Source organism: Equus caballus, chromosome 30, assembly GCF_041296265.1.
Source record: "Equus caballus isolate H_3958 breed thoroughbred chromosome 30, TB-T2T, whole genome shotgun sequence".
In the NCBI taxonomy this organism is placed as follows: Eukaryota; Metazoa; Chordata; class Mammalia; order Perissodactyla; family Equidae; genus Equus; species Equus caballus.
The window spans coordinates 17,136,970-17,629,596 of NC_091713.1; the positions used below are offsets into that span (position 1 = coordinate 17,136,970).

Here is a 492,627-nt window from a genome sequence, read left to right on the forward strand (position 1 = left end):
TATTCCTCACTCTTCCACAACTTGGCCAAACCGGACCACTCTCTGCCTGGCATTTCCACTGCTGAGCTGAGACTCACGCCTCCTCTCACCTGGCATGGCCCCATCCACCCCAAACACGTCTATCAACCCCTCCCTTACAAACACTCCCTATCCTTTGAGACTCACCTCGAGTCCCACCTCCATAAAGCCTGCCGTGGTCACTCAGGACTCTGTCCACGGCCAGAAATGTTCTCTCTGTCCTGGGAATTCTTACAGCACTTTGTGTGTGCCTGGGGAACGTAAGTACATAATATAGTGGGAATGGGGGTGTCTAGGAGCACAGACTCAAGTGTCCCAGAGCAATTTCTTTAAAGTTAATGTTTTTAAAATGCATGCAAGTTTTGAATTCTCCACAATCTATTATAGAGACCATCAATCCCTCAGAAAGATGTGCCATGTTTATTCTGAAGCTTCTGTTACCCCAGGCACGTGCCGTGTACCCCGAGGAATACATCAGTTGAAGTCACATGGTGGAGTAACAGAGAAAAAGGATTCAAAGCTGTTTGAAATAATGAACTTCTAACCTCCAACCTCACAGACCTGACCATTTCCATATTCAGAAAGACAAAGTCCTCTGGTTAGCAGGACTCCCCATTCTTAGAAGGCATTTGGAACCCCTTCTGATTCCTGAGCATGTCATTTGGGGTCCCCAACCCTGACCTCATCAGGCTCCTCAAAATATTCCTTCCAAACACATACTCCCTCTCTCCAAGAGGAATCTGGGTGAATCAAGTTTCTTCCGTCTCATTACCTCCATCTGTAAGAAGGAAATTCTGCAGTGGTTCAGCCAGGCATGCCATCCACAGGAGATTTCAAGATCCATCACCACTATTTTAGATCAGTAGCTACAGGAGGGAGAAAAAATTAAATGTTTTGTTCTTTTCTGTTTTTACGTGACATACTTGTCACTGCCAAACCCTACAAAAAAAAAAAGCCAGCCACATCTGTCCATACCATAATAAGAAAACATTTGCCTCTAAAACTTTAGGTTAACACACTAACACACTTTAAGGCCTGGCCATCTATGGCTATCTGTCAACTATAAATAGCAGTTAAAAGAAATAAAGAAACACAGGAACAGCTGGAGGAGGCACAGAGAGGGTAAAGGAAACCCCAGGCCTGTAGCTTATCAAAGCCAAATAGTATGCTAACTTTATGAATGCAAATGCAAAGATCATCGGGAGCCCCCAGTCCTCTCACATCCTCTGGGCCAATTTTTGTCATCGGTCTTCATTCCTTTTTTGTGCCCATCTGCCCCATCATCTGTATGGATGAATGTTTAACGTCACAATCTCTCCTACCCAGTTGATTCCAGAGATGTGAAAAGGCATACAGGACACACAGCTCCAGCGACCTCCTCTCCAGGCTTCCCAGAGTCCTCCTTATCCCATTGTCATTTGGATATGAACAGTCTGTCTCTCAAATTCCAGGCTTAGAGTGACTCAAATGTTATCCTAAAGATCCTTAGCAAAGCAGATGAGCTAACTATGACCTTAACAAATCATCTTCCAAGAAAAGAAAAATGATGCCCGTCATCTTTAAAAAGCCACTCAATCAACAACAAAATAATGGGCTCATAAGAATGACAATTCTTTTTTTCCCCATGACGCAAACCACATGCAGTAGCACTGCTTTCAAAGGAGTAGTACAATTTACCTCTCCTACTTTCTCGTATTGGGGAGTAATCAACATGCTTTGGCCTCTTCATATTATAGTCTCAAGAGCAATGAGTAATTTGTCATGTGTCTGATTATTATTTGTACCAATTAGTCAAAATACATAGTCAAATTAACTAGCAGATAGTAGAGACCTGTGAAACTGGGACACAAAAGTGAAAGGTTTTTAAACGAGGGGTAGAAAGGAACAAAAGAACTGGAGCAATGATTTCCAATCTCTTCCCTACCAGGATGCCTTTTCTACTTCAAGAAATTTTGGGGCTCTGGTTAAAAATGGCAGACTAAACACACTCATTAGCCTCCGCTCCCTCTGAAAATCCCACAAGAACAGTAAAGAGACTTGTGATAAGGCAAAACCCCCAGGACAAAGAGAACAGGACAAAGACAAGAGCAACACAACAACGGAAACTGCAAAGGAGATGGATGAGCAGTGACTGACTTAGAAAACCCAAGAAAGCTGAATCCTAATGCAGCTCCAGACGCCTTTGGAGTAGAGATGAAGCAGGGCTAAACTGAGGGGTCTGAAGGTCTCTTTAGAATACAGTTAGAACCCCACACCCTCATTCCGTCAGCACCACCTTGGCTGAAGACCAAAGGCTTTCTCTCTGCAAGGGGTAATAAACCAGGACACTTGGCACAGCTGAGGGTTGGGATACCTTATTAAAAACATGAAGGGGGATGAGTTGAAGGAGTACAGACTGAATTTTGAGACACCACTACCTCCCCCACTTCAGGCCAACTTCCACTCAGTTCCTAGACACTGTTGCTCAGACTTTTACCCCTTAGACAGGAGACTAGAAGAGCTTTCCCTATAGAATCTGATCCCAATAAAAAATTGGCCTAGGAGATACCAACATTAAGAGATTCCCCAGGGAAATGTTCCAGCCAGATCGCCATAAAGAAGCCCAGATGTGACAAGCCCCACCCAACATGCACACGATTCCCAATGGGCTTTGTGGAGGTCCCACTCATGAATATAAACAAGGGCCTAGGCTCACTGGGCATTTGAGGGAAATGTGTAAGACGAAAGAGAGGCCAAAACAAGCAAGCAGAAAAAAGCAACTAGGAGGAAACAGAGCTTATAAAGAGAAAAAAGAAGAAATTCCAAAAAATACTATATTCTTAGAAATTAAAAATGTGACAGAAATGAAAATCCCAATAGAAGGGTAAGAAGTTAAAAATGAAGAATCTTTCAGAAATAGAGCCAAAGGCAAAGAGATGGAAAATAAGAGAAGAAAAAAATAATAAGTATATGAAAAGAGGACCCGTTAAGGGGTCCAACATCTCAAAAAAAGGATTTCGAATAGTTGTTCTTTACTTTCTACATGGAAAAGAAGAAAGTAGCAAAGAAATAATTGAGATTTCCCAGGATGGAAGGACATGAGTTTCCAGACTGAAAGGGCCAGCTGAGTGCCCAGCACAACAGATGAAAATAGAAACATCCACTGTGAAATTTTAGACCACTGAAGATAAGAGAAAATTCTACAAGCTTTCAGAGAAAGGAAAAAGGGCAGGGGGAGGGGGTTTCAACAAAACTGTAGAGAATCAAAAAGATGTTGGGTTTCTCAACAGCAATACTGGAAATGAGAAGATAAGGAAGCAGGGGAAATGTTTCCCAATCCAAAATTGTATACAATCTAACTACAATTAAGTGTGTGGATAGAATAAAGATAGTTTTAGACATGCAAGATCTACAAACACTTGCTTCCCATGCATCCTTTTTCGGGGAGGTAGTAGATGACACGTTCCACCAAAATGGGGAAATAAACTAAGAAAGAGGAAGATATTGGATCCAAGAAACAGAATGAAACACAAAAGAAAGGCAAAGGAAATTTCTGGGATGATGGTGAAGAAAGCCCTGAATATGGCAGCTGTGCAGTAGGCACAGAGCACAACTCGCCCAGCCTGGAGCAGGAAAGGAGGCTCTGGAATCATCAAGAAGATGAAATTGAGAGAAATACCTAATGTAGTTAAGTACTGAGAGCAGATTTATACACTGGGAGCAAGTTGGGAGAACGAATTAGTGGTATGTACAAAGAAAGCTAACCAACCAAACAGATGCAAACATTAACTTCAGGAAAAACAAAAAGTTTTGAAGGAAGGAAAAAGTAACTACAGTACACAACATGGCTCGGTTGCGAACCGCATTTACTCAAGTCACAAGAATGCAAACATTGACTATTGATCTAATCACATGTGCAATAGAACGGGAGGGTCGTATGTGAAGAAAACTAAATTCCTTTCTTCCTTAATGGGAAATAAGCAGATTATTCCTAACAACAAAAATCAAGAAAGAGCAAGAAAAATGCGTTATTTAGAGATATGGAGGTAAATACCAAAGGATTGTATTGTACAGTCATGTGCCGCATAACAACATTTTGGTCAACAACGAGCCACACATATGACTGTGGTTCCATAAGATTAGGACCATATAGTCTAGGTGTGGAGGAGACAATACCTCTAGGTTTGTGTACGTGCACTCTAAGATGCTCACACAACCACAAAATCTCCCAAGGACGTTCTCAGAACAGATCCCCGTCGTTAAGCTAGGCATGACTATACTTACTTCTGAAGAGCAGAAAACAGGAGGAGGAATTGGAGTGGAAGGATACTGATCCAGCTTCTCCCTTTTACTGTTTGACTCTTTAAACTATGTACACATATAATTTTTCTTAAAACTATTTTTTAAAATGAAAAGAAATTTTATAGATGTCCCCATGCACATTTAATGCCAATCGATGGAGAAAGAACACAATAAAAGCTACTACCAATAAAACAACATTTTAAAATACATTTGAACTTCCTTAATCAGTGTAGCATTTACATACATTGGAAAAATAGTAGCTTTATGTAAGTACAAATGATGGAATTGGTTCATCCCTAGGCAGGGCTCAGTACCCCATGGATCTGCTCCCCACTGGCTTCAGCAGTTGAGAAACAACCTCGGTTTCCTACAAATGGTGTTAAGAACGGGCCTGGTTGTTCACTTGTCCCTTGGATTCTGTGAGATGCATACATTTTTAATAAGGTCCCTTTTATAGGCACTAGTTTGGTAAATGATAGAGCCAAGATTTGAAACTAGTCCAAAGGCCGTTCTACTTTCCTCCAAACTTTTAGATCTTCATAATTTTGCCTCAGTAACTCTTTAAGTGACTTAAAATAGTTCTGTTTTGAAGGAATACCTTGTCTAATCAAGAAAAAGATGGTATTACTCTGACAGTGAGGCCACTTAATATTTGCAAAGCCATCGGGTGAGAGGTTGCTTGTTTTCTTGTAGGTACTTGACCTGAAGCAGTGGTTCCTCTTGTGGCCACAGGGACCCCCCAGCCTGGCTTTTCCCAACCATGGATACCTAGAGAGACTAAATTAGCATATGGTCTAGTCTGTATGCTTTTTACATACAAATATACTATTAAAATGTCTAAAATGAATTATGTATTTTCTACTTAGAACATATTAAAAAGACAAATACCATTTACAAAAAAAAATTTAAGGAAATGCAAGCATATACATAAAATGAATTACCTTCCTGTTAACAAGACCTTACTTGTAGCCACCTCTTCTTTACCTTTTTCATCACCCATTTCCTACCCCTGGTGGGAGAATGCTTCCTTCCGATAGGAAACATGGAAAAAGATAAACATCTGCCTGGAATCCGGGAGCCTGAGCTCTGATCCGGAGTGTTGTATTTTCACATAAAATGCTCTGCTGAACCTCTGATCCTGGGTTAATTTGCTAAACTATCACCTATTTCCATTTAATTTCATTCTAGTTTTCCTAATTTTGCCTTAGGGGAGGACTTTCCGCGTGCTCTCTCTCATTGATAAGGTGTCCAGAGCTTCGGGCCCTTTGAGGAACTCCCAGTAACACGCCACCTCCCTTCCAGCTTAGATCTTACAGCCCAGGCAGGGGCTGCACTGTCTCTCCTCTGCCCCCAACCAAGTGAATGTCCGGCCATTCTCCAACGCTGTACCTTATGGCTTGTGCTTTAAGCTCCCAATTCTGCCCACTCTATTCCTTGCAGCAAGCAGCAAATAGAAAAGGAAGACAGAGTGGAGATAAATAAAACAGAGATAGAAAAACAATAGAGAAAGTCAATAACCAAAAGTTGGTTCTTCAAAAAGATCAACAAAATTAATAAGCCTTTAGCTAGACTGACTGAGAAAAAAAGAGAGAAGACTCAAATTACTAAATCTGAAAGGAAAGGAGAGACATTACTACTGATTTTACAGAAGCAAAAAGAATTATAAAAGAGTACTGTGAACAATTGTACGCCAACACATTGGATAACCTAGATGAAATGAACAAATTCCTAGAAACACACAATTTATCAAAACTGACTAATGAGGAAATAGAAAGTCTAAATAGACTTTTAACTAGTAAGGAGATTGAATCAGTAATCAAAAAACTCCCAACAAAGAAAAGCCCAGGACCACATGGCTTCACTGGTGAATTCTACCAAACATTTAAAGAAGAATTAATACCAATCCTTCTCAAACTCTGCCAAAAACTTGAAGAGGAAGGAACACTTCCTAACTTGTTCTCTGAGGCCAGCATCACCCTGACACCAAAGTCAAAGACACTACAAGTAAAGAAAACGACAGACCAATATCCTTTATGAATATTGATACAAAATTCCTTAGCAAACTACCGGCAAACATGTTAAAAGGATTATACACCATGACCAAGTGAGATTTATTCCCCGAATGAAAGAATGTTTCAACATGAAAATCTGTCAATGTAATACAATACATCATATTAACAGAATGAAGGGGAAAAAAACACGTGATCACCTGAATTGATGCAGAAAAAGCATTTTAGAAAATTCAACACCTTTTCATGCTAAAAATACTCAAAAAAATAGGAGTAGAAGGGAACTTCCTCAATATGATAGAGGTCATATATGAAAAATCCACAGCTAACATCACACTAAAGGGTGAAAGGCTGAAAGATTTTCCCCCAACATCAGGAGCCACAGTTCTACTTTCTCTCTGAATTTGCCTATTTTAGACACTTGGGTTGTTTCCACCTTTTGGCAATTTGTAATAATGCTGCCATGAACATAGGTGTACAAGTATGTGAGTCCCTGTTCTCAGTTCTTTGGGGTATACACTCAGAAGTGGAATTGCTGGATCGTGTGGTAATTCTATGTTTAGGTTTTTGAGGAACTGTCAAACTGTTTTCCACAGCAGCTACACCATTACCACCAGCAATGCATGAGGGTTCCAATTTTTCCACATTTTGCCAATGTTTGTTATTTTCTGTTTTACTGATAGTAGCCACTCTAATGAGTGTAAAGTGGTATCTCGTGGCTTCGATTTGCATTTCCCTAATGACTAGTGATGTTGAGCATTTTTCATGTGCTTAGTGGCCATTTGTATGTTTTCTTTAGAGAAATGCCTATTCAAGTCCTTTGCCCATTTTTGAAGCCACAGCCTCATGGTGAAAGAAAGAAAAATAGAGGCACAGAGGACACGTGCAAGCCAGCACACTCTGTCTCATCCTGATGCTCTGCATCATTACATGATATATAACACACAGAAAAGGAGCAAAGATAATGGCTTGCTCAATGCCTGCCCTTGGATTACCTTCTGGCCCAAAGTTTACAAATCCCTAAATCAATTTGAAGTCATCTGTCACACACAAGAGCCCCAAATCAAAGAGAGTTGCAGCTAATATTGACATTTCAGCAATAACGGCTCTAATGTTGGTCTTCTCCCTACAATTTTGCTTTTCTCCTTTCATAACCATGAAGCAGCTTGAAAAAAACCCCAAACACATACAAGGTTTCATTATTTCATCCAAACAGACTTCAGAGAAGTGGCAGGTATGCTATAGAGACAAACAGTAGAATTTCTGAGGTAATTAAAACCAGGAGCAGAAAAAAAACAGGCCAGACGAGGACTGCATTTTCCCTGGTGGACTGAAAGACAGAGTAAGCAAACAAGGAAGACGAGAAAAGGATGATGAGCTGGCCAGACCTCCGCAGTGGGAGGGAAGAAAATGACAACTGAGACAGTTCATTCATTCACGTGTGGGAAGAGCGGAATTTGCCACCCCAAAATGTGTCTCTTTGGCTTGCTTATTTTTAAGAACAAAAGACTGAGGAAGAAACTTTGACCTTCCCCCTAACGGCCTAAAAGAATATACAATAGGCCTGTCCCAGGAAGGCACCATCACCATGGATAACTATAGTATAACATGAACCAAGTGTGGTAGACAGGGAGGAACCCAGCAAGGCCCATTTGATCAAAGTCCTCCCCATGTCCCATTGTCTTTGCAAGGCATGGCAAACATTTGTTTACCAAACATTTGCTTTTCTGTCTCCATGTGAATTGCCTTCCTCCCCTTTGAAGACCCAAACCACTACCCCCAACATCCTCCTTTGTCTTTAACTGAAGATGGTATTTACGGTGGCAACTTTGGCCATTCTGGTGAGTTACTCAGCTTCCCTGGGTTTCTCCCATGTATACATGTTATTAAACTCTGCTTGATTTTCTCCCATTATTGCTTCTCATGTCAATTTAATTCTTAGACAGCCAGAAGGACCTAGAAGGGTAGAGGAAAATTTTTTTCTCCCCTACACATTCAATCACTGAGCACCTGCTGTGTATGCCAGGCTCTGTGCTGGGAAAAACAAACACAGTCCCTGCTTTGTGGAAAATACAGCTTAGTAGGGGAAAGAGAGAAGCAGATGGGTGATAAATGGCATGACAGGAGAGGCAGGGGCTGCCACAGGAGCACGCGGCACCAGGCCTGGGGGCTCAGAAAGCCTTCCCAGGGGAAGCAACACTAACCTTAGACTCAAAGAGGAGTAGGAGTTAGCCTGACATAATGGGATGGGGGCAGGGGTAGGAAGCAAGGGGCAGAAAGCCCCAAGCTGGAGAACGGCAGGTGTGGAGGCTCAGCAAGTGGGCACAGTGCACAGGAGAAGGATAACTAGACCAGGAGACCTGGAGCAAAGAATGCAGGAAGGGCAGTGCTGGGTTCATGCTCTCCACGGTTTCAGGCCCACTGGACAAGCCTGGAAAATGTACAGCCTTATCCCTTAAGAGCAGAACTTCATGATTCGCACACTTCACTGTACTTTCTACTGTGTCTTGTATTCTTGCAACAATAACACACTGGGCTGTGGGTATGATGTAGTCTGGGAGGTACAGCTGTGACATGACAGTGACTCAGGGTAGGCAGTTGGACAATACAAACTTAGACCACAATTACAAGCCTTGTTTAAAATTTTTGCAAGAAAAACCATTTGCAGTGAGTCCCCCACCACACACATACACACACTCAGGTCTACTACCCCCAGAACTCCCCCATGCCTCTCTCCCATCCCTGTTATATATTAAGAGGAGACTCCAAGCATTGCAATATCTATTTTGGGGAATGATTACCTGTTTTATAGCCAACCCATTGTTACTGAGAAAACCTCTGATGAATTGACTCACCTAGACTTTTCATTTTCAGATCTGCTCAAACATAGCCTTAGGGCATTAGTAATGTGAGACCAAAGAGGACTAGAATGTGTGAGCAAAGTCTGCTTGTTTAGTCCTGAGCTATCCCACCCTCCCTGTCCAGCACCACAGCTGCTGCAGGCTCTCCTAGCCAGAGACCTGTCGGGAGGAACCAACAGGGCTATATCCATCCAGGTATTGTCAGACATTTGTTTCAACTATAATTATTCCTTCATGTTGACAGAGGCATCCTGGTGTAAGACAGAGCAGGGCAATCTCACCCAGGTGCGTGGACCAGGCAGCAGGCAGAGTGCAGTGAGGTGGCTCTGCCATTTGGGGCTTAGAAGGAAGGGCCTGAGATTCACACATCCACCCCAAGCCCATAAACTCCAGACTTCCCAAAACAAACCAAGTGGTAACACCTCCATTCAATCCTATTCAGCCCCTCTGGTCACATGGGTCCATTTTGTGACTTATCATCCTCTTCCAATTAGCCCTTGACATTCATTTTGACCTGATCTCACCAGGATAAAAATGATGGGTTGTCAGAAACAGAGGTCGAGAGTGGGAAGGAGAGAAAGTTAATAGCGTGATTTGTCCTGAGGTCTCAACAAGCCCTGCTGACAGTCTTACCTGTTCTGTCCAGACACGGTCCTGATGGAAAGCATAATGGATTATTTTCCTAAAAATAATTAATGTTATGGTTAAAGCTAAATCATTCTGTATTTTTGTCATCCCAGAAAACCAGAGATATGTTCCAAACTGGTAGTGACTGTTTCTTCTACCAATTTATGCCACCAGTGCCTTGCACATAGCAGGTATTTATAAACATCTATTGATGCTAGATGATGCATAAATCAGCTCCAGAGTCTGCTTATTTAGAAAAGGAAGTTTCAAGAAACCAAGACAGAAGCACAGGCGTGGGCTACCCTGTGTGGGCTGTTGGGGAGGAAAAATTTCCTTCTACCCTTCGAGGTTCTTCTGACTAGTCTAATAATCAAATTGACATAAGACAGATTAAGAGGAGAAAAACAAATTAATGTTTAATAACATGTACACCTCCTGTATACATGGGAGAGACCCAGGGAAACTGAGTAACTTGCCAAAATGGCTGACACTGTCATCTTAAATACCACCTTCAGGAAAAACAAAAGAAGACGTTGGGTGTGGGGAGTCAGTTATGAGAAGTTACCAAGAGAAGCACAGTAAACAAGGATGAGGTTGTCATGCAGATTCAAGTCCATGCCTTCTTCACTGATGATAGTTTCCAGAGGTCCAAATATCCTCCTCTTCCAGTACAGCGAGGGAGACACCCTTATAAACGGAGATTTCCCTTCTACATGTAAATGTCTTTTATAAAGGGTAACTTCCACTTGGTTTTCAGAGCTCCTCCCTGAATGTCTGCTATTTCTTAAAAAATAAACAGCCTAAATTAATCCCTATGACAAAGAGACATGTTTCGGGGTGGCAAATTCTGTTCCCCATACAGGGCACACCTCAACATGCGACTGCTCAAGGGAGCTCACTCTATTGAATCACCTATAAATAGGACTTGTATCGCATGGAACCTCTCAATGTGAGGACCTATCCCTCTTCGAGATGCCACCTGGGGATCCCCTATTAGAAAAATACATATTCACCCTATAGATTTTGTTGAGATTCTGTCCTCTCTGTGGGAAGACATTTGGAGACGCCGCTCAGCAGCAGGCACTTGGAGGGACCAGATGGCTGGTAAACGAGAGGCTATTCTCAATTCAGGGCCAACAGGAAAGCTGGAAGCCAGAGCCCAAATTTAGACTGAAACCTGGTACCCAACAGTATAAAGTTAGAAACTCCCTTGAACCATCTGGCTCTTTTAAATAAATACCTGTCTGTCCAATCCTAGAATAGAAAAAAAAAAAACCCTGGAACTCTAGCTCCCTCCTCAAACACAACATCTGTACCATCAACAGTGCCCCACAGCCACCGGAGATGTTCAATATGGACTAGCTGACTGCGCCTACATTAACGGCTACCAATCTTGAGGATCTTAACGTTCTTTGGAATCTTCCTGACTCCAGCATATCTTTCTCTCTTCTCTTCCCTCCACCAAATTTTTTTTTACACCCTACCTGAGGCTGGAACACACACACACATGTACACGCACACACACACACTGTATGTACCCCTATCTAAAATGTTTCAACGTATTATTGTCCTCCGCCAACCCATCCCTAATGGACTTTCCTTCTCACGGACCTACACCTCTCCACTTTCTATTGTCTCTCTTTCCCTTTCTCTGGCAGTGATACAATTTATCTGTGACCCCTAAAACTCAACATTTCATCCCACTGTGTGAAATGACCACCCCTCAGTATTATGAAACATGGTGTCAGCCAGCCAAATCAATGTATATCACAGAACCTCCTCCCCAAATCCCCATTTCCAACCATCGCATAGTTGGATCTCTCTCAGCACACATAGGTTTGCCACGTGCTGACACTACCTTGACCTTCTACCTTGCCTAGAATTGACCTAACCTGATCAATTTCTTCAGCTGAATCTTCTGCCCTTGGAAACAAAAGTGAGGAAAGACAGCCTGGGATGGGAGGGTTGGCGGTAAAGACCACGGGAAATAAGAGACAAATAGGACCTCCCTTAATTGGTTCCCTTTTCTCCCCTATTCAACAGCCCTTTTAAAGAGTAAATGAGATAATGTGCAAATGCACTCAGCAAACTGTTCAAGCCCAATACAAATGTAACTTAACATTGCTATTAATTTTTTTTCACAAAAATCCCTTAATTGGTTCCCTCAAATGAGCTCCAGCTCCGTGACATAGTGATTCAGTCTCAGTCTTGAAGTCATCTTCAACTCCATCCCCTTCCTTGCCCTCCACATTGTCAGGCACACATTTCCATTCACTCTTCTTTCAGAGAGCCCTTCAGTCCGTTCTCCTTATACATTCTCTTTTGCCCTGAACTCAGCCCAGCCCTCTGTGACTTTGACACTGAAGTATGACTCTCTTACTCTAGGATCTACCTACTCTATGTCAGTTTGGGTCCTCCAAGAAGCAGATGCCAAGATGGGATTAGGCATGCAAGATATTGACTGGGGAGATGCATGTGAAGGGTAAAAAGGGAGGGAGTGGGGGAGGCAGGGAGAGCCTCAGACCACAGTGCAGGTCTGACGCCTGTGAGAGGAGGCAGGAAGACTGGGCGGGAAGAGCCTCAGACCACAGTGCAGTTCTGAGAAAGTCTCAGTTGACTGATGGGTACTCTCCAAGCAGAGGTCCCCGCTATAGGAGGCCCACATGGGGCAGAAATGGTCTGGCTTCAGTACCCTCGCTGTCTTCAGTCATTAACAGGGCACAGCATGGCCTCAGCATAAACATCATAGTAATGGGGAGAAGATAATCTTCTCAATAAAGGTACTGGGTCAATTGAATATACATAAGGAAAAAAACCTGAAACTTGATTTCCTCTCACAACATTCACAAAAATCAGTTCCAGGTGGATTTTAGAACTAAACATGAAAGAAAAAATATGAAAGAACAAAAAAAGACAAATTAAAAACACAAAAAGCTTTTAGAAAATAATACAGGAGAATGTGTTTATGATCAAGAACGGAAACCTACAAGCCATTAAGGAAAAGAGGGATTAATTGGAATACATTAAAATTAAGATTTTTTATTTATCAAAATTAAGATCTTCTGTTTTGATAAGTAGGAGAGAGTGAGAAGACAAACCGGAGTGGGAGGACACAGTTTGAACACATATACCTGATAAGGGGCGCATAACCAGACTGTATAAAAACATCACTAAAAGTCAATTAAAAATAAAACAACAGAGAACCCAGTAGAAGAAAGGGCAAGAGACTTGAACAGGTGTTCCACAAAAAAGGAGATCCAAATGGCCAATAGACTTACAAAAAGATGCTCAACATCATTAAATCAGGAGGCATGTGAACATTAAAACCACTAAACACTCACCCGAATGGTTGAAATCAGAAGGACTGATAACACCAAGTGCTGGAAGGAACGTGGAGCAACAGAGCTTCCCACGCGTCACTGAAGGGTGTACAAATGGTTCAATCGCGTTGGGAAAATGTTTGCAGTATCGGCTACTCAGCTCACCCTGTAGCCAGAAATTCCACTCCTAGGTATGCAAGCACCTAGAAGTAGCACTAAATAATACTTAATATGTACTCCAAAAGACACATACAAGAATGTTCACAGCAGCATTATTAGCATGAGGCAAATGTCCACCGAGAATAAAATGGATAAACAAGTGATGGCAGATTCATTCCGAGGCGTACCATAGTGAAAGTTAATACATCAAAGCTACACCCGATGATATGCGTGCATTTCACAGATATAACGCTGAGTGAAACAGACTCTATGATTATACGAAGTTCAGAAACAGGCGAAACTAAACCATGGTGTTTAGTGGTAAAACTATTGAAAAAAACAAAGCAAAGACATGACAACCATGAAATTCAGGATAGTAGTTCCCTTCAGCAAGAGGGAACGGGTGTAATTAGGGAGAGAGACGAAGGGGCTCTGGGATGCTGGCAACAGTCTAATTTTGACTTCCACATTTGCTTTATAATAATTTGAAAACCTTACTACCATCTTTTATGCATTTTTCTTAATTGTGTTATATTTCACAACTTAAAAAAAATATTCCTTTAAAATAAAAAAAAAGAAAAAAGAGGAGCAATGCAGATAGGTCCAGCTCCCGTTCCTGAGACCTCACCCCTAATCGTCCGACCAGGACCATGTGGAACCCAGGCAAAATGTAGGAAATCGAAGACCAATCACAAATAAGTTAATTTCATGACATGACAAAGCATTGTCATCTCTTTTTTTAACAAAAGAGGCAGAAATCACAAGGTATTATTAATAGAAACATCTTTTGAATCAAAACTGTCTGCATAGAACCCCGCTGTCTGCCTAGCACCCCAACTGTATGGAGAGAGTGGAGACTACTCTGCCGCGGCCCCACTCAGGTGCGGGCTCCCTTCCTGCACGTTGGGTTGAATGACAAGTGTGAATTGCAAGGAAAGACGACACCGTGACTCATAGTGGCAAAAGATGACGGATGGCTAATCTTACCAAGGTACTTCTGGGGCCACCTCGCAAAGAGCGCGCTCAGTACTCTGATAATTAATGGGTAAGTTGGCAGGCATTTTTTCATTTAAAGATATTTATTTCTTAATTAAATTGACGTGCAAATGTTAACATTTATTAATTAGTTTACTAGCTCACAGCAGTATAATTAACCGACTTTAAAAGCTGAAAATGATACTGCCATGCTTCAGAAGTTGCCACATTGGGTCTAAATGAAAACAGGAAGCAGGAAAAGTTGCTCTCGGGCCCTTCCCAGCTCAGTGCACAGTACCTCTCCCCACACCTCACCCGGGGACTGCTTACAGGTGGGCCGTAATAATTCTCCCAAGCTTGTGCACATGCCCCTCTGAACTGTGACGCTGTCACTACTCCCACCAAGAGGGGGGTCTCTTTCCCCACCAGGAGCTTACTGAGGGGAAGAGCCGTGGGAGCAATTTGCGCCAGGAAGAGCAGGATTTTAGCACATTGTTTAGAATCACCACCACACGGTGATAATAAAAGCAGACCAACGTTTAGTTTTATTGTTCTTCACTTCTCTGCTAAAGATGCACCCTCTTACTGCCTGCACCCAGGCGTTGTGCTCCCAATGCCACCTTTGGTATGCAAGTCCCCACCCCTGAATCTGGGTGGGCTTTGTGACTTGCTTTGACCAATACGGCAAGAAAGATATTTTGGGACTCCTAAGCCTAGAACTCCCAAGCCCTGGAGGCTTTGCAGATGGTGGAGACACTAAGATGCGATAAGGACCAGACACCAAAGTGAGTATAAGCATCTCCTGCCAGAAGAATCCTAAAAATGGACAGTCAAGAAGTGGTGGAGGACTCTTGGCCCCCTCAATTCCACCTCAAGGGAGCAGAGAGAGTGCAAAGATTCTGCGAGGAGGTTTTCTTTGGGAAAGCCGTGTTGTGAGAGTTCTTTAGGAGGGGAGAGCTGGAGGGTGCTGCCCTCTCATCAAGCCCGTTGGAGGGCAGTGCCTTCAACGAGGCTGCTGGGAGAGGCTTGTGTGCTCCTTGTAGTCCAGGCACACTCAGACCTGAGACGGCTAAAGCAGCAGAGTGGACGGCTGTCTCTGGGGCCTGAGGTCTGTCCCCTCTGAGAGGAGCAGGAAGGATGCAAGGGCCAATGAGAGAGGGACCACTGCCTGGAGCCGTTTTAATGCCTGCCCAGGAGGGTCACCTGAAAGGTGAAGGGACTCCCTGGGGAACAGCTGTGTGGAGCAGATGCTGGAAAGCCAGGGACTGAGAGGGCAGTGGCAGCTGGTGGTCCAGAGAGGGGGTCCTAGGCTGCCTGGGGGGCCCAGCAGAGGCATCTGAGGGAGCTCCTGAGAAAAAGTCAGGTTTCAACAGCTGCCAGGTGCAGCGCAAAACCAGCCAGTTCAGAGCACCACCTACGAGGTAGGCGCTATGATTATCACTATCATTTTACAAAGTAGAAACAGACGCCTAGAGAGGTTATGTGGTTTGCCCGAGGTCATACCGTAAATGCCAGAGCTGGGATGAGAACCTCAGGATGTCTGACTCCTGAGGCCGGTTCTTAACCGCTGTGCTGTTCCAGATTACCTGGTAGAATACATGGTAAAGCAGACAGGTGCCCTCACAAAGCCAAGAGCAAGTGATGAAAAAGACAGGAAAACCAATCTATAGGTATGGCCGGTTCTCCCTTCACGATCCCAGGAAACAAAGTGGACGTCCCATGGCTGCAGGCAATGAATGGAAAGAACAGAATGAGGGAGCACATGGCCATAAGAGCAGCATTCCATGCCTACCCTAACGTCCACCCACTCTTCCTCTTCAGTCTCGCCTGAGACCCCGTGAAACACCACCAGCAGCCAGTGGGTACAGCAGCCTGGGGCAGGAGGGGCCTTACCGCCATCCGCCTGATGGGAGGTCAGCTCTTCTGCCTGCTTACGGTCAGCTGTGGGAACAGGCAGACTTGCAGCTGGCCGGGAACATGGCCATTTTGTTCATTAGGCCCCGGAGCCACAGGGCTGGGCCTACAAGTCCATTCGAGGGCAAAGGAAAGGTTTGAGACGGAAAAAAAAAATGTATTGACTCCAAACTACGAAAAGAACATTGCAGAACCATAATCAATGTTTAATTAAATGTCTACAAAATGTAATATTATGTCAACCTCATTTGTTAAATTAATTCATAAGACTCTCATTACATTTGAAATCAGTCTGTAGGCCAGGCTTTCCTACCTCACAAGGATCCCAAGTGGGAAGGAGAAATCACAGCCAATTGTGAATTAAATACATTGCTCGTAGCCAGATGACTCCAAAGGCAAAATTATTTTTAAAAACTCTTCCCACAAAAAAGTCTTCCAAAATATTTATAGCAAAACAATTACATTTAATGTAGCATTTTATTTTTTTTAATGATACCCAGTGAGGCCTCCAAAAGGAAGAGTTCCCAGGATCTCTAGCTCTGGCCACTGTTGCCCTGAATCCACAAAGAAGGGCCATTAAAACATTCAATGAACCTAACTTCTTTGACTGAAACATTGTTGGTCTTCACTAAATCTCAGTTGTATCTGGAGGCAACATTTCCTGTGATTATGAGTGCAAGATCTGGAGCCAGACTGCCCCGGTTCAAATTTTTGCTTCATACTTCACTGTGTGTCTCGAGGCAAGTGGCTCAACCTCTCTGAGCTTCATTTTCAAGCATAATAGAACCCACTTCCAAAGGTTGAGAGAATTAACTGACCTAACACATGTAAAGTATTTATAACCGTGCCCAGCACATAGGAAGTATTGAATAAAGGCTAGTGATTCATGGAAATTTGGACCAGCTGAGGGAACCCCATCCCACAGCCTTACTATTTAATCACTTTTACATCTTCCCAAGGTGAGTGTGCAAAGGAGGAGATGCTTCTTCAACCAGGCTTCTCCCTGACAAGGTCAGGGTGTATTGCCCAGGAAGAAGCCTAGTGGGTGTTCCGGGCCAGGGGACAGATAGGAGTTGAGCAGAGAGCCAGAAATCCTGGCAGAAACATGACCTTCAGAATGGAGCCCCTTACTCTGGGTCGGCTCTGAAATAGTTTTCAGCCCCTCCTGTGGTGGATTATTTATGCCTATGGAGAGAAAAAGGAGAATTTTTGCAAAACTACGTGATTAATTAATCCTCAACAAACCGAGTAGTTGACCTGCAGCAAATGATGCTTTCTGCAGAAGTATCAATTATTTGAACACAAATTCAGTGTTTTATAGTCCCTCAGGAGATCAAGATAACTCTTTATAAACATCCACTTTGCCAGGGAAAGGAAGGGAGGGCGGAAGAAAGGAAGGAAGGAAATCTAGAACCAAGGAATTTATAGTATGAACTCATTAAAAAAATGAAATCGAAACTCCATTTTTGTATATGTTACACGTGTAAATGCATAGAGAAAAGACTGAAGGAGCGCACACCAAACTGTCTGCAGTTCAACCTCTGACAGGGAGCAGATTCTCTGTAGGGGGCTGTGGTGGGAGGGCAATGGGGAGCGGAGGGTATTAATAGCCTGGAGAGTGCCCCTAAACTAAAGAGAGCAAAATTTGGTGAATTAGCTGGGACCCCCAAACCTTGAGCTAAATTCACAGTGCAGCCACACCCCACTGGAGGGGGGTCCCAACCAGATTTGGCTGGGGGAATGAACAGCAAGGAACTCTTGCCAGCGGAGAAGAAATCAATCTGCATCTTATAGGCTAAGTAGCATCACCAGGCAAAGACGGCAGGAAACAAGCCAGCTGGCTAGAGGCCCACCTGGCCAGAAGGGCCAAATCAGCTCAGGAGATTCCCCACAAAGCAAGCACATCCCCACATCTCTCTCCACCTGAGTATGCAAGATGTTAAAAATCTCAGGGCAGTCTGCAGTCAAGTTACCTGTGCCCAGCGCTCCAGATGTGTGATATTTGTGAACCAGAGGAAGTGTCAGCATCCTTGTCATCAAGGATGTGTCTGTCCTGTACAGCCAGGTGAGCTACTGTCTCAACATCACCTGCTCCTCCCCTGACCCTAATGGTCTTCCTACAGATGTGCCTTGAACACTCATGCAACCTCGCTGTGTACTAAGCTCTGGATTCAAAGATGAGTAAGACACAATGGAGTAAACAGATGAAATGGTTCAGTGGGCTTAGCGCTACGATACCAGGGAGAGCAGGGCAGTGTGGGAATGCACAGCAAACCATCTGACCCAGCCTGGAATGGAAGAGGTGAGTCAGGAGGTCATTACCCTGGGTAGAGTCTTGAAAAGGGGTGAACAAGGGGATGGGCCAGAGCTGATACGGACCAACAGGGATGAACGTGCACACACCCACTGCCAACACTCCTGAGGCCAGACCTCAGCAGCAGTCAATTAGTCTACACTCTCTTTGCCATACACACACTTGGCCTTGCCCCACTGCTCTTTGGCACCAGAATACTTCTAGTCTCATCTGTACATATATAGGACCGTGGGCAGAAATGATTAGTCCCTAATAGAACTCTGTCACGCCGCTCCACCAGGAAACTGCTGCTGAAATAATCAAGTTCTGTGGTGAGGGAAGCTTCATTTAGGATGGGCAGTGACCAAGTCACACGGCTCAGATATACCCTAAGCAGTCATCACATTTGGTCTACTCATGAACTTTGTAACTTTTATGCTAAATGTACTTGTCTTGGCATTTTAATATGTATTTTCCTTCTTGAACAGCTCCCTTCCCTCCTACTCACTCCTGTCTACCTTCCCCTGTGGCTTGGGTCACCTGCCTTGTAATATTAAGTGGATTCAAACAGGTTTCCAAATCCCCCCCTTTTTTAAGAACACATGGGACACGCGTCTAGATCTTGGCGTTCAGGTGACAAAGAGCAGCAGGAAATCAGGGATTCTATCTTTTTATTCCAATTGACAAATATCTGCCGAACACCTTCTCTCTATAAGATGTTGTGCTAAATACTAAGTAGAATGCAAATACATATAGGACATCTCTCAAGATACTGACAGTAGGGAACAAGAAGATCATTATCACAAGAGGAAAAGAGCAGCACAAGACAGAAACAAGTAACAAATGACAGGTAGGCATTCAGAGAAAGAAGAGCACATTGTCAGAGAGGCAACTGCAAATTTCCCCCAAAACTGAGAGAGTAAAACTAAAACTCAACTCTAAACAGATGAAATTTCGACATGTACGAAAAAATATCTTAAACATAAAACATTTCTAGGACCAAACACTGGATAAACAAGCAAATTCTTGCTGTGTTGTTACAGATCCAAAGTTGAAGCAGACAAGATGGCATAAATATAAAGGGATCAAGTGAGCAACGAAACAGACTAAACAGAAGTCAGAAGCAACTGCAGGCACCCACCCAAGATAACCAGGAAAGGAGACGCCGTGGCCCATAGATCCTGGGAGCACACAGTGGGGACATCTCCACAGTGGAGACAGATACTCTGAACTAGGTGTCTTTAAATATTTTTAAAATGCAAGTCACTCCCCACAACTACATTTCTGTGATTACACAAGAACCTAGAAGCTTTGGATTAAAATTTGACTTGCTGTGTAAATTTCCCTATTGGGACACAATACACTGACCAGAGAAGGTAAGTATCTTTGTGTTGAAAGGAGCTAAATTTTTCACTATAAATGAACAAAATAGTGTCCTAAATTCCTTATAAATCTCTTGTGAAACTGGGCAGTATGAATCCATTCTGGAGAGACTGATCCATTGTGGGTGTGCTGAGCCTAGAAAGCTAATAATATAAGCCGATGAAAATTCACCAGGGAAAATGGCGCAAGCACTCTGCCTTCAACAGTGGACTTTGCAACCAAAAGAAGAATCAAAATAATGAATTCACGCATGGAGAAGCCAAGATTAAAAAAACAAAACAAAACAACAAAAAACGAGTGATGATCTGAATTCAGCTAAACATAGAAATAAATCTTAACTGGTAACTAGTTACAAAACATGATGAAATCATTATAAATCTTGGAAGAGGAGCTACACATTTTTTAAATAATAATAATTTGAGGATATATTGGAAAGAAATTTCAGAATGTGCCAAAAACAGGATGTCAAACAGGAGGTGCTATTGGAGAGCAAGTTCTGTACATTTCATAGGGGGAGTCGAGACACTGATTTCACGTATGGAGTTGACAGACTAGGACATGTAAGTTTAAATATACTACATTTAATATATAAAGATGTAACTTAAAGATAAAAATAAAGATAGAAAGGTAGCTATCGACTATTTGGCTTCCACTTCCAGCCAAGACAGAGTAACACAGATTAGATTTATATGCTGCTTGAAACAACCCCAAAAAACAGACAAAACATATAAAACAATGATTTTCAATAACTGGACATCAGACAACTAAGGACAGTGATCCCTGAGAGACAGAAAACAAACAGACATGAGTCCTACACTGGCCCACCTTACTGCCTCAAGAGAGTCTCCAGGCTGTGGCTCAGAAAGGAGGAAGGAGAGCCAGGCGGAACCCCACGGTCCCTCTGAGCCAAGGACACAGATGTGAGAGAACAGGAAGGCGGAGGTGGCCAGTGCTCACAGGACAAAGTACCAAAGATGAGAGAGCTTCACAGACAGAGAGCCCGAGAGATCTAGCAAGGGTCTCCCTCCAGTCTTCAGCTGAGTCCCAACCAGCTCATATGTGAGAGAAAACTAAGGCTGAGAAAAGAATCACAAGAAAGGCTTAGAAAGAACAATCCCCAGACAATGACAGGAATAGTTCCTGCTCTTACCAGCCAGAGTGGAAAGCCTCGTAATTCACAGTACCTCAGCGTATGCAGAAGGGTCCTGTGTCAGTATTGGAGGAAAATTATCCCTAAATGCTGCTCTGGTCTCACCCAACAAATGATAAAAGCAAGACTGGAAAGAATCAAACTGGTAACTTAACCACATCTCCAAACAAAGTTTAATAGTATTCAAAGGAAATACACAAGTACCCAGGAACCACCAAGGCAAAAGTCAGAGTCTGGTGTCCAATCAAAGATTACCAGGCATGTTGGGGCCAGCCCGGTGGCATAGTGGATAAGTTTATAGGCTCCACTTCAGCGGCCTGGGGTTCACGGGTTTGGATCCGGGCACAGACCTAGGCACCACTCATCAAACCATGCTGTGGTGGCATTCCACATACAAAATAGAGGAAGATGGGCACAGATGTTAGCTCAGGGAAATCTTCCTCAAGCAAAAAGAGGGAGATTGACAACAGATATTAACCCAGGGCCAATCTTCCTCACACACCAAAAAAATTACCAGGCATGCAAAGAAGCAGGAAAACACAATCCATAACAAGGAGAAAAAAATCAATCAACTGAAACTGATCCCAAAATGACAAAAATGATAGAATTAGTGGACGTGGATACCAAAATACTTGTTATAACTGTATTTCATATGATCAAAAAGCTAGAGGAAATATTTAGCATGTTAACTATAGACATGGGAGATATAAAGAAGATTCTAACTGAATGTCTATAAGTGAAAACTACAATGTCTAAAATTAAAAATACTCTGGAAATAAGCAATCTAACAGTGCCCCTAAAGGAACTGAAAAAAGAAGAAAAACAAAGCCCAAATTTTGTAGAAGGAAGGAAATAATAAAAATCAGAGCAGAAATAAATAAAATAGAGACTAAAGAAATAATAGAAAATATCAATGATACCAAGAGCTGGTTCTTTGAGAAGATAAACAAAATTGACAAACCTATAGCTAGACTCACCAAGAAAGAGAGAGAGAAGCCTCAGATAAATAAAATCTGAAATGAAAGAGAAGAAATTACAATGGACACCTCAAAAATACAAAAGATTATGAGAATACTATGAAAAGCTATACGACAACAAATTGGACAATCTAGAAGAAATGGATAAATTCTTAGAATCATACAACCTTCCAAAAGTGAATCAAGAAGAAATAGAGAATTTGAATAGATCAATAAAGAGAGGGAAACAGTAATCAAAAACTTCCCAAAAAATAAAAGTCCAGGAGCAAATGGCTTACCTGGTAAATTTTACCAAACATTCAAAGAGACTTAATACCTATCCTTCTAAAACTGTTTCAAAAATTGAAGATGAGGGGAAGCTTCTTAACTCATTCTACAAGGCCAACATTACCCTGATACCAAACCAGACAAGGACAACACAAAAAAAGAAAATTACAGGCCAATATCACTGATGAAGTTCAATGCAAAAAATCCTCAACAAAATACTAGCAAATCAAATACAACAATACATTAAAAAGATCATACATCATGATCAAGTGGGATTTAATCCAGGGATGCAGGGATGGTTCAACATCCACCAATCAATCAATGTGATACACCACATTAACAAAATGAAGAATAAAAATCACATGATCATCTTAACAGATGCAGAGAAAGCATTGGACAAGATGCAGCATCCATTTATGATAAAAACTCTGAATAAAATGGGTATAGAAGGAAAGCACCTCAACGTAATAAAGGCCATATATGACAAACCCACAGCTAATATCATTCTCAATGGAGAAAAACTGAAAACTATCCCTCTAAGAACAGGAACCAGACAAGAATGTGCACTTTCACAACTCTTATTTAACACAGTATTGGAAGTCCTAGCCAGAGCAATCAGGCAAGAAAAAGAAATAAAGGGGATCCAAATTGGAAAGGGCGAAGCAAAACTGTCACTATTTACAGATGACATGATTTCATATATAGAAAACCCTAAATAATCCACAAAAAAACTTTTAGAAATAATAAATGGATATGGTAAAGATGCAGGATACAAAATCAACATGCAAAAATCAGTTGTAGGGGCTGGCCCAGTGGCATAGTTGTTAAGTTCACGTACTCTGCTTTGGTGGCTCAGGGTTCGCAGCTTTGGATCTCAGGTGCGGACCCAGCACTGCTTGTCAAGCCATGCTGTGGCAGCATCCCACATAAAAAAGAGGAAGATTGGCACAGATGTTAGCTCAAGGCCAATCTTCCTCACCAAAAATAAAAAATCAGTTGAGTTTCTGTACACTAACAATGAAGTAGCAGAAAGAGAAATTAAGAATATAACCCCATTTACAATTGCAACAAAAAGAATAAAATATCTAGGAATAAATTTAACCAAAGAGCTGAAAGACCTGTACACTGAAAACTATAAAACATTGTTGAAAGAAATTGAAGAAGACACAAAGAAATGGAAAGATAGTCCATGCTCTTGGATTGAAAGAATTAACATAGCTAAAATGCCCATACTTCCTAAAGCAATCTACAGATTCAATGAAATCCCTATCAAATTTCCAATGACATTTTTCATTGGAAATAGAACAAAGAGTCCTAAAACTTATATGGAACAACAAAAGACCCCAAATAGCAAAAGCAATCCTGGGAAAAAGAACAAAGATGGAGGCATCACAATCCCTGATTTCAAAATATACTACAAAGCTATAGTAACTAAAACAGTGTGGCACTGGCACAAAAACAGACACAGATCAATGGAACAGAATCAAGAGCCCAGAAATAAACCCACACATCTATGGATAGCTAATCTTCAACAAGGGAACCAAGAACATACAATGGAGAAAGGAAAGTCTCTTCAATAAACGGTGTTGGGAAGACTGGACAGCCACATGCAAAAGAATGAAAGTAGACCATTATCTTATACCATGCACAAAAATTAACTCAAAATGGATTAATGATTTGAATGCAAGACCTGAAACCATAAAACTTCTACAAGAAAACACAGGCAGTACACTCTTCAATGTCAGTCTTAGCAGCATATTTTTAAGTACCATGTCTGACTGGGCAAGGGAAACGATAGAAAAAATAAACAAATGGGACTACATCAAACTAAAAAGCTTCTGCACAGCAAAGGACACCATCAACAAAACAAGAAGACAATCTAACAATTGGGAGAAGATATTTGTAAACCATATATCTGATAAGGGGTTAATATCCAAAATATATAAAGAACTCATACATCTCAACAACAAAGAAACTAACATCCCAATTAAAAAATGGGCAAAAGATCTGAAGAGACATTTTTCCAGAGAAGATATATAAATGGCCAACAGGCACATGAAAAGATGTTCAACATCACTAATTATTAGTGAAATGCAAATCCAAACTGCAAGGAGATATCACCTCACACTTATCAGAATGGTTATAACTAACAAGACAAGAAATAATAAGTGTTGAGAAGGGAACTCTCATACACTGTGGTGGGTGTGCAAACTGGTGCAGCCACTATGGAAAACAGTATGGAGATTCCTCAAAAAATTAAGAATAGAACTACCACCCAATCCAGCTATTCCACTGCTGGGTATTTATCCAAAGAAAAAGAAAATACAAATGTGTAAAGATCTATGCACCCCTATGTTCATTGCAGCATTATTCACAAGAGCCAAGATTTAGAAGCAACTTAGGTGCCCATCAAGGGATGAATGGATAAATATGTGGCATATATACACAATATAATTGGAATGCTACTCAGCCATAAAAAAAGATGAAATCTTGCCATTTGTGACAACATAGATGGAACTGGAGGGTATTATGCTAAGTGAAATAAGTCAGAGGGAGAAAGTCAAATACTGTATGATCTCACTCATAAGTAGAGATACAAACAACAACAAACAAACACATAGCAACAGAGACTGGATTGGTGGTTACCATAGGGGAAGGCGGGGGAGGGCAAAAGCAGTGACTAGGCTCACATGTGAGGGGATGGACTATAATTAGTTTTTGGGTGGTGAACATGATGTAATCTACACAGAATCAAAATATGATGTACACCTGAAATTTATATACTGTTATAAACCAATGTTACCTCAATAAAAAAACATACAATGAATGGGATTTACAGGAAATTAGAAATTGCAACATGAAGATGTAGCTAAAATACCTCTAGTACAACTTCAAGCAGCCAAATAACTGGAATCCAAAAAGAGAGGAGAGAGATGGAGGGATAGAAAAAGTATTTAAAGAAATTTTTCCAAATTTGTTGAAAACTTTATAAAACCCGCAGATCCAAGAAACTCAATGAACACCAAGCACAAGAAACATGAAGAAAACTACATAAAAATAAATTATAATCAAATTGCTCAAAACCAATGATAAAGAGAAAAATCCTAAAAACATCCAGAGGAAGAAAACATGCTACACACATTAGAATGAAGAGAAGCATGAAGCAGACTTCTCATTGGAAACAACAGAAGCTAGGAGACAGCAGAGCAAATTTTTTGAGGTGCTGGAAAAATCAACTCTGACTTCTATACCCAGCCAAAATATATTCCAAAAAATGAGCATGACATAAAGATTTTTGCAGACATACAAAAATTGAATGAATTCATTCCCCTAGAGGATGAATTCCTCTAGGTCAACCGTTAAAAACTGGTTGGATCCTTCAATTCTATCTCAGGGATATAAAGAAATTCATCACCAGCAAACCTGCACTACAAGAAATGTCAAAGGAAGTCCTTCAGGCAGAAGGATCATTATAATGGGCAAAGACCTCGATCTACACAACAGAATGAAAAGCACCAGAATGGTAACTATGCAGGTAAACGTATTATTTTCCTATTGCTACATAATAAATTACCACAAATTTAGTGGCTTAAAACAACACCCATTTATTCTCTCACAGTTTCTGTAGGTCAGGAGTCTGCGTGCGGGTTAGCTGGGTCCTCTGCTCATGTTCTCATCAAACTGCAATCAAGGTTGTCAGACTGAAGTCCTTTTCTTTCTGGCTGTTGGCTGGGGACCACTCTTAGCTCCTAGAGGCTGCCCTCAGGTCCTGGCCACATTCCCTCCCATAGATAGTTCCCAACATGGTTGTTTGCCTCTTCAAGGTCAGCAGGAGGATCTCTCTCACTTCCTGTCTCTGACCTGTAGACCATCTTTTAAAGGGCTTGCCTTATTAGGTTAGGCCTACCCAGGATAATTTCCATTTTGATTAATTCAAGGCCAACTGATGGGTAATAGCATAATCACAGAGTGAGCTTATGAAACTCACATTCATAAATCCCACCCACACTCAAGGGGAGGGGATTATCATGAAGCATAATGTACATGAGAGGGCAGTACTCCTGGGGGCCCTGTGTGAATTCTGCTTACCACAGTAAATATAAAATGTTTTACTTATTATTCAAATCTCTCTATGAGACTTATCTATGTTATTTTGTTAAAGCAAAAATAACAATGTATTCTGATGTTTTTAGCATATGTAGACATAAAATGTACGATAACAAGATCACAAAGGATGCAGGGGAAGACTGGAAGGATATTGCTGTAAGCTGCTTATAGTATTCGAGTGGTGTAATGTAACTTGAAAGTAGATGGGGTCAAGTTAGAGATGGATGCTATAAACCTCAAAGCAAACACTAAAATAGAAGAATGAAGAGTTATAGCTAATAAGCCAACAGAGGAAATAGAATGGGATCATAAAAAAATACTCAATTGATCCCCAAAAAAGAGGAAAGGGGGAACAAAAAACAGGACAAATAGAAAGCAACCAGATGGTAGATTTAAACCCAACCATATCAATAATCACATTATTGCAGCTGGTTGTGCTTTTTTAAAATTTTTTTACTTTTCCTTTTTCTCCTCAAAGCCCCCCACTGCATTCTTGTGTATTTTTAGTTGTGGATCCTTCCAGCTGTGGCATGTGGGATGCCACCCAGGATGGCCTGACGAGCGGCACCACTTTCACACCCAGGATCTGAACCGGTGAAACCCTGGGCCGCTGAAGGGAAGCACACAAACCCAACCACTCAGCAATAGGGCCAGCCCCGCAAATGGTTTTAAATGGAGCCATTCCTTCTTCCACTCCTTGTTTCCAGACCCATTTGGTATACCTATTGGAGACATGGCATCATATAATGGTTATTCATTTAGGAGATATTCTCTGCTGGAGGAGGGTGCTCCATCCTCACAGGGTATCATCTCTAAGTTGGTGCCTCAGTTGTGCCTTCTGTAGGGGAGGAAGACATTTCCTCTACCCACTGTGGGTTCTTCTGGCTGGAGAATGAATTAAATTCACATGAGACAGAATAACAGGAGAAAATTAAACAGAGCTTTATAATATGTACACATGGGAGAGGCTCAGGCAACCTGAGCAACTCGCCAAAATGTCTGAAGTCCCCACCTTAAATATCATCTCCAGCTAAAGACAAAGGAGGATGTTGGGGGTTGGAGGAGTTAGTTACAGGAGGTTACCAGACAAGCACAGTAAACAGGAATAAGATTATTACGCAGAATTTAAGTCCTTGTCTTATGCATTGATAAGAGTTTCTAGAGTTTCACCCCCCCTTCTTTGTGGTGCAGAGAGGGAGATACCTTTACAGGTGGAGATTTCCCTTACAAATGTAAATGTCTCTTAACAAAGGGTAAGTAAATTCTACTTTTCAGTTGCTTTCCTGTCTGCAGTTTATTAAAAGTAACCAACCCCAAATAATCCTCATGCCAAAGAGACATATCCTGGGGTGGCTAATTCCAGTCCCCCACACTTCAAAAGATGATTCATTGCTCTCTCAGCCTGGCAGCTTCTAAGTAATGTATATGTGATGGGACCAGTGGATCCCATAGTCACCTACCCGCTGCTGCATCTCTTTTGCTGTCCCATGGGTTACTTGATCCATTGTGATATTATATGGGATCCCATGTTGGTGGATCAAACACTAGGCTCCTCAGATAGTGGTGCTGGCTAAGACCCTAAAGGGTGGAAAGACAAACCCATACATGGAACAGGTGTCTATTGTAGCCAAGATGAATAGCTCCACCTTCCAGGGTAGCAGGGGTCTAGTGTAATCAACTTGCCACCAAGTGGCTAGTTAGTCTTCCCAAGAGATAATGACTTAGCACAGGAGCTTAGCATTGATCTCTGTTGCTGGAAGACTGGGCATTCAGCAGTCTCAGTACCAATATCAGCCTTGGTGAGTGAGAGTCCATGCTGTTGTATCCACATACCTCCATCCTGCCAGCAAGTATGGGTACTGCATTCCTGTACCCATTGTGCCAGCACTGGGGTGACCAATGAAAGAGACTAGCTGACATCAACTGGCTCAGTCATTCTGCCTAATTGGCTCTTCAATGCCTCTTCTGCAGTAGATGCTGTGAGCTAGACCCAGGCCAGGACTACACTCATTTGCTGGCTTCTCTTTGCTCCCCAATCTTCCAGAGAGCCCTGATAACACTTTGCGTTCCAAAGAATCAATTTCAACTCCAAGCCTGTATAGAGCATTCATTGCAATGTCAGAACATCCCCCTTTCCCCAGCAAACAGTCACCCAAGTAAATGACAATAGGTCACTTCAGGGAAGGATTGAGAGAATTATTACCATACACTTTTGACATGGTGTTGCAAGGTCCTTCTATGGCAGAGACTGTGGAAATCTGACCTCTTCTTCAGTCAGTTTTGGGTCTGAAAACTGGCTTATGTCTGGAAACTGGGCAAAAGATTATGGTTTTTTAAATTGCAAAGTTGCCCTCAGCCTCCTGGTCATCCATCCTTGATTGTTTTGATTGAATATACTGAGCAACATCCTTGGGACCCATGAGTTTTGTCCCTAGGGATACCATGTCCTTTTAACCACCTCCATAGCTCCCTGAGGGCCTGGTCCCCATGGCTATCACTCTGACCTCGCCTCTCATTACAGTAATAATATGCTCCATCTTGCTTCTGACAAATAAGTGTCACCACCTGGCCTCTATCATTTTGGGATTCTAGCATCTCCATTTCTATAAGAGATCTCAGTTCCATAACAGCATCTCCTAATGTCAGCCCTGGCCTAGAGAGGAAAGCTCCACTCAGCTTCTCAGTGATGATGCTGCTCCTCTCTTCAGCATGCTCCTTATTACTCTGGTAAACAGTGTTCTCCAGACCTACCCGCCAAATACAGTCATCACTGAGCTTTCCAGCTTTGGATGGTGTTTCCACTCTAGCACGCCCACTTCTCTGAGCTTTCTGATCCCTTCTTTCACTGTCTGCCACGGCATTTCTGACATTTCTACGTCAGTTAACATGAACCATTGCTTTTTCCAAGCTTCCAAGAACCATCCTAGCAGGATATTAGCACCATCTCCCAGGGGGTTTGCCAAAGCAGTAAATTCTGTATCATGAGAGGGTAGTCCCTTATTGAAAAACTTCCATCATCCAAGTTTATGTCCTTGAAGTTGGGTACCTGAGGGTTACTGTAGATATTCAATAAGAACATGATTGCCTTTTGACCTTGTTCCCAACACAGACAGAGATGAAAGAAGTTAATCTTGTTAATTTGCTGTTTTCTTGTTTAACCTGAAAGCTGCCTCTGGTCTGGAGGATTTGTGAGCTTGTTTTGCAGGAGAAAGAGAATGCCTTCGGGGAGGTTGCCATGACCAGATGACCAGGCCCCCAGCTTCCATTGCAGATTGCCCAGGACCTTATCAGGAGTGACCCCTCTGTTTCTCCAAAGCTCCTCCTGCCAATCCCCTTAGCTCTATAAAACCCCCCTGCTTGCTGCACTTGTAAAGGCAGATTTGAGCACACCCCATGCTCCCACCTTCTCCTCTCAGCCAACTCAAATCGGGTCCTTCTCCAACACCAAGCACCGATGTCTCAGTGTTTGGCTTGCTGCACATTGCACACACAAACTTGAGATTAAGAGGTTCGGTATCCTCTTCTCTTGATCTAGAACTCAGAATCCTTCCCCATATATACTCTCCAGCTCCTGCCAGGATGTGGTGTTGAGGTCTTGTAGCTCCTTTAGAGTATAGTCCTTTCCCTCCCTCAGCAGACCCAGTGCTTCTCCAGCCAGGTTATGTCATGACTCAACCCTATTTATTGGCCTAAGGCATCACCTTGAAGTAAGAGGGAATGCTAGCCTTTAACAGGGAGAAGTGGGTTACTTGTGTGGGTCCAGAAGGTTCAGAGTGATCTTGAGATTCAAGATTTTATCTACCTAAATGTCCCCATCGCATGTCTCAGGATTCCACTCTGCTCTACTCACGCCCTGACCTTGAAGTAGCAGACTTGACAAAACGGAGAATTCAACCTCCTCAGGGACACTGCTACTCCTATAATTAAGTTCTGGGCCTGATCCTCAGATTTTTTCTGCCATCTGGCTGCAGTTTTCACACTTAGCCTTTAATTGGTGATTAATCACCTTTAATCATTGTCTTTCTTCAATGCATTGATTGCCCCTGTCTACAGCCATCCAATTCTACCTTCCTTTTTTAAATTACAACTTCCCCCTTAATTGGCAAATGCCTGACCTATTACCCTGGCCAATGCATTCACTTCCATTGGTATCTCATTCCAGTTCACCCAGTGAAAGTTTTGATGACTGCATGCCGTGGCAATCCATGTCCTCTGCCATCAGCGATGGGCATCTCATTGCCAGTCTGGTGGAGGGTGATCAGTATAGGTTTGGTGAATGGATGGGTCACAGGACATGTGGTTGTTTGGATGGATGGATGGATGGATGGGCAGATGGACAGATGGAGTTCTACTGAACTCCACTAGGTTAGCCTGAAAACCACTGGCATTTCCCAACCAAAGATTTTCCTTTAGTAAGAGCACCACAATCAATGGAGATAGAAAAAGCAATTCTTTGGCAGCTTCTGAACTCTCGGTAATTAATAATAAATCAGTAACTTCACAACTGAAATGGACAATCATCAAGCAAACATAATATGACCATGAAACACTAATCTAAAATATATAAACTCAGCCAGAATCCGTGTTCAGTCAGAGCAGCTGGAGAAGACCCTCTTTCCCCAGCTCTGAGGTCTCCTGCCCCTCCAGGTCCTGGAAGCAGTGGACTGGAGGGGTCTATGTCACTCTCAGCACTGCGTACTTTAGGACGTTTTCAGGGCTGGGTTACTAGTACCTTTACTAGGCGAAACCCAGGTGAAAGGAGGGGAAAGGGAGCATTTCTTCACACCAGAAACCTCTGGCATTGTTTCCAGATCAATTCAGGGTGACAGGGCCCTCTCCGTTCTTCCCCAGTCATTTATCAAATTGCCAGAGGAGCTGGAATATCTCTAATCGTTAGATAATCTCACCGTTCTGAAGATCAATCTCCTTTTGCTCATTCAGCCTCCAGCATGGAGGCAACCTTGCAGGAGGCCCAGTAGGTACCCACCCATCTTACAGCTACAACTACCACTTCAGAAGTCCAACTAAGTGGCTGAATGTCTTATTTCTGGCCTGTGATTGTCACAGGGCTTGGTTGCTAAATATATGTGCTCCACCCAGAGCCCTGCTGTGTTCCACGTCAAATGTGCCCCGTCACCACCTCTTCAGGAAAGGTGCTCCATGAGGATCGCCAGAGGACAACTAGACAGTGTTACAGATTCAGACAGATTTATTTGTCAGAGCTGAAGTTTCTGCTGACTTTCGGGTTTCATGAGAATGGGAGGATACATTTTGACAGCCTTGCAGAGGGCATGGAGAATGGGTGTTTCTCAATGCAGTAGGCTGAATGGGGGACATATTGCGTAATTCTTCTCTGAGATCCATAATCATAAATCTGCTGAACCATGCAACACACTGGGTCACAATGGACCTCCTCCCTGTATTCCCCACTGTTCGCCAACGTGCATAGATGCCAGCTCCGGACACCTCTGTAGCGTTGCTCTTCCCCATGCCTCTGACACTGCTCCTCACTCCCCTCCCAGTAGGCTGCAACAGGCTCTGGTCTCTCACTCGGTCTCTCTCCCCTCAAGTCCACGCTCACTGATGCCATCAACAAGCAGCTGAGAGGTGTGCTGGAGGGAGGGGGTCCAGCATTTTACCTTGTTCTCGTGTCCATTTCTGTTTATACACAGTTCCCTCTGGGAACTGGTAGCATGGGGGTCATGGGTTAATGCATTGGGGTTTCAGTTGGAGGAAAACTTCCATAAAAGAGGCACCCAAATATAGAACAAGGAAACAAAGACTGGTGATGTGGTGTTATGGCCTGAATTGTGTCCCCCTGAAACTCGCGTGCTGAAGCCGTAACCCCTGCTCCCTCAGAACGTGACTGCATCTGGAGACAGGGTCTTCAAAGAGGTAAGGAAGTTAAAATGAGGTCATAGAGGGGGGCCCTAATCCAATATGACGGGTGTCCTCACAGAAGAGGAAACGGGCATAGACATGCGCACACACAGAGCGAGGACCCCGTGGGGACACAGTGAGGAGGTGACTGTCCACACCAAGGAGGGAGGCCTCAGGAGAAACCCACCTGCTGACACCTTGACTCGGACCTCGGCCTCCAGAACTGTAAGAAAATAAATGTCTCTTATTTAAGCCACCAGTCTGTGGCACTCTGTTAACGGCAGCCCTAGCAGACTAATACATGTGGTGATTTTCAAAGTGGCAGAAGCCAACATTAGCCCCACTGAGGCCTCATGTTCAAGCTGATTCGGGGAAAATTCCCCCCTGCCTCACCCTTTTGTTTCCCTCCCTCCCCTGCCTGGCGCTTTCTGATGTCTGTTCTTACATCTATCGCCATTATGCCTTCCTGATAATATTTATTTTCCCAACCTGGCCCCTAACCTTAACGCAAGCCGAGCTCTTCGAAGCCTCATCCTGGACTAAGAGGAAGGACACGCAGATGAAAGTTCACCCTGAGTGGCAGGGAGTCTGGAAGGACTGGAAGGCTCTGGAATTTGGGTAACCTAGCTGATACTATTGTGAAATGTGTACGCTAAAATAAAGGTGATGCAAACACTTCCAAAAAGTAAACTTGCCTACGATGAGTCTCAGTTCATTGTGGGGTTTCGGTATTATGACAGACGGGACTGAGTAAGATGGGAGGAGAGACAATGAGGAAGTATGAGCAGTAAGGCACAGATGTTTGGCATTGTTCCTTTAGTCCACAAATGTTTACTGAGTGTCTACTATGTGTTTGCTTCAGATACACTGGAGAGCAAAACCTACACAGGCCCTGCCTTTGAGAAGCTTCTAGCGAGGAAAACAGAGACTGATATAAATATATATAATATACGTATACAACAACAACTGTAGGAAGTTCCGTGAGGGTTAAGTCCAGGAAACCTTGGGAGTGAGCACAGCTGGACTGCTCTGGTCTGAGCGGACAGGAAGGCTGGCCTGAGGCGTGACCCTTGAGTCTGTGCCATAGAGAACCTTGGTCTCTCAGCTAACACTCACCCTGCTCCATCTCTTCTCCACCACCAGGACCAGAAACCTGAAGAATACATTTCCCAGACTCCCTTGCCAGCTGGTTCTGCCAATAGGAGGCGCTGCCAGGGGACTATAAAGTAAGAGGAAGGGGGAAGCCGTGTTTCTTCCTGATTCTGATGGTGGCAGCAGCAGCAGCAATAGAGGCAGTGACAGCAGTGACAACAGCAGCAGTGGCAGGAGCAAGTGAGGGCTCCTGGGTTCCTGGCAGCCAGTTCCAGAGTCTCAGCAGCACAGGACGTGGGCTCTGGGTAATGCCCCGTTCTCTACTGTGCTTCCAGCCCCAGAGGTGGAGTGGCTTCCTAAAATCACCAAGCTTTACATAGACAACGACATCGTACTATAATCATCAGACTTGCTAAGAGACTAGAACTTAATTATTCCAACCACCAAAAAGAAAGGATAAGTATGTAATGTGATAGAGGTGCTAATTATCGCTACAATGGCAATCACGTTACAATATACAAATGTTTCAAATTAACATGTTGTACATCTTAAATTTACACAATGTTAAATGTCAAATATAGTCAATAAATTTTTTTAAAAATTACCATCTTGAGTTATTCAGCCTTTCCTTTTTTGCTCTTCCACTGTTCCAAGAACTTTGTTACCAATTTCCTGTGTTAAATTCCCTCTGTTTAAAAAACCTAGAGTAATTTTTGCTTCCCCAACTAAACTAATGCTCAGCTCCTAAAATAGCCCCAGAAAATTGACTCAAAGATGGGAATCTGGATCAGTTATCTGAGCTGATATGTCTTGAATGCAGTGATGACCTCAGTGCCAGTGGGAAAGGGGATACTGGCCCTCCACGGTATCCAGTAGCAAATGGTTACTTAAATTATCACCGCTGGCTACTTGGGATGAAGGGCTTATGGAAGGCAAGATTTGAGAGGACCAGCAGTGGCTATAAGTGACCATTTTGGCGGGAATGATGAATATAAAGCCTCTGGGTGGGCTGGCTACTTCTTCTTGCTCTGGTGAATTCACAGAAAAAAAACCCGACAAGCTCGGGGCTTTAATATCTCCGCTAAAGTCAAGGTCAGAGAACCAGAAAACTTCTACAACAGCGAAAGAAAACCTCTTGTCTCTGATAGCCACAGAGCCAATCTAGCCAACAAGTCAGACCTCAAATTTGATCTTGTAGGTTGCAGAATTATGATTAACAGACTCACCAGGTCTCTTATGCAACCTATGAGTCTCTAATTGATCACCCAATCAAGTTATTGTTCTAGGTACTAGAACTTGTTCTAGATTCTGGGTTATTGTTCTCTGTTTGGGTATAGAAGTGAACAAGACTGACAGCACTTCTGCCCTCTGAGAAGAGCATGCAAAGATCTGGAGGAAAGGCATTCCAAGCAGAGGGAACAGCAACGCCCTGTAACGGAGCCAGCGTGGTGCATATGAGGGACATTTACAACACTCCAGTGTGGCTGGAATGTAGTGAATGTGGAAACGTGGAGGAGAGTAGAGGCAGATGGGGCCAGAGAGGCAGGCAGCGGTCAGGCCTGGCAAGGCCACGGTGAAGACTTACCTTATTCCGGCTTAATAAAAGCCATTTGAAAGTGCTAAGCAGATAATGTACTGTCATACCATTCTGACGCTAACCACCCAGAGTCAGCACAGACCCCACGGGTTAAAGGACACAACCCCCAAAGAAAACAGTCATCACTTCAGATGCCAGCTGCAAATTTGGAAATCCCAAGGCCACGCTCACTTCTGACCAACTGGCTAAAAATTCAGAGGTTTCCATGACCCCCTCAGGTTTGATAATTCACTTGAACAACTCATAGAACTCAGGAAAGTGTTATACTTACAATTACAGTTTTATTATAAAGGATACAAATCAGGACCAGCCAAACGAAGAGACCCACAGGGGAGGTCTGGGCTGGTCCCTAATGCAGAGCCTTTGTGCCCTCTGTCCAAGGAATCAGTATGTGTTACCTTCCCAGCACACGGATGCGTTCACCAACCAGGAAGCCATGCGAGCCTTGGTGTCCAGAGTTTCTACTGGGATTCAATATGCAAGCGAGACTGAATGAATCATTGGCCACGTGACCGAACTCAACCTCCAGCCCCCTCCTCTCCTCTTCCCAGAGGTTGGGAGATCAGGCTGGTATCTCAGGGCTAAAAGCCCTCTCATTACAAAGGGCTGATCTTTCCCGCATGGCCTACCCCCATCCTGAGTCTTCTTATTAGCATAGACTATTAAGACTCACCATGCATAACAAAGGCACTGCTATCACTTGGGAAATTCTAAGGGTCTTAGAAGCTCCCTGCCCTAAACCTGAGACAAAGACCACAGAAATTCTTTATGATACAACAGCAGGGAAGTAGCATAACCTGAGTTAAATTTTAGAAAGATTATTGCAGCTGCTACAGGGAGGGGAGGCTGGAAGAGGCAAGAGTGGCATTCTAACCAGACACCTCTTCTGGACACCTCGTCTCCCTTGGTCTCTGTCCATTTTCCAAAACTGGTTCTCTAGCCCTCCCATTGATTCTAGGAGCTACCTAATATCCTTGTAATAAATACTTTCTGCTGAAGTCAACCAGAATTGGTTTCTGTTATTTTCTACCAAGAACCCTAAGTGTTGCATACTCCCTTCTTCCTTTCCACCGTCAGGCTTCCGTAGTTTCTCTTCCACAAAAACAGAATGTGGCTGACGCTCAGTTCCTAAGTTTACATGTTCCAGTTCCAGACACTCACACTGGTTTCCAGTTCCACTTCCAAATCCTGGGAAAGAGAATTTGATCATTCCATTTTGAGTCATATGTACTCTCTTAGTCCAATCAAAGGTGGCTAGGAAAGCAGGGTCAGTAGTGCAAACATCACTGCTAGAATCTCATTGATAAAGGCTCAACACAAGGTTGACATAAGGGAAGACATATTGTAGAAAAGAAACCATACGGTAACTTTATTTCTTTTTTTTTTTTTTTGAGGAAGATTAGCCCTGAGCTAACATCAGCTGCCAATCCTCCTCTTTTCGCTGAGGAAGACTGGCCCTGAGCTAACATCTGTGTCCATCTTCCTCTACTTTATATGTGGGATGCCTATCACAGAATGGCTTGCCAGGCGGTGCCATGTCCGCACCCGGGATCGGAACCGGCGAACCCCGGGCCGCCGAAGCAGAACATGCGCACTTAACTGGGCCGGCCCCCATATGGTAACTTTAGATGACCTCTGACTAACTAGCCCAGACAGGCTCTGTAGATTTTGTGGCCCCTCCCAGCTGCGTTAAGATGATAACTTTTGTTCTTTTGAATTCCTCAGGAATGTGGTGACCCCCAGGCAGAGAGCCTATGCCGATAGCCATCATCAATGACAACTGAAAGATCAGGGCATAGGGCAGCTGCTCCATTCTCTGGCACATATCCAGTAAAACAAAGGACTATCAGGAACTGGGACCAGATGTCTGCCCCACCCAGAGACCAGCCACCTCTTCCACCTGGAGACCAGCCCGTATATAACTGGCCCCTAGTGTTTGTTCTGTGAGATGGTTCTTTCAGACATGAGTCGGCCGTCTTCCCACTTGCTAGCAAGCTGTAATAAAGCCCTTTCTCTCCCACCACCTTGCTTCCTGCCTATTGGCACGTCTTGCAGCAGGAAGACAAGCCCACTTGGGTGGCAACATCATGTGCCTAAAATGATTACAAGTAGAATAGACACCCCAAATATTGTTTCCTACAAATAGGTAGAATTTAGATAGCCAAGGGAAGAAAAGTGTGAATTTCAAGAAGGGAAACATGAGCTGATGATGCATAGAAGCTGGAATGGTTGTGGCATTTTCAAAGAAGAGGAAAGATTCTGAGCAAATCATAGCAGAGGGATTTGACAGGAAATGGAGGGGGCGTGGGCTTGGCTAGGAAGGGTGAGGCCATATTGTGGATGCCCTGAAGACTCGGCAGAAAAGTGTCAACTTGCAAAGGAAATGGGAAGCCACCGAATTTTTCTTGGCTGGAGAAAGATCTGATGAAAGTATTATCTAAACAGTGGCAGCAAGTTGGATTGGAGGTGATGGTGATAGAGAGGGAGAGATAGATACAAATGTTTCTTTTAACTAGGATATAGTAGTTCACTCCACATGGAAAACGAAAGAGAAATAAATCATAATTATACTTACAATATTCAAAGCCACTAATGAGAGAGTGCAGTAAATCTCAAAGTTACAAACAACAAATTTATGAATGTCCCATAAAAAAGAATAGCCAGGCTCACACTGTGTCTGTTCCATGCTTGTTCCTGTGGCAGCGCCTGCCTTTCAGGAGCGACAGCATGGCCTGTTACTGGCAGGCAACTCTCACATCTAATGGATGGTTTTTTCCTCTTGAAGGGGACTCCCGCATTTTGCTGACTCAGCTCACTTTTACCAATACGGGACATTTCTTTTTCGTATGCACACGCACCCTGTTTAAGAGCCTCTTCTCCCTCTTTCCTCTCATGTAATTTTTGCTCAATTACCTCAGGAAAATGTCCCTCCCTTTTGTCTCCCTTTTCTTCCATTTGTGAGCCAAAGAAAAAGGACCCTAATTACGAATGATAAGTTTAAAATGCTGCCAGTGATATATCCATACGGGGAGAAAGGAAGGCCCCACATTTGGAAGCGAGACTTAATGTCGTAAAGAACCAACAGCATCAATTTGAAAGCCTGGGAAAGGGCCCAAATTTCCCTTCAGAATCTCCACTATAGTACCCATCTATATTTTCATGCTCCTTTAATTAAACCTATTTTTCCACAGGCATCATCATTTAGTAAAAATGAAAACCTCTCTTAATCAATTTCAGGGATGAGAGATTAAATTACTTACATAAAGCTAATACTGCAATGGAAATGTTTTTTTTTTTACTAATTTTTCTTGCAAATACACAAATGGCATGAATATTATAAGTTTAAATGACTTTGGTGGGCCAGCCTGGGTAGCTAGCTGCATTCATAATGGCATTTTTATGAGAAAATACATTACATCTTCAAACCAACAGCCTTTCAAGCTGATTTCTGGAAATCTCATTTTTGAAAGTTGAACACTGCTTAACTCTTAATAAAAAGAGCCTAATGGGAAATATGAAGTTATATAACTATTTAAGAATAGTGATGGAGAATTCCAACATGCATGTTTAATGCATGTGACTTCCTTCCCTCATCGTTTAATGGGTTTGGGGAAGCAGCCAGTTCTTTATTTGTTGTTCTTAAGCTGTCATTATGAAGTCTGCTAGCTCGTAGAGTGAAAAAAACACAAGCAGGAGGTATGAGTTCTGCTGCATGGGTTTTCTATATATATTATTAATGCTCCTTAAATTATCCTCAAAGCTGGGTGTCTCTCTCAATTTAGAGCATCTTCTCACTTGGTTTAGCACCACGATCTCACTTTTATTGTCCGGATAGCCAGATGCAGCTGCATTTATTTACATTTTTTAAATGAATGAAACTCTTAACTTGTGGACATATTGGAGAGTCTAAAAATGTCCCACTTAAAGTCATCGTCACAACTATATCCACATGGGTGGCAGTTGAATTAGCCCCACTTTGTAGCAGAGTTGATTTTCAAGCGAAACGTTTGAGTGAAAATGAAGGGTTTAGAAAGCCTTATTATTGGGTGACACAGAAGAAACTATTTTGGTTGCATTTCAAATTTCCAACTGAAATTTCAAGTCAAGGCCATGAGACAAAAACCAGAGGAGCAAAATGGAATGAGAAGGCAGCTGCATTTCCGTTTCAGACTTCCCATCAGCTACTTCCCCAGGAACTTGATTATCTTCTTTTGAACTTTTGGCTAAGGTGAAGAAAGATCAGAAATTCTGAAGCTTTGCTACACACTTCAAGGCCGGCCTCCCAATTGCCCACATTGTATGATCTGAAGAATATTCATTCATTGGCTAACATTTATCAAGAACCCTCTATGCGTAAAGCCCTGTGTGTCGGAGCCACAGGGATACAGGAGAGAATAAAATTCAGTGACTGCCCTTGAGGAGCTCACAATCTGAAGGGACAGCAACTAGCTAAAATACAGCATAGTGAAAAGAGGTACTATATTGGAGGGGTAAGCAAAATACTGTGGAAAGGCAAAGTAGGGAATGATTAATTCCAACCAGACGACTCAGAGGAAGCTACACGGAGAGAGCGGAAGTCAGGAAGATTCCAAAGATGGCATAAACCAAAACACAGAGTCATGAGTGGCAAGTTCAGGGAAGGGCCAGTAGTGCAGTGTGACAATTGTGGGGGCAGAGACAGGCACAGAGGGTGGGGAAGCTGGAAAGGTAGGTTGGCACTAAATCGTGGAGGGTCTTGAGGCCACAAGTAGGAATTGAACCAGATACTTTGGGCAAGAGGGAGCCACTGAAGATTATGAGGGGGTAAAACGATCTGAGCCGTGTTTTCAGAAGATAACTCATATGACAATGAAGAACATGGGCTGGAAATTTGATATATCAAGAAGCTATTGAAATAATCCAGAGGAGAATTAATAAGTACTTAAATTAGAACAGAACCAAGGTATTGGATTGGGAAAGGAGCTCAAAGGAAGAAAGGACAGGACTTGGCAACTGATTATTTGGATGTCAACAGAGACTGGAGTCTAGAGAGAATGAAGAACAAGCTATGGAAGATGACTGAGGGTTCCCACCCAAGTGACAACAAGGGGAGAAGTCCCAATAGCCATGACAAGTAAATGCGGCAAGAGGAGCATTCTGGTGGAAAGTGGGGTGTTAGATTAAATGTGGTCAATTTAGTTACTGATGAGAAATGCATGTGAAGGTATCCAGCAGACCATTGGAAATCTGTGTTCTCCACAAGAAGTTCAGCAGCAGATATAGGGGAGATCCCTCAGAAAGGGACCCTGAGCAAGAAGAGGACATATGGGAACATAAAACTTTGAGGAAAGCTACATTTAAAGAAAAGGAACCAGGAAGAATCATAGAGAAGGCATCATGGGAGATGCAGAGCCAGAGGAACATTCTTAGGGGCTAAAAAGGGGGAACGGGGAGGCATGGATTTCAAAACCCCCTCAAATGAAAGCTCTTTGAGGTTGCCACCTGTCCCTGCTATGGCCACACCAAAAACTACACAGGGTCTCTCCTTAGGAATGGAATTAGGGCCCCTAGCTCTCCTCCATACATCTAGTCATAATACGCTCATCTCCTCTCGGCCAGTCAGTTATGGGGCGGAAAACTACCACATCCATGAAACTCTCATGGGATGAATTAAGCAGGGAACCAATCCAGCAGTCTGGCAAAGCTGAAGTTGCAAACCTTCCCCTCTCAGTTAAAGTGTCTGATTTCTATTCTTAGATCCTCTATCTTTAGTCGAGGAAATTAAGCCCTTTTTGTTTATTATGGGTGATAGCGACAATCAATAAGGTTAGCTGAAATTGTGCAGGCATCTCTCTGTGCCCCAGATGGCTGTTACTGTTACTGTAATTGTTGTCATTATACATCATCTATGGATAAAGTGCTTTATAGCTAATGAGCACTCCTCCGTGCAGTGACTCACGTGCCTCTCACCACAACCCTGTAAGGAAGATACTGTTTTGCTCTCCCTGATTCTCGCACTCAGAAATCCTTGCACTAATCTCCCTCTCTCTCTCAGGACTGAGTCCAGGTCACCTTTCCAAGTCTTTCTCTAGTTTGTTCTCTCTATTAACTGGAATCTACCTCACCTCCTTTCCCTTAGCACACGATTCTTCCTTTCTAACCTCATCCTTAGTCAAGATTTTCCTACTGGCAATCCTCACCTGCGAGCTAACAAGAACACCATTGTCTGGCCCACTTTTCATTAGGTTTCTCTCCCTCCATCTCTGCCCCATCACCCTTGGGTATTAAAAGAATCTACACTAGGACTTAGCATTAAGAGACAGCTATTTCCCACAATAAAAAAAGGTGCCACCAAAATGCAAATAGGCTTGAAAAGGGGACTTTTCATACTAGAGATATCCTTGGACAGGCAACTCAAAGCCGGGGAGGGGCAGGCTGCTGACAGCTGGCTCCCTGCCCCAACTGGCATTGTCGGTACACATTCTGCACCCCCATCCCCTTCCTGGAACCCCACTTGCCACCCTTCTTCCCCCTTCTTTGTCCCTCAGGGAGGCGACCCTTATAGGCATCCAAAGGCTCTCTTGCCCTTCAGCTTCCGGTTGGGTGAGGTTACCAGAAATCAGGGGGTGGGAGAAGAGTACAATCACGTATTATCCCCCTGGTCCCCTCCCCCTGTGCTGAAGGGGACAGCGGTCACCTGCTTCTCCAGAAGGCCAGGGAGCCTGTTACTACACCACAGCTGCCGCTCTCTCTGGCTCCGGTAACTGCCCTTGCCCTGCCTCCTTCAGGCCAACAGATGGTAATGGCACCTCTGTTACTAGCCCCAGCCGGTAGTGGTCACCCCTCACCATCCCTGCTAGTTCCCTTACCCCCGTCCATATCTTCGTGCGTCCCTTCATTAACCAACTCAGTTAGCACATTTGAGGGTGATCTGCCAGACAAGGTCCCTTACAGAACATGCAGTGCTCGGCAGCTGCCCACACCCAAAATACCATCAACCACTACAAATACCTTCATAATAATTCGTTTGCTAAGATAACCCAATGGAGTGCAGGGCCATAAGGAAAAGAAACTTAAGACAGTGAACTTTGGTGACAGGAACAGTATATTCGTTTCCTAGGGCTGCCATAACGCAGTCCCACAAACTGGGCAGCTTAAAGCAATAGCAATGGATTCCCTCACAGTTCTGGTGGCTGGAAGTCCCACATCAAGGTGTCAGCAGGGCCATGTCTCCTCCGAAACCTGTAGGGAAGATCTTTCCTTGCCTCTTCGAGCTTCTGGTGTTTGCTGGCAATGCCTGGCTTCCCTAGGCTTGAGCTGCAGTGCTTCAGTCTCCGCCTGTCATCACACGGCCTTCTCACTCGGTGTCTCTGCCTTCACACGGCGTTTTCCTCTTTGCGTCTATGTCCAAATTTCCCCTTGTTATAAGGACACCAGTCATATCGGATATAGCCCACCCTAATGGCTTCATCCTTACTTGATTACATCTGCAAAGACTCTATTTCCAGAAAAGGTCCCATTCTGCAGTCCTGGGGGTTAGGATTTCAACGTTATCTTTTCGGAGGACACAGTTCAACCTAACAGATGGGTTCAGAAGCACAGGTTGCTAGATGTCTGTGAATGCCTCATGTTTCTAAAGAGGCTGAATCTGTGAAGCACGCTGCCTACAGCTCATGAGTACCTGCCAGCACAGCACCTGTGCCTGCCACTGACGGATCGGCATGGGCAACTCAAGAGGAAACCAGCCTCCTGGACTTGTTCATTGCAGAGCCAGCCCTACTCGTGGGCCAAAATATCAGCCCCTCCAATGAAGCTGTGAAAAGGTGATAAATATAATGGGTCCTATTTGTGAAAGACTTGAGGAAGCTCAGGTGGAAGACTCTGTCTATGGCAATGATATATAATCATGGCAACTATATTTAGACTCTTTCATTATAGAAAATGACACATGTTCATGCTGGTCTTACCACTCACTGGCTTTTTCCATGTTTGCTTCCCTGAGTCCAATCCTGCTACTTTCAAAGATTTTTAACTCAAGGAAAATAATCTCTGTTCTGAGACCACAGACTTGCTACTTGGGTATTCCAAGCTGGCAACCGGTATTTTTAACAGTGACTTTTTTATAGAATCAAGGGACAAAAATCTGGTGACATCTTCAGACAGATTGAGGATCTAAAATTCATAAATCTCAAACTATAAACTATAACTCTCCACCTGGCCCCATAAAATCAACTCAGCATTTCAACTAACAAGCTTTACCACCCTTGGCGAAGCATTGTCCAAACTCGTCCACCTGGCATTTGAGATCCTCAGCAGTCTCACTTAACCACACACACACCTTATATCCAATCACGTATCATTCATTCCATTTATTCATTCAACACATAATAACTAATCACCTACTATGTGCCTAGCAGGTGTCATGGGTTGAACCATGTCCCCCAAAGGTATGCTGAAGCTCTAACTGTACCAGTACCTGTAAAGTAACTGTACCTGGTACCTGTGAATGTGACCTTATTAGGAATGAGCATCTTTGGAGGTGGCATGGAGTTAAGAGGAGGTCATAGTGAATTAGGGCAGGCCCTAATCCAATATGACTGCATCCTTATAAGAAGAGGAGAAGAGACACTGAGACAGAGACAACAGGGAGAACACACATGACAACCACAAGGCAGAGATGGGAGCGACGCGCGCCTATGGGGCAAGGAATGCCAAGGATTGTGGACAACAGCTAAAGCTAAGAGAAAAGCAGGGAACAGATTCTCCCTTGGAGCAAGCATGGCCCTACCAACACCTTGATTTTGGACTTCTAGCCTCCAGAAATGAGAGAGAATAAACTTTTGTAGTTTTAAGCTACTCAGTTTGCAGCAATTGGTTACAGCAGCCACGGAAAACTAATACAGCAGGTAAAACCCTGAGTCTAGCCAGACTGGTCCCCCATTCCCTCCCTAATGCAAGAACATTTCCCTCCATGTGGAATGTCCTCTTCTGTACTCTCTACCTCTGCAGATCGATGACGTCTAACCTTTTCTCAAAGACTAATTCAGGTTTCTCTGCTCCTTGAAGCTCCACGAATGATTCCAGCTCACATAAATCTCTTCTGAACAGACTAGTATAATATTTACCATATAAATGATACGATTTAGTCCTTAATTACACCCTGTGTTATATTGTCTTTACCACCATTTATTATCCACTTCATCTTCCTGAGTCTCAATTTGTTGTTGTTGTCAGTGCCAGTGAGTCGATTCTGACTCCCAGCGCCCCTGTGCACAGCAGAGCAGAACCCTGCCCGGTCCTTTGGGGCCATGCTCTCCCCTGCCAGCGCTGTATCAGACAACGCCTCACTGATATTCATGGGGGTCTTCTGGCCAAGTTTTCAGAAGTGTGTGGCCAGGTCCTCCTTCCTAGTCTGTCTTAGTCTGGAAGCTCTGCTGAAACCTGTCCACCATGGGTGATTCTGCTGATATTTGAAATCCCGGTGGCATAACTTTTAGCATCACAGCAACACGCAGCTGCCACAGTATGGCAATCGACAGAGGGGTCGTGTGGTTCCCTGACGAGGAAACTAACTGGGACCACAGCAGTGACAGTGCCAAACCTTAACCACAAGACAACCAGGGCTGAGCCTCAATTTCCTCATCTGTAAAATGGGAATAATAACACTCCACTATTACGGTAAAGACAATAATAATGCTCATCTCACAAGGTGGCTGTGATGATTAAATCAGACACCAGGTTGAACCATATAAAACTGCAAAACAGCAAACCTAATATATAAAAAGTCTTTTAAAAGAGCATCCAGGATATAATAGGTACAATTTGGTGTTGTTATCGCTGCTCTTCTTCTTATTGGCTCAAGTATTTTAATCTCCCAAACTAGATCATTCAAAAGGTTTTGAAAACAAAAATATTCCTATTCTTTGCCATGGCGACTCTGTTAGGTGGATTCTATTCCATTTAATTTAGCAAACCGTCACTCAGTAAATTCCTGTTGGTTGACCTCTGGGTTCCAGGCCAGATCTCAGGCCCAGGACCCAACCACTTGTCCCGACCTCTGCTGCCACCACCGCCTCTCACCTGGACGACTGCAAGAGCCCCCACTGGTCTCTGCGCTTCCACCGTGTCCTTGACGGGCCATTCCAAATACAGCACCCAGAGTGATCCTTTTGACTTGACATGTCATGTCACCCTTCCTCTTCAAATCTTCCACAGGTTCCCATTTCAGAGGGAAATCCTGAGCCCTTACAAGACCCACAAGGCCCTCTGTGCTGAGATCTCCAACTATCTGTCTGACCTCATCTCCTGGCTCCGGCCACAGGGTTCCTGTGCTGTTCCTCAAACACGCCAGGCACACTCTTGCCCGGGGCCTTTGCACTGGCCTTCTCTGCAAGAAATGCTCTTCTTCATGGCTCACCCCCTCGCCCTCTCGACAAGGCTACCCTGAGCACCCTATTTAAAACTGCAACCCCCTCCACCAAGTCCTCAATCCCTTACCCTCCTCTACTTTGTCTCTCTGCAACACACCTTCTAAGTCCATGTTTTAATGATATACCTATTATTTCTTGTCGGACTTCCCTCTCTCCCCTCTACATTCCGTCCTAGAATATAGGCCCCACGAGCAGGGATCTTTGTCTTTTTCATTCTGCAGCTCAAGTACCTAAAACACCCCTAAGCACATCATTGGCAATAAATGTTTGCAGAATGAATGAGGACCTTCTCTTCTTTCTCTACCTTGTCCCCAGGTTGACTTCAACAGCTCTCTTGGTTTCACTTAGGCCAAACTCTCTCTTCTCCTGAGCTCCGGCTGCCCACCTGCCCTTCAGTCATTTGGACGCCTCACAGCCACCTCAAACTCACCAGGTCCAAAACTCACATGCATATTCTTCACACACAATGCAGCTGAAATAGTACTTGGAAAGTTCAAATCTGACTATGTCACACTCCTGCTAAAAATCCTTCAATTGTTTCCCATTATTCTTAGGATAAAGACCAAAGTTCTTACATTCCCTGCATAACCTGGTCCCAACTCACTTTCATTGGTGTACACTCTTCTCTTTACTCATTCCAGCTGTTCTTCAAACATACCACACTCCACATGACCTAGAGCTAATTCCGCTCTCGGCTTTGACACAACTCTCTCTAGGAAGCCTTAACAGATACCTCAAAATTGGGTCTTCCTGGTTAGACCTCATGTTTTCTAAAGGTGCACGGTGCACCTTTTCATAACATTCTGCAGAGCGAATAAGGACTTATCTAACACTTGTCTTCCCGTGAGGCCCTAGGCTGCATGAGGGCAGAATCCACACCTGCCTTATTCCCCACTGTGCCCCCATTATCTGGAACAGTGCTTGGCATAGAGCAGATATTTAGTAAATGCTTATTAAACTAAGGGAGAGACTGGTGTGCCTACAACTGGAGTACACCATGCTCTCACCCTCCACGCCCACAGTCCTGAAACTTTCTCCTCAATATCTGAAAATCAACATGACAGAAAGAGGGAAATGGAAGATGGAGAGATGCCCTAAACTCTGAGCCACCTATTCCATGCCTAGAAGGTCCACCCTATGCAGCTAGCCAGGGGTGAGTTAATTTTATTTCAAGAGGTAAAGGAGGAGGAGAATGGGATGATGGAAAGAATGTTGGGTTTACGGTAAGAAACTTAGGGCTGGAATTCCAGTTCTGCCTCTGGGCAGCGGTGTGGTTTGGGATGTGTCTCACTCCCCGAGCCTCACTCTCTCATCTGTAAAGCATGGATAATAATCTCAACTGCACAGGCTTGCTGTATCCAATGAGACACCACATGTGAAAATGTTTCAGAAGCTCTAAAACCTGTAACATACAAATGCTAGTTAACATCGATAACAGCAACTTGTGAGTAATTACATTTGAACAGCCAAATGCAATTTGGGACTGGATTTATGAGACTTGATTTACTCCATATACGTTAAATGAACAATCGCTCCAGGAGAGAGGTACACAGAAACTTCGCAAACAAAATACAACATAAAATAATAACTAGATTTCACAGCACATTCTTTAGCCCCCTCCAGCCTTCCTCCTGGAAACGACCTTACTCTAGGCTTTGGAAAACTGCACAGGATGCATTTGGCAGGAGCCCTGCCCAACTTCCAGAACTCTCCACTGTCCCACAAGAGACACTGCTTTCCGTGCCACCACAGCATGATCTGAGGACAGCACACAGCAGGGGCTCAGCAAGGCCAAGGTGGCTCCCCCGCCCGGGATCTTCAGGTAAACTTTGGCTGAAACAGTCTTGGTTCCCATGCCTACATCAGCGTGTAGAAATTTAGGAGTATATCTCTAAGCCCTCGTTATGCCCGTCACACCTGTTGGGCATCAAGGTAGAGTCCATTATTACAAAGAAAGTCTAACTTTTAGCAGGTCAGACATAAATATAGAGTCAAAAGCATTCTTTATTTCACCATGGACTCCCTTATCAGGCCACACTGAGAACTCCTTGGATGACAGTGGGAAATAATGTTTCCTCTCTGCCTCCCTACCTCTTCCAGCCCATAGTTCCCTGTCCTCTCCCACCAACTGCACCCTGAGTAGTGGCCGAGCTTCACCTTGGAGGGGCGGAATAAGTTCAGTGAGGTTCTGTGTGAATCTGTGGAGGCTCTAGGTCCTTCTGATCATTTGGAATGGCACATCTCCAAGGCAACCCTTTCCTCTTGCTCATATGGACCACTTGGCCAGCGCTCTTGCCTCACACCAAAATCCCCACCCTGATAAGATGCAATTGTATAATTATGCATCCCTCTACTGACTACACCTCAATTTGTTTCTTCTGCCACACTTCCTTTTCCTGCAAATATACTGATAAGCAAACACACCAGCAGGTTGACACAGATTGATGTATCAAAGTGGAAACACTCAGTTTCTCTGTGCCAGTGAACGACTGGATCTCAGCGTAACAGAAAGCAAGAACAAAGCTGAAAAGTTGCTCTGAATGAAAACAAGCTGGCCACCAATACTCATGAGGCCATGTCAGTCTCACGCTGCTTTCCTTTTTCAGTTGGGAGCAGTGGGAGCTGCCCGGGGGGAGGTTTCCCTGGAAGACACCCCTGCAGTTCCCACCTCCTGTCCCTCTACACGGCACGCAGACCAGGAAATGAGTGACATCGGCAGTCTGTCTTCCCTAGGCACGTGGGTAAGGCTCTTGCGAAGACAGCAAAGAACTTCAAAATTCTCCACACTCAGTTCTCAGCTCCATCATTCGCTCCCTGGATAACCATGAACAAGTTAGGTAGTTTCTAAAATGTGGGGTATTTGTGATATGATCCACGTGGGACGTTATCAAATGCATTATTACTGTTCATAAGTTTCAATTAATTCTTTTTTAAAAACAACTTTTGTCTTTATATTCTGATCATAAAATAAATAATCACATAGAAAAATAATATATAATCATTATGGAAAATTTGGCAATGCAAAAGAAGAAACCCAAATCACTATAATTCTATGATCTAAAGGTAACCACTATTAACTCTGGGAATTTTCCTTTTAGTCGTGTGAGAGTGTGTGTGTGTGTGTGAGTGTGGTGCATTAAGTATGTAGATATAGATATAGAAAAAGGTATAGGGGCCGGCCCAGTGGCACAGTGGTTAAGCTCGCACATTCCGCTTCTCGGCAGCCTGGGGTTCGCTGGTCCAGATCCCAGGTGTGGACATGGCACCGCTTGACAAGCCATGCTGTGGTAAGTGTCCCACGTATAAAGTAGAGGAAGGTGGGCATGGATGTTAGCTCAGGGCCAGTCTTCCTCAGCAAAAAGAGGAAGATTGGCAGTAGTTAGCTCAGGGCTAATCTTCCTCAAAAAAAAAGAGAAAGAAAGAAAAAAAGGTATAGATGTATGTATATACATATGCATATATATATATAATTTTTTTGAAAATTCTATGTATTGTAACCTGTTTTTATTGCCTAACATTATATCCAGGTCAATTTCCCATGACTTTAAAACTGTTTGTAGAAACCATTTTACATGAAATTTGCATAACATTCCACCATAGGCTTTTAGTAAAACCACGTAGTGCTATAAATACAGAGTGGAGTTTCTGGTAGAAAGCGTTCGTCAAACAGAACCTCATTTCGGCACCTGTTTTGTCAGAACCAGCCCCTATTTTAGGGTTTGCTGCCTTAGTGACAACCATCAGGCAAAGTCCACAGTTTTATCCAACAGCCATTTCACTGGCACTTTTGTGAAATAAAGAAGGCCATCTCCTGCAGTAAGAAATAGTACTTTCTCTCTTTCTTTTAGGACTAAAAAATTATCTTAGGGGCTCACAGGATTCCTTGAACAGATGGGCGGTAAATAAAGGCCGCCATTTACAATGTCAGTCAGCTGCAGGATTGACCCCGGGCTAGAGCCCCCTCTCACCTCCCCTCGTCAGCACAGGCCCCCAGGGGGCAGATCTGAGCCGGATTCATTTTCCTCCAGGCACCTATCGCCCACACATAGTGAGCCCTGAAGCTCATCAAGCTTTTTTGAGCGCCTGCCTTTGGTCTACCCTGTGCCAGATGCTGAGGAAAAGATGTGACTTCAAATTTGGTGGGAAGATCAGATATAAACATTCATAATAGAAGCAAACAGAAGAGGTAACTGGGATTAAGGGAACCGGCTGTGCCCCCATCCGCCTCTGACCTAGAGCACCGTGTGACGTCAGGGACGCAGGCCCATCAGCTGAAGCAGAGGACTCAAGGGAAACCTGCAGTGCTTTCCAGGTGTCTGGTGGTACCTTAGCAGCAGCACCGAGCTCAGGCAGACCCTTCAGAACAGCCCTGAGCAGCACAAACTCCATCCCCCGGGATATGGCAGGCCTGCCTGCTGTCTCCTTGAAGCATCCCTGTCTCCTTTCTCTTCTGTCTTCCCAGTTCCCAACTCTGGTTCTGTCCTTTCTGGCTCCTTTTCTAATACGTCTTCTGCTCAGCCTTTGGCTCCTTCCACTTGTACTCCCAGGAGATGGCCTTCCTTAATCTCACTGTTTTACCCCCTTGTTCCTCAGCCTGCATCAGAGGCTTACAGATCCCTGACCCCTGAACACCACTGGTCTTGTATATCCCATGCCACCCTAGGTCTAGTGGTGATGGCCAACAAAGCTACTGCCTTCACTCCTCTTCCATGGGTGGAACGTGCTGCTGCCACACATGTGTGTGCACAGCAGAACATACCACCATCACTGTGACATGCATGCCATCAATGCACTGGCTCAGCAGGAGATTCACAGTGACACACCCTGACTGTGGAAGGCTGGATGCCCTTCACTTGGGGTAAGGGGAGGCGGGGGGCATACATAGGATGTGCGGTGGGACAAGTGCTCTCAGGCCTTGGATGCCAAACCAAAGAAACAAAAGAACATATTCAACCAGGTCTTCCCTTTACTGTATTAGTCCCTAAAAGTTAGGCATTTCAGTAAAAGCCACTGTCCTCTCATTTAGTTAAGAAAAGCTACAGAGCACGAAATACACCCAAAGCATAAGGAAGTGTTTGCATTTCCCATTGCTGATCATGACTCAGTTGCAAGTTTCAGAAACCCAATTCACATGGTCTCAAGCAAAATACATTTTTGGCACATGCAACTAAAATGTACAGAGTATAATTGTCATAAGAGCTCAGATGAGGACCTCAAACTTAGTCTTTCTCCATCTCCTGCCCTGTTTTCATCTTTATTGGCTTCATTTAGGCAGACCCTTCCCATGCAATGGCATGATAGTGCCCCCAACACCTCCAGGCTTATATCCCAGCACCCTAACAACACCGGTGGAGAGGAGCTTCTCTCTCCCCAGACATTCTCACAAGTTCAGAAACTAAATGATAGATGTAAACACTCCCAACATATACAACAGTGTTGTTGTATGCGAGAGTGAAGAGGAAATAGGATACTATGATAGAATCTCCGTTTGGAAATGAGAAGGGGAACTAGCATGCGATGGTCAGCAGTGCTTTCCCTGTATCATGTTGCTTTAGACAAGAACAACAAGGACTCGCGCACTGGCAGGGTGTGAGGTCCTTAACCAGCCTATCTGACGACCCTGGGTCTGCTCTCTAAGAAGATCCCCCTCTGCCGGTTGTCCCCCATTTCCACATCTGAGGAGGGACTCTGGGGAGGATCCCTTACTGACCCACTTCCAGATGGTGCAGGTTTGGGAACGGGGCTTGCCTTAGGGCTGAGCAATCACAGGCCCTTGTTAGCCATGCTGAGATTTCCCTGGCAAGATAATTGCCTCAGAAGCTTAGTACTTAGCACTCGTTCAGTCAATTTACATTTGGTCATTTCATGGGATATTAACCAAAGCAAGAGATGTTGTCCTTAATCTAGACTCTGCCTGGGAGTTCTGTTTCTTAGCAGCAGCCTGAGGGCTCTACCCTCCTCAGCTTAATGGCCTCCACTTTATCCTCAGCATCAGTGACATTCAAAACTGTAGCCTGGAACAGGAAGGCTCAGCTAACCTGCCTCTCACCCTGCAGCCCAGGGAATAATCATGATTTTAATGAATTGCTGATTTGTACTCTCCCAACCATCTCTCTTCTTCCAAAGTCGATGATTAGAAGACTTTTTAAAAATGTTATTGACATATAGAGAAGGGCAGAAATCATATATCTTATAATCCAACAAATTATCACAAAGTGAGCACACCCATGTAACCATTGCCAGGCCAAGATACAGAACAGCACCAGGACTCTCAGAAGGCCCCTTGTGCCCACTTCCAATACTATCCCCAATACTTTCCCCAACGCCTCCATGCACCTGATTTCTAACACCATATATTAGTTTTGCCTGTTTTTGAAACTTACATAAATGGAACCCAACAGTATGTATTCTTTTATGTCAAGCTTCTTGCACTCAAACATATCTGTGAGATGGATTCACGTTGTTGAATGTAGCAACAGTCTGTTCGTGTTCATGGGTGTATAGCGTTCCACGCAACTACACCAAAATGGATTTACTCATTCTGCTGTTGATGGGTATCAACTGGGAATGACTACAATCTGCTAAGAACATTCTTGTAAGCATCTTTGGTACACACATGCACACATATTTCTAGGAATGGAATTGAAGCTGGGTACATGAGGGTTACTGTAAATAGCCAATTAGAACATGATTACCTTTCAACTTTGTTCCCAATACACACATAGATGAAAAGAGGTTAATCTTGTTAACTTGCTGTTTTCTTGTTTAACCTGAGGAGTGACTCAAGGGTCACAAGGATTTATGAGCTTGTTTTGCAGAAGAAAGAGAATGCCTTCAAGGAAGCTACAATCACCAGATAACCAGCCCCCAGATGCCATTGATGCTCAGAAGTCAGATTGCGCAGGGGTTTATCTGGAGTGACAGAAACATGGATTATCCCCTTGTTTCTCCAAAACTCCTCCTGCCTTAGCTCTTAGCTCTTTAGAGAGCCCCTTAGCTCTCTAAAACCCCCAGCTTTCTTCTCTTGTGAAGGCGGATTTGAGAAAAGTATCCTCCCACCTCCCACCTTCTCATTTTGGCCAATTTGAATAAGCCTGTCTCCATCTCCAAGCACCAGTGTCTCAGTGACTGGCTTACTGCACATCGGGCACATGAACTTGAGATTAAGAGGCCGCATATCAGAATTGCTTGGTAGTAGAAAGGGTACACATTCACCTTTAATAGGTCATACCACATTGTTTTCCAAAGCACCTATTTACACTATCGGAAGAGTATGAGGGTCTCAGCAGATCCACATCTTTATTAACGCTGGTATGGTCAGCCTTTTTTTATCTGAGCTATTCTGGCAGAATGTATTGTGGGATCTCCTAGTTGTTTTCATTGCATTTCTCTGATGACAAAGGAGGTTGAGCATTTTCCCATATTTATTTTGACATCCTCTTTTGTGAAATGGCTGTAGATCAACCCTGCCCACTTTTCTATTGGATTGACTGTCTTTTTCTTACTTATCTATAGGAGTTCCAGATAGGAGCATGTTGTCAGTGATATGAGCTGCAATATCTTCTCACATCCTGTGGCTTGGGTTTTCCCTCTGCAATGACGTCTTTTGATGACCACAAGGATGAGTGGCAACAGGCTCCACTCCTTTGTGGTTTTATTCTTATCTTCTGTTCTGTTTCTAGTCTTCCTGCTTTTGTTGGAACAAACTTCATCATAGGACAGAGAACTCACCTCTTCTAGTCCTGCAAGGTATGGTGTTACCTGGCTGTCAGCTACCAAAGGCAGAAAACATGTCTTCTCTTTTCTTTTTTGAGGAAGATCAGCCCTGAGCTAACATCTGCTGCCAATCCTCCTCTTTTTGCTGAGGAAGATTGGCCCTGAGCTAACACCTGTGCCCATATTCTTCTGTTTTATATATGGGACATCTGCCACAGCATAGCTTGATAAGTGGTGCATAGGTCTGCACCCAGGATCGAGACTGGGGAATCCCAGGCCACTGAAGTGGAGCGTGCGAACTTAACCGCTATGCCACCAGGCTGGTCCCCAGAAAACACCTCTTTTATCAGACATATTTTTCTTTTTTTTTCTACTTCCAGATGGACTAACTTTGAGAGAAACTTGCCTCTTTCTCATAGAAACTCACTGCAACTTCAAGAAGCAGTCAATGCATTCCACAGCCTGAAGAGTTCTCCCAAGTGCTTCAATGATCCAGTCTCAACGGCACATGCTCCGAGTCCCACGGGACAGTGGCAACAACTTAGCCAGCCACTTTCTTAGAGCATAAGGAAGACTGCTAACTTCTCAGCTGGGGATAGAAAGACCCTGCCTGCCCTCCATTGTACCTTGGATGGTACATTTAAGAGTCTATCACTTGTAACGTCCCACTGCTGGGTACTGATTCCCAGCAAGAATCTTTCACAACTCAAACTAGCTTATGTAAATTTTTTTAAAACAAGGGAAAAAAAAGTGGAGAGGGCAGACTTACTAGATCACGTAACTGAACAGTCCGGGTACGAATCTGACACGGGGCTCAAGCAATTTCATTTGGTCCAAGTTTCTCACCATCTCTCAATTCTACTTTCCTCTGTGTTAGCTTCATCCATCCATTCATTCAGGCAGGCAGGCAAAATCAACACCAACAGCTGCAGCTAGCATGCTGCCTTCTCAGACTCCCCAGGGTAAGGAGAACACGTCTTCTCCCAATAGTTCAAACAGAGGTCCTGAAATTGTGCCTCACTGGCCTGGCTCAGATCATGTTCCCTCCCTCAGAATGATGGAGAGGAGCCCCCCACTCCTACCTCCCTCCATACCCAAGGGAAACCAGTGTGCGCCACTGAAGGAGGCACAACGGATGGTGAGCAGGTGAAAACAAAAGACATCTTGACAGTCATTCACCAAGTGGAAGCACTGTAACAACTTATGACAAACACTATGACTTATCTACCCAGTGTCCATTTCCCCTATCCCTTCCTCCTGGCTGATGGAATCTCAATTTTGTTTGCATGGCAATATGCCATTTCAAGGCATGCATTATAATTGGTCTAAACCAAAATTACTGAGCACATTCTCCTTTTCCAGATTACTAATGGGTGGTTTCATGACAAGCTCTGGTCAATAAGATACAGGGAAAATCTGCTGGGGAGGTGTGGCTCTCAGAAAGATTTTCCTCCCTGAAAGAGAGAGAGATCCGTGCAGAGAGCTCTCTTGCTGTCCTGGCCCACTCCTAGTTCCTGCCTCTCGTCACAGTTGTATGGGGACGTGATGTCTGGGGCTGCTGCAGCTATCTTATGGACCATGAGGGAAGGCCAAGAGAATAGCAGAGATGCTAACTCAGGGCCCTGATGTCACAGAACTACTGTCCCAGCTCTAGAACTAACACCCTAGCTGCTTGTTAGGAAAACAGTATGTATAAAGCCACTGGTGTTCAGATTTTCTGTTTCTTACAGCTATACACATCCTAATTCTGCCACGACTATTCTCCACAAACACACACAAACCTCTCTTCATGTAGCAACGGCAGGCAACAAACAAGCAGGCATTTGGTCAACCAGCTTTTGTTGAGTTAAAACTATCTCGATTATCACCAACCCATACATACAAACACAGGACTGAAAGAGGAACACAAGCCACAGATGCTCTTCCTGCCCCAAAATCTCTATTGCTTTTCTCCCTTTGCCTTGTATTAGGTTGAACCTTATGAAATTGAAGATAACTCTTTCCAACCTACAGGAAAGGCAACGTCATATGGTTCAAACTAATATAATCTTTCAACCAGTAGGGACGTCCTTTTACACCCTTTTACAATGGTGTCTTTATGTTAACAAGTGTAGAAGCAGAAAAATTGTTTCCTTCATCTCCTGGCCATGGCAAATCCTTGAGCAACCTTTGGAAAAAATAACAATAGTAAATGGCCCTGGAGGAGATGGGGAACGGTGCGGCTGTTGTTGAGTTGCCCTGGGAAGAAAGCTTCTGCTCAGCAACTGGGTACACAGCCTTGGTCTCTGGGCAGTCTAGATCAGCACCATCCCTTAGAACTCCCTAGAATGATGGGACTATTCCATTCTCTACTGTCCAACAGGGTAGTCACTGGTCATATGTGACTACCTGGGCCATGTGAGCACTTGAAACATGGCTGGTGGGACTGAGAAACTGAATTTAATTGTATTTAATTTTAGTTAATTTCAATTTCAATAGCTGCATGCCGGCTAGTGGCAACCATGCTGGACAGTCTAGACTTTTAATGACTGTCTCCATGGCCTCATTTCAATGGAAGAAAACGACCTTGGTCCTGCCCCATCATTTCTAGTAAAAGCTAAATCTTATGGGAAATATGACTCAAATAGTAGAGGGCAGAGAAAGCTATAACCAGTCTGGATCCTAAGCTAAGTCCAGATGCAGAAGGCCAAGGCAAGCTGTATGACGTTGCTGCCCAGGTCACTCACTAGGAATGACACCTGCTGCTGAGTGAAGGCTGGAAAACCTGCAAGTATTTTGGCTCACGTCTCCTCAAAAACCGACTTTGGGGAAACTTCAGGTACAAATATCATCTCTTCAGTTCGGGCATTAATTTAAGGGTGATGAGGAATGGTGGTAACAGTTCATTCAAAGTTTGTCCACAAGTTTCTCAAGCTCAGCAGGGGTAAAACCAGATCCATCCATAAATGATAGTCTCTGTGAATGTCTGTGGTCCTCTCCCCTAGCACAGAGCTCTGCTTATCAAAGCAGTGGTCTGAGACGGAGCTAAGAGAACTTCATACTCATCCATCCATCTATTTATTTAATGTACTGAGTGTCTTCTATGGGCCAAGCTCTGATGCGTGCCACAGAGACACAGAGATGAGCAAAACAGAGTCCCTGCATACATGCAACTTACTTTCCAGTGGCTCATTGTAAGAAGGCCCTTTGAAAATAACCCCTGGAACAATCCTGCAAACTCAACACAGATTCTTGATCAAGGCACCCTGCTAGCTTCCTATTGAAAGCTGGGTTCCTTAGGAGAAGAGCTTAGTATTCTAAGCAGTTTGGCATACACTCTGTTCTTTCAACGCCAGAATCTGTCCTGAGCTATCAGAGCATGCTTCTAGTCCGGGGTTTCAGGGAAATCCTGAGATGTGTTGTATGTATCACGGCTAAGAAAGACGACAACTGCCTTAATACATGTCCCCAGGCAGGACCTAGGAAGTGCTTGATTGCTCAGAACATTCAGGGAGGTGAATGAACATCTCAAAGGCTCTGCGAGGCAAGCAGCTCAGGATGCCAGCGTTCTCTTCTGATCTCTCGAGAGTCTTGAACGAGCTCATGCTTCTAAACTCTGATCAGAAGACTCCAGGACTAGATATCTTTACGACATACTTAAGACTGTAGGCTCATCCTGAGAAAAGAATCTTAAGAAAAGATATGATCAGTATAGATCAAAGGGTCCAATTAGGGGATGTGGCTTGCAAATTGACTGCAGTGATTTCTTGGTCCATCTGTGCATAGTTTCATACATTTACCCACCTAACAAACATTTACTCAGTACATACTGGCCCAGAAATGTACTAAGTGCAGGGGGTACAAAGATTAAAAAATACATGGCACCTGATCTTGGGAAGCTTTTAAAGAAGATAGATTAATAAATAAATTAGAATAGATGGGGGATAACCACTCAGAACAAGACACACAGAGACTGGGTAACTCTGGGAGCATAGAGAAAAGGCTCTGAGCCTAGTGGGGAGAGGGCGTCAGAGCAAGCTGCTCAGGAGACACCAGCTCGAGCTGAGTGTTGTAGAATGGCCTGAAAATGGTGCGGTCTGCAGTGGTTCTTAATACTCACTGTGCATAGAAACACCTGGGAATGGGCCAACACCTGAGCCCATTCCAGTCCAATTAAATAAGAACCTTTGACGGTAAGACCCAGGCACAGGTGTTTTCTAAAAGCTCCCCACATGATTCTACTGTGCAGCCAGGCTTGAGATCCACTATTCTTCTTGCTAGAGTCATAAGCAAGTGATGCGTCCCCGACTATGACATTCTCAGGTTGGCATGGCACCAACACAGAATGAAAGCTAAACAAACCAACCAAAAAAACCTGTAGTTCATGTTCACTGCAACGAACAACCACAGCAGGAGCAAACGACTCCTCCACATCCCCAAATAGGCACTTGCATTCGCAAAACCAAGACACAGCACAACTCAGCAATGGATGGTTTATGTGTGTGTTGGGGGAGGTGGGGAGGAGAGGAGGAAACACGGCAGAAATTAAATGGTTCCAGAAAAACTTGAACCCCTTCATTTGGAGAAGATGCATCACAGATTAAATGTACTTCAAACTTAACCCTGACTTAAGCCTTCAATCAAGACAGCACAAAACCAGGGAAAGAAACAGAAGCCCTGACCCATCCGGACACAGCCCAGGTCCCCCATCCTCTACCCCAACGAGAGAAACTACGCTCAAACACAACCAAACATAACACTTAGCCTTTGAAAGAAAGAAAAGGAAGGAAGGAAGGACGAGAAAAACATTAAGTATAAAAACAAGTAAAAGAAAGAATTTGCATGTAACCCAGCATACTCTTCTTTCCGTTTTATATCATGCACTCCTTTACAAAATAGAATTTGCCAGCAGGGGTCAGCCCATGGGGTATGCTGTTTGAAATCACTGTGCCTGCAGCAAGGGCCCATGGCTGGAGTGCCAAAAGAAAAGCGAGATAATCATCCTGGGGTGAATTGTGCAGGCTGCACCAAGGAGAGCCAGCCCCTCCCTGCCTCTTGCTGAGGCCTCCCTCCCAGGCGGACGTCAGTTACCTGTGGGGCCAGCCCCCAAAGAAAGATGCTAACTGCCTCTGAATGTTCCTTGACTCCCTTTAAAGGGCACCTCTAGTATTTTTCAACCTCATCTTCTCTCGGTACCTGCCTCAAACTGAATACACACAGTGAAGAATACATGCCATCGCAGTGTTAACTGGATAACTTTTCTTCTTCTCGAGACTCCTTGGTAATTAAGTGCCTGTTTTCCCATCTTAAATGCCTGCACTAGGTTTCCTCAATTTTTTGTTATTGTAAATCTTATCTTCCTGGGTTTGTCGTCTGTCTCACAGTGTCCTTTTTGGCAGGGCAGGGGTAAAGAGAGGCCCATTTCCTATCAGAGAATAAGGAGGCCCCATCGATGACAAACATTCCCAATCAAAGACCCTGAATAAAAACATCGGATGAACCTCAGCTGGTCCTTATGATTTGCAATAAATGCGTCAGCAGTATCCTCCTGCCCTGAGAGGCACAGCTGATCCCCAGGCAAAGCTGAATAATAATAACAATAATTAGTAGTAGCAGAACAGTGGTCATCATTCTCATAATCAGTAATAATATTCACACTAATACTAACAACAAGGCTTTTTGCTTTCCTCACATAAACCACAGGCAACAAAGTGAGGAATCAGTTTTAGAAAATGGGTACATCCTATACGTTTTGAAGGGTTTCACTAAAGTCTCTGTTGAACACTGGAATGCTGTTTAATGGTAAATAAATTACATGCATTATAGATATAAAGTGTCCCAGGCTTGTCCCTGGTATCTCCAAATTCAGAGTCAGCCAAGTCTTATAATAATCATCATAGTAATAACTGCCGCTTGTTAAGGGTTCACTATATTCAAACGCTGAGCTAAAGTGTCACAAACTTCATCTCGTTTCATTTTCAAAACAACCCAAGGGGGTAGGTATGATTAGTATTACCTCCTTTTATAAAAGATGAAACTGAGGCTTAAAGGGATGAAGTAACTTAGCACAGTCCCACGTGTCATACTTGATGGCACTGGATTCAACCCAGATCTGCCACGCCCGGATCTCGAGAGCCCCCATTCCTGACCACTGTTCCTCTATAGGAAGCACAAAGAGAACAGAGTCTGGAATCCAAAGGCTGGCTTCCAGCCCTCCTTCTTCCACTTGTTGGGCCCTGCACAGGTTGTTTCACGTCTCTCAACCTCAGTTTCCTCGTGGTAAAATGAGGTTAGTCCTCCCACCCTGCCTGTGTCACAAAGTGATAGCAGCAACCGGAGGAAAAGCACTGGCTCTGAGGGCAGGTACCAAGTCTGTCTTGCATCCCCAGCGTTCTGCACGCAATAAACGTTTGTTGGAGTAGTAAGGCACCCCACAGCACTTAGAAAGCTGTAAAGCATCGTAAAGTTCAAATGTATGAGAGTCATGAAGAGCCGCGGTCTGTGAGCCGTGAGTAGGGGCCAGCTCTGCACTGGTGGCCTCCCCACGCAGCTGGTGGATCCATTTCTAAGGTGCTTAAGCCTCAGGCCTCCAAACACTACAAAGGAGCATGCCTCCAATCTACAAATGACAGTAGGGGACCGTCATTGCGCTGACTAGCCAGTTCCCAGAGGGTGGTGCCAGTTCATCAAGGTTAGGACGAAAGGTGAAGTCCAATTATTCCCCAGCCCCTCTCAGACCCACCCATCATCACGGCCCAGGAGTCACGTCTTCACTGGGTTGTGAGTAATGAAATCCCAGTATTTCTCCTCAGATTTCCTCAGAAATAGGAAAACAAGAAAACATTTCTCCTCAGAGAGCAATGCCCTAGAAGCTGAGATACCAAATGCCAATCTATGGGTAATTAAATCCTTGTGGGGCCGAGGTCAAGCCTGCCCCAGCCTGACAAAAGCGCTGGGCATGGGCTGAGTTTATGCATCCTGGGTTCCGGGACAGCCCGGCTAAATACACTCCCAGCCTGTCACTCCTGCACGCCTCACGGGATGATGCCCTGGGAACAAGGCTCCATCTGAGGTCTGCTCGGCATCACCCCTACTCTCCACAGCAATGCAGGTCTGCGGGGTCAGGGGGTCACCCTCCCCCAGCTAACCTCTATCAGGTCAGGAATGCTGAGGGCACTGGGGGAAAACACAACAGACTGAGATAAATACAGAAAGACAAACAGCTCCCAGAGCCGGAATGCTCGTATCTGCCCGTTGGAAGATGCAAGATGCCCCATCTCCAGGATCCAGGTGAAATTCTACTCCACCCCCCACCCCCCAAGTCCCTAAAAATAGCTCCTCACTTCCCTGTCCCCGAAACAGAAGCCGGGTGGGGAGGTGGGTGGAGCCATCTGGCTTTGTAGCTATGTCTCCGAAAACACCCACCGGGGGCCCACAGAGGCCTCACAAGGAGAGAGCATGTCACTGCGCTGCTGCCTGGGGACAGATCGCCTGGCGGGGATGATGAAATGATGGCAGAAGGTAGGAAAATGTGCTGCAAAGTTTGCAGTCTGCCCCATCTGTTTAGTGCTGTTTGTCCATGGCATCAGCTTCTGCCACACAGGCCCAGGCCACCTGGAGCAGTCTGTGGAGACAGGGAGGGCCAGGCGCCGCAGTCTGGGGCATGCAGAGCCCAACCGAGAAGGCAGAAAGCCACCACTCCTCCCGCAGCACTTCTGCTTTGAGATGGAAGAATCAGCCATGTCTGGCATTGAGCTGGGCTCTGAAAACACAAGAAGGAAAGGATGCCACGGTGCCCTCCAAGTTCTTGGTCTCATGGAAAAACCACAGATGTGGCCAAGTGGTAGGGTTTGCAGCTGAATATGAAGGTAGAAAGATAAACTGAGGCTGAACCGTGAAGGGCTTTGTGTGCCAAGCCAAAGAGCTCAGATCGTATCTCCACATTGGTGATCTCTAGATTTTGTGGGCTGCAGAAGACGATCCAGAGAGTATAGGAAGAAAATATTAAATTTCCCATATATTTAGTTTATAGAATTAAATGAAAAATAAATTAAGCAATGATTTTCACTCCCTCACTTGATCCACTCATCAGTGATCACAAGTCATGGAGGGTCCTGAGGGATCCTGGGGAAGAGTGGACACTTGGTTGACAGAAGCAACTTCATGTCCCGGTCCGTGCAGCACAATGTGACCTACTATAGACAAGCCTAGTTACAGAGCAGATCTGGTTTTTACCTAAACTATCCCAAAAATGGGTAAAAGGCTTCAATTTTTTTCCAAAAAGAAACTGTGGGGTCGGCCTGCTGGTGTAGAGGTTAAGTTTGCATGTTCTGCTTCAGCGGCCCAGGGTTCCCAGGTTCAGATCCCAGGTGCAGACCTACAGACTGCTCATCAAGCCATTCTGTGGCAGCGTCTCACATACGAAATAGAGGAAGACTGGAACAAATATTAGCTCAGGGCCAATCTTCCTCAAGCAAAAAGAGGAGGATTGGCAATGGATGTTAGCTCAGGGCCAATCTTCCTCATCAAAAGAAAAAGAAAGAAAGAAAGAAACCATGCATTGAAGTAATAATGCAAGATAAAGTAAACAACAAGAAAAAGGTGGACCTGACAAGTTCTTAGTCAGCCGCAACACAGGGGAAAACAATGACAGCATAATCACATCTCACCAGTCAGCCAAAAAGTTTTTAAATTACCAAGACTACTTGAAATGTAGCTTGACATATTCTGTTGATAATGAGGAACCTAATCCTGAGTGTAAATGGTGCCTGAGATATTAGCTAATGACAGTAATGAAACCATTACAATTAACAAGACATTTAAAACTACTGGTTACATTATCTTTACCACGTCTTTTCTGAATTTTTACACATACATTATAATGAGCATAATATTTAGTACTGTAATGTGTGTATAAAATTACAAATAAATGAGTATTCATCTGCTGGGAGTACAGACTCAACACTTTTCACTGCTAACGGTGGGCCATCAAAGCGTCTTGGAAGCCACTGCTCTAAATGATGGAACCCAGAGGTAGCCTAGACAGCATCCGGAGCCCAGTACCTCCCAAGAACTCTCGCTTCCAGGCTCAGCAATGGGAGGGAAAAACCTTACAAGGGGAGGCTGGAGGGCCAGCCTGGTGGCACAGTGGTTGAGTTCGTATGTTACACTTCGGCGGCCTGGGGTTCACTGGTTCAGATCCCGGGTGCAGACCTATGTACTACTTGTCAAGCCATGCTGTGGTAGGCATCCCACATATAAAATAGAGGAAGATGAGCATGGATGTGAGCTCAGGGCCAGTCTGCCTCAAAAAATAAAAATAAAAAAATAAAAAGGGGAGGCTGGGCTCTGCCACCTACATGACTTTGTCAAAGACCATCGCAAAGTGCAAGATCTACAGGTTTAACCAGACTGTTTCTTCCTGGCCATGGTCATGTGCCCAAGAGGAAACACCCAGCTAAATTCAGCTCTGCAACTCACAGAGTTTTCGAGCAATTCACGTCAAATTCACACATGCAAAGTAAAGGAAGTGTGCCAGGTGCTTTTATTGCAGTGTTAATTCTTTATCTTAACATGTATTTGAGGAACACTGACTTTCCACTCATGGTAGTGGTTTTCTTTTAAAATCAATTTACATAAGTTTTATAAGGGTGGATGTTAAAATATCAAGCAAATGGTTTCGCTGGCGTGCAGATTTATGTGTCGAAAATTGGAGAAGTGGGATATAAAAGACTGAAGACTAGGAAACACTGGGCCCTATGACCTTTATCTTGTGTCCAGGTCTGAAACTCTATGATTATCCTTATCTCATACAGACACAAATTAAAATATTGTAAAGCCCATATAGCAAATAACAGGACTTAAACAAGCAGGTTTCGGTTCAGGTTTTGCCCCATGTCTTCCCCGTTCGGGCTGCTACTTCAAAAACACCATAGACTGAGGCCTTAAACAACAAACATCTACTTCTCACAGTTCTGGAGGCTGGGGAGTGCAAGATCAAGGCACGGGCAGATTTGGTGTCTGGTGAGAGCTTCCTGGCCCTTCTCCTTGTCCTCACATGGCGGAAGAGGCGAGAGGGCTCTTTGGGGTGCCTTTTATAAGGGCACTAATCCCACTCCTGAGGGCTGCACCCTCATGGCCTCATCGCCTCCCTAAGGCCCCACCTTCTAACATCATCACACCGGGGTTAGGTTCCTACACATGATGGAGGGGGACACAAACATTCAGTCCACAGCACCCCACTTGGTCTCCGGCTCCTGACTTCAGATGAACAAATGCAAATCAAAGGAGGATAAACAGGGTGGCTCTCTGTGGCGATGGCTTCTGCTGCGGCTGGAGGTAGGGCCCCTAACCTCTGAGGCCCAAGACCCTCCCAGGCCCCTCCTGGGAATCCCTACCATCTCCTGGCAGCTTTCTGTTTCTTTTTTCAGAAGAGTCGGGGGTGGGCGGGAGCACCGGTTTGTCTGGTGTTTTAGCAAGCAGCATTCTCTGCTGTGCTGCTGTGGAATCCAACTATTAAAGAAAGAAACGACCAAACCCCGGGAAAGACAGTGCTGAGCAAACAGACCAATGCGACCGTGAGCTTGAGGCCCTGCCGCTCGGCCAGGCTCGGTCTCCCGGCAGAACTGCGCAGGTTTGCTGCCCCCTGCTGTCCCTTTCCTGCCTGTGTCTGTGTCCCTGTGTTCCTATGTCCTGTGTCCTGCATCCCTGTGTTCCCCATGTTCTGCCGGAGAGGGACATCCCGGCCACGGCAGCAGGGGGATTGCTGTAAACTGGGCATGTAACAGTGGGGTGAGACACTGTCTTGCAAAAATGGACCCGAAACATCAAGAATGTAAAAGCCACGATTGTTAAGAAAACCAGTGCAGTGAGCGGCTCTGCCTTGGCCCTCCCTTACCACTACACTGAACTACCGTGCACCCTGCAGAGACAGCAGCAGGCCCCCATAAGTGTCCTCAGCCAGACCGCCCAGAGCCATCAGGGTGTACTGAGAACACAGTGATGGTGGTGCCAGTCCTGGCGTGGATCTGAACTGAGGATGGGAGCGGGGCTGGGGCAGTTCAATCATTTCTTCAAGAAACAGTAAGCTACACAACCAGAAAGACCCACAACCAGCATATACAACTATGTACTGGGGAGCTTTGGGGAGAAGAAGAAGAAGAAAAAAGAAACAAGCTTCCACACTCAGCCAGGAGGCACTGTAAATAATACAAAGGGCATTTAATATACAGGTCAGGAGCAGCATCCTGCTCTCAAAGGGCTATCTGTCTAGGAAAAAAGAGATGAAAATATAAATGGCTAAATAATATTAGTTAGCATTTATTGAGCCAGCCACTTTACCGTTATCTCCCATGTTAACAACAATGCTCTAAGCTGATGATTGCTAGGTTACAGATGGGGAAACTGAGGCTCAAGGCGGTCAAAGGACACAAGCCAGAAGCTGTCTGTCAAACCCTGTTTGGCCTGACTCCAAACTCCATACTCTGGTCACTCACATCCTTCTGTGGCTTGGCTCTGTTGTACACAGGGGGGAAAACTGCAGTCACCCACACAGCGACACACAGGCCCACATCACGGAAAGGGAAGGCGCACATCCAGACAGCGTCACCTCTGGGTTCACTAGAAAGTAAGTGGGGGGTTGAAGCATATACAGATGTTTTACTTCTTTTATTTTAGAAACAAACAAGCTTTAAAACCCACATATAACTCATGGTGTGCTATTAGATAAAAATATTTTTAAATGCTAAAAAAAATTATTCATTGTTAAGAAAATGTCAATATTTGTTCATTCCGGTCCGTAGGTGAACCACTAGTCATTATATTATTCTCCGTAGAGCTCCATATTTTAAAAAATTTTTCCTAAATAATATTTTTAAAGAAGAAGGAAAGAAACTGGATGGAGATAAGTGTCCTCCAGGGATCTGAGTATGAAATCGTGAAAACCAGTCCACCCACGTCGCAATCACATATGAGCTTGACTGTGAAATCCCAGGTTCAATCCGCGTGGAGAACACTCAGCTGTTTACACAGCGGCTTTCATCTGGGGAGCTCTGAGCACTGCGCAAACACGAATTAATTGCACCTCCTGTCACCTCCTAAAAGATGGAGGAGCACGTTACAGATTGTTAAAGAGGGTCTGGGGAAAATGAAGTGTCTTGTCGAACATCACACCACGAGTTACAGGCTGAATGGGGACAGAGATTTAGAAACCTGACGAGCAGCCCTCCAGCCCAAGCACAACCGTACTGGTATCACTGATCCAGGTGACACCCGTGGCATCGGCCGTTCCCACTGTTTTCCAGATACACTGTCATGTACGGTGCCTTTAAGGTCACCTCCCTTTCCACACATGAAGCCTCATCTGAAAATATCCTTCCACACAGAAATAGAGATCTTTTTCAGGGACGACCCAAACCACATCCTCTGGCTTTTATTTTACATATCCAGCCGGGCTTTTTTAAGCGCTGGGCCTATGGTAGAAGGAAACCACTCACCTTCTCCCTCCCACTTCTCCCCTCCTCTGAGCAGATAGGGCCTGGGAGGAGCAGGGAACCTGTGAGCATCACAAACCGCCAGGGGAGGCCTGGACCCAGCAGAGGCAGGACAGAGACCACCGGCCCCCGAATCCCCTTCGGAAAGCAGTGAACTTCTGGTTGTCGATCCCGGAACCCATCCCCTCTGACGGTTCCTCTTACCTGCCAACCTGATTCCCACAGCAGCACTGGCCAGGACGCTAACAAGGTTGTGGTCCTCATCATCTCTCGTCTCCATTCTTAGCCTCCTAACTGGCCTCCACGGCTCCCAACTCCGGACGACGATTGTTCTAAAACACAAATCTGACCGTGTCGGGCCCCCTCCGAAAACTCTAGGCCTCCCCACCGGCTGAGGAGGAAGTCCACACTCCTCTGCATGGGGCAGGTGGCATCGCCTCCCTCTGCTCCCCCTTCGAGCCGAGAGAATTCCAAACTGCAGGGAGCCTGTGGAAAGCAGACTCAGAAAAGCAGAGCCTGACGCCCAGAAGCTAACAGCTGGACTGGTTTTCTCTGTGCTTCCTGTGGCCAAGGCAGAAAAGCATTCAGGAGGGGACCCTGCCACCCTCTCAGGTCTCCTTTCCCAGGTGGGGTGGCCGGGAATTCCTGGGTTTGCTGCTGGAAGACACTGGCTCAGTCCATGGAAGCTCTGAGGAGGCCATGAGGCCTCAGGACGCCACTCAGGCTGGGAAGCTGCCCCAGCAGGCCAGACTGAAGGCCTGCAATGAGTCCAGCATTGAGACCCCTGGGGAGGGAAGCCCAGAAGCACCCGGAGGCTGAGCATGGCCGGACGCCTCAAACCATGGCTTTGGATGCACCCTGTGGCCAAGAGGGAGCCATGGACGATCTCCCTGGGGAGTAACACAATCAGATGGCAGTTTGTAGGAAGACCACTCTGGCAGCTGTTTGGGGGCTGGGAGACGACTTGGGAGATGATGATAAGAGTAAGAGGGGGAGACGGCAAGGGCCTGAACTTCTGCAGGGAGTGCGAGTCTGGGAGGAGGGCCGTCCCCAATCCATGCTGGATCTCCCATGAGGGGTGATGAGGCCGGAGGTGGAGGGAAGCACGGAGCCAGAGCAGACGGGGAAGCCCAGAGGAACACTCCCCACAGATAGACCAGCAGTGATCGGGGTTTCATTTTCTGTGAGGTCTGCCCAGGAGCACACAGCATGGGCTACACTCCTCTTTCAGCATCTGACATATTTTACCTCCAGTTCAAATGCCTGGTTCTACGATTAAACTGTAAGTTACTTTACAATAAAAATCTTATTTTATTTATCTTTGAACCCCCAGGATCTAACACTCTATCTCACATACAGCAAGTGTTTAATAAATAAGGTCAAGAAGGTCTCACTGGCTGGAATACAAGAGTGTGAGTGTGTGTCTATATATATGGATAATTAGTGGGAGAAGCAGGAAGGTAGAGTTAAGCCGTATTTTAAAGGATGTGGAATTAAGGGTCTATTTGTATATTTGACCCTGTAAGTAATGGGGAGTCACTGAAGTTTTATGAGAAGAGTAAGTTGATCAAAGCCATGCTTAGGAAAATTAAATTGGCCAAGATGTGTTTCCTGGATTAGAGCACAAGGAGCTGGGAGTGAGATCAGTCAGAAAGCTGTGGCAAAACTTTTATCACAGAGTGCCTGCAGAGAGCGTCACACACGGCCCACAGCCCCCTGCCACGGAGCGCAAGCAGAGTCACTGACCGTCCAACTGAAAATCACATCTCAGGGATTCCAGTTAAGACAGACACAAACACAGTATAAACTCCAGCTGTGCAGGCTCGAATATTCTGTCTTTGCTGGGAGAGCCTGCTCCTTCAAAGGCCAAAAGCATTGACGGCTCCCGGAGTCTGAGCCTGTGCCGTCGTGCGCGTCTGAAGAGGCCCACATCTGGCTTTAATGACCATTGTCTAAAAAGAAAGCTCTCTGGAGAACTGGAAAGGAGGGTTGTGTTTAGGGGCAAAGCGAGGGAGGCTAGGTTTTACCCCAAACCTTCTAGCTTCTATTTCATAAAACTCTCCGTCGCCAAACACATTTCAGGCCTGGATTCTCACAATGCTTACATATAATAGAAAATAGGTGCTGAAAATGGAAATGCCTCTCATTTGTCACTCTGGTGTGGCAGATGGCCCTCTGCTGACACTCAGGGACATGGACTTTGCTTTCCGAGAGAAAAGCCTATAAAGCAATGAAGAGTTGTCCATGATACGCAGAAATGCTTAAGCCCCGCCCCAGGCATCGGACATGTACGTGGAATATAAACGGCATCCCTGAGCAGGGACCAGGCCTTGTTCATCTTCCCATCACCGCAGTGCGCTGCGCATAGCAAATATCTCTAAATGAGGACCTCTGTCTAACCAGTTTAATGAGAAGTCTTGACTCCTGACTATAAATTGGTCTCTCGCACTGGTCAGACTGGGGGGTTTGCAGTTCAGCAGGAATCCAATGCGAAACGAGAGGCCAGGAAGCCCCTTCTTGCAGAGCCCCTTGATAACAGAGCAGGGATGGGGGCAAGTTTGGGGGTTAGACTGTGTTATACTTAAAGCCTTTTGGTTTACCGACGGGCCCTAGTTGACATCCTAGGCTGCAGGATCTACCATCCGGGGGATATGTACATTTATCAGAGAAAGAGCAAATACATGTGTGTATCTGACAAACACTTATGCAGAATTTATTACACGGCAGGCACTATTCTCATCACTTTTAAAATATTAATTCATTTAATTTAATGCTCATAACACACCCACAGGAGAGGTACTATTTATTATTCTCATTTACAGATGAGAAAACTGAGGCACAGAGAGGATACATAAGCTGCCCAGGGTCAGAATGCCGTTAAGCGACAGAGTCAAGATTTGAACCCTATCTGTCCGGACCCAAATTCTGTATCTTAATGGTAACACCTGGCCTCATACACACCTCTTTTCTGGGTTGCTACAATTTTCTACTTGATTTATTCTGTCTGGAGTGAGAAACATTTGACATGTCTTGAGAATTGGTGCATCCTTTATTTTATGAATAAGAGTACTTCTCACGTAGATAGTGAGCTTGTTGGGAATTAAAATGCGATCATTTTCTCCCTAGTGCAATGCTGGGCAAAGTCTGATTGCTTAACACATGTAAAGTTCCAGTATAGCCAAGGGTCTAGTGTAAAAACAACTAAGTTCACTTCCCATGGGTGACTGCTAGACATGGCGGCTTGCTGGCTCCCCTTCTGACCTCACATTCTTCCCCTAAAAGGGCTCAATCAGGTTGAACTTCAGGGAAGGCCTTGGAAACAGGGATGAGGCAAACTCCATTCTCCTTCACCCTCCCTCGTTGCAAATGCCCCAGAGAGGAACACCCGGACTAAAACTCAGCCCACTGAGTGGCAGTCCATGACTGCCAGCAGAAGCTTTGCTACTGGGGCCAGGAGGAGGGTATTATGGAGCAGAGCGCTGATGCCTGGCAGAGCAGAGGCCAAGCAGGAGCCGAGACAGTAAAGGGAGAATGTGCTAGCCTCAGAACCTGGCCCGAAGAGCTTCACATTCCACTCTTCTTGGACAAGGAGGAGCGGCCGTGCGTGGAGTGAGCACCTATGTGTGCAACAAACGGGAATGTGGCCCTGTGCTGGTGACTCCCAGCAACGCCACTTCACTGCCGAGTCTTCGGCTGTGTTTAACACCCAGCTGCCTTTGTCACAAAGGGATCGTCGTATTCCTAAGAGATTCGCTAGTCCCCAAAGACTCGTTCCCAAAAGATCATTAGAGGTCAAAATTCCATGAGCCGAGGTACCTTAAAATAAGGAAACTGCCCATGGACCTTGAGCACCAAAATCTTTGGTACTGGGGGCGGGAGAGAGGGTGCACTTTCAAAGATTACGCCTTTAAGCCAATCGTTTCGAGAGAAATGACCCAGCTTTTAGTGCCATGGATCACAAGGATCAAAGTTCTCCTTTCGGTTACAGCTTCGGCCTGCTCAGAGTACTTTGCACCTCCAGACTTTTTGTAATCAATTGACAATTTACCCATTTTGTTGGACACCAGGAGTTCATACGGTGTCAGAAACAGTAAATTAATAATTAAAGTTTGGAATCTGTTCTGCAAAGACAGTGTGACTGAAAGGCACAAACAATATAAATAAAATGAAACTTCAGAGTCAAACAGACCGGAGTTTGAATCCCAATCCTGGCAGCCCTGTAATCTTGGTCAAGTTACTCTATCTCTTTGAACCCTAGTTTTCTTGTTGGTAAAATGGGGATAAATATACCTGCCCCAGGGATTTGATTCTCTTGTGAAAGTTAAATGAGATAACACGTGCAAGTGCCCAGCACCGGGCCCCCTACACACTAAGTGTTCCTCTTCCCTGGAAAAATACAGACCAACAATCTGCCGTCGCTGCGAAGGAGCAGCATTCTGCAAATTCACAGGTGAGTTCACCAAAACAGAGGGAAAACGTTTTCAAGGCATTTATTGAGTACTCAACGCACGTCCACCACAATTCACGAGAAGGTGAGAAAACAGAAGACACAGCCTCTTACAATCCAATAAGAGGCAAAATGCTCATATCAGACACCCAGCAGCACAAAGGTCCTAACCAACCTCTACTGGGCGCTCACAGTGCGCCGAACACGATGCTGCCCACTTCAGGGACAGGTGTCATCTGAGCCTCTTAACAACCCAAGAAAGTAGGCACTGCTAGTCCCCATTTTCCAGTTGAGGAAACTGAGGCTGAGCAAGGTTCCCTTGCTTCCTCAAGGCTCAGAGCTCGTGTGTGGGCTTTGAACTTAAGCTGAATCCAGAAACACTGGCATGCAGGGACTGGTTACAGCTAAGTCTTGGGAGAACTCGGAGAAAGATGAAGGTGGGGTTGGACCAATGACACAAGACTCTTGGAAGAACAGAGTTGCGCCCTAAAGGAAAAATGAGATTTGGACGTGCAGAGGGGAGGAGAGAGGAAGTGCAGTGAGTAAGTCACAGGAGGAGGCTCCAAAGGATGGGGGTGGGGGGAGGCAGGGGGCACTTTCTAGAGAGGGAAGAGAACGAGAAGGGGATCCCTTTACAAAAGCTGCTGGGGGCCCAGCACTTCCACCGCCTGCATGAGAACCACACTCCACATTTTTAAAGAACGCAACACAGTTTACAAAACACTCACACAAAATTGTCCCACTTGATGAGGACGAGAGGTAACATTTATTGAGCAACTTGTAATAAGCCAGGCCCTGTGCTGAGCTCATTCCAGCCTCCACATCACCCTGTGTGCGTTCTATTATTGCCGCCCTAGATGAGAAGACAGAGGTCAAGGTCAGCCACCATGGGGCAATGGTAGGGTCTGCACCCAGATCTAACTCTGGAAGGCGTCACCCAACCACAGAGTCCTCAAAACAACCTACTTAGTAAGCAGGGCAATTCTTATTTCCATTTTCCAGATGAAGAAACTGAGTCTCCAGGACAGCAAGTAACTTGAGTAAGTTCACTCCACCAACAACCAGCCCAGGGTTTGTGACACTGATTCCTCACCCCCTCCTCCCAAACTAGGACAGGCCACCCCAGTACCCCTCCTCCTTCCTGTGATGGGGTGCAAAAGGGGACTCCTCTTAAAGCACAGGGCGCCCGTTTGCCTGCCTGGGACTGAGGGGTGGGGGCGTGGGGGTGCGCTCCCTGAGCTGGTGGCGGTGCCGGCCGCCAGGGCGCGTGCTTGCGCCTGCTGGGCGGGGCCTATCCTTTCGCAGTAGTTGGCACTCCCGCCGCGGCCTCTGCCAGAGGGCTGGGTCGGCTTTCCTGTCTATCTCCTCTGCAACAGCTGTGTTTTCAATAGGGAGAGTCTCCTGCTCGCTCTCCTCGTGGGAGGACCCCGCTCCAGCTCCCCGTATTAAATGCCAGGCTCCCGTGTGCCCGCGCAGGGTTGTGCGAGGATAAGATTAGGAGGAGGAGGGACCCGCCCCTGCGCGGTGGGGGCCCCAGGCGCCCCGTGGCGTGTGCTCCTTTGCTGCCCGCGAGGCCTGGGCGGTAAAGCGCAGCACGAGGACGCCCCCGGGGAGGACAGCACAGCCTTCCCACTGCGGGCACCGCGGGCTTTGTCAGGGTGGGAGCCTCGGGCTCTAGGAGGAAGGAAATGAAAAGGAGAGCGGCAGAGACAAAGGGATTGAAGAAAGAAACAAGTGGGGGAAAGACAGGGATTAAGGGCCAGAAGGCCGAGACGGGAGGAAGAAGCTAACTGTGTTGCCCTCCAGGTTTTCAAACAAGTGTGAGGTTCACAATTCCGTCCCGGCTTAAATATTAATTTTAATTATACGAAATTAAATTGGATACAAAACTAGTACATTGCGAACTACAAAGTATATTGGCTTTTAATACAGAATAAAGATCACCCTCTTGAAATGATCCTCCTCCCAAAATGGTGGTATCCTTGCGGAAGTCTCCCCGGTTTCCTGTGCCCAGAATCTCCCCCCGGGGCACTGTGTGCCTTCCAAAGAATGCCTGTGCCTCCTGCCCGTCCGAGGCTGGTACCCAGCCGGCCCTTCCCTCCTCTCCCCTCACCCTCCACAGCTCCTTTCCCTTCCCCTTCGCCCGGATCGCCCCGTCAACTCACTCATTTTCATCATCCATCTCGCCCTTCCCTCCACCTTCTCTGTCTCCCTGGCTCTGTTCCTCGCCATTCATATGGTTTTTAAATGCACCGCTTCCTTTCAGTGGTTAGAGAAGGGATAAAAGCTTTCCTTTCTTTGTGTTTGCCAGTGTTTAAATTGCTTCTGAAAACACTCAGTGCTAAAGACTAGGAAAAGGGGACAGTCTTTTTCAAGGGCTTGTTTGTGCAGAGCTTAGCGGGGAATACAGGCAGGGGGTGCTCACTAATTACTGGACTCCATTCTCCTGGTCCCGGCCCGCCCCCCTCCTCTGACTATCCTTGGTGGCATAGCCATCCGCCTCCCCATGGCTGGCCAGGCCCGGCTGCCGCAGGGTTACCTGACCCGGGAGAACGGCTCTCCCTCCACTCTCCCAGGCTGGGAGTCTCCGGAAGCAGGCAGAGTGGGGTTCAGCTGAGGGAACGGGCGAGCCCGCAGAGGAGAGGCGTTCAACTCCTGCTGCGCCGCCCAGCCTTTCAGGAGGCCCGGCTTTCTGATCCAGCGGACGCCCCTCTCCTCTTTCCTCCGTGTTGTCCCCCTGGAGTGTCTTCGCCGAGAGGCTGTGCGCTCACCATCCCCATTCTCCTAGGTACCGTCTGGCCACAGCCTCACACCCTCAGTTTATCTCAGCAGACGTTTGCTTGGGGCTCTAATTTCCATTTCATCCAGCCAGTAAAATGGCTTGATTCCCTCAGTTTCTGAGGACCCTCGGGTGACAAGGGCCTCAGTCTCCGGCCACGCTCAGCAGCACCCCTGGATCCTGCCCCCAGGTGGTATCCTGAAGGAAGGCCCTTCTACCCTAGACAAGGCTCCCGGGTTCCTGCGCGTGCCTGCCCTCCCCCATCCGTAGACACCGTCCCTCCAGGTTCTCGAGGGAACGAGCTGGAGGCTGAGATCCATCCGAGGCACCTCTCTCTGGGTCTTCCACGAAAGCGTCTCTTTGCAGACACATTTCTGTATAAAACATGACACTGCTTGAGAACGTGAACTTTGGAGTAGAAAAACACCTTGGTTCAAGGCCCTGTCCTGCTGGCTGCGGACTGCGACCTTGGGCGGTTCAGTAGGCACTCTAGCCCCCAGGTCCCCCGCTGTGAACTGGGGATGATAACAGCATCTACCTCTGGTGCTGTTACCAAAGCTAAACGAGATGAAATTACGAGAGGAGAGTTCTTAACAAAGTGCCTTCCACACAGTAAGCTCTCGATAATGTTGTTGTCATTACTCGTGACCATTTAGTCAACACTCTGAAGCCCCTACAATGAACAAAGTATGAATCCCCCTACCTTACGGGTCTTTCTGTTCAGTGGAGGAATCTGACAAACAATTGGATATAATGCTGTAAAATAATAGACATATATATAAACATATATATGTATTGCTCTCTAGCCTGGTTCCTACTGTCTGGTCTTTGACCCGGGTTCCTGACACAGAGCTCTTAAAACCCTGTAATTTCCTGAGTGAGAGGAGCGTCTGACACGCATCTCCTAAATCACTTGGAATTTCCTGGGTGGTAGGAGTGCCTCTGTTCTAACGAGGTGACTGTGGGTGGGCTCCTGGATGTGAGCTGGTCACCAGAAAGACTAAGCCACCATTAGAAGCTTGGAACTTTCACCCCATCCCCATTCTCTGGGGAGGGGAGAGGGCTTGAAATCGAGTTAATTGATCATACCTGCATGATGAAGCCTCCAGAAAAATCCCCAAAGAATGGGTTCTCAGAGCTTCCAGGTTGGTGAACACACCCATGTGCCAGGAGGGTGGTGCACCCAACTCCACCAGGATAGAAGCTTCCGCACTCAGGACCCTCCCGGACTTTGCCCTATGTGCCTCTCCATCCAACATTAGCATGTGTTTCCATGAATTCTGTGAGCCATTCTAGCAGTTTATTGAACCCAAGGAGGAGGTCGTGGGAACCTAAATTTATAGCCAGTTGGCCAGAAGTACAAGTGACAACCTGGGACTTGCAATTGGCATCTGAAGTGGGACAGTCTTGTGGGGCTGAGCCCTTAAGTTGTAGAATCTGATGCTAACTCCAGACAGATAGTGTCAGAACTGAACTGAATTGTAGGACACCCGGCTGGTGTCAGAGAATTGGTCAGTGTGGGGGAAAAAAAGCACGCATCTGGTGTCAGAAGTATTGTGAGTATGACAGTAGAGGAAAACACAGCATGTTTTTCCTAGACAAATGCAAAGCGGGACTAAGAAATGCAGTTACACGTGAGAAAGCAGCACAGCGTGCTCTGGGGAGTAGGGGGACAGAAGCAGGATTAATTTTACCAGGAGAGAGACACAGACGTCAAAGTGGCACTTGAGTAAAGCTTTGAAGTGTGAGCAGGACTGTGATCAGTGGAAGCAGCAGGAGGGAAGGCATAGAAATGAGAAGGTGCAGGATGTGTGGACTGAACAAACACTGGATACTTCCTTAGGTTCCAGCCCTCCTTTCTGCTTCCCAACAGCCCCAAAGTCCATTTAGGTATCCACTCAGTTCTGGGGAAACTCTTGGTGTAAGGAGGAACCTTGCAGCAGGCAACCAGTCAGCACATCCCACTGGCCACAGGGATTGGTGGAGGGGTAGATACACGACCTAAGTCTAATCAGATTGAAGATAGGTTAGGAATGCTGGGGCAAAGACATCCTGTCTTTCTTTAGAGACATGAACAAAGAAACACAAAGTCCAAGAGTTGCTGGCAACCATCTTGGGACCACGATATTCAAATAGAAAGAAATTAGGTCCTTGGGGAAATTGTTGAGCTGCTGGATCAAGCCTTGCCTGAAGCTCACACTGATAATGAACTTTTTTTGACCCAGAGGCAAATAAATCCCTGTATTATATAAGCCAGTTTGAGCTACGCTTTTCAGTCCTGATGTTTAAGAAATGACCTGAAATCATGTATAGCAGGAATTGTGAATACATAAAGGGTTGTAAAAGATGTTGAAAACAGAAAGGTTTTAGAGGCTTACATCATGAGAGGCTTTCTTTGCCCCATGCTAAGGTGTTGAACTTTATGTAGGTGGTGGGGAGACCCACCAAAAATTGTTTGAGGAGGGGAGGTGGCATGATCAAATCTGTTTTAGGAAATTAACTCCCATGGCAGGAAGAATGATAGACTGCAGAGAAGAGAGATTGAAGCAAGAAAATGTGATTAGCGATGAGTCTGGGAAAAGGACATTTTATCAAATGTCCCCAGATGTTGACAGGGCCGGGAGTGGGGAGGGGCAAGCAAGCAAAGATACTCCAGTGGCGGCCTCTCCTCTTATCAGCACCAGGGGCCTTGCCTCCGCCCTTGAGAGCGTCCGGGAGAAGCCACGTCCTATTACTGCAGTACTGCAGGAGGCTAGCCAGCTGCCTTAGAAGTTTCAAAAAACAGGAAGTTTTTTTATTTTTAAAATCTGAAACAAAATTAATTTTAATTTACTTCTATGTTTTAAACTAACAATACTCTTAAAGGGTGGGGAAAAGAATACACCCCCAAACAACAAGCTACAGCAGCGTGTCTCCACATCTGAAAGTTTGTGAATCGCTGATCTGAATCCTGATGCTCCCCAAACCCTGGTGCTCCCCTGAAGCACCCATCACGGCTTGGGTCCCCAGGTCCCTCAGCAGCTGCCAGTGTGCTAGAGCCTTCTAGAGCCTGTGGGCAGGGAGGGGCCTCCGGGGCTCACGTGGCTCCATCCCTTATATCCACGAGAAAATGTGAGTCTGTCCTGGAGCACTGTGAGCATCTTCATCTTCTCCCACTGAATCAGCAGAGAGCCCCCTTCCCCAGGGCCCTCGCCGCCCACTGTTCCGGCCCAGCCTTAGGTGGACCCGGCCAGGGCAGCGAGGGCTCCGCACCCCCACCCCGCTCCCTGCCTTGTCGTCGCCTCCCCTGTGCTCTTCCCATTCTGACTCGTTCCCCACTCCCACAGGCAGACTGCCACCTGCATTCCAAACCGACTGTTTAATTTACATAATTCCGATAGCTTTCATGGCCAGCTTCCTGTTTTTGTAAACTCCTGGACGATTTTTTCATTTCTTTGTTTCATAAGAAACAGGAGCCCCGGCTCCCCATCAGCCTCTACCAACCCAGTCCCTCTGCATCAGGGAGGCAGGGCAGCTTCCAGCCCATGGTTTCCCTTCTTGTTTTAGAAATAGAAGCTTAAAAAACACCCAGAGGTTTCCAATCCAGGGTTTCATACAAGCTTTGCCTTCACTGGCTACTGGCTTCCTGTTCACAGACAGAAGTTTCAAGCTGAGTCAGACAAGAGAGCCAGGCCCAGCCGTGATTCATGAGTGTTGCTAATGACACCCCTGCCACCACCACCAACGACCATCAGTGCTGCCTCTGCCCGGGCTGCCTGGCCTCTGTGTTCGCCTAACCCTAGGAGAGCAGGAAACTGAAGCTGTTTTCCTAATTTTGTCTTCCAGATGGTGCAGCAGAAGCAGCAGTGCGCGCAGGCCAGGCAAGGCTGGCCTTGAGATAAGGGGCCCAGCTGGGCCCTGAATCAGGTGATTTCAGAGATGCCCAGGAGGCATCGCTGCTTCAAAATAACTTCCCACTCTCCCCACCCTCCCTTTCCACAGGGCCTGACGAGTCGTCCCTCTGAGCTTTTTTGACCTTCCTTTAAGATACAAATAGAGCTTGAACGGGCCACTCACACCCTCATATGATTAATACAATGATCTCACTTTGGAAAACACTGATCACTCGAGAGAAGCAGATGGAAGAGATGCGGAAACGATAACCCAAAAGCCTACCGGGCCAGCAGACAGAGGCAGGAAAGAGACACAAATGGCAACTACTTCTCAGTTTTGTCCAGGACCAGGCTTGGCTACAGGGCCAGCAGCAGGGAAATCCCTCGCCCCTTTGCAAACCTGAGGATTTCTCCTGATTCCAAGATCCTCTTGCAGGACCTGAACAAACAGCAACCCGCACAGAAGCTGCTTTATAGATGCAGGGGGTTCCAAACTGTGCCAGAACCACCACAACAAAGCGCTCACAGGTCTCACGGCTGAGTCTAGCCCACGCGCTGTTTGTTTAATCTTCACAGCAAGCTCAGAAATACAGCTTCTCCTGATTCGAGAGCTGGAGGGTGAAGACGCCACAAGTCAATTTGTCCCAGGTTTTCTGACTCCAAGTATCATAATACATCACGGTATAATTGATTACTTCCTAGATTTATTAAAAATCACCATGTAATTCACAGAACCTAAAATTCACTGTTTTAAAGTATACAATTCAGTGGGTTTTAGTAGATTTCACTATGTTGTGCAACCGCCAGCACTATCTGATTCCATGCGCGAGCAGCACATGAACTGGGCAGACAGGAAAGTCCTTCCCAGAGGCCCCCCCATGGCTAGACGGGCCAGTCAGGGTCTCCTCCTTAGGTAGATGGTAGTAGGCAGACACCAGGAAACACCAGAGAGGAGGGAAGAGCAGAAGCCTTGAGGAAGCAGTTCTGAGGTACGGAGAAGAAGAGGGTAGTCGCTTGGTAACCAGGAGATCAGAGCTCAACAAACTCCAGCAGCTGGGAGGACAAGGGGCTGGGTCCCTGGAATTACGTAAGATCTCAAATGATTTCTCACTTCCCAGATTATGTTCCACTCACGTGAAAAAAGCATATGCTACTGCTTAGTAGGTGTCTCTTTCCCCACGGACATCTCATAAACGTTTTACACTTGACTAAATGCAAACTGAACTTCTCCATTTTTCTCCTCGGAGTCTGCTCCCTGCCCCCTCGCCCGCCCCCTCCATCTTTGTCCTCCAGACTCACCGGCCTTCCTTCCTTGACTTTATCTGCTCTGCTCCTCTGGCACCAGAGGATTTGCTCCTGCTGCACCCTCCGCTGGGAACACGGCTCACTGGACGGTTTCCCTGAGCCCCTCTTCGGCCCAGAATTCAAATGCTCTTCACCGAGAATGCCCCCCACCTCGGGATCTCAGGTGGGCATCGCAGCCTCCTGGAGGACCCCACGGAGCAGCAACACCTCTCTGTGTGCTCTCACGGCTGCATCAGGCACAGCTTCTCTGTAGCCCTGACCACTGCTGTCTTAGTACATGAAGTGTGATTGTTCCACTAATGTCTATATCCAGCTGGACGGAAACTCCACTAAGGCAGAGGCTCTGTCTCTTTTGGCTCGCCTGTGACTCCCAGCTCCTAGCACAAAGCCTGACACGGAGCACAGCAATAAATACTGGATGAAGAAATGAATTCAGTTCTCATTGGGACAGAATCCCTAAGAGCTCTCTAGGATAAAGTGGCTGCAAAAAGAACCTCAAAAGAACCACAAGAGTTAAACTACAGAAACCAGGAGTTCGCACCATCAAGCTGGTTACCACATTGCTTCAGCCGCAAGCAAGGGTTGGGCAGGAATGTGGATTCAAGAACAGGGACTGTCAGGCTGCGGGCTTGATAAACCAGTTACTACTTTTGGTCCACTGTATCATCCTCCCCTTTCTGCTTTCAACAAGTAGGCTGAAGGAGGATCCAAGTATGTGACATGGGCTACTGACAGACACATATTCTCTCCACCTAGTGGTCTGACAGCACTGGAAGGACACAGGCATAGACTGGAGGGCTTGGCATGCCGAGGAGATGTGGGCGGAACTAGTTCCTTCTAATCACGTGGACTAGATACATTTCAAGGAGCTGGGTGACTTCTGAAATTCTGTGTAACAATGATATGAGATCTAATTCTGCAAGTCCTTTTAGTCGATTTTATCAATAAGGGATGTGAAATACCAACATTGCTGATAAAATATTCAGAAATGATCTTACCATAACTTTTGACCCAACATCTGTGCTAAGACAGATTTAAAACTCGACCCTGGTGGCTTCTCAGACTGAAAGACATTCTTACCGATTGTGCAGTTCATTTGAAGAACCACATCTGATTTTACATTGTCCTTTCTCATCAGATCAATATGTTCAAGTTTAAGGTCTGTTAAAATGCTGCACTCCTGCAGCTAATTGACATAGCATTTTGGTTCTGTGGCCATGATAAGCGCAAAGCCATGCTAAGGAAGGAACTCCGGCCTGTCCCTTGCAGGCGGAGAGGAAGTTATGGAGCCCCTTCCAGGGGTGCGAGAGGAGGAAGGAACTGCCTTCTCTCCTTCCCCACTCTCCCTCCTCTCCTCCAACCTCCACATCCAGCTTTGGTCCTACCTTAGTTACCGGGCTCCCCAAAGCACTCGGGACTGCCAGCAAATGAGAGTGAACCCGAATTATCTCCAATACATGATAAAGCAAAGCATCCCCAAATCACAATATTTTTACTATAACGGAAACAAATCACTTGTGATAACACCTTGCAACTCATCTGGACACCTGGCTGAGAGACTAAACAAGGAGTTGATTGCTTTCCTGGAAAAAAAGATACACTGGTTTTCCAGCCCATGGTTACACATTACCCCTGCAGACAAAGGGGATAATCTGGCTTCGTTTCAGCCTCTTTGTTGTTCTATCTCACTTAACACAATAGTCATGTTCCTGAAAACCTGTGTGCATTTTGTCTTTGATAAACAGTACCACAATTGGAAGGCACCGAGGGAGCTTCCTATTTACAGGAATTCCACATGAAGCAAATATCAAAACTATGGCTACAAAGACTTTGTGGCAACATGAAAAATGCTTATGACTCAGTGTGAAGAGGAAAAAAGTCATAATCAAAATTGTGTGTATACTACGATTAAAATTTTTAAATGACATAGATGTACATATGATAAAATTTGGGGATGGAATTTACCAAAAGTTAAAATTTATCTAATAATAGTTATCTTAGGGTGTTGAAATATGGGTTATTTATTCCTCATTCTACTTTTCAAACGTTCTGGAATGATGTTTTTAAAACTAAAAAGTAAAGGAATCATTTAAAAAGTTGAACAGTTATTTAATTGTGCTATCAAAGTGAACCTTTTCACAATGAACTTCATTTAAGTTGGGGCAAATCTGTATTTTAAAGGTTTTCAAACCATTAATATGTCCCATTAAAATAAAATTTAAATGCAACAATTAGAACAACCCTAAAGTCAATCAAAATTAAAGTGTGAAGAGGAAACATATGAGCAAACTAGAAAAGGACTCCATTCCTCTGCATGCAACTCCCAAAGCAGTTTTGTGCACAGGACAGGCTGCAACAGGAATCTCTCTCACCTTTGTGCTTTGTTCTACACTGGAAACCATCCTGTCCCCTCTCCCCAGATGTTTACTTTTCATTATTTTTGCTAGAAGCGAGCATATCCCTTCATTAAACCCCTGGGGCAGACTGAAACTACATTCAGAGAAGCATCCCAGTCCTCCCCATCCACCCACAAAATATGTACAGAAACACACACACACATACACACACTCATGTCAAACCCTTCAGAGCCTCAGGTAGCTGTCCCTGACCTTTTGGTTTGCTAAGGACAACTTTAAAAGCTAAGAATTGGCTTCTAAACTTCCTTTATGCTCTGCAAATATAAAATTTCTTTATGTCTACTACACAAATGAGTCACCTACCCAAAAACCTCTTTACTACCTACCATATCAAGTTTTATATACAAAGACTAACCAAATAACTTTCAACAAATTGATTCCTTTAAAAAAGATAAAAAGAAGAAAGACTTTTATTTCTAGGCTCAAAGTACCCTTGTCAACTGGTGACAAATGAAACACATTTTATGGGATGAATTAAAGGCCACAGGGTCAATGCCCTCACTATCCAGGCAAATCATTGACTAAATCCTTATAAATTGATTAGACAGCTCACTCTCCTCCATTCTGATGTTGTTGGATACTATAATAAAATAGCCAAAGTCATCCGGTCTTCCCATCAATGGACGGTGTCTGCTTTTCCCTTATACTTGCCTAAAGGCCTTTGCCATAAACTCAGAAATAAAATTGAAACTCTTGGAAGCAACCTCAGAAAGAGATGCAATAAAAACTGTAGCAGGTACTGCTAACTGTTGATGTGACAGTGAACACTCATGAGCACGGGCCTCCCAGCTGGAGCTGACATCATTTCCACAGACACCTGTCCAGCCTGCATCAGGGGCTTTGTCAAGACTTGTAGGACTTCTTGCACAGAAACAGATGACTTCGTGAAAGTAGACTGCTTAGCCTAAGAACAGCAAAATAAAAATTAATTTCCTGGGATGAAGTGAACAATCAGCTCACTGATTGTGGTTAATGTTCTATTTTGAGTAGGTATATGAAGAAAAGTCCTTTTCTTTCTCCTTTATCTCTAACAATCAGTTTCATGGGACATAGTATTTATAAACCAGAATGAAACATTCTTTAAGTGGTATACCAACATCCTTCCCTAGAATCAGGAAAAAAATTCTTATGAAAATTCTTAGTATATATTTTACACTAGGAAATTGAAAGAAAAACTTAAATATAAAAAATAGTGATTCTGTAGAATATATATATATATTTTTTTTTTTTTTAATTTATTTTTTAAAGATTGGCACCTGGGCTAACAACTGTTGCCAATCTTCCTTTTTTTTTAAGGATTGACACCTGGGCTAACAACTGTTGCCAATCTTTTTTTTTTTTTTTTCTGCTTTATCTCCCCAAACCCCCCACCCTGTACACAGCTGTATATCTTAGTTGCATGTCCTTCTAGTTGTGGGATGTGGGAGGCCGTCTCAACGTAGCCTGATGAGCGGTGCCATGTCCATGCCCAGGATCCAAACCCTGGGCCACTGCAGCGGAGCGCGTGAACTTAACCACTCGGCCACAAAGCCAGCCCCTGTAGAATATGTTAATAGACTATCTACAAACTACTCAAAACAATGGTAACAATGATTAATACTATTCAAAATGCTTTTCTGGGCCCAGCCTGGTAGCGCAGCGGTTAAGTGCACATGTTCCACTTCAGCAGCCCAGGTTCACCAGTTCGGATCCCAGGTGTGGACATGGCACTGCTTGGCAAGCCATGCTGCGGTAGGCATCCCACGTATAAAGTAGAGGAAGACGGGCACAGATGTTAGCTCAGGGCCAGTCTTCCTCAGCAAAAAGAGAAGGATTGGCAGTAGATGCCAGCTCAGGACTGATCTTCCTCAAAAAAAAAAAACGTTTTTACTAAGTTCCTTTACTTTTCATGATCATGTGGTTAATTACTTAGGTTCAATAAAAATCCATCCTCTCTCCTATAAAATTGAGCTGGATAAATCAAATTCGCAACAATAATCAAGACACAAACCTCTTTTAATTAGATATGACAGGCTACTAAGCCACTGCTAGGCCAAGAACTACTCTTTGTAGGTTGAAGGGAAATACCTACAAACAGTAATGTGTTGATAAGTGTTTAACAGCCAGCTCTCCAAAGGAAAACAAAGCACTGCTTGGCAGCAGCTGCCAATTTCTGTGGTGTAAAGACTCCTATCATGGCCAACTGCAACACGACATTACTGAACATACTGAACATGGGAAGAGACATACAATAGTACACCATTATACAGTATTTCCACCACAAGGATACAAAAGATGTAAATAAACTCAAGAGCATACGTTAAAATAAAATACACAATAATCAGGAGGTGACAGGTTTTGAGTATTTATTACCACTGATTTAAATACAATTTATGTAATTGTAAGTTACACATAAAGTTTAATTTCTAAGAATGGCCATGTTTAACAAGCAAAAATTCCGGCAAATTTAACAGTCAGCTCTTGTGAACTAGTATGAGCCAGTTCCAGTATACTCCAGTATACCCAGAAAACTCCTGGAACCTCTTCTATGGCTTTACGGAATAGCAGCTTCACAAGTAACAAAGAATTTCCTAGCAGGTCAGGAATTTGACAGACTTGAGGGTCTCAGACAGGATACTCAGAGAGGCTCCTGCAGGCAAACCTCATAGAAGCAAATTGGATAGTCCTTGCTCCTTAGCTCAGTAGATGAGCTGATAAAGGCAATAAAATAATTCTGATACATAGAAGTAAATTACAACCCTAGAGGATTTACAAGTTAACTCTTAAACCAGAACTGCTCTGGTTTTATTAATATGTAACAAGGACGTCTGTGTACATTAACATCTCTTATACACTATGTAAATAAAACTGGTTAAAGAAAACAAAACATCACAGGAGTTACACTGCATCAGAAAAATCTAAAAACAATTTATGAGGTCAAATCTGCACGTTAGAGTGGGACTTGATCACAAGGAGAGACTGTGAAAACACAACTAACACTCTGCTGAACCACCATTATGGGGGGCACATCCCATCCCACAATTGGGGGAGAAAGCCACTTTGCGCTCAGAGACAAAAAAAAAACCCCACAAAAACCAGGATCACTCTGTGTAATCCTAGTCCCCCAAAAATGAAACCCCGAATCTTTCCTGCAGGTTACTGACTTCCTAACAAAAACATCTCTATCCCTAACTTTTGCAATATTGATATCTGAAGATAAGTCTCAACCTTTGTAAATATTAAAATCACGCAAGAAAACTACGCTTTCTCTACCATAAGCAGGCTGACAGTAAAGTCTGTGATTCGGTCATTTTTTTCCTTTAAATATACACTGCATTTTTTATTTGATGAGCCTGCCTTTCTAAAGCCGGGACTCCCTTGCAAAGCTCTTAGTAAGTAAAGTTCTTTTCTTTTCTAAATGCTTTTGGTCTCTGACTCTTTCTTTGACAGCAACTTGCATATTTGTCCCTATTTTTTTGGCCCTATATACCTATCTAGGTTCTGCTGCTAGTCATGGCCATGCGGCTCCTGTTGGACCAACCTTCTTGCAGATAGCAATTATAATCTCGGAGCAAAATATAAAAACAACTACCTGACGACATTGGAGAGCAATCAAAATCAGGTAGATATTGGAAGGGAGTCAACATTTGCACGAAAGCAAAAGAACTGGGTGAGTGTCCCATTTTTTACGGCTTTTATCTTGAGAGAAGGCCTCAAATTGCATGATGCAAGGCAACTAAAAGTCAGGGGGGTAAAAACGATGTCTTACTGGCTTGAAGAACCAGAGGACAGAGTTCGAGGGAAACGCAGCCGCTGTAAAGCAAAAGAGGAAATCCTGAAAAGGCAAGAGAGAGAGGGAAAGGAGGAGCCCCAAGTGCTGTGTATAAATTCTGTCCAGATCTCTGGCTGATGCCAGAACCACACACTTGTGAGGCCGACAAAATATTTGAGGAAATAATAGCCAAACACTTCTCAAAATTGCTGTGTCCCCACCTAGATTGCAAGCTCAATGAAAGCAAGGAATTCTAAGTTAGACTTCTTGAGTAGTCCACACAGCACGTAACAAAGTTAGGCCACATAGCAGGTTCTCAACTAATACTTAGTTATACATTCAACATCAAAAATAATTATTTGTTGAGTGCCTACTGTGTGTACAGCATGATGAAAGATACTAGAGACACAAGATGCTTTAGGTACAGCCACTGTGCTTAAGGAAGGAATAAGATTTTGAAAAAGATAAGCGGGAAAAGCCCCATTGTTTCTTTTTGAGGAAGGAAAGGACTTCCAATGGCCTCTGCTCGTCATTCCTTCCTAGACAGTTCATCACGATTTGATTTATCTTGCTCCCAGTGATCCCTGCTGAAAGGAGAATGCAGCACCGTGAATCCAGAGTGAGAAGGGGTCTCTCATCAGCAGCCACGATTACAGGTGCATCTTTCCAGAGCCTCTTCAAACAGTCCTTTTCTCCCCTAATTTTTTTCATTTAGGATAAATGGGGTAGCCTCTTCTATACGATTTTCACTATTTTTGCTTGAAGTTGACTTTAGCTTTTAGGCAGAATTTATGTCCTTTAGACACCTACAGATGACTAACCATGACTTTTTTTTTTTTTGAGGAAGATTAGCCCTGAGCTAACTGCTACCAATCCTCCTCTTTTTGCTGAGGAAGACTGGCCCTAAGCTAACATCCATGCCCATCTTCCTCTACTTTATATGTGGGACGCCTACCACAGCATGGCTTGCCAAGCAGTGCCATGTCCGCACCCGGGATCCGAACTGGCGACCCCCGGGCCGCCGAAGCAGAACGCGCACACTTAACTGCTGCGCCACCGGGCCAGCCCTAACCATGACATATTTTGATACTTCAGTAAAATATGGAGGAAAACAGCTGGGAAAGACCATTTCTCCACTTTTGGAAAAATAGAGGTGTGCATACCTCTCCGGGGAATAGAGAGTATAAAATCAAAAGGATTACGTGTGTGTGTGTGTGTTCGGGACAGAGAGACAGCAAGAGAGAGAGTCAGAGAGACAGAAACACAATGACAGAGACAAACAGAGAAAGTGGGACTCTTAACATTCCTTTCTCTGTGTGAAACCTTGAAGCATTTCCCTCAGTCTGTTTACAAACTATCCAATAACAGTCTGTGATTTTCAGCCTGTCCACAAATAAACTCAACAAAACACCCCAGCAGAGACGTACTGCTCTGATATGCTCATTTTAAGTATTACTGTGGATATAAGGACATGATTTTGGGTAAAAAAGTCCAAAACTAGATGCCTGTAATCGTAAATTTAGTAAATCCCCTTGTAATGAGCTGCTGGAAACACCCGGCTTCTGTTATAAATAGAATTCACCCATAAAGATATAGGCAGAAATTAGATTTCGGTGTGTTCACAGGAGCCTCTGAGTCCAGGAAGCGGCATTTATGAGTTTGGTTAAGAGCCTGTCACTGACTCTCAGAGTGACTTGAGTCAGTATGTTAGTGTCTCCGGTGCCTATTCGGTCATCAGTTGGGGTAACACTCTGCCATCCATTTCACAGCAGTGCTGCATCTGTCATGATCGCAACAGCTGTCATTTATTGAGTTACTACTACGCATCAGGCACTGTGGTAAGCACACTGCTTGCATTATTTCTAGTCCTTACAATCATCCTGAAGGTGGGTGTTATTCAACTTACAGTTGAAGATACTGAATCTCAGAGAAGTTCAGCAAGTTTGGGGAAATCACACCAACTACTAAGTAGTATTGCCAGGACTCTGTCAGCTGCTTCTCACTAAATTACACTAGTTTGCTCTTCTTCGTTGAGCAAAGTTGATATATAAAGAACATTCTTGGTATATAGATATGTACTCAGAAAGCTTAGGAACTGCATTCAAGGAGTATACACATAGATGAAAGATGAGATATGGCCTAAATCAACCAGAGAATATAAACAAAGCACAGAGTTAAGGCCACAGGCGGCATGTAAGAACGATGCATAACGGGAGAGTATTTGAGACGCTTGGGGTATTCCCTGGAAATCACTGGAGGCTTTCGGTTTTCATGTTGTATGCATCCTAACCTGGATAACAAACCAAGAGTCCCCCACACATACCCACAAGACAAAAGCGTTGTGCATCCCCTACCACGTGATTTCTGTTATAAGTTAAAAATAAGTCTCAAACATTTGCAATCAGAAGCATTAGAAAAATGCAGTTTCACAAGTTGGTGATTGTTGATGGGTACTTGGGAGCTCATTGTACCACTCCCTCTATGTTTTTGCAGGCTTAAAACTTTCCATAATTAAGATTTTAAAAGAAAGACAGTGGAAAAAAGAAAGGAAAAGAAAAACGGCAGTCTGCCTGGGTTGGAAGAAGAGTGATACCTGAAAACAAAGAAGAAATTCTGATAAAATAAATGACTTATGAAGGAGCTTCTTTCCTCCTGTTGCCAATAGTTGTAGGATTTTTTTTTTTATATACTTTTTTCTTCTAATGGCTAAGGAAGAGGATCTGTTTGATCCTCTTTAGCTCTTTTTATTTATTTATTTATTTATTTATTTATTTATTTATTTATTTATTTTGAGGAAGATTAGCCCTGAACTAACTACTGCCAATCCTCCTCTTTTTGCTAAGGAAGACTGGCCCTGAGCTAACATCCATGCCCATCTTCCTCTGCTTTATATGTGGGATGCCTACCACAGCACGGCTTTTGCCAAGCAGTGCCATGTCCGCACCCGGGATCTGAACCGGCGAACCCTGGGCCACAGAGAAGCGGAAGGTGCAAACTTAACCACTGCACCACCGGGCTGACCCCAGTTGTAGGATTTTAAGAGGGAAAAAACTCAGGGAATAAAGAGAAAGATCCTCCTGTTAAAACCTGAGAGTATTCTTACAAGGAGCGAGGGACTCTGAATGACCAAGAAAAGCCAGCATCTTGGAAGACAACACCAGTGTGGCCCAGTATGGAGGAGCTGAGAGGGGCTACATAAGGAGCTCAGGAACAAAGGGCAGGGTTGTAACAGAGAACCGTTCTCAATGAACTTAACTGCATCCTAGAACAAAGTTCAAAAATATTAATAACATATTGGGGCTGGCCCCGTGACTGAGTGGTTGAGTTCGCACGCTCCACTGCAGGCGGCCCAGTGTTTCGTTGGTTTCAATCCTGGGCGCGAACATGGCACTGCTCATCAACCCACGCTGAGGCAGCGTCCCACATGCCACAACTAGAAGGACCCACAATGAAGAATATACAACTATGTACTGGGGGGCTTTGGGGAGAAAAAGGAAAAAATAAAATCTTTAAAAAAATATATTAATAACATATATATTAAAGCTATATCTATACTGATATCTCAGTGAATCAGTCTGTTGGAGCACTTAGGGCTTCTACACAGTCATGTGTTTTGCCCTAGTTGATCTTCTTTGCTGCCGTTGGCATGAAATGGCCAATGGTGGCTGTTACAGTTGTTCTTTCATACAATTATAGCTTGTAAACCAGTGATTCCCAATCTTTTTCAAGTTAAGACATCTTACCATCGCTTATTTGATTTTATGAAACTTGTTCCTTTTTTTCTCCCTAAAGGAAAAAAAAAACATTATGACATTTATTTTTTAATAAAACTAACCAAAATAAAAGTTCTGGCAATTCTTTAAAATAATTTTTTTAATATTAATAGGAATACAAAAATATCCAGCATTCAATATGGTGAAATTAACAATGTCTAGCATCTAATCAAATATTATCAGACATACAAAGAAACAGGAGAAACTTACTCTTGATGAGAATGATTGGTCAAGAAAAATTGACCCAGAACCATCCCAGATGTTAGAACAAACAGACAAGGACATAAAAATAGTCATGATAGTTGTGTTACATATGTTCAAAATTTAAATAGACACATGAAAGATATTTTTAAAAAATTCTTATCAAACTTCTAGACATACATAGAACAATGGAACAAAACAGAGAGCCCAGAAATAAACATATGTATACATGGTTAACTAATTTATGACAAAGGAGCAAGAATATACAATGGAGGAAAAATAGTCTTTTTAATAAATGGTGCTGGGAAAATTGGATAGTCACACACACAAAAATGAAACTGGACCCCTACCTTACACCATACACAAAAAGCAACTTAAAATGGATTGAAGCCTTAAATTTAAGACCTGAAACCATGAAACTCCTAGAAAAAAACATAGGTAGTAAGCTCTTTGACAATGGTTCTTGGCAATGATTTTTTGGATTTCACACCAAAAGCAAAAGCAACAAAAGCAAAAATAAGTGGGATTACATCAAACTAAAAAAGTTCCTGCACAGCAAAGGAAACCATCAATGAAACAAAAAGACAACTCACCAAATGGGAGAAAATATTTGCAAATCATATATCTGATAAGGAATTAATATCCAAAATATATAAATAACTTATACAACTTAACAACAAAAAAATGAACAACCCAATCAGTAAATGGGCAGAGGATATGAGCAGACATTTTTCCAAAGAAAATGTACACATGGCAAACAGGCACGTGAAAAGATGTTTGATATTACTAATTATTAGGGAAATGCAAACCAAAATTACAATGAGATATCACCTCAGACCTGTCAGAATGGCTATTATTGAAAAGATAAGAAATAACAAATGTTGGCGAGAATATGGAGAAAAAGGGATCCTCGTACACTACTGGTGGGAATGCAAACTGGTGCAGTCACTGTGGAAAACAGTATGGAGATTTCTCAAAAGATTAAAAATAGAAATACCATATGACCCAGCTATTCCATTTCTGGGTATCTATCCAAAGAATATGAAAACACTAATTCAAAAAGATGTATGCACCCCTATATCCATTGCACCATTATTCACAATAGCCAAGACTTGGAAGCAACCTAAGTGCCCATCAACAGATGAATGAATAAAGAAGATGTGGTATATATAGACAATGGAATACTACTCAGCCATAAAAAAGATGAAATCTTGCTATCTGCAAGACCATGGATAGAACTTGAGAGTATTCTGCTAAGCGAAATAAGACAGACAGAGGAAGACAATTAGTGTCTGCTCTCACTCATATGTGGCAGATAAACAAACACATAGATAAGAAGAACAGATTGGTGGTTACTAGAGGGGAAAGGGGGAGGGGGAAGGCAAAAGGGGTAATGGGGCACATTTGTACGGTGGCAGATGGCAACTAGACTTTTGGTGGCGAACACAATGCAGTCTATACAGAAACTGAAAATATAATGATGCACACTTGAAATTTACATAATGTCGTAAACCAATATGACCTCAATAAAATTTAAAAATTTTAAAAATCAAGCTCACGGAAACTGAGAGTAGAAAAGTGGTTGCCAGGGACTGGGTAGTAGGAGAAACAGAGAGAAGTTGGTAAAATGGTACAAATGTTCAACTATAAGATGAATAAGGTCTGGGGATCTAATGTATAACATCATGACTACAATTGATAACACTGTATTGTACAACTGAAATGTGCTAAGAGAGTAGGACTTAAATGTTCTCGCACACACAAAAAAGATAAATTTGTGAGGTGAAGGATGTGCTCATTAACTAGATGGAAGGAATCTTTTCACAATGTGTATCACATCATCACAATGTACACTTTAAATATCTTACAATTTTATTTGTCAATACCTTAATAAAGCTGAAAAAAAAAAAGTAAAACAAAATAAAATACCAAGCAACATTTAAACAATTCCCGAGAAAAAGAAAAAAAACTTCTGGAGATGAAAACTACATTACCTGAGATTAAAAAAAATTTAGATTGCATGGAATGAATGGCAAAGTAGATGTTGCAGAAGAAAAGATTAGTGGATTCAAAGACAGCGATAAAAACTATTCAAAATGAAACAGAGAGAGAGAAAAAAGAATTTAAAGAAATGAAATCAGGCCGGCCCCGTGGCTGAGTGGTTAAGTTCACATGCTCTGCTTCGGTGGCCCAGGGTTTCGCTGGTTCCAATCCTGGGTGTGGACGTGGCACCACTCATCAGCCCACGCTGAGGCAGCGTCCCACGTGCCACAACTAGAAGGGCCCACAACTAAAATACACAACTATGTACTGGGGGGATTTGGGGAGAAAAAACAGAAAGAAAAATAAATAAATAAATAAATAAATAATGAAATCAGCAGTGAGCTGTGGGGCAACATCAAGCAGCCTAATATACATGTAATTGGAGTCCCCGAAGGGTAGGGGACCTGGGGACATAAAAAAATATTTGAAGAAATAATGGCTGAAATTTTTCCAAATTTGATGAAAACTATGAAGTCACAGATACAAGAAGCTCCATGAATTCCAGCACATAAACATGAAGAAAGCCACACCAAGGCACATCATATGCATAGTGCTCAAAACTGGTGAGGAAGAGAAAACCAAATGGACATCCATAGGCCAGAACCAAATGAACCTCAACCTAAGCTTCACACCTTTTACAAAAATTAACTAAAACCAGATCATTTGGGAGAACAGATTAGTGGTTACCAGAGTGGAAGGGGGCAGGGGGAGGGCGAAAGGGGTAAAGGGGCACGTGTGTATGGTGACAGATAAAAACTGGACTACTGGGGGTGAGCACAATTCTGTCTATAAAGAAACTGATGTACAATAATGTACACCTGAAATTACACAATGTTATAAACCAATATGACCTCAATAATCAAATTTTTATTTTTTTAATTTTTTTTTAAAGATTGGCACCTGAGCTAATGACTGTTGCCAATCTTTTTTTGTTTTTTGCTTTATCTCCCCAAATCCTCCCAGCATATAGTTGTATATCTTAGTTATGGGTCCTTCTAGCTGTGGAATGTGGGACGCCTCCTCAACGTGGCCTGACGAGCGGTGCCATGTCCATGCCCTGGATCGGAACCAGTGAAACCCCGGGCCACCGCAGCAGAGCATGTGAACTTAACCACTCAGCCACGGGGCCCGCCCCCTCAAATTTTTAAAAATGGATCATTGATTTAAACGTAAAATGTAAAACTATAAAAATTTTGCAAAAAACATAGTAGAAAATCTTCAAGACCTAAGACTAGGTAAAGAGTGCTTAGACTTGATGTCAAAAGTATGATCCATACAAGGAAAACTTGATAAATTGAACCTCTTAAAAATGAAAGGCTTTTACTCCGTGAAAGACCCTGTCAAGAAAATGAAAAGACAAATTACAGACTGGGAGAAAATATTTGCAAACCACACATCCAACAAAAGACTTGGTATCTAGAATATATAAAGAACTCTCAGAACTCAAGAGCGAAAAAGCAACAAAACAATCAGAAAGTGGGCTAAGGACGTTTCATTGAAGAGGATATATAGGTGGCAGATAAGCAAATGAAAAGATAAGCATCAGCAACTAGGGAAATGTACGTTAAAACCACAATGAGATACGAATACACACCTATCTGAGCAGCTAAAATGAAAAATAGTAATAATGCCAAATGCTGGCAAGAATGTGGAAAAAGTGAATCATTCATATATTGCTGGTAGGAAGTTAAAATAGTACAGTCACTCTGGAAAATAGTTAGGCATTTTCTTCTAAAACTAAAAATGCACTTACCATGCAACCCAGCAATAGCATTCTTGGGCATTTATGCCAGGTAAATGAAAACCTACAGGCACTCAAACACTATTCATGAATGTTCATGGCAACTTTATTTGTTATAGCCAAAAACTAGACACAACACAAATGTCCTTCAATGTGTAAATGATTAAACAAACTGTGGTACATCCATACCATGGAATACTACACAGCAATAAAAAAGGAGCAAACTATTGCTATAAGGAGACCTTGGATTGGCCTCAAGGGAAAGCCAATCTCAAAAGGCTATATACTATATCACAAAATGTAAATGATTCCATTTATATAACATTCTTGAAATAACTATATCATAAAAAGGGAGAACAGATGAGTGGTTGCTGGAGTTACAGATTGGGAAAAAAGGGGTAGATTTGCTATAAAGGCACAAGGGAGCCTTGTGGAGATGAAAGGTTCCATATCTTGATTGTGGTGGCAATTACACAAAGCCACACATATAATAAAATTGCATAGATACACATATACATACATATACACACAAACAAGTACATGTATAACTGATGAAATCTGAATAAACTCTATGGATTGTACCAACGCCAGTTTCCTGTTTTGATATGCTATTATACTTATGGAAGATGTCAACAAGGAAGGAGGCGGGGTGAAGGGTACACAGGACCTTCCTATACGTTTCTATGCAACTTCCAATGAATCTATAATTATTTCAAACTAGAAAGTTTAAAAGAAAAAGAAAACTTACTGTTCACAGAAATAATAATACACAATGGGATTTATAACAAATACGTAAGTAAAACATATGACAGAAATAGTATAAAAACCAGGAGGAGAGATAAGAAGGTATACTCCACAGAGCTCTTATGCTATACGTGAAGTGGTAAAATATAACTTTTGAAGGTAGACTGTGATGAGTTAAAGATGATACTGAAAGAAACCACTAAAATAGCAAGTGAAAAGAAGTGGCTAACGATCCAACATAGGAGATGAAATGGAAGCATAAAAAATATTCAACCCAAAGGAAGGCAGCAAAAGAGGAAACAGCAAACAAAGAACAGATCAGACAAACAGAAAACAAATATAAATGATAAATTCAAATCTAATCATATCAATAACCACTGTATCCAACAAAAAGAAAATACATATTCTTTTCAAGTGCACACGGAACATTCACCAAGATAGACCATATTCTGGGCGATAAAACATATCTCAAAAAATTTTTAAAAATTTAACTCAGGGCCAGCCCCAGTGGCCTAGTGGTTAAGTTCAGTGTGCTCCACTTCAGCAGCCTGGGTTTGGTTCCTGGACATGGACCTACACTGCTCTGTTAGTGGCCCTGCTGTGCTGGCAGCCCACAAAGTAAAAAAAATAGAGGAAGATTGTCACACGTTAGCTCAGTGCAAATCTTCCTCAGTAAAAAAAAAAAAAAAAAAAAACAGTTAACTCATACAAAGTATGTTCTATGGTTACATGGAATTAAATTAGAAATCAATAACAGAAAAATGTCTGGGAAAATCTCCAAATATTTGGAAATTAAGCAACACATTTCTAAATAACCTATGAGTCAAAGAAAAAACAAAAGGGGAAATAGAAAGTACTTTTAACTAAATAAAAATGAAACACAACACAGAGTTTGCGAGATTCTGCTAAAGCAGTACTTACAGGGAAATTTATAGCACTAATTGCCTGTATTAGAATAAACAGAAAGGTCTCAACTCAATGACCTCAGCTTCCACCTTATGAACTAGAAAAAGAAGAGCAAATGAAACCAAAGTAAGGGGGACCCAGAAAATAAGAAAGATCAAAGAGGAAATCAATGAAATAGAAAAAAGGAAAACAATAAACAAAAATCAATGAAGCCAAAAGGTGATTCTTTGAAAATATCAATAAAATTAATAAACCTCTAGCCAGACTAATTGGGATAAGAGAGAAAAGATACAAATTACCAATATCAGGAATGAGAAATGTGACATCACTACAGACTCTACAGATATTGATAGGATAATAGGAGAATATTACGAACAACTTTATGCCTATAAATTTGACAACTTAGATAAAATGGACAACTCTTTGAAAGACGCAAACTTCTAAAGTTCACTCAAGAAGAAATAAATAAAGCCACTAAATCTGTGGTTAAATCCTTCCCACAAAGAAAACTCCCAGCCCAGATAGCTTTAATTTGACCAAATATTTAAGGGAAAAAAAAACACCAATTCTACACAAAGTCTTTCAGAAAATTCAAGAGGAGCGAATACTTCCCAACTCTTTCTATGAGCTAGCACTTCTCTCATACCAAAGCAAAGAACATTATAAGAAAAGAAACTACAGACCAATATCCATCATAAACATAGATAGAAAAATTCTACACCAAATATGAGTAAATTGAATTCAACGATTATTAAAAGTATATTATGACCAATATGGTTTATCCCAGGAATGCAGCATTAGCTTAACATTCTAAAATCAATGTAAGTCACTACGTTTACAAACTAATAAACATCATATGATCATCTCAATAAATGCAGAAAAAGCATTTGATAATATCCAACACCTTTTAAAGATAAAAACTCAACAAACTAGGACTAGCAGGGAACTTCCTCAACCTGATAAAGAGCATCTATGAAAAACCTATAGCTAACATCACACTTAATGGTAAAAGACCCTATGACCAGGATCACACAATGATGTCCGTTCTCATTACCTTTGTTCAACATTGTACTGGAGGTTCCAGCCAGTGTAATCAAGCAAGAAAAAAATGAAAAGCATCAAGCTTGGAAAGGAAAGCATGACATTGTCTTTATTAATTAACTATATGATCATCTAAGTAGAAAATGTGACAGAATCTACAAAAAAGCTATAGAACTAATAAGTGAGTTTACTAAGTCTGCAGAATACAAGATCAATATAACAAGTCAATTGTGTTTCTCTGTACCAGTAACACAAAATCAGAAATTGAAATCTTAAAAAACAATACCATTTACAATAGCACCAAAAAATATGAAATGGTAGGGATAAATCTGACAAAAGATATGCAAAACAGGTACACTGAAAGTTACAAAATATTGATAAAAGAAATGTTTAAAAACTAAAAAAATGAAGAAATATACATTGTTCTCAGGTAAGGAAAAACTCAATACTGCTAAGACATCAATTCTCCCCAAATAGTTCTATAGATTCAATATAATCACAATGAAAATCCCAGTGGGATTTTTAAATTTGTATGAAAATGTGAAGAACTTAAAATAGCCAAAACAACTTTGAAAAAGAACAAAGTTGGAGAACTCATACTACCTGACTTCAAGATTTATTTAAAGGCTACAGGAATCAAAAAGTGTGTAAATAAGGCAAATAGATGAATGGAACAGAATAGTGAACCCAGATATAGATCCATTCATACATGGACAATTAGTTTTTGACAAAGGTGCCAAGGCAATCCAATGGAGAAAGGATAGTGCTGGAATAATTGGCTATCCATATGCAAAAAAATGAATTTCGATCCATACCTCACACCATATGTAAAAACTACCTCAAAATGGAGCATAAACCTACGTGTACAACCTAAAACTACAGAACTTCTAGAGGAAAAAATGGAAAAAAGTTTGTGACATTGGGGCAGGCTAAGATTACTTAGATATGACACCAAAAGTATGAACCATAAGAAAGAAAAATTGATAAAGTGGACTTCATCAAAATTTAAAACTTGAGCTCCTAAGAGAATGAAGACAACCTACAAGTCAAGAGAAAATCTTTGCAATGCACACATCTGATAAGGGACCTGCGTTCATATTATATGTAGAACTCTTAGAAATTAATAACAAGAAAATAAACATTACATTTTTTAAATGGGTAAAGGATTTGAACAGATCCTTCACCAAAGAAAATATACAAATGGCAAATAGGGAAACAAAAAGACTCCTTAGGGAAATTCAAATAAAACCAAAATGAGATCCCACTCCACACCAAACAGAATGGCAAAAAAATTAAAAGATTGACCATCCCAAGTGTTAACAAGGATGTGGAGGAACTGGAACTCTCATACATTGTTGGTGGGAATGTAAAATGGTGCAACCACTTTGTGAAACAGTTTGGCAGCTTTTTGAAAAGTTAAGCATAGCACAGACGATGTTTAGGGCAGTAAAACTATTCTGAATGATATCATGGTGGATACATGTCATTATACATCTGTCAAAACCCACAGAATGTACAACACCAAGAGTGAAGTCTAATATAAACTGTGTATGGGTGATAATGACGTACCAACGCAGGTTCATAGATAGGAACAAATATGCCACTCTGGTGTGGGAGGCTGATAACAGGGGAGGTTGTGCATGTGTGTAGGCAGGGAGTGTACGGAAACTTGCTGTACTTTCCACTCAAGTTTGCTGTGGATCTAGAACTGCTCTAAAAAATAAAGTCTATTTTTTTTTAAAGGAATGAAGTACTCACACATGATCCAATATGGATGAACCTTGAAAACATCATGCTAAGTGAAAGAAGCCAAACACAAAGGACCACATACTGTACGATTCCACTTCCATGGAACGTCCAGGATGGGCAGATAGAGAGAGACATTACTCGTGGCCAAGAGCCACTGGGGGAGATCAGGAGAAAGAAATGAGGACTGACTGTTAGTGGATACAAGGTTTCTTTTGGGTTGAATGTTCTAAACTTAGATTGTGGCGATGGTTACATAACTCTGTGACTAGACTGAAAACCACTGAATTGGATACCTTAAATGGGTGAATTCTGTGGTATGTTCATTAAAATCTTGATAAATATGTTTTAAAAATTAAAAACTTACTATGATAACTGAGAGAAGAAATGGCATATATGATCATTTTGGAAGGCACATAACATGTAAGGAAGAAGTATATATTCAGAAACAAACATATATGTCCATAAATTCATTAAATTCCTTTCAGCTGTGATCTCAAGTCAGAGGCAGGAAAGGAAATGAGGTGTACCTTGCATGCGGATGTTTTTCCACAGAATATTGGTATGACTATATGACTATCTCCACTGGGAAGAAAGGGGAGTAAAAGTCATAAGGCTATGAAAAAATCTTCTCTCTCAAATGTGTACTGAATCAGATATGTCTATATTAAATATCTTTTGTTTAAAATATACAATGGATCAAGGGTAAGTGTGTCAGTGTAATAAGAAAATCAGATTAGGGAAAAAAAGTTTAATTACTCCTACCATACGATCCAGCCATTCTGCTCGTCCTTACAGAGCCAAGAGTAACACGGAGGCTGGCATACAAACATTCATAGCAGCTTGAACAGCCAAAACCCAGAAATGATAGAAACATCCATCAACAGGTGAATGGACACACAAACTGTGGTACATCCATACAATGGAATATTATTCAGCAATAAAAAGGAAGGTACTGATACATGCAAGGAGATGGACGCATCTTTTAAAAAATCATGCCAAGAAAAGACAGTCAAAAAAATAGTACACCATATGATTCCATTTATACAAAACTCCAGAAAATGCAAACTAATCCATAGTGACAGAAAGCAGTTCAGTGGTTGCCAGGGGAGGGGTGATGGATTACAAAGGGGCCTGAGGAAATTTGGGGGGTAAAGGATATTTTCACTCTACAGATTGTGGTGACAGTTTCACAGATGTAAACATAGGGCAAAACTTATCAAATTATCTACTTTACACATGTGCAGTTTAACGTATGTCAATTACACCTTGACAAAGCTGTTTTAAATCAAAATGACTCCCAGATCAAGAAAGACATGGATCATAAGACTCTAACAACCCTCCCCCCGCCCCCACCCTGTCGGGTGCAGAGAATCGGAACCAAGGGCCTCACCCCTGCTTTTTCTGAGCCCAGGACCAGGATGTTTCAGGAGCTCGAAATGCGCATCTTACAAAGGCAGTCAGAGCAGACTGTCTCTCCCCTCTGCATCCTTATTGCCCCCCGCACCCCACCCCCATCTTTAAAGAGAAACTAAGAGAAACTAACGTGGGTTTATGAAACTCCAGCTCCATCCCACCCCATTTCTGCTCTCTATTAAGAGCTGTTGGCCCCTATACCACATACAGCAGAAGAGGGAAACAGCTGGGTCTCGATGAGTCACAGTATCTGTCACAGTTAGGTTTGGCTGTGTATGGGTTACATAGGTGCGTTTATTCTCTCACTTTGTTGAAGATGAGAAGGAAGCAGTCAAGCACTGTTTGGGCAGCTCCATGATGTCATCAGGGTCTCAGCCTTCTTCTGTCTCCCCAAGGATGTGGCTTCCATCCTCAAGGTTACAGGATGTCTGCTGGAGATCTTGGATCTGAGCACTAGGAGGGAGGAAGAGAGAGAGGCAAAGGGAGGTACCCTGACTGTTCTGGAAGGGACAATCAGAAGACGGAGAGGCGGTGCCCCAGCAGGCCAGGTGCCTGGCTGTTTGGAGTCAAAAAGATGGTGGACACTGGAGCTGACCCTGCCATAGCACTCGTGCCGTCTTCACCCTCAAGCGTGCTCAGGAAAAGAGATGATCGCTGGAGCTGAAACGTCCCCTGGGTCCAGGACCAATAGTTGAGGGTGGTGCTAAGATTTTCTTTCCCTGAAGAGCCACTGTGGAAGAGCTGCTCCTGTGTTCTGGACCCACCCTTGAGGGACGGCATTACAAGTGCAGGCAGGACCTCTCCTCCCTGGAGACCACCCCCCGCGCTGGGAGACTCCCCTGAGGCTCTGCCCCTGGATGCCTGGCCTCTTCCTCTGAGGCCACCCAGCAGCCCAGTGTTTCTGGGTACCGGTGGCGAGCTGGTGAATGGGCACAGTCAAGCAAGAGGAGTGTTTGCCGTCCCTGAGCACATACTTGAAAAGTGGTTACGCTCAACCAATTCATAAGAGTATGTTGTCATTAAGGGGAGTCGTGGGAAAGCAGTGGGAGGTCTGTTCAACGGAGGAAGGAAATGTTGGAAACAGACAGTAAGAGGCATAGAGAAGGTAGTCAAAGGTGGTTGCTTTCATCAGACCTAGCTCCCCTGCCAGCCAGCCGCAGGCCGCATTGGCCCCCAGCCCTGCTCTCTGATCTTAGAACACGGGGAGCATCCGCCTCACCCTGAGTGGCCTCACCCTGCCTTGTGGAACTCAGCTCCTGGCGACCTCACACCTGCCAGGCATCAGAAACCTGAACACGGGTTTGGCTCTCCACCTGAGCCCTCCACTGAGCATGACCGTGGGAGGCGGGCAGCCCACATCTGATGGAGGGAATACTGCTTCCTTCACTCAGGGGAGCTGGGAACTTCTCCTGGCTTCACACTCTGGCTAGATGACTCCTCAGGACCAGCTGCTTCTGAGCAGCCGGGCTCCTCCACCGCTGTCAGAAAACAAGATCAGAGTAGGAGCAGCTGTACTCAACTCCCTCAAAACACACGAAAGAGCCAAAGGGCCCTGGACACCAAGCCAGGGGAGGAGAGGGCGGGTAGGAGCCTGGAGAACATCCTGCACTTCTGGGCCTTCTGCCCAGGTGGGGCGCATCAGCTACAAGCATTAAAGTCATACATCCTCTCTGTTTAAAACAGATCTCATACAAAACTGAAGGGTCCTCTAAGGACCACAACATCCAGTCTCTGGTCTGTCTTTACAGAAATGTTCTACCCCAATGTATTCTGTGGAATGCATCTGCAAGAGTTTTACTTAAAAATAATTCAATTAACGATCATAACTAATTTATAAAGTACATTTTATTTACACTGAAACTGGAAAAACTAAAGCAATTAATGATAAAAAGTGGATGTTCAAGCCTCCCAGAGTGCAGTTTTTGAAATGACCACCAGGTGTCAGAGTTAGCAATAGTATTCCTCAAATTACGACTGGAAAGTTGTTACGTGCTGTCCAGTCGGTTGGGACTCCTGGCGACCCCAGGAATAAGTGATGTCCACAGTGTCCTGTGCTCATAGCCCTGTTCAGCTCCTGCGGGCCCATGACTATGGCTTCCTTTATGGAGTCAATCCATCTCATATTTGCTCTTCCTCTTTTCCTGCTGCCTTCTACTTTTCCCAGCATTATTGTCTTTTCCAAAAAATCCTGCCTTCTCATGATGAGCCCAAAGTAGGACAGCCTCAGTTTTATCATTTTTGCCTCCAGCCATAGTTCAGGCTTAACTTGCTCTGGGACCCACTTCTTCTTCTTTCTGGCAATCCAGGGTATCCACAGGGCTCTCCTCCAAGACCACACTTCAAATCAATCAATATTTTTCCTGTCAGCCTTCTTCACTGTCCAGCTTTGGCACGCTACTTAGTAACTGGGAACACGAGGGTGTGGATACCCTTGGCCTTGGTCTCTAACGACGCTTCCTTACACTTGATGATCTTTCCTAATTCTTTCATTGCTGCCCTTCCGAGTCAGTCTTCTCTTGATTTCTTCACTGCAGTCTCAGCTAAATTGATAACAGAACCAAGGTAAACAGAATCTTGAACAATTTCAATATCTTCACTGTCTACGTTAAAGTCATACAGTTCTTCTGTAGTCATGATCTTTGTCTTCCTGATGTTCAAATGCAGTCCTGCTCCTGCGCTTTCTTCTTTCACTTTTATCAGAAGTCGTTTCAAGTCATTGCTGTTTCTGTCAGTAAAACAGAATCATCTGCATATCTTAGATTGTTGATATTTCTTCCACCAGTTTTCATTCTTCCTTCATCTGAGTCTAGCCCAGCCTTTCGTATGATATGTTCTGCGTACAGACGAAACAGATGAGGAGATTAAATGCACCCTTGTCTGACATCTTTGCCTAAAGGAAACCATCCCGTCTCTCCATACTCTGTCCTGACCGCGGCTTCTTGTCCACAGTACAGGTTACGCATCAGGACAGTCAAGTGCTGAGGCACGTCCATTTCTTTCAGAGCAGCCCAGAGCTTTCCACAATCCACGCAGGCACAGGCTTTACTGTTCTCTATAAAACTGGAAAGTTACAAGAAGGGAAAAGTGCCTGGTTGGAAATGAGATGGCGAGATCACTAAATAGGACTGTTTGGCCCTTTGGCCCAATATCTCTTCTCTTTAGGGTTGGCGGGGGAGGGATAAGGGGAGCTGCAGGGAAAAATATTAAATTCCCAGAATATAGATTCCCTTTCAGTTGGGTACCCTCTGACCTCTGGAGAAGCTCTTGTAAAGCGCAGTTAAATTTCACACAGGAACCATAAAAATGGCTGGGCGGAGTCCGTCCTCCCAGCCGTGAGGCTACTTTGGGCAGCCAGGGCTGCCTCTCCTCCTCACTGGGGAGACCAGAGGAGGGGCGAAGGCAAGAGGAGGACACACACCAGAAAAGGGCTCAGTTAGGGCGATCCTTGCTTTAGAAGAGAAAATCCAATACTGTATGAGTAGCTCTTCCTACTTAACCTTTAGCATCATAGTCTCTTCCTCACTTCCAGCTGGACCCCTCACACACACGTCCTTCACCAGGCCAGACCTGGCTGTCGTCTAGAGCTGCGGACCCAGAGAACATTCACCCTCCATGCTTGAGAGCAGGGAGTGGGCTGTCTGCCACCACAGCCTTCAGGCTGCCGCCCAGGGGTAATTACACTGCTCCTCCTCCAGGGACCAGGCGCAGGCGGCCTTGCTGGCACCACACATCTGGCTCTAGTGGAGCCGATATCCCGTGGAGGACTCCAGGTGCCGCCCATGGCAAGCCTCATCCTGTATCTTCTTGGATCACCAACATGCATCCCTGTGGAAGGGGGATGTTGAAGCAGTTACAACACAGCCTTGTGCAAGGAGAGGACAATGACCGTGGCTCCAGAATGAGCAAGCCTCTTCCCTGGGAGGGCACAGCTGAAGACTGTCAAAAAGAAAGGAGAATCTTTGCCACATGTCCCAGTTGGCACTTGTCGAGGCTGTTCCCTGCACCACATCCATTTCTGGCCCTGGGTCCAAGGAAGGGTTCAGGCCCACTACAAATTGGTGCTTTTCATGGATGGAACTTTCCTACGTGTATCGAAGCCAGGCCTGTGGAAGGGGGTCAGGAGTGGTGTGAGGAGAGGGGAGGAGGTAAGAAAAGAGTTCAACATTTCACGGGCAACGTTATTGATATTTAAATACTACTTAAGGGGGCCAGCTCCGTGGCTGAGTGGTTAAGTTCCCACGCTCCGCTTTGGCGGCCCAGGGTTTCACTGGTTCAGATCCGGGGCACGGACATGGCACCACTCATTAGGCCATGCTGAGACGGCATCCCACATGCCACAACTAGAAGGACCCACAACTAAAAAATGCACAACTATGTACTGGAGGGCTTTGGGGAGAAAAAGGCAAAATTAAAAATCTTTAAAAATAAATAAAGTAAATAAATAAATACTACTCAGGATTTGTGATTTCTATAAATTCTGACAGGCAGATTAAGGCAAGCTTTGCATGTGATTTGAATGATCTCACTGCTAAACTGGTACATCCTATATAGGCCACATGAAGCAACAGTAATTATTTAAGTCACTATACATCTTAAATGCTGTATACACAATTTAAAATGATACACCTGTGGTGCAATACACATAGTAAAAATGCCAGTTATTATGAAACATAGGTAGTATTCATATTCCAATATGACCATGCATTATGTTTCATGTTTCAAACATAATATACAAGTCAAATGCTTCATTTAAAAATAAAAAGGGATAAAACGATGTTTATATAGGGATTTGCATTAAGCTGACCATGACTGGTATAGTAACTGTTGCTTTGATGTGGCCAACACTGGAATGGCAATGGAGATTTTTCTCCCCATTATCCTATTATACGTGATATAAGAGGTATGGAACAGAAAGAATCTCTCATAACGCTAACCACACTCTACCCCGCATCGTTTCAAAGGGAACGCCCTCCCTGAGGAGGGTCAGACTGAGCCAGGGGGAGGGCCATCAAGTACCACCCCAACCTGCTCTGAGTTTGTCCACCTCAAGGAGGCCAGGTCAATGACAGGCCTGCCCTCCCGTCACTGTTCAGTGACTCCTGGACAATCCTGGACCCACTAGATCCCTGGAAAGTCAAAGAGGCCCCCCAAACCCCTGCAAAGTCTCGCCACCCACCACAAGTTCTACTTCATTAGGCCATACAAAAGACAAGGGTTTCGCAAGTACAAGACAGACTTCACTGGTCAAGGTGCATCTTGAGATTCCCAGATTTCTAGGTCTTCGGGGAAAAGGAGCAGCTGATGGGGTCTTGCGGGGTGGGAACAGAAAGGATTCTGGCCCCACCTCACTGAATCGAACACCTGCCCGCCACGGCCCCCTCCAGCTTAATCATGCTTTGGGTGAGCGAGTCAGAGGGAGGTGGGCGGTTCTGTTTGGTTTGGCCATTCGTTTGGTATCCTAATGACAGCGACTCCTCCCTCTACTTAATCCCTCTTCCACGGAGGCTCCACCTCCAAGCCATGCGCTTGGCCAGGCAAAAGGCTTGATTCAGAATCTTGTCACCTCACCAGTCCCCGAGGCTGTTTCCCTTCTATAAAGCAAGTAAGGAAATCATTGATGTGCGCACACAAAAATAGAAGACTTCCTGAATCAGACAGGGGTTTGGGTGCAGAGTAAGGCCAAGCTAAAAGCTCAGAGGTCACTGACCATAATTATCCCTCCCATGAGGGAGCCCTCCTTACCTGTGTGGCCAAGCAGCTTCCGAGGCAGTGACGAATGGCTGTGCTTGTCGAAACTCCAGCGGAAACACTCCTCCGCAGGCCTCCCGGCCCAAGCTTCAGCCACGGGTACCAGAAAAGCAAACAGACTGAACCAACAGAAACAAGAGAGAACTAGTTCTTCTGCTCCCCAGAAGGTTCATGACATTTCAATTATCTTCAACACAAGATGCCTCAATTGTTTTTAACCTTTATGGAGCCTCCTGGCTTCGCAAAAGAAAAACTAGTTGGTAGAGCTGAAGGATAGCTAGAAGCAGAGACCAGAAAAAATTTGACAGGTAGAAATGAGCGTGTAAATGGTACTATTCCCAATATTGGGGAGGTAAAGCACGGCAGCTGTTATTCAAGGAACCGCAAGTGTGGTACATTTTGGGCGTTGCCTATTTACAATTTATTTCTCAGAGCAATATAGTGCATTTCCTTTAAGCAATTTCACTGCTATTTCAGCAAAGGGCAGAGGAACTCTCAGTTCCGACTTCCCCACTTGCTCTGCTGCCATATGATCAGATCACAGCAGAACGGTTCGAGAGAATCCTGCCGAAAGTCAACATGAAGAGTTCTTAACGCACCATCTTCTGGACAACTCGACTCAGTGTCTAAACAAACCGACCTCATGTTTAACAGGTCTCCCATGGGGCATGGGGAGAGAAGGGTCCATTTTCTCTCTTTATTCCACTTTTCTCCACTTCATGCTATGAAAATCTCCTTTCAAAATTTATCAAACATATACCACAATCTCATGGCAAAAAGACGTATCCAGTGTTCTTTTGATTATGGCATTAAGAGTCTAACACCACAGTTGTAACTTCCAGTGCCTAGAAGTACCAAATAGATTTGTTTCATAATACTATCTTGAGTTGTATTCCTTTGGCCCTGAAATACTTTGCTTTTTAAAATATCCGTTCTTCTTGAAATAGAGCCCTCCTTTTATAGAGACATGAGTATGAGAAATAGCTCACTTTCCTCTTAATTCTACTATCAAAAATATAACAGCACACGTTTGACCATAAATGGCAGCTGACAGTCAATCTCAACATTTGGGAGGCAATATGGAGCAGTGGAGACTGTGACGAACTGGAGAGCACAGAAGCTGTACAAAGGTGGAAGCCCCCATTAATGCCAAAAGTTAGTCTTGCAGAAGTCTGGGCCAAAGTCTTTTTGTAGAAACCAGAAATCCAGATTCCTATGGACAATTTCCCAATTTTTAAATACGGACTATTAGCATAAAAAAACCCAAAACAGTCATTAGGTTGCCACTTTGCTACCTTCCTTTAATGACTGAAGGCAGTGTGACTGGGAATAGAACTACCGTGGAAGTCAGGAACCCAAGACTCTCAGACCCAGCTCTGACGCCAACCCCCTCTGTGCCTGGGCAAGACACCTAACCATCCTGGGCCTCAGTTACCTTGTCTGAAAAGTTTACAGGTCCAAATTCCTTTCAATCCTAAATCATTACACTATAAGGTTAAATCAGTTTTCTAGATGGCCAATTCCCACAAGAATAACCAGGAACAGAATTAAAAGGGGGGAAACCCACAAAAAATAGATCATTGTGCCATAGCAGCGTCTATTACGCTGTCTAGACATGGCCTCGGTGTGGCCAAGCCACTTGGTTAACATAACCACAAGAATGTGAACACTGTTATCAGGCCAGATCAGATCTGCTCTGTGATAGCTACCCACCCACTGGGGAAAATAAAAATTGTATATCTCCAGTATATCACGACTGTGGCAGGGAGCACTCTTCTATGAAACAGAACTCTCTTGGGTCTTTCGAACCCAAACCCAGGGTTTCAAGGGAACAGTGAGTCAGAAAACAAAGCTGACCAACAGGCAGCCCTGAGCCACGACTCTTCCTTTTCAAGTTCATGCTCAGCCTACCTGCGATGAGCTCTGTAGCTGCCACATCGTGGCCTTCTGCATGAGCCAACTATCCTCGGCGCGGCTCTTGTTACACAACCCTCGGCTGTGACCCACGTGTGGACATGAGCACACGGCTCGCCCTGCACAAAAGCACACAGGATTTCAGACACGGTACCTTTTTTTTAAGGGAGCACAGGAAGGGAATGAAAAATATTAAGCTGGAAAATAATGAGGGATGGGTCAATTAAGGGCCCTTCCCTACTGTACAGGTTAAAAACAGCCACATTTCGGAGCAAATGAAAGTGTTCACCTTCTGGTGGTTATATTAACTGCGTGGCTTGGGCAAACTGAAGGCCCAAAGAAGAAAAGAAAGCCGAGTGGATTGTAACCGGGCAGCTTCTCCACACAGGCCTTCCTGACAGAGAGCCTGCCCGCAGGTGAAGTGGGGAGGGGTATTTGGCACCTTCACTCTTAAGTGCTTTCGCGCATCAGTTGTGAACAACAAGCCCTTTTAATTTTGCTATTAGCAGCTACCAGTAAGTATCTAGTATGTTTTAAAGGATGAATTACCTTCGACTCCTAAACCAGCTATGCTCTATCTCTTCAGCTCTGTCTCTTATGGCATTTTCTTCATGGTGCCGTTACTGCCCTGGCTTTAGGTACCAGTATTTATTCCAAGCCAGCTCATTCTTACCCTAAGGCCTTGGTATCATCTGTGCCCTCTGCCTGGAATGCTCTTTCCCCTGACCTTCACAAGGGTTGCTCATTCAGCTCTCAGCCTCCAGGGTGTCCCTCGGAGAGGCCCTCTCTGCCCATCCGATATAAACTATTCACCCACGCGCTCCATGTCACATGACCCTACTTTAATTCTCGGCCTGGCGCTTCGCACCACCTGATTTACTTCCTGTTTATCTCTTTCCGTATTGCCTGTCTCCCCTCACTAGTATATAAGCCCCATGGAAATAAAGATTTTGTGTCTTGTTCACGTCCTGTTTCCAGCAGCTAGAACAGTGCCCCGCATACAGCAAGTGCTGGATAAATACTAGTCGAGAGAATGAATGGATGGTTGGATGAATGAAGAATCCATCCAGCAAATAGCTGTGAAGTGCCTCTGGTGCACAGCGGGAACACAATGAGGAGTGAAATCCTCTTTCGAGGACTCCACAGACTACCGGGGAAGACACATTTAGACAGTGCAGTAGGGGGAGAGAAATGCTATAGAAGTGTACCAGCCTTCTACCCCAGAGGAGTATGAGGGCCATCTCTAAGGAAACTTAAGAGTTGGCCGAGAGGACAAAGGTGAGAAGAGGGGTGGCAGGGAAGGCCCCCTGCTGAGAAACATCACCACAAAGGCACCAAGTCTGAAGGGAGAGCATGGCTTCCAAAAGTCCCAGCAGGTCTGGAACCGTTGGTCCACAGGTGAAGGAATGAGGGAGCTGGGGCCTGAAATAGAGGCATGAGCCAGTTCTCAAGGAGCCTGGTACACCAGTCTCTGGCCACTGGTTAAATCTTCTAAGCAGTAGGAGCCCTGGAGATATTTTTAAGTAGGAAAGTGACCTGATGGTGTTATGCCTTATAAAGATAACTTTAGGGGCAGTGAAGGCAACTAATTAGAGAAAAGAACAAAGTATTCAGGAGCTTATTGTCCAGTCCAGGTGCAAAAATGTCAAGGATCCCAACCAGTAGTGGTAATGGAGAGGGAAGAGAGGAGACAGACTTGAAAAAGTATAGATCAGTGGAGCTTAGTGACAGCCGAAATGCGGGAGGTGAGAGAAAGGACAGGGTTAAAGAAAATCCCAGGTTGTGGTTTTTGTCATCAAAATGAATGGTTTTCATGCTTTAGGCCTGTGAAGCCCTAAATTCCTTCTGTTTGTGACATGGTAGAATCCAAGTCGGCTTGCTTACATGAGCTCATGGACACTTGCCCAAGTGGCTATGTATGGTCCTAGCACAGATGTTAGTTTATCTGCTTAATAAGTAAATTTGTATGGAAGTCCCTCTAATGTGTGTGCATCAAATCTACAATGTTGATGGTTTCTCTGTTCCTAAAGATCCACGTGTTATTATTTCAATGCACAGCCATTTTTGGAGGCACACACTGATCCATCACCACAGAAGCATGACTATTGGTCTAAATATAGATGTGCCTGTCACCTTAGAGAATGAACAGACCAGAAGTCATGATTCCACTTACTCCAAGGAAATTTTAAGGTGATAAAAGTTGAAAAACAAACCAATGTAATGTTTCTTAAGTCTGTAAAATCTGATCTAAAGATCAAATTATGATGCCCTCACCTAGGTTTCACTTCTCTTGACCTTAATTGCTAATTTAGCCCCGAGACCCCACTGAAGCAGCCCCTACTCCCATCCCAAGAGACTTCTCAGAGGCCTCAAGGGATGGCTCACAGGTGCTGGAAAGCAAGCACAGTCGGCTCTCTGGCCAGACAGCCTGCAGGGACCCCAGTTTATTCCTTTCTCCTCCTCTGGCCCCCATCTGCTGCTGCTGCCACCTGAGAGGCTATATAACATTAAGAGCATGGGCTCTGGTGCCTACCAGCTTGGACTTGAATCCCAGCTTTGCCATTTGTGAGCTGGGTGACCAGGGGCAAGTTATCTTGCCTCTCTGTTCCTCAGTTTCTGCCCTTGTAGAATAAGAGTAATATTATCTAACCCACCTCAGGGGTGGTTGTGATGATTAAATGACTTAACACTTATAAAAGGCTTAGACTAGTCCCTAGCACACAGCAAGCACTAAACATGTAAGCTATTATTCCTACTACCACTGCTCCTACTGGCACTGGGGAAGCCTCTGGTAGGTCCTGCCACAGAGTGCCAAAGCTACAGGAGTTCTGACATAAGATGAGAGACAATGCCGTCCTTTTGTAATATGATATCAAAGGGATCACAAAGCAGTACAGCTTATGCCCCGTGTTTTCTGAAATTACCAGTAAAAGAGTTCTTTGCATTTTTTTACTTGCAGTCCTCTCTTCTCACACCATCCTCCAAAGGACTGAGACATGAGTCCCTGGGCACCCAGGCTAGAAGACAAATGAGTAAGACACTACACGGTCTCCCTCCTTCAAGGTGGGAGACCGTTACAAGGTCAAGTGGGTCCGGCCTGGCTCCCACTCCCTTAGGATGTGTTCTTCCCAGGAGAATCCTTCGTTTCTCACCTAAACAGACTTCTGGAGCCACCCTCTTCCCGATTCTTCCAAAGGGAGGGTTTAAATATGATCCTGTAAAAGAATGAAAGACCAGATGTATTGCGAAATTATTTGTAAGTGGAAAACAAGTAAAATCTGTAAAAACATGCTAAATTCAAGACTAAAGAATAATTCTGATATGGACTTTTTAAATCTATCTTTGATAATGAAGTATCTGTCAGTAGTCTTAACATTAGGACAGCAAGAGGAAAATGAAATTTTAAACACGATACCATTTACATTAGCATCAAAAAACATCCAATATATAGGAATAAATCTAATAAAAGACATGTAAGACCTAGCCAGAAGATCAAGATACAATACTAAGAAAAGTTTTAAAAGACCTATATAAATGGAGAAATATTCCATATTCCCAGACACAAAGATTGAATATTATATAAAGATACTTGTTCTCCCCAAATCGATCTATAAATTTTATTCAGTTCCAGTCAAAATCTGAGCAACTTTTTGTGGAAACTGACAAGATGATTCTATTTTTTCTACAGAATGCAAAGGGCCAAGAATGGCCAAGAGAATCTTGAAGGAAAAAACAGAGCTGAAAGATGTACACTACCAGATGGCAAAACTTATTATAAAATTACAGCAATTAAGTCAGCATGGCAGTAGCACAAACTTTGTCAATTAAAGTAAAAAGATATACAAATAGACTGATAGAAGAAAGAGAGTTTAGAAAAAGACCTACATATGTACAAGCCTCTAATTTATGCTAATGGTATCAACACAGGACAGAGTGGGAAAGACAGTCGTTTCAAAATGGCACTTGGTCATCTGGATATCCACATGGAAAAACAAATGAACCTTGACCCCTATCTCACACCAGTCACAACACTAAATTCGGGAAGAAGTGTAGACATAAATTGGAAAGGCAAAACAGTGAAACTTCCAGAGCATAACTTAGGAGAATATCTTCATGCCCTTGAGGACAGGAAATGACTTCTAAAGTAGGACATGAAAAGCACAAAGCATAAAGGGAATAATGATGTATTGGATTTCATTAAGAACTTCTGCTCATCAAGACACCATTAAGAGAGTGAAAGCAAAGCACCCATTGGGAGAAGAAATTTGCAGAACATATATCCAACAAAGGACTCATATCCAGAATATATAAAGAATTCCACAAATCAATAAGACAAAGGAAATACAATTTCAAAAGGTGGGAAGAGCAAAAGACTTTAAAAGGCACTTCATAAAAGAGAATATCCAAATGGCCCCCAAAAATATTTAAAAAGGGCTCAACATCATTAGTCATCAGAGAAATGCAAATTAAAGCTACACTAAGATCCTAGTGGGGTCTTGGTAATGTTCTATTTCATGGCATGGGTGGTGGTTTCACAGGAAAAAAATTCACTGAGTTGTACACTTAAGGATTTGTGCACTCCTCTCTCTATATTATACTTTAATAAAAGTGTTTCCTAAAAAAGAGAGAATTTAGAAATATATCAACCAAATGCAACGTGTGGACCCTATTTGGATCTTGCTTCATATGAGCCAACTGTTAAAAAAGAATTTGTGAGACAGTTGGGGAAATTTGAACACTTACTGCATATGTGATGATAATTAAGGCATTATTAGTTTTTTAGGTGTAATCATGGTATTGTGGCAACGTTTTCAAAAAGAGCTCTTATCTTTTAGAGCTATATTCTGAAGCATAAATACATAGGCTATAAATAAAATAATATCTCGGATTGGCTTCAAAATACTCAGAGGAGGGAGGGTGGATAAAGAGCAGAGGAGTTGATGACTGTTGCTGCTGGATGGTGGGCACGTGGGAATTGCTGTACTATGCTCTACCTTTGCGTATGTTTAAAATCTTGCACAATAAAACATTTTTTAAAGTGATAGCATAGCCAAGGTTTTATGCTTTGGGACTATTTATGACTCCTCTCTTCTACCCCTCCCCAACCTAATCAAATAATATTATGTAGTGACAGTGGAAACCATGAACATTGAACCCTTAGGCTACAAGGACCTCAAGAAGTCATCTTGGCCGTTCACTCATTACCCACGCAGTCTCTGACACAGAGGAGAACCCATGCCACGTCTGCACACTGACCAGCATAGGAGACAGTGTGCCTACTCCTGGAGAAGCAGTTAAAAAAGAAACATTTACTAGGGGCCCGATATGGCAGAGCAATCATTTCCACATATTCTTTGGGGTATATGCCAGTGTGAAGTCTTTAGCAGCCTGGCTACCCTTCCTCAAAGAGCAGACCCTTCACAGAAGCTCCTGCAGCCCCCCAGAGCTCACCCTTCCTGTCTTATCCCTCGATATTAAGCTGATGCTATCCAGCCTCATCTCAGTTAGATACCTGTGGCTGCCTTTGCCAGCTGACCTGGCTGGAGCTGCTAATGGAATCAAGTAATCAAGCAGGAATTCCTGTAGAAATCAAGTCTGGCTCTTTCTTATTCCAGGATCCTAGACTAGCCTACGCTTACACAGTTAGACTTTCATTAGATGGATACAAGTGGGCGCACAAATAAGCTGGCAAGGGCCTCTTGACTTACGGTGTCTCCCTGGAGGCCCTCTGGGTTTGGAGCTTTCTCAGTTCACAGGGAAAGAAAACTCACCCCTTCCTTCTGGCCCTCACTCACCATTTCAAGGTGAAATCTGCTAAATTGATAAACAAATCTCCAGGCTACACCCAGCTTAGTGTGCTACCCCTTCCAGGCAAAATGCTGCATTTCAGCAAGGACTTCTTGGAAAAACGTATCTTTGATAACAAGCTTTCAGGCCCTCTCTGTGGTAACTTCTGGAGGAAGGAAAATCTTTTACTGTCCCTCATGGGCTCACTTATCTACTACTAATTAGGCTGATGAAAGATGAGCGCTTCCAAGGTGAGGGACCAAGGTTTCCTATACACAAAAAGGGCACAGTTCAGAAATTAATTTATAGGACTGACTCCATTTCTTCTTTTGACCCCTAGGAATTTAAACAACAGGGACTTTTCGGACTGATACCGGCTGTCTCTGAAGAGTAGTATGGTGCAGGGGCTGAGCACCCAGCTTTCCCACACACCAGCTATGTGACCCCTAGTTTTCTGTGCTTCGGTTTACCATCTGTAAAATGGGGGTAATAACAGAACATAACTCATGAGGTTGATGAGAAGATTAAAATTGTACAATATATCTACAGAACTTAAAACAATGCCTGCTAAGTGTTAGCTCTTAATAGTATTTTCTTATTACAGAAGCTCTGCTGTGGACATGTGGCATCACAGGAAAGAAAGAATGGAAGGGGGGAACACTAGGAAACAAAATGAAAAGCACAGCATTGTTGAAACTCTGTGGCTAAGTCTTATGAACACATCTATTTATATCTATTTCCATAATATTTGTCAATAATTGGGGGATAGAGAAAAAGATGTTCTGAGGCAGCAGGAAAGTGGACATCCTTCTGTTTCAGAAACGTACATGGGAAGACTGCTCCTGTGTGTGAAGACACAAACCCCATTAGTACTAAAGGAACCAGCAAGTCCCAAAGATTGTCAGTCCTGATTTAGCCAAGCACTCCTCCACAAGCCACAGAAAGAAGCTAAGAGCTACTGTTTTGCTCTTTTGTTGTTAATGACTGGCATTCATGCGCTCAGTCAGCCAACTACTTTTTTTTTTTAATTAGGGTACAGCTTTTAATGTTTCACATTCGCCTATAAATTTAGTATTATTCAGGAAACATTACAATTTTAAAATTAAAAAAAATTAACCAAGTCCAGGGACCTTTTCAACAGCTTTTTAAACTTTATGAATAATTACCTACTAGTCTTTAAAATTTTTAATTTTTAAAAGTCTAGCCGTTAGACCATTACTTCTATATGAGCTGTGTATACATATTCAGAAAACATCTTTTCTCACAATAATTAGATTTTTTTTGTGGTTAACAATCATAATTGGGTTTTACTATTGATTATTATTTATGATTATCATAATGCCAGAGGGATGAACAGCATATATGAAACTGAGAATGAGGAAGACTGCCCACAGGGCTTATTGTCTACCCTGCAGGGACTCCAGGGGCTATTAATTATTTATCTACTTTTCAAAGTTAATAAATACGAATGTCTTTTTGCCCTTTATTCCCCAGATGAATTTAACCAAACAAGAGATGGGGGTGAGTATGTGCAGAGTTAGCGGTCTGAGAACAGGATGTGCAGGTAAAGGAAAGGAGATTTTAAACAAACAAATATATTTAATGTCAATTAAATATGCACAACACTGCTTTATCTGGCATGTTTTTATTATGGTTAAATTCTCATGAATATTTTGATGGTTTTTGAGCATACTTTAAAAAACATGAGTGCTTTAAAAACATCACATATATTAATACAAAAAAAAAGCAAAATTCAAATAACCCCAGTTGACACTTAAAAAAATACCTATATATAGTTAGAAAATGCAAACACCGAAGAAAAGTATCGAATGGAAAAAAATAAGAACCACCCTCCCAGTCCTTCCACCCAAAGGTAAATCACTGTTTATGCTTTTCTATCCTACCAGAAAAAATAATGTATGCATATATAGTCATTTATTTACCAAAACGATTATTATGCACAGTTTTGTTACATGCATATTTTTACTTAATAACATATCTTGAGAATATCTCCACATCAGCGCGATTACCACATTTTTTGTGCTCATACACAATGCTTCAGTGAACATCTTTGCACACAGCTTAGCATTACATGCATGTTTTTAATGTGACCCACTGCCAAAGTGAGTGCAGCTAGTACAAGCTACTCCAAGCAGTCAACCCCAGCTGTGTGGTGGAAAAAGAACAATCTGGTTTCCTTGGTTTATTTCAGTTTCTTCAGAAAGTTTCCTGGGACACTGTTATTTACACCAAATGGGTCTCAGGAACAGCTTGAGAGGGCTCCTGAGCAGCCTCTTCAGCTGAGAGGAAGGTGACTACGTCTACCTGTGCGTTTCTACCTGTGGAGGCTCCTGTGACAACGCAGGAGTCCTGTCTTTGCACTGAGATCCACCTGGCGCACCCCCCCTACCCCACTTACAGGAGGGTCCCGAATGCTCATGGCATGAATGGGATGTTTGTAGAAAGGGGAAAGAAGCAAGCGCTGGAAAGACATGCATGAACAGCAGGTAGAACGGGCAGACTGCTGTGCCCTTCACTCTGTTACCCAGGTACTGGAAACTCCCCACTCACAGAAGACCAGTATGAAGTACGACATTTGGAGCTGTCTGCCTGGAGGTGCACAGCTGAGGGGCAGAGCTGGGTAAAAAAGTAACTACAGAGTCCACAGCCCAGAAATATTAATAAGGATACAGCCGTCTTACATCTTTGCACTCAGGTGCCTTAAATCCTTCTGGAAATGATGCTGAATTTAAACTATATTTTAAAACCTTTCAACATAGTACTTTTCCAAATGTTTGTTACATTTGTCATCTCCTTTGACTCATACATCCACCCCACGAGGCAGGTAGGCCTGTGTCATTATCCCCACTTAAAAGCTGAAGTGACTGCCAGGCAGCAGGTACAATGACTTGCCCCAGGTCAACCAGCTGACTAAATGTTCTGACTCGAGAAGTGTGCTCTTTCCTCAATGCTCTCGAGCCTGCTCAAGTCCAACAAGTCCAGCTTGCTAATTTTAGAACCCATAAGCAAGAAAAGCCAGGAATGAAGCCAGAGGGGTAAATATGGATATATCCCTCCTCAGGGAGACCCAAGATCCTAAATATTACCTCTTCCTAATAGAACTTTAATAAATTGAATAATACTGATGTTGCTAAGTACCAGGTTGAGATACCAAACTTAAACTTTCACAGAAAAACAAGTCTCTACTAGTTTTATGATGCCTTTTGTGAAAACTTAGTTTTACGTTTCATTATAAACACCCATGCTATCTCAGCTTATTTTAATCTCATAGCTCTTGATTTTTACAATTAAGATACTGCCTTGTCCAGCACAAGTGTCTGTCCTTTAGGTATCGAATACCTATTTCTTTTTTTTTTTTAAAGATTGGCACGTGAGCTAACAATTCTTGCCAACCTTTTTTTCCTTTTTCTCCCCAAATCCCCCCAGTACATAGTTGCATATTTTAGCTGTGGGCCCTTCTAGCTGTAGCATGTGGGATGCCGCCTCAGTGTGACCTAACGAGCGGTGCCATGTCCGCGCCCAGGATTCGAACCGGCGAAACCCTGGCCCGCCGAAGTGGAGCTCTCAAACCTAACTACTCGGCCACAGGGCCAGCCAGCCCCGTAACAGCTATTTCTTTTGAAGATTTTACTTTTTTCCTTTTTATCCCCAAACTCCCCCGGTACATAGTTGCGTATTTTTAGTTGTGGGTCCTTCCAGTTGTAACACCTATTTCTTGAGTTGCCTTTTTGTCAGTCAGGACTGTCCTAGATGAGTGTTTTTCAAACTTTTTTGAGAATGGCCTACAGAAGAAATATATTCTACTTTGTAAAACATAGATAGTAGCTGTCATTTAAAGAAAATCTTCACAAAATTATAATTACCCTTCCTATGGGTGACTTACTTGGATATTTTCTATGCTTTCATATTTTTCCGTTTCATTTTTAAAAATTTAAACATTGATTTCATGACTCACAAATGGGGGGTCATGGCCCACAACCTGGAAAAGCCTGGCTTAGATGAACAATACTCAGATCCTGCCTCAAAGCATTTATACACTAGTTGGGAGTCTCATATTTATGCAGTTCACAGACATCTTATAGTTGGAAAGTCCTTAGAGGTCAATTAGTTCAACTGTCTACTCTGTAACCGATTTTACAACATCCCTGACAGAGGGTGACATACCTGACAGCCTTTGCTCAAATATCTCTAGGACCAGAAGTTACCTCTGATTTGGAACCTAGCACAGGGCTGTTCATAGAAAGACCTGCTGAAACGGTAGAAGAACAAAGTTAAAATGAATCAAATACCTAAATATAAATTCAATTTCTTTTTCCTGAAAGACAACTTGGACCTTTATTCCTAAATCCACCTCAGTCTTTTCCAGGAGGAAGGTGAACAGGGGAGGGTAAAAGAGGTCTAGAAAGTCACCTCTCTGACTTGAAGAAGGGGCTTAGCAAGTTAAAAACATTACAAGCAGCCTTCAGAATTGGAGGCCTACATAAATGATACTCACAAGGGCTAGGAGGCTGGGAGTCAGGAAAGGCTCCCCTCAGCAGGTCCCAAATGAGCCCGGTCTCAAAAGATGGACTGGAATCAGAAGGGTGGAGAGAAGGTGGGAGGGTGTGATCACCCTCAGAGAGAAATGAGCCCAGCACATTTGGGGGACAGTAATGAAGGGTTCATTAAGGGAGCTGTAAGAGATAAAGCCAAAAAAAAGGACTGAGGTCCACGTGCAGAAAGCAAGATAGACTTCAGCCTGTAGGTAATACAGTGTTACTGAAGGTTTCTGAGTGTGTACAGACTGGTATTTCAGAATTATTCGTCCGCAATGGACTTGAAACCTGGCTCTAAAAGCACTTAAGGGGCCAGCCCCATGGCTGAGTGGTTAAGTTTGCGCGCTCCACTTTGGCGGCCCAGGGTTTCGCCGGTTCAGATCCTGGGTGCAGACATGGCACCACCCATCTAGCCATGCTGAGGCAGCGTCCCACACAACACAGGCAGAAGGACCTGCAACTAGAATATACAACTATGTACTGGGGGGCTTTGGGGAAAAGACAAAAAAAAAAAAAAAAGATTGGCAACAGATGTTAGCTAAGGTGCCAATCTTTAAAAAAATTAATTAAATTAAAAAATAAAAACACTCAAGAGTTCAGTTAACAGGTTCTCCAGCTGTACTTTAGTATGAAGAAAAATGTGCGCACACATGGACTTCATAAATTCAGAATTCTAATAACAGCAGGCTTGGTCACATAAAAAATAGAAAAGCTGGGATACACATATTGAGTTTAGACAGCAATTGAGTCCAGTTTCTCTTTCCTTTCATCGTTTGACTTTTCTCAATGAAGTGTAAGCCTTGTCTGTAGCTCCCACTAAGTCATTGCTTCATTTATGAAAGCTATAGACTTTATTCAGAAGCTTGTCCTCAATACTGTTATGGGCCTGATAAATTATTATAACCTATTTGGCAAAATTAAATTTTGAATAAACAATAAACACTTTGACTAAGGTTGCCTAAAGTTAATATACGAACAGGGATTTCTGAAGGTGTTAACTATCTAGCAATTCAGGCTCTGCTGGATACAGTGACAGTGCCCTATGAACCTTAGCTGGAACTCAGACCTGTCTCAGGTGAATACAAACACCGAATGTGAGTCACCTTGCAATTACACCGCCACCTGGAAGCATATTTAAGAGATGAGAACTACAAAGCCAAACCTCTGTAAGACCCTGCCTCGGTCTTCCTCTCCCTTCTTCCAGTCTGAGGATCATTACAGCTCAGGATTCTTCACTAATTTCTCACAAGCATCATTTTTTATTGTTTTTCTACATTTAAAAAGGACTGTCTCCAAAGGCCTCAGAGTTACTTTATTGATCTTGTAAATTCCAGTGATATCAGATGCATTATTTGAGTCTATATTTTTTCCATAGGGAAATTACTGCAGAGAAAGATTTTTTTTTAATTTCTGAGAAAATGTTTGTACCAATCAGGTGCACATGCTACCCACTACAGAGAGATAAACAATTTTAGGGGGTAATGTAGACCGTTCACCAATGATCAGGATGCCGCCCAGTTCTTTGTTGCTGCATTTCTACATGCACATAAATGGGTAAGTCACAGTGACAAGGACGCCTCACATTTCACCTAGAAATCTCAAGCCTGGCTCTCAAGTGGAGCCTGAATTCTCCTTAGGATGCACGTTTCGGATCCCGCTTGATCTACGTTACTGCTACCGAAGCTGGGCAGTGACTCGAGAGGCAGCTGGAAAGGAGAAGGAGGAACTGGGCAAGTGTTAAAAAAAAGAGTGAAACCCCCTCAGCAAAGTCCCGCCCCTCCTCTCCACACCCACAGTCGTTTTGTGACTCCTCGTCCCCATCAGATATTGCTCATCTAGATTATTTCACCGTCCCAGGGTGGAGCACAGATTCTCATGTGCTCATCACCTCAAACCTCCTAGGATGGCCCGAGCCCCACAGCTGTGTAGGGCACCTGGCTATGGAAATTCGAGTTTTTCCGCACTAAGACGAGGAGGCTGCTTGAATCCTGGCTTGAGTCCCGGTCGCCGCCAAGTGAGCTGACAGGGCCTACCACCACCCTGTGCCTTGAAGTCTGGGGACAAAACCTTGCCACCTGCTCCAGCCCCCTCCTCAGCCCGGGCTGGGGAATCTGCGATCCCTGCGCACGCCGTACATTTCTAGGTCACACCGGGGTACACACGCACACGCTCGCGCGCACACTCGCGGCCATCCTGTGCACGCCCGGCCTCGGAGGGCGGTGACAAACTTACTCCTCGCCGAGGCGGACCCGCCAGGGCGCAGGCAGAGAGGCCGGGCTGCCGGGCCCCGGGCTGCGGGGCGGCTCGGCTCGGGGTCGGGGTCGGGGTCGGTCCCTGCGGGCCCACCGGCCTCCCTCCCCTCCCGGCCCGGCCGGCCCCCGGCGCACGTGCCGGGTGACAGGCCCCCTATAGGTTCCATACCTGCCACCGGAAGTGAGTGAGGAGGGCAGTATAGGCATTTCCTGTGACGCGAGCGCCTGGACTCCATTAGGCAGCAGCTGGGGGAAGAATCAACACACCAGGGAGCGGAGCGGCGCGCACCGAGGACAGAGGCGGCCGCTGCCTCCGCCGCCGCCCGCCGCCGCCGCCGCCGCCCCGGCGCAGCCCCGCGGCCGGCCCCGCGCCCCCGCGCCCCGGGCCGCGCAGCGAGCTGCCTCCGGGAGGGGGGGGGGAAAGGGCCCGGATCCTCCTTCTCCCCCTCCTCCTCTCCCCTCCTCCCTCCTCTCCCCGACCCCGGCCCCCCGCCCCGGCCCCCGCGCCCCGACCCTCGCCCCGGCCCCCGCCTCCCTCCCCCGCCTCGCCCCACCGGCTTCCCACCACGGCCTCTCTCGGCGAGGAAACTCTGGCCTCCGCTTCCTCCTCCTCCGACTCGGACACCGGCGGAGCCTCCCCGCCCCCGCGGAAGAAACCCCGAGCCTCGGCGGCGGAGGGAGCAGGAGAGCCCGGGGCTTCGGCCGGCCGAGCAGGCCTCTCCCCTCCGTCCTCGTCGTCCTCGTCTTCGTCGTCCTCCTCCTCCTCCTCCTCCGTGGTGGTAGTGGTGGGCCTCCCCCCGGCTGCTGCCCCCTCCGCCGCCGCTGCCGCCCCCCACCGAAGTAGCGGCCACAGCCTGGTCAGCGGCAGCATCATGCAGGCCAACGGGGCAGGAGGAGGAGGAGGAGGCGGCGGCGGCGGCGGCGGCGGAGGAGGGGGCGGCGGGGGCCAGGGACAGACCCAGGAACTCGCCTGCCTGGCGGCCCAGAACGGGGAGTCGTCCCCCTCGTCGTCGTCGTCCGCGGGGGACCTGGCCCACGCCAATGGGCTCCTGCCTTCCGCCCCCTCCGCCGCCAGCAACAATAGCAACAGCCTGAATGTCAATAACGGGGTCCCCGGCGGGGCCGCCGCCGCCGCCGCCACCGTCGCAGCTGCCTCCGCCACCACGGCCGCCTCCTCTTCCCTGGCCACCCCAGACCTGGGCAGCAGCCTCAAGAAGAAGAAGCGGCTCTCCCAGTCTGATGAGGATGTCATTAGGCTAATAGGACAGCACTTGAATGGCTTAGGGCTCAAGTAAGTATTTCTCCCAGGCAGCTGGTGGGGACAGACTGAGGGACGGAGGCGGCAGCGGGAGGGGGGGCTGGCAAGAGCTCGGTCGAAGGGAGAATCACTGGTGGGCATGCAGGACCCCGGGCCCTGGAGGACGCGGCTCAGACAGGCCGCCCAGGGAGGAGGAGCCGACCTGGAGGGAGAGAAGGCAAAATCAGTCAGGCTGACAAATTGTGAGCGAGACGGGCGGTGGGGGGGGGGGGGGGGGGGGGAGGAGGAGTAGAAACCCCAAGATTTACCCTTCCCCGCACACCTTCGGTGCTTAATTGTCTGTCAATAAAGACAGATGCGGGAGTGGGTCTCTGTATGTGTTGGGGGAGGGGTGGATTCGAGCTGGTGGAAATAATGAACCTTGGAGGATTTGTTTTTCAAGTATATCTCAGAGGCATCTTTGTGGGACACCTCCCCACCCCCAACCATGACAGACAACTCGGGCAAACTACCAATCAGGAAAGACAATCACCTACAAGTGTTTATGGAAACTGAGGGGCTGGGATAATTTGGAAGGAGGTGGTTGAATAAATCTGATGGAAATAATGAAGTGAGATACCATGTTGATGTCATTTGGAGGCCCTTGATTGTGTACAAGAGGCCTACCACTAGCTGGTCTGAAATCCCTGTTTAATACCAAGAAGATGATTGCCTCTGAAAGAGGGACATCTGAGCTGGTGAATCATTTGTTTTCAAATACAATTTACGTGGCCTTGTGTACCTAAAACAGGGTGGAAGTAGACAACGACCTTGGCTAAAAACCACCGTTTTGTATACACACAAAGAAAAACTAAGAGGGTAGAAGGTAGTATTGGTGGGAGTGCCGTGGAGCCCATTGGAGGAGGTGGATGAAGCAGAACAAGAATAAGACTAAGGGGAAGAACATGGAGCAGTCGGTTTCTTAGCTTCAAAGCGTAGATTAAAATAAACTCTTTGGCTCGCCAATGTGTAGTTTTGGATTCACGGATTTGTTCTGGGGAGGGGAGGAAGGAGCACTTTTGAAAAATCACACAAGTATTTTGATTCTCAGATTATTGTGCTGTTTAGCTGAAAAATAAATGGAGCTGAATAAGAAAGCACTGAAACAAGAGTGTAAGACTGAGAGAGGAAGATTCTTAGATCTCAAAATATCTGATGGGAGAAACCACATTTGATGAATGTTTGAAGCTCTCAAAGAGAAATATAGGAAGATTTCACTTTGTTCCCTGAGGAAAAGGATTAGTATGAAAACAGATTTTGTAAATGCTAACAGAACATATTACTGAGACAAGAAGCAAGCTGACAGCAGCAGGAGGAGATAACTCGTGACTGTTTGGAACCTACAGCATAGTAAATTTGCTATTTTTAGTCTAGAGAGAAAGGGAGTGATTTTTGATGCTGGATTTGTTTTAATTTTAAAGATTGACCTAGTAGAATTTCTATGCAAACGTAATATCTGGATGTGAGGCTCTTACCTAACAGGTCATCTCTATCACCTTGTGTGGAGCTAACAATTTTTATCTTTTGAAATGTGATTACGTGGTTAGTATGTAGATCCTGGTTTTTTCATTTCTTTAACCAGTTGGTTACAACACGTTTTTAGAAATTCTGTGCTTCATTCAACTTCTGAGGCATTAAATGGCAAAAGTAGGAAGAACTTATTTTGATTCTGGTTTCAAGAAGGTTTTTAAACTTGACCTGATAGAAATGTCAGTGGCAGTTGAAAAATCAAGCTTGTTTAGCCAAGCACATTAAAGCTCTTTATTTCTTTTTTCTTCATCAGGAGGTTAGCTTAAAAACTTTGGCAACTGTTTTCCTAGACATTAGTTGATTTGGAAGAGTGAGCCCTAAAGCTGGTCAGGTCTTTCACACTGTATCTCTCCTGCAGCCAGACTGTTGACCTCCTCATGCAAGAGTCAGGATGTCGCTTAGAACATCCTTCTGCTACCAAATTCCGAAATCATGTCCTGGAAGGAGACTGGGATAAGGTAAAGTAGGGCATATAGAGCTGTGTGACTGCTGCTAAAATTAGATATTTGATGTGCATTTTGTGACATCTCTGTTTTTTTTTTTATACCAATTTTTGCAGGCAGAAAATGACCTGAATGAACTAAAGCCTTTAGTGCATTCTCCTCATGCTATTGTGGTAAGAGGCGCACTTGAAATCTCTCAAACGTTGTTGGGAATAATTGTGGTAAATACACTTTTGTTCTTAGTTTCACATTTATGCTTATTTTAGTAGGTTATTGATAACTCTTGGTTTCTGCCTCTTGTAGAAGATAAAGGCCTAAAAGTTAAATTTTATGTAATTAAATTTGTAAACTAGGATGAGTGTTATGATGTTTTAAAGTTTGAGTTTTATATTTTTAAAGTCACATTTAGTCAATGTGTCATTTGAACCTTTGTAAATTAATAAATTATGAATTAATTTTATAAAATTAACTATAAATTTATAAACTAATCTACAAAATTATATTGAAAGATCTTCATGCTTTCAGTGCTGTTAATAGGAATTTGTCATTTACAGAGTCAAGGGTAAATTAAACTTTTATATTATTTAAAATATTGAATGTGCTGGTAAAGAATGTGTTTGGGTGTGTGGATATCCAGATAGCCTTAAGTAACGGCTACATTCGTTATCCTTTTATTAATCTTTGGGAATTATAGTTAATTTGGACCAAGTCCGTTGGTGTGCTCACCATTTTCCATTCTTGCATTCCGGTTGTGTGAATTGACAGTGTCAAAGTTTGTCTCATAGGCCTCACTCTGGTGAAGGGTTTGTGTGCAGATTTGGCCATTGGGCTCTGCTTACTTACCTTATTTCCCCAACAAGATCAATTTCGTTTACCCGGTTAGCCTCCTGCATAAATCTTAATGAATCTTTTATACTGATAGGCTTGAATTCTTCAGTAGGTGTTGGTGAGGGAGAGGAGGGGATAAGTTTTTTTCCAAGTGATTGGAAACCGTGAAGAATCAGCTGCTGGCCCCTGGCTTGTTAACTTCGAGCTGATTCATTTGTTGTCAAAGGCAGTTTCCTGTCTGCGGGGGGAGGGAGAGAAGGCAAATAGGAAGTGAAGTAGGGAAACCGGCTGTTTGTTAAATATTAGTAAATGTCTGTTCCATTTCGATTTTTGTAAATTGGGTCAAACATTAATCTTTTTGCCTTTGTCTGTAAACCGAATAGAGCCTCCTTTTTTTTTTGTTTTTTGAGTTTTTTTGAAACCTTAATTACAAAAGTTTTCAAATTCTTAATGTAATTTTATGCAATAATATAATCCTAGAAAATGGACTTCAGGTGAATTAAAGGTGCAAACAAGTATAAACAAATATGAGTTCATTTAAATTGATGATGTGTTATATTTTTTCAGTAGATAGGTAAAATACTAAAATTTTTAACTTACTGTTGACTCAGATGATTGATAATAAATTAACTCATAATAATCAGTGCCATGGTAAGTTTTGCTGATGAAAGCACAGACGTTAAAATAAATAAACATCTGTATTCAAAAGGATTCCAAATTTTCCAGTAACTAAATTTTCCCCAATCAGTATGTTTGGGGTTTAAAAAAAAAATCTTAAGTTTGTTTTAACTGGGCAGTTTTTCATAAATTGCTAGCCATGACAGAATGGAAGGTGACCCTAAAATAAAGACAATTAAATGGCCAAAATAAGAATTGGGATTCTTTTCCCGTTGGACAAGCTGGCGCTGCTTGTATGGTGACCATAGAGAACTTGTCCATGGACTGTTTTAAAATAAGTCTGTGATTTCTTGAGGATTGTTTTCCTTTTTTAAGCTTCACCCAAATTATATCTGTAATTTAGTAGTAAAAATTTTAATAGGTTCACTTTCTATTTGTTTATTTGTTTATAGTAATTTGAGACTTCTGAATTGGATTTAGATTATTACTATCTCATTAGAAACCTTGGTTAGAAGCAACATGTAAACTGAAGAAAGGTAATTGTAGATAAAAAGGAATCCTTTCTTTTTACTGCTGTTCAGTCTAGAACATTCTAGGATCTAATAAAAAATGGAGATTAAGTCTCTGGCTGAGCCTCACTCCATCCAACTGTTTAGGTATTGATACAAAGAAAGAGATTCTAACTTCATCGCGCTTTAAGCATTGATGAATCTATTGCTTTTAAAGATTCGTTTCAACATTTTTTCTCCTTTCTAATTGTGTTTAGATTTATTCCTCTCCCTCACTCCATCTTTAGAAGATAATCCAATGTAAGCGTAAATTTGTAATAATACCTTAGAAACTATTTGGGGGTTTTTTATGTAATTATTTTAATTGTATGCCCAGACACATTTGATGACTTAGTCTAGAATCAAACTGTATTTTACTTTTTAAATCTGAATGTTGTTATTGACCCAATCCATTCTCTTCACTCCCTTCCCATATTTTTTAATTGTTTCCAGTCAAATGATACTAGGAATAGCAGAATTTGCTCTGGATTTTCTGGAAGCTGAGCTCATGAATCAACATTTTTTAGTTTGGGTTCAAATATGCTTAGCCATGTCTGGGGAATTTAGGTGGGTATTTGAGATCAATAACAGAAAACTTTTTTTTGTCTACAAATGTTTGATTCTTTATTTTTTAATATAATAGAAATGTGCTTAACAAAAGTGTTCAAATATTAACTTGATGTACAAAAATTAACTAGTATGTTTTAAAGTCAAAGAGGGAGGACTTTTGAGAGCCATGGTATAAATATAATTCGTTTCCGTTTCCTCTGAGTCATGATTTAATTGATATAACTTGGTTATAACCTTGTTCCAGAGTTAGTCAGACCCATCTCTAAGTTAGCTAGGAGGCTGCCCTCGATAACCAGACTTCTTGTGTTCACAACCTGTGACTTTTTCTTCCATATTGAATTCTATATAATTATATGGGAGGAAAGGATGAAATAATCCAAATATTGGGTAGGATGGGGGCAACAGCAGTATTTACCATGTGAAACTGTCTTTCAAGCTGTCCTAGTCACTTATCAATTTCAAGTTTTTATTAGATAGTGAAAGAGAAAAAGAAACAGTGCTCACAAAGATGCTGCAAAATTATCAGAGACCAGAAATAACCTTGCAGAGGTCTAATTAGGAGTTGGAGAAAGATAAAAAGAAGAGTTTATTTTCTCTTCTTTTTTTCTTTCTACGTCATTTAAGAAGCTCATGATCTTTTAAAAAACCGTTAGTATAGCCTGTCCCCACCTCAGCAAATTTCAGTTTTGTCTGATTTTTTAATCTTTTTCAGTAAATAATTAACATCATTTGTGAAAGATGTTTATTTTCTTGAAAGTGTATTTACATTTTTGTGCTTTAAATTTTGGGAAGTAAAATACGGTTTTATCTCCATCCTTATCATATGTGTCAGATACTTGAACTGATTTTTAGGAGAATAAACATTCTCTCACCCAGATCTCTAGCTGTGCCTGGCCAGGAGCATGTCCTTACCATGTACATGACCAGGATTTGGTGTCTGAGAATATTCTTTGTCTTAATCTGGATAAAATGACTCATAGAAAAATGTTCTTGCACTGCTTTTACAGCAGTCCCTGTATATACAGAAGCATGTATTTATATTGGCTTCTCTCAAAGTGTTACTCTGCCTTCCTCTTCTCTCCTGCCCTGCCTCTGCCCCATAGAAAAAGAGTAACAAGAGTCTAGCAGGATCTTGGTGGGAAAATAAGGGGGAAATAGCACTTGGGACACTGTCCCTACACACATTGGAATGGCGGAGGGAGTGTGCATAGGACCTAATGATTGATTACCCCCCCCAATAAATAAATAAATGAAAAACTTGCCCTGAATTTTAAAAAAAAAAAATTTCCCCAAATTCCCAAGTGCTAAAAAAATTGAGTGAAGAAATTAAATACACATACTGGCTCATTCTGTGTGGCATTTAAGTGAAAAACTCTTCAACTAAATGTGATTAAGTTTGAATCAAAAACACTATCCGAAATAAAACTTCTAACAGTATATTGATAAATGGAAATCTGTGGACTCTTCATTTCATAAAGAATTGAAGTTTTTTCCTGCAAGATAAAATGGTGAGAATATCCAGAATGACTTATATCAAATCCTTTGGTTTTTAGATTGTTTTGTTTTATTTAGCCTTGTTTCGGTTTTTGTCACCTGATGGATGTCAAAGCATTTTTTTAATTTGACATATAAAGGTTAACTTGAGGTTACATGTACAGCAACGTACTTTTCAGAGCATCTTGCTAACTAATCTATTTCTGAAACATTCCTTAGTCAGTCTAACTTTATGTGTAAAATTTGCTAAGTGTAATTTTTCTGGAGTTATAGGAACTTATCCCCTAGTTAGAAATTTTTTCTGGTGTTCTTTAGCTATAGATTTAAGATTATTACCAAGCATAAGCACTGTATCTTATAAAAGATATATTTAAATGTATGCCTAACTTATATGAGAGGGTTTGTTTTTGTTTTCTTCCGCTAGAAACCATTTTCGCAAGCTTCTCTGTTATGCCTTTCTTCTAAATATTCCCTAATAGAAAATGTTGTGGAGCAGTTCCTTATACTCTTTGAATTCTGTGAATAAATGATCATTTCTCTACACTATTTTTTTTTCTCCTCAAATCCCCCAAGTACCAGTTGTATATTTTAGTTGTGGGTCCTTCTAGTTGTGGCATGTGGGACGCCGTGTCAACATGGCCTAATGAGTGGTCCATGTCCCCGCCTGGGATCCGAACCGGCAAAAGCTGGGGCCACTGAAGCGGAGTGCGCAGACTTAACCACTCGGCCACGGCCCCACTCTCTAAACTGCTTTTTGACTGCAGTATATTTTTAATGTTTTTATAAAGTAAGCATCTTACTGAAGAAGAAGGCCGTCATTTGGGTTTTTCATTTAAGTGGATTTGAGATTTTTACCACTATATTCCTTGGCGTTTCTAAATATAACTAACATTTCTTATATACTAACTTTTCTACCTACATCAGTTGGCTTGCTCAAGCATCACGAGTAGCAGATATGATGAAAGAGTCCCTCCAAGCAGTGGTCCTTAATTAGGTTTAAGGTTTAAAAGAAATTCCAAATTTGATAGTCATAAATCTCTCTTTCCTCTAGCAAAAAGCTGCTCAGATTGTGATGATCACTTTCAAGTTAAAAGTAAAATAGCGTAAAGGAACATCAAAAAAGTGTTAAAGCCAAAGACATTTCAGAAAAAAACTAAATGTGAAAGTGCTTCACAATAAGCTGGAAATGGCTTGTCCCTTTGGGGGGAAGACCTGGTAATAATTGTCTCTGCCTCATTAGTCAAGTGCGTCAGTGATCAGATTGTTACCAATACGCAAATACAAATACTGAATCTTTTTAAAGACCTTTGAGTTCAACCTTCTCTTAGAGGCATCCCTTATTGCCTCCCAGAGTGCGTGAGTCCATCAAGATTATGCTTGTCCACTTCAGTCATAGGAAACTCAGTGCTTTGCACACTAACCTCCACAGCCATGTGTCGCTTAACGATGGGGATATGGTCTGAGAAATGCATCGTTACGCGATTTTTTTTGTTGTGCCAGCATCCTAGAGTGTGCTTGCACAAACCTAGGTGGTATAGCCTGCCACACACCTAGGCTGTATGCTGCTAATGTAATGGGACCACCGTCGGATGTGTGGTTCATCATTGACCGAAATGTTGTTATGTAGCGCATGACTGTAGTCCTTTTGCTGGATAGCTCTTCTTACTTTTGATAAGCCAAAATCTGACACTTTGCAGCTTCTACCTTGTGACTCTAGCTCTGCTTTCTGGTCTACTTAGTCCTTTCACGTTGTGGCTTTTAAATAATTCCTTCATTAACTGGTTTTTCTACAATTTTTTGAAAACTTGTTGCATCAACCCCCCCCAATGCCTTCTTATAAAAGCCAGACTTTTTAAAAAGCAAATTTAGAATACTTGGAATTGTTCTAAATTTTCATACAAGAAGTAAAATTCTAGGTGAATGTTTTGAGGGCAGAATTCATTTTTTCCTATGTTGATGTCTTAGTTGCTATTGATCTTATCTAATTTGAGACTGTTCATTCAAAGCAGAGTTTTATTAAGCTGTCGAACTGAGCAAAGTCACATTTAATCTACTGTGGCTCTGTTAAACCAAAATATTTTGAGTCATCTTAAAGCTTTATAAAAAAGTTATTTTCAAAGGGCATAGTAGAATGGTTTCTACTGTTCTGTTTAGGCACAAACATTTTCTGAAACTTCCGTCAACTTTTTTCCCTTGACTGCTGCTTTCTGTCATGTCAGAGGATGAAGTTTTTGCTGCTGCAGCAGAAGTACCTGGAATACCTGGAGGACGGCAAGGTCCTGGAGGCACTTCAAGTTCTACGCTGTGAATTGACGCCACTGAAATACAATACAGAGCGCATTCATGTGCTTAGTGGGTAAGAAAGCTTAGTTCTTAGTCTCCAGCTTGACGGAGGGGGTATTACTTTTATTCAGGTGACTGTTCCAAAGTTACGTTTCTGTAACATTTTCCCAAGATCTGAATATTGCTAAATTCTTAGATAATATTTGTCTGGATAAACTCACTTATATGTGTCCAAACTATTTGTCATCCTAGGGAGCTTTCCATATTAGAACAGAGAGATATTTAAGTGGATGAAAGGGAGAAGAAATATGTATTGCTTCTATAAAAACAATAGGCCATGTAGTTTCCAGTATTGATGCATGCAAACATTTTTGCCAGGTCTTTGCTAAGTATTTCGTATATAGAATCTCACTTTAATCATTTTAGTTTAATTTCCTGTCAATCCTGTAAAAGTTAGAGTGCCCGAAGGCTTGGTTCAGGACTTCCCTTCTCGTCTCTGTCTGTGTGCTCTTCCTCAGTAATCTCATTCTGTACCGTGCCTTCACACACTGTCCTTATGCCAGTGGCTCGTATATTTGCCCTCTCAGCTGAACTCCTGATATATATATGTAAGAGCCTACTTGACAGTCTCCATTGGGATGTCTAAAATGCTTGATTCCATTTGTCACTCTACCTACTCTACCCCCAGAGACCTGTGCCTCTACTTTTCCTCATCTCAGTAAATGGTAAGACCCTTTACCCACTTGTTCAAACAAAGAACTTAAGCCTCATCCTTGCTTTTCTTTAAATCTTTTAACTTCGACATGTATTGACCTAATGCCAAAACAGCCCAAATTTCTGCATTTCTCTCCATCTCCTCTCCATCTTTCTCTCCTGGTTAGACCACGCATGTCTCTCCTAGGATATTATAGTGTCTTCCCTTAACAATGTGTATTTCACACAGCAGCCAGATAAATACAGTAATAAATCCCTACAGCAAGTCATCTCTCTCCCTTTCTTAAAACTTTCCACTGGCTTTCCAACACACTTAAAGTCCAAAATTTCCGCTCTGCGAAGTCCCTGATGCTTTCCTGCCATCTTTTCCCTTATTCATTACTCTCTAGCAACACTAATGTTCTTTTTGTTCCTTAACTTGCCAAGCCTTAAGGCGTTTGCACTGCCTATTCCCTTATCTTGAATGCTCTTCCCCTGATCTGGTTGCTCAGCCCAGCCCAAATGTCCTTTCCTGAGACCACCTGCCAGGTGTTCTCTGTCATATCACTCTGTTTTTAAATTTTTTTCTTTATAGCATTTTTCACTGTATGATATGTCCAGCATCTAGAACAACACCTGGCACATAATGAGTTTTCAGATACAAGGTGACGGACAAAAGGATGGGCCCAAAGAGGTATAGGCTGCATTGTACGGTTTTTGCAGATAAGGAAACTGAGCCTCAGAGAAGTGAAGTAACCAGCCCAAGATAAGCTAATAAATCAGAGAGCCAAGAGTTAAAGGCTCATTTGCCAGATTCCAAAGTGATTGGTCCCTACCTACCACTACAGCTTGAAATAGTAAATTCTGCTGGATAAGTTAATATTGTAGCTGACAAGTTACCTTGTTCTGGTTACCTCTTCCATAAGGTATCTCGTTTCTGTATCACCTAAATACCATTCACATGATGAATTTTTTCTTGCTCTAGTAACAACGTATAATTTACTCACATTAGTTTTTATTCCAAAATGAACTTCATCAAGTTTATCCTTTGAATTTTGCACATAAGGGAATAGCCCAGAGATGACAAGATGTGGAATTGGAGTCAGAACCCAGGCTTTTTTCCTCTCAGTCCACTGTCCTTTCACTTAGACTATTTGAGTTCCCATAGACAGGTATCCTTTGAAACCTTAAGGTATAATGTGTATTTTCACAAGGGCACAGAAGCAATCATAGATCACTTTGGCAAAATTTAAAAAGTAAACAGTTTTTCCATAAAATTATTGATAATGAATTTTACTCCCAAAAAGTTACTTTAGAAACTAAGTTTTTGCAATATTCAGCTTCTTATGGTGTGTTCTGATCTTATAGGGTGTTTTAATCTAATTACTCATACTGTTAAAAACCAGTAAGTTGTTCTCATCAGCTAAGACATTGTTTATATAATAAATAGCAAGAGAGCAAGTAGTTCTGCCGTTGGGTAAAAGGCTGTTAAATTATTTCGATGCTAAATGCGATATGCTTTATGCAATTAAGAAAAGGAGGAGGTGATAACTCATGTTAACTGGGAGGTTTCTGGTACTTAACACTATCCTTTATTAAAGCTCTACCTGTACACGAGGTAGTGGACCAAGTACTTTATATACTCTTACCTTATTTAATCCTCACTACCCTATTTAATACCGTTTTTACAAGTGAAAAGAATAGATTTGTTTTAAAACAGAATACCAGATAAAATAGCACAAGAGTTACTTGCCAGGTCTAATCTCCATGTTTGAATAATGCCTTCACTTCTTTTACTTTTAAAGCCCGTTCTTCTGAGAAGAGCCAGAAGCAGGTCAGGGTCACACTTCCAGCAGGGGGCCCTCATGTATTCTCCAGAATCCATGAACTTTAGCGTTTATGCCTCCTTCGGCACATATAGTGAGTAATAAAACAGTTCCCAAATTTTCTGCTTTGGGATCTCAGTACCTTTCACAGGATGACACAAGGATGATTATCCAGTTATACCATTTCTTGAGTGACATTTATGATAAACTCTTGAAACTATGTTGTTTTTCTTTAATTTAGTGTAATATCTTTGAAGGTTTTTTCAGTTTTCTTTTGTTTTGCTATTGAGAAGCAGTGAAGTTCGCGTGGTGTTTAAGAGCAACTTCTGCAGCTAGACTGCCTGGGTTCATATTACTACTTTGCCTCTTAACCTAACCCTGAGCCAGTGTCTTAAGCTTTCTGTGCCTTGCTTTCCTCATTTATAAAAATAGAATAATAGTGCTTACTTCATACAGGAGTGTTATGAACATTATGTGAAGTAATATATGTGTTGAGTGCCTAGATCAGAGCCTGGCACATGAGAAGAGCTACATATATACATGATGATAAATAACGATAAATACAAGAATATATTCTATTTATAGATAATTAGCTGTTACTGTTATATTACATTTTAGCAATCATATCCGAGTGCCAGGTTCTGTTACTGAAGTGGGTCTACTGTAGAAATTTCTTCTTGATGTGTGTTTCTTAGTAAGACCTAGGTATTCAAAGTATAATCAGTATTTTTCAATTATGTTTAATCCAAAAGAAAGGGTTTGAGATTGGGTGCTCTCTCTGTTGCATTTTAGGTATCTGATGTGCAGCCATGCAGAAGACCTCCGTGCGAAAGCGGAGTGGGAAGGCAAGGGGGCCGCCTCCCGGTCCAAGCTGTTGGACAAACTGCAGAGTAAGAGGCTTAATTTTTGGTGTTTCTGTGTTTTTCTTAGACTAGAAATAGATGTTATGGATCAATTAGGGAGACCTGTGTCTAGACATGCTCTTACGGAGTGGTTACATAGGGGAAGCGAGCGGAGGGATCCATTCAGAGGCCCTTTAAGCCCAAGGTGTTCCAACTCTGCTATGGAATCTAAGAAGCTGACCCCAGGAGTCAGTGCGAGGATGCTGGTCCCAGAGCAATTCTCCTTTCACTTGTTTTTGTATTGATGTTCCCCTTAAGATTTTGTTTGGGGGAGAAGTGTGGTTAGAGAAAAAACATGTAAACCACAGCTTTGAGCCACAAGCGTTTTAAATATTTTGTTGATTTCAGTAGTAAGGCCCAAATTTCTTTAGGTAAATTGTTTTACTCTCCCCCCAAATATGTTACATAACTTCCCGATTAGAGTAAGGGTTTTATTTTTGCCTTGTCTTTATATAAAAGGTATTTTCCCTTTCTGGTTAAATCATAGTATTTTCTGTTTCATGTTGAGGTGGGAGTGGAGATCCTAAGAATCAGAAAACCATGTGCTGGGGGAGGTAGGAGGCATTGAAGGATTGAAATAGATCAGTATCCCTGTCAGAACACCAGTGGGTCCCTGCATTTTCACCGTGTGCTTGGCGTTAGAAGCGGTTCCATGGGACCTGGAACTTGGCTTGCTCCAGCATTTGGCTGCTCTTTGTGACGTGTAGATTTTCTTATACTTCTAGTGATGCTTACTCTCCCTCTGGCACACAGTCCTCTTTAGATTTTCTTCTCATTATCACCACCTTTTTACTTTTTGTCAGGGTTTTTTGTTTGCTTTTGTTTTTGTCTTTAGAAAATCGGCATACAAATTAAAGCGCCCCATCCAAGTATATTTCATTCTAGGGGCAACCTAGCCGTAGCTGTGGACACGTACTCATAAAGCTCACATGTGTATCGCATCGCCCAGGACTGCTGCTTAAGGGACACAATGTTATTAGGCTAGGCAAGTGCAGCAGACGACTAGCACATGTCTTCAATAAAAGTTTATACTGCTTTGTGTTTTTTTTTAATTTTAATTTTTATTTCTCTTTTTAAAAATATCTTCCATTAAAGCTTATTTACCACCGTCAGTGATGCTGCCCCCACGGCGTTTACAGACTCTCCTGCGGCAGGCGGTGGAGCTCCAAAGGGATCGGTGCCTATATCACAATACCAAACTTGATAATAACCTAGATTCCGTGTCTCTGCTTATAGATCACGTGTGTAGTAGGTAAGAGGAAAACATCTTACATTCTGAAGGAGGCTGACACTTTACAGACTCCATTATGACCTGTATTAAAGTGTTTCCTTTTTTAGAGTTTTATCCTGTAGCTATAAAACTATTCATGTCTGATTTATCACATGTTCACAAGCAGAGCTAGAACAGTTGAAGTTGAAAATGAGAGGGACTTGTGTATGTAAATCACCCCTTGAGATCTGGAGCTGGACGGCCTCCTTTTCCTTTCCTTGTCTATGGGTTTGGTTGGTCATTTTCTGTATCTGGCCGTTTTTTTAAGGACTTGTAACTGATGTTGTGTGGGAATGCCAGTGATGCAAGTGTTTGCTGTCCTGGATGCCAGATATCACTGACTCTTTTTCTGGACCTTGTGTCTATTTCAACTATGGCCCAAATTATTTTCTGCCCATAAAGATCATGGAAATAGTTTTTTCATAATGAAACTTCTGGCTTTTAGTAGAAGATGGCCTCTAAACTAAAAATGGTTGGAGTAACAGGTATGAACTTTCTGACTTGGGTTTTATTATACCTACCCATGTACGTAATTTAAGTTGTAGGAATTCAGGTTTCACTTTTGACGTTAAGAGTATTTTGAGTAAAAGTGTCCCTACTGTTTTAATAATCTCCAAAGTTACAGCAGAGCATTAATTTTTAAGATACTAAAAAACAAATTGTGAAATCTCTCAAACTCTGGGAAGGAACTGATTGGGTCTGGTGAACAGACACGAGCAGCTGCAGGGCGTGTGCTCAGTGTCTTTTGCCAGAGATCATCAAGAACCAAAAGGAGCATGAGAGGAAGGACAAAAGTACACAAGCGCGAGGGCTTCGGGCAAACGAGGGGCTTCTGAATAATCATAGAAATTGTAATATGTACTTTGATTTAAGGTACCTTTTTGGGTGTGCATAAACTACTTTATATCTAGTTGAGTTCTTACCTCACCTTCCCCATTTGCAATAAAAAATATTAATTGTTTGAGCTATTGGCCTCAAATTAGTAAAACGTTATTTATCTTAAAGATTTGGATGGTTACTTGGTGCGTGTCTTAAAAGTTCTAGAAGAAAGTGATTGGAGATCCTTTTCCTTTATCCCTTTTTACTCTTTAAAATGGTTCTTTGACTTGCTTTTGAGAATTTTGAAGCCTTTTCATTTAAATTGAATAGAAGTAGGAGAAGATAATAGAGTAAAAGGCTGTATGGTTTCACTTTTCATAGCTCCTTTAGGGAGTTTGAAACCAATGTTAAAATTAAGACATTTGTGAACGCAAATCATTTTTTGGTTCATGAGTTTATTGTTGGTGGAACACATTGCAAGGTGTTTATGGTAGACGTGATGGTTCAGGAGGTGTTAGTAGGTCAAGAGCTTGCCTTCCTGTTTGTAAACTGAAATCTGTGAGAACTGACCTATGTTTTTCCTAAGCTCTTTAACTTCTTTACTATACCTATGACAGTAAATGATGGAAAATATTTAATCTAACTTTTTCCACCTCTCAGATCAGGAACAGCTCCTGTAAACCTGCATAGAAAGCTGTCTGAAGTTTTACGTAGGAATGAAAGAGTTCTTGTTCTTCAGGAGTGACCATTGATTGAAAGGTCTTCTCTATAATCTTTTAGAGACAAAGCAAAACTTGGACTCTAAGCTCCTGCTCGTTACCACTCTCCCGCCCCCCGCCCCCCCGCCTCCACTTTAGAGCCAACTTCTTAAAATAGTTGCCTACTATATATTCGCAGAAACTGCATCCTTACTTTTCCTTCAGTCTTCAGATTTCCGTAGAATTAGGGCTTGTGCAGGCAATGCAACACCAGAACTGTTGCTGATGTTGGTGAGGAACAATGTCTTTGTTGAATCCAGTCGCTACTTTCCAGCTTGTGTCTTGACTTTTCTATAGCATTTGATGACTTTGCCTTGAAACTTGTCCTTTGACTTCAAAAACGGTCTAAGCTCTGGCTTTTATTCCTGGCTTTCCTCCGTCTGCTCCTCTTTACCTGTCCCTTTAATAAGCATGTGTTCCGGAATTGTTTCTTTTCTCACCCTACTCTCATCCTTTAGGTTAGACCTCCCTGGTTCTAATGCCTGCCAGGTCTGGGCGAGAGCTACAGAATTTGTCCGCAAAGCCTCAGACCTTAACGCTACGACGTGGGTGCTGCTCAAGTACTCCTAATGCAGCACGCCACAACGAGATCTTCCTCTCCTCTCCCCTCTCCTGCCGAGTCTGCTTTTCCTCCTGAATCCCCCGTGTCCGTGACAGGCTGCCATCTACCCAGCTTCTCCAGGCCAGAAAACCAGGGGTCAGCCTGGGCTTGTCACTCTAGAGATAGGTTTTAAAGACACTAAGGAGGGAGATGTCAGGTGTTAAGCCAGTGTCTACAGTCTTGAGTGAGTTGTGTCCTTTACTCCTGAACCGGGAAAATAGAACCTTCTTGATTTAATTCCTAATATTCCTCACTCATCTAAAGGTCTTCAAAAGAAAAGTTGATATTTTTTATCTGCTTTATTCCCTTTTAGAAACTAGATTTTAGCATTGAAGCTAGAAAACTACATCTTCAGACGTATTGAAATCTAAATACCTTTTCTCTCTTCTCTCTGGAGAACAGAAAATTCATTATGAATTGGTGAACTATAACTCTTTTAAAAAGTCCTGATCAGTGCTGAAGAGTGTTCCTTAGGTTGTGTATTATTTATATTTTTTCACAGTTAGTGTGTACATATTTTTGGTTAATTTTGAGCAGAAAAGAACAGGAATTTTTTTCTTTTTTTTTTATGATTTTGTGCAGTTTTTTCACCAGCAACCACTAGAAAGCTGTTTTCACAGGTAGCTTTATAAGTATCAATTTTTTTAGGAAAGGACTCTTGTAAGTTATTTATAGAAACTTAAAATGTTGATTCAGTTTGATTAAAATGCTACATTTTATTCAGTTTTGTTTGCAAAGGTACTGATATTTTTAACAGCATCTTAAATTTAAAATTTCTTTGAAAACTAAGACGTGGAAACTATCACTTGTATACGTCTAAAATTAGGCTTTTAATAAACTGGGGACTGTAATTAGTCATCTTAAAAGATTACTTAAGTAATGATAAAGTAATGACAATTTAGAGGCCACATTAGGGACATTCAGGTATGAATGCGTGTCGGTAGACTGGATGATTTGTGCCCTGCAGCTCTGATAATGAATTATTCCCTCCTGAAGGACGTTTGCTACGCTGGTTTCAGATGTATCATTTCATTCATGATAAAAGTTAGCCATTTGAATTACTGTGTACTTTATGCCTAGATGTGAAGTCTTTCTCACTGAGTGAATGACATCACTATTGATTACTACCCATAGGAGGGGAAAAAGAGCCATTTTTTATTTTGAAAGTACTTATTTGGCTGGAGTTTTATCCAGCAGTGTCTCGAAACATATGATTTAAAAAATGATATTTGGAAAGAAAATTGGCCTTGGAGTCAGCCACAGTGTAAATCCTAGTCTGGTTCTTTATCAGTTTATGATATCTGATGAGTTATTTGCCCTCTTTGAGCCTCATGAAAGTGGGATATTACTTGCCTTGAGAATTAGCAATACTGTGTATACAGCAGGCAGCACATTGCTTGGCCTCCCAGAAGTACTTGAGAGATGTCAACTGGTATTGATTCTGGTTCAGTTCAGGTATAGAATAAAAGTTTAATATTTAAAGGTAATTTATAACTAGACAGCCTGAAAGTTGAAAGCAACCTCCAAATAACCAGCTGCTGAGGTAGAGTGCCGGGTGTGCCAGCTAAAATAATGAATGTGAATTGATTTCTAAATATCTGTTACCTGTCAGGCTGGTGAACTGACAAAATACATTATTTTGGGATAAAACTAGAAGACGACCATTTTTTCAAGACAGACTTAAAAGTTTATCCATTAAGGTTTAAATAACTTTTTTGTAATAATATAGAGAATGTATAATATGTTTACTGTCCAAACAGTAGCCACTAATTACACGTGACCATTTAAGTTTAAATGTGAAGTACTTCAAGTTAAAATTAAATTAAGAGATCAAGTTCCTCAGGTGTACTAGCCGCATTTCAGATGCTCAGTAGCCACGTGTGGCTGGGACTGCCAGACTGGACAGTACAGGTAGGTGACATTTCTGTTAGCACAGAAAGCTCTATTGGATGGCGCTGAAGTAGAAACTGGGAAAGGATAGAATGGTTTTTAAAAGTGAGTGTTTAATGAGAATAGTCATTCTTGTGATAACTTTTTCCTCTTTTAATTTGGTAAAGTTAATCATACAATTCTTTGCCCTTAATGTATAATAATAACTGCCACTTACGAAGTTCTAGCTAAATGTCAGCCTCAATCTAAATCCCTTACATTCGTTATCCCATCCTTTTATTTCATCCTTGTATAAGGAATTCTGTGAGGCAAGTACTATTGTCCTTATTTTATAGTTGGAAAATTGGGATTTAGAGAGATTAATTAAGTTTCCCAGAATCACAGCTAGTAAGTGGCTGGGCCAGGATTTGAACCCAAGTCTGGGGCTGGCCCCTGGCTGAGTGGTTAAAGCTCTGTGTGTTCTGCTTCGCCTGCCCGGGTTCGTGGATATGGATCCCAGGTGCAGACCTACTCCACTCGTCAGCCGTGCTATGGAGGCGTCCCACGTACACAGTAGAGGAAGATGTTAGCTCAGGGCTAATCTTCCTCAAGAATGAATATATATATATGAACCTAAGTCTCTCAGACTCTACTGCCTCACTCTTAAGGCTTTAATCTCAATCACTACAGCCCCTGCCATATGTTGCACCTCTCATGTGCTCCCCCAGAATAATACCAGTGATCAGTTTTGAATATCTGTTGTGTTCCAGGAATTTTAGATGTACTTCTCATCCCTACAGGAACCCTAAGAACCCTGAGAGGTATATATTAATCTCATCGTGCAGATGAGGGAGCTGAGGCTCAGAGGAGTTAAATGACTTGCCAAAGCTCGTCACCCAGACTTGTCTGACCGCAATGCCTATTCGCTTTTTGTTCTGCCGAGTTGCTTTTATATAAATGAAAATGTACATTATTCCTGCTAGAACAACCTGATGCCAGCCAGCTTGTACAAACATGAAGCCCTGATTGTTAATTTTTATATATGTGAATTCACTTAATCAGACCAAAAAATTCTGTGATGGATACATACTTTATCTCTTTTTAATCTTGAGAAGAATAAATTGTAAACTGAAGCAAGTTTAGATTAGTGATTTCCCCAAAGATTGCCTTCACTAATGTTATAATATTTTCTTTTTCAACATACCAATATAAACTTGATTCTTAAGATTACAAAGGCATTCATATCTTATTTTTAAAATTTTTGGTCTCCAAAGAAGTTTTATCAGTTGTTTAACCTTTTTCATTATTATTACTCTAATCTGTTTTGAAAGAATGATTATTTGTGGACTTCTTTGTTATAGGAGGCAGTTCCCGTGTTACACTCAGCAGATACTTACGGAGCATTGTAATGAAGTGTGGTTCTGTAAATTCTCTAATGATGGCACTAAACTAGCAACAGGATCAAAAGATACGACAGTTATCATATGGCAAGTTGATCCGGTATGTACCCCTATGAGTGTTCAGATTGCAAAAAGAGATCATTTTTAATTTAATTGGTTGCATACTTTTAAAGCATGAGTATATAAATAGAATCCTTCTCAAGAGCGGTTTTTTGCTACCTTTGTCATGTCTGTCTTCTTTCTCTGTTGTCTAGATAATATATATAGATAATAGTGTTATCAAAATTGTTGAATGCTTTGTGCTGACTGTATGTATGTGTTATCTAATGTACTCCTCTGAGTAACTCTGTGAGAGACTAACATCTCCTGTCTTCTGATGAGGAAACTGAGATGGAAGTTACATGCCCAGGCTCTCAGCTAGTAAATAGCAGAGTTAGGACTCAAATTCAGGAAGATTTTTACTCCAGACCTACTGCTCTTATGTCTCTGCCAGTTTGTATGTTTATTAATACTTGATTTACGGATTAGTATGATGTCTACTCTGTCACAAGTTAGAAAAGACTCCTTGCCATTTTCCTTCTGAAACCCTTCATTGTCTTGTGTAATTTGTGGAACTTCTGTTAAACACCCCCTCCCCCTTTTTTCCCCCCACTGATACATATGAAAAGTATTATATTCTAGATTTAAAATTCTACGTTCTCTCTAAAATAAGATTTGTCTTCGTTTTTAACTAGGTGACCTACAGATTTGTAGAAATAAGTATTTCCATTTCTTTTAGCCAGTTGAACATTTATCGAGCAATCAGAGAAGTACATGACTCCAAACAGGTTAGGAGATAGTTTGGTTTAGGAGTCATTCACCTAAAATCATGAACTAAATAACCTATTTTAAAATTTAGGATTAGAATATGATATTAGCCCAGGATAAAGTTTTGGACTCTTACATTGAAAAAAATAGAGAAAAGAACCCATGGAAGGAGGTAATTTTAAAAAGAAGAGAATCAAATTTGAGAGCATACATCAATTCTTGTGTACCTGCAATATGCTGTGAATGAAGAAAGGTAAATAAGGCTGTTCTTGCTTTAAAGCAGGTGCTCGTTACTTTTTTTGTACCATGTACTCCTCTGGCAGTCCTGTGACCTATGGACCCCTCCTCAGAATCATGTGGGTTTTTTTTTTCTTTTTTCTCCCCAAATCCTCCCAGTCCATAGTTGTATATTTTAGTTGTGGGTCCTTCTAGTTGTGGCATATTGGCATGCCACCTCAGTATGGCCTGATGAGCGGTCCCATGTCCGCACGCAGGATCAGAACCAGCGAAACCCTGGGACACCGAAGCGGAGCGTGCAAACTTAACCACTCAGCCACAGGGCTGGCCCCAGAATCATGTTTTTAAATGCATAAACCAAACACAAAGGAAACCCAAGTATATGTTATACATTAATTACTAAGGAAACCCGATTATATTGACAGAAAGTTATCAAAATAGTACAAAAACAGATATAGTATAATTATCTGTTGCTAACACATTAAATAACAAATTCTAGCAGATCTACTAATGACCAGAATTTGAAGTAGTGATGAGCATAAATAATATTTCAAGATATCTGCCACAACTGTAATATGATGTGAAAATATTTGAGATTTCTATTATTAAAAGTCACCTAATACTACCTAATATAGCATACTAATATACCTAAAATATCACCTAATGGTAGCTAATATAATACCTAATACTTCCTTGTTAATTGCCTACAAGATTGAAGGAAATACTGAATTTCAGCCTGTGGTTAGTGAAAATAAAGATGTGTGGTTTTCCTCCCGCTCAGTTCAAGGACTCCTCCTTCTGTGCCTGCTTGACTCCTTGTAGATCTCAGGTCAAGAGCCCCTGTGAAAGGGATGTGCAGTTTAGAAGGGGAGGTGAAACACACTGGAATAGATATCACACGATCTGGATAAAGTATTCTGGAAGCACTGTGGAGCCTCCCAGGTTGGAGGGCCTCATTCCAGCCTCACTGTGCGGGCAGGAACGGGGCATTCTGCGGAGAGAGGGGCCTTTCCACGCCCTCCCTCCACCCCAAATAGGAGAATGGGATGAGTGAGGCAGAGAGTGGGAAAAGAGACTAGAAAAATAGTTTGGGATCCAGTCATGGCCTTTGAATACCATTCTGAGGAGTTGTATTTTCATTCAGCGGTTATTGACAAGATGTCTGAAAAGAAAGCAACAATATCAAAACTATGCTTTATTACATTTTTTTCTAGCAGGAGTGTGTAAGAGTCCTTTTGGTTTGGCAAGTGCTTCTTGAGTACCTGCTGTGTGCCAGGCCTTTCGCTAGAGAGAGACTGAGCTCATGACAACACAATTGTTCTGTAGCAGGGGCTCCAGGAGCTCAAGGAAGAGATCCTAGTGGAACTGGAAAGCAAGGGAAAGTAAGACGAGTGAGTCTTAGGTGAAACAGGATTTTTAAGAATTATTTAGGGCAGACCTGGTGGCGCAGCGGCTAAGTGTGCACGTTCTGCTTTGGCGGCCCGGGGTTTGCCGGTTTGGATCCCGGGTGTGGACATGGCACTGCTTGGCAAGTCATGCTGTGGTAGGTGTCCCACATATAAAGTAGAGGAAGATGCCAGTCTTCCCCAGCAAAAAGAGGAGGATTGGCAGCAGTTACCTCAGGGCTAATCTTCCTCAAAAAAAAATCCTGGGGCTGGCCCCGTGGCCGAGTGGTTAAGTTCTCACACTCCGCTGCAGGCGGCCCAGAGTTTCGTTGGTTTGAATCCTGGGCGCGGACATGGCACTGCTCATCAACCCACGCTGAGGCAGTGTCCCACATACCACAACTAGAAGGACCCACAATGAAGAATATACAGCTATGTACCGGGGGGCTTTGGGGAGAAAAAGGAAAAAAAATAAAATCTTTAAAGAAACAAAACAAAAAAAGAATTATTTAGGCAGAGCTAGTTAGGACTGGCCCTTGGGTGACAGGAAGCATGGCTGGGCGTTGGGCAGTTTGGGGACGAGATCTTGTAGAACAGGAGGTGAGGTTAATGAAGTGAGCAGGAGCCAGATCGAGGACGCTCTGGTACACTTTGCGAAGGAGTTTGGACTTTGCTGCCGCTGTTTCCAGGGTGTTTTTGTCAGAATACTGGTTATGCAGAATGTCAACAGGTGTTAGTGTAAAGAGCGTTCGTGGCCGGATTAGCTTGGGAAATGCAGAGTTAATGCTTACATTCCAATCTGAGAGAGCTGGCTTTAGAGTTTGGTATGGTGGTATCTTGTTATGTCAAGTACTATTTGAAAACCTTGTAAAAAAAAATTGGTGATCCTTTTGAATATGTATTTTTTAATGGATAGGAAAGAGAATACATAGCCAGCCCTAAGATTTGAGTTGATGTGATTCCAATGCCTAGTTTCCTTTAACAGGTTTTCTTACCTTTGTCCCCAGAAAAAGAATTTTACCCATTCCCTCCACCCCCACAAATCCAAGCAAAGTTAACTGGATTCCATGAGCTTCATATTTCCACTTATTAATGTGTACGAAACAATTAGTTTTTCAGTTAAATACTCCTAAAGTAGTTTGTCATCAGTTTAGAAGCAACTCTTTGTGGAGATCAGAAGCACCACTGTGGGTGAGAGTTTGTTCCCGGGACATCTGCAGCCACTCCAAAAGACTTGGCTTGCTTATTGAATTGTGCACACCGCTTTGACCTAACGATACTGTGACCTAATGCAGATACCTCGTGCCTGTTCTCCTCCCAAAGAAGAATCAGAAGTAGTTGCATTGTTAACTATTTAATTCTGTCAAAACAGTGGCAGTTTGAACTAAATAACTGAATGAATGATAAACCTAGGGTCCAGTGAAGAAATAAATAACAGTAAACACACCCATTTCTCAGTGATTTTTCTGAGAAATGAATTTCTGGAAAAACGTCTGCAACCTAGTTTTATCAGACTGGTTCCAGACCCGGTTCTAAATGCTTGGAGGTCGTTGTCATTGGATTTTACTCCAGGCTCAAATCTGGTCTCAGTAACTCTTTAGACCAAAGTCTGAAACTTAACTTATTGCTCTTCCCACCACTAGCCAAGTTCCTACTTCCTCTAGTCCCTGCCCGCATCCATCCGTATCCCGTAAAACAGAAATTTGAAGGTTGTCTTGGAACATTTCTTGTCTCGTTCTCTTGTGTTGATTATGTCCCAAGTATATTTTGATCTGAGCTCTTTAAGTCCTGACGTGTTGGTTTAGGACCTCATTGTCGTAACTGTGGCTGTTGCGTTGGCTCATTATGGCTGTCCTTATCCTGTGTCTCTTCTTTCCACAGTGTTGTACAGTGAGTTCTCTTTCTAAAGCCAAATATCATGTTATGTATTCCCCAGCTTAAAAAAATATATATATATATATATTTTTTTTTGGTGGGGAGGACTGGCCCTGAGCTAACGTCTGTGCTTCCTTTATTTTGTTTGTGGGTCACCACCACAGCATGGCTTGATAAGTGGTGTGTAGGTCTGCACCCGGGATCCAAACCCGTGGACCTCTTCATGCACCAGAGTGGAGTACACCAACGTAACCACTATGCCACTGGGCTGGCAAAAAGAAAAATCTTAAGTAGCTCTTCACTCACAGGATAAATTTAACCCCTTAGCCTAAAATAAAGATGTCAACTTGTCCAGCCTCATCACTTGCCCCTTCCCTGTTTGCACTCTCAGCTCATCCTGCACCGCTCAGAGTATCTGCTCTAGAGGTAGGCAGCCCAGGCTCACATCCCCACTGTACTAGAAACAGGCAAGTTTCCAGCCTTTCTAAACCTCCATCTCCTTCCTTGTGATAGCAGGGAGGAGAATAATACTTTCCTTTCAGATTTTTGAGGATTAAAGGAGGTAGTGTTTGTGAAGAGTGCGAATACTGATTAGCACCAGATAAGTGGTAGCTCTGCTGGAGTGAGTGGAAAGTGGTCCAGACACTTGGAAAGCGGTTTGGCACTTCCTCAGAATGTTAAAGGTGGATCTGCTATATGACCCCGAGATGCCACTCCTCTGTGTATACCCAAGAGAAAGAAAGCACAGGTCTGCAGAGAAACTCGTGCCTAGTCATAGCATTATTCATAGTAGCCAAAAAGTGGAAATACTCCCAATGTCCATCAGCTGATGAGTGGATAAACAAAATATGGCATATCTATAAAGAGGAATATTATTCAACAATCAAAAGGAGTAAAATACTGATACATTCTACAGCGTGGGTGAACCTTGAAAACATTGTGCCAAGTGAAAGAAGGCAATTACAGAAGACCATGTATTAGATGATCCCATTTACATGCAATGTTCGGAATAGGTGACTCCATTGAGAAAGGAGTGGTTGCCGGGGCTGTAGGGAGAGGGAGTGGGGAATAATTGCTGGTGAGGGTGGGGTTTCTTTTTGGGGTGATGAAAATGTCCTAAAATTAGACAGTGGTGATGGTTGCACAACTCTGTGAATACACTAAAAGCCACTGAATTGTATACTTTAAAAGGATGAATTTTACAGTATGTAAGTTATATCTCAATAAAGCTGTTGAAAAAAATAAATAAGAGGTTGCTTTCATTGTACCTGTGTTCAGTTTCTGTGAAAGCCTCACAAGGACCGAGTCTCTGTCCTTGTTTGTTTCCATCTGGCACATGGTGCCTCGTATATAGCGCATGCTGCATAGACGTTGTGGTGTGAATGGTCTTCATGAAGTAAGCTGCTAGAGCTTCCTTTGGGGGACACTTGGTGAGAAGTGGGAAAAGCTGCTCAGATTGAATTGTCCAAGTCCATCTTCGCAGCTGTGTAAGTTCTTGTGCCAAAAAACTCACTGGGGATGGGAGTTAACAGAGTTGTCTCTTTTCCCTCCTAGGATACACACCTCCTAAAACTGCTTAAAACATTAGAAGGACATGCATATGGCGTTTCTTATATTGCGTGGAGTCCAGACGACAACTATCTTGTTGCCTGTGGCCCAGATGACTGCTCTGAGCTTTGGCTTTGGAATGTACAAGTGAGCACTTTCCATCCTTGGTTTAGCTTTTAAAGCGTGGTCATACCGCACATACTCAGTCTAACTTTACCCTGGATCTGTAGAACAGAGCCATTCAACCAAAGTTAGCGTAATGCATCTGCTGTGGAAGATAATCCTTCAGATGGCAGCCAAGTGGCCAGGTTTATAAACTTAAATATTAGGCTGAGTGTAATAGAATTTTTGGAAGAAGGATCAATTAAGTATTTTAAGAAATGTTGTATTTTATACTCTGGGATTGGTACTATTTACTGTGGTACTTGGTACCTCAGAAATGATTTTACAGTTTCATAATTTCATAGTTGTACAGTACACAGTTTCATGTGTGAAAACATTGGCATAAAACCAAATTTTCCATCTGATGACAATCACCAGCTTGTTACCTATATTTAATACTCTGATTTAGTTAAGTAAATTTAAATGATGTTTTCAGTACTTACTATTAAGAGCTTAATTACTGTTTCTCAGTGAAAACTTGAACTTTCTCCAGGGTTGCATTTTACAAAAACTCAGCATTAAGTTCACTCCATTATTGACAGACTGTTTTGGAAACCTCGTAGTTAGGATTTAAATTTTTTTTTCGCTTCTTCTCTCAGCTGACGGGTTAGGTGATGTATCTTGTTCTTTTCGCCCCTAGGCAAGGGAATGGGCCAGGCTGTGGTTTGGGTGTAAAAGTACAAGTGATGGGATAAGGTTTGAGTCTGGGGGCCTGTAAGTAAGTTGATTTTACTGAGAGAGTGAAGGTAAAGCTCCACAGAAAAGACTCGAGTCATAAAGATGGCCTAGAGGACAGAGCGGACACTCGGCTTTGCTGGAGCGCGATAAGCCATAAGTCTAATTCTGCTGTTAGAACAGTAAGATTGTCTTAGTGTGCAGTTGTTTATTTTTAGTTCAACCCCAGTTTTTTTATTCAGAAAATTTTCAAATATTAACAAAAGTTGAAAGAAGAGTACAGTGATGACCTGTATACCCACCACCTTAGATTCAACAGTTGTTAAAACATTTTGTTATATTTGTGTGTACGTACATACATGCATACAAATATGTATACATATTTACATATATATCCATATCCAAAACATTTGAGGGTAAATTACAGATATGGTATTATACTCCTAAATACTTAGGCACATATCTCCTAAAAAATTACATTCTCCTATATTACCAAATATCATTATCTTATCTAAGAACTTTAACCATAATTCTCTAGTATCTAATATTCATTTCATAACCAAAATCTCCACTTGTTCCCACAATGTCTTTATGCCATTTTTATCAAACCAGTTGTTTAATCAGTGTGTTTGTGGTTGGGTTCAGGGGCATGGCACAGCATGAAATAGAAGAGATGGCTTTCTCTTGAGGAAACAGACTTGAAGGGAATCTGACCTAAAAGACACTTTTTTTTTCATTAAAGCTTCTTTCCCCTCGTAGGTAGGAGGTATGTGCTCCTAATGCTTTGATGGAGACTTAGTTTATAGCATCTGTGTAGTCTTCCTTTGAGTCAATTTTGAGTTTCTAGACAGTTAAACTGTATTCTAGCCTGTTTTACTATGCATTATTTTATGTAGACTTGTTCTAAAAAGATGGTCTTTTTTGGTCAGTTTTCAAACTGTTCCGTTAGGTTTGTAACTAAGTTCCTGATAATAGTCTCACGTACTCACTATCCTGAGCGTAACAGAAGAAAAGACCATTTCTGCTTTCAGAACTGGTGTGTTAACATAGCTGTGAATAGAAAATGCCAAGCATTTAGCTGTTGCATGTGTATTTGTGCTTCCAGTGTTCATATCAAGCAACCCAAAAAGTTGAACTGGTGCGGGCGGTAAGGGTGGGGAAAGGACTTGAGATTGCTGAGGATTTTTTCAGTGTGAGGGAGACATCTGGTTTTCTATTTTTTGTGCCCTCTGTGCTTTTATTACTTGGCCCCATTTCCTGATCATACACTTTGTTTTCACTTTTTTTTTTTGCTTTTGATTACCCATTTCTCACAGGAAAATTATGCCCATGTACTTTTAATTATACCAAGGGCAGCTCTTATCTCTCAGATCCTGTTTGTAATCCATGAACAAAATGGAATCAAGACTAGATTAAATGGTATGTGTCTACCTTCTAAGTTGAATAACTTAGAAAAATAACAGGAGGACGTCTGAGGGTTGTAACCACTGAACAGTCTTGCCTAGCTGGGGGTGCTTGAGAACGGCTGTGCTGAATAGTACCAGGGTTCCTCTTTCTTTTCTGTTACTTTTGATTGAGATAAAGTTACGTACCAGAAAAATGATTTTCATTTCTCTCTTCCCATCTTCCCTCCTACATTTGGAGCATCTTGAATATGAAATTTAACATAGTTTAGACTGCCCACACCATTGGCCTAATTTAAGGGCATAGTTTTTTTCTGCTGATTAATCATGCATTCTTAAGGAAGTGTTAATTGCATTAACTGCAATTTTAAAATAAAATTTATAAAGAACTGTGGACTGAGGAGAAGTGGAAACTCAGAAGGAATAGGTCTGTCGTGTTGGGCTTTTCATCGTCTTACTTGGGAAGGATTCTGTGTTTTAATTTATGAATGTAATTGATTTTAAGATGAGTTTTATCGGAGTTTATGTTCTCCATATCTAGTCTTTGGATCAGCTATGCTAGGTATTGTTTTTAACTCCTAGATTTTTCTTCAAGTCTTTCATTTCTCTTCTGAGTGCTGCGGTTTTGTCTTAAGGCCGGTTAAGACAGCTGCTTTCTCTAATTAAGAATACCGCACTAGCCAGATGTCCCAGTTACTAGCCTTTTTGTTCTTTATGCATTCCCTTCACAGGGGTATCTTGAAGGTCTTATATACAGTTTTATTTGTTTGTAGACAGGAGAGCTAAGGACAAAAATGAGCCAGTCTCACGAAGACAGTTTAACGAGCGTGGCCTGGAACCCCGACGGGAAACGCTTTGTCACTGGAGGGCAGCGCGGGCAGTTCTATCAGTGTGTGAGTATCCAGCGCTCCGTCCGAGGGCTGCTAACTGCAAAGCAAATGCAGTTTTGTCTAAAGAAAGAATTCACTCGACTTGCTATCTTTTATAAAACACACTATATAAAGACCTGCATTGTCATCTTTCTAGATAAGCACTGTCCTATAGAACTTGTGTAGTTGTTTTTGGGTTTTTTTTTATCATTTCAAGCATTTGTACAAAGCATAGATGTTGAGTTTTGTAAAACATTTAAAAATTGTTTTACTAAACATTTTGGTCTTATAAACATGTTGCTAATGTATAGGAATGAAAAGTTTTGGTATTTAATTTCTTTTGAGGTTTTTAGCCCTTTGAATTTTCTGTATAAAAAAAAGATGGTGAATTTCATAAGCAGAGTGTCTTAAATTTTTGAGGAATGAAAGTGGTGCTAGTGCTCCGAGGGAGCTTTTTGGTCTTCATTTGGGGTATCTTCTCATCAGCACCTGCCCTGTTAATCTTGGATTGTTGGGATGATAAAAATAAGTAAAAGGTAAAAAGTCTTGTGACAGGGTAGACCATGACACAAACACAGTGTCGTTAGTGTCCATCCAGATCCCATGTCTCATGGCACTGCCTAGCGTGGGTACAGTAGATATGTCCAGGTTTATTTTTAAGACTAAAATTAAACAAGATAATAAATCCCTTTGAATCGTTCAAAGTAGCTAAGATCACTTATCATAAAGACTTTTATGTAGCCATTACAGATTATCGATTTTTTTCATTGATGGCCATGAAACTCATGGAATATCTAGTGTCGTATTCTCTCAGCATGATTATAAACTGTTAGTTCTTAAATCCTGGGTGCAAGATGGTCATGTCCGTTTCTGCGGACTTTGCCATCCGATACAGTGTTTCAGCCTTCAGGATCCGGGACTTGATAGTTCCCTAGTCTGTAAAATGCGAGTGGGAATGCCTCTCAGAGCTTTCAATATTCAGTAAGAATGATCCTAAGAGCTTTGATCTGTAGAGTACATTACAAATTTGATGACTGAAAATGTCACAACAGATTCCTAAATTCTGTAAATCTATAATTAATGTTTTAGTAATCTTTTTCTATATCACAACTTCTGAATATTATAGGACAAATCCCAGTAGAGTGAATTGTGAAGGAATGTTGAAATTTTCTGATAGTAGTAAGACCTTTCCTTGGAACTTAGGGATTCTTTCTTTGCATTTATCTGTGCATGGCAGGTTATTGAAGGAAGGTAGATTTTCAGAGGTTCTCTCCCCCTACCCCTGAGGAATTGTTTTAATGAAATTTGACCTGTATTCAAATTTTCATTATTAAAACCACTTAGGGAAGAGTTAGGTTGAGATCAGTGTCAGGAGAAGACAAACTTAGTACAAGGGGAGATTGCTAAGTGATTCTTTGGTTGGTTGTTTGCTTTCTGAGCACCGTTCAGTAATGCAGTTAACAGGAATTCTCTCCCGCAGGATTTAGACGGCAACCTCCTGGACTCCTGGGAAGGGGTGAGGGTGCAGTGCCTCTGGTGCTTGAGCGACGGCAAGACTGTTCTGGCGTCAGACACACACCAGCGAATCCGGGGCTACAACTTCGAGGACCTTACAGACAGGAACATGTAATGAGCTTTACATCCATTAAGCCACAGCTGTCTGCTTCATATTAAAGTGTGGAGTGGAACTTGCTTTTTCAGAAAAACACTTTTTATTCTGCTTTTTGTTTTGGTGTGTTTGAAAATTTGGATTGATGGTCAGGTGGGCTTAGTAATCGTTAATTCAGATTTGTTTTCTTGATTAAATATAGTGTATAATAGTGATTACAGACAAAATTGTGGTGTTTAAGCTAGAATATTTTATATTTTGGTAATTTGAATGTCTTGATTCTCAGTATATTGCTTTTGACAAATTATTTTCTGGTTACAGAGTACAAGAAGATCATCCTATTATGTCTTTTACAATTTCAAAGAATGGCCGATTAGCTTTGTTAAATGTAGCAACTCAGGTACGTTTATTAATGATTCTCAGGAAAATTTAGGTTAGTTCAAGTGTTAATTGTGATTTTTTAGTCTGTGTATATATATAAACAGAATATTTCTACTAATTCTTAAATTTTATTGCATATGTTTGATCCTTAAGTATGTAGAATCAGCTGTAAATTTATCAGAACATTAGCATTTTGCATAAACAGAAAATGAAAGTGTTCCATCAGGCAAAGGGATATTCACAGATTACTTTTTAAAATTCTTTCAAGTTGTGGTAGAATAACTACTTCTGTTCTCTTTTGCCTACAGGGAGTTCATTTATGGGACTTGCAAGACAGAGTTTTAGTAAGAAAGTATCAAGGTGTTACACAAGGGTTTTATACAATTCATTCATGTTTTGGAGGCCATAACGAAGACTTCATCGCTAGTGGCAGTGAAGGTAAATTGTTTGTGTCACTATCAGTTTGCTTATATTGTGGGTTTAAAGTTCTGTAATTCTCTCAATTTGTGAAGGTAGTCATGTCTCCAGGCAAACTCAAGGTGTTAAATTGCATGAGTTATTTATTCAGACACTGTTAATTAACTTCCACTTTTTTAGAATGATTTGGGTCCTTATTGTCACAAAGCAGTAGTGCCTATTCCAGCCATCGGGTGGCGGTGGGAGGGGAGTTTTGGGTACATGGATCAAGTCCAGATTTGGTTAAATCATTACTCCTTCATGTGTTGACTTGTGTTTCCTCAGACTGATGGTTTTCAGAGGTTATTAGTATCTAAAAAGTCAAGGTTAATTGTGTTGTTTTACCTGACCTTGGACAGAACTGACTATAGTTAGATCTTCAGTGTTTCTTTAATGGCCGAAGAGAATAATTTAGTTTGATAATTCTTATGGTCTCAGAAAAGTTAAAATTACAGATTTGTCTCCACTACCTCTATTTTTCAGTCTAACAACATCAGTATTTCCGGCAGGCATGTGCCTAAAGTAGCCACTCTAATTAAAATCTAAATTGTTATAAAATATGCAAGCACAGATAAATAAGGCAGTATTAAAAGTTAGTGTGCTTTTTAAGGTGATAGAAACATCAATAATGGCAAATTATGGCAAGTTTTCATTCAACACGTTTTTCTTGAGTACCCACGATATTCCTCTATAGTAGCAAATTATTTAAGTTACTTTTTAAAGTACTGAATCTAGGCATGGCCTCGTGGTTTAAGTTTGGCGTGCTCTGCTTTGGGTGGCCCAGTTACATGGGTTTGGATCCCAGGCGTGAACCTAACCACTCATCAGCCATGCTGTGGTGGTGACCCACATATAAAGTGGAGGAAGTCTGGCACAAATGTTAGTTCAGGACGAATCTTAGCAAAAAAAATACTGAATCTAGTTTTACGAGATAGACCAAGGAACTGGATTGTGTTGGCCAACACTTTTGGTACTGTTCCATTTATTGTATAAGATGTTTACTATCCCATCTCAGTAGATAAGAAGATCACAGTGTGACAGTGAGTTCTTCCTTTGTGTATAAAGCACACGTAAGAATGAGGACAGAGAGAGGCATGGAGGGATTTCGATTTTAACATGAAGCATTTGAATTTACTTATTCTTTCTTTCCCAAAAGAATGTGTGTCAAATAAGATTGAGACGACAGAAGAGTGGCTTGTTAGATGACAGTTGTGAGTTCACTGCTTTCCAGTCCAACACTCTTTTTCTACCTGTTAGTGTGATCGCGTTATGTTCTAATTCTCCATTGGTTTCTAATTTGATTTGGTGTAAATATATTAAACCTTCAACTTGCTTTTTAGCTCCTCCTACTCTAAGATGTCTGTCCCGTGCTCTGTCAGTCCTGCTTCTGGTGGGGTTTTTTCCTCTTACTTAGAATCCCTCAAAGCTCTTTCTAACAATAATATGTACCCTACAAGTACTGAAAAATGTGTATGGCTACCATTAGCCCTAGAGATGCCAGTCTTTTTTTTAAAGCCAAAACTAACTTAGAACTAAGCCTGATGAATAATGTAATTAAACCACATTATATTCTGTTTAGGGCTAAAATGAAACGTAACTGAAGTAAAGAGAGTAGTGTTCTCATAACCCACGTGATTTAAAATGGTTCTAAAAATGTTTTGAACTCCAGGTAGATATAGTGACTATTATCTCGCAGGATGAGCACAGTGGTCCATTTGTCATTTATTTGTAAGGTTTATAGTCCAAGGACCTTCCAAATCCCCAAGTATATGAAGGCCAGTATCAAACAGAGCAGCGAGGAAGCCTTTCCCTCCAAAAATGGTGCCATTACTCGAGTTTTTTCACTGTGTTGGCAATATATATAGAAAAAAGCCTTAAAAATGAAGCCTAAGCACTGGTTTCCTAGACTGAGACGGCAAGCAGAGCTTAATCAAAACCTGTCACTCGGACCTGGACTTCTGCACGTCTGCACTTTTGCTGCCTCTTCAGCTGATCTCCTCTTTGGATTCACGTTCACAAAAGCATTTACCTCCACGTTTCAGTTGCATTCACACTTTTCGAGCCTATAATCTTTCTCTTTTGTGTATTTCTTCAGTTCAGTGGGAAACACAGCTAATCCTTTCTTGTTTTCTTCTTCTTCTTTTTCTTTCTTTTTTTTTTTTTTGCTAATTTCATTTTATGCAAGGGAAAATTGTTTTCAAAAGTTATGGAACAAGAAATACCTTCTAAGAAAGATAAATTCAGTTTTTCAATTAGGGTGTTTTAGCTTTTACTTCACACACACACACAACACACACACACACACACACACAATGTTCAGATAGAGTCCCAGCTTTTTATCTTTGTTAGAAGTTTTGAAACCAGGACCTATTCATTTACCACAAGTTAATTACTTTCTCACCACTCTAAAGAGTCCTCCGCTGGCAGCACACCCACTGAAGGTTCTCACATGGACCACATAGCTGACGGACATTTTAGTTTGACCACTTTTCTAATTTACCTTGGGCTTCTGCCTTCTATTTAAGAACCATCACTTATATTTGGTTAACTTTTTACAGTAATACGTGGTTGTTTACCATGTGCTAGACTTTGTTGAAAACTCTTCCATATACAAACTTATTTTATCCTCATACCATGATAAGGTAAGTACGAGTTGCCATTTACAGACGAAGAGTTGCAAAGAGCGGGTGACATGCCCAAAGTCACACAGCTAGTCAGTATGGAGGGTGTGAGCTGGGGAGGCAGACTCCGGAGCCCGAGCCACTACTGTTTTGGTTGTGTTTTTGAAGATTAGTTTATCACGAAGTGACAGAGTTGTCAGGGCTTTGGTTTTACGGTCCCTTCGGGAGGTTATAAATAGTGTGCTACAGAGCCGTATTGTGACGTGCATGGCAGACAGTCGTGTAGGCTCACTGGAAAGCTCTAGAGCGGGCGCCCCTGGATTTCAGTCCCAACTGCACCCTTACTAGCTGTTGACCACGAGCAGCTCACTTAACCTCACAGGCTCTACCGCCGCCCGTCCAGAGGGTGAGCACAGGGCCCACCTCGTGGCGGTGGTGAAGACGCGGTGATATGCGTGAAGTATTTAGCACCTGCTGTGCTGTCAGCGCTCGCTAAAGGTCTAGCTGTCGTCTTCATTCTTGCTGTTTTTGAATTTAGATACATTGCTTTTCGGTCACCTCATATTTCCATGGGATTTGTCATCTCTGTCCTAGATTTCTTTACATTCAAAGACCTTGCTGTATTACAGAATATTGCAGGTGGAACTGGTGGTGGCTTGACGGCTAACCACCCTTAACGGGGGGAACAAATGCATATTTTATTAAAGTGGCTTTTCATAAGGTAATTTGTTAAAAACTATTCATGTTATTTTTCTTTTTAAATTCTAATAATCAAGACATATGTTCTGTTTGTAATGAATGATAAACTTAAAATCAGTTGGTCTTGTTAACCTATAACAACGCCATAACTTTGTCTGAATTACTTTGTTCAGATCACAAGGTTTACATCTGGCACAAACGTAGTGAGCTGCCCATTGCGGAGCTGACAGGGCACACGCGTACAGTCAACTGTGTGAGCTGGAACCCACAGATTCCATCCATGATGGCCAGCGCCTCAGATGATGGCACTGTTAGGATATGGGGACCAGCACCTTTTATAGACCACCAGAATATTGAAGGTAACACTGCTGTCCAGCATCCTGTGTTTTCTCCATGAGACATCGCTCTGCTCATTAGGAACTTGCAGCACTTTAGTTAAAGAGTGGGATATAATTTATTTTTCCATCTTTTAGAGATTGTACACTATCTCACGCCACAGAAGGAGTTTGCTAAGTAATCTAAGATACGATGGTCCTTGTTTTATTGGTGACAGTGGGAAGAATAAGCCAAAATGTGCCACCTCATTTATGTCCACTTATCGCTTTACAAATATTATTGAAAATCTTGCTTCGTCATGCCAGGAGCATTTTATACCTTTATAAACATGAGAACTAGCCTAGTATACAAAATTTGAACAACTTTAGAATGATCTCGATTATGAATGTTACTCTTAAACATCTGTTAACACCATGTAGCATACTGACGTGAGCCTGATGGATAGAGAAAGAGAAGGGGACTGAGGTTTATCGTGTGCTGACGCACCGGGCAGCGCGGTAGGCCTTTCTCTACGCCGCCGTGCGTGAAATCATCAGAGCCCTGTAAGAGAAGGCTTCCGTCCTCCTTTCTGTGGGTGAGAAAACTGAAGCCTGGCGAGACTAATCAGCTTGTTGAGTGCTGCCATGTCTTCAAATCTAGGTCTGAGAGGTTTTTTCCCCATTACTTTCAAATACTTGGAGGTGAGAAGCCCTAAAGCCAGCAGGCTAGCAGTTAAGGACGTAGCTTAATTGAGCAAGACACAAGTACTAGAAACAAGAGATAATGAGAAGTTTTATGTAAATCACACATCACCTTTTTTCCAAACAGAGCAAGTAAAATATTTAGTTTGCTTAGAGGGAAGTAATTTGCCTAGAAACAGGTAAACAGATTTTTTGTGCACACTGTGTTCTACCTGAATATTTCAGTGAGAAAGATGACCTGTGGCTCTCAGTTAAGTTATTCTCAGTGGAGGAGGATTATAGAGGCAGCATGTATGGTTTGAAAAAGCATATTCTCTATACTTTTTCTTTGTCTTTGTGGTACAAACCGTAAAAGACTTGACCAGATCCTCCAGGCAGGTGAGGACATACGGCCAGAGGTGAGAGTGAAAAGCACGAAGAGTACATGATTCACTGAGTAGGGGGCTGCTATTCAGCTGTTCAGAGCCTTGAAGGGCCTTGTTACATCTGTAGATCCCTGTGTGGCATTCTGCCTTTCCTCTGGGAGATCAGCTAGAAGCAAACACCTCGACCTTCTTGTGTTGTCTTATGAGGTTTCCAGGCCCACTCTCTACGAGAGATGTTTTATGGATCTGTCACTGTGATTAAGTGTACTTTTATAATTGTGTTAGTCATTTGGAAGTTACTTCTTTAAATAAGCATGTTCAATTTGAAGAAATAGGCAAATATGAAGGATGTAGTAGCAGATTGACCTTGTGAGTGGATGCAGTTTGGACATGCCTTTGTGGTGTGGTCATGCTCCGCTGCAGTGGGGTGAGACTCACTCTGCTTCTGGTAAATCTAGGTGACACGGGTGCTCACTGTGGGCTGGGCCACATTGTGGCTCAGTTGTAAGATCTGGGTCCAATTCAGCAACTTTCCTTTGTTCTTTGGCAACATAGGCACAGCCCTAAAAAGATTTTCATTTACACCTAAAACGGGGAAACAACCAGAAATTTGGTTACGTGCCTTTTACACAGCTATCTTCTGGGTTCTTTTTCCCATGCTTGAAAACATTGGTTTTTCTAATTAAAGAAAAACCTGTTTGGAAAAGAAATTTTTAAAGATACAGATGAAGCTAAAGAAAATGACATTTAAAAATCATAACCTAAGATACTACGTCATTTAAATAAAAATATTTCACTTAACTCCATTTCAATAAAGAGAATTTGCTGCCCTTTTGTTATAACAGTAGAGTTCCATACTGTACTTTTTCTTTTGAGGAATGTATAAAATGGAATGGGATCAAGTACCAATACACGCTACAACACGGGTGAACCTGGAAAACAACATGTGAGGTCCAAAGAAGCCAGACACAAACGAGCACATGTTGTGACTCCGTTTATATGGAATGGGCCTTAATAGGCAAATCCATGGAGACAGAAATAGACTAGTGGTTGCTTAGGGTTGGGGTTGGGGCTTTTGTGTGTGACTGCTAATGGGTGATGAAAATGTTCTAAAATTGATCGTGGCGATGGTTGTGCAATCCTGTGAATATGCTGATAATAACTGTTGAGTTGTACACTGTAGATGGGTCCATTGTGAATTACATGTGAATTATATCAATAAAGCTGTTGACACATACTCCCCGCCCCCCCCACCCCCCCCCCCAAAAAAAGAGTAGGGGGATATTGCAGAATTCACACTGAGCCACTGAAAGGAGAACTAAGTACGATAGTTGGGGGCTGGCCCGTTACGCAGCGGTTAAGTGTGCACGTTCCGTTTCGCCGGTTCGGATCCTGGGTGCGGACATGGCACCGCTTGGCACACCATGCTGTGGTAGGCATCCCACATATAAAATAGAGGAAGATGGGCACGGCTTTTTGCTGAGGGCCAGGCTTCCTCAGCAAAAAGAGGAGGACTGGCAGTAGTTAACTCAGGGCTAATCTTCCTCAAAAAAAAAAAAAAAAAGTACAATAGTTATCATGCACAGTTTACCCTGGACTGCCAGATCTTTCCTCATTTCTGTTGTCAACTGTCAAAAAGATTTTTCTATTCTGGGTAACTATTTCAAGGTTCATTTTAAAAGTGTGAGATTCCAATATGATTATTCACTTGGGTTCTCCAATATTTAATTATGAGTTAAGACTAATATATAGCCTAAGACATGATGTAGACACATTGTTTTAATGATTATAATGAAAGTATCAAGAATTTGCCTTGATGTGATTGTTTTTTAATGTTACTATATTTTGTAATGTCATGATGCTAATTTAAAACTTTCTAACTGGTAACTTTTTTCTCCCCCCCACCCCCTTTTTCTTCCTCTTCCCCCCCGATACACATTCGTCTTGTCTCCATTCAGAGGAATGCAGTAGCATGGATAGTTGATGGCGAATTTGGAGCAGACGACTTCTGTTTAACTTAAAATTAGTCGTATTTTAATGGCTTGGGATTTGGTGCAAACAAACATGATTGATAGCTGGACAGACATGCTCGTCATGAAAAAAGAACCATTTCTGAAGCCCGATTGGGGCCAAACATTTACACCTTGCTTCATAGTAACCAGTTGAGATGAAGCACGTCGTTAGAACGTTGTTGGACACCATGTTGAACACCCCCATCGGTCGTGAAGAACTGTGCTACATTCAGGCTTACCCATTGAACTCAGTATATATATTTTTCTCCCTCCTGCCTTTTGTCTGGCAGGATACCATTCTTGTTGCTCTTCTGTGTAATGAAGTTTAAATGCTTGTTTGGAAAACTTTATTTAACAGTTTAGAAGGCTTGATAGAAAGAGTGCATTAGTCTGAAGAGTATACATTGGATAGGAAAGAATTCCTTCTTTTGTTTCTCCAAATCTTTCCGCCTTATTTAGCTTGAGATCTTTGCAGCTTGGTTCATGGATTCTAGCCTTGCCCGTTGCGCAGTATATACTGATCCAGATGATAAACCAGTGAACTATGTCAAAAGCACTCTCAATATTACATTTGACAAAAAGTTTTGTACTTTTCACATAGCTTGTTGCCCCGTAAAAGGGTTAACAGCACAATTTTTTAAAAATAAATTAAGAAGTATTTATAGGATTAAAGTGACGTCATTTGTATACATTTGGAATCTAAACCAGCTTAAAAACAGTTTCCTCTCTGACTTAGATACGCAGTATAACTGATGCTCTTCTGGAATACACGAGAGACATGGTCAGGAACAGTGCTCGAAAGGACATTACACAGGAAATTCAGAGTCATACTTGGAAGGTTTTCCCCCTTTTGTTTTATTCCTGAAGGAACATCAGTACCTGATCTTGAAGAAATTCAAGATTCAAAAAGAGAATTTTAAATATATACCAACATGAGAGATCAATAGTCCGTTTAGGTTTTCGACAAAGCTTGTTCCAAGTTGTTCTCAACTTGGCGAATCATTTTGGTGTGATATCTAGCAAGAGAGTAGAACTTAGCAGATATAACCACTTTGGGAGTTTATAGTATAACTGAGCTTGTTAGAATTCAGCAGGTTACAACAAACTGAGTTTAAAACCTCATAGTCCTTTCTCTTAATTGCCCTGAATATTTTGACATATAGGGATACATAAATTTAAAGAATCTTCCTCCTCAGTTTTTCAGATGTTGCCATACTGAACCTCATTCTCAACTGGTGCTGTGGATAGTCTTTCCCTCTCCCCTCCCCTTTTAGTTTAAGGAAAGGTTTCCTTCATGGAAAAGCACTTTTAATTTTGAGAACTTCACATTTAAAATAAGCCAAAAGCCTGATGTTCACATTGTGCTTTGAAACCCCGTAACAGCTGAATCCAGCATACTTAGTCGTCTTTAAAATTCGCTCCCTTTTCTAGTAGAGGATAAATATGGTGACCACAGCTGTTATGTTGGGAAAAGAGTGGGAGTACCCCCAAAATAAGATTCTGGTGAAGGAAAAGTCTTGTACTAAGTTCGCTTTAGGCCCAGCCAAGTCTAAAATACCTTATTACCGTGAGTAGACTCCTTCAGGATCCACAAAGAAGAGAAAGCCTTGGATGTCAGGAATTCTTTCATTGGCCGGTGGGGGTAGGGGTGGCAGCAGGGAGAAACGGGAAAGTCAGGGAAGGGGAGAAGAAAGAAAAACACAATTGGCCTTAAAATAGCATGGATTCTCTCAAAAGCTCACAGTAAGAGAAAATGACAGATCGTGGTCAGCAGATTATTTTATCAAATTGGTATGTAAAAGATTTCCTTAAGCTCCATTTTGCAGAGACCACCACTTAGAGAATCAAGAATTCTTGTTTTGATACTTCTAAGTTAAAATAACTATATGTTACAGTTTATCTGGTACTTCATTTTTCTTAACTAAAATTACTTTTTACTTTAAGCTTGAATAAAAATCTTCATTGGTAACTGTATACAATTAAGTGGCACCTTCTCTTTATCTCAATGCAGTTAAATCCATTCATATTTTAAGTGATTCATATATACCTTGAAGCCGTTAATACACCCCTGTCTCGACAGTAACATCACTAACAGCCCGGGCATAGAAACTGCACAGCTGTTTACAGATTTGGTTACAGTGTGCTCTGGCGCATTTGTAACATTCGCTGATGTTTGTGCCCATTCAGGGGCAGTTTGGCACTCAGATTCCACTGTCCTTCCCCCAGCCACCCCTAGAGCTGAGTTTTCAGAGTGCTTCTAAAGTACAGTTAACAACACTTTCAAAAAGTGGAGTAAAAGTGAGGCACATTTTACAAGAACATAACTCCATTAAAACGGAGTGACAACTATGCAAAGGTTTCTATAGCAGCTAGGTGAGTGTGTTTTCCAGTCTGTCTGAACTGGCAGCTCCCTATCTATACTGGTACTTTGCTGTGCCAATTTGCTGTAAACGTCTATTTCATGCATTTGCCACGCAGTGACTGTGCTAGAAAGGTGAAATAAATGGTGAAGAAACCTAGGATTTTATGGTACAAAGAACCTGATAGCAGGATGGTCTGACCCATAGCTGTTGTCTAAAAACTTCTGATACTGCTATAGTCTCTACATAGGCTTAAGAGTGAGAATATATGAGTGAGAGTACTATCAAGCCAGCGCAAGATACTAACAAATGTATAAATTGAAAAGTACCAATACTTTTTGCACATAGATCAAAATAGAGTGGAGAATTTTGGCTCCAAAAATCAGGTTAGTAGGCTCATTTCCATGTGCTTAAAAATGTTTTCGTTGTTGTTATTCATTGATTAAGGGCTAGAGCAAGAATGAAATTAAATGTCTTTTTCCTCCAAATAATTGGTTATTAATAGTACAATGTTGGATTTGGGGATTACTAAAATTGGTGTGTGGGTGGTGATAAAGAATTAGAGTGGGGAATTGGTTGGGAGGGATGACAGAGCATCAGTTTTGGTTTTTTGTATTTTATTAGTGTTCATGCCAGCTACATTTCTGTTACTCTTATTGGCCAAGTAAATGTGTTATATTAAACCAGGTAAGTAGTTTAAACAGAGGAAATTTTACTTGCAAATGTCCCTACAAATTGGCCCATTTTAGTGGGTGGGAGAACAAAAAGGGATTACCTAACTTTAAATACAAACTAAGTAATTGAAATAACCTGCTAGTTGAGAGGGAAAAAAGTCCAATTTCTCAATATTTTCTTAATCTGAAATCACACTAGTAGTAATATGGTGATTTTTATTATTAGGAGTGTTCTCCCTCTAGAGTGGCATTCCATGGCATTAATAGAAAACCCTTCTTTCCCACCCCTCCCCATCTTCAAATTTTCTTTTTTAGGATGTTGGTTCCTGCACACAAGAACTGACCCTATCACCTCTGCTCACAGTGGTAAATATATCGTACATCTCTTGAAAGGGAAATATCTGACATGGATATTTCCTTCACAGCAGAAGAATGGCTGCTTTTGAATGGGGAGGAAAGAAGACATTTTTCTTAATATCCTTTTTGTCCCATCTCTAAAATGTATAAATATCTTGATTTAGTTTTACGTTAATTTCTCATTGAGACTTGCAACTCTTTTGGGGTTGCTCTCTAAAATATTACTTCCATTTCAAAAACCATCTGATTTAATATAAACTGCTAACTTTGAAAGAAGAGGTGAATTTGCATTTACACTTTAGACACTTTCTAAAAACAGGGTGAACTTAATGGAAATTTTTCAGTGTTGTTAAGCTCTTGTTATAGTAGCTGCCCTATAGTTGCAAAAACAAAAACTATAAAACCCCGTCCCTTGTCCCCTTAATCCAGGTAGCCTGGATTTAATGAAACGAATATGTGTGCGTGCGTGTTGTGTGTCTGTGTGGAAGAGAGAGTACTCGATTCCTAAAAAGCCCTGGAAACAGCTGTGCTGGGTTCTTGTCAATTTTAGTAAAAGTCTCGTACACGTGTGAAATACCCTCTCTGAATTCAAGGTTTGGTTAATACTGGTATATTTTTATAAGATTGAAATTGTGTCCCCCATCTTTAACTTAAACATTTTCATTATCAGGGTCAATGTGCTAAAACCGAATCGTAACATTTTTAGGCACAAATGGAAAAAATGTTATTGGCTCCTTGAGAATGTGTGTGTGTGGCGAGGGGAACAGATCCACAGAAGCATGTGTGTACTTACAAACCAAGCTGTAGAGATCAAGAGAAGAACTACAGTGTTGATCTCAACGTTTCTAAATTGTCAAGATTTACATGGCATTGTGGTGAACTAGTTAACGCTTAGAGCTTTTGGTATGTAATAACTATTTGCTATGGACTGACTAAATGTTTCAAAGGATTGTGTTCTTAAATTTTGGGGGGTTTTGTTTTTGTTTTTTTTTTAACTGCCTCTCAGATTATATTTAGTAGTTTAAATTTCTTTGCTTTATTATTTCATTAAAGCATAAAAAACTTCAGGTCTCTGATATTTATTTTCACTTGTTCTACTAATTATTTACAAAACACTCTTTGTTAACTTTTATTTTATAAATGTGTAGTATATTAAACGTCTTTAAAATTTTGTTCAACTGAAACCACATTAACTTTGATTTGCTTTCCTGGGATTTTTTTTTAATACAACACCTTTTCCATGTCAGTGCGTAGCACTTACCCAATCGTTTGTACTCCCTTTCAACCCAATAAACAGAATGAATAACTAATTGCTGCTCTTGTCTCCTCATCCATTAACCAGAGTGTTTAAAGAGTACGCTTTTTCTCTAAAACAACTCATGTGCTGATGGGACTGCCATCTGTTCACCTGGCATTTTTAAGTGGTGTCGGAGGCAGCACTGCTTCCTCTGTCAGGATAGCTTTTTAAGGAGCTGTTGTATACAAGCGTGGAGGAATTTAGAGAAGCCGAAGGAACACTGGCCCTTGTAAAGGGGTCACAGGCCCCAGTTCTGGAGTGTGACTGCTTCTGGAGTTAGGCGTTTAGGCACTGTGCACTTGAGTAGTAGAGAGAATATATTTCCAGTTTGAAATTAAAGTTCATTTCACGATGAATAGTTACATAGGTCCTTAAAGATCTCCTTGGAGAAAGCATTAATGTGTGCAAACCTACAGTACATCTGAGTTACGAAGAGAGGAAAGAACCAGTTGCCCCATCGGGGTGAATTATCACAGAAGTGGACGGGAAGCATCTCTCCTACTGAGAGTGGAGTCGAGTGCGGTAGAAGGGAGTTCAGGTGAGCAGCGCTGTCGTTTGGCAGCTGGCGAATGGGGAGTCGGCTTAGACCGGCAGACCCCCACGAGGCCAGACAGGCGACGCCGCCCCTCGCTCCTGCTCGCCGCGTAGCGTCATGGCTCACAGCTTCCCCTGAGCCGGCACGGGAAAGAAGTTTTACTATTTGTTTTCTTTAAATACGGCTATATTTTGCAGATTTAGCTGTCAGAGTTTCATGCCGGAACCCAGCATCAGATGTAAAAGATTTCCCGACCTTAAATCTTAGCTGTGTTCGAAAAGAATTCATTCCCTTCCACTTAAGCAAAAGAAAAATTGATGGTCTTTAGTTACGTCATTTAATAACTTCTACCTGAATTTTTTCTCGAAAAACTTAAAACTGTTCAGGAAGATTCAGGAAACAAAATGATCCCATCATCCTGTCACTACTTCCAAGAACTGTAAGTGTCTGCCGTCGGTTTGTGGCAGCAGGCTCTTGTCCCTCAGACTTGACGAGCGGAGGACGAGAGCTCGCCGTATCTGAGCCGGTATCTGACCGTGTAGTTGAAATACCGAACCAGCATGGAACCGTAATGCAGGAAGCAGGCAAGCACAGACTTCAGTCAAGTTTTAATTTCCTTTTCTGAGGTGAGGATTAGTGTCTTCTTTGGCCACTATATTAAATTGATGCAACTGGAGTCCCCCGTATGCAATTTAAGACATAGCCTCAGAAAAAAGTCTTAAGACATAATTAGCCACCGTGATCGACTATATCTAGAATTGAAATTAATGAATATGGTAAATGTTCTGAGTCTAAGTCCTGTGTGGCTTCTTGTTCCTCCTTGTTTTCAAGTTAAGAATGGAGCTAGGGGCCGGCCCCATGGCCGAGCAGTTGAGTTCGCACACTCCACTTCGGTGGCCCAGGGTTTGGCAGGTTCGGATCCTGGGCGCAGACATGGCACCGCTCATCAGGCCATGCTGAGGTGGCATCCCACATGCCACAACTAGAAGGATCCACAACTATGTACCGGGGGCCTTTGGGAGAAAAAGGAAAAATTTTTTAAAATCTTAGAAAAAAGAAATGGAGCTAATTGGCAGTTGTACACCAAATAGTTTCCAAATATTGAAGAACTTTCCCTCATCCACCATACTGAAAAATAATTTGTGACCTGAGAATTCAGAAAAGCGATCTTGATTTTATTATCAATGAAAAAAATGTTCTAAAATTTCTTTTAAGCGAACAGATACACTTTTTTTTTTAATATTTTATTTTTCCTTTTTCTCCCCAAAGCCCCCCAGTACATTGTTGTATAATTTTAGTTGTGGGTCCTCCTACTTGCGGCATGTGGGACGCCCGCCGCCTCAGCATGGCCTGATGAGCGGTGCCGTGTCCGCGCCCAGGATCCCAACCAGCAAACCCTGGGCCGCCGAAGCGGAGCACGCGAACCTAACCACTTGGCCACGGGGCCGGTCCCAAAAATAAACTTTAAATGAACATGCCTGATCCTTTCCCAGGAAGATACGTTTGAATGGGCTCTTTTTCCCCATTAATGGGTTTGCATGAAAAGACCTTTTTCTTTTTCTGTTTGCTTGTCCGCAAAGACCTGCAACTAATTGGTTTTAATATTCTTTTTCTCTACACTTCCTCCTCCTAGTAAACGTATATTGGAGCACTTATTAGGTACGAGGCACTTGATAAACGTTATTTAAACTTCTATCTCTGTACGCAAGTATTATTGCTCACTTTTTTGGTGACAAACTCGAGCTTAAAGAAACTGTAAGAGCTGATAGATGGTGGCACCGGGACTCAGACCCATTTGATTCCAAAACCTGCGCCGTCCGCTCCTAAAGCCAAGTGCCTGTGAGACACCATGGGAGGCTCCTGTAACTTTCAGGTTCCTGAGCCACCTTCCAGGTCTTGAGTCAGATCTGTTAACCCCTCGGGTAATTTTGGGTTGCCAGCTGGCACTGATGCGCGTCCGGGTGGTTTTTGAGAATCCCAAGACTGTGCTCTATTACTTCACCAACGAGACCGAGAATTAACAGCAGGAGCAGGAAGGGCATGGAGGGGCACCAAGCACAACACTGCACACCTGTCTGCTCACTGAGTAGCAGTAACACGTAACAGCTATCTTCAGTGGGCTAATACGTCGGGAGTGACCGTAGCCCAGTCACTGTGGATGAGCCACTTCATGTGCATTCTCACTGAATTCTCAAGGTAGCTTGAGGAGGCAGATACGCTAATGCCCATTTTACCAATGAGGGAAATAGGCTTAAATAAATTAACTGGTGTGAAGGAGCTGGCACTCAAAGCTAGGTGCCTCTGAGCTCATGTTCTTAACCACTACGCCATACAAACCTCTCCCTTGGTCTGTAGATGGCCACTTAGCTTGGTATAAAAAGTGACTGTTAAAACTTGTCAGAAGGGCCCACCCTGTGGCCCAGTGGTTAAGTTCTTGCACTCCACTTCAGCGGCCCAGGGTTCACCGGTTTGGATCCTGGGCACAGACCTAGCACTGCTCATCAAGCCATGCTGAGGCGGCGTCCCACATAGAACTAGAATAACCTACAACTAGGATATACAACTATGTACTGGGGCTGTGGGGAGAAAAACAAAAAAGAGGAACAGATGTTAGCAACATTGGCAACAGATGTTAGCTCAGGGCCAATCTTCCTCACCAAAAGTATATTCAAAACAAAACTTGTCAAAGATAGGTAAGAAGTTTAAGGGCCCACTTTACTGATTCTAGTTAACTGTGTAGTTCACAGAAGAAAATGACACTTTTTAAATTATATCAGGAGACTTTTCTCCATACAATCAAAGCAATCAGGAAAACTCCACAATAAATTTGACTATCTTTAAATTGTTTTGTAAATTTGTAGAGTAGTGGTAAGAATCAGGGGTTTTGGAGTCATCAGACCTGAATGTAAATCCTATCACTTGATGTCTCTTCAGCCAAGCTGCTTAACCTGTCCGACTGCCCAAGCCTAGTTCCTCACCTCTAACAGCCAACAGTATGGCAAACTGCACGGCAGTGCACACAGTACAACCAGAGACTAGGTTTTAAGAGGGATTTAAAAGTTATCAGAGGATACAGTCAGCAAAATCCAGAATATTTGGAGGTTCTACACAACAAATGACTTGAATACTATGTCAGATGACCCAGTTTATTCCACAAATTGCAAGGAGAAAAAGAGAGGGAACCAAGCAGATTAAGAGACAGTAACCAAATGAAATGTACAGAGCTTGTTTGGATCCCAGTGTGAAAAAACCAACTGTAAAACTTTTGCGCCAACAGGGGAAATTTGAGCACCAACTGGATATTTAGTACTAAGGAATTACCAGTTTACGTATAGCATTGGTATTATGGTTAAGGGTTTGTGTTTTAAGAACTCTTACAGAGACAGGTAAAAAAATACTACAGATGTAATGACATCTGGTATTTGCTTCAAAACAGGGAGTGGGAAGGAAGGTAGTAGGTTATGGTTAAAGCAAGAATGCCCATGAGTTTGATTATTATAGCCAGTGTAATAGAACATTACCAAGTAACATGGATTAGTCCTGTTCTTCTCTCCCAAAAGTTAGTGCCCTTACATAGAGCCACACCAGAGGACCAGCCTTGCCCTGCAGGTCTCTTTGTGATAGAGTAGATACAGTGGCAGCCAAACTTGTTGCTTTTAACTGAGCCATCATGTTCAACTCTCACCCAGTTTGCATGCAATCTGTGAAGCAGGCTGCTGATCAAATCAAGTGATAAGATCAGGCTCTAGAAGAAAACTCATTCCTTCTCTAACTTGATTCCATGTCCTTCAGAGATTGTCAATTTGAGTGAATTGAGCTGTAAAAACAGATGAAGGATTCAAGCTCCTTCCCTGGCCCAGAGTATATGGTCCCTAGGATAGCAGGTGTCAGAGATCAAGTCCCCCGGAACAACAAGAAGGTGGAGGTTCTATAAAGCGCAGGGCCCTCAGAAGGGGACAGGAATGAGGGACGGCTGCAGAGTGACAGTGCAGTACCGTCTGACTCAGTCTTACCACGCCCCTCAATCTCTGACACACAAGGTGCTCTATCGGAGAACAGGAATTGAAGTGTCTGCTAAACTGACTCACATTTTGACTAGTTCTAATGTTGAATGGGAACTGATACAAATGAAACCAAGATTGCTCCACGACGGATGCAGCAAACCATACACAGAGGAAGCCACAGGCAAACCTCAGCACTCAGCTAGCTGATTCTGCTCACCCCCTCACTCTTCCCCACCCAGCTTCAGAGGGAAGCAGCTGAAAACCAACAGCTTTAATCAAGGAGTTGATTCCAAAGAGCAAGTTGAGCTCGGCAAGTTCGCTCCGTGAACACCCCTCCGACATCTATAGTCCTGACAGTGATTCCGCAGTTCACAAGGCTGACCTAAGGCCTTGACCTTCTGTTAGATTGTATTCCTGTTACTAAGCAAAACAATTTGGCTACTAGCTTTTAGAATTTTCACAAAAAGTATGGCTTAAAACCAAAGGGCTTCGGGGCCGGCCCTGTGGCCGAGTTGTTGAGTTCGCACACTCCACTTCAGCAGCCCAGGGTTTCGCCGGTTCGAATCCTGGGCACGGACATGGCACTGCTCATCAAGCCATGCTGAGGCAGCGTCCCACATGCCACAACTAGAAGGACCCACAACTAAAAATACACAACTATGTACCCAGGGGGCTTGGGGAGAAAAAGGAAAAATCAAATCTTTAGAAAACCAAAGGGTTTCATGACAAACCCTCAGAAAGCCAGAACAGCCCTTTCTTTGAACAGCCTTGTTAACTGAAGTTTCACTACACTATTTCACTCTTTGTTACACTACATAGCAAAATAGTATATTGGGTTTAAAGTGCATAAACTCATGGCAGAAATCTAGATGATAAGCACAGACTTTCAAGCTTACCTTCTGTATCTTGCTGCCTGTTTCTATGTATTAGAACAAGTTTATTTACATTTTGGGGACAGTTAGTTACACCTGGTACATAATACTTTTCACCACAACTACTTTTAACAAAATATTACTTGTGGGTAAGGCTGACTTCCCAAGTCTCAAGTGCACCAAATACAGCAGTTTCCTTTCCCAGCCTAGCCTGTCGTAGAGCATCCGTAGCGTGAGGGCCTTGAAACAAAGATGGCGGACTTGGATTCTGTTGCTCCATTCCTTCTCACTTCTCTCACGTACAGGGCAGCAGTCAGACTTCATGCTGAAGAGCAACAGCACAGCACAATCAGATTTACATGTTCAGTCAACAATCATTTATTGTTTCTGTGTGCAAGGCACTGTGTTGGGTGCCAGGAGCAGCAGGAGGAAGAAACAAATAGGAACATGAGTGTGCTCTGCCCTCCAGGAGCGTACAATCTAGTAGAAGAGATTACTTGCACACAAGCAACTCTAAGACCAGACAGAAAGTGGTAAGCGCCACAGGAGACAGAGTTCCACAGGAAGCTTTCTTAGCTCTCAACTTCAAAGTAAGACTAGGTGAGAGGAAGCACATTTGGACTCATCGCATTGTCATCTGTGTGGCATGAAAAGGTGGCTGAGGGGACTGCCAGGCTTTGACAAACTGAGCTGCATCTTACGTCTTGCTTCCTCAGCTCTGTCCTCTGAGATTCCAGTGATTAGCAAGGGCATCTGCTACCACTGAAAGGATGGCAGGAAAAGGACCAGGGAAAATGACACAACACGAATACAGAAATATTTTGCACACAGGAGCACCCCATGGTAGTCTGCCCTGGCTGGGGCCTTGATGCTGCCTTCTAGACGGACAGGGAAGAGGAGTGACAAGGGAGAGAACTCTGGACCAACCATCAGGATTCCAGATGCGATCTCTAGGCCTCAGTTCTCTATCTTTAGGATGAAGGAGTTAGACCAAATGACCTCTAACGTGGTTCTCTGCAACTGTCCAATCAATGAAAAGCACAGATTAATCCTTATCACCTTATAACCACAGCTTTTAAAGTCAGTGCTGTTTCCCCTTTTCATCATTTGTAGAAGAGCCCCTAAAAAATAAAAACAAAAAACTAGAGTTACCCCCTTTCCTGGCTTTGGTACAGACAAGCAATATAAGAAAGGTGGTTTTACTTGTTTTTAACCAGTCTCAGAAGTAAAGAGCCCCTGTTCTTTGTTATAAACAAGGCACCTTTCTGATTTGCTCAGCCTCAGCAACTTCTGCCTGACAACATTCAACTGACAGCCAGAGGTTCCCTCAACTACATGGATTTCTATTTCGGTTGTTAAGAATAACTGAATGCAAAGATAAAACACGTGGTCGGCCCTCTTCCAGCACCTTTGAGCTTCTTAAAGTAGCTAGTCCGTCTCTTAGGTCCAAGGATTTCACTTCTCCAATGGCTTCACTGCTTTAAAAGCTTGAGCAAAACATTAAGAGGCACTGGAAGTTAGGGAGAAAGGCAGAGTGAAGGGACTGGTTTTTTAAACAGAGGAATGTGCCTCGGAAGGAAAATGAGAGAGAGATGCAAGCAAAGTTAACTCCCATGTTACAGCTTCTGGTCTCCTGGCCCGGCAGAAATTCAAGATAAGTACAAGGAGCAATTTCCGAGTCCCCAGAGAGGCCAGCAGAACCAAGGTTACTTTGCCGACCATTTCACTGCTCCTTTCCCCAGTGGCCAGGGCACTACATCCATCCTCGAAACGTGGCTCTGTCTGTACAGGGAGTTTTGCTTAGTGGCTCCCTGGCTTCTGCTAAGGCTAAAACGACAGGCAACACTTGATCTTTTGGTGACCACACACCTTGTTTAGCCGCCCAACTCTGCCTCAACAGAGTGAATAATCTCTTTGGACTCTGCCAGCCATAAAACACAGCCATGTTTTGCCTAAGTGCCAACACTTAAGATAGTAACATTAAAGCACAAACCAGGACTGAGACTAAAGCGCCAGGTTCACTTTACCCGGCCAACAGAACTGAAGAGGCTAACTGCTCTCCCCAGCTGCCAGAGTCACAAACAGCTCCAAGGAAGGGAGTTTGGGTGGCTATTGCTATGTCTGTGAAATGGCTTGTACTGGGTCTCCCAATTCACAAAACGGTCCGTGCAGCGGGACAGCAGCGTCACAGTTAACCTGGCACCAGGCAGAGCACTGACAAGCTCCATGTCACTGACACTGAAATGACCGGCTCTTCCTGCGTCTAATGTGATGAGCATCTTCCACCCAATCACCTCTCCAAACCCATTAAAACAGAAGTCCAAGAGCTCAAATACAACGGGCTCAAGTGGGACACAGAACCAAGACCAGCAACAGCCAGCGCAACACATGGGTTTGAGGGGGAGCGGAGACACGGTGGCTCTTAAATGAACGCTTCTTCATCAAGTTTTGCTCTTCTGATTTATTTTCCTTTCTCTAAGCAGGAATTACATGGTACCTGGGCAAACGGCCTATATGGTTTCACAAACTCTGCAAAGAAATATGTATTTCTTGAAATGTCATTTTCTGTTAACACTCTTGTGAAAAGTTTCTTAGCTGACAGTCCCACAAATCTTTAAACCACATTAAACATATAAAGCTGCCACGATGTAGACTAAAGGGTAATTTACTTTCACTCTTCCTTTGCCCAGATCAGCAGTGTTGTTTCGTACTCTGACTTTTCAGTGGACTTGAAGAGCAGCTGTGCCATCCTGACATTTTCCCCTTAAAGCCGGCCCTTTCTTTCTTTGGCATGCAAGGCTGGAATGGCAGTCCTGTTCCTACATACAAACGACTATCTTCAACATACAGATGATGAAAAACACCTTCACATGTTGGGGTTCAGGCTAACGTTGAGAACCAGAAATCTACAAAAACTCAATTCATGTTTTTTAAATACTTTATATGATAAAAATACAGCAAAAATATTTTTTTGTTCAAAGAGGAAAAAATATACTGCTCTGGTCACGGCTCTAACGATGATTTAAGTAGTCTCTGGCTCCTCAACTGTGCACTGTAGTGTAGGCTGACTTCAACCACGGCTGCTCCAGCTCAGTCGTTTATCAAAGCTAAAATCATACTGTGGAGAGAAGAAATCAGTGTTACTCATGTTTCCTTAGGAATGTTCCTACACAGTCTGGTCTGTCCAGACTCGTATTCCTAAGGCTCAGCAAGGAACACTCATTTGAGTACAAGAAAATCACCTACACCTAAAGGAAAGAATATCCATATTAGAGCTTCTCAATGGCCCAATTTTTTTCACTAAAATGTAACTCGAGTGGGGATGGGGGCAGAGAGTATAACCTAAAACCAATGTTGGGCTATAGTTTAGAAAAAACTATGTCCATTAAAAAAACTTTAATTCTCTAGCCAGATCTTTGCATGTGCTGTCCCTCTGCGTGGGACCCCTGCTCCTCAGCCCACCCCCAAGGCACCGCCTTTGGGCAGCGGGGGCCTCAGCCAGGGCAGCTGCATGGCTTCCTTCCATAGCCATCCCCTTCCCGCACACTCCGGCTCACGTTCCTACCGCTGCACCGTGAGCTCTTCCAGCACGAGAGGAGAGGCGGGCATCACCACCTTCATATTCCAGGCAGCACCCAAGCTCCCAGCTTCCACACAGGGATTTTGTGCTGCTCCTTTGTGTCATTTGCAGTGCCTTACACAGTGTCCAACATGCAGCAGTCACTCTATAAATACTCTATTGAAACCACCACAGTTAACAGAAACAAAACTATCATTTCCTTTCACTGGAATCAGCCTCGCTCTGCTATCAAATGACTAAAGTACAGTGAAATACCCTTACATTAATTGTCCAAACATAACCATACTAAGTGTACTCAGTGCGCAGCAGAGATTAATGATAGTAGCTAATATTTCTGAAAGATTTCCGCAAGTTTACTATAGGTCAGTGCAAACCTAAATGCTTACGTGCATTATCTCATTTAGTCTACATCACAATCCCATGAGGTAGGTACTGTTACTAGCCAATTTTCAGATGAAGAAATCGACGCTCAGAGAGGTTAAGAAACTTGCCCTGGTCACATAGTAAGTGGCAGAGCCCAGATTCTACTAGGCTGGCACCTAACCAAAAAACCAAAGGTACAGATTTCACCAACCTCTAAAGAACATAGGCATTTTTCCTTTAATTCTATTTAATAAACCCTGAATGTCTGCTATGTGCAAGGCACCACGCAAGCTGTGGCAGGCGATAGAGGGGAGCAGCATAAAACCCCTGCATTAGAAATCTGACGATTTGGAAATAAAACTGCTTTGAAACAACAGCAACCAAAACCTAAGAGGAAAGTGCTACAAGGACATCTTCTGAGACTCCTCTTTCATCCTGATCCCTTGAGTCTGGGTGGTGCCAAGGGGTAAGCTGATAGCAGTATGGCTAAAAATGACAAGCTGAGGAGGGAAGGGGAGAGAAGGGGAAGAGAAGGAAAAAGAAAGGACACAGCCAGTGAGGAATGCAGCTACTCAAACCAATTACACAGGCTGTATATCTTTTATTTAGTTGTAAAGAAGCACACCTTAAACGTGCCCCAAAATGCTTCCTGATTCCTCCAATCCTGTCTTCAGTCCATCTTCCCATTGCTTTAAATTCACGACTGAGAGCTAAGAAACTCATGCATTTTTAAATGCTGGAGGGGTGGGAGGCTCAAGAAAGGACCCCTGAGCAAGGCTGATTCCAGCTCGTTTTTTGTCTCTTCAGAAACAGACAAATATAAAGGAACAATATATGATGATAAAGAGACCATCATATTGTTTGACTTAAAAAAAGTAATAAAAATGATAATAGGTGTGTCTTAATACTGAGTATTTTGGCTCTTCAGTCTTTATCTTTAATACCAGGATTAACAATTACGCACACTGGCAGTGAACTACAGTGTGAGAACCAGAAACTGATGCCAGTGTGCTTTTTCTGTCCTAGTTTTTAAAATACAGAAAAGCAAGTAAGATAAACTGTGAAAAGGAAACCCTCTAAACTCTAATTTCGATCTCATCTATGGTAATGGGTGGAATGAGCACAGGAAAAGGATTTTAGGAAGCTTGCTTTTTCAGGCAGAGGCTAAAATGGCTCTGACTCCTAAACCATTTCAGACAAAATAGCAATTTTTTATACAGTTTCTAATTATTAACAATCTTCTCAATGACAGAAGTGTATTCAGTACCAGTTTTTCCTAATAGCCCTTATGCCTATGTGAAAAATTAAAATTTACCTGGGGAAAAATAGGAATGATCTAATGAAGCTTGGACACAAACGTTAAGCCTGACATCTAGATTCTTAAAGGTTTAATCAAATTGTCATATATATGACAATTTTTCCCTCTTCTTTGCTCTATTCTATGGGTCTATGATAGGTGAAGGAAAAGGCGGCATGTTTCTCTCTTCAAACATAAGGTGATAACTTTAAGTCTAAAACAGGACTGCAGAAAGCTTCCAGTGTCTGACAGCCAATCCTTCATGTGAATTCTTCCTTCCTATCTGTTACAACCGGAAGACTGATAAAAGTTTGCCAGAACAGACCACTTCGCATCACACCTAATTCCTTACTGCCAAGAAAGACCAGCCCAACATGGAGACAAGCTGTTGAGGGCTGCTGCCAGTGGTCTGGTCCCCAGGAGACCCACGAGTGCAGCAGTCTCTTGGGGTACATGCATTAATGCTTCTAACAGGCAGGGAGGCCTCACAGCTGGATACGAAGGCAGGAAAAGAATGGCAAAGACAGTTTTAAGCATGTTGAGAGCCTCAACAGCTCAGGAATAACTGAGACCACAGAGTAACTCTGTCGTGGGTCAGATCCACACTATGCTGCTTCAATGACACACATTAAAAGTCTACACAGCCACAAGAAATTCGCATGATCCCCAAAAGCTCTGTAATGTCAATGCAAAATCCTATCGTACAGTAACATGTCACCTGTCAGAAGCAGGCGCGGCACCCAGGAAAACGCCAGGAGTGCTGTAAACTCACCTATAAAGATACATGAAGAAACAGAGCAAGTGGAACCCAAGCTTGATCATGGCTTCCTTCATGTGTGACTTCAGCTGCCCTCGATTGTGTATTTCTGTGGGATCAAATACTCCCATGTTACCACTTGGCACCATAATGAACCTGAGAAATTAAAGGATGCACACCCATTAGAAGGAAAATCAAATCATCAGCATAAATATTCAAAAATAAGTAACCATTAATAAACAACCTTTAAAAGTGAACCAATCATAGCAGCCTTAAATTCAGACCAAATATGGCCAGAGTATTATGACAATGTTACCAGCCACCACTTAGTTTTCCTTTGAAAGATATGATACTATTAACTTGGGGTGTAATTTTCTGCCCTCTGAAAAAAGAGTAACACTCTAGAGAACAATGATTTCTGCACTGAGACCCTTTTACCCATCTTCTGTAGAAAACTCCTGAACCAGTCAAACCCACAGCCGTCTTCCACTAGAAGAAGTGAAGGGGGCCCAAAACCAAACCGATTTTATCAAGTTCTTAGAAATGTCTTTATCTAAAAAGTTCTAAATTAATTAATGCAATTCCCTTCATCCTCACATCTTCATAAGGAAGAGCAGTGTCAAACAGAATTATTCCCATTTCACAGATGACAGTAAAAGAGAGAGTCCACGTCCACAACAGAACCCTCCTCTTTGGTGCTCCTGCTGATCAACAGAGAATACGTTTCAACCTGCATGGTTTATAAATGGTACCTACCTTAAGAGAGCAATTTAAAGAGGACAGAACAGAAACCATTTAGAATAAATGCTGCTGTGGTAAAATACAATTCCTCTTCACTTAAGATAGTAAATGGATAGTTCAAACTCAAAATGCAATGTGTAACTTTACATAACTCTTAAAAAATACAGATTAATACTAATACTATTAATACTAATAATATTCTGACAAATAAGAAATGTACCTTTTATAGTGGTGGAGGAATGACCACAGTAAGCGGATAGGATTAGGGCTGCAGATCAATACAGAAGGTAAAGGGCACCAGAAGATGCCCCTGGTTCCAAACTAAACAGTTCAACTCAGTGTTCCCGCAGATGGAGAAGATTCGAACTTTAAAAAAAAATCTTAAAGATACTATGTCTAACATACTATGGAGTCATTCAGGCTCTTCAGGTAACGTATAACATTTCATATTTATTTCATATCACGTGTATATAACAGTTACAAACGATAGTCTTCTTCTTCCCCAAATGATTCCTTTTGCATGTAAGGAAATGGGCTTACATTGAGGGGACCAATGAGTTTAAGTGTCTGGACTCCAACATCCAGACTGCATCATCTGTGCAACACACATGTCCTAACCCAGCCCTGTTCATGACCTCTTGCTACTCCCATGTCCAAGCTTCTTCTAGTGCAACCTTGGGTTCCTCATTCTTGCCATACACTCAGTTTCTCAATTATCACTTCTGCGAAATGCAAATGCCTCTCTGAGTTCCACAAGTCTTAAATTCTCCCCCAAATCTTAGTAGCCTATCTATAGCTGAAAGAGTGTATTTACGTTTGAATAACTGAATAATGTCTCAACTCAGAGTCTTATCCTTCTCTGACTTCTAGGTTATCTAATAGGAAGGAGTGTTAACCATTTTCTTGGTGGTCCTTAAAAGCATTTTCTTACTCAGTTGACTTCTCTCTTCCTCATCTTTCATAGGCGGTATGTCAAACTCTTGTCCATTCTTCCTTCCTATCACCACTTATATAGCTCTATCTTTTCCATTCCCATTATCACAACCCTGTTCCAGCACTATATTATCTTACTCCAGTGTCTAAAATGGTTTTCCTACCTCCCGGCTCTTCTCCATCTAATCAATACTACATAATGCTTCCAAAAAAATCTTCCCAAACCAGCATTTATTTTGAGTCAACTTAGCTACTCAAAAACATACAGAGCAAAGAGGATATAGGAATGCCTATAAACACAGTAAGATACTCGATATCATTAGTCATTAGGGAAATGTAAATTGAAACCACAATGAGATATCACTTCACACCCAATAGGATGGCTAAAATTTAAAAAAACAACACACAACAAGTGTTAGCAAGGATGTAGAGAAATTGGAAGCCTCATACACAGCTGGTGGAAATGTAACATAGTGCAGCTGCTTTTGAACACTCAGGCAGTTCCTCAAAGGGTTAAACACAGAGTTACTATATGACCCAGCAGTTCAACTCCTAGGAGAAATGAACACATACATTCACACAAAAACACGCACGTGAATGTTCATAGGAGAATTATTCATAATAGCCAAAAAAAGTGGAAACGACTCAAATGCCCACCAATTGCACATGGATAAACAAAATGTAGTACATCCATACAATGGAGTATTACTCAATAATAAAAAGGAATGAAGTACTGATACATGCCACAACACAGATGAACTTTGAATATTATGCTATGTGAAAGAAGCTAGTCGTAAAAGGCCACATGTTGCTCTCTTTGGTGTGTCTGTCCAGAAGAGAAAGTAGACTGGTGGTTGCCTAGGGCAGGGAAGGGAGTAGAAGCTGCTAATGGATACAGGGCGTCCTTTGGGGGTGATGAATACGCTCTAAAATAGATTGTGGTGATGGCTGCCTAAATCTATAAATACACTAAAAATATATTGAATACTATACTTTAAATGGCTGAACTTTATGCTACCAGTGCTCATATTTACACATAAACTACTTGGACCAACGTTCAAGGTTCTCTGTGACCCAATCGACATTTCTAGCTTTGTCTATTACTACTGCCTCATCTACATGATTTCAACCTAATTAGTCCTTAAATATGCCTTGTGTGTTTGCTCAAGCTTTCCCTTCCACTCCTCCCCTTCTCCTTCGCTCCCTGGAGAATTCTTTCCCCACTCCTCTCTGTCAAACCTCATCCATCCTGTAGGGCTCTGCTCAGACCTCCTTGAAACTCCCAGTCCACAGTAACCCAACTCTCCTCCCAACCTGAGCATCCTCATCACTCATCTGGTAACTTCTCTTACACTGCCTCAGCCCACTTCTTATTTTAACTAGCTTACTTTGTTATTTCATGTTTTGCCTCTGTGTCCTATGATAAGTAGAGTCCACTTCCTATATGTCTGTATCCCCACTAGCATAAAGTACAGATGTCTGAAAGGAGAAAATGATCCATCTGTTGATATTTTTTAACCTTTTTAAATAGAAAGTAAATTTGTGACCAGCAGACAATCTATCATTGCCATTATCAGGGCAATAAACACACACGACGTCTGTCTTTATAATTACAGGAAACAGAATCTATGGACTTTATTGCCCCAAGTAAGACCGTAGAGCCTTCCGTCAGTCTGTGCTCTAGACGAAGGAGCCATGCCAGAGCTTGCTCTTCCTCTAGCAAATTTTCATTTCTAGTAGAGCTGACTGATGGTGTGGTCGGGGACATCACTAAGATCCACAGTCTCAGAGGTTCCCACTCTCACTCCCAAATTTGTGTTCCACTTAGTGGGACCACAGGGATACTGAGCTGTGCTGAAAGTCTGTGTGGGGTCGCGCCTCACCCAAAGCGTAAGGAGTCTGTGTTCTCAGTGCTGAGCTCAGGTTAACGTGTTGTGCTATGGGATGGTCAGGCGAGAGCAATAAGAAACTTAAAAGAAACACAGCTCCACCCCTCTGGAGCCAGCCTCTGGGAAAGAGGCTCAGGGATTTAAAGGCTTGTCCCTAGCTCAGGCTCCAGTGTGTGACCTCTACAAGATCATCCCCCATCTACCCACTCCCTCCTCTCTACTGCCTTCCATTACCTTCCGCACGCTTCCCCATCCTCCTCCAGCCCTCCTTTACTCCTTACTCTCATCTACGTGCTTCTTATACTACCTGCACTTCAAAAAGGTCACACTTAAAAATCAGTCGATAAATGATTTTACCCAAAAAAAACCTGGATATAAATAAAATTAAAATGAAACCTAAAAATTTAGCAGAGCAGCAACCTACTAACATAAAAATAACCCATGGTTTGTCAAGATTATTCCACAGTTCTTCACAAGAAAATATGCAATGTACAATAACCCATCTACAAAATTACAACCAATTAGTATTTCCACTGAGCAATGTTTGAACAAACTTCCTAAATTTATGAAGTCACAATTTTGATGTTATCTAATTTGCAGGCTTTAAAATGAAATTTTCTTTGGAGCATTCCAAGTATACTCTAATTAAAACTGCAGATATAAAAAGCAAGGATCTTATATTCTCAGGCTTTCGATCATTCTTACAGGAAAAAGAGGGGCCGGCCCCGTGGCCGAGTGGTTAAGTTCGCGCGCTCTGCTGCGGTGGCCCAGGGTTTCGCTGGTTCAGATGCTGGGTGCGGACATGGCACCACTCGTCAGGCCACGCTGAGGCAGCCACAACTAGAAGGACCTGCAACTAAGATATACAACTATGTACTGGGGGGGATTTGGGAAGATAACGCAGAAAAAAAAAAAGATGGGCAACCGTCGTTACCTCAGGCGCCAATCTTAGGGGGAAAAAAAGAAAAAAGGAAAAAGATACTCAAGACAACGGAAAAACTTTTCACAAGTCTTTAGACATCACAAGTAAACGTCACATATTTCTAAAATGTACACATGCAAATTTGTGTTTATACTGTAAGACTGAGCCACGCAAATTGCCACTTGCTAAGAATACCAAAGTGTATAAAAATTTATCCTGATTTAATAAAACATTCTGCTATCATTTATTTTATGACTGGCATATATTTTATTAGAGAAGAGAAGCTGTTAAAATTTTTTTTAAAAAAACATTTTCTTTAAACTGCCCTGACACAAAACAGTAAATAAACTATACTCACCGATAAATATTCCAAGTGGCAACAGGCAGGTTGAGAAGGAAGATGAACCAGTGCAATGAAATGAGCATCAATACAGTGACAATAGCATGGCCAATCAACTCCGGAATGACCCACTGCAAGGAAAGAACAGAGGATTACACCTCACTGCTGTGTTCCTCCTGAAGGTACACGTTGTTTGAAGCTAAATCAATGAATGTACACAAAACTTCCAAACTAGTGTTTCAAGACTATTTTTAGACTCAGATGTCCCAGATTTGCAGACTGCTGCAACTGCTTATTCCAGGACAATACATCAGGGCAGAGCTTTAAAATAATGCACTTGAATTTCAACTACGTTTTATCCTAAGCAAAGTTTCATCCATTCACTAAAGCGGGTTTGAATAACAATTAGGGGAAAAGAGAGTAGTATTTACTTTCTATTCCAATATCTGCGCTAAAGCCTCTTACTCTAATTTGGACTGATTCATACCCACGTACATGCTGCCTTTCAAGTCAGAATATCAATCTTAAAAATTTTTTAATCTCCAGAATCCTGAGGGAAATCATTTCACATTCACCAAAAAAAAAGGTACTTTAACAGCATACAATAACAGCTCAGAGTTGAACAAATATGAAAATGAACTAGGATACCAGAATCCCAGCCTACTGGCTTTCTAGTGCCCAATGTCCTTATCTACGCTCTCTGATTATTGAGCAATATTCCAGTGCTCATGCATCAACAGCGATTGTGGCAGGTTCTTAATTCACCAACAATCTTCCTCTCCTGTGAGTAGAGATTTTTCTTTTAATGGAAGCTAACAGATAATATTTATGGAGCCAGAAACTGGCACTCCCCACTTACAGAAATGAGGAAAATAAACCTCAGAGTGGTTAAGTAACTTGCCCAAGGTCACACATCTACTCAGTGGGAGAGCAATGTAGTATAGACCCAGATACACTGGCCCTAGGTCTCTTGCATTTATATATCAGATACTTACTTTGTAAACAAACAAGAAGGGATTCTCTGGGCGTTATACCCAATTTGCAATCAACTGGAACTGTTTATTTGTTTATTTATTTATTTTTGCTGAGGAAGATTCACCTTGAGCTGACATCTGTTGCCAATCTTCCCCTCTTTGTATGTGACCCAACACCACAGCATGGCCACTGACTGAGTGGCGCAGGTCTGGGCCCAAGAACTGAACCCAGGCCGCCAATGCAGAGCACACCAAACTTAAACACCAGGCTACTGGGGTTGGCCCTAACTGGAACTTTTTAATAGGCAACATGCATTTTAAGAAGTGTAACCAATTTAACATAATGCTTACAAGTGTGAGCTGCAAAGTCCACACACCTGGAGTGGAACCCCCACTTTAGCCCATGAATTAGCTGTGCAATCTTAGGAAAAGTCACCCATCCTCCCTAGGCCACCATGTTCTCATCTGTAAAATGAGATAATACCCACACCTCATGAAGTTGCTGTAGAGAATGAGATGAAATAACACACGTAACCACATGCAAAGGAAGTACTCAATAAATGTCAGCCCATGTTACCATTACCACTCTCCACGCTCACAGACTCACACAGCAGTAGCTGCCGAGCTTTGGATTTCTTACTGTGGGCTGCAAAGAGTTGTTTTACACAGACACAAACCTAAAACAAAAGTTTCAGGAAGCGATACTCAACCTTCTTCTGCTTAGTTTACTGACTTTCCACCAAGTCCTCTGTCTGTTTTCTCTTCTCTCCTCAACGATGTGTTCTCCCCCTAACTTGTTCTCAGACACTAGCACCAGGCGATATCCCCCAGGCAGGAGCTTGGAGGAGTCTCCTCTGGAGCAGCTTAATGGCACAAGAGAAGAGACCTATAAAAAACTGCCGATTTCAAATATCCCCCACAAAAGGCCAGGCAGACACCCACTACCCTACAGTGACGCCTATCTACCCACCAGTCAACAGCCTGGACCACCCAACGAGCTCCAAGGAGTATTTTAGTGCTTTACCCTCAAGGATGAATAGATAGCCATGTATCAGAAATTGAGGAAAGCCTCCAATATAAAAGAAGGGGAAAAACAAATGGAAAGGATCTTGGAGGAAACAGATATAATGTACGAAGCAGAAGGAAATTTCAAAATGACTATAATCAATATTGTCAGAAGGCTAAGAAGTCAAACTTGAACTAAGAGAACAAAAATCTCTTAGAAATTAAAAACAACATAAATGACATATATACTAGAAAATCCAGAAGATAAAGCAGAGGAAATCCTAAAACAAAAAGATAGGAAAAAACCAAAGGAGGGTCCAGCCCTGTGGCCAAGTGGTTAAGTTCACGTGCTCTGCTTCAATGGCCCAGGTTTAGATCCTGGGCGCGGACATGGCACCGCTTGTCAAGCCATGCTGAGGCGGCGTCCCACATAGCACAACTAGAAGGACCTACAACTAGAATACACAACTATGTACCAGAGGGCTTTGGGGAGAAGAAGAAGAAGAAGAAGAAAGAACAGTAACAGATGCTAGCACAGGTGCCAATCTTTAAAAAAAAAAAAAAAGAAAGAAAAATAAAAAAGAACTGGCAGATCAATCCAGCAGATGAATTATCTTATGAACGGAAGCTGTTAAAAAAGAAGAGAGCAAAAAGAAGGGGAAGACATTGTCAAAGAAAGAATAGGAGAAAATCTCCCAGATTCCAAGAGCCTATCAGACGTCCAAAACAATGAATGAGAAAAGCCTAAACAAAGGTACACAAAAGTATACCACTGCAAAATTCCAAAACTCCAAGGATAAAGAGAAGGTTCTAAAACTTATGGAGAGGATAGGAAAAAAAACAAATGAGAGATCACATAAAAAGGGTAAGAAATCAAAATGGCACCAGACTTCCCAACTTGAACAACAGTGGAAGTTAGAAGACTGTCGCGCAATGTCTTCAAAACTCTGAAAGAAAAATCTTTTCTAACCTGGACCTCTGTACTCAGAGAAACTATCAAGCCAGGGTAAGGATAAGACATTTTCAAACACGCAAGGTCTCGACATTTAATTCCCATGTGCCATATCTCAAGAAGCTACTCCAGCAAAATGAGGTCGTAAGCCAAGAGAAAGGAAGTCTTGTCTTCCAAGCAGCAGGGGATCGAGACCAGGGTTCCCAGGAGAGAAGCTGTGAAACAGGCCTAGAAAGCAACCAGTCCTGAGCACAGCAAGAGGATGGAGGTCACGTGGGAAAAAACTTAACTGACAGATTACTTTAACATGCTTGAACCATGGAGAAAACAGACCTGAAGGGCTTTAAAGATGTATCTGAAAAGACCTAGCAACACGCAAATAGAAAACTAAGGAAATAAAGACATGTAGCAATTATTGACTCTGGAAAAGACAGGCTATCCAGAAAAAAATAAAAGAAAGAAAAATATGATCACTGTCTCCTATGAGGCTGGGCAATAAAAAATATTTGCATTATTATAATACAACAGTACATCATAATGATGTAAACACTGAATATCAATTTAACCCAAAAAGGAAAACAGAAAAACAGAAGAGGAATGTTTAGGGAAGGGAGGAGCTAAGAACTAAATCTATCATATTGACTCAGAAGTCAAGAGATAAAATTTTAAATTGATAAATCAAAAAGTAGTAGTACAACCATATAAAAGAGAAATATGGACATAAATACCAGAAAAAAATTAACAGCTCAAGTGTTGAAATCAGTTGCCCCTAAAAAAGCAAGACAGAATTTAAAGGGGTCAGGAACAGGCTGCTGTCTTTCACTCTAAGCTCTGTAGTACCTTTGACTTTAGCTGTGTGCAAGTATAATTTCACAAAAATAAAAATCAACATTAAAAAACCACTTAACTTCAAATTGAAGGAGTAATTTTCTCAGTAGAAGAATCCAGGTAATCTTTTCTTTGCGTTTAGATTTTTATTTTATAAAAGAAAGCCCACAAAATACCTACCTAAAATACTGAGTAAGCAAGAAATATAAAAGAAAATACATTCTATCAAATAAAAGATATATATCATTCTTCTAAAGATAAGGAGGACTGAAACTAGTATAATGTTATATGTCAATTATATCTCAAGGAAAAAAAAAACTCCTAAGGCATAGCACATAAACACAAAATCTGTTATTAAATCTATCACTGTATTAAACCACATTTTGGAAATTTTTAAATAAATAAAGTTGAGGAGGAGTATAGTTTACTATAAATTTTAACTTCCAAGTGTAACTTTATTTCCCTCCTGGGCAGAGAAACTTAAGCAGAGTGACGAGGTGAAAAGACACAGGGGAAGCATTTTCAAGTCAAGCCAAAAGCAGCTCTGGGCATTGTAATTTTATACGAACTTTTACCCAGAAAGCTTTTCTGCCTGCTAATCTCACAAAACGAATCAGGACCAACTCGTTTCCCTGTATCTAGGCAAGCTCTGCAATTCAGAATATTCTTGCCAATATCAAGTTCGGACTCTACGCTAAACGTAAAATGGCCTTAAAATAAGTCAGCTAATTAATTCCATTTCTCAGCAAGCCACGAAAAGAAGGTCGCCTTTCATTCAACAAAAGAAGACTGAGCTTTTTTTTCCATGAGCAGGAAGGAGGGGGTTTGGACACAGAAGACAAAAATAATTACCCTCATAATGAACCTTTATCTAGTCTGAGTAAAGATGCTGTCCACGGACAAGGAAGAAGCAGAGTAAAGAAACAAAATTTCAAGTTAGGTCTTCTATCATAGTTTCGTGATCTTAAATATTGCAAAACACAGTAATTCCACCAACATTTCATAACTAAGAGACAATATGCATTCAAATATACACATGCTGATTATCTGTAATAATCTCTAACACAGAAAATGGAGAACTGCCTTCAATGCCAGAAAATGAGCAAAAAAAAGTCTTACCTTGTTTAATTTCGAGCAGCATGATCTAGCATTAATGTAATCACATTCCAAATCAGACAATGTAATTATCTGATGATCAAGATAAGGAATTATTATACTTTTATAACAATTACTTGTTTTTAAGTTTCACAAAGCAATTCCAGTTGCAAGGCAGAATTACCTTTGAATTCAAAGGAATTTAGCTATTTCCTTAAAGTTTGCTCAATAGACAACTCAATTTTCTCATTTATGTTCCTTCAACAAATGATTTTCACAAAATAATGCTCTTATTATGCTCAATTCTAACGTTACACACACCAGAACATTGGATCTGAGTTCCTCAAACGTCAAACAGTGGCTGTAAGAAATGGAAAGTAAGACCTATAAAAAGCAGCTTAGGGGCTGGCCCCGTGGCCGAGTGGTTAAGGTCGCGCTCTGCTTCGGCGGCCCAGGGTTTCACCAGTTCAAATCCTGGGTTCGGACATGGCACTGCTCATCAGGTCATGCTCAGGTGGCATCCCACATGCCACAACTAGAAGGACCCACAACTAAAAATACACAACTATGTACCGGGGGGCTTTGGGAGAAAAAGGAAAAATTTTTAAAATCTTAAAAAAAAAAAAAAAAAAAGCAGCTTAAATGTTAAAAACCTGAATTCCCAATAGTAGAAAAAGTGTTTACTTATGATAAATAAAAAGTGTTTGAAGACTTAAGATATGAAAAAATAAAACAGGATACAAAACTACAAATACACCATGGTCATATGTTAGCAGTGGTTATGCCTCCAAAGTTGGATTACAGATGATTTGTTTTCCAAATACTTTTCTCTATTTCCCTAACTTCCCACAGTAAACCTGTAGTATCCTGGAATTAAGCAAAAAGTGATTTTTAGTACAAAATATAAACTCACAAATAAAAATTTGAGGGACAGGGTGCAGCCCCGTGGCTGAGTGGTTAAGTTTGCACACTCAGCTTGAGTGGCCAGGGGTTTCGCTGGTTCGGATCCTGGGCATGGACCTAGCGCCGCTCATCAAGCCATGCTGAGGCAGTGTCCTACACAGCAGACCTAGAAGGACCTACAACTAGAATAGACAACTACGTACTGGGGGGTTTGGGGGAGAAGAAGGAGGGAAAAAAAAAGATTGGCAACAGATGTGAGGTGCCCAAAAAAAACACATTGAGGGACAGATAGACATAAAAGGAAAGGGAAAAGTCCTCAAATGAATGACACAGTGCCTCAGATTTACTTTAAAACACTCTACCACCCTCCCCCTAATAGGTGGGAAAGAGATGAAAAAGAATGGCAAAATGTTGAAAATCATTGAAGGTGGGTGATAGAAACTTGGGGTTTATTACACTACCTCTCAACTTTTGTTTGAAAACGTCCAATAAAACAAGTAAAAAGAAATGTTATCAACTAAATCCTAAACAGTCTCATATGGATATTCCCCGTCACCTCAACACAGCTGAAGCCAAACCTTCACTTTCTCCACAAACTGTTCCACCTCCCATTTGTTTTATTTCTGTCAATGACACAAGCATCATTTGCCCAGGCTCAAAATACGGAAAGTTATTTCTGCCTTCTGTTTCATCTCTCATAATCGTTCATTACCAGGTCCTATCAATCGTGTCTCCCTAACACCAGTCACATTAATCCCTCCCTTCACCTGCCCACAACTAGCACTTTATTTCAAATCCAGATGCACCTACTCCCTGATGGTTTCTCACCGTGCAGTCTTTCCTGTTTCCAACCCACTGTGCAGATTCAGCCACTTAGCACATCACTCTATGTCAAAAATTTTCCATGGCTCCCTATTGCCTAGAGGATAAAAGTGAAAGCCCTCCCCTCCTGAATATTCAAACCCTCCAAAACCTATCTAATCCAGCATTTCTAACCTGACCTAATACTGCCAAAATCAGCCAAGTGCTCCAGAGGGTCTACTCCTCAACCCCATCACTGAGAAACGCAGTGAAAGTACCTGACTCTGCACCTTCGCTCTTGCCTGTGTCTGATTTTGAATATCCACCCTCTTCCTTCTCTGCAGGTTTTCCTCACAGTTCAAAGTCCAGGAAAACCCCTATCCCTACAGATCGTCTACCCCGACCATTTTCCACCTCTTGATTCTAATACTAAGCTAGTGCAACTATCCAAAAATACAGTAACACAATATGCTGAACTTCATCAAAACACACCCTGAATGTACCTTAATAGACGTCTATCTACATCAAATACTCCACGTAACATTTTTCTATGCACATAAGCTGGTTTATATAAGCCAGAGTTATTTTAAATTCTCCAGCCTAGTTTTCCAAACTGCAAAAAGAGAAATCCAAGTTTCACTTCTGTAAGTGTAAACTCCAGTTCCTTATGTCACAAGAGGGACACAGGTCATCAAAACTTAGGCAATCGATGCTGCCCTTTCAGTCAGTTCGCCAGACCTAATAAAACTCAGGGTTCTCCTTATTAGAAATTGTCAGTTAAGTAAAAACTGCAGCTCAATTGGGGGGAAAGGGGTAGAGCAATATTTACTGCCATGGGCTGGCACTGTACTACACGCTTAACACACGTTCTCACTGTACACACACAGACCTGGGAAGTACACAGTTCCCCCCATTTTTAAAATAAGAAAACTGAAGCTTAGAGAGGCGAAGTCATGTGCACAGCAAACAGGTAAGCAAGGAATGCTGATTCCACATTCTGTCCCTTTCCACTACAACAGGCTGCCTGTCCATAACAAAGGATGAACCCACAGTGAAAACACACTCTGTACAACCATCCTATAGCCAGGATGCTCTGGCAAACAAAAACTTGAATTCGGTCAGAAAGGGACACATGCGATTTCGGAGGAATCGGGTTTTTTCTTAGCTTGCATTTAATTACTTAAATTACTTAATTACGTAAAACTAGATTGTGCATTACAACATTGGGCAACAACTAAAACTAGATGCTCCCTCAAGAGTTGTGAGAAGTTCCCGGGTCAACACTGACCGGCCTGGAAAATACAGTTTGAATACAGTAACATGCACAGCTATATAAAATACTGACGTTTCAAACACGGACCGACCCAGAAAAGTGGGAAAGTTTTGAAATGACTGGGAACTAAATCACGTGGAGAGTTACTGAATGGACGGATCTGCAACCGCCAGAAGCAACCAAAATAATCACTTGCAGATGGTTTTTAGAAGAAATTCCTCCCAACGCTCCCTCCAAAGCGGCATCGCGCAGGCAGCACTTCACCCGTCTCTGCAATGAGTCAACTCCTGGACGGGAGAGGTCCCCGCGAGTTTCCACACCCGCGCGAACAAAGGGGCGGGCGGCGGCGCGGCTGCCCGGAGTGACAAGAGGCTGCAAGTCGCCCCCGAGCGCCCCCGCGCCCGCCGGCCTGCCCCCCAAGCGTGGGCAGCGCCCCCCGGGACCCGGGTCTCCGACCAAGGGCCGGGCCCAGGGGATCGCCTAGAAAAACCGCCACCCTGATCTCTCGAGGCCCCAAGTAGGGAAAACCGCGGACCGCTCTCCCGAAAGGGCCACGAGGGAGGCCAAGAGCCTGCCCCGGCTCGGAGAAAGGCCGCTCGGCCCCGGCGAGGGGCGGCCAGCAGCCCGGGCAGGCGGGCGGGGCAGCGGGGCTCTCCTCCCGCCCCGCGCCCCGCGCCGCCGCCCCGACCCGGCCGCGTCGCTCGCTCCCCGCACCTGCCCCGGTCCCGCCGGGGCCCCCCTCGGCCCCGTCCCTCGGGCGGCGGGCCCAGGCCGGCCTCAGCAAGGATACGAAGTACACCGAGAGGAAGATGAGCGCGCAGCAGTCGAGGAGAGAGAAGACAAACACCACCACCTCCATCCTCCTCCTCCTCCTTCGCCGCCGCCGCTTCTTCCGTAAAACCGGCTGGCGCACCCCGACCCGCCCTGATAGGCCCTGGTCCCAGCTTACTGGGGCGCGTCGTCCACGCCGCCGAGGCGCGGCATGTCGGGAGTTGTGGTCCACTTTAAAAAGTCTAAAGCCATAATTCTGATGCATGCTGGGAAATGTAGTTCATTAGTACGAATACCCATCAAAGAGGTGGACCGGGCCTCTACCCTAAATTTGATTATTTCCGGAAGTTGTGACAAGCAGTTAGTCAATGCGTATTTACTGAACGCTTGTAATTTGTAGGAAAAAAGGTAGAATTTCTTTGTCATGTACGAAATTTTCTTTTGATTCTGCAGTGGACACACTGGATCCTCTGACTTGGGGTAAGAGATTTTCATCTCAAGGCACAAATCTAATCTCGAGACTCCTGGCTTGACAGCTGAGACTTCTTCCTGATCTCAGTTACTCCGGAGATTTCACAATCCCTTGTTTCTTCTCTGTTACAGGAATGTTTCTCTCCACTCTAGATTTTAAGATCTTTGACAATTGAATATGTTGTCTTACTCACGCATTAATTTAACAAATATTTTCTGACTCCACCCCTACTATGTGCCAAGAACTGCTCTAGACTCCAGAGATACAGAAATGAACAAGGCAGACAAGGTGCTGTTCTCATCTGGTGAGGAGGAACCAGCAATAAAGTAGCAACTAAATACGGAAAAAGATTTCAAAGGGTTATAAACTCTATGAGCGAAGTATAGCAAAATCATACATTCATTCAACCAATATTTTCTGAACAGCTAGTATATGCCAGGTACGGGACCTTAAGGATACATGAGGAATAAGAGAGAAAAAGTCCCTACATTCCCGCAGTGTGTGAACTTAAATACTACGCCACCGGCTGGCCCAAAAATATTTACATTTTAAAAGAGAATGAAACTGGACCACTATTTTACACCATAAACAAAAATTAAGTCAAAATGGATTAAAAACTTGAACGTAAGACCTGAAACCATAAAACTTCTAGAAGAAAACATAGGCAGTAAGCTCCTTTACGTAAGTCTTGGTGATGGTTTTTCAAATGACACCAAAAGCAAAAGCAACAACAGCAAAAATAAACAAGTGGGACTACATTAAACCAAAAGGCTTCTGCACAGCAAAGGAAACCACCACCAAAACAAAAAGACAACCAATTTGCAAAATAGGCAAATAATTGCAAATCATATATCTGATAAGGGGCTAATATCCAAAGTATATAAAGAACCCATAGTATTTAACAGCAAAAAACCAAACAATCCAATTAAAAAATGGGAAGAAGACCTGAATAGACATTTTTCCAAAGAAGACATACAGATGGCGAACAGGTACATGAAAAGATGCTCAACGTCACTAATCATCAGAGAAATGCAAACCAAAACCACAATGAGATACCACCTCACACCCGTTACAATGGCTATCATCAAAAAGACAAGTGTTGGAAAGGATATGGAGAAAAGGAAACCCTTGTGCACTATTGGTGGGAATGTAAATTGGTGCAGCCACTGTGGAAAACAGTTTGGGGATTCCTCAAAAAATTAAAAATAGGGGCTGGGCCAGTGGCCTAGTGGTTAAGTTTGCACACTCTGCTTTGGCAGCCTGGGGGTTTGCAGATTCGGATTCCGTGTGTGGACCTAGCATCGTTTGTCAAGCTGTGCTTTGGCGGCATCCCACATAAAAAAATTTGAGGGAGACTGGCCAGATGTTAGCTCAGCAACAATTGTCCTCAAGCAAAAAGAGGAAGTTTGGCAACAGATGTTAGCTCAGGGCTGATCATCCTCACACACACACACACACACACACACACACAAATTAAAAAGAAAACTACCATATGATCAAGCAAGCCCACTTCTGGGTATTTATCTGAAGAAAATGAAAACACTAACTCAAAAAGATATATGCACACCCCATGTTCATTGCAGCATTATTTTCAATAGCCAACGTAAAGAAACAACCTAAGTGGCCATCGATGTATGAATGGATAAAGAAATTGTGGTATATACGGTCGGCCCTCCATATCTGTGGGCTCTGCATCCACTGAGCCAACCAACCATGGATCGAAAGGCCTGCAATGGTTGGTCCATACTGAATATGTACAGACATTTTTTTGTCATTATTCCCTAAACAATACAGTAAAACAACTATTTACATAGCATTTACATTTTATTAGGCAATCTAGAGATAATTTAAAGCACAGGGGAGGATGTTTGTAAATTATATGTAAATACTATATCATTTTATATAGTGGACTTGAGCATTCACAGATTTTGGTATCCACAGGGGGCCCTGGAACCAGTCCCCCGTGGATACCAAGGGTTGACTGTACATGCATCGCTTAACGAGGATAAGTTCTGAGAAATGCATCTTAGGGGATTTCATCATTGTTCAAACATCATAGAGTGTACTTATATAAACTTAGATGATATAGCCTACTACATACCTAGGCTATATGGTACTGATCTTATGGGACCAGTGTCGTACATGTGGTCCATCATTGACTGAAATGTTATTATGCATGCATGACTGTATATACAATAGAATAATATTCAGCCATAAAAAAGAATGAAATCTTGCCATTTCCAACAACATGGTTGGATCCCAAGGGCATTATGCTAAGTGAAACGTCAGACAGAGAAAGATAAATATCATATGATCTCTGTTATATGTGGAATCTAAAAAAAAAACCAAACAAGCTTACAGATTCAGAAAACAGATTGGTGGGTGTAAGAAGGGGGTGGGTGGGAGAAATGGGTGAACTGTTTCTGTTTCTTTTTGTTTGTTTGTTTAAATAAATTGAATAAAAGAATAAATAAGTAAATCCAGAAAAGAAAGGAAAATGAAAATATCCTTCTGTTTGGTACACTAAATGTATGAAAGGGGGATGAGTTTGTCTGCAAGGAGACCGCTTAGGAGAGAAGAGGATGAACAGGGGAATTAGTATGAAGGCAAAACCAACTGGGTTTGCCTGACATTGCACATAGGCTTATAGGATCATAAAGGGTTCATAGGTTAAAGCTGGAGAATTAATAGATTATTTATAAACCAGCCATCATTACACTCCCTCTGCACCTTGTACACACCTCTATCAGAGCACTCATAACATTAACTGTCCTTCCTTACGTGCCTAGCCAGTCATGCCCTAGATTATAACAAAAGTAACAGATTTTATTAGTTTTGTACCCCCAGTACCTTTTTTTTTTCCACTCAAAGTTGTTCTTTTTTTTTTCACTTAAAGACTGGTGCCTGAGCTAACATCTGTTGCCAATCTTCTCCTTTTTCTTTTCTTCTTCTTCTCCCCAAAGCCCCCCAGCACATAGCTGTATATTCTAGTTGTAGATCCTTCTGGTTGTGCATACCCTCAGTATCTTCTATCCTGTAAATCACTGGTGTTTAATGTTTACCAAATGAATGACCCATACTGACTACAAGGGGAGATTTTATTAAAATGAGTCCAGATTTTATTAAAAACATAAACCTCATCTCACACACATTCCCCTCAAGTTGGAACAGAAAACACAGGTTATCCCATATTCTTTATCTGCTGCTTTATCCTGAGTAAAGAAAAAAGCTGGTACCACAATCAAGGGTGAGAATTACCGGTTCTAGTTAAGATAATATTTGTCTCATTCTACTTGAAAATTCAAAACTTGGTTGTGTCGGGGAGGAAGACATTTCCTCTTCCCAAATGGGGGTTCATCTGGCTGGAGAACGAATTAAATTCACATGAGACAGAATAGCAAGAGAAAATTAAACAAAGCTTTATGAGGAACCACGGCCCGGGGCCTTTCTTCCAGAAGGAAGAAAGGGCACCAAAGAAGTGGGGTGCACATAGTGGTTATATACCCCCAAACAGGGTGTTTCACATGTGATTGAAATGTCCCTCCCACAATAGTCACAAGATTGCCCTGTCGGCACAGCTCTTGATGGACACAGCAGGTAATGGTCTGCTATCTCGGTGGGTGTAGCAGGAGGCAAGTCTATTGTCTGGAGCTGGGCGGTCACAAGTGAGCACAGCAATCAGTTCCTTCCCTAAGGAAAGATGCTTAATCCTTAAAGAAATGCCAACGTTGGGAGGGGGAGGGAAGTCAGTTACAGGAGGTTACCAGACTAGCACAATAAAATGCAGATTTAAGTCCTTGCCTTTGGTATTGATTAAGAGTTTCTAGAGAGAAGGTCATCTCCTTTCTTCTTCCTGGTACAGAGAGGGAGGCACATTTTACAGATAGAGATTTACCTTACAAATGTAAATGCGTCCTAAGGAAGGGCAAGTTCCATTCCTCAGAGCCTCCTTCCCTGTCCCAGTTTATCAAAAGCAATCAGCCTCAAATAATCCTGATGCCAAAGAGACATATCTTGTGGTGGCCAACCTCAGGTCCCCACAGTTGCAATGTCAAAACTATGGGGAATGCAAAATTTGAGAGAGGGAAATGATCAGCATTACACAACAATAAGTACACTGTGTGTCTATGTGTATGTGTGAGAAAGAGTCATCAAGACTTTTGATTTAAAATATATGTTATATTTTAAAAGTACAGATTGAACTGTTTCAGTTTCCTGTCTGGCATGTAAGGAGCTTAGCAGTTACCAGTGGATCCTAACAAGAAATAAAAAGCCAAACTGAAAAATCAACAGCTCTTCTTAGATCTGTCGAAAATAATCCATAAATGAAAATTTGGGTGAGTTTATTCTGAGCCAAAACGTGAGGACCATGGCCTTGGGCCTTTCTTCCCGAAGGAAGAAAGGGCACCAAAGAAGTGGGTGTACAGAGTAGTTATATACCCTCAAAGACGATGCTCCACATATGATTCAAATGTCCCTCTTAGAATAGTCACGAGACTGCTCTGTCAGCATGGTGATTGATGGACACAGCAGGTAGTGGGTCTACTGTCTCGTGGACACGGCAGGGTGGCAGGTCTGTTGTCTCAAGCTGGGTGGTCACAGGTGAGCACAGCAATCAGTTCCTAGCCCAGGGAAAGATGCTTATCCTTAAGGAAATGCCAATGTGGGGGAAGTTGCACCTTTATCTCAAGGCCTTTGTTCTTGCCTTAGGAAATGTTTAAAGCAGAGATACAATGCGTACTCAATGGCCTGTCAGGCCTTTTTGGAAAAACAAAGTCAGGCCGAATTAGGTTTACACCAAATGGCTTCCTCATATACTCCAATATAGTCTGTTGCTTGCCACTTTTATTTGTCAGATCTGTCAGAGAAGTGAGGTCACAGGGCAAACCACTGCCCCTGAAATCACAACGACAGGCTGATACAGAGAATCACAACTTACCAGAGCAGACACACACAGGCAGAAACCTCTGCGGAACCAGTATTGGGATAGGAAAACCTGAACTGTAAGTGACAAAAAGCTAGAGGCTCAGTGCGGATGAGCCTAAATAGGAAAACTCCAGAGAGGGCTCTGCACTTTTGTGAATTTTCCCTCCTGTTGGTCTACTGGGTTTTCTTGGTGAAGATCAAAGAAAACTTTTCTTGTGCTTCCTGCAGGGCGAGGTGAAAAATGCCCATTTTGGAAAAGACCAGAGCATTCTGTTCTTCATAAAAAGACCTGCCCTCAGAAGAAATGATTTTATCAGAGCCTGTCTTTTTGAGGTTTCATCAGAGTCCAAATGACCTGGGGGAAAGGAAATACTCAACTCCAGGCCCCTCAGTCATCTGTCCCATAGGGGTTGGTTAGAGGTACTTGTGAAGCTCACAGCCCAGGGGCACAGGCTCGCTAAAAAAAAGACTTAATCATAGGACTATAGAGCTATCCTTCTCCCAACCTCTCACCACCACATTGCTAAAAGCCTATTCCTTGGAGTTCCTTTCACCCAGGACATCATGTTCAGCTTTCAACAAAAAAATTACAAGGCATAATAAAAGGCAAAAAAAACCCACACCACAGTCTGAAGAGACAGAGCAAGCACCAGATCCAGACTCAGATATGGCAGAGATGTTAGAACTATCAGATCATGAATTTAAAACAATTATGATTAATATGCTAAGGGCTCTACTGGAAAAAGTGTAGACAACCTGCAAGAACAGATGGATAATGTAGGCAAAGAAATGGAAATTCTAAGGAAGAATCAAAAAGAAATGCTGGAGATCAAAAACACTGCAACAGAAATGAAGAACGCCTTTCACAGGCTCATCAGTACAGTTGACATGGCTGAGAAAAGAATCTCTCAGCTTGAGACTATGTCAATAGAAACTTCCAAAACTAAAACGCAAAGAGAAAAAAGACTGAAAAAAAACAATGGAACAGAATATTCAAGCATTGTGGGACAACTACGAAAGGTGTAACATATGCATAATGGGAACACCAGAAGGAGAAGAAAGAGAGAAACAAACAAGAAATACTTAAAGCAATAGTGACTCAGAATTTCCCCCAAATTAATATCAGACATCAAACCACAAATCCAGGAAGCTCAGATAACACTAGGCAGGATAAATGCCAAAACCGACACATAGGTATAACATATGAAAACTTCAGAAAATCAAACATTAGAAAAAATATACTGGAAGAAGCCAGAGGAAAACAATACCTTACCTACAAAGGAAAAATGATAAGAATTACATCTGACTTCTCAGAAACCAGGCAAGCAAGAAGAGAGTGGAATGAAACAGTTAAAGGGTGAGAGCAAAAAAAAGACACCAACCTAGAATTCTGTGTCCTGAAAAATTATCCTTCAGAAGTGAAGGAGAAATAAAGACTTTCCCAGACAAACAAAAATAGAGAATTTGTTGCCAGTAGAACCGCCTTGCAAGAAATGTTAAAAGAAGTTCTTCAGAGAGAAGGAAATTGATAGAAGTCAGAAACTTGAATCTATATAAAAAAGAAAGAGCTTTAGAGAAGGAATAAGTGAAGATAAATAAAAACTTTTATTTTTCTTATTCTTAGTTGATCTAACAGATCAACTTATATATATGGATATACACACACACGCACATACATACATGCATATGTATAAGTGAAATGAGTGACAGCAATGACACAAAGGATAGGAAGGAGGAATTAGGAATATTTTGTTACTATAAGGTACTTGCCTTAGCCACAAAGTGGCATAGTGTTATTTGAAAGTGGATTTGTATTAATTGTAAATGTATATTGCAAACTCTAGGGCAACTGCTAAAAAAAAGTAAAAAAAGAAATATAATTGATATGCTAAGAAAGAAGAGAAAATGGAATCATATAAAATGTTCAGTTAAAACCCCAAATGGCAGAAAAAGAGTGAAAGACAAAACTGGAAACAAAAAATAAGGCAACAAATAGAAAACAGTACAAATATGGTAGATGTTAGTCCAACTATATCAATAATTGCTTTGTGTCAATGATCTAAATACACAAATTAAAAGACAGAGATTATCACAGCGGATTAAAAATCAAGACCCAACTGTATGTTGTCTACAAGAAACCCACTTTAAATATAAAGACATATATAGATTACAAGTAAAGGGATGGTTCCTATGAGAGTAGAGCTTTAATATTCTCACTATAACAACAACAAAATAGTAATTATGTCAAGTAAAGGACGTGTTAATTAACCTTATTGCAGTAAACAGTTTGCATCAAATCATCACATTGTACACTTTAAATTTACACAATGTTATATGTCAATTATATCTCAATAAAGCTGCAGAAAAAAAAAGTAAAGAGAGGTGAATAAAAATATACCATGCTAACACTAATCAAAAAAAAAGCAGGAGAAGCTATATTAATTTTAGACAGAGCAGACTTCAGAGCAAGAAAAATTATCAAGGATAAGGAGAAGCATTGCATAATGATAAAAGTTCATTTCTCCAAGAAGACACAACAATCCTTAATGTGTATGTGCCTAACAACAGAGCAATCAAAATGAGACAAAAATTGACAGAACAGCAAGGAGAAATAAATGAATCCATTATTATAGTTGGAGACCTCAACAATTCTCACACAGAAAAGGACAGATACAACAGGCAGACAATCAATAAGGACACAGCTGAACTGAACATCATCATCAATCAACTGGATATGATTCACATCTATAGACTACTTCACCCAACAGCAGAATACACACTCTTCTCAAATTGAACTGTTTCCTCACTTGTCAGGTGACTTCCTTCAGTAGATTCCAGAGAAAAGATACATGGATGTAACTTTTTGAGACTGAGAGTGTCTGAGATTAGCTTTGTTCTACCCCTACCTTGACTGATAGTTTGAATTGCTATAGAATTATAGGTTGAAAATTATTTTCCAGAATAATTTTGACAGCATTGCACCACTGTCTTCTTGCTTGCATTAGTGCATGAGTTGAAAATGTTGTGCCATTCTAAAATTCTTGATCCTACGGATGTATCCTATTTGTTTTCTCTGGAAGATTTAGGATCTTCCCTTATCCTTGACATTCTGACATTTCATGACAACACGTCTTCATTGTGCTAGGCACTCAGTGGTCTCATTCAATATGGAAACTCATGCCTTACAGTTCTGGTAAGTTTTCAAGGGTTGCTTCTTTATTTTTTTTACTTCTGTTTTCTCCCTTCTCACTTCATAAAACTTCTTTTAGTTATACATTAGTACCTCCTAGATTGAGAATATTTCCTGTCTTGTTTTGATCCTTATGTATTTATTTTTTACCTTCTATGAGAATTTCTCAGCTTTACCTTACAAACCTTCTAATGAGGCTTATTTACTATCATCTTTTTAATTTATAAGAGATCCTTTTTGTTCTCTGATTGTTCTTTTTTATAGCTTCCTCTTATTATTTCAGTGATACAGTATCTTCTCATTTCTATGATGATACAAATTTTGGTATACTTGAAATATCCTTCTGCTCTGTGCATTGTCTCTCTTTCCTCTAATTTACTTTTTTCCATTTCTTTGCTTTGGTCTGTATTTCATGTTGGAGATTACCTGCAAATAAACTTGGATCCTTGACAGTCTGTTCATATGTTAAATGAAAACATATTAAAAGGGTGATTGGGAGTTCCATACGGATGGGAAGGGCTGATTGATTAGTGGGTTTCATTGTGTGTTGGTCAGTAGTGACCTAGTAGATCAGTGGCTGACCTTTGCCTCCTCAAAGGTGGCACTTTTCCCTAGGACCCTTCAGTTACTCCAGAAAAGAATCCAGCTCTTATCTGAAACAGTCTAAGCCAGGCTGCCAGTGTTCTGAGAGACAAATAGGAAAATGGAGCTGGGGTTTCATTTGAAGACTATCACTTGATAGTCCTGTTTTCGGTGTTATGCCTCCTTTCTGTTCTTTGCTATATCTAGTAAGTAAAATAAGAGGAAAAAATTGCACATGGGCATCATGGCAGAGTGAGCTCTTCCCTCAGACTCTCCCTTCTAAAATACAAATAGAGGGACATTCAAACACCAACAGAGGACACACACACAACACAGGAGACATCTGGGAGACCCACACAGCCATATGCCTGTAGGTGCTGGTGAGGCTGGATCCTCCGGAGGAAGGTGAGGCTGCTCAGCAGGAACTCTGTGGAGAGAGAAGATTTATGGCTAGAGGAAGGGCACAGTTCCCACCTGGAGTTCCAGCCTCATGCTCCAGCCCCATGTTCACCAGGAGAGCAGCATGGTAAGAGAGGGGCTGGCTAGATGAGCAGCTCAGCTGGGGAGAGGCGCTGTGTTCCTGCCTGGCACTCCAGCCCCACATTCACGGGGAGAGCAGCATGGTGAGAGAGGGGTTGGCTAGAGGAGCAGCTCAGCTGGGGAGAGGGTTCTGGTCCTGCCCAATGCTCTGGCCCTGTGCTCCAGCCACATGACCACAAGGAGCACTGCACACAGAGAGAAGCAGTGGCAGGTGGAGCCCTGTGAGCATGCAGAGAGAGGCATCATTTTGGGGAGGCAGGCAGGTATAAGAAAGTGCTCCTTACCCTGCCTGGCACTCCAGTCCTGCCATCACCCAGAGCTCTGCACAGAGTGAGAAGCGGAGGCTGAGGGAAGCACAGGAAAACGAGAGCACCCCTCCTCCTGCACACAGTGCTCCAGATCTGCCATTGGCCAGAGCATCACACAGTGAGAAAAGCAGCCAGTGGCTAGAGCTGGGGATCCCCAGATCATGCTGGACCCAGAATACACAGCGCATGATCCTCACCCAGTGGAAGCACATGGCAGCAGCATCCAGATAATAACACCATGCAGAGGCAAAAACCCACACCATCAAGCAATATGAGAAAGTATATTAAATCTCCAGACCAGAAGGAATATGACAAGTACCCAGAAGACAACCCTGAAGACACAGAAATTCATAACCTAAATGACAAAGAATTCAAAATAGCTATCATGAGAAAACTCAACAAATTACAAGAAAATACAGAAAGACAAATTAATGAATTCAGGAGCTTGTTCACAAAAGAGATTGAAACTTTAAAGAAGAACCAATCAGCGTTGTTGGACATGAAAAACACAACGGATGAGATAAAGAAAAATCTGGGCTCCCTAAACAACAAAACTAACAATATGGAAGACTGAATTAACAATTTAGAAGACAATACTATAGAAATGCTTCAGAGGGAGGATAAGAGAGAACTAAGACTAAAAAGAAATGAAGAGGCTCTCAGAGAAATATCTGACTCAATTAGGAAATGCAACATTTCCTAATTACATATAAACTATATATTTATATATATATATAAACAATTATAGGTATTCCAGAGGGGAAAGAAAAGGTGAATGGAGCAGAAAGCTTGTTGAAAGAAATAATAGCGGAGAATTTCCCAAACCTGGGAAAGGAGATGGAAATCCACGTAAAAGAGGCTACCACAACTCCCAACTACATTAATGTAAAAAGACCTCCTGCAAGGCATATAGTAGTAAAGCTGGCAAAATTCAATGACAGAAAAAATATTAAGGGCAGCAAGGCAGAAGAAAACAACTTACAGAGGAACCCCTATCAAGCTTTCAGTGGATTTCTCAGCAGAAACCTTACAGGCTAGGAGAGAGTGGAATGATACAGTCAAAATCCTGAAAGACAAAATCTTCCAGCCAAGAATTCTCTATCCAGTAAAAATCTCCTTCAGATATGACAGAGAAATAAAAACTTTCCCAGATAAACAAAAGCTAAGGGAGTTCATAACCACAAGACCTCCACTACAAGAAACCCTCAAGAAGGCTCTCATGAAAGAAAGAAAGGAAAAAGAAGAAAACAGGAAAAGGGCTACAAAGCCCTGAGCAAGGAGATGAATAGGTATGCCACAGTCAGAAATTGGCAGCTCTCTTTCAGATCAGGTTGGTAAACGCTTAATTCTTACATCAAGGATAAAGAAAAGGAAAACATCAAAATAAAAATTATATCATCACCTTAACCACAAACTAACAACACAAGATGGAATAAGATATGACAAGAATAAATTAGAAGGGGAAGAGGAAAGGGACAGAATCAGTACAGTCTAAGGAAATAAGAGGCAATCAGAGAATGGACTATCTCATCTTCAAGACTTTTTATATGAACCTAATGGTAACCACTAAACAAATAATTAGAACAGAGACACATATGACAAACAAGGAGAAAATGAAGAAAACCAACATAGAAAACTGTCTAATCAAATTGGTAGCCTGATATACTTGGGACAAGAAACAAAGGATATGCCGAAGAACTAGAAAATGTGCAATAAGATGACAGTATTAAGCCCTCATACATCACTCTAAATGTAAATGGACTGAATTCTCCAAGCAAAAGACACAGACTGGCTGGATGGATTAAAGAATAAGACCCAACAATATGCTGCCTTCAGGAAAAACATCTCAGCTCTAAAGACAAACATCGGCTCAGAGTGAAGGGATGGAAGACAATACTCCAAGCTAAGGGCAAACAAAAGAAAGCAGGTGTTGCCATACTTATATCAGACAAAGTAGACTTCAAGATAAAACAGGTAAAGAGAGACAAAGAGGGGCAATATTTAGTGATAAATGGGACTCTCCAGCAAGAAGACATAACACTTATAAATATATATGTGCCCAACACAGGAGCACCAAAGTACATAAAGCAACTATTAACAAGCCTAAAAGGAGATATTACCAATGATACAATAATAGTAGGGGACCTCAACACCCCACTTACTTCAATGGATAGATCAACCAGACAAAAAGTCAACAAGGAGATAATGGAATTAAATGAAAAACTAGACCAGATGAACTTAAAAGATATAGAGTACTCCATCCAAAAACAGCAGAGTATACATTCTTCTCAAGTGTGCATGGAACATTCTCAAGGATAGACCACATATTGGGAAACAAGGCAAACCTGAATAAATTTAAGAAGACTGAAATCATATCTATTATCTTCTCTGACCATAATGTCATGAAAATAGAAATCAATTACAATAAAAAAGCAGGGAAAGGAACAAAAATGTGGAGACTACACAACGTGCTACTGAACAACCAATGGGTTGTTGAAGAAATAAAAGGAGAAATCAAAAAATATTTGGAGACAAATGAGAATGAAAACACACTGTACCAACTCATAGGGGATGTAGCAAAAGCAGTCCTAAGAGGGCAATTTATAGCAATACAGGCCCATGTTAACAAACAATAAAAAGTTCAAATAAACAATCTTAAACTACACCTAACAGAATTAGAAAAAGAAGAACAAAGCCCAGACTCAGTAGAAGGAGGGAAATAATAAAAATTAGAGCAGAAATAAATGAAATTTAAACAAAAAAGACTGTAAAAAGGATCAATGAAACAAGGAGCTGATTCTTTGAGAAGATAAACTAAATTGACAAACCCTTGGCCAGACTCACTAAGAAAAAAAGAGAGAAGGCTCAAATAAATAAAATTAGAAATGAAATAGGAGAAATTACAATGGATATCACTGAAATACAAAAGATTATAAGAGAATATTATGAAAAACTATATGCCAACAAACTGGACAATCTAGAAGAAATGGATAGACTCTTAGACTCTTACAACCTCCCAAGACTTAATGAAGAAGAAATAGAGAATCTAAATAGACCAGTCACAAGTAAAGATATTGAAACAGTTATCAAAAACCTCCCCAAAAATAAAAGTCCAGGACCAGATGGCTTCTCAGGAGAATTCTACTAAACAGTCAAAGAAGATTTATTACCCATTCTTTTCAAACTATTCCAAAAAATTGACGAAGATGGAAAAAGTCCTAACACATTCTACGAGGCCAACATCACCCTGATACCAAATCCAGATAAGGACAACACAAAGAAGGAAAACTACAGGCCAATATCACTGATGAACATAGACGCAAAAATACTGAACAAAATATTGGCAACCTGAATACAGCAATACATTAAAAAGATCATACACCAATACCAAGCAAGATTCATACCAGGGACACAATGATGGTTCAACGTCCACAAATCCATCAAAGTTATTCACCACAATAACAAAATTAGGACAAAAACCCATGTGATAATCTCCATAGATGCAGAGAAGGCATTTGACAAGATCCAACATCCATTCATGATAAAAACTCTCAATAAAATGGGTATAGAAGGAAAGTATCTCAACATGATAAAGGCCATATATGACAAACCCATAGCCAACATCATACTCAGTGGGGAAAAACTGAAAGCCATCCCTCTGAGAACAGGAATAAGATAAGGGTGCCAACTCTCACCACTCTTATTCAACATAGTACTAGAGGTTTTGGCCAGAGCAATTAGGCAAGAAAAAGAAATAGGGGCAAGCTCCAGGGCCAAGTGGTTAATTTGCACACTCCGCTTCAGCGGCCCAGGGTTTCACCGGCTTGGATACTGGGTGTGGACATGGCACTCCTCATTAGGCCATGCTGAGGCAGTGTCCTACATGCCACAACTAGAAGGACCCACAACTAAAATATACAACTATGTACTGGGGGGATTTGGCGAGAAAAAGCAGAAAAAAAGAAAAAACAATAAAAGGAATCCAATAAGCACTGAAGAAGTGAGACTCTCGCTGTTTGCAGATGACATGATTTTATACATAGTAAACCCTAAAGAATCCATTGGAAAACTATTAGAAATAATCAACAACTACAGCAAAGTTGCAGGGTACAAAGTCAACTTACAAAAATCAGTAGCATTTCTATACTCAAATAACTAACAGAACAAGAACTCAAGAATACAATTCCAGGGGCTGGCCCCGTGGCCGAGTGGTTAAGTTCGCGTGCTCCGCTGCAGGTGGCCCAGTGTTTCGTTGGTTTGAATCCTGCGCGCGGACATGGCGCTGCTCATCGAGCCATGCTGAGGCAGCGTCCCACATACCACAACTAGAAGGACCCACAAAGAAGAATATACAGCTATGTACTGGGGGGCTTTGGGGAGAAAAAGGAAAAAAAATCTTTAAAAAAAAAAAGAATACAATTCCATTTACAATCACAACAAAAAGAATAAAATACCTAGGAATAAATTTAACCAAGGAGGTGAAAGACCTGTACATAGAAAACTATAAGACATTAATGAAAGAAATCAATGATGACATAAAGAAATGAAAAGATATTCCATGCACATGGATTGGAAGAATCAACATAGTTAAATGTCCATACTACCTAAAGCAATCTACAGATTCAATGCAATCCCAGTCAGAATCCCAATGACATTCTTCATAGAAATAGAACAAAGAATCCTAAAATTCATCTGAGGCAAAAAAGACCCTGAATAGGCAAAGAAAGACTGAAAAACAAGAACAAAGCTGGTGGCATTGCAGTCCCTGACTTCAAAATATATTACAAAGCTATAGTAATCAAAACAGCATGGCGCTGGTACAAGAACAGACGCACAGATCAATGGAACAGGATTGAAAGACCAGAAATAAAACCACAGATCTATGGACAGCTAAGCTTTAACAAAGGAGTCAAGAACATATATTGGAGTAAGGAAAGCCTCTTTAATAAATGATACTGGGAAAATGGGACAGCCACATGCAAAAGAATGAAAGTAGACCATTATCTTTCCCCATGCACAGAAATAGACTCAAAATGGACCAAAGACTTGAAGGTAAGACCTGAAACCATAAAACTTCTGGAAGAGAATATAGGCAGTACACTCTTTTATATCACCCTTAAAAGGATCTTTTCAAATACCCTATCTACTCAGACAAGGGAAACAAAAGAAAAAATAAACAAGTGGGACGTCATCAGACTAAAGAGCTTCTGCAAGGCAAAGGAAACCAAGGTCAAAATGAAAAAACAACCCACCAACTGGGAGAAAATATTTGTAGATCATATATCTGATAAGGGGTTAATCTCCATAATATATAAAGAGCTCACAGAAATGAACTACAAAAAAACAAACAACTCAATCAAAAAGTGGGAAGAAGACATGGATAGAAATTTTTCCAAAGAAGACATACAGATGGCCAATAGGCATATGAAAAGATGCTCAACATCACTAATCATCAGGGAAATGCAAATCAAACTACACTTAGATACCACCTTACACCCATTAGAATGGCTATAATCACCAAGACAAATAACAACCAATGTTGGAGAGGTTGTGGAGAAACGGGAACCCTCATCCACTGCTGGTGGGAATGCAAACTGGTGCAGCCACAATGGAAAACAGTATGGAGATTCTCAAAAAATTAAAAATGGAAATATCATATGACCCAGCTATCCCACTACTGGGTATTTATCCAAAGAACTTGAAATCAGCAATTCAAAGAGAGTTATGCACCCCTATGTTCATTGAGGCATTATTCACAATATCCAAGACATGGAAACTAACTGAGTGCCCATCGATGGATGATTGGATAAAGAAGATGTGGTATATATACACAATGGAATCTAATCAATCATAAAAAAAGACAAAATTGTCCCATTTGCAACCACATGGATGAAGCTTGAGGGCATAATATTAAGCGAAATAAGCCAAACAGAGAAAGACTAACACCATATGATTTCACTTATATGTGGAATATAAACAAACTTATGGACAAAGAGAATAAATTAGTGGTTACCAGGAGATGGAGGGGTGGAGGGTGGGCATAAGGGGCAAAGGGACATACTTATATGGTGTATGACAAACAATAATGTACAACTGAAATCTCACAATGTTATAAGCCAATATGACCACAGTAAAAAACAATAATAATAAAAATAAATAAATTTTAAAAATTGCACGTGAACTGGAAAGGAGAAAATCAATTTTGTCTGTGTAGACTGTCTTATTAATAAGGTTGGAGGACACAAAGTCAATACACAAAAATCAATTGTATTTTTATACACTACCAATAAACAGTTAAAAATCAAAGTTTTAAAATAACAGTACCACTTACAATATCACCAAAAAGCATAAAATACTTAGGGATAAACCTAATAAAATATCTCCAGGATCTGTATGTGATAACTACAAAACACTGACAGAACAATCAAAGAAGACCTAAATAAATAGAGAGATATACCATGTTCATGGATTAGGAGACTCCATATTGTTAAAATGTCAATTCTTCCAAAACTGTTCTATAGGTTGAAGGCAATCCCAATCAAAATCATAGCAGGATTTCTTGTATAGAAATATCAAGCTTATTCTAAAATTTATATGAAAAGGCAAAGGAATTATAACAGCCAAGACAATCTTAAAAAAGAAAAACAAAGTTGAAGGACTCATACTACCTGATTTGAAGATATACTAAAACCACAGCAATCAAGACACTGTGATATTAATGAAAGTAGAGACACATAGATAAATGGAACAAAGTAACAAGTTCAGAAATAGACCCACACATATATAGTCAATTTATTTATTTTTTGATAAAGGTGCAAAGACAATTCACTGATCTTTTCCAGAACCAATTGTTCTACAAGTATTGGACATCCATATGTAAAAAGTGAATGTTGACCCATAATCCTCACCTTATTCACAAATTAACTCAAAATGGAATCAGACTTAAATGTAAAATTCTAAAAATATAAAGGGAAAAGACTGTGATCAAACTTTTCATTGGTAACTATATGCAGTAAAGCAGGAAAGTAATATTCCCAATATTCGAAGGGAGAAATTCAATCAATACTGACTGAATATTGTGTCAATGAACCACACTGACCTGTCTCCTACCTGGTGCCGAACACAAAGAAATTCCACATAAAATGCAGCATTAAAAAAATAAACACTGAGTTCATTAATTAAAAGGTGGGGTTTCCCCAGTTTCATAAACCCAGATCAGAGTAGAACAGTGAAATGGAGCTGAAAAGCTCATGAGGGAATTGTAACTACATATGGATCACAACCATTGCAAGCTGGGACCTTAATGTCCAAGTAGGGAAGTAGAGACACATAGATAAATGGAACAAAGTAACAAGTTCAGAAATAGACCCAAGACCAAGAAATAGAATCCAAGACCAAAACCTCCTATGCAGGAGAGGTATGGCATAAATTACAGGAATCCTATAGAGCAGCCCCATTTATAAGCAGAGTTTAAGATTAATAGAGAGCTATAATAAGCACACAGAAGTATCAAGGAAGCTTCACTTTGTGTAGAAAAACAGTCCCCCCAAAAAAATCAGAATCTAAAGTCCGGGCCGTGCTTATACACAGGATCTCACTCACGTTCACATTTACACTGCACAGGTGGAATGGGTTTCTAAGATCTGCAATTAATGTCAACAAAACATGTTCTTGAACAAGGGAAACACTGACAGAAGCAAACTACCAATTGAACAAAATAAAGCATAAAGAAAAGAGACTCAGATATCTAAGGTAACACGAAAAAAGATGCACTTAAAAATAGTGGAGAGAGCCAAAAACTGGAAATCACCTAACAATTCTGAATAGGCAAATGGGTAAAAAAATTATGGTGTAACCATGCAATCGAATACTACACAGCAATAAAAACAATGAACTACTGGTATATGCAAACCATGGATAAATTACAAAGACATTATGTTGAACAAAAGTCAGAAACAAAAGAGTATATACTATTTGATTCTATTATATAAAATCTGACTAATTAAAATCTAATATATAGTACCAGAAAGCATATCAGTGGTGGCCTATTTCTAGGGGGTGGTGGATTGGCTGGGAAGTGGCATAAGATAATATTTCAGGGTTGATGGAAATTATCTCTAGCTTTCCATTGCCTGCATGGGTCCATGTGTTGTTAAAAACAATTAAATTGGAGTGACATCAGTGAAGCTGGTGGACTAAGGAACTCCAAAAGTCTCTCCCTCCACAAAAGCAGCAAGTAAATTGGCAAAAACGGTCAGAATCAACTTTATCAGAACTTTGGAAAATAATTGAAAGTTTACAGCACTCACACCTAGGATTAATCAAGGAAAAAGAGCTGAATCTCAACATTTAAGGAAATCTTTGTTGAGTCACAAGCTGATCACTAAGCTAAAGGAACAGAGTCTTCAGTGGCCACACACAACAAAGAATATACTTTTGAGAATTAGTTTAGATAAGTAACAAAACAAGCAAATGACAAATGCAACAAGCAGCAACAATAAAACCTGGGAAGGGAGTTGTCATATTACAACATTCAAAACATCCAGTTTCAACAAGAACAACAGCAAAAATGAGGCATGCACAGAAACAAGAAAGCATGGCCCACACAAAGGATGCAAAGAACTTAATAGAAACTGTCTCTGAGGAAGCCCAGATGCTGGGTTTACTAAATAAAGACTTTAAATCACCTCTTTAAAATATGCTCAAAAGCTAAAGAAAACTATGCATAAAGAACTAAAAGACACTGTGAGAATAATGTCTCACAAAACAGAGAAATTAATAAAGAGATAGAAATTATCAAAAGGAACCAAATAGAAATGAAGTTATTGAAAAGGAAAATGACTGAAATTAAAAAATTCCATAGAGGGTATCAACAGCAGATTTGATCAGGCAGGGAAAGAATCAGCAAACTTGAATATAGGTCAATTGAAATTACCTAGTCTGAAAAGCAGAAAGAAAAAAGAATGAAGAAAAATGGTCAGACTACATGAAACCTGTGAGACACTACCAAAGATAGCAAAATATGTATAATGGGAGTTCCAGAAGAGGAGAGAGAGAAAGGAACAGGAAGAATATTTGAAAACATAATGATCAATAACTTCCCAAATTTGATGAAGACATGAATTGTCACATCCAACAAGCCTGACAAGTCCCAAGTAGCATAAACTCAAAGAGATCCACACCAAGACACATTATAATCAAACCATTTAAAGCCAAAGATGGAATCCTGAAAGCAGCAAGAGAGAAATAATTAGTCATATACAGGAACTCTCAATAAGATTAATAGCTGATTTCTTATTAGAAACTGTGGAGACCAGAAGACTTTGGAATAACATAATCAAAATGCTAAAAAAAGAAAAAAAAGAAAACTCTAAACTAAGAATTCTATATCCAGCAAAACTATCCTTTAAAAGTAAAGGAAATGTAAGACCTACAACTAAAACTTCTGAAGCAAACATAGGAAAGCTTCATGACATTGGATTTGGCAGTGATTTCTTGTACACGACACCAAAAGCTCAGATAACAAAAGCAGAAATAGACAAATGGCACTACATCAAACTTAAAAACTTTTGTGCATCAAAGGAAACAATCAACAGAGTGAAAAGGCAACCTATGGAATTGGAGAAAATATTTGAAATCATATATCTGATAAGGGATTAACATTGAGAATATATAAAGAACTCCTACAACTCAACAACAACAAAAAACCCCAATTACAAAATGGGCAAGGACTCGAATAGACATTTCTTCAAAGAAGATGTACAAATAGCCAACAAGCATCTGAAAGGATGCTCAACATCATTAATCATCAGAGAAGGGCAAATCAAACCATAATGAGATAACACCTCACACCCATCAGGTTGGCCACTATCAAAAGAACAGAAAATAACAAGTGTTAGTGAAGATGTGGAGAAATTGAAACTCTCGCACACTGTTGGTGGGAATGTAAAATGGTGCCGCCACTATGGAAAACAATATAGAGCTTCCTCAAAAAATTAAAAATAGAATTATCATATGATCCCGCAATCCTACTTCTGGGTATATATTCAAAAGAATTGAAAGCCAGATTTCAGAGAGATTTGCACACCCATGTTCACTGCAGTATTATTCACATTAACAAAGAGGTGGAAGCAACCCAATGTCCACTGATGGATAAATGGACAAAGAAAATGTGGTCTATAAATACAATGGAATATTATTCAGCCTTTGAAAACACTGTTTTGTCACATGCTACGACATAGATGAATCTTGAGGAAATTATGCTAAATTGAAAGAAGCCAGCCACAAAAAGACAAATACTGTATGATTCCACTTATATGAGGTATCTAGAGTAGCCAAATTCACAGAAACAGAAAGCAGAATGGTGGTTTCCAGGGGCTGGAGCGAGGAGGAAATGGGGACTTTTGGTTCAATGGGCACAGAGTTTCAGTTTTGCAGGATGAAAAAGTTCTACAGGGCAAAAATCAGTTGCCCAACAACGTTAATATAGTTAACTACTGAACTGTGCACTTAGACGTGGTTAAGATGGTAAACTCTGTTACGGGTGTTTTACCACAATCAAATTTTTTTAAATGAAGGAAAAATTACAACATTCCCAGATAAACAAAAACTGAGAGATTTCTTTGCCAGTATATCTGCCCTACAATAAAAGGTAAAGCATGCCCATCCTTTAGGCAGAAAGGAAGGACATTAACTTGAAACCAAAAGAGGAAATAAAGAATTCTGGTAAAAGTAACTACATAAGGAAATGTAAAAGTTAGCATTAATGTAATTTTGGTTTCTAATTCTTCTTTCTTTGCTATATGATTTAAAGCAGAACTACATAAAACTATAATTATAAATCCGGTGATGTGCACACAATGTATAAAAATGTAGTATGTGTAGGGGCCAGCCCCGTGACCAAGTGGTTAAGTTCGTGAGCTCCACTTTGGTGGCCCAGGGTTTCACTGGTTCGGATCCTGGGCGGGGACATGGCACTGCTTGTCACACCACGTTGAGGTGGTGTCCCACATGCCACTACTAGAAAGACCCATAACTAAAATATACAGCTACTTACTGGGGGGATTTGGGGAGAAAAAGAAGATTGGCAACAGTTGTTAGCTCAGGTGTTAATCTTTAAAAAAAATGTATGTGACAATAACAATATAATGAGGGGGGCAAAGCTATATATAGTAGCAAAGTTTGTATACTACTGAAACTAAGTAGATATTAATTCAAACTCAACTATTATAAATTAACATGTTAATTGTACTTCCCAGGGAAACCATTAAGAAATTAACTTTAGGGGCCGGCCCAGTGGCGCAGCGGTTAAGTGCACACGTTCCACTTGGGTGGCTCGGGGTTCACCGGTTCGGATCCCATGTGTGGGCATGGCACTGCTTGGCAAGCTATGCTGTGGTAGGTGTCCCATGCATAAAGTGGAGGAAGACGGGCATGGATGTTAGCGCAGGGCCAGTCTCCCTCAGCGAAAAAAAAGAGGAGGGTTGGCAGCAGATGTTAGCTCAGGACTAATCTTCCTCAAAAAAAAGAAAGAAATTAACTTTAGGGAAATGGGAATCAAAATCATGAGATACCGTTTCACACTCCCTAGGATGGCTGTAATTAAAAAACAAAAAGACAGAAAATAAGTCTTGGGGAGGATATGGAGAAATTGGAAACTTCATACATTGCTGGTGGGAATGTAAAACAGTCCAACTGCTGTGGAAAACAGTTGGGTTGTTCTTCAAAAAGTAAACATTGAATTACCACATGACCTGGCAAGCTCTCTCTTAGGTATATACCCAAGAGAACTGAAATAAGGTATTCAGAGAAAAATTTGTACATGGATGGTCATAGCAGCATTATTCTTTAGAGCTAAAAAGGGGAAATAATCCTAAAATCAATCAACTGATAAACTGATAAAATGTGATATATCCATACAACGGGATATTATTCAACCACAAAAAGGATTGAAGTATCAATACTTGCTACAATCTGGATAAACTTTGGAAACACTATGCTAAGTGAAAGAAGCCAGACACAAAAGGTCACATATTGGATGATTCCATTTATGTGAAATGTCCATAACAGGCAAATCCAAAGAGACAGAAAGTAGCTTAGCGGTTTCCAGAGGCTAGGGAGAGGGAGGAATTGGTAGTGACTGCTTAACGGGCAGGGGGTGTCTTTTGGGGCTGATGAAAACGTTCTCGAACTATACAGTGGTGATACTCGCAGAACAGTATAAATTTACTAAACGCCACTGAATTTTATACTGCAAAATCATTAAGCTGGTGAATTTTATGTTATGTGAATTTTGCCTCAATTTAAAAAAATAACTAAATAGTATGCTTAAAATGGATGCATTTTATTACAGATAAAAATGATACCTCAGGGGCCGGCCCCATGGCCAAGTGGCTAAGCTTGCACACTTCACTTTAGTGGCCAGGGGTTTGCTGGTTCAGATACTGGGTGTGGACCTACACATCGCTCATCAAGCCGTGCTGTGGCAGCATCCCACATGGAACTAGAATGACTTACAGCTAGGATATACAAGTAGGGCTTTGGGGAGGAAAAAAAAAGAGGGAGATTGGCAACAGGTGTTAGCTCAGGGTCAATCTTCCTCAAGAAAATAAAAAAGATACTGCAAGAGTTTTTTAAAAAACAAATAATGATACTGAGTTCTTATTCAGGAATCTTTTGGCTCTCCTTGATCATTTGCTCTTTCACATTAATCTTAGACTCAACTTTTGAAATTCCTCCAAATAACCTATATTCACTCAAATTAATGTTGGTTGTGAATGACAAAAACCTCAAATAACGGTGATTTAGACAACAAAGAAGTTTATTTTTCTCTCTTTCTGTTCCTAGAACAGGTCACCTTTTTTTCTGCCTTAGGGCCTTTGCATACTCTCTCTACCTGAAACTCTTCCAACACAACCAGTTCCTGCACCCTTCAGGACGTTAAAAAGTCTTCCCCTGACCGCTCAGATTAAGGTAGGCTCCCTTTGTCATGCTCCATCATAGGACCCACATTATTTACTTCACAATCTCCATTCATTTACCAACAATTATTCACTGAAAACCTTCTATATGAAAGGTATTGTCCCAAGGACTATGAAATCCTCATGATTTCTCATTTCTGTAATTATATGTTTATTTTTTTGCCAGGCCATTGCCTGTCCCCCTCACTAGAACGTAAGTTTCAAGACCGTATCTGTTTGATCATCGCTGTATCCTCTGACTTCAGCATAGTACCGGCAGACAGTACAACTAACACTTGTAAACTGAACGCATAAAATGCCAGCTCAAAATGCTATTGTCATTCTATTCAAGATTAGGGACATGAATGAAGTGGTCTTTCCAAAGGAGGATAAACTTGGTTAGAAAACAATTATTAGCCTTTACGAAATAAAATAAATCAAGTCAAAAGCATTTTTGTCTTAACCTCAGGAACTCAAATGCAGATACAGTCTGCAGCTCCCAGCAAGCAGGCAACCCTTTTGAACCTCAAGAAGGAAACTCTGCCATGCGCACACTCTCACCTTTTTCTCCAGGTTCCTATTACACATAGAGTGACTGTATAATGTATTGTGCAAACTAACACCCTTTTGAGAGAAAAAGGTGAGAAAGCAACTATATGAACGAACAATGGCCAGACCATATATAAAAACAGAACTCTGACTTACAGTCTGCAGCAACCCGCCCAGAAAGCCAACCTGCTATCTGCAGCAACTAACCCAGGCAGCCAGCCTGAGAGCTACAAGTCAGACTCACAGGAAGTCCGACCACTATCTCTAGCGAACAATCCAAGAAGCCAAACAATAAATCCTGGAACAATTGGCCCCAAGCGGCCAGGACTCCATTAATAACTGACAGCTTCCCTAATTTTTGTCCCTGCTTCCAACTTAGGACCAACCAGAGAAAGACAAACATGCTCCCTTAACCAGCCACAAAGGATGCTCTGCTTCTAGTTAGCCCACCCACAACTTCCAGATGCTAGGAGTCTTCAGTCAAGGCATCCTGGAAGCCTTCCCCTTTTCAGCTATAAACTTCCCCAATTCTCTGCCTGCCTTTGAGTCTCTGCCCAAATGCAAGCGATGGTGGCTGACTCCCTTTCTACTGCAAGCTGTGAATAGTCTTTGCCTGTTCTCATTCGGGTGATTTTCATCTATTTTCACAAAGGGAATACTATGAATAATTATGCTGGATCAACAGGCAAAAATCAGGACTGTCCTGAGTAAATCCAGACATGGGTTACCCTAATTACAAAGCACAATTAGACAAGGGGCTGTTTGCTAGTGAGACACAAAGTTTCGGAGGGCAAAGGTGGGAACACCAGAAGGTGAAATGTGCCACTACCACTAGGGGGGGTTGCACCATTAAAGAATGGAGGACTGTTCAATCACTGCAGGAAGTTCTTGAGATGTATACGCACTCAAGTTACTAGCATTCAGCAATCTTTTTGGTTTAGATGTATGCCACGGTAAAATAGTCTTCAGGGTGATAATTGCTGGAAATAATCCCAACAGAAAACGTTCAAGCATACTATTATTGGTAACATATTAATTTACTTTCATTTATTGCCTACTGCATCTGATGTAAAGAGGCGAAAACCGCACTGCTTGCCTTTAAGAAGCTAGCATTCTAGAGAACTTCAGGTCCGTGTGGGTCACATAATTTGCAGGGCCCAGTTCAAAATTAAAATAAGGCGCCACTTGTTCAAAAAGTATGAAGAATTTCAAGATGGCAACAGCAAGAGCATTAAACCAAGTGTGGGGCCCATCTGAGCACAAAGTCCTTTGTGTCTGCACAGGTCACACATCCATGAAGCCACCCCTAAATGTAGACTAGTATTCTCTAACAAATTATAGACCAATAAACTATGCTGCTTGGTATATGTTGTGATGCTGCTGGGCCCTTCAGCCTGTTTTTACTCTCTGTGGTACATTTGGCACGCACAGAATTAAATTATGTAAAGAAGTTACTGGGCATTGACTATATTTGTGCTATTTGCTGTAGAGAATCTTTGCTAAAGTTTAATATAATCAAGAACTTATATGTTTATCCTACTTTAAAAAGATGTTATAAAAAGTTACAATTACAATTCTTTTGCTTTTCCCCACAAGATTCAAGGACAGGGCAGGGACCGAAACTAGAGGGCAGTCAATAAATACTTGCTGAATGAATGAGAATAAGGTTCAATGGGTGGAGCTTTTGGGAACTATCTGGAAAGTCTGAAAGGGAGATGGTTAGCTGGGATTCTGAAAGTCATAGGCTGGCCAGGAAGAGGGCATTGGATGCAGGAGAAAACGTCAATGAAAGCAAAGTGCTGGAGGCCTGTCCAGTGGCGCAGCAGTGAATTTCCCATGCTCTGCGTTGGCAGCCCAGTGTCCCCTGGTTCGGATCCTGTGTGAGAACATACACGCTGCTCATCCAGCCATGCTGTGGCGGCAACCCACATAGAAGAACCGGAAGGACTGACGACTAGGATACACAACTATGTACTGGGGCTTTGGAGAGAAAAAAAACCAAAGAGGGACATTGGCAACAGAAGTTAGCTCAGGGCCAATCTTCCTCACAAAAAAGCAAGCAAGCAAGCAAAGTGTTGCGTACAATTTATTTATTTGTTTATTAACATTATCTTCCAATAGAACTGTTAAGCCTCCTAGAAGCAGGAATCTCTTTCCTCACAGCTGTACTCAGTGCCTGTGACCTAGCATGCCTTCAACAAACATTCATTGACTGAATAAACGCAGGGAATGCTACTTAGCTAAAAGCAGAGTACACATATAGTAAAAAAGTGAAACGAAGTTGGAACCAAGTTGACCAATGTTTTGAATATCAGAGTGAGAATCTATACTTTAGTCAGTGTACAGAAAAGAACCATTGAAAAGAGCAGTGATACCATCTGAACTCTGAACGGACAGTAAGCCAGGGGTATCCTGAGCAAGAAAATACAGCTGTCAACAGCTCACCATCTTAATTCCACTCCTCTCCTCCCCTCTCTACACCTTAATACACAACTAAGGCTGCACTTAATATTGTCATAAGCCAAATAAGACCTCAAATAAGAATACTGAGAACACGAGTAAAACACGCAAGCAAAAAACTAAAGCCGGTAACTTTTCTCCTTTTTCCGATTAATAATAATTGTCCCTTTATTTGTTTCCTTAACTGCATGATAAACTTTTTGGGGCAAATACATATGTTAAATAAAATCCTGGGCAGTTTCTAGATCGAGCTGAAGTCTTGCACTGAATGTGCTCAACATATTATCTATGGAAAATAGCACAAGATCAAACGATTCCCAACTCTAACACACGGCTTAGTTACCCGGGTAAACCAGTCCTTTTCTTTTGACACCCAACCCCGTTCTCGGACCTCGAGAATGTGGGTATTTAGGTGGAAAGGCAAGCAGCAGGGTGGCAATGTGTTTTTATCCTGACTTACTCGTCTCAAATATCCACAGCTTTTAGTTTTAAGATTCCGGGTCAAGACTAACTTTGCATCCAAACAGGGTGTGTCCGGAATAAGACAAACAAAACCAAGTCTGCCCACAGACGCCGGCAACAGATCGCCGGCAGGAACCTCCCGGCAGCCACCGCGCGCACGTGTCCGCACAGCCGGGAACAATAAAGTTAAGCGCGTTCAAAGGGGTCCTCGCCATCCAGGACCTGTTAGACAAGCCTGCAAAATAAGACTCCTAGAAACTCCCTGATGTTTTCAGCTCTTCTCCTCGTTCTCGGGAGTTTTTTTCCTGACTCGCGGGACAAAAGTCCTGACGGCAGTGGCGTGGGCTAGGCCGGGCGGGGCGCATTTCGGGTGCAGCGGGCCCGGCGATCGCCGCGGGCAGCCCCGCGAAGGTCCCCGGCTCACGTGGAGCCGGCCGCCGGGGTTGTGGCCCGGGAGACAGACGCGATGAAGCCCAGACCCGCGAGGTTCGTTGATAACAAGCTGAAGCAGCGAGTCATCCAGGTGTGTATTCTGCACGGCCGGGCCTCACAGTGCTCCCTGTTCGCTGCCCACGGGCACTGGTGGCCCTTTCTCGGGAGGCTTCACTCGGCGGCTTGCCCCTGTCTGGGTCGGGCGTGGGTCTGTTGACAATTCCACTCCTCCGCGAGTGCTGCGGAGCCTGCCCGTCCCATCGTGGGGCGGGCTTTCAAGGAGGAGCCCGGGACCCTGGGAGGGTGCCCAGCCTGGTGGGCTTGCCCGGATCTGGTCGACCTCAGCCCAGATCCGTAAGGAGAGTGGAGATGGTCTTTGAGTTAAAAGCTTCCTGTCTTATGAAGTTAGGACAGAAACGTTCTTCAAACGCCCACATTGTACGAGGCGCTTTGAGGGCCATAAAGAATACGTTAAATTTCTGTTTTCAAGAAACTCGGGGTCAGATTGGGACACATGTAGGTGACAGGGATCTGACGTTATGATAGGTTCTTTACCTGTGGTCTTTTCATTTTCATAATCATCAGTAGAAAGCAGTGTGTGGTAAATGTCTTGGAATGGTACGGTCAGCAAGCATTCTTAGAAGGAGGAAGAGATTTTTCTGCACATTGGACTTTGGGAGCTGTACTCTCCTGGTTTTTCTTTTACTTTCCCCACCGCTATGCAATCTCCTTTTTGCATCTGTCTCTTTCTACGAGTCTCTAAAAGTTGGACGTCCCCTGAGCCCCTGTGCTCTCACCTCCTCTTTCTTTATCCTTGTAGTCCTCTCTTACCTATCCGTACTTCCTAGGTGATCTCATCCAGTCTAGTACCTTTAAATACTACCTATATATTCATGACTCCTAAATTTATATCCCCAGTGCAGATTTTATCTTGAATGCCAGATCGATATATCCAAATTCCTTCTCAACATCTCCTCTTGAATGTCCGATAGGTATCTTCAACTTAACTTATCCAAACTGAACTTGTGATAGTCTCCTCCAAACCTGTCCTTTCTTGGTGTTCTCTATTTCAGTAAATGACACCACCAGCCATCCAGTTGTTAAGGCTAATTTTTTTTTTTGCTGAGGAAAATTTGTCCTGAGCTAACATCTGTGGCCACTCTTCCTCTTTTTTTTTTTGGTATGTGAGCTACTACCACAGCATGGTCACTGACAGAGGAGTGGTGTAGGTTGGTGCCCATGAACCAAACCTGGGGCTCCAAAGCAGAGCTCCCCAAACTTAACCACTAGGCCACTGGGACTGGCCCTCCAAAATCTTAAGAATCATTCTGACTCCTTTCTTTTGCTTTAATCAACAGTCTGTTTGGTTTGCCTTCAAAATATACTCCAAACCCCACCACTTTTTACCATCTCCTCTCCCACCCATCCTAGCTCAAACTGCTGTCTCTGTATTAGACTATTGCAATCGCCTGCTAACTAATCTCTCTGGTTCTGGTTTTCCCTAAAGTCTGTCCCCACAGAGCAGCCAGGGACATCCTTCTAAAGGGAAAGTTGGAGTTTGCCAGGGCCCTGCTCAGAATCCTTCAGCGGACTCTCAGGCATCTGGAGTAAAACCCACCCGAAAAAGCCCTGCATCTTCTGGCCCCTGTCTGCTTTTTCTCCTTGTTTCCTCTTGCTCTCTCCCTTGCTTACACTGACCTAACCACACGGACCTTCTCAAACATGCTGAGCATGGGACCTCTGCTCTTGGCGTTTCGTTCACTGAAGTGCTCTTCCTCTGGATTTTCCTGCAACTTGCTTCTTCACTCAATTCAGCTATCTGAGCAGTGACTCCTAGTGGCCGGAACCAGTGGCCTCTTCTCAGTCCTGGCCACACTTGACTGCTCTTCAGCATTTGACATTATCACTTTCCCTCTGTTGCTTTTACTTTGACTCATTATAAAAGCAGTAGTTGTCTTGGTTTAAAATAAAAGAGACAGAAGGGCATACAATGAAAAGAAAGATTTCCTTTCTTCTTTACTGTGCTTCTCCAGAGGTAAGCATGGAGTTTCTCTTGTATCTTTTTTAAGATTTTATATGCATATGCACTTATATATATTTGTTTTTTTAAAAAAAGTCACACACTTGGGCTCCTCTTCATCTCTTCTGCTGCTTGCTTTTTTCACTTGGCTATATATTTTATACATCTTCCAAATAGTTCACTTGCCTCCTTTTAACTAGCATGTTAGTTATCTATTGCTGCCAAACAAATTACCCCAAAACTTAGCAGATTTAAGTGGCTTTATTTCCGTTGCTATCAAGGAGCTTTTTGACTTGTAGTGGATATGAAATGTACACAACTATGTATAATTCCAAATAAATTATAGTGAATGATGGCATCCTCTAGGAGTCCAGAGAAGGGGAAAATTAACTAGAACTGCCCAGCTTTGGATACCTAGTCTCTCGTCATTGGAGGCAGTTATGCAGAGACTGTTATCATGTGTTAGGGAGTCTTGAGAAGAAATTGCTGGATGAGTGGGAGACCTGGACTGGAGAACTAGCAAGGATGGAAACATGGAAGTTGATAGTTAGTCCAGGTTTGAAATCTGGCCCTGTAACTTACGTGCTGCCCAGCAAGTAGTCAGGCGCTGCATAATGACGGTTTGGTCAGTGACAGACTGCGTATATGATGGTGGTCCCATTAGATTAGGACCGTGCAGCCTAGGCATGCAGTAGGCTACACCATCTAGGTTTGTGTCAGTACACTCTGTGATGTTCACACGAGAATGAAATTGCCTAACGATGCATTTCTCTGAATGTGTCTCTGTCGTTAAGCAATGCATGACTGTAATTAACCTTGTAAAAGCCTCATTTAAACTTCCTCATCTGTAAAATGGGGAGACTAACATCTACCTCGTAGGATTGTGCATACTAAGGGGATGATGTATGTAAGGCCCCTACAGCAGGTTTACAGGGCCTTTTGTCTCTCAGAAGTTTTTTCGTCGTGACCCTAGGCCAAAAGTAAAATTTAATGGGTCTGTTTATTAAGTAGTTAGGTTCAAGCAACTTAATAACGATTTAGGCCAAATAACTTAGTAGCTTTTTGAAAGAATAATATACAAAAATGGAAGGAAAATTAATATATTTGTAGCTCATTCTTAAATAACCACAGTCACTTACTAGCAGGATTTGTGTGTCTGTTGGGCACTGTGCAACTTCTCATACCTTGTAATCAGATTGACACTGCCACTCTTATTTCCTTTTCCACATTGATTTTTGCATAGTGTTTGTTTTTTATTACAGCAGCTGCTGAAAACCCAGCTTTACAAAGTTATACATGATCAAAAACCGATGTAATGTTGAAACCGTGAAGTGTCTCAGGCTAGTAGTTCCTGCAGTGCTGGGTAGATGTCAGATATTACTGTGCTCCCTCAAATTTAAATTACCTCTTCGTGCCCTTGAGTTTAGTGCTTTGTTCTGGGCTATTTAGGAACCTAGGATATAGGAAGCCCTCACGTATTACTTTCTTGCTCTTCTAGTCATTGTGTTGTCATAGTGATTAATAATGTTAATTCTCTGATTCCAGACTTGACACTTGATTTTTAATTTTTATTTGTTTCTTGTGTGCTTTAATAATGAAGAGTTTACATTAAAGTATAACATTTGAATAGCTCAGTCTCTTATTTGTCGATTAAAATCACTGCGTTTGAAATAGTTTTACATATTTATCGTATTTTTTGTTCTAGTACCTCACCAGTAACAGATGTGGCAAATATGTGGACACTGGAGTCTTAGCATCTGATTTACAAAGAATGTATAGGTAAAGAAATGTCTTCAGATTCATGCTTTTCTTTCCCACCATTTTTTAAAGTTTCCATCCTGCCTAAATTTCCAATTGATGTTGGTAATTACTGGCATTGGTTCACTAGCCCATAAACTTGGAATTCAGTTCAGTTGTACAAACATTTATCCCGCACCTGTGGTATGAAGGAGCTATGCCTGTCACCAAGGGGAATGGCTGTTGCTTATCTTTCGGTCCCAAGTCTGGTCAGGAGATAGAGAAGTTATTATATTACTTCCTTTCCTGCTTCGTTAGAAAATTAAAACCATCAAGCGTGATCTCCCTCAGCTTCCTGACTGTTTATCTAGAAATGTGTCCCTCATTTAGTCTTTGCACTAAAGGTTAAATCCTTTCTTCCCTTCTCTGTCCCCTTCACTATAAGCTGGCAGTATTCCTAATGCTATACCGCCATCTCTAATCCAGAAAAATTACGGTAGTAAAAATGTAAACTCGGAAGTTGTTTGAAAATAAGTTTATGGTCAGTGTGAATACAGTGACATAATAATATATTCATGCAAATTTATGTGACCAATTTAGATTGACCTTAATGGAATAATGTGAGTGGAGACCACTGCACTAAACTCCTTCTTTTGTTTTTTAGTATAGACTATGGTCGAAGGAAAAGAAATGCTTTCAGGATTCAGGTAGAAAAAGGTGAGTCTTTTGTGATAGAGCTGAATTAGTAATAAAGTTATAGAAAGAAGTGTTTTAGCTCATGGTATTTTTCTTTTTGTTTCAGTATTTAGCATACTTAGTAGTGAGAAAGAACTTAAGGATATAAGAGAATTGGAAGATGAACATCTGGCAAAAAGAGCAAGACAAGGTGAAGATGAGAATGAGTAAGGATTACACAGCCCTGGGGTTTTTTCTAAAACGTGAACCTGAACTAATATTTCTGGGGTCGAAGAGATGGTTTAAGATTAGAGATGGTTAAAGGTTTAAGATTTCTGGTACATTTGAAGTTGCCCTCCAAAAAAGAGTTGCCTCAGTTTAAACTCCCAACAGCTTTGTGTAAAGAGTGCATTTCTCTGCACCCTTGCAATCCTAGTTATACTATTATTTAATCTTTGCCAGTTTTATGAGCAAAAAGTGATCATATTGGTTTTATTTTTAATTTTTTGATGACTAATGAGGTTAAATTTTTTATTTGACTGTTTCATGTTTCCTTTGTGGTTTAGTTTGCTCATGGGTTTTATCTTTCATTTGAGAAGTATTTGAATTTTCCTTATTAGTTGTCAGAGCTCTTTGTATTATAAAATAGCACTTCTTTTTATGTTTTGCAAATGCTTGCCCTATTTTGCCATTTTCCTTTTATTTTTGTTATTTTGTTATTATAGTGTGAGAAGTTCTGCATCTTTACCTAGTCATATCTATCATCTCTCAGTCTTTTCCTTTATGGTTTATGCCGATATGCTTAGGAAGACCTCTATCACAAGAGTATGTAGAATAATGACCTGTACTTTTTGCTAGTTCCTTTATAGTATTACATTTAACTCTTTCATCCATTTGTGATTAATTTTGTTTGTAGGTCGTGAATTGTAGGGCAAAACAATTTTTTTCCAGATAGTTAATTAAGCCAACTTCTTTACATTGATTAGAAATGCCTCACTATAATTAACAAGGCAAGAAATAACAAGTGTTGGAGAAGATGTGGAGAAAAGGGAACCCTCATACACTGCTGGTAGGACTACAAACTGGTGCAGCCACTATGGAAAACAGTATGGAGACTCCTCAAAAGCATTAAGAATAGAACTACCATATGACCCAGCTATTCCTTTTCTGGGTATTTATCCAGAGAACATGAAAACATGACTGTGAAAAGATATATGCACCCCTAAGTTCATTGCAGCGTTATTCATAATAGTCAAGATGTGGAAATAACCTAAGTGCCCATCAATTATGTATATACATACACACAGCGGAATACTGCTCAGCCGTAAAAAGAGGTGAAATCTTGCCATTTGTGACAATATGGATGGACCTTGCGGTTATTATACTAAGTGAAGTAAGTCAGACAGAAAAAGTCAAATACAATATGATTTCATTCATAAGTGGAAGATAAAAACAACAAAACAGCAACAACAAACAGACACATAGATACAGAGGTTAGATTGGTTGTTACCAGAGGAGAATGCTGGAAAGAGGGAGGAGGGCAAATGGGGTGATAGGACACGTGTACGGTGGTGGATGCTAATTGGTAATTAATCTTTAGGTGGTGAATGTGATGTGGTCTACACAGAAATCAAAATACAATGATGTACACCTGAAATTTGTATAATATTATAAACCAGTGTTACCTCAATATAAAAAAATATTTTTTTAAAGAAATGCCCCAAATTCTATTAATTGAATGTAATGAATAACAAAAGTATTCATGTCTTACTTATGAAGATGAGTCATAGCATTCATTTAAACCTTTTTACTTAGGAAAAGTCTGTTTCTTAATTATTTTCTAAAGAAACTACATTAAATAGTAGCAAAGTCCTGTAGTTACTTGAAGCTATTAGGTATCAACTCTCAGTTACAATGAACTGAGACTACGTTCTCAGTTTGTCCTTATTGGGATTTATACTTGTTTTTTGCCATAGCATATGAAAAACCCTTTTTACCTTCATTCCTCATGAACAGACTTGGGAGAGTTATGTTTGGTGCATCACTCGGTCATGCTGAGTTTGTGAATTCCTTGCTCAGAGTGCTTAATTACGGTTTGCTGGAGTATTTCTTCTACTGGCGTCTGATGTTCCTAAGTGAGACCCTTGGATCAGATGGAAATTTTGTTACTGTTTATTTATTGTCACTTTTGTTTATTGCTGGGATAAAGATAACCAGAATTTATTAGGCATTTGCTATGTGCTAAGGACTTTGCAGGCTTTCATTTAATCCTCTAGTAACCCAGTGAGATAGACATTATTTTTTATTTCCGTTTTGTAGATAAGGTAGCTGAGGCTCAGAGAGGTTAAGTAGAAGTTAGTAACTGGTAAAGCCAGATTTTAAATCTAGATTTCTCTGATTCAAAGCCTGGTCTCTTAATTAACCACCATAATATTTTGCCTCAGTATATTTTTTTTGTTTTGGGTATAATATTTCTAGGTTATGGGAGAAAAGCCTTTAAAACGTTCCTTTTCCTCTTTTTACTGAGGTATACTGAAAGCTATTCTGATGATGATTCAAATGTGGAAGATTACCCAGATGCACAGGTAAGCCAGATATTTAATGGACCCACTTTGAATTTTTTTTTCCAATCGTTATAAACCCTCCTTAGAAAAAATCAATAGAGTAAGAGATTTTGATCATCTTGATCAATAAATAATTGAATACTTCCTGTGTACAGTGTTAATCAACTCTTGGATTAGCCGTCCTTCCAGTATTTGTGTTTATTGCCTGATGTACAGGGAAAAGGAAGGGAAGAGAACATCCAGAAATAAGGACGGACAGGAATAGAAAGGAGAATTAATAGTAAAAATGTAGAAAAGGATACATTTTCTTCCAAAGAGCTGGCATTGCCAATAAATAGGCTTGGATTAAAGAAGTGTGGGAATAATGTGTCAAATTATTTGTAACTTGCTCTCTATTTTTTTCCCCATTGGTAATTCAGTTTTTGAATTTAGTAACAAAGTCATGATGATGCTCAGTTATACTTGATCCGGTTTTGAATTGGTGGGATGGTAGTGACACTCACTGACTACCAGCTCATTTTCATACTTGCTTCTGTTAGATTTTTTTAAAGCCACCATAACTCATTTGGTTTTATTTAGCAGCCAATTATGAATTGGTCCATTAAGTTGGAGTAGTGTTTTTGAATAGTAATGTTTGTAAGTCCTCTTGGAGCGAATACCTATATTTTCTGACTGTAAATGTTGTGAGAGAAGTAGTTGAAAGTGGAATGTAGAAAACTTAACTACCATAGGTGTTCAACCTTCCCTGAGAACCTATTGAGTAATTTATGCTAAAATCGTGTTTCTGCCAGTCCGCAAATCATATGAACAGTTCCCTGCTCTCCTTATATCGGAAAGGAAATCCTGATTCTGTTTCAAGTACTCCTGAGATGGAGCAAAGAGAAACCACTGTCTCAACACCACGGATAACTTCCAAAGCAGTCTCCATTCCTTCGAAGACCCCTGCCAGAGGTTCTGACCGAGGATGGTTTATTGACAAAATGCCAGGTGGAAAGAAAGACAGTTTTTTCCTGGACCTATCAGATGAAAAAAGTAATCGTAAGAAGCTAATATCTGAGATAGAGGTATTTTTATAGTGAAATTTTAATCCCACATCGTTGGAATACATTACAGTCTTCTCATTAAATATAATCTAGAGTAGATTTTGTGTTTTATAGAAGACATAGGAACTTTGAAATACATGCAGCATTTGATCACTTCCCAGTGCTGCCATCATTTCCATCCTAGTCCAAGGCTCTACTCTGTTTGTCTTGACTGTTGAAATAACCTTCTAGCAGGAGTCTACTTCATTCTTGTTCCCCTTGTTTATTCTTCACACAGAGATATCTTTTCCACAAGTTAAGTCAGATCATTGTCATTCTTGTATTGAAAACCCTCCAATGGCTTCATTCAGGCTAAAGTCAAAGATCTTGCAGTTGCCAGTAAAGCCCTGATGGATGTGGCTGCCTGCTGCCTCCTCAGTCTCATCACCGCTACCCTCCTCCACCATGTCCCAGCTTTGCTTCAGCCAGAGCCAGGCTTCTCGCTGTTTCTAGAGCACGCCAAGCCCTCTCTCACTGGAGGCCTCTGCACCTGTACTTTCTCTCTGGGACACTCTTTCCCCACACTCCTGTGACTCACTCCTTCATTTCTTCACGTCTCTTTTCACGTGTCATCTTCACTGCGTGGTCTTTCCTGACATGTAAAGTAGTGCATCATTGAATGCTTTGCTTTATTTCTTTTACGTAATTAAAATCACCTGACTTACCGTGTAATTGTTTAGTGGGTTTTTCCCCTTTGTCTCCCCCCGCTAGAATGTCAGCTCCAGGAGAGCAGGCACTTTGTCTTCTTTAATAATGTGTCCCTGGCTACAGTAGATCTAGCACATGGTGGGCAGTCAGTTTGTTGAGTTAGTGCTTAAAGAACTTCCAGAGATGCATTTGCTAGTGAGAGGTAAAGAGCAACTGCTTTGGGTGTGCGTTACAGAGAGGCGGGAGTTGTGGGAAGAGGGGAGGCAAGCTGCTAGAAGAGCAGTGTGGTTTATTTTCAGTTGAGGATAATACCTTGAGGGAACCTATGTAAGTGGATGCGCTACAAGGATGGATAGACTCTGTAGATACCCTTTTTCTTTAGCTTTTTAAAATGAAGCGTACCATACATAAAGAGAAGTAAAGCTTGATGTGTTATCGCGAAGTGAGCACATGGGGTGTTGTTTTTAGCTGATTCTTTCAATGCCTGGCAGAGGGGGGTTTAAAGTAATCTATCCCATGATGGAGCAGCTGATTGCGCTCCAGGGCTCACTGTCCAGTGTGGTAAGTGGTAGTCGTGTGTGGCTGATCAGCACGTGAAATGTGGCTAGTGCAAACGAGGAACTGAATTTTTAATTTGAATTTAAAAACTAGTAGTCAATTCAGTTATTAGAAAACTTCTAAGTATGTTTGGAACAAGTTGAATATATGAATCTCCTTGTTCAGCTGTAAATTTTATGAAATCTGAATACAAATCAAAGATCTCCCATGAAAATTTAGCATTCAAATTGAGATGTGCTGTAAGCATAAAGTGCACATGGGACTTTGAAGACTAACTACCAAAAACCTCTATAAAACATCTCATTAACAATTCTTTATACTGAGTATATGTTGAAATGATATTGTGAGTATATCTGGTTAAATAAAATAGATTGTTAATTCCACTTGTTTCTTTTTTCCTTTTTTAAACGTGGCTACTAGAATGAGTAAAATAAATGGCTCACATTCTGTTTCCCTTGGACAGGGCTGCTCTAAGTGGTTTCCAAGAACTAAGCCTTTTGGTTTGGCAACTCTTTCCCCCTTTTGAATTGTTAGTAAGTCTTTTCCAAATCTCTTTACTTTAATCATTTGTTGTTAGAGAACATTATTGTGGTTGGCAAGGAAGGAAAGAACTTGACTCTTATGTTGAAGGATACTTTCTTATGGCTGTCAAAGAAGCTTGCTAGTCATACTTAATTTAGTGATTCATCAAACATCAAGTGAACACCAACTATGTAAGATGGTCAGTGAGAAATAAAAGATGAACGTTAGGGTCCCGACTCCAGAAGCTCACAATTCAGTGAGATAGACACAGACAGATAAATCATCCAACTACAAGGCAGATTATGGGAGGCTGTAATGCAGTTGCAAATTCAGTATTCTGGGAATGTGAGGAAGAGATAATTCTAACTAGAGGAATCTGAAAAGGAAGTTTTCAAATGTTAGGCCATCCACTGAGCCTTAAGGTTATGGAAAAGAAGGACATCCCCAGCAGAGACCATCCTTGAGCAGAGAAGTTGGGAATAGCTAACAGGGCTGAAAGTGCTCGGGCAGGAATGGGTCTTTGTAATAATGCCTATCTTTAGAAAAACATGAATGGCGTTATAATTTCAAGCATGGCATATTTAAATTGTCTTTCCAGGATTCGAAAGATTCTTCTCTTCTGGAGAGTAATGAACAAAGGAAAGGTAGGCTAAAGAGCAAAGGAAGCAAAAGGAAGAAAGAAGATCTCCAGGAAGCAGATGGAGAAATAGCAGCTGTCCTGGAAAAGAGAGGTGAGACGTGAGTCTTGTGGGTGGCATGGGCCGTGTTTGCATTGAGCGAGGCTTCACTGTTCCAAGCTGTGATGCTTGATGGACCTTCTTTGTGCAGAGACGTTCATTAGAAAATATTTCAGTATCTAGTGGACCTGTGTTTATGTAAAGATAATTAAGTATAATTCTGAGTTACTACTGAATCACGAGTCTCTTCATCTCCTTCTTTGTTTACCAGCTAAAGCCAGGGGGCTAGAGCTGCAGATCTCCAGCGTGACGTTCGAAGATGTTGGAGGCAATGATACGACATTAAAAGTTAGTTCAAATCAGAATTTTACCTTAAATGAGAATATTGCTAATCACTTATGCTGATGAAGCTGACCCCTCTGTTTCTACTGGGAACTGGATGTAGAAAAGGAGACTGGGGAGGTGAGAAGGGCAGACCTGATTTGTACCTTTCATGGTATTGAGGGCTAAAAGAACCACCCTCTCTTTAGCTTTTTCACCATTTTAATTATAGTGTACGTGTATAAGATATATGCTTTATACATAATAGTGTTTTAACACTAGCAGTAGTAATAGTTTCTATTTATTTTTTAGTGTCTGCTCTGTTCCAGTTACCAAGCTAGTTACTTTTCATTGTATCTGCAGGGTATATGTTATTACAGCTTAGGAAATGGCAGCTCAGAGAGGTTATTCTGAAGTCACACAATAGGTACCAGAGCTGGGATTCAGACTCCGGTGTGAGTCTAAAGCCTGTACTCTCTCTACTGTGTTTTGCTGCTCCAAAGAATAGGGTCTTTCATTCCACATCGACTCTCTCTTAGGCTGTGAAAGACATCTTTCCTGTTTATTCCTGCTAGGAAGTCTGCAAGATGCTCATACACATGCGTCACCCGGAGGTGTACCACCACCTGGGCGTCATTCCCCCTCGTGGAGTCCTCCTTCATGGACCGCCAGGCTGTGGGAAGACATTGCTGGCACATGCAATTGCTGGGGTGAGGTTTGCTGACACTTGTTTGCTTTTGTTATTTGTTTTTTTTTTTCTCTTTGGTCAACTGGAACCAGACTTGGCATAAGGAAGACTGATCCCGTCTTCGTTTTTTACCTCTTTCATGCTGCTCTTTGTGAGATGCTATTTTATTTTTTAGTGTTTCCACTTATTTACATGGCAAGGATTGGGTGGGAAGCAAAATAATAGAGCTGTAAGCAACCCTTTTTTAAATATGTGGTTTACATTTTAGTTACTTCTCTTTCCCTTTAAGTCACTGGTTCTCGAGAGCAGTAAAATAAGAAAACTAAGGATGGTATTGTTTTTCAGAGAGCTAAAATTTATTCAGAATTTCCATTTAATCGTGTCCTTATACTTTTTAGTGTTAGAATGTCCTTTCTAAATGAGGATGTAATGTACAGCATGGTGACCATAGTTAACACTGTATTGCGTATTTGAAAGTTGCTGAGAGAGTAAATCTTAAAAGTTCTCATCACAAGTAAAAAAAAATTCTGTACCTATGCATGGCGATGCTGGTTAACTAGACACTCTGGTGATCATTTTGCAATATATACAAATACCAAGTCATTATGTAGCATACCTAAAACTGATGTCGTATGTTGATTGTACCTCAATGAAGAAATAAAACACAAAACATATCTTCTCTAAGATGGTGATAAAAGATACTTGGCAAAATAAAAAGTCATCAGTCTTATTTTAGTTCCATGAGTCTTTTTAGAAACTGTACAGTATTGGGTGGTAAATTGCGCAGTGTCAGAGTAACTTCCCTTTGAAGAATAGCCTACTATACCAATCACTAATAGATTAGTGCTCTGTGAAGGAAAATCATTCTTATTGGAGAACTTGATTGATTTGCCTCATCTCTTAATTTGTTGAATAAATCTATTGTGTGATTGCTACATGCCAGACATTGAAATATAGTAAGTACAACAAACCCAGTGTTTATCTTTAAGGAGTTTTCCAATCTAGTGTGAGAGACAGACAGGAAACAGTCATTCATACAAGTAAATGTTGTACAGTTACAACTGTAATAAGTGGGAGACAGAAGAAGTGCAGAATGCTATGTCGTGTGTTGTCGGGATACCCACGTTAAGAGTTGGGGTCGAGGAATATATGACTGAGGAAGTGAGATTTCAAGGCAGCCAGAAGAATGAGTAGGACTCAGGCAGGCTTGCTGCCGTTCGCATTGGTGGGACATTAGTTTGTCTTCCTTGACTTGAAGAGCCTGCTTCCTGTGACTTCTGGCCTCTTCTCTGGGTGCAGGGGTGGGGAAATGCTAGTAGACTGTGTGGGAGACAGCTATGTCGCAGCCCCTACTATTTCCTTTCCAGCAGATAATTAACAGGTAAAATTGTTTTGGCTCAGCTCTAAGTGGGGGGAAACATCTCTTAAGATTCAAGACTCTTTATTCGGAAGAATAACAGAGTCTTATGGTGGTGTCAGTAAAGTAAAAACAAGTAAAAGGTATCCGGTCAATGTCTTTGAATAAAACACAGATTTTTAAAGATTTTTAAAGAATGTAGATTTTTAAAGAATGTTTTTCATTGGACCAACACAAAAAGATGAAGTTCCTCAGAAAATTGGTCATTTAAAAGAGTAATTTCGAAGGACTGAGTAAGGAAAAAGTTGGGATATAAAATGTGAAAATTTGGTCATTCTTTTATATATTTGTGCGTAGGAACTTGACCTTCCGATTCTGAAAGTAGCTGCTACAGAAGTTGTGTCTGGAGTATCTGGAGAATCTGAACAGAAGCTGAGGGAACTGTTCGAACAAGCTGTGGTGAGTGGGCTAATGCCCAACGTCGGGTGGTCAGACTGTGTAAGGCTCTACTGAAGATCCTGTTTCCTCTAAGGCTGGTATTTGTTAACCCATTCACTGGGCATTCTATTGCAAACATGGTCATTTTCTGCCCTTGACGGCTAAATATTTAAAGCAGATTTACCGATGCAGACTGTTGGATAAAATAACCTGTTTAATCTGAAATCAAACATAAATCTAATTGGTGACAAGTTCTGGACTGTCGTACCCAGTAGTCATGTTGACAATAGATTATCTTTGTGATATTTTTTTTGACTTTTTGTTTCCTCAACTTAGGTTTGACTTACTAACTTGTAAGCAGTGTGGAAATTTTCATCGTTTAGGATTATCACATTATAAAAGCCACCACAGGAACGCCAGGATAAACTCTCCCCTATTTGCATAATTGGAGCTGTGAAAAGAAAGTTCTGTCACCAGAGAAAGTACAGACTGGCTTTTATCCTAATTGTAGTTCATGTTATTAAGATGTGGATGTTTAAGGACTGAGGAAGATGACGTTTGTGTCCAATTAAAGTGTTCTCTTCAGTTGAGTGTAGTGGTTAAACGCCTGTAGTTTCAAGTCAGAAGCACAGGTTGACATTCCTGTGTCACCATGTACTAATTGTTACTAATCCTGTAGTCCTGGACAAGAGATTAACCACTCTAACCCTTAGTTTCCTTACTGGTAAGCTGGCTTAATACGGCCACTCAAATCTCATGGGGTTGTTGGAGTATTAAATAGAGATTTCTTGTAAAACCTTTAATGTGGTGCCCAGTACACAGCAGGAGCCCTGTAAATATTAGCTGTGACATCACGTATGACCAGTTACTAGTCATCACTGTGGTTAAAAACTAAAAAATGGTGAAAAGTTTAATTTTATGTTATTTGCACCCAGAATATATTGGTGCTGGTGAACATAGCCGATGGCAACTGCTAGAAGCCAATGTGAAGTTAGAAGAGAAATAATATTTTAGCGGTAATTGAGAAAATATTTTTTAAAATAGCAAGAATGTGGAAGCCATCTACTTGATTTAATGTGTAAACTGACATTTGGAAAGGTGTGGACAATACAAGGAAGATTCAGAGAAAGAGTGAGGAGGGTACTATGCACAGCAAAGCTGAAATCTTTCAGTTGTTACCTGTTTTCCAAAGTGAACTCGATATTAAATTGGCATGCATAGACAGAGGACAAGTCATACATTTTCTGTTTATGGTAAACACAATGATGAATGAGGGTGAAAGGGACAAATGGCGTTTTTAGGTTGTTAGTTCTGTGTTTTCATCTCTCTCTGAACCGGTACTGAGCTGGTACGATGCCTGACAGTAGATGCTCAGGAAATAGATGGTCTAGCACCCATCTTTCCCAGACCCCATGTTCCCTAATGAAAGTGAGTACATGAAGTATGTGGATCAGAGAACAAAAAGGTCAAATCAAATCAAATGTTCTCTGTTGAAAACTGTATGCTTTCTTTAGGCTGAATTCTGATGAACACCACTTATCTTTCTTCCTCTGTTTCTTATTCAGTTTTCCAGGTCATTGACAAATACTGTTGTGCTTGCTTTCTGAGACCTTTGCATTCTGTAGCTTTACTCTTTTGTAACTGGGTGATGTATCCAGCAGTCGTAGGTGCTCCTTTGTGAATGGTCATGAGGAGGACTGAGAAGAGAGCCAGCTAGCGATCGGCCAGTTTCCTTTTCCTTTACGTTGCAGTGGTCCCCGTGGTTTTGAGATGTCTTAGCCAGACTCAGAGTCTCCTGGCATAATCAGTGTCACTTCCAACCACTGAATAATTAAGAGTGAGCTCTGCTTTAGATTGTATATCTAGATGTTTTCATTTAAATTTTCATTTTAACTGATCCTTATCTATTTTTGTTTGTTTTTATTGTGGTAAAATATGTTAAATTTAAATTTACCATTTTAAACATTTTTAAGTGTACAGTTCGGTGGCATTAAGTACACTCATGTTGTTCTGTAACCAATACCCCCATCCATCTCCAGAACTTTTCATCTTCCCAAACTGAAGCTCCATACCCATTAACCACTACCTCCCACTTTCCCCTCCCTCCAGCCCCTGGCAACCACTATTCTGTTTTCTGCTTCTATGAATTTGACTACTCCAGGTCATTATGCTTATATTATATCTTAATTTATTCTATCTTAACTCTGTCTGGTTTGAGTTTAAAAAAAGACTGAAGATGATCGTTATCCACACAGATGTATTCAAACTTTACCATCCCTCCTCATTCAATGTAGCCTTTAAAACACGCCTCTGGTTGTTTCAGTATGGGGCCGTGAAAAAGTTCTGGAGGTGGGTAGTGGGGATGGTTGCACAGCACTGTGAACATGTTTAATGCCGCTGAACTGTGCACCTAAAATGGTTAAAATGGTAAATTTTATGTATATTTTACCACAATAAAAAAATAAAAAACAAAGCCTCTGGTGCTTCTTAAATTCCTCTTACAGCAGATTCTAGGGAAAAGCTTGGATATTTTTATGTCGGTAGGAAAACTAATATAACATTTGTAAGCTGAGGCTTTCTAGTTTAAAGTTTATAAACATTATTTCATAGCATGGCAAATATGCCTAATTTGCAAAAGAATTTCAGTAGATTTATCATTACAAAACATGGATTGATGAGAAGACTGTAAATGTGTTATCCTACACGCAGTCTCTTACTGTGCTCTTTTAAGCATCTTGCTTCTCTTAAGTCAGATAAAAATCAGAAGTAATACACTGAACTCCTTTCTGTAGGGTTATTCTTTTGGTGAATGATCCTTGAGCTTTAAGATTTTTTCAAATGTGTATACTTAACTATGATGCAGTATAGGGAATGTATTTATGATTGCCTTTTTGTGATATTCTTGTTTCTAGTCAAATGCACCCTGTATCCTTTTTATTGATGAAATTGATGCTATTACCCCCAAAAGAGAAGTTGCTTCCAAAGATATGGAACGAAGGATTGTGGCCCAGCTCCTAACCTGCATGGATGGTCAGTTCAAAATAATGAATTCACTTTAAGATAATAAATTTTTTTTTTAATAGTATAAGTAATATGTGAAGATGTGAAACGTTCAAATAGAATAAAACAGAGTAAAAAACAGAAATCTTTTTCTTTGCATAGAGGATCACATCATTAATTTTTTTAGCATATCTTACACTTATCTTTAATGCCTGTGTACACATAAATACATTAACTTTTTTTTTTTCACAATGCTAGGATTGCACTATACACATTGTTCTATAACTTGCTGTTTCTATCATAACAATATGTCTTGGAAATGTTGCCGTTTTAATGCATTTATAGTTACCTCTTTATAACTGCTCCATAGTATTCTTTAGGATAGATTTATCATATTGTACTTAAACATTCCCATTTTGATGGATTTTTTTTTTTTTTAAGATTTTATTTTTCCTTTTTCTCCCCAAAGCCCCCCAGTACATAGTTGTATATTCTTCGTTGTGGGTCCTTCTAGTTGTGACATGTGGGATGCTGCCTCAGTGTGGTTTGATGAGAAGTGCCATGTCCGCGCCCAGGATTCGAACCAACGAAACACTGGGCCGCCTGCAGCGGAGCGCGCGAACTTAACCACTCGGCCACGGGGCCAGCCCCCCCATTTTGATGGATATTTAAGTTTTGTTTTTTGCTTTACAACAAGCTGTAGAGAATATCCTTAAATGGGTCTTTTTGGTGTGCATGTATTTTTCTATGATAAATAGTAAAAAGTGAAGCAATGTTTGTTAAAGATTATACGTTTTAAATTTTCATGGGAAATGGCAAATCGCTTTCCAGAAAGACTTTGCAGTTTACCTTTCCACCAATACTGTATGAGAGTCACCCTTTTGGCAGATCCTTCACAACACTGAATGTTATCAATTGTTTTAATTTTTGCCAATCTGGTGGGTGAAAATTGACATCTGTTTGTTTTAATTTCTATTTCCCTAATTACCATTGAGATTCATCATCTTTCCATATTTTTTTGGCTATTTGTATCATTTCCAAAATCCCTTTTCTCATCATTTGCCCATGTTCTATTGAATTATTTTTTAAAAATTGATTTGAAGGTATGATGTATTTTAATATATTTTGCAAACAAACCCTTTTTTAAATATATTGCAATTATTTCTATCCTATCTGTAACTTGTTTTTCAGTTTTGTTTAATGGTCTTTAGATACAAATTTGGAGGGAAGGACCAGGACAGGCAGAACTTTTGGAATTGATCTTGCCTACTATGAAATAACATGTTTTGTACATAAGAGAATGTGAAGTAGTGCGTATTTTGTGTTCCTTCTGGTGCTGGGTTGTAGAGTGTTTATTTTGCTGTTTTATTTTTATGTAAAATTTTCTTGGCATGTTTTGAGGCCTGTGTTCTGATTTGCCATATTTTATTGAAGCTGAATTGTTGTCAATTATAAGATACACCATGATTTTATATACGTCCAAGAAGGAAAAAGACACTACCAAACTATGACACGCTTTCTTACCACACTGATAGTAGAAACATTCTGACTTCAGAGATAGTAAAATATGGAGAAAATGAACAGTCCAGGGATTAAGCAGATTACCTATTAGTACACATTACTGAAAGCTCTATTAGTTGGGGTTTTCAGTGTGTATCTCTGTGTGTGTGTTGAGGTCCCCCTTTATAAACCGGGCTAGGGAGAACAGTAAACGGTCCCACTTACACAGTTATCCTGCCAAATAGTGTGTGCCATGTGGTTATTATTCCCCACAGTTTGAGGATTTTGTAAAACCTTATAAATTCAGAGTTTACAAATTTGAAATTTTAATAATTTAAAACTTTTAAGTAAACAAATCTGAAGAAGATAATGAGATCACTCAACAGAACTGATTGTACCTAATTTCAAAAACTTAAACTCAGATATAATTCTGATTATTAAGAGCTGGAAAGATCTTAAAATATCATCATCTTGTGTGTGAGGAAACTGATGCACAGAGAGCTAAGGGCCAAGTTCCTGCAGTGAGTCATTGGCAAAGCATGGGCTAGAATCCAGATGTTTATTTACACATACACAATTAATGAGCTACCCACAAATGCTTGCTTTATTTATGAGAGAAACACATTAACTGGTTCCTTTTATTCTGTGTAGAAGGAAATAAAACTTCATTCCTTTTATGATATTCTGAAATTCAAACTGTTGGCTAGCATAACTTCAATTTAACATGATCAAATCATACTCTAGAAGAGGGAGAGAAAGAGTGGGATTTATCTTGAAGTTACTGGCAGTAGTGGCTGGCCAATCCAAGCTGAGGTCTGATTTTTATCTTTCAAATGACTTCGTTTAGAACAAAGGAGAAAAACAGCATTTGAAATGGTGCTTATGTTGCTAAGTTGATTTCCTATGGAAGAATTTGTTCGTTACTGAAGATTTAACAGATTTCCATGATGGTCCGTGTTGAATTCAATTCTCAACCCTTGATATGCTCAGAGCTCATCCCAAGACTAGTGCGTGAGCAACATGAACCAGAGAAAAGATGTAAATCCTCCCCCTTGCTGGTTCTTTTAGCTTCGGAAATTGAGACGTGTGAAGCAGCAGTTGAACAGCTTTGGCTCTATAGCAGCCTTCATGCAAGGAGGGTTCAGGGTAAACATCTTCACGTGGATGCGAGTTTGTAGCTCGTGATGTCCCTGAATAGGAGACAGTTCCTCGTTTCCTGTGAGGTTTCTTTTGCTTGATCAGTGATCCATCTCATCGCATGACCCTCTTCCTTTAGCCAGTTTCTTCTATTCAGTTTTCAAAAAGTATTGAAGAGCTTTCCTGTTTCACTCAAACCCACCACCTTATGAACTCTCTTCTTTTCCTTCCAAAATTTATCAAAAGAATAGTCGCTGTCAACTAAATGTATGTTCCTCTTTCCATTCTGTTCTACACCCCACCCCATGATTGTATATCTGCCTCTGCGTTTTACTGAAACTGGTCACAGAAGAGTCGTTGGTGTCATCTGTTTGCCACCTGTGTTGGCTTGCTTTTGGCTCCCATCCCTCTGAACCTCTGTTCTTCAGTATCTCATCTAACACCTCCGTCTGAGGGCTGCTGTGAGGGTGGGCTGAGGGAGAGGCTCTAACCTGGAGGAAGCAGAGCCTGGCGTGCAGCGAGCCCTCAGGACTGATTGTCGTCGAGGGCGTTTGGTCCTGCTGATCCCCTTGCCCTTGTGATTGTTAGTACGCTTGGCTTGAGTGACACCGCCCTCCTTCTGTCCTCCTCCGGGTTCTCTGACAGCTCCTCACCACTGTCCTTTCCTTGCTTACCTCCTTTTACCCATCCCTTAAAGATAGTCTGAAGGCTTTATGCTGGGTCGTCTGTTCTTGCCTCTTACCCGTTTCCAAACTATTCCTGTTCAGCTTTTCATTGGAAAACTCTCCAGTTACGTCTCTAACCTGGTTCTCAGAAGCTTCAAACCCCTATTCCCAACTGCCTGTCAGACACTTGCCTGTGACCATCGCACAGACACCTCACTCAGTGTGTCCGAAGCTAAGCTCACTCTTCCATTTAGCCCCCTCCGCCTCTCTCGAACCTCCCTCTGTTCCACATTTGAGTTAAGAGCATCACCTCCAACCTTGTCAGCCAAACTAAGTCGTCTTTGTGTCTTCCTTCTCCCTCACCCCTCACATGGAATCATTAGTGCTTTTGATTCCGTCTACGACCCTGTACTTAAATTGGGGGTTTCCTTTTTATTTACTATGTTCCTACCTTATTTCACCCATCTCTTACCCACTTATTGTAATCAAATACCACAAACTCTTTTCCCCTTTATTCCTCTTTACTCTCTTCAAAATTATTGTTAGAATTATCTTTCCAAAACACAAGTCTTCTCAGAAAAACCTTCCATGGCTTTCTGTTGGCTAATGAACATACTGTAAATTCCTCATGACTTGGCTGTCAGAGTACTTAATTAGCATCTTGCTGCCTTCTTATTACACACTCCAGAGGGTATAACTCAGACTCTGCTGTTCGACCCTGCTTCAGTTGAGAGAAATAATACTTACGAAAGATACACTTTAGGCCCTGCCTTCCGTCCATTGCTAAAAATCTGTCTGTAGATTTAGCAGAGCAACTGAAGACTGTTGCATCCCCATCTCAAATTAATGCTGTGAGTCTCTGGAGACAGACATCCTCTGTCTTGCCCAGACCCCCTGCTGGACTGCTCACCTTGTCTAAACATGTCACACCTGTTTGTCCATCTCTGCCTTCACTCGTACCATTTCTTCCATGTAGAATATCCCTAACCTGCATCTCTGCTTATTAATATCCTGTTCACCCTTCAGGGCTTTCCCAGAGTGGTGGCTCCTCCCGAACTCTCCCTTCTTCCTCGATCGGAATTCATAGTGTCTTCCATTGCATTGCTGTGGGGCTTTGTTCACACCAGCTGTTGGGCTTCACAACATTTGTCTTCCGTGTTTCCCAATAGAGTGCAAGCTGCCTGAGGACAAAGTTTGTATTTATCTTCCTCACATCTTTCACGTATTAGACCTTTAGTCATTGTTAATTTTATATGTATATTGCTATCAAAATGTGTAATGCTTTCCCTCCAGCCGCTGAAACGACTTGCGTAAGCTTTATTGTCCTCATTGTCAGGTGTCTTGATCACCTCTCATCCTGTGTCTGGTGTTACTAGATCTGAATAACGTGGCGGCTACAGCTCGGGTCCTAGTCATTGGAGCTACTAACCGGCCAGATTCCTTAGACCCTGCTTTGAGACGTGCTGGAAGGTTCGACCGAGAAATATGCCTGGGCATCCCAGATGAAGCATCCAGGGAAAGGTACATTCTTATAGAAAGCAGTTTGTATACACCGTGTCATCTGAACTGAATGCTTTGAAAATGAGGGGCGAGAAGCACGTGTAGCTTTCTTTTTCTCTCGTTCGTTCTTCTTCAGCTGTTATATTCATAGTCTTTCATGTGTGTGCAAATTGCATTTCCGCATAGATAATCTTTAAGTAGTTAGTCATTCAGGGTTGTTGACTAACGTGTTTATGCCTGCAGCAAAATAATAATATTTAATACTTAAGTTGTTCGTATTTATTCAGCAAACATGTATTGAGCATATAGCGCCTGCATATACCACTGTAGTAGGTAATATGGGAAACACAGAGAATTATAAGTCCTTGCTTTCGAGATGCTTGCAATACAGGTAAAGAGAAATAAGGGCTGTGTCCATTATCAAGCCTGGTTGTGATTAAGCACCAGACCTGATGGTAGAGACGTGGACACACTGGGGCCCGTCATCCCTACAAGATGAAATCCTGTGTCTGTCTATCCAGTATTCCATCGTCAGCAAAGTCTTTAAATGGCTTTAGTAAAAGGCCATATTTTGAAAAATTTCAAGCCTACAGAAGAATTGAAAGAATAGTACAATAAATATCTGTATTTAGCCCTTCAGCTGAATTTACCACTTGTTAGCATTTTGCCATGTTTGCTTTCACTCTCTCCCTACGTTCAGATGCGTGTGTGTGTATAGACTTTATTTTGCCAAGCCATTTGAGGGACGGGTGACGACGACATGACACTTCAGCCCTAAATCCTCCTGTGTAACTGTCATACCATTTTAACACTCAAGAAACTTAACGCCTGACATAACGTTACCTTAATATGTAATCCAGTCTCATTTTCCCGGTTGCCCCCAAAACGTCCATTATAGTTGTTCTCATCTTTCATTTTGTTTAGCTTTTTTGTTTGCTTTTTTGTTTTACCAGAATCCACTCAGGGATCAAATCTGCTATTAAGTTGACATGTCCTTTTAACCTCCTCTAATCTGCCTTTTTGGGGGAGGGAGTACTTTCATGACCTTGACATTTTTGAAGTGTCCAGGTAAGTCTTTTGTGGAATACCCCACAATTTAAATTTATCTGACTGCTTCCTCATGATTGGATTCAGGTTAAACGTCTTGGGCAAGAATCCTACGCAGGTGGTGAGGTGTCCTTCTCAGAACCTCTTCTCCAGAGGTTCCTAGTGTCAGTTTGTATCATTATTGGTGATGTTAAGTTTGGTCACTTGGTTAAGAAATTTGTCAGAGATCTCTCCTTTCAAGGTACCTTTCTCCTTTGGACTTAATACGTAGAATCCAGGTATTTCTGGTGTCTGCAGTTATCTATGACTGCCTTGTGTCAGTGTGTTCAAATGCCGTTTTAGATTCAGAGAGTAAGTGCTATAGGCATTTATGTTGGTGTTTTATGTGGGCTTAGTGGTCTAGCTAAGCCATAGGTGGCCAGGGCAAGAATTCTGTCTGAGACTGAACAGGGGGTATTATAAGTGTGTTTAAGGCTGGTGGGAAGAGCAGGGTCAAAGGCTGAGAAAAGATAGCTCTTGAATATAATTATGAGTGGGAATTTTTTTTTTTAAGATTGACACCTGAGCTAACAGCTGTTGCCAATCTTTTTTTTTTCCTCCTGCTTTTTCTCCCCAAATCCCCCTAGTACATAGTTGTATACTTTAGTTGTGGGTCCTTCTAGTTGTGGCATGTGGGACGCCGCCTCACCGTGGCCTGATGAGCAGTGCCATGTCCGCGCCCAGGATCCGAACTGGTGAAACCCTGGGCCACTGAAGCGGAGCTCAAACTTAACCACTCAGCCACGGGGCCGGCCCCTGTGAGTGGAAATTGTTTTTTATTTTTTTATTAAGATTATGATAGTTTACAATCTTGTGAAATTTCAGTGGTTCATTATTGTTAGTCATGTTGTAGGTGGACCACTTCATCCTTTGTGCCCTCCCTCCATCTCCCTTTCCCCTGGTAACCACCAATCAGTTCTCTTTGTCTGTATGTTAACTTCCACCTATGAGTGGAGTCATACAGAGTTCGTCTTTCTCTATCTGGCTTATTTCACTTAACATAATACTGAGTGGAACTTTTTAAGGAAGAGTATTGTTGTTTTTAATTTTTTTATTGTGGTAAAAAAACGTAAAATTTGCCAGTTTCCATTTTTAAAAGTGCAGTTCAGTAGTGTTAAGTATATTTACATTGCAACAAATCTCTCGAACTTTTTCACCTTGCAGAAGTGAAACTCTGTGCCCATTAATCACTAATTCCCCCTCCTGAGGAAGAGTATTTGTAATTGAGTCTTTGACAAAGGCAAATGCGGTTTTCTTGTTTTTGTGCTTTTGTCTGGCTCTGAGTGCAGAAGCAAAGAAGTGATATTGTATGCAGATGTCAAGGAGTTAAATTCTAAGTTGGGGAAATTATTTATTAGAATTGAGATACGTTGATGTTTGTTTTATGTCATTAATTCCCAGTCATTCATTAACTGCGGAGACATTTATTTAAGCACCTGTGGCACACCAAGGAGACACAGTGGTTGGCACTTAAGCCGCTCTTTTGAGTAATCAGAAATGAGATGAATACAGAAAGACAAAGTCGGGGTCTTAGGGAGGATGTATCAGGTCTGGGGGTTCTTAAAAGCTTCTCTGAGAAAGCTGAGACTTGAAGAATAAATAGCAATTAACTGATCCCATGATGATGAAAGTATTCCTGGTAGGAATAGTGTGTGTAAAGGCCCTGAGGTGAGTGAGAGCTCAGTGTGTCCAGGGAACTGGAAGAACAATATGGCTGTGGAAGAAGAGAGAGGATGTGGAAAGGCCAGAGAGGTGTACAGAGGGCAGTTCACATACTTGGTGAGGATTTTGGACTTACTCTGTGAGTGGCAGGAAGGAATAAAGCAGTTACGCAGGACCCTGAGGGAAACAGCTTTTTGTTCTGAAAAGATCCCTGTAGCTGCAGTGTGAGGCGTGAGTGACAGGAGAGCAGGAATCGGTTTGGAGGCTGTCTCAAGATGCAGAGGTGGTGGCGGGTGAGTTAAGGAGGTGGGAGTGTAGATAGAACTGAAGTAACTGGAGACACTTAGGAAGTAGACTCAGTAAGGTATGTTTGTTGACAGATCATGTGTGGAGAGGTGGGAGTTGTGAACAAGACGGAAGTACTCCCTGATTTGTGACTTAAGCCTCTGTGCAGGTGGTTTTCTATGGAGGGGATGGGAAATACTGGAGGATAAGAGGATTTGGGGATGGATGTTGAAGGTAAGGGCAGTTGAGTTAGAGGTCCTTGCAGGATCTCCAATGGAGGTGTCGCGTTGGCAGCCAGCAAATGAGTCTGAAGCTCGGAGGAAGTGAAACTTTGGGAGTCATCAATATACTGATGGCACTTGAAGCTGTGAAAGTAGATGAGATTGTCCAGAGAGAGAGTGAAGAGCAGACGTAGAGGTCCTGGGACAGGCCCAGAGAGCCTGACAGGCTAAGGACGTGGAAGGAGCAGCCAGAAGTATTGGGAAAATGAAAAGAATGTTGTGTGGTGGAAGCCGAGGGAAGCGGATGTTTCCAGAAGAAGGAATGAGAGGTCATGCCAATGAGAAGTCAAGCAAGGGAGGGCTGAAAAGTTGTTTTTGAATTTAGCAACCTGGAGGTCACTAGTGAACTTAAGAAAAAATTGTTTGAGTGGAACGATAGGGGTAAAATCCAGGTTGGAACTTCCGAGGAGCAAATGGAAAGTGATAGAGCAAGAGCGACAGACTTGCCTGGTTCACTGAAGGGAAGTCTGGCTGTGGAGAAGGAGGAGGGGGGAGCTGCAGGAGGTAGGTAATGGAGTGTCACAGAGGGCTTGTTAGCATAAGAGAAACCTGAGTGTCTTTAAGTGCTAATGGGAAGGAACAAATGGGAGGAGTCAGGGATCAGGGCTCCTGTGTAGGTGCTGGCCTGAGAACAGGGCTGCTTCTGTTGAAAGATAGTAAAGGGGAAGGAAGGGTGTGAAAGGAAGTAGGTTTATCTGTGGCGTGCTGGCAAATTGAGGGCGTTTCCTCTGTGAGTTGAAAGTGAGGCACTCCTGGATAGGTTAGAGGTTTGAGAATGATGGTCTGAAATTGCTTCCGTGGATAATCTGAGATGAGCTGGCTCGGATCACAGTAGGATTTTCAGGCAATGATTAGGACTGGGGTATAGAACCATACCAGTAGGCCTGGTTTTATGTTTTTTTGGCTAGCTTAAAGGCTTCCTAAGGATTGAATTTATGTACCTAGCACAATGTCTGACACATAGAAAGGAGAACATTTTTTTTTTTAAAAGATTTTATTTTTTCCTTTTTCTCCCCAAAGCCCCCGGGTACATAGTTGTATACTCTTCGTTGTGGGTCCTTCTAGTTGTGGCATGTGGGACGCCGCCTCAGTGTGGCTTGATGAGCAGTGCCATGTCCGCGCCCAGGATTGGAACCAGCGAAACACTGGGCCGCCTGCAGCGGAGCGCGCGAACCTAACCACTCGGCCACGGGGCCAGCCCCCGAAAACATTTTTTTTGAGGTAGCTCTTGATATTTTTCTGATCCTTAAAAGCAATTTATTATGGAAAATTCCAATGTACAGAAAAGGAGTCTAATATAATTGTTCTAGTTTCTATTGCTGCAAAGCAAACCACCCTAAAATTTCGTGGCTTACAACAACAGTTGTCATATTGTCTCTCACAGTTTCTGTGTGTGAAGAATCCAGAAAGGCCTCAGCTAGTTGGTGCTGTCTCAGGGGCTCGTGTGTCTGCGGAGATGGTGGCTGGAGCCAGAACCTTGCGGGGACCTGGAGCAGCAGGGCTGTCTTACCTGTCTCCCTGCCTGTCCATCTCGTCTAGCTTGTCTGTCTCTGTATATCTGTCATCTGATCTGGTCTGTCCCCTTCCTCCTTTCTCTTCCCAGCTAAAGGCCTCTGCATGTGGCACCCTTTACGGACAGTTTGGGCTTCGTCAGAGCCGGGCAGCCTGGAGGTGGTCGGATTCTTACGTGGCTGCCTGGGGCTGCTGCCTGAAGATTGCAGAGAACAGGCTGAAGTGGCCTCACTTTAGACCTATCCTTGGAAGCCACGTAGCATCAATTCCACTATACTGTGTTTGATCGGTCACAGCCCAGATTTAAGGAGAGAAGCCGTAGACCCCACCTCTCACTAGGAAGAGGGTCAGGAACTTACAGACGTGCTTTAGAACTGTCACAATAATGAGCCCCATGTCTTAGCACCCAGGTTCAACGATTATCAACATTTTCACAGTCGTCTTTTATTTACCCTTCCCTTTTTTTTTCCTGGAGCATTGTAAAGCAGATCTCAGGCATTGTATCATTTCAACTATGTACTTCAGTATCTAATGGAGAAAGACTTTATTTAACATATATACAATGCCATTACATAGCCAACAATCTTTAATATATCTAATATCCAAACAATATTCATATGTTTATAGTATATAGTTGTATTATGAATTTTGATATATCCATATTTAGCATTCTCATTTCTCCTCTATATAAATATTATTCACTGCTTTCCCAGGTCAGTGGGAAATGTTATGTTTGTGTTTCCTCTCTTCACTTTTTTAACTTTTCTGGAATTCGCGGTTGCCATATTTTTTCATTTGCTAACCCTCTCACAATTTTTTCCACATCCCTGTTTCCTCCAAGTTTCCTTTTTGCTGTGTGTGTATGTGTTTATTTTGGCCTGTGCTAGTGCCTTCTGTCACGGTGAGAGGCAGCAAGAAGTAATGTGCACAGTCAGGACAGCAGTCCCTGGTCTGGAGTAAGTCTCGGTAATTGAGAGCTGTTATTACTGTTCTTTCGTGCTGGCAGCTCTCCTCACATGGCAGTCCTTGGCTGTCCATTGCTGTTTTAAGAGTGAGGCTGCGGGGTGTGGCTTCATGGCTGAGTAGGTAAGTTTGCGCGCTCCACTTTGCCGGCCCAGGGTTTGCTGCTTTGGATCCTGGGCACAGGCCTGTACACCGCTCATCAAGTCACACTGTGGCGGTATCCCACATAGAAGAACTAGAATGACCTACAACTAGGATATACAGCTATGTACTGGGGCTTTGGGGAGGGAAAAAAAGAAGATTGGCAACAGATGTTAGTGCGGGGCCAGTCTTCCTCACAAAAAAGAAAAAAAGAGTCTGATTAGACAGCTGCAGTACAGGCTCCTTTGTGAGTGCCATGATGAAGCAGTCAGATGACCAGCTAACTTTTTAGCTAAAAAGCTCCAAATGTCAATTTCTGTAGATTCTTTTCATTGAGTCAGTTCAGATTTTTCAGAAAAAGATCTTCAGACACCATGGGGCTCTATGGCTAACTGCTGGTCTTCTGACCTAGGCTGGGGGAATGAGCTGAGGAATTGCATGCACTGTACAGAGTTTCACCCATTTTCCTGGTGGAGTTGATCTTAGATTGTCCGCAAACCTGGAGCTTCCCTCCGCTGGGTCGGTTTCACCGGAGAGCACGCTCCTGGTATCCTGCTGGTCCAGGGGGTGGAGAATATGTGGAGTCTTAATACTTCTTAGGCAGATTTTCAGATAATTTCTGTTTTCGGCTCCCTGCTGTGGCCCTGGTTTCTGTCCTGGGACACTTTGATGCCTCCAGTTCCTGGTCTGTGGCATGCCACCAGACAAATGCACTTCCTTCTCATCAGTGCCCCTTCTCCCAAGGTTAATTTTGACTTCTTCCCCTCTGCTAGGTCCTTTACCATTCTCCATCCACTTTCTTTCTTCATAAATTGTGGTTCAGAATTACAGAGAGTCAAATACCTATTAGTCAATACTGATGTAAATAAATGATTGAATAAATAAATAAATGGGTGAGAATAGGTGCAGAAGAATTCCAAATAATTTATGTAGATGCACTGCCCTTGAGGAGGTGGCCTGTAACTCTCTACCCTTAAATGAGAGCTGGGCGTAGCGACTGACTTCCAGAAGAGTGCAGTGGAAGGAGGGGAATAGTAACTTCAGGTGGAAACCCTTTCCACCACTGTCTCCGACCTGGCGATCATCCACAGTGATGCGTTGTGTTGATAGTAGGCATCCCTGATGTGATGTGGTGAGAAGGACACTTGACCTCTGTGGTCCTCTTCTGGAAAACACATCCTAGCCTAATCATAGTAACAATATCAGACTAATCCCAATGGAAGGACATGCTACAAAGTATTGGGGCAATGAGCCTCAAAATTGTCCTTCATAATAGGAGAAGGGTGTGGGGTGTATAGAACTCTGTACTGTCTTTGCAATAATTCTGTAAAGCTAAAAGTGTTCTAAAGTAGTTTTTTAAAATTTTTAATTAATTAATTTGTTTATTTTGGTGAGGAAAATTAGCCCTGAGCTAACATCTGTTGCCAGTCTGCCTCTTTTGTTGCTTGAGGATGATTAGCCCTGATCTAACATCCATGCCAGTCTTGCTCTATTTTGTATGTGGGTTGCTGCCACAGCATAGCTGATGAGTAGGTCTGTGCCTAGGATCTGACCCTGTGAACCCAGGCTGCCGAAGTGGAGCATGCCAAACCCAACCACTATGCCACAGGGCCAGCCCCTAAAAGGTTTATTTTTAAAAAATTAGTTAACTCATCCTATTTATAGTCAAATATATCATTAAACCTAGATCATTTGTTCTGGGAACCCTGTAATACTTGAATCTTTCTGGGGATTTATAGTCCTTAGGGCATCAGCTAGAGCTGACAGAGAGACCTATATTGAGTGGCCTTTCTCTTCTTTGGTAGTAAAATATGCATCCATCGCAAGCCCGCAGATACCTGTTTGCTTCAGTCTCTCTTGTCAGCATCAATACCTCTCTTTATGTAGAGCCACGCTGACGCCTTTAGCCTAGGACGACTGTTGATAGCTTTCAAAGGCCTCGTAAAAATAAATGCTGATCCTCTGTTGCCAATTCTCTGCAGAACTTCCAGAGCAGGCTGGAGGAGGGGTGTTGGGGAGAGTACAGATAGTCTCCTAGTCGCTTAGACCACGGAGTGTGTGCTTCTGTTTCTTGTTTTTGTTTTCTTCGGGCAGAGGAAGCATTGCTGAAAACCTTTTACTCCACCTCGTGAAACTGAAAATCTCTTAATCATTATTTTCTCCTCCTTTGGAGTTTCTGTAGTATGATGAGTGGAAATATCCGCGTTTTTTCCAGAATAGACTGTAACTGAGGAAAGGATGATAATTGTTTTATGTTAGCTATTTTTCATGAGATTTTAAATCTCTTAGATTCTTCTGCATAGCAGCAAATGGGGTCTGTATCTTTAGGAACCAGTTCTGTAATGGAACATTTCTTGGTTCCTGTTGTTTAGAGTCTCTGAGTTTTCATTTGTCAGTAACGTTTATCTGCTTCTATTCTGTTCACTTACATGATCCCAGTGACTTTTCTATGACTTCTCCATCGGCTTGACATTTGAAATGTTAGTCTCCCCTACACATTTGGAAATTTCAAAATACATTTCCTTATCCAAGTTAATTAATATCACAAAATGTGAATAATAATAACTAACATTTATTGGGTACTTACTGTGGGTCAGTCACTGTTCTAAGGGCTTTGCATATGTTCATTTACAGCAGCGTCCCCTTGAGGAAGTGCTACTATAAAATATATTTAACCAATGAGGAAACAAGCTGAGCAGTGAAGCGGCCGGCCCAGGTTACTCAGAGGGTGGGGGAGCTGCTGTCAAACTCAAGCGGTGTAGCTTCACACCTTCCGTCCTGAGTATCTCTACGGCTTTTAAGTTTTACTCAGTAGGTCCTACCAGAAATTAAGGTATTCCGTTAGTAATACTTATCCAGAAGTCCACATTTCATTTACATATACCATGTTGCTAGTTAAACTGAGCAAAAGTTTTCACACATGCAGTACAGGGATGAACGATAGGTAAAGATGAAGTTGGAGAAGTAACTGCCCTGATGTAAAATTGAATGCTGAAGTGTGCATCTCCATTAATTGGTTGTGATGAATAGAATTAGTGGTTTATTTGAGTTTGGAGGCTTTTATTTCTGTTAGATGTCCATTAAATCTACACTAAAAGTAGAACTTACCTTATATCCTCATAAATCATTTATTTCCTCTGTGATATTGTAAAATTCTTAAAGGCAGAATATGTTTTAAAATCTATTTTTTGTTCTTCACAGCATTAACAAAGCAGATGTTATACCTTAATCTTTAATGGAATAAAGTGAGTCATGTAACAGCGATTTAGCATGTGTTGAATGAATGAATGATTTGCTCTTATATTGCACCCGTTAAAATACCATTGACAGAGAGGAAGGACTTCAAATAAATATTGTCGGTGACTTGTTTTTACTGGTAGGTTAGGAATCTGAATTTTTTTCCCTGTCTTTTCTACAGAATACTTCAGACTTTGTGCAGAAAACTACGACTTCCCGACACTTTTCATTTTCGCCACTTAGCACACCTGACGCCGGGCTTTGTCGGCGCTGATCTGATGGCGCTCTGCCGAGAGGCAGCCATGTGTGCAGTCCACAGGGTCTTAATGAAGCTCCAGGAGCAGCAGGAGAAAGATCCCGAGACTGAAGGTTTGCCGTCTGAAGGAGGCCGGGAAGAGAGGGCTGGAACTGAGCCCACTTCCGAAACACAGGTGCTTTCTGTGCGGGGCCTTACACTGTCCTTTAAGGGTTTTTACTTTGTGTTATCCTACAAGCAAGTATTGAGGTAGTTGAGGTTTATGATTTTCTGTTCTATTGGCATTTTACCTTTAGAATAATTATTGGTTGTACCCAGAATGTCTATAATTTCAGAAGTATAGTTTGACTTTTTTAGTTGATTCTGAATAAATGCAATATAACAATGAAAACTCAATATAACATTTATGTAGCATTTTATAGTTTGCACAGGGAGCTTCTATAATATAATTTGGTCTATTTAACTTTGTCAAGTAAATATCATTACTTTCCCCATTTTATAATCAGAGAAACTAAACTGTAAGAGATTGTGACTTGCGCGAGGCCACGTGGCCTCACCTGTCTAGAGCAGGGGCTTAGACCTAGCTCTTTTGTTTTCAAATCTTTTGTTTCTTCCTTACTCATCTGGAAGCACAATTAGATCTGTTAAAAGTAATAGTGAACAAATTCCTTCCGTAATATTGCATGTAAATTAGGATTTTATAAATTGAATTAGAGTTGCTTTTTACACCTGTCCTCTCATATTCTTCACAAATCGAGAAATCTGCCTGTCAAGTTCCAGATTTCAGTAGTCCTAGGAAAATTGCCTGCTTTCTATTTAGCTCATAAACCACCAAGGAACCATATTATGAAATCAGACTGCCAGGGTAATTTTGTTTTAATTTCATCAAAATTCAGCTGCTGCTTGAACATCTATAAATGAAAAATGGAAATACATGGTTGTTGAAATGGATGTTTGCGAACTGCTTGTGTTTGCCCTAGCTACCCCTAGTATAGCATACGGAAATCATTCTCCTGTGCTTGCTTATACGCGGGGTACCTTTCCTTGACCAAATCAAATAAATGACTGTGTCAATGGAGAAAATTATTAAAACATGGAAGTTTACTATGGCTTACAGAAATATTGTAGTAATAATTTTTGAAAGTATAAAAAGTAACTTTTTCAACAAACTTTGTGGTTTTTCATTTTCTCCCTCAATTTCTCCCTTTAAGGATGAATTGCAAAGGCTACTGGGGTTGCTAAGAAACCAAGATCCCCTCTCAGAGGGGCAGCTGCAAGGGCTGTGCATTGAACTGAATGATTTCATTGTTGCTCTATCCTCTGTGCAACCCTCTGCCAAAAGGGAAGGCTTTGTCACTGTGCCTAATGTGACGTGGGCAGATATTGGTGCCCTGGAGGATATTAGAGAGGAGCTCACCATGGCAATATTGGTAGGTGTCTCTGCTGCAGAATGTCGTTGGCATACGTGGTGGGTAAACGACCACGCTTGTGTCCTAGGTCTGTGTGTAAATGGGCTTGACTGTTTTCTTTTCTATGTTCTGTTGTTTCATTATTAAGCCCCAACAATGGCTTTTCATTCTTTTGAGATCTGTTTTAGACTTACTCTTTTGGTTGTGCTTGATTCTGTGAGTTTAAAAAAAAAAAGTTTGGGTTTCACCAAGACCAAGTTGTTTGAGAAATACTTTCTGAACTCAGTCACACTCGTAAGGGTCAAGGCAGTTTTAATGCCCATGAGACTTTGGGTTAATTTTCATTTAGTCTTACTTTTCCCCCTTACTCATCATTCCATGGTTTGTTAGTGAAGTACGATCCGTTTAGAGGCGTGTGACTGCTGAAAGAGAAAACACACGGGGATCACAGTGAACAGGTGTCTCTGGCTTTGGCCTGTGTAGACCTCCGCTGCTTCTGGAGGGCATTGCTAACATTTTTATAAGCTGGACATTTAGCACAGGGATTTTAGAATTTGTTACCATATACTTCATGCGTGGAACAGAGGTAAGCACTCTGCACCAGGCACTGTTCTTATCTTTGGGCGTCAGAATCTGTGTTGAAAATACACATCTGGAGGTAATTAGAATGTGCTGTAGGAAGTAGACATCTGTAATGGACCGCTGTTGGGATCATTTGTTCCAGGCGCCAGTACGTAACCCAGATCAGTTCAAAGCTCTTGGATTGGTGACTCCAGCTGGAGTCCTCCTTGCTGGTCCTCCTGGCTGTGGGAAAACTCTGCTGGCAAAGGTATGGTATAAGTTCAACTGCCGGTATTTTATTTCTTACTATCAGATAGGAGAACATGAATTTAACTTTAAAGGTTACAGTGAGATATTGTGCAATATCTATTTGAAGTTCATTTTAGCAACACTGACAGTTTTCTTTAGGAAAGTTTCCCACTTTTATTTTAATTACAAAAAGTACATCATTGGAAATTTGGAAAAGAAAAGGGTTTTTAAGTCAACCGTAACCCCATCAGTTTTAACACAGCAATTATTATGTTTTCTGTGTATTATAACCTGGCTTTTTAGTGAGTGTTATTGCATAGTTGAGGTTTGTAGCTGATCTTGTTTCCTGCTTTGGTTTAGATGTTATTTATAACTTAAGTATTTTCCTCTGTGTTCCTTAAAATTCTTATTTTAAAAAAATTGTTTTTTCACAATAGAAAATATAGATAAGCAAAAGGGAAAAGCAGTATTTATAATCCCCTCACTACTGCCTACTGCTACCCACTGTTTCATTTTGTTGTCACTCCTTCCAGATGTTCTTCTGTACTTACATATCAAGATAATATGTATGACTTTTACACACATTTATGCAAATATGAGGTTTTTCAACACTTAGCAATATTTCTTGAACATCTTCCCGTGTTGGTATATGTAAATACACATCAGTATTTTTAATGTCTGCATAGCATTCTAGCATAAAGATGTTCTGTAACTTATGGAAATGACTCCCTATTAGAGCAGTACTGCAGGCCAGCACGGGGGCGTAGTGGTGAAGTGTGCCTGCTCTGCTTTGGCAGCCTGGAGTTCACAGGTTCCGATCCCAGGTGCGGACCTACACACTGCTCATCAAGCTATGCTGTGGCTGCATCTCACATACAAAATAAAGGAGGATTGGCACAGATGTTAGCTCGGGGCCGATCTTCCTCACCAAAAAAACCCCTAAAAAACCCCCCAAAACAGCATTGCATTAAACAATCCTGTACTTACATTTTTGTAATTCAGCTGATAATTTTATTAGAATGCATTCCTGAATACTTTTTCGATAAAAGGAGTGCATGTTTTAAAAAGCTCTTGATCCATTACCATTTGATCAAAATGATCCGTTACCAGATTACATTTGATCCATTACCAAAGTGCCTTCCACAGATTTTCACCCCTATCAATAGGGTGTCAGTATCCATTTCACTACATTGGAAATTAGCAATAGCCTTATTAACATTGTTTTTAATATTTGACAATCTAATAGGTACAAATGGTATCTTATGGTTTTTAAGTTGCATTTTTTCTTTTTTTTTTTAAAGATTTTATTTTTCCTTTTTCTCCCAAAGCCCCCTGCTACATAGTTGTGTATTTTTAGTTGTCAGTCCTTCCAGTTGTGGCATGTGGGATGCTGCCTCAGCATGGCCTGACGAGTGGTGCCCTGTCCACACCCATGATTCAAACCAGTGAAACCCTGGGCCGCCCCTAAGTTGCATTTTAAAAATTACTAGTGGACTTTTTCATATATGTTTATTGACTAGTTTTCTTTATGGATTTGTTCATATCCTTTGCCTGTTTTTTTGTTAACATTCATGTGGTTTTCTTTCTTATTTATAATCACTCTTAAGATGTTTTATTTGGGGGCTGGCTCCGTGGCCAAGTGGTTAAGTTCGTGCACTCTGCTTCAGCAGCTCAGGGTTTTGCCGGTTTGGATCCTGAGCACAGACATGGCATCGCTCATCAGGCCACGCTGAGGCAGCGTCCCACCTAGAACAACCAGAGGCACTCACAACTAGAATATACAACTATGTACTGTGGGGCTTTGGGGAGAAGAAGAAGAAGAAAAAGAGAGAAGATTGGCAACACTTGTTAGCTCAGGTGCCAATCTTAAAAAAAAAAAAAAGATGTTTTATTTGTAAATATGTTTATCAGTTTATTTTAGCCATTTTAACTTTACTGATCATATTTTTGGCACACTTTTTTGTGTTTTTTACATATTTAAGTGGGCAAATTTCCCAGTCTTTTTATGATTTTCCCCCCTTTGGAGTTCTGCTTATTAGAACTATCTTCCCTTTTGATAAGTTGAATTAACCATCATTTTTAATGTCTGTATAATAGTCCATGCATGATTTACTTAATGCTTACAAGCTTTTAAAAATATTTGATTTACTTGTAAATAAGAAATTAAACCTAATGGTATTTTTAATAAGTACCACAGCAGCCAAATAGTGTGTGACTCCTTGGTAAATATAAAATATCCAGTGTCATTCGTTCATGTGCATATACATACATATATGTGTATATATAATATATAGACAAATTTTGTAAAACTCATTTTTACATATATTACTAAATTTCCTTACTTAGTGCTTCCAGTACTCCTACAAGGTATGCTGTAAAGGAATTTGGGAACACAGGAGGGAGAGGAAAACACCACAGTCATGGGTCTACGTTTTTTCCTAGCAGTTTTAGAAAAACATACTCAGAAAGAAGGTCCTGCCTGCTAGCGTCTGGATTCACCAGGTGGATGCACTTCCCTCACCTGAGTGTCTCATAACGTTTGTTTTTTAATTAGTTCATCTGCCTTTGATTAGTCCTGGTCACAGCAGAGAGGAGATAGCTTGGATAATTTGAAATCCGTAGATAATGTTAAAACATCATAGATAAAATTTTTCCTCTTCTCTCCCCATTGCAAATTGCGAACAATTTGGTACCTCTCTGTTCAGTCAGATTTCTGGTGTCTGACAGTTGGCGCAGGGGTCTTGCCTGGGACTCCATGGATGGCTTCCCAGCTCACTGGATCCACGAGCCCAGGCAGTATATTATGTGTACAGTTGCGTGTCACTTACAAACAGGGATATGTTCTGAGAAATGTGTCGTTAGGCAATTTTGTCGTGCGAACATCGTAGAATGTACTTATATGTTCTGAGAAATGTGTCGTTAGGCAATTTTGTCGTGCGAACATCGTAGAATGTACTTATATGTTCTGAGAAATGTGTCGTTAGGCAATTTTGTCGTGCGAACATCTTAGAATGTACTTGCACGAACCTAGAAGGTACAGCCTACTACACACCTAGGCTGTACGGTACTGATCTTATGGGACCACTGGTCGTATATGCGGTGAGTTGTTGACGGAACATCATTATGTGGCATGTGACTGTATATGTATTTTTTCCAAGGAGAAAGTTCATCACTTTCATCAGATTCTCCGAGGTATGTGACTACAGGCCCAAGAAGCCAGAAATAATAGAAAATGTCCTTGAATAGTAGAAGCAAAGTGTTACTGAGGGAAAGTCATGGAACTACATATCAATCAGAACCTGGCAACGTAGAATTGGATTAAAATTAAGATTTTGGCTGATCTTGGTTGTTTTGTTTACTCGTGATAGCAATAAAGTAATACAGTTTTTCTAAACACTGGCACGTAGTATGTAAAGAGCATAAAGTGAGAGCATGTAATGGCTGGAGTCATCACACTGAAAACTGATGACTAATAAGGAAACTGAAAAGTATAGTAAAAATTGTTTAGTGTTCTGGAACTATGTAGTATGGAAGCAAACAGCTCTTAATACTGAGTACAAGATTCATGGTGATATTGGTGATATCCAAGAAAAAATTAAATTATGATCATCGTATTTCATTTAGAAGACAAGACTTCCGACAATTTCAGAAACTCTCAGGGGTTTTAATGGGATAAATTTTAGTTATCTGGCATATGGATGTTGAAACCTAATGTGGATAGCTCATATTTTGTTAGATGTGTATCCTGACTCTCCTTTAGTGAGAGGTAGGAAAGTTATGAAATTGGCGGCAGGAAGGACAGATTGAGAGAATGTGGATGATCCACATTTTGAGCAGTGTTTCCATGGCAGAGCATGCGTGTATTCATTTGTCCAACAAGTATTTACCAAGCTACTTTTTCTTTGCCAGAAGTTGTCTAAGGTGCTAGGGGTAAACTAGTGAACAAGATGCCTGCTCTGATGGAATTTACTGTCTCTTGGAAGACGCAGGCAGTAGACACGTAAAACAATAAAATTGCAGATCCAGCTACGTTACGATGGAAATAAGCAGACCATTGTGATAGACTGATCAGGAGGCGGCTGTTTTAGCTGTGGTGTTCAAGGGATGGTGATATTAACAGAGTCCTGAAGGACCAGCCAGCACACAAAGAGGCAGGAGGAGAATCTTCCAGACAGAGGGAACAGCAGATGCAGAATTCCCTGAAGTGGGAAAGGGCTTGGTGAGTTTGAGAACCAGAGACAGAGCCTGTGGCTGGACTAAGGAGAAGCTGTCTTGTCCCAAAATACCGGCCTGTGAGCCATAGTAAATATTTCAGATTGTCCTCGAAGATAAATGAGAAACCTAGTAAAAAGATATAATCCGATTGATGTTATTAAAAGAGTGCTCTGCCTGCTGCGTGGAGAATGGGTTGGAGGAAAGAGAGCGAAAGGAGGAGACCACTTAGGGTTTTTTGGTTTGGGTTTGGTTTGGTTTTTTGCATGTGCAGCCAGGAGATGGTGGTGCTCTGGGTGAGGGTGGCGGTATAGTGGAGAAGTAGAGAGTGGCAGACTCACGTGTATTTTAGCATTAGAGCTGATGGGACTTGCAGATGGACTGGATGACGCGACAGGACAAGGGACCAAGGGAGACACCAGGGTTTTACCCTAGCAACTGTCGGAGTTTGGGGTGTGGGGTTTGCAAGGAGTTGGGAGAGAATCAGGAGTCCTGCATTGGAAGTGATAGGTTTAAAATACCTGTAAGATCGAAATGGAGATGCTGAGGAGTTACGTTGAATATAGTTCTGGAGGTCAGAGATCAGATTCTAATTAGAATAGGAAAAAACTCTATTCCCTGATCATTTTGAAGTTCTGGGTGATTTTTTTTTAGATTGGCGCCTGAGCTAACATCATTGCCAATCTTCTTTTTTTTCTTCTTCTTCTTCTCCCCAAAGCCCCCGCAGTACATAGTTGTATATTCTAGTTGCAGATCCCTCTGGGTGTGCTGTGTGGGACACTGCCTCAACATGGCCTGATGAGCGGTGCCATGTCTGTGCCTGGGATCCAAACCAGCGAAACCCTGGGCCACTGAAACCGAACACGTGAACTTAACCACTCGGCCACAGGGCTGGTCCCCCTTAGTGATTTTTATTCAGGTTTCATCTCTGTTTAGATTACAATTCTTGGATTCTTCTACACGTGTAACCATGTTTCTCCTATGTTATTCTCTTTGGCTTTGAACCATACTGTTTAATCTTTATTTATTAAAAATAATCCGTAAATACCAACCTTTGGTAAAGACTGATACTGACGTTTTTGAATTTTGGTTTATGAATGAGTGATTGCTTTCACTGGGCAAAGCATTTTTGATACAGATGATTTCAGTAGAATTCCAGGCTAGGGCTACAAATGTACCTGCATAAGCATGTTTGTGTAAACAGAACATTTACACAAATGTTTTGTGCTCTTTGCATCTGCTTTCTAGTCTGAGTATTCTTAGAAAGTTTTAGGTTAACGTTTACTTCCTTTGATTTTTTTTTTCCAGTCCATTTCTCCTTTTCCCATTTGTCTCTTCTCCTGATAAGAAAGAGGCAACTATAAAAGGGGGAAATAGAGTATAAACCACAAAAAGCCCTTGTGTTGTCACAAATTATTGTTATTACTATTACTTCATTGTATCTTTGTCTTATTTGTATCTTTTTGTTTCCTCTTACTAGGCTGTTGCAAATGAGTCTGGACTAAATTTTATATCAGTCAAGGGCCCTGAATTACTAAATATGGTAAGTTGTGTCATTTACCATTGTTTTAGATTAGGAAAAGTAACGGTCATTCAAATTACAGGGCACACTGTCCTTAGGTCTTTGAAACAGCGGTGGTGATTTTGGTCAGATCACTGCTGTTGGAGTGAACAGGTTGACCTCTGGGCTGCTGGACCACTTGGTGTGTGTTAATGCTTCCTTAATAAGTCTTTCAATCTCTGAACCTCAGTTTTCTCACCTGCAAAATGGAAATAATCAAAATAGTTAATATTTTACAGTGTTTAATCTCTGCCATGTGTTTGTCTAGCAGTTTCCACATACTGTTCTTCACCAGCCTGCGAGATATGAGTTACGGTTTCCTCTCGTTCACAGATGGGGACACTTCAGTTTGGAGGGGTGTGTAGCCTGGCCAGAGTCTGGCAGCTGGGAGCTAGTGGAGCTGGGGTTTGAATGTGGGTTGTCTGACACCTGATCTGCTTTCCTTGTCCAGTTGTTGTGTAGCTCACCTGAGTTAAGTATTAATAAATAAAAATACTGTGGGGCAAAGAAATCCCTAAAGTACTATATAGCAACTTCTTTCTGCATTTAAGCAGTTTCTACCTCAAATGTAAGAGAGTTTGCATTTCTTATTTCCTGTCCATCCCTATGGAAAGTAAAAATGCCATTCTGTAATATAGAAAGAGAAGAAATGAAAGCAGTATCATTTGTTTTAAAAAGCTTTTAAAATGTATCTGCTCTCCCATTTTTTGTATATTACTTTCCTCCTAAAATAAGGATTTATACTTAAGTATTTCCTGTGAGCTTTCTGTGCACCTCTTTACTTTTTCTGGCACTGAATTTTGGTTCTTTAGTGGAGGGGGAATTAGAAATGAGCCTTGAAAGGGTGGGGACTGGTGAGGGATGAGGCTGGAAAAGAAAGCTACAGCCAGACAGTGAAGGGCCTTCATACGAGGCTAGAACTGGATGTTACCTTCAGAATATCAGAGAGCTAACAGAGGCGTTAAAGCAAGAGTCTAACATTTTTTTTAAGAATGTAATATTTTTAAAAATTTTATTATGAAATATCTCAAGCATATAAGTTATACAAAGTAATATAATGAATGAGTATATGTCTCACCCAGCTTTTAAAAAAACCCAAAACTAATGTACCTGAAGCCCCTGCACCCTTCCCTAACCAGAGTCCCCATTCTCTCTCACATAGAGTTTGCCGTAATCCTGAATGTGGTGTTTATTAATTCTGTGTACTTCTTTCTATATTTACTATCTATGTGTTTATCCCTAAACAACATATAGTAGTATTTTGCTTATTTCAAAAATGTTTATGAGACAGTTGGAAATTTGAACACTTAGTGGATATTTGATATTAAGAAAATAACTTTTAAGTGTGATAATATTGTAGTTGTGTTAAAGTCATTGTCTTTTAGAGGTAGTGAAATATTTACAAATAAAATATAATGTCTGGGCTTTCCTTCAAAATAACAAAGAGAAAGAGAAGTGGATGGGGTAAAGATGAAGCAAAGGTGGGTCATGAATTGAGTCAATGATAATTGAGGCTGGGTGATGGGTGTATTTGGGGTTCAGTATACTATTATGTCTACTTTTGTTATATGTTTGGAACTCTTTTTATATACAATGAAACATAACCAAAAAACCCTACTTTATATAGATGATACATGATTTTTTTTTTTCCTGAGGAAGATTTGCCCTGAGCTAACATCTGTTGCCAGTCTTCCCCTATTTTGTATGTGGGCCACTGCCACAGCATGCCCACTGACAAATGGTGTAGGTCCGTTCCCGGATACTGAAGCCAGGTTGCTGAAGCAGAGCACGCCAAACTTAACCACTAAGCCACCAGGGCTGGCCCTAAATGTTTTTTGGTAACTTGGTTTTATTGTTATTTTTTCAGCATTATGTTTATAATATTTATCTTTGTTGATATGTTTACCTCTAGCTCATTAATTTTCTGTGTCGTATTCCATTGAATGAATATAACCACACTTTTAAAAATCAGATTTTTTCTTGATAGATGTTTAGGTTGAACATATATATACACAAATATATCTTTATGCATATTTGTGAGATATTTTCCCCCAAGGGTATACCCTCAGAAGTAGCATTGCTGTGTCTTACATAATATGTGTACTTTCAAAAATATTAAGTATTGCCAACTTTTTCCCTAAGTGGTTGTCATGGCATTATGCTTTCACCAGCAGTGAGGGAGAGTTCCCATTGTTAGGTTTTTGCCAATCTGATGAGTATGAAATGTTGTCTCATTCTGGTCTGATTTGTCTTCTAGGGGTAGATGTGGGAAGAGAATGACCCTGAGAGATTAGGTAATCTGACAGGGAAGGTAGACATCTTGAGGTTAGAACATGAGTTTGCTCCAGCACGTTTTAGCCGTTGGGAGATACGGAGCAGACAGTAAGAAATGTGAGTCTGGCGCTCGGAAGAGATTTGAGAGTCAGTGTCATCTAAACATCTAAACGGCAGCCCAGAGCTCGGGAAGGGACAGGCCTGCCTGGGTGAGTGTATTAAGTGAGCCTCTGACGCAGCCTTGGAAGACTCCAGCAATTAAAGAGCAAGGAAGGAAACGCTGGCAAAGGAGACTGGTCCAAAGGTGGAGGGTGCCCAGGACTTTCTAAGCCTGAAGACCAGGGGAAGATAATTTTGTCAGCCCTGTCAACGTAACCAAACAGCATAAAAGAAACTGAAACTGGGACTTTGGATTTCGTGATCAGAAGGTCATTAGTGACTTCAAGGAGAGTGCTTTCAGTTATTCCTTGCAAAACCCAGATCATAATGGTTGAAAACTGCGTAGTGAGTGAGGAATTAGAAAGAAGTATAGGATCCTTATTTGAAATATTTCTTAAAGGCCAAGATAGTTGGATTTTCTTGTTTGCTTATTTTCAATCATTGTTGACTTGGTTAAGATGAATTGATTTTAATCTAGCCTTTTGACACTTGAGGTTTACCTCCTCCTACATCAAATTTCCTTTCATGTAGTCATTTTGGTTTGCTATATCCAAAGTCCCTTTGCCAGCTAGAGTGATCGTTTTCTTCCCTCCCTGTTTGAAACTTTCTCTCTCCCAACCCACTGAGATCTTTTCTTCCAAAATATCCACTGAGTATTTTGGTTCAGCATCCCAAATATAATTTTTGCTGAATTAGATTTTTCAGGAAACTAGATCGGTCTACTATATATCTGTACACTATGCAGGATGTTATGAGCAAAGAAAAATTTGAAACTCTCATGACTTAGGCTTTCCAGAGACTTTATGGTATAATATAGTGACAGCACCTCAAACATTATAATAGTAGAAAGCGCTTGTAAGAGCAAATAAGAGAGAGTGCTGGGAAGAAAGGTGATTGGGGATCTATTAGAATGCAAGGACAGCTGTTTGGAGGGAGGTTTGAAAAGCAGTTTCCAGTAAGGAAAGCAGAATGAGCTGAAGTACAGGACAGGTGTGAGGGAAAGAAGGTTCTCTCCAAATGAGAAATAAAAATGCTGCTGTCACTGTCATCTGTGATGTATTCTATGCCTTAATTACTTTATTCTGGCCATGTAGTCATAAAGTAACATAAGAGGTATCTTATGATCTAATCGGCACTCTTAAGATGCTTTCAGATTCTGTCTTATTTAGCAGTTTTATTACGAAAAACCTGCTTTTCATAGTTAACTAGTTTGAAATTTTACAGGAACAGTTTCTCTTGGGCCCAGGTAAAAGTGAAACTGTATTTTTACATATAACTTCTTAGATTAAATAGCTCTAAATGTTATAGCTGCTTGTGAGTTGCTGTATTTCTTGACTGGTCTTAATGTTTTATGTTTTGATTTCGATTTTGATGTACAGTATGCCATTATGAAACCTATTAGAGCCCTGGCTGGCTCAGTTTGCCTCTTCTGGTGATATATGACAAAATAGCTCTTCCTTTAGCAAGATGACATGTGTAGAAATGACAGTAGAATAGTAAATTGTCTTGTTTGCATTTAAAATTACTGTTGAATTAATGAGAATAACTGCTGGGTATTTTATATGCATAAAGCTCAGGAAATCAATTCTAAAATACAATAGAGTTTGACCTAGAGAAGACCTTACATTCCATTTAAGTCTTCATGTCATAAATGAGGAAATTTATAAACTTAAATAGTAACCAATTTTTTTAAGTTGAACCACATACAGTGGGCTGTTTTCGTAGGTCAAAAATGGTTAAGTATCAGCAGTTGTATATGGTTCAACCTAATACTTTTTGGACTCTGACATATAAATGTCATTTAAAACTAGTTTTGCTATAATTTGGCCCGCACCCAAAGCTGCGCTGTCTCTGCGTTTTGTTTCCTTTCTGTGTATGTTTAGTACGTTGGTGAGAGTGAGCGTGCGGTGCGACAGGTGTTTCAGCGAGCCAAGAACTCAGCGCCCTGTGTGATCTTCTTTGATGAAGTGGACGCCTTATGCCCCCGAAGATCAGACCGAGAGGTAAGTGTCATAGGTTAGTGATTTAGGGATTTTTTTAAGCACCGTAAACCTTTTGTAAGTTCTTATGAAGTTGTATAAAGTTCAGGTGGTTCTTATGAAGTCATTCCTTGCAAACACTGAGACTCTTTAAGTGAAGAAACCTAGTAATTTGAAATAAGGGCTTGGGGATGACTGTTGTATTTTTGTTAGCCTCTGTACCTGTTTTTTCTTCTGTGTATTATTTTGGTTGCACATATCTGATTCACGCAAATGAGGAGTTAAGAATGGAAATGATAGTTTTGAATAGCCTACCTTGTAATCTTATGCTTCTCTTCAGTTGAACGGGTTCTTGAGACAGGAGAAAATGTAATTTAAGACATAATGCACTCAAAATAGGCTCAGGTAATCTACTTTAAGACTCAGCACCATTACCACCTGGGGAAGATACATAATTGGTCTGCATTGAATACCACTTGCATTGCTACACTGTGCACAGTTCTTGGAAATTTGAGTACAGCCACTGCCCAGAAAGTTGTTATCAGGAGTGCTGTTATGTAAGAGTTGGAAGCATAGCGACACGTAATGCTATAAAGAATGTATAACCTTTTTGAAGCAGACAGCAAAGACTATTATTTAATAAGTACATTTATTACAAGATGACTAAGAAGTGATTATGTTTCCTTTGTGATTTATTTTGAAATATTTATTCTGAGTGTGTGCTTTCAGGTTGTAAGACATTTATTAAATGCCTCATTTCACTTGAAATCTCCAGAAACATGCAAAAGTTACAAAAACAAATCCTGACTAATAGAAGTGTGATTCACATTGTAGCAATTGTTTCCTCTTCCAGTAGTCATCAAGAAGGTCCCTGTTACAGTCTTGTCTCTGATAGTGATGTCGTGGCCAGGGCAAAGATCCTTCCCAGGTTCCCCTGTCATATTCCAGAATCCAGTGTGGGCTCCAGAGCGAAACCCTCCCTTTGTATCCAGCTTGTTGGGGCGTGGGATGCTCTGCGTTACTCCTTTTTATTCCCTTCTCTTTTGCCGTGAATAGACCCTTCGTGTGTCGACAGCCCCTTTCCCAGGCTGGCAGCAGCTCTCTTTACCAGCTGGTGATGTAAGTTGGGAAGGGTTCTTCGAGGGAGGGCCCGTCCACTGCTGGCCCTCGGAGGAGTGTGCGGCCTTGAGAACTGCGTTTCTAACTTCCAGGTTCTCTCGCTTGGATATCTGCTACCACACATTTCTGTATTCTGATGGTGTGCGCACTGAAGGGCATTCTGGAAATATTTTCAATTAGAATGTATTCTGTTTCTCATTATACAAGTTAAACGTGAACACATACTTCTGAAAAATTCAAATAAATACAAGTATGAAGAGAGTGGAAGTCTTTCTTCCTATTCTCCTTATTACTCTTCTTGGAGGTTCCTGCTGCTAACTGTTCAGTGTTTACTGTTGGTCATTTTAGAACATTTTCCATAGGCTTAAAAACATATATGGCCTAGGCTTTTTGGTTACATAAATGTTGTCATTTTGTCTTGATGATTTTCCCACGTCCTTAACTTTATTTTTTTAACTATTGCGTAAATATTCCACAGTCTGGCTACAGAAGAATTTGTGTGATAATTCCCCGGTTTTACACATTTACATCATTTCCAGCTGTTTCTCCTACAAACAGAACTGTAGTAAACATTCTTATCCCGTTTTTTTGTGCAAATGTGGGGAGCATGTGAGGGTTTTAGAAGTATAATTTCAGGATAGATGTACACCTGTTGTATTTTGAAAGATAATACTAAATCATCCTTCACAAAAACTACCAGGTACTCACACCAACAGTGTGTAAATAACCATGTCCTGCACCCTTGTCAACAATAGATAATCCCCATATTTTTATTTTTCTCAATTTTATTGGCAAAACATGATATTAAATTTTAGTATTCATGTCCCTGATTGTCAGTGAAGTTGATGGTTTTCAGTGAATTTGTGTTTCATCTTCTATGAATTGCCTGATCATATGCTTTGACCCTTTTGCTATTAAAGTGTTTTTTCTTTTTTTTAAATTGATTTATAGGAGCTTTTTATGTGTGATGGAAATTAGTCCATTGTCTAGTTATATGTTAGGCTACTATTTTTCCCAATCTTATCCCCGTCTTTAATTTTTTTTAATTATATGCAGTGTTAGAATTGTAATAAAATCTATCAACCTTTTCCTATACTGATTCTGAGGTTTTTGTCTTGCTTAGGTAGGACAATGTTTGGGGTTTTTTTTTTACCCAATACTTCTTTATTTTGTTGAGTCTGGATTATAATTCTCTTAATCTTCTATTACTGTTATGTCTCCAGGAAATGATAATAAGGTGCACCAAATTTTTTTCTGGAGAAATCAGCAGTTAAACTCATTACCACATAAAATTTATGTTGAAGAATGGCAGTTAATGACAAAAAGAAACATAGCACCACTTTTCTCATTTCCTCCATTATGCATTTTAAAAATTTCTGTCTCCAAGTAATTTCTCTCTCTATTCCCCAACCTCCCTGAACCTTTCTCTTGGGTGTTGCCCTGGGGTAGCTATACTTCATACTATATGCTTCAAGGAAAAGAGAAGAGGCATCCAAGTTGAAAGATCTGGAACGTCTGATGTCCTGGGGTGTCTGATCTGACATTTAAAAGTCGAGTCTAGATTCACCCAAAGGGGAATTTATTGTGTCTGTTAGATCTTTGAATAACTCGGAGGTATAAGAGTTAGGAATCCGCTGGGCCTGAGATTGAGTGTCATGTCTACCCTATCTTGCTGTGAGGCCTTGGACAAATCACTTAACCTCTCTAAGCTTCAGTTTCCTCTTCTAAACTGTGGGTCATAACAGGATTCCTGGGGAAGCACGCCGTGCCTGGATATAGTGACTCCTCAGAAAATGATCATCGTTATCCCTTTTGACAAGAGCTTTCATTCAAGTTCGCAAATGTATTATTTTGTATGGAAAAGAAAATCAGTGATGTGTTTTTCTTTTTATTGGGAGCTGATGGTGCTGTATTAATTTCTTTTTAGACGGGGGCAAGTGTCCGGGTGGTAAATCAGCTGCTTACAGAGATGGATGGTCTAGAAACACGTCAGCAGGTTTTTATTATGGCAGCCACTAACAGGCCAGGTAAGAAAGAAGAGTATGAATCACATGAGTCTTAAAAACTTTCAGCATTTAAAAGTAATATAATTTATATACATCCTAGTAAAGGAAGATTAAGTTTGGGTAATCCCTTTGTGGTTCATAAGTTGAAATAAAACCTTAGAAAGCTTTTATGTGAGCGATAATAAAAAACTTAGTGTTGCTGCCTGGATTCCATGAGATGTTGTTCTGTGTTGGTGCTCAGGAAGTCGTCTTGTTGGCAGAGAACACTTGCCTTGTACACTTTTGACCACAAAAGTAATATCAGAATTTAGGTCCTATGATTTCTCTCAAGATTATAGGAAACAAGAACCAGACTGTTTTCACTGTGTCTGGAGGTTGAAGATAAGTTTTTAAGGATTTATACTGGAAGCATTTCCCTATACCTGCGCTTAACTGTTATTTAAAATTGTTTACAAGCTTCGGCACTCTGTGAGGGATTCAGAAAAAGGCTGAAAACTTCAAAAGCGCTGAAGATGGCGTTTACTTGGGATCCTAAATTCTCTTCATGTTGTTTAATGCTTTGCCATCCATATGAGCCACTCTAGCATAGCTGCTCCTGCGTCAACATTTATGTGAACTATGTCTGCCAGCAATGGTAGGGTCCTTTGATTGCTTTAAGTGGATTTCGCAGTTGTCAAGCTGATGTCGTTTTTCATTTGTCGTAAGTTACTATGGAAACTAAAACGTTCATGAATTATATACCATTTCATTTTAAAATGAAAAACTGAAAGTTGTTAATGGTTTATACTTTGAGTCCTGGCTGTAGCACTTCATATCTTAGTAACTGTTCTGTTTCCACCCCAACCGGTCTAACATCAGCTGAGGAGATGGTAATTCAGTTCTGGCACTAACCACCTGGAGTTAGTGTCAGATCTTGCAAGTGAAGGATCAGTCCTCTACAAGACTGCCCCCGCTTCAGATACCAGCCACACGTGGTGTCTCCAGGTCACCTGCACTTCTGACCAGCTTGCTACAAATTTGGGGATTCCCATGACTCCCTCAGATTCAGTATTCACCAGAATAACTAATAGAATGCAGGAAAGCACTATATTGAAAACTACAGTTAAAAGGATACACATAGGGCTGGGTCAGGGAGTGGGTGCGGAGCTTCCATGCCCTCTCCCCATGGAGTCAGGGCGCATCACCCTCTTGGCCCTTCATTGTGTTCATCAACCAGGAAGCTCCCTGGAGCTTAGAGTTTTTCTTGGAGTTTCATTATGTAGCCATGATTGATTGAGCCATTAGCCATGTCATAAACTCAGTCTCCAGCCCACCTCCCCTCCCCAGAGGTCTGGCTCCGCGTTCCAACCCTCTAATCACGTGGTTGGTCTTTCTGGTAACCAGCCTCATCCTGAAGATAGCTTGGGGCCAACCGTGGGTCATCTCAGTAGTGTAACAAAGACATTCCTGCAACTCAGAAAATTCCACGGATTTTTGAAGCCCTATATCAGGAACCAGGGGCAAAGACCAAACGTATTCTTTTTACTTTTGTGTGTTTCAGGTGTACAACATTATAATTTGACATCTGTATACACTGCAAGGTGATCACCCCCCAAAAGTCTAGTTACCATCCATCACCATACACCTGACTCCCTTCACCCACCCCCCCCGAACCCTTCCCCTCTGGTAACCATGATCTCTGTATCTATGAATTTGTTTTTGTTTTGTTTAAATTCCACATATGAGTGAAATCGTATGGAATTTGTCTGTCTTTCTCTTTTTGACTTGTTTCACCCTCAAGGTCCATTTTTTATTTATTTATTTTTAAAGATTTTATTTTTCCTTTTTCTCTCCAAAGCCCCCTGGTACTTAGTTGTATATATTTAGTTGTGGGTCCTTCTAGTTGTGGCATGTGGGATGCCGCCTCAGTATGGCTTGATGAGTGATGCCATGACTGTGTCCAGGATCCGAACCAGTGAAACCCTGGGCCACTGAACCAGAGCGCGCGAACCCAACCACTGGCCCGTGGGGCCGGCCTCCATTATTAATTTTTTGAGGAATTTCCAGCCTATTTTCCCTAGAGGCTGCACCAGTTTACAATTCTAGCAACAGTGTATAAGGGTTCCCTTTTCTCCACATCCTTGCCAACACTTGTTACTTGTTGTCTTTTTGATAACAGCTGTTCTAACAGGTGAGGTGATATCTCATTGTGGTTTTGGTTTGCATTTCCCTGGTGATTAGTGATGTTGAACGTATTTTCATGGGCTTGTTGACCATCTGTTTGTCTTCTTTGGAAAAATGTCTATTCAGATCCTCTGCCCGTTTTTTAATCGGGCTGTTTTGTTGTTGTTGTTGAGTTGTATGAGTTTTTTATATATTTTGGGTATTAACTCCGTATCAGACATACGATCTGCACGTATCTTCTCTCATTCAGTAGGTTGCCTTTTTGTTTTGGTGATGGTTCCCTCCTTGTGCAGAAGCTATTCAGCTTGATGTAGTCACATTTGTTTATTTTTGCTTTTGTTTCCCTTGCCTTTCAAGTCAGCCAAATGTAATCTTTATTATACCACATTAACCTTGGGCATATATTACTTCATCTTGCTAATCATCATTTCGTCATCTGTAAAATGAAGATAATAATGCCTAATGGGCAGGATTGTCACAAAAGTATCTACCACGGTGTGTGGCAAGTACCTGTTTAGTAAATAGTATCACTGTCATGAGTACTTTTGGTAATAGGAGCAATCATTAGGTCGTAAAATCACAGAGTCATCCTAGAAGAAACCTTGAAAGTCTCACCTTTGGGCAGAATCACATTCTACCTTTCCTAAGCAAATGCCGATCTCTAACAGATTTCAAGAAGACAGCCTTTGGGCTACTGTCATAACCTCTTCTATTTTGAACACACTCACCATTTTTCATATGTGTTTATTGTAAACACTTTTATCTTTTAGTTTAATCTCTTTAGAAAATAACAGGTCCTTCAGTGGCACTAGGTTTGGCTTAAATCCTCTCCCTCAGGCACCTTTCCTCTTGGGTCTTTTTTTCCCTGATCTCTTTAATTCTCCTTAGTTGTGATGAAGCCCAGACAGAATATGGTGGTTGATGTTGAGTTTAGCCAGCGACAGGAAACACAGATGCATTGTCACCTAGTGTGTTTTGTCCTTTCCAGTGTCCTTGAGTATCGTCTTCCTCTCACTGCACCTCAGCCATCCCTTTGCCCATTACAAGCCCCATTGCCTCGATGACCTACATACATTTGAAAATAGATGTTCTCGGGGCTGGCCTGGCAGCATAGTGGTTAAGTTTGTGTGCTCCACTTCAGCGGCTCAGGGTTCACAGGTTCAGATCCCAGGCAGAGACCTACACACTGCTCATCAAGCTGAGGCTGTGGCAGCGTCCCACATATAAAATAGAGGAAGACTGGCAGAGATATTAGCTCAGGGCCAATCGTCCTCATCAACAGGAAAGAATTTTTTTTTTGAGGAAGATTAGCCCTGAGCTAACTACTGCCAGTCCTCCTCGTTTTGCTGAGGAAGACTGGCCCTGAGCTAACATCCATGCCCGTCTTCCTCTACTTTATATGTGAGATGCCTCCCACAGCATGGCTTTTGCCAACAGGTGCCATGTCCACACCCAGGATCCTAACCGGAAAACCCCGGGCTGCCTAGAAGTGGAACGTGCGCACTTAACCGCTGTGCTCCCAGGCCTGCCCCTAAAAGAAAATTTTTTCAAATAAAAAAAGACAAGAAATAAGGACCAGTCCCGTGACTGAGTGGTTAAGTTCGCACGCTCTGCTTCAGTAGCCTGGGGTTTTGCCAGTTCGGACCCTGGGGGCAGACATGGCACTGCTCATCAGGCCGTGCTGAGGCGGCGTCCCACGTAGCACAACCAGAAGGACCCACAACTAGAATATACAACTGTACTGGGGGGCTTTGGGGAGAAGAAGAAGAAGAAGAAGGGAAAGAAAAAGGTTGACAACAGATGTTAGCTCAGGTACCAATCTTAAAAAAAAAAAAAAAGACAAGAAATAACAACTGTTGGTGAGGATGTGGAGAAATGGAGAAAAGGGAACTCTTGTGCACTGTTGATGGGAATGTAAATTGGTGCAGCCACTGTGGAAAACAGTATGGAGGTTCCTCAAAAAACTGAAAGTAGAACTACCACATCCAGAAATCCCTCTTCTAGGTATTTCTTCAAAGAAAACAGAAACACTAACTTAAAAAGATATATGCACCCTCATGTTTGTTGCAGCATTATTTGTAATAGCCAAGCTATGGAGACAACCTAAATGTCCGCTGACAGATAAATGGATAAAGAAAATGTGGTGTATATATTATTCAGCCATAAAAAAGAATCAAGTCCTGCCATTTGCGACAACATGGATGGACCTCGAGGGCATTATGCTAAGCGAAATAAGTCAGACAGAGAAAGGCAAATACTGTTATGATCTCACTTACATGTGGAATCTAAACAAAACAAAAAAACCAAGCTCATAGATACAGAGAACAGTTTGGTGGTTGCCAGAGGTGGGGGGTGGGCGAAATGGGTACAGGGCGTCCAAAGGTACAAACTTCCAGTTACAAAATAAATATGTCATGAGATGGTGTACATGATATACAGCATGGCAACTATAGTTGTTAATACTCTGTTGCATATTTGAAAGTTGCTAAGAGAGCAAATCTTAAAAGTTCTCATCAAAGAAAAAAAATTATGTATGGTGATAGATGTTAAGTAGACTTATTGTGGTGGTCATTTTGCAGTATATACACATATCAAATCATTATGTTGTATCTGAAACTATTATAGTGTTGTATATCAATTATACCTCAATAAAAAAATAATAGAAACACAAGAAAAAGAAAAGTTTTAAATTTTGGTAAAGTCCAGTTTATCCGTTTTTTTTTTAATCACATACACTTTTGATGTCATATCTAAGAAATCATTGCCTAACCCAAGGTCACAAAGATTAACTGCTATATTTTCTTCTGAGAGAGTTTTATACTTTTAGTGCTCACATTTAGGTCTTTGATCTATTTTGAGTTAATTTTTGTGAACGTTCTGAGGAAGGTGTCCAAATTCATCCTTTTGCACGTGGATGTCCACTTGTCTCAGAACTGTTTGTTGCCAGGACTAAGCTTTTCCCCCATTGAATTGTCTTGGCACTTTTGTTGAAAATTGCAGGTCCATTTGTAACAAAGTAAATGTTTTCCTAAAGTTGAAAGTTGCTCTCATTAGCTCTTAAATTTTAGCTTTTTTTAAATACTTGATAGAACAGTAGGTGCTTCTTGATCAACAGATCTAAGGGAGAATTCTTTTTCAGGCATCCTTCTTATTTGCAAGTAAACAGATTTTGTCTTTAAAGCTTGGGAATTGTTGGTGACTTTTTCATTGCAAATATAAGAATTGTTATCTTGAGTCTTCCACCTCAAGGTTTTGTCTCTGACGCAGTTAGATAGAGAACACGACTAGTTCGGAAGCTATAACGATAATCTGAGTGTAAGATGTTGGTTATTTGAACCAGGCAATAGCCATGGACATAGAAAGAATCTGGATGTATTGTGTCATAGAGTTGACAGGACTTGCTAATGGATTGGATATGGATTTAGAAGAGTGGAATCAAGCATGACTCCAGGTTTTAGGCCTAAGAAACTGGAAGGGTGAGTTGGCATTAAGCAAGATGGGAAAGGCAGTGATGGGGCTCTGTTTGATGAGGAGATGGGAAAACATGAGAGATTTATCTGTCAGGTTTAAGATGCCTGTTAGTCAAATGGAGGTGTTGGGTATGAGCCAGCCTCTCTCACTTCTTAGAGCTTCCATCCCTTGCACACTTCTCTCTAGTATTTAGGCTCTTCCACAATGCCAAAAAGCAGGTTAGTACATAGGAGTTCTAGACGGACAGTACTAGATTTTCTTTAAGAAATGATGTAATACGTAGAATTTTGTAGGAGCTTTGGTGGAGCGTAGTTTAAATTATCTAGTACTAAAATAAAGTGCTCAGGATGCTTTTTACTGTAAATAAAATAAGTAAATAATTTCTTAAAGTATGTAATACTAAATGTGGTATTTGTCAGTCAGAGATATTAAGTGATTATCAAAGTTGTGCACTAAGAATGCTTTCTAATTATAATCAGAATTGTTTACATCAGGCTTTATTTTTGGGCATGTGAATCTGGCTTTAAGATCTGTATTTGTATATTTAAGTTAGAAGTTGTTTCCATAGCCTGTCGCTGGTATAGACATAAATATATAGATCAATGGAAGATAATAAAATCCAAAAATATTCCCACACATATCTGGACAGCTGATTTTTTTATAAAGCACAAAGGCAATGCAGTGGAGAAAGGTTAGACTTTTCAAGAAATAGTACTGGGACAATCAGATATCCATATCCAAGAAAAATGTACTTTAATCCATACCTCTTACCACCTGCAAAAATTAACTCAAAAGGGACCAAAAAGACAACAGGAAAAATCAGTGAAACTAAGAGCTGGTTCTTTGAAAAGATAAGCAAAATTGACAAACCGTTAGCCAGACTCACTAAGAAAAAAAAAGAAAAAGCTCAAATAAAATCAGAAATGAAAGCGGACGAATTACAACAGATACCCCAGAAATACAAAGGATTATAAGAGAATACTATGAAAAACAATATGCCAACAAATTGGATAACCTAGGAGAAAGGGATAAACTCTTAAAATCATACAACTTCCCAAAACTGAATCAAGAAGAAATAGAAAATCTGAGTAGACCAATCACAAGTAAAGAGAGTAAAACAGTAATCTTAAAAAACTTCACAAAAAATGAAAGTCCAGGGGCTGACCCCGTGGCCGAGTGGTTAAGTTTGCGCGCTCTGCTGCAGGCGGCCCAGTGTTTCGTTGGTTCGAATCCTGGGCACGGACATGGCACTGCTCATCAAACCATGCTGAGGCAGCGTCCCACATGCCACAACTAGAAGGACCCACAACGAAGAATATACAACTACGTACTGGGGGGCTTTGGGGAGAAAAAGGAAAAAAATTAAAATCTTTAAATAAAAAAAAAAAAAAATGAAAGTCCAGGACCAGATGGCTTCTCGGGTGAATTCTACCAAACATTCAAAGAAAGTTTAATACCTATCCTTTTCAAACTCTTCAAGAATTTTGAAAAGGACAGGATGCTTCTTAACTCATTTTACAAGGCCACCATTACCCTGATACCAAAAAACAAGGAGAACACAAAGAAGTAGAATTAGAGACTAGTATCACTGATGAACATAGATGCAAAAATCCTCAACAAAATATTAGCAAATTGAATATAATACATTAAAACGATCATACACCATGATCAAGTGAGATTTATTCCAGGGATGCAGGGATGGTTCAACATCCACAAATCAATCAAGGTAAACACCACATTAACAAAATGAAGAAGAAGAATCACATGATCCTCTCAATAGATGCAGAGAAAGCATTGGACAAGATCCAACATCCATTTCTGGTAAAAACTGCCAATAAAATGAATATAGGAGGAAAGTACCTCAACATAATAAAGGCCATATGTGAGAAACCCACAGCCAACATCTTACTCAACTTTGAAAAACTGAAAGTTATTCCCCTAGGAACAGGAACCAGACGAGGATGCCTACTCTCACTGCTTTTATTCAGCATAGTATTGGAAGTCCTAGCCAGAGCAATTAGGCAAGAAAAAGAAAGAAAAGGGATCCAAATTGGAAGGGAAGACGTAAAACTGTCACTATTGGGGGATGACATGATTCTATACATAGAAACCTTAAAGAATCCACAAAAACCCTGTTAATGAGCAAATGCAGTAAAGTAGCAGAGTACAAAATCAACAAACAAAAATCAGTAGCATTTCTATATACTGACAATGAACTAGCAGAAAGAGAAATCAAGATTACAATCCCATTTACAGCTGCAACAACAACAACAGAATCTAGGAATAAATTTTTTTTTTTAAAGATTGCACCTGCTAACATCTGTTGCCGATCCTTTTTTTTCCCTCCTTTTCCCAAAAACCCCCAGTACATAGTTGTAAATTCTAGTTGTGAGTGCCTCTGGTTGTGCTGTGTGGGTCACCACCCCAGCATGGCTTGGCAAGCAGTACCATGTCCGCACCCACGATCCCAACCAGCAAAACCCTGGGCCGCCGAAGCGAAGCACGTGAACTCAGCCACGGGGCTGGCCCCTCTAGGAATAAATTTAACCAAGGAGGTGAACAACTTGTACGCTGAAAACTGTTAAGACGCTGAAAGAAATTGAAGAAGACACAAAGAAATGGAAAGCCATTCCATGCTCATGGATTGAAAGAAGTAACATAGATGAGATGTCTATTATCTAAAGCAATGTACAGGTTCAGTGAAATCTCTATCAGAATCCCAACAACATTTTTCATGGAAATAGAACAAAGAATCCTAAAATTTATGTGGAACAACAAAAGATCCTGAATAGCCAAAGCAATCCTGAGAAAAAAGAACAAAGCTGGAGGTATCACACTCCCTGATTTCAAAATATACTACAAAGCTATGGTAATCAAAACAGCATGGTACTGGCAGAAAAACACACAGATCAATGGAACAGAATTAAGAGTCCAGAAATAAACCTGCACGTCTATGGACAGCTAATTTTGGACAAAGCAGCCAAGAGCATACAATGGAGAAAGGAAAGTCTCTTCAATAAACGGTGTTGGGAAAACTGGACAGCCACATGCAAAAGAATGAAAATAGACCATTATCTTACACCATACACAAAAATTAACTTCAAATGGATTAAAGACTTAAAGGTAAGACCTGAAACCATGAAACTCCTGGAAGAAAACATAGACAGTACGCTCTTTGACGTTGGTCTTAGCAGTACCTTCTTGAATATCATGTCTCCTCAGGCAAGGGAAACAAAAGAAAAAATAGATAAATGGGTCTGCATCAAACTAAAAAGCTGCTGCATGGCAAAGGAAACCATGAACAAAACAAAAAGACAACCTACCAATTGGGAGAAAATATTTTCAAATTGTGTATTCGATAAGATATTAATATAATATCCAAAATATATAAAGAACTCATACAACTGATCAAAAAATAGGCAGAGGATATGAACAGACTTTTTCCAAAGAAGGTATACAGATGGCCAACAGGCACGTGAAAAGATATTCAGCATCACTAATTATCAGGGAAATGCAAATCAAAGCTACACTGAGATGTTATGTCACGCCCGTTAGAATGGCTGTTATTAAAAAGACAAAAAAATAACGAATGTTGGAGAGACTGGAGAAAAGGGAGCCCTCATATACTGCTGGTAGGAATATAAATTGGTGCAGAGACTATGAAGATCAGTATGGAGGTTCTTCAAAAATTAAAAATAGAAATACCATGTGATCCAGCTATTCCACTTCTGGGAATCTATACAAAGAACACGAAAACACTAATTTGAAAAGATATGTGCAACCCTATGTTTATTGCAGCATTATTCACAATAGCCAAGACTTAGAAGCAACCTAAGTGTCCATCAATGGATGAATGGACAAAGATGTGGTATATATATACAACGTACTACTATTCATCCATAAGAAAGATGAAATCTTGCCATTTGCAACAACATGGATGGACTTGAGAGAGTATTATGCTAAGGGAGGAAGGAAGATGGAGAAAGACAGTTACCCTATGCCTTCACTCATAGGCGGAAGATAAACACACACATAGATACGGAGAACAGATTGGTGGTTACCAGGGGGAAAGGGGCAGTGGGAGGTTGAAAGGGGTAAAGGAGCACAGGTGTGTGGTGACAGAGGCAACTAGACTTTTGGTGGTGAACATGATGCAGTCTATACAGAAATCGATAGAAATGATGTACACCTGAAATTTACATGTTGTAAGCCCCCGTAACCTCAATTTTAAAAAGCTAAGTCAAATGGATCAAAGACCAGTGAGGACTCAAAGCTATAAAACGACTTGAAGAAAACATGGGAGGAAATTTTTTCTACCTTGGATTAAGTAACGATTTCTTAGATATGACACCAAAAGCACAGTCTTTTAGAGCAAATGCATAAGTTGAACTGCTCTTCAAAAGATGCCACAAAGAGAATTCAAAGACAAACCACACACTGGGAGAAAATACTTGCAAAATATATATCTGATGAAGGATTTATACCCAGAATATATAATGAACTCTCAAAACTCAACAAGAACAACAAAAAACAAAAACAGGCAGAAGATTTGTACAGACACTTCACTATGGAAGGTATACAGGTGGCAAATATATGAAAAGGTGCTCAGTATCATTAGTCACTGGGGAAATGCAAATGAAAGCCACAGTGAGGTATCACCACAAACCTTAGAGTGACTGAAATTAGAAAGACTAAATATACCAAGTGTAGGCAAGGATACAGAGGAACTGGAGCTCTCATACGCTGCCAGTGGGGTGTACAGCTAGTTTGGAAAACAATTCGTTGGCTTTTAAAAGTTAAGCACACACCTACTGGGTGATATAGCCATACTACTTTGCATCCCACACCTAAGGGTTTACCAGAGCAAAATGAAAGCATATACAAAGACTTGTGCACGAGTGTTCATAGCAGCTTTACTGTAGTAGTCCAAAACTGGAAACAAACCAAATGTTTATCCACGGAAGAATGGAAAAACAAATGTGCAGCATATCCATGCGGTGGAATACTACTCAGCAATAAGAGAGAATTAAGTACTAATACATGTAACGACTTAGTTGAATCTCAGAATAATTATGTTGAATAAACATAAGTGGATAGAGTACATATTGTATGATTCCACTTATATAAAATTCTAGAAAATGCCAAGTAATCTATATTAACATAACAGATTAGTGGCTGCCTAGGGATAAAGGGGGTCCTCAATAATTTTGTAAAGTGTAAAGGGTTTCTGAGACAGGATGTTTGAGAACCTCCCCCCATGGTCAGATGGCCCTTAGACGGGCTAGTCACGCAGCGCTCTAGCATGACACTGCAAGTGCTACCCTTCCTTCTGCGGTGGGGAGCAGCCACTGAGAGGGCTGGGTGTGTGTTTGGGGAGATAGCCCTGGCGGCATTGTAGGGGGTCCCAGCGAGGGCAAGTGTAGAAGCAGGACTGGTTAGCAGGATGATACGTTTGGCCTTGACCGAGGGTCTGGGTAGTGGGAGGCGGACTCGATAGAGTTGATAGGACGTGTCTCTGGTCAGAGGGAAGGGAGAGACCTGCCTTGTGTCTGGGGCCAGGCAGCGGTCACTGTCTGAGAGAGAGAATCCTGGAGGAAGGCAGGTTTGGGGCAGGAAGGGAGGGCTGGACTTTCCACTTTCTGAAGGACATATTCTAATGAGCAGAAGCTTTTAATTTTAATAAAGTCTAATTTATCAATTTTGTTCTTTAAAAAAATATCCTCTTCCCATCTCTCATGTTAATTATATTTTTTAAAAGATTCTATTTGAAGGGGGTGGGGGAGAGGGCAAAAGGGATAAAGGGGCACATATGTATGGTGACAGATGAAAACTAGACTATTAGTGGTGAGCACAATGCAGTCCATATAGAAACTGATGTAATAAGGTACACCCCAAATTAGACAATGTTATAAGCCCATATGACCCCAGTAAAATAAATAAATGAGAATTCTATTTTATTTACTTAGACTTTTTTGTCCCTTCTGCTCTAGATATCCTTGACCCTGCGATCCTGCGCCCAGGCCGGCTGGATAAGACACTCTTTGTGGGTCTGCCGCCCCCAGCAGATCGCCTCGCCATCTTAAAAACGATCACAAAAGTGAGTTAAAGGAAATGGTATATTTTTGTGTTATGTTTCTCTCGTTTTAAAAACAGACAAGTAGTAATTTAGGATGCCTAGTCCCTTTCTTTTCTGTAGCTGTAAATATTTGCCCAGCCTGCATATCTCCGAAAGGAGAAGGTGAGCTGTTTTTGGTCATTGAAGAGGCCATCCGCTCTTTTTTATTTGCTTAAAATAAAAGGGATGGTTAGAGTTACATGCTCAACTGATGTGCTGGAGATGTCACTCTAATCACACTTTGTTTTTTTGATCTTTGTTACTTTAGAGGAATTGTCTTCAGAGCATATTTGAAATAGAACAGAAACTTTTGGAGATGGAAAGTAAATAGATACAGGCCCATTATAAATATCCAGAGAAAAATTGAATTTTAAAACCACAATTTTTAATTCTTTCCTCCATGTTGGTGTATGCCAACTTTTAAGATGCCTGTACAGTATTGACTTTGCTATTTTTATAAAAACAAGTAGTGCATACAAAATACAAAGAAGAAAACAAATCACCCTAAATTGTACTACCACAGAATAATCTGCATTAGCACTTAGCACAGGCATCTTTCCAAACTTCTTTATGCAGCGTGGGTGGTGGATGGGTGGGTGCTTGAGTGAATGAGGAGGAGGAAGAGGAATGAACTTAACACTATTTAAATAAAGTTAAATTTATTTGAAATTTAAAAGAGAACAAAGCTAAAGGAATTATTAAACTTCCAGTAAATGTTTCTTTTCCATAAAAGATATTCTTTCCCTAAAGAATCACTCTAAGGATTGAAACTTTTAAAAAAAGATTAATAAAGTTACTAAGCAGCTAAGTCATTCTTTTTTTCAAGTACACTTTTTTTGTGTGTATGTGTGCTTTTTCTCCCCGAATCCCCCCAGTAAATAGTTGTATATCTTAGTTGTGGGTCCTTCTAGTTGTGGCATGTGGGACGCTGCCTCAACGTGGCCTGACAAATCGTGCCATGTCCGCGCCCGGGATCCGAACCAACGAAACCCTGGGCCTCCGAAGCAGAGCGCAGGGACTTAACCACTCGGCCATGGGGCCAGCCCCTCAAGTACATTTTTCATTGTAGATGGCGTTGGTTTAATTTCCTCTCTGAAGTTTCGATCATTAGGATCTCTGTCTTTCCTTCCTTCCACTTCTCAGTTGTTTTCTATAGGTTTTTTCTTGTCCAGTGTCTTCACATTTTCATTCTGTTCTAGAGTCACATTCTTAGTTTCATGTTTAAATAGATACAGTACTCACAACCAGCACTTTGCCCACGGCTTTTATATGTTTTCTGGTCTATTGTGTTTTGTCTTTTGGTTGACTATATTTCATGAGGTTTGTTCTACTTATTAATAGTTTGTTTATTCAGCTCTATTCCCTGGGTTCTTTTCGTGATTAAGAATGTCTGCCTGTCGTCTTTAGACTTGAATGGCGTATTAGCCAGGAATGATTTTTCCTTGGTCGCACAGTCTTTCTTTCTGGTCTTTGTAGAAATTACAGCATCCTTTTTGGACATTGAGTATGTCTGTAAAGATGTCTGAGGCTAGTCTGATTGTTGTTTTCCCCTTGCTAGGTGACTGACTTTCTCTGCTTGGATCTCTGAAAAATCCTTTATCTTTGAAGTTTAATAACTGAACTAAGATATGTCACTGTCTGTTACCTTTTTTGTTATTGCTGGTGGTGGTGATAGTGTGGGTTTATTTTGAGTGGAGAGGAACTAAAATCTGGTGTAGCTTTTTATTCTGTGGATGCAATTCTGCCTTCATTCCAGGGAAAATTTTCTGTGTTGTATGTCTGAAGACTTTCTCTGATTCATTTATTGGATGTACTTCTCCAACGTCACCAATTATTCTTATATTAAATCTCCTGTGTCTTCCATATCTTTTTTCTAATTGCTTTAGTTTTTGTATTTTGTCTTTAATTTTTGCATTCACTGTGATTAACTTAGTCTTCTTTTTCTTTTTCCTTTTCTCCTTCCTCCCTCCCTTCCCATTGCGTTGCTTCTTTCTCTTCATCTGGATGGTTACTCCAACCCCACCTCCTCTTGATCCTAATATAGAGTGGATGCATTCTCCACCTGGACCCATCTTCCTACCCCTTACCCATTAGAATTTGACAGTCTGCTTAATTGCTTTTTATCTACATTTTTACAGCCTAGGGGTAGGAAAGGGAGCTAAACTGGTAGTAAGTTAACCCTCATGGGGAAGCCTGAGCTTATTCTCTTCTCAAAGATGCCCTATGAAGTGTCTTATACCTGGACCTGCTCTGTCTGCACAGAGCATATCTCATTGGTATGGGGTTGTGCCCCAGTGCTGCACAGCCCCTGGAGACTGGCGTATCTTGGCAGTTCTTCCTGATGCTGCCGAAATCCCTTGATGGTATGTCTGAGGGTTTGTCTTTAACTTTTCCTGGGGATATCTTGTCCTCAGGCTGCTTCTCTCCAGATTGGAGTATTAATGGATGTTCACAAGATTTGTCAACTTCTTTCCTCAATGCTGCTTCCCAGGAATGGGGGCCTAATTGCTAGCCACTCCAGAATTTTCTCTTTCTTTGGCACCCACTTTTCAACATTTACAACATGAACATTTACCCCTTTCTTTATTGGTTGCCACTAGTAAATTTTTAAACTTTGCCCTTTTTTTAGTATTTTCTTTCTATGTTGGCAAAGGAAGATTTTGTGGTCCTACATCACTGGGCCATCATTACTTAAAACTACATATAGCAGTGTTCATAACTATCTCCCAAAGGAGGGAGAACAGAAGGAGGGTGATCAGCTTTTTGGGTTAAAAAGACGCCACTGGCCGGCCCCATGGCCATGTGGTCGAGTTCGCATGCTCTGCATCGGCGGCCCAGGGTTTTGTCAGTTCAGATCCTGGGCACGGACATGGTACCACTCATCAGGCCATGCTGAGGCGGCATCCCACATGCCACAACTAGAAGGACCCACAACTAAAATATACAACTATGTACTGGGGGGGCCTTGGGGAGATGAAGAAGAAAAAAAAAGCATTTAATTAAAAAAAAACAAGACCCCACTGACAGCAGTATGGAAGTTAGCTCGGAGGAAGGTGAAACTAAAGGCTGTAAAGGTAAGCATGCTGGAACTAAGGCAGTATCAGGGGACTAGCAAAGAGGACATACATATGAGAACTGTTTAAAGGTACTAATTAACAGGGCGTTGGATTAACTGTAGAGTTGAGGGGTAAAGAAAAAGGAAGATGAATTCTCAGCTTGGACAGCTGAATATCCTCCAAGATACGGTTTTGGGAATGAGGAGGTGGTATTATTCGAGTTTCAAGTGCCTGGGCGTTATCCAGGCAGAGATGGCCAGCAGGAGGTAGGTTCTGTGGTGGAGAGTTCAGGAGAGTCCTCTGGCTCGGTTATAGTTTTGCCTGCCATCAGCACATAGCTGGTGGTCAAAGCCGTGAAAACACATTGCTTTAGTTCAGTGGCTCTCAACCTAGGGCCATTTTACCAACAACAGCCTACCCCACCCCTAACCCGCAGGCAGTGTCTGCGGACAGTTGTTTATCACCAGGCAGGGGAGTGATGGTGTTACTAAACATTCTGCATTGCACAAAATAGCCCCGCCACAAAGAGTTACCTGACCCCGTGTATCAATAATGCCAGAGTTAGGAAACCCTGCCATAGTTGTGTAGACTTGTTTCTTTGTACCAAGCATTTCTTTCCCTCTCGTCGGCTCTGTCATGAGGAACTATGAGAGTGAGATTTTGTTTGCTTTGGTTAATGTATGTGTGTGTACGTAGGTATACACAACACAGGCACATACGCGTGCATACAATCCTAATTTGTTTCTTTAAATTTCTTGTAGTTATGATGACATAATGATAATGCTTCTACACTTGCCCCTGGGATGTCCCTAATTAAAGGCAGAGATCGGAGTGATTCTCGTTTCTAGACATGCCTGACATGAGGTGTGTGGAGTTCAGGGCCTTAGAGATTCAGACCCGGAAGATTGGTTGGCTCATTCTTCCAGACATGTTTCATCCACTCCATAGTACTCAACACTGTGGAACCACTTTATGTCTTCCCTTCATCTGCAATTTTAGTGCTGTTTGCCGACATTCCTAGCCCTCAGACTCAGGGGTAAATGCTCAAAGTACCCCACTTCAAAGATAAAATTATTAAGAAAATAAGGTAGTAGAATATTAACCTAAAGGAATGATCTTTTGCACAGTCAACTAGTACTTATTGTAAACTAAATATGTCCCTGGTTGTGCATATCCTGTGGGGAAACGAAGAAACATCAGACATGACCTTTCCATACGGAACTTGTCTTCCAGATGAGAAGATAATACAATGTTTATAAAACAACAGCCAGCATGTTCACTGATTTCTGAGAAGGGGAGAAAAATGAAGACAACTGAATAGGCTGGAGACTTCAACTATGTAAAGAAATATAGAGAAAAAAGTCAAGAAGAAAATATACTCAAATATTAACAGTGCTTGCCTCTAGGAGATGGAATTACAGGTTATCTTTTCTGTTCCGTCAGTGCCCTCCAGCCAGGAACACGCCTGTAGTTGAACAGGTCGTTGAACAGTTGCCGTCTGCAGCGAGGGGGTGGGAGGTCTGCGGCCGCTCGGGAAGAGGATGCCGGAAGGACTCCAGCGATGTGTGTTCGTGGTAGAGTTGGAAAGAGTTTAGGGGGCTTTGCTCTGATCGCTTTCAAAAAGCAGGTGTAATTTTGTGATTGAAAGCTTCATAAATTTTATCCAGAAGGAAGGAAAGCTAGAGCAAGGCTCGAGCTGTGATTGGGAGAAGCAGCAGTCACTCGCTCACGTCAAACCAGATGGGGATGTGTCGGCATTTCTGTGGCTTAGACAGTGGTCATGTTTTGTCTGTGTTCGGACGTGAGTCTGCGGCGGGCGGTCTTGTTTTTGTGTTGGTCATCTGGTCACAGGGTGGCCTTGTCTGATCTCGATGTTCTGTGAACTGTTGATGCCAGCAGGAGAACACCCGCCCAGCTGGGAGTGTCCAGAATTCCCCAGCACCCCGGTGCCACCTGCTCGCATCAGACCTGCTGCTGTGTGTCAGGAGATGCTTTTCTCTGTCTCAGTTGCCTTATATTCCAGATTTTCTGTCGTGAACATATATGTATGTATATTTGGGGGGTTTTGTTGTGTTCTTTTAAGGAATAGTTGTCTGGCATAAATGTGGAGATTTAGGAGGAAGAGCCTAGAATTAGACAGAAAGGCCCTTTGGGCAGCTTCCATGCACAAAGTTGTGAATATGGAAAGGAAAAAAAAAAAGAAAAAGGCATTTTGATAGAAAAATCAATTTGACTTTAAGAGCAACTTTGTGTAGGATTGTGGTCATCCGGCTGTGCTGTAGGCAAAGAAGGGCCTTTGGCGATGAATCTCTCTGACCTTCAAGTCTGTCTGCGTTGGTCTGGGTGTGTCGCATTCTCTGGCGTGGAGTCTCTGCACAGACCTGCGTTGGAGGAGAGAGCCCCGGGCTGCTGACAGGTGTGCTGCTCTGTGCCTCTGAGGAGAGCCGCTGCTCGAGTGTCATGTCCCTGTCTTCCCTCTCCCCTCCGGAAGCCGTGACTGTTCCTGATCCAAGATCTTTGTTGATGGCTCACACTAAAGCTGGGTAGAGGGAGAGGAACCAGACTCTTTCATTTCAGGGGAGAGCCACTGGTCAGACCCCTGCCCCTGTACATTCTTTGTAAATCAGCTGAGAGTGGGAACCATTGGCATTTTAATGTTTACCCTTTCTGATTCAAAGTTTACTGGCTTTTTACTTTAGTTCCCCAGATTGTTTTGTATACGGTTTCCTCTTTTTCCAATTAACGCCTGAAATATTGTGGGGAGATTACAGTAAAATTCCTTACTCTTGTTCCTAAAAGTTTGAAGATATTTGTAGGTCAGGCAACTTCTCAGTATCTTTTGGAGTCCAAGTTTCTTAAAAGAAAAACAAGTGATGACAAACTACTTCTTTCTATATCCTATTTGGTGTTTCTGGTAATGATGTGGTAGCAAGAGGTGTATCACCAAAACCCCCTGGGATGACTGGAATGTTTTTTTCTTAACTTCCTTTTTTCCCCTGTAAATTCATTAAAACTTAACGAAAGCCGGAAAGATTATATGATGTCTGCCAAGTGCTTTGAGGTAATATATAGTCTTTAAAATAATGGTAAAAAGCCCACTAGGGGACCTAAAAGTTCCAATTTATTTTTTTAAATGTGTCCCGTAAGACTATAATATATATTAACTTCTCCCCTAGAAACACCATCTGTTAAATTTTCATGAGCTAAGAATAGCTGGTCTAATGATAGGTAATGTTTACTGAACAACTTACTGTGTTCCAGGTACTTTACATATACAATTATGCTTATTCCTTGCAACTGCCTTTTGAAATGTTTGAAATTAAGTATTTAAATATTCGAATGAATATTATTTCCATTTTACTGATGAGCAAACTATCTCACAAAAGCAGGATACAGAGGTGTGTGTTTCTTTGTATATGTTCAAAGACTGGCAAGAAATTGCAAAGTCACAATTACCGTGTTAGGGTGGTATGATAATGTTAATTTTCCTTTCTTTATTTTTTTCAAATCAACTGTGTGAATAAAAATTATTACTTGGAGCCTGCCTGGTGGCGCAGGGGTTAAAGTGCACACATTGTACTTTGATGGCCCAGGGTTTGCCAGTTTGAATCCTGGGCACGGACGTACCCACTGCTTACCAAGCCATGCTGTGGCAGGCATCCCACGTATAAAGTAGAAGAAGTTGGGCCTATATAGATGTTAGCTCAGGGCCTGTCTTCCTCAGCAAAAAGAGGAGGATTAACAGAAGATGTTATTTCAGGGCTAATCTTCCTCAAAAAAAAAAAAAAAAAATCAGGGGGCCAGCCCAGTGGCGCAGCAGTTAAGTTCGCGCGTTCCGCTTCCCAGTGGCCTGGGGTTCACTGGTTCGGATCCCGGATGCAGACATGGCACCACTTGGCAAGCCATGCTGTGGTAGGCATCCCACCTATAAATTAGAGGAAGATGGGCATGGATGTTAGCTCAGGGTCTTCCTCAGCAAAAAGAGGAGGATTGGCAGTAGTTAGCTCAGGGCTAATCTTCCTCAAAAAAAACAAAAAATCATTGCTGATTCCAGACTCTGTTATGTGACGAAGAGTAGATTTCTGTGACTAAATATAGATATAATTATTGAGATAAAAGAAAAGTAACAGTACAATCTTGAATTACTTTTTGAACCTGAGTGTTCCATGAAATGTAATACTTAATCAGAATTATAGGAAATAACAGTGTAAATGGATCATGACGTCTTTTTTTTAAAATTCTGTGTGATTTCCCTCATGTGGAAGATAAACAAACACACAGATAAGGAGAACAGATTGGTGGCTACCAGAGGGGAAGGGAGTTGGGGGGAAGGGCGAAAAGGGTAAAGGGGCACATGTGTACGGTGACAGATGGAAACTAGACTTTTGGTGGTGAACACGATGCCGTCTATACAGAAGCTGAAATATGATGATGTGCACCTGAAATTTACACAATGTTATAAACTGATGTGACATCAATAAAATCTTTTTTTTAATTTGTACACTGTTGAGTTTAAAACAAACTAAAAACAGTAGGTACAAAGATAGTTAAGCTAATAACCAAAAGTTCTTATTGCTTTGAAGTTTCATTTATTTAAATGAGTTTTAATTTTCTAAATCCACAGCTCAGTAAAAAAGGTCTTTAAAAAATAAAATGCTTAGTTTTTTTGTATTCAGCTTTGAAAAACCGAAAGTGACATAAAAACAATTTTTTTATTTTGCTCAGCATATTTTCTAATTTTGTAGAAATTTTGTAATGTTTGTATTTTCTAATTTTTTTTACAATGTAGTATTCAGGAAGTTAAAAAGTTCTAAAATAAAAACAAGCAAGTTTAAAAAATAAAATGGTAAAATATATTTAACTTAAATTTACCATTTTAACCATTTTTAAGTGTATAGTTCTTTGACATTAGTACATTCATATTGTCGTGCAGCCATCACCACTGTCCATCTCAAGAACTCTTCATTTTGCAACCTGAGAATCTCCCGTTAAACACTAACTCCGCATTCCCCCTCCCCCAGCTCCTGGCGACCACCACTCTGCTTTCTGTCTCCGTGAGTTTGAGTGAGTTTGACGGCTCTGGGTACCTCATATAGTGCTTGTGGGCCATAAACTTCTTAAGAGACTGTTTTCTTGTTTTTCTTCTGATTTCTTTGGCTCAGCTTTCTATAGTCACCAAATTATTTGAGATTTCTCTTAGAGCTTTTATTAAGAGATAAAACCAGTAGTGAAGAAAAACCAAGTTAGTATAGAAAGTTCTAAATATTCCCTGTGTTAGTACCATTTCAAGAAATGATTCTCTAAAATATTTATAAATTTTATTTTATAAGCTTTCTAATATACCAGTAAAAAATTTCTAATCGCTCCCACTTGACAGTATGTAGAATTCACTTTCATTTTACTTCTTGGTACGGGTCAGAAACATTGCTGCATTTCTGTTAAGAATAATCAGATTTTAATGATCCAAAGATTCTTCAGGCCTTCTGTCTACAGTTGGAAAGTAACGTTGCTGTTGAAACTTTTGGAGGGATCCTAAGTAGACCACACCCCACTCTCTCAGAAACAGGCGGTTTGTTACTTTCTTTCACTTGACGGTATTTGGGAGATTATTTATTTTTTCTAAAAAATTAATTTCCTAAGAATTAGAAAATTTCTGAGAATCTAAATTCTAAGAATTATTTTTCTGAAGTATTATTTTTAGATAATCATTTATTTATTGTGTTCCTTTATATACTGAGCTTTCACAAAAGATTTCACTTAAACAAAGGGTGCCCTATACGTAGAAAGCTGACAGTTCCTCCCAGGATGCAGATGCGAGAAAAATTTCTCCTCTGGGTCCTCATACAGAGAACACTGAGATGTGAAGGACAGTGTTTTTAACAATATCCCTGTCGTAAGCGCAATAATAAGCCTTTTAGGACTGAGGCTCATGGTCTCTTAATGTGAGCTGAGGATGTAACTCAAAGCCAGTGCATTAAAAACAACTTTATAGTTAATAGTTTCTTATGAACATTAAACTAATAAGGGCTCATGCCTAATGAGGTACCTGCCCCCCTTCTCCCCCACCTCCTTCTGATGATGGATTGAGAGACTGAGCAAGGCAGTGTGATCAGACCTCCCCTCCCCTCCCAGAGAGAGCACAAAATTATATCTCCTCATCTGGAGATAAGATACTGATGTTTTTATTATCATTATTATACCAAAATAAATAATGAAGATCTAGGAACTTCCAAAAGGTCCATTCAGTTGCAGATTTGAACTTTGGAACTCAGGTTTTCTAATTCCTGGTCTGGTGTTTCTTCCACATGTTAGACCTTTTTATTGAAGTATAATATACATACAGAAAAGTGGACATATCGTTAAATGTCCAGCTTCATGAGTTTTCATAAACAAAACCTCCAGATCAAACTCCATTACCAGTTAAATTCGTAGAGAGGGAAAGTAGAATGGTGGTTGCCAGGGGCTGGGGCGAGGGAATGGGAGGGTTAATGGTTAATGCACATAAAGTTTCATTTGGGGAAGATGAAGAAAGTCCTAGGGATGGATGGTTGCATGATAGTATGAAGGTACTGAATGCCACGAAACTATACACTTAAAAAAGGTTGAAATGATAAATTTTGTTAAGTAAATTGTACCAGAGTAAAAGAGAGGGAGAGAACACTACCAGAGCCTCAGAAGCTGCCGTCCTGCTGCCTTCCAGCTGCTACCCACCCTGCCCGCCCAGGGTTAGCTGCCTAAATTGAAAATGTTCACATTAAAAGGAACCTTAGGGATCATGTAGTCTGACCGTTTGGTTTACACACAACTGGAGGAAAAAAGGCACAAAGATTGTTTGCTGCAAGTCACACACTTATTTCCCCGTGATCACATCCCAGGTCCACGCGGGCTGCATGGGGAGCATAACTGCTTCTTGAACCTGTGTCAGATGAACGTTTGCACTTTATCAAATAGTAGCAGCCGGCAGCTGTACAGTTTATTAAATTCTCTAGCATGTCCAGCTGAGAGGAAATGAGAGGACGCCGTCCGAGTGTGGACCGAGAGGCGGGTGGCTGCCTGGGTGGCTGCCCGGGTGCCAGGCCTCCTGACACAGCCCTGCCCTTGGAGCACCTGCCGTGCTGGTGTTGACACTTCCCTTGAAGCTGAACAGCATGTGCTTCCTCGCTTTTGTCCGTGTGTTTCTTCTTAAACTACTTCCTAATATAATATTTGCTACAAAGGAAAGAGAATATGCAATGTATATGTAAGTTATGAATCAGAATAATAAAGCAAAGATTCACAGACGTTCCATCTATGTCATACATTTTAAATCACTAAAAACTGTTTTGTTTCCATCTGCAGTTTAAATCACTAAAAATGTGCTTACGTACGTATGGTCCGCATGCAGGGTACTGTATAGAGTGTTGCTGAAATTCTAAGACTGTTCTGATGCTTGACCTTTCTAGCGTCTCTTGGTATGACCTGAAGGGGAATTGGCACCAAAGTCAAGGCTGAGTTTTAGATAAAGGGTTCAGAAAGAACATAATGAGCACAGAGGGCTTTTGGCTTTTATTGTAGAGCACTTTACTGCTCTTCCCTCCTGGCCAGGTTCAATGTTATTTCTCCCTTCTTAGCCAACCTCACATCAAAACTAAGCACATAAAGGGGCCAGCCCAGTGGCCGAGTGGTTAAGTTCATGCACTGCACTTCGCCGGCCCAGGATTCACAGGTTTGGATCCCGGGCACGGACCTAGCACCACTCATCACGCCACACTGTGGCGGCATCCAACATAAAATTAAAGGAAGATTGGCACAGATGTTAGCTCAGCTACAGTCTTCCCCAGCAAAAAGAGGAGGATTGGCAACACATGTTAGCTCAGGGCCAATCTTCCTCACAAAAAAAAAACCCCAAAAAACAAAAACTGCTCACATCAGAACTAAGCACTGCTTAGTGTTTGCCGTATTTAATCAAGCAGAGGAAATACTTCTCTTCGCCTTTGGAAAGATTGAGGTGGTGATTTTTGTTCTCGGTGCTGTTTTTGCTGCAATGCACACAAATCCACCAGCATGAATCGTTTGCCTTTGGCTTTGCCAAGTCTGGAGTCTACTTCTTAACCTCATTTCTCAAAATCGAAATTTGCAAAAATCCTTATAACACTAGTCTGGGAGTCAGTTACATTCATTAAATCAAGCAGCCGTTCCTGTTTATTGAGAACCTATTACGTGGAAGAGTAATGGTCTTTAAAGCCTCAATGAAAGATGGTTTTTCTCTCGTTTTTTAGAATGGCACCAAACCCCCACTGGACACAGATGTAAATTTGGAACAAATTGCTCGTGACTGCCGCTGTGATCGCTATTCGTAAGTATCTCAGTCTCAAGTCGGTTAGTTCTCTGAGGCTCAGTTCCCCATGTGTAAAATGAGGGAGAATGACGTCCACCTCACCAGGTTGTTGAGAGGATTGCATCGGATGTCTGTAAACCACCTCACGTTTGGTTCTTCCTTAGAGAGGGGACTGCCCATCTTAGGCTCTGAGGAGTTCTTGGGAATGGCAGGAATCCTCTCATTCGTTGACCTGAGCACCGTTGCTGCCCTTTGCAGACTGTGTCTGTTCTTCCAGAATATTTGAGCAGGCGTTTCATTACTGGCTGCCAGATGATCCAGGTGTCTCAGCATTTAAGAGACAATAATCTGTATGTGCCACATTTTCCAAGCTCCAGAATGCGTTTTCATAGCACACCTGTTAACACCCATGCAGCCTAGTAAAAAGCAAGAAATCCAACATTTCTGCCTTCAGCTTTCATATATTTGTGCTGGTTGTAGTTTTTGTTTTCTTCATATGTTTTTAAGTAAGTTTGTTTGTTAACTTTCCCAATTTTGATGCACAGGGAAGAAAATGAAACTCAAGGTTAACTAACAGGAGGCATCGCCCCTCTGGCTCATTTTAAAGCCGTCTTGATCGTCCACAATATACTTGGTGTTCATGCTTTTCCTTCAGGACAGGGCCAAACAGTTTGCTTTCCGAAGCTCAGTCAGGCAGACGAGGCAGTGTTCTCACCTTTGAGGGCTTCGGGAGTCTGTTACTGAGTAGTGTAAACATACCCAAGGAACCCACCCACTGCTCCTAACACAGGTGCTTAGTCATTCCCAGTTCTGTTGAAGAATTTCCCATAACTCTCTTACAAGATGATTCCACGTGAAGCCACACTGATCATTTTTAGGGTGTGTAGTCAGGAGACAGAGGTTTTCCTCCAAGTTTTTCATAGATGGACGTCTAGGGCCACGAGTCTCAATCTCTGTTCTGCCACCCCTGTGCCCCGGCTCACACTTTGCTCAGTCATCTTGGCTCGCTTAAGAAAGCGGTGGATGTCTTGATGAAGAGGAAAGGATCGAGTCCCAGGCTGGGTGGTGGGGGCCTCTCCTCTCTTTAAGGAGACTGTTTCTCTCCCCCTAGTTGGGAATCAAACCCGTACCAGTCTGTACTTAAATGAACTGACTGTCAAGGAAAAGGAAAAAGACAAAAATTTACAGCTTTGAGTGCTAAAATCTGAAAAGATTTTCAGTGAGTTACGGAGACGGTTTTGATGGCAGAACCTACCAAACCTTTTGGATTGTACCACGTAGGCTGTCAGGTTATAGAGGGGTTAGGGTTAAAGTTGTACATTTTGGGTTTAAATGCCACTGTCATCACAGTTGGAGAGAAACTATAATACCACTGTCGTCAGCTACCTGGCTACGTTAGTTAGTGGTCTCTCCATGAGTGCTGGATTTCACATTAAGGGAAGGAATGAATACCCCTGCATGCATGTGACTGTTAAATAATGTTGTAAACCTAACACTTTACCAACAGGAACGTTAGATTCAGTTAATAATTTAAGCTCTGTGTCTTTATACATTATATGGATTGTCAACATTATATGTTAAATAAGTTTAATGTCTAGAAATGAAGGTTAATCCCTAAATTCAAACTCTTTCTCAAAGGGTCTCTATGAAGACGTACTGTAGTGAAACGTCAGTCAGCACCGCTGTCCTTCGTCGAGCTCAGGAACTGTGCTGACGAGCATTTGAGTGCACAGAATAATTAATTGAAGGCCTGCTGGTTCTTGTACTCAAGTAACTTATGATGTGTCCATTCAGCTTGAGCTTGATTCAAGTGCGTCAGACTTTCTAGCCTTCACATTTTCCCCTTTTGCTCTTGGGGCCTTAATAACTTTCCATATTAGCTTATTTTAGACATCAGGTGGTATGTGAATGGGCCAGTCACCATGTTAGCATAGGCCTCGTGGGTGAAAATTGTACAATAAATAATGTGTGAGCTTCTTCCACTGACTGGATGTTATATTAACGTTAGTGTCTATAGCTATTAGCATGGGGATATTTGTGATTCATTGCATAGTTTGTGCCATAATTTCCTTTCTTCTAAAATATTTTAAGTGAAAGCGAACCAAGCTCTCTCCTACTGACCATAATAGTCTATCCCACCTTTAATGGTCACTTTCTTTCCTGATTCTTTAAAATGCGACGTGAGTGGAGACTGCTGTCAGACTTGTTTCTGGGATTTGCGGCATCTAAGAATAAATACGGAGGAACACTCTTTTTCTTACAGGGGCGCGGATCTCTCTGCCTTGGTGCGGGAAGCTTCTCTGTGTGCCCTGAGGCAGGAAATGGCAAGACAGAGGAGTGGAAGTGAAAAAGGTATGCTCTCTCGGATCTAATTAATCCTCACTCTGGATACCTGAAACCACTTTGGGCCTGGAAGATGACCATTTTCTAACATCTGTTATCTGTCATAGTAAAACTGACATTTTTCTCATAAGACCTTTAGAAACTGTTCTGGAATATTACTGTAGGGGCATTAGCTGGTGTGCCGCTTTAAGAACCATGTGTCCCTGAGGCTCCTGTCTGGGCTGTGTGCCAGCACGCATGATGATAACAGTCCTGGGCTTGGCCAACCCAGCTGCTTTCTCATGGGAGAGTTAGCACCAGGACCCTCAAAGTTGGAGGGAACACAGAGGCCGTCTGGGGTGGGGGGGCTCTGGTCCTTGGAATGCAGGTCATACAGGGATGATCCCCATTGGCAAGCATGCAGCCTTTGTTCCTCTGCCTACTTAAGCAAGCTTCTCTCAGGGGGCAGTAGTGGATTCACATTGCTGTCCAGCCAGCCGCCACTGGACTTTCCCTGTAACTCCCAATAAACCCACAGGTCTTGTTTCCTGTCTCCGGGTCTTTTCTTTGGTCTCTCGGCAGCCTATCCCACACTGCTTGCCCAGCTAGGTGTGTGGTGGAATGGTTACATAATGTCTGTGGCCAGCAGCTATAATAATTGCAAAGTTATTTGGTGCCTCTCTAACAGAAAGTATTCATCTTTCCTTCTCATTGTATAACAAATGCTGAGATTTAGGCACGTGGGTCCATTCACTGTCATCGTCGTGAGTTTGGTCCATTTATCAGTTCTGGAAAAGCTCCTTCTTTTGCTAAGGTGACTTGTACATTCCTGTTAAAACGCAGCCTGAATTGGAGAGCTTAGAACACACACACACACACACACACAGATACATGAGAAGTGAAAATGAAGATAATTTTCCATATACCTAGACTTTCCTTTCAAATTACTGCAAAATCCAGATATGTTATTATGTGATGATTTGGGGCCATCTCAGCAGCTTTGTACCATTCTTCACATTTGATAATATCTTGGTGCTATTTCAGTGTGTTTAGCCAAAAAAGATTTCATTTGTGACCTGCATTCCAACCAAGCCAAGTGCAGAAATAGCCTTTGCTTTGTGAGGATCCTGTGACAGTTGAATGAGCAGTCGAGTTCGTGGCATCTTTGTAGTACTGTGGAACACCCTCCAAAACCCTGTCCGCCAAACCTGTACTTTCATCTCAACTTCAAGTCTGTGTTCATGGCCTTTTATTCACCAGATTCCCAAAAGACGTCTTTTTTATTTAGCTACCAAGAATCTTAGACCTAAATTTTGTTTACAGTTACAGCAGCATATACTCAGCTTAGATTTGTCAACACACATATCTTCACTATGAAGTCCCTGGATGTTTTGTTGTTTAATTTTAAGATTCAGTTATCTGAACTTCTTTTATTGTAAGCTATTTTAAATTCCTTTTGAAATTAGGTGAGATATAATTAGCAAAATTAGAAGATAAAAACATCCTAGATGATAGCGTGCTGCCTCAGAGCTGAGTCTGATGGCCGTGTTGGGATTTGTTTTGTCACTAAATTAGCAGGCCTCTGTACATGTGTTGGCTGCTACTGATAATTCTATTTGGATGTTATGTTATAAACATATATAACAAATTCTGCCATCCCTGCTTTACCACAGTTTGCATTTCTAGCTATCTGTCCTTCAGGGACTTTCATTGATATCTTAGGAAACTGAAGTCAGTAATGTCATTCAACTTCCAGTGGATAGATTCAGCTACACGTTGTATTTTATTTTGGGGTATATCTACTATTCTAATATCTGTCTAGAAAGTTGACTATTATAAGTATAAATTGGGGGCGGCCTGGTGGCATAGCGGTTAAGTTCGCATGTTCTGCTTTGATGGTCTGGGGTCTCCTGGTTCGGATCCTGGGTGCGGACATGGCACCACTCGTCAAGCCATGCTGTGGCAGGTGTCCCACATGAAATAGAGGATGGGCACGGATGTTAGCTCAGGGCCAGTCTTCCTCAGCAAAAAGAGGAGGATTGGCTGCAGATGGTAGCTCAGGGCTAATCTTCCTCAAAAAAAAAAAAAAATATATATATGTATAAATTGTAATCATGTAAGTCATCTTAACGTTCTAAACCAAGCTTTATGTAACATTAGTTACTTGATTTCTCTTGCTTGTGTAATGACCTAAGTTTATAAAGAATTAGAACCCCCTTTTTAATATAAAAAAATCTAATCCAGTATTGTGATATTATCTATATGTATTATATGTTATGATACTGTAACTCCATGACATCTAGTTATATGTATGCACACAAATACTTTGGAGTTGTACTTTCTGTTCCCAGTTAAATGTATTTGAGTTATCTCAGAAGAGAACGATTCTGGTTCTTCTTCATGAACATCACCGTTAAGCTAAGATAAACAGTGCAGAGAGGGCCTGCAAAGGGTTGTCTGTCTGTGAGGGATAGGTCTCTCTGGGTGGCATGATTAAAATTTGATGAGCAGACGGTGGGGAAATGGGGAGATGTTGGTTAAAGTGTACATACTCCCAGCTATAAGAAGAGTGAGGTCTGGGGAGCTAATGTACAGCATGGTGACTGTAATTAACAGTATCATATTATATACTTGAAAGTTGCTAAGAGAGTAGATCCTAAAAGTTATCACCACAAAAAATAAAGTAATTATGTGAGGGGGTGGAGGTATTAACTAACCCTATTCTGGTAATTATTTCACAGTATATACATGTATCATATCACATTGTGCACCTTTAACTTCATATGTTACATGTCAATAACATCTCGGTAGGGTGGGGGGGGATAAATAAATAAAACATCATGCACTGGTTTAAAAAAAGATAAGAATTTCTCTATAATTAAAGATGAACAAAATACTTTTTTAAAAATTGAGATATAATTGACATACATTATATTAGTTTCAGATGTACAACGTATTGATTCAATATGTTTATATATTGTGAAATGATCACCACAGTAAGTCTATTTGACATCCATCACCACACAAAGTTACAAATTTTTTTTTTCTTGTGATGCAAACTTTTAAGATCTACTCTCTTAGCAATTTTCAAATATACAGTACGGTATTATTAACTGTGGTTGCCATGCTGTACTTTACCTCCCCAGGACTTATTTATTTTATAGCTGGAAGTTTGTACATGTTGACCACCTTCACCCATTTCACCCACCCACCCCTCACCCCCTACATCTGGTAACCACCAGTCTGTTCTCTGTATCTGTGAGTTTAGAGTTTTTGTTTTGTTTCATTTTGTTTTGTTTTGATTCCACATGTAAGTGAGATCATACAGAAAGTGTCTCTGTCTGACATTTCACTTAGCATAATGCCCTGAAGATCCATCCATTTTGTCACAGATGGCGGGATTTCCTTCTTTTTTATGGCTGAGTAGTAGTCCATTGTATGTATACACCACGTTTTCTTCATCCATTCACCCATTGATGGACACTTAGGTTGTTTCCACATGGTGGCTACTGTGAATAATGCTGCTGTGAACGTGGGGGTGCAGATAACTCTTCAAGTTAGTCTTTTCATTTCCTTCAGATAAACACCCAGAAGTGGGATTGCTGGATCATATGGTTGTTCTGTTTTCAATTTTTTGAGGACCCTCCATACTGTTTTCCATAGTGGCTGCACCAGTTTACATTCCCATTAACAGTGCACCAGGCTTCCCTTTTCTCCACGTGCTCGCCAACACTTGTTATTTCTTCTCTTTTGATAATAGCCGTTCTAAGAGGTGTGAGATGATACCTCATTGTGGTCTTGATTTGCATTTCCCTGTTGATTAGTGATGTTGAGCACCTTTTCATGTACCTGTTGCCCATCTGTATGTCTTCTTTGGGAAAATGTCTATTCAGAACCTCTGCCCATGTTTTAATTGGATCGTTTGGGGTTTTTTGCTGTTAAGTTCTGTGAGTTCTTTATATATTTTGGATATTAATCCCTTATCAGATAGATGGTTTGCAAATATTTCCTCCCATTCGGTAGATTGCCGTTTCATTTTGTTGGTGGTTTCTTTTCCTGTGCAGAAGCTTTTTAGTTTGATGTAGTCCCACTTGTTTATTTTTGATTTTTGTTGCCTTTACTTTTTGTGTCACGTCCAAAAAATCATCTCCAAGACCAATGTCAAGGAGCTTGCGGCCTATGTTTTCCTCAAGGAGTTTTATGGTTTTACGACAAAGTACTTTTTTATATAACTTGCCCCAAAATAAAGTGTTTTGATTGCTAAAAAAAAAAAAAAATTGCACTAAAATTTATGATCTTATAAAACTTAGGCATTTATATAAAATTAAATATGGTCAGATATATGTAAATTAAATAAAAATGAAAATTGTATAAGAAAAATTTGATGAGCAGAATATATCTGGCTTGACTACTGTTCTGAAAAAGAACACAATCAATGTCATTGCTAATTTCCTCTCTGTTCCCCTTAAAGTCGTGGAACTCTCTTAAGAGGAACTAAGTTATAAATCACAATTAGTCTACTGTACTGATATGTGTATTTACGCATTCACTTCACAGGTGAGCTCAAGATCAGTCAGAAGCACTTTGAAGAAGCTTTCGAGAAAGTAAAATCATCTATATCAAGAAAGGTAAGCAATGCTCTTAAATGTTAGAGAAAAGAGACTAGATTTGAGGCCAGTAGATATGAACTCATGAAAACAAGAAAATAACTGCCTTTTTAAGAATGTTCTTTAGAGATATTAATTTTGCATGTCCTAGGAGACTAAAGCATGGTTACTCCCAACTGGACTCCTTAATAACTCTTACTCAGAGAATATGACCTCTTGTGTCTGGTTCCACAATCTCAGAATTTGTAATCAGTCTCACTCAATTCAAGTGTTATTTGACCTACTCAGTCCTTTGTGACCAGTGGTTTCTTATCTTGGAGCTAGACTACCCAGACTAAGCAGTAGAGACTTACTCATACGTTTCAGGGAAGTGAAGAGATCTTCACCATAAGGTTGGAGAAGCGTTGCAAACAAATCACACTAGCTTTTCCTTACATAAAATGCTGGGTTTTGCATGTTTACTTCTTGCTGTGTAGACGTTTTCTGTTTGTAATAAGTTAAAATGGTTGCTGTTAAGTGAAGTCAGGTTGTTGTGATGCAAAGAGGGTTGGCAGGGAAACATCCAACCCTAAGAAGTGGCTGAATTGAATACTCTTGTGATGGGTTTGTTCCCTTGGGTCTCTTTTATTTCCAGGCTCCTAGAAGTATAGTATGCCTTAGCCATGGAACCTGCTTAAGCTTGTTGACTCTGCTTAAACTTCCTTTAAATCGTTAGCCCTGTATCACTTCAGGCTCAGCATTTCTTGTGATTGAAAACTCCTAAGTCAGAATGCAAACAGTTGTGTGTTCTGAGGTGGTTGAGACTCTTATCACTTCTCGGTGCAATAACTAGTCACTGGGTTTGGGCTAGTTGGTGGTGTCTTTAGGCATGTGACTGCCTTCTTCTTCAGCTCAAGTTACGAAGCAAGAGTTGCCGGGCTGGGACTGAGTCTTCCCCGTATTTGGGGAAACAGCAGTCTGCCTTGACCCCTTAGGCGTTTTTGTATGCTAGAGAACATGTTCTTATTTTACTGAACATCTTTGATTAAGACAGTCTCATTAATTAAAATCAGAAACAGGTTTGCAGTTAATATTACTGGCATTTTTCATTCTGATCAACAAGAGGCTAGTGATGTGTGTCCTCCTAAGATTTGATCATTAAAAAGTTTTTTTAACCGAGACTGTTGTGACCTACAGCCTGAGTTGGGAGGCTTTTCAAGAATTAGGACTTACTGGCATAGCTCCACGTTGCCGCTCGTTCGCTGATCTTACTTTTTTTAATTGGAGTTTAACTTAAAATAAGGCGCAAACTTAAGTGTACAGTTTTGTTTGACAGTTGTAACCAGCACTGCCATCGAGATATGGAGTATTTTCATCACTTGAGAAAGTTCCTTGTGTCCTTTGTAGTCACTGCCTTTCCAAACCACCTCCAGGTGACCCCTGGTCTGACTTCTGTCGCCGTCCTCGAACTCCGCCTGTTTTAGAACTTTATGGAGGGCCCGCCCGGTGGCACAGCAGTTAAGTTCGCGCATTCCGCTTTGGTGGCCCGGGGTTCGCCGGTTCAGATCCCGGGTGCGGACGTGGCACTGCTTGGCATGCCATGCTGTGGCAGGCATCCCACAAATAAAGTGGAGGAAGATGGGGACGGATGTTAGCTCAGGGCCAGTCTTCCTCAGTAGAAAGGGGAGGATTGGCAGCAGTTAGCTCAGGGCTAATCGTCCTAAAAAAAAATAGAAAAAATAACTTTCTGGAAACAGAAACATGCAGTCTGTGCTCCTTTGAGTCTGGCCTCTTTTGATCAGCATGTTGTTCTTGAGATTCCTCCATGTTCTTCTCTTTTTCGGTGGTTTGCTCCTTTCTCTTGCTGACTAGTTTTCGTTATATTTGTATACCACTGTTTGCTTATCTTTTCACCTGTTGGTAGACACTTGGGTTGTTTCCAGTTTTTGGCTTTTATGAATAAAGGTGCTCTGAACAAGGATGTGGACATGTTTTGATTTGTGTGAACATGTGTTTTTATTTCTCGAGTAAATAACCAAAAGAGGAATTGCTGGGTCATGTAGTAAGTGTATATTTAACTTTATAGGAAACTGCCAGCCTTTTTTTCCAAAGCACCTATACTGTTTTCCATCTGCACTAACACTTTTTTTTTTAATTGAGGTGACATTGGTTTTAACATTATATAAATTTCAGGTATACATCATAATCTATTTCGATTCCTTTGTAGATTACATCATGTTCACCACCCAAAGCCTGATTACAATCCATCACCGCACATGAGCCTAATGACCTCTTTCACCCTCCTCGCTCCCCCCTTCCCCTCTGGTAACCACCAGTCTAATCTCTGTCTCTGTGTGATTGTTTGTTGTTGTTTTTATCTTCTACTTATGAGTGAGATCATACAGTATTTGGCTTTCTCTCTCTGACGTATTTCACTCAGCTTAATACCCTCAAGGTCCATCCATGTTGTCGCAAATGGCTGGATTTCATTGTTTCTTAACGGCCGAGTATTCCATTACATATATGTACCACATCTTTATCCATTTGTCCCTTGGTGGGCACCTGGGTTTCTTCCAGGTCTACACAATTGTGAGTAATGCCGCAGTGAACATGGGAGTACATATCTCTTTACACATTCATGTTTTCATGTTCTTTGGATAAATACCCAGCAGTGGAATAGCTAGATCATATGGTAGTTCCATTCTTAATTTTTTGAGGACTCTCCATACTGTTTTCCGTAGTGGCTACACCAGTTTGCAATCCCACCAGGAGTGTATGAGAGTTCCCGTCTCTCCACAAGTTCTCCAACACTTGTTATTGTTAATTATAGCCATTCTGATGGGCATGAGGTGATATCTCATTATAGTTTTGATTTGCATTTCCCTGATAATTAGTGATGCTGAACATCTTTTCATGTGCCTGTTGGCTATCTGTATATCTCCTTTGGAAAAATGTTCAGATCTTTTGCACATTTTTTAATTGGGTTGTTGGTTTTTTTGTTGTTGACATGTATGAGTTCTTTAAATATTTTGGATATTAACCCTTTATCAGATACATAGTTTGCAAATATCTTCTCCCGATTGTTAGGTAGTCTTTTCATTTTGTTGATGGTGTCCTTTGCTGTGTAGAAGCTTTTTAGTTTGATGTAGTCCCATTGGTTTATTTTTTCTGTTGTTTCCCTTGCCCTGTCAGACATGGTACTTGAAAATATGCTGCTAAGACCAATGTCAAAGAGCATAGGGCCTGTGTTTTCTTCCAGAAGTTTTATGGTTTTATGTCTTACCTTCAAGTCTTTTAATCCATTTTGAATTCATTTTTGTGTATGGTGTAAGATAGTGTTCTACTTTCTTTTGCGTGTAGCTGTCCAGTTTTCCCAACATCGTTTATTGAAGAGACTTTCCTTTCTCAATTTTATGTTCATGGCTCCCTTTTCAAAAACCAGCTGTCTATAGATGTGTGGGTTTATTTCTGGGCTCTCGATTCTGTTACATTGATCTGTCTGTCTGTTTTTGTGCCAGTACCATGCTGTTTTGGTTACTATAGCTTTGTAGTATATTTTGAAATCAGAGTGTGTGATACCTCCAGCTTTGTTCTTTTTTCTCAGGGTTCCTTTGGCTATCCAGGGTCTTTTGTTGTTCCATATAAATTTTAGGATTCTTTGTTCTGTTTCTCTGAAAAATGTTGTTGGAACTTTGATAGGAATTGCATTGAATCTGTAGATTGCATTAGGAAGTATGGACATTTTAAATATGTTAATTCTTCCAGTCCAGGAGTATGGAATATCTTTCCATTTCTTCGTGTCTTCTTCAATTTCTTTCAACATTGTTTTCTAGTTTTCAGTGTACAGGGCTTTCACCTCTCTGGTTAAGTTTATTCCTAGGTATTTGGTTCTTTTTGTTGCAATTGTAAATGGGATTGTATTCTTGATTTCTCTTTCTGTTACTTCATTGTTAGTGTATAGAAACACAGTTGATTTTTGTATGTTGATTTTTTATCCTGCAACTTTACCATATTCATTTATTATTTCTAAAAGCTTTTTGGTGAATTCTTTAGGATTTTCTATATATAAAATCATGTCATCTACGAATAATGACAGTTTCACTTCTTCCTTTCCAATTTGGATCCATTTTATTTATTTTTCTTGCCTGATCGCTCTGGCTAGGACTTCCAATGCTATGTTAAATAAGAGTGGTGACAATGGGCATCTTTGTCTGGTTCCTCCTGTTCTTAGGATAGCTTTCAGTTTTTCTCTGTTGAGTATATTAGCTGTGGGTTTGTCATTATATGGCCTTCATTATGGTGAGGTACTTTGCTTCTATACCCATTTTTTGAAAGGTTTCATCATAAATGGATGCTCTATGTTGTCAAATGGCTTTCTCTGCATCTTTTGAGATGATCATGTGCTTTTTTTTTTTTTTCCCTTGAGGAAGATTCACCAGAGTTAACATTTGTGCCAGTTTTCCTCTATTTTGCATGTGGGTTGCTGCCACAGCATGGCCGCCAACAAGTGGTGTAGGTCCGTGCCTGGGAACTGAACCCAGGCCTCCAAAGTGGAGTACGCTGAACTTAACCAGTAGGCCATGGGGCCATCCCTGATCTTGTGATCTTTTATTCTTCATTTTGTTAATGTGATGTATCACAGTGATTGATTTGCAGATATTGAACCATCCCTGCATCCCTGGAACAAATCCCACTTGATCATGATGTATGATCTTTTTAATGTATTGTTGTATTCAATTTGCTAGTATTTTGTTGAGAATTTTTGCATCGATGTTCATCTGTGATGCTGGCCTGTAATTTTCTTTTTTTGTGTTGTCCTTGTCTGGTTTGGCATCAGGGTAATGTTGGCTTCGTAGAATGAGTAAGGAAGCTTCCCCTCCTCTTCAGTTTTTTGGAAGAGATTGAGAAGGATAGGTATTAAGTCTTCTTTGAATGTTTGGTAGAATTCACCAGGGGAGCCATCTGGTCCTGGACTTTTATTTTTTGGGATATTTTTGATTACTGTTTCGATCTCCTTACTGTTGATTGATCTATTCAAATTCTCTACTTCTTCTTGATTCAGTTTTGGAAGGTTGTATGATTCTAAGAATGTATCCATTTCATCTAGATTATCCAATTTGTTGGCATATAGCTTTTCGTAGTATTCTCTTATAATCTTTTGTATTTCTGAGGTGTCTGTTGTAATTTCTCCTTTTTCATTTCTGATTCTATTTATTTGAACCTTGTCTCTTTTTCTTGGTGAGTCTAGCTAAAGGCTTGTCAATTTTTTTTTATCTTTTCAAGGAACCAGCTCTTGGTTTCATTGATTTTTTTTTCTATTTTTTTAAGTCTCTATTTCATTTATTTCTGCTCTGATTTTTATTCTTTCCTTCCTTCTACTGATTTTGGGCTTGCTTTGTTCCTTTTTCCAGTTCTGTTAGATGCACTGTTAGATTGCTTGTTTAACAATTTTCTTGTTTGTTGAGGTAGGCCTGTATTGCTATAAACTTCCCTCTTAGAACCACTTTTGCTATATCCCACAAATTTTGGCATGTTGTATTTTCATTTTCATTTGTCTCCAGGTATTTTTTTATTTCTCCTTTGCTTTCTTCATTGACCCAGTCGTTGTTCAGTAGCATTTTGTTTAATCTCCATGTATTTGTGGCTTTTCCGATTTTCTTCTGTAGTTGATTTTTAGTTTCATACCTTTGTGGTCAGAAAAGATGCTTGGTATTATTTCAGTCTTCTTAAATTTATTGAGATTTGTTTTGTGGCCTAATATGTGATCTGTCGTGGAGAGTGTTCCATGTGCATTTGAAAAGAATGTGTATTCTGTGGTTTTTGGATGGAATGTTCTATATGTATCTACTAAGTCCATCTCGTCTAATGTGTCTTTTAAGGCCAGTGTTTCCTTATTGATCTTCTGTTTGGAGGGATGATCTATCCATTGGTGTAAGTGGAGTGTTAAAGTCCCTTACTATTATCGTGTTACTGTTTATTTCTCCTTTTATGTCTATTAATAATTGCTTTATATATTTAGGTAGTCCTGTGTTGGGTGCATAGATATTCACAAGTGTTGTATTTTTTTGTTGGATTGTTCCCTTTATCATTATGCAGAGCCCTTCTTTCTCTCTTGTTACAGTTTTTATTTTAAAGTCTGTTTTGTCTGATAAAAATATTTCTACCCCAGCTTTCTTTCCTTTGCCATTTGCATGGAGTATCTTTTTCTATCCCTTCGCTTTTGGTTTGTGAGTGTCTTTAGCTCTGAAGTGTGTCTCTTGTATGCAGCATATATTTGGGTCTTGTTTTTTTAATCTAATCAGCCACCCTGTGCCTTTTGATTGGAACATTTAGTCCATTGACATTTAAAGTAGCTATTGATGAGAATGTACTTATTTCCATCTTGTTATTTTTTCTGGGTGTTTTAGTAGTTCTTCTCTGTTCCTTTCTTCTTCTCTTGCTCTCTTCCCTTGTGGTTTGATGGCTTTCTTTAGTGTTATGTTTGGGTTCCTTTCTCTTAATTTTTTGTGTATTTATTATAGGTTTCCAGTTTTTGATTACCATGAGGTTCATATATAATAACCTACATATATAGCGATCTATATTAAGTTGATGGTCTATTAAGTTTGATCTTTTGCTCAAAGCTCTACTCTTTTACTCCCCTCCTCCCACATTTTATGTTTTTGATAGCATATCTCACCTCTTTTTTGTGCATGTGTATCCGTTACCCTCTTATCATGGAAATAGATAATTTTAGTACTTTTGTCTTTTGACCTTCATAGGTAGTTGATCTGGTACCTTTGTTGTATATTTGCCTTTACCAGTGATTTTATTTATCTTTGTTTTTTTGATAGTTTTCTTATTCCTATTTGTGGTCTTTTCTTTTCCACTTAGCTAAGTCCCTTTAGCATTTTTTGTAAGGTTGGTGATACTCCTTTGGTTTTTGCTTGTCTGGGAAACTCTGTATCTGTCCTTCCATTCTGAATGATAACCTTGCCCGGTAGAGAATACTTGGCTATAGATTTTTTCCTTTCAGCACTTTAAATATATGGTGATACCCTCTTCTAGCCTGTAAGGTTTCTGCTGAGAAGTCATCTGATAGCCTTATGGGGTTTCCTTTGTATGTCACTTGTTGCCTTTCTCTTGTAACTTTTAGGATTCTCTCTTTATCTTTAGTTCTTGACAGTTTAATTACAATGTATGTTGGTGTGGGCCTCTCTGGGTTTCTCTTGTTTGCTGCTCTCTGTGCTTCCTGTACCTGGGTGTCTGTTTCCTTCCTTGGGTTAGGAAAGTTTTCAGCTATTATTTCTTCAAATAGATCCTCTGCCCCTTTGTCTCTCTGTTCTTATTCTGGGACACTATAGGTGTCCCATACAGATGTTAGTGCACTTGATTTTGTCCCAGAGGTCCCTTAGACTGTTGTCCTTCTTTTTAATTCTTTTTCCTTTTGTCTGTTCTGGTTGGATGATTCCTCTAGTCTTTTGTCCAGCTCACTGATCTGTTATTCTGCATCATCTCCTCTGCTATTGATTCCCTCTAGTGAACTTTTCATGTCCAGTATTGTATTCTTCATTTCTGATTGGTTCTTTTTTATATTTTCCACTTCTTTGTTGAAGTTCTCACTGAATTCATCCATTTTTCTCCCAAGATCAATGAGCATCCTTATGAATATTAGTTTGTACTCTTTATCAGGTAGAGTGTTTATCTCTGTTTGGTTTCGTTCTTTTCCTGAGGATTTTTCCTTGAACCAGCACTTGAGTATTGGGAGTCTTTTAATTTTCACTGTTCTACTGGATGAATATTGTTGTTTAAATTTGCATTTCCTTGATGACTAAAATTTGAGCATATTTCATATGCTTATTGGCCATTTGGATATCTTGTGTCCTCATATTTTGCTCTTAAAAAATTGAGTTGCTTCTCTCATTATTAACTTGTACAGATTCTTAATTTATCTTGGATTGAAGTCTTTTATCAGATATACATATTGAGGCTATTTTCTCTTAATCAGTAAAATATTTTTTTAAATTTTGTTTTCTAATTGTTACTAGTATATAGAAGTTCAGTTGGTTTTTACATATTGGTCTTGGATAGCTTCTGGCTTGTCACTCTTTTATTTTCTTTATCTCTAAAAAGATCAATTTTCTAGAAACTTCTTTGTTTATATTTGCTTGCTGTAATTTTTAGAAGCTTCCATATTTATTGCTCAAGTCATTTTATTACAGATAGCTACTAATGTCTCATGCAAAGTTTGAAAATAGCTCAACCTGATTCTTAAATTTGGCCATGTTTTCATCCTTGTAGTTACAGTAATTAAGGATTAAATCTTTGTTTTATCACCTTTGCTTACTTTTTGCCTGTAAATTTGAAACCAATGTGTATTATATTTTTCTGGGGCTCAGTTCCTTCTTTCTGGTTCTGGTTCTGGTTCTGTTTCGGGGCCTTCACAGTTCAAGGCTGTGCTCGAGAACCTCTCCCTCCTGATTTAGGAGAATTCAGTTGGAATTAGAGGAGTTGGCATAGTCATACAGAATCCATTTCAAAAGTCAAACTACAAGAAAAATTATGTAACCGAAAGAAAAGCGTGGCATTTGTTGAGATGCTTTCCTGAATGTAAAATTGACCAGCTCATTTAAAAGCCACCTCTTTCTACTTTTACTATTAGGGCCCTTTTAGTTGTAAATGACAGAAATCCAACTCAAACTAATATAAGCAGAAAAAAAGAGGAATTCATTGGTCCATATAATAAGGATGTTCAGAGCACAGCTGGCCTTGGGCATGCTGGATCCAGAAACATTATTGCTTTATCTCTTGGGGGAAGATGACTGCCTGCAGGCCCGGACCTACAGCTGCTTCTTGACCGCCATAGCGAGAGAACTCCTCATAGCTCTGGCAGGACAGTGTCAGGGAGGCCTGTGGTGGGTCCAGCCCAGGTCAGGAGCCCATCCCAAAAGCCGTCAGTGTGGCTGACTAGGAAATGAGATACTCCGGCCAGGCTGAGTCTTAGGGGCAGCATAGTTTTTATGTAGATGATGACTTCAAGCCATAGAATGAAAACCTGTAAATGAGATGCTGATACTCAAGTTAATGGACTTGTTACTGGCAGGGTTGGGATTTTGAGTCGTCTTTTTACACTAAAGGAGAATCATTAGATTTTGTTAAATGTGAAAGGAATACTTATTACATTTTAGCCTTTCAGACATTCCTGCAAAAATAGCAATCACTTTGAAGTGAGTTAACATTAAATAAATCAGGAGGAGATGTCTAAAAAGGACAAAGAAAGAAGAAAGTTGTCTGGTTCTGTCCCAGCATCTGCAGACCTGTCTTCCTAGTTGTGAACTGTTAGCCTCTTAAGCCAGGTGACTCTGTCACACTGGCTGGTACTCTTTCCTTGGAGCAGTTGCCTCCCTGGTGCCATGTGATGCTTACTCTGGGGTTGGACAGTAAGAGCATGAAGAGTGCATTTGGTGTCCAGCAATTGATTGACATCTCTCTAGGGTTTAGTTGAGGAGCCAGATGCAGAAATCTGTCACCTGACCCCGTAAATCCTCAGTAACTAGTGGAGGGTGGAGGTGAGGACAATGAGCAAACGTTCCTTCTCTGGGTCTCTGCCTGTGCTCATTCACTCCCACTCCGCTGGCCTATCTGTTCGGCCCCCTGAAGCTCCTGACCCCTCCTGATCTCCAGGGGGAGGCTGTGTGCCGTCGTGGCTCCAGGAGGACTTAAACGGCTGGCAGTTACACCAACAAATAAGATTGGACTCTTTTTGCCAGTTGCTTCTTAAAATTCAGAGATGTTCATGTCAGCTGTGTCACCCTTGTATTTTATCCCCTTAAAGAAGCCAAATTCTCTTGTCTAATGTGTGTCATTTCACAGACCAAGAAAGCATAACTTACTTTGCTAGTCTGGTTTTTTTCAGTATTAACTGCTCACCAGAGACCTGAGGCTAAGTTAACTATTAATAAATGTTGAGACCCTGAGATTATTTTCCCAGATACTTACTATCTCAAATTGTAGTCTTTTCACTCTGCCTACTATGGCATTGTTCCACTGTCAGGAAGGAAACCTCGCACAAACATAAATTATAAATTTTTTTCTTTCTTCCTCTGTCTTCCTCTGTTAAAGCCACACCATAGAAACTCTTCAGTTTTGTGAACTCGTTGGCTTGGTGTTTTTCACACACACTGACCGACGGCACTTCGATTCTCTTCTTCACACTCAGGATTATACAGTTCATCCACTTGTCTGGTTGTTTCTGTCACATTGACATTAATGAGAGAAAAACTTGCCAAGTCAGTCCCCCTTACCCCTGGTGTGTGTTAATGGGTTACCTGAGATCCCGTCCTTCTGTCCAGGCACAGACATTTATCATGTACCTGCTGTCCATACAGCAGCACTGTGCTGGACTCACAAGATGGAGAATCCTGCGAGACGTGCTTCCTAGTCTGTGAGCAGCTAAAGTCGTGTGGTAAGCCCTACCATGGATGCGTACCTAGAGAACACAGCAGCCTGGTCACTCAGCACCGCTCGTGTGAAGAGATGCTGCAGGTAGCTTTTGCTTAGAAGGTATCACCTACAGGACCAAGGCCTGTGACTGACTGGAGTAAAAACGTGTCTGAACCTATTATTCCAGACATCGTAGGGGTTTTTTTATCCTCTTAGGAACAGCCCTTGGAAGGCTACATGTATGCCCTAGTGATGCTACTTGATTCTAGTGGATTCTTTTTAGTATCTTTGGTGGTCATAATTCTTTAAATATTTGATTTCTGGAAACTACCCCAGTGTATAAGAAGCTACAACTTCTCTTTTGGAAATGGGCTTAGTATGAATTTTCAGTAAATAATAAATAAAGCAGATGACCAAGATCTTTTAAAAAATAAGGCATAAAATCAAGGTAAAGAGACTGCTTTCCCTGTTTGGCTTGTTAACTGGCCATTAGGAAATAATTACTTACGAAGCTCATAACGTTTGCGTTTGGGAGAGAAACTGGGTGACCGGAGGGCCTTTATCCTATTTGAAATTTGAATTGTGAATTATTACTTATTCAAAAAATTTAAATATTTTAAAAATAATAATTTTAAAAGGTCTGGAAGACCAAAATAGTAACAGTAGTTATCTCTGGAAATTAAGGATTAATTTTTATTTTTTTCTGCTGATCTGTATTTTCTAATATTTCTATAATGAATATTGTTTTATAACTTAAAAAATTATTTTACTGCTAACAAAGGAATTGCTTTAACCTGGTTATAAACAGAGCATGCTGAAATGTCTTTACCATGTACTATTCAGCAGTGCTGTTCAGACACAGAGACCCTTTCATCCTGTTTCAGAGTTAATTCAGCATTTCACTAATATCTATTTTGTGTTCACTTTTAAAACTGTGTGAGAGGTACTTGAAAAATCACTGAAATAAATTTATAGAGATTTTTCTTTAAAATCTATCTTCCAAACCAAAGGTAAACATTAAGTACAGTCCAGGAAATGCTTTTCCCTCCTGAATGGCGGATTTGCTCTTCCTTTCTGTTTCAGTGTTCTGTTTGTTAGAGGTAATATTGGTTCTGCCTTTATCTGTCGCAGAATTATCGTCAGAATAAAATAGAATGTCGTAAACTCACTTTTTAAAAGTCAAAAATGTTATGTGTGTAAAAGAACACATTATTGCTAATTTCCATGAGTTCAGCTTGCAATTTCTGTAAAGGTTTTTAAATGGTCCACTTCTCCTTATCTCCCATCGTCTGATTTTGATTGTGCTAGGAGTTGGAGAACGCTGTGCTCAGGCTTGCTGGCTGTTCTTTTGGCTGTACAAGGCAGTCTCGTTTATTTGACTTTCCCCAGTCCAATAGGCAAAGAAGAAACTTGAGTGCCAAGGCCCCTTGTTGTCATTCAAAATTACTTTCATGGCTCTGCTCTTTGGTTTTTTATTTTAATTTTTGCTTGTTTTGTTTTTGGGACCAGACAGGGGGATCTAAAGTGTATATAGAAAAATAAGCAAACCTGAACAGCCAGGAAAACTACAAAAGGGAGATCAAGCTGGGGGTGGAGCCTAAAAAACACTAATCTATTTTTCAAAAGCCTCAATAATTAAAACATGGTGATAGTGGTACATGAATTGACTCACAGACAAATCGAACAGAATTGAAAGTTCAGGAGTGGACCTTAATATGATACATAATCTCTATAAAATATACATAGGATGGCATTTTCCCCATAACTCTGACAGAAAGATGGACTGCTCGGGGATTAATATTGGGACAACTGGGAATCATCTCAAAAATTAAAGTTGGACTCATATTTCATACTGTATACCAGGATAAATTCCAAATGAATCAAGGATTTAAATGTAAAAACTGAAACCTTAAAAGTCCCAGAAGAAAATAGGGAGATTTTTCTATAGTGTCAAGTAAGGAGTGCTTTTTCTACTCTCACACAAAACCCAGCAACCATAAATGAAAAGCCTAAAGAATCTGATACATGAGAATAGAGATTCCTCCATTAAAAACAATTTGTTGAAGGAGAAATGACCAGGTAGGGAAAACATTTGCACTTCATATCGCAAAGGGCTAATCTCCTGCACCCGGAAAGAATGGCTAGAAATAGGTGAGAAAAAGACCGACATCCTAAAACATGGACAAAGAACACGAGCAGATCCTTCACAGAAAAGGAAATGGGCTCGTTCAACGTGGAGAAAGACTCTCACTTTACTGATAACGAAAGAAGAGCAGCGAAGATACTACTTTTTACCTGTCAGTTAGCAAAAACCTCAAAACTTGATGGCACCCCACTGGCCAGGAAAAACAGTTGCTCTTGCACACGTGCTGGGGTGGCTGTCCGTCAGGAGGGCCCGTGAGGGGCCACAGCCTCACCACAGCACAAGTTGACCCAGCAGCTGCTTTCCATAAATTTCTCCTCAGAAATGCATGTTACTTATTCTTCAGAGCACTGTGTATAGTCATAGCTAAAGACAGAAACCCTCAGTGACCGTGTGATGAATTGTGATGTAAGCACTCTAGAAAGACTGAAGAATTCCTCCTAAATGTGTTATTAAATAAAAAGAGCAGGAATCGTGTCCATGTGTGCCACCATTTACATAAAAAACAAGGGAAAATAGTGAATATTAGTATGTGCCTGTGTGTGCGGAAGGAAAATGTAAAAGGAGACATCGCTGTGGGGGGCGGGTAGGAGACGGCCTTTTTTCAGTTTATGACTGTTTATGTATTTTTGAACCTTGTGAACATTTTACCTATCCAAAAGAATAATTTAATAAAATCAGAGTTTTAAAAAAGATTTTAAAGAGCTAGAAAGACGAACACGTGCTGCAAGTATTTCTTCAGGATTTCACAGGAGTAGAACTGGCTCCAGCGCCTGAAATGCCGGGGTAGCGGCAGTGAGATGCGCTGCGCAGCGTCAGATGCCTCGCCCGAACGCTGGGCCGCGCCAGGTGGGGCAGGCACGGGAGGCGGCCTACCTGCCCTGCGTTGTTGCTGCAGACGGAGACTGACCGGGCCGCGCTGGAGGTTCCTCTGGCAGTTTCTCTGCTCCCTTGGGGTGTTAGGCTGCGAGGGCGGCCATAACAAAGCCCCGCAGCCCGGGCCTTACACAGCAGAATCTTGTTTCCTCGCAGTTCTGGAAATTAGCAGTCCGACATCAAGGTGTTGGCAGGGTTTCTTCCGAGGCCTCTGCCTCTGCAGGTGACTGTCTTCTCCCCGTGTCCTCACACGGCCTTCTCTGTGTGTGTGTGTGTGTGCCCTGATCCCTCTTCTGATAAGGACCCCGGTCTTACTGGATTAGAGCCCCCCCAATGACCTCATTTTAACGTAATTGCCTCTTGAAAGACGGCGTCTCCAAATACAGTCACCCTTCTGAGGTGCTGGGGATTAAGACTTCACCCTACGAATTTTGGGGGACGTATTCAGCCGCTAACAAACAGTGACGGGCTCTCTGTTCTGTCCTCGCCCCCCCGTCAGGATCAGGCGATGTATGAAGCTGTGCAGCGCTCCCTCAGCCGCTGAGTCGTGCAGCAGCGGCCGCGGAGGAGCCCGGCGAGGAGCCGGCGCAGAGGCCCTGGCGCTCCGGGCGGCCCGCCCTCGGCTGGACGTGGCCGTGGGCTCCTGCACCCGCTCTCTCCTCAAGCGAACGAGGCCGGGTCGGAGCCGAAGAATCTTCTCCTCTGGCCAAGCTTCTGTGGAAACACCCCACCTCCTCTTTAAGAAAAAGAAAAATTTTTTAACTGCAAAATAAAATAAATGATACTTTTTAAAAATAAAATGGTGGTTTTGAAACAATCTCAACTGTACTGTGGAAAAGTTGCAATTACAATAAAAAAGAACGTTTTTTCCCCTTACCCATCTGAGAGTAAGTTGCCAGCCTGAATTCCCCATCACCCCCAAACACTTGAGTGTGTATTTCCTGCACACCAGCATAGTCCCTACATAACCAACCCTCAAAATCAGGAAATGAACATGGACACATTGCTACCATCTGATCCTCGGGTTCCGTTCGAGTTTCTCCACTTGTCCTGATAATGTCCGTTATAGCAAAGGCATCCAGCTTAGAACCGGCTTTTGCCGTTCATTGTGTCTCTTTAGCCTCCATAAAGTCGGGAACAGCTCCTCTGTCCTGACTTTGAACACTTGAAGGTTACAGCCAGTCACTTGGCAGAATGCCCTCAGTGTGGACTCCTCTGACGCTTCCTCGGGTTAAACTCAGGTTCTGTGTCTTTGGCAGGAATATCGTGACGTGATGTCCTGTCCTTCTCGCTGCCTTCTGTCAAGTGCTGTCAACTTCAGTTGATCCCGTTACTGATGATGTTCACTGTGATCCCTTGATGAAGGGAGTTCTGCCAAGCTTCTTAGACTACAAAGTTACTCTCTTTTTTGTAATTCATATGTGTTTTGTGGGGAGGTATTTGGAAACTATGTAAATATTCCATTCCTCATCAAACTCAGGAGTTACTATGTTTCCAGTGTGTTATCTGTTACTATTGTTATAGTATGTTCAAATTGTCCCAGATTTGGCCAGTTGGGAACCCCTCACGCTGGCCTTGGTGTACCTCTGAGAAGTCCCCAACTGATACTTTCTGAAGGGTTTAATTTGTGTCATGTTTAATCTCATTCCTCATCTACAGTGATGCTCGCAGTATATTCTGAGTCTGTATAGGTAGGTTTGGTTACCTACTTTTTTTCTCCCAAAATTTCGAGTCCATCTCACTCTACAAAAATTTTTATGCTACTTTTAAGAATGTAATTGATAAAATGGAGAAAGTATTAATAGATAAAAGCCAATCAAGTAAATAAGACACAGTCCCCTTTTTTTCGAGGAGTTCGTAAGGATACAGACATCTAAACAGTCTCCCGGAGCCCAAAAAAGGGGTGTGACAAGGAGGGTGTAGGACCCCAGAGCAGGAGGACACACACACACAAGCAAATCAGGTTCGTGTCCTAGAGATAGATGGTTAAGAACGAAGGGAAAATTAAATCAGAAGTGTGAGCCAGAAGGTCTTAAACAGTCACTAAATTTGAGTAATAGATTTGACTGCTTAACATCAGCCAAATTGAAAGAGAATCACCATCTGGTATGTTGTATACGTAGGTTATGAGAAAAAGTAAAGATTTTCTTGACAATCTTGACAAGGTTAAGTACACAACTCTCTGGTAGTTCAGCTTGGCCTAAACATGAAATGTAGAATGTGGAAGAGATCAGTCAGGCTGCCTGTCCATCAGCTTTGCAAATGAGCTGTGATACAGGTTCGACGGCAGGCAGGCAGGCATTGGGCAGAAAACTAACCAACTGACATCACAGTGGATTTTGCCAGCACTTCTCCAAGAGGAAGGAAAGAGAACATGTTCAGAGCACAGTATGTGCTAAACACCTTCATAGATGCTCTTTAATCCTCCCAACTCTTAGTAGGGAGCAGATGGTGTCCCCATTTTATCAAAAAGACTTGGTTCAGGGGCCAGCCTGGTGGCTCAATGACCAAGTTCATGTGCTCTGTTCTGGCAGCCTGTGGTTCCCCAATTTGGATCCTGGGTACGGACCTACACACCACTGATGAAGCCATGCTATGGTGGCGTCCCACATATAAAATAGGGGGAGATGGGGCACAGATGTTAGCTCAGGGCCAATCTCCCTCAGCAAAAAGAGGAGGATTGGTGGTAGATGTTAGCTCAGGGCTAATCTTCCTCAGAAAAATAAATAAGGTTCAGAGCTTGTTCAAAGTCATGCACTAATACAGAACCATCTGAATTCTAGTCTACAGCTGTCCATCTTTTCTTTCTCTTGTGAAAAAGATCCAGTCCTGTGTTCAGAAACATCTGGAATTATGTCTTCTAACACTTTGAAAAGTTCAACAATTGCGTTAAACACTTTGTGCTAAGCACTGATAACATAATGGTGAACAAACTCAGAGCTTACTGCCTAATTTGATATATGTGACAGAAACAGCTAATCGTCCCACCATATCCATTCTTTCCTTCTTCCTTTTAGTAAGAAGGGCTCTTGCTGCCAGGAGAGTGACTAAGTTCTGGCTGCTGTAATATGAACAGAAGTGATGAGAGCAGCTTCTGATCACATCCTTAAAAGGAAGCCACTTGGACTGCATAACCACCATCATGTCAGGGCAGCCTACATTGAACTCGGGCATCTTAGCCCACAGGCAAAGCCTGGGAATGTCCTCAAAAACCACAACTGGTTCAAAAATAGGAAATGCTCCTCGCCCTCTTAACTCTGCTTTTCCCTTCCCCAGGCTAGAATCTGATGAGGTGATGATGGACCAGCTCCACCCATGGAGACAGCATTCTAGGGGGTGACAGCAATAAGACCTAAGAACCCGAGGGCCCTGGGCATCTCAGACTCAATCAGCCTGGACTTCTGTGTGACCTTTATCGTGCTTAAGCCATTTATATTTCGGTCTCTGGTAAAGCAGCCAAACTAATTTCCTAATTAGCACAGTAGTCAGACGAGTAGAGAGGCAGTTACAAAACAGCGTGAGAAGGGCTCCGAAGGGCTGAGGATAGATGCCATAGGAGGAGCACAGGGGAGGGGCAGCTAGTCCATGATGGGGTCCAGGAAAGTTCTCCAGAGAAAATGATGCCTCCGCTGAGTCCAAGAGGTAAGGAGGAAATGCAGGTAGGGAATAAATGATCTGAGCAGAGAACAGAGCCCTGGAGATGGGAGCGGGGCTGGTGGCTCTGGGAACTGACCACAGGTGGCCTCTCACTTTTAGACAAGTTATTGCTGAAAACATGTCAAAGTAGTGTTTCCAGGAGGATCTTATTTCCGAAAGCTCACGTAGTTGGAAAGCACCGTGTTAACCCTGTACGTTCTAGACACAATCTTAGCCATTTACAAGCATCTCTCCATTCTCACTGCCTGAATTCAGGGACTGAATAGATTTGGAATCATTTTTGGGGATGAATCCCTCTCTATTTGAAATTGTGCTGCTTGCCTTCCAAAGGTGAGAAGCTGAATAGACTTGGGATAAAATGGTGTCGTTTATCATTCAAACTCCATCCGTAACCCCATTGCTTTAGATCTGCGAGACTTGTGCCTGTCGCTGGGATCAGCATTTGCTTTTTTATTTTCAACTTATTTTTACAAAATAAGGACCAACATAAATATTCAGTTAAATACACAGGTGTCGCAGTTGTCTGACTTCTGCTTTGGGTCCCCTGCGAAGTTTCCTGAGGACAGGAGTCCTGTCAGTCTTGCCTCTGTAAGCACCCAGACTAGTGTCTGGCATGCAGGAAGTGTTAAATAAATGCATTCTCTCTTCTTAAACAACAAGGCTGTCCAAAGGAGACTGCTGGCTGGTGCACAGCTGTTCCATGTGAGAACTTAAGGTGGTGATTCATCTGATAATAGGAATCTGACTTTGTCCTGTGAAAAATGATAAAGGGACATGTGGATAGCCTTTAACCCAGCAGTTCCACTCCTGCACATATATCCAAAGGGAGTGCATACGTATGTTCACCAGAATAGCAGCAGAATTCCTAACAGACCAACGGGGCCAGCCCCATGGCCTAGTGGTTAAGTTTGGCCCACTCCACTTCAGTGGCCCAGGTTCGGTTCCCAGGCGTGGACCTACGCCACTCATCAGAAGCCGTGCTGTGGTGGCATCCCACATACAAAATAGAGGAAGATGGGCACAGATGTTAGCTCAGGGCAAATCTTCCTCACAATAAAAAAAAAAAAAAAGATTGGCAACAGACATTAGCTCAGGGCAAATCTTTCTCTGGAAAAAATAATAAATAAATTCGTAACAGACCAAAAATGGAAACAATCCAAATATGCATCAAGAGTAAACCGGATAAATGTGATGTTTTCATACGCCTGAGTACTGTGCAGCCGTGAGGGACTATATGCAGCCACACAGGCGAGTCTCACAAGTAGTGAAAGGAGCCAGACCCAAAATCGTCCGTGATTCTACTTATTAATATGTAAAGTTCAAAAAGGCAAAACCGACGGATGCCGTTAGAGGTCAGCTCGGTGGTTCCTATTGGAGGGTAGTGCCTGGCAGGAGCTCCAGGTGAGTGGCCTCTGGGATGTCGCCACACTCTCCTTGGTCTGGTGATGGCCACACGGGCGTGTTCTCTTGATGATGAGTCATCGTGCCACATGCTTGTCTTCTGCTCTTTTCTATAAGTATATTCACTTTAGTTAAAAAGTTAAGAAAAAACCCAAGGTGAAAAATTTTACCTATAGTTTATGATTCTTCATCTGACTTTATTCGTAATAAACATTTTGAAATTCAAAAACAAGGAGTATCAATGTTGAAAATGTGGGTTACTCAAAAGGGAAGAACCAGATGGAGCTGAGGATGCCGGAGGATGAGTTAGCACCTTCCCTCCCTCTTTTTCCCCTGAAACACCGGTGCTTTGCTCATCCTGTCCTCCCATCTGGTTAGTGGAGAGAAAATGACATAGAAGAGGTGGGCACAGGCGGGAGGGATGGAATAAAGTAGCCCGGCACTAATGCTGTTTTCTACTCTTGGGAGAATCCGGGCTTTGAAGATGTACGCAACCATCAAGGTTATCTGGAAGAACATTGCCTTCTGGAAACATTTCCAGGGAGAGCATGTCAACAGCACAATCTGGTTCCACTGCCAGGTACGCCTTGCCCGTGAGAGGAGGAGGGAAACTCAGCAAAGGTTGTTCCAAGGAACTCTTCCTTAGGCGTGGAGGTAGAAAGTCCATGCTCTCTCACAGCCAAGGACAGTCTGTCTTCCAAGACCACGGTAAGTCTCAAGGTGGAAAAAGTTAAAGCAGAATTCGTTAGCTTCCCTTCCCTCTCTATCCTAACACCTCTCTGCCTCCCGCAGTCCTTGTCACCCACGCCAGAAATCTTGAAGTCATCTTCAGTTCTCCTGATTGGTCATCAGTCATTATTATTTAGAATTGTTTCTGAAATCTGTCCCTTCCATTGTTCTCAGCGACACTGACCCTGTTGAGGCTGTCATCATCACTTTTCATAACTTTTATATGGCCTCCTAATTCATCTGCTCCAATCCCTGGTACAGTAAAATCGGGTTGCCTTTCCAAAGTACTAACTAATCATGTCACTTCTCAGCTGGACGTCCTTCAGCGGCCTGCACTCAGTAGTCTAATTATACCTGGACCTTTGTAATCTGATGTCAACCCACCTTTGGCACCTGCCTGGGTTTATTGCCATTCCAGGAAAACGCCGTGATCTCTCACGTCTCTCAGCCTTTGCTGACAAAGTCCCCAGCACCCGGAACGCCTCCTCCCTACCACCCAAACACAGGGCCCGCTTCAGCGCTGGGAATGCTTTGAGAAGCTCCGCCCAGTCCCTCCCTCCGCCTTCTGCTCAGACCTGGTCTTGTGATGACCTGGACCATGGCTCTCACATTAGGTCACCTGTGTATGTCCTGGATTGAGACTGTCCATGACAGAGTCCCTGCTCATTTTTGCATCCGTAGCACTTGGCTCATAATAAGAACAAAGTGACTCTTTAATTGCACAGTTGAAGCACTTTATGGCACAAAGCGTGGCTGACTCAGGGACATTTGATGGAGATTTTGTGTTTTTCCACCCCAGGGATCTAGCAGACTGGGACTTCATGGCTGTCCAAAGAGGAACCAGCACAGCTTTGGAGAAGGGGCTCCCTCTGGGATTTAGTTACTGCTGGCCAGAAGCTCTTTTAGCCATACTTCTCCCCGGCTGAGGAGCCCTGAGTGTGGTCAGGCATTGCAAAGAAACTGCGCCTAAAAGCCCGGCCTGCCGAAGCATGCTCTTCAACACAAAGCTTTGAAGAGGAGATTATATATGTGTGTTACAACCCAAATTCAAATTGCCTTCTTCTTTTGCACAGACAGGAACACCTGCTCTCCCTCTCTGGCCGCCCATTGAGTGAGCCTGCCAAGTGGAGAGTGGCTCTTCTTTTCATACTCCAGGAATTTTTGCTGGTTTGAACTTTCTTTTCTTTTGGTGAGGACGATTGGCCCTGAGCTAATATCTGTTGCCAATCTTCCCCCTCTTTTTTTTTTTCTTCCCCAAAGCCCCAGTGCATAGTTGTATATCCTAGCTGTGGGTGTAATTCTTCTGTGTGGGACACCGCCACAGCGTGGCCTGATGAATGGTGTAGGTCCACCCCCAGGATACGAACTGGCGAACCCCAGGCCGCTGAAGCGGAGCGCGCGGACCTAACCACTATGCCACTGGGCCAGCCCCGGGCTTGAACTTTCTCAAAATTAATGTTTCAGAAAGCTAAATGAGTTTCACAGTGACTGAGCACTTCAGAAGTGGAGGTGCCGGGTGGGGAAATAGCTTCGTTTGGGGAGCTGTTTGCAGCATGTAAGGAAATCCATTTTTCCAGTGAAAAAGCACTGTCTTAAAAGAGGATCGAAAGCAAATGAATTAACGTGACAAACACCTTCTGAGCACCTCCTCCAAGTCCGCCCCTTCCCATGGCCTCCTTTATTCTCAGCTCGCTAAGAATTGGATGTTGAAGTACCAGCTTCTCCACTTCCTTATTGCCAAACTCAGTTTGTAGTCAGCTCAGATTCTTTCACTGAAAAGGAAATTATTTGCGCCCCCTTTAATTTTACACCTTGCCTGGCACAGGTTTGGAGCATCTGTACTTTAACACACACGGTGTCACAGTCTTTGTCATTATTCCCTGGTGGCGTGGGATGGGGGAAGAAGAGGGGGGTGGACTTACAACATCTTACTAATCTATCAAAACTGAGACATATGGTATCTTCATTTTATATTTGAGCAAACTGAGGCTCAGAGAGGTTAAGCAACTTGCCCTTGACCACACAGTTAATACACGGCATCCGGGAAGTCAAACTCGAGACTTTCTTAACTCTAAAGCCTTTATCCTTCTCCTGCATCCTGCTGGCCTCTTTGGCAGGAGGTGGACTTCTGTATCACGTCTCCTGGGGAACTACCAAAATGCTCTTCCTTCGTTAACTGGTGAGACTTGTATTAATAATAATCTTTATTAAGTAGTGGACAACATTTCTTCTAACTCGAGCTGCTAGTATCAGAAACCGCTGCACCATAACCACCCCGTAAAGTCTAAAGTCTTGAAAAACAGACAAGCTTTCAAATGGCTATAGGGTCTTTCTGAGGAGCTCGTTGTTGTCAAGCTCTATGTTGCAGGAGAAACCACAAAGGTAAAAATGGAACAGTGAGAACATAGCTGAATGTCTGATTGAACTGTTTGTTATGGAAATTTTCAAATATATCTTAAAGAAAATAGTATTTGGTTAAACCGTAGGAAATTGCCGTTTTCGTAGGTCGAAAACATCAAATAGGGCCATGTGATATGGTTCAACCAAACGTAACGACTCCACCATGTGCCACCTCACCCGCTTCACCAACCTGGTCCTCTCCTCACTGCTGCCCGCCCTGGATTATTTTGAAGCAAATCCAAGATGACATATCATTTAATCCATGTGTATTTTATTTTTTTATTTTTTGAGGAAGATTAGCCCTGAGCTAACATCTGGTGCCAGTCCTCCTCTTTTTGCTGAGGAAGACTGGCCCTGAGCTAACATATGTGCCCGTCTTCCTCTAGTTTATATGTGGGACGCCTACCACAGCATGGCTTGCCAAGTGGTGCCATGTCCACACCGGGGATCCAAACCAGCGAACCCCGGGCCACCAAAGCGGAATGTGCGAACCTAACCACTGCACCACCAGGATGGCCCCTCCATGTGTATTTTAAATAAGTGATTTTTAAATGGATTGAGTGGAGGCAAAGAAATAGCTATCCTGTGGTCCAGCCTCGGGAGTAAAAGATTTAGAAAAATGGGCAAATGTTTAACTCCAGGGACACTAAAGAAGGCTCACGTCTCTCCTCAAGCATCATCGGAAGCCCCAGCTTGTTGTTCTTTAAATCCTCCGGAATTCTAGAGAACAATGGATATTTCACAAGACGCGATCTGAGGTTACCCAACCTCATGGCCACTGGGATTTTATTTTGCAAATTATTACCTGCTGTATTGTCGTCTCTTTCAGAACTGTTGAGTCATAAGGCTATGAAAAGCCTTTGAATGTCTGTCAGTGTTTCTCAATCAGGATGACACAAGAACCCAGTGAGGCGCTTCGAGAGTGCGCCAGCTGGGCAGCCCCTCCTCTGACTGCTGAATCAGAGTCCCGGGGCCAGGGCCGGGCCTGGGAGCCGCATGCTCAGGCTCCCAGGTGGGTCCGATGTCCTGTAAGCAGGCAGGGCCCTTCGAGCCCCACCCTTGCAGTTTAAGATGGAGAAGGCAGGGCCCGGAGTGAACCGCCCAGGAGAACACACTAAGGCTCCAGGCTGGGCCCAGCTCCCTGCTCCAGGCCAGTGTGTGTTTATGAAGACCACGCGGGACTGAGAGGGCGAGAGGGTGATGACCCGGAGTCAGAGCAGGCCTGCCTCGGCTTCGGTCTACTCCCAGCCGCCAAAAGGCGGTGTCAAGGATGGAAACCAGCCCCGTCCCATGTAGCTTCCAACGCCCCCTTAAATCTCCCAGAGAAGCCGGAGCGCGGTGTCCGGTCGGCCCCGGGCAGCCGGAGGACTGCAGGCGGGGCCTGGGATGGAGACTCGCGCTTCGGGTACCGCCGGCCGCCTCGGCACCTGGAGACAAGTCACCCAGCCCGTTAAGGCTAAATGCTGCTGCTGCGGGAGGGCCTCCCGGGCCCCAGGTCCAGCAGCCAGCGCCGGACACACCCCTCCTCCTCTGTGCCTGTGATGCAGAGCCTACGGGTCTTCCGTTTACCTCTTCCCGAGGGCTCTCCAAGGGCCAACAGTGCTAGTCTAAGTTCTCCCGGCTTTTAGTCCTGACCCTCCTGGTTTTGTGTGACCCCATCCACTTTGACAGTCTCTACTGAGTCCAGATCAGAACATCCCAGCTGGTGGGCTGTCTTGCGGGAGGCCCTCAGGGAGGAGGCATGGGTCTGGTGGAGCTGGAGCCCCCGGCTGATTGTCTTCAAGCAGAATGCCTATTTATAAGGGTATGTGCTCCACCAAAATCAGGGAGTCGACCAAGGCAACAGGGAGACACGGAAAAAGGATCCAGCACAAGGAGGAGGACAGGGGAGCTCTCAGGAGGACAGCCTTGCTCCAGACCAAGAGGGCAGCCTCTACAGATGACGGCGGTGACTCAGAAGACGGACACATTGAGGGTTACGGTCAAGGAGCAGCCAGCCGCCCTTCTGCAGTCTGTGGAACGTGAACAGAGAGCCCACGGTGGGCCTGGCCCGCTGCTTGTCTGCATTGGGTGGTTCTGTCCCTTCACTGAAGGAGGGAATGCCTCGCTTCCCACAGCATCTGGAGACACTAATGTCACCGCAGATGTGTCCTTTTCAGCTTCCTGCAGCCAGTGTGAGTCTGGAGGCAGAAAAGCCAGAGCAGCCCACTCCCGTTGGCCCGTGTGTCTGCCGGACCCATAGTGCCTCGTCCACACTGCACCCTGCCACTCGCCCTCGGAGCGGCTCTGGAGAACCCCAAGGGAAGCCGACGCCACGTCTAATGGGCGCGTTGTCACCATTGCCCTACAAAGCAAGGTTTGGACTTGCTGGTCAGTGTCTCAAAATGAAACAATAGGTTTTTTTAGGGATCCACACACAGGTAAGACAAAAAGCAATGCAACGGGGTGATTCACACAGAAGTCAGGATAATAGGCACCTCTGGGGATGAAGGCAGTAGGACAGGGAGGCGGCCCCGGGGTCCCCTGTGCTGTTTTGTTCTGCTTTTTTTTAAGAAAAAAACCACTTTATCAAGGTATGATTGACATACAAAAAGCTGTATATTGTATACAACTTAATGAGTCTGGAGATACGTACACACACACGACCCCACAAGCTATGCCATAAACCTGTCCATCACGTCCCCAGAATTTCCTCCTGCCCTCTTAGTTAATTGATTAATTAATTCTTTTCTCACGATAAGAACACTTGACGTAAGACCTTCCCTCATAGCGGATTTCTAAGTTTACAACACAGGGGGTCTTCACTGTGGGAGGGGTGCTCTAGGACTTACTCACATTGTACAACCAAGACTTCACAGCCCCAAGACCTCCCCTTTCCCCTTCCCTTGTTCTGTAGCTATTATGATTCTTTAAATGGTGCATGTACGTGTTCTGTATTTATGATATATGTCACAATAAAAACATTTTTAAAGAGTCAGGGGGGACCAGCCTCATGGCCTAGTGGTTAAATTCAGTGTGCTCTGCTTTGGCAGCCCAGGTTCGGTTCCCAGGTGCAGACCTACACCACTCATCAGCAGCCATGCTGTCGTGGTGACCTACATACAAAATAGAGGAAGACTGGCACAGATATTAACTCCAAGCGAATCTTCCTTAAGCAAAAAGAGGAAGATTGGCAACAGATGTTAACTCAGGGCAAATCTTCCTCAGCAAAAAAAGAAAAAAGAAGGAAGATTGGCAACAGACATTAGCTCAGGGCAAATCTTCCTCAGGAAAAAAAAAAAGAGGGGTTACTTTGGAGAAAAACAACTTTGGAGTGAGATAATTGGCTGAGGTTGAAGTGGTTGGGTTGGAATGGTCAAGATAATTTTATGTGACTGGGTAAAAAGCTTCAGTCAAACAGAAAGCAAAAGCAAGATCTGTGAACTCTGATGCCGTGCCATCCCTGACACTGAGCACATGAATTCGCTTTCAGGAATACGTGCAGTCCGGACAGGCACGGTGCCTACCGCATTCTTAAGATGGAATCTGTGCTCAGAGTTGTTTCAGATAAACAAGCAAACGAAACACTGCTTTTTATTCTCCACCTCTCCTTTACCTTTCCCTGCAGGCAAACCCAATCAGCTGGCTGTTTGGGGGAGCTGAGACATCAAAATTAAACTTTGCTCCAGCAGAATTTCACAGGGTCTTTTTTTTTTTTTTTTTTTTACCTGCCGGAGAGCTGGAGAGAAGCATTTTGAAGTCGAGAGGCAGTTCTGAGTGGCCTGGGCAGGGAGCATTGTGTGAGGGCGACAAGGGGATGAGGCACTCATGCCAGGAACCCTTCCTCCAGCGGCTGAGCGTGGAGTAAAGCGGGAAAAGAGGGCAGACCTCTGGAATCGCCTTAGGTCTCGAGTCTTGAAGGATTCTAAATTGGTTTTTCACTTGGGACCTGTAACTGGTTCAGATGGCAGATTAAAATCAAGCCGAGTTTGTTTCAAGTGAATCTAATGATTCTTTAATTAGCATCGGGGCACAATAGATATAGTAATCTGCAGTCCATAGTCCACTTGTAACTTGAAATTAGAAACTGAAAGGCAGTAACATAAGTGGGAGGAGAGCTTTCATTAATTCCTTCAACAAATATTTATTGACTGGCCGCAGTGCTCTGAGCAAAACCAAAGGGCCCCTCCCTGGTGGGCCTTTCCTTCTGGGGCGGGTGGGGATGGAGGAGACGGGCGGAGTCAATAAATCCAGCTCCACGTATGCTCATGTGCACACACACACAGCAGATGTGAGCAGCGATAAGTGCTGGGCATGAAAGCGGAGGAGGGGGCTGGGCCGGCCGAGTGTGTCGATCTGTTTACACAGGCTGGTCGGGAGAGGAAGTGGGAGCGAGCCCTGCGGCTCTGGGGGGAGAGGGGTGAGCGCACTGGGCCTCGGGCACAGCAGAGCTGTTTCTGCACATTCCACAAGGTCAGAGTGTGGGGAACACGTGGCTGCCCGTGTCCTCAGTGGCTCCTTCCTGTGACCCACGTGGGCTACGTAAGTTAAATGCCCACTGTCCCTTAACGTTTGTCCCAGCTTCTTCATCAGAACCGTAGGAGAAAGAACGACACTTGGCCAGCCCCCTCCAGGCTGACGTACTTTCGAGCCGCATCACAGGCCAGGTTGGGGGTCTTCTGGTTACACATCTGCCGTCCTCACATCTATCAGAAGCCCCTGCAGGTCAGGGCGTCGCTCTGTTGCACCTGCCACAAGCTCTGTGCCGTGGTAACGGTGCCCACCACCTCTGCGGGGTGGGTGGGGGTGTGCAGAGCGGTGAGTGTGTCTGCACACCTGGTGGGCTCCCAGGTCATTACCACCAGGCTGAAGGAGAGTGGCTGTTTGTGAGCCGCCCGCCGTCACACATTTTAACTCACTCCATTCTCACAGTAACCCTGGGAAGGAGATGTCACAATTATCCTTGGTTTACAGATGAAGAAAGTGACCGCAGAGAGTGGAAGGGACTTACCCGCAGCTAGAGAAGGGCAGAGTCGGGCAAGTCTTAGCCGCTGAAAATCCCATTCTTTGAGGAAACAAAGCACAATTATGAAAAGTTTAAAGGTCTAGGGTTTACATAAAGCTTCAAGTGTAGTCACAAGGCGAAAACGGGTGACTCATGAAAGGAGAGAGGACTTAAGTAATCTTAAGTACCGCCTGTGGGTTTGCACGATCGGGAGAAGTGCCTGGAGCGGGGGATCCGATGACCAGCTTGGGTGTGGGAGAGCAATTTGTTAATACGCCTGTGGGTAACTGTTCGGTTCTTTTCTGCTGCTAAAGTCATTCATAGAAATTCAGAGAAAGGTAGACGAGACACCATAATCCTGCTTCTCAAAGACCGCCACTGTTGGCATTTTTCGAACATTTGCCTCAGTTTTTCTCTGGTCGGGGGGTTGGGGTAATTTTTGTCCCTGATCAAATGTTAACGTTACTCCCCCATGAAGCAGGTCTTACCGTGTTCCTGTCCTGTCCTTCGCAGTCACCCACCTTCATTCCTACAATCAGGCTAATTCCAAGAGGTGAAAGGGCCCTAAGGGGACAGCTGGTCCCAAGGCCCTGAGGCCAGAATCCTTTCGCACTATCTCTTTCTTATCTGTGAGAAACACCTGCTGACAGAAACACTCTGGGGGAAGGTCCCCTCACAGGAGGCCTCTCCCCACTAGGAGACCTAAGTGGGAGGCTAGTTTGGCCGGCTAGCCCATGCCTTTCTCAGGCCATTCTGCTTGTTGGAAAGCTTGTCCCTCTTAAAGCTTGACCCCAGACTCCAGGTGAGGTGTGATCATTAACAGAGCACGTTGGGTAGGTTACTCAAGTTGCATTGTTTCTTTTTTGTCTTTATGATTTTTTAAATCATCTTCTTTGCAGTCAGTAAAAATATCCAGGGCTTTTCCTGCCTGAAATGCTTGATATCTTTTGTCTTAGTCAGCTCCGACTGCCATAAAACAAAATAGCACAGGGGGCCAGCCCAGTGGCATAGTGGTTAGGTTCGGGCGCTCCACTTCAGCGGCTCAGGGTTCGCCAGTTCAGATCCTGGGTACGGACCTACACACCACTCATCAAGCCATGTGAGGCGGTGTCCCACATAGCAGAACTAGAAGGACTTACAGCTAGGATAGACAACTATGTGCTGGGGCCTTGGAGAGGAAAAAAAAAAAAGGAAGATTGGCAACAGATGTTAGTTCAGGGCCAATCTTCCTAAAGAAAAAAGAAAAAAGAAATAGCACAGACTGGGTGGCTTAAAGAATAGAAATTTATTTCTCACAGTTCTCGAAGCTGGGAAGTCCAGGATCAAGGTGCTGGCAATGCAGCTTTCATTCTGAGGCGTCTTCTCTTGGCTTGTAGTGGCGACCTTGCCCTGTGCTCATGTGGCCTCTTTGTGTGTGTGTAGACAGGAAGCCCTGGGGTGTCTTCTTTCAGGGTCACTAATCCCATCACAAGGGGCCCACCCTCACTACTTCCTTTAACCCTAATACCTCCCAAAGGCCCCACCTCCACATACGATCACATTGGGGGTTAGGGCTTCGACATATGAATATTGGGGGACACAGACATTCAGTCCACAGCACAGTTCCAGGTTCCTCAACCAGAAGGAATATGTGAACCAACCCTCTCCAAGAAAGGTCTGTAACACGAGGGCTGCCAGCCAGCTTCTCCGGACTCTATGTCAGGATTATGTGTCTCATGCTGTGCTCCGCGTATCCCAAAGCCCCTTGGGAGCAAGTTAAAAGTAAAGAAGCAGGCAAACTGACCAGGCAACTTATTTATTATTCGACAGCAGTAAACACCAACTATGTGCCAGGCTCCTCGGAGAGCTGGGGATAATGTGGCAAAAAGACCAATAAGGCCCCTGCTCTCAGAGTCCACATGAAGGGCTGATAACTGACCAAACAAATACCTGAATAGGATGCTTTCAGATAGATGCCATGCAGAAAATGAATCAGGGGCCTAGGCAGAGGCAGATGCTAGTTTTGTGGGGCCTGGAGCTTATTTGGGGGTCCTCTTTTAGAAAAAAGAACACGTATAACCACACGAATCCACGGTATATTCATTTCCCAGCGCTTCCCTAACAGTTTCACAAACTGGGTGGCTTAAACCACAATTCTCTCACGGTTCTTGGAGGCTGGAAGACCACGATCAAGGCGTCGGCAGGGCTGGTCCCCTCTGAGAGCTGTGACGGAGAATCTGCTCCAGGCCTCTCTCCTGGCCTCCAGTAGCCAAAGGCATTCCTTGGCTTCTAGATGCATCGCTCCAGTCCTCTTTCTTCACCTCGTTCTCCCAGTGTCTCTGTCTTCTCATTGTCATCTTGTTAAGGACACCAGCCATGTTGGATTCGGCGCCCACCCTACTCTAGCATGACCTTGTCTTAACTAATTACATACCCAAATGCTACGTCCAGTAAGGGCCCATTCTGAGGTCCTAGGGGTGAGGACTTCATCACATCTTTTTGAGCACCATAGTTCAACCCACAGTACATGGTTAGGGCTCCTCCAGGGCCTTGCACAGGGCTGTGCCAGTGAGGGGCTCTGAAGCTTAAGCTTCCTGAGCATCACAACCCCTCTCCCCAGGCTTAGACCAGAGAATGGCCTGGTGATGGTGGGTGTACCACCCCAGGAGGCACAGCAGACCCCTCAGTGCCCTCCTGCCCACTCTGGAGGTTCCCCTTCCGCTTTGTGCAGAAGCCTTCCTGGGTCTCTTTGCCTAAGGGCTTCCCCTGTCCCCCACCCCCAGCAGACTAGAAGTGTCCCCAGGAGAAACCGTCAACCACAGAGGGCCAGGGATTGGTGAATGTACGCCTCAGCTTCCTCCCGCCTCAGAGGGACTTAAAAAATCTTTCGTGGCTAACGCAGATGCAGAAGAACGCTCCGAGCAAACGCAGGGCTTCACGGATTACTCCACGGGCCGTACCCACGGCGGGACTGTTCCGTGGAAGCTCCACCCAGCCGCTCAGGGGTCGCAGTCGCACACAGCGGTTGCCTCTGACTTCCTCTGTGACCTGTTTGCCTCCCCGTGCTCCTGGGATCACCTCCCAAATAAGCTGCTTGTCCCCAGGTTCTTGTCTCAGGGTGAGCTTTTGGTGAAACTCAGAATCAGGTGGTTGGCGAGGACAGGCATCTTTAGAGGTGGCATTTGAGGTGAGACCTGAGCACCGAGAAGGAACTGGCGGTGCCGAGATCTGTGTCCCAGGCGGAGGGAACCGAGGCGGCCCTGAGGCAGAGTGGCCCTGCGTGTGGCTGGAACGCAGCGAGTGAGAGGGGGAGCCTGAGCAGGGCCTGGGAGAGGCAAGCAGAAGCCAGATCTCAGAGGGCCAGCAGTCTGGGTCCGTGTGCGCAGGCGCACGGCTGTGAGGCGTGTGGGAGGTGAGGAGACTAGAGGTCTCTCCTCTTTCTTTCTTCTCTTTCCACTTCCCCCCGCACACACCTGACACATCCACACACTCACACACATTCACAGGAGGTTGAGTTTTTTTAGGATTTTTTTTTTTAATTTTAATTTTTTTCCTTTTTCTCCCCAAAGCCCCCCGGTACATAGTTGTATATTCTTCACTGTGGGTCCTTCTAGTTGTGGCATGTGGGACGCTGCCTCAGCGTGGTTTGATGAGCAGTGTCATGTCCGCGCCCAGGATTCGAACCAAGGAAACACTGGGCCACCTGCAGCGGAGCGCGCGAACTTAACCCCTCGGCCACGGGGCCAGCCCCACAGGAGGTTGAGTTTTGAAAACCTAATTTCATGTGGCCATTCCAGTCCCACAGCACGTATCTATTCAGATCAGGTAGGTAGAAAACGAAATCATCTCCCCATGAGCTACACTAAGCGCAAAGATATGTGGATTCCCAGCATCTCTGAATGTTGCCTAATAAAGGAGGCACAACTCCGACTGCTGAACTGCAGGCAAGCTCGGAGGACGGAGCAGAAAGATAGGAAGCAAGTGCCAGCCCCTTCGGTGGGGTGAGCCACTGGCCCTCCGGTCTCTCGGGCTGTGAAGAGGGCATGAAGCAGGATGCTGAAAATTTGCCCCACCCTGAGGCTGGGGAGGGTGTGGCTCCCCCTCTGACTGAACCCACCCTGCTCCTCTGGCGTCAACGGGCCTTCTGTGCAATGTTCATGGCATGTATTGCAAAGTTAAGAGTTTAGCTCATTTAAAGAAAGAAACACTCAAGTCAAACTCATAGAGACAGAAAGTAGAGTGGTGGTTGGCAGGGATGGGAGGTGGGGAACGGGGAGCTGTTTAATAAGATGAAAAGGTTCTGGAGATTGGTTGGCCCAACAATGGGAACGTCCTTAATGTACACTGAACCGTACACTTAAAGTTGGTTAAGATGGCAAATTTTGTTATGTGTATTTTATTACAATTTTTTTTTAATTCTGGGGGGAAGAGAAACAACCCCAGGCAATAGTTTGGGCAGCAAGCATTTACTGCTGTGGTTTGGAACAATGGTGACATATCCTTTGTCTCTAGCGCTGTCCCAATGACCAATGGCAACACCTTGAGGTTCCCAGTGGCAGTAGTAACCATCACAACTGAGACCCACACTGCAACAGTGCCTTTAAGATATGAGCTCCACAAACCATCCCAGCCGCCTGGAGGTAAGTGGATGGATAAGGAAACCAACTCAGAGAAATTGGTTAAATTGCTGCAGGCTCCGAAGATCCTGTTTTTCTTCCCCATTGCTGTTCTGAGATGTGACGTGGCTTCCTCCAAATGTCGCAGAACAGTGGTGACCCAGCTGGGATCCCTTCCCAGTGCTTCACTCACAGGCCCATGCTGTGTCCTGGGCCCAGGCGACTGGGTTTTACAACTGTGGCTTAATAAATAGCTGCAAATTGTCCTGCTGATCAGGAGATGGGGTTGACTGTGGTTAGTTTGTGTGCTGCACTTCAGCAGCCCGGGTTCACAGGTTTGGATCCGGTGCAGACCTACATCGCTTGTCAGCCATGCTGTGGCAGTGACCCATATCTAAAGTGGAGGAAGATTGGCAATAGACGTTAGCTCAGGGCTAATCTTCCTCAGCAAAAAAAAAAAAAAAAAGAAAGAAAGAAAGAAAAGAGAGGTCAGCAATGTGAGGCGCTCACAACATCCAGATGTTTACCTTCCTCTCTTGTTGGCAGGCTGGGCCTGGGATTTGCCTGCTTCTCCTAGAATGGCAATTGAATTATCTAAACTGGACTTTGCAGAGTTGCGTTGTTTGGAAGACCATATGTTTCTGAGCCAGCTCTTAAAAATGTTTGGTTAAAAGTGAGCTCCAGGCCACAGGCTCCTATTCTGACTTTCACTTAAGCACTCTCCAGACCAGTTGAATGTGGAGATGGCTTAAGGAGCTTCCAAGCTGTATATATTCCCCCAACCCACACTCTCAACTTGTTAGGAGCCATCACTGGGCCTGCTGCCCAAGTTCATGGGAATGGTAGAATGGATATTATTTTTTTTTGGTGAGGAAGATTGGCCCTGAGCTAACATCTGTTGCCAATCTTCCTTTTTGCTTGAGGAAAATGGTCGCTGAGCTAACATCTGTGCTAGTCTTCCTCTGTTTTGTGTGTAGGACACCACCATAGCACGGCTTGATGAGTGGTATGTAGGTCCACGCCCAGGATCCAAACTAGCAAACCCCAGGCCACCAAAGCAGAGTGTGCGAACTTAACTACTACACCATTCGGCCTGCCCCAGATATTATCTTTAGAAAAACTTCATGTGTTAGACTAATTAGGAAGAAGGCTCTGAATTCAAGAAAAATCTTCATTGTAAAATCCTTTTTAAGAAATGCAACTATCATAGACTTTGATTTAGACACTGGATTTGAGTTTTGACTGTGACTTTAGACAAGTTTCTTATTCCTTCCTATTCGTTTGTTTCCTTGGCTGCAAAATGGGGATGATGCTGATGTGAGAATTAATAGCGCGAGAAGAGACTAGCCCACATGGTAGGAACCCCATCAGTATCGTCAGCCCCTCGGTTATGATTTTCTGGGAATAAGCAGGCTGATTTGTATACGTCATCCTTTAGGCCTCAGAAATAATTTGGCTTCTTAACAGATTATCCTCTGAAGTAAAGTCCTTCCTGCAGCCTTGCTGACATTATTAATTGACTCCACAAACTTTCACAGAGCCAGAGGAACCCTCAGGACAGCCAAGTCCAAATGGGTCGGGAGCAACGTCACGGTTTTCTCTAGTAGTGCAGCCATCAGCCTGAGCTGGTTGCAGAGATGGCTCATTGCCTCATTAGCTGCTTCCCCCTGGCATGTGGGAAGATGATGGGGACGTGGACGAGCCCAGCCCTCACTGAAGACCATCCTTCCAATTCTGGCTGTCTGTGCTGGAGCATTCAGACACCCCAGGATTCCCAGCTGATGGCAGTGCGGCCCAACGCCCTCCTTTCACACATGAGCAAACAGAGGTAATTGAAGGGAGGTGTCATGGGGTGGTGGCGAGGGCTTGGGCTTAGAACGAAGCTACGATAGTTAAAACCTGCGTTCCGGTTCTGCCACTCCTCGGAGATCGAGCTGGCCGACCGGAGGCAAGCTGCCTAACTTTGATTCTGTTTCCCCCTCCTTTCAATGAGGATAAGATTTGCCTACGTTGTGTGCTATAAAAGATGCTAAATTGCAATAGGACAGTTAGTTCCGGGTACATGAGCACACTTGTCTCTAAGGAGACAGCAAAGGGATCAGAGGGGTGCATCAGGCCATCTGAGCCCACCTGGGGGAGTGCCCAGCCTGGAGCCCCGGGGGGCCTCTCACATACAGTTGGAGAAATCTCCTGATGCTATAAAGGAAGAGAATTAGGGACTCTGGATCAGTTTTCTGTAAGCCAACTCAGTTCCCAAAGGATGGAGGAAGATTTTGAAATTTGACTTTAGCTCTTTCCTGTGCCCCACCCCTTCTCTCTGGTGGAAACAAACAGCTCCAGTCAAACTGCTTAGACCAGGAAAGGCTTGTCTGATGGCGTGGGGGCCGGGCTGGGCTGGGCCTGAGCAAGCCCTCACCCCAGAGGGAGTCAAGTGCTCTTAAGGGAGAGAAAGAAGTGTTGAGGAATTTATTTATTTATTTTATTTTTTTTGAGGAAGATTAGGCCTGAACTAACATCTGCTGCCAATCCTCCTCCTCTTTTTGCTGAGGAAGACTGGCCCTGAGCTAACATCTGTGCCCATCCTCCTCTACTTTATACGTGGGACGCCTACCACAGCATGGCTTGCCAAGCAGTGCCATGTCTGCACCCGGGATCCAAACTGGCGAACCCCGGGCCAATGAAGTGGAATGTGCGCGCTTAACCGCTGCGCCACCGGGCTGGCCCCTTGAGGAATTTATTGAATTCGTCATTCAGACTCGATTTTTGGTGAATTCTCTTGCTTTTATTTATCTATGTATTTTTGAGAAGGTAGCAGGAGATGAAAAAATTGCTTTTACAAAATGCAAAGATGGCAGAGTTTGAAGTAGAATCCGCAGCTGTTCTTTTCAACTCTGAGTCCTGAGAGTGGGGCACAGCGGGGTGAGCTCCCAGGTTTAATTGGGACCATGTCTCTGTGAAGGGAAAGAGATCAAGAGTGCCTTTCCCAGGCTCCTGACCAGGGAGACAGCCTCCGGTTGGGCCCAGGAGATTCCCTCTGGAAAGTGAAGGTGTCAGGAAGGCTGCCCAGGGTGCTGTCCCACGGTGACCCCACTCTGGGAGGCAGAGATGGACACACATGGGGAGAAGGAAGCCGACCCCGGCCGTGGCACTCAGAGTTCGGTTGGGGCGACCAGAATGCAGGGGACCACTCAGCGCTTTGAAGCCCAGCGTGGCGGGCTGGCACCTTTATACTGTCAGCGCTGAAGCTGACATATGCTCAAAAAGTAGAAAGTGACATGAAAGGGTTTTTACGAAAGACAACAACAGGAAAGAAGCCACTGTCTAGCATATTTAAGGCCCAGCCTGGAGGAGAAAGCAGATGTCTAGATGTTGGCTGTGGTGAAGCTGGGAGATTGCCGTCCAGGCTGGGAAGGCAGTGGCACTCTCCTTGTACCAAAAAAAAACCTCGGCTACTAAATGAGAGGAAAATTTGAGGCTTAAACCACTAACTGGGCGGATGACTGTCCCTTTCCCTTTTTTGACAAATGAAGAGTCACCCTGGGTCTCATTTGACGCTTCCTGAGGGCCCCTTGATAGTAACGTAACAGGGGAGGGGACTGTCCACTCTCTCCTTGGATTAGCAAATTGCTGATCTCCAAGGATTTAGAACCCAGCACTGAGGGCAGTTCAGTTCCCCCAGGCCTTTTTCACAAAGCCTCTATTCTCTTCCTTTCCCCAGGATTACAAATACAGGGGTGTGTACCTGGTCACACATAATCCACTCTTGACCCTATAAAAATGCTACTTGTGTTTCTTTGGGTTCTACTTTTAGAGGAAAATTCTAGGTGCCCCAGATCCAAGAGGGGTACTGTCTGTTCATACTCCCCAAGCAGCCAGGTCACAGACACGGTCCTTGGCCCTTGCTTTTGGTCTTGTGTGCCAATCCACACACGCCTGGGAGAGCAACTACCTTCTGAACATCACTGACGCATCTACTTGGCATTTGAAAGCTTCCCCTTGGCTGGATCCAAGAATTAGCTTCCTGAGCCATCTGCCAATTCACACTCAACTTAGCACATACAAAGCTGTCTTTTTTGACGTGCTGCTCCCCATTCTTTCACCTCTACCACGTCATTAACTCTGACCAAGAAGTCCCTGCATGATCTGACCTGCATGTCCTTGTGTTGTCAGATCCTGTTCCCTCTCCCAGGCGGGACTCTCCCTGGGTTGTCACCACACCCCTTCTTGCTAAAGCCCCACCACAGACGTGGCCCACAGCACTCCAGGCTTGCTCAAGTCTGCAGGCTCTGCTCCCTGCTCTCTCTTTCCCCTGCTCTGAGCTTCCCTGACCAGGAACGTGCGTGCTCATCCTTGTCCTGTCTCAGAATCGAACACACCGAGAGCATCTTAGGGGTTTGTGCTCTTGGGTTTCTGAGGATACAGTTTCTCCAGGGCATTCCCAGCCCTAGGCCGTCAGACTGTCCTTGCTCCGTTCCAAATGAGCAAGGCTCCTGAAAGATTTTCCTAAGACAAGAAACAACACATTTCCCTGTTCACACAGAGCTTCCAAGTCAGCCGGGCAAGCAGGATTGCAGAAAGAGCACGGCCTTTAGCTGCCCGGGGTCCGGGCATTGGCTCACCATGCACGCCTGCAGGCTAATCTCTCTGGAGCTCCATTTGTCCTTCCATGAAAGCGTGGTCCCCCACGCTTATCTCTGTCAGCAGGCGGACGTGGATTAGATGCCCACCTGCACGTAGTCTGTCAGAGTGGTGACAGCTGCTCCACGGGAGCTGCTGTGTGCCCTCCACCCAGTTCCAGCCACATCGTGACCCTCCCGAGTCCCTGATTATTGAATTCTGACTCCACACACCCATCCCACCGCTGGAGCATCAGCTCCTTCATTTGGGACCACATTTTGTCTTTGGATCCTCACTGCCTCATGCAATGCCTGGCAAAGTACCTGTAGAATGAATGAATGAATAAACGCATTTTTGCTATGGATTTAAACATTAATGTTTCACATTAGAATTTTAAGATTGGCCCTTTCCTCAGCTTCTGCTAAGGTGCTCGATCCTTCAGAGGAAGCTAAGGCCACACTGAGGTGGGGCCCTAACTTCAGATGGTGCTCACCACGCCCAGCAGCTGCCCACCCAGCACCCGCTGGCTCCATGGCCTCTGTCTCTGAGCTCGCCTGCATCTGCTCAGATCTCGTCCTGCACGACTGAGGCGACAGTCACATACGATAGGATCAATGCCCTCATTGAAGCAGCCCATGTAAATGTTGAACGTTTCTGGCCAGGCTTGTTTTGCAAAGACCCAGGCCAACATCAACATCGGGAGCCTCCTCTGCAGTGTGGGGCTCCTGGCCATGCCCCCTCCACCACTGGTGCCCCAGCAGAGAAGGAAGTGGAAGAAAAGAAAGAAGAATCTGAGGAGGCAGGTGATGACATGGGCTTTGGTCTTTTTGACTAAACCTTTTAATGTGTTCAATAAAAAGCTGAACTGTTAAAAAGATAAAAGGAATTTTAGTTTATTTTTTTTTGCTGAGGCAGATTTGCCCTGAGCCAACATCTTTGCCGGTCTTCCTGTATTTTATATGTGGGTCACTGCCACAGCATGGCCACTGATGAGTCGTATAGGTCCATGTCTGGGATCCAAACCTGGGCTGCCAAAATGGAGCATGCCAGACGGCCCATTATTTTAGATTGTTAAAAGTCAAAAAAATGCAGGGATCCAGCCAGAACTGCTGGTGCACAGGAAATGGTTAACAAGGCAGTGGAACAAACACATATTTGGTAATGCATGGGGACCTATTTTTTTCTTTCCCATTCCCCTTCCAGAACCAGGCTCATCCGACAAGCCATGTGGAGCACGGTCAAGAGTTTTGGTTCTGGAGTCACACATTCTGAATTTCAGATGCTGTCTCTGCAAGCGACCATGATCTTGGGTCAGTTACTCAGTCTCTCTCAGCCTTACTCTCATCTACAAGTTAAAGATATTGATAGTGCTATCTACGTCATAGAAGTGTTGAGAATTAAATAAGACAATGCATGTAAAAACCTCAGCACAGAGCTCAGTGAAAAGATTCTCAATAAACGCCCAGTTTTCAGTACAACACACTTACTTAGAGGTTATCCAGAAGCCCTCCATCTTTTGCTTTGTTTCTGTTTTAGGTGAAAAGCTTCTCAAGTTCAAGGACTATCTTGTGGGTCTCTCTCCATTTATTAAGTACTTATTTCAAGCCAAGCACTGACCCTAGTTTGGGGAATGGAGAAAGAAAAGGTCTTTCCTGTCCTTAAGGAGTTCCAGCCTCAGGGAAACAAACTGTGCATATTTACAACAGTGTGTGGGGCTGTGAATGACGGTAACCACTGCTTGAGGGCCCAGAGAAGTGGAACTTAACCTGCCGGATGTGGAGATGGGCGACAGATGCTGGTGTGAGCCTCAAAGGATGAGCTAACCAGACCAGAAACGGGGAAAGGGCAATCTAGGCAAGAGGAAGTTGTGCAAAGTCACCCAAGGATTTCTCAGGATTTCTCTGTGCTTGAAAGGCTCTGCGGCCCAGCCCTCCTCCTGCCCTCAGTGGTAGGTCCCTCTTTGGACAAGTCACTGCCGGCGATGGAGAGAACGAGCTGAGTCGGCAGATGGGAGTTCGATGGGCTAGACCTGGTGGAAACCCCCATTCAGGCAAGAAGTGTCATGTCACCGCAAACAGCAGGTTTGGGAAGGATAATGCAATCTCTACACAGCTGGCAGGTCCCAGAATTCAGGGAGGGCTGCCCCGACAGGAGACGTGGGTGTCTTCAGCATCTGCGTGTTCTGTAGGCAAGGGGAGCGGAGGGCTCGGTGGGCGCCCACCCTGTATTTAATGTCTAGCCTCAAATCCATGCATGTTTCACAGATACTTTTTTACTGACTGGGACCAAGGGTATGTGATTGTAAAGTTGGTTCTCTTATCACTCTAAACTTTAAAGCAATGGTGTTTAAGCACCAGTTCAAAGATATGAGGAATTTTCCCAGGCAGGAGGATCAGGCAGGGAAAGCAGTCCTTTGGGGATGAAATTACGTCTGCAAAGCAGGTTGCCAATCCCTGCGAGGATGAGGATTCTACTCTTTGCTCTCAGCGGGGTGAAACAGCACGATGGCTGGTAATTATAAAAACAGGAATCTTATTATAATATCTCGTATTCGGGATGCCTGCCTGAGGGTTGGTGGTGTGTACAAATTGTAGACTGTTAGATTTTTTGATGCCACATGATATTTTTTAAATAGTTCACCATATTACACTAAATTGACCGAAGTGACACATTCCAGCTAACCAGGACTTCGAGCCTAACAGCCCATGGTACTGGCTACTTGAGACCAACTATCTACCATCAGACCACAACCAGTTTCTGCTGCAGTGAAATGACAGGAAATGCTTTATCAGTTGAGCTGCTTTCAATGTGGGAGTCAATGCGTCTGAAAAAGGAAGTTGAATGTTGGACACAATTAAATTCAGTAAGTACTTTATTTATGAATAAGGCTGTGTAGGCTTCAGCAGTGTCTAATTTAGGTCCCACGTACAATAGCAGACATTAAAATGAGTAATTCAGCTTGCAGTGAAAGATACTGCCAGGCTTTTTTTTTTTTTTTTTTTTTTTTTTTTGGTGAAGTTTTAAAGTAAGCTCACCCTAGTCCGGGTTTCCCCCACCATCTGAAAGCAGTGTTCCTACGAAACCTTTTGTGAGCCGAGACGGTGTAAAGCGAAGCAGTAATTACCACTAACTTATATGGGAAAATTTCTGAAGCATCCCCAGAACCCAAAAATAACCTACCAAAAAAAATCGAGATAGAGCACAAAGGCTCAGAGACATGGTTTGCAGCTATGGCGGCGGGATGCTGAGAAGCTGGGTGTCGTCCCAGGGGAAGGGGCCTGGTGGTGCTGCCCTCACTGCTTGGGGTGCCGCTGTCTCTATAATGCTATTTTCACTTTTCACCTTTTTTCATAAAAGCGAAAATCCTCTTTGGATTTCTTTTGGTTAGTGAAAACAGGTACCAATGTAGGTCCTTCACAGAAGCCAAGTGGCCTAAAGTGAACTTTCGGATGGCTGGGGAAACCCATACCCTGGTTACCGTATTACATGGTATAGAGACAGTAAAATACAAAAATGTGATAAATACTATTTGTTGTGATTAATAGCTCAGTTTATTAACAGTTTTAATAAAGGAAAACTTTATAGTGAAAATAATGTACTAGAAACAGCTTTTTAAAAGCTTCTTTATGACATGCTTGCAAACTGTCAGACATGGGTGAAAACATCCTCCACAATGACAACACAACAAATACACTTCCTGTGAGTAAAGCTGAACACTGCGGACAAGCTGGTAGAGCCAGGTTAGCTTCCTGACACCACGCGGATCACACTCAGAAACTGTATGAGGGTGGCTCCCACACCCCTTGGTCTCGGTTTAATAATGCAAGAGCTCCACCTTATCGGCTACTTGGACGTTTCAGAGAGGAATTCTTCTGGCTCCGGCGACCTTCACTCCAGTTCCACCTCGCCTTTTTGATGCCTCTTCATCCTGGAGTAGGGACTTATGGTGTCATCTGTCACAAAGTCATAGAGCACTTTTATCCAGGACTGGTAGTGGGGGAGGCTGTCATAGTACTCGGCTGCGATTTTCCTCACCTGGAAGGGAACAAAGGCCGCAAGGTGAATGACGCGTGTTCCCTGGGTCCTGGGAAAGACGACAGATGAATGTCTGACACCAACGCTGAGAAGAGAAACCAGGAGACCTTCCTTCCTCCCTCAGAACAAACAAATAAATAAATAAAAGCAGCAGCTTTGGGACTTCGAAACGGAAAGCAGTTTGCATTTCAACAAAAAATATACTTAACCCTCTAGGATTACTGACTCTTTCCTGTCAAGCTCTGAGGGACTAAACATCTGCTTTACTGGTAAAATTTGGCCCTTGGCCTCTTTAACAGCAAATACATGCAATGCAGTCAACCTGATATTTTTCAGGCACGTCCTGAATGGCTGGCACTGTGGGACAGAAAGGTAACACCTGACCCCTGTCATTAAGGACCCTGCAAATACTAATAAATTCCTGTGGCATGTCAATTAGATAGAAATTTAGCATGGATCAAGTGTGCAATTCTGCCATCTCAAGTTGAAAATGTCTTTTAAAAAAATGACTACTGCCAGTGTGATTAGCAAGCAAAACTGAATGCTGAATAATAACGGTTCCCTGGCTTCATCGAAATGCACAAAATCTATCCTGATAAATCCCAAAGGAAAACAAAAAAGCAGAATCCAAAATGGAAAAGAGGCAGCAAGAAAAAGAGAGAAATGAATGTTACAGTTAGAATCAACTCCTTCAATTTGGGAAACGTACTATGTTCTGGTTGTGGAGAAGCAGATTAATATACAACTCTCAAGGAACAATTAAGGCCAAACAGAGCTTTTCACACGGGTGTTCTCGGTTAGTCAGAAGAAATGCAAGAAGATGTAATACCTTTGATCAAAACTTCCTAAAATTTTCTCATGAATAAGGATGATCTACAGACCAACACATAGAAATAAACCTGGATCCCAATCCACACTGAACTTATGTCAAAGCCTGGCAGCAACCAGTTTAACAGCTAGAAGACACTTATCTTCTGAAAAAATAAAATGGCAGAGTCAGCTCAAATCCCGAATAAGCATTTTGAGTCAAATCAAGACACTCCTTAAGACTAAAAATACATTAAAAACCATAATAAAAACAAAAAAGGTTATAATTTGTAAATTTTTTAAAAGACAAAGTCAAAAATCAATGAATTCCTTAGTACTAGGAGCTAGAAAACCTGGGGAATTTATTAGCCACGTGTCCAATTCAGTTCAAACACTGACATCATAAACCCCTGACGCCTACCTCTGTACTTTACAAGGCTGTGAACAAGTGGAAAAATACACACTCAGGGGGGCCGCCCCGTGGCCGAGTGGTTAAGTTCTCACACTCCGCTTAGGTGGCCCAGGGTTTCGGCGGTTCAGATCCTGGGCGCAGACACGGCACCGCTCATCAGGCCATGCTGAGGCGGCGTCCCACATGCCACAACTAGAAGGACCCACAACTAAAATATACAACTATGTACTGGGGGGATTTGGGGAGAAGAAGAAGGTAAAAAAAGAAGATTGGCAACAGATGTTACCTTAGGTGCCAATCTTTAAAAAAAAAACACGGGCCAGCCCAGTGGTGCAGCGGTTAAGTGCGCACGTTCCGCTTTGGCAGCCCGGGGTTCACTGGTTTGGCTCCCGGGTACAGACATGGCACCGCTTGGCAAGCCATGCTGTGGTAGGCATCCCACATATAAAGTAGAGGAAGATGGGCACGGATGTGAGCTCAGGGCCAGTCTTCCTCAGCAAAAAGAGGAGGACTGGCAGTGGTTAGCTCAGGGCTAATCTTCCTCAAAAAAAAAAACATACACATAGCATTTTGTGGACAGCAAAGCTCAGTAAAAAAAAAAAAAAAAGAATTAAGAAATCAAAAACCTGTTGTGCTAAAAATGTTCTAAAATTGATTGGAGTGATGGTTGTACTACTCTGTGAATAATCTAAAAAGCATTGAATTGTACATTTTAAATGGGTGAATTGTATATATGAGTTGTATCTCAAGAAAGCTGTTAAAATAACCTTGTTATAAATACCTATTAACTGTGTGATAGTTACATGTAGTGTAACTACTGTAACATAAGGTATTTATTGAGGAAAAAAGAACAAGATACTCTTTGACATACACCACAGAAAAAGCAGGAAAGGGAGGAGCAGGGACTCTGAGGACGTTCGGTAGCTTGGCTAAGGGGTAAGGAGACAGCGTGAAATGCAGAGGGAGATCAACGGCCACTGCTGAACCACGGGCCTTCAGTCAAGCCATCTCTGAACTGAACTGAAGTAGTTTTCAGTTCTGGGTCCGCTCAAGAAAATTACAAGTTAAAGTCTGTGGTTTATGCTGGAAAAAATCCTTTCACTCAAAGGACAGCCAGCTTTCTCCATCATCTCTTGAAAAATTCGCCGCCCTAGTTCAGGAAGAGACAAAGGAAGGCTCCACACTCTGCTCGGGCCGACACAAAGGAGCTGTGCCAGCATCACGTTTCACCCGTGTCAGAGCTGTCTTCAGACAGTGCTGTGTTTGCCCCCAAACATTTTATTTTGAAAAATGTAAAACCTACAGAAAAGTGGAAAGAACAGTAAAACGAACACCCATATGTCTTTCACCTGGGTCCACCAATTAACACTATGTCACAGTCACCTTCTCTCTGTATATAACATACACCACACACTTTGCTTTCTTTGCTGAACTTTTTGAGAGTAAGCGGCAGACACTGTGTGACAACTGACCCCTAACATTTCACCCTAAATATTCAACATGTATACCCTGAGAACAGGGACATTCTCCTCAAAATCACTGATACCCTACCACACCCAAGAAATTTAACATTGACACAAAATTATCTATCATACAGTCCAGATTCAGAATTCCCCACTGACTCAATGTCCTCTCTCAATTTTTCTTTCTTCCATTGGAAATCTAGTCAATCATCAAACATTACATTTAGTTGTTATGTTGTGAGTTTTTAAACAGCATTTGAAAACTCGAGGAAATCTATAAAATTTGGGTGGATATGATAGCATAAATTATGTGGCTATGGTTCCCTTCTATCATAGCTTAAAAAAGTCAAGAAAAACTATTATTACACGTCATACATATTACCTTTTTTTGAATTATGGAAACATTTTTTGATAAAAAGAGCTGTGAAAGCTACCCATTTTGAAGATGGGAAGTCTAATAAGAGAATTCACCAGAAAGATCACTGAAGCTAGGAAGGCGGTCCTTTTTTGGAGGGTGAAAATGTCTTCTTTCATTTACTCCGTGAACAATACACTACAGGTCTACCGTGAAGGGAAGCCCCGGCCCCCTGCCCACAGGTCTGCAGGGCTGGAAACTGATGAGCGTTTCTTCTGCAGATCGATTTTGTGGGACACCTGTATTTCACAGCAAGCCAACACACGACTCCTGGCTCAGCCTATTCCGTTTAACAGTGGTGATGGTTATGTGAACTTCTGCTTACTTCACAGAGGGATTTCGTCCTCCGTTTCTGAACCACTTCCTAAGTTAGCAGATTTTGCAGATCCAACACTTCTAAACCCTAAGCATTCCCACCAGGCTTAGGGATCCGGGAGCGTGAACTCCGTAAACTGAGGCTGGCAGACTCAGGACTTACACTCTTGTTGCCTTCTCTGAGGAGTGGCCTAGATGGGGAAAATATACTCAGTTCCTTTTTAAATGAGCAAGGTCAAGACTAATTTTGATCAGATGACCATCAGAAGTTAGAACATGTATCAAATCCTTTACTTACCAGGGGAAGGCTTTTTCCGGGAATGTTGGGGAAGTCATGGTGTTCGTTATGGTAACCCACATTGAAGGTAAGTAAATTCAGAGGGCCATAATACGAGTAAGTTTCATGTCCCTTTAAGAACATGTAATGTTCAGCTATAAAATGTCCAGAAATCGGGTGCAAACCTAGACCAAGTAAGGATGCTGCCAACATGTAGAATAAAGATTTAATTCCAAAAACATAGTAAACTATAATGTCAAAAGTGATCTGGATCACTGTATTGATAATTTCCAGATAAGAAATTGGTTTGGGGTTGATGAAGAGAGGTCGAAATGCATAAAAGAGAGGCTGAAGAATGACCCATATAAACTTTCTGAAAGTGGTACAGAAGAACCAGCCTTCAAAATCGGTTGGAATATCCACATCGATGCCGTCGCCTCCGAGGTACCGATGATGATCCATGTGATATCTCTTAAAGGAAATTGAATACGGAACGCCGATAGGAAGATTAGCAAATATTCCAAACCAGCGATTCCACATGGCTCTGTAGTGGCCAAAGGCGCTATTGTGGGAAACTTCGTGAATAGCCAGAGTCATTGAATGGTTAACGCAGCTGCCAAAAGCGTATGCCCAAAATACAACCCATTTCCAGTCCAAGTCCTTCACTAGATAAAACGCAACCAACTGAGTGAGGACCATCACAATTATAATCCATATCAAGTTGGGGTCAGGTTTCATCAAGGATTTTATCTCTGGATACTTTGCTGTAAAGAAAAACAAACAAAAAAATGAGGAACTGAGGCAAGTGCATAATAGTTCTGTAATTATAACTAAATTAACAGCAATTAAATTAAATCAACACATTAATTTTTTTCTTTTTCCAAATCATTGCATGCGCTCTATTAGAGACTTTATCAAATATTTATCTACCACAGGGAAGGAGTTTATTCTAATAGTAAAGTTACTAAATACCATGTCACAACAAATTGAGAATAAATTAGCCTCAATATCTAGACTTTCCACATTAACAGGAAGATAGTCACAAATGAGTAGATTTCATGTTATCCAATTCCCTTTTCGCCCCTAACGATTCTTTATATATTAAATTTATAAGCTTTAAAAACTTGCAAAGTCTGCTAAATCTATTCTGTGTCTGACAGAATATATTATATACTTATACATACTACATACTTATTACATACTTATCATATACTCATATATACAATATATATGCAATATATTTACACATATACAATATAACACATACTTAGATTTCATCATTTCCTTTATAATGACTAAATCACTTCTAATTGCTAGTTGTAATTTCTAACCATTTCCCTATTTTTAGACACTTAGATATTTAAAATTTTTGCCAGTGCAGACTTACTCTAGTCATCTGGAAATTAGGATAATTTCCAAAGAATTCTATGGATTTACAGTGCCACTTTCCTTGTTTATTTATTTTTGTGTTAGAATTGCACAGTGCTAATTTGTGTTACATTTTTATTTTCTTTGTTGAATCTACACGCAAATATCCAAGTATTATGAAAAAGGCCAATAAGAAAAACTCAGCATTTCAGGCAAGTGTCCCCTAAGGGTAAATGGAGTTTCTTCTCTGTGTCCTCCCAACCCAGAGATCATAACCCACATAGAATGAATGCCCCTGGTTTGATGCGTTGCCACGTATGTTTGACCCAGGATGGCAAAAAGGAGGAGGACCCTTTTCTTGGGACAGGTCATTGAGAATGTTATTTTTATTTTCCTTCTCCCCAAAGTCCTCCAATACATGGTTGTGTATTTTAGTTGTAGGTCCCTCTGGGTGTGCTATGTGGGACGCCGCCTCAGCATGGCCTGACGAGCGGTGCCATGTCTGCACCCAGGACCCAAACTGGCGAAACCCTGGGCCGCTGAAGCGGAGCACGCGAACTTAACCACTCGGCCACGGGGCCGGCCGGGAGAATGTTCTTGAAAAGATAAAGAAGGGAAAAGAGCATCTCCATCCTCTTTTCTCTAAATGTGAGATGAGGAATTCAACAAAAGCTTAAAATGCAAGACAGGAAGTTATTTTAAGTCCAGTTTTATATACAAGAAGTAAGGGCAGGTTAACTCAAGGTGAGTAACCTCTAGTTTCTTTCCTTTCCCCTTTTCTCTCTCCATTCCTGAACTTCTAATCTTTCTTAGGATTAGTTCATTTTATCAAATGTTAGGAATTTCCTAGGCAATAGACCAAAATAAGTAATCCTACAGGCCTAGAAGTGAATTAGTCTAAAACTAATTTTCCTGGTATAAATGAAAAGTTCAACTAAGTTATTCATTAAAATATGAGCATTTTTGAGCAGTTCTCCAGGAACAGAATAACAACTGTTCAGTTTATTGGTGGATAAGTAATAACTCTTTTGTATTAAAACGTGTTATTTCTGTCTAGGCAGAGCTCCAGCATCTTTACCGTATATAAAACATGATTAAATTGACACATCTGACAAAAGATAGAAGATAATACACATTTTTGTAGATACTCTAAAATGATGAAACATGCACAGTTCTCTCAGACGAATCAACCTGCTCCAAGTAATAATGTACCAAATTTTTCCAAAGCTGTTAATAGTATATAAAACTCAAGAGCGCCAATATAATTAAATGGGGAAAGAATACTCTTTTTAACAAATGCTGCTGGAACAAGTGGTTATCCACATGCAAAAAAATGGAGCTGGACCGCTCCCTTACACCATGCACAAAAATTAACTCAAAATGGATCATAGGCCTAAATACAAGAAAACTATAAAACATAAGAAAACAAGTAAATCGTTGTGAGTTTCACGTTTTCTTAGTGAAATGAGAAAAGAAAAAGTGATAAATGAAAAAAAAGATCAACTGGACTGCATCAACTTCTGTTGCAAATGATCCCATCAAGAAAGTGAAAAGACAATCCACAGAATGGGAGGAAATATTTGCAAATCATATATGTCATAGGTGACTTGTATTTAGAATATATAAAGAACTCTTAAAACTTATAATTAATAATCTAATTAAAAAATGAGCAAATAATTTAAATACACATTCCTCCAAAGCAGATAGACAAGTGACTAATAAGCATATGAAAGATGCTCAACATTATTAGTCTTTGGGAAAACGCAAATTGAAACTAAAATGAGATACCACTTCACACCCACTAGAATGGCTGTAATAAGAAAGGCACTATCAAGGATGTGGAGAAATTGGAACTGGCACACACTGCTGGTGACAATGTAGAATGGTACAGCTGGTTTGGAAAAATTTAGGAGTTCCTCAAAATAGAGTCACCAATGACCCAGCAATTCCACTCCTACGTTGATACCCAAAAGAAATGAAAATACATCCATACAATAACCTGTTGATGAACGTTCAGAGCAGCATTATTCATAAGAGTCAAAACCCAAAAGTCTACCAACTGATGGATGGATAAATGAAATGTGATATATCCATACAATGAATGGAATGTTATTCTGCCATAAAAAGAAAGGAGGTACTGATATACACCACGACATGGATGAACTTTGAAAATACTATGCTCAGTGAAAGCAGCAGTCACAAAAGACCAAGTATTGCATGATTTCATTTATAAGAAATGTCCAGAATAGGCAAATCTAGAGAGACAGAAAGCAGATTAGTGGGTGCCTAGGACTGGGGTGGGGGGGCACAGGGACTGCTTGAGTTTCTTTTGGGGTGACAACATATTCTAAAAATTAGATTGTAGTGATAGTTACAGAGCTCTGTAAATACACTAAAAAAACACTGAACTGTACACTTTAAATGGGTGAATTTTATAGTTTGTGAATTATATCCTAATAAAGCTGTTAGAAAATACTGTTTCCCTGTGTAAGCATAGCAATAAAGGGAGCATTTCTTGAGAGTTATTATTTAACCCACTAATAATGGTCTAGTCTAGATTTTTATTATTTGACTCACTAATAACAGTCATTAATTTCAAGCAGATGCCTTTTAAATGAACCTTTAATGTAACTCTAAATGTAAGCTTAGGGTACAGATATTGGTGATTAAACATTCTGTCCATGTTCTCTCATGCCTCTTTCCCAAAAGCTTGACAAATTTCAGAAATATCTCTTATCATTTAAGTACAATTTAAACACATCTCCAGATTCTTATCTTTCCTGAGGTTATTCCATCTCCGCCTCTGAAATGGAACACTGAGCATATTTACACCTGCAGGAAAAAATTATGATATTTTTCATTGAGAAATATGTAGTCCTTTTACTTTCCAAGTGAAATGGTTCGGTGATAACAAGGTTGTGGGAAAAAAAGCTCAGTGTTGAGATAAGCATCAATAAGCACCCTTTTACTTCCTTAATTTTCGGAATTTTAAATAGACAGCCAAGGGCCAGGATTCAGGAGTTGGTTTTTACAGGGCAGACATCCGATTATTCTTATGCAATAGGTTGATACGGTATGGATAGAATGTATCATATGCTATCTTTATGTGTGATTTGCAAAATACACATTTTAATTAAAAATAAAAAGCAAGCAAGCATCGGAGAACCAGTCTCTTAAAAGGTTACCCTTAAAAGTCACTGTAAAGCTTCAAGCTCCCTGTTTACTGATTCAATGTTTTAAAATCCATTTTAATGGGATCCACTAAGTCCTTTTTGTAAAAACATAAAATTTCTGACTTTAGATATCCTAGCAAAAGTCAGGAGCTCGCTCTTTCTTTTCACGGGGCAAATGGATGCTGAGAAGAAAAAACTAGGGAAATTCTCTGTATGAGAAAGAATTCCTCCTATTCAACTTAGCGCCCAGCCGTTTCCTGGGTTTTCAGACAACAGCAAACGGGTTAAGGGTTTCTGCTTTGGAGGCGACCTACCCCAGACTAGAATCTCCCTCTAACGTTTACTTATTCACTCTTACCTCATTCTTAAAATAGGGAAAACACAGACCTAGTCACCGGGAGGACTGAACTGAGTAATGTCTGTAGAGCGCTCAACACATCTGCCTGACTTAGCAGCAAGACATCCTGGGGGAGAGGAGAGAATTCTCTACATGACTAATATACAAGCTCCAAGAAGCTGAGCGCGCGCCCTGTACCTCCCGAGAGTTAGACAAGGCCTACTTCGCCTGATTTAGGTAAAGGGCCCTAAATTAGGCGGACCAGCAGGCTGATCTTGGCAAGTCTTCCAAACTCAGTCTTTTCATGCCCTAAACCAGCATGGGTGAAAAATACGCAGGAATCTGTCCTTCTCGCGCCCCAGGCTAGCTGTGAGGAGCATTGCGACAAAACGCGAGACCGCCCAGGACCCTAGGCCTCGAGGGCTCACCCGTCCCGCCCGACAGGCCCCCGGGGTCCCACGGCTCGGGTGCCAGCGCTCCCGCGGCCCAGGGGCTGGAGGGCGTCTGCGCGAGCGTGGCCGGCGCGCGGGCCCCAGATGCTCGGGGACCACGCCCTGCCCGCACACTCCCGCAGCCTGGCTCCGCCGGGCGCCCGCGGCGAGGGACCGGCACCCGCCCGGGGCACGGGCTCTCCCAGCCGGAGCATCCCCCCGGGGCGGCCTAGCCGCGGGGCCCGGGCTGTGCAGCGCTCGCCCCCGCCGGACGCCGCGCTCGGGGCCGCGCCCGCGCCTCTCCGCGGAAGGGCCGGGGCCCATCCCTCCCCCGCCGCCCGCGCCCCGCCGGGCCCTTCCCGCGCGGCCGGGCGGCGGCAGGACGCGGCTGGTAACGGGCCTCGGGCGGCCGCGGGCGCGCAGGGCGCCGGGGAGAGCGCGCCCCGGCGGCGGGAGGCCGCGCGCGCACATAACGGGGCGCGGGCCCGGACCTCACCCAGGATCTCCCGGCGCCGGGTGGCGTGGGGCTGGTCGGTGTAGACCCACTCGAAGTCTTCCCGCGACACGCGGCTCCCCATGGCGGCGGCGGCGGCGGCTCGGGGGCCCGCTCTCGGCTCTCGCTCCGGCCCGGCTGCTCCGAGGCAGCGGCGGCGGTGGCTCCCGGGCTGTTGTCAGTGGGCGGCGGGCGGGGCGGCCGAGGAGACCGCGGCGGGGGCGGAGCCCCGAGGCCCCGCCCCCAGCGCGGGCGGGAACGTGAGCCGGCGGGTCGGGGATGCGCGGCGCGGCGGGGCCCGGGGACCGCCCCTCGGCCGCCGGCGGGGATGCTGCGTCCGGGGGATCCCGGCTGCCTCCCGCCTGTCCTGCGCGGAGATCGCGCCCGAGCCCGGAAAGAAGGTAAAGGCAGGGAAGGTCTCCAGTTCAGGAAGGCTGGAGCTCGGTCACGAGGCTCCTGGGTCATTAGGACGTGGCAGCTGGCCCAAGTTATGTTTGCTTTTGAAAAGCAGATTATTCACTGAGCCATTTTTGGGCGGCCTCCTGGGAATAATACCTCAGGAAACAATGTGGAGCGTGTGGCCATTAAAAGCTAATTAAGCAAAAAGAAAACACCATTTTTAAGAGGGAAGAATAAGGAATTTGTTGTCTTGCCTGAATGATTCTGGTGTGACCATTTCTCTTGCACGGTGGTTGCTCAACCTGACGTCTGTCACAGAACCTCTTCCTGAAAAAAGGGATATTTTTTGTTTCGAAATTAGTTACCACTTCTCCATTCAAAAAGAAACTTTGACTAAGATTTCAAAAAGGAAGATAACCATATATGGTGTGCCTAATGATAAAATCACACACACACACACCACCAAAGCCGATCGAGTTCCTAGATCCAACAGCTAATGTACAGAAAATAGACAGGGCCGAGGAGCACGTTAAACTCCACCACAGAGATGCAATCAGCAAGCTCCTGACTGTGAGAAACTATAGAACAACGTTCTGGGTTCTTTAATAAGTAAAAAGCAAGAGAAAAAAAGAAAAGAGGGGAAACCTCTAGATTAAACGGGGCTTAAAAGGCATATCAGACGATTGCAATGTGTTGATTTTATTTAGATTCTGATTCAAGTTGTCAAAGTTAAAAATTGACATGAGATAATTCAAATATCGGCTGGGTATGTGATGATATTAAGAAATTATTGTTAATTTCTTAACTGTGATGATAGTATCATGGTTATAGATTTTTAAGTCTGTATCTTTTAGAGATTCATCCTAGGGGAAAAAACCTCACTAAACTAAAAACAAAGCAATAAATTATGGTACATGCAATTAACCATATACAATGTTATACTACCACTAAAAAAAAAATGAGGAAGTTCTTTATGTGTTAATATGAATTATCTGCAAAAGGTACTGGTAAATGCAAAACACGGGGTACGGTGGGGGAGTGTATGCATAACACGTATAGAATGTATGTTTCCTTGGATATGCATAAAATGTGTTTAGAAAGACCCCCAAGAAATGATTACATTGTAGGAGAGTAAGTGGGAATCTAGGGGAAAGCGTTGAAAGGAAAAGTTTTCATTTAACCTTGTTTTACTTTTCACATCTGAATTGAATGTGGATTTTGACAACCTGAAAAAAAGGAAACAAATCTGGCTGAGGATTGTTGTGCGTCTTGACAAATATTTTAATTACACCTAGGCATGTTTTTTTAGTTTGCATTTTTGAAACTTCCTAATGTGTTATCTAGCTCTCACATCTTTTCCTGACTCTTGCCAGGTAATTTGTTTTGAGGCAATCATACCAGTTATTCTAGAAAGACACTATGCAGTCTGCTGTTAAAAGATGTAGTGAATCCCAATAGTTCCTGATGGCATTAGGAAATTTCAGATGACGGCAGCTGAACTTTTGAAATCAAAGTGTGGGCCAGACCAGTGGTGCAGTGGTTAAGTTCGCATGTTCTGCTTCAGCAGCCCAGGGTCCACAGGTTCAGATCCCAGGTGCGGACCTATGCACCACTTATCAAGCCATGCTGTGCCAGGCATCCCACATATAAAATAGAGGAAGATGGGCACGGATGTTAGCTCAGGGCCAATCTTCCTCAGCAAAAAGGAGAGGGTTGGTGGAGGATGTTAGCTCAGGGCTAATCTTCCTCAAAAAAAGAAAGAAAGAAATCAAGGTATTCTTCCGTGTAGATTTTTCATTTTCCATTTGTTTGCTTTTTAAATGGGCAATTCATTTGTAAGGCTATTTTGATAATTTCACAGTTGAGATCTAATAATAGTATTACAAGGTACTAGCCTGTGGGTAGCTTTGCCAACTTTAATTCGTGGAAGAGTAATTACAAAAGAAATTCTTTATTCCCTTTAAATGGACCTTAATCATAATAATTTTATGTCATCTATTCTTTGACACCAAGTAACAAAGACAGCTCTTTCAAGTCAGTAGTTAATTGCCAATAAATATCTTTTCTTACTTATTTTAGACTGTGTTATTTAATTTGAAAACTAGCACATATAAATGGACAGTTACAACAGTTCACACATCTGTCTATAACTAAAGCTGACTTAGTGTGGTGGGGGCAACACCACACCCTGCCTGTTCCATCTTTTGCTCTGGTGGCCTCACTCACTCTATCTGGTCTTGCCCAGTTTGGGGGCATCATGTGTCCCTATTGACTGCTGAAATCTTTAGTCCCGCCATGGTCTCCAGTCTCGGAATCTACACACCAGATCTGTCTCCCATGAACCCGAAGTTTCTTCCAGCCACAGCCTTCTCAAAGCTGCTGGACCTCACTTCTTTGGAGGGAGGATTTTGTTTAGCTGGTTTCCTCGTCCCTAAGGGGTTAGTTGTGCAGGATTCTGTGAGTTTGTCCTCAAAGCCATCGGGTATAGACACTTCCCTTAATGGGACAGACTGGAAAGTCCAGAAATAAATCCTATCAGTATGTAGAAATATAAGGGGCCGGCTCCGTGACCAAGTGGTTAAGTTCGTGCGCTCTGCTTTGGCGGCCCGGGGTTTCGCTGCTTCAGATCCTGGGTGCGGACATGGCACCACTTGTCAGGCTATGCTGAGGCGGCATCCCACATACCACAACTAGAGGGACTCACAAGTAAAAAATATACAACTATGAACTGGGGGAATTTGGAGAGAAAAAGCAGGAGAAAAAAAAATAAAGAAGATTGGCAACAGTTGTTAGCTCAGGTGCCAATCTTAAAAAAAGAAAAAAAAGAAAGAAATATAAGATCAGAGCCAGCCCTGATGCCCCAGCAGTTAAAGTTTGGCACGCTCCATTTTGGTGGCCCAGATTTGGTTCCTGGGCATGGAACCACACCACTCATCTGTCAGTGGCAGGCTGTGGTGGGGGCTCACACAGAAGAACCAGAGGAACTTACAACTATACACAATTATGTACTGGGGCATTGGAGGCGAAAAAGGAAGAAAAAAGGAGGAAGATTGGCAACAGATGTTAGCTTAGGGCAAATCTTCCCCTGCAAAAAAAAAAAAAAAGGAGAGAGAGAAATATAAGATCAGTGAGGAAAAGGGAAGATTTTCAATAAGAATGGTGCTGAGATAATTGGTTATCAGTATGAGAAAACATGAATTTGAACCCACCTCATACTTTATGCTAAAATTAATTCAAAGTATCTTATAGACTTAAATATGAGAGGTTAAAGTAAGAAACTTTTGAATTTAGGAGAATATTTTGTTTAGTCAAGTTTAGGAAAGGATTTCTTAAAATAGGACACCAAAAGCACAAACCATCAAGAAAATATATTTTAAAAGTAGACTACTTCATTGACTTTAAGAACCGTTCACCAAAAGACATAGGTGATGGAGGAGTTGAGAGGCAAATGGGACAGTAAGGACAATGTGTGAAGCTACTCCCATTCCCTCAGCTGGGAGGACAAAGGTAGAAGAAAGTGTCCTAGGACCCCAGGATTCAGCATTACCCAGTGAAAGCTGGAGCCACAGTGGGCATGTCTGGCAGGAGCTCAAGCCACAAACAGAGCAGGCAAAGTCCAGGGAAGAGAAGGGAAGGGATAAACCCCAGGCTTCACCCTCCTGCCTCCCAGCATGCCCCCGATGTCTCCCCTTGGCTGAACTCAGCCCGAATAGAGCTGACATGAGAGCCTGGAAAACACAGGCTGTGGGGTGAACCCCTCTGCAGTGCAGTGCAGGCAAACGCGAGGAATGGATCTGAGGGCAAACAGGCACGCCCTGCACGGGTGACCCAGGATGACGTGAAAACGTTCAACTTTGTTACTTACTGAGGACGTGCAATGAAAACCCACAATAAGGTACTATTTTAGAAGCTCTCACTTCCGGCAAAACAACCGTAACTGGTAGAAATTTTAGAAAACGACAATAACTATTTGAAGTCTCTGGAAATTGTCCTAAGGGCATAAAGCAAGTGAAGAAATATTTATTCAGGGAAATCCACTAAATTACAGTAAGGACAGCAAATGTCTATAGCACAGCCATAACTCCCCTCAACCCCAGCTCAGCGTAACGGATGCTCCACTTCGGACAGGTGTGGCCAAGAAGATAAGGCTCCCTGTTCCCCCAGCTCCTAGTCAAGGGCTATGGGTCTCCCTAGGAGGCACAGGTTGCCAGCATTTCTCATGCTCCCACCTCTCCCCTCTCCCCACAGTTCCGTGTGGCAGAGGCTAAATCCCAGGAGAGTGTAGCCGAGAAGTCAAAGGCTCCATTCATCCACTCAGTCCTGACTCATGGAGCAGAGGCTTTACAATAGTTGTGGCAGACTGAGAATACTGGGCTGCTGATCACCCTCACTCACCTTGTTTGTATCTCTGGAAGGTTGTTCAAACTTAATTGAATCAGATTGTGGAGCAATTTACGCTCCAGGGCAATGCCAAAAACAACAGTGCAATCAGACAGCAACTAGAGGAACCAACAGCTGGGTGTAATACCAACAGAAGCAGACAACTTAGGTCAAGGTAAGGGGTAATCAGAGAGTGCCTGCTAAAACCACTCTTATCCTGGAGCCATTGTGCACACGCCCAAGGCTGTGCCCCCTGGTGAGCAACATCAAAGCCTTCACATTGAGGGGGAAGTAGAATTCACTAAAACAGTCCAGCCAAGTCACTTAACAAATAAACAAGCAAACAGCTACCACAACAAATCCTGGGGAAGAGGGAATGAAGAATCAGTATTGAGAGTTGCTACAATGTATTAGCTAAACTTCTTTTTTTAAAAAAATCGAAGACGTGCAAAGAAAAAGGAGAGTGTGATCCTTACATAGGGAAAAAAGCAGGTGACAGAGGGGGCCCAATGTTAGACTTCACAACACTTTAAAGCAGTCAGGATAAATAATGTGCAAAGGACTGAGGAAAGCTGTGCTTAAAGAAGTGAAGTATGGTGGCAATGCTTCATCAAATAGATAATAGAAATCAAGAGAGAGAAATTTATAGAAAAGAATCAAAGGGAAATTCTGGAGTTGAAAAGTACAATAACTAAAATTAAGAACCTACTAGAATCTCCACAGTAGATTTGAACTGGCAGGAGAAAAAAATGTTGAACTTTTAGATAGATGAAACAATCCAAAAAAATATTTTTGCAGATTGGCGCCTGAGCTAACAACTGTTGCCAATCTTTTTTTTTTTTTTTTGCTTTTCCTCCCCAAAGCCCCCCGGTACATAGTTGCATATTTTAGTTGTGGGTCCTTCTAGTTGTGGCATGTGGGATGCTGCCTCAGCGTGGTTTGATGAGCAGTGCCATGTCCGTGCCCAGGATCCAAATTGGTGAAACCCTGGGCTGCCAAAGTGGAGCGTGTGAACTTGGCCATGGGGCCAGCCCCAGAGCTTTTTTTTTTAAAGGAAGAACAATTAACAGATACAGGGAAAATGCCGTGTGAACATGAAGACGGCCATCTACAAGCCAAGGAGAGAGTTCTGGAACAGATTCTTCCCTCTCAGCCCTCAAATCAACCCTGGCAACATCTTGACTTCGGACTTCTAGCCTCTAGAACTGTGAGACAGTAAATTTCTATGGTTTAAGCCGCCCAGTTGGTGGGTTTGCCCTAGAAACTAATACAGGCAACAATCTATCATCTGCTGCTAATCTCTCCAAAGTGGGTCTGACAAATTTTTAGCATAAATTTTGATTCATCAATAGCATGCATTTCCAACTAAGAAAAGAATACGACCAATTCCACTGGGTCTTTGAAGTGGTCACGGTGAGCGAAAAATGCTGACCCATAATGGGTCCACGCACACTGCAGAACAGATTCGTTCACGTCTTCTTTCACCTGTGTCAGTATTTGGAAAATAGGGGTAAAGTGACACTTTACTGTAGAAAGACACTTTAGAAGAAGCTACTCTTGTGGCCTGATTTCTCAAAGAGCAGACTGGTGGGAAAGGCCATCACATTTCCCAAATCTATTTCTTTCTGTCGCTCCTAGAGGTATTGAAGCGACACAGACTATAAGCTAAAGTGACAAGTCAGTGTGTCAGGAGGCAATCTCAGGAGAAAGCCCCTCAGACATGGCTCTACCCCCTGCTCTAGTGGCTTTCACTTGCTTCTGCTGAAGGAGCCAGAGGCCTGTGCTTCCTGATGGTCTGGTATCACGGAGCACTGTCCATGCGTTTTTAGTGTATGCGGGAAGCAAACGGTGTTACATCTGTCTGCTCACTTGCAGACATGAACTCAGAGAGGGAATTCCACGTTATAGAATGTGAGAACATTTTCAGATGGCAAATTTAAAATGTAACCCTAAATATATTACAATTGGATACAAATTTGACTTTTCCTTTTGTTTTGGAGTTTCATCAGAGGCTCCAGAAAGGGTGAACAGAAGGATCTAGATGGTCTGTGTAGGACGTACTCAAAGATGATGAAATAGGTTTTGCTGTTGTCAACTTATCACCCCCCTTGAAGCGTCTGTAAGAAGAAACAAAGAGAATAATCAAGAAAGGTAGCAATTTCTTTAGAGAGAGTTGGTGGTGGGCTGTGCTTTCCTTCCCTGTTGCACACACCGGCCACACTCTCTGGTGGCAGGAAGAGTTGCCGCTTTGTTAATCCCAGCCAAGTAAGGAGTGTTTCCCAGGATCCCTTGTAGAGCTTGTCTCTTGTGTTTGGGAATACACAGGGACGGGGACCCGACTTGGGCATGACAATGCCTCAAGGTGAGAGGTGATCGGAAGCTGTGTGTGGTGGCTGAGTGTGGACAGGTCTCTGCAGGTAGTGGCTTTGCCGGCAGGCTAAGGTGGCAGGCAGGTGAGATGGGCCAGGTTATAACCATCGGCGGGGGCTGGATTTGCTCCTTCATGGATGCAGCCTCACAGCCCATGCAGCCTGACAGCTCTTCTTGAAAGGGACACTGATCACCAGATCCTGGAACTAAGGATGGAGTCCCACGGGCCAGCTGTAAGAGGTGTAGCTCTCAAAAGGAAGACTTACGGTGGAGGTATCCAGAGGGGAAAGAGCTTCAGAACCAACCGGAAGTGCCAAGCAGGGGCCATGCACGGCGGATGAAAACCATCCCAGTAATGTGGGACTTTGTCCTTTCTCTTTAATCTGCCTGTCACCCTCCCCACCCCCAGAGTTAGATGCCCGAGAGTCAGAGTCATGCAAGAGGAGACAGAGGAACAACAAGGAAGAGAGAAGAAATGGAAGACTTCCTCCTGGGGGCCCTGCTCCATTGTAGCATCTGAGCCCGAGGAGGCCTGTCTGGTAGAGGAAAGAAGCTTTTAGTCGAGGGAGACAGTAACAGGTTTATTTGGACGAGAGTGGAGTTCTAGATACCTAGATCGAGGTGTTTAATTTGTTAGTGACCAAGAAAGACTAAAAGGCTCTGTGATCTGCCTGAGATTTCATCCGTGGTCAGGGCAGAGCAATTCAACAGAACAGTTTTGTAAAGGGGCAGTTACCGAGGAAAAATTAAACGTGCTCCTGTTCGCACCATTCTGAGTCCAGCTCATCCAAAGCAGCTGTGCTCTGATGACTCAGTCTCCAGCAGCTCCAGCCCCTGGAAAAGGACATTTATCATTTGGAAGAGGGGCGAGGGGCAGAGGCTAGAAGAAAAGCCGTGGACTTGTGAGCACTGAAGTAAAAACTTCAGGCTTGTGATTAGGGATATGTCCTGTGTTGCCCCCATTTTATGTGGAAGCTAACGCTTTGAGAGGATAAGTGACATATCTTAGGTCACACAGCTTACAAAGTGGCAGAGGCTACAAAGCTACCAAGGCTGTCTGGCTCCAGATCTCAGATGGAAGAGGGAATGGATCCAGAGGAGCTCACGCTGTGGGGAAGGCAGTATTCAGGATCCAGTGAACACCGCGAACCGGTGATGGAACTTTTCTGTAGGGTGAGGTGGTTTTGTCCACCTGTGTGAAGCCAGCCATAGAATGAGTGGAGCTAATGGTGTATAGCTTTCATTTTTCAAGGGTCTGAGTTTTGCAGGGTGAGTGCCTGGAATTGATAATAAATTTACAAGGCACTTGCGCTTTTCCAGGCTTTGGGTTTTCTAGAAAACAGAGGCTGTTTTCTGGGCTTTTATAATACACATCCAAAATAAAACCATAAAAGGCCAATGTCTTCTTAAAAATACTATGTTTCTGGTCCTCCATTGCTGCCTGCAATAGGATTAGAATTTCTACAGGACCATTCAGGGGGAAAAAATACAAAGAAAGAAAAAAAATGGAAAGATTTTCAACATTATTGCCCGTAGAATGCATTGAGCCTGAACATGAAAATAAATTAGTTCTTTTTCTGGCAAATGTTTAGAAGAGCTTCTTTGCTGTTTTTATGGCAACACTTCTGACACCAAATGAGAGGTTTTTGCCTCCTGACACAAAATAATGTGGTGTTTTTCCCAACACCTCTTCTCCAACTCTTTTACCCTAACTACCTGGAATTAGCATCAGATTCCGCAGATTCAAGGGTAAAGTCTCGTAGATTGTCTCCCATTTCAGATGTGTCAACCACAAGTCCTGGGCCTCCTGTACGTTTGACCAGTCCCAGCTATAAATCAGGGGTTCCCATCACCCCCTCCTCAGGTTCAATAATTTGCTAGAATGACTCAAAGAACTCAGGAAAGCACTTTGCTTCTTATTACTGATTTATTACAAAGGGTACAACTCAGGAACAGCTGGGTGGAAGAGATGCATAGACCAGAGGGTGGCCCATTGAGTTTCCATCCACGTCCACTCTGGGCACACCACCACCTCAATGTGCGTGTCATCTCAGCAGGTTGATGTGTTCACTAACTTGGAAGCTCTCTGAATCCCATCCTTTAAGGGTTTTTATGAAGGCTTCATTGCGTGGGCGTGATTGATGAAATCACTGTCCATTGTTGATTGACTCAATCTCCAGCCCCCTCCCCTCCCCAGATGTCATGGGGTAGGGGTGAAAATTCCTACCCTTTAATCATGCTTTGGCCTTTCTAGTGAGAGGCCCCAGCCTGAAGCTGTCTAGGGGCCTGCCAAGAGTTGCTTCATTGGAAAAAAAGACACTCCTATCACTCAAGAAAATCCAAGGCATTTAGGAGCTCTATGTCAAGAACCAGGGATGAAGACCAAATATATATATTCCTTTTCTTTTCTTTTCAAAGTGTAAGACAAGGTTTTATTGGGGCTTATGCTCGAGCGCAAGGAGACAGCACAGGAGAAATGGCTCTCTGGCTGGCTCCCCGAAGGTAGTCGTCCTGAGTCTTTTACGGGGAGAGGGAGCAGACTGGGCACGATTCTCCTCCTCCAGAGGCATTGTTTCCCCCGTCCTGGTCATGTCCTCTTTGCACGCCCCAGGCTGCAAGAGTGGGTTTGGGGTGGGGGAGTGGGGGAGCGGGGTGGAGGTGTTTGTGGTCTCTGCGTCTGCCCAGTAGGTCCAACATGGCAGTATTGCTCACTACCGCCACCCCAGGCGGGTCATATAGTGGTCATCTCAAGGCTTTGTGTGCATGAGGAAATCGGGTGATTGCTTGGGGGAAGTTTTGCAGCTGGAAGGTTGCTTATCTGGACTTGGAAAATAGTTGAGCTGGGAGGTGCCTGATCAGGTGGCTGAGGGGGAGGGGCGGAGTCCCGTCCCTATTCTGTCTCCTTCCCCGGAGAGATTTTACCCTCTTCATTCTTAATGGGATAGAGACTGGTGGTCTCGTCTTCTGGAGCTACTTTCAGCTGCCCAGCGATGCTGACCCTAGATCCTGGAGGACTAAAAAAATCTCTCACTGACTGCTCTAAGGAGCCATAGGGACTCTGGTGTTCCTGTGCTATCATTAGTTTGATATGAAGCTGCTGAAGCCTGAAAGATACAAACTTTCCCAATAGATTAAAGAGACATGGACTGAAAAGTAATAGAAGAAGGATAATCATTGAGGGCCCCAAGAAAGGAAAGAACCACGTGAGGCAAGGGAGGGCTCGCTCGTATATTTCTTATTGTGTCACAGGAGCAGATACAATTTAGCTACTCTCACTTAAAATATTCTCCACAGGCTGGCCTGTGGCCAAGTGCTTAACTTCATGCTCTCCTTTGGCAGCCCAGGGTTTTGCAGGTTCAGATCCCGGGTGTGGACCTAGCACCGCTCATCAAGCCATGCTGAGGCGGCATCACACATAGCAGAACCAGAAGGACCCACAACTAGAATATACAATGAAGTACTGAGGAGCTTTGGGGAGAAGAAAAAGAAAAGATTCTCCACCCTGGACATTCAGAGGGACATATACCCTCAGTCCTGAAAAGGATGCTAAATAGCAAGGCTATCACGCTCAGGAAGTACGAGTGCTCTAATAATTTTTGAATGCACTTTCAGTGACATTTTAAAAATTCTTTTGATTGGCCCGCGCGGGTGCCGCTCCCCGCCCAGCCGGCCATCGGCCCCGCGGGCCTGGTCCGGCGGATGCGCGGCGGCAGCTGGCCGGCTGGGAGAGCTGTTTTGGGAAAGAAGAAACATGGAAAGTGGTGCAGTTCTGCTGGAATCCAAATCCTCACCCTTTAACCTTCTGCATGAAATGCATCAACTCCGTCTTCTCGGTCACCTGTGTGACGTGACTGTCAGTGTGGAGTACCAGGGTGTCCGCGAAGAATTCATGGCCCATAAGGTGGTGCTGGCAGCCACCAGCAAGTTTTTTAAGGAAATGTTCCTTAACGAGAAGACTGTGGATGGCACTAGGACTAATGTCTACTTAAACGAAGTGCAAGTTGTCGACTTTGCTTCGTTCCTTGAGTTTGTCTACACTGCAAAGGTACAGGTGGAAGAAGATCGGGTGCAGCGAATGCTGGAAATGGCTGAAAAGCTGAAATGTTTGGACTTATCAGAAACTTGTTTTCAATTAAAGAAACAGATGTTGGAGTCGGTGCTTTTGGAGTTGCAGAGTTTCTCAGAGTCTCAGGAGGTGGAAGGGAGCAGTGGTGCCCAAGTCACTGTGGCTCCTGGCCCCCGGGCAAGTGCAGCTCTGGATGGTCCTGTCGCCAGCAGCCTTGCGGATTCCCCAAATCCCCCGGTGGCGAGAATTAACAATGGCATGCTGTCAGATATGCCCTTGAGGAAGTCCAAGGAGAAACCAGACAAGAAAAAAGATGTAGTTAAGCCTCCCTACCCTAAACTCAGAAGAGCTAGTGGAAGGCTGGCCGGAAGAAAGGTCTTTGTGGAGATCCCTAAAAAGAAATACACGAGAAGACTCCGAGAGCAGCAGAAAAGTCCCGAGGCCGACATGAGGGACTACAGGGGTCCCCAAGTCCCCAGTCCAGAGGCGGTGGGCACAGAGCTGGACCCAATTACAAAAAACGAGGATGGCACTGCTGGGGTGGAGGTGGAGGAGGGGCTGCAGAAAGCAGGGCGGGGCGATGAGGAGGACGAGGAGGACCAGGAGGCAGAGAAGAGGAAGAGCAACTTTAAGTGCACTATCTGCGAGAAAGCCTTTCTGTATGAGAAGAGCTTCCTGAAGCACGTCAGGCTCCACCATGGGGTGGCCACCGAGGTGGTTCACCGCTGTGACACCTGCGGCCAGACCTTCGCCAACCGCTGCAACCTGAAGAGCCACCAGCGCCACGTGCACAGCAGCGAGCGCCACTTCCCGTGCGACCTGTGCGGGAAGAAGTTCAAAAGGAAGAAGGACGTCAAGCGGCACGTGGTGCAGGTGCACGAGGGTGGGGGCGAGCGGCACCAGTGCCAGCAGTGCGGCAAGGGCCTGAGCTCCAAGACGGCCCTGCGGCTGCACGAGCGGACGCACACGGGCCACAAGCCCTACGGCTGCACCGAGTGCGAGGCCAAGTTCTCGCAGCCCTCGGCTCTGAAGACCCACATGAGAATTCATACAGGGGAAAAACCTTTTGTCTGTGATGAATGTGGTGCAAGATTCACTCAGAACCACATGCTGATTTATCATAAAAGGTGTCACACAGGTGAAAGACCTTTTATGTGTGAAACATGTGGCAAGAGTTTTGCTTCTAAGGAGTATTTGAAACATCACAATAGAATCCATACTGGATCCAAACCCTTTAAATGTGAAGTTTGTCTCAGGACTTTTGCCCAGCGGAACTCACTTTACCAGCACATTAAAGTCCACACAGGGGAACGTCCCTATTGTTGCGACCAGTGTGGTAAGCAGTTCACCCAGCTCAACGCTCTCCAGCGCCACCATCGCATCCACACAGGAGAGAAGCCGTTCATGTGCAATGCTTGTGGACGGACGTTTACTGATAAGTCTACTCTCCGGCGGCACACCTCAATACATGATAAGAATACTCCATGGAAGTCTTTCCTTGTTATTGTAGATGGCTCACCCAAGAATGATGAAGGGCACAAGACTGAACAGCCTGATGAAGAATATGTGTCATCCAAACTTTCAGATAAACTGCTGTCTTTTGCAGAAAACGGCCATTTTCACAACCTGGCCACGGTCCAAGACAGCGTGTCTGCCGTGCAGGAGAACAGTTCTGCAGACACGGCCTGCAAGTCACATGATTCCATGGTGTCCCAGGACGCTCTGCTGGCCACCACCATCAGTGAGCTTAGTGAGCTGACTCCGCAGACAGACTCGATGCCCGCACAGCTTCACTCTTTGACCAACATGGAATAAGAGCTTGGAGTTACCTGCCAAGCAGGTCTCATCCTGTGTCTGTGTGTGTGCTAAGTGTACACAAGATCACGTCAGGGGCTAAGACAAAGAACTGTCTCTGGGCAAAGCAGTGGGCAAGAATGGCTTCAGCAGGTTTCCCTGAATTTTTGCTAACTTGCACGTCTTTAAAGCTTTCTCTTAAAAACCCTGATCTGCATGACTTCAGCTACACTTTATCAACAAACAAGGCAGTTAACATAACCTCACTTAATTCTGGTGTAGGTTGTATGTGTTAATCATTCTAATGCTTGATTGTCTTGATGTTTATGAAGTGTAAACAACTGCTTAACTTTATAGTACAGAGCATTGATCCAGCTCATGAAATTGTCTCCCTGGTGTCTTAGGCTGCCTTATATTTCCATGTGTGTTTATTTGTGATACTTTCAAAGTATTTTTCTACAAAGCTGAAATAAAACCAGGGCCATGTATTTTCAGCTGTTTCTTTCCTGTTGAAGCAAATCAGATTTGCTCTGGGGACCCTCGAATGGTACTGAAGGAATGGATAATTGCATTCATTCCCTTCCACCCCCGTTTGTAGGCGCTAAAAAGGAATGACAAATTGAACACTTGTGAAATAGCTTAGTATAATGTCTACTTACAGCACATATGCAGCTAGGAAATTTATCACAAAATAACATTTTTTTGGTGAGGAAGATTGGTCCTGAGTAACATCTGTGCCAGCCTTCCTCTTTTGTATGTGGGACCCTGCCACAGCATGGGTGGATGAGTGGTTTGTAGGTCCACTCCCAGAATCTGAACCCGTGAACCCCAGGCTACTGAAGCTGAGGGTGCGAACTTAACCACTACACCATTGGGCTGGTCCCACAAAATAACTTTTTTTTTTTTTTTTTAAAGATTTTGTTTTTCTCCCCAAAGCCCCCCGGTACATAGTTGTGTATTTCGTTGTGGGTCCTTCTGGTTGTGGCGTGTGGGACGCTGCCTCAGCGTGGTCTGATGAGCGGTGCCATGTCCGTGCCCAGGATTCGAACCGACGAGGCACTGGGCCGCCTGCAGCGGAGCGTGCGAACTTGACCACTCGGCCACGGGGCCAGCCCCAAAATAACTTTTTTTTTGAGGAAGATTAGCCCTGAGCTAACATCTGTACCCATCTTCCTCTACTTTATATGTGGGATGCCTACCAGAGCATGGCCTGATAAATGGTGTGCAGGTCCGCACCCGGGATCCGAACCAGTGAACACTGGACCGCTGAAGCAGAATGTGGGAACTTAACCGCTGCACCACCGGGCCAGCCCTCCACAAAATAACTTGAAATGAAATGTGGCTGTTCAGTTCCATTCTGGAAAGTCTGATTAGGTAAAAGCTGTCCTACCAAAGATTATAGCAGCAAACAGTGTAGTAGTTTTTGCAAAGAGGTGTGAAAAATGAAGCAAGGGGCTTTAGAACACCTGAAACATCAGTACAGTCATTTTATTCATGAGTAGCAATGAGATGATTGTGGCAAATCTTAGAACACAGAGTATTAGTATTTTTGCTAGGTTTTCCTGACTTAATTTCTGTAATTTTTAGAAACCCAGAATTTGTCATTTTCCACATCAAGAGCTTGAAACAGACAAGTAATTGTCAGACATTTGTTTCCTTGGAAGCCTGTGAGAATACAGCAGAGGGGAGTGAAAGCCTTGGTACCTTCATCTGTGATGATACTTTCAAAGTACAGAACCACTAACTGTCTTAAATGCTCCTTTGGCTGTCTCATTCTGGCCTTTTGCTCGAAACGAATTTGCAACGACAAGACAATTCTGTATTTGCTAACCCTGACTCTTCCAGTGGCTTGGGTGTATTGCCGCAATGCAAAGTGCTTTGGCTCACATATAGCCCTAAACGTGTTACCTTAAAAAGAGAACCTTGAAGGAGGAGAGTTCTTGTGTTCACTAGTTTTTCCTATGTTTTAATTTATTAAACTTGCTGTGAAAACTTTCATTTTCTAAGAGAAAGTTACTTTCTCGGTAAGTTCCAGGATGAAGATACAGCTGCACTATGCCAGAAACTATGAGGGAAGGAAACTTTCTTCCTGAGTGCTTATTTTGTTCTAACTTGTGACATGGGAAAGTGAATACTAAAGCCGCTCTGAGGTGTCTTAGGTGCTGATCACACTTCACACGTACTCTTGAAGGTAGCAGTATTGAATTACTTCAAATTCAATTATGACAACACATCCTGGTTGTGTTTACAGAACAAAACAGTAGTGACTATCACACAACCATTTTATTCTTGGTGAGAGAATGAGCCTGCCTAGCTGAGGTACTGTTTCAAGGAATAAAGTCATCCCAATGAGAAGGAATTTAAATAACAGATTATTTTGTTACCTACTGGAATAATTTTTGTCTTGAATTTGTTTCTTTAGAAGTTCTATAATAAATTGTTTAACGTGTTAATAAATGTTTGCTTTGTAAAAGTAAAAAAAAAAAAAAAAAAAAATTCTTTTGATTATAATAGGAGCATCTCTCCTTGGCTGACCAACCTACTATTTGAAGAACATGTTAAATCCTGTGCCAATAACTCTTTTAACCATCTTACAGCAAACCAATGATATAAATAGGAGTTCCTTAAAACTCCAAACTTTGGGGTCCACAATCTTTGGGAATACCAGTCGACAATATATTCAGGCACCATTCCCTTCTCCAGGCTTGCCCTTGCAATCATCTGTCTGTGCTGTGTGGTCAGATTAGGGAATCAACTAATTTCTCATATTTTCCTTTGTTAATTAAGCTGAGATTTGTCCTACTGATAAACACGTGAAAGCCAATAGATATCCTGGACTGTCTGGAATTATTTCAGGGTGGAAAAAGTGATAAATCATTACCATTCCCACCCCAACCTGTGGCCAATGGCTTATATTTTTCTAGGGTTTTTTCCCCTGGGAAAAAATGGGGATTTTCTTCAAATTATATTTTTAAGCCAAAGAATTACCCCTCCTTCCCTTCATGAAAACCTGATAAAAAGGGAGCTGTGGTTTAAGTATAAACATTGGCCAGACATGGAGACAGAAAAAGTAATAGAGGTTAGCAGAGGCTGGAGGGTGGGGGCAGAGGGGTTTGGGGTGATTAAAAAAGTTATGGAAAAGTACTTTCACAATGTACAACGTTGTGAATGTACTTAATGCCTCTGAATTAGACACTTAAAGATGATTAAGATGATAAATTTTGTTATGAATATTTTACCACATATAAAAAAAAATTGAGGGGTCAGCCCAATGGCACAGTAGCTAAGTTCGCACATTCTGCTTTGGCGGCCCGGGGTTCGCTGGTTCAGATCCCAGGTGCAGACATGGCACCGCTTGGCAAGTCATGCTGTGGTAGGTGTCCCACATATAAAGTAGAGGAAGATGGGCATGGATGTTAGCTCAGGGCCAGTCTTCCTCAGCAAAAAGAGGAGGATTGGCAGCAGATGTTAGCTCAGGGCTAATCTTCCTCAAAAAAAAAAAAAAAATTGAATAGAGCCTCAAAGAAAGGTGGGACACCATTAAGCTCATCAACATATATGTAATGGGAATACAAGAAGGAGAGGAGAGAGAGGAATAGGAAAACATTTCAAAGAAAAAAATAGTTGAAAACTACCTAAATTTGATGAAAAACCTTATTCTACACATCCAAGAAGCTTGAAGGACTACAAGCAGGTTGCACATAAAACAAAGATGTCCATACGCAGACATGTCATGATAAAAATGCTGAAAGAGGAGGAAAAAGATCCTGAAAGAGCAAGAGAAAAATGGTTCATCACATACAAAGAGACCCCAAAGGATTAACAGCTGACTCATCAGAAACAGTGAAGGCCAGGAGGCAGTGGGATGACATATTCAAAGTGCTAGGGGGAAAAACCCTGTCAACCAAGAATCTTATATCCAGAAAAACTATCTTTCAAAAATGAAAGCAAAGTGAAGTCACTTCTAGATAAAAACTGAGAGAATTTTTTGCTCAAAGAGCCACTTGATAAGAAGTACTAAAGGAATTTTTTCAGGCTGAGAGCAAGTGACCCCAGAGTGTAACTTGAGTCCACATGAAGAAATGAAGAGCTGCAGTAAAGATACTTAAGTAATTATAAAAGAATAAATGCTTATTTCTTCTACTTTCTTCTCTTACCTGATTTAAAAAACACTTTTATAAAGCAATATATATATATATATATATATATATATATATATATATATATATATATAATTGCATGATTGGGCCTATAGGAGATAGAAATGTAAAATATTTGATAATAACAGCCCAAAACATGTGATGGGAGCAAACTGCCTTGGAGTAAGGAAGTGACAGCAGATGGTAACTCAAATCCACAGGAACAAATGAGGAGAACTAGAAATGGTAAATAAAGAGGCCTGTAAAACAAACTCTAGATATACTTTCTCTCCTCTCAGTTTCTTTATGAGGCATACAATTATATAAAGTAATAATTATAGCAGCATATTTTTAGATTTGTAATATATATAGAAGTAATATGTTTAACAATAATAGCATGTAATGGAGGAAAAGGAAATAGATCTATATGGGAGTAACATTTCTCTGTCTCATGGGTGGAATTAAGTTAGAATAAATTTGAAATATTCTGATAAGTTAAAATGTTTATGGAAAGCCCTAGAGCAACCACTATGAACATGACCAAAACATATAGTGAAAAAAATCATTAAAGAAATTAATGCTTTATGCAAGAAAATATTCACTTAATGCAAAAGAAAGCAGTAAAAGAGGAATAGAGGGAAAAAAGACATGAGACATATGAAAAACAAAAAGTAAAATAGCAATTGTAAATGCAGCTGTATCAATAATAACACTAAATGTGAATGGGTTAAACAATCCAATCAAAAGGCAGAGATTGACAGGCTAGATAAAAAAATAAGATCCAACTATATGGTGACTACCAGGGAAACACTTCAGATTCAGAGATACAAATAACTTGAAAGTAGAAGAATGGCATAAAAAGATATGTCATGCAAACAGCAACTACAAGAAAGCTGGTGTGATTTTACTAATATCAGACACAATAGACTTTAAAACAATAAGAATGTTACTAGAGATAAAGAGGGACATTTTGGGTGCTGGCCCCATGGCCAAGTAGTTAAGTTAGCATGCTTCGCTGGGTTTTGCTCGTTTGGATCCTGAGCATGGACATGGCACTGTTCATCAAGCCATGCTGAAGCGGTGTCCCACATGCCATAACTAGAAAGACCCACAACTAAAAAAAATATATACAACTATGTGCTGAGGGGCTTTCGGGAGAAAAAGGAAAAATTAAATCTTAAAAAAAAAGAGGGGCATTTTATAATCATAAAAGGGTTATTCCATTAGGATAGGCACCCAAGAACAGAGCCCCAAAATATATGAAGCAAAATTGATAGAATTGGAGCAACATGGCGGTGTGAGCTCACCCGGGACTCTCTCCCCTCCCAATTACAACCAAAAAGAGCAACTGCTTTCCAACCAAAAAAAAAAAAATCCTAATAACAGAAGTCGTCAGAGACCCACAGCAGCCAAATGACAGAGGGCGGAGAGGCTGGATCCGTCCTCGGAGGAGCAGGAATGGGGTAAGAGAGAACTTTGCTCCCTCCCCTAGAGACTGGGATCGCTGCCGCGGGTGCGGGAAGGAGCGGGGGAGGGGCCACACATCCAGAGATCGTCCAGGACTCCCACCACCCATGCAGTGGAAACCCTCTAATGGGGAAAGCTTTCTTGTGGGGGAACCCCAGCAAGCCAGGGCCCTGGGAGACCAGAGAGCGAGAGCTGATCTGAGTCCAGGTCGGCGAAGGAAAGAAAGTGCCCCTCCTCCCTGAACCTGCGCTGTGCACTGCCATTGAGCTGAAGGCAGACGGCTCAGGATGCTCAGCTCTCAACCCCAATCTAGTGGCGACAGGCTGTAACTGCAACCAAATAATAGCATTATGCACAAAAACCTCTCCTCTACCATCCAGCAATTTATAAAAGCTCCAGTCCAAAAGGAAAACAACAAAAACACAGAATTATGTCCTGAGGACTTGGAAATAGGTTAACTAAGTGAAAATGAGTTCAGAATAGCTACCATCAAAACACTCAATGAGGTAAAGGGAAATATAGAGAAACAAGTCAACGAGTTCTGGAGTTACTTCACAAAAGAGATTGAAACTATAAAGAAGAATCAATCAGAAATACCAGAGCTGAAAAATACAATGGATCAGATAAAACAGAATATGGACTCCCTGAATGCTCGTGTAGACACCATAGAGGAGCAAATTAGCATAATCGAAGATAGACAGGCTGAATGGCTCCAGACAGAGGAAGAAAGAGAACTAAGAATTAAAAAAACTGAAGAAAATCTCAGAGAAATAGCTGACTCAGTGAGAAAATGCAACTTAAGAATAATCGGAATTCCTGAGGGCGTGGAAAAGGAAAATGGAGCAGAAAGTGTGCTCAAAGAAATAATAGAAGAGAAATTCCCAAATCTAGGGATTGAGAGAGGAATGTGTGTGGAGGAAGCTTTCAGATCTCCTAGATTTGTCAATGTAAAAAGACCTACTGCAAGGTATATAGTAGTAAAAATGGCAAAAATGAATGACAAAGAAAGAATACTCAGGGCAGCAAGGCAGAAGAAAATAACCTGCAAAGGAACTCCTATCAGACTTTCAGCAGATTTCTCTACAGAAACCTTACAAACTAGGAGAGATTGGAGTGACATATTCAAAACTTTAAAGGATAAAAATCTTCAGCCAAGAATACTCTATCCAGCAAAAATATCCTTCAGATACGAGGGAGAAATTAAATCTTTTACAGACAAACGAAAGCTAAGGGATTTCGTAGTCACAAGACCTCCACTACAAGAAATCCTCAAGTAGGCTCTCATACCTGAAATAAGAAAAAAAGGGAGAAAGGGGTCACAAAACACAGAGTAGGGAGACAGATAGAATCTGAATAGGATAGCAAATATTCAACTATAGCATTAGGATAAAGGGAAGTAAATCACCAAAGCAAAGACAATCTTATCACTCTAACCACAAACTCACAGCAGAAGTTGGAATAAGAGATGAAAATAATAATTTAGGATGGGAGGAGGAAAGGGACTGAAACAGTCTAGGCTAAGTAAGTAAGAGACCACCAGAAAATGGACTGTGTTATACACGAGATTCTGAATACAAACTTCAGGGTAGCCACTAAACGAAAAGACAGACCAGAGATAAAAAACATAAATAAGGAAAAATCTAAGAAACCCAGCATAAGAAATTGCAGAAGTCAATGGGTTGGCTAAAACACACAGGGCGAGAAACAAGGGAAACACAGGAAAACTGGAAAATGAGCAACAGAATGACAGCATTAAGCCCTCATACATCAATACTCACCCTCAATGTAAACAGATTGAACTCTCCAATAAAAAGACATAGAATGGCAAAATAGATTAAAGAACAAGATCCAACAATTTGTTGCCTCCAGGAAACACACTTCAGCTCCAAGGACAAACACAGGCTCAGAGTGAAGGGGTGGAAGACAATACTCCAAACAGCAAACAAAAGAAAGCAGGTGTTGCAATACTTATATCAGACAAAACAAACTTCAAGATAAGGCAGGTAAAGAGAGACATAGAGGGCCAATATATAATGATCAAAGGGACACTTCATCAAGAAGAAATAACACTTATAAATATCTATGCACCCAACACAGGAGCACCAAAGTTCATAAAGCAACTATTAACAAACCTAAAAAGAAGAATCAAAAATAACACAATGGTAGTAGGGGACCTCAACACCCCACTCACATCAATGGACAGATCGTCCAGACAGAAAATCAACAAAGAAACAGTGGAGCTAAATGAAAAGCTAAAACAATTGGGCTTAATAGACATATATAGAACACCCCATCCCAAAACAGCAGAATACACGTTCTTCTCAAGCATGCATGGAACATTCTCAAGGATAAACCATATGTTGAGAAACAAGGCAAACCTCTACAAATTTGAAAAAATTGAAATAATAACAAGCATCTTCTCTGATCATAATGCTGTAAAGCCAGAAATTAATTACAAGAAAAAAGCTGAGAAAGGCACAAGGATGTGAAGACTAAACAATATGCTATTGAACAAGCAATGGATCATTGAAGAAATTAAAGAAGAAATAAAAAAATACCTGGAGACAAATGAAAATGATAGCATGCCATACCAACTCATTTGGGATACAGCAAAAGCTGTATTAAGAGGAAAATTCATCGCAATACAGGCACATCTTAACAAACAAGAAAAATCCCAGATAAGCAATCTTAAACTACACCTAAATGAATTAGAGAAAGAAGAACAAACAAAGCCCAAAGTCAGCAGAAGGAGAGAAATAATAAAAATCAGAGCAGAAATAAAAGCTATTGAAACAAAAAAGGCAGTAGAAAGGATCAATGAAACAAAGAGCTGTTTCTTTGAGAAGATAAATAAAATTGACAAACCCCTAGCCAGACATACAAAGAAAAAAAGAGAGAAAGCTCAAATAAACAAAATCAGAAATGAAAGAGGAGAAATAACAACAGACTCTGCAGAAATACAATGGATTATAAGAGAATACTACAAAAAACTATATGCCAGCAAAATGGATAACCTAGAGGAAATGGATAAATTCTTGGACTCCTACAGTCTCCCAAAGCTTAGTCAAGAAGAAGCAGACAATTTGAACAGACCAATCACAGGGAAAGAGATTGAAACAGCCATCAAAAGCATCCCAAAGAATAAAACCCCAGGACCAGATGGCTTTCCTGTGGAATTCTACCAAACTTTCAGAGAGGATTTAATACCTATCTTTTTCAAGCTATTCCAAAAAATTAGGGAGGATGGAACACTTCCTAACACATTCTACGAGGCCAACATCACGCTGATACCAAAGCCTGAAAAGTACAGAACGAAAAAGGAGAACTACAGGCCAATATCGCTGATGAACATAGATGCAAAAATTCTCAACAAAAGTTTGGCAACCTGAATTCAGCAATTCATCAAAAGGGTCATACATCAAGATCAAGTGGGATTCATACCAGGGACACAGGGATGGTTCAACATCCACAAGTCAATCAACGTGATACACCACATCAACAAACTGAGGAATAAAAACCACATGATCATCTCAATAGATGCAGAGAAAGCATTTGACAAGATCCCACAGCCATTTATGATAAAAACTCTGAACAAAATGGGGATAGAAGGGAACTACCTCAACATAATAAAGGCCATATATGACAAACCCACAGCCAACATCATACTCAATGGGCAAAAACTGAGTGCCATCCCCCTGAGAACAGGAACAAGACAAGGATGCCCTCTATCACCACTCTTATTTAACATAGTACTGGAGGTTTTGGCCAGAGCAATTAGGCAAGAGAAAGGAATAAAAGGAATCCAAATGGGGAGGGAAGAAGTGAAACTCGCTGTTTGCAGACGACATGATCTTATATATAGAAAACCCCAAAGAATCCATTGGAAAACTTTTAGAAGTAATCAACAACTACAGCAAAGTTGCAGGGTATAAAATCAACTTACATAAATCAGTAGCATTTCTATACTCTAATAATGAACTAACAGAAAAAGAACTCAAGAACACAATACTATTCACAATCGCAACAAAAAGAATAAAATACCTTGGGGTGAATTTAACTAAGGAAATGAAAAACTTATACAATGAAAATTACAAGACCTTTCTGAAAGAAATGGATGACAACATAAAGAGATGGAAAGACATTCCATGTACTTAGATTGGAAGAATAAACATAGCTAAAATGTGTATTCTACCTAAAGCAAGCTACAGATTCAATGCTATCCCAATCAGAATCCCAATGACATTCTTTACAGAAATAGAACAAAGAATCCTAAAATTCATATGGGGCAACAAAAGACCCCGAATTGCTAAAGCAATCCTGAGAAAAAAGAACACAGCTGGAGGCATCACAATCCCTGACTTCAAAATGTACTACAAAGCTACAGTAATCAAAACAGCATGGTGCTGGTACAAAAACAGGTGCACAGATCAATGGAACAGAATTGAAAGCCCAGAAATAAAACCACACATCTATGGACAGCTAATCTTTGACAAAGGAGCTGAGGGCATACAATGGAGAAAAGAAAGTCTTTTCAACAAATGGTGCTGGGAAAACTGGAAAGCCACATGTAAAAGAATGAAAATTGACCATTCTTTTTCACCATTCACCAAAATAAACTCAAAATGGATCAAAGACCTAAAGGTGAGACCTGAAACCATAAGGCTTCTGGAAGAAAACGTAGGCAGTACACTCTTTGACATCAGTATTAAAAGGATCTTTTCGGACACCATGCCTTCTCAGAGAAGGGAAACAATAGAAAGAATAAACAAATGGGACTTCATCAGACTAAAGAGCTTCTTCAAGGCAAATGAAAACAGGATTGAAACAAAAAAACAACCCACTAACTGGGAAAAAATATTTGCAAGTCATATATCTGACAAAGGCTTAATATCCATAATATATAAAGAACTCTCACAACTCAACCACAAAACATCAAACAACCCAATCAAAAAATGGGCTGGAGACATGAACAGACATTTCTCCAAAGAAGATATACTGATGGCTAATAGGCACATGAAAAGATGCTCATCATCGCTGATCATCAGGGAAATGCAAATCAAAACTACACTATCACCTTACACCCGTTAGAATGACAAAAATATCTAAAACCAATAGCAACAAATGTTGGAGAGGTTGCGGAGAAAAAGGAACCCTCATACACTGCTGGTGGGAATGCAAACTGGTGCAGCCACTATGGAAAACAGTATGGAGATTCCTCAAAAAACTAAAAATAAAACTACCCTACGATCCAGCCATCCCACTACTGGGTATTTATCCAAAGAGCCTGAAGTCAGCAATCCCAAAAGTCCTGTGCACCCCAATGTTTATTGTAGCACTGTTTACAATAGCCAAGATGTGGAAGCAACCTAAGTGCCCAGCAACAGACGAATGGATAAAGAAGATGTGGTACATATATACAATGGAATACTACTCAGCTGCAAAACAGAACAAAATCATTCCATTTGCAACAACATGGATGGACCTTGAGAGAATTATGTTAAGTGAAATAAGCCAGCGAGAGAAAGATAATCTGTGTATGACTCCACTCATATGAGGAATTTAAAACTATGGACCAAGAACAGTTTAGTGGATACCAGGGGAAAGGTGGGGTGGGGGGTGGGCACAAAGGGTGAAGTGGTGCACCTACAACATGACTGACAAACATTAATGTACAATTGAAATTTCACAAGATTGTAACCTATCAATAACTCAATAAAAAAAAATTCAAAAAAAAAATGGGCAGGAGAAATAAACAGACATTTCTCCAAAGAAGATATACAGATGGCCAATAGGCACATGAAAAGATGTTCATCATTGCTGTGCATGAGGGAAATGCAAATCAAAACTACACTAAGATGTCACCTTACACCCATTAGAATGACAAAAATAACTAAAACAAATAGTAACAAATGTTGGAGAGGTTGTGGAGAAAAAGGAACCCTCATACACTGCTGGTGGGAATGCAAACTGGTGCAGCCACTATGGAAAACAGTATGGAGATCCCTCAAAAAATTAAAAATAAAACTACCATACGATTCAGCTATCCCACTACTGGGTATCTATCCAAAGAACCTGAAATCAGCAATTCCAAAAGTCCCATGCACCTCTATGTTCATTGCAGCATTATTCACAATAGCCAAGACATGGAAGCAACCTAAGTGCCCATCAACAGATGATTGGATAAAGAAGATGTGGTATATATATGCAATGGAATACTACTCAGCCGTAACAAAGAACAAAATCGTCCCATTTGCAACAACATGGATGGACCTTGAGGGAATTATGTTAAGTGAAATAAGCCAGATAGAGAAGGACAATCTCTGTATGACTCCACTCATATGAGGAATTTAAACAGGTGGACAAAGAGAACAGATTACTGGCTACCAGGGAAAGGTGGGGTGGGGGGTGGGCACAAAGGGTGAAGGGGCGCACCTACAACACGACTGACAGACAATAATATACAACTGAAATTTCACAAGATTGTAACCTATCATTAACTCAATAAAAAAAATTGATAGAATTGAAGGGATGAATAGACAATTTAACAATAATAGCTGGAGCCTTCCATACCCTACTTCCAGTAATAGATAGGACAACTAGACAGATGATCCACAAGAGAACAGAAGACCTGAAAAACACTATAAACCCACTAGACCTAAAAAATATACATAGAACTCTCTACACATGGACAGCAGAATATGCATTCTTCTCAAGAGCACATGAAACATCCCCTAGGACACACTGCATTTTAGGCCATAAAACAAGCCTCGAAAAGTTGAAAAGGATTGTAATCATATGAAGTATGTTTCTGAGCACAATGGAATGAAATTAAAAGTCAAAAATAGAAAGAAATTTGGAAAATGCACATATGTTCTGAATATTAATCTCTTACCCGATATGTGACTTGCAAATATGTAATCCTATTCTGTGAGTTGTCTTTTTACTCTGTTGATAGTGTCTTTTGATCCACAAACTTTTTTCGTTTTCATGAAGTCCAATTTGTCTATTTTTTCTTTTATTACCTGTGCCTTTGGTGTCATATCTAAGAAACCATTGCCAAATCCAAAGTCATGAAGGTTTTGTCCTGTGTCTTCTGCATAATTTTAGGTCTTACATTAAGATCATGGATCCATTTTGAGTTAATTTTTCTATATGGTATTATGTAAGGGTCCAATTTTAGGATTTTTTTGCATGTGGGTATCCAATTTTCCCAGCACCATTTGTTGAAAAGACTATTTCCCCGTTAAGTGGTTTTGACATTTCCATCAAAAATCATTGACCATATCAGTAAGGGTTTATTTCCAGACTCTCTTCATGCCAGGACCACACTGTTTTGATTACAGTAGCTTGGTAGTAAGATTTGAAATCAGGAATTGTGAGTCCTCCAGATTTGTTCTTCTTTTTCAGGATGGTTTTTGGCTATTTGGGACCCCTTGAGAATCCATATAAACTTTAGGAGGTTTTAACCAAGGTCATTAGGCAAGCAAATGAAATAAAAGACATCCAGATTGGGAGAGGAAAAGGTAAAACTATGTCATCCACAGATGACATGATCTTGTACATAGAAAATCCTAACGAACCCACCAAAAAGTTAGAACAAATAAATAAATTTAGGAGGGTCATAGGAGGCAAGAGCAATATACAGAAGTCATCTGTGTTTCTATCCTTGCAGTGAACAATCTAAAAATTAAATTAAGTAACAATTCCATACACAATAGCATCAAAAAGAATAAAATATTTAGGAATAAAGTTGTTTAGGAAGTGTAAAACTTATACTCTGAAAACTATAAAATATTGTTGAGGGAAATTTGAGAAGACCTAAATAAATGGGAAGACATCCCATATTCATGGATTGGAAGATTTCCTATTGTTAGATGGCAGTACTCTCCAAATTGACCCACAGATTCAGTGAAATGCTTTGAGATCCACTCAGAGGGGATGGCTTTGAGCTCACAACTAAACAGACTTCAGAAGGCCAGGCCATTTGGGAACACATTCAAACATACATTTTGAAAACAAATGAAGTCACGTTATTCACTCAGAAGAATGGAAAAGGTAAAGAGGTCGTGATGATTGTGGAAGGCAATAGAACATTAAGTATTTTTGTTGTTGTTAGCTGTGTTTTTAACTCAAATTCTGTCTGTTGATGATGAAGGGGCTGATTTCTTCTTTAGTACACAGTGATTTTTGTTGTTCTTTATACAGTGAATACACGTTATCATACAGTACTATTTTATGCTGTATTTCACAATTAATTAAACATAAATCAGTACAAGAAAAACTAATTTTATTTTTGCTATATTTCACAATAAATCTAAAAATTAGGAAATAAACTTTTTTAAATTAAAAATTTTTTTTGTATAGCTAATATCTGCATTATTGGCTCATTACAAAATCTCTAGACTGAAATTAGAGAATCAAATCACTTTGCAGGGGCTGGCCCCGTGGCCGAGTGGCTAAGTTTGCACGCTCTGCTGCAGGTGGCCCAGTGTTTCGTTGGTTCGAATCCTGGGCGTGGACATGGCACTGCTCATCAAACCATGCTGAGGCAGTGTCCCACATGCCACAACTAGAAGGACCCACAACAAAGAATATACAACTATGCACCAGGGGGCTTTGGGGAGAAAAAGGAAACAATAAAATCTTAAAAAAAAAAAAATTCACTTTGCAGCTAAGGCCTTAGTCCATGAGAGGAACTGTGCAGAAAGGCTCTTTGAGGTCTCTGCTGATTTTAAAGCAGTGGGTTGCTAGGACGTACAACTAAAGTTGAAAGGGCACTATAGAATGCTCTGAATTTCCTGGGCAGATATACAGGATGAAGGCAGGAGGTTAAGAGGAAAACACTACATTGTTCACATTTGTTGATGAGAATGTCTAAAGGATGAAGCTTCTTCCTAGAGGGGGTGGGGTGGTTCTGGTAATACCAACTCAAGGCCTGAAATGTCTACCAGAACTGTGATTGGCTTGGGCAAAATGGGCAAATTGCTGTGTAGAAATTGCTATGTATTTTAACTCTACAATCCAGGTGGGAAGAATAGCCCCTAAGTGGAAATGTTTACATGGCAATTGCTAAGAGTTCAGAGTAGCATGTGTATCCTTCTTTCCCTTTTAATTGTAGGAAAATATTACCTTTCTACAGTGCCCATAAAGAACCTGTAGCTAGTAATGTGAAAGCTAAAGTGGGCTTTGGAGACTTGGACAGACAGAAAGAGACCGTAAGGTGAAACGTGGCTGACCCCCAAACCTAGATAGCTTGTACCACTTCTGGGGGCAACAGCCTGCTAAGGATCAGCATGAGGATGGTGGTGACTCCTTGAAATAGGAAGGCATGGTGGCAGGTTTGGCTCGGGGTCCTGGTCTGTATTTTCTGCTGGCCTGAAATAAATACTAATCCCCATATATGGAAAGCTCACCTGAAGCTTCCCTTTGCTTTTTGCTTATATAAATCAGTATTTTCCTCTAATATACCTTCTAACTGTTGATTATTTTTGAGAATTCCCTTTCAAAATCCAGAACTTGAGGCCAATTTACTTGGAGCTCAGAGTTTATAAAATAAACCAAGAAATAGGGAAGAAGGTGTACTTTACCAAATTGCTATATAGATAACTTAAAAAAAGAGAGAAAAAGTTTTTCTTAAATTTGGAAGACAAAACATTGAAGAACCAGCAATATTTCAAACAAAAAGTCATCAAAAAATTTATAAGCATCCTCATCACTTCATCCAGCCCCATGTAATTAATTCTTGTTCTGCTTGATCTTGGGTTAGCAGTTTTATGAATCCATCATCTTCTTCACTTGTTCCGGAAATTCTTACTCAGTCCAGTGGCATGGTCTCAAAGTTATTCAAGTGATGCCCTCATGGATCATTCTCACAGGAGCTGGTTGTAAACATGTTCAGAGAAGAATCAGAGTAAATCAATAACTGTGAATGACAAAGACTTAGAAATGGCCGTGGTTAAAGATCTGAAGAGAGTTCATTTCATAAGGAAATTTAGTTATTTCTTTGGCATACAATATCTTAAGATAGTAACTGGATAACAAAGGGATTGACAAATTTCTATGAACTTCACACCACTTCTGGAATACCTAAATTAGTAACATATCCATGCACATAAAACCTATGGGGGTTTATCACCACTTATTATTCGACAGTGCCTCCCATGTAATTTAACATACAAATAAACCTAATCAGTTTAACATCTTCTATTACAAGGTGAGAGACAAATCCTTTGAGATTTTGCAGAGGCCCTCTGGGAAATCTCAAAGTTAGTTCAAGGGCAAAAAGACTCTATTTAGAATTTGATTTTTGAAAGTTGTCAAAAATGTCAAAAGGTTTGAACACTCGATTAAATAGGATCACAGATCCTTATGAAATAACACTGAATGATCTATTTAATCAAAGTGACAAAGATTTTAAGGGCAAATACAGAAGGTTGCATAGTTGTGAACAAATCTTAGCTCTTTTAATATCGAGAAGTCTTGGTTTTCCTAAGTAATCAACCCGATAAAGACAAAGTGAAGCACAGGAACTTATTCTAAAACACAAAATCTTGGTTTCCCGGGTAGACTACTTAAGAGGTAAAGACCCTCCCACCCCCGCCTCCTTTTTTTTTTTTTTTTTTTTTACCATTTCTTATTAAGAGCAGACTTAGAGTCTAAGAAAACTAGGAACCACATAGTTGTGAACTGTTTGCCACATACTATCATTCTGTAGCAAATTTATGAATACATTTTATAGGTTTCTAGAGGTGTATGTCTTTTTCGTAGTACAACTTCTCATGTTTATCAACAGACCCAAATATATGTAGCTTCTCTATACTGTATAAAAGCAAGATGCCAAAAGTAGGTAAAGGTATGTTCAGTGGTTAGTGTTTCAGTATTGTATCTTATTTGAAAATGATCTAGATATTCAATAAATATCCATCATTTAACTTAGTATAGCTTTAAGGTTTAAAGTTATCAAAAAGGTTTTTGAAATGACTTTTAAGTGGATATACTAGAGAGCATAATTGTTGAAAAGTTCATTTATAAACTTTTATCCTACTTACATCTTTTTAATTCACTTTTCTTAACAGTTATGTTTAAACTACTCAGGAAGACTTCACGAGACATTAAACAAAGCTAGCCTTCATCTTAAGTTATTTTTCTTGTTAAAAAATCAGGCAGGTCTCGGTGCCAGCCCTGTGGCCGAGTGGTTAAGTTCATGCACTCTGCTTCGGCCACCCAGGGTTTTGCCAGTTCGAATCCTGGGTGCAGACCTGGCACAGCTCATTGAGCCATGCTGAGGCGGCATCCCACATGCCACAACTAGAAGGACCCACAACTAAAAAAAATACACAACTATGTACCAGGGGGCTTTGGGAGAAAAAGGAAAAATAAAATCTTTAAAAGAAAATCAGGAAGTATCAAAAATATCACAAAAGGAAAAAACCTAAAAGTATGGTTCTTATCTCTCTCTCTCTCTGTTTTTACCACTATGCTTGACATGCATCAAGCAATTCATTTTTATTGAACATTTTGTTTATGGGTTGGATTTGTAGTTTTATAATCTTAAACATCTAGTAGAGATAATATAAGTTTGTTTGACTAGTAAACCTAGGTAGAAAAAACATTGTATGTTTGCATTATATTTACAACTCTGAAGAGATGCCTATTTTTATTTTACCAACACTTCAAAAACTAACTTTATTTATCAAAGATTATCCCAGATCACATGAATTTAAAAAAACATTTGGGTTAGTTTCTATATTTCTGAGAGCTTTAGTAATACTTAATTTATATGAGCACTCACTTATCTCTAAGCCAATTTGAATAGAAACTCCTTTAAGGGATATTATAAATTAATTTGGTAATACTATCTGGAGGTAGAAAAATATCACGTGTACATAACATACATACACACACATATACATAAACGTACATAAATGTAAAGGCAGACAAAATCAGAGATCTTACAGCTTTCGTTTAAAAATTTTAGCCATGTGTCAGGTACAGTGATATAAAACTCATTAGTTCACAGGAGAACAGTTGGATCCAAACTGTGTTTCTGGCAGATGGAATAAGTTAAGGTTACCTACTCAGATGGCTAAAGCTTTTTACTCATATTTGTGGAGAAGACCTTCAAGATTTTTCGTTTGCCCAGTTTCCAAATAGCTCTTTTATTTTTTTTAAACCAAAGGTATCCCTATCAAGTGACTCAAAACCAAAGCTAATAGGCCCTTTATGACTTAACCATGAAGGCAAGAGGCATCCCAAAGAGGGTGCAAAAGATGCAGCCCTCCCAAGATGCGGAGCCACTCCCAAAGACACCCAAAAGATAGGAAGACTTAGACAACCCTCGTCCCAGAGCTGGCAACAGTCAGTAGGACACTAGCCACAAAAGAGGTGCGACCCACATTTCTGTCCCACCGTATTTCTGGTGTCCCCAACCTGACGTTTGGTCGCCTGCCCTCACAGAACCTGCCTGCACCCACAGGGAGAGCCAAGCCAAGTTCTTATGGCAAAAATGAGACACAGACAGGGAAGCAAAGCTGCCCCCGGGAGGAAAAGGATCAATAACCAAGGGATGCCCCCAAACCAAATTTTAACCAGTCATAATCCAAAGCACTAATTTTTACAAATGTTTCTCCTCTGCCGATCTGAATTTGGAAAGGAAAAGACTCTTAACCACCTTCTGTCGACAGGTCCCCACAGGCAGAGATCGAAGAGACTGATGGGTAAGAATTCTTACCTCTGTTGCCTTTTGTCAGATGTCCAGCATCTCTTTAGCGCAGTTTCCAGACCCAGCAAGGGGTCCCCAGCCGAAGGTGTCTCTGTTTGGGTGCCAGAAACTCTAGGGGAAGAAAAAGTTTTTCTCTATCCTCTTAGAGTCTGAAAAGTAAACTGACAAAGACAGATTAACAAGAGCCAGACATACACATTTATTTAATATAAGTTTTAGTGACATGGGAGCCTCCATCAGGAGATGAAGACCCAAAGAAATAGTTAAACCTGAGATTTTTATGCTAGGTTTGATGAAGAATAAACAGTCATGGATAAATATGAGAGGTTAAGGAACATGAAATAAGGGTAGTAAACTGGAGGAAACTTAGCAGGTCCTAGTTGTTAGGATTCTTCTCAGCACCCCTTTGTCTTCAGAGATAAGGATGCTCCTTCCTCTGAGTATAGGAAGGGCACCTCTCACAGAAGGGTTTCATGGCTCAGGGGAGAAGGGTGGGGCAAGGTCAAAGTGACCTTCCTGCGTCTGCTGTTTTCTCAAACTCCTTCAGCTTAAAATATGCAATATGCCAAGGTGCCATATTTTGGGGTAGCGTGTTAAGATATCAAACCCCCCCCCGAGTTGATCCATAGATCCAATGCAGTCCCAATCAAAAAAATATGAGACAAAGCTTCATGATTTTGGACTTGGCAGTGATTTCTTGGATGTGACACTTAAGGCACAGGTAAGAAAAGAAAAAATAGATGAACTGGACTTCATAAAAATGAAAAAACATTATGGATTAAAAGACACTATCAATAGAGTAAAAGGCAGCTCACAGCATGGGAGCAAATATTTGCAAATCATATATCTGATAAGAGGTTAATATCCAGAACATATAGAGAACTCCTAAAAAATTTTTAACAGAAAATACCAAGTATTGCAAAGGATGTGGAGAAGTTGGAAGTCTTTTAGACTGTTGGTGGGAATGTAAAATGGTACAGCTGCTGTGGAAGACAGTATGTGGTTTCTCAAAAAACTAAAAATAGAATTACCATATGATCAAGCCACTCCACTTCTGGTTATATACCCCAAAGAATTGAAAGCAGGGTCTCAAAGAGGTTATGTGTACAGCCCTGGTCATAATAGCATTATGCACAATAGCTAAAATGTGGAAGAAACCCAAGTGTCCATTGACAGATGAATGCATAAGGAAAATGTTGTATATAAATAAATGGAATAGTATTAGCCTTAAAAAGGAAGGAAATTCTGACATATGCTACAACGTGGATGACCTTTGAGGCCATGATGCTAAGTGATGTAAGCCAGTTACAAAAAGACAAATATGGCATGATTCCACTTTCATGAGGTACTTAGAATAGTCAAAATCATAGGGACAAAAGGTTGAATGGTGGTTGCCAGGGGCTGGAGGAAGGGGAATGGGGAGTTATGATTTAATGGGTATAGAGTTTCAGTTTTACAAGATGTAAAGAATTCTGAAGATGGATGGTGGTGATGGTTGCACAATATTATGAATGTATTTAATACCACCGAATTGTACCCTTAAAAATGTTAAGATGGTAAATTTCATGTTATGTGTATTTTACCACAATAAAAATTGAAAAAAAAATTCCTTAGATACTAAAAAAGATCTACAAGACTGATTGCTAAGGAATAAACAATGTGCAGAACAGTATTATAGTATACTAACTTTTATGTAAAAAAAAGAGAGGGAAATGACATACTGCTATCTAATTGCACGTACATGCATAAAGAAACTCTAGAAAAATAGACAAGGAATTAACAATGGTGGTTGTACGCTGGTGTTGAGCAACTTGGCAACAGGGAACAGGAGTCCAGGTGAGCTTATCACTAGATAATTTTGGTGTATTTTTCAATTTTTGAACTGTGGAAATGTATTACCTATTCAAAAATTAAATTAACAAAAAGAAAGAACATAAATTATGTTTCTTCCTTTGAAAATAGTATACATTTGCTATAGCTGAATTTTGGCACATATGATGTCAGTGATGAGGGGAAAGAAGCGGAGAGAAGGTTAAGGACTTCAGAGAACTGATGATTGTGTTATCCATCATCTTTTTTTAAAACTAATTTTATTGAGGAATACATTAAATGCAATGAAATGCACCCATCTTAAGTGTATGGTTCTTTACATTTTGACAAATATATATACCCATGTAACCACCATCACAACTGAGATAGAGAACATTTTCACCACCCTAAAAACGTTTTCTCTGATTCTTCCCAGTCAATGCCCATCCCAAGACAAGCCCCAGACAACCACCGATCTGCTTTCTATTGCTATACATTAGATTTGTCTTTTCTAAGAGTTTTATAGTTTTAGGTCTTACATTTAGGTCATGGGTCCATTCTGAGTGAAGTTTTGTATACAATGTAAGGGTCCAGTTTTATTCTTTCGATGTGGATATCCAGTTTTCCCAGCACCATTTGTTGAAAAGACTGTGTTTCTCCATTGAGTGGTCCTAGCACCCTTGTCACAAATCATTTGACCCTATTTGCGAGAGTTTGTTTCTGGGCTCTCTGTTCTATTCCATTGGCCTGTATGTCTGTCTCTACGGCAGTCCTACACTGTTTTGACTACGTAGCTTTGTAGTAAGATTTGAAACTAGGAAGTGTGAGCACTCTAGTTTTGTTCCTTTACGAGATTGTTTTGGTTATTCAGGTCCGTATGAAATTTTAGGATGGGTTTTTCTATTTCAGAAAAAAAAAAAAGTCATTGTGATTTTTATAGGAATTGCACTAAATCTGTAGATCGCTTTTAGGAATATTGACATGTTAACACTGTTAAGTCTCCCAATTGATGAAGTCAGGGTGAATTTCTATTTGCTTATGTCTTTCTTTAATTTCTTTCATCAGTGTTTTATAGCTTTCCTTCTACAATCCTTTCACCTCCTTGGTTAGGTTAATTCCTAAGTATTTTATTCATTTTGTTGCTATTGTAAATGGAACTGTTTTCTTCATTTACTTTTCAGATAGTTCATGGTTAGTGTATAGAAATGCAACAGATTTTGATGACTTTGAATCCTGCTACTTTGCTGAATTCATTTATTAGTTCTAATGGTTTGTGTGTGTGTGTGTAATCTTTATGGGTTTCTGCACATAAGATCAGAAGAGATAATTTTACTTTTTCCTTTCCAATTTGGATGCCTTTTATTTCTTTTTCTAGCCTAATTTCTCTGGCGAGGACTTCCAGTGCTATGTCGAATAGAAATGGTGAAAAGTGGGCATCCTCATCTTGTTCCTAATCTTAGATGAAAAGCTTTCAGTCTTTCACTATTGTACATGATGTTTGCTGTGGGTTTTCCATATATGACTTTTATTATGATGAGATAGTTTCATTCTATTCCTAATTTGTTGAGTGTTTTATCATGAAAGGGTGTTAAATTTTGTCAAATACTTTTTCTGCATCAGGTGAGATGATCATGTGTTTTTCCACTTGATTTCTATTAATGTGGTGTATTACTTCATTGATTTTCATATGTTGAAACATCCTTGCATTCCAGGAATAAATCCCACTTGGTCATAATGTATAATACTTTAATATGCTACTGAATTCAGTTTGCTAGTATTTTGTTGAGGATTTTTGCATTAATGTTCATAAGGAATATTGGTCTTCAATTTTCTTTTCATCTTGTGTGTTTATCTGGTGTTACTATCCAAGTAATGCCGGCCTTAGAGAATGAGGGAGTGTTCCCTCCTCTTCAATTTTTTGCAAAAATTTGACAAGAATTAGTATTAGTTCTTTGTTAAATGTTGGTAGAGGGGTAGCGCTGATGGCCTAGTGGTTAAGTTCAGCATATTACCCTTCAGTGGCCCAGGTCCAGTGCCCAGGCACGGACCTACACCATTTGTCTGTCAATGGCCATGCAGTGGTGGCAGCTCACATAAAAAAGAGGAAGATTGTCAGTGGATGTTAGCTTATGGCAAATCTTCCTCAGCAAAAAAAAAAAAAGAAAGAAAGAAAGAAAAGAAAAAAACTGTTAGTAGAATTCACTGGTGAAGCCATCACACTTGGGGCCTTCCTTTTCAGGAGATTTTGATTGCTGACTCAATCTCCTTACTAATTATAGTTCTATTCAGATTTTCTATTTCTATGTGATTTAGTCTTGGTAGGTTTTGTGTTTCTAGGAATTTATCCATTTTGTCTATGTTGTCGAATTTGTTGGCACACAATTGCTCATAGCACTCTCTTACAATCTTCTTTATTTATGTAGATCCATAGTAATATCCCTACTTTCATTTCTGATTTTAGTAAATGGACTCTTCTCTCTTTTCTTCTTAGTCCATCTAACTAAAGGTTTTTCAATTTTATTGATCTTTTCCTAGTACCAACTGTTGGTTTCACTGATTTTCTCTATTGTTTTTCTATTCTCTGTTGTTTATCTCTATTCTAATCTTTATTTCCTTCTTTCTGCTAGATTTGGGTTTAGTTTGTTCTTCTTTTTCTAGTTTCTTAAATTGTAAAGTTAGGTTGTTGAGGGGAAGGTCCCTAACTCATCCTATGAGGCCAACATTACCCTGATACCAAAACCAGACAAGGACAACACAAAAGAAGGAAATTACAGGATAATATCACTGATGAATGTTGACGCAAAAATCCTCAACAAAATATTAGCAAATCACATACAACAATACATTAAAAGGATCACACACCATGATCCAGTGGGATTTATTCCAGGTATGCAGGGTTGTTCCACATCCACAACTAATCAATGTGATACATCACATTAACAAAATGAAAAATAGAAGTCACATGATCATCTCAATAGATGCAGAGAAAACATTTGAGAAGATACAGGATCCATTTATGATAAAACTGTGAATAAAATGGGTATAGAAGGAAAGTACTTCAACATAATAAAGGTACTATATGACAAACCCACATCTAATATTATACTCAACAGAGAAAAACTGAGAGCTATCCCTCTAAGAACAGGAACCAGACAAGGATGCCCACTTTCACCACTCATATTTGACATAGTATTGGAAGTCCTAGCCAGAGAAATCAGGCAAGAAAAAGAAGTAAAAGAAAGAAGTGAAACTGTTACTATTTGAAGATGACATGATTTTATATATAAAAAACCCTAAAGAATTCACCAAAAAACTTTTAGAAATAATGAATGAATACAGTAAAGTCACAGGATACAAAATCAACATACAAAAATCAGTTGCATTTCTGTACACTAACAATAAAGTAGCAGACAGAGAAATTAAGAATATAATCCCATTTACAGTTGCAATAAAAAGAATAGAATACCTAGGAATAAATTTAACTAAAGAAGTGAATGGCCTGTACACTGAAAACTATAATACATTGTTGAAAGAAATCAAAGATGACACAAAGAAATGGAAAGATATTCTGTGTTCTTGGATTGAGAGAAGTAACATAATTAAAATGTCCATACTTTCTAAAGCAATCTACAGATTCGATGCAATCCCTATCAAAGTTCCAACAACATTTTTCACAGAAATAGAACAAAGAATCCTAAAATTTATATGGAACAAGAGAAGACCCCAAGTAGCCAAAGGAATCTTGAGAAAAAAGGACAAAGCTGGAGGTATCACACTCCCTCATTTCAAAATATGCTACAAAGCTATATAGTAATCAAAACAGCATGGTACTGGCACGAAAACAGACACACAGATCAATGGAACAGAATCGAAAGCCCAGAAATAAACCAACACATTTATGGACAACTAATTTTCGACAAGGGAGCCAAAAACATACAAGGGAGAAAGGAAAATCTCTTCAATAAATAGTGTTGGGAAAACTGGACAGCCACATGCAAAAGAATGAAAGTAGGCCATTATCTTACACCATTCACAAAAATCAACTCAAAATGGATTAAAGACTCGAAGGTAAGACAAGAAACCATTAAACTTCTAGAAGTAAATATAGGCAGTATGCTGTTCACCATATGTCTTAGCAGCATTTTTTCAAATACTGTGTCTGACTGGGCAAGGGAAACAATAGAAAAAATAAGCAAATGAGACTACATCAAACTAAAAAGCTTCTGCACAGCAATGGAAACCATCAACATAGCAAACAGACATAGCAAAAAGACAACCTAAGAATTGGGAGGAGATATTTGCAAACCATGTATCAGATAAGGGGCTAATATCGAAAATATACAAAGAACTCATACATCTCAACAAGAAAAAAGCTAACAACCCAATTAAAAAATGGGCAAAAGATCTGAACAGACATTTCACCAAAGAAGATATATAGATGCCCAACAGGCACATGAAAAGATGTTCAACATCACTAATTATTAGGGAAATGCAAACCAAAACTGCAATGAGATCTCACCTCACTCTCGTCAGAATGGTTATAATTAACAAGATGGGAAACAACAATGTTGGAAAGCATGTGGAGAGAAGGGAACCCTCATACACTGGTGGTGGGAGTGCAAACTGGTACAGCCACTATGGAAAACAGTATGGAGATTCCTCAGAAAATTAAGAATAGAGCTACCATATGATCCAGCTATTCCACTGCTGGGTATTTATCCAAAGAACTTGAAAACACTAATGCATAAACATACATGCACCCCTATGTTCATCACAGCATTATTCACAATAGCCAAGACTTGGAAGCATCCTGGGTGCCCATCAAGGGACGAATGGATAAAGAAGATGTGGCACATATACACAATGGAATACTGCTCAGCCATAAGAAATGATGAAATCTGGCCATTTGTGACTACGTGGATGGACCTTGAGGGTATTACGCTAAGTAAAATAAGTCAGAGGGAGAAAGTCAAATGCCGTATGATCTCGCTTATAAATAGAAGATAAAAACAACAACAAACAATCAAATAGAGATAGGGATTGGATCAGTGGTTACCAGAGGGGAAGGGAGGAGGGAGGTGGGGAAAAGGGGTGATTAGGTACATGTGTGTGGTGATGGATGGTGCTTAGTCTTTGGGTGGTGAACATGATGTAATCTACACAGAATTCAAAATATATTACGATGTTCACTTGAAATTTATATAATGCTATAAAGCAATTTTACCGCAATAAAACAAAATGAAATACTAAAAATACCCAAAAAAAGGAGGGACTTACTTTTGTCATTTTTCTATTTGTTTTCTGTATGTATTATAGCTTTTTTCCCTCACACTTCCTGCATTACTGTCTTTCTTTTGTGTTTAGTCAATTTTTTTGTAGTGAAATGTTTAAATTCCTTTCTCATTTCTTTTTGTGTATATTCTATAGCTCTTTTCTTGGTGTTTACCATGATTACATTTAACATCCTAAAATTATAGCACTCTAATTTGAATTTGTACCAACTTAACTTCAATAACATGAAAATTCTGCTTTTTCAAGCTCTGTCCCCACCCCTGTCAGTTTTTGATGTTGCAAAATTATGTGTTTATACATCATGTGCCCAAGAACATGAACTAATAATTCTTTTAAATGCATTAATCTCTTAAATTATGTAGAAAACAAGATTTGGAGTCATAAACCACAGTTATGATAATACTAGCTTTTAGACTAGTAAATTTTTTTCTTAATTGTGTTAATCCCTTAATTCATGTTGAAAATAGTACGGTTACAAACCAATGTTACAATAACACCAGCTTTTATAATTACTCATGTATTTAACTGTACTGAGATCTTTATTTCTCCACATAGTTTTGAGTTACTATCTAGTGTCCTCTCATTGCATCTTACAGAACTCCCTTGAGCATTTCGTCTGTGGCAGTCTAGTGGAAATGAAATCCATCAGCTTCTGTTTATCTGGTAGTGTCTTAATTTCTCCCTCACTTTCAAAGGATAGTTTTGCCAGGTATAGGATACTTGGTTGACTTTTTTCTTTTAGCCTTTTGAATATATTGACCCACTGCCTTCTGGCCTCCAAAGTTTCTGATGAGAAATTTGCTTATAATCTTATTGAGGATCCCCTGTGTGTAATGATTTGCTTCTCTCTTGATGACTTCAACTGTCTCTGTGTTCAGCTTTTGAAAGTTGGATTCTAATGTGTCTCATTGTGTGTCTCTTTGAGTTCATCTCCCTTGGAGTTCATTGAGCTTCTTGGATATTTATGTTTGTGGTCTTTCATCAAATTTAGAAAGTTTGCAGCCATTATTTCTTCAAATATTCTTTCTGCTCCTTCCCCATTCTCCTTCTAGAACTCCCACAATGTGTATGTTGGCCTATTGATGCTGTCACATAAGCTCCTTAGGCTCTGTTAGTTTTTCTTCAATCTTTTTCTTTCTGTTCTTCAGACTCAATAATTTCTACTGTCCTCTTTAAATTTGCTGATTCTTTTTTTCTGCCTGCTCGGATCTGTCTTTGAATCCCTCTAGTGAATTTTTCATTTCAGTTATTGTACTTTTCAGCTCCAGAATTTCTTTTTGGTTTCTTTTTAGGTTTTCTATCTGTGTATTGATATTTCCATTTTGTTCATACATCAGTTTCTTGACTTTCTCCACATTTTCCTTTAGTTCTTTGAGCATCTTTAAAACAGTTGTTTTGAAGTCTTTGTCTAGTATATCTGCCATTAGATCCTTTTCAGGGACAATTTCTGTTGATTTTTTTTTTTTCTTTGAATGAGCCTTATTTTCCTGTTTCTTTGTATGCCTTGTAATTTTTTTGTTGAAGTCTAGTCTTTGGTTGAAGACCAGATTTGAATTTAATAATGTGGTAACTCTGGAAATCACATTCTCCCCTGTCCACAGGATGTGCTGGGTTTTGCTATTGTTTTCATTTACTTATTTTTATTGTTGTGGGCTGTCTCCATGCTTAGGGTCCCCTTGAACTGTAAACTTAATGTCCTCTCAGGTCTTTCCCTCAGCATGACCAGTCACTTTCTAAGTTTCCCCATAAATACAGTTGTTTTTGAATGTCCTTGTCTTAATGTCTGGCTCCCAAAAAAGGAAAAAAGAGAAAAATGAAGCAGGGGCAGGGGGAGGGTGCTGGCCCTTTAAGGCCCCAGGAAAGTGCTTGAGCTAGTGGGGAAGGGGCCCTGTACAATGGGAGGATGTGCGACAGAGGCCTCCTGCCTCTTTGCACCTGTGTGATCAGAAGAAGCAAGCAGTGATCAGAGCACAGATCCCAAACATTTGGAGGACAGGGTCTTTTGGGGCTGCCCTGGCTCCTGCAAGCTGTGTGTGGGCTGCTCCAGGAACATGGGCACAGCTGCCTGACTGACAAGTGGCCGTGGGTAGGGGATGGGTGGCTGCTACTGTACTAAGAGCTGAAACTGACCAAAATTAACCACAAGTCTTTCCCTGAACGTGCAAGCTGTTGCTGGAACCTAGAGTTCCAAAATAGTTACATTTGTCACATTCTGCCAGTATAGTTGTTGTCTAAGTGGGGAGATAGAGTCCTGGTGCTTCCTACACTGCCATCTTCCCAGAATCTTCTTTGGATTTTTGGACCAACTCTGAGGTAGGACGTCTTTTACAAATGATGAAACTGAGCCTCAGAGATATTAAGTGCCCAAGCCGGTATTACCTAGCTGGGAAGTGGGAGAGCTGGGATTAGGAGCCCATGTATTCTGATCCTAGAGCACGTATGCTTGACCCTTACTCTAAGTTGTGTCTTAAGGTGCAAGGCGTTCTGAAGAGGCTCCTCTCTTCAGTCTACCGGGTGCAGCCCAAGGTGCCCCTTCCTTCTCAGTCCTCTCAGCCCAAGGCAGAGAAGCACGAGCAACTGGCTTCTCTCCTGTGGCTCTTAAGGAGGCAGGGTGGGGCAGTGCAAAAAGTCCTGTGAACTTAGGAGACACTTAAGTGACCCTGAGTTGCCATTCTCAAGGAGTGTGGCCTGTGCAAATCATGGTTACATCTTTACAGAACAGAGATGAAATTGATTTGTAGGTTTTTATTTCACTGAAATTCTGAATATTTAGTTTTGGAAGTGGAAGTGATTTTGAAAAGAGAACCGGTATTCTCCCCTGGCAGAGCAAAAGAACTGGTGGTCACTACTTTTGTACTGATTGGCAGCAGAGATTCCAGTGAGCCGCCTGTGGACCTGTTAGTGGCCTCACGTCACCTCCACTGCTAGCGCTGCCTCCTATTTAAGATCACAGGTTCTAGAAGCCTTAATGATGCTTTACCCGTATGTCTAGGGTGAATCCAATGCCAAAAAACTTTAAGACAAAAGTTGCCTCTGCCAAGCCCAGCCTTTTTCCTGATTTTAAGTTCTATATGTTAAAGTTAGTGATTTTGGCGCTGTGTCTAGTGGATGTATGGAATGCTTATATATTTACGTTTAGAGTTAATGTAACCTTGAGTCTTGTAGCTCCCAGCTGTTTCAGAATGTAGTAGAGTGTAGCAGGAAGTCCCTAAGCTGTGGAGACTGGGAGTTCTGAGTTCAGATCCTGTGTAGGCATGTGGGCACTTACTTGCATAACATTGAGGTTGTGTTTTTTAATGAGTTTAACTTCCCTATATAGAGTAAAACCTGCTTTATAAGGCAGCTGTGAGGACTGAAATAACATCTGTAAAGCCCACAAGGTATAGTGCTTCAAGAGGCGGTGGCTATTAATACGGTATTTGTTAGAGGCCGAGCTCCATAATCTTTTGTGCATGAAATACAAAGAAAACAAGTAGCACTGGTAACAACACATTTATTTACGTACCCTGTTGTGTGACCGGGAGGGGTTTTCACTTTCCAATGATTGAATTAGGTTATAACAATTAAAATTCCAGAAGGTAAACTAATAATTTATTGATGCTCATGAGCATAAGTAAACAGACATGGTACCACATCAAGGAATTTTACACACTTCTGAACTTCTGCTATGGCTTTGAGATGAACCAGTAGACTTTGGTAATGGACCTAACCGATTACCAATATGCTTCGCAATCCCATGGTTCTCTTCAAAGACACAGGAAGAATCTGGATTTAGCTTCTGCATTTCAGAAATTTAACAAAGATTCTCAGGAAGCTGGAAAAGGCCAACATTACTGACGCCTATCATATTCATCACGAATATAAATGTTTGCTATTAAAAATAAAGTCATGGTAGGTGGCAGTCAACCAATTGCTAGTTTCATTTTGTAGATTACTTTATTATTTCTTGAAAATAACTCAACTCAGGTGGCAGGCCACAGAAGATTGTTATTTTTAAGCAGTTTTAACTTTAATAAGTTAATACCTTTTGTGGACTAAAGGAATTCAGATAGGTCCCAAGTCAAAGAATTGGACAGCGTATCAAATTGGATTTTATATTAGAAACAGCCATTTCCAAGAGACTGCATCATGCAGGACATTTCTTTTCAGAATGCCTTTTATTCCTGGCTTCAAATCTTAACTTACAGCATATGCTGTCTTTAGAGGGTTTGATAAGTGTTAACAAATGGGTACTCATTGCCAGAGCAGGATGTAAGAATGTGCTGATCACCAAGTATGACATTTTACATTACATTAAATTAAAATTATATATTGTTGGAAATAGACAAGATAGGGAGTTCCTAGATCCTAGAAAGTATTATGGCTGAGGAAATAGAGAACTCAGAAAAGGAATCTGCCTCCAAGAAGCTCACTCAGTATAGTAAAATAGAACTAAGTGCCCTGTCTTAGGAAAACGTTTATTAATAAGGAACAACTGGGACATCATACATCGTTTCTTTGGAGATTAAAGTGCAGGCTATGAAATGGCATATAAAATAATCCATAAAATAGTGCAATCTTAAGGTGCCATTATTTTTGTTTATTACACATAGCCTATGTTCATATGTCCATTTTCTCTCAAAAATCCAGCTGTAGTGACACCTTTTAGCTTATTTATTTAGGCATTACTTGTACTCTGTTTTACCCGCTTTGGGGCTACATAGAATATTTTAACATTTTAACAAGTAGAATAATAGCGTGTACATCTTGAAACTACTAAAGAGAGATTAAGGCAAGCCCCTGTAAAGTTCTGTACTCCAAAAAACACGTTTTACAAAAAACGTTGCTTCCAAAACCAGTGGCTTTAGACCTGATGGCACCCCAAGAGTTTCCAAACAGTATGGTTACTCTGAATACATCTGAGTTTGCCCCATTATTTCCAGGCTCTGTACATCAAGAGAGGAGCTTGAAAAACAACAGGACCTAGATCCTCATGTTCTGAAGTAATTCATATTTATCAAAGCCAAGTCCATGTGGGAGGTAAGCAGAGGATCCTGTGGGGTGAGGGGGGAGCAGTCCTCTTCATTTCTATTTGTCTTTTCACATTTTTATCTGTCTGTAGTGTTGTACCATAATCAATTTATAAGTGGGAGTGACCCATTAAAATAGAGAAGTCTCCTCTGAAAAACAGTCAAGGAAGACGACAAGAATACTTCAGGAAATGTTGCTCTAGGACGACACAATGCTAACAAACAGCATTTACATTACTGACGTATAACCCAGGGCCGGATGGTCCTCTCAGGAGGCTAATGTACAATTTTCCTATAACATGTCAGTTTCAGCTGATCAAAATAATTTGATTTAGCCTTAAATACCATTATGCTATCCAAAAGCAGGTATAACAGCTATCCAATTGGTCAAGGCAATATCCTAACATGTTTTCGCTCGACAGTCTAAGTAATATTTAAGACTGAAAACAAAGTACTGAGCCGTAGTGCTTTATTCTCCTACTGTTATGGAACATTCACGCACTGACAAGTGCCACTCATTAACCCTATGGCTAGGTGCTTACAAGTGTGTACTGCAGAAATGTGGACTTGGAACAGAAAATCTACCTTCTAATAGTGTGAATGCTTATTAGGAAAGCCAAATCCTCATGTTTACTATGGAAGACTATAGATAACATTCAGGGTGTACAGATATAGTTTAAAAAGAAACCCAGGAAACTTTAAATAAGTCATTAACAAATATTAAAGAAATCAGCTGAGGTCATATCCCTTTGATGCATAAGGATCATACTTTGTAAACCTGTAAACATGTACTTTGTTACTTAAAAAATCTTCCTATTACCAGGAAAGCAGACTATTAAAGGCCAAGAGTATTCCAGGAGGCCTCCTCCAAAGGTATGACAATATGGCTAAATCCTACAATTACAAAAATGAGACCTGCTGAGAAAATGAGTTCCAGACGGGGACTTTTATGGAGGACCTTGACTGACAAATGGTTTTTGGAAATTGTTTATTTTAAAATTACCTTCCCGACAAACCATGAAACACTTGGATGTTATTTTATGGTTTTTCACTGAAAACATACTACATTGTAAATGGAGTTTCAAAGTTAGACATAGAATTGATCAAAATCTAAGGACAATCTTATGTAAGGACAATATTAAAAATGGAGAAGAAAAAGTTTCATTTGGTGAGGTCAATCTAAAGGATGCATAACCATGTCATGTTGGACGGATAAAGATGGCAACCTTGTGCTTTTATTCCACTAAGGTACTTACCGAACCCTTAGGTTTATACAGGTGTCAGACTCCCAACTGAAGCCCAAGGCAACAGTTGTTTAAAAGAACTTAACAGTCAAATAACAACTACATAATTTAGTACATTAAAATAATACTAGGACAGTAATAACTGAATGTCTCAAAAATGGACAACTGGGGAAAATAACCACTGTACACAATTTGGAGGTTTGTAAAGTGACCACTTAGAAGGTTGAACAGTGCAAGACATGCTTTTCCAGTTACAAGCTCAAAACAGGAGTGCAAACGAAATTAAAGCTTTTGTTTACAGTTGTAGGGTAAGGAAAGCTTGAAATTAATGTTAAAAAGCTTCCCTCGGGTCATCCCCCAGAAATGAAATGATCAAAATGCTTTTTCATAACACAATTTTTGTCAATGAACCTTCTTTCACTGGTAAAACTGCATCCCACACACTGGGTCCCCTACTCACACCACTGGTAATGACCACATTTGATCAATGAGCACACCCAGTGGTGAGTAAGGAAGAGTACTGGTTACCAGAGGTCTGATATTGATAGAGCCTTGGAATTTGGGGTTCTGCCTTAGCCAGTGTACCTGAACCCTACAGAGAAGAGATAAAGCAATGGGCTTTAATATTCTCTTGTTTCTGTAAAACTGGAGGACAAATGGACTAACAACCTCCCCCCAGAGGCAAGCTGTTGTGGTGGAAGATGTTAAGCACTTAAACTAAGATGCTGCTCTAAAAAGTGAACAAGTAGAGAGGTTCAAGATCAATGCCAGTGCAAGAGCTTTTTAAGTGAGTTGACTAGGCAATGCATGCATCCATCCATGCAATGTAGGACATGGCCCCAAAAGAGAACTGAAAACGTGTATATAACAACTGGATAAGTCCCTTGCCAGTAGTTTATAAAAATATATAGTCAATACTGTAGAGGCCCTTCTCCAGTCAATGCTATGGAAGTCCGTTTAGTTACCCATTACTTCAATACCAAAAAGCATTTACTACTTCTCAGACATTCCAGACAAAGGTCACTTATAACAAAAAGTCAACATTTGTTTTTTAAAACAAGATACTGTCCATTTAAAAAGTAGGTCTTTTCTTTCAAGTGAACAGGACATTTTCTGTATTCAACTTAACTTCTAGTCTGTCAAGACTGATTTAAGATCCTTATATAATGTGCATATATGCAGAGACAAATAAACTTACTTTAAACATTATCTGCACAGAAAAAAAGTTAACTCCTCAAAACATGATAGAACAGGTCTGGTTAGTACAAATCTATTGCAAAGTAAAAAGATTCTGTGCATCAGTTCAACCAGGAGAAGCAGGAAAAGAATGTCCCAACCATGAGAGTTCAAGTTTAAGTTGTGTTCTGAAAGCCTGGAAGCCTACAGGACCCCGTGTTGCTCGTGGCATCCTGATATGCATAACTGCTGAAGCCACTGAGCCGGGCCTTCCTCTGGAGCTAGAGCCACGTTCCAGTCTACTTTCTGTTCCGGAGACGCTTCGATTTCCTCAGAGAGTCTATGGCTTCTGCGGCCTTTTTTCGTTTCCGAGGAGACTCTTCATTCTGCCCAGACCCTGAGGAGTTTCCTACTGCACTTTCCATCACTTCTCGTAGTTTCCGTTCCAGCTCTGCCAACCGTGCGTTCTGTTCCCCTATGATCTGGGTCTGCTCTAGCAGTTTCTGGTCCTGGTCTTGAAGCTGTTTCTGCTGCTCTTGCACTTTGGTGCGAAGCTCAGAAATCTCCCTCCTGAGAACAGTCACTCCAGCACCATTTGTCTTGACCTGCTGCTGGAGCTTGGTAACCTCTTGTCTTGAAGGGTTTTGCTTAGAGAAGAGCTGCATTGTTGTCAGGGCTGCAGAAGGTCCTGGAACTGTGGAGAAATAATTAAAAATGGTCGGTTAAGCACTTACAATGTCTCGCTACCAGTAATACTTCATTATAAAACATTTTTAGGACCTAATAAGAAAATACAAGTAGTAAAATTAGAATATAATTAGTTTCCATCTTATTTCACACAAGCAAACATAAACATTCAAGTTAGAAGTATAGACCTACCATGTTCTTAAGTTCTCTCTGCACTTAGTTATATGCAAAAGCTTCGACTTTAGCAAAACAAGAGGGATGGCAGCAAAAAGTGGATTATATCCACATGATGATCAGGAAGAATTTCTGACATGGTATAGGAAGGCTTTGGAACTATTTTGTTTTAGGAATAACAGAATGTAACATGGGCATAAAAATCACTATTTTTTATAACCCTTCTCTCCTGCAGGTCTTCTAAAAGGACCAGCTGGGTCAGTTCATCCTCTGAACCCATCATGCTCATTTTCTCCTTGTGCCTCTAAATAACCAGAATTTTTCCGTGACTGATGCATTCTTCCTTCTCTCTCTGCTTATTTTTATCCAGCTTCCACTAACACATCAAAGCTCAGAATAATTCTTAGCTCTTGTGAAGTTTCAGTCAGACCAGCCCACAATGATCTGACCTTCCTTAAGAAGATCTGTCTCTGCTACTCATTTGGCATTTAGGACACACCTTTAAAATATTTCTCTGCCCACGATAGTTCACCTTTGAGGCTGGATGTGTCCCGCCTTTTGAATAGTCAGACCCTTGAGAGCAGACAGCACGTATTACGCTTCTTTTCAGTCTCCACAGGCCACAGAACAGTGCTGTGCGCATAACAGGTACTCAATGACAGAAATAAATGCTGAGATACTGCAGGCTTTATTATTACATTAGAGAGCCGCTCAGAGACCCCACTGACTACTCCAGGGAGCTAAGTAAGTCGAACAAAACAAAACGTTTCACTAAAGTTTATTTCCTGATTTAACATATTTGCAAGGGGTGAAGACACTGAACAAGTTAGGCTTTCGGTAGAGAAGGGCACAAATCTCTAGGACCCAATATACTTTTGCAAAACAGCTACCACAAGAGAACGGACAGTGTTCAAAATAGCCTTACGCACCCTGTCTTTTAAAGTAGCAGCCAGAAGCTCTCGGGCTGAAATAATTAACTGGATATTTCTTTGAAGAATTTCTGGGGTTTTATCTGGTATGTTTAATTCTGCTTTAGCATAATGAATATTAACTAGTCAGAAACATAAGAAACACATATATACGTAGCTTTTCACCTAGCAATTGAACTCTGATAATTCACTCTAAGTCAACAGTTGTGGATATGTGCACAGATCTAGCCACAAGTGTGTTCTTCAGCGTGCAGTTTAAATAATGGAAAACCAGAGACAAATGTACTTAAGAGTAGTGGATCAGTTATGTAGGTTATGGTCTATGATCCAAGTTGTCATTAAAAACGATGTTGCAGATACATATTTACAGACAGAGAAAAGTTAAGACAGACAGTTAAGTGGGGAAAAAGCCAGTTACGAAACGACGGAGGAAGGTTATTAGAAAACGACCATGTCATTAACAAACGAGAGCTACCTGGAGGGGAGCCCATGAGTCTCCCAGACACATCTGATCCCGGCAACTTCCTCTTCAGAATCGGAACGATCTTCTCATCAAAGTACTCCATGGCCATGGAGGAAATGTCCCTCAACTCCTGAAGGACTTCGTGAGCTCGCTGAGGGGCTCTGGTAGAATTGACATATCTCAACACACGATAAATCTCATCGATCACCTAAAAAAATGAGCTCTCATTACCACTTTTGATTTTTTCCCCAAAGAAAATAGTTAAATAGGGAGAGAAGTGATGCTTGTTTTTTAAGTCCTGTAAAGACCCACAGGGCCATTTAACTGATGTACTGGCCATTGATAACATTACCATCTGTAACTCACGGCTTTAAGGGGCTTGTTATAATACTTTATATTTCATACCATTTAAGCATCTTTTCTGTATCAGGTACTGTGCTGAGCCTAAGAATCAGGATGAATAAAATATAGCTCCTGCCCTGAAGAAAATCACAGTATAATTGGGGAGACAGATGTGTAAATAAGCGACACAAAGAGGGATATATAAAGAAACAAGAGGACTATACTAAGAAATTAAATCCTGGGTGTGAGCAGGGGCAGAGGTAGGGCATGAGCCACAGCCACAGTCTTCCGGCCTCCAAACCCACTCCACGCTAGCCTGAATCTGCCTGCCACAGCCCGGGGACTCAGCCTGATCGCCTGCTCTCTTTCACACGCCACCACGGGCTCTGTCCCTTGAAGTTTTCTTTCGCAAAAACTTGCTATGGATTGCAATGAGGTCTCCTCAGATCCCGCTTTCTTGCTATCACCAAAGGGTAGCAAGAGATCCTTTTTCATTTTAATGATAACTGCAATGGGGAAACGCAAGGCATAGCACACGTAAAGAAGAAACGAAGTTCTGACAATTAGGAAGAGCTCCTAATTCCCCTGCTAGAACGGTAACTGAACCTTCCTTAGGCCTTTTTGCCCTCAGCTTTCGTCCCTGTGATGTGATCCTTAATACTGCCCATGGCTTCAGCATAGACCTCAAGATGCTAATTCACATCTCTGAAGGTCTGGATGACATCTATTCCAAAGGGTCTGTACCCTCACAAGAATTGCGGGTTAATCAACCAAACCGTTGTGTCACCAAAATGTCTCAAGTCACCTTGAATCCCATTCACTCCTCCGACTGCATTATCTAGCCAGTACCCGTCTCTGGAACAGCCCTGGAATCTACCTTCTCTTCTCCTTCACTCAGGCTGCTGAGTACTACTAGAGAAACACACAATCTTGCAGGATGGCACCAGGACAAGTGACAGTCCTTAACAGTTTCCAGATGCTCAGTGCAATGAGATGATCTTTCTCAGTCCAGCATCACGTGTGCCTAATGAATGTCAGCAAAATTAATAGTCAGGATGTGTCCCAATCGTGAATCCCAGAAGACTTCACTGCAGAGGCCACATCTGTGAGCCTGGAGCTGTGAACAGGAATTGGCTTGGGCTGAGGTGGTGTACATGGAGGCAAATGTAACGGGAGATGAGTTATGCTGGTCTTGAATTCCATGGGACATGCAGGTGATACCAGCCAGCAGGCAGCAGGAGATACAAGGTAGGAGTTCAGGAGAGAAAGTGCAGATGACGGGGAGGCCTCAGTAGCCAATGGCCTAAGAGGGCCAAGTGAGAAGATGCAGAATAAGACAGTCAAAGGCAGAATCCCAAGGAGCTAATGGTTAGTGATACATTTATTTTTGGCATTACTACTAGATTATGAACTCATTTTAGAAGAAGATAACATTTTTTCAATAATAACTTACTGAACTACCCTGTTAGGAACAATTACACATATTTAAAAAAAAAAAAGAAATGAAAAAGAGTACCTTCCCTTCGGCTTACAATTTAATTATGTGAGCATATCCTAACATGTAGGATAAACATTATCCAAGTATTTATTGAGTTCTTACTATGTACGTGTCCTTTTTCAAAGCACTGGGGTAAAAATAGTGAACTGGCTGACAAGATTCTTATTCTCATAAAGCTAAAGTAAACAAATAATAAAATAATTTAAAATAGTGCCACGAGGGAAAAAGAGGAAACTGCAATAGTTACTAGTGGAGAAAGAGGGAATAGCATGAGACAGGTGGTCAGGAAAAGCTTCTCTGACATAATTAAGGTAACAGTGAGAGATGAGGAGGAACTAGTCACTTGATGATCTGGGGAGAAGAGCGTTTTGGGCAGGAATAATAATGGCAATGGCTCCAAGGTCAGAGTCAGCTTGGCCTGTTTAAGGAGTTCGATAGCTAGAAATATGCTATCTATATCTATTTATGGAAGCTCAAAGCTTTGAAAGATTTAATATTTATACACAATTAAGAACTGATTAATAAAAATAAAAGCCGAAGTAGGAATACAGTATTTTTCTTCTAAAGGTCCTTTAGAGCCAGCCCTGATGGCCCAGTGGTTAAAGTTTGGCGCATTCCACTTTGGTGGCCTGGGTTCGGTTCCTAGTCACAGAAACATACCAGCTGTCTGTCAGTAGCCATGCTGTGGTGGTATCTCACATAGAAGAACCAGAAGTACTTACAACTAGGATATACAACTATGTACTGGGGCTTTGGGGAGGAAAAAAAAAGAGCCAGCCCTGATGGCCTAGTGGTTAAAGTTCAGCGCTCACTGCTTCAGTGACCCAGGTTTGCTGTCTGTCAGTTGCTACGCTATGGCAGCCGCTCACATAGAAAAACAGAATGACTTACAACTAGCATATACAACCATGTACTGAGGGCTTGGGGAACCGAAAAAAAAAAGAGGAAGATTGGCAACAGATGCTAGCTAAGGGTGAATCTTTCCCAACAAAAAATAAATAAATAAAGGTCCTTCATACTGACTGAGATGCTATGTACTAATGCTAGGATATTAACTGATCCATAGTTTTGTGTTTATCAAAGTTTTATATGTACATTATAAATAAGAAAAGCACTGCAACGCTCCAGTATTACTTTACGTTGTCCTCAAAGCTAGTATGTTGCATCTCTGGATATAAAATAACCATTAGTTCTTTGATTTAAATCAAGCCCTCTCTCCCTTTTTTGTCCCAGGGCTTTTGCACATTATGATCCTTTTTCTGGAATGTTCTCCCTGCATATCTCCCCCACCTTCTCCAACCCCAAATTCCTTACTCATGCTTGAGGTCTCAGTAACATTTCATTTTCTCAGAGTAGTCTTTTCTGATCCCTCTTCCAGTTTAAATTATGTTAATATCTCCATTGAATCCTTCATTTTCCCTTCAGAATACACATTACAAATTGCAAGTGTATCTTTCTGTTAATTTCTGTCTTCCCCATAATATAGTAAGCTCAATGAGAGAAGAGATCATAGCTAGTTTCACTGGCAGATCCCCAAGCCTAGCAGTGTCTGGCACATGGCAGATACTCAATAAATGTCTGTTAAATGAATGATAAGGATGGTCAAATGTTATATTGACATATCTAAATAAAACTGTTTAGGGGCAAGCCACAGGATTAAATTCAATACAAGATATGATTTTTATTGGCCAGATTTTGTTTTGAACATAAAAGTCACAGTTAACAGAATTTCTATTGAAAGGGATTTTTAAAAATATATAATACTTGAGAGAGTACTTATATGTTTAATGTAATATCCACAGCTTTATTAATGGATCTATTTATATTATGTTTGTGTTCATAAATACTGGTAGACAGAAGATTATTTACAGTATGTTTGAGCTGGACTAGAAATGACTGCTGTAATGATTCAAGCATGAATAAGACAGAGATCTTATCCAATGCAAGATGACTCAGTGAAAGACCCACAAACAGAAAAGCATAGCTCAAATGGTAATATGTTCAATGTATAAGCAAAGTGCTGTGAGGAAAAAAGGAAAGTAGAGAGAAAAGCTCTGTTTGAGAGAATCAGGGAGACCTAAGGAAGGACTTGGCAATGAGAAATAAGTAGAATTTCAAAGGGTAAGGAAAGATGCAGCAGGAGGAGGGCACCTGGCTAAAGAAAGAGTGGAGCTCAGTGGATGGATGATGTGGATGGACAGGCGACAGCGTAGAAAATCAGCATGTATGTAGTACAATTACCTACCATGAATTTATTCTAGGACTTTAAAAAAGCATAAATTATGCAGTTAATCCTCTTCCATAACCCTTATTCTTCAGAATGAATCTCCTACCAAAATATCCCACAGAGATTACTAATTGATATTAAATTACATCCATCAGCTAATTGTGAAATATTCTTTACTGTATTTAGTCTTATAAATATAGTGTGAAAGAGAGCATCTCTTTCCAATTGCTCTAGTCTTCCATTAGGGAAAGCAACATTTTCACATCTCGCTATATAAAGATTAGTCATGTGGGATAATCCATGTTTTCAATAAAATTAAAATCTTCTCCCTCCTCTGTCCAAAAGTTATAAGCAAAGGACAAGATGAAGAAAAGGACACAGCATGTTAGAACCATATTGCTTCTACCATTCAATCAGTGGCTGCAGTGGCTTTCGAGGCACATAGTAAGAAAGCAGAGTATTTACTCAATTTTCAAAATATTTCATATTCTGAGTAGGTTTAATCACTTTCTGAAAACTCCTTTAGCAGCAAGAATGTAATGGTATGAGTCTGGAGTCCAGTGGGAAGATCAGAGGCCTCAGGCTGGTCGCTTTTAATGGCTGTTTGTACACCTTGCAAATAATATGACACACACTGAATCCTACCCAGGCTTGAGATAATAAAATAATAGTTATGAAAAATATTTTTAAGTTTTAAAAAAGTACGGTACAAACCAAATGTGCGCAACTATCCCATTTCTAACATATGGAGTTCACTCTAAAGAGAATTTCTATCTTGTTTAACTTACTGTTTAGCAAATAAAGCTCCTATTAGAATACTGAACCTAATATGTTCTCATTTTCCTTCTTTGTCTTTTTGTTATACGTGAGATTTCCTTAACTTTCCCTTCTACCTCTTTTGTTTAATTTAAAAATTAAGGGATATTCCTCAAAATAACTGACCTATGCTCTTCAAAAATGTGAAGATCAAGAAATACAAAGAAAGCATATGGAACTATTCCACATTAAAGAAGATTAAGAAGTCCATGCACGATCCTGGATTGGATTCTGGACTAGTTAGGAAGAGTAAATTATTGGGATAAGCGATGAAATCTGAATATGGATTGTCGATTAGTTAAGTGCATTGTGTCAATGTTAAACTTCCTGATTTTGATATCTGTATTAAGAGGCTGTCCCAGTTCTTAGGGAATACACTGAAATATTTAAGAATATAGGGTTATAATATCTCCAACTTATTTTCAAATGGTTCAGAAAAAATAAAATGCATATACAGAGCATAAAAGCAAACAGCACAAAAGGTAAATAATTGCTGAATCAGGATAAAAGACATATGGGAGTTCCTTGTACTATTCTTGCAATTTTTGTGTACATATGAAATTGTATCAAGACAAGTTAACAAAAAAAGAAAAAAAGGAATTAAAAAGTGCACCACCACCAGTTTTTTCCCCTCAAAACATTAAAAACAAACCGACACCACCTTATATGTAGATTCTAAGTTTGTTCAGAGCAATCTAGCTTCATGACCTTGCATAATCATTTACCCCGTGAATACCACGATTTTGGGGAGCCACTGTGTTTCAATAAGCACAAAAGGGTGAGCAGGGTCCCTAGCAACAATCAAGAGCAGGGACTGTCTATGTCTTTTTCCGTTATTCTAGCTCCCAGGATGGCTGGTTGGCCTCTGCTAACATGTGTGCTTCGGTATGTGTGAATTGCTGATACTGACCATGAACTTACTGTAAAAAGTTTGACTTCTATACGTCCTAAGATTTGAGAAATGTACATAGGAGTAAGCTAACAATCTATAACCTCTTAGTTCTCAGAGAAGACGAACGGAATATCACTGTAGTGGTCAGGGTGGGCAACTACGGCCCTATTTGACCTGCGCCTGTTTTTGTAAAAAAAGGTTTTATTGGAACACAAGCGCACCATTCATTTACCACATGTTGTCCATAGCTGCTTCTCAGAGTTGAGCAGTTCTGACAGAGCCCACGCAGCCTGCAATGCCAAAAATAGTTACTATTTGGCTCTTTACAGAAAAAGTCTGCTGATTCCTGCCATAGATAATAGTGCAAACTCCCAACCAGTCTGAATTCTGTAGACAGCTTTGCTTTGAATGCCCTTGTTGTCACTGTGGTCTCCCTGTCAAGAGACCTTTCAAACCCCTCCAGTGAATCAGACCTAGGTTTGCGCTGAGTAGGAGGGCAATGACTTAGCTTGTCTGCAGTTGGAGAGGGGACCTGTAGGTTTAAATCAGTCTTAAATATAGACTCTCAACCAACCCTCCTGTCTGAGCACCACTTTCAGAGGTGCTTGGAGCTTTCTGAGGTTCAGCTGTACAGACTGGGAGCCTCTCAGCTTTCCCCACTGCCATTTACGATTGAACTGTCTCAGTTCTGCTAACTCAGTTACCACACGTTCATCTCCTTTCCAGCTTCCAAAATTATGTTACTGCCACCTCCTCTCCTGACTCATTCTCAGGGGTCTTGTTTTCCTTTTTAAAATTAGCACATTTACTGTATGAGTGAAATTTTGGGAGGAATCAGAGGTAAACACGTATTCAATTTGCCATCGTTAACCTACCATTTAATTTTAAGAGTAAATGTGATTGCCCTTTCAGAAAATAATTTAAAAAATTCTTTTTCCAACTATTAATTAAAAGGCCCCAAATTTTGGTACATACCAGGCAATCTAATTTAAACTACAATAATGATACTACCAAGATTCACTTAAGTAATTTGTGAAAAGTAATTTATGATATGAAATGCTTACTGTAGATCTGAATTTTAACAAAATGGATAAATTCTATAGAAAACCACAAAAAGGAGTTCACTTAGAAAATATAAAAGCTCCTGAACTTTTATTTTAAGCATAACCCAGGAGCAATACCTTGGGGAAAACAAGAATAACCTACCATAGAAATCATATACCAAATCAAGATTATATGTTAAAACAAAAGAAAATTATTTTCTCGAATGTCCTCACTTACGCACGTGGAAATTAAATGCCACGTCCTTATGTTCTGAAGGTAGAATGTGAAAAGTTCAAGGAGAAGTACAAAAAGTGAATGATCATAGAACAACCCAAATACTGCAAACTGTGTTAAGTTAGCAGTTCAGTTTTAGTTTAAGTAAACTAAAAAGTATCAGCTACATAAACACAAAAAGTAATATTCTGAGTATACACAGTGTTTTTAGGCAAAATATAAGCTATAAAGATGGCATTTTTAAGAAACAAAATAATCCAAACTGAATTAAGTGTGATAATAAAAACAAAAATTATTTCTGTTTTTTTAGGCTTGTTTTTCCAGTCAAGTTCAGGTATGCAGGAGAAAAAGAACTTAGGATAAGTTCTTGTGAAGAACTGGGGACTATTAAAGAAAAATGGAAGAAAACAGCAAAGAACACAGTTGAGAAATCAGAGCACTCGAGCAGAGCTTTCGCCCAGTCACTTCAGTTCCCTAGGCCCCAGTTTTCCTGTCAGTGAAACAGGAACGGTAATACTTGTTCTGTTTGCCTCACATGCTGAGATGGCAAGTAAATGAGAGAGTGTACATGAAGTGCTCTGGGAATTAGAAAGTAGTTCATAAATATAAGCTGAGAGCAGTGACAAGAGAAAGGGATAGGGAGACATCTATATTATAAAGTAAAGGTAGGTACAATATTCCGTTCCACTGCACTTCTATTGCGGGCAAGGTAAAGGCTCAGTTAAGGAGCCATCCAGAACAAATGCCCAAGGGGACCTAGTGCATTTTGAAAATGGAAGACATTCTCCATTACTGCCACCTTGGTTTTATTCTTTTATTTTGGTATTAGAAATTAAAGTGAAAAGCCAACAAGTGGTTTCAAAAAAAAAAAGAAAACAAGACTCAGATGGATCTGACCTCAATTCTTTAGACAGTAAATATCATCATTCCAACCACATGATCCTGAGCCACTGGAACAAAGGCTGGCAACTTCTGCAAAGGCCAGACGCTAAATGTCTTAGGCTTTGCAGGCCATGTGGACTGCTGCAAACTACTCAAGTCTCATTAGTAACGACTGACTGAACTGTCTCTGGGGTTATGAAAACTGTAAGATGTTTCTTAAATATTCACATTCTTAACAACAAGATATGCACTAAAAACTACAGGGCTATAGGGGGCAATCGACATTAGTTCAATGAACTTTCCAGGAAAACTTAAATGTTAAGGCCTATAAATCAGACCTGGATAAAATCTGGCATAAGAATCAGAATCTGAAGTTTCTAACTGGTCACTCTTTTACAGTAAGTACCCTACGAAAGCACTGGTGGCTAGTATCAGGAAAGTGAGATATACCAAAGAATATTTCAAATAAAATAAGACACAGGAGTCTTCCCCAAAACAAACATCATAGAAAACTGAAAATGGAGAAAGTACATACAAAATAATGCCAATGCTAATTATCTATGGAAACAATAAAAAGAGAACGTTCAAATTTTAGTAGTTATTAATTCGTTTCGTGTTAAGGGAAGCTTTTGCTAGTATCAACTAGGCAGCAAAATGTTAATTCCATTTCTGCCCCTTCCATATAAAGAGATACAGACATGTATCATCTGAATTTACGAATTCAAGAAGCAAGATACTCCTGAAGGTTTGAGAGCATGCTAAATGCTGGGGTCTATTAATTTAGTAACAGTAAATATGCCATAATACCCTTATTTCTAACTAGCACTATGGCGTAGCTCTGAGGACACTGCTATACAGTAATTATTGATTCTGTCAAATCTGGAAGTTTCTAAGTTGTCTTCATGAAACGTTTCTCAACAAGACAAAAACCAGCTTGTCCCTCCTCCTCCACGTCCCCCAAATTATAACAATCCTGAAGGCGGGGACAATACCTATCTTGTTCACTGCTGTACGTCTGGCATCTTAACCAAGAGTAAAAGCTGAGAATTTTTTCCTCAGTATGAACTCTTAACAAGCTTGCCTAGAGAACAGTAGAACTTCCACTGCATAGTTCATAATTAGAACTTAAAATATAAAGATCACATAAATGATACATATTTATATTAGTTACTGTAAAGAAGCTATACAAATCCACCCACAGAAACTCATTTCAGAGGAGTAGGAACAATTCTGACATTAAAAAAAGGTTTACATAGTACAATCCAGCTGTTCTAGGTAAGCAATTCTATTTTACCTTTCCTGGGATGAAGCAACAGAGATTGGAATCCACATACTTCATGAAAGTCATATTTAATAGTGATAGCCTTGTTTCAACAGCAGCAAGGATGTCTGCATGGCGAGCTAATGAATGGTTTCTCCTTTCCGACTCTCTCCTGTGATTAAACAAAAAGTAACCATTAAAGAGCCACCACAGACTAAAATGTCACCCAGTCAAAATGCCTTGAGAGAACAGTCTAACAATTACATGTTAATTTAGAAATCTACAACTGGGTCATAATTTAACTGTAATGATAAATTAATCACTATATCCAGAAATCCTTGCCAAAGACTAATACAAATATTAGTCTTCTGTTTTGACTATCAAGCCTAATGGCTATCTGAATCAGAGATAAATGAAAGAATTACACATGGATATATAGACAAGAGACTATATGTTTTTGCCCATAAAATCAGCTTATAAACTTTTTAAACAGTTTTATTGAGAAATAATTCACATAATAAAATTCATTTTTAAAGCACACAATTTAGTGGTTTTTGGTATATTCACACTTGTGTATCCATCCCCACTACCTAATTTCATCACATTTTCATTACCACAAAAAGAAAGCCTGTTACAACTATCAGTCATTCCATTCCCCAGCCCCTGGCAACCACTAATCTACTTTACGTTTCTACGGATGTTCCTATCCTGGACCTTTCAAGGAACTAGAATTGCACGTTATGTGGCGTTCTGTGTTATCTTTCACTTAGCACAGTCTTCAAGGCTCACCCATGTTGTAGCCTGTATCAATACTTCATTCCTTTTTACTACACAATATTCTATTATATGGACATTCCATCATCCTGATTATCCATTCATCAGCTGATGGACTTCGGGGTTGCTTCCACTTTTTGGCTATCATGAAAAATGCTGCTATGAACATTCATGTACAAGTTTTTGTGTGGATATATTTTCATTTCTCTTGGGTGTATACCTAGGAGTGAAACTGCTGGGTCATCACATGACTCTATGTTTAACTTTTTGAGGAACAAACTGTTTTCTAAATTGGCTGCTCTGTTTTATAATCCCACCAGTAATTTATGAAGGTTCCAATTTGTCCACATCCTTCCCAATATTTTTTGTCTTTTTTGTTTCAGCCATCTTAGTGGGTAGAAAGTGGTATCACATAGTGTTTTGATTTTCAATGCTCTGACAACTAATGATGTTGATTGAGCATCTTTCATGTGCTTGTTGGCCTTTAGTATATCTTCTTTGGAGAAACGTCTATTAAAATCCTTTACCTACTTTTAAATTGGGTTATTTCTTTTTATTGTTGTGTTCTAAGAGGTCCTCATACAATCTGGATACAAGTCCTTTATTAGATATATGAACTGCAAATATTTTCTCCCATTCTGTGGGTTGTATTTTCACTTTCTTGATGTTATCCTTTGAGGCACAGAAGTTTTAAATTTTGATGAAGTCTAGTTTGCCTACTTTTTTCTTTTGTTATTTGTGCTTTTGGTGTCATACCTCAGAAACCACTGCCTGATCCACATTCATGAAGATTAGTGCTATGTTTTTGTCTAAGGGTTTTATAGTATAGCAGTGACATTTACACTTAGGTCTATGATCTATTTTGAGCTAATTTTGTATTGGTGTGAGGAAGGAGTCCAACTTCATTCTTTTGCATACTCAGCTGTTCTAGCATCACTTTTTGAAAACATTATTCTTTCTCCACTAAATTGTCTTGGCAGCCTTGAAAATCAATTGACTAAAAATGTAAGAGTTAATTTTCTGGACTCTCAATTCTATTCCATCGATCCCTATGTCTGTCCTTAAGTCAGTACCACACTATTTTGATTACTGTAGCTTTGTACTAAGTTTTGAAATTGGGAAGTGGTAGTCCTCCACCAACTTTGTTCTTTGTTTTCAAGACTGCTTTGATTATTCTGAGTCTTGTATTTCCATAGGCATTATAGGATCAGCCTATCAATCTCTGCAAAGAAAACCACTAAGATTTTGGTATGGACCGCAGTGACAGTACAGATCAATTTGGGGAGTACCATCATCTTAACAATACGAAGTCTTCCAACCTGTGAACACAGAATGTCTTTCCATTTAAGTCTTTTTAAATTATTTTTAACAATGTCTTGTAGTTTTCAGCGTACAAGTCTCACACTCCTTTTGTTAAGTATTTTATAATCTTTTAGATGCTATTGTAAATGAAGTTGTCTTTTTTAGTTTTGGATTGTTTATTGTTAGTGTATACAATTGGTTTTTATATATTGATCTTGTGTCCTGTATCCCTGCTGAACTTGTTTAGTAGCTCTAATAATTAGTGTAGTCTTTACATACAAGATCATGTCATCTGTGGATAAAGAGAGTTTTACTTTTTCCTTTCCAATCTGGATGCCTTTTATTTCATTTTCTTGTCTAACTGCCCTGGCTAGAACCTCCAGTAAAATGTTGAACAGAAACGGGGAGAGTGGACAAACCATAGTAAAAATCACTTACTGTCATCTGTGTACCCTTTGCTACAAAAACTTGGAAACCACTTAACATGTAAACTGTCAATGAGATTTCTTTAAAGAAATCAAGAAACAAACAAGCGAAACCAAAACCCCCAACTGTAAATTATTGCCACTGCTAGCCATAACATACCTTGGGAGTTGTGCTTTAACTTGTTTCTGACATAGATTATGGTACCTCTCTACTTTGAGAAATCCCTGATTCAACATTCTCTGGCACACCAAATCCATTCTTTTACAAACCTATGGGGAGAGAGGAAGAGAAAGAAGAATTTTAAAAAGCAATAACCAAATTAATAAAAGACAATTAACTTAGACTCGTAACTGATGGCTGACAGTTCTCTGTGCTGGTACCATTCCTCAGTTTGCCATCGAATCTCTGAATCAGTATATATGTGGATGAATCCCTCATACTTTGTAACTCTTGCACTATCACATTAAGAAATTAATATGTGTAGGCGAGCAATAATTTACTACTTTACTTCAAGCATTTGTTTAATGTTCTGAATGCATCCCCACTATTATGGTCAGAAACTGTAGCACTAAAGATAAGTAAGACAACATACTCAAAGGTTTTAACGGTTTGGAATAAAGAAATTCTCCTTTAGCCAAAAATGTATACTCAAACTTAACTTCAACCTCCCACAAAGTTTATATGATCTATAACCAGAATGAGAATGCTAATTTATTTCCACTAGTGATTAGCGTTAACTATAGAAAGTTAGTCTACACTACTGTCATATCCTCCAAAATATCTTAACATATGCAGCAGAACTCAACTATTCTGAATCCTTAAGGAAAATGGTGTTTTTATACAGGGAAAGTACAGGATCAAAAGTCAGAACACCTAAATTTGAGTCTAACCTTTATGCATCCTTGAGCAAGTCAGCTACCATTTGAAAGCCTGAGCCAGCCGTCTGTAAACTGTGGATAGTATCTAACTCAGAGGAATTTCGTTAGGATTAAATGAAACAATACATGCTAAATCCCTTGGTAAAAATTATGTTGAATAAATTTTGTTTAACTTAGTACCAACTCGAAAACTTTGCTCTATATACTTAGTTCTATTTCTGAGATATCCCAGCATCTTTCTTACCTTAATGGAATCTAGTGCACAAAATCTGTTTGTTCTTTGATCCCTGAGATTTTGCAGTGACTCAGAATCATCAACCTGAAAATCCACCTGAACCAGCTAATTCTCACCATATAGGTGTGGATGCTGAAAGGCAAAACACTGAGATAACTCTGTATGGAGGCCCCATCAATCAGGCAGCAGCTGTCTTGTGCCTCGACCTCTCGTGGCAAGCATCCAAGCACAAATGCTTGTCAAATACTTGTTGAAATGAAATCTTGATGAAACCCTTGATATAAGTTTGCTTTATCCTGAGAATATACGGACAAAAATTCTGGCAAACTAGGTTGAAGCTTATGAAGGCTTAAATAGTCTAATATTAAATACTAGATCCTTCCTAAATCACAGCATGCCAAATGAAAGGTATTAAGGAAAACAGTTGTTTTCAATTTCAAAATAAATTAAAACAACAAATTTTAAATACTGATACTAAGAGTAATTCCTAATAAATGATATTTTAAAATATAGGAGAATCTATTTCTAACTAAACTAAATCAGTTAACATTTGTTCAGCATATACTGAAAAAATAACCAGTAAAACTAATACATTTTAACATAACTTTTTAAGAAAAAGTAACTTCTCTAAAACAAAATATTTAGTGAGTTACATTTTTACAAATCTCTTTGATTTGTAGTTTAATAGAACAGAAGTGAATCCTCATATATGCTGCTGCACTCAATCTACTGAGGTATTCTTTCCTTAGAAAATTCTAGAAAACACAAGTCACAAGCACATATTTCATCAGCTATCAGTATGACATCCATCACGTGTCACATAGCGACTGGAAAGCTCCACTACATACTTGTTAAAAATGGAAATAACATTTTAGTGCTATAATAAAAATATTTCAGCTCTTACAGACTCCCTGAAAGGGTCTTGGGAACCCCTCTGGGATCCCTGGATCACACTTTGAGAACCAGTACCCCAATTCTGAATAATCACATTGTCACAAACGCCAGTACTGAACTTTATGTGAGGAAAAAAGAAGCTTTTATTGTGTTATTGGAGGAAGAAAAGAAGTGGGCGTCTATCTGTATGTGTGATGAGGGCGATCAGAGCAGACTCAAGTTTCATCTTTCGTAATACAAAGCAAACAGATGACATCAAAGAAAAGAAAAGCTGCTCAAAGACTTGAAAGTGGTACCTTTGGAGAACAAAATTAGGGGTTGTAAAAACGATTTTTTGTTGTTAAAACTATTTGATGTGACGGACAATCTTGTAGAAAAACACTTCTTGTCTTTGTGGACTCTAAAACCTCTACGATAACTTCTGTGATGAAATATTGGAAATAATATTTTAGCAGCAATAAATTTCAAAGAAAAAATTAAGGTCAGTTATTACTGTAATAGTTTCTAAGGTACTGTCTAAGTTATTTTATTATACACGAATTTTGCTGCACTGAATCTAGTTAACTCCTAGGAATCAGCTGTCTTTTAATAATCTAGAAACTCAGTGGAATATTTGAGTGCTGACTATTATGAGGATCTGAGTGCTGACTGGGTGACGAGAAGACAAATTAATAACCATTAAGGTCAACCAGGGAAGACTTCAGATGATACAAGATTTGAATTAGGCTTCGAAGGAAGAGAGGGCAAGGCCTGCTAAGTCAGAGGTGGTGGCATATGCAGAGGCACAAAATGTGGAATGAATAAGCCATGAGCAAGCAAACTACTTCTGAAGTTAGATCTGATGTGTAGGCAAAGTTGGGAGAAATAAAATCTCCCACATTTTGAGCAGGGAAATCAGATAGGATTGAGAAATAACTTTAAAAAGACCACCCGGTTTCTGAAAGATCTAGTATTGGGACAGTTAACTCATCAATTTCTGTAAGCAACTATAATATTAGCGCTAAAGTTACGGTTCTGGAAATCTCATGTGTGGATAGCTGAAATCACTGTAGATGAACCCCCAAAGGAAGAAGTGTGAGGTAAGAAAATAAAGGCTTAAAAACAGAGGCTCAGCTGACATTTAAGTTAAAAGCTGGTAAAAAGACCAGAAAATAAGAGGTCAGAAAGACAGACAAATTAGAACAGCACCACAAAAGCCAAAGTCAAAAATATTTTAAGCGCTAGTCAATATTGTAAGAAGAGAGCAGTATTTAATGTGGTACTCTTCCTTTCACGTTCAGTAAGCACTGATGGACCGATAGCACAAAAACACAGACACGAGAGATCCTCTATCTTTTGCTCAGGACTCAGAAAGAAGCAAAGTGACCTCTGGAAAACAGAAACACTGATTTTCCCAAAGGTAAGCAGTTTAACGATAACTGCAGACAATGGATGCTAACTTGCAACGCAAAATTATCTCATTTAAAGTCTAGCTCTATATTTATGGGTATTTTAATAATTTCCCAAGGCTAAAGGAAAATTTTTTTATTTCCCTATTACAACTAAACAAAAATCCTAGTAATTTGGCAATTTACCCAAGACAGTAGAATAAAATTCTGGAATCTAAGAGACAAAGATGATGACTATGTCAAAAACCATCAGTGCATTTAGAAATTAGCAAAAATACACTATAAAAACAAAAGAGAACTAATGGAATAAATCAGTCTAGAATGAAGAAATTTAGCTTGGGCCCCACTGTTACCTGCTGTGCTAGTGTGAGAGAACAGATGCGGTTTTTCTTTGTTAATTACTTAAGGATTTAAAAATGCCATGTTTATCTTTTTCATCATTTCCAACGTAAGTGGTCAGTAACAAAAAATTCTCTTCACTTGTGTTTCTTTAGACATCTTTTTCGAATTCTTGTGCCACCATGGCCCTTCTTAACAATGAAGACACATATGCCATACATTTGTGAAACTCACAATTTTCCTATTAAACTTAATCTTTAATATCAAATCTTAGTTGATTCTAAGATACACATTTTTTCATATTTTAATACTTGATGTTGGAATAGTTTTACAATGTATGATGCCCTACAATTATAATTGAAGCATTTCTTTCTTAGATGTCTTAGATGTCTTGTATGCTAGACTTCTTGGTTTTATTCAAGATGCCATAGAAACTATAAGACATGTTATCAATTTAATAAAAACTCTTCTGGAAAAAAAAAGCACTGCCACAATAATATACATACAAGTTGATCAAGATGCATTCTGATTTCAAAAAATGTTAATATGAAACTATATCTTAGAATCAAGGAAATATTGTAACAGAACTATATTTTTTATGTGCTCATTTAGTGCTCTATAGTTCTCAAATGCATCAAACACTTGATGTTTTTCTCCAATTAATCCAGAAGCTATATCCAAAGATTAGGCTGCTTGTTAATGACCTTTGAACTGAAAGGAACTTAGACACCAGAACCTATCCTTTCTTTTTACAGTGGGAAGACTGGGGCTTTAAGATATTATGTCATTTGTCCAAGGTCATCTAGCTATTCAGTGGCAAAAGTGAAATTAAGAATCCAGGTCTTCAAATTAGTGTCTTAAATTTAGTAATCTGCAGCTATACAGATTGAAATAATTACCTTAATTATCTCAACTGATTAGGATCTCAACACAGAAAGCGTTGGCACCAGTCTAGAAAGCAGGACTTCCTGAGGCAATACGGGACTTTAAGGACATTAAGGGCTCTCACCACGCTACTAAAATTCAGAGAGATGGAGCTGGACCAAGATCTTCCCATCAAAGTTCAAAGCCAGAAGTGAATCACAAGGGCACAATCACACGAATCTGCGCTGTGGAACATTTTACAAGCCATCTGGCTGGATTCCTCAAAAAGTCAACGTGTGAAAGAGTGAAAAAAGTGGGGGGAATGTTCTAGATTAAAGAGACTGTTTTATTAGATTCAAGACCCTTACCCCCACCCCCAGCTATAAAGGATATTTTCGGGACAATTGAGAGAAATGTGAATATAAAATGAAATGTTAAATCCTTTGGAAGTGAAGATATTGTGATTATATAAGTATTTAGGGGCAAAATGACATTACATATAATGTCATAAAATGTGTGTGGGATAAAATAAATATTCATTATAAATATAATTTTAATATTAGCCTGAGCAAAACAATTGGGAAGTCTGTTCCCAGGACTTCTATAACGTATCCTAAAAGCCAAAGAGAAAAGCCTTTCTGATTATTCGCAGTTTTTTATTATCTTTACCATTATTCTCCTCATTAATGCAGGAACTGAGTACTGATTATAATGAAGGAGCCTGAGGCACTACTATAAATGGCTATTCTTATTAATTACACACTAGCTTCAGATTACCTTATCAATTTTTATTCTTATCAAGAGCACTTTTTTTAGCCACCTAGCTTCTTAAAATGGTCTTGTAGAATGTTTAAGACATTCTGGGTGAACAAAAACTTTAAATTATTAAAAATTTTCCAATCTCCTCTGTTGGGGGTAAATATTAAGCAAGTGATTTTTCAACAATATTATAATTTATACAGAAAATACTTTTATTTCACAATGACATACTTTCTGCTGTTTACTCAGAAGAGTGAAATGTTTTAAAAACTATTTCATTTATTCAACAAATACTGACTACTTATATTGTATCACAGACTAACGCCATCAGGATTTGTGATGAAAGGATATGTGGAGCTTAAATTTAGTGGAAAACAGGCCCTTCCAAAGATAATTCCAATATAACATATAAGTGCAATAATGATGCAACGGGAAAGTTCAGAGAAGAACCACAGAAGGCTTTACTGAGCTACTAACACTTCGGGTGTGTCTTGAATGTACAGATATTTTCTATGAGAGGGAAACAAAGGCGAGGCTGTAGGCAGAGGAAAGAGCATGTGACTGGACAGGCCTAAGATGTCTGAGAAACCAAACAGCTCAATGCCGGGGTTTTTTTTTTAATTAATTTATTTTTTTTTTAAAGATTTTGTTTTTTTTCCTTTTCCTCCCCAAAGCCCCCCGGTACATAGTTGTATAGTCTTCGTTGTGGGTCCTTCTAGTTGTGGCATGTGGGACGCCGCCTCAGCGTGGTTTGATGAGCAGTGCCATGTCCGCGCCCAGGATTCGAACCAACGAAACACTGAGCCACCTGCAGTGGAGCGCGCGAACTTAACCACTCGGCCTCGGGGCCAGCCCCTCAATGCCGGTTTTAATCAATCTGCAGTGCAAGATGCTAGATGTAGGGGGTTGGAAGAAACCTCTATCCAAGGTTATCTTTTACTCCTACTCTCAAAAATCATGAAATTGCATTTACATGCATAGGCCATCCCTCGAAGATAGCACCCGCCTCAATACTGTAAGAATCTATGCTACTCAGTATACCAGGGAGTACAGGGGCATCGGGTCTCTTATATGAAATGAGGATGATGACAAGAGATGGAACTTTTGGTTTTTTAACATCCTTACTTACTTTCCCTACCAAACACCGTCAACCCTGAAGGTTCTCATAAACAGTTTCTTAAACTTGACTGGTCTGTGCAATACGAAAGGTGGAAAGTAGGCGGGGAGTGTGACCACTAATCTAGGACATCTCAAACTTCACATATCCCAATTCAATCCCACCTTAAGCCCTCTAAGCAGTCACCGATCTCCAATTACTGCATTACGTTATACATCATTCTTTTCTGCCGAGCATGTTCTTCCACCTTACTGACTGGATAAAAACTCATTATCTTGAGGAGGCCTTTCCTGACCAACCTCAACACTCTTGCATTCACAGTCTTTGCATCTGTTATCCAGGTGCTGTGTAAGTGTGCTCAAGGAAGGTGTGTGCGTTCTGTCCCAGTGAAGAGACTGTGAACAGGGTTACTGATTGAACCCCTTCACCTTGAGACTAGAATCTGCAGGAAGAATGAATTGTCCCCAAGATATTATCTTGTCACCTGTACTTAAGTACCCATTAATAAAATCAACAACCTGACAATGAGATGGTGGGGAAAAAACAAACTCAGCAATATAGAGAGTGTATTCTCTATAATACAGCAATAGACAGCAGCAACTTTGAGCACTTTGGTTCTCAAAGTGTGATCTAGGGGCCCCTGAGGTTCCCAAGACCCCATTTTTTTTTTTTTGAGGAAGATTAGCCCTGAGCTAACTACTGCCAATCCTCCTCTTTTTGCTGAGGAAGACTGGCCCTGAGCTAACATCCATGCCCATCTTCCTCTACTTTATCCATGGGACGCCTACCACAGCATGGCTTTTGCCAAGCGGTGCCATGTCTGCACCCGGGATCAGCACCAGCGAACCCCGAGCTGCCAAGAAGCGGAACGTGCGCACTTAACCACTGCGCCACCAGGCTGGCCCCCCAACACCCTTTTGACGGTCTGCTAGGGCAAACTATTTTCATAATACTAAGATGTTATTTGCCATTTTCACTCGTCTCACAACATCCAGTGGAGTTTTCCAGAGGCAACACGACATATGGTGATATTGTTCTGACGGCTCGTGAAATACGTACTATGTATTCTTGTGTTTTCGAGAATTTTCTAAGGTAAGCTCTTAGAGTCCTCAATAACTTTTAAGAGTGTAAAGCTGCCCTAGGACAAAAAAATTTGAGAACCACTGGTACAGAGCAAGAGATATGAGGAAGACAGATTTCCTATTAAAAAAGAAAGGAATGGTTTCTCATTTTCCTTCATATTTCCTACCAATCAACCCTCTCTATAACTGAAACTTTCTAACACATCTGAAGAAAAGCTGTGAAAGGAACTATAAATGGGTAACAGATTTAACTAGGTAGAGTGCTCTAGAGAAAGATCTTGAGATGAAAGCATGTATTCACTTATTTTGTTACTGACTGGAAAATTTCATTCCAAATAAGCAAGACTTCTGAATTTAACCTTCAGTCAAATTTATGTCCTGAACCACTAATAGGATTCCATTAAATTTAAAGGAGTTCCACTCGAATCCCACAGGAAAAAATCTGATAGGACCTCTCTAAAGCATCTTTTGTTTATGGTGAGGAAGATTGTCCCTGAGCTAACATCTGTCCCAATCTTCCTCCACTTTGCATGTGGGACACTGCCACAGCATGGCTTGATGAGCCCTGTGTAGGTCTGTGCCCAGGATCCAACCCTGTGAACCCAAGGCCACCAGAGTGAAGAGTGCAAACTCAACCACTACACCACCGGGCTGGCCCCTAAAACATCTTTTAAAAAGCCTTCCATACTCGTTTTTCAGTGAGTGAACATTGTACTCATGAGTCAGTTATACCTTCAAAGCTTGCTTTGATCTGCTCCCTAACTAGGGGTAGGACCTCCCTTCTTAACCTTTGCCACTTGTTTCAGAAACCATCATACTTGTCAAGGGGGCTTAGGCAAACAGTCTAATGCTACATCAGCACAAACTGCCTGATTCACCAGAAAAACAACTCAAAGTACATGTTTTGTCATTTCAAAAGTTGTGTTCAGCTAAATAATTTTAAGTACATTGGAGTTAAATATTTAAAGAACTATTTCTGTGTAACCAGGATCTCCAGGCTCTGGGTACGTTTTTGGAGCAATAGACAATGGCAGAAAAAAAGTTAATAAGGCATTTGGATAGTCCCTTGGAAATAACTGGACTGAAGAGTCAAATTTCAATTATTTATGGTGGCAGGAAGCAAAGGCTATCATCAACTAAACTGCACAAATAATTGAAAAATGTCATTTTAGCAATTTCAACTTGGAGCAAATCTTTTAAAGAAAATACATAGTAACAAGTACATGGATTGTGGACCTGTCCTCTAATTTAGGTGCTAACAATAATTATGATTGAGGTGCTAATAAGGCAAGTAAATTGGGAAGGAAGAAAAAACCAGACATCTGAAAATATATCAGCTCACTCATCAGCCACCACAAAGTCAACATTTAGCTTTATGGAAACTAATTCTGTTCTCAATTAATATCATACTCTTCCAAACACATCCAGCCTTAATTCCACTCCAAAAAATACTTACAATAAAAGGGACTATGTCATTTCTACACCAGATAGCAGCATACATACTAAAGTTCCTTGATTTTTTTGGCAAACAATTCTTTAAGTATCAATGGCCACTTATATAGAAGAGGCATATAAAGCACCTGCCAGGAACTGCCACTCGACTGCCAAATTCATAAACAGATCATAATTAAGTTAATGCTGACATCTAGTGGCAAGAAGGAACACCTTCCTCTTCCAATATCACCTGAATTCTAACTTACGATACCAAACCAACGACTCTAAAACCAAAGACATCTCCAAATCCCCACAAAGATATCCATTTAATCTAAAAATTATCCATTAACCTTAAGTAAAGAGAAGAATCAGAGAATAGTGACTGAAGGAGAGGAAAAAAACTGTCTAAGCCACAGCAAACTGGCTATAGAATCTTGGAGAAGGGGGTTGGTGTGGTGGTAAGGGACTCTTTATGAAAAGTCTTTGTTTGGAACTCCAAATTTGTATCCTTAAAAGCCTAGAATAGATAAATGCTTAAAAATTAAGAATATTTCACTTGAATGAGATGTCATTTATTGAACTATGGGATGTGTTTTAACCCTGTCCCCTAGGATAGGCTAGTTCCCCCCGTTTAAAAATGTTCTTAATTTTTAAAAAAGTAAAACGACTAATGAATGAACAAAAAACCCACAGTTTTCCTCAACACTTATAAAAGACAACTGTGGACATTCCAAGCTTTACAAAGCCATTGTCTGGCTGAAAGGCTCAATTCAATCAAACGTTATGCCCAACTTGCAGACATCACGAATGTATAGCACAAATCTTGATCAAACACCATCCTGTATAGAAGCGTGAAGAAATATTTAAGATCCTACGTGAAATTCTAGGGTGACATGATTTGGAAATTCAGGGCCCATCCATTTAGAAACATCACTTTTCAAATGAAGCATTTCCATCCCCGCAGACCGGCAGGGTTGAACTGCTGTGTTGACTGGGAAAAAAAAAACCTGTCATCGGTTTGAATTAATATTCACAAGCTTTCTTTAAAAAATAAGTGTGAGCTCCTTTCCAAAATGCAATTATGATCAGTTTTAAACTGGAGGGGCAAACCTAAAATATGGTATATTGATGAACAAGAAATGCTCTCCACAGCACATTCAGAAATATGTCTTTGTCCTCTTACAAACAATTCTGACCACAGATTCAGCTTCTACACAGAGTCGGTTTGCAATCACTTCAAAATGTCCACCTCCTTCAATTTCCTCACCACTTACAAATTCACTGAAAGGAAGCAAAACACCTGCGCGAACTAAGACATCAAACCTGCCGGCAAACCTCTGGGGTGAAGCAAAACCCCAATGACGTTTTTTTTTTTTTTTAAATAAATCACTGACTCAACTACTGATTTTAAGCTCTAAAACCTCTCCTGGAGCTGGCAGGTGGGCGTAAACCATTAGAGTAGTTTGAAAATGAATTGCAAGAAAGAAAACAACCGCGTCAAGGAGCCACGGTGTCAAGGGGCACCTTCCCTCTGGGTGCGAAGGGTCAGGGGCGAGGCGAAGCCGGAAAGGTAATTTCTCAGGGCCCCACTTCATGGGTCCACTCCTGGGGCGCCGGGGTCGGGGCTACGCAGACGTGCTCCAATTCCTCAGAACCCCTACCGGGTTTGGGGGTAACTGACCAGCCTTACTTTGTCCTCTCCAACAAGGAAACTTGGCTGGTTGAGGGGACAATACGTTATCCTGGCAGACAACCCAAAGCTGGCCGGGACCGTTTCGCCTGCTTCGGAGTTTTCGCCCCCAGCCCGGCCGGGGCTGCAAGGTGACAGATCCAAAGGCGGTGGCCAGCCCCCTCCGGTCCCCGCTCCGGCCGGGCGCAGGTGGGAAGCCCAACTCCCGCGACCTTCCCGCCCACGGCCCCGCTTCCGGGCCGGGGACACGGAGCCCCCCAAGGCCGAGTGGCCTCGGGCAGTCGCCCCCAGCCCCGACTGGAAGGGCGGGAGGGGGACAAGCCCCGCGGACTGGCGCCGAGAGAGACTTCGGGGCGGGAGGGACGTGCTCCGGCGCCGGCGGGCGCTCGCGGGGGTCTCCCTCCCCGGGGAACGCGCCCCCTCTCCGTCCCTCCCCAGACCTCGGCCCGGCGGAGAGGGCGGCGGGGGTTCCGCGGGGGCCTCACCAGGCGGAGCTGGCTAATTTCGTCGTAGGACATAAAGCTGAGGATGTTCTCGATGGCTACGATGGGCAGCGCCACCAGCGTGTTGTTTTGAGGCAGCTGGTCCGGAGCCAGCGCCGGGGCTGGGGGCGCCTGGGACCCCGGCTGCGGGGGCTGCGGCGGGGGCGGGGGAGGCAGGCGCTGAGCAGAGCCGACGGCCGAGGAGGAGCCGCCCTCGCCGTGGCCGCCGCCTCCTTCCTCAGCCATCCGCTCCTCCGACGCCGCCGCCATCTTGGGGGTTTGATTCCTTCCCCCACTGCAAGGGGAACAGGGACACTTCCGGTGCGTCACTTCCTCCTCTTGAGCCGCCGGGGGCGGCGGGGGCACCTGGAGGAGGGGGCGGAGCCAATGGGGTGACAGGCGGAGACAGAGGAACACATTGCTGTTTGTTCAAGTGGAAATGAGGGACGATCATGTACACTCCTGGAAAGGGGATCTCTGTAGGCCGTTTATCTAAGATTGGAAACGACTTGAGGGCGGGGGAACCATGTCTATTAAAATTCACCTGTGTAGTTTTCTTGAAGAGCTTCCTGATAAAATATGATAAATGGTAAAATAAGTGATAAAAATAATGTTGCCTAATAAGTGTAGATAGAACGATGTAATTCGAATATCATCGTTTTCAATAATCATAGTAATACTTGATTTAGGCAAATAAAAAAGAATGAAGTATTGATTAAAACTACCTTCTGGATGCACCTGGAAGACGTTATCTTGAATGAAAGAAACCAGACACAAAGGACCACATACTGTAGGATTCCATTTAAGTGAAATGTGTGAAATAGCCAAATCCACAGAAACAGAAAGTAAATTAATGGTTTCCAGGGGCTGGAGGGAGCGGAGGAAAGGGGAATAATGCTAAGGGGTGCAGGGGTTTCTTTTTGGGGTGATGAAATGTTTTGGAATTAGATAATGGTGATGGTTGCACAACCTTGTGAAAATACTAAAAACCACTGAATTGTACGCTTTACAATAGTGAATTTTATAATATGTGAATTATATCTCAATACAAAATTAATTTAGTCAAGAATCATCAAAAGATGCTAAAACTAGAAAATAAAGGTGTGATATGGAACATAATATTCACATAGCCTCAAAATGACTCCCCACAATTACATATTAATTACAAAGATAAAAAAGTTTACAATAGAGAAATTTGGTGCGCATCCCCGTAATCAAATAATCAAAGGTAACATCACGGGTTATGGGGAAAATGAACATCATGTGCCTCCTGATAAAATCTCTGGAAAAAGACATAACATAATGTAGTATTCCTGCAAAAGGAAATGCATAACCTGTATTTGAGGCCAACAAATCTAGATAACTGCCCCATACTCTTCAAAAATGTTAATATCATAGAAGACAAAGACTAAGGATTTGTGCCAGATTCAAAGAGTAAATTAAAGACTAAAGAAGGGGCTGGCCCCATGGCCAAGTGGTTAAGTTAGCGGTTAAGTTCAAGTGCTCTGCTTTGGTGGCCCAGGGTTTCGCCAGTTCGGATCCTGGGCGTGGACATGGCACCGCTCATCAAACCATGCTGAGGCAGCATCCCACATGCCACAACTAGAAGGACTTACAACTAGAATGTACAACTGTGTACTGGGGGGCTTTGGGGAGAAGAAGAAGAAGAAACAAAAGATTGGCAACAGATGTTAGCTCAGGTTCCAGTCAAAAAGAAAAATAGAGAAGACTAAAGAAGACATCTAAATGCATGGGTGATCCTGGATTAGGAAAAATAGCGATAAAGAACATTAATGTGACAATTGGCAAAATTTGAATATGGACTGTATAACATTGCAATCATATTAAATTTCCAGATTTGCATAATTTTACTGTGGTCTTAGAACAATCTTGTTCTTAGGAAATACACATTGCAGAATTTAGGGGTCAGGGGGTATGATGTCTCAATTTGCTCTCAAATGATTCAACAGATAGAGAATGAGATTAATAAAGCAAATATGATAAATGTTAACAATTGGTGAATCTGGATGAAGAGAATACTAGAGTCCCTTATACTATCTTGCAATTATTTCAAAATAAAAGTTTTTAAAGGTTACTTAATATTTCCATATTTTTGTATCCTTGTATAATATTCTGTGACAAAGATAAAAGGTGCACAAATCACTAAATTTTGAAGCTTTTGTTCTTTAGTTCTGGGTCTTAATCTTAAAGTTTCCAATATATCCTTTCTTTTGTGTCTTTGTTCTAATCTAATTGTTGCACGGTAGTATGGAAACTGCAGAGAAAGCGCTAAGCATGACTAAGGCTAGAAGAAAGGGGGACAGCTAAAGCAAGGAGATTAACTGGAAGTGGTGGTGGTGCCTGGCTTGTCAGAATTGGCATCCTTTCCCAAATCAGGGCATGTAAGCCGTTGGTCATTTTACCCACCATTGTTGCAGACTGTTTAGCATTCAATAGATGCTTTATGCCTAAATGTGTCTGACACATTTGCATATTTATAAGTTAGTTTTATTTTCATTAGCAGATTGTAATTTCACTTCTACATTGGGTATTGATGTCTTTTCATAGAACCTATTACCATTTTGTCTGAAGTGAATCCATTTTCTACCTTGTTTTATTAAAGTTCGATACTTTTTTGGTAGGTTGGGTTGAAATAGAATTTCTGTAAATGGAATCATGCTTTAAATACATTATGGGAGCTCATTATAAAGGAAACCCATAGAAAATCCTTTAAAAAAGGAATCGTCACTCCCTAACTTAGTTTGTCTATTCTATAAATCCACTAGTTCCATGCAATTTTGTTTTGCTTGAAATGGCATATGAAAGCCTTCCTACTTCCTTCTCTCTCCACATGTGGTCAACTAGTTGACATCCAGGGTAGGCTGACCACTGATCTAAACAACAGAATACAACTTTGGAAACAATTTAGGCCACTTCCTGCCAGTAAGCCCATTCAAATTGTCCTTTGTTTATGTATATTGGATCTGTGCCACTCTATTCCTTACACATTTTTTTTTAATAGGGAAAACTTCAAAACAAATGGTTGCTTTGTTTCAATTACTGAAACCAATGCTCGTTTTGGAGGTGCTTTCCAATCAAAACAAAAACTTGAAACTAAAACAAATATTTGAACTTTTAGGAGGAGTTCTGGGTTCTAAATGTGATTTTATGCCAGCAAAGTACCATAGGACCTCAGCAAGATAGCAAGATAGTGATCTCAAGTACAGGATGGGCATATGCATCTGAAGATCTATGTGTTTCTAGTTTCATATTTATAAGAGGGAATAATATTACTTTCCTTCTTTTATCTCACAAAGTTAATATGTGGATGAGCTGAGATAGCAAATGGAAGGAGTGTTGAATTCCTCAGATTAAAGATGTTCAAGTCAATTTACTGTAATGCAGACACTGTGTGTTATCCTGGTCTGCCTCATCAATCTGCCTTCCTAGTCAGGGTGTGTGTTGGGGGGGGGGGGGGGGGCGATTAACGAAAGTAACCTTAAATAAATCCGAGTTGAGAAGGCCTGCAGAGGGAGCACTCATGCCCTGGCACACCCTGTCAGTTACCTTACACAGGAAGAAAGGGAGGCCTGCATCTTCTACAGGAGGTAAAACCACTAACTACAGAAGGAAGATTTCTCTCCCCACCTGGCAACAGCCCAGCCAATGAGAAGCCATTACCACCCTGAATTGTTACTTCCCCCCATTGGCCTTTCCCTTAGAACAGCCGCTCCTTACTCCCCCTTTTTCTCTGTAAAGGTGCTCCTCCCCTTTGTTTTATGGCTTTGCCTATGGTTTGCTGTAGTGTGCACATCTCAAAATTGTGTTTCCTTTGGCTATTCCCAAATAAAGCCATTCTGAGGGTAATGTAACTGGTAAATCTGCCTTTAAAGGTGTCAGGGGATAGGGTCTGGTTGGGTGCAGTGAGGTATGGTGGGAGGTGATCTCAGCCATTTAATGGCACCGCCACAGGAAGATGGGTTTTATATATGGAAACAGGAAACTAAAACAAGACATTGTCTTTCCTATCTGTTAGCAGATTTGTAACAGATATAGAAAGAAGGATGAGGCTCATAGACTAAATAAAAAGAGATTTGAGACTTTCTATGGATTATAATTATTCTTTTTTCTTTTAAATTGTGGTAAAGAACATGAAATTTACCATCTTAACCATTTCTAAGAGTGCACACGGTTCAGTAGTGTTACATATATTTACATTGTTGTCCAACCAGTCTCCAGAACTCTTTCATCTTGCAAAACTGAAACTCTGTACCCATTAAACAACTCCCCATTCCCCACTTGCCCCAGCCCTTGGCAAGCACCACTCTACTTTCTGTTTCTGTGAATTTTGCTACTCTAGATACCTCATATAAATGGAATCATAGCAGTATTTGTCTTTTCATGACTGGTTTATTTCACTTAGCAAAATGTCCTCAAGGTTCATCCATGTTGTAGCATGTGTCAGAATTTCCTTCCTTTCTAAGGCTGCATAATATTCTATTATGTGTATATATACCACATTTTGTTTATTCATTCATCCATCAGTGGACACTTGGGTTGCTTCCACCTGTTGCCTATTATAAATAATGCTGCTTTAAACATGGGTATGCAAATATTTCTTCAAGATCCTGCTTTCAGTTCTTTTGGATATATTCCTGAGGTGGGATTGCTGAATTATATGGTAATTCTATTTTTAATTTTTTGAGGAACCGCCATACTGTTTTTTATAGCAGCTACACTATTTTACGTTCAGAAGAAAAGGGCACAAGTGTTCCAATTTCTCCACAGTTTTGCCAACCCTTGTAATTTTCTGTTTTTTGGATAGTAGCTATCCTAATGGGTAGGAAGTGATATCTCCTTGTGGTTTTAATTTGCATTTCCATAGTTATTAGTGATGCTGAGTATCTTTTCATATGCTTGTGTTGGTCATTTGTATATCATCTCTGGAGAAATGTCTATTCAAGCCGTTTGCCTAGTTTTTAATTGGGTTATTTGTTTTTTGTTGTTGTTATTGAATTGTAGGAGCTCTTTATATATTCTGGAAATTAACCTCTTATCATATAGATGATTTGTAAATAGTTTCTCCCATGCTGTAGGTTGCCTTTTCCCTCTGTTGACTGTATCCATAGATGCACAGAAGTTTTTAAGTTTGATGTGGTCCCCCTTATCTATTTTTGCTTTTGTCATCTTTGCTCTTAGGTATATCCAAGAAGTCACTGCCAAATCCAATGTCATGAAGTTTTCCTCCTCTGTTTTTTTCTAGGAGAGTTATAGTTTTAGATCTTACATTTAGGGCTTTGATCCATTCTGAGTTAATTTTCATATGTGATGTTGGGGGAGTGTCCAACTTCATTCTTTTGCATGTGGATATCCAGTTTTCCCAGCACCATTTCTTAAAGGGCCTGCCCTTTCTCCATTGAATGGTCTTGGCACCCTTGTCAAAGATCATTTGACCATATATGTCAGGGTTTATTTTCGGGATCTCTGTTTCCATCCTTTTGGTCTATATGTCTGCCTTCATGCCAGTACCACACTGTTTTGATTACTGTAACTTTGCAATAAATTTTGAAATCAGCAAGTGTGAGGCCTCCAACTTTGTTCTTCTTTAACTCTTTTTTAAGATCCATCTTTTGATTAGACGAAAAGGCTCCTGTCATGGCCAATGTCTGAAATTCTATCATTAGGTGCATTCTTTTTTATTTAAAGCTTTGATTCTACCACTAAACTTTCAATTCAGCAAGTATTTATTGGTTGCTAAATAGATAAAGCACTGAGAAGACACTAAGATATAATGTTTCCCACCCCTGAGAGGATGTGAATCTGGCTGCAACATTGCTCGCGACATGGATCCACTGAATTGATTCCCATGACTTGGCTCGCTGGACTGGTGTCTCCTTATTTCCTCATATACAGTCTTGCTAAAGTTGTATATTCAGAAAGGAAAGTTGAATTTCCTGGACTATTCATCAGACAAAGTGATTCAGCTAGCTGTGTTCTTCTGCCATTAGAAAGGAGTGTAAACAGAAATTATGGGAACGTGTAAGCAGGAGTGGTTAATTCTGACTTGCAGGATCAGGGAAAGCTTCACAGAAGAGCTTACATTTCAGCTTGACCTTGAGGGATGATGTAGATCAAACAAGGTTGGGATGCTTGTAGAGGCTTTCTTAATTAAAAAGTGAAGGAGGGTGTGAGGACATTTCAAACATAGTGAATCGTATGAGCAAACAACATGAACTATGTAAACCTCTAGAAGATGAGGGAAGTGTGCGTATGTACAGGATTTGGGATTTTAATTCTGTAGACTAATGGTGATTATTTTTTTTTTGAATTCTTTTAAAGTGCTTGAGCCAGTTTTCAATTTTATTGCCTTTGAACTCTAAAGTCACCCTTTTGTCCTGCTTTGTGAAAAGAGATATGAGCCCTTTAAATATTTTTCCTTTCTCCGGAGGCATCGCCAAAGGAAAGGGGTTTGCTTACTGGGTCCAGTGTGCTCTTGGCAGGCTCCTGCCGCACATGGGCGGCCTCTCCAGCACCAGCTCCTGCAGTGCATGGTAGTCAGCAGCATCCAGTGGCCAGCAGCTTCCTCTGGCATCTCCTCCTCCCTTGGATGGTTTCATAGTGATGTGCCTCTGGTGAGACACCTCCCCAAGAACACCTTTCCCTGGCATCCTAGAGAATAGACTTCCTGTAAGTTCCAGAGGGAGGATTTCCAGCAAGTTCTGCCAGCACAGCACCACAGCAACTTCTTTGCCATCCTGTGAGCCACAGCTGTGCCCTCCGATAAGGTTTGGGTCTCGGCTATGGGGGAGCCTCTTCCCTGGATGCTGTATCTCAGCTCGGTGGATATGGCTACTCTTTATATTTGCTGTTCCAGAGTTCTGTCTGCTGCTTACTAGCCAATCTCTCATTGTTCCAATCCACTGCTATAGTTATTAAATCTTGATATTAAACTTTCTCTGTTCAAATTACTATATGCTTTCTCTCTCTTGATTGGACCCAGACTGATACAGTAGTGAAATCCCTTTTTTACATGAAAATCTTTCAAGAGCCCTAATGCATAGAACAGTTCAAAGCAAATCTTTTCCAGGTGAAGCCAGGTGGAAGGACCAAGACTCTCCCCATTTAATCTTTTCCTGTTTGCTGAGGCAGCTTCTCAAAAACCTACCACTCTGCAAATCTCTTGCTGTGGGCAATTGGGAGCCATTTTGAAGTGGAGGAAGGACTTGATCAGGTGTGTGTTTTGGGAAAATAATTCTAGTGGGAAGACTAGATTGGAAGGCGGAGAGTTGATAGGTTGGGATACCAGTTAGGAGGATAGTGTAGGCTAAGGAAAAGTGTGATTTTGGACCTGATTTAGAGTAGTGACTTTTAGGATGGAAAAGAGAAATACACAGAGAGTTAAAAACTGTTAAAATTGACAGGACTGAGAAACAATTGACAGTATTTAATGACTGGATGTTGGAAATAAGCTCTTGGGAGAAGTTAAAGATGACACTATTATATAAACTCAGCAATAGGATGACGGGGTTTGCTATTAATGAAGATGCGGATTGCAGAGAAAGACTTAGGTTGGGGGTGGGAGGGGAGAAAACGAGTTTGATTTGGGGCGTGTTGAGGTTGAGTGCCTGTGAGGCATTCAGAGAATTATAACAATAGCTCTAATTTACTAAATGCTTACTGTGTACCAAGGACTGTTCCAGAGGCCCTAATTCTCTCTTTATCCTCTGTTTTTAAATGTACCTGGGATTTTCTTTTGATCAGGTTTGGTAAGATGACAGACACAGAGACAACTACCTTGAAAGGAGAGTTTATTACTTATAGTTCCCGAGAGGAAGGGGCACACCACCCACGCCATGCAAAACCACGTGAGGAGGCACCTTGATCGGTCAGTCAGGAGGCAGAAGGAACAGAGGGGAAAGTACGGCCCAGAGTCTTTATTGTGGTTTTCATACGAAGGAATGGGCGAAGCAGGGTAGGTGAGCTGAGAGAGCTTAGGGTTGGATAGCTTGAATAATTTCAGCAGGTTCTGGGCTACAGGGATTGTCTCTAGTTGTCTGGTACCTGGCCCTGGGTGATTTGAGGCAAGGAGATTGTGTTCTGAACTGCCAGAGGCTGATAAAAAGGAGGTGGGTGGACTCTGGATTGGTTTGTTTGGTATCAAAGATGTATTCAAAGGCAAGTTGTTTGCTATCTCTAGGAATATGTTAACCCCAGGAGGGGCAGTCCCTCTCTGTGTCCCAGAAGTCCAAAGATGTCAAAGCATCATAAAATATAGAAAATAAAAAACATGATTGATAATCCTAAGCTCCCCTCTGCTCCCTATGATCTTGTCCTCCATTCTTTTTCAGCTACTTACTCTCATAATCATGTCATAGTCCTTGTCATTATCAGTAACTGCAACTTTTTATATCTGTTTCAAACCATCCCAGAGCTAAGCCCACTCTTATCAAGGTTCTATTTACCAAATATTTGCTTTCTGTCTCCGTGTGAATTGCCTTCCTCCCCTTTGAAGCCCCAAACCACTACCCCCAACATCCTCCTTTGTCTTTAGCTGAAAAGAGTATTTAAGGTGAAGATGTCTGCCATTTTGGTGAGTTACTCGGTTTTCCTGAGTCTCTTCCATGTATACATGTTATAAAGCTTTGTTTGATTTTCTCCTGTTGTCCTGTCTCATGTCCATTTAATTTGTAGCTGATCCAGAAGGACCTAGAGGGGGTAGAAGAAATGTCTTTCTCTCCTACACCACCTAACTCCACTTAAATTCCGTTGATAGTCATTATCATTGCAAAGCCCCCTGCTTTCTTGTCCTTTCATGCTTTGTTGTGCTTCTGGCTAAAATATGGTTTAAAATATGGTTAAAGTATGGTTAGATCCAACTCTCTACTTACTCTTGCCTGTATTAGAGAGCTGAACATGGCTGCCAAAAAAAATATGCATCCATGCTGTCTCTTCTCACTTTAAATCCATGATCATGACCCTTAAGTGGGCCTTCCTGCTGCTCTGTAATCACTGTCTATTTCCCAAGTTCACTTCTGCTGCCATTTTTCTCAATGATTATTTCACGCTTTCTCCTCTCTTCTCAAAACTTCAATACCCTGCCACTTCCCCATCTGCAGTCAGTCATTGACTGGCTTCTTACTTCAATGACAAAATGGAAGCAATCAGAAGAGACCTTCCACAAGCTCCCATCCACATCTACCCATTGACCTGCACCTACCCCTGTACTCTGACATCTCTTTTGTTACTTTGAATGAACCTTTCTTGTTCTCAGCCAAGGCTAACCTGTTTGCGTCTAGATTCTATCTTCTCTCTTCAACTCAAGGAATCACTCCAGCAATTTTCCTTTCTCTCCATTAAAATTTCTCTCTTTACCTAATAATTCTTAACATACACATGTGCCGTTGGTTTCCCCATCTACAAAAAATTTCTTGACCTCATATACCTTTCCAACTTCTACCTGTTTCTCTCCTTCCTTTCACAGCAAAACTTCTTAAAAGAGTTGGCTGAGCTTGCTGCCTCTAATTTCTTTTCTCATATTCTCTCTTGATCCACTCTAGTCAAGCTTTTATCCTGACTGTACCTTCAAAATTGCTCTTATTGAGGTCTCTGGGATCTACACATTGCTAAATCCAGTGGCCAATTTTTGGTTCTCACTTTACTTGACTTGTCAGGAGCGTTTGACACAGTTGATTGCTCTACCTTCTTTAAAACACTTTCTGCACTTGGCTTTCAGGTCATACGTCTTTATTTTCCTTCTAATCCACTAGCCTCTCCTCTCAGTCTCTCTTCTCTCCCTGATCTCTTAACACTGGAGTGACTCAGGGCTCTGTCCTTGGCCTTCTCTTTGTTGTCTGCATTCACTCTCTAGTGGATTTCACCTAGTGCCTTTTAAAACAAATATATCTCCAGCCAGTCCACTCTTGTGAATTTGAGATTCAACTACCTATCTCCACTTGGATGTCTAATAAGCGTTTCAAACTTAATACATCCCCAAATTCCCATATCTCCAACTGAGCTCCATCAAACCTACTCTTTCCAGAGTGTTGCTCATCTCAATTAATGGTGACTTCACCCTTCCTGTTGCTCAAACTCAAACCCTTGAAGTCATTCTTTTTTTAAAACAATTTTATTGAGATATAATTCAAATATCATACAATTCACCGGTTTAAAGTGTACAATTCGGTGGCTTTTAGTATATTCAAAGTTGTGCAATGGTCAATTTTAGAACATTTTTGTTACTCCAAAAGGAAATTCTGCACCACTTAGTTAAAGGCATTCTTGGCTCTTCTCTTTCACGGTCCACATCCAATCCATCAGCAAATCCTGTAGGCTCTACCTTCAGAATGTATTCTGAATATTCCACTTCCCCCCATCTCCACTGATTATCCAAGCCACCATCACCTCTTGCCTGGGTTATTGGGACAACCTCTTTTTTTTCCAATTATTTTATTGAGGTCATAATGGTTTATAACATCGTGTAATTTCAGGTGTACCTTATTATCTGTCGCTTTCTGTGTAGACTGCATCGTGCTTACCACCAATAGTCTAATTTTTATCCACAACATGTATATGTGCCCCTTCACCCCTTTCACCTACCCTGAACCCCCTTCCCCTCTGGCAACAGAACTAATCTGTTCTCCTTATCCATGTGTTTGATTATCTTCCACATATGAGTTATGTGATGTTTGTCTTTCTCTATCTGACTTATTTCGCTTAACATAATATCCTCAAGTTCCATCCATGTTGTTGCAAGCGGGATGATTTTGTCTTTTTTTATGGCTGAGTTTGCTATTTATTGTCTTGTTCCGTTGTATATATACACCACATCTTGTTTATCCATTCGTCAGTCAATGGGCACTTGGGTTGCTTCCACATCTTGGCTATTGTGAATAATGCTGCAATGAACATAGTGATACCGAACCTGAAGTGAGTTCGCTCACCTGTTGCATAGCAAGCCAATCTCTGACACCGGGTGTAGTGGAAGAAAGTAGGAATTTAATTTTTGCACAGCGCTGAGCAAGGAGAGAGGGCAGCTAACTCTGAAATCCCAAACTCCCCGAAAAGCTAAAAGGAAGGGTTTTTATTTGGGGTTTTAGGTAGGAGATGGGGAGCATATGGCCTTGCTGGTCGGAGCTTTCCCACCAGCCTGTCTTTGGCCTTGAGACTTCTTGCAGAGAGGAGGGAGCTCATGACCTTGCTGATGAGCAGCTTTCCCACCAGCCTGTATCTCTTTGTGGGGAGGAGATAATCCAGGTGCTTGTCCTTGGTGGTGTCTGTCTCCATGGAGGATAGTGGATTCTGGAGCCAGGAAGCCAGAGAGTAAGCAGGAAATGACGGTTTTGGTTTTAACCCCATGTATGCTGGGTTTAATGTGGGAAAACTGATATCAGGGTCGATATCAACAGGGGTACATAGATCTCTTCGAATTATTGATTTCAAGTTCTTTGGATAAATACCCAGTAGTGGGATAGCTGGATTGTATGATATTTCTTTCTTTCTTTCTTTCTTTCTTTTTTTTTTTGAGGAAGATTAGCCCTGAGCTAACTACTGCCAATCCTCCTCTTTTTGCTGAGGAAGACTGGCCCTGAGCTAACATCCATGCCCATCTTCCTCTACTTTATATGTGGGATGCCCACCACAGCGTGGCTTGCCAAGTGGTGCCATGTCTGCACCTGGGATCCAAACCAGTGAACCCCAGGTTGCCAAGAAGCAGAACGTGCAAACTTAACCGCTGTGCCACCGGGCCGGCCCCATGGTATTTCTATTTTTAATCTTTTGAGAAATCTCCATACTGTTTTCCACAGTGGATGCACCAGTTGGCATTCCCACCAACAGTGTTTGAGAGTTCCCTTTTCTCCACATCCTCTCCAACATTTATTATTTATTGTCTTGTTAATTATAGCCATTCTAACAGGTGTGAGTTGGTATCTCATTGTAGTTTTGATTTGTATTTCCATAATAATTATTGATGTTGAGCATCTTTTCATGTGCCTGCTGGCCATCTGTATACCTTTTTTGGAAAAATGTCTGTTCATAGCCTCTGCCCACTCTTTGATTGAGTTGATTTTTTGTTGTTGAGCAGTATGAATTCTTTATATATTTTGGATATTAACCCCTTGTTGGATATATGATTTGCAAATATTTTCTCCAGTTAGTGGGTTGTCTTTTTTATTTTATTTTATTTACTTATTTTGTAAGATTTTATTTTTTTCCTTTTTCTCCCCAAAGCCCCCCCATACACAGTTGTATATTCTTCGTTGTGGGTCCTTCTAGTTGTGGCATGTGGGACGCTGCCTCAGTGTGGTTTGATGAGCAGTGCCATGTCCGCGCCCAGGATTCGAACCAACGAAACGCTGGGCTGCCTGCAGTGGAGCACGCGAACTTAACTGCTCAGCCACGGAGCCAGCCCCTTTATTTATTTATTTCTTAAGTATGCTTTTTGGTGAGGAAGATTGGCCCTGAGCTAACATCTGTTGCCAATCTTCCTTTTTTTTTTTTCTCCCCAGAGCCCCAGTACATAGTTGTATATCCTAGTTGTAGGTCATTCTAGTTCTTCTATGTGGGATGCCACCACAGCATGGTTTAATGAGTGGTGTGTAGGTCTGGGCCCCAGGACCTGAACCAGCAAACCCTGGGCCGCCAGAGCAGAGCATGCAAATTTAACCACTCAGCTGTGGGGCCAGCCCCTTGTGAGTTGTCTTTTCGTTTTGTACATGGTTTCCTTTACCTTGAAGAAGCTCTTTAGTCTGATGTAATCCCATTTTTAAATTTTTTCTTTTGTGTCCCATGCCTGAATAGACATGATATTCAAAAAGATGCTGCTAAGACCAATGTTAAAGATTGTATTGCCTATATTTTCTTCTAGGAGTTTTATGGTTTCACGTCTTACCTTCAAGTCTTTAATCCATTTTCAGTTAATTTTTGTGTATGGTGTAAGATAATGGTTTACTTTCATTCTTTTGCAGTTTTCCCAGCACCATGGGTTGAAGAGACTTTCCTTTCTCCATTGTATGTTCTTGGCTCCTTTGTTGAAGACTAGCTGTCTGTAGATGTGTGATTTTATTTCTGGGCTTTCAATTCTGTTCCATTGAGCTATGTGTCTGTTTTTGTGCCAGTACTGTGCTGTTTTGATTACTATAGCTTTGTAGTATGTTTTGAATTCAGGGATTGTGATGCCTCCAGCTTTCCTCTTTTTTTCTTGCTTTAGCTATTTGGGATCTTTTGTTGTAAATTTTAGGATTCTTTGTTCTATTTCTTTTTTTATTATTTTTTATTTTTTTATTATTTTAAAATTATTTTTTATTGAGTTAATGATAGGTTACAATCTTGTGAAATTTCAGTTGTACATTATTGTGTGTCAGTTGTGTTGTAGGTGCACCCCTTCACCCTTTGTGCCCACCCCCTACCCCACCTTTCCCCTGGTAGCCACTAATCTGTTCTCTTTGTCCACATGTTTAAATTCCTCATATGGGTGGAGTCATACAGAGATTGTCCTTCTCTATCTGGCTTATTTCACTTAACGTAATTCCCTCAAGGTCCATCCATATTGTTGTGAATGGGACAATTTTGTTCTCTTTTATGGCTGAGTAGTATCCCATTGTATATACATATATATATATATATATATATATATATATATATATATATATATCTCACATCTTCTTTATCCAATCATCTGTTGATGGACACTTAGGTTGCTTCCATGTCTGGGCTATTGTAAATAATGCTGCAATGAACATAGAGGTGCATGGGACTTTTGGAATTGCTGATTTCAGGTTCCTTGGATAGATACCCAGTAGTGGGATAGCTGAATCGTATGGTAGTTCTATTTTTAATTTTTTGAGGAATCTCCGTACTGTTTTCCATAGTGGCTGCACCAGTTTGCATGCCCACCAACAGTGTATGAGGGTTCCTTTTTCTCCACAACCTCTCCAACATTTATTACTATTTGTTTTAGTTATTTTTGTCATTCTAATGGGTGTAAGGTGATATCTTAGTGTAGTTTTGATTTGCATTTCCCTCATGCACAGCGATGATGAGCATCTTTTCATGTGCCTATTGGCCATCTGTATATCTTCTTTGGAGAAATGTCTGTTCATGTCTCCTGCCCAGTTTTTGATCAGGTTGTTTGATTCTTTGTTCTATTTCTGTGTAGAATGTCATTGGGATTCTGATTGGGATTACATTGAATCTGTAGATTGCTTTAGGTAGTATGGACATTTTAATTATGTTTACTCTTCCAATCCATGAGCATGGAATATCTTTCAATTTCTTCATGTCATCTTTAATTTCATTCAGTGATGTTTTATAGTTTTCAGTGTATAGGTCTTTCACCTCTTTGATTAAATTTATTCCTAAATATTTTTTTCTTTTTGTTGTAGTTGTAAATGGGATTGTATTCTTGACTTCTCTTTCTCCTAGTTTGTTACTAGTGTATAGAAATGCAACTGATTTTTGTAAGTTGGTTTTGTACTCTGCAACTTTGCTGTAGTTGTTGATTATATCTAATAATTTTCTGGTGGATTCTTTAGAGTTTTCTATATATAGGATCGTGTCATCCACAAACAGCAAGAGTTTCACTTCTTCCTTTCCAATTTAGATACATTTTCTTTCTTTTTCTTGCCTAATTGCTCTGGCCAAAACCTCCAGTACTATGTTGAATAGGAGCAGCCAGAGTGGGCACCCTTGTCTTGTTCCTGTTCTCAGAGGGATGGCTTTCAGTTTTTCACTAAGTATGATGTTGACTCTGGATTTGTCATGGATGGCCTTTATTGTGTTGAGCTACTTTCCTTCTATACTTATGTTATTGAGAGCTTTTTATCATAAATGGCTGTTGGATCTTGTTAAATGCTTTCTCTGCATCTATGGATATGATCATGGGATTTTTATCCCTCTTTTAATTAATTCATTTCTTTTGCTTGAAGAAGATTAGCCCTGAGCTAACATCCATGCCAATCTTCCTCTATGTTGTATATGGGTCACCACCACAGCATGGCTCATGAGTGGTGTAGGTCTGTGTCCAGGATCCAAGCCCGCAAACTTGGGCCATCAAAGTGGAGTGCATCGAAATTTAATCACTACGCCATGGGGCTGGGCCCTTCCTCATTTTGTTAATGTGTTGTATCGCATTGATTGATTTGCAGATGTTGAACTATCCCTAAATCCGTGGTATAAATCCCACTTGATTGTGATGTATGATCCTTTTAATGTATTGCTGTGTTCAATTTGCCAATATTTTGTTGAAGATTTTTGCATCTATGTTCATCAGCAATGTTGGCCTGTAATTTTCCTTCTTTCTGTTGTCCTTGTCTGGCTTTGGTATCAAGGTAATGTTGGCCTGATAGAATGAGTTAGAAAGTGTTCTGTCTTCTTCAATTTTTTGGAATAGTTTGAGAAACCTGGGTATTGAATCCTCATTAATGCTTGGTAGAATTCTCCAGAGAGGCCATCTGATCCTGGACTTTTATTTCAGGCGAGGTTTTTGATTACTGTTTTACTCTCTTTGCTTGTGATTGATCTATTCAGATTCTCTATTTCTTCTTGATTCAGTGTTGGGAGGTTGTATGAGTCTAAAAAGTTATTCATTTCTTCTAGATTACCAATTTGTTGGCATATAGTTTTTCATAGTATTCTCTTATAATCATCTGTATTTCTGTGGTATCTATTGTAATTTCTCCTCTTTCATTTCTAGTTTTATTTGTTCGAGACTTATCTTTTTTTTCTTAGTGAGTCTGGCTAAAGGTCAGTTTTGTTTATCTTCTCAGAGAACCAAGTTTTAGTTTCATGATCCTTTCTACTATTTTTTGGTCTCTATTTCATTTATTTCTGCTTTAATTTTTACTATTTCCCTCCTTCTGCTGACTTTGGGCTTTGTTTGTGTTTCTTTTTCTGATTCTGTTAGCAGTAGTTTAAGATTGCTTATTTGAGATTTCTATTTGTTGACGTGGGCCTGTATTGCTATAAATTTCCCTCTTAGAGCTGCTTTTCCTGCATCCTATAAGAGTTGGTATGATATATTTTCATTTTCATTCGTCTCCAGGATGTTTTTGTTTTCTGTTTTTGCTGAGGAAGATTTGCCCTGAGCTAACATCTGTGCCAGTCTTCTTCTATTTTGTATGTGGGTTGCCACCACAGCATGGCTGATGAATGGTGTAGGTGTGTGCCCCGGACCTGAACCTGTGAATCTGGGCCACCAAAGTGGATCATATTTTTTGTTTCGGGTATGAGGGCACCCTTAGTCATTTCTTGTATGGGAGGTCTAGTGGTGATGAACTCCTTCAGCTTTTGTTTATCTGGGAAAGTTTTTATTTCTCTATTGTATCTGATGGATAGTTTCACTGAATAGAGTATTCTTGGCTGGAAGTTTTTGTCTTTCAGTATTTTAAATATATCATTCTAATCTCTCCTAGCCTGTAAGGTTTCTGCTGAGAAATATGCTGAAAGCCTGATAGGGGTTCCTTTGTGGATTATTCTCTTCTGCCTTGCTGCCCTTAATACTTTTTCTTTGTCGTTGACTTTTGCCAGTTTTACTATTATATGCCTTGGAGAAGTTCTTTTTACATTGATGTAATTAGGAGTTCTATTAGCTTTGTATACTTGTAAGTCCAGTTCCTTCCCCAGATTTGGGAAGTTCTCAGCTATTATTTCTTTGAAGAAGCTCTCTGCTCCTTTCAACCCCTCTTCTCCCTCTTGCATACCTATAATCTTTATGTTACATTTCCTAATTGAGTCAGATATTTCTCAAAGAATTGCTTCACTTTTTTAAGTCTTAGTTGTCTCTCCTGCTCCACCTGAAGCATTTCTATATTTCTACCTTCTAAATTACTAATTCTGTCTTCTATAACATCAGCTCTGTTTTTTAAGGTTTCTAGAGTGCTTCTTTTCTTTTCTGTCTCTCTCCTTTTTTTTTTTTGCTGAGGAAGAGTAGCCCTCAGCTGACATCTGTGCCAATCATCTTCCACTTTATATGTGGGTTGCTGCCACAGCATGGCTGACGAGTGGTGTAGGTCCACGCCTGGGATCTGAACCTGGGAGGCTGAAGTGGAGCATGCTGAACTTAACCACTACGCCATGGGGCTGGCCCCTCTAGACTGTTTTTTTAATCTCATTCATTGTGTTCTTCATCTCCAGAATTTGTTTGGTTTCTTACAGAGTTTCTATCACCTTTGTGAAGAATTCCTTCTCCTCATTAATTTTGCTTCTGAGTTCATTGAACTGTCTTTCTGAGTTTTCTTGTAACTCATTGAGTTTCTCTATGACAACTGTTTTGAAATCTCTGCCATTTAAATTGTAAATTTCTGTGACTTCAGGATTGGTTTCTGCAAACTTGTCATTTTTCTTCTGCTCTAGAGTGTTAATGTAGTACTTCATGGTGTTTGATGAAGTGATCCTTTGCTGGTGCATAGTGGTCATATCAGGTCACAGATTCCACCTGCCATCACTGAGGTGGAGCAGGAGCTGTGTTTCCTGAACCCAGCATGTCTATTGGAAGCTATGCTGATAGGGCTCCTGCATTTGCCCACTGGCTGCAGCAGCTTGGTGGGTCACACATGGACATGCGGGTGCTCTGATGTAGATCTGCTGCCTTGGCTGAGGAACTGGCTAAGCAGGTGCACTGGTTGGGAGGGGAGGGGTACTTTCTTTCATGCTTGTGTGGGCCACTCTGCACTCGTGGGCAAGTTTGCCCCAGTTACTGTGCTTGGTAGGGGTGCCCACACGGTGGCTGAGTCACACCACTTGTTGTGGAGTGTTCCTAAGGGCTAGGCTGCAACTCCAAAAGTGAAAGTGTTTGCATGCAGGCCTGCCTGCTCCCCTGCCTCCTTTTTACAGCTGCTCTCTGGCTGCTGCATGAGGACCCCCTAGATGGCTGACACTGGGGAGGAGGCAGGGATCCACTCAACTCCTTCCACTGCTTCCTGGGGACCCAGTATCCCCACCTTCATATGTATGGCTGTGTGGATCTCTCAGATGTCCTACTGTGCCCCATAGGCAATCCTCTATTGGTCAATGATTGTCCACCTAGTTGTAACTTAGGGGAGTGAGACCAAGGGAACAGCGCACTCTGCCTTTATGCTGACTTCACTCCTAGAGGCAGGCTTTGAAATCTTGTGACCATGTCTTCACTGGTGTCCTGGCATCCTCCCTGGTCCTCTTTCAGTCTATTCTCACCCAGCAGCGAGAGTATCCTATTGGAACATAAGTCATAACACATCTCTCTGCTTGATGGTTTCCATCCCATTCTGTAAAAGCCAAAGTTCCTACAGGGGCCCACAAGACCTGATAAACTCTGGCCCCCCTGACAGCTCTGACCTCATCGTTTGCTGCTCTCCTCATCACTCCTGTGCCTCAGTCACACCAGCCTCTCCTCCTCCTCACACCCAACATTCTCCCTCCTCAGGTTCATTCTCTCTGCCTGGAAAGTCCTTTACCTAGATGTTTCCATGATTCACTTCTTCACAAATGTGGATTTTCCATAAAGCAAATATAGCTTCAGCTTCAAGATCCTTCGCTTGCTGTGGTCCCTTTCTCTCATTTTTAGAGAACATTTTAATGGAGAATGGTGAGGGACAATGGGTTGATAGCGGGCAGCTAGATATTTGAATCTCAATATTCCAGTTAAGTTTGGAGGCAGCTAGGCGTGATCCGCCCCTGTCTCCTTTTGCTATCGGTCAGTGTTTCTCAAAATTGTGGTCAGAAACTTGCATCAGAAGCCCAGTCTGTGATGAAATTTCTGTTTATAGATCAGGTAATTGTGTACTCAAGTTCATAGTACTATTAGAACACAGATTTTCTCATCAGTTAACTGTTGGAACTTTTTTTGCCTTTTTTTTTCTTACTTTCAGGCACTGGCCTCTACTTTAGTGACTTTCATAAAGCTTTGTGGAGAATAGGTCATCTAACTTTTTTTGATAAATAAATACATTTGCTTTTTTTCTTTCTAACTTTGTTTTTGTAATTCTCAAGATAAACTGTGTCTCATTTATCTTTGTGTGCCTCAAGTACCTGGCATGGCGCATTGGCATAGCAGATGCTAACAAACATCTAATTAGTTAGATTAAATAATAAGGATGCAGAGTGGGGAGTGTTTATAGTTATTAGTCACTGGAATGGAAAGGGAGGGTCAGCTCTTTGACAATAGAGTGTCAGCATCACCTCCTGCCATCTGCAGGGGTTGGGCTGTGGTAAATAGAGGAGCTGTCAGCAGTGTGAGTCACAGCCAATCTGCAGTCTGAAGAAAATTGTTCCCCAAGTCAAATCCTGATCTACATAGCTTCAGGATCAAAAGTGGTTCTGATTCAAGACTAGCTAGAGACTCCTGCCTACAGAGTCATTGACAGAAATTATGGTCCTGGAGATGATATGACTCATTAATAACTGCTTTGTATATTTCCAGGCTTCATCTAAATGTGACACCATGGTTTGAAGTCCTAAGCCATAAATAACAAGCCGGAATGATTCTGCAGCTTTGGAAAGAAGAAAAGCCTGCAAACCTTGAATGGAATTACCAACATACATCATTTCTAATGTCTTCATCATCCCTTGGTCATTGTCCTGTACCCACTGCAGGGGGGGGGGGGGGGCATGTTTTAGGGCATCGGTACTGGAAGCAGGTGCAGCAGGAATGCATCAGAGCCAGATTAGGAAGTGAGGGCAGAGTCAGAGAGCTAAGTCAATCTATCATGTGTCAGAACAGAAGATGCCAAGAGCTGAAAGGGTAGATTGCAGAATTGGAGGCATGGAGCGGGAGCCAAGAGTCAAAAACTGATAGAAGAGAATGAAATGGCAAGAGCTATAGACTTGGAGTGCCTAGTGTATTTCAGAATCTAACTAACAATTGTGGTTCAGACCCCATCTGCTGGGTTCAAATGCATCTCAAAAAGTGTGGACCAGTGAGAAGAGCTTTGAAAGAGCTGGGTGCCAGCCTTCCTGCTCAGGTTCTGAGCTTTTTGAGGCACTGTTGCCGCTTATAGAATAAGAAATTGTTGCCTCTTTGAAGGTGTCTTTATCCTTGGCCCTGTTACAAAATGTTAGGTGCATGCAGGTAGCTAAGGTTCTTGAGTATCACTCAGATATCCTTTATGTATTGGTCATCTCTTATGCTCACTTGAGCATAGTGTCAAGGGCTGGGATGAAGGACCCTAGGTGGAACCAGAGCAGGAGAAACAGATGCCTAGGATGGGATAGCCAGCAGTCCATTATACCAAGAGGCTTGGCAAACTGGGCCATGACATTCTTATCAGAGACAAGTTGGGGCAAGATTTGGCAGAACTGTGGTTCTAAGAAATCATCTAAGAGAGCAGGAGGCAAAGGGGCGGCTGGGCAGTGAGAGGAAGGCATGTGTCAGAATCTCTAGCTGAGCTAATAATGTTCTGGGCTGGACTCTGATACTAAGTGTGGACTTGCAGAGTTAAATGGGAAACCATGGCCGACAGGGACCTAACCTTATGGGCGGGGCCAGCACAGTGAACAGTAGAGGGGGCTCTCGCTCAGTACAGTGGAGGGCGTTAAGGAACTCTGCCGCCCTCACCATCAAAGTTGGGCTGTTGCCTAAGAAGGTGAGTACGCTCCACTCAAGGACTTAGTCACTGAGCCTTTTGACCTGTTTTGTCCCCTGTTCCTTCTCTTGACTCCCCTGCTATATATCCTCACAGTTCATTTGACAGGCTCTTGAAACACCGTTCCACGTCATCACGCGTTGGCAATGAATACATGAACACCACTTCCTCCTGGGGAACTTCACAGCATTTACCCAGTAGACCTTGAGTGGCGACCCCGCATAGGGTCTGCACCCCCTGGGCCCCGGTCCTCTCCCTTCCCCTGGACTGAAGGCGGGGAGGAGATGAAGAAACAGGAGCACCTTTCCCTCTGACCATAGGAAGCTCTACTTTGTGTTTCCAGCCACATCTTCTGTTATTATCCTCTCCCTAAACTGTCATCTCAATCACTTTAATGCCACTTAAAAAGAAGAGCTTCCTTCTCTCCCTCTCCAGATCTCATAAACAATGTCTTGTTCTATTCTCTACCTGTAATTCATTGAGTACCCAAGTCAGGCTCCACATTTCTTTTCTATTTCCATATATTACTTGAGAACATTGCTACCGCATGAGCTCATAGAAGGAGTACATTGAAAGGCTTAGTAAGATAGTTCACTGAGGTCCTTTAATAAGAGGGTGTGTGGAAGAATGAGAAACTTATACTTATGGGAACAAATCAATCAGTGGACTGAAAAGTACACTGAATCTTTCAAGTCACCGTGATGTCATTTTCTGCCCTAAATTAGTGGTTGCCAAATCACCAGGGCTTGCTAAAAACACAGATTCCTGGGTCCCTCCCCTGGAGATTTGGATTCACTGTGCTGGAGTGGGTCCAGGATAGCTTCATTAGCAATAACTGGAAGAAACTCTTAGATCTAGCAGGTTTGGAAAATTCCATCTGCAGGCATATGCTGCTGAATAGGGCCCACAGGACCTGAGGATATACGTCATCTTGTTTTATTTAAAATTTTTCTTATAAAAATTTGTTGAATCAACATTAGAGGAAAAAATTAAAACATAAACTACCTCTCTTTCTGCCATTCTAATACAGTAGTTTCTCAACTCCACAATTCCTTGTATACCACACTCACATTTTACATACCTGTAAACATAAAAATACAGAAAGTTTTATTCTGCTTTTTTTTTTTTTTTTACAAAACATATCAGAAACATTTTTCCTTGAGGTTATAGAAGGCTGGCAATTGTAACGTTAAATGTCTATAATTTACCTATCCATTTACCAAGTATTGGACATTTTGGTTAATAAAAAAACATTTTATCCTTTAAAAAAATTTTTAAATAGTTTCTCAGGAATATTAGTGAATTAAGAAACTTGAATATGTTAAGGTCCAAGTGACTACCACTGGAACATAAAATATTCCCATCATCCCTCAGCCCTGTGGCTGAGTGGTTGAGTTCACATGCTCTGCTTTGGTGGCCCAGGGTTTCACAGGTTCGGATCCTGGGCACAGACCTAGCACCACTCATCAAGCCATACTGAGGTGGCGTCCCACAGAGCAGAAGTAGAAGCAGAAGTAGAAGGACCTACAACTAGAATATACAACTGTATGCTGGGGGGCTTTGGGGAGAAGAAAAAAAAAAGGCAACAGATGTTAGCTCAGGACCAATCTTTAAAAAAAATTAAAAAAAATAAAATATTCCCTCATTGGTAGAAATCAGTTAACTATTTTCACATTTAAAATGCTTGCAGACCTACACTACATCTCCTCTGCCTCTTTCTATTTGAAAGGGTATTTTCCTTTATTTGTACAATTTACTGATATTGTATTTTACTCGTACAACTGTTCAGTGGGCACCTCCTAGATGCCAGTTACTGTTCCAGTCACTAGGCCATAGGAGCAAAAGAGAAAAGGTCCTTATGGAGCTCATAGTGGAGTAAAACAGCCAGTAAATGATTACACAAATAAGGAGACAAGGTAATTTTAAATGGCAATGACATAGGGTGTGACAGGATGCATGTGAAGTTTAATTCAAATTGAGTAATCCAGGAGGGTGATAATAAGGAGGTGAGGTTGAGCTCTGACCTGAAAGACCAGAAGGGGCTAGCCAAGTGAAGGACTCAAGCAAGAGAATGCCAGGCAGAGGGAACTGCAAATGCAAAGGCCCTGGGGCCAGAAGGAACTTGGTGTTTCTGAAAGAAAGCCACGTAGCTGATGATAGTGAGAAGGAGAATGACAGTAGGGTAAAGATCACATGAGGTCTTCTAGGCCATGGAAAGCAGACTGGATTTTGTTCTAAGCGCTCCAGGAAGTTACTGTAATCTTTCCAGCAGGAAGTAACATGTTCTAATTTGAAAAGGTCTCTGGCTGCTGTGTGGAGATTGACTTGGGAGAGGATTGGGTGATGTGGGTAGACAAATTAGGAGCTATTTTAACAATCCAGGCAGAGATGATGTTGGTTTGGACTGGTATGGTGGCAGTGGAGATATAAAGAAATAGATGAATTAAGGATGTATATTAGAGATAGACCTAAAAAAGGATCTTTGATGCGTTGAAAGTGGTAGATGAGAGAAAGACAGGAATCAAGGATGATTTCTACATTTTTGAGCAGCAAGGTGAATGATGGCACTATTTAATGGGAGGGTGAGACTGAGGGAGCCACAGGCGTCAGCAGGGAGAAAGAAATCAAGAGCTGAGTTTTCGCCATGTCAATTTTAGGATGTTCAATGGGCTTGGGACTTGAAATGAGAAGAGGAAAGGAAAAGGGATTCCTGAATTTATTCAGCAGAAATGTATCAAACATCTTCAATGTCCCAGATACTGTTCTAGGTTCTTCAGATCCAGATCCAGCAGGGAACAAAACATACAAAATACATTCTAGTTAGGGGAGATAAAAAATACATACGTAATATGTAAGATGATGATCAGGTCTATGAAGAAAAATAAATCAGGACTGGGGATGGAGAGTGACAACGAATGCTCTTTGTGTATGCTGATCAGGAATGGCCTCTCTGATGCGGCCTCGGGGATATCTGGGGCAACGTCAATGTCACTGGAGGCAGAGGAACAAGTCAAGGGTTCCGGGGCGGATGTGTGCTTGAGAATATGTGAATGTGGAAGAAAGAGTTGGGAGCAGATCTAGTGCGGTCTTGTAGGTCATGTAAGCACCTGGGAGTATAGAATGAAGAAGAAAGGAAACTAATGAGGAGTTTGGAGCAGAGGAGTCGCATGAGCTGATCTACTGTAAATGTGTCATTCTGGCTACAGTGGAGAGAAGAGTAGAGGAGCCAGGGGAGATGGCAGCCAGGAGACCAGTTAGCAGGTACTGCTTCAGGCAGGAGGTGATGGTGGCTTGGACCAAGGTGGAGGAGAGGAAGGCAGTAAGAAGAGATGAGATTTTAGATATCCTTCAAATGTGAAAAAGTAAAGAAGAGAGAGATGAAATGAAGACAGGAGTCAAAGATGACTGCAAGATCGGAACAAATGAAAGAATGGACTAGACATTCTTGAGATGAAGACTGGGAGGAAGAGGTGTAGGGTGAGGGGAGTCAAGAGTTTTGTTTTGAAAATATAAGTTGCCTTTTAAAATCAGCTTTACAGAGATAGAGTTTACATGCAGTAAAGTCGCAGGCACTTTAATTGTATAGTTTGATGAGTTCTGTTGAATGTACAGACTCCTACAACCACTACCGCAATCAAGATGTAGAACATTTTCATCCCCCCAAAAGGCGACGTGCCCCTTCTCGCTCGATCCCCACTCCCCACACTCCTTGCTTCAGGCAACCACTGATCATCGCAGTGTAGAATTGTTTCTCTCAGAGTTTTGCGTAAATGGAATCATAAGCCCTGGGGAGAGGAAGACGAATCAGACACGGTCCACTTTCTGGAACAATGTTTCTCCACTTTGAAATCCATGTCCTCTTTGAAAATGACCCTGTCCTGAGATGCTGGGTATGTCCATAAAGAGACACGCCCCCACGTTCCCTGCTTTCTTATGACTTTGAGAGTCAGTCACTACTTTTACGTATTCTCTGCAGCCAAGAAGCTCTTGTTGAGCATTACTTTCAGAAGTTTTTACAATGAAAATATTCATTTCATTTTTCCAAGTGTAAAGTAACATTATAACATTATCATGTGATTTTGGCTTACACAGTTCACTTCTCCAGCTTCAAAGAAGTCCCCCTCATGGGGCGGATGGTCCTCACCCTTGAGAATCGCTCGTCTATAATCACATGGAAATTTTGTTAAAGGACATCCTGGGAAAGAGTTGTACAGTGTTTGCCCCATCCTGCCTCATTTTAAGTACTTGGCCTTTTATGGACATCAAACATTTAACGATCACAGACCAAAGCAATTACTCATGTTTTTGTTCTATACCCCTTGGCTTCCTGATATTATTTTTAATAGTTCTTCCATAATCATATAATAGCTTCATTTATAAGGTCACTGGGATCCAGGAAATAATGAGCATTCAAATAGGTTAGCCAGAGACTTCAAATAGCTACATGAGGCAGGACATTCCCCAGCTGGGGTGTTGAGGGTAGTGTTAGAGGAGTTAGATTTCACAGCAAGGAAATTAAATAGTATCATATTGCAGCTGCAGAAAGAGGAAATATAAATGTTCGTATCTAATGTGTCCTAATAGCACGTATAAAATTCAACTGGTGGGATAACCGAATGTGGGGCACACATCTATGGAGGACTGTCAAAACGAAGGAAGCAGTTAATTTATTTAGAGAACTACATCCTCCTTTTCTCCCCCCACCTCCACTTTATGATAATAGTAATTGTCATAGTGATTTTGTACTTGGTCTTCCTTTTCAGCCCAAGATTTTGCAGCTTTGTCACTAATGCTCAAATCACCCAAAAGCAGCTATCAGAGAGGAGGAGGAATAAAAAAATGTTGTTGAGAAAGAAAACATTTTAAAAAAAGAGAGAGAGAGAGAAGCTAGGCGTTGCATCCATTTTTCTCGCTACTCTAAAATCTGTGCGTATGTTGAGCCATCCATGAGAGGGAAGCTGGTAACATTGTTTCAGTCCCCTGTAGATGTTTTTGTGGCTGTTGATGACTATATTACACAGTATTTCCTTTGTGAGAGCCTACAGGAAAAAATTTTCTGATTTCACCCAGGAGCAGTTGTTTTTTTCCTGTGCAACTAATTGCTTGAATCTTCCAGAGCACTGTGCATCATGTAATTGATCGCTTTTGTCCCCTCTGCCCTAGAATCTTGAACATTCAGAGTCCAGAATTTGTGACTCCCGTCTCTACCTGGTGAATAAGCCCTTTTAGTCTCCTTCTAGTTTTCCTACCCTTAAATTCTCTTCATTCTGATTTCCTCCCTTGATTTAACTTTAACTTTATTATAGTGTATTGTACAATTACTGAGACACTTCATTTCCTCTTTGGAAGCATTGGCATATAAGTAAATGGCAGTTAAAAACTTGACTGGGAGACACACTTTGATAGTAAGGGTGGGCAATGATCCTGTGGTTTTGCAGTTTGGGTTTTTATTGGAGGCAGTGTAATGTAGTGTTTTAATGCACGGGTTCTGGGGTCTGGCCACTAGGGGTTCAAATTCTCTCTACTGCTTATTTCCTATTTGATCTAAGTCACTTAATTTCTCTGTGTTGGTAGTTTTCCGCATAAGCAGATCCCACTCATTTTTTCATTTACTCAGCATTACTGTAGGAAATCCGTTTGTTTGATTTAATCGTCTAGAGTCTCCGTGTTCAGGACATCACTGTCTTTTAGTGACAATATAGTCGGTGTATTAGGAATGTGTATTGCTGTGTAACAAATTATTCCAAAATTTAGCAAATTAAAACAACACACATTTATTATTTCATAGTTACTGTGAGTCAGGAATCTGGAAAGGGTTTAGCTGGGCCCTCTGCTTCAGGATTTCTCACAAGACTGCAATCAAGGCTGTTATCTGAAGCCTCACCTGGGGAAGGACCAACTTCCACCCTCACTCATGGTTGTCGACAGGGTTCGGCTCTTCTAGGGTGATTGAACTGAGGCCTCCCTCGGTACCTTGTCATTTGCTTCATCAAAACCAGTACAAGAGGGGCCCCATGGTGTAGTGGTTAAGTTTGCTGTGCTCCACTCCAGCAGCCTGGGTTCACGAGTTCAGATCCCAGGTGTGGACCTATACCACTCATCAGTCACGCTGTGGCAGTGACCCACATACAAAATAGAGGAAGATTGACACAGGTGTCAGCTCAGGGCTAATCTTCCTTAAGCAAAAATAAAAAAAGAGGAAGATTGGCAACAGATGTTAGCTCAGGGCTAATCTTCCTCAGCAAAAAAACCCCCAAAAAACCCAATAAGAGAGACATTCTACTAGCAAGATGAAAGTGATACTCTTTTGTAACCTAATGTTGTATAATAAAGAATTTGTCTGGGGCTGGCCCAGTGGCACAGTGGTTAAGTTCACACACTCCGCTTTGGTGGCCCAGGGTTCATGGGTTCGGATCCCAGGCACAGACCTACACACCACTCATCAGCCATGCTGTGGTGGTGACCCACACACAAAATAGAGGAAGATTGGCACAGATGTTAGCTCAGGGCCGCTCTTCCTCACACATACAAAAAAGAATTCATCTGGTCTTTGTTCCTGATTCCTGGGAGACAACGTCTAAATCCTTGAAATTTCCTGAGTAATAGGAGTGTTTTTGTTATTCATGAAGGGCCCTTAAACCACACCTGAGTTTACGTTGATGACTCGAGATGGGGAGTCAGAAAGACCAACTATGTGACCAGAGGGATGGCACCTTTAGCTCAACCTCCAAGGAGAGAAAGGGTTTGGAGATTGAGTTCAACCATATCACATGACCAATGGTTAGATTAATCAAGCCTAGTTGATGAAACTCCAATAAAAACTTTGGAAACTGAAGCTTGGGTGAGCTTCCTGACTTGTGAACACATTGATATGCCAGGAGGTTGATGTTTCCTGATTCCACAGGGAGAGGACACAAAAACTCTGCATTTGGGACCCTCCCCAACTTTACTCAATGTGTCTCTTCCTTTGGCTGGTCCTAATTTGTATATTTTACAATAAAACTGTTAATTGTTAAGTATAGCACTTTTCTGAGTTCTGTGAGTTGTTCTAGTGAATTATTGAACCTGAGGGGGAGTGAGAATTCCCTGGATCTGTAGCCAGGTGCTCAGAAGTGCCAGTGGTTTGGGGACCCTCAAACTTGTGGCTGGCATCTGAAGAGCAGGCAATCTTGTTGGGGACTGTGCCCTTAAATCTGTGGCGTCTGCCCTCACTCCAGGTGGTTAGTGTCAGGTGGCATTGCAGTATTGCACCTAAACGTGAAATGACCTCCCATGACCTTTGCTGCATTCTGCTGGTTAGGAGTAAGCCACGAGGTTCAGCCCACAGTGGAGGGGAGAGGATTACATAAGGGCGAGCACACCAGAGGCAGGGAACATTGGGAATCTTGTCAGAAGCTTTGGATCACGGTCAGCGTAGACCACAGAGTATGGCCACTTTTCTCAGAACATCTTGATTGATTAGATGCACATGAGATCAGAGATTATGGAATTTTAATGCTGGAAAGGGCCCTAGGTGTTGTCTCATCCAGTTCAACCCTCTTGTTTTACAGATGAGCAAAGTCAGGCTTAGTGAGTGTAGATGTCTTGTTTGAGAGCACGCAACCAGCTAGTGTGAAGGTTGGGACAAGAACTCAGTGCTCTTTTCCCAGTACCATGCTGACTAAATGATTTAATCTAGCCAACAAGTAAATTGGAACTGCTGTAAGAAAATAGTTACATTCATTAACGCACATCCACAAAGATTAAGGATAGAAATAGAGAGATATTTCTATCTCAGAGATAGAAAAACACCAAGGATGAGAAGATTCAGGTAGGGTCAAAGATTTTGGAAGGTAAACATTTTAACTGGCGGGAAATCGTAAAAGCTCTTTGTTTCCAGTGCACGATGCCATGATTTTTTAAAAATTAGAAAATCAAGTTAAGAAGGAAGCATAGAATTTCAGAGGTTGGAAACAAAGGGCAGAAACGAAAAAGAACTAAGCTTCAGACTAATAGTGCACAGAGTATTAGTCCTGCTCTCTAGACTGGTCCACAGATGAATTCGTCTTCTTGATTAGTATTATGATCAGTGGTAGAGGAGTCGTAGAACTAGTACTGAAATGAATGTTGCACAGCCCAGAATATGCTAGAAGAAATTGTATGATGAGCTGAAGTGGTTTGACCTCAAAATAGCAGGGCAGAAAAAAATGCTATTAGGACATACGAAAGAAGCTAATTGCGGCTTCGCTAATTGGTTCACAAAATAGTTTCACTGGTGACCTCTGAGCAGATTGCCAGGAAACGACAGCCATTGACATTGAGGGGATTGTTGCGAGTGGGCAGGAAACAATGGTGTGCTTCATTTTCAGCAAAGGCAGCAGGCAGCTTACAAAGTAAAGTTAAGCTTCAAACGACTAACAGGGGCTCTGGCTGCCAAAGGCATTTTTGGAAGAAAAGACTTCTTAGAGCAGAATTGTGGTCAAGTCAGGTCACTGGCCACAAGCATGTCACTAACTCTCTATTATCTTCACCAACAAGACCATGCCTTTCAATGAGTAATTCAAAAATGATATTCCCAGCAGTGTTCTCTCTCTTGCCACACTCAAAGTGAATTCTTTATTCCATTCCAATTCTTCATTCCATTCCATACTCAGTGTTCTTCAGTTGCTCTGTTCCTCACACCATTCCCTATTCCATCTAAGTCTTATTTATTTTTCTGGACCAGGTCAAGTCTGCTCTTCTCTGGGAAGCCTTCTTATACTCCACTTTATCATTTAGCAAAAGCCTAGCACTGTGCTAAGAGTTTGATAAATATGAACTCAGTTTAATCTTTACGATAGCTTTGGAATGTGGGTACTGCTGTTACGTCAAAGGAAGACTCAGAGACAGAGCTCTTAGAAGAGGAGAAAAAGATTCAAGAGAGTGAGACTTCGGAAGGTCTGCTCAGCAAATACAAACAACGATTTAAAAGGATAAAACCTAAAAGTTACCAAGATTACCAAGCTTTCATATCTGTTTGTGGGGGAAAAGCAACAACTTTCTCACCTGATTATCATAGTCTCAAAAGTCATGACATTATCTCCAGACAACAGCATAGCAGAAATAAGAGAGAACATTGTGGTTTTTTTAGCAAGCTTATGGGAAATACTCAAGATTTTATTATTTTGGGAACAGAATCAGTCAGGGTAACTGTTACTTTTGGTTTATCTCGGATTCAAAGTGTTCTTCCCTTTTGACTATGGAACGTAAAGTGTGTAATTATATTGAGCACAAAGCAAAGTGTCAGTTTTTGCTTCTACATTATCTCTCACCACCATCTTGGCTCCTTACAGATCAGGAAACTGAGGCAAAGAGAGGTAAAGTAACTTGCTTCGGGTCATAGGACTGGCCAGGCTTTGATTGTAGGCAGCTGAGTTCCACGGTGCAATGCTGCATCTCCATTCCCAAATTCTCTCTCTTCTCAGAAAGTTAGCAGCTACTTAATTACTAAATTCAGTAGCTACTGAAAATTAATAAACTGAAGCCTCATTTTAAATGGAGTCAGGAGGCCAGAAGGGGGAGCTCTCACATCCTGTGATGATTGCAGAGCCCAAAAAAAAGATATTCTTTTCTTGCCCGGCAACAGCTCAGCCAATGAGAGACTGTCACAACTCAGCCAATGAGAGCCACTACACTTTGAGCTCCCAGTCTCCCCCGCGGACCCTTGGTTTACAGTAGCCCTCCCAACTTCCTCTTTCCCTCTATAAAAGAGTTTCTCCTCCCTTTGTTGCTCAGAACTTGCATGTGGCTCACCATGGTTGCAGCTCCAAAATTGTACTTCTTTGTTGATCCTAAATAAAGCCATTTTTGCTGGAGAAATAAATGACTGTCTGTTTGTTTAAGGCCACCATTTTGGTGGCCAGTATGGGGATCCAGAGAAGACCCCTGACAGCTCGGAGGCTGGTGAGCAAACAGGTGCAGTGCCCACAACAGAGCCCATTGAGCTCACTGCTTTTCTCACTGGCCCTGGGTTTGGAGGTGGACGCAGATAATCCATAACCAATCTATAAATGAAAATTTGGGGTGAGTTTATTCGGAGCCAAATGTGAGGACCATATAGCCCAGGGCCTTCCTTCCCCAAGGAAGGAAGGGCACCAAAGAAGTGGGGTGTACAGGGTGGTTATATACCCTCGAAGAGCGTGTACCACATATGATTGAAATGTCCCTTTTATAATAGTCTCGAGATTGCTCTGTTGGCACAGCGATGGATGAACACAGCAGGGAGCAGGTCTGCTGTCTTGAGCTGGGTGGTCACAGGGTGGGTGCAGCAATCAGTTCCTAGACCAGGGAGAGATGCTTATCCTTAAGGAAATGCCAACATGGGGGAAGTTGCACCTTTCTCTCAAGGCCATTCATTCTTGTCTTTGGGACATAGCCAATGCTTAAAGCAGATATACAATGTACGCTCAACGGCCATATCAGCCCCTTTTGGAAAAACAAGGTCAGGCCGAATTAGGTTTACACCAAGTGTCTTCCTCATATACTCCAGTATATCCTACTGCTTGCCATTTCTATTTGTCAGAAGGTAAATCTTTCTCTTGGACCTGAGCTCCCACTCTCTTTGCATTTGGAAGCTCTCCAGGCTCTACTGGGGATCTATTTTAAGGCTTCGTCCTTTTCTGCATGAGACCTTGTCTTTCTATGAGTACTCAGTTTACGCTTTGGTGACTCTTTGGAATCAGGCTGATCCATTGGACCCAGCTGCTCAGCCTTTGGTCCAGTTCCTCTGGAATCAGACTGTTTCACTGGCACTGTGCTGTCAGCCTTCGGCCTGATCCGTTGGAAGTGGGCTGTCCTATTGGGACTGAGCTGTGTAGCCTTTGGCCTGATACTTTGGGGTTAGGCTTTTCTATTAGAACTCTGCTGATACTCAGGCTGCATGCTGCTTGAGTTGTGCAAGCTTTTTCAGTTGCAAACTGTTTAATCTGTTTAGGTTGCTTGAGAAAAACCTCTAAAAATGGGAACCCAGTTATCTAAATATTTTGAGAGCCCCCACCCTACAGGGACCCCAGCCAATTTTATGTTTAAAAACCGTGGTCTGGGGCCGGCCTGGTGGTGCGGCAGTTAAGTTCGCATGTTCTGCTTCGGCGGCATGGGGTTCACCAGTTCGGACCCCGGGTGTGGACATACACACCACTTGGCAGGCCATGCTGTGGCAGGCGTCCCACATATAAAGCAGAGGAAGATGGGCATGGATGTTAGCTCAGGGCCAGTCTTCCTCAGCAAAAAGAGGAGGATTGACGGCAGATGTTAGCTCAGGGCTAATCGTCCTCAAAAAACCTAACCGTAGCCCCCCCCACAAAAACTGTGGTCATTCTTTTTTTTTTTTTTTTAATATTTTTTTTTATTAATGTTATGATAGATTACAACCTTGTGAGATTTCAGTTGTACATTTTTGTTAGTCATGTTGTGGGTACACCACTTCCCCCTCTGTGCCCTCCCCCCACCCCCCCTTTTCCCTGGTAACCACCGATCAGATCTCCTTATCAGTATACTAATTTCCACCTATGAGTGGAGTCATATAGAGTTCGTCTTTCTCTGACTGGCTTATTTCGCTTAACATAATACCCTCGAGGTCCATCCACGTTGTTGTGAATGGGCCAATTTTGTCTTTTTTTATGGCTGAGTAGTATTCCATTGTGTATATATACCACATCTTCTTTATCCAATCATCAGTTTCTAGGCATGTAGGCTGGTTCCACGTCTTGGCTATTGTAAATAATGCTGCGATGAACATAGGGGTGCAACAGACTCTTGAGATTTCTGATATTAGGTTCTTAGGATAGATACCCAGTAATGGGATGGCTGGGTTATAGGGTATTTCTATTTTTAACTTTTTGAGAAATCTCCATACTGTTTTCCATAGTGGCTGTACCAGTTTGCATTCCCACCAACAGTGTATGAGGGTTCCTTTTTCTCCACAACCTCTCCAACATTTGTCACTCTTGGTTTTGGATGTTTTTGCCAATCTAACGGGTGTAAGGTGATATCTTAGTGTAGTTACTGTGGTCATTCTTCATGCACATTTCTCACTAAACGGACTGACTTAACCAAAAGTAATTTAGACTACTCATGGCCATTATGGGGAACTTTTGAACTCCCCAAACTTACTTTTCTTAAAGCCAAATTGGACAACCACAGCTCTGTAATTTCCAAAACTGAATGGAAAGCCTATTTTGATTGGTATTTTGAGGCTTCCAAACGTTATCAGGAGTCTAAAATTGCCTCTTTGCAGAATATAATTTTAAGATTAACCGAGGCAAACGAACAATGGAGGAAAGATAAAATGGCTCCCGAAGCCTCACGTTCTCCTCCCCCAGCTCCTTGCACTCTGGCCCCACGTCCACTGCCGTCTTCCTCCTTCCCTTCTATATCGTCTCCACCTCCTCTACGCCCTCAGTTCCCTCAGACAAACTCTCTCACCGAACTTCCCCTTGTCCCTAAACCTCTCCCCACTTCCTTTTCCTCTGAACTTATCAGAACCTGACCCTTAAAATTAAGCCTTCTGAGGCTCCAAAGGCTAAACCTTAATTTCTCCGATTCCCTACACCAAAGCTGAACTGCAAACCGTAGTCCAAGATTTTCCCAAAGTAACCAGAGATCCTCACAGATTTGCTGGGGAATTTAATACAGTCATTCAGACTTATCAACCTTGCTACTCTGACTTATGGCAGCTGGTTCATATGCTTGTCAGTGAAGGCCAGGTCCAGCATTGGATGAAAACCACTAACTGAGAACATCCTGAATGGTCTCTTGAATTACCACCGGGAGACCAGCCCCTGACCTGTTGTATGAACAGGCTCAGGCCATCGCTAGACGATTTCATCAGGCAATTCCTAGGGCTTTCCCAAAGCCTGCTGACTGGAACAAAATTCAGGCTTGTGCCAAACACAAAACAAAACAAAAACTTGATGAAAAACTTGTTGATGACTTTCACAGTTGACTTCAGATTGTTTTAAAAGAATATTCTGGTCTTCCTCCAGATCTGGGTTCCACCCGGGTAGCTTTCAACTCTATGTTTATTAATAGGCTGAACTTGGGACCTTGCCCTTCGGGCAGAAAGGGCCAGGATGCAATGGAAAACTATGTCCCCTGCAGATTTAGTTAATCTGGTAAACCAGCTCTCTTGCACCCTGGGTGAGTAGCCTAAAAGAAAGACCGCTAAAGTTCTCAACCTTCAACTCCAGCAAATGAAGGCCCTATACGAAACCAAAATTCTCCTAGTTTCTGTTATTAGTGCAAAGAGCCAGGACACTGGCAAAGAGAGAGTTACAAATTTAAGCACTTCAGGTGCCATCAGCCCTCTCTTTCCAATGTCCTCCAAATTGCCAGTGATGGGGCTCCGGGGAACCACAGAAGCTTTTTCCCAATGTTCCCTCTTAATCGGCTTGGAGAAAAATTTCTCTGGATTGGAGATAAATCTTTGTCGGTCCTAATTGACACTGGAGCCACAGTCTTGGTGCTCAGCCCCGCTACTATCGAGCAGCCTCAGAGAACTCAAACAGGTCAAATATTGAAATTTCTAATAAACCTCAACAGGTTCCTGTCTCGGAACCCATTCCCTTTAGTTTAGGCCGTTTGAGAGACACGCGTCCTTTTTCTCCTTAGTTCCTCCACCCCTGCTCATTTCTTACACCGAGACTTCTCAGAAAAATATCGTGTCGAATTTAAAGGGGGGAATAATTCTAGAATTTGACAGCAGTCATCCAATCAGCCAACCAGCTGAATTCAGTGACCCTTTGCCATCTTTCATTTGCTCCATTTCTGACTGTACGAGAGCTGATTCTGGAAATACTGATCATTTGTCCCTATTGAATCAGCTACCACCCTCTATGGGCAAAACCTTCAACTGATACTGGTAAAATTCACAGCGCTCCTCCCATCAAGATTCAAACAGATCCCTCAACACCTCTCCCCGGAATTAATCAATACCCTATAAGTAAAGAAGCCCTCAGGGTATAAAGGCCATAATAGAAGATTACAAGGCTCGAGGCCTCATTATCCCTGTGTAGTCCCTGTAACACTCCTATTTTCCCTGTGGGAAAATCCAAGGGCCGAGGATGGAGGCTTGCCCAGGATGTCCGAGTGATAAACCACATCGTTATCCCTCGACCCTCTGTTGCTCCTAACCCTCATACGCGGCTAGCACCCATTCCCACCGGAAGTCAATTCTTGAGTGTAATTGATTTCTGCAGTGCATTCTTTAGTATTCTAGCTGATGAAGCTAGTCTCGATACCTTCTTGTCTTCACCAGGGAAGGAAAACAATTCACCTGGACAGTGGCGCCTCAGGGTTTTACTGAGAGCGCATCTTATTTCTCACCAATCCTGAGGGCTGATCTGGATGCTATAAAGCTCCCTAGGGGCTCTGCTTTCTTGCAGTCTGTGAGCCATTGGCTTCTTGGCTCTCCCTCCCAAGTCTCCTCACAGGAAGGCAGCCTCCACTTGCTAAAGCGTTTAGCCTTAAAGGGACATAAAGTTGCCAAGGAAAAATTGCAGCTTGCCCAAACACAGGCTAGACATTCAGGGCATCTGATTCAGAACAAGGGCTACCCCTAGAGCCACGTAGGCTTTGTGGTGTCCTAAGTTTCCCCAAACCCAAAACTAAACACCAGCTGTGAGGTTTTCTCGGTCTAGTTGGTGATTGCCAAAATTGGATTCCCAATTTCTCTCTAATGGCCAAACTTGTGTATGTTTTACTAAAGAACAACAGCCCCAACTCGATTTTATGGGAAGAACTGAATGGCATAGGCTTTAAGGCCTTAAAGGAGAGTTTGGTGAACCCACCTGCCTTTGGACATCCCAATTATCAGAATCCCTTTTTCCTTTTCGTATATAAAAAGGAAGGAAATGCCCTTGGGGCACTCACTCAAAAATATGGCTGCCACCCTCAACCCATAGGGTGTTATAGCCAGCAACTGAACCCCGTGGCATGGGGACACCCCCTCCCTTTGCCTTAGAGCCATTACTGCCACTGTGTTTTTGTTTAAGGCCACCGAGAAAATCATTGTGAGGTGCCCTTTAACCATTTTGTACCTCATGTGGTAGAAGGCCTCCTGAATTCTCGTCACATTCAACATATTTCGACCAGCCACCTCACCTCCTATGAAATTCTTTTAACTCTCCTCACATAACTCCTTCACACTGTGATAACCTTAACCCTGCTGCTCTTCTCCCCTCCCTGACGAAGTCCCTCACAGCTGCCTGAAGCTGAAGGATCACCCCCCGACTCCTTGTGACGATCTGCAGGAAACGCCTGTGGGTAACGCCAACTTCTCCTGGTTCATGATGGTTCTTAGTTCAAAGGTGAGTGTTGTGCAGCGTGTGCTATTGCAACTCCTTTTGATATTGTTGATGCAGCACCTTTAGCTGTGGCTACTTTGGCCCAACAGGCTGAACTATATGATTCTACACCGGCTTGTGCTTTAGCCAAGGGCAAAACTGACAACATTTATGCCCATAGTAGATACACTTTTGGAGTAGCTCACGATCTTGGAATGTTGTGGAAGTAACATGGCTTCCTTGCTTCCAGTGGACATAAGATTAAAAAATGGCCCATGTGTTCAGGAACTATTGGATGCTATACTTTTACCTGCTTCTTCAGCTATCACTAAGATCCTGGGGCATTCTAAACTTGACTCTCAGGAAGATAAGGGAAATCACCTTGCTGACATTTCTGCGAGGAATCCTGCCCTTAAAGGAACCAACAGCAGCCAAGCCTCTGTCATGGTCCAAAGGGATATTCTCCAAATGATAACTTAGAAAAACAGACTAGAGAAGCCCAACAACTGGCCTCAGAAAAGGAAAAACAAGATTGGAAATTCAATGATTGTTGGTTTGATAAAGAAAGAGAGCTCTGTCCCCTAAAATTCTCACTCCGAACCACTGTACATGCATAAACTGTTGGTCTACTGACAAAATGATAGCTTTCGTGAATCAATATTGGTGGGGAAATATTTATAAGCCCACAAAAAGTGCCTACCTCACTTGTGACACTTGTCCAAAATACAATCCAGGGAAGCGTGTTCGTACTGCTCCCAGACATTTCATATGCCTAATGGACCATTTGAGTTTTGGCAAAGGGATTTTATGTAACTTCCCCTGTCTTATGGATATAAATAAGTTTTAGTCATGTTTGCATGTTTTCTCACTGGACTGAAGCCTTCCTTTGTGGACAGACAGCTGCCTCTTCTCCGGCTAAAGTCCTTTTGAAAAGATGATCCCACCTGGGGAACTTCTCTTGAGTTTCATAGCGATCAAGGAACCCATTTTGCTGGTCATGTACTTCGACAATTCTGCACTGTTTGGCTGGTTTTACACTTTCACTGTGCTTACCACCCTCAATCTTCTGGTTTAGTTGAATGCACTGACAGCAGTATTAAGACTCAATTGGCAAAATTTTTAGAGACCCTCCAAATACCTTGGCCAAAAGCATTGCCACTGGTCCTTCTAAATCTCAGATCCACCCCCTTTGGAACTCATAAACTCTCATCTTTTGAGATAGTCACAGGACGCCCAATGCACTTGGCTCCTCCCTTTTTGACCCACAGTTGACAAAAGGAGATATACTCCAATATTGCAAAGGCCTAACTGACTCTACTAAAAATAGCCATGTTTTGGTAGAGCATCTTTTTACAGGTCAGGAGGCAGGGACCTCGAACATCATACTTTCAACCTGGAGATTTTGTCAGCTGGCAAAGACACATTCAGGACTCTCTTCAACCTCGCTGGAAAGGCCCCTTTCCCTATGCTTACAGCAGGTACTGTTAACTAACCCTTGTGTCACAGAACTCCAGGGAATAGACTCTTAGAGTCAGGTGACACGCCTAAAGAAAGTACCAAACCCTGACTGGACCTCACATCATCTGGTGACTTAAAAGTAAAGATTTCCTGGGAATTGGAGCAAATGACGTCTGATGAAACAGCTTTCCCAAGATGTCCAGACTGGGCCTGTTGGAAATTTGTCTACCAAACCTTTGATGATGATATAATGCTTCAGATGATCTCCAATGCCTATGATGCTGATAACATAGGGAGTTTAGAAAACAAAAATGCCTGAGAGATCTCTCTTCTACCCCTCATTATTACTCGAATATGGCCTCAATAGGTTTCTAGTTTGTGCACTTTTCCTCTGACGTGGGTCATGACACCCAGAAAAGGTCCTTCCTGGCATTGAAAGACAAAAGACAGATGAAACTGGAAAAACCTGACTCCTGACCAAAGATGCTTTCATAGAAAGATCTCGATCAAAAGGGGAAAATGTGGAAATTAATAAACAGAAACATCATGTAAAGTCAAGAGCCAGAAGGGGGAGCTCTTATGCTCGTACAATGACTGCAGAGTCCAACAGGAAGAAGAAAGACTTCCTCTTCTTGCCCAGCAACAGCTCAGCCAATGAGAGACTGTCTCAAGTCAACCAACGAAAAGCCACTAAACTTCAAACTGCCAGTCTCCTCCAGTGGACTCTCAGTTTACAATAGCTCTCCCAACTTCCTTTTCCCCTCTATAAAAGAGTTTCTCCTCCTCCTGTTGCTCAGAATTTGCCTGTGGCTCGCCATGGTTACAGAAGCCAAATTACAGTTTTTTGTTGATTCTGAATAAAGGCATTTTTGCTGGAGAAATAACTGGTTGTCTATTTGTTTAAGGTCAACCATAGCTACTTAATGCTTGCTCCATTCATTTATGGTTTAATGATGCATGGCCCTATACTATTATTTCATTTTGCATATGTGATTATCTTATTTCTCCCCTGGCCTGAGGGATCCTTAAGAGCTGGGACTTTGTTATGCCGACATTCAGTTGCTGCTCTATAAATATTCATGGAATGGATGAATGACCTTCAGGTCCATTTCCACCTGTACAAGTTGGTGGGGGATTGCTCATTATTCATTAAACCTTACTCATACTCGTGGTTAGAAGAAATGTCTGCAACATTATCTTTGAACGAAACTGAAATGTTGAAAATTGAAATGGAGATTTCTGGGATCCAGGAAGACCTGCTATAGGCTTGGGAATGCGAAAACTGAAGTTATTTTTCTTCCCGTTTACATTTAGACACTTCCTAGGCCTTCTGAAATGTCATCGAAGGTCAAAATTGGAGATGGCAGCAAAGGGCTACTAACATCCAAGGACATGGTTCCCAGCCTGTCCCCATAGCAATGACCAAGGAAAGATGGCTTAATCCTCCTAGGCTTTCATTTCCTATAAAACAAGCTTAAGAATCCATTAGTATAATGATCTCCCTAAAGAGCTGAGGTGACAAATGTCAGAAATAAACTTTTCAAGTGAAAGAGATTCACAATAATAAAGTTCTGCTGAAAAGCCATCAATATATTTAACAGGCTAGAAAAAGAATTACCTTTTCTTTCCTAGTGAAAAATTAACTAGAGTTGATTGCTGGTCAGGCATTCACTATTAGTGCATTCTTTTATAACCACATTTTAAACACTTGCAATAAAGGGTTTCTGTCACAAAGCTTGCCCCGTCATTACACCACAACGGTATCTCTGACAGTATCACCTTTATCTCTGTATCTTAAAAAAATAATCTAACTTCCTCTAAGTATTTACGTAGTGCATAGCACTCTTTCCTCTGCAAAATGTTGGATCTAAAAGGCATACTTTGGATGTCATTCTTTTGACACAGAGAATTTCTTAATGTTATTTTAGCACACCAGCATATTGTACGCCTTTCTCACTCGGAAAATTTTTTTCTCCAGTCAGTAGAAATCCCTTTTTATAAGAAGTAAAGAAAACCTCACAGATTGTTCAATTTCTCTCTGAAAATATTATAGCAGCATGCGACCTTAAATCTCTTTTGGAATAAGGAGTTCTAAACAACACACAAGCAAACGAATTTTAAAAACCTAATTATGGTACAAGGATGAACTCTCCAAGGAATCCACAGGAACACGTCATCATTTTATTTGGGGTAAGCCAAGGGCTGTGGCATTAAAACCAATAAAAGATTTGTTTCTAGGCTTATTACTGAAATCGTTAGTTTCCCCACTGACTATTGGTTTTAGGCTCTTACTTTTTCTTTATTTTTTCTCCTTCTTTTCAGGAACCATTTCACTACCCCTTAACATGATCAAGAATCCCCTAAATATTCTTGGAACTAGTGTCTCTTGAGGTCGGGTTCTTTTGTCCTCGATCCTAACTTGTTGAGTTTCAATTTTCTGATCTATGTTATCACTGGCCATTTGATTAGGGATCAAGCTGCTCCATGGAAAAGGTCAAAAGGCTACAGGATACACAGTGTGAGCTGCCTGGAGCAAAGTTCAGTGGAGGCGTGTTGCCCAGAAGAATACTCTGGCTGTTTTGACATCCTATCCTGCACCCATCTCCTTGTCCCCGTTTGTAAGGGCCGTATTCTGAAGAAGTACACAATGAAGTAGACAGACTGCCCACAGGTTGGGCTTACTGAGCGTAGGGACTGCCTTGGCATTGTTATTTCACCACTGCCTATTACAGTGCCTGCACATGGTGGAAACTGAATAAATATTTGTTGAATGAATGAATAGTTTTAAGTGGTATCTATTAATCATAATGAAAAATTGAATGTAATTGTTTCATTCCCATTCACTATCCATTTCAATCTCTCTCTGTTTGTCTGCCTGTGTCTCCCTTTTCTGTGACCTTGGTTAGAAGGATGGAGAGGGGCTTGTTTGCAGCTCTTCTGTAATCTAGAGCAAAATGTTTGTCAAGACAGGGAAGAAAGGGGTGCAATAAGAATATAGTTCTTCAAGGAAGCCCTGTGTGTGTGACAGGGACATAGTTCCTAGGAGGCAAGCTCCTGGTATGACACAGCCATGGTCTTAGCAGTTATTGGCCCCTTCTCCAGGAGAGGCTGGTCACTCAAGAGGCCTGCAGCCTCTTCTGGACAAAGACAGTCTAGTTCTTTGTAGGACTTAATCTTGGCGTCAACAGTTGTCTGCTCTGCCAACCTCTACAACCTCTGAATTACCAAGGAGTATCTATTGTTGTTGCTGATTCCCCCAGACTGGTTGATTTAGATATCATCCCAATTTCAGCAACATTAATAATACTATCTACAGCATATAGGGTTTTTTTTTTTGAAGATTAAGTAAGTTAATATACATAAAGCTCTTAGAACAGTGCCTGGTGCATAAAAAGAGTTAGGTAAGTGTTTGCTACTATTATCATCATTTTCTTCCAACTAATTAGCTATAGAAATCACATGCTTTTACTAAATTATCCCCAGAAAACAGAACAGATACAGCATCATGCACCCAGAACATAAGTGTATCTATTTAACAAATATTCATTGAACATCTACTGTGTGTCTACTGGGCACTGAGTACATAAGGTGAGTGTGGCAGGTATGGTTCTGAGAACATTCTTGTCCCTTCCGTCTTCTGGTAACAGATCCAGACCTGGCCAATCAGAGTGCTCAATTCCTTTGGCCACAAAAACTCGGGCCTGGCCAGAGGACTCTGCTCCTTTATTCAGGTGTTGGCATTTGCCTCAAGCAAGGAGAATCAGAGTCTTTCCTCCGACTATTCTCTGGAGCTAGTAGGAAAGACTGCCTCCTTATTTTGAATCTCAAAGTTGAAAGGATGGGAACCAGTGTCCTTGCCAAGTGGAGAAAGCCCATCTGTAGTGGGACAGAATAAGACCAACACTCAGAGAGACCTTGATAAGATACAGGAAGAGAGCTGAGGACTCCAGCTGTGGCTGAGACATACTCCATGCCTGGACCCATGTGAGCCAATCAATTCCCATTTGTGTGAGCTGGTTTGCACTGGAGGGCTAGCATTTGTAATCAGTTGAGTCATGAATAATAGAGGAATTAAGACAGATATTGTCTCAGCTTTAGTAGAGTTTGCTGGCTAGTGGGAGAGTTCTAGAAACTGGAATAAGCGTGCTAAATGCTGTAATGGGGTGCTGGAGGGGATCAGGGAATGTTTTGCAGAGCCACGTCCTGAAGGATGGGTAGGAATTAGGCAGGTGGAAAGGGGCAAGAGTGTGAAGGCTCAGTGGAGTGAGAGCAAGGTAAGTGGAGATAAGAGACCATTTTCATACAGTTTAGTGGTGTGGAGAAATGAAGCCAGAGAGGCCGTTCAAAAATATATAGTCCCTGTCAAATTACTTGGTCTTATGCTATAAACAATGAAAGGCCATTAATGCATTTTGTCAGGAGAGTGATATGATCAGAATTCTATTTTAGAAAGGGCTGTCTGGCTGCTGCGTGGAGAGTGGAATGGAAGGGACTAAAGCTGGAGGCTTGTGGTCCCCCAGGAGAGTGATGCTGATTGCCTTGATTGGGATAGCTAGAAGGGAGCTGGATAGAAGTGAGTAAAGAAACATCCTGAAGGTGAAACTGACAGCCCGTGGTGGTTGACCTGCGTTTCCTCTTTCCCACAAATCCAATTACTTGTCCAAACTGCGGTCTTCATTCCTTCACGTCACTTCTGATCCCTTTCCCACTTGGTTTTGAAGTCTTGGATGGGTTCTGTTCCCTCTTCACTCATCATCAAAGGATTTTCTTAGCGAGGCTAGATGGCTTACTTACTTCTTTTATTCATTCTTGTTTCAGATTAGTTTTTATTTTTATTACAACTTTTGTGCATGTAAAGTCAAATAATTCTACAAGGCTTGTTACAAAGAATATGGCTTTCCCCTGCATCCTATTTCTTTCCTCGGAGGCAACAACTTTCAAATCTTTAATACTATTCTTTTGGTATTTATCTTCCTGTCTCTAAATAACATGCTCATATTGTTACTTCTTCGTATTTCCATTTTAGACATTATTTGTTGACTTCCTACCATGGAAGAAAAGGATTGAATTCTCTTTCATCACTGCCCTCCACCACACCACTACCATATTTATGCACACTTCCTGTCCCCCCATCCCATCCTGGGTAGAATGCGATTCCATATTTTCATTATTATAACTGTGCGGATAGTAGTCACAGATGAACCGGGTAGCGTATTATGATGATTTACCCTTTCTTGCACAACTTTTTATTTTCCCTGAGGTCAATAAGTGTCTTTTTAAAAAAATTGCTGTTGTTCCTTGGTTCCTCTATACTTATAATCAATCAACCAGAAACTCTCCACAATTGTCTAAATCTCCTCTCCACACTGTCAACCTCATCCTGTATTCTATCATGCTCGTCTTGTTGAAGAAGTCTTTCCCTTGGCTTTCCAACTTGCTCCAATCTGACTTGGCTGCTCTCTTGCCTGCTTCACAGCTGTCTTCCCAGGATATCTCTTCACTGTCATTCTAGGGAAATCCTTTGCTTTTCTCTCAAGTTGGGACTTCTCTGTTTCTTGTATCTTCCTCTCTCTTTGATGACTCCTTGTTTTGATGGTGTACATCCTTCAGTAGCTTTCTGAGAAACTATACGTAAGAGGGAAATCTTTGAGACTGTTTATATCTAAAAAAGCTTCATTTTACCTTTACACTTAATTGATATATGAGATAGAATTTGGGGCTGAGAATCATTTTCCCTCAGAATTTTGAAAGCGATGCTCCATTTTCTGCTGTCTTCCAGATATGCCCATTCCTGATTCTTTTTTTTTTTTTTAAAGTTTGGTACCTGAGTTAACATCTCTTGCCAATCTTTTTTTTTTCCTTCTTCTCCCCAAAGCCCCCCAGTACAGTTGAATGTTCTAGTTGTGAGTGCCTCTGGTTGTGCTATGTGGAACGATGCCTCAGCATGGCCTGATGAGCCATGCCACATCTGCGCCCAGGATCCGAACCAGAGAAACCCTGGGCTGCCAAAGCGGAGCGCATGAACTTAACCACTTGGCCATGGGACCGGCCCCTAGGCCTATTTCTTATTCCCTTTTTCTTAAGGTCCATTACTGATCCCTTTTTGCCTTGGGCTTTTCTTACAGGATCTTTCAACAATAACAAGACAAAATCCAACAGGGGTAAATTTTAAGGTTCTATACTTGGAATAAAAATCCCAATTAAACAACACAGACTATTAGAGGTGTTGCTTAATGCCCACATGTGAAAAAGATTATAAGATCAACGTAATTCAATGATGTGATATGACTGTCCTTCAAATGCTAATTCATATGTGAGCTGCATTAACAGAGGTAGAACGCTCACAGTAGGGGAGGGGAGGTGCTACTCTCTTTCTTCTTGTTGGAAAATACAGGTTGGAGGGTGTGAGTTCAAGATAAAGAAGACTTTCCCCTGGTAAGAACTGTTTGGAAAGGGCCTGGGCTGGCCAGGGAGAGGCTGTGCTCTATGTCGCTGAAAGTTTAGAGGTTGACTTAAGTACCTTCTAAGATCCTTTCCAGCCTTCTGATTCTATCTCAAGGTCAAAGAATCATTCAGAACTGGAAGGGCTATAAATGTGATTTAGAATTACCTTCCTCACCTTTTACAAAGGAACTGAGAGCTGCCCAATCAGTGCCTGAGTAGGTTCCGTGACCAAGCTCCTCGCTCCCCTCCTCATTCCTTCTGGTCTTCCACAGCCGCTGCTGTTGTCCAAACTACTCTTGTCATTTTAAATACCCCGACATATTTGAGCATTTAGAATAACAGTTTCCCATGGAATGGAAGTAGTTTGACACACTATGCCTTTCTGTTTCTAAATGATAAAGACCTTCTCAGAATTTCCACACCTCTTCTAGCTTCTTGATGTTCAGGTCTTAAGTGGCCACCCAGCCTGCTGTCCTCGGGGCGTGATTGACACATTGGCCCAGCAGCAATTCGGTGACTGCGTATCTTTTGCTGTATGATCCAGGGTGCATTTTGAGGGCTATGCTCAGTGTTCTGTGACCTAGGTTTGAAAAGTCTGTCTCTCATTAGTGTCCTGTAACTAACTGTAATATATGAACCTCATATATATAATATGTGAAATCTAAGGCCTTACAGCAATTCATGTGCCCCCCATTTGGACATTTGTATGATCACTGAGTCCTTGGGTTATTTGTCCTTGTCATTCATGAGCTCTGGTCTTGGCCATTTTAGTCTAAGGACATCTCCGTCCTCCCTAGGCTGTGAGGATTGGCCTGGTCCAGAAGCCTAATAATCAGAATTAAGAATCGGGCGGAAGGCAAGGCTCTATGCAAGTAGAACAGATGTTAAGGAGCGTGCTGTTGTCAGAGGTCAAGAATGGGTCAGCAATCCAGGGGGGCAAGTCACAAGGTAAGGGCAGGCCAAAAATCCCAAATCCAGGCAGACAGGGAAGTCAGGCCCAGAGGCCAGCGCTCAGAACGCTATGATCAGAACCTTCTTCTAGGGCAAATCCGAAATCTAAGAGTGTGTGGGTATAAACTTGAAAGTCACTTGTCACTGTGATTAAACCTGGTCTGAGAGGAGAGTGGATTCTTGGCAGATGCTGCTGACCTAATTAAAGAATAGCTTTGGGAATGCCATAGTTCCTCCTAATGGACCATCTAAGGAAAAAACTATATGGTGATACTCAGAGTTCTTTGCAATTATAGAGTACTCCTGCCAAAAACACGAATTAATTCATCCCTTTAAACTCTATTGGAGAAAGCAATTTCATTCTTGGGAGAGATAAAGGGCAGCTATGCTTATAAATTCCTGGGCTGCAGTTTTAAGAACGAATGGGGCAAAATTCGAAACAGCTTTTCATGTCCGACCTTCAGAAATGAGCCACAACCCTGAATATCAAGGTCCTATTTTATCTCCTCCTTGCTCTTTCTCTGTAGGTAAAAGCAGAATAGCACCAATCTTTTCGATGAGGCAAGGGTCAGGAGGTTACGGTGGAGAATAATATTCAGTGAGTAACCTGCTCTGTAGTCGCTAACCATCAATTTCTTCGTGGGCAGGTGGGGTGACCACAGATGAAATGCTCTGTAACCCATGACCAGGCCCCTGAGTCATAGTTTGAAATGGCAGGCTACTATTACAGTGAATAACCCAGCGATGAAAGGAGGCCACAAAAGAAGTCCTGACCTTCTTCTTTAGAAACGTTTTCATTTCCTTAGCTTCGGCTCATCTTATTTTTAGAAAGCATAATTGTTCCTCTGGATCCCATCAAACAGGAGTTTCTTTTCTTACATTTTTTGGCAAGACTTGAATATAATAACCTTATCCAAGGAGCCTTGCTGATTGTCTCTGAAATGAGAGAGGGGGGAAAGCATAAAAGAATTAAAAACAAAAAAATCCATGGTTGGAAAAAACTTTTAGAGGTTGTTTAATTTAACCCTCCTGAGTAACAGCTTTGCGTGAAGCCTGAACTATTTCAGGAAACTGAATTTCTTTTCTTAAAGACTCTCAGGAAAGAACTTCTTATAACGATTTTAGACACTCAGGCAAGTATTTAAGGATTGGGTTTCACCTAATTTCATCCTGGAGTTTCTTGCTTCGGGAAAGGATTAACCCAAGGGTAATCTGCAGAGCCCTTTGGATTTAAAACGATTCAATAGAGAAATTAATTCATAAAGGAGGCAGCTGTAGGTTGGACTGTTCAAACTCTGCTCAAATTTTTGTTTGGAGCTCACCTTCATATTTGCAGCATACTTTTCAAACCAGCAGTAGGACCACCATGTATGGCATGCGCAGATCGGGAAACTGAGGTACGGAGAGCTCTGGGACACTGTTAGACTATCTCGCTTCTGTGCCCAAGAGGATGCCTTCTCTCTGGGGAAAGAATTGTCCCGGCAGTGGCTTTCGCAGATGGAAGGTGAGCTCCGGGAGAGCCCTCAGCCTTTCGTCTCTGCATGATCAGAATCTGAGATGGACAGCGGGCAGCGGTGAGGGAGGTTTGGTGTGTGCTGTTGCTCGGAATAAATTTTTACATTCCAGGGACTTTTTTCATGAGAAAAGTTAATAACTGACTTTGAAAAAAAGATAAGAAAAAAAAGGAAAGACAATTACTCTTAAAAATGATCAACTAGCAGTGGAATTTTCATGTCCCAACTGCCTGTACTTGGGACGGTTTGGTGGTTTGCTCAGGTTCTAAGTTTCTTCTCATCCCTCTCATCTTTTACTTCCCTTCAATATCCTGCCAGAGAGGTTGCATGCGGGACTTTCTGGGAAGTGAGAACATACTCATTGTTTACTTTTTTTTTTTTTTGATGAAGATTAGCCCTGAGCTAACTACCGCCAATCCTCCTCTTTTTCGCTAAGGAAGACTGGCCCTGAGCTAACATCCATGCCCATCTTCTTCCACTTTATATGTGGGACGCCTACCACAGCATGGCTTTTGCCAAGCAGTGCCATGTCCACACCCAGGATCCGAACTGGCAAACCCCAGGCCGCCGAGAAGCGGAATATGTGAACTTAACCACTGCGCCACTGGGCCGGCCCCTCATTGTCGCTTTTTGGCAACCTGTCTCTTACAGAAGACAATCAGATTCCCTTTTAGACTTCTGAAGTAATTGCCACAGGTTATCTTTCTATATCTTGACCAATGGGCTTTTGCTTGACCAATATTATTTTGTATTTTATGAGTCAAAATCTTGAAAAATGAATTTACTGAAATGTCTCTTCTATGCATCTTAGTCTACATTCTGCACAACACATAATCGGAGGTCAAAAAAATCATGCTTGTTACTATTGTCATAAAAGTAATAGTAATGATAATAGTAATAATAATGCCAGACAGACTTACCAGTCACCGTTCAAAGATAAGTCTAGCAAACTTTCACCAACAAACAGCAGAGGAGGCCACCTTTGTCCTCTTGGTAAATTGCTGAGCAAATGCTATGTGCAACTGGATGCTTTGGAATGAGGTGTCCGCCCTGCTAATCATCATTCAAATTCTGTGCCAACCCTCACTTTGCATCTCATTTTTTCCAAGCTTCTTTCCCAGCTTCCTTGGTATGTGAGCTTACTGAAAAACACAGTTGGCTTTGAAATTCTTCAAGATTCTCTTCTCTTAGGAAAATTGCCAAATGATACGACTATAATACCTCTTGCAAAAACTGAACTAAAAAACAAATCTGCCTTTTTAAAAACAACAAGACTTAAATCCATACCGCTCATGATGAAGAAAGGCTTACCGAGCGGTGGAAAAGTTAGGTAACCGCCAACAAATATTAGCGCACATGAGTCCATTAACTAACCACGAACGTCAATGAATTTGCCTCTTGAATCAGTGACCTAATCCATTAGATTAGATTGTTTGAAAAAGAAAGGTTTCAAATAATACAAAACTGGGGGCCCAGGAAAACAGCATTTCCCTCCTCCTCTCTAAATCGGGCATTGAGAGTGGGGTTTACCCAGGGAGGCGGGAACGTGGATCCGCCCTCTTTTCCTTCTCTGTTGTCATCCACCTTTTGTTTCTCAGCTGTTACACAGTGGGCTCTCCACAGAGCTCCTCTTTTAAACAGATTTGGCTCCGAATTCATTGTCTTAACTCGGTTTCCTTATTCTGCCCTAGGGTTGTCTGTTTCAATTGACATAAACTCTTTGACTCCAATGTCCTAATAAGATTTTTCTATTCTCTTTCTCCTGTCAGTGGATTTGGAAGAGCTGTCCTCTCTGATTCTTCAGTTCCAGTTCTCGATCCATCTTATGAACAAATGTACCACTTTCTTTTTTTTTCTGTATTTTTGAATTGAAATATATTTGACACATAACATTGTGTAAGTTTAAGATGCGCATCGTGTTGAGTTGATACATTAATAAACTGCCGTATGATTGCCATTGTAGCGTTAGCTGGTCCTTCTGGCCCATCACAGAATGATCATTCCTTTTTTGTGGTGGGAATAATTAAGATCTGGTCTCTTAGCAAGTTTGATGTTTATCCACTTTCCTCCTCATATGTGACTGGCTTCTTCTGAATGCTACCACGTAATAGGTGCTTCATAAATATTCGTTAACATGTGAATGGAGTTAAGTCAGGAAGCTGTTTATTACCTGTGAGCTGTTGCCAGCTCTAACACGCCAGATGAAAGCAGACAGGTGAGAGGAGCACAAATGAGCCATTATCTGGCTCACAGCCGGGTCCTTTTTTTTGTTTTTTTTTTTGAGGATGATTAGTCCTGAGCTAACTACTGCCACTCCTCCTCTTTTTGCTGAGGAAGACTGGCCCTCAGCTAACATCCGTGCCCATCTTCCTCTACTTTATATGTGGGACGCCTACCACAGCATGGCGTGCCAAGCAGTGCCATGTCCACACCGGGATCCTAACCAGCGAACCCCGGGCCCGCCGAGAAGCAGAACATGCGCACTTAACCGCTGCGCCACTGGGCCAGCCCTAGGCTGGTCCTTTCGATTTTACACAGTTTTTAAATTTTGTTCCCCCTCAGTAATTAGATGTTGCATCTATAAAGCCCTCACATTTCTAAAATCTGAAAGTCAAAATTTTGGCCCATTTAAAAACATCTCAAAGCTCAACCACGGACAAAATTCAATAAAAATGTTTTGTTAGTAATCATTTCTCTTAAAATGCAAAATAAAATGGCTTAATAAAAATACCAAGAAAGATGACGATGATGATAATGCAACCTTCTATCATATTTGTCTGATAATTATCTTACAGGTGAGTTAGATGTTTAATAAATACCAAGTTTACGTTTGTGGACTTGGAAGGCCTCTGTTAGGTAAGAAAGTTGGGGAGTGGTAAAGAGGTCTTTTCTTTTTGTTTGTTTGTTTGTTATTATTTTTTATATTTCTTTATTATTATTTATATTTCTTTTTTTCTTTTTTCCTTTTTTTTTTTTGAGGAAGATTAGCCCTGAGCTAACATCTGCTGCCAATCCTCCTCTTTTTGCTGAGGAAGACTGGCCCTGAGCTAACATCCGTGCCTATCTTCCTCTACTTTATATGTGGGACGCCTACCACAGCATGGCGTGCCAAGCAGTGCCATGTCTGCACCCAGGATCCGAACCGGGAAACCCTGGGCCACCGAAGCGGAACGTGCACACTTAATCGCTGCGCCACGGGGCTGGCCCCAGTATCCAATCTTTTTAGCTTCATAAAAATGTGGCACCATCTCCCACTGTATTAGATTCCTATTGCTACTGTAACAAATGACCACAAACTTAGCGGTTTAAAACGATAAAAATGTATTACCTGACAGTAGGTCAGCAGTTTGACGAAAGTCCGACTGGGCTGAAGTCAGGGTCTCAGCAGGGCTGGGGCCATTGTGGAGTCTCTGGGGCAGAATCTGCTTCCTCGCCTTCTCCAGCTCCTAGAGGCTGCTAGACTTCCGGGGCTCGCAGCCCTCCCTCCATCTTTATAGCCAACACTGTGGCATCTCTCTAACGGTTCTTCTGTAGTCACCTCTCCCTGTGACTATGACCTCAGCTGAGAAAGATGCTCTGATTTTAAAGACCACGTGATTAGATCAGGCCCGACTAGATAATCCAGATCAATCCCCATCTCAAGGTCCTCAACTTAATCACATCTACAAAGTCCCTTTCGCCGCATAAGGTTTATATATTTATTCACAGGTTCTGGATCAGGATGTGGACATCTTTACGGGGCTATCATTCTGCCTCCCAAACTCACCTTTCCTCCTCTCTATATTCAGGGTTGACATTGTGATGACTCACCTTTTAAAACACTGTGTTGATGGGTTTATAAAGCCATCAAGATGTTTCCTCAAGACTTGCGCACTTTACTGCGTATGTGCTTTGCTGTGCAGAGCATAACGAAGCGTGTCGGCAGGTCCCACGTGGAGGCTGGTCTCCAGTCTGTGAGGATTGTGCCAGAGGTGCTGTAAAGAATCCTGCTTCAGTGGTTGCTCACCAACAGTCGGTCAAAGGAGGCTTGTTTCTCAGGGCTCCTTGAGGGCGGGGACTATTCTCCATTGTGACTCAGCGCCTGACACATCTGAGTGCCCAGAAGATGTTTGCCACATGAATGAAGGCCCTCTTCCTGACTGTGGAGAGCCCAGATTGAAGCCACTTCCCTGGGTTTAGGGCTTTTGCCATGTGTGACCTGGAACTTTGGTAGACCAACCCCTGACCTTGTAGAGGGGCATTTGACCTTGAAGATCAACATTCCAGGATTACTCCCAACCCACTCTTTCTTCTAGGCTACAGGAGCCTGTGAGCTGGTTCTGATGACAGGTTTGACGTGGTCTCTGATGTGCTTACGTCTGCCTGGCTCCCTCTCCATGCAAACCTGGGCATTTGCCTTCTTCCCGCTGGCACTGTCCTACCCCCAAGACCAGAGTCTGCCCAAGAGGCACAGTCTAGTGATTGGTGCCCTGCAACCAGCTGATGCTTATCTGATGCTAATTCCCTGGATTTCTATTACAGTAGGGCTCCGCCTGCCTCGCAGGGCATCCTGCGACATCATGTTAGTCCTTCAAGACTCACTGTAACCTTGTCTATAACCTGAGCCATTGCTCTGCTCTTCCCGGAGACTGTCTTCTCTTAGTCAGACCAGGTGCTGTCCTGCTACCTGCTGCTGCTCGTTCCTCAAGCGCCTGCCACACTCCAGCTGACAGATCCAGTCCAGATCCTGGGCCTCCCAATCTACCCCTCCCACTGCTGGGCCGAGCCCAGACCTCAAAGTGATAGAAATGTGAATGCACTGAAAACAGGCGCAGCCCTGAGCACGGACAGAGCATGACTCAAGTGTAGGGGGACAAAGATGTCCAAATGCCACAGTGGTAAGTTTACAGTTTATTTTGTAAGTCATTCGTGAGTTCTACACAATTGCAGAGCAGGTGGAACCGTGTCCTAAGGAACGGCAAAGCCTTCTCTACCACCTGGTTCATCTTCTGGCTCCTCCACAGAATAGTCTTGTGACCTTGTGACATGTATTTACCCTTTCTATGCCTCAGTTTCTTCCTTTGTAAACGTAGGCATCATAATAGAACATATTTCATAGGATTGTTATGAGAATTAAATGCCTTAATACTGTTAAAAGGTTGACACAGCACTTCACACATAAGCACTTACTACTCATCAATTATCATCATCTGTGAACGCGGAGCAGCCTCCCTCGGACTGAACGGGCAGAGTCCTTCGGGATCAATTAGGAGAAGCTAAGAGGTGAATCAATGCCTTCTTTCTATAAGAGAGTAACCTTGCTAGGTCCACATAGACAGAGACTCTAATCCCCGATGACCAGTGTTCCTAGTCAACTTAAAAACGCAACTGATACAAGACCTACAGGAAACTCTCTGCCTTTCTTGCTCGCATGAAAAATCAATCAAAAGATCGAAGCAGAAGCCCTGATCCTTGAATGTTCTTCTATTTTTCAGTTTTATCTTTTTTATAAGTGCTTCCAGACTTACAGAGGAGTTACAAAAGTAGTGCAAAGACCTCTCACATTCTTTTTATCCCAATTTTTCACATTTTGCCACATTTGCTTGAAAACTCCCTTTCTCTCTCTCTGTTGTTTTTTCCCTAAGCTATTTGGTCACTTTCCTTCAAAATACTTTAACATATCTCCTAAGAACAAGGACAGTCTCATAAAATAATAGTTCAATGATAAAAATTCAGGAAATTTAACCTTGATACCTTGTTATTATCTAATATATAATCCATGTTCAAATTTTGCCACTTGTCTCAATAATGTCCTTGAGATGATTCTGTGGTCTCCATTAATCTGGAACAATTCTTCAGCCTTTGCTTATCTTTCATGACCTTGCCATTTTTTAAAAGAATATAGACCAGTAGTTTTGGAGAATGTCTCTCAATTTGGGTTTGTGTTATGTTTTCTTTTTTTTTTTTTAAGATTGGCACCTGCACTAACATCTGTTGCCAAACTTTTTTTTCTTCTTCTCGCCAAAGTCACCCAGTACATAGTTGTATATCCTAGTTGTGAGTGCCTCTGGTTGTATTATGTAGGATGCCACCTCAACATGACCCGATGAGCAGTGCCATGTCCGCGCCCAGGATTTGAACCGGTAAAACCCTGGGCTGCTGAATCAGAGCATGTGAACTTAGCCACCCGGCCACAGGGCCGGCCGCTGTGTTATATTTTCTCGTGATTAGATTCATGTTGTACATTTTTGGCAAGACTAGCACAGAAGTGCATCCTTCCTGGTGCATTCCATCGGGAAACTCACACTGTCAGTTTGTCCTGCTATTGGCGATGTTAACTGTTCTCTGATGTCTTGAACATTGACAAGCAGAGTATGAACTGGGAGAACAAAGAATAACCAACGTGTTGGAATCCAGTTAAGTGGAGGACTTCTTAGACTGATGCCATACATTTTCTGAAGTGCTTTGTCTCTGTTCTTATGTTTCATTTTGCGCACACTTTCTAATTTTCAGTTAGTTTGGAAAAAGCAAGCAATTGTAGTGCTGTGGCAAAGTGGATTCAGGGAAAGAAGTAGTTCTAAAGCATCTTCTGACTAGCCCCAGACAGACGCAGGCTGGGAGAAGATGGACTGACGGACTGATGGGTGCCCTACCTTTGAGTGGACAGGTGTTATGGTGGATGGCATGGCAGAGGGCATGCTCTGGTCCTGCGACTTATCAAAGACATAGATGGACCTAAAGATTGGAAGCAGGGGTCTGATGCCTTCTCCCAGCCCCCCACCTCCCAATTGCTTCCCCCACTTAACATCCTGTATGACTGGCACTTGCCATTCTGTTTCATACTTCTGGCCTTTGCACAAGCACACTGGTCCAAATGGATGGGAAGGGAATGGACTGATATTAATGAACTCCTGCTATGATCCACTCACTTTGATGACAAATAGATGAGGAATGGTCAGCTGAGTAATCAGGAAGTACACGTCAGCAGAAAAGGGAATCAAACAAAAGCTAAGGGAGTCAGGTGTCAGCATCCGGAAGTTCCTTTCCAGAGAGACTTTCTTCATCTTTGTCATGACTGTTAAATGTCATGTCAGCTCTTGTCACCTGGGGGGTGCCTATCCTTTCAGGCAGATATTTCTCTCTGCAGAAGGTACTAATAATAACACCAACAAAAATAGACTCGAAATTAAACGCTGCTGTTTTAATTACTCAAACTATCCCAAAGGATAGTCAGGAGTTCACTGAATGACAGGAAAAGTGTTCTATAAGGAATGAGCCATTTAAAAAATGGGTAACAAAATATAATGTGTATTTATCTTTGTGAATCAAGCACTACTTTATTATTTTTATTTTTTTTAAAGATTTTATTTTTTTCCTTTTTCTCCCCAAAGCCCCCCGGTACATAGTTGTATAGTCTTCGTTGTGGGTCCTTCTAGTTGTGGCATGTGGGATGCTGCCTCAGCGTGGTCTGATGAGCAGTGCCATGTCCGTGCCCAGGATTCGAACTGACGAAACACTGGGCCACCGGCAGCAGAGCACAAGAACTTAACCACTTGGCCACGGGGCCAGCCCCTATTATTTTTATTTTTAACGGTAAAATATATTGCTGTGTTTCTGGAGAAGAATTAGAGAACGTACTGGGGCAAAGAGATGGTTTTCCAGTCGTTGAGTACCGAATCTTGGTCAGTCACATGCAATTGTAATGTATCCTGCACATGGCATTTTCAGAGGAAAGATGATAAAGAGAGATGTTACATTGATTGGGGGTGAGAGAAGGCACAACTGAGAATCCGACAAAGATGGAGAGGAAGCAACGGGATCTGTGGGAAATAGTGATGATACTCCAGGAGGCAGCAAAGATGCTTTTGTGTGCATGTAAAGCTGACCAATAAATGGTGGTCAGTCTAAGTCCTACTTAGTTTTTCCTGCTGCATCTGACCTCCAGGAATCAACTGAACTGTAATTTTCTGATATAGCCACCAGGTGGCCTTCAATTCCCTCGGGTGTGTTTGTGCCCAGCCTGTTGGGCCAGTTGGACTGCCCTGGGTGCCAAAGGTGGGACATCAGTAATCCTATCCTAGGTATTCTTTTCTCTGCCAATACTGACCTACTGCTGTGCCCATCTGCTCCTCCCTGTTCTGTTGTAATGCCTACCAGATGGACACGCTCTTTTCTGAGAATGTAAGCAACCATTCATCCAAAACCTAATGAACACTTCATTATAAACTGTTTCCACTTCTCCGAATTCATTTGCTACCTTTAACAATGTCTCTACCCAGACTTTATATAACTGTAACAAGTGTTTATCTACCTGTTTGGTGTTCTGCTTTTAATTTAATGTTATTCCACATGTTAGAATTAGTATAGTCTACATAGTATTTCTCCTGTTTCCAATTTTGTAAATAGCATTGATATGTACATGGGAGTTTTAAACCCCCAAAGTAGAAGTAAGGGATCAAAGAATGATTTTACAATTCTTGTTATATATCCCCAGATTGCTTTACAGGAAATTTTTTTTTCAGTTGCCACTTTCCCTAAAGCTTCTAACTCCCAATAAAAAATAAATTGCTGGTGCTGGTATCTTGATAAGTTGAAAACACTTCCTCATCCTCTCCTTTTCATGTACCGCTTGCCCCCTTCGCTATTCAGTTGGCCTGTGAACTTGCTCTTTCTGAAACATCAGGTAGGATGGGAAATTAATGTATCAACATTGTTTGGAGAAAAGTGTTCAGACACCATTCGAATGAGTAGCACCATTTCAAAAGCTCCAGTTTTATCATCTTTCATCTTTGATGGTGTAGTGTTTTCTGATATTGCCTGAGTCTATATCTCTTTTATTAGTAACAAGAGCTGGCTCTCCACCGCAATGATTATCTGGCTGTATTCACCTGTCTGAAAGCTGCTCAACAACTCTGACCACTCGTCACGGGAAATCTGAGCACCAACTTTTTCCGTTTTTAAATATTTTGTTGCTAAGTTATGTTTTACACACTTATTTTCACACTTATTTTCCCAAATGTTAATTTTCATTAAAAATTTTAAGTTGCATTTTTCTTGTGAAGAAGTTGTTTTGAAATTAAATAGTTAATTACTTTTCAGTGGTTAATAAAATCCAAAAGGTTCAAGGGAGAGTAAGTGACAAGTGTCTATCTCCCACCAGGTCTCCCAGTTTCCTTTTCCAGAAGCAACCACTCTCACATATATTCAATGAATAAACAATGTATATCTATTTACATATATATATTTGTATATCTGCTTTTGTTTTTAATTGCTGAGAATAACTATATACACACCATTTTAGCGCCTTGCCTGTTTTGAAATTTTACAATGTATCTTAGAAATCTTTCCATCTCAAGATGCATGAGCTGTCTCATCATTTTAACAGCTGCATAGTATTTCTGTGCATAGATATACCATAATATATTAAACAGTCTCCTTTGGATGGGCAATCAGGTTATTTTTAAACTTCTGTTGCTACAAATAGTAATGCAATGAATAACCTGGTATATATATTTTTGCATCCACTTATGAGTGGGTCTGTAAGATCAGTATTTAGAAGAGGAATTGCTGGGTCAAAGAATATCTGACTTTGAAATTTGATAGCTATTGCCATTTCCCCCCATAGAGTTGTTAATTTTGATTTTTAACATTATAAGAAAGATCAAACATTTTTTGATATGTTAAGAAACCATCTGTTCTTTCTCTTCAGATATGTTAAGAAAAATATCTGTTTTTATCCTTTGTGCTTTTTTGGGTTTTAAAAATTGATTTATAGGAGTTCTTTATATATTAAGGAAATTAGCTCTTTTTTTTTTTTGAGGAAGATTAGCCCTGAGCTAGCTACTGCCAATCTTCCTCTTTTTGCTGAGGAAGACTGGCCCTGAGCTAACATTCATGCCCATCTTCCTCTATTTTATTCATAGGATGCCTACCACAGCATGGCCATGTCCACAACCAGGATCTGAACCAGCAAACCCCCGGCCACTGAGAAGTGGAACGTGTGAACTTAACCGCTGGACCACCCGGCCGGCCCCAGGAAATTAGCTCTTTGTCATATGTGTTATAAATAGTTTCTTCAGTTTTTCACTTGTCTTTTGTCTTTGTTCATTATATTTTCCTGAAAAAAATTTAAAATATGTAAAATTGAATATGTGCAATTAAAAGACATACATACAGTACATATATATGTACATATGTATTATGTATATCATGAGTTTATGTTCCTATCCAAATTCGACATCACAAGTTTTTTGCCCACCTTCCCCCATTCCCCATTGTATCTCTCTTTTCCCACAGAAAGCCTTGTTCCCTAAAACACTAATAAATTTACTCATTACTCTTCCTACAATACACATTAATAGTTTCAGAGCTTTATCATCAATGCAACTACTGACAATAAACCTATAAAGTTCAATATTCCTTTCTAGTTCTTTTTGACCTTAGAATATATTCCACGAATGGTATTTTGTGTTAGTAATTTATTTGAATAAATTTTTTTTCTTTTTAAATTAATTTAATTTATCAATCTTTTAAAAAATGGCATCTGGATTTGGTGTCATTCTTAGGATAGCTTCTCCCGCTAAGATTATATAGAACTTCCCCATGTTTCTTTAAGTACTTTTAGTTTTTTATTTTACATTCAATTGATGCGAGGAATACAAATTCAATAGAATTAACAGAGAAAAAAATGGGGATTTAAAAAACAATTACTAAAAACTATAGAAAAAGTACAAACAAGCAGACTTCCAGTCTTGGCAGGACCAGGATAGTGATGACATTGACAGAGCAGGGATCTGAGATGGGGAAACAGGCAAATCCCCACTGCTGGGAACAGGAAGACAGGGAAGGGCTCTGTCCGGGGAATGGAGCAGAGGGCAATGCGAGGGCCCGGCGATGAGAAGCCATGCGGCTCCGACAGCTGGATGACTTGGTACTCCTCTGAGCTGTTCCATAAGCCCTGATTCCCCTCTGAACACAGACTGGATCCGGAGCCTGGCGAAATTCGGTCCCCTGGCAGGTGATTTTAATACCATCATAGAGAATTAATGACTTGAAACTGGTTTCAGATGCTCCAAATTCCTGCCCACCCTCCTCATAGAGGACCTTTCTTCATGCCAGAGGCGAGGTTTTATTGTCATGAGCCAGAAGGGGTCTCATCAACAATTTGTTCTGGTGTAGAATTATTGTCAGAAAGAAGGATTTAAGATCAAAGACTCCATCTTTTACATTATTATCTTTGCAGATATTTTTAAAAACGTAATTTTGGGGACAGCCAGAAGGCAGGTCAGTTATCCCTTAGGTGTGTGTGTGCGTGTGTTTTAGTAACATTTTTATTGAAATATACTTGCAGAAAATTGTACAAATCGTGAGTGCAGCCCTGCATGGCCACGACGCAGATGAAGAAACAGGCATTCCCAGTCCCTGGAGCCTTCTCTCATGCCCCTCCCAGGCACTTGCCATCCCCACGGAGGTAATTGCTCTCCGGCTTCTACCCCCAAGGTTGGCTTTGTCTGTTTGGAACTTTGTGTGAATGGAATCACGCAGTAGGTACTGTGCACTGTTCTGTGTCTGAAGGCTTTGGTTCAGCACGGTATTGTGGCGAGTGGCTGTAGCTGGTCAGGCTCATTGCTGCATTCCACAGTGTTTTCTTCTCATTCTACTCTTGTGGGCATTTGGATTCTCTCCAGTTTTTGATTACAAATAGTTCTGCGATGAGTATCCTTGTACATGTCTCTTGCACATATCTGTTTGCATTTCTGTTGGGTATATGCCTAGGAGTGGAATTGCTCAGTCATTGAGATGCCTGTGTTCAGATTTGGAAGAAATGGCCAAGTTTTCCAAGGTGGTTGTGCCAACAGTTATGAATTTTTCTTCTGATTCGTACTGATAGATTCACTGAAAACTATGTTGCTCAAAACTAAATGTTCTGCAGGAAAGATTTTTCTTTTTTTTGGCAAAGCCCTAGGTCAAGACCATTTTGATGTTGTTCTCTGGTCTGAAATTTCTGGGTCTTGCTTCACACGGTTTTCAAATGCTGTTAAATTAATTCGCAGCCACCGGAGCATTCTCCGCATAATAGCGTAGGCCTCCACTACTCACGCCTGGCCAGCTACTGAGAGATTTAGGCCTGGGTTCAGTATTGGATCTCCTCCCCACCCCACACCTTCGATCGCAGGGCGTTGCTTTTTCTCTTTGTGGGTTTGATGAAGGCCTAAGTGGCAATCTCAATCAACCAGTTACATAGACAAAAAAAGATTAATGATTTGCAACTAAAAGGATACTTATTACAGGGAGCCACCACATCAAACAAAGGCCAAGTGCCAGCTGTGGGGGGCTGGACGGACTATTAGGATATCAATCCATCTTCCTGTTCTCCTTGCACAGTCGTTAAGGAGTCAGCAGTGGCCTCCAGACTCCAGGCCAGACAGGGCCTTTGGTGCTGATGGGAAGGTGGGGTTTGGCTCCACAGGTTTTTGACCTGTTGCATACCTACCTTTATTTTGGGATCAGCTTTAGCGTTTTTTGAATATCTTGAGGGAGCCAATGGAATGGGCAGGCCCCTGACCACTGACTCATTAGTCAGATCAAGCATTTTTATTACGTAAGACTCTCCATTTAGTGTGCATAAAATATATTTCGTTTATGAGAACATTACATTTCATTTGGTACCTAGAGTGTTTACTTGTCCTGGCAACGGATATCTGTTAAAAACAAGGTTCCAGATTACCATTCTGGCTTGCATAATTATGAGAAAGATTACAAAACAGCACTCTGCTCTGCTCACCTCACAAAAATAGCCCTGTGTGTTTTTTGGTGATTAAAATAGGACTTAAGTAACTGGATCGTAAGTCCAGAGACTTGTTTCCTGAAAGTCTGAGCTATCCTGCTCTGACCAGCGAAAACTACATGAAGACTCAAAACTCGGCTCCCAAGGGAGAGGATCATTCATGCATTCATCCATTCAACAAAATATTTACAATTTATTGTAGCCAATGTACTGTGCTTCTAGGCTGGGAGGGAAATAAACATACATTAAAAATAAAACCTAGGTTTACCAGTCTTGAATTCTCAGATGTAGAAAGGAGTTAAGCCAAGTACACAGACAGCTGCTAAACAAAGTCAAAGTGGTAAACGCCTCAATGAAAGGGATAAACCAAGTGTGGGGAGTCCAATGCAGGGCGCTTCTTGCAGCGGGAAGAACTTGGAAAGAATTGATGGAGGAGGTGGCATCTGAGCAGGCCCGGGAAGGAAAGGGAGGATTGGGACAAGTGGAATTGAGGAAAAGGAGGCCTGTCATAACTCTCAGTGCTTGTGGGAGCTGGGGGTGTCCATCCCCAAAGATCAGATGGGCAGGGTAGAAGGGAAAATGACAAAGGGGAGCCTGAGCTGAGAATGGAAAAGTTTTCTACAAGAATCGAAACTTTCAAAAAAGGAAGACAAGAGGATGCTTGCTGGTAGAAACCAGCAGAGGGTTGGATGTGTGCTGGCAAACTGGTCCTAGGGATGAGAGACTGGTCCTAGGGGTGACCAAGCGCTGGGCAATAGCATTGTTGGGGCTGTTTGTGACTGCTCTCCTCGGCTGCCTTTGGGTGCACAGTCAGCCTCTTAAAGGGATCAGATTCATGCACAAAATGCTGCCTGACGACTCCAAGAGGAGGGAACACAGCAGCCAAGGTCTGAGAAAGGGCCGCTTGGGAACTGTTTTGGGAACAGAGAACAGCTCAGTCTGGTTAGCATGGTGCGAAGGGGAACGAAGAGATGCACTGTATGGATAAGAGCTTGGGGTGCGACCCTGCAGGACCTTGATCACCAGGCAGAGTGCTTTGACCTTTTTTTATGGAGGCCACAAGATTCCTTGAAAGGCATATCTGATCTGTGCCAGAAAGATCATTGTGTAATAATGAACACTGTCCCCATGCCTTTGGCGCTTTTTGAAGGACCTTGTGGCCAAAAAAGACTTATGGTAGCCCCTGCTTACTACCGCCCTCAGCCTCTTAGGAAGAACACAGTCCATGCTTTGTAAGTCTCGGTGACTTTGTTCCCACCCCCAAGGCCAAGGTGAGAAAGAGGAAGGGCTGGGAGATTTCTTGGGAGCAGGAAAGGGGGCTTGAGTCAGGAAGGGTTTGAGCCACATCCTGGTTGAGTCAGAAGGCAGCAGCATGTGCTGGTGGGCTGGGCAGACAGCCCCACAGAGGAAGCGAAAAGAATAGGATGATAGACGTACAAGAACTCTGAAAGGTGAGCTGAGGATGGAACAGGGGCTCTGCTCCAGACGTCAGTGGCCTGCAGGGTTGAGAGCAGGGCGGACACAGACACGGTCTGACTTGGACAGTCTAGGACTTTGTCTGCAACTTTTTCCTTATGCCTGTACGTATGAGTCGTAGCAGAGAGTGTGGTTGATATATATCCTGAGCACCCAGTTCTGGCTCCTGATGCCGAGATATGTAAAAATGGGCGGCAAAGCAGAAGGAAGAGAGAAAGAATACAAATATATACATACACGTTATGTACTTAATTCACTGTGGGTAAAAGGAAAAAAATCAGGTATTATTTGTGGGTAATCAAATACTTTAAAAACAATTTCCAAGCAAAGCCTTTATAAACTCGATCGTTAAACTCAGGTGTGACTTCTAAGCATCCCGATGTGTAAAGGAATTTTTTGGAGGGGAGGGGTTGTCACTGATGGGAATCTAGTAGGTCACATCCAGGGCCCAAGCGGTATCTCGGAGGGGTCCCCGAGCTCAGGGCTCCACTCAGGCCTTGGATTTTTAGGCCCAGCACCTGGATTTTCTTCATGCACCCAGTGATAGGGATGCCAAGCTGACAGCAGACTGATACTTCGTTAGAATTCCCGCAGAAGGATTTGCAACAAGGGTTTCCCTTTCCAGCCACCAGAATGCGTGTCTCCACTCCATGCACTGAGGAGGAAAGCTGCCATCACGTGTAGGAGAAGGGCTCTCAGGGGACTGTGATATTGATCAGAAGGCTGTTTCCTAGCATGGGATATAGACAAGGAAAGCGGGATGGCTGTGGGGAGCACTTCACCTCTGTTCCTGCAAAGCCTGGTGAGAAAGCCCTTCTCCTCATCAGAGGACCCTTCTCCAGTGACAGGGCTATTTGCCCAGGGACCCCAAGAGCTGGGTCCTGGACAGAGATAGATGCTATTGGCTTCTTTCCTCTCCTTGAACCCATTTTTTTCTTCCTAACTCACCTGCACTCTGACACTTTCTTCTTTAGATGATTTAGTATCATTGATTGAAGCTACAATCAAGAGCTCCTTTCCGTCAGCCTGGCAAATGATGCAGGTCAAACTTTCCAGAATTTGAGGGGTGGATTACTGTCTCAGCTGATGTTTACTAAATCAGGAGTCTGGGAAGGATTTCAGCTTCCCTGAACTGTTTCCAAGTTGACTAATCTGTTATTTGTGTTGGGAAATTAACTTGACTCCCCCTTTCCCAGCAGCCGTGACTGTGCTCCTGTCTGCAGTTTTGGTAAGAGGGGATAAGCCAGACGGATGAAACATTCTAGAGTTTACACAAACTCCCACAACACACTTTGTATTCCGCTCCATTGATTTCCAGTTTCTTCGCCTGCCCACGGAAGGAGTAGGTAGCTTTGCTACGAAGGGTCGGCAAGGACATTTCTCTTGACCATGGCTTCCATTGTGAATCTTTAGCTCACTTTGCTCTGGTCCTGCTCACGGGCTCTGGAAGAGCTCTTAATGTTTCAAACTACTTCCAGCACTCCACTGTGTTGCAGGATTGTGTGCGTGTGGATGTTGCCCCTAAGGAAACTTTAGAAAATCACAAGGTGGGGATCCCCTTGGAGTCCTGCTGCAAACTCCTCACAGGCACCAGAGAACGAGCCTGCAGTGGACACTGGGGCAGATGGTCCTTCAGGTGGAAATCCCAGAGGGTGGAAGGAGCTACAGCTCAGAGTGAATGAATGCCTTGGGGGTTGTTGGCAGACTCACGCCTGGGTGAGGATGAGTCATCTCAGGCACCGTAATGCGTGGGTAGAGGTGGGAGGTAGCGTCACTCTAGTTTCAGAGTCAACTTATTAGTATTGATCCAAAATGATTTAGGCAAACCATTTGCCTCTCTTCTTCTAGAAAATAAACATGGAAAACCCCATGTAATCACCAGGATGAGGCAAGAGATTAAGGGTCGTTGACCCACGGGGGACAGCGCTGAGCTGTCTTCTCCGTTGTGACATGTTGCTTTTCAGCTACCAAGCCCCGGGTCGGTCAGGATTACACAGCGGAAAGAGGGGGACTGGGAATCAGGCCGACCTGGCTTTTAATTACAGCTTCTCTACTTCCCTGGCTCAGATTACTGGACTTTTTTAAGTGGTTGGTTTTTTCTTCTGTAAAATGGAGATCTAATAACTACTTCATGGAACTGTCACGAGGATTTAATAAAATAATATTGTAAAAGCACTCAATAAATTGTAAGCACTCAGCAAATGAGAGCCTTGTTATTTGGAGGACCTAATGATGTCATTTTGGTTTTTTAGTCAATTGGGAGAAAGACATTTGCCAAGACTTAAGGTTTCCTCTTTGATTCTGGGTATTAGAATCTCAGGTAGTAGGTTGCATTTTTATCCACATAATTGAGTTAAGTTATAATACTATAGGTTGGCTGGACGATCAGGAAATACACATGTTTTGTTCTTGTTCTTTGTTTGCGGGTAAAGATAAGACAAAATCTTGCATCTTTCTACCCAGGGAAGTAAACTCTACGTTGGTGCTTGTAGATTGTGAACAGTCAGGTGCTGGGTGCATTAGCCAAGGAGAATCCCACTGGGCGTGTGACAGTGGGGGGTTCTATGCAAAGGCCTGGGCGATGATGTGACCACCACAGGCAAAGCCACCCACAAGGCCCCTGTGGGTGTGTGATATTTTAAGAGCTGTTGGTACCATCTGGAGCTTTTTTTCTGTGCCCCTCAACCCTTTACACAAATAAATGGCATCTATGACTTAATATTTTATGACAAAGGGCAATGGGATGTAGGACAAAGAAAATGAAATTAATAATTGTGGTATATGGCTCTGTGCTTAGTATATATAAATACTGATGTGAGTGCAAAGGTTGGTTCAAGGACCGTACAAATTACTCATCTCCACTCCGCAGTTGCCTTTTCCGGTACCCTCAAGTGAGAAGCCTGGTGTCCTCTCCAGCTCTTCTCTCTTTGTCCTCTGCAAATCCAAAGGCACTGCCTACTGCTCAGTCTGTCTACGTGGTGTTTCTGTATTTGTCTCATCCACATTACCAACCTGTGTTGGGCCCTCTTTGCCAGATGTATCAGAGTGGATTTTCCCCAAAGCAGAGCCTGATCTAAGGCCCCGGGTGCAGGGAGCAGGAGCGAGGGAGCAGGGAGAATGAGATAGATAAGGAGGAAAAGCCAATATCAGGATCCATTACTGAGGGTCCGAGTTGCACTGGGCAACAGAGATGTGATCCCACTGGCATCCCCTCCCAGAAGAGTCCACCTGAAGGACAGAAGACAGACATGTTTTCAATGCTTCTGTCCCCTGCGAGTTGGCGGGACTCTGTACTTCTGAGCTGCACATGCCCAGGGCTTGGCGGGCTATCAGAGCCTTAGAGAAAGCCTGGGACAGTCAGCTGAAAGACCACTGCATGCCACCTGAAATCACAGGTTGGCTGAGGGGACGGCATGTGGGCACCATGGTGTCTGGTATGCTGGGCAATTGCGACAGCTTCCTAATTATTCTTTCTGTCGGTATCTCTGCCTCCAATCCACCCTATATATATTGTCAGGTTAATCTTCCTAAAGAACAGCTCTTATCAGGGATTCCTCTGCTTGAAAGTCTTCCGTATCTCTTCATGATATCCTGGGGAAAAGATAAAACTCCCTGGGATAACATTCCGATCCCTGTGAGCTGACTTCAAACTCTTAAACCTTACAGGAAGCCTGGCGCCAGCCAGCGCTATGAACCGCTCCCTGAAGGCTCCCAGACATCCCCATTTCTTACTTTTGGTCATGCGCTCCCCTCTGCCTGGAGAGCTTGTTCCTCCTTTCCTCTATATTTTGAAATCCTACCCATCCCTCAAGCGACAGTTCAAATGTCACTCGTACTACTTTTCTATTATTGTGCAAAAAATTACCGTTACCTTAGTGGCTTAACCCAAAACCATTTATTACCTCCCAGCTCTGTAGGTCAGAAGTCTGAGCCGGCTCAGCCGGGTTCCCTGCTCGGGGTCTCACGGGGAGGAATCAAGGTACCGGCTGCCCTGGGCTTTTACCCGGAGGCTCTGGGGTGGAGTCCGCTTCCCAGCTCTTCCAGGTTGTCAGCGGAATTCAGTCCCTTTCAGTTGTAGAAATGAAGTCCCTTTTCTTGTCAGCTGTTGGCTGGTGTTGCTTTTGGCTCCTAGAGGTTGCTCTCAGGTCCTTCCACAAGGCCTTCTCCATCTCAGCCACAGACAGCCTCCCTGGAGTCAAATCCCCTTTACCCTTCAAGTTTCCTCCTTCTAGAAGAAGACTCATGATGACATTGGGGCCACCTGGATGGGCTCCCTTTTGCCAAATGAGGTAACAGTCATGGGGGTGATATTTCATCATATTCGCAAGGTTCCATCCACTCTCAAAGAGGATGAGGCTATGGAAGAGTGAGAGTCACTGGGGGTCATTCTTAGAATTCGGCCCCCATATCGCCTCTTTCGGAAAGCCTTTTCTGATCCCTTCTGATGAGAGCTGTGTCCTTCCTCTGCCCCTCACAGCACTTTGTGATAAAGAACTCATTGTGTACACACTGGAGTTACTGAGATCTATTCTCCTCTCTCCATAGAGAATAAGAGGCCTTGCTTACCTTCCATCTATCTTTCTTTGTGTTGGTTCCTCAAAGTCCCTGAATTACTTTTGTGCCAGAATATTTACTGGTATTATACTATATTTTAATACAGAAAGACACATAAAAGACAAAATCTTAACATGTTAAAAAAAAATGTACAGAGCCATGAAATAAATGAAGTTTATAGAAAAGAAAGTGCTTGAATATAATTTTTTTCAATATTTTTTTGTGGAAGATTAGCCCCGAGCTAACATCTGCTGCCAATCTTCCTCTTTTTTCTGAGGAAGATTGGCCCTGAGCCAACGTTCGTGCCCGTGTTCCTCTACTTTATATGTGGGATGCCTGCTACAGCATAGGTTGCCAAGCAATGTGTAGGTCCGCACCTGGGATCGGAACCCACAAACTCTGGGCTGTGAAGCAGAATGTGCAAACTTAACTGCTGCGCCACTGGGCCAGCCCCTTGAATATAATTTTTATAAGTGTTTTCCATGACATTTTTTATGTCTTTTTGGTGGGCTAAATATGAAATATCTCTCTTGGTTCCTTTCACTGCTATTCCTTAAATAATGTTTTTATTGAGATATTAATTTTCTTTTTTGTAGGTAGTATGGTGGATTCCTATATAAACAGAGTTCAGTTGGAATTTAAAATCCAATTGAGGAGTCCTGTCTTTTAATTGGTGTGTTTTACCATTTATATTTATTGTGATTACTAATATATGTACACTTATTACTACCATGTAATTTTGTGTTTGTTTTTTTCCATGCTTTTATTTACTATTTTTTTCTTCTTTCCTGCCTTCTATTGAGTTGATAAATTTTTCTTTACTCTTCTTATTATAATGCTAGGTATAATATTCTGGTGGTTGCCTTAAATTTTTAACATGCGTACCTATTTTTTTCTAACAAAATTTGAAGTTAATCAGTATTTATATCCTCTCCCTGAATGAGGCAAGAATTTAGTGCATTTCAACTTCCTTCCAAACCCTCCTCCCATACTCAGCCTCACGTGGGTCTTTGTTTTAGTTTGTTTCTAAACATGCAAAAACTATTATTATTATTGTTAATGGTCAATATATTTTTAGATTCAGATGTGTTACCGTATATTACCAATTTCTCTCTTCATCTTATTTTTCATATTCTATATTTCCTTTATTCTTTTCCATCCTTTGGTAATTTTTCAATGAGAGTATTTGGGCAGTAAACTTTCTAAGTCATTGGATATTTGAAAGAATTTACTATTTTAGTTTTGTTTTTTAAATTTTTTACAGCACAAAATTTCAAATATTTACAAAAATAGAAAGATTCTTATGTGTCACGATCTTTCACGTGTCCATCACAACTTCAACAACTACCAGTGCGTGGCCAACATCATTTCATCTATATATCTCCACTCACTTCCACTGTTTACTGATTATTTTGAAGCAAATTCTACATTATTATCAGACTGAAAACAAACACTAATTCATTAGGATCATCAAATATCCATTTGGTGTTTAAATTTCCCAATTCTCTCTTTTTTTGCTCTCTCTCTATAGTTTGATGTCCAAATCAGTACTCATACATTGCAATAGGATGGTATGTCTCCGGTCTCAGTGATCTATAGATTTTCCTCTCTCTTTCTCTCTCACACTTTTTTCTTTGCAATGTATTTTTGGAGAAATGGAACCATTTGACCTATGGAATTTCCCATAGTCTGGATTTTGCTGATTGTGTCTCCTGGGTGTCATCTAACTGGTTCTTTGGTCCCCTGTGTTTCCTGTTAACCAGTAGTTAGATCAGAGGCTTGATCTTTCAGGTTCAATTGATTCTGGCCAGGATTTATATACAGAATATATAAATAATTCTCAAAACTCAATAATACAAAATCAAATGACGCAATTTAAAAAAGATGGGTAAAATATTTGAACAGACACTTCACTAAAGAAGGTATATGAGGGGCCAGCCCTGTGGCCTAGTGGTTAAGTTCAGCGTTCAGCGCACTCTGCTTCAGCGGCCCGGGTTCAGTTCCTGGGTGCAGACCTACACCACTCATTGGTGACCATGCTGTGGCAGCAACCCACATACAAAATAGAGGAAGATTGGAACAGATGTTGGCTCAGGGGGAGTATTCCTTAGAAAAAAAAAAAAAAAGAACGTATACGGGTGGTAAAAAGTACATGAAAAGATCCTCAAAATCTTTAGCTATTTGTATTTTAATTTTAAGTACAAATTAATGCCACAATGAGATACCTCTATCTAATTAGTGATCTAATTAGAATGGCTGAAATGGAAAAGCGTGAGGATACCAAGTGCTGGTGAGGATGTGGAGGAGCTGGAATTCTCATACACTATTGGTGGACTGTCAGATATACAAACACTTTGGAAAACAGTTTCGAGGCTTTTTAAACGGTTAAATACACACTTACCAGGGGCTGGCCCCGTGGCCGAGTGGTTAAGTTCGCGCGCTCCGCTGCAGGTGGCCCAGTGTTTCGTTAGTTCGAATCCTGGGCGCGGACATGGCACTGCTCATCAGACCACGCTGAGGCAGCGTCCCACATGCCACAACTAGAAGAACCCACAACGAAGAATACACAACTATGTGGGGGGCTTTGGGGAGAAAAAGCAAAAAATAAAATCTTTAAAAAAAAAAAATACACACTTACCATCTGACCCAGCTATTCTACTCCTAGTTATTTACCCAAGAGAAATGAAAACATGTCTCTATGCAAAGACTTGTACATTAATGTTCCTAACAGCTTTATCTGTAATATCCCCAAGCTGAGAACAACCCAAATGTCCATGAACAGATCAATGGATAAACATATTGTGGTATATCCAGACAATGGAATACAACTTAACCCCGTCCCCCAATTGGGATAAAATATTGATATACACAAAAACATCGATAACTCTCAAAATAATTATTCTGAGTGAAAAAAAGCCAGACTACCCCCCCAAAAGCAAATAGTGTATGATTCCATTTATATAAAATTCTAGAAAATGCAAGCTAATCTATACTGACAGCAATCAGATTGGTAGCCACATGGGGAGGAGGAGGAAAGGGAGGGAAGAGAGGTATGGGTTATAAAGGGACACGAGGAAACTTTTGGGGGTGATGGATATGTTCATTATCTGGATTGTGGTAACATTTTCACAGGTTTGCACATATGTCAAAACTCATCAGTTGTACACTTTAAATGTTGCAGTTTTTAGTATGTCAATCATATCTCAATGTAGTTGGCAGGATAATGGCCCCCAAAGATGCTCATGTCCTGATCCCCAGAACCTGTGAATATATTGCTTACATGGCAAAAAGGAATGAAAGTTGCAGATGGTGTTAAGGTTGCTAATCAGCTGACCTTAAAATAGGGAAACTATCCTGGATTATCTGCGTGGGCCCAAAAATCACAAGTGCCCTTAAAAGTGGCAACCCTTTAAATATATGGAGATTTTTCTAAACATTTTATTATGGAAAAATTTAAACCTCTACAAAAATATAGAGTAAAAGTATAGAGTATAGTATAATGAACCCCACGTGCCCATCACTTACCTTTAACAATGACCAACTCCAGGCAAATCTCATTTCATTTATAGCCTCATCTCCTTCCTTCATCCTTTACTGTTTTGAAGCAAATCCCAGATTATCATATTGTTCTGTATATATGTATTTTAATATGTATAATAGAAGATAAAGACTTCAAAAATAAACAGAATAATATCATTATCACTCAAATTTACAATAATCTCATGATATCATCAACTATCCAATAATTTATTCTTAAATGATAGTTTGATTGGGCATATGACCTTTTTTTTAAAAAAAATTCACATAAAAAGACCTTTCTGACTGTTTTTATAAGCATCAGACACTTAGAAGAGGAGTATGCAGTTCCGCCTCTAAGTTGCATAAGTGACAAATTTAGTGCCTATGCTAGTTATGAAAGAGGCTCATTTAGAAAGCTGGCGAACCATGCGCACTTTGGCATATGGTAAAAACTTTCTTCAGACTTGCAAAACAACAATTTTTCCCCCCCAAGGAAGTCCGGCCCTGAGCTAACATCTGCTGCCAATCCTCCTCTTTTTGCTGAGGCAGACTGGCCCTGAGCTAACATCCGTGCCCATCTTCCTCTACTTTATATGTGGGACGCCTGTCGCAGCATGGCTTGATAAGCTGTGCGTAGGTCCACGCCCAGGATCCAAACCTGCAAACCATGGTTCCTGAAGCAGAGCTTGAATTTAGCCGCTGCGCCAAAGGGCTGGCCCCATAAAACAATAATGTTAAAATTTAAATCTACCTCCTTTACGGAGTTCACATACAATTACATACCAATATGTCATTTTTAATCCAATGGAGGTTTATTATCGCAAATGTTCTAAGTTATAACTTAATTGTTAATTCCATTTCTTGTAACCTAATTGAAGCTATTTGTAGGCTCTTAGACCATTTGCAAAGTGTTTTCACATCTGTTTCAGAAATTTCCCTGGGCCCTTCAGCCTCTGGAGGCACTCGGACTGTGATATGATAATAAGTCTGCTATTCCCTGGGGCCGTTTTACAAACCACCAAGTCCTACACATCCTGACTAGCTGCCAGGTGTCTGCGGGGGGCCCTGGTTGCCCCGAGATTATCTCGGTACTGAGCGCTGCTACTGCTGCTTGAAGCATCTGGGTTGCAAGCTGTTTGCAGCCACAACACCTACACCCAGAGATTCCGCCTGCCCTCTCCGCAGCCCGTCTGTTCTGGAAAGCACCTTGGACCCGAGGTACAGCGACCAGTGAGCAGCTGGATGCTCTCATTCCACAACCTTCTCGTCAACTGCTTGGGTCCTGGTACAGAGCTGACCACGTCCTACGCATCCTGTCTTAGCCTTGGGCGGTTTCGATGCTTAGGAACCAGGATCTGTTCTCTTTCCCTCTTCCAGTGCTGTGCCAAGTGGCCAGCCTCCTCACTGAATTTTGCTCACTTGCTTGCTCTTTCCTGAAAAGCATCCTTTCCTTCTTTCCCAGCTCCCCCCAGCCACTGGCCCCGGAGTTGTCAGTCATTTTGACCTAAGGCTCATGTTCCTCTGTGAGGTTTCACTTCACACATATAATGATAACTGATGCTCACAGCAATGCCATGAGGTAGGAAAAGCAGGCATTATCCTCATTTCAAGACCAAATCGAGGCTTAGAAAGAGTCAAGTAGGGCTTCAGAGGGCATAAACCTGTGAAGGAATGACTTGAATCAAAGATTGTTGGAGGTAAGGCCAGATGGCTGCTTCACTTGGGGAATGAAGGACCTGAAGAAGAAAATCATGGGCACCCGGACCTCTGAGAGGGGAGACTTGGCCCCCAGACAGAGCCATTCAGAGTTTCCCAGCGGGTTTCCTCTGCATAATCCACACCAACAGCCGGGAGTCCGAGGTGGGGAAGGCCTGACTTTGATACCAGGTGAAAACACCAGGAGCTACCCCTTAGTGACTGTGTACAACGGGGCAGGTTCTGGGTTATGTGTTTTACATATATTATCTCCTTTAATTCTTGCAGTCACCTGAGAGCTAAGTATTGTTTTCCTCATTTTACAGATGTGGACTCTGAGGCTTCCAGAGATTTAAATAAATTGTCCAAGGCCACCAGCTATCAAGCAGCGGAGGTGGCTTCCAGTATGGGTCTGTGTGACACTTGAGTCCATGACTTTAGCCACTCTGCTATATTTCCTTTTGGAGACTGAAGTTCTTAAACACCTAGTAGGCTTTATTTCAGGGACGGAATTAGACAGGTAGACTCAGTCTGTCTCCAGTTAAAGGGACTGATTTTCTGCTGCTTGTGTCTGAGAAACGTTTCTCAGAGACTCAGCAGCTCTTTGATCTCTCGATGGACCAACCTGTTGCTGCCCCGTGGTCCTTGGTACCCAAGAACTCACATCCTTGGTTGAGGTTTTATTCTTCTAGCTTGTTGAAAATTCCTTCGATTTATTATCACCGTCTGCCTTTTTTTAAACTTATTCTCAGACTGACTTAAGATTCATGACTTAGGCTGCTGGCATTATCCAGAGGGAGCCACTTTCCTGATTACTGTTCACCAAGATCTGCCAACATCCCTTGCCATCCTTAGGTTCAACCAGTGTTGGGTTCATCAGCCCAACTTACCACCTGGTTTAGATGCAGCACGTCTCCCCAGCATCCCCCTCTCCCAGGCTGGCTTTTCTGAACCCACACAGGCATGTCCCCAGAGACGACAGCGTCCACTTCCTGCTGCTTCTGAGTGTAGCTGTGAGGCCCCAGCTCTAGCTCAGCTTTGCCACCTGGGAGCAGCCAGGCTGTCATCTGGTTCAACAAGTTCTGTCAGTTAACCCCAACCCTCCTCGTTGGAGGCACGTGTGTACCTGCCAGGAGTGTGCAGACTCACAAGAGGTATTTGGGCCCTGCCTCCGGAGCTGCGGTTTAGAACCACCTCCTGGAACTTTCGGTAGACTTGAATTTGGGGAGGAAGTCTGCTGGCTAGTGGACACCTATCATTTGTGCCCATATGAAGAACCAGAAGACATCTCTTCTAGTCTTCACGTAATTCTGGGAGAGGGTGAAACCCTTCTTGAGGGCTTTTAAGGCATCGAGCCCGTCCTAATGGCACACTTTAACTTTTGTAGTCTTAAACTGCTAACGAACGTGGCAGACTTCCCGTGGTGGGGAACCCACAGAGTTGTAGCTGCCCCTGTTCCTGCTGCCGTGCTGGCTGCTCAGGAGTTCCTCCAAGTTTGTTTTCACTTATGGTTACAAGCATAAGTTTTCACTTCTACTCTGGCCAAGCTGTGGTCCTTGGTACTGGTCTAGCCTCCCTGCTAGAAACAAGTATAAAACTAGACAAAATATATGACGTGACTGTTTTCAGTCATTTAACAACAGGCAGTACCGGCCTGTGCTCCTTGAGGAAAAGGAAGCTCATGGGGTGAGCCCCATCTGCCCTGACTTTGGGCAAATTGGATCTGGGGACAATTTCTATGGCATCACCAGGTAGAGCTCAAACAGAGCGTGGGGTCCCTCTGAGCTGAGGAAGCAGAGATCAGAGTGTGGGGCTCTTGATGTGGCTTGAATCTGTGGGCTGGGGGGCAGGCACTGGAGAAGTGGGAGCAGTGTGTGTGTGTGGAGAGGGGTGGTGCACGGATACTGTGAGACATGTAATCAATGGGACAGAGTGGAGAGCCCAGACATAAACCCACACATATACGGTTAATTTGATTTTTGACAAAAGGGCCAAGGTAATTAAATGGGGAAAGAACAGTCTATTTCATTGGAATAGACTGGATATCCATATTAAAATCAAAAAGAACTTTGACGGGGCTGGCCTGGTGGATAGTGGTTAAGTTCGCATGTTCCACTTCCATGGCCTGGGGTTGGCAAGTTTGGATCCTGGGCACAGACCTAGCACTACTCATCAAGCCATGCTAAGGTGGCGTGCCACATAAAATAGAGGAAGATTGGAACAGACATTAGCTTAGCAACAATCTCCCTCAAGCAAAAAGAGGAAGATTGGCAACAGATGTTAGCTCAAGGCCGATCTTCCTCATGAAAAAAAAAAAAGAATTTTGACCTTATTTCATAACATATACACAAAGTAACTGAAAACAGATCATGAACCTAAATGTAAAAGGTAAAACTATAAAATTCCTAAAAGAAAACACGAGAGAAAAATCTTTGAAACCTTGGGCTAAGCAAGATTTCTTAGGATGTAAAAAGCAGAAAACATAAAAGAAAAAATTATAAGTTGAACTTCATCAAAATTATAATTTCTCCTCTTTGAAAGACATCATTAAGAGAAATGAAATGAGAAGGCACATAATGGGAGAAAATATTGTCAACACACATCTGTCAAAGGATGTTTTCCTGGAATATACAAAAAATTCTTACAACTTAATAATCATGAGACAAACAACCCAATTGAAGACGGGCTAAAGACTTGGACAGACACTTCACCAAAGAAAATATACAAATGGCCGATAAGCACATGAAAAGAGGCTCACCATGTCGTCAGACTTCATTCAAGAGTTCTTGGAGTGACTGGAACTCTCATGCGTCGCTGATGGCAGTGGAAAATGGTACATCCACTTTGGCAATTTTCTGTAAAGGTAAACATACACCGACCAAATGACCCAACAATTTTATTACTAGACATTTACCAAAGAGAAATGAAAATATGCGTTCAGGAAAAGACTTGTACATGAATGTGTGCATAGCAGATTAATTCATAAGAGCCAGACCAGGAAACAACCCAGATATCTCTCAACAGGTGAAGAGATGGACAAACAATGGAAGACTACTCAGCAATAACAGGAATGAATGATTGACATATGCCACGACATGATTGAATTGCAAAAATACTATGCTGAGCAAAAGAGTTAGACACAAAAGAGGTCGTACTGTCTGATTTTACTTCTTTGATGCTGCGGAACAGGCAAAACTACCCATTAGTCTCAGAAAGTAAATCAGTGGTTTCCGGGTGTAGGGAAGATCGATTCAAAGGGGTTGGAGGGTGGGGGGAATGTTATACAGCTTGATTGGGTGATATATACAGGAGTGTATACAGTTGCCAAAACTCAAGTGACTGTGCACTTAAGATACGTGCGATACATTGTATGTAAATTTATATCTCAATAAAATTGATTAAAAAAATAAAGACCGCAGACCTCATGCAGGAAAGAGATTGGTCACTGCTTCTCACTGATGTGCGACCTTACACAAGTTACTTATCTACGTCTAAATTTGTTTATCTGTTAACTGGACTATTACTGGTATCAATTTCACAAGGTTGTTGCGAGGATTTAATAAGATATGATATGCTGTTTTTCTCAGGGTCTGGCATGGAACTTAACATCAAAGGTAGCTCCAATTACTGCTATTCACGGACTTTTCCTAATCCAGTCACGAAAGAATGTGGTTCACGCTTCGTCTCCTTTTCAGAAGAGCTGCCGCTACAGATCTCAGAGTAGATGTGCACCTTTGCCCACCACGCACAGGTCGTGCAGGCGGGACAGACAGATCACACCCTGGGAAAAGCACCTTCTCTTATGCTAATTCCCTCCCCCAGCTGAGCTGGAGTACTAAACCGTGTACCTGGATACAGAGAAGCAGCTCAGCCCTTTAAGATGAAACAAAATTTCTTGGGACACGGCTGTCCAGTGAAATCCAGGCTTCCTTGAGTTAAAAATGGACTCATTTGATCCAGCGAGGTGTTAGAACAACATGTTGCTCTTAGATTCGTGTGTGGTGTTACGTTTTGCTAAGCTTTTCTGCCCTCCTTGATACTAACAGCTTGCCTGGAGACTTGAACCCGCCCTGCCCACAATTGGCCCTCTGCCACTTACCTCGTGATTACTATCTCAGTAACAACTCATTTGAGCCTACCGCCCTCTCCCATACGCACACCAGTTTCATCTCACCTGACCAGCCAACCCTGCACCGTCTCCTGCAGAACCCGTCGCCCCGCTGGCTCCTGCCTGCTGACAGCTCTTCCCTTGGAGCCTCCAGAAGTAGGGACCCTCCAGACCAAGGAGTCCTCTGCTGGCACCTGTGGGAAGCGGGAAGCACTTTTTGCTTTAAGCTTATCTGAACTCCTAGTCTGAAGAATCAGAGCTGCCTTCCCTCAGCCCGCAAGAGATTTCAGTCTCAGATAAGAAGTGAGGATGCACAATGGGTTGAGGTTCAGACGGGGCAGAGGAAGCTGGGTTTGACACAGCGTGTGCAAGACACTGCTTGATCCGTCTTTGTAGCTCCCGTTGTAGGGGGGCCTTCCTGCTGGCAGGTTTCCTCTATTCTGACTTTTGATTCCTTATGTCCCCTTTTCTTTGAGTTTGGCTCAAGTCAATTTAAAAACACACTCAGTATGACAACGTGCAGATTATTCTATGTGTTCCTTTAGGCGATTTGCTTAGTGGTAGAGGATGGGCTTCAGCCTTAGGAGACCGGATTTGGCTATTCTCTCTGCTGTTTATCGGCTGTGGCGCTTGGGGTAAGGGCCTCTGCTCAGCCACCGTGGCCTTTCTTCTCACGGACCGTGCCGAGCTCATGGCTCCTTCAGGGTCTTTGCATTGGCCATTCCCTCTGCCTGGGACTCTCTTCATCCAGATTTTCTGAGGAAAGTTTCTTCCTGTCGAAGGTCATCTCTCCAGATAGAACTTTGCTGACCACCACTTCTAAAACACCTACCCCCCCCCCCCTCCAGTCACTATTGCGTTGTCTTCTTTTCGATTTTCAGAGCATTTGTCCTACTTGTTTATCGTCTGTCGTCCTCAATTAAAACAAAACCTTCTAGAGACCAGAACAGGACCTACTCTCTCTTCTTCACGACTATATCCCTCGAGCTTAGAATTGTTCCTGGCACATACGTAGTCACTTCTTAGTAGGCATTTATGGAATGAATCAACGAGTTAGCACCTCTAAGCCTTGGTTTCTCTGTCTGTAAAATGGAGAGAACAGTCCCTCTCTACAGGTGTCGTGAAGATTCTATGAGAAAATGTTTGTAAACCACTGAGCACGATGCTCGGCAGATAGTAAGTGTGCTATAAACGGTGGGCCTAGTTATTGCTATTCCTACCTGCACTTCTCCTTCCTGGGTTTATGAGCTCATCTAGGGCATAGATCACATCTTATTCATATAGTTCATATTGCTATGCATATAGTAGGCATTCAATAAAACATAGTTTAAATGAAATAAAATTTCCTCCTAATAAGTCAAGGCCCCAGATAAATGAAATAAAAAACACACCCGCTCCAGGTAAGCTCATCTCTTAGACTCAGCCCATGAGCACTCCTCCGTGAGAACTTTCCAGACTGTCCCGTCCTGGGAAGGCCAGGGGATTAGGTGACTGCTCCCCGTGCGGACTTCAACCAGAGCACGTGGACGTTCGGTTCCACTCACGTGCTCGTAGGTCTGTTTTCCTCTACGAGGCTGCACGTGCCTTGAATCTTCCTTATCTTTCCATCCTCCCGGCTGGCCCCTCGCCTCCCGGCACTCAGTACAGAAGGGCTGGAGGACAGGGTAGTGGTGAAAGGACAATGGCGTGGTTCTTAACACAGTGTCTTCGACTCTCTCTGTGTACCTCATTTCACACAGACGCGCCCCAGATGGTTCTTGGCTTATAGCAGACATTCAGTAGTGTTCATTGAGTTAAACTGAAAAGTTCAGTATGAACTGAATCTTTTTGGTAAACAAAAGCATATTTAAAAGGACAGGGAAAACTCGCTGTAGTTGGCCCTTTGTAATATGTATAAGTACGCCTTAATTATTGGTGTTTTCAATTTCATGTTCATTTTATTAGATGTGGTAAATGTGAAATATATTTGAGAATATATTTATACTTTCCCCCCAAATCAACTTATAAACACTTTCAGAGAACAAATTACTTTAAGAAAAAAAAAATCTTCAGTGGTTACATCTTGGGGGTTCATTAGTTAGAAGTGAAAATTCTCTCCAACCGGATAACACACTCCTTTTCAAGTTTTATAGTCTTCTAAATTTACCTTAAGTTTCCTCTGGACCTGAACTAGAAGAATAAAAACCGAATTCAGCCAAGACTTTTAGAAACGTCACTCCTCCTCAATTAATCTGCATCCGGCAACAATAGGCAGTGGGGTGGTGTGTTCTCAATTGTTAATTAGTAACTAACTTAAGTGTTACACAACCGTTACTAGAAGGGAGTGTGGACTCCTGGGGTCTGCATAAGTGGGGTTTAAATAGCAGTATAGAAAACCTTAGGATTAGTTTTTCCTTTTCTAATGGTTTATCTGTAGCTATTGGGAAAAACATCTCTTTACAGTAGCAACATGACTGCATCCATTTAATACTTAATTGATGGTGAAACACTGTGTGCTAGGCTAAAGGAAATAGCAAGAACTTTAAGAACTGGTCCTTTCCCCAAAGTAACTTTGGCCAGGCATCTGTAACACCAGTGTGTTTTTCCACAGATACTCTTGAAAAATATTTGAATAAAGCCCCAATTCAAAAATGGTTTTAAAATGACTAGAACTCAGTTCATTGTGATCTAACATAGTGTATTTTGATAGATACCAGGAAGAAATACATGTACATTCCTCTTCATGGAATGTTTGCACTGGGGAAAACAGAAGCCAGAGCAGGCTCTGTTGATGGCCAGTGGCCTTTGTGACACCTCCGTACTTGAAAATGTCTGTTTTCAGTATTTTAGTCTAGGCTTCTCTTGCTTGCTAATGGCAAAGACTCAATTTAACTTTCTGGAATCTCTATCAAGTAGATTTTCATTCTTTTCCAATGCTGCATAGTAATTATAAACAGAGTTCTTATGGAGGATGACATTGTGGGCCAGTCTATGGCTATAGGATTGGGAACATTTACAAATTGCTGGCTGTTATGGACTGAATTGTGTCTCCCTATAATTTGCACGTTGAAGCACTAACCCGCTAATAGGTGGTATTTGAAGGTGGGGCCTTTGGGAGATAATTAGGTGTAGATGAGGACATGAAGGTGGGGCCCACATGACGGGATTAGTGACCTTATAAGAGACACCAGAGAGCTTGCTTCCTCTTTCTCTCTCTGCCATGTGGGATTACAATGTGAAGACGGCAGTCTGCAAGCTAGGAAGAGAGCCCTCACCGGGGAACCAGGTTAGCTGGCACCTTGATCTTGGACTTCCCAGCCTCTAGAAAAAGAAATTCCTGTGGGTTAAGTCACTTAGTCTATGATGTTTTGTTATGGCAGCCTGAGCTGACTAATGCACTAGCTTTAATCACATGAGCTACAGACAAACGAACACCTCATTCATTTATTCATTCTTTCGTTCATTCAGTTGTTCATTCTACCACTACCAGTTTGGGTACTGAAGAATCAATGGTAAACAAGGATGAGTAGAAGTCCCCACCCTATGGATAACAGTCTTGGAGAGGCAGACATTAATTGAACAACACTAGTAACACAAATCAGGCTAAATATTCAGTGGTGACACGTGGCATGAAGGTGAGGTCCTTGGAGCAGAGGGAACATGCAAGGCCAAAGAAAAAAGATGGTGAGGCTGAGTCTCAGAGAGAGAGGGGACTGTGGCACCTAGCAAGGCTGGAGGATGGGCAAGGACACATCTTCAAGGGCTTGGAGGCGGCATCAAGGAGGGACATTAAATAGGGCTGTCAGATCTGTGAGTGAGGATGGTAGCCTGAACAGGGTGGTTGTGGTGACAGAAGATGGGGAGTTTGAATAAATATTTAAGAGAAAGAATGGACAGAGTTTGATGACTGAATAGATGTTAGAGATGAGGGAGAGATGGAGTCAAGCATGATTCCTAGGTTTCTGGCTTGAGAAAATGGATGAACACTTGTGCCATTCACTTAGACAGCAAATACTGGAAGAGGACAGGATGGGGAAGAAAGACTATATATTCCATTTTGGACAAGTTGAGTTTGCAATACTTTGAGACAGCCAAGAGGAAATATCAAGCAGGCAGTTGGCTATGACTGGATATGGATAGCCAGCACTATTCAATAGAACTTCCTGTGATGATGGAAATATTCTATATCTATACTCTCTAATATTTTAGCCACTACCCACACGTGGCCATTTAAATTTAAATTAACTAAAATTAAAAATTTGGTTTCTCAGTTTGCACTAGCCACAATTCAAGTGCTCAATAGCTGTATGTGGTCAGTGACTCTCGCATTGGATGGTGCAGTCCTAGGGCCCAGAGAAGCAGTTTAGGTTGGAAGTATAAAAATTCAAGCCAAGTGTAGATGAGGTTTAAGATTGTGGATAAGACTGTCTAGGAAGAGGGTAGTCAGTGAAAAGAGGAAATGGCTAGAACTGAGCCTCCAGGACCTTCAGCCTAAAAAGGCTGGTGAGGAAGAATGAGTCTTGAAAGAGCACAGAGAAGAAGCAGTCAGAGAGGGAGGAAGGAAACCATGACGGCATTGTCCTAGAAGTCAAGGGGGAAGAATGTTTTCAGAGGGAGGGAACGAGCATCAGCTGAGCGCTCCTGGAAAGTCAAGGAAGATGAAGACTGAAAATGTTTGTTGCATCAGTGGAATGGAAGTCCCTGGTGACTTCAGCAAGGGCTGTTTCAGAGAAGGGATGGGCTGAACAGCAGACTGGATGAGTAAGGGGCAGGTGAGGTAATGGGGAGAGAAATCACAACAGAAGATAAGAAACCATGAGCTCTGTGTTCCATAACATGGATAAATCAGAGAAGGACTCAAACCAAATCAAGACATGGTCAACAGCAGAGAGAGATGTCTTCTAGGCACTGAGTTTATCTTGCAAAGTTACCAGTTTTGAATCTTTTGTCATGAATATGGGGAGGTACACCTCTACTGTTCCTCCTTCCTACCCTAACCATCTTGGAGAGTGGTGTGAGCTAGACTATGCAGGGCTCGGAGGCCGTGTTAACTGCATGTTATCCTAACAGCAATGGAAAGCAATTGAAGGCATCTCTTTTTTTCTATCTTTTTAAACACTTGCTATCTAGAATTTAGAGCAAACACAAGAAAATAGAAAAGTATAATAAACCTCCATGTACTCCTCATCACCTGGCCCCAACACCCTTCCTTCAATCCTGTCCCAGCCATATGTCCGTCCACTTTGATGGGAGAGTTTTAAGCATGGGAGTGTCATGATTACATTTCTGCTAAAAAGATCATTCTTGCTGCTCTGTAGAGCAGGAGTTGGCACACTTCCTCTTTTACTTTTATTTTTTGGTGAGGAAGATTGGCTCTGACCTAACATCTGTGCCAATCTTCCTCTATTTTGTATGTGGGATGCTGCCACAGCATGGCTTGATGAGCTGTGTGTAGGTTGATGCCTGGGATCTGAACCTGCAAACTCCGGGCTGTGGAAGCGGAGCACACAAACCCAAACACTACACCACGGGGCCAGCTCCCAAACTTCCTCCTTAAAGGGCCAGAGAGTAAATATTTTAGGGTTTGCAGGCTGTCCAGTCTCTATCACAACCACTCAGCTCTGCTGTTGTGGTGTGAAAGCCGCCGTAGACAACATGTACACAAATAAGTGTGGCTGTGTTCCAATGACACTTTACTTAAGGACACTGAAATTTGAATTTCATATAATTTTCATGCATCACAAAATATTCTTCTCCTTTGGATTTTTTCCCCCAACCATGAAAAAATGTAAAAATCATTTTTGCTCACAGGCAACACAAAAGTAGGAGGAGAGCCAGATTTGGCCTGATGTTTGGGAACCCCGAGGGTGGAGAATGAGTTGGAGGCAGCAAGAGGAGACGCACAAGACCCGCCTGAGGCGGATGCAGAAGTCAGGAACAAAACCTCACTGGATCTAGCAAACACAAAAGACAGCATGGTAAGCATTTATTAAGGACCACCAACTCTACATTTACGGAGTACATACTACACCCTAGGCACAATGTTAGGGCTGAAGATATAGAAATAAATGAATAACAAAGAGTTTTTGCCACTGAGTCTAGTTGGGGAGACAGATGTGTTTTTTTCTATATGGTAAGTGTCATAATAAATAAATTATATATATATATGGCTATGGAATATGGATGAGATATTGACTAATTCTGTTTGAGAAACATCAAACATGACTTCCAAGAATGACATTTAGGTTGGCACTTAAAAGATGAGTGGAGGACTCATAGGTGGAAGTTAGTATATTGATGAGGAGATCTGATCGGTGGTTACCAGGGAAAAGGGGGGGTGGGGGGAGGGCACAGAGGGGGAAGGGGTGTACCCACAACATGACTAACAAAAATGTACAACTGAAATCTCACAAGGTTGTAATCTATCATAACATTAATAAAAAAAAAAAAAAAAAAAAAGGTGAGTGGAGGGGCCGGCCCGGCGGTGCAGCGGTTAAGTGTGCATGTTCCACTTCAGCGGCCAGGGTTTCACGGGGCCGCCTGTTTGGATCCTGGGTGCGCACATGGCACTGCTTGGCAAGCCATGCTGTGGTAGGCGTCCCATGTATAAAGCAGAGGAAGGTGGGCATGGATGTTAGCTCAGGGCTAGTCTTCCTCAGCAAAAAGAGGAGGATTGGCAGCAGATGTTAGCTCAGGGCTAATCTTCCTAAAAAAAAAAAAAAAAGAGTAGAATCTTACCATATAGGGCAGGAGGGGAAGGTACTGAAGGCATCAACATGTGCAAGGAGGCTTGAAACTCAAGCTCCCCCCATCTCTCTCTTCTGAATTACTGCTGACTGGAGAGGAATGCAGGAGAGAACCAAACAAATGTGTAGGCTAAGAAATCTGTGAACGTGGAGTATCTGAGGTTTCCAGAGGGAAGATAATTGGCGGAACATTCAATGGTCCTACATGATTCAGGCCCTGGCTGTATCTTCCATCTCTCTTACAATTCCCCTCCTTGTTCACTCAGCAACAGGCACACGGGCCTTTGTGCTGTTTCTTTAAATGCCACGCACACCTCTGCCTCAGGCCCTTTGCCCTTGCTGTTCCCACTGCGTAGAGTCTGATTCCCTCCCTCACTTCATTCCTCAGACTCCTTCTCTGCCCACCCTATCTACACAGATGTTATCCTCTGACGTTTACCTATCTGCTCCCCCACCCACAGCATTATCATAAGCTCATCCATTTGTTTGTCGTCTAGCTCCCCTACTAGAATAAAAGCTTCATGAAGGCAATCTTCACGTTGTGTGGGCTGTGGGATCTAGAAGAGTGCCCGGCAAAGTATAGACACACAGAGTATTAGTAAAAGGAATCAACAAAAGGAGGGGGAAGAGAGCAGAGAAGGATGCACGATGGGTTGGAGGTGGAGGGAATGGTACCGCAGGAGTGCAAGTCCCATAGCCTCTATTTTCTTGGCTAAGTAAGAAGGGAGTTCATCTTCTGAGAGGGGAGAGGGATGCAAGGCTTGGCACATCTGTGGGAAACGGGAAAGAACATCACATAGGAGGAAGTTGGGAACTCAAACATTTGAACTCAAGCCAGACAGATAATTAATTCTACTGTGCTCGGGGGTGAGGTGAGGTGCAAAAGAGAAGACAGCTCCCCACCCAGCTTGTGGTAATTTGACTTATCTTTCTTGGCGATGAATACAGAATTAGAGAGTAGGGAGAAGCAAGGAGAGGCTCTTGACAGGATAGGCAGGTGGGGTGAGAGGGAGAAGGTGGAACCTGGAAGGGAGAAGACAACCCACCTGAGAGCCATGTGGGGACGGTAGAGAATGTGAGGGAATGAAACTGAAGCCTAGACGAGGTTTCTTTGATTTCCATGCTTCTACGATTTAAGGAGAAAAAAAAACCCAAAACAAAACCCTTAATATAAACATACCTGCCATTTGGCAGCAGGGAATTCTGAATTGGCTGAAAGTGAGTTTCGGGACATAGTGCCAGCTGCTGTCCCTTTTTTCTTCCCTCTCCTTGGGCAGGGCATTTGTGAAAACAGGCAGTGGAGAAACAGAACTGGACCATCTTATTTTTAATTCTTCTCTCCTTGCTTCTACTTCCATTTTTATTAATAAGCCAGGGCTGCCAATGCTCATACGACATATGATTTACTTTTGTGTGTGGCCAGTTTTGGGGTAGTAGAGAGAGATGTGTTTTCCTTGTTGAGAACTGGAGGTTTAGCGATCGATATCCAGAATTCTTTTTCTTGATAACTGTAGATCATGTTATCTTAGGTTGTTTCTGAGATTTCTTTGTATGCAAGAAAATAATGAAAATCAGTGGAATATGAAGCATATTTCTTGGCACTAAACAATCTCCTTATGAGCTGCAAGTTGCCAAAAGGATTCTTGCTTTCCACAAATGTGCTTAATTTCAGCATTAGAGTTTCTTTTTTCTTTTTTTTTTTTTTGAGGAAGATTAGCCCTCAGCTAACATCTGCTGCCAGTCCTCCTCTTTTTGCTGAGGAAGACAGGCCCTGAGCTAACGTCCATGCCCATCTTCCTCTACTTTATACGTGGGACGCCTACCACAGCATGGCTTGCCAAGTGGTGTCATGTCCGCACCCGGGATCCGAACTGGCGAACCTGGGCTGCGGAAGTGGAACGTGCGCACTTAACTGCTGCGCACTGGAAACTATAAAGGAAACTAGAGTTTCTTTTATTTTTATTAAAATTCTCAAATTTAACATGCTCTTCTCTGCAACTTGTTGCACTCATGGTCTTCTCTATCTCAGTTGGTGGCAACTTCCATCCTTCTGGACAAAAATCTTGAACTTATCCTTGAGTTTTGTCTCTCATATTCCATATCTAATCTGTCAGGAAATTCTACGGGTTCAGCCTTGAAAATACGTCCAAGATCTGACCACTTTTCACCACCTCCACTGTTATTGCCCAAGCCACTTTCATCTTTTGCCTGGATTATTGCAAGAGCTTTCTACGGATTCTCTGCTAACTTTCAGTCTGTTTTCCACAGCAGCCAGAGAGATCCATTTAAAATATATGTCAGATCATGGGCCTCATTTGCTCAAAAGCTTTCCATGGCTTCACTAAGAGTAAAAGCCAAAGTCCTTCCAATAGCCCACAAGGCCATACATTCTCTGGCCCCGACATCGCTCTACTTCAGCTCCTGCTGTTATCCCCCTCATCTCGTCCACTCCAGCTATTCTGATCTGCTTGACAGCCCTCAACACCTAGGCAGGCTCCCATGTCAAGGCGTTAGCACTGGCTGTTCCCTCTGCCTGAAAGCCTTCCCTCACAGGTTCACAGGGTTCACTCCATCTCCTTCAAGTCTCTGCTCACGCATCAGTGAGGCCGACCTTGACCACCCTATTTAAAACCTCACCTGGACGCCTCATTCCCTCGTGCCCTTTTATTTTTTCCTTGTAACCATACTTGGTAACTTACATAATTATTAATTATTAATATACTTAGCTATCGGTTTGATTGTCCATCCAATTTTCGTTTTGTTCATTATTCTATCTCCAGCGCTTAGAACACCCAGCCCATGGGAGGTATTTGATAAAAATTTACTGAACGAATGAAGGACTGAATTCCCTTCACTCAACACAATCCTGTTAAAACAACTAGACCTTAGATTTTTGGAGAACTTTGAATTCTACTGAATTAGCCATAGTTTAATATTCCCAGATAGG

The 492,627-nt window shown here is 41.8% G+C and overlaps 6 protein-coding genes, 3 long non-coding RNA genes and 1 pseudogene across 16 annotated transcripts; 6 read left to right on the forward strand and 4 right to left on the reverse strand.

The window, feature by feature from the left end:
• The first annotated feature begins 118,456 nt into the window (after positions 1-118,456).
• WDR26 (WD repeat domain 26) lies at positions 118,457-160,514 on the forward strand. 2 transcript variants are annotated; one of them, XM_023632794.2, is made up of 14 exons: positions 118,457-119,235; positions 121,130-121,229; positions 121,331-121,435; positions 127,492-127,628; positions 130,867-130,964; positions 132,072-132,228; positions 137,655-137,793; positions 143,552-143,692; positions 146,559-146,678; positions 148,135-148,280; positions 148,585-148,663; positions 148,953-149,082; positions 152,594-152,779; positions 155,760-160,514. In XM_023632794.2, the coding sequence occupies exons 1-14, from the start codon at positions 118,817-118,819 to the stop codon at positions 155,783-155,785; spliced, it is 1,983 nt and encodes a 660-aa protein (XP_023488562.1). In that variant the 5' UTR covers positions 118,457-118,816; the 3' UTR covers positions 155,786-160,514. The 2 variants fall into 2 exon arrangements, with proteins under 2 accessions (XP_023488562.1, XP_023488561.1); XM_023632793.2 differs by having other exon boundaries at positions 121,331-121,387.
• Positions 160,515-166,266: 5,752 nt separating this feature from the next.
• Positions 166,267-211,939, reverse strand: CNIH4 (cornichon family AMPA receptor auxiliary protein 4). 3 transcript variants are annotated; one of them, NM_001309303.1, is given in 5 exon segments: positions 168,364-169,030; positions 171,925-172,065; positions 176,753-176,865; positions 181,613-181,681; positions 185,356-185,461. In NM_001309303.1, coding segments are annotated over 5 exon segments (420 nt in total). In that variant the 5' UTR covers positions 185,425-185,461; the 3' UTR covers positions 168,364-169,002.
• On the forward strand, positions 211,929-302,528 carry NVL (nuclear VCP like). Of its 3 annotated transcripts, XM_005607990.4 has the most exons (23): positions 211,929-212,307; positions 215,942-216,015; positions 216,638-216,690; positions 216,776-216,875; positions 219,176-219,233; positions 220,004-220,276; positions 222,621-222,753; positions 222,971-223,047; positions 223,596-223,730; positions 225,423-225,524; positions 228,416-228,533; positions 233,182-233,326; positions 242,654-242,903; positions 243,940-244,158; positions 244,862-244,966; positions 250,640-250,702; positions 255,037-255,156; positions 258,179-258,278; positions 269,882-269,988; positions 281,321-281,397; positions 283,643-283,731; positions 288,259-288,329; positions 302,228-302,528. In XM_005607990.4, the coding sequence occupies exons 1-23, from the start codon at positions 212,251-212,253 to the stop codon at positions 302,270-302,272; spliced, it is 2,571 nt and encodes an 856-aa protein (XP_005608047.2). In that variant the 5' UTR covers positions 211,929-212,250; the 3' UTR covers positions 302,273-302,528. The 3 variants fall into 3 exon arrangements, with proteins under 3 accessions (XP_005608047.2, XP_014593513.2, XP_023488563.2); XM_014738027.3 differs by lacking the exon at positions 220,004-220,276 and having other exon boundaries at positions 211,979-212,307; XM_023632795.2 differs by lacking the exons at positions 211,929-212,307; positions 215,942-216,015; positions 216,638-216,690; ... (1 more) ...; positions 219,176-219,233; positions 220,004-220,276 and adding an exon at positions 221,920-222,033.
• Positions 302,529-307,137: 4,609 nt separating this feature from the next.
• On the forward strand, positions 307,138-309,731 carry LOC138921593 (uncharacterized). Its single transcript, XR_011434288.1, has 2 exons — positions 307,138-307,494; positions 308,315-309,731. It is a non-coding gene; the product is annotated as an uncharacterized lncRNA (long non-coding RNA).
• Positions 309,732-324,395: 14,664 nt separating this feature from the next.
• Positions 324,396-324,981, forward strand: LOC138921595 (large ribosomal subunit protein P1 pseudogene; annotated as a pseudogene).
• Positions 324,982-326,965: 1,984 nt separating this feature from the next.
• DEGS1 (delta 4-desaturase, sphingolipid 1) lies at positions 326,966-338,029 on the reverse strand. Its single transcript, XM_023632619.2, has 3 exons — positions 337,641-338,029; positions 331,857-332,599; positions 326,966-328,146 (listed from the first exon to the last, which is right to left on the reverse strand). Exons 1-3 carry the CDS (start codon positions 337,720-337,722, stop codon positions 328,000-328,002), a joined length of 972 nt encoding a protein of 323 aa, XP_023488387.1. The 5' UTR covers positions 337,723-338,029; the 3' UTR covers positions 326,966-327,999.
• LOC102148483 (uncharacterized) lies at positions 337,898-402,603 on the forward strand. The gene is made up of 3 exons (XR_002805086.2): positions 337,898-338,038; positions 400,742-400,860; positions 402,110-402,603. It is a non-coding gene; the product is annotated as an uncharacterized lncRNA (long non-coding RNA).
• On the forward strand, positions 348,152-351,134 carry LOC138921594 (GDNF-inducible zinc finger protein 1). Of its 2 annotated transcripts, XM_070256019.1 has the most exons (2): positions 348,152-350,315; positions 350,362-350,756. In XM_070256019.1, the coding sequence occupies exons 1-2, from the start codon at positions 348,538-348,540 to the stop codon at positions 350,609-350,611; spliced, it is 2,028 nt and encodes a 675-aa protein (XP_070112120.1). In that variant the 5' UTR covers positions 348,152-348,537; the 3' UTR covers positions 350,612-350,756. The 2 variants fall into 2 exon arrangements, with proteins under 2 accessions (XP_070112120.1, XP_070112119.1); XM_070256018.1 differs by having other exon boundaries at positions 348,152-351,134.
• Positions 379,552-408,956, reverse strand: FBXO28 (F-box protein 28). The gene is made up of 5 exons (XM_001915204.5): positions 408,620-408,956; positions 397,614-397,723; positions 394,986-395,124; positions 385,769-385,964; positions 379,552-384,197 (listed from the first exon to the last, which is right to left on the reverse strand). The coding sequence occupies exons 1-5, from the start codon at positions 408,884-408,886 to the stop codon at positions 383,803-383,805; spliced, it is 1,107 nt and encodes a 368-aa protein (XP_001915239.4). The 5' UTR covers positions 408,887-408,956; the 3' UTR covers positions 379,552-383,802.
• A 44,705-nt stretch (positions 408,957-453,661) lies between these two features.
• On the reverse strand, positions 453,662-458,906 carry LOC111771329 (uncharacterized). 2 transcript variants are annotated; one of them, XR_011434289.1, is made up of 4 exons: positions 458,648-458,906; positions 458,166-458,413; positions 454,646-454,981; positions 453,662-454,259 (listed from the first exon to the last, which is right to left on the reverse strand). It is a non-coding gene; the product is annotated as an uncharacterized lncRNA (long non-coding RNA). The 2 variants fall into 2 exon arrangements; XR_011434290.1 differs by having other exon boundaries at positions 453,808-454,259; positions 454,646-454,977.
• Between the last annotated feature and the right edge of the window lie 33,721 nt (positions 458,907-492,627).

Coding starts and splice junctions, on each gene's coding strand:
- WDR26 (XM_023632794.2), top strand. CDS start 118,817: ATGCAGGCCAACGGGGCAGGAGGAGGAGGAGGAGGCGGCGGCGGCGGC. Junction 148,281..148,584: donor GACCTTACAGACAGGAACAT/GTAATGAGCTTT, acceptor TTCTGGTTACAG/AGTACAAGAAGATCATCCTA. Junction 148,664..148,952: donor TGTTAAATGTAGCAACTCAG/GTACGTTTATTA, acceptor TTTTGCCTACAG/GGAGTTCATTTATGGGACTT.
- CNIH4 (XM_023632406.2), bottom strand. CDS start 185,424: ATGGAGGTGGTGGTGTTTGTCTTCTCTCTCCTCGACTGCTGCGCGCTC. Junction 181,682..185,355: donor TCTTCCTCTCGGTGTACTTC/GTATCCTTGCTG, acceptor CTTGATCATCAG/ATAATTACATTGTCTGATTT. Junction 176,866..181,612: donor GCTGCTCGAAATTAAACAAG/GTAAGACTTTTT, acceptor CTTTCCTTGCAG/TGGGTCATTCCGGAGTTGAT.
- NVL (XM_005607990.4), top strand. CDS start 212,251: ATGAAGCCCAGACCCGCGAGGTTCGTTGATAACAAGCTGAAGCAGCGA. Junction 219,234..220,003: donor AAGATTACCCAGATGCACAG/GTAAGCCAGATA, acceptor TGTTTCTGCCAG/TCCGCAAATCATATGAACAG. Junction 250,703..255,036: donor GCCCTGAATTACTAAATATG/GTAAGTTGTGTC, acceptor GTGTATGTTTAG/TACGTTGGTGAGAGTGAGCG.
- DEGS1 (XM_023632619.2), bottom strand. CDS start 337,722: ATGGGGAGCCGCGTGTCGCGGGAAGACTTCGAGTGGGTCTACACCGAC. Junction 332,600..337,640: donor CCGGCGCCGGGAGATCCTGG/GTGAGGTCCGGG, acceptor TTTTCTTTACAG/CAAAGTATCCAGAGATAAAA. Junction 328,147..331,856: donor CCGGAAAAAGCCTTCCCCTG/GTAAGTAAAGGA, acceptor GTTCCCTTCCAG/GTGAGGAAAATCGCAGCCGA.
- LOC138921594 (XM_070256018.1), top strand. CDS start 348,538: ATGGAAAGTGGTGCAGTTCTGCTGGAATCCAAATCCTCACCCTTTAAC.
- FBXO28 (XM_001915204.5), bottom strand. CDS start 408,886: ATGGCGGCGGCGTCGGAGGAGCGGATGGCTGAGGAAGGAGGCGGCGGC. Junction 397,724..408,619: donor AAATTAGCCAGCTCCGCCTG/GTGAGGCCCCCG, acceptor CTCTCCCCATAG/GTTTGTAAAAGAATGGATTT. Junction 385,965..394,985: donor GTTGCTTCATCCCAGGAAAG/GTAAAATAGAAT, acceptor TCATTTTTTTAG/GTGATCGATGAGATTTATCG.